Source organism: Lissotriton vulgaris, chromosome 2_1 (genome assembly GCF_964263255.1).
Source record: "Lissotriton vulgaris chromosome 2_1, aLisVul1.2, whole genome shotgun sequence".
In the NCBI taxonomy this organism is placed as follows: domain Eukaryota; kingdom Metazoa; phylum Chordata; class Amphibia; order Caudata; family Salamandridae; genus Lissotriton; species Lissotriton vulgaris.
In genome coordinates this window covers 1,745,310,480-1,745,887,195 of record NC_141687.1, presented here as the reverse complement: position 1 = coordinate 1,745,887,195, position 576,716 = coordinate 1,745,310,480, and the positions used below count along the sequence as shown (strand labels likewise).

General features: G+C 45.2%; 2 protein-coding genes across 3 annotated transcripts; both read right to left on the bottom strand.

The window, feature by feature from the left end:
• Positions 1–3,052: 3,052 nt before the first annotated feature.
• Positions 3,053–5,565, bottom strand: LOC147733216 (uncharacterized). The gene is made up of 3 exons (XM_086958936.1): positions 5,422–5,565; positions 4,385–4,600; positions 3,053–3,310 (listed from the first exon to the last, which is right to left on the bottom strand). The coding sequence occupies exons 1-3, from the start codon at positions 5,563–5,565 to the stop codon at positions 3,053–3,055; spliced, it is 618 nt and encodes a 205-aa protein (XP_086815062.1).
• Positions 5,566–197,231: 191,666 nt separating this feature from the next.
• POLR2L (RNA polymerase II, I and III subunit L) lies at positions 197,232–224,031 on the bottom strand. 2 transcript variants are annotated; one of them, XM_086957745.1, is made up of 4 exons: positions 224,001–224,031; positions 223,096–223,176; positions 207,014–207,157; positions 197,232–197,658 (listed from the first exon to the last, which is right to left on the bottom strand). In XM_086957745.1, the coding sequence occupies exons 1-4, from the start codon at positions 224,006–224,008 to the stop codon at positions 197,550–197,552; spliced, it is 342 nt and encodes a 113-aa protein (XP_086813871.1). In that variant the 5' UTR covers positions 224,009–224,031; the 3' UTR covers positions 197,232–197,549. The 2 variants fall into 2 exon arrangements, with proteins under 2 accessions (XP_086813871.1, XP_086813872.1); XM_086957746.1 differs by lacking the exon at positions 224,001–224,031 and having other exon boundaries at positions 223,026–223,156.
• Positions 224,032–576,716: the final 352,685 nt, after the last annotated feature.

Sequence of the window (576,716 nt, the reverse complement as noted above, 5' to 3'; positions counted from 1 at the left end):
CCAAAGTAGCATTTAAGCCACTAATACTTTACTTTTCTTAGGTGTTAAAAATGAACAAGATTTTCTTTCTTTTACCATAACTAAGCACAGCAAGTAAGAGCGTTTCTAAACATTTTTATATGATAATTTCCTTTTTTTTCTTTCAGAACAGCAAAACATGGAGAATCAATGCCAACACAATATATATTAAGATCCAAAAGAGGAAATAGACGACGTAAATATGGTAGGTATCTTTCATGGCCAGCTTGAGTGCTGGTGGCACCCGGTGCAACAATATTTTTTGGCCCCTCCTTGACCACCTCCTCGCATTCCTTCTCTAGTGCCCCTCATCTCTCCATAACTCCACAACCCTTCTCTCACATACATTTCATTTGTTTCAAAGCACTGATAAAAGCTGGCTTCCTAATCCACTCAGCTATGAACAAACAAGCATTTACAATGCAATGGTCTCGGCAATATTATAGGTAGAGCTATTGTTATTGTTTCATTTTGTTTTTTATCTTTAAAATAATGGCATTGTTATTTTTTTGCATTAGCGTAATATTTTGTATATGTGTTACTTATTGCATTAGCAGAGAGTTAGGTAGTGGCATATAGAGAGTGATGTAGTGAGGGAGAGGGATGTTGTGAGGTAGTTAGATGTAAGCAGAGAGTGATGTTGTGATGTAGTTAGATAGAGAGAGGTAGTGAAAGAGACAGTGAAAGTGAGTTAGTGAGATAGAAAGAGTGAGGTAGAGAGAGATAGAGAGTGAGTGATGTAGTGAGTTACAGAGAGTGAAGTTGTGATGTTGTGAGATAGAGAGTGAGGTAGTGATAGAGTGAGGTAGTGATGTTTTTAGAGAAAGAAGTTGTGAGATAGTGAGGTAGATAGAGGGGAGTAGTGATGTATAGAGAGTTATGTAGTGAGAAAGTGGGGTAGATAGAGAGTGAGGTAGTGAGAGAGAGAGTGAGGTAGTGAAATAGTGAGTTAGTGAGGGAGAGGCTTTTTGTGAGGTAGTGAGATAGAAACAGTGAGTGATGTTGTGACATAGTGAGATAGAGAAAGAGTGAGGTGGTGAAAAAGAGAGTGAAAGTGAGTTAGTGAGATAGAAAGAGAGTGAGTTAGTGAGATAGAGAGTTAAGTAGTGAGTTGAAGAGAGAGTGTGAAGTTGTGAGGTAGTGAGATAGAGAGTGAGTTAGTGAGAGTGATGTAGTGATGTTTTGATGTATTGAGTTGTGTTATAGTGAGGTAGTGAGAGTGGTATTGAAATAGAGCGATGTTAGGGAGAGAGATAGTGAGATAGTGTTATAGATATATTTAGAGTACTGATGTAGTGAGAGTTTTTTGTGATAGAGTGAAGTAGATAGAGAGTGAGGTAGTGAGAGAGAGTCAGGCAGTGATAAAGAGTCCGGTAGTGAGGTAGAGTGAGTGAGGTATTGAAACAGTGATGTAGTGAGGGAGAGGGATGTTGTGAGGTAGTTAGATGTAAGCAGAGAGTGATGTTGTGATGTAGTTAGATAGAGAGAGGTAGTGAAAGAGACAGTGAAAGTGAGTTAGTGAGATAGAAAGAGTGAGGTAGAGAGATAGAGAGTAAGTGATGTAGTGAGTTACAGAGAGTGAAGTTGTGATGTTGTGAGATAGAGAGTGTGGTAGTGATAGAGTGAGGTAGTGATGTTTTTAGAGAGAGAAGTTGTGATATAGTGAGGTAGATAGAGGGGAGTAGTGATGTATAGAGAGTTATGTAGTGAGAGAGTGAGGTAGATAGAGAGTGAGGTAGTGAGAGACAGAGAGAGTGAGATAGTGAAATAGTGAGTTAGTGAGGGAGAGGCTTTTTGTGAGGTAGTGAGATAGAAACAGTGAGTGATGTTGTGACGTAGTGACATAGAGAAAGAGTGAGGTGGTGAAAGAGAGTGACAGTGAGTTAGTGAGATAGAAAGAGAGTAAGTGAGTTAGTGAGATAGAGAGTTAAGTGGTGAGTTGAAATGAGAGTGTGAAGTTGTGAGGTAGTGAGATTGAGAGTGATGTAGTGATGTTTTGATGTATTGAGTTGTGTTATAGTGAGAGTGGTATTGTAATAGTGAGATGTTAGGGAGAGAGATAGTGAGATAGTGTTATAGATATATTTAGAGTAGTGATGTAGTGAGAGTTTTTTGTGAGAGAGTGAAGTAGATAGAGAGTGATGTAGTGAGATATAGAGTGTGTGAGGTAGTGAAAGAATGAGGTAGTGAGGGTAAGATTTGTTGTGATGTATTTAGATAGAAACAGAGAGTGGAGTTGTGAAGTAGTGAGCTAGAGAGAGAGTGAGGTAGTGAATGAGAGAGTGAAAGTGAGTCATTGTATTTGAGAGAGAGTGAGGTAGTGAGATGGAGAGAGTAAAGTAGTGAGTTAGAGTGAGAGTGAAGTTGTGAGGTAGTGAGAGAGTGATGTAGTGAACTTTAGAGAGAGTGCGTTGTGATTTTGTGAGGTAGTGAGAGATAGTGATATAGAGAGAGTGAGGTAGTGATATAGAGAGAGTGAGGTAGTGAGTTAGAGAGAGAGAGAGTGAAGTTGTGAGGTAGTGATAGAGTGTTGTGCCGAAGTTTTGAGAGAGTGTGTCATGATAGAGTGAGGTAGTGAGAGTGAGATAGAAATAGATAGAGTGAGGTAGTGATGTAGATAGAGTGAGGTAGTGAGATAGAGAGAGTGAAGTTGTGAAGTAGTGTGTTAGAGAGAGTGAGGTAGTGAGATAGAGAGAGTGAAGTTGTGAAGTAGCGTGTTAGAGAGAGAGATATTTACTGTTATAGTGATATTGTGATGGTGTGAGAAAGAGAGAGTTGAGTAGTGAGGTAGAGAGTGAGGTAATGAATTTATACTGTTTGAGTTTCTGAATATATATATATATATATATATATATATATATATATGTATATATCTGCATTTATACTTTTGAAGAGCAAATTCATATTTATTGCTAGTAAATAATGAGTAATGAAAAGTGTTTAACATTTTTTATTATTTAGAATTATTATATACATTGGTTAACATTATTTAAACTTTGCATTTGTGTTATGTTTTAATGACATTTATGTAAGCTTAATCGATTATTTCTAGAATGCATCCATTTCTAAATATAACATTTAAAGTTTTTGGCAAGTTCTGCATGAGAGCTTCTGCAAAGTCTTCTACGTCTGTTGGTATATTGAGGTAGTCCATTAGAATAGTATTTTCGATGTCCATGGATTTTAAAAGTTCAGTATCTTGAATTTGCACCGTTATGGTACTTTTTTCCTGCGTAGTATTTTCAATTCCATATATTGTAATAGTAATTTTTTCCAACGGTGGTTCTATTATCTGCAAAGTAAAACATAATTGTTAATAGAGGCATATAGTATGCATTGTTATTATATTTAGTCATTGGAGTAGTACAGAGGTTGAGATAGAAAGTGATAGATTTAAAGAGAGAGAGTGAGGTAGTGAGAGAGAGCGAGGTACTTATTTAGAGGCAGATAGTGAAGTTGTGAGGTTTTGAGATAGAGAGTGATGTAGTGATATTTTGAGAGAGAGATGTCGTAAGATAGTGAGGTAGTGAGATAAATAGAGTTGAGTATTGAGTTAGAGATATTGATGTAGTGAGAGAGTGAGTTAGAGACATTGATGTAGTGAGAGAGTGAGTTAGAGAGAGTGAGTGAGGTATATTTCAAGTGAGGTAGTGAAAGTGAGAGAGTGAGGGAGTGAGATAGAAAGAAATAGAGTGAGGTAGTGAGATAGAGAGAGAGTGAGGTAGTGAGATAGATAGAGACTGAATTTGTGACGTAGTGAGATAGAGAGTGATGTTGTTAGAGAGTGATGTAGTGATAGATAGTGATGTAATGAGGTATTGAGAGAGAGAGTTAGTGAATTAGTGAGATAGTGATGTTGTGAGATGGGGAGAGTGGTGTAGTGATGTAGATAGAGTTAGGTATAGAGAGAAGGTGAGTTAGTGAGAGTGATTGATTGAGATAATGAGAGAGAGAGTGAAGTAGTGAGAGAGAGAGTGAGAGAGGTAGAGAGATAGTGAGTTAGTTTTAGAGAGAGAATCAACCACATATACATAGAGGTAGACATATACTATGTTAGTCACCCACACATAAAGAGCCACCCAGATATACATACAGAGCTACTCACACATATATACAGAGCCATATAGATACAGAGCCACACACATACACATATACATAGCTACTCACATACACATACAGAGCCACTTAACATACATACAGAGGCATTCACATAGAGAGTTACGCATACACATATATAGCCAGCCAAAAATACACAGAGGCACCTTTGTATTTATTGAGACATGCATACATTGAGCTACACACACTTAAAGCCACACATACAGATTGTTCCACACAGGTATACAAGTAAAAAATGTTTTTTACTTACTTCTATATTTGTATTCCGAGTAGTATTTAACATTTTTTCATTATTAAATTCGTGGACGGTTAAGTGTGTCATTTTCACATAAGTTCCAAGTGTGATTGGGAATTCCGTTGCATTTCTCCACAATGTTATTTTAACCGAGTCTGTTGTGTCAATAACTGTAATAGATTTTAATTTTGTTTCTTGTCCTGAAACAAAAATGTTTTTAGTTTCTTCTTCCTGTAAAAGATAAAGTAAATATTAGTATTAATTTCTTTTCTATAATAGTGTTAGTATAGCAGACAGAGTGCGGTGCAGACAGAGTGCGGTGTAGACAGGGTGCGGTGTAGACAGGGTGCGGTGCAGACAGTGTGCGGTGCAGACAGGGTGCGGTGCAGACAGGGTGCAGTGCAGAGATAGTTTGGTGAAGAGGAAGTGTGGTGAAGAGAGAGTGTGGTGAAGAGAGAGTGTGGTGAAGTTAGAGTGTGGTGAAGAGAGAGTGCGGTGAAGAGAGAGTGCGGTGAAGAGAGAGTGCGGTGAAGAGAGAGTGCAGTGAAGAGAGAGTGCGGTGAAGAGAGAGTGCGGTGAAGAGAGAGTGCGGTGAAGAGAGTGTGGTGAAGAGAGAATGTGTTGAAGACAGTGTGGTGTAGAGAGAGTGTTGGGAAGTGGTGAAGAGAGAGTGCGTTGAAGAGAGAGTGCCGTGGAGAGAGTGCGGTGAAGAGAGAGTTTGGTGAAGAGAGTGTAGTGAAGAGAGAATGTGTTGAAGACAGTGTGGTGTAGAGAGAGTGTTGGGAATAGAGAGTGGGGAAGAAAGAGTGTGATGTGGAGAGAGTGTTTGAAGAGAGAGTCTTTTTAAGAGACAGTGTGGGGAAGTGAGAGTGTGTTGAAGAGAGTGTTGTGATGCGAAATTGTGTTGAATAGAGTGTTTTTGAAAGAGTGCATTGGAGAGAGAGTGTGTTGGAGATAGAGTATTGTGAAGAGAGAGTGAGTGGAAGAGTGTGAGAGAGTGTGTGGAAAGAGAGTATGTGGGAAGAGAGTGTGTGTTGTACTTATTAACATACCTCAGATATTGTCCCCGATATGCTCATTAATGTCCGTAATTTGGCTTCTCTTATTGTTTTAATAGGTGATACTGGTGGAGCTGGTGGTTCTAGTATGTTTTTTGCTTCTTGTAGAATTTCACTTGTAAGTGTTAAAGGTATCATCCTTGATATTTTTGTATGTTTTAGCAATAGTACAACATTGTTCTTTGCCTTATAATAATTCCATGCCCTTGTTTGGTTTGATTGTAAAAGTCGTCATTATAGCATGTGGCTTTAATAGAACCAATTTCATCTGCTAGGGCAAGGTGGTGTAAGATTTTGCTTTCTTTCTTAGCATTTTGGTAGTTTGTTTTTGGCGAACATGTTACAATATTTGCTCTTATTGCCTTCTGAAAAGGTTTGCTCTCCTCTTGTTTTCCCATCTTAATTTCTTGTATAGAAATCATCTGAAATGAGAATAAATTGTGAGTATACATTTTGGATATAACTGGTGAAAACATTTTACTGTATTCTAAACTAATATATTAAATTATACAACAGGCTTATTAAATAGAGTGAGTTATGTAGTGAGGTAGATAGAGAGTGAGCTAGTGAGAGACAGAGAGAGTGAGGTATTGTAAGAGTGAGGTAGTGAGGCTGAGGAATGTTGTGAGGTAGTGAGATAGAAACAGAGAGTGATGTGAGTTAGTGAGATAGAGAGATAGTGAGTTAGTGAAATAGAGAGTGTAAGTTATTTAGTGTGATAGAGATATTGAGAGAGTGAGGAAGTAAGATGGAGAGAGTGATGTAGTGAGTTAGAGAGAGAGTGAATTTGTGAGGTAGTGAGATTGAGAGTGTTATTGAGTGAGCGATGTATTGAACTTTTGAGAGAGTGAGTCGTGATATAGTGAGGTAGTGAGAGTGAAAAAGGGAGATAGAAATAGATAGAGTGGTGTAGTGATAGACAGAGTGATGTAGTGAGTTAGAGAGTGAAGTAGTGAGGTAGTGTATTAGAGAATGATGTAGTGAGAGAGTGAAGTTTGTAGATAAAGTGATTTAATGAGGTATTGAGAGAGATAGTGATGTAGTGATATTGTGATGCTGTTATTTAGAGAGAGTTGAGTAGTGAGGCAGAGAGTGAGGTATAGAGAGTGATTGAGTTAGTGAGAGAGAGAGTGAAGTAGTGTGAGAGCTAGTGAGGTAGTGAGAGTGAGTTAGTGAGAGAGATATTGATGTAGTGAGAGAGAGAGTTAGGGAGAGATAGAGTGAGTTAGTGATGGAGAGAGAGCCAACCACACACACATACAGACCCATACCCACAGAGCCACACACACAAAGTGTATCACTCAGACATACATACAGAGCCACATATACTGAGACAGCCATAAACACAGAGAGCTATCAACACACATATACAGAGCTATAGACATATACATAGAGAGCCACTGACTTACACATATATAGAGTCACCTAACACATATATTGAGCCAGCCACATAAAGATAGCGAGCCAGACATACACATATATATCCAAAATGCTTATTAAATTGCTACCCATAAGGCTTTGTGATCACTATAATATGATTCTAATATACCATAGTGCCTTAAGTTTACATTACTATAGATATGATCTAAAGTTGATTTGTAGTCTGTTGTATATTAAGTTATTTTTTGCTCACATTTGAATTCGGTTAGCATATATTGTAGCAGTAGGTCAGTTTTTTGTGATGATTGTGTTAAATCTATGTTGAAGTCACCCATTATGCAGTAATTATAATTAGGGTAAAAGTTCAATATTGTACTTAAAACTTGTAATAGTGTTTGTATCTGTACATACATGTGGTGGTTTGTATAGTATAACAAACAAGTAGTTGCAATTATTAAGTTGCAGAGTAAAATGTAGAATGTCAATTTCGTGTTGTGTTTTATATATAGGAATTAAGAAAATATTTTTTCTGTAGTAAATTGCTATTCCATGGTTTGTTACTTGATGGTGGAATTTATCAAATATTAATAGATGATACTGTTCTATTAAGAAAGTATTGTATCTGCTGTTCTAGTAGTGTTTATTTCAGTGAAGCATAGAATATCTGCATTCATTATATTTGTGTCTGCTTTTATAGCTGTATAATTCTTTTGCAGTGAACGTATATTTTGTACTATAACATTACACATTTGGCTGTAGTCACACAATTGTGGTACAGATATTTGCAATTGCATTTTTGTCCTTAATCTTGTCATTTCGTCATGTACTTTAGCATGTACAGCTATTTTGTCAGGGTTAAAGTTTTGAATATGTATGTTATCTAATGATTTTGCTCTGCTTAAAGCCACATAATGCAAATGAAGTACTTTGCTATTGTTAAAGTGGATGTAAAGTGGTTCAATAGTTTGTCCTTGTGTTCTATGTATAGTACATGCAGCTGATTGTCGTAGGGGAAATTGTTTGCGTATAATTGTTATACATTTTTGGGTGAATTGGAAATGGCGTGATATAGCATGTATTGGTGTCCAATTAGGCACAATATTAGTGCTATATGTGTGTTTATTTTCTTGCCTTGTATATTTACCAACATTTTCATTATCAAAATGAATCCATATAACATTAGGGGTGTTATTTATAGTTTCTACAAATTCAACTATGCCTGTAGCACCATTTGTTAAGCCATCATTAACATTAATATTGTTAGTTAGATCATATCTTAATTTTAATGCAATATGGACAATGAATGGCGGGCCCATTGTTTTTGTTGAGTCTGTAGGTAATTGAGTTAGGATTTTTTTAAACTATTCCAGTTAAGTCAGATGCAACGGTATCTACTGCTGTTGCTGTGTAAACAGGGTATTGTATTATATGTTGCAATAAAACTGCACTATTAATGCTATTAACTTCATTGTTAGTTCCCATAATATAAGGGATAGTTTTGATAATGTTTTCTGGTGGTTCTAATTCTCGTGTTTGTATCTGTTTTATATCTTCATTAGTTTGTTTTCCTTCTCGTAATCTGTTTAGTATTTCAGCAAATGGTAAGTCATTGAGCTGTCTCATAATTTTAGTTAACTCAAATAACTTAAAATGTTCTTGCCATAGATTAGTACTTAATGGTCTGTATGAATATCTTGACGTTTCAAATATGTATGGGTCAAAAACTGGTTTTAATTGATAAAAATCTCCAATTGCTAAAATTGATACACCACCAAAAGGGAGGTTAGACATTTTTATTTCTTGTAGTCTATTATGTATGAAATTGAATATATTTGCCCCTACCATTGAGATATCATCAATTATTAATAATTTAAGATGCATTAATTGGTTTTGTAGTGTGCTCCTGTTCTCATGAGTTAGTGGTTTGTGATTTAGTGTTTGCAAAACAGGTATTTTAAAAGTACTATGTAGGGTTTTACCATGAATGTTATGTGCTGCTTGGCCCGTTGGAGCTGTAAGCAATACATATATGTTGTCAGGATTTTCTCTAGCTTTAGTATTGTAGTATCGTATTAATGTTTGTTAAAGTGCAGTAATGAGGAAGCTTTGCCCTACTCCTGCACCACCTGTACAAAATGTGTAGCAGGGTGTTTCTTTTGTTTTTATCCAATGTAAGTGATGGTATACAAAGTTAAGTTGTTCACTGGTAAGATTTTGCATTATACTGTTATATTGTTCATCTGGTATTAAATTATTTGTTAGTGCTTCTTCAATACTTGGACTTCTAATGCCTGAATCGAATGATAAGTCATATATTATTTGTTCATTAGCTTGTACTTCTGGGCATATGTTGTCATCATTTTCTATTTCTGTTGGAGGTATAAGTAATGGGTCTAATGTACTGTTTTCATTGTCGTTGGTTGTTAGTGTTTTATTATATTTATTATGATAAAAGTCAACTGTGCTTTGAATTTCTAGATAGCGTTCATAATATGTTTTTTTATGACCAATTATTTGATGCTCAACTCTCCATGGGTAATAAAGCATTATCAATTCTCTATAATAATTTTCTGAGTCATTGTTTTTGTTAAATCTACAATAGCAAATTATTTTTAGTTTTTTGCGCTTTGTATAGTCTACTTCTATTGCTTCATTTTGCACACTAATCTCAAGTTCTTCCTCATCTGAGCTATAAAAGTTATTTTCTGCGAGAACATTTTCATGGTCTGTTTCTTTTTTTCCTTTCCTATTTTTCTTTTTTACATCATACATAGATGCATAGTCAGCTAATGTACATGTTTCTAATATTTCTGGGCGTTTGCTGTACGTTACTCTAATATTTTCATATTGTATGTTATTCGAAGTATCTGGCAATAAATTTATAGTCTCAATGTCTTTTAATAAGTAAGTACGCTTTTCTTGTGGGCTTGTATTAATGAATACAAAAGATCTAGAACTTTTCCGTAAAGGAATTTGCAGTATAAGATAGGCAGCTTCTTGTGCACTTATTTCAGTACAGTTTAAGAATGTGTTACCTATATGCTTAAGTTGTTCTTTTATACTTGTATTGTGAAATACTTCTTTTGCAGCTTGTGCAATTATTCTGCTCATTCCACGTTGAGATTTACTAATATAAGAAACTATATATACAGCACAGGCATATGCATCTAAGATGTATTGTATATCTATGTTTGCTTGCCATGCTTGTAAAATTGTAGGATTGCAGTTATTAATAAAGCATTTAGCTGGTGTTCTTTGTAGAAAAATAGTTTTCTTTTCAATAATAGACTGTATACATTTAAGATACTGTTTTATATCTAGTTGCATTGAATCTAAAAACTGACTAAAAGTGTAATTTTGGATTTCTCGTGTGTTCATAGTTAAATGTATTAGTTCAATTTGCTGAAGAAGTTCTTGATCTGTTTTGTCTAGCTCTAATTGTTCTAATATATAAGTTTCTGGCATTGGATATTTTGGGTACTGATATTTGCATGTTATTTTATGTTTAATACGACAATTTTTTGTATGCCCGTGCCTTTGGAGTGCTAATAAAGACTCTATATTTGGATCTTGAGTCTTTGCACATGTTACATACTTATTTATAAAAGTAATAACTTCATTGAGTTCTGAAGTTTCATATTGTGGAGCATTCTCAATCCATATTATAGCATGTATATGTGGGGATCCTCGTTGTTGGAATTCTACTCTATAAAAGTAATCTATTATTTTGCCTATTGGATTGCTTTCATGTAATAGTATACAATTAAATAGTTTTCTAACTTGGAAGTCAAAATGTCTTGCACAAGTTATAGGATTTTGTTGTATTAATGTGCATTTTGTTTCCCATGACATATTTTGAAATTCTTCTTTTGTACAATCCTTTTTGTTTTCACTACGCAATAATATGTTAATTAAATGATACCATTTTGTTTCAGAAGCTGATAAAGTTAAAAAGAAGGTTGGTATCCCTAATTGTCTAATCATAGCAAATAAATCTTTTTTGCATTGCTCCCAATATGGGGGTGAACTCCGTACAGTTTTAAGTATTTTGTATCCCTCATTAAATTGTAGAATCTTGTCTAATTTTTGTTTTATGTCTTTTGCAGTTATAACATGCCCATTAGTAAAGTATTTCCTAGGAGAGATGTATATTTTGCTATGTATTTGTTTTATGCGCAACTTTGTCAATTTAAAGAAAGCATTTGTTATAGACTTTGCTACTCTTGGATCATTACTCCTTAATTCCCATTGCCAAATTGTGCTGTAATGTACTGGCACATGCCTTTCTTTATTTGTTGGCCTTCGCTTGCCACAAAATATTGTAGGGAAAGCTAAATATTCTGAATCTATGTCTTCATAGAGACCTCTTGGTGTGTTATGTTCTGCAGGTGCTAAATTTAAAATATTAATGTTTTCTGTAGTTATTGTTTCATTAGTTAACATAGTATCTAAATTCCCTGCTGCTATGTTGTCTTCAGAATCTGATGTATCGTTAGTATCAGAAGTGTCATTACAAGGTGTTATATTTGCATGTGTATATTGCCAATCTGGATTAATGGTGACTCCATATTCTTTGAACATACTGCTAGTAGTTGCTAAATATATTGCAGCATGTTTAACTTTATTTGGTCTCACATTCTCAAAATGTGTATAAGATTTGTAACTTAATTTTCTTTTAATTTAATGGAAAGGGGCGACCACTCGGTCCCCCCGAACGTATGGTAGGGGGCCCGGATCCCCCCGGGAAACCATTTTGGGCGGGGGCGTGTCACGGCTGGTATGCCCGAAGTGGCGTAGCCGGGGCGCGCCTTTTCCCGCCCAGGAGGGGTTGTCCTAGACACCTACACCGTTGGCCACGCCCAATAGGCGTACCGGAGGAGGGTACACGCCCTCCCGAAGAGGAATAAAGAGAGCAGGAATCCGAAGAAGCATCCTCTTGTTCCTGTGCTTGGAAGCTGCACCCACTCGTTGCACGTGAGCCCTCGACGGAACAAGGAGCAATTTTGAGAACTTGTAATTTTTGTGTTTCAGGACTTCGAGCCTAAGGGTCCAGGACCGTGTTGAGCAACGGGGATCGAATATCCGTTAACAATGCCTGGCAAGAAGGCGGGAAAGAAGTCCGGGACTGATCAGATGCTTCGCATGCTGATAAAAGATATGGCGAGTATGAAGAAGCAGATGGCAGCGATGAACAATACGGGTAAACCGAAGAAGGTTATAGGCCCGGCATTGCCGGGAGTTGTCCCCGCGGGGAGGGGGAAAAGGGTCAGGAATAGGACGGCGGGGGAGGAGGTCCCGGTTCCCGAGTTACCCCCGGCAAGCCCGGTCATTCCAGTCGAGGCTCCGGTACCGATCCCTGACGCGGGTCAACCGATTCCGGTTGTTGTTACGCCCGCCAGCGAGGAGGATATGCCTCCCGAATTAGCCGCCCAGTTGGCCGCATGGCTTAGCAGAAAAACAGGGGGGGCTACGGCACCGGGAGACACGGCTGAAGAGGCCAAGTTACTAATGCATCAATTGCGGCAGTCGCGAGATACCGCGAAGGCGAATCTCCCTCTTGTCCCCCCACAGGTGACCTCGGAAGGACCGGCAGCTGGCGTCGGAAAAACAGCGGGAACAGCAATGGAGCCGGGTAAGCAGGCATTGCCAATGGCAAGGGAGGGGTCTTTGCCCTCAAGACGGGAGAAGGTGGTCCAACATATACCGTTGGCCACGAAAGAATTGATATGGGCTGATAAGTACGTGAATATGTTTTCCCTGTTGACTGACCATCGCGAGATGGAGTATGTAAAGACACAGAAGGATTTGTGGCAACCGAGTGTATGGCGAGCCAAAATGGCGGGATTCAGGGTTGATGAGACAATCTCAAATTGGGCCAAGGCCTTTACGATGTTTTCTGCAATTATTGGGGAACGTAAGCCCGAGGTTTTGTCCGAATTGTCCTGCTATCAGGCACGAATAATGGATTTTTATGAAACGTATGCGGGCAATGAGTGGATGGGTTACGATATGAAGTTTTGTAAGGCCAAGGAGTACGATTCATCTCTGACGTGGGATTGTCTCGACTCGATCTCTTGGCAGAAGCAGCTCTTGCCGGGCGCGACGAAGTCGTCCTCGCTTGGCGGGAATGGGTCGGGGCCTTCCCGCCATCAGCCTGCGGCGCCCTTTCGAGCGGGCCCCGTCGGCGACCACCAACCAAGGAATGGTGGGAATGGGGGTAAGAAAGGGGTCTGTTGGAATTTTAACAGGGGCAATTGCACAAGGCCACAAGGGACATGTAAGTTCAGACATGTGTGTGCAGGTTGCGGAAATTCTTCACACCCCGAGAGTTCGTGCAGAGCCAAGAATGGTGATACGGGGGGTAGAGGAGGGGCCAAACAGGTCTGAGAGGGACCATTGTGTACCGCTACCTACCCCCGTAGATATCATGGCAATGATCCCCTGGCTAAACGAATACCCTGATCATGTCTCCGCTGGGGTGTTGAGGAACGGATTCTTATATGGTTTCCTCATCCCGCGGGGGATTTTCGTGGGGAACCACTTTGTAGAAACCAACTGTCTGCCCAGCATAATCCAGCGGTGGTCGAGAAGAAAATTGCAAAGGAGGTTGCTCTTGGCCGGGTTGCTGGCCCATATAGGCACCCGCCAGTAACTAATTTCATCTGTTTCCCGTTGGGAGTGGTTCCCAAGAAGGACCCGGGGGAATTTAGGCTGATCCATAACTTGTCAGCTCCGAGGGGTCTTTCGGTGAACGATGCGATTGACCCGGGAGTTTGTTCGGTGCGGTACGCATCCTTCGATGATGCCGTCGCCATGTTGAATCGCCTGGGGCCCGGAGCGCTGATGGCGAAGTCAGATATCGAGTCAGCGTTCCGGTTGCTCCCGGTACACCCACGGGATCAGCGTCTGTTAGGTTTTGTGTTCCAGGGCCATTACTACATGGATAGATGTATGCCAATGGGTTGCTCCATCTCTTGTGCTTATTTTGAGAAATTCAGTTGTTTTCTGGAATGGGCGTTCACCAAAGCCACTGGCCATACCCAGGGTATGCATTACCTAGATGATTTTTTGTTCTTGGGGGCAGCCGGCGACACAAAATGTGCGCAGGCGTTACACAAATTTTGCACTCTCATGAAGGGGTTCGGGGTGCCTTTGGCACCAGGTAAGACGGTTGGACCATCTACTTCACTCGAGTTTCTTGGAATTGAGCTCGATTCTGTGGAGGGATGTTTCCGTTTGCCAGTAGGGAAAGTAGCGAAGTTCAGGGCTTCCCTGGAACTGTGCATTAGCAAAGAGAAAGTCACTCTCCATCAGTTACTACAAGTAGTGGGCCAGCTTAACTTTGCCCTAAGAGTGATACCAATGGCCCGCCCCTTTTCCCGCTCTATTGCACAAGCCATGGTTGGTCTTAAGGAAGAACACCACCGCACGAGACTGTCTGCAGAGGTTCGCCAGGACATGCACATATGGTTGGCATTTCTGGCGGATTTCAACGGTCGAGTGGTGTGGAACAAGCCGCCATCATCCTCGGACGAGCTGGGTTTGTGGACCGACTCGGCGGGGAGCATGGGATTTGGCGCCATCTTTGGTAATCGATGGTCGGCGCAAACATGGCCGACGTGGTGGCACACCAGCGGTCTCACAGGTAACATTGGGTTTCTCGAGTTGTTCCCCATTTTTGTGGCTCTGAAGGCATGGCCGGATGAGTTCCGAGATCGCTCTGTGGTGTTTTGGTCCGATAATATGACTGTAGTTGAGTGCATAAATAATCAGGCAGCACGCTGCAAGTGGATATTGAGATTACTGAAGGAAATTGTACTACTTTGCATGAGACTGAACGTACAATTCAGGGCGAAGCATGTGCCAGGTGTACTGAACCAGGCGGCTGATGCACTCTCTCATTCACACATGCAGGCTTTCAGGGGTTATCTACCTTCCGCGTACCTAGCAGCGGCACCATTTCCCGAAGCACTCTGGCTACTCGGTGCCCCGGATTACAAGACCTCGTGGCAGCAAGCTTAGCCCCCAGGACAAGGAAGGCATACGAAGGAGCGTTTCGTTCCTATTGTGCATTTTTGGGTCCGGCCGGGGGGGACAATTGGGGTCAGGAGGATTATGTCCTGAAGTTTCTAGTAGCACTGCACAGTGAAGGCCGATCAGCGGCAACGGCCAATAGGCACCGGGCCGCCATTTCATTCATTCTTCACATTTGACTCTGAATTTTTTCTACAGGTAAAAGGAGTAGCTATGGGGTGTCCTTTTGCCCCCGAATTAGCGGTAATGTTCATGGGACTGTATGAACAAAAATTCATTTATAATCACAACCCTTTTAAAGAGCAGATTTCCCATTACATGAGATACATCGATGATGTATTCCTCATCTGGACTGGTAGCCCTGAGAGCCTAAATGATTTTGTCAACTGGTTGAACGCACGAAGCAACGACATCAAGTTTAGTTGCACATCATCAAATACATCAATCACATTTTTGGACGTCAAAGTAGAACCAGCAGAAGGAGGACTTGCGACAACACTTTTCCGAACAGTGACCGACAGGAATAAAGCATTGCTTTATTCAAGCAACCATCCACGCGGCCTGAGGCAAAATTTACCCTTTGGCCAATTCCTTAGAGTACGTAGGAATTGTTCACGCAAGGAAGACTATTTTGAACACGCCAACCAACTCAAAGATAGACTCCTCTAACGAGGTTACCCCAACAAACTATTGAAAAACTCACTGAAGAGAGCTTGGTGGACGCCACGTGAATCCCTCCTGCAGAAAAAGCCCAAAAAGGAACAGAAACGGATAGTTTGCGTATCCACGTTTTGCCCGGCTTCAAATCAATTGAAGAAACTAATTACATCAAATTGGCACCTAATAAAAGGATTACACGAGGACTTAAAAACACCACCCTTGTTTGCACACAAGAAAGAAAAAAGTGTGGCGAATCACATTGTGAGAGCTGCCCTACCTATTGAGAAAGGCCCGACATTGAGGAGCTTGTTCGGCTTTCCACCCATTACCGGACACCACAAATGTGGATCATGCACCTGCTGTGAAGAGACAATTGAAGAGTCAGTGTTTTCTTTTAACAACATTAATTGGAAACATGACACGTTCACAAATTGCAAGACTAAGAACGTTGTGTACGCAATAATATGCCCATGCCCAAAGCTGTATATAGGTAAAACTACCCAAGAAATCAGGCAACGTATCACCCAACATAAGTCAAGGATACGCAGGGAAGTAGAAAATGCACCATTGGTCAACCACTGGATCACTATGAAACACGACAAAACCAAGTTGAAGTGGATTGTAATCTCAAAAATTGAAAAGGACCCAAGAGGTGGCAACATTGAATCAAGATTAAACCAAAGAGAAGCAATGCTCATAATGAAATATGATGCAGCAGTGAATGGACTGAATGAACTGTCTGAAATCTATAAACCCAACACGTAAAACTTCCGAAAAATCATGGAGACTACAATTCCCAGAATCCTCATTTTCCTAAGCCACTCCCACAGCGAAGTAATGGTAGGAGCTTCATTCAGTCTCAATAGACCGATGAGGAAGGAGTGAGAATCAGCGCGGCATATTTCCCAAGCGGCATTTAACTAATGGTAAGATGAGCTACCAGGCGATCCACCGCTCCTCCGCGGTCGCCGTTTTGCATTAGAGAACGCGGGTTTACAAAAACGGCTCCCTAACGCTTTCCCCGCTGTCTCTTCCAGACCACGAACTACTTGAACAACGTCATCGGGAGTCTAGACCCCGGCAGGAGCAGCAGCCGACTTTTTCATTAACGCGGAGTTCCACTCTGTTACGGGTAAGCCACCGCCCATGGTGACATAAGCCATTCTAGTCGCAATACCAAACGTTAGACAGTAAGCACTAACGGTCCTCCCCTCTGCCTCTCTTGCAGATTAAATACGACAGTTAGAACCTTCCTAGAACAGGTAGGAGCATCACATCATGTAATCCAAACTAGATGAACGTGAATGTTTAAATGTAGTGCACTTATCGTTTCTTTTCCAACTTGTTCCAGCCCTCCCTCCATCCCACCCTTTCTGCATTACGGAATACCTTTTTTGGAGCCATGACCCAAATTAGAGGTAGGCTGAGACTGGGTTGTTTGCAAATAAGGTGTTGAACCCTTAGAACACAAATTGATCAGTTTGTTCCTTTCCCTTTCAGTTATTGTTTGGTCCTGAAGAGAACCCTGACAATTACAGGGCTCGAAACGCGTCGACCGACCAGGTCCCAGGTCATTTCCTAGAGTCCTCCCCAAAAAGAAACCCTTAGGGGAACACGATAAAAGACTGCTTTGTTTTCTTTTTTGTTCTAAAAGGTTACAATTCAATCTGAAGTGGACTAAAAACGGACTTCACATTTGTTGAACTTAAAGATTTTTCTTGACACTGGGACCAGTATGTATGTTTTGTATGAATGGAAGGCCATGAATGAGTTGTATGGAAGTTGTTGATTCATTGTACATACCCAATCACTTGTTTACTTTGTTCTTGTTTGTGTATATATATGTATATAGAATGTTTTGTATTCCCATGCATAAAACCTAAAAATGATGCAGACCTAAAATATTAGGCAACAAAAGAAACTAATAAAAAAACTGCAATTCATAAAGCATGTGTGCATGTCTTTGTCATGTACACTATATAGTTGAATAGTGTGTATTTAACAAGTCCCCCAGCACTGGCAAGTGTAGTGTTTATTACGTAGTATATTGGTTCAGCCTTGCTGTAGTTAGGAGCCAAGACCCCTTCGGTTCCCTAAGCCATTTCATTCATGGCGCAGGCGCATGGCATCAAGGACCCGACATCGTCCTTTTTGGTGAAGAAAGCCCTTCGTGGTTGGCAACGCCTCGAGGGTCGTAGAGTAGACGAGAGGCGCCCGATTGGGTTAGAAAGGTTGTCCCTGCTAATGTCTATACTCCCCACGACATGTTCCTCCCAGTTCGAGGCAGTGCTGTTCCGGGCCGCTTTTGCATTAGCGTTCCATGGAGCTATGCGGGTGAGCGAGCTGGTTGCAAGAAGTAAGAAAGATGTGGAGGGAGGTCTGTGTCGGGATCACATTCTGATTAAGGGTGATTCAATGGTGGTCACAATAACTAGGTCCAAGACCGACCAGAGTGCTATGGGAGACAGTATTATTGTCCAGCGCATGCGAGGGTCCCCCATGTGCCCGGTGAAGTGCGTTGAGGAATATTTGGCGCGAAGGGCGGATACATGGGGGGGAAGCCTGCTGAGACACATCGACGCCACCCCACTGACGAGGTTTCAGTTTCAGAGGGTGCTTACAATGGCAATCGCAGCGGCGGGCTTGGACCCGGGCGATTTCGGGACCCATTCCTTTAGGATAGGGGCTGCTACAGAGGCTACAGCCAGGGGTCAGAGTGTTGAGAAGGTGAAACAACTGGGACGATGGTCTTTGAACTGTTATAAAAGGTATGTGCGGTTGCACATGTTGTGAAGTCAATTTCATGCACTCACGCTTCTTGTCTTCTGTTTGGTTTACAGTTTCGCGAGCATGCTATGCGGGGCGGACTGTGCAGTCGACCCGGCACCTGGGGACCAGCGGTCAGAGATCACCGGCTGATGAAAGAGTGGTGTGGGTCGTGGGCCACTCATACGTGAGGCGGGCCGGGGACGTATTCAAAGCAGGTGACGTGACTCACGCAGCTGGGGAATACGGGTACAGGGTGACCTTCCACGGAAGGGGCGGGCTCTGTATTGACCAGTTTCAATGTTTTGCCGAGGAACTGTTAGGGCGGCAGAGGTCACCGCCGTCTGTAATCGTAGTATACCTGGGGGGCAATGACTTGGTGACACTCTGTCGGCGAGTACTACTCGAGCGAGTGCTGTCTACTGTTAGCTGGCTGGCGAGAAGGATCCCGGGGTGCACGATAGCATGGTCCCACATGATTCCCAGGAAGGTGTGGCGGGGGGGCCTCTCTGTGTCAGCACTGAAACATTCAGTGAAAAAGGTCAATAACAAACTTGGTAGGTTGTTTCGCTCGGCGCAGTTGCACTGTATTCCGCACGGATGTATTCGGGGGGATCACATGTATCTCGATGATGGGGTCCACTTGTCCCGGGAGGGGAATGTCTTACTCATAGGAGACTTCATAGCATGGTTAAGGGGTTTGTAAAAGCATGACCTTTAGTAGGAGTTTGTGGGGGGGCCGGATAGCCGGTCAACTATCCGGCCTGTGGCGGTAAGGTCATGATCGGTGAGCAGTAATTTCAAGGTCCCTAGAGGGGGGGCGCCACCCACTATGGATGGGAGCGCCCGGGGGGAGGCGGCCATTGGCCCCTCACACGGGGAGGCAGCACCCACTAAGTATGGGTCGCCTAAGGGAAGACGGCCATAGGCCCCTTCCAGGGGAGGAGGCGGCTAAGATGCCCCTCCTACGTATTTCCCAGGTCCCGGATATCCGCGACGGCGGATGTGATAGACAGTGTGGGGTTGGAGGGGGGTCCACGCTACCTTCTTACAGACACCTCACACGAGTCCTCGGACGACCCTTAAGATAGCGTCGAGTTAAAATAGGGGGCCCCCGCAAGACAAGGGAAATTGGAGTTGGCACAGAGGTACAGTCCTCTGCGCGCGCGCCCTCACATCGTGAGGGGGAGAGTTCTGGTAGTAGGGATCTGACACCGGTTGCGACCTTGCCGTTGGCCCGTAATGCTAGGATGTACAATTTTAATTTAGAAAGTATGCATTTGCAGGATGTTAGACTCGGCTAGGAAAACCTTTGTACTAGAGATTTGTTAAGGTTAGCCAAAGAACATGTCTTCATCGAAATGTAATAAATGAAAATTGTACATGATATGAAAATGTTATTTTAATGTTTTAATTTTGTTTCATATTTTAATAAATACGGCCGGAAGAGTAACTCCCTTCCGCCTTCCAAACGTTCAGAACTGCGTCCGTCTTCCCATCCTTGGGGATTGTGTTGGGAGGAGGTGACAAGCATCCCGGCCATATGGAAAGGGGCGACCACTCGGTCCCCCCGAACGTATGGTAGGGGGCCCGGATCCCCCCGGGAAACCATTTTGGGCGGGGGCGTGTCACGGCTGGTATGCCCGAAGTGGCGTAGCCGGGGCACGCCTTTTCCCGCCCAGGAGGGGTTGTCCTAGACACCTACACCATTGGCCACGCCCAATAGGCGTACCGGAGGAGGGTACACGCCCTCCCGAAGAGGAATAAAGAGAGCAGGAATCCGAAGAAGCATCCTCTTGTTCCTGTGCTTGGAAGCTGCACCCACTCGTTGCACGTGAGCCCTCGACGGAACAAGGAGCAATTTTGACCCACCCACCAGCCCCTTATGGCAACGTTAGTACTGCAATAAAGTGATTTGCTTGATAACATCTTCTTACCTGGTTTAGCAGATGATAACGGTCTAAGTTTAATGATGTGATAAAATGTCTAGTAGTAGAGTCAAGTATTGCAATGTACAGTATAATTTTCTCCCTTAGTAGGTAAACAAATGTCGTATTTATTTTTTGGTCGGGCGGTAAGGTCATGATCGGTGAGCAGTAATTTCAAGGTCCCTAGAGGGGGGGGGGCGCGCCACCCACTATGGATGGGAGGGCCCGGGGGGAGGCGGCCATTGGCCCCTCACACGGGGAGGCGGCACCCACTAATTATGGGTCGCCTAAGGGAAGACGGCCATAGGCCCCTTCCAGGGGAGGAGGCGGCTAAGATGCCCCTCCTACGAATTTCCCGGGGCCCGGGTATCCGCGACGGCGGATGTGATAGACAGTGTGGGGTGGGAGGGGGGTCCACGCTACCTTCTTACAGACACCTCACACGAGTCCTCGGACGACCCTTAAGATGGCGTCGAGTTAAAATAGGGGGCCCCCGCAAGACAAGGGAAATTGGAGTTGGCACAGAGGTACAGTCCTCTGCGCGCCCGCCCTCACATCGTGAGGGGGAGAGTTCTGGTAGTAGGGATCTGACACCGGTTGCGACCTTGCCGTTGGCCCGTAATGCTAGGATGTACAATTTTAATTTAGAAAGTATGCATTTGCAGGATGTTAGACTCGGCTAAGAAAACCTTTGTTCTAGAGATTTGTTAAGGTTAGCCAAAGAACATGTCTTCATCGAAATGTAATAAATGAAAATTGTACATGATATGAAGCTGTTATTTTAATGTTTTAATTTTGTTTCATATTTTAATAAATACGGCCGGAAGGGTAACTCCCTTCCGCCTTCCAAAAGTTCAGAACTGCGTCCGTCTTCCCATCCTTGGGGATTGTGTTGGGAGGGGGTGACAGGCATCCCGGCCATATGGGAATTGTCATGTTATCATTAATTTGCCTAGGTAAAACAGTAACAGTTGTCATAACATCTGCAGGTACATTAACTACTGCACCTGATAGAGATTTTTGGAACCCACGTGGTAGTGCTCTAATTTGTAAAAAAGGTATTCTTGGTGATACTAATCTTTCTTCTAAATTATGCAACTGTAAGGCTGCTGGGATATCAGGAAAAGTCATACCATTATAAAAAGAACAAGGTGATATTTTGTTCTTATTAATATAGGTGTAACATGTTTTACATATCTCATCTGTTTTGAATTTGCTAATGTTACACACTATGAATTTTGCTTTCTTTGTAATGCTGTGCGTTTTTAGTAAATTTTGTTTATGCGATAATTGATTGCAAATAGTGCAAGCATACTCAGGACCATATGTTATATGGTCGTGAAAGCTACTTATTATGTCAGTTGTGGTTTGTAACCTTATATTAGTATCAGTGTTATGTGTATTTTCTGCTTCTTGTGTATGCTTTCTTTTCCTGTTAGTTTTTTGAACTTGTACCCTACTTGTTTGTGTTTGTAATTGATCACTATGTGTAAATGATACTGATAGTACACTGTTATTGCTATTAGTTATGTTGGAAGTGAAATTACTGTGTGTTGTCAAAAGCTCCTCATTTGCTTGACTATTGATATTTACTGTGTTTGTAATTGCATTTTCTACTTGTTTGTTTATTGTTGGAATATGTGTCAATGCATTTACAGATACCTTTGTAGTATGGACATATATGGTTTTTTTAGACTTTATTTTATTCTCGCTATTGTTTTTTAGTGTTGTGTTAAGTGATTTTTTGCTAATTGTTATTATTTTCACAGGAGTTAATTGTAAATTAATACTCTGTGAATGTGTTAGTCTTTCTTTATAATGTAACTTTCTGATGTATTGTATATGTTCATTAATAGATTTAATTTCTATAGCAATACATGTTCCATTAGGATGTGGTATTGCTTTTTCATCCTGGCTATGTGAATCAAATATAAAGTATGCATGGCAAGTTTTAAATACAGAAATTGCATTTTCCTATATACAGATTAATACACCATTTTCTAAATTAATTGTGGAAGTTAATGCTGACATTAATTTTGCATTTCTACTTTGGTTTTCTTCAGTTATTTCGCCTTTAAAGCTTTTTTTAACCTTTATAGAATATTTTATGTTATTGTGAACTATGTAATTAGGTAAATTATGTTGTAGTTCACAATTATCTTTATTAAGAGAGTGCATTTCAGTATATAAAGCATTTCCAAGATCTATAATATAATTTAAATCGAAAGGGTCCCAAGTAGATGCTGGTTTACAGTAGTTATGTAGTATAGCAAATATACTAATTGTTAGAGATTGTGAAGTTTGTGATGTTTTTCCAATTGTGTATTTTTGCTGTTCTTGTGTGCTATTTACTCTATCTATATTTTGTGGAGTCTGTGCAAAATTATCAGTATGTATGTTTCTATTTGTGTTTGTTAGACTTTTAGTCAATATGCTATTGGCTATATTTTCAGGAACTTTTATTGTATTACTGCCAGTTATAGGTTTATATATATGAGGGTTATTATCTGTATATGTGTTGGTATGTAAATTACGTATTGATGTTTGTTGTTGTAAATTTATGTTTATGCTATTTTGCTTAAGTGTTTTGCTAACTATACTAGCATATGTGTTAGTAGTAGTACTATTCTGTTGTGTACTAGTATATTGTGGTGGATCTACGTTACTGCTGTTAGTTGTAGATAGTTTTGTAGTTGTTGTAGGAGTTACAAATTGATTTGGATCTGACTTAGTACTAAGAGTATTAGCTAATGATGTTGATGGCTGTTGTATATTAGTAAAAGTTCTGCTTTTAGATTCGTGTATGCTATTTTTTGCTGTTTCTATACGTGTCTGAAAGGTGTGTGTGAAAAAATTGCTACATGCTTCAGTAGAATGCACATATATATATTTTCTTGGTATTGAATTTCTATTTTGTTCATTATTGACTATAGCTTTTTGAAGTGTATCTTTTTTAATTGTAGTTATATTTATAGGAGTTAATTCATATGCTACGCAATTATCATTTGGCCCTTTAATGCTATGTGCAAGCTTAGTGATGTAGTGTAGAAGTTTTTCAAATGGCATTTGTATAGTAATACATGTTCCATTTGGGTGAGGCATTCCCGTGTTATCGCGGCTATGTGAATCAAATACAAAGTATGAATTGTTCTTATTTATAATGGATATAACATACGTATCCATGCAAAGTAAAACACCTGAGTTAACATCTAGTGCAGATTTTAATACTGTTAGTAATGTTGGTGATGATGGGTCAAAATGTTTTAATATGTCCCCATATGAAGGTTCTTTAAGCTTAAGTGCGTAAATAGTTTTATTGTGTTGTATAAAATTAGGTAATTCGTCTGGATGCATAAGTATTTCTTTATTAATTGAATACATATCTGTATATAAAGCATCACCTAAGTCCATAATGTGATGTAAATCTTCTCTAGTCCATGTATTTGCAACTTTGTTGTAGTTGTGGATAATAGCAAATGTGCGATTTGGCAAACATTGCCTCCCTCTTGAATTACTTGAATTTTTTATATGCCCCTGATGATAATCTGCTTGCAGTATTTTGATCATATTTATTGCTATACAGAAAGTATTTCCTTATTAATCTGTTGTCTAAAAAGTATACTGTGTATGTTATATTTGTATATAATTACAGTTTTTTATAGCACTAAAAAATAGTTTTGTATATATTTATATATAATTATATATATATATAAATATATCTTCTAAGTGATTTTTTTTATATAACTATAGTAATATTTATATATGCTAATATATGGATGGTGTACACACTTTTTTAAATTTTATTTGTGTAGGTAATGAAAATATTACCTACGGTTTTTTAAGATGATGCCTTGCTAAGGAATTTCCAATGTTTTGAGTTTTGCAAAATATATATTTATGGTACACTAAAAGATATTAATGAGAATTGAAGTACATTGCATCTATAAACAAAACAGGGATTGGAGGGTCCAGGGGAATATTTATCGACCACACACTGCTATAACCCCCAGGAATACAGTAACAACAAATAATAGCGGTGGGTCAAGACGAAGAAAAAAAGGGGAATGACTGACTCTGCAACTGACAGATTGTGCTCTCAAATCAAGTGATATGAACTGACAAAACTATAATTACCAGGGTTAATTCATTCAGGTTTGAAGAAAATACCCATCAGTATTCGACCTGTGCCACCCTCTTCATCATATGGGTTCCTCCATACCACGAAGGAAGATAGTCTACGATAGTTGTTTTTTGTAGGTAGACTCAAATGCAACCCAGTGATGTGTAGATAGATAGTTGGGGCGACAGGAGATTACTGTTAAGCAGTGCATGTGAAAAAAAGTGTGATAATAAACAAAAAAGTGTTATTAAAATTAGATAGACAGGAGGCAAGAAGCTTTAATAAACACCTCACTGCTTCTAAATCAATAAAAAAGTAGTGCGAGTCTAGTAGTTTTAACTAATAGCTACTAGTAAATTCTTGACTGGTCAACATGTTTCTGCAGATTTCACAGACCCAAATGGTATCTACTGCATTCTTCAGGACCGGTGACGCTACTGCTTATAATACATAACTGTGAAACTCATAATGAAAAGTTATCACCTTGGTAAGTATGAACATCATTCTCCCAGCAATTTGTATGCTTCAGGCGTCCCTTCGAGCCATTCGGAGGAACGCCTGGAGTATCGACGGCCAGAGCGGTGCTTCAACTACCTGAGCCATAGCCAGGTGAGGTGGAGTCTTCCTCTCCCATACAAATTGCTGGGAGAATGATGTTCATACAGTGTGGTACAGAGAATGTGGTACAGAGAGTGTGGTACAGAGAGCGTAAGACAGAGAGCGTAAGACAGAGAGCGTAAGACAGAGAGCGTAATACAGCGAGCGTAAGACAGAGAGCGCAGGACAGAGACCGCAAGACAGAGGGCAAGACAGAGAACGTAAGACAGGAAGCGTAAGACAGAGTGTAAGACAGAGAATGTGTTACAGAGAGCGTGGTACAGAGAGCGTGGTACAGAGAGCGTGGTACAGAGTGCATGGTACAGAGTGCATGGTACAGAGTGCATGGTACAGAGTGCATGGTACAGAGTGCATGGTACAGAGTGCGTGGTACAGAGTGTGTGTAAGACAGAGAATGTGGTACAGAGTGCATGGTATAGAGTGCGTGGTATAGAGTGCGTGGTATAGAGTGCGTGGTATAGAGTGCGTGGTATAGAGTGCGTGTAAGACAGAGAATGTGGTACAGAGTGCGTGGTATAGAGTGCGTGGTATAGAGTGCGTGGTACAGAGTGCGTGGTACAGAGTGCGTGGTACAGAGTGCGTGGTACAGAGTGCGTGGTATAGAGTGTGTGGTATAGAGTGCGTGGTACAGAGAGCGTGGTACAGAGAGCATAACCCAGAGAGCATAACACAGAGAGCATAACATAAAGAGCATAACACAAAGAGCATAATATAGAGAGCATAATACAGAGAGCATAGGTAACAGAGCCTAATATATATAATGTGTAACAGAGTGTGTCTTAGAGAGCGTGTATAAAGAGTGTATGAACAGAGAGTGTATATACAGAGATTGCATATACGGAGAGTGTATGTACAGAGAGTGTATGTACAGAAAGTGTATGTACAGATAGTGTATGTACAGAGAGGGTAGTACAGAGAGTACAGAGAGCGTGGTACAGAGAGCATGGTACAGAGAGCGTGGTACAGAGAGCGTGGTACAGAGAGCATGGTACAGAGTGCATGGTACAGAGTGCATGGTACAGAATACGTGGTACAGAGAGCGTGGTACAGAGAGCGTGGTACAGAGAGCGTAATACAGAGAGCGTAATACAGAGAGCGTAATACAGAGAGCATAATACAGAGAGCATAATACAAAGAGCAGATTTGGGGGGTGTAAGTGTTGCAGTGTCGTTATGTCGCTTAGAACCACAAAAGCACGGCCCCCAACTTTGAAAATGCCCGTAGTTTTGTAAATGCCATTTTGCACTGATCGCTCTTCAAGAAGTTGCTGAGTACTCCTTTCAATGGTATGTATGCTTGTTTTTTTTTATGTAACATTTTTTGCTAATCTTTATTTTTATTTTCTAGGTCCACTATGGCATGTGGCGTCTCCCCGTAGCGATGTGCACCACTGTGCATGAAGTTGTTGCTATATGCGGCTCTTTTGCAGGTTTGAGGTAAGCTATCTTTTCGATTTTACTAATCTAATGTTTTTTCTCTCTTTTCTAGGTCCAACATGGCTCGTGGCGTCTCCCTGCAGCCGTCTGCAGTACTGTGCACGAAGTTGTTCAGACAGGTATGTATGTTGCTGTTGTTTTCGTTTAGAGGTAAGCCATTTTGTTTTTTTTGATAATCTTATGTTTATTCTCTCTTTTGTAGGTCCAACATGGCCCGTGGCGTCTCACTGTAGTGTTGTGCACCGCTGTGCACGAAGTTGATCTGATATGCTGTTCTTTTGCAGTTTGAGGTAAGCTATCTTTTCTATTTCTCTCTTGCTCTCTGTACCAAGCTCTCTGTACTATGCTCTCTGCATAATGCTCTCTGCACCATGCTCTCTGCACCAGGCTCTCTGCACCAGGCTCTCTGCACCAGGCTCTCTACACCACGCTCTCTGCACCATGCTTGTAGTGTATAAAGAGTGTATGTAGAGAGAGTGTATGTAGAGAGAGTGAATGTAGAGAGAGTGTATATATACAGAGTATGTACAGAGAGTGTATGCACAGAATGTGGGGTACAGAGAGGGTGGTACAGAGAGAGTGGTACGAGAGTGTGGTAGAGAGAGTGTAATACAAAGAGTGTAATGAAGAGAGTGTAATACAGAGAGTGTATCTTAGAGAGCGTGTCTTAGAGAGTATATTAAAGTGTCTCTGTGTGTGTTAGAGAGTGCATGTGTAGAGAGTGTGTGTGTAAAGAGTGAAGGTGTAAAAAGCGCATGTGTAGTGAGTGCATGTGTAGATAGTGCATGTGTAGAGACTTCATGAGACTGACTGTATGTGTATGTGCATCTATAGAGCGCATGTTAAAGATTAGAAGTAAAGAGCATGTGTACTGTTTTTAAAAGCAAATCAAAGAAAACATAATGTACGTTGTGAAAAAGAGATGCTTTCATAAATTATTGAACACACTGCAGCATTTCAATACTTTGTAAAATTAAAAGAGGTGTATAAACGATTTTCTAAATTGCATGTTCTCAATTGGCTTTACTGTTATTAAATAATACATATTGTAAATTAGTGCACTGCTTTACTGTTATTAAATAATACATATTGTAAAGTAGTGCACAGGGTGTGGGATTACAGAGTTGTAATTTGAAATACAGTTGGACATGTTTACAGGATGAGCAGTCGTTTTGGTAAGGGCAATGTCAGCGGCTTTCCAGAGTTAAGCTCACTTGATGACTCCTACTTATGAAAGGTACCTTAAGTAGTATTACGCGGCGTTGGGTATTTGCATTAGGACTACACCTCCCAGAATGCAGTCGTTTAATAAACTGAGAAACACAATTGTTGTTATAACTTGAAGGCACTTAGTTCCCTGGAAATAGAGCGATGTGATTTAACCTGTCCTCTTCTTTGAATTCCAGTCAATATAATGACTGAAATCCACGTCTGACTAATGTAAATAGATAATATTTTCCAGGTAATGTGTGCCCAAAACAAAACACCCTACCTCTTTTTTTCTAATTCTTTTGGCATAATATTCCCCTTAGACCTGGTGATACAAAAGGGGGTGGTGAGGGACGGAGCATCTGAACGAATCAAACACTAACCCTCAGTTGACAGATCGGTGTTCAAACATGGCCACGTTCAAATCAGTCTGTCCCTGTGCACATTTTACATATTATTAATAAAGAAACACTCGTTGTTTATCTATGAGTGTGTTGTAAGTATATTGTCACACCTGTAGTTTTATGCACTCTCTATGTTACAAGTGTGCCGATACATGCAGGTTTTGCCTGTGTATTTGCGCTCACCCTTCTGGCTGTGTACCCTTCCATCATGGTCTGTCTAAAACCGCGTAGTCAATCAGTTTGTTTTGAAAAGGCTAGTGTGTACAGTTCTATTTTGTTTTTTACATCTCGTGGCTATGATGAAGTCTGTTTCTAAGGGGAAAGTGAACTGGTTTCCAAATCAGACAGGATCGCTCGCAAGCCTAGAGAGTTTTTTTCCTTTGATATTAAAGTCCAGATTGCTAGTTGATGACAGGTCATAGGCTGTAAGTTTTTGGCGCTACACCTTTAGTGACGTTTGGACACCACTGCCTCTGCTAAAATGATTTATATGCGCCCCAGTTGAATTTGAATTTAAAATTATTTATTAAGCGCACGTTCGCCAGCGGCTTCATGGCGCTACAACTTACAGAAACAGGGTGAACTGGACAATGAAATAAAGCAATTCAGACTGTGGGAGGAAGACTTTAATTAAAAGCTTTAGAAAACAAGAGAGTCTTAAGTTGTTTTCTAAACTGGGAATAAAGAGTCATGGTCCTAAGCTCAGGGGGCAGGGAATTCCAGAGGAGTGGGGCGAGGATCGCAAATTTCGAACCGCCCCATTTCTTCCTCCGAAATCGCGGGACCGTAAGAAGGGCCTGGGTGGATGAGCGAAGGTCTCTGGTGGGGACATAGGGAGTGATCTCGGAAGAGATGAAGGCCGGTGCCGTGCCCAGTCTCGCTTGGAAGGTGATAGAGGCCAGCTTGAACTGGACACGTTCACGAACGGGGAGCCAATGTAAAGATTTAAGGAGGGGGGTGACATGGTGAAATTTTGCTAGTTTGATCACCAGGCGGGCCGCCTGGTTCTGGATCTGTTGCAACCGCTTAAGACTATATGCAGGTAAACTAGCATATAGGGCGTTGCCGTAGTCCAGGCGGGAGATGACCATCGCCAGGGTGATCAGTTTAAGGGCCTGAAAAGAAAAAAAACGGGACACCTTGCGTATAGTACGCAGTGAGAGAAAGGAAGAGGACACCACAGAGCTAACCTGGGAGTGGAAAGTGAGTTGAGAATTGATCTTGATACCTAAGGTTTTTACTGAGGAAGAGGGGACCGGTGGGGAACCCAGGGAAGGGGGCCAGAACAGAGGAGACCAGGGGCTGGATGAACCACCCGTCAACACCAGCTCGGTCTTATCTGGGTTGAGTTTTAGATGGTTGTGGTTCATCCAGTCACGAATGTGAGTCATGGTAGATTGGAAATTAGAGATAGAAGAGGGAGAGGAGGACAGATCAAAAACAAGTTGGAGGTCGTCAGCATAACAGTTGTGTGGCAGACTGCCAATTTGAGTGTACAAAAACGTCAGAACACCTGTGAGCTAAGAATTTCCTGCATGAAGGTAAAAGTAAAATGTGCATTTCCGTACCAGAGGAGGTGTGCATACAGAGGGGCTGCATGGAACGACGGCATAATGTCTCGGAGACGCGCAGGAGAGGGGGGCTCTGGAGGTGGGCAGCTCTGGGGCTAGGCCCCGAGCAAGGAGAGGTGTTTGCAAGCAGGGTGGAATAGGTTGAGCAGGGTGGTGTAGCTTGAGCGTTAGTGGACTGCCAGCAGTGAGACACGCGTCGGTGTGAAATCTTGTTACAAACCGAAGTGTTCTAATAACGCCCACCCACATTACTCAGCACATTGCTTTGAAACAGTGGCGTCACTAGGGCTGGTGTCACCCGGTGCGGGTAACTCATGGTGTCACCCCCTCACAACTTACCGGATGGACCATCTCAACCTCTGGCAGCACCATCTCAACCTCTGCCTGCACCATCTCACCCTCTGCCTGCACCATCTCACCCTCTGCCTGCACCATTTCACCCTCTGCCTGCACCATCTCACCCTCTGTCCGCACCATCTCCCCTCTGCCTGCACCATCTCTCCCTTTGTCTGCACCATCTCCCCTCTGCCTGCACCATCTCCCCTCTGCCTGCACCATCTCCCCTCTGCCTGCACCATCTCCCTCGTCTGCACCATCTCACCCTCTGCCTGCACCATTGATCCCTTTGTCCGCACCATCTCCCCTCTGCCTGCACCATCACTCCCTTTGTCCGCACCATCTCCCCTCGCCTGCACCATCTCACCCTCTGCCTGCACCATTTCCCCTCTGCCTGCACCATTTCCCCTCTGCCTGCACCATCTCCCCTCGCATGCACCATCTCACCCTCTGCCTGCACCATCTCTGCCTTTGTCCGCACCATCTCCCCTCCGCCTGCACCATCTCACCCTCCGCCTGCACCATCTCACCCTCTGCCTGCACCATCTCACCCTCTGCCTGCACCATCTCACCCGCTGCCTGCACCATCTCCCCTCTGCCTGCACCATCTCTCCCTTTGTCCACACCAGCTCCCCTCCGCCTGCACCATCTCTACCTCTGCCTGCACCATCTCTCCCTCTGCATCCACCATCCCACCATCTGCCTGCACCATCTCACCCTCTGCCTGCACCATCTCCCCTCTGCCTGCACCATCGATCCCTTTGTCCGCACCATCTCCCCTCTGCCTGCACCATCTCTCCCTTTGTCCACACCATCTCCCCTCGCCTGCACCATCTCACCCTCTGCCTGCACCATCTCCCCTCTGCCTGCACCATCTCCCCTCGCCTGCACCATCTCACCCTCCGCCTGCACCATCTCATCCTCTGCCTGCACCATCTCACCCTCTGCCTGCACCATCTCCCCTCTGCCTGCACCATCTCTCCCTTTGTCCACACCATCTCCCCTCCGCCTGAGCCATCTCTACCTCTGCTTGCACCATCTCTCCCTCTGCATCCACCATCTCTCTCTCCGCCTGCTCCATCTCTCCCTCTGCCTGCACCATCTCCCCCTCAGCCTGCACCATCTCACCTCTGCCTGCACCATCTCCCCTATCAACCAATAGACCTTTCAAAAACAGCCCTGTAGTTACATTAGTCTATTCCTGATTTGCTATTTGATTTAATGCGCTTAGACACTCATATCTGCAACTGCATGGTTTATATTTGATGGTTTGAACAGGAAAAACTAAAGACATGCATGGTTTTGTTACCAATACTTTGTCCTTTACTTTGCATTTTGCTATTCCTGCAAACTCATCCTAAGGCTGGAGGCTTGCTATCCAGCTCCCAACAGCAACTTCTCAGGGTGATATTCTCAATTTAAGGTAGTGGTTGCAGAAATACAGTTGGTGCAGTGCCAGCCATCAAGCAGCTACATCCCGTAGAACAGCCAATAATAATAAGGACTCACCTTACCTTATTCTGTGCATGCCAAACTCTTGCGATGCGGAGCGTCTGCACAGGTCGCGCCCCAGCCTACTCAACAAACATGTGTAGGCCTCTGACGCAGCTGTGGACCCTCCCATTGTGGAGGGGTGGGGGGCATGTAGAGGCCCGATCAGGTGCTGTGTGGAAAGTTTATCATGACCCCATCAAGTGCAGGCTTTCTAATCACAGTCACTGGAGCACTTCCTGTGTGCTTAGGATTCTAAAACGGGCCGATAATGTGACCTGCTAACTCGTGTTCTGTTCTGCTCCCAAAATAAGCCACGGATTTGATAACCTGGCATGCAATGATTAAAATGCACATCATTAAGTAACAAAGAAAGATCGGAGTTGTTTCCTAATATTCCTCATGCTCACGGTTTATCTGCTACTTTCCCTTGAGCTGCGACGTCACCAGCTTTGAAAGTTTTGTGACCATCCTGTGCAGGACTGCAGCAGAGGAGCATTTCAATGTATTTTTCGAGTGGGTGCAGAGTGGCATTCAGTTCTCCTCCAGGTGGGTATAACGCTGGAAGGGCAGGCGGCAGCGCCACTAACTGTCTTTGAATATTTTAAGTGTCAACAGCAGGCACACTTAACCTCGTAATTCCTTGTTTCGCGCTCAATGGCTTTCTGCTCCACGGAAATACGAGACCAGACAGAGCAGGAAGCACAGCCTCTTCCAATGACTTTCTGAGCAGCCCCGCCCGCGCCGAAGATTCGCAACTATGTTTGTTCCAGGCAGGCTAATGGGGCTGACAGTCTGACAGAGGGAGCAGCAGGAAAATACACCATAGATCCGTGGCTGGTACCTGGTAATCAGAACGAGTCCTCCAAGCCCAGCGCAGGCAGGAAGGATTAATTTCTCAAAGGGGGCCCCCTTCAAGTGCTGAAGACTGGGGGGCTGCAGGGGAGTTTGTTACGCCCCTGCACAGCGTAACAATAACCAGATGGTGTCACCCCCATGTGAGGGTGTCACCCGGTGCGGACCGCACCCCCCGCACCCCCCTAGTGACGCCACTGCTTTGAAAGTAGGCTCTGTTTACAAAGTTTACTACGCAGCTGACAGACTTGTATTTTGAAATACAGATGGACATGTTTACAGGATGAGCAGTTGTTTCGGTAAGGGCAATGTCAGCTGCTTGCCAGAGTTAAGCTCACTTGATGACTCCTACTTATAAAAGGCACCTTAAGTGAGTGTGTTGTAAGTATATTCTCACCCGTGTTGTTTTATGCACCCTCTATGTTACAAATGTGCCGATACAAGCAGGTTTTACTTGTGTATTTGCGCTCACCCTTCTGGCTGTGTACCCTCTCGTTGTGCATACGTGGAAAGGACATCCATCATGGTCTGTCTAAAACCGCGAAGTCATATGGCCGGGATGCCCGCCACCCCCTCCCAACTCCAATCCCCAAGGATGGGAGAAGTCGGACACTGGTTTGAACTTTTGGAAGGCGGGAGGGAGTCACCCTCCCGGCCGTATTTAATAAAATATGAAACAAAATTTAAAACATTAAATAAAAGTTTCATCATTATGTACAATTTTACATTTATTACATTTCGATGAAGACATGTTCTTTGGCTAACCTTAACAGATCTCTAATACAAAGGTTTCCTAGCCGAGTCTAACATCCTGAAAATGCATACATTCTAAATTAAAATTGTACATCCTAGCATTAAGGGCCAACGGCAAGGTCTTAACCGGTGTCAGATCCCTACTACCAAAATCTCGCCCTCACGGTGTGAGTGGCGCATGCGCAGAGGACTCTACCCTCATTGCCAACTGTAACTTCCCTTGTCGTGGTGGGGGCCCCCTTTCCACTCGACGCCATCTTAAGGTCGTCCGAGTTCCCGTGTGAGGTATCTGTAGGAAGGACAGCGTGGACTCCCCCCCATCCCCACACTCTCTATCCGCCGTCGCGGATATCCGGCCCCCGGGAAATTAGTAGGAGGGGCATCTAGCCGCCTCCCCCCCCTGGTAGGGGCCTATGGCCGTCTCCCCCTAGGCGACCCATCCTTAGTGGGTGCCGCCTCCCCGTGGAAGGGGCCAATGGCCGCCTCCCCCCCGGGCGCTCCCATCCACTGTGGGTGGCGCCCCCCTCTAGGGACCTTGAAATTACTGCTCACCGATCATGACCTTACCGCCCGACCAAAAAATAAATACGACAGTTGTTTACCTACTGAGGAAAGAAAATGTGTCATCAACTGCTCTCTGGTGGGTGGGTCAAAATTGCCGCTTGTTCCGTCGAGGGCTCATGAGCAACGAGTGGGTGCAGCCTTCCGAACACAGGAACAAGAGGACGCTTCTTCGGATTCCCGCTCTATTTATTCTTCTGCGGGAGGGCGTGTACCCTCCTCCGGTACGCCTACTGGGCGTGGTCTTCTGTGTAGGTGTCTAGGACAACCCCTCTTGGGCGGGAAAAGGCGCGCCCCGGCTACGCCACTTTGGGCATACCAGCCGAGCCACGCCCCCCGCCCAAAATGGTTTCCCGGGGGGATCAAGGCACCCAACCATACGTTCGGGGGGACCGAGTGGTCGCCCCTTTCCAATCAGTTTGTTTTGAAAAGGCTAGTGTGTACAGTTCTATTTCTTTTTTTACATCTAGTGGCTATGATGAAGTCTGTTTCTAAGGGGAAAGTGAGCTGGTTTCCAAATAAGACAGGTCCGCTCGCAAGCCCAGAGAGTGTTGTTCCTTCGATATTAAAGTCCAGATTGCTAGTTGATGACAGGTCATAGGCCGTGACTTCTTGGCGCTACACCTTTAGTGACGTTTGGACACCACTCTCTCTGCTGAAATGATTTATATGCGCCCCAGTTGTGCGGCAGACTGCCAATTTGAGTGTACAAAAACGTCAGAACACCTGTGAGCTAAGAATTTCCTGCATGAAGGTAAAAGTAAAATGTGCATTTCCGTACCCGAGGAGGTGTGCATACAGATGGGCTGCATGGAACGACGGCATAATGGCTCGGACGCGCAGGAGAGGGGGGCTCTGGAGGTGGGCAGCTCTGGGGCTAGGCCCCGAGCAAGGAGAGGTGTTTGCAAGCAGGGTGGAAGAGGTTGAGCAGGGTGGTGTAGCTTGAGCGTTAGTGGACTGCCAGCAGTGAGACACGCGTTGGCGTGAAATCTTGTTACAAACCGAAGTGTTCTAATAACGCCCACCCACATTACTCAGCACATTGCTTTGAAAGTAGGCTCTGTTTACAAAGTTTACTACGCAGCTGACAGACTTGTATTTTGAAATACAGATGGACATGTTTACAGGATGAGCAGTTGTTTCGGTAACAACAATGTCAGCTGCTTGCCAGAGTTATGCTCACTTAATGACTCCTACTTATAAAAGGCACCTTAAGTAGTATTACGCAGCGTAGGGGATTTGCATTAGGACTACACCTCCCATAATGCAATAGTTTAATGAACTGCGAAATACAACGGTCGTGATAACTTCAAGGCACTTAGTTCCCTAGAAATAGAGCGATGTTATTTATCCAGTCCTCTTGTTTGAATTCCAGTAAATATAATGACTGAAATACAAGTTTGACCAATGTAAGTAGCTAATATAACTAGAAAATATTTTATAGGTAATGTCCACTCTACCTCTTTATTTTCTAATTCTTTTGGCATGTTATTCTCTATAGAACTGCATTTTAGTAACTGGCACCACGTGTTTTAAAAAAGTATACTAAGGAAGAAACAGAAGTGTAGCATTGGGCACTGTTCAATAGATGTTGAAGGTTGGCGCACGAGGGGACGAGTGCTTTACGTAAGGAGTCCGTGTCTACCGCATCAACCCCCCTCCCCTCCACCCACGCACAGCAAAGCTACAGGTCCCTTTTCCTGCATTGCTAATTTTACCGCTTAAGCTTGTACAAACACTGGTCCTGCTAGTTAAGGAATTTCTTGTAAGGATTATGTCTTTGAAATGCACCCCCTTTTTTACACTGCAGCTACAAAAGGACATGAGTTATGGCAACAGTTGCATGATGGTGAAGGCTCTTCACAACAAAGTATTGAAATGTGCTACAAAGTGTTTAATAAAATAGAAAGTGCACGTACATTTTAAAAATAAAAGCTAAAGGTATAACATTGTTACATATATCGAAAGTAAATATGTAAGTGAAGTTAAAAAAGGTAAAACGTAAAAAGGCAAGCATTATGTAATGTTTAATGTATGAAGTTACTTACAGTTCTGTAACAGAGATATATCAGCTCTCGAAGTATACCGCCTGGCTACCTTCCAAGAAATGTTCTGAATGTTCGCTCGAGTGCTTGAAATACCGTGAAAAAAAAATAATGTCAGTTACTTGAATTAAATAAGAAAATTTGTGTGGCATTGGGCACTGTTGAATAGATGTTGACAGATGGCGCGCTAGGAGACGGATGTCTCCCTGCAGCCGTATGTACTTTATGTTAGAGGTAAGCTGACTTTTCTACACTTCACCGTCCCTGCTGCTGTGACGTGCACAGGTAAGTGCTACATTTTTATGTGGTGGAATATTGCGTTTCTTTTTTTTTACATTATCTTTTTGTAAGTAAATAATTGCGATTTCTTTTTTTAAGGTGTACAGGTAAGTACTACATTTTTTATGTTGGTATATGGCGTTTTTGTTTTTGACATTATATTTTCTCGATAGTAAATAATTGCTATTTGTTTCTTTAAGATATATAGATATTGTTTACCTGTTTTTTACATTGATTACTCAGGATAAAAGTGCTTAGGGGATAGTAATGTATTGAATTTAATATGACTGTGTGTGCACATTTGACATTTCAACTCCATGTACCGATATCTTTACTTGCCTCTGTAATTCATCGTCCGTGATGCTGCGAGATACAGGTAAGTGTAAATTGTTTTATAATTGTATACAATTGTTTTAGTAAATGGTGTTTTGATTTTTTAAGATGGTATATGTATGTTTTTAAATGGCATATATATGACTCACTATGTTATTGCATTATGTTTTTATGCTAATTAGTGTTGTTTTATGTTATAGTGTATATTACTTCTTTGTTTGCCTTATAGCTGCAATCGAATTTCTGTATATTGTTTACCGATATTTCTATTTGATTTTTTTGACGAAAGTGCTGTTACTAATGTATTTTGGGGAGTACCTTATTTCAATACGAGAGGGTGGGGCACGTTTTTCACTTAAACGTCAGTTACCGATATATTCCGGCAACTTCAACAGGTAAGAGAAAGTTTTCTTTGTGGATGTTAAAGTAATAATTTATTATTTCTGATGTTTTTCTCTTGTTTTCATCACTTTATATGTATGCACTGTCCATGTTCTGTTTTTGTACTGTTTGTGAGAAATCTACACTTCAATGCCCGTGTTGCTGCGATATACAGGTACGTTTTTAAAAAAATATTTTTTTATCTATCTTTTTATTACATTGTGTATTACTTATTGTCTTGCCTTATAGCTGCAATCTGATTTGTTGAGAACGTTTTGCGATCTTTCTACTTAATTTGTTTGCCGAAAGTGCGATTCATAGTTTAATACGGGGAGTACCTGATTTTAATACGGCTGGGTGGGTTACGTTTTTCACGTAAACGTCAGTTACCGATATCTTCCAGAAAGTTCTCGAGGTAAGAGCAACTTGTGTATGTTGATGTCATGCATTTATGTTATTTTTGTGGATGTCTTTTAATAGTTTTTTTACATTTGCAGCTATTCACTGTCCGGGTCCAGTTTGGCTTACGCTTGTGACATTTATATACTTCACTGACCGTTTTGATGCGACATACAGGTAAGTCCGATTTATTTCTTATATATTTACAGATTGCGTTCTTAGTGTTGTTCCACTACATTTTTTAAGATGGTATATGTATGTTTTTAATGGCATATATATCACTCACTATGTTATTGCATTATGTTTTTATGCTAATTAGTGTTGTTTTATGTTATAGTGTATATTACTTCTTTGTTTGCCTTATAGCTGCAATCGAATTTCTGTATATTGTTTATTGATATTTCTATTTGATTTTTTTGACGAAAGTGCTGTTACTAATGTATTTTGGGAGTACCTTATTTCAATACGAGAGGGTGGGGCACGTTTTCCATGTAAATGTCAGTTACCGATGTCTTCCGGCAACTTCAACAGGTAAGAGAAAGTTTTGTTTGTGGATGTTAAAGTAATAATTTATTATTTCAGATGTTTTTCTCTTTTTTTGAACACTTTATATGTATGCACTGTCCATGTTCTGTTTGTGATAATTATACACTTCAATGCTCGTGTTGCTGCGATATACAGGTAAGTTTTTAAAAAATATATTTTTATCTATCTTTTTATTACATTGTGTATTACTTATTGTCTTGCCTGACCGTTTTGATGCGACATACAGGTAAGTCCGATTTATTTCTTATATATTTACAGATTGCTTTTTTAGTGTTGTTCCACTACATTTTTTAAGATGGTATATGTATGTTTTTAATGGCATATATATGACTCACTATGTTATTGCATTATGTTTTTATGCTAATTAGTGTTGTTTTATGTTATAGTGTATATTACTTCTTTGTTTGCCTTATAGCTGCAATCGAATTTCTGTATATTGTTTAACGATATTTCTATTTGATTTTTTTCACGTAAATGTCAGTTACCGATGTCTTCCGGCAACTTCAACAGGTAAGAGAAAGTTTTGTTTGTGGATGTTAAAGTAATAATTTATTATTTCAGATGTTTTTTTGTTTTTTTTAACACTTTATATGTATGCACTATCCATGTTCTGTTTGTGATGATTATACACTTCAATGCTCGTGTTGCTGCGATATACAGGTAAGTTTTAAAAAAATATATTTTTATCTATCTTTTTATTACATTGTGTATTACTTATTGTCTTGCCTTATAGCTGCAATCTGATTTGTTAAGAATGTTTTGCGATCTTTCTACTTAATTTGTTTGCTGAAAGTGCGATTCATAGTTTAATACGGGGAGTACCTGATTTTAATACGGCAGGGAGGGGCACGTTTTTCACGTAAACGTCAGTTACCGATATCTTCTGGAAAGTTCTCGAGGTAAGAGCAACTTTTGTATGTTGATGTCATGCATTTATGTAATTTTTGTGGATGTCTTTTAATTTTTGGTTTACATTTGCAGCTATTCACTGTCCGGGCCCTGTTTGGCTACCGCTTGTGACATTTATATACTTCACTGACCGTTTTGATGTGGCATGCAGGTAAGTACGATTTATTTCTTATATATTTACAGATTGCGTTCTTAGTGTTGTTCCAATACATTTTAGCGAGTTAATTTTGTGTAATGTAGATCTAATAATGTACCTGGCTAGTATTTGACTCCTGTGTATTGTGTACAATTTATTGGGTTGTTCGTGTTTGTGTAACATTTGTGAGATTTCTATTACTTTTGGGATGTATTTATCTTTTTTTTCAAATTTGCAGCTATTCTCTGTCCGTGTTCTGTTTGGCTACCGCTTGTGACATTTCTACACTTCACTGACCGTTTTAATGCGACATACAGGTAAGTCCGATTTTTTAATTAATATTTTTAGATTGCGTTCTTGGTGTAGTTTCATAACATTCTATTGAGTTAATTTTGTGTAATGTGGATCTAATAATGTACCTGACTAGTATTTGACTCTTGTGCATTGTGTACATTTAATTGGGATACTCGTGTTTGTGTAACGTTTGTGAGATTTCTACACTTCACTGACTGTACTGCTGCGACCGACAGGTAAGTGCTATATTTGTATATATTTCAAAAGTGAGTTTGTGATTGTTTACACTACATTGTATCAAGTTCTTTTGTGTGATGTCGATGTAATAATGCACTTGGCTCGTTTGTTTATTACCTCGCGTTGTTGCTGTGCATTGTTTGCTATATGCACGTGGTCTACTCGTATTCCGATCGTTTACTGTACTTTGGCCTTCTGTAAAGTAAACTATTGGGTTTATGGGCTAGTCTTATTTTCTTTTCATTTTTTTGGGGGGTTTGCACCTGGCTCGTGTTTGGCTCGTCTTTGGCTCGTGTTTGGCTTGTATCGTCTCCATGCATTGACTGATGTTTCTCTGGCTCGTATCGTCGCTATGCATTGGCTGATGTTTTCTGATGTTTTCCTCTTTTCTTAAAAACTTTAGAAGTATGCATTGTCCATGTTCTCTTTGTGTAACGTTTGTCAGATTTCTACACTTCACTGACCGTGCTGCTGTGACCGGCAGGTAAGTGCTATATTTTTATATATTTTAATAGTGCGTTTGTGATTTTTTACACTACATTGTATCGAGTTCTTTTGTGTGATGTTGTTGTAATAATGCACTTGGCTCGTTTTTGGCTTGTGTTGTTGCTGTGCATTGTTTGCTATTTGTGCGTGGTCTACTCGTATTCCGATTGTTTACTGTACTTTGACCTTCTGTAAAGTAAACTATTGGGTTTATGGGCTACTCTTATTTACTTTTCAGTTTGTTTTTTTTCGCACCTGGCTCGTGGTTGGCTCGTCTTTGGCTCATGTTTGGCTCGTATCGTCTCCATGCATTGACTGATGTTTCTCTGGCTCGTATCGTAGCTATGCATTGGCTGATGTTTTCCTCTTTTCTTAAAAACTTTAGATGTATGCATTGTCCATGTTCTCTTTGTGTAACTTTTGTCAGATTTCTACACTTTACTGACCGTGCTGCTGTGACCGGCAGGTAAGTGCTATATCTTTATATCTTTTAATAGTGCTTTGTGATTTTTTACACTACATTGTATCGAGTTCTTATGTGTGATGTTGTAATAACGCACTTGGCTCGTTATTGGCTCGTGTTGTTGCTGTGCATCGTTTGCTATTTGCGCGTGGTCTACTCGTATTCCGATCGTTTACTGTACTTTGGCCTTCTGTAAAGTAAACTATTACGGTTTATGGGCTACTATTATTTACTTTTCAGTTTTTTGGGGGGTTTGCACCTGGCTCGTGTTTGGCTCGTGTTTGGCTCGTATCGTCTCCAAGCATTGACTGATGTTTCTCTGGCTCGTATCGTCGCTATGCATTGGCTGATGTTTTCTGATGTTTTCCTCTTTTCTTAAAAACTTTAGAAGTATGCATTGTCCATGTTCTCTTTGTGTAACGTTTGTCAGATTTCTACACTTCACTGACCTTGCTGCTGTGACCGGCAGGTAAGTGCTATATTTTTATATATTTTAATAGTGCGTTTGTGATTTTTTACACTACATTGTATCAAATTCTTTTGTGTGATGTTGTTGTAATAATGCACTTGGCTCGTTTTTGGCTTGTGTTGTTGCTGTGCATTGTTTGCTATTTGTGCGTGGTCTACTCGTATTCTGATCGTTTACTGTACTTTGACCTTCTGTAAAGTAAACTATTGGGTTTATGGGCTACTCTTCTTTACTTTTCAGTTGTTTTTTTTGTTCGCACCTGGCTCGTGTTTGGCTTGTCTTTGGCTCGTGTTTGGCTCGTATCATCTCCATGCATTGACTGATGTTTCTCTGGCTCGTATCGTCGCTATGCATTGGCTGATGTTTTCCTCTTTTCTTAAAAACTTTAGATGTATGCATTGTCCATGTTCTCTTTGTGTAACGTTTGTCAGATTTCTACACTTTACTGACCGTGCTGCTATGACCAGCAGGTAAGTTCTATATTTTTATATCTTTTAATAGTGCGTTTGTGATTTTTTACACTACATTGTATCGAGTTCTTATGTGTGATGTTGTTGTAATAATGCACTTGGCTCGTTATTGGCTCGTGTTGTTGCTGTGCATCGTTTGCTATTTGCGTGTGGTCTACTCGTATTCCGATTGTTTACTGTACTTTGGCCTTCTGTAAAGTAAACTATTGTGTTTATGGGCTACTCTTATTTACTTTTCAGTTTTTTTTAATTTTTGTTCGCACCTGGCTCATGTTTGGCTCGTCTTTGGCTCGTGTTTGGCTCGTATCGTCTCCATGCATTGACTGATGTTTCTCTGGCTTGTATCGTCACTATACATTGGCTGATGTTTTCTGATGTTTTCCTCTTATCTTAAAAACTTTAGATGTATGCACTGTCCATGTTCTTTTTGTGTAACGTTTGTCAGATTTCTACACTTCACTGACCGTGCTGCTGTGACCGGCAGGTAAGTGCTATATTTTTATATATTTTAATAGTGCGTTTGTGATTTTTTACACTACATTGTATCGAGTTCTTTTGTGTGATGTTGTTGTAATAATGCACTTGGCTCGTTTTTGGCTCGTGTTGTTGCTGTGCATCGTTTGCTATTTGCGCGTGGTCTACTCGTATTCCGATCGTTTACTGTACTTTGGCCTTCTGTAAAGTAAACTATTGGGTTTATGGGCTACTCTTATTTACTTTTCAGTTGTTTTTTTTGTTCGCACCTGGCTCGTGTTTGGCTCGTCTTTGGCTTGTGTTTGGCTCGTATCGTTTCCATGCATTGACTGATGTTTCTCTGGCTCGTATCGTCGCTATGCATTGGCTGATGTTTTCCTCTTTTCTTAAAAACTTTAGATGTATGCATTGTCCATGTTCTCTTTGTGTAACGTTTGTCAGATTTCTACACTTCACTGACCGTGCTGCTGTGACCGGCAGGTAAGTGCTATATTTTTATATATTTTAATAGTGCGTTTGTGATTTTTTACACTACATTGTATCAAGTTCTTTTGTGTGATGTTGTTGTAATAATGCACTTGGCTCATTTTTGGCTCGTGTTGTTGCTGTGCATAGTTCGATTTTTGCGCGTGGTCTACTCGTATTCTGAACGTTTACTGTACTTTGGCCTTCTGTAAAGTAAACTATTGGGTTTATGGGCTACTCTTATTTACTTTTCAGGTTTTTGGGGGGTTTGCACCTGGCTCGTGTTTGGCTCGTCTTTGGCTCATGTTTGGCTCGTATCGTCTCCATGCATTGACTGATGTTTCTCTGGCTCGTATCGTCGCTATGCATTGGCTGATGTTTTCTGATGTTTTCCTCTTTTCTTAAAAACTTTAGGTGTATGCATTGTCCATGTTCTCTTTGTGTAACGTTTGTCAGATTTCTACACTTCACTGACCGTGCTAAGGTGACCGGCAGGTAAGTGCTATATTTTTATATATTTTAATAGTGCGTTTGTGATTTTTTACACTACATTGTATCGAGTTCTTTTGTGTGATGTTGTTGTAATGATGCACTTGGCTAATTTTTGGCTCGTGTTGTTGCTGTGTATTGTTTGCTATTTGCGCGTGGTCTACTCGTATTCCGATCGTTTACTGTACTTTGACCTTCTGTAAAGTAAACTATTGGGTTTATGGGCTACTCTTATTTACTTTTCAGTTTGTTTTTTTTCGCACCTGGCTCGTGTTTGGCTCTTCTTTGGCTCATGTTTGGCTCGTATCGTCTCCATGCATTGACTGATATTTCTCTGGCTCGTATCGTCGCTATGCATTGGCTGATGTTTTCCTCTTTTCTTAAAAACTTTAGATGTATGCACTGTCCATGTTCTTTTTGTGTAACGTTTGTCAGATTTCTACACTTCACTGACCGTGCTGCTGTGACCGGCAGGTAAGTGCTATATTTTTATATATTTTAATAGTGCGTTTGTGATTTTTTACACTACATTGTATCGAGTTCTTTTGTGTGATGTTGTTGTAATAATGCACTTGGCTCGTTTTTGGCTCGTGTTGTTGCTGTGCATCGTTTGCTATTTGCGCGTGGTCTACTCGTATTCCGATCGTTTACTGTACTTTGGCCTTCTGTAAAGTAAACTATTGGGTTTATGGGCTACTCTTATTTACTTTTCAGTTGTTTTTTTTGTTCGCACCTGGCTCGTGTTTGGCTCGTCTTTGGCTTGTGTTTGGCTCGTATCGTTTCCATGCATTGACTGATGTTTCTCTGGCTCGTATCGTCGCTATGCATTGGCTGATGTTTTCTGATGTTTTCCTCTTTTCTTAAAAACTTTAGATGTATGCATTGTCCATGTTCTCTTTGTGTAACGTTTGTCAGATTTCTACACTTCACTGACCGTGCTGCTGTGACCGGCAGGTAAGTGCTATATTTTTATATATTTTAATAGTGCGTTTGTGATTTTTTACACTACATTGTATCGAGTTCTTTTGTGTGATGTTGTTGTAATAATGCACTTGGCTCATTTTTGGCTCGTGTTGTTGCTGTGCATAGTTCGATTTTTGCGCGTGGTCTACTCGTATTCTGAACGTTTACTGTACTTTGGCCTTCTGTAAAGTAAACTATTGGGTTAATGGGCTACTCTTATTTACTTTTCAGGTTTTTGGGGGGTTTGCACCTGGCTCGTGTTTGGCTCATCTTTGGCTCATGTTTGGCTCGTATCGTCTCCATGCATTGACTGATGTTTCTCTGGCTCGTATCGTCGCTATGCATTGGCTGATGTTTTCTGATGTTTTCCTCTTTTCTTAAAAACTTTAGGTGTATGCATTGTCCATGTTCTCTTTGTGTAACGTTTGTCAGATTTCTACACTTCACTGACCGTGCTAAGGTGACCGGCAGGTAAGTGCTATATTTTTATATATTTTAATAGTGCGTTTGTGATTTTTTACACTACATTGTATCGAGTTCTTTTGTGTGATGTTGTTGTAATAATGCACTTGGCTAATTTTTGGCTCGTGTTGTTGCTGTGTATTGTTTGCTATTTGCGCGTGGTCTACTCGTATTCCGATCGTTTACTGTACTTTGACCTTCTGTAAAGTAAACTATTGGGTTTATGGGCTACTCTTATTTACTTTTCAGTTTGTTTTTTTTCGCACCTGGCTCGTGTTTGGCTCTTCTTTGGCTCATGTTTGGCTCGTATCATCTCCATGCATTGACTGATGTTTCTCTGGCTCGTATCGTCGCTATGCATTGGCTGATGTTTTCCTCTTTTCTTAAAAACTTTAGATGTATGCATTGTCCATGTTCTCTTTGTGTAACGTTTGTCAGATTTCTACACTTTACTGACCGTGCTGCTGTGACCGGCAGGTAAGTGCTATATCTTTATATCTTTTAATAGTGCGTTTGTGATTTTTTACACTACATTGTATCGAGTTCTTATGTGTGATGTTGTAATAATGCACTTGGCTCGTTATTGGCTCGTGTTGTTGCTGTGCATCGTTTGCTATTTGCGCGTGGTCTACTCGTATTCTGATCGTTTACTGTACTTTGGCCTTCTGTAAAGTAAACTATTGGGTTTATGGGCTACTCTTATTTACTTTTCAGTTGTTTTTTTTGTTCGCACCTGGCTCGTGTTTGGCTCGTCTTTGGCTTGTGTTTGGCTCGTATCGTCTCCATGCATTGACTGATGTTTCTCTGGCTCGTATCGTCGCTATGCATTGGCTGATGTTTTCCTCTTTTCTTAAAAACTTTAGATGTATGCATTGTCCATGTTCTCTTTGTGTAACGTTTGTCAGATTTCTACACTTTACTGACCGTGCTGCTGTGACTGGCAGGTAAGTGCTATATCTTTATATCTTTTAATAGTGCGTTTGTGATTTTTTACACTACATTGTATCGAGTTCTTATGTGTGATGTTGTAATAATGCACTTGGCTCGTTATTGGCTCGTGTTGTTGCTGTGCATCGTTTGCTATTTGCGCGTGGTCTACTCGTATTCCGATCGTTTACTGTACTTTGGCCTTCTGTAAAGTAAACTATTGTGTTTATGGGCTACTCTTATTTACTTTTCAGTTGTTTTTATTTTTGTTCGCACCTGGCTCGTGTTTGGCTCGTCTTTGGCTCGTGTTTGGCTTGTATCGTCTCCATGCATTGACTGATGTTTCTCTGGCTTGTATCGTCACTATACATTGGCTGATGTTTTCTGATGTTTTCCTCTTATCTTAAAAACTTTAGATGTATGCACTGTCCATGTTCTTTTTGTGTAACGTTTGTCAGATTTCTACACTTCACTGACCGTGCTGCTGTGACCGGCAGGTAAGTGCTATATTTTTATATATTTTAATAGTGCGTTTGTGATTTTTTACACTACATTGTATCGAGTTCTTTTGTGTGATGTTGTTGTAATAATGCACTTGGCTCGTTTTTGGCTCGTGTTGTTGCTGTGCATCGTTTGCTATTTGCGCGTGGTCTACTCGTATTCCGATCGTTTACTGTACTTTGGCCTTCTGTAAAGTAAACTATTGGGTTTATGGGCTACTCTTATTTACTTTTCAGTTGTTTTTTTTGTTCGCACCTGGCTCGTGTTTGGCTCGTCTTTGGCTTGTGTTTGGCTCGTATCGTTTCCATGCATTGACTGATGTTTCTCTGGCTCGTATCGTCGCTATGCATTGGCTGATGTTTTCCTCTTTTCTTAAAAACTTTAGATGTATGCATTGTCCATGTTCTCTTTGTGTAACGTTTGTCAGATTTCTACACTTCACTGACCGTGCTGCTGTGACCGGCAGGTAAGTGCTATATTTTTATATATTTTAATAGTGCGTTTGTGATTTTTTACACTACATTGTATCAAGTTCTTTTGTGTGATGTTGTTGTAATAATGCACTTGGCTCATTTTTGGCTCGTGTTGTTGCTGTGCATAGTTCGATTTTTGCGCGTGGTCTACTCGTATTCTGAACGTTTACTGTACTTTGGCCTTCTGTAAAGTAAACTATTGGGTTTATGGGCTACTCTTATTTACTTTTCAGGTTTTTGGGGGGTTTGCACCTGGCTCGTGTTTGGCTCGTCTTTGGCTCATGTTTGGCTCGTATCGTCTCCATGCATTGACTGATGTTTCTCTGGCTCGTATCGTCGCTATGCATTGGCTGATGTTTTCTGATGTTTTCCTCTTTTCTTAAAAACTTTAGGTGTATGCATTGTCCATGTTCTCTTTGTGTAACGTTTGTCAGATTTCTACACTTCACTGACCGTGCTAAGGTGACCGGCAGGTAAGTGCTATATTTTTATATATTTTAATAGTGCGTTTGTGATTTTTTACACTACATTGTATCGAGTTCTTTTGTGTGATGTTGTTGTAATGATGCACTTGGCTAATTTTTGGCTCGTGTTGTTGCTGTGTATTGTTTGCTATTTGCGCGTGGTCTACTCGTATTCCGATCGTTTACTGTACTTTGACCTTCTGTAAAGTAAACTATTGGGTTTATGGGCTACTCTTATTTACTTTTCAGTTTGTTTTTTTTCGCACCTGGCTCGTGTTTGGCTCTTCTTTGGCTCATGTTTGGCTCGTATCGTCTCCATGCATTGACTGATATTTCTCTGGCTCGTATCGTCGCTATGCATTGGCTGATGTTTTCCTCTTTTCTTAAAAACTTTAGATGTATGCACTGTCCATGTTCTTTTTGTGTAACGTTTGTCAGATTTCTACACTTCACTGACCGTGCTGCTGTGACCGGCAGGTAAGTGCTATATTTTTATATATTTTAATAGTGCGTTTGTGATTTTTTACACTACATTGTATCGAGTTCTTTTGTGTGATGTTGTTGTAATAATGCACTTGGCTCGTTTTTGGCTCGTGTTGTTGCTGTGCATCGTTTGCTATTTGCGCGTGGTCTACTCGTATTCCGATCGTTTACTGTACTTTGGCCTTCTGTAAAGTAAACTATTGGGTTTATGGGCTACTCTTATTTACTTTTCAGTTGTTTTTTTTGTTCGCACCTGGCTCGTGTTTGGCTCGTCTTTGGCTTGTGTTTGGCTCGTATCGTTTCCATGCATTGACTGATGTTTCTCTGGCTCGTATCGTCGCTATGCATTGGCTGATGTTTTCTGATGTTTTCCTCTTTTCTTAAAAACTTTAGATGTATGCATTGTCCATGTTCTCTTTGTGTAACGTTTGTCAGATTTCTACACTTCACTGACCGTGCTGCTGTGACCGGCAGGTAAGTGCTATATTTTTATATATTTTAATAGTGCGTTTGTGATTTTTTACACTACATTGTATCGAGTTCTTTTGTGTGATGTTGTTGTAATAATGCACTTGGCTCATTTTTGGCTCGTGTTGTTGCTGTGCATAGTTCGATTTTTGCGCGTGGTCTACTCGTATTCTGAACGTTTACTGTACTTTGGCCTTCTGTAAAGTAAACTATTGGGTTAATGGGCTACTCTTATTTACTTTTCAGGTTTTTGGGGGGTTTGCACCTGGCTCGTGTTTGGCTCATCTTTGGCTCATGTTTGGCTCGTATCGTCTCCATGCATTGACTGATGTTTCTCTGGCTCGTATCGTCGCTATGCATTGGCTGATGTTTTCTGATGTTTTCCTCTTTTCTTAAAAACTTTAGGTGTATGCATTGTCCATGTTCTCTTTGTGTAACGTTTGTCAGATTTCTACACTTCACTGACCGTGCTAAGGTGACCGGCAGGTAAGTGCTATATTTTTATATATTTTAATAGTGCGTTTGTGATTTTTTACACTACATTGTATCGAGTTCTTTTGTGTGATGTTGTTGTAATAATGCACTTGGCTAATTTTTGGCTCGTGTTGTTGCTGTGTATTGTTTGCTATTTGCGCGTGGTCTACTCGTATTCCGATCGTTTACTGTACTTTGACCTTCTGTAAAGTAAACTATTGGGTTTATGGGCTACTCTTATTTACTTTTCAGTTTGTTTTTTTTCGCACCTGGCTCGTGTTTGGCTCTTCTTTGGCTCATGTTTGGCTCGTATCATCTCCATGCATTGACTGATGTTTCTCTGGCTCGTATCGTCGCTATGCATTGGCTGATGTTTTCCTCTTTTCTTAAAAACTTTAGATGTATGCATTGTCCATGTTCTCTTTGTGTAACGTTTGTCAGATTTCTACACTTTACTGACCGTGCTGCTGTGACCGGCAGGTAAGTGCTATATCTTTATATCTTTTAATAGTGCGTTTGTGATTTTTTACACTACATTGTATCGAGTTCTTATGTGTGATGTTGTAATAATGCACTTGGCTCGTTATTGGCTCGTGTTGTTGCTGTGCATCGTTTGCTATTTGCGCGTGGTCTACTCGTATTCTGATCGTTTACTGTACTTTGGCCTTCTGTAAAGTAAACTATTGGGTTTATGGGCTACTCTTATTTACTTTTCAGTTGTTTTTTTTGTTCGCACCTGGCTCGTGTTTGGCTCGTCTTTGGCTTGTGTTTGGCTCGTATCGTCTCCATGCATTGACTGATGTTTCTCTGGCTCGTATCGTCGCTATGCATTGGCTGATGTTTTCCTCTTTTCTTAAAAACTTTAGATGTATGCATTGTCCATGTTCTCTTTGTGTAACGTTTGTCAGATTTCTACACTTTACTGACCGTGCTGCTGTGACTGGCAGGTAAGTGCTATATCTTTATATCTTTTAATAGTGCGTTTGTGATTTTTTACACTACATTGTATCGAGTTCTTATGTGTGATGTTGTAATAATGCACTTGGCTCGTTATTGGCTCGTGTTGTTGCTGTGCATCGTTTGCTATTTGCGCGTGGTCTACTCGTATTCCGATCGTTTACTGTACTTTGGCCTTCTGTAAAGTAAACTATTGTGTTTATGGGCTACTCTTATTTACTTTTCAGTTGTTTTTATTTTTGTTCGCACCTGGCTCGTGTTTGGCTCGTCTTTGGCTCGTGTTTGGCTTGTATCGTCTCCATGCATTGACTGATGTTTCTCTGGCTGGTATTGTCACTATGCATTGGCTGATGTTTTCTGATGTTTTCCTCTTATCTTAAAAACTTTAGATGTATGCACTGTCCATGTTCTTTTTGTGTAACGTTTGTCAGATTTCTACACTTCACTGACCGTGCTGCTGTGACCGGCAGGTAAGTGCTATATTTTTATATATTTTAATAGTGCGTTTGTGATTTATTACACTACATTGTATCGAGTTCTTTTGTGTGATGTTGTTGTAATAATGCACTTGGCTCGTTTTTGGCTCGTGTTGTTGCTGTGCATCGTTTGCTATTTGCGCGTTGTCTACTCGTATTTCGATCGTTTACTGTACTTTGGCCTTCTGTAAATTAAACTATTGGGTTTATGGGCTACTTTTATTTAGTTTTTCAGTTGTTTTTTTTGTTCGCACCTGGCTCGTGTTTGGCTCGTGTTTGGCTCGTATTGTTTCCATGCATTGACTGATGTTTCTCTGGCTCGTATCGTCGCTATGCATTGGCTGATGTTTTCTGATATTTTCCTCTTTTCTTAAAAACTTTAGATGTATGCATTGTCCATGTTCTCTTTGTGTAACGTTTGTCAGATTTCTACACTTTACTGACCGTGCTGCTGTGACCGGCAGGTAAGTGCTATATTTTTATATATTTTAATAGTGCGTTTGTGATTTTTTACACTATATCCGTACACTACAATCTTTTCCTTATCTGGACGGATACAGAAGACCTGGCCACTGAGTTTATTAATAAACTCAATAACAACACAAGCAATATAACTTTGACCAGCAACTTGAGCAGACAATTCATTGAATTTCTTGACATTCTGGTTACACCCAAAAACAACGTCTTGGAAACTAGCCTCTATAGAAAAACCACGGCAGGCAATGCACTTCTTCGTGCTCTCAGCAGCCATCCTGATACCCTTAAATATAGTATCCCCTATGGAGAGCTGCTGAGAGCGAGAGGAAATTGTTGCAGTACTGCCAGTTTCGAACATGAAAAGGAAACAATGATTAACCGATTTCGAGACAGAGGGTACCCTGAATGAGTACTTAAAAAGGTCATCAACAGAGGAAATCAAGTTGATCGGGCACAAATTTTGATCCCGAAGGATGACAATAAAAGTGCCGAAATGTCCAGTAGCTCTGATGAAACCAATAGAGTTATACTTACCTATAGCGGCAATCATGATCAGGTACGCAAAATACTTGCCGATAAATGGGACATTTTGACTAGTGATCCCATTATTGGGTCAACGTTTGCGCGTCGACCCAAGATAACCTATAGGAAAGGTCGCAGCATCAAAGACATCATTGTCCACAATGATATAACATCTAGAAAACCTGCGAGTGAACACAACCTTAAAGGTTTCTATCCCTGTGGGCACTGTAAAGCCTGTCCTAACATGGGCATGGTTAAAACCGTTTCCATCCCAGAATATAGCTCACCCAAAACTATCAACCAATTTCTAACATGTAGCTTGACCTACTGTGTGTATGTTTTGGTATGTCCGTGCAAATTGTGGTATGTGGGCAGCACCACTCTTATGACTAAAAAACTAGTACTTGAGCACATGCGTGCCATCAACAAAAAAGACCCACACTACCCGATTGCCCGACATTTTGAGCTTTTCCACTTATCCAGTATTTCACTTCTCAGTTTGTTTGCCTTGGAACAAGTCCACACTGGCCCCAGAGGAGGGAATAGAACCCTTTTCCTACACAAACAAGAATCCAAATGGATAATCGAATTCGAAACTAAGTACCTGGGGGGCCATAATTTGGACGAAGAATTATCAACACATTTACGTTATGAATAATTCTATATTTTGAGTTTCTGATCTGCTTTAAACGCTTTCTGTACCGTAATCATCTGATATATTGAGGTATATGTTTTTAATTGTACAACTGAACTATGGTGTAATAGTTTAGTATGACTTGATTTTAACATCACTTATTCGTTTTCTCTTTACACAGGAGGAAAGGAAGGGTTGCTGAAGTTGCGGACTGTCTCATCCGTTCCAGACACCCTACCCTTTTCTTGCCCGTCCTGTGGGTCCATCACAGATAAAATCAAATTTTCAAAATTCTTCTTTATCAATTTTCACTATCTATACACTTAATTCATCTTTTGGGCACCTCTTTTCTTTTTCCTGGAAGGACCTTTTACAGACTGCTTGATGTAGAGTATTTTGATTGACGTCACAGGCCATTGGAGTTTATAATAGCATGTATATATACATGTTGTATTTCTCTGTATTTTTCAGCATTGTTTGTTGTCTTATGGATAGCTTTTGCAATTTTGGCAATTCTCTGATTCTATAGGCACTGTGCCGCATGCAACTATGAGAAAGTCTCGAATATATCTATGTTAAATTGTATCACAATTTAGACAAAATGCTGAATCAAGTACTTTAAGGCACTATGCCGCAGTTGTACTTAGTATGACATTGTGGTGTGTTTTTCAAGTATAAATTCAACCAGTCGCAGGACACTGTATGTAGGGCATTACGTGTCCAAGACCGAGCGATTCTGTTATTATATTTAATCAGCCGTTACATTACCTAGATTTATTTGTAATCTAATACACATGATTCTGATGTTGGGTGACGGTCATGTACGACAAATTACCATGTGGACTTTACTTATAATAGCCGTATGGTTAATATTGTTTGACACTCAGTAATGGCCGCTGTGGTTCCAATGACTACCTGTCAATCTGCGTTGTTTTTGCCTGTGCCTACTCCCGCTGAATCTTTATCAAACTTGCCGGCTGCGTTGTTTTTGCCTGTGCCTACTCCCGCTGAATCTTTACCAAACTTGCCTAAGACTCTGACCCGGCTGTTGAGACCCTCCCGCCTGCCTCCCGCTGCCCAGCTGCACACTTACGATCAAAAGCGGGGCCGCCGAGCGGAGCGTGGCGAGGGGCTGCCTACAACTCCCGGCAGCCCTCGAGGTCTCCAGCGTCCAGCTGCACCACCACTGAAGCGTCACTACACAGTGCCAGGAGGCGCATAAAAGTGACACCTGTTCTGGTAAGCGGGGCTGCGTTGTTTTTGCCTGTGCCTACTCCCGCTGAATCTTTACCAAACTTGCCTAAGACTCTGACCCAGCTGTTGAGACCCTCCTGCCTGCCTCCCGCTGCCCAGCTGCACACTTACGATCAAAAGCGGGGCCGCCGAGCGGAGCGTGGCGAGGGGCTGCCTACAACTCCCGGCAGTTCTCGAGGTCTCCAGCGTCCAGCTGCACCACCACTGAAGCGTCACTACACTGCGCCAGGAGGCGCATAAAAGTGACACCTGCTCCGTCTCGCGGGATGCCGGGCGAAGCCCGGCCCAAGGGCGGGCCCGTTGTTGCCCGTTAGTGACCGTTAGGGACCGGACCGGGCCACCCCCTTTGATATTTGTCATAAGGCTATCCAGGTCCGTCGCTGTCCGTTCCTCTGACAAAGAGCAATATGACCCAAGGATCCAGAAGTAAAACCAAATCTGCACTAAGTGTTGCCCAGCTTACTGGGCCAATAGATCAATTCATCTCACGAACAAATGAGGTCATCGAGCAGAGTATCTCCCTTCTGGAGCGCAGAGTATCCTTAGACCTCGTAAATGCAAAACGCTCTTCGAAGGGCCTTTTGGCTACCGCGGCATCTCCTATTCAGCAAGCCCCTACCACTTCTATATCGACATCATCCGCAACGGCTGCAGTTATCCACACAGTGCCTTGTTCTGTGGATCTCTCCGCTACTCAATCTGTTTCTGACTCTTTTTCGTCAGTAGACCTAGAAAACACCCCAGACCTAGAGCTATGTCAAACATTAGAAACATTGGAAACAACTTTAGATAAACAGCTCCGCGGGGTTAGGGAAGGTGCCATTCCTAAACGGGGAAATAGTAAGTCACGCGGTAACATAGCGGGGCCTGATACCCCTTTGGAGTCCGGGGGGGGGGGGCCAGTTCACTCAGCCTATACAACTCAGTATAAATACATCAAATGCCAATAACTCTGTAGTGCCTAACATTAATGTGGAGAATCTTTTTGATAATTCACCTAAAATGTTCCAGTCGGGGGGCCCGTGCAGAGTCTGTAATTCCACCCCGCAAATACTAACTACAATTAGAGAGCTCTTCATTCAAAACCTAAAACCTCTGGAAACTAGTTTGAGGCATCTTGAAACACAGATAGCAACTTTATCACTTACACCACCTATTGTGCCCAGCCTACATTCTCCCAAACAAGGGAAGGGGAAACCTAATCATCTAATAAAAGCTCCCCAAATGGCCCAATCTGGTGTTGGAAGTAAACAGCCTGCAGCGGCTACTCCATCTCTTACGAAATCAAAGCACATTGCCCCACTAGCCCAACAGCAGCTAAATCCAGTGGCAGGTGTGTCAACGATTACAATGCCCACTGCCCCGTCCCAGATCCCTCCAGGATCCTTGAAAAACTCCACCCAAGCCACTAACAAAAAACAGACACCTTTATCTCCTAAAACGGTGGGAACAAAATCTTCGGTGATACCTAAAAAGGGAGTGCGACCAAGGCATCCAGTACATCTCCCACCGAGGCATCCCCTTACACGGTTATTCTTACAGGAGTACCTGAACTAACCGTGGGCACTGACGAATCCGCTTGGTCACTTAAAAATAAGGTCCTGCAGTGGCTAAGCTTAAATAGACCATTACAGCCCTGTCACTTTGGTGGGATCTCTACAGTTCGCAGAGTAACCTGGATAGGGGACGAACGCAAATCAATTCAGGGCGACTGCATCATAGTAAACTGTGATGATCCAACCACTGTCAACTATATTTGCTCCTGGTCAACACTGGAAAAAAAGGGCGGAATCGACGCCCAACATCTTTCCTTTTTCTACCCCCCAGTGAATACACATCAATACTTCCCTACCTTAAACGGGCAACACCCACAGGAAGGGCACTGGAATCAGGTGGGCTATAGTTACAGAAATAGGAATAGAAACTGGCAACCTCAGAATTGGCAAACCTAGTCCTGGCATCCTGGCAGGCCCCACTTTTCCATGGAGGATTGGCAGGGTTTTCCAACCAGAAATAGATATGATTGTTTGGAAATGGTAGACTGACCGTTAGCGACCATAACGAGTATGATCCAGGCCCCTAAAACTCTTAGCGCCTCTATAAGTCCCGGTTTAAAATTAAATCAGTCTAAATGTCAAGTCCTCCCAGAATTAATTTTGTTCACCACAAATAGCATTAAGATGGGTCCCACCATAGAATCTTCCCATGCCATCCTAAATACAACGACGATTAGTCCCCTGGAGACTCCTATTGGAGACAATGATATAAACTCTCATCAGACTAGAGATCTGGATAATAATAAAAAAGCCACCGTGACTCCACCAGTGCGTTCGCTTTTGCGATTTCCTGATCCTCAGTCACCATCTCAGCCAAATGACCATCCTCACAGTGTAGATCTGAGCTTTTCAATTTTATATTGGAACGTTGCAGGTTTACGTGCTAAAATGTCATTGCAGCCGTGGCTCGATACGGTGAGGGAACACCAGATAGTTTGCCTCCAGGAAACATGGTCAGTTATTCCAAACCATCTAATGGGCTATAACACTTTTCATATCCCAGCAACCCAGGGAGTTATGGGTAGACCAAAGGGAGGACTGGCAGTTTATGTTGCCAACACTCTGTCTCCTATATCCATCCGCAAGTTAAAAGAACTCCTGAGTTACCAAATCTTGCAAGTAAATTTTAACAAAAACAGTACCTATATCTTGATTAATTACTTTAATAATTCTGATACAATGGACTGTATAAAAACGCTAACCGAAATTACCACTTTTTTAGAATCCTTGCAAAATGAATTCCAGACAACCCCAGTATATATAATCTGGGGTGGTGATTTTAACTTCCCATTATGCACTAACTACAAAAATGGAAACTGTGGCCTGCAGGACGAACACGGTAGTCCTCTGTTCCATTTTGTACACTCCATTTGTGGCAACAAATTAAATGAGTACCTTTTTTCTCTGGAGCTTGATTTTGCTAATGATTTAGTAGAAACTCCATCAGATTTCTCACCAACATTTCATGGTAGGGGGTCCTCAACCACTATTGATTATATTATGACCTCCCAGAGCCTAAAGGGACAATTGGCCAATTTCTCAACTGGGACTGATGTTAGCAGCGGCCATTTCCCCATCAGTGTAACAGTTAGGCCAAAAAAGGTTAAATTGCATTCCATCACTCCCAGCCATCTAAGACAAACCTCTCTAACCATGAACAAACTGAACGGTTACGCGGTTAAATGGGCCAAGGTGGACCCAGTTGTAATTACGGAGAGAGTTCTTGGAAAAACTTGACCTTGGGTACTTGACTGCCTATCAACCGACTCCTCTCCCGAAACAATCATGGCTAGCTTCCAGAATATCCTGAAGGTAATTGGACAAGAGTTTTCTGGTAAGCATAGGAACAATAAGTCTACCTCCGAGAGATGGTTTAATGCAGACTGTCGCAAGGCCCTCTCAAACCTAAAGGAAGCCCTCCACAGACCCACGAGGGACATCTTGGAAATTTCCAGTCTAAGGAAACTCTATAACATAGCCAGACAGGACCGCAGGAGAGAAATCAAGTAAAATCTCTGGGCACAGCTGCATGACAGCTGCCAAAGTAAAGATAGTACTCTTTTCTGGCAAGTTATTAGATCCCCCTTTCTGGCTGATTCATCAAAGGGACAGCACCTAGACGTTGCAGTTACGGCAGCTGAATGGGTCTCTCATTTCTCCAAAATCTTTGGGAACCACCACTCGGACCCTTTAGGGGAAGAACATAGTGGAGGCCACAAGTCGGGGAAGAATAGCTACCCGATTAACATCCATTTTAACCACGAAGAGGTTGCTAAAGCTCTCAAGGTGTCGAAACCCGGAAAAGCTCCCGGGCCTGACGGTGTTCCGCTGGACTTTTTTCTCCACAATTTTGAACTTTGGTCACCAATTCTTACCCAGGTCCTGGCCGCAGCAACATCAATAGGGCTGATAGAGTCTTGGTCAACGTCCATCTTGCTTCCCATCTTTAAAAAAGGTGATCGTAATGACCCTGCCTGCTACAGGCCTATCTCCCTTCTAGACTCCATGGGTAAAGTTGCGGGTCGTGTGGTTCTGGATCGATTACAATCATGGGCCCAAGAAAATAACATCATGACCGACCAGCAATACGGTTTCCAGAAGGGTCTTGGGACTGTGGAGCAGGCTTTGAACCTTGCCCTCTTGATTGGAAAGTATGTGGGTGCAAAAGGAGGTAACATCTTTCTCGTGTATGTTGATCTCAGTGCAGCATTTGACTGCGTCCTGCATCCTAAACTCTGGACTATTCTTAGTGATCTTGGGGTGGACCCAGCCCTTATAGTCTTCCTCCGTGAACTCTACTCTGACGCCACGGCACGTGTCAGATTTGGAGCCAACGGAGAGCTCTCCCCTTCTTTTTCCATAGGAAAAGGGGTAAGACAGGGATGTGTACTGGCTCCCTTCCTGTTCAATCTTTACACCAATGGACTAGAGCAGGCCATGCTAGAAGGGAGCCAGAATCTACCCCAGATTAACCATCGCCCTATACCAACACTGCTATATGCAGATGACTCGGTCATCATAGCTCGAACACTGAATCAACTACAAAAACAACTTAACAAATATTGCTCCTTTATGGGTTCTCTTGGTCTTAAAATTAATATAAAAAAGACATTCACTATGCACATTGGTCCTAAGGTCAAGAATCCTAAACCAATCCTGGTGGAAAAAACAAGACTGGAAAAAACTTCTGCCTATCCATACTTAGGCATCCTGGTGGATGACTCCCTAAGCTGGCGACAGGCCACGGCCAGCAGAAAACTTCTCTTCCAGCGAGCAACATCGGCCCTGGTCTCCTTTTCGAGGAAGTTAGGCAAACCTGCACCCCCGAACTTTTGAAAATCTATTACACAAAATGCCATAGTGTGGCCACCTATGGAGCGAGTGTTTGGGGTTATGGCCCAATAGACTCTATTCAAATAATAGAGAATGGGTTCGTCAAATACCTGCTGGCTCTTCCACAAAGTGCTACGAACTATGCATCTCACAATGAGCTTGGTATGGACTATATTACTGATACCAATTCTTTTATGGCAACGCATATGGACTAAACCAGAGTGTCACCTAACATGTTCCTTGATTACGGACTGCATGGCTTTAACCAACTGGCGCAGGTTCCCCTGGTTAGTCTATGTGGGGAATTTCTTTAACGATCTCGGCCGTAGCTTGTATTTTGATGACCCACCTAGTGTGGAGGACATCTCGAGAAAAGAGCTAAAAAAGATATGTCTGGACCACCTGAGAGAACTTCGCAATCTAACGGATTTTGCAAAACCTTCGAACTCTCAAATTTGTGCAATTCAATCTGTCAAAGGTATCCAACCTTATCTAAAGTATTATTTGTCCAATCACGAGAAATATATTTTGACAAGATTCCGCTTTAACATTTTTTTCCGTTTAGTTTCCTTCCCAAAAGTACAAAATTGGTCGAGTATTCTTATGAACTGTCCATGTGATGGAGTATCCATTCAATCAACAATTCACATTATTTTCTTTTGTAAATATTACAAACCACCACAAAAAACTTGGATTCTCCCACTTCTTCGTTCAACTGGTTATAGGTCATGCTATCCTGCATTTCTTTCTCTACAGCTCTTGGACTCAGTACATGTTGCAAAGTGCATAGCTACCTTTTTAAAAGCAAGCATTAAGATACGCCAAGCTCTCGACTGATAAGAAATTTCTTTCCTAATGCCTGCGCAATCTTTTTTTTTAATGCAAATTAATTTAATTTTTCTCTTTTAAGTTCTACAGTTCCAAAATTTTGTTGCATGTTTACTTATTTACCTTAGATGTTGCTTTATTATTATAAATTGCATCTTTCTTTTAAAAATTCCTCCCTTAGCAATTACTGTTTTGTTCTTTTTTAATTTATTGTTTTAAATTGTGTACTTTTTATGGTTGCAAATAGGTGGTAACCGAATAAAAGATTATGAAAGAAAGAAAGATGAAAGAATAAGTCCATTTTCTGTGTAAGCAGCACTGTATAAGACTTTGTGTATACACATACAAATCGTGTGACCAAGACAGCTTGCTGTTGAAACGCGTAACCTTTTGTGGAATAAATCCTGGTTTTCTATCTGAGCGCGAGTGTTTCTTTGAAGAAAATTTCTGTGCGCTATTAATCCTGCCGAGAACCCCGCCTGGCACGCACTCGCCACTTGTGAATGGGCCATGGACTTCAGCAATCTGGGTAATTTGTGTGCATATATATATATATATATATATATATATATATATATATATATATATATATATATATATATATATATATATTCCATATTCCCCAAGAAGAAGAAGGTGAGCCTCACTCGTAGCATTACTTGTTATTCATTATTTCATTTTATTCATGGTGTCTCAGCATGGCAATCCTGACGCGTTTCGTTCTACCTAGAACTTTTTCAAAGGTGACCAAACACACCGACGCTTCCCACCTAATAATGTCCGCTTTACTTTAAATCCTCCAGTGGATACTTTTATAGATGCATTGTGGGATATGTGGTTCCGCTCCCGGTGCGTGAATCATACCCTCCAGTGGGCGGTGTTTTTTTCTTTGCTGTGACACTCACACTTCTAGTCAATGTCAGTATCATTCCCAACAGTAGGTCGCTACTCCCCGAGCAGTCCCATTTTCGAAGGCTGCACGGGATCCAATCCCGGGGACAGTCCCTGGCGGCACCGCATTGCCCTATGGCGTTTTCACAAGCTCCAAACAGTGATCCAAGGCAGGCAATGATAGCGCTCTTATGGTGGTACGTCGCTCGTCGGTGGGACAAACCGAAACTGCATTTTCCATATTCCCCAAGAAGAAGAAGGTGAGCCTCACTCGTAGCGTTACCTGTTCTTCATTATTTCATTTTATTCATGGTGTCTCAGCATGGCAATCCTGACGCGTTTCGTTCTACCTAGAACTTTTTCAAAGGTGGCCAAACACCAAACACACTGACGCTTCTCACATAATAATGTCCGCTTTACTTTAAATCCTCCAGTGGATACTTTTATAGATGCATTGTGGGACATGTGGTTCTGCTCCCGGTGCGTGAATCATACCCTCTAGTGGGCGGTGTTTTTTTCTTTGATGTGACACTCACACTTCTAGTCAATGTCAGTATCATTCCCAACAGTAGGTCACTACTCCTCGAGCAGTCCCATTTTCAAAGACTGCAGGGGATCCAATACCGGGGACAGTCCCCGGCGGCACCGCATTTCCCTATGGCGTTTTCACGATCTCCAAAAAGTCCTCCAAGGCAGGCAATGATGAAATGTGTTTCCTGTCTGTATTTTTTTTAAATAGTGGAGTATGGGTGTTCGGGTGGCAAGGGTAAGTTTAGGGTATTAGGGTGGGTATGGGTCGAAGGACTGTGGGGTGGGTTTAAGAAAATTGTTATATAAATTGTTGGAGTGAATATATATATATTTAAATATGAATATATATTTTCTTCGTAAATGAAGGGAAATTGGAGCATCTATACATATATATATATATTTATTTATATATTACCTACTGGCGGTCAGCAGTAGGTAGTTATAGTTAAAACCTAGTTTCCATAGGGAATCCGCAACATTCTATTTGGAATAACTTTGGTGCCTGTGGACTAATCTTTGCAAATTTCTCCAAGAAAATGGCCTACTCTGCTCCGCTCCTTCCCTGAAAGTTTGGGGGTGATTCGTGAAGCGGGGGCTGAGAAAAAAGGAGGGTCCCAAAACATGTTTTCCCCATGCAATTTCCCGTAGGACCTTTAGCCAGGGCTACAGCCGGAACGGCTGAACGGAATTACACCAAACTTGGCAAAAAGGTAGAGTTCTGTTCAAAGATCACGCTTTTTCAGTAGTTCGTGAGAAAATCATAAGTAAAATCATAAGTATATCTATAGAAGCTTACAGTACTCTTTACTGTACTCTGTACAGTAAGCTTACGGTATGTGTACCTTCCCGAGCACGAGCTGCATGCTAATTGGCTGTCAACTGTCTGTCAACACTCCAAACCAGGAAGTGTTGGCAGCCATCTTGTCAAGAAAGCTGAAAACAAATGCGAAAAAACACGCAAAGGGGGCAGGGTAGACACACCCTGACCCCCTAGGCCTGCTCAGGGTGTCCCACAAGGACCCCCGAGCCCCCCCCCCCAATTTCTTTTTTTTTAAATTGCAGGGTACACGTACGGTACGCGTATCCCGTGAAAAAAAACAAAAAACCTGATGTGCTTTTTTTAATATTAGCCCCGGGGCGACCAAATCCCGGGGGCATATTTTATAAAAAATGTGGGGGGGGGGCCCAATCCCCCCACACTGCCCCGCCACCCCGGGCCAAAGTTATTATGCTAGCGGGAAGCATAGAGCCCCCCCGCAGCCCCAGGGACCGCCACCCCCTGGGCTCTGTAGTTAGTGATGGGGGCCTCTGAGATCCCCCGCGCCCCGGGGACCGCCACCCCGGGGCTTTTTTTCTAAGCATGCGGGGGGCTCACGGCCCCCCGCATCCCCGGGGACCGCCACCCCCCCGGGGCTTCCATATTTGTGATGGGGGGCCTCTAAGGCCCCCGAGCCTCGGGGACCGCCACCCCCGGGGCTTTCTTTTTAAGTATGCGGGGGGCTCACGGCCCCCCGCAGCCCCAGGGACCGCCACCCCCGGAGCTTCGTTTTCTATAATAAAACCTGTGTGGGGGGCTCAAGCCCCTCCACACGCCCCGGGGACCACAACCTCCCCGGGGCACTAATATGCAAGCTCACCACCACCCCCTGGGGCTTCGTACATGTGGGGAGAGGGGCCGCGCGGCCACCCTCCTGGATCCCTTGATGGCCCTGGGGACTGCCACCACCCAGGGCCTGCTCCTGCAGTGTCCCGGGGTGCCCACCCCAGGGACACTGCTGTTTGCTGTGGTAGATTTACAAAAGGGGGGTGGTGGTGATGAACAGAGTGTCTGAATTGAGCAGACCACTCTTACCCAGTCCAAAGATCAGGGCTTGATCCATCACCGTTATTTATCTCACTGCCCCATCCCAGCTCAGAACCTGGCTATATGCAAATCAGTCTGTTCCTGGCCCAGTGCATCATGGGAACAGGGCAGACTAAACTACCAAGCCAATTCTTTACCAGAAAGGAGGCAAGCTACCGGGGACCGGTTTCTGGCATTTCAGCCGTCTTCGGCCCGGCTTGCTTGAATCCTGATGGAGCAGTGAGAAAGGGACCCATGTCTGAGTATACCCTGCCACACCTATAGTGGCCAAAATCGATTTACAAAAGGGGGTGGTGATGAACAGAGTGTCTGAATTGAGCAGACCACTCTTACCCAGTCCAAAGATCAGGGCTTGATCCATCACCGTTATTTATCTCACTGCCCAAAACGGTGTTGGATCTAGCCCTGATCTCTTGACTGGGTGAGAGCTTTCTGCTTAATTCAGAGACTCTGTCCCTCACCACCCCTTGTTGTAAATATGTTTGCTGTGGTAGGGCGGGAGCTTCGCGGCTCCCACCCTACCACAGCAAACTGCTTTGATTTTTGAAAGAGAGAGCAGCAAACCTGCTCTCTCTTTCAAAAATCAAAGCCGATTGCTTTTCTGTACGGGGAGCAGCATGTTAGCTGCTCCCCATACAGAAAAGCAATGCCGGCTCCCGCAGCATGCGGGGAGCCTGCAGGGATTGTGGGGGCCTTGGGGACCCCCCCACGGCCCCCATCGTGGAAGGCCAGGCCCCGGGGGAGCCAGATGTGGCCCGGGAGGGGGGCCACGCGGCCCCCCTCCCCAAAAAATAAATAAATAATGAATAAAAAAAGCCCGGCCCCGGGGGATGGGGTCCCCGGGGCCTTAAGGGAGTATAGGAGGGGGGCTATGCAGCCCCCTCCACAAAAAAAAACAATAAAGTTGGACATGCCCCGGGGGATGGGGTCCCTGGGGCCGAAATAGGCCACGGGAGGGGGGCCACGTGGCCCCCTTCCCGATTTAAAAAAAGAAAAAAGAAAACAAATTCGGGGCAGGCCCTGGGGGATGGGGTCCCCAGGGAAAAAAAATAAAAAGAAGGGGTCTACACCCCCCCCCCCCCCCTTCTCAAAAGTTTTTTTTTTTTTTTAAACTATAGGATCGGGAGGAGGCCACGCCCCCTCCTTGCACCTCTCTGCAAATGCGCCCCCTGGAGCGTTTACAGAGGGGGAAGTAATTCCCCTTGCATACTGGAGATCCCTGGAGGTCAACTAGCCCACCAGGAGCCTCCAGTATGGGCCAGGGGGCTCCCTTGCAGAGACGTGTAAAGGGGCCACGCCCCTTTTTACACCTCTCTGCAATGGAGCCCCCTGGCGCATACTGGAGGTTGCTGGTGGGCTAGTTGGCCCCCAGGGACCCCCAGCATGTGAAGGGAATTAGTTCCCCCTCTGAAAAAGCGCCAGGGGGCTGCGTGACAGAGAGGAGTAAAAAGGGGCGTGGCCTCTTGACACCTCTCTGCAACGCAGACCCATACTGGAGGTTCCTGGTGTGCTAGTTGGCCCCCAGGGACCCCCAGTATGCAAGGGACTTAATCCTCCAACTTAGAACGCATTACGGGGCATGTTTGCACAGTGGTGAAGGTAGGGGGCGAGGCTTGAGGTGACATGTGTGCAAACACGCCCTGTGGCACGTTTTAGGTTGGGGAATATATTCCTCTTCAATCCAGCGGTCCCCTAGGGGCCAACTAGTCCAATGGGTACCTCTAGTAAGCGCAACGGAGCTGCGTTGCAGAGTGTTGTAAAAAGAAGCGTGCCCTCTAAACACCTCTCGACAACGCAGCTCTCTGGCACAAAGTGGAGGTACCTGATGGGCTAGTTGGCTCACAGGTGACCTCAGGATTGAAGAGGAATATATTCCCCAATCTAAAATGCGCTACAGGGCTTGTTTGCATACATGTGTCCTCAGGCCCCGCCCCCTTCGTTCACTATTGAGCGAAATATTCCTCTAAAATCAGCCGAATTCCGAATTCCGATTTACTCACCTATTATCACGAGAGACATCAGTGCTGCATCTTTGAGCCCAGGACGGACCATGAAAAGTTAATGTAACCATACTTACAGTAACTTGAATTTCCTTACATAGGCTAACATTGACATGTTTTACTTGGAAATTCTTCTAAGTGTGGAGTTTTGGAACTTAAAAAAATTCCTCTAAAATCAGCCGAGCTACGAATTCAGATTTACTCACCTGTTATCAAGAGAGACCTCAGTGCTGCATCTTTCAGCCCACTACTGATCCTGAAAAGTAACTCTAATAGTAGTTACAGTAACTTGAATTTCCTTCCAGAGGCAAACATTGACATGTTTTACTTGGAAATTCTTCTAAGTGTGGAGTTTTGGAACTTAAAAAAATTCTTCTAAAATCAGTCGAACTATGAATTGCGATTTACTCACCTGTTATCAGGAGAGACCTCAGTGCTGCATCTTTTAGCCCACTACTGATCCTGAAAAAAGATTCTAATCGTAGTTACAGTAACTTGAACTTCCTTCCATAGGCTAACATTGACTGGTTTCACTTGGAAATTTTTCAAAGTGTGGAGTTTTGGAACTTTGAAAAATTCCTCTAAAGTCAGCCAAAGTACGAATTCTGATTTACTCACCTGTTATCAGGAGAGACCTCATTGCTGCATCTTGTAGCCCACTACTGATCCTGAAAAGTAATTCTAATCGTAGTTACAGTAACTTGAATTTCCTTCCATAGGGTAACATTGACATGTTTCACTTAGAAATTTTTTTAAGTGTGGAGTTTTGGAACTTTAAAAAATTCCTCAAAAATCAGCCGAACAACAAATTCCGATTTACTCAGCTGTTATGAGGAGAGACCTCAGTGCTGCATCTTTCAGCTCACTACTGCTCCTGAAAAGTAAATTTAACTGTACTTACCAGTAACTTGAATTTTCTTCCATAGGATATCATTGCCTGCTATTTAAAATATATATAAATTAAAAAAATATATAAAAAAAAATATATATTACAATTTCAATATTTTTAAAAACATTTATTTTTCAATTTATATAAAAAATACGTAATGTAATTTAAAAAATTAAAAAATATAACAATTGATACATTTAAAAATTATCATTTACAAAACCTTTGAAATTTACTGAAAAAAAACATAGGTTTCAGACATGTTATAGTTAAAAATGAGCATTTAAAAAAACCTTAGAAATTCACTGAAAAAACCATAGGTTTCACCCGGGTTATAGTTAAAAATTAGCATTTAAAAAACCTTAGAAATTCACTGAAAAAAACCATAGGTTTCACACACGCTATGGTTAAAAATTAGCATTTAAAAAACCTTAGAAATTCACTGAAAATCCATAGGTTTCACACATGTTATAGTTAGCTGGACATTTCACTCATACAAAACCATTGAAATTCCCCCATTATAGTTAACTATAACTCGCGCGCCCGCAATGCACTGCTGATGACGTCACATATTACATCACTCATGACATGGTCAGTGACATCACTCATGACATCACTGATGACATCACTGATGACATCATCCTTGTGAAAGGGTGACAGACCTCCTCTCAGCATAATAGCGTAATATAACCCTTGATACACTCATTCAAAGATAGAAACTAACATTTTAAAAAAATGGAAATACCAATTCCAGTTAGAACAACCTATTCAGTAATTCTAAAATCTACATGCACACCCAGTCATTCACTAACAGTTCTATATAGGCACTCATACATGTACTTACTCATCATATGTACTCATACACCTATACATGTTATTACACACCGACACTCATCTATAGAGTTACTCACACACAAACTGACACATGCAAATAAACTATCAAACATCCATTTAATTGCATATACAGCTATACACCCACTACTACACTTACTTCTACATAATCGTACACATACTTACTCTCTTAAACAATCACTTATAGAAACACATACTTATTTATACAGGAACTCTTACAATCTCTCGCTCGCACATATACTCACTTATATGCATCACTTTTATACATCAAAACTCATATATACTAGTTTATAACATATGTAGTTACTCATAAAGATACTTTTGAGACAGTGATTCACTCACTAACACACCCATACACACACTCATCCACCCATACAGTCCTGCACACATGCTGTCTTCAAAACACATACAAACAGTGAGTCACCCATTCATACATCTATGCGGTAAGTAATACCCCCCACCAAACCATACAGACACTCATACTGATACTCTAAAAACCAACTAATAACCCATATCGACACTCATGTAGCTAGTCATCAACCCATGCAGCCACTTATACACAAAGTGAGACACTGATACAGATATTTACATATTTAAACATTACTCGCTAATACATGTATTCGCTAATATACACTTAATCAATCAGTTATCCAATCCATTTTACACAAACAGAATCATCCATTTAGACACTTATATACCCATTTCTTCTTCCATTGACCTTTAGATATACATCTATAAAAGAAAAAAAATCAGAAAGACACACATTCAGTGGATGATGTCATCAGTGATGTCATCAGTGATGTCATTTGAGATGTCCTCAATGACGTCATGAGTGATGTAATATGTGACGTCATCAGCAGTGCATTGCGGGCGCGCACGTTATAGTTAACTATAACGGGGGAATTTCAATGGTTTTGTATGAGTGAAATGTCCAGCTAACTATAACATGTGTGAAACCTATGGTTTTTCATTGAATTTCTAAGGTTTTTCAAATGCTAATTTTTAACTATAACGTGTGTGAAACCTATGGTTTTTTCAGTGAATATATATATATATATATATATATATATATATATATATATATATATATATATATACGGAGCAGCCCGCCAAATTTGTCAGGAACAAGAAAAGCAATGCCAAGGCCCAACTCAAACGAAGGCTCCTTTATTCTCTCCTGAAGTGGCAACATTTATCATTTCTCTGACGCATTTCGGTTGGTAAGCCTTAATCATAGAGCAGCATGATTGCCATAAACTGTCCACAGCTGTTACAAGTGTGGATGCTTGCGCATCTCCGTTCCCGGGTACTTAATTTCCCACAATGCATCAAATTGAAGTTCACAAGAGTGACAAGGGCAGGCTGGTGACGCCAAAGACAGACTTTGGCATGGTTCCTGGGAAGCTTGAAAATGGTAATTCTCGGGGCACAGCGGAGTATGTTTCCTGCAGCAATAAGACGATGACCTTGCAACATAAACACCCATCGGAGGGTTTCAAAAAAATTATAAAAGTGAACCACAAGTACCAGAAAGTATCACGAGCCATGAGGGGCGGTCCACCGAGGACAGAACTTGTAAATGACGTACAAAAACACGTGGTTTCACGGACAATCATGCAAGCATCTACGGCGTACCTCTGAGGAAGTTCGGGGAAAGAACGAAACATGTTAGGATTGCCGTTTGTGAATAAAATCAGGATGCAAATTTCGCTGGTGATGTGCGGCTGATTCTTTCCTTTGGAAGGTGTTTGAGCAATTTATACCGGTGTGGTCCTACCGCAGCGACGCACTGCCAGTAAGCGCGCCGGAGTCTGCCCGACCAAAGGACCTTGTTTGTTGAACACGAGAGTGACAAGGGCAGGCTGGTGACGCCAAAGACAGACTTTGGCATGGTTCCTGGGAAGCTTGAAAATGGTAATTCTCGGGGCACAGCGGAATATGTTTCCTGCAGCAATAAGACGATGACCTTGCAACATAAACACCCATTGGAGGGTTTCAAAAAAATTATAAATGTGAACCACAAGTACCAGAAAGCATCACGAGCCATGAGGGGCGGTCCACCGAGGACAGAACTTGTAAATGACGTACAAAAACACGTGGTTTCACGGACAATCATGCAAGCATCTACGGCGTACCTCTGAGGAAGTTCGGGGAAAGAACGAAACATGTTAGGATTGCCGTTTGTGAATAAAATCAGGATGCAAATTTCGCTGGTGATGTGCGGCTGATTCTTTCCTTTGGAAGGTGTTTGAGCAATATATATACATATATATATATATATATATATATATATATATATATATATATATATATATATATATATATATATATATATTACCTACTGGCGATAGCCAGTAGGTATATATAGTTAGGATTTTTTTCCTATGGGATTTTTGAAAATTCTATGTCGAATAACTTTGGCGTTTGAGGACAGAATTGGCTGAAATTGTCAGGAAAATGGAACATTTTGTTTCTGAGCAGCCCCTGAAAATTTGGGGGGGTTTCGTCAAGGGGGGGCCGAGAAAAAAGGGGGGTCCCAAAACGTGTTTTTCCCATGCAATTTTCCATAGGGCGGTTGGCCTCACTTTTAGCCTGAACGGCTGAATGGATTTACACCAAACTTGGCAAAATTGTAGGGACTGGTAGCCCGATGTGCCTTTGCTATGTCTCAAGATATAGGCTCCAGTGGTTTTTACGAAAATTAACTTTGAAAAATATATATTGGGCTACATTGGGCTATATATATGTTGGAGCCCAAATGTAGCCCAATGTAGCCCAATGTAGCCCAATGTAGCCCAAAGATGGCCACCAGAGACAAAAAAAACAAATGTAGCCCAAATATCAGCCAGATGTAGCCCAACTATAGCCCAATGACAGAATGTCCCAGAGTGTTCTAAAGAACAACTAGAGTGCTAACAGTCCTACTTATTACAAAGGTATGGCACACCTGAAGCCATCTTGATTGGAATAAAGTGGTAACTCTTAAAACATTTAATTTAAAAAGGAACAAAATGAGGGGGTTCATTTTGCCATAGAAAGTATGATTAGCGAATATATGACGAAATCCTGCATACCATCAGTCCGCAAAAAAAATCCCGCATGTACTATTAGGCCGCAAATTAAAATAACGAAAACTTTTAGAACGAATATGCCTTTAGCATACACTAAACAACTAAACTACCCTAAACCCTAAAACACTAACCCCAGCATGACCCTACACTACACAAACAGTACAACACTACCCTAAACCCTAAAACACTACCCCCAGCATGACCCTACACTACGCAAACACTACAACACTACCCTAAACCCTAAAACACTACCCCCAGCATGACCCTACACTACACAAACACTACAACACAACCCTAAACCCTAAAACACTACCCCCAGCATGACCCTACACTACGCAAACACTACAACACAACCCTAAACCCTAAAACACTACCCCCAGCATGACCCTACACTACGCAAACACTACAACACTACACTAAACCCTAAAACACTACCCCCAGCATGACCCTACACTACGCAAACACTACAACACTACCCAAAACCCTAAAACACTACACCCCAGCATGACCCTACACTACGCAAACACTACAGCACTATCCTAAACCCTAAAACACTACCCCCAGCATGACCCTACACTACGCAAACTACCCAAAACCCTAAAACACTACACCCCAGCATGACCCTACACTACGCAAACACTGCAACACTACCCTAAACCCTAAAACACTACCCCCAGCATGACCCTACACTACGCAAACACTACAACACTACCCTAAACCCTAAAACACTACCCCCAGCATGACCCTACACTACGCAAACACTACAACACTACCCTAAACCCTAAAACACTACCCCCAGCATGACCCTACACTACGCAAACACTACAACACTACCCTAAACCCTAAAACACTACCCCCAGCTTGACCCTACACTACGCAAACACTACAACACTACCCTAAACCCTAAAACACTACCCCCAGCATGACCCTACACTACGCAAACACTACAACACTACCCAAAACCCTAAAACACTACCCCCAGCATGACCCTACACTACGCAAACACTACAACACTACCCAAAACCCTAAAACACTACCCCCCAGCATGACCCTACACTACGCAAACACTACAACACTACCCAAAACCCTAAAACACTACCCCCAGCATGACCCTACACTACGCAAACACTACAACACTACCCAAAACCCTAAAACACTACCCCCAGCATGACCCTTCACTACGCAAACACTACAACACTACCCAAAACCCTAAAACACTACACCCCAGCATGACCCTACACTACGCAAACACTACAACACTACCCAAAACCCTAAAACACTACCCCCCAGCATGACCCTACACTACGCAAACACTACAACACTACCCAAAACCCTAAAACACTACCCCCAGCATGACCCTACACTACGCAAACACTACAACACTACCCAAAACCCTAAAACACTACCCCCAGCATGACCCTACACTACACAAACACTACAACACTACCCTAAACCCTAAAATACTACACCCCAGCATGACCCTACACTACGCAAACACTACAACACTACCCAAAACCCTAAAACACTACCCCCAGCATGACCCTACACTACGCAAACACTACAACACTATCCTAAACCCTAAAACACTACGCCCAGCATGACCCTACACTACGCAAACACTACAACACTACCCTAAACCCTAAAACACTAGCCCCAGCATGACCCTACACTACGCAAACACTACAACACAACCCTAAACCCTAAAACACTACCCCCAGCATGACCCTACACTACGCAAACACTACAACACTACCCTAAACCCTAAAACACTACCCTCAGCATGACCCTACACTACGCAAACACTACAACACAACCCTAAACCCTAAAACACTACCCCCAGCATGACCCTACACTAAACAACCACCACAACTCTACACTACACTAACACAACACTACACTACACAACACTACACTACACTACACAATCACTAACCCACGAAAAAATTAACACAAACCCACTTACCTCTCTCGTCATCGTGGTTTTCACAACGCAAATGCATTTACCATACATGCCTTTAAAACGTAATTCTTTGTAAAGGCATGCGCGATAAATGCACATGCGTTTTGAAAAAATGCGGGATAATGGTATGCGAGGTCAATGACCTTGCGGGATAATGGTATGCGGACTGAAAGTCTGCGGGATAAAAAATGCGGGAAAATGGCTGCAAACCATGATTAGCAGCAGACTTCCCCGGTGAGCACTAGCTTTACTACAGTGATCTAATGAGCAACTAGAGTGCGAACATTCAGAATTTATGGCAAATGTGTGAAACATCTGAATGCCTTCTTGATAGAACCAAAGTAAACAAGCATTGAAAATGCAATAGATCTCGCCCTCGTTTAAGTTAAAGCCATTCTGTTTGTAATGAGGTGGCTTTTTAGCTTTGCTTTTATTAGTGTTTTTAAAACTTTCATGTAAATAACATGCATATGTATGCATATATGTATATGTATGCATGCATTTATATTTATATAGATATGCAGATTGTATATGTTTATATATGTATATTACCTACTGGCGATAGCCAGTGGGTATATATAGTTAGGATTTTTTCTCTATGGGATTTCTGAAAATTCTATGTCTAATAACTTTGGCGTTTGTTAACGGAATTGGCTGAAATTTTCAGGAAAATGGCACATTTCGTTTCTGAGCAGCCCCTGAAAATCTGGGGGGGTTTCGTCAAGGGGGGGCCGAGAAACAAGGGGGGTCCCAAAACACGTTTTTCCCATTCATTTTTCCATAGGGCGGTTGGACTCACTTTTAGCTCGAACGGCTGAATAGATTTACATGAAACTTGGCAAAATTGTAGATATGGTTTGCCCGACGTGCCTTTGCTATGTCTCAATATATGTGCTCCAGTGGATTTTGAGAAATTAACGTTTAAAAAAAAATATATATCTGTGACAGCGCTCCGGTTAGCGCCCCGGTTTGCGTACCTGATGCGTAACGGAACTTCGCGAAGCGAAGCTGATTGGCTCTTCGGTGTCTGTCAACATTCTAAACAGTCCGGAGCGGCCGCCATCTTGTCTCTCGGTACGATCGAGAGACAAGATGTGGTGAAAAACGAAGGGGGAAATGAAGGAAAGGGGGCAAGGTAGACCACTCCTGACCCCCTAGGATTGATGAGGGGGATATTAAAGTGCCCCGCGGGGCAAAAAAAATAATAATAATTTTTTTGCGATTTTACGCCGTAGAGCGCGTCCCGGTACGCGAACCGGGCAGCTCACCGGGCAGCTAACCGGGCAGCTAACCGGCAGCAAAGCTGTCAACATTGTAAACAGTCCGGAGCGGCCGCCATCTTGTCTCTCGGTAGGTTCGAGAGACAAGATGTGGTGAAAAAAGAAGGGGGAAATGAAGGAAAGGGGGCAAGGTAAACCCCTCCTGACCCCCTAGGATTGATGAGGGGGATATTAAAGTCCCCCGCGATTTTTCGCGGTAGAGACGCTTCCCGGTACGCGAACCGGGCAGCTAACCGGCAGCGTAACGGGAGTCCGCCATCTTGTGTTTTTGGAGCGTCCGGTTCGCGTACCGGGTAGCGTCCCGGTAAGCGTAACAAGGGGAAAACCAAGAGAAACAGTCAAAAAAAAATTAAGGGAATAGATTTCCAGCAAACTTGACAAAATTGTAGGGACTGTTTGTTTGATGTGCCTTTGCAAGGCCTCAAGATATGTGCACGTGTGGATTTTGTCTAATTAAGGTTAAAAAAAATATATATATCTGTAAGCGTGCTCCGGCACGCTTACGTTACGGGTTTTGTTTGCGCTGCAGAGCCGATACGTCACGGTTATGCGACGCGTCATGAGGCGTCTCACGTGGCTACGTGATACATCACGTAATAAAGAATATATTTTACAGCTATAGATATTAGCTTTTAAAAAACCAATGAAATTCACTGAAAAAACCATAGGTTATAGACCATATATAGTTAGGAATTTGCATTTACAAAACCTTGAAAATTCACTGAAAAAACCATAGGTTAGAGACCATATATAGTTAGCTGGACATTTTATTGACATAAAACCAATGAAATTCCATATATAGTTAGTTGCACTAACTATATATCGCGCACCGGCAATCCACTGCTGATGATGTCACATATTACATCATTCATGACATGGTCAGTGACATCACTGATGACATCACTGATGACATCTCAAATGACATCACTGATGACATCACTGATGACATCTCAAATGACATCACTGATGACATCATGACACACCAATACCAGTTACTACATACGCACTCACTGATTCCTACGTCTACACACACATTCATTCATTCACCCATACAATCACTCATACATACAGTCACTCATTATTACAACACTATCATATGCACTCATACACCTATGCAGACACTCACACACTGCCACTCATCCATGGAGTTACTCACACATCTAGTCAGTCCTGTAAAGAATCAATCACACTTCCATTTCCTCATCTATACAGTTAAACACAGAACACCATACTTCAGTGACATCACTGATGACATCACTGATGACATCTCAAATGACATCACTGATGACATCTCAAATGACAACACTGATGACATCATGACACACCAATACCAGTTACTACATACGCACTCACTGATTCCTACGTCTACACACACATTCACTCATTCACCCATCCAATCACTCATACATACAGTCACTCACTATTACAAGACTATCATATGCACTCATACACCTAGTCAGTCCTGTGAAGAATCAATCACACTTCGATTTCCTCATCTATACAGTTAAACACAGAACACCATACTTTTCACACATATACTAACACATACTTACTCTCTTATACAATCACTGATACAAGTACACATTGATATGCACAGAGTCACACACCTCCCAGCCAGCCACACACACACTCAGTCTTCCATACATCCACTCATTCTTCAATATGTAAAACATATTTAAACGTTACAAAAACACACAGACACTAGATGATGTCATCAGTGATGTCATTTGAGATGTCATCAGTGATGTCATCAGTGATGTCATTTGAGATGTCATCAGTGATGTCATCAGTGATGTCACTGACCATGTCATGAATGATGTAATATGTGACATCATCAGCAGTGGATTGCCGGTGCGCGATATATAGTTAGTGCAACTAACTATATATGGAATTTCATTGGTTTTATGTCAATAAAATGTCCAGCTAACTATATATGGTCTCTAACCTATGGTTTTTTCAGTGAATTTTCAAGGTTTTGTAAATGCAAATTCCTAACTATATATGGTCTATAACCTATGGTTTTTTCAGTGAATATATATATATATATATATATATATATATATATATATATATACGGAGCATACAACCAAACTTGTCAGGAACAAGAAAAGCAATGCCAAGGGCCAACTCAAACGAAGGCTCCTTTATTCTCTCCTGAAGTGGCAACATTTATCATTTCTCTGACGCATTTCGGTTGGTAAGCCTTAATCATAGAGCAGCATGATTGCCATAAACTGTCCACAGCTGTTACAAGTGTGGATGCTTGCGCATCTCCGTTCCCGGGTACTTAATTTCCCACAATGCATCAAATTGAAGTTCCAATGCTTTCAATGGATTTCAGTACATCAATTATTTATTTCTAGTGCAATGCTTATTCGGGTGTACTGAAACCAAGATATTTCTTGTATATGATGCATACAATGTCCGAGTTGCTTCCTGCTTACGCGTGATGTTGCCGCTTGATTCAAAATGTAAACAGGCCCTCGTTGTGAGTCCGCAAGAGGTGGTGTGAATACTCCTCTCGCTTCCCTTGCTCTTCGCTGTTCTTGCCACAAATGTATCACTGGAAAATCCTTCGGCGAGAGTGAGTCATGCTCCCTCATCAAATATACAAAAAAACACTTCCTAAGGGGAGCCCCCGACCCTGCAGGGCAACCTTGGCATACAGTGGGAATGGAGCAGCCCACCAATTTGTCCGCAACAAGAGATGAAATTCCAAGGCACAACTTAAACAAATGGCTCCTTTATTCTCTCCTGAAGCGGCAACATTAATCATTTCTCTGACTCATTTCGGTTGGTAAGCCTTAATCATAGAGCAGCATGATTGCCATAAACTATCCACAGCTGTTGCAAGTGGATACTTGCGCATCTCCTTTCCCGGGTACTTCATTTCCCACAATGCATCAAATTGAAGTTCCAATGCTTTCAATGGATTTCAGTACATCAATTATTTATTTCTAGTCAAATGCTTATTCAGGTGTACTGAAACCAATATTATTCTTGTATATGATGCATACAATATCCAGGTTGCGTCCTGCTTATGCGTGTTGTTGCCACTTGATTCCAAATGTAAACAGGCCCTCGTTGTGAGTCCTCAAGAGGTGGTGTCAATACATATATATATATATATTCATCCATTCTTAAATTTTATGTGTGTGGACATATATAAATAGATACATCTGTGTGTGCATGTGCATGTATATAATTTATATAAACAAACATTCATATATATATATAAAAATATGTATAAATATATATATTTAAAAAGTGTTTGTACTTACCAGTAAATTGTAAAGAAAACATATGCCGTTAACATTCATGCCTTTTCCACGAAAATCTAAGTATTTTACAGGGAAATATAAACCTTTTATGTATATATATGAAATGTTTATATTTACCTGTAAAATACTTTTCAACGCAACCTTGATCACGTATATGCCTTTACCATTCATGCCTTTACAATGCGAATCCTTGTAAAGGCATATGTATTGTAAACTTTTGCGCTGTAATGGTAATGCGTTGTAACAACACTTGCGTTGTTGCAACCACGTAGTAATGGCATCTGTTGTAATGGCAAGTTTTGTGCCTTCATACATTGGGCGCAGCTGGAATAATCAGTGAGCCCTCAACTCCAAAGTAAAACATTCAACAGGCCTCACTGTTTCAGATTCAAAAACAACCAGGTGATGATAGGAATGCTGGAATCAATATCAGCCACTGGCAATCGCTTGGGCTGCATCCCAGACCATTCTTTTTCTCCCACTGGGCCATTCTAGTCAGAGATCTGCCCTGTGTAAATCACTCTTGACCCTGCTCCAATAGAAACAGTCCAGCACGAACCGACCGACTGCAAACACTATGGCCTCAATTAGGAGAGCTAAAGAGTAGTGTGTTATTTTTCACACCTTTCAAAAACTAGTGCGAGGGGGGGGGAAGAGGGTTTTTTTAGGAATGTAACAGATGCAAACAATACCACTACAAGACTACAAGCTGAGGTCTCATAAAATGCAGGTTTTGCTGTTTCCTACATCAAAGTCAGGATCTACTGTATTTTCCAGGCCTTTCCCCCAGTTAAATCTCCATAGGTTTGAACAACTGAAAATTATTGAGGGTTAAAATCTAAAGGTATGCTCTTTGTTGCGGCTGGTAGTTGTGATCCCATAGCAAGTCGGTGTGCTAGGACTGTTAATTACTGAGGCACTTTTATTCAATGCCTAGGCAGGTCTGGTTCCCAAGTGCCTTCCAGCCCCATCATAGCCTTACACTGACACACTCTTCTGCTCCCTAGACTAACAACATCACTACATTGGGCCCGTTGTAGGAAGACGCGACCACCCCTGGATCCAGTTATCCAGGACCCACATCAATGAAACTGCCGGAGTCCTTTCCTATTTTTCTGGTTTATGGTGTTCACCTCTGGCATACTGTTTATATAGGTGCTGCAAGATGGCTCTCATCAGACTCTTGCGGGGCAAGGTGCATGATTTTGGATGAAGATGTTGGATTGGTTGGGTGAGGGGTCTGCTTAAAAGCAGATTCTAGGCAAAGAAAGACTACAGCTCAGAAGTCTCTAATGATCAAGATTGTGAGAATGTCAGACCTCCGTCACCCCCTGCTGCTGTCACAGGCCCCAGTGTGGCAGGCGTGTAGGAGCTTGGCAGAGAGGTGCCCATCCTGGAGCCCAATTTGTACCACACAACTATTTAGGGCACTGACAAAGATAAATTGCCTGAGATTAACCTCACTACCCCCCCCCTCTTCTTTCTGCCTTTGTGTGTTCCTCCCTCAATCTTTTTAAACTTTAACAAATACTTTTTTCTACTGGACAGCCTCTCTTGCAGACTTCCTAAATAAACCCCTTTCCACTGGAGCCAGACTGGATTTTTAAAGAAGTGACAAGCTACCAGCGCTATTTGGCACCATGCAGCATCCTGATCAGCTTCATTCAATTCCACTGGCAGAGAGGTAAGTGTATATACATGGCCTTCAAATGCTGGTGACATCAGTTTCACAAACGTGGGGTCCGGAGCCTCTGATGTTGTCCATGGTTCTTTTTCAATATTTTTTGTACCATTTAATTTTGGAGCATCCGTTAACCTAAATCTTTGGGCTGTAAGCCCCGCGTCAACTTTTGCAGCCAGATATTGGTGAAAGACCCGAAGGTGGTTTCTCACCTCCAATATCCCATGTGGTCAGATATTCTCAAAGGCCGTTCAAGAGCATATATCCAAATTAATAACTGTATCCTTTAAGAGCATTTCTAGATTCCCTCCAAGTGAAGAAATCCCTTGATCCTGTAGCCAAGGCAACTCTCCCACTCACATACAAATAAAACTAAAAAAGGGCGTGGGTAGTTTCTTTCCTCATCTCATCATGGTAATAAAAGGAATCATTCCATGAGGAGCCCCTCTTCCTCTTCCAACCTCTTTCCAATTTTGGAGCCAGTTTTTGCCTAAGATTATATTTCTGATGGTAAATTTGGCTTTAAAAAGGCCACAATATTTATATTCACCCACCTTCTCTGATGCACCTCCACTGGCCTCCACATCACCTACACTTCAGCTCATCTTCCGTATCTGACTCTAGCTCAGGTGCTGGCTCCACTAACTTCTCCTGCCCACCGCTTGCAAAGCTGCTTCTTGCATTGCTATTGAGGTCTCCTTCTAGACATTGCATGATACTCTCCACAACACCGGTAATCGGAGACCTTTTAAGGCATGGGCAAAGTGGGCAATTGCCCAGGACTCCCTGAAAAGTAGGCTTTTTCTTTATCTATCTTATCTCAGTCTATTTACATATCTCAGCCTCTCTCCTATCCGCCTACCTCCACCTCTGAGTCTCTCCTGCTTTAACAAGTAGTATTTTAAGGATATTTGGGGGCCTTGGAAAGACCTATTTAAACTATTTTTGTGTGCACCTCTTTTCTGAAACCTTTTTTACCATCATGCAGGGTTCCAGTTAGCAGAAAATGGAAATTAAAATTACAAACGAGGGGCCCCCAAATTATGTCTTGCCCTGGGCCCCCAAAAGCCTTACGACGACACTGCCGATACTGCTGATCCTGTTGTGATTCAGGAATTGTCTAGAACAGTAATAGATTTTGGACACGGTTAGGGCTAGGACAGTTTCCTACTTGCAATAGAGATAGTTCCTTTAGGTGCCTCCGAATTTAAAGCTGAAGGTGATACTTCATATGCATGACTTCTGTTGCCATCCAGATTCCTTTCCATTCTTGCGGCACTGAGGTCAATGACAGCGAAGGGGATACTGTCCCATCTTCAATTGACTCTAACCCAAAATTCTCACTGACCCACAGGATGTCGGCCACCTTGAAACACTCCGTGATTTCCCATCTGAGAAATATCAGCCTCTGAGGAGCAAGACATTTTTTCAACAGTGATTAAGAAGGCAGCCAATACACTTTATATCGCCATGTAGAACCCGGAACCTTTCTCTTTGAGGAGATTTCATGTGGGAAACACACTACGTGCTGGAAAATATCAGGAGGGTTGTGCTGCCACATGCTGCTGTGCATTAGGAAAGATCACTCCTGAGATTATGAATCAAGTTTGCTTTTCTTTGTTTGGCAAAGGGTGTGTGGCTGCACAGACTTTCAGAGGATGTATTGTCTCCCCTGATCACAGTGTGTGTTACTTGACCCAACAGAAATGCTATATTTAGTTAGTGAGGTAACTTTAAATATAAAAGGTGGTGCTACTTACAAGAGAAGTAATTATACCTTGCGACAGTGAAGAGGGTTTGCCAAGTGCCGACTGAATTAAAACTAGTCACAAAAAGCTGCATTGAAGGAATTCTCTAGAACAAAAATATTAACGAGAACACAAATCAATTCAATTCAAAATAACTTTATTCGGCACCAAGACCACAAAAGTTTTGCAAACAGACAATACATTTTTAAGATGCTAAAAAATCCTGATCAAAAGATAAAATCACAATTAAAAATAGGTAAAAATGGACACCTCATCGACCATAAAATTTAATGTTTCTTAAGATGGAGCTATACCAAATATTTATTTTCCCCAACCAGTTACTGTGCTTCATAGCGTTTCCTAATACCCACTGCAGTTTTAATAAAATTTGACACCGCACTGCAAATAACGGAACTGGTCAGGGATTGCAGGTCTCTAAACCCCTCAACATGTGTACATGGACTAATGTTCTTTAATAGGGTTACCAAAAATGTTCTCCTCGGTTCCTTATAACGTGCACAAATAAGAATAAAGTGCAGGGTGCTCTGGGTTGCCATGTTGTCACAAGGGCAGGGAGTAAGATTGTCCATCCATCCAGATTGCCTGGGAAATGCAGCTAAAAAGTGCAAAGTGCAGAGTCTTGTTAAAAAGAAACTTGTCTGACTATTCGTAGTGAAGGATTGGTAAAATCGCAGTAAAGGCATAAAAGGGCAGCTAGGACCTAACACCTCCAATTGAGAATGACACAAGGTTGCCCAGGTGTTAGGCACCTCTTTTATTATAACCTTGGCATTTGTGGGGATACTCATCGGAGTGTCAAAGTTCTCACCCAACCCAATCTCATGTAACCTATCCCTCACAAAACTGAGCCAGGGGATCTTCAATGACGTGTCCAAATTAATGCAGTCTTCAATGACTTCCCTGGAGAACTGTAGCTCTTCCGACACCCATATTTTGGACCATAAGAGCAGGGGGGAAGAGCCTTTGCAGTCTTCTACATATTCCCTTTCCACTTCTTGGTGAGAGAAAGAAGTGGCAGAAGTGTTTGGAATCATCAATAAGAATTTTATAAACTTATTTTCCACCACTTGTAACAGGCAATTATTTTGGTAGCCCCACACCGCCGCCCCTTAAGATGTAACTGACAGGCATTTTGCTTTATATAAAGTAACAAGCTCTGGCACTGGTTTATGGTCTAACTTACAGGCAAACCTAAACAGCCCCTCCACAACTACTTGTTTGCTGAGCCCTTGCTGCGATCAAGGAATCCCATTTCAATTCCTTATTGAACAAATTCCCCAGATATGTAAAGGTTTCCACCTTTTTTATAATCTTGACCCTTACGTTAAAACTTTGGGGTTTTGGTCTTTCTTGGGCCGCATGCCAATATATATGACTGAAAAATTGACCTTCAGGTCAAGGGCCGACCTAAAATTCGTAATGACATTTGCAAACTATTGGCCGTCAAGGTCATAAGTACAGTGTCTTCTGCATACGAAAGTAACGGGACTGGGTTACCTTTAATATGGGGGAAATCGATTTTCTTGTCCAATAAAAACGCTTTCAAACCATTTGTATACATAAGGAAAAGAAAAGGAGCTAAAATGCACCCCTGCCGAACTCCTTCAGTGGAGGCAATGGGCTTGTCCTTTCCCCTTGTGTGCCAAATCTTATGGAGACGGAGGTGTTAGCGTGTAGTCTTTTTAGAAGTAGGATCAGAGCCAGTTCAAAGCCCATTTCTCTCATTAACGCCCACAGTTTCTTTCTGTTGACGGTATCAAATGCACCTGACAAGTCCATGAAGGCAAGGTGGATAGAGCCACCCTTTGCCTTCATGTACTTGCCCATAATCAGGGACAAATTTAAGCACTGCTCTGTGGTACCGAGCTCCCTTCGGACCCCATACTGGGTTTTCAAGATAATCCCCTCATTAGATGCCCAGGTCTCTAGTTGCGCCAGAATTACCCTACCCAGCACCTTGACAGAAGTGTCAATAAGGGAAATAGGCCTGTAGCAGGCAAGGTTGTTTCTATTCCCTTTTTAAACACAGGTCCAGCTATGGCCCCTTTCCAGGAGGCTGGGATTGAAACACAAATCAATATCTAAACATGATCAACAGCTTAAAACGATGAATTAATCAGGATCACAAGTTCATCAACTTTATTAACAAGATCAGCCTATTCTGAAGATATGATAATCAAATTAACATTTGTTCTACAAAATGCATAGTTGCCATTGTTGAGTCTTTTTTCAAAAATGTGCTGCCCCGTGGGTAAATATCTGTAGTATAACTGTAAACTGTAAAAATGTGTGATGTAAATAAGTTTGGTTAAATAAATACATTGTAAATCCACCGCTACCCAGTGCTGTACAGTACGTTCCAATTATATTCTTTCCTCCCATTGCAATGCTGGTGTCTGTAATCTGCTCTCTATGGGACCCCTTGCGCCGTAGCATGTGCGGCTACTCATATGTGAGGTTGCAGGTGAGCACTATATAAAATACCTACAATAAAATAAATAGTATAAAATGAAGAGTCTGAAACAGCCCTCGTCTGCCATTGCACCACTGCCAAAGTTATTGGCGCGGAGTTGAAGTAACTCTCTGATGTATGACCAGTCCAATGCCTTCTGATTGGCAGAATGACAATGACGTCTTTTAGGTCTTGCTTTGAGACAGATTTAGCTGTATTGCCAGGGTTGAATTTTCTAAAACAAAATCCCAATAAAAAAATGTATATATATTCTCTCTGTTAGATCTTTCATCTATTGGTCTGCTCAAGTGTCATTCATGCTTTGCTTCTACCCACTGTGACCTACAACATGGGTCAAAAGGTCGGCCCCTAGCAGCCATTGGCTTTCTACACTGTGAGTGACAGCATTTCCCATATGAACATCAACCTGAAAAGTAGTCCACCTCAGTGCTAAGGTTAGTTTTTTTTCCATTTATTTGTTGTGATAATCATTTTTTTTATTTGTTAGGCAAAGTTATGCACGCCACCCCCAGAGGACAGCATTTTTAGGTCGAGCCTAGCTATTGCGTAAGCAATCGCTATGCGAGAGTATAGTAAGGGCAAAAGAAAAGTGTACCAAAGACCTCTGGAATGCGGATTATAACCAGTGCATATGAGGCATTCAAGCGCGAAGCAAGCATCTGGCATCGACTTGAAAGTCAGCTTAGGTCGAGCCTAGCTATTGCATAAGCAATCGCTATGAGAGAGTATAGTAAGGGCAAAAGAAAAGTGTACCAAAGACTTCTGGAATGCGGATTATGGCCAGTGCATGTGAGGCATTCAAGCGCGTAGCTGGTATCTGGCATCGACTTGTAAGCCAGCGTGCGCTCGGCCTCAATTCCTGCTCCCCGTGGCCATCTACCATCTGCTTTGCTTTTTTTCCTGCCTTTCGTCATGGCTCATGGCACCTCTCACAACTGCCCCTCCCCCACCACAACCACAGAGCGCCCAGATTTCGACCGATTTAAGAGACATTTCACTTCGTGTCACGATTGTGCTCCTTCACTTGGAGATCTCCTTTTACTTTCAAAACTTAAATGTCGTTAGGATAACGCTCTCCCAACATGAACCCCCTCCTCCACAACTTCACGTTTTTACTGGCTACTCACACTCTTTCAAATGCACCGCTCCCACCATTTGCGCCGCTCCTGCCACCAGTAATACGCATCTTCATTCCACTCCGCTCACATGCCTGCAGCATAAAATAGTTAGAAACAGCTCGCGTCCCTCAGGTCCAAAAACATTTACTTGTCTAACCTGCAATCGCATCATTCAATCTGCTCCTTCTCAACACCTACAGGCGGCAACAAGTCCTTTAAAACGAAGGCAGACTCGACAGTCCGATCCTACCAGCCCTTTTCAAAAATTAATTAAAAAGAGTCACACTATCACAAAAGCTTCTTTGGAGTGCTTCTTTACAGTGTACTAACGCATCCTGTAGTGCGTGATATTTTTTTATTAAAAATTGGACTCAAATCACAAACGTGCCTTCATGGTATTTCATGCTGCTGAAGTCGATAAGATGGTAGGGTGACCAGGTCTACAGATTTCGACCGGCTGCTGCAGCATTTTATACTTCTGTCCAGGGAACCAAAAAAAAGGAAATACTTGCACCTGTCCTGGTTTTTTTATTAGATAGGGGCAAGTAAAAAATGTTGGGAGTGTTTTTTAGCCTTTTAGTAAACACACGGTTACTTAGCAGTTGTTTCCAAATTTAAACTAATTTACATGCAAGTTAAACTGATCTAATTAACAGGCATGATTCTGTGTTTGAAAAAAGCATTTTATGTCTGTTTTGCCTGCCCTCTTATTCTTTCATAAGGAGTACGGCCCGTCTGTGCGCTCTATTTCAATACAGCTCAGTGCACCACTGCACTTTCCTCTCTTAACATCTAATTTACACATCACTGCGGACCTACTCTCTATCAGCTCACTGCCCCTAGCTTTTTCTCACTCTTACTCTCACTCTTACTCAGCATCTCCCTCAATCTCTTTACCTCACTCTCTTTTCCTCCCTCCCCTGTCTCCCCTCCCTACCTCCTCTCCCCCCTCTCTCTCCTCTCTCACCCTCCTCTCTACCCTCTCTCCCTTCTCTCCTCTCTCCCCTCTCTCTCCTCTCTCCCTCTCCCCACTCTCCACTCTCCTCACTCTCCCCTCTCAGCTCACTCTCCCCTCTCCCCTCCCTTCTCGCTCTCCACTCTCTCCCCTCATCTCTTCCCTCTCTCCACACTCTCCCCTCTACACTCTCCACACTCCCCTCCCCTCTCTCTTTACTCCCCCTCTCTTCTCACTCTACCCTCCCCCTCTCTCCTCACTCCCCCTCCCTCTCTCCAATCCCTCTATCCTCACTCTCCCCTCTCTCCTCGCTCTTCCCTCTCTCCCCTCCCTTTCTTTCCCCTCTCTCCTCACTCCCTTCTCTCTTCACTCCCCTCTCTCCTATCCATCTCCCCTCAGTCTCTTCTCTCTGTCTTATCATGTCTGCCCTGCCACCATTTACTTCAGACCCTCACACTCACACCTCCCTCCTCACCCTCACACACCCTCACACCCTCTCACCCTCACACACCCTGACCTCATCACTCAGGGACCTCACCACATCACTCAAGAACACCACCACATCACTCAGGAACACCACCACATCACTCACGGGCACCACCACATCACTCACGGGCACCACCACATCACTCAGGGACACCACCACATCACTCAGGAACACCACCACATCACTCGGGGACACCACCACATCACTCAGGAACACCACCACATCACTCAGGGGCACCACCACTCAGGGACACGCCACATCACTCAGGAAAACCACCCCATCACTCTGGGACACCACCACATTACTTGGGGACACCACCACATCACTCAGGAAAACCACCACATCACTCAGGGACACCACCACATCACTCTGGAACACCACCACATCACTCAGGGGCACCACCACATCACTCGGGGACACCACCACATCACTCGGGGGCACCACCACATCACTCAGGGACACCACCACATCACTCGGGAACACCACCACATCACTTGGGGACACCACCACATAACTCTGGGACACCACCACATAACTCTGGGACACCACCACATCACTCAGGGACACCACCACATCACTCAGGGATACCACCACATCACTCAGGGACACCACCACATCACTTGGGGACACCACCACATCACTCTAATACACCACCACATCACTCTAATACACCACCACAGCACTCAGCCCAACCACATCATCACTCAGCACCACAACAGCACTGTCCTTGCTAGCTACCAACAAGCATTGCCATAGCCAATAGGACTCGCATTAGGAAAGTGTAAGCTATTGGCTTTGTGAATAACAATGCTATTAATTTATATATTTTCAAAGCCAACACATATTTAAAAACAATCTCATTTACAATACCAATAGCTCACACTTTCCTAATGCGAGACCTATTGCATTGCAAATGCTTGTTATTACTTGGTCTTACTATTAAACTTTTAATGCGTTTTGCATGTGGATGCAGAATACAAACTACAATAAAAAAAAGACTGCAGGCCTGCCAAAGCTAGAAATATTGGCTTTGCAAGTGGGTATTCGTGTTAACAATATATCACTGATTCACGCAGATGGAACAACCTAGAGCAGCAACACCCAAGTGCATTTGTGCAGTGACTCGATCAACTGTGAGAGCATCTGACGAATACACACTCTTTTATCGCCTCCTGGTCGATTCAGCATTGCAAAGCTGGTAAGATAGTTTAGTGGTTTAATGGACCGATTCAGCATTTCACCCCTTGCGGCGATGAAAGGAAAATGAAGGTTGGGTAATAATAACACCTGTTGTTTACTGTTCTAGGACGACGTAAAATGGTGGCGGAAAGCACAGTGTATGAACGATCAGGGCTGCAGCTGCCACGCGCCCGCCATCCCAAACACTTTACTGTCAGACAACCCCCTTCTAGCTCTTTCTTACATCCAAAACAAACTGGAACTCCCAAAAACCAAAATATTCGGTCTAAAAGCGAGCGTGCTCTCTTGCTACAGGGACTACATCACTCGACCTCTGTCTCACATTTGTTTCCACACTGAGCCTCTTTGAGACCTTAGCAATCCCTTTATATTGGAAATCTTTGTCCTCGGTAAAAATAATCAACCCAGCATTCTGTGTCCTGCTATTCTTAGAGTCGGTGTAGGATTGTGCAGCTTCGAGTGGGATACAGACATGGTTTAGACAGAAAGCTGGTTATGCTAATATATGGAGTCCCTCGGGGCGCCATGTCTTGTTTTTGTTTAGCATAGCCAAGCAGCAGTGGCAGCTGCAATCAGACACCACACTAAAACTCCGAGCTTTAAGTTGATTCCGACAGCAGCGTGCCCATACAAATATATAGTGTTTGTAAAATAGCTTATAAGCTGCAACATGCCACTGTAGTGACTTGAGGGGGCCGGATATAGCAGCCATTTTCGGTCTACACCAATGCCGTGAGGCATTTCGGTTGATAGGCACTTAGCACACTTCTGAACTGATAATGATGCATGTGCAAATCATGGGATAATTGTAATTGTATTTATACTCATATAGCGCTTACCCCTGACGAGGTGTTGGAGCGCTTTACGCTGGATAACATGCTGGTCTGGAACCCAAGGTTAATGGTTAGTCCAGCGGTAATGGTTACTGTTAGTTATTGGGATTAGTCTTGTGGGCTCAAGAAAAACATTTGATGAAGATGTTCCAGTTTTTCCATGATGAAATTAATTAATAGGGGCTTAGTTGTGGTCCTTAGTGGGGGGTATGTGAGGTCAGGCACATGGTTGGAAGGATTAATAGATGATTTAGAGGAAAGGGCACTCCAGGCTGTGTCTGGAGAGCAGCCTGGATTGGGGACTTGGGGGGCAGCTGACCACAGGGAATAGTGCCCCACAGGGGTTTTGGGGAAGTGGTGCGGGAAAGTTATGTATTCCCATGAATAATGGGAATCCCCCACTCTCTTCTCCCTCTTTCTCCGGGTGGCGGTTGGCTCAGAAGTTGCCATGATTTACAGAAGTTTATAAGTTAAGAAGTTCAAGGTTAGATAGAAAGTTGAATGCGGTTCAAAGGGTAGTTGAGGTAGGAAAAGGAAAAGGATTTTAGAGGTCTCACTTACAGATGATCAGCTCTGATGCAAGTATGTTATTGAGGTGTGTAGGTTGTTATGGGGGAGGGTTAATTTAGTGGTGGGGGTAGGTAATTGAAGATGTATATTGAGGTTATAGTTTTGCAAGGCAAAAAGCCCATGGTATGTTGTAATGTGCACCTGTTTCAATAACGCTGCCTTTTTCACACAATCCTGGTGTCAGTGGTCTGTGCTGCCCCCTCTTTCCAAAAGAAATTTGAAAGAAGGATCATCCCAAACCGGTTCTGAACCCTGAGGCAGTGCTTGCAGTTGCAGTCAAGTAGAAATTCCGTTATGCTGAAATCCGAGAACACTGACACGGTTTGTGGAATGAATGCAATTGAAATATTTAAAATATTTGTGAATGTACATGTACAGGCTTTTGTGAAACTGATTACAAACTTTAAAATGTGCACTACTGAAAAAAGTACAAAGTTCTGCTTGGGCACGGGGGGGGGGGTGGAGTGCCTAAGTATCTACTCTCAGTGGAGAAAGAAAAACAGGCACTCACTGTGTCATTCATAATACAGTAGTATTAAAAGCACACCAGGGAGCCTTATTCAAATCAAAGAGGGGGATAGGGCATACTTCCTGTTAAATGATAGCATATGGGCAATTGCACCTACACCGGCCAATGAACAAACCAGGCCATGAATGATGATCATTACAAATGTCAATTTGTATAGATTCAGCCACGGCAAATGATATCATTACCGTCTGGAAAACGCCTCCTGATAAATGACAACAAATCTGAGAAATTCCATCCCTGCCCAGGGTCCCACACTATGCTGAAAATTATTAGGCCTGCTTCTGTGTGAAAGGTTGCACTTTCGTAGTCACCCCACCTGCTTTTACAGGGCCCCCTCACCGGATGTTGTAATAGTGTATGTTTACGTCTCGGCTCTAGACGGTGCGCATGTACTGTCTCGCAGCGGGACATGCTGTGTCTTGTTATATTTACTATTAGCCTATGTTGCTACCTCAGCTTGTGCTGGCTCACTGGGTTGCCTGGACTCGTTGTCATGCTGTACTTCAATGATTCGAGCCCAGGATTCCGCGATCGAGCCGTTAGAGAGTGGCGGTTTCCTGACTGAGTTGTTCGGGTAGTTCCTTACGAGCTTGGCAAATAAATGCTCCCTTCAACTTACGACAAGGTCCAGACTAATTATTTATTACATTTTTGGTGACGAGCGGAAATCAACGATGACAAGGCATGGACAACCCGACAGCAATTACACCCGTTTGACACTTCAATTGACCCCTGATCACCTGGACAATTGTATGTATCACTACCAGGTAACGAAAATGTAAGATATGTTACCAACTTCGGGGCTCCAACCGCTCGTACTGGTTTTCCTCGCACTGCTGAAAGAGAGGCTCATTAGGGGCGGTTCATGTTATGTGCCATAAACTCTGCAAGCCCATAATTTTAAATGGCAACGGCGCATTCACGTTAACATGCGAAGGACTATACTGATTAACATGCAAAGGGCACAATAACTTCAAAGGATAAACTAATAATAAACATTATTGTGTCTTGTTTTACCGCCTGTCATCATTCCGCATTCAAACAACCAACAACACTAGTGGGCCCCGCCTTCATTACATTGGGATTTTCAAGTATCTTTCAGTTTCACCACAAGAAGTAGATGATGTGTATAAAGATGCCATGATTGGACTACGTACTAGATTTGCCAAACAGGAGAATGTGGTCATGCGGAGACACAAATTTTATACTCAACCCCAAAAGCCCAATGAAACCATTGATGAATTTGTGTCTAGATTGAGAGAGCTATCTATTAAATGTTAGTTTGGTATTATGCAAGATGATATGATCAGGGATCAATTAATAATACAATGTTATAGTAAGAAAGCCCTGGAAAGGTTAAGGGCTGCTAGCAAGCTGTCTCTAAAAGAAGCCATTACTATTGCCAAATTAGTGGAAGAGTCTGAGAAGTGTATGAGAGAGTTGAAAACCATCAAACAAGATAAGAGTTTGGAGGTTGCCGTGTTACAATCTGGTAGTAGTGAGGTAGTGAATCCCATCCTTGAAAAACAATTCAAAGGCATAGCCTCTGGTGGAAAAACTAATGTACCTAGGCCTTCTACTTCATCTTGGCAAAAACATAACACACGAACATGTCACAGGTGTGGTAGAAACATTTATAAGTGTTAGTAGAAAACATCTTCAGAACTCTGAAGGCTGTACAAGGGAGCTGAGGGCCTACTACCAGAGAGTACACTGGGTCATAGCTACAGACATTTTAACAAAGGAAAGGCTGGGTGTGTTGGCTGCACTATATGATGTGGAGGAGGCCCTTGTTGGTCTAGGACTGCTTCACTGGTGCAGGTTTCCATAAATCCTTTCATATTTGCATCAGAGCTGTGCCCCTTAAAGGACACCACTACAGAGTGAGAGGGAGCCCTTTCAAAGTCAGACTTTCACCACAACTCGGCCCTAGACCTGGAGGGCCCGCCCCGCTTTAAGCCACAATAATGGGCCCTTGATGCTCACTGTGCCTTGGTTCAACCCTACCCCTCAATTAATGTCCCTCCCCACCCTGAGACTCGCAGCCACAATGTACAGCTAATATACCTAGATGAAGGGCCCCCATCCCCGGGCCCGGCATCCAATACCAGAAAAGGGGGCCCCCCTACACCAGTACTTATCACAGCAATGAATCAGCGCTGCGAGCCCTATGTGAGGTAAACTTTTGCCTGGGCCCCACAGCGTTAAACCACGGCTGCAGTTGTTGAAAGGAAAAGAAAATATTCTGCATCTAGAGTGGTTGGTGCAAGTCATCAACTTATGATTTCCTCATTTAATTAGGATTGTGACGAGGAGGAATCCATGAGGGTTTGATGAACCAATTACTTACCGGTAATCTTCATTACCCTGATTAGGAGTACTCTTCAACCCAGTCCACGTACCTCCCTGCCTCCTGTCTTACAACTCCATTTTTAGGGTCGAGCCTAAGAGTGCATGCTTTAGCGCATGTGTCTAGCTTGCGAGACATTGTTGTATACAGTAAAGGGCTTGGGGCCCACCCATGCTTACCATTTGTCTGCGTCGGTATCACTCTTCTCTGCAGCTGTTTCAATTCAGCAGTGCAGGCAGAATGTCACTTCTACCGTTTGCTGTGGGGCATGGACCAAGCACATATTGGCTCGATTTAATCAGTTCCCTTCCGGTGCTCCCGACGTGATTCAGGTACTTTATTTTTTTTTGCCCAGCTGAAACGCCACTTCCAACACTTGTTTTTTATTTCAGTTGTAGTTGTACCATTTCATTACAGTGCCCTCTCAACTCAATTTGCTTGTCTCAAATTCTTGTGAAACTCCTCCACTTCCCTAAATACGAGTGTGGATCAGGATGTCTGGCCAAGGTGTTTTTTAAAACATTTTAATTCTGCAACGCCGCTTCTACCTATCCCCCATGGCAAACCTTTCTCACCCTCATCCCACACAACCTTGTTCTTCAAACTGAGAGCATTGAGACTTGCACAATTGATCGTCCCTCCACACCCATTTTCAGTAGTTCTTCCTCGTTGTTGGATGTACGACTATGCTCAAGGTCCATCTGACCACCTCCTCCTAAATATTTTTCTTGCCTGAAACAGATCAAATTAGTGTGGCATACTGTGCCTGGGAACAAAGAATAACTGATGTTCCTGTTTGGGAGATACCTTCATGGAACCGCTAATATCTTCTTTGTACTGCTAATTCGGTTTAATGCACTCCTGTGTATTGATTACAGGCTCCTCTGTTCTGGATGGGCAGGTCTCTTCTACATTGTTATTTTGTTGTGCTTCTCAGTTATGGTGCCAGGGACCAGAGCCCTAAACGCCCACAATCAATACTGCATTAGCAGCCTTTACTCCAGGGCCCAGGCATTTCGAATCACTAAAGAGGTTTCTAAAATTACGAACAGAGCAGCAGGGGGCATAGAGTTCATTTGTGCAGCAGGTGCATTGGCACCAGAGCCCACTACACCCTGATTATTCTTGTATTTTGTAATTCAAACACCAGTGAGGGACATTTCCTTCCTACCATTAGGGCCCATGACACACTGGATACGATGCTGCCACAAGCATAGTCCACCCAGAGACAAGGGTCTGGCTTGACTCTAACTACCTGAGCACGAGCTGAGCCATCAACATATTTGGAATTTATGCAGTCCAACACACGTCTAGTACATATGATAAAAACTCTGAAATACTGTATTTTTTTTACAATACGTTGAATTTAGTTTAAAATATATCAAATTAGATCATCACATTGCTTGCAAAGTGATAGAGTCTAAACACAGACTTAGAAACAGTCATGGCCCCATCCCCACTGCCTGTTAACAATGCCATTAGTAAACTAAGAGGCCAGTCAGTTTTCTTGTGTCCACATAGGTGGCCTTGGGCTTTACTTATTATGGAACAACAGCAGTGAATGTACCCTATATTACAGTTCCTGCTTTCTTTTGAGAAGCGCGGGTACTCTCTAGTTAAAAGTACTGCACCTCTGCTGAGAAGTGCTTGTAATTCCCTGTCCAAATGAAGAACTGTCAATTCCAGAAGGAATAGCCGATTTTAACCACTGGCCTTGGGTAATATTATGGATGGAGTCACAGAGTCTAATAAACTGTACACAAGACACATTTTTGTACAGCACACCCTCTGAACTGATGTATGTATTTCAATGCGTTCTCATGTGATGATGATGGGCGCAGTGTGAAAAAAAGTCATTGTCTAAGATCACAGAATGTGGTTGCGCGGAAGCCGGAACTGATGGAAGGTGTCCTGGTTTTATGAAGTACAGCTCAGCAACTACTTCATTAGCTCTTTCTCTCTCCTGTTTTGGATTAAAGCTCAATGCTTTGTGCTCAATTCTTTGAGGCTCTACATCAGTGCATTGTATTAAATACATATGCACACTACGTGGCAGATTTACAATTACGGACGCATCCCTGCATATCAGCAGGGATGCGCCAGTAATTGTGTGCCGCAGCTCCACCACCCATGATGCGCCGCATTTACAATGCGGCACACCATGGGGCAAAACCGGCTCAGATGCGTCACGCATCTGTGTCGCAAAGACGGCGCATTGCTGGAGTTGTGTCGCAAGCGCGACGCAGCTCCAGCAATGCTCTGGGGGGCTTATTCTTCCAATGCTGTGTCAAGCCTTACGCCTGCTTCAAGCAGGCGCAGGGTTTTGACGCAGCATTGGCCTAAAAGTGACAAAGTGAAATCTTGTAGATTTCACTCAGCCACTTTTAGGAGGCGTTCCTGCGCCGGAAGGGCCCCCCCCCCGCAGGAATGCTTTTATGTGGCGCAGGGCTTTACAACGTGATGCATCTCCCAGATGCGTCACGTTGTAAGTACCCCGCACCATGGCGCAGGATTTGCGCCGCCGCTGCGTCACAAAAGTGACGCAACAGTGGCGTAAATGAGGCGCAAGGGGCTTGTAAATCTGTCCCCCAATGTCTAATCTGGTTGACAGAAGAAGCCTTGCTGAAACAAATACAAAGTTGGGGGGGGGAAGCAGGATACCTATTTTAATGTTGACATCACTGGCTTCCGCTCACACCACAAATAGGACAATTTTAAAAGAGGCAATTACACCTATTAACAGAACGAAAGATCTGGGGGATGCTTGTTACTTGTTTTAACATCAACGCAACTGAGAGAGAGAGCTCAACTGTAGACAGACTCACTGAGAGCTCATACATGCAGGGTTTTCGTATTTTTTTTTTCTCCTATGGGTGAGGCAGCGAATCAGATCAAGACCTTCCATTGTGCAGTGAAAGTGCTCGAGGATACCAGTTGCCCAATTTCACAACAAACTGAAAAAGATCATCAGCATAACAAACAATTTCACAGCACTCCACTGGTCGTCAGCATATTCCCTTCTGCAAACAGATTAGAGCGCAATGCTGGGTAGAACACCTTCTTCAGGAAGGATGGAGAGAACAGCCAAGGCTCAGCTTGTTAGGTCGCAGCCTACCACACAGTGCAGCTGTCCGGTTTGCTAAAGACATCAGAACGTTGGCCTAGGAATGCATTCCACCCATTGCTTACCATTGGCTTTGCGGTTTGTAGCTCACATTTTCTGGCTTTCTATTTGCTTCCTTTATTTGCTTATGCTGTTCAGCTCGAGGTCATCCCTCCCTTTGCCCAAACCCTTTTTACTGCATTCTTTCACAAACTTGCTTTCTGTAAACATGCCTTTAACTCTTGCTCTTATCTTGTCACATTTGCTGTGCATTGAAAGACAGAGGTCGAATGTCAGGCTGTATCTTCCAGGGAGCTTGGTGTTTATTTTCTTTCTCTGATTACAAAGTGAGAGAATTTAGGAGACAGTCATGCTGGCTACTGGGGATCTGCTTAAGGAAGGCTGTACAATGTTTTTTGTTTCTAGCACACAACACATTTTAAACGTCTGTCAATGAACTGTGCTGAAGATCAAAGCAATACATCGGGGGGGATGAAGTTTCCACACATTATCGTTTGTGCCCTGTATACATTAATCAGTAAAACTGTATAGAGTGCAAATGTAATGGTCATATCAATTGAAAATGTGTTGTCTATAATGGCAGTACGTTACCATACCATGCGTACTCCACAATACCCCACTTCACTCTACTCTGCACCACTCCACGCCACGGCATTCTACTCTGCACCACTCGACACCACACCACTCCGCACTGCATCGCAGAACTCTTCTCTGCAGCAATCCACTTTATGACTCTACTCTACACCACTCCACTCTATGCCAATACAATCTACCCCACATTACTCTACGCTGCACCACTGCACTCTACTCTGAAGCAATCTACACTACGCCACTGCATTCGGTGCCATTGAACTTAGAGCCACTCCACTCTGTGTTATTCTACGCCACTACACTCTATGCCAATGCACTCTACCCCACTTTACTGAGAACCAATGCACTCTACGCCTATCTACTCTGCACCACTGCACTCTACACCATTGTACTCCGTCACTGCACTCTATGACAGTATACTCTGCCACACTGCACTCTGCCAGGGACCTCTGACCTCTGTGCCACTGAACTCTGCATCCCTACACTCTACAATACTGCACTCTACGCCAATTTACTCTAATCTACTCTGCACCACTGGACTCTACGGCACTCTACTCTATACTACTGCACTCTACACCACTTCACTCTACTCTGCAACACTCTACTCTATGCCACTGCAGGCTACACAACTATGGGGCATATTATCAAGGGGGTTTATCTCTGCTTTTTTGGCTTTAAAATCCAAGAAAGCGGAGATAAAATTATCTCCCTATTACCTAGCTGTCGCTAACACCAGTTAGCGACAGCTAGTAGGAGATAGCGACCATCTTGGGCCCCGCTTTGCATGTCAGTGAAATTTATCACTAATGACATGCAAAGTGGGCGTGCCAAGATGTTAGCGACTGGAAACAGTCTACCAACTTTTGGAGATATTCGCGTTATGCGCGAATATCTCCAAAAGCTAACACCTGCCCCTGAGCAGTTCTTAGCCATGTTATCCAATGGTAGGTGGATAACATGGCTAAGAGCATTAGCTCGGTAATGCATGAATATCGCTGACTTTTCAGCGATATTCATGCATTTCAGCCGAATTTTATCGCTTAGGAGATAAACCTTGATAATAGCAAGGTTCCTGAGCGATAAAAATCGCCGCAGCTCGGCGATAAAAATATTGCCGCTAAGCCAACATAGCGATAATTATCGCTAGTTGTTGGTAATATGCCCCTATATTCCATACAATACCACACCACTGCACTCTATGACCCTTCTCTCTACATGACTGCACTCTGTGCTGCAACACTCAATTCTACTGCATTCTGCACCACTGCACTCTATGCCACTGCACTCTACGCCACTGTACTCTACGCGATTGCACTCCCCATGACTGCACTCTGCATGACTGCACTCTGCATGACTGCACTCTGCATGACTACGCTCTGCAAGACTGCACTCTGCATAACTGCACTCTACTATCCATCACTCAAGTCTATCCTGCACTACTCTACTCTATGCCACTTCACTCTATGCCACTCTACTCAACTCTATGCCATTGCACTTATGCCACTGCAATCCACTCTGCACAGCTCCACTCTATACCACTGCACTCTATGCTACTTTACATCACTGCACTATATGCTGATGCACTCTACACCACTTTACTCAAAACCAATGCAATCTATGCCACTGCACTCTATGCCAATATATTCTGCACCACTGTACTGCATGCCACTTCACTTTAGGCCACTCTATTACACTACACTGCACTGCACTACACTCTATGACACTTCACTCTACAATAGTCCACTCTGATGCTCTACTCCAATAAACTCTACTCTATTCCATTCTATGCCACTACTCTATACAGCACCCTGCTCCACTCTATACTTTTCTACGACACTACTCCACTCTACAATGCGCTATGGAACTCCCTCTATGACACTCCATGCTACTTTAGTCTATTCTATTTTATGATACACTACTATACTCTATGGCACTACACTATATGACAATCTACTGTGCTCTAAACCACTCTTCTCTACAGCACTCTACTCCACTGTACGCAACACCCTCCATCCCACTCCACTCACAACACTCCACTCTATGTAAGTCAACTTTACGCCGTTCCACTCTATGACACTCTACTTCCTCCACGACACTCTACAACACTGTACGCTCCTCCATGACACTCCACTTCACTCCTTTCCTCTTCTCGCCACTCAACTCTACTGTACGCCACTCCATAAAAATCCACTTTATGACACTCCACTTCACACCACTCTCCTTTACCCCACTAACTTTTAGCCATGCTGAACAGCAGCCACTCTGCTGTACAACATTGCTAAAACACATTGGCAAAGCCAATAGCTCTTTCAAGGCAAGGCCTATTGGCTATGCCAATACTTGTTATAACGTAATTTATCCCGATGGATTTAAGGAAAACAGTGATCGTGACCCTAGTGTTATCCAGGATAGATTACTGTAATGACCTTTCCTTAGGTGCAACTAAAGTAACTATTCACAAACTTCACTCACTCCAAAATGCAGCAGCACGATCGTTACTTAAACTACCCAAATTTAGCTGAGTGTCCAAAGGGATCTGAGAATTGCACTGGCTGGCCGTCCAGGCAAGGGTACAATTCAAGTCCTTATGTATCGCCCACAAGGCCCTCTACAGGACTGGACCTGTATAGTTCAACAATCGAGTCAGATGGCACATTCCTCAGCGCTGTCTAAGATCATCAACTGCCTCGTTGTTGGACTTCCGTAGGGTGAAGACCGTAAAATGAGGTGGAAGAAGTTTCTTCCACCTGGCCCATGAACTTTGGAATACTCTGCCTTTGAACCTAAGATGCCAGACAAACAGACAACTGTTCGGAAAGGCACTCAAAATCTGGTTGTTCGCACCCAACTCCTAATCTCATGCTACCCCCTCTGTCTAGGATATGACAGCTCTGGCGCTGAGACGCCTTGACTTGCAGGCACTTTATAAAACCCCTGGGCCTCATTTATGACTTTTTGCCGTAGGGAAGCGCAGCAGGCCTTCCTGCTGCGCTTCCCTACGGCAAAAGAAAAGGGCAGAAATGCGCCGTATCTTATAGATACAGCGCATTCCTGTCCTTTTCCCCTGCGCCGGCGCACAATGGGCTGCCTGCGCCAGCGCAGGCACCCTTGCACAATGATGCAAGGGTGCCTGCGTTGCGGGGAAGATTATTTTTGTACAGGAAGGGAAACCTTTCTGTACAAAAATAATCACAAGAGACTTTTCCTCTTTCTATGTGTGCTGCAGAATTGGCACTGCTTCAGAGTTACGATTTCTCGTAAATCTGGGGCAGTGTCAAAAGGCCATGGATGTTGCTGGGAACGCCCCCAGCAACACCATTTGCACGCCCCTTTAACGCAGAACACTGCGTTAAAGGGACTGATATTTATCAGGCAGCAGTACGCCACAAAAACTGGCGTACTGCTGCCTGATAAATACCACGCAGGCTTCTGCGCCACGGAACTTCATGAAAAGTGAAGTTCCGATGGCGCAAGGGGCCTCATAAATGAGGCCCCCTATTTCATCCAACTTGGTAATGTGACAGGAGGAGGGTTGGGCGGAGGGACTGCTTTTAGCAGTGCATAGTAGAAATAAAAAACACACTACAGGGATTTAGTTTAAAAAATGGGGGAAGGTATCCGTACAAACGCGTGCCACCCTCTCACTTAATTTGAAAGGCCTGGCCTTGGGGGATGGGGTACCCGGGGCTGAAATTACGCCCAAGAGGATGGCCACATGCACACCTCTCAGTTAATTTGTAAGGCCGGGCCCCCTGGGAATGTGGTACCCAGGGCCAAAATCAGCCCAGAAGGGGACCTTGAGTGCCCCCATCCCTTTGACTAATGTCCAGGCCCCAGGGGATGGGGTCCCCATGGCCTGAGAGGGATCCTGCATGCCCCCTCTCACTTATTTATCATGCCAGCCCCGGGGGATGGGTTACTCTGGGTCAAAATCAACCTGTGATAGGGGCAGCACGGCCCCTCTTCCCCTTCTATTCAGCCGGACCCTGGGAGGGTGGGGGTCCCTGGGTTTGAAGTCAGCCTGGGGAGGGGGAACATGGGCGCCACCCTCCCCTAATTACATTTATTATAATACCCCAGAACCTGGCATGCCGGGGGGATTTAAAGAAAACAAGTGTGGAAGACTGCGCTCATTTTTTTATTTTTTTATTTATTAGATGCAGTTTCAATGCTTCTCTGTGAATTCACCCAAAAAACATTTTAAAAAGGGTTTTGGGCCCACTGTGGAGTACCTGTGGGACCCCACCAACAGGCCTTGGGAATCAGGGTAGTCCTACCTTGCCCCCTTGTGTTTATTTTAAACATTTTCTTGGGTTCCCAGGCTGAATACCGAGTCCCAAGATCAATAGTAACACTTCCTGGTTGAAGTGGTGGTAGTCAATCAGATCTCACCATGAGATTTTTCGGATCCGCTGAGTATTCATGTCCCAAGACATACATACATCTTTCTTTTCCCTGCTCAAAATGCTGTGGGGCAGTGCTCCTCCACCTTAGCGGAGGAGCCGCCTCTACCTCCTCGTAGTGTCCACTATCCCTCCCTATGCACAACATCACTAAGGGAGGGAGGAATACACCAAACCTGTGCTAGAACAAAAAATTGCTTATTTTGTAATGCGACATCTATAACACACAAATCCATTGAGGTGTAAAATATTGTGTTTCAAGTTTATTCAATATATGGGTTTGGTAAACTTACAGAAGAGCTGGCTGTGAGAGGACTGATAAGCAGCTGACCAGGGCCTGGCTGAGGAACCGAAGCAGCCCCTGCAACAAACATTGGTAAATGCATTCGTTTTTGCCTATGTGATTAATAATAAGCTGTTTTTGTTGTCAGTTGTAGCTTGCTGAGTAGTTGTACAATATAAGTTGTAGAAAGTCTGTTAAAGTGTTAGGACTTGTTTATGTACAAAAAGGCAATGTATTGTGCTGTTACTAGTGGTATTATGTGGGTAAGTAATAGCAACATTTAAAACTTTTTAATGAAAGAGGGAGATAATAGAATTAATTGATGCAATAGCAATATTAGAGGTTTAGGGGAGTTCTGACAACTTTTGGGCCTGGTGCCAAAGCACCTGTTGCACCATTCAAATCATGCCCCTGGTGCCTGCAATATAACTGCCTCTTTAGTGGTAAGTTATAGCAATATTTGGTGATTAAAGGAGGTATGACAACTTTTGGCACTGGTGATACTGTGCCTGCTGCACCATTCAATTCATGACCCTGTAAGGAATCTGCACTTTTGACTGCCTGTTTAGTAGTAAAATATTTCAATATATGGTGTTTATAGGGGTTCCTAGAGCTTTGGACCCCAGTGTCACTGCACCTGCTTTACCAATGAAATCATGACCCTAGTGTCTGCTAGGTACTGAACTTGTAACTGCTTTTTAAGTAGTTAAATATAGCAATATTTGGTGTTTAGAGGAGTTATGACAAGTTATGGCCTGGTGCCACTGTACCTGCAGCACCATTGAAATCATGGCCCTTCTTCCTGCTAGATAACTGCACTTGTGGCTGCCTGTTTAGTAGTAAAATGTACCAATATTCTGCGCTTAGTCAGGCCCCTAGAACTTTTGACCGATTTGCCACTGCACCTAATGCGCCGTTCAAATCAAGCCCCTCTTAACTGAAAGATAACTGCAATTGTGTCTGCCTGTATTGTAGCACAATATATCAATTCTAGGTGCTTAAAGGAGTTCCAACAACTTTGGGCCTGGTGCCACTGCACCTGCAGCCCCACTCAAACTATGACCTTGTTCTCTGCAAGGTAACTGCACTTGTGACTGCCTGTTTGGTAGTAAAATGCAGTAAAATTTGGTGTTTAGTGGGGTGCCGAGAGCTTTTGGTCCTGGTGCTACTGCACCTGCTGCACCATTCAAATCATGACCCTATTGCCTGCTAGATAAATGCACTTGTGACTGTCTTATTTAGTAGTAAGATTTAGCAATAATTTGGGTTTAGTGGGGCCATAAAGCTTTTGGCCCCAGTGCCACTGCACATGATGCACCATTCAAATCAAGTGCCTTTTAACTGCAAGGTAATTGCAATTGCGACTGCCTGTTTAGTAGTCAAATATAGCAATATTATCTCTTTAGAGAAGTTCTGTCAACTTTGGGTTCAGTGCTGCTGCACCTGCTGCACTTTTCAAATCATGACCCCGTTGTCTGCAAGGTATCTGCAGTTGTGGTTGCCTGTTTAGGAATGAAATATACAATATTAGGCGTTTAGAGAAGTTCTGACAACTTTTAGGCCCGGTGTCACTGCACACACTGCGCCATTCAAATAATGACCCTGTTGCCTGCACTTGTGACTGCCTGTTTAATTGTAAAATATAGCAATAATTGGTGTTTAGTGGGGTGCCTGGAGCCTTTGGTCCCGGTGACACTGCACCTATTGCACTATTGAAATCACGACCCTAGCACTTGATAGATAATGGCACTTGTGACTGCCTGATTAGTAGTAAAATATTGCAATATTTAGTGCTTAGTGGAGTTATGACAACTTTTGGCCACGGTGCCAATGCACCTGCTGCAGCATTTAAATCAAGCCACTTTCAACTGCAAGGTAACTGCAATTGTGACTGCCTGTTTAGTAATAAAATATAGCAATGTTAGGCTTCTAGAGGAGTTCTGACAACTTTTTGGCCCAGTGCCATTGCACCTGTTGCACCATTCAAATCATGACCCTGTTGTCTGCAAGGTAACTGCACATGTGACTGCCTGCTTAGTAGTAAAATGTAGCAATTTTAGGTGTTTAGTGGGGTGTATAGATGTTTCGGTCTTGGTGTTCCTACGCCTGCTACACCATTGAAATTGTGGCCCTGTTGTCTGCAAGGTAACTGCACTTGTGACTGCCTGTTTAGTTTTAAATGTTAGTAATAATCCGGGTTCAGTAGGATCTCTAGAGCTTTTGACCCCTGTGCCACTGCACCTGCTGCACCATTCAAATAAAGTCCCTTTTTACTGCCCGTTGACTGTAATTGTGACGCCTGTTTAGTAGTCAAATACAGCAAAATTATGTGTTTAGAGGAGTTCTGCCAACTTTCTGGCCCGGTGCTACTGCACCTGCTGCACCATTGAAATCATAACCCCGTTGTCTGTAAGGTAACTGCACCTGTGGTTGCCTGTTTAGTAGTAAACTATAGCATAGCTCTTGAATATTAACTTGATTTTTAACGTGCAAGCATTATTACATTTAAAATTTGATCATAATGACCAAAAAGATTAAGTTGAAAAAATCAATACGATAATGCCTACAAAGTGCAAAGAAAGGTATTGAGGCATTAATCGGAAATGCCACAAACGTTCTATGGCTAAAGCATCTCCTTTACTCAACTAAGTAATAAAAAAAGTAAGCATTCTAGCATACTGTTAGAAGCTGTCTGCCTTTTCCGTGGGAAGAGATCTTATCTTGACAGTGAATGGGGCTTAAACAGTCTCAACAGCTTTATTAGAAGTATCATAAATGTGTTCAGCCAGGAAAAGTTTACAACAACAAAAATGTTCCACCAAAAGCGAATGAACACAGTAATTCAACTATGGGAACTGATAAGATCCCCCTTTTAACCACATGGCTGCTAGGCGTTTTCCCGTTCTGCGCTAAAAAATATAAAACACCATAAATCATGACGAGCTGGCCTTGTCATCCGCGCACGGCAGGTAAGCGCCATGACGAGCCCAGCTCGTCATTAGCTTCGAAGGGGTTAAGATATAATAAGTACAAGAGATTTCACAAGCACAGCATAAACTCTGTGCAGGCAAAGCCTACAATGCTCAAACTAGTCCCGCTCTCTTCATCTCCACTCTCAATCTCTCTCCTTCCATCAATCTATTCTTTCTCTCTCCTTTCTTCTCTCTCTTCTCCCTTTTTGATCACCTTCTCTCTCCCTCTTGAAACCTCCCCATGTCTGCTGCAATTATAACCTGGGAGAGCTACGGAAAATGAATAAGCTGTCGGAGTGTCCCACTGCCATATAAACCATCCTCCAGGGGCTCCAGCCCATCGGGGAAATCCCCGGTGGGATAAAAGGCCAGGCCTGTCCGTCCCTTTGTTGACACCCTTGCTGAGTGAGTATGAGCCTATGGTACTCCCCATTCACCATTGTTATTAAGTGGGGAATGGGCTTCTACTCACTCATGATGGTGTCTCTTGCACTCAAAAAGACAGCCACAGAGGCATCATGGCTGCCTAGATCAGCACAACTAATGACACATCTGGAATCAGTCCATGTGTCCGAACACTCATGCTGTCCTATTTTTGTCCCAACCGGGGGCATAGCTTGGTCATCAAGATTAGGAGGTGTGAGCTTCTTATTAACCTACAATCATAATGTTAAAATACATTATACGACAAGAGAAGAGCTTAAGAGGAAGTTAAAAAAGAGAGAGGAATGCAGGCTGGTAGGAGTACTAAGTTAGAAAAACACAATATTTGGTAAAATAATCATAATTTTTTTAGAGCTTTCAAAACAGAGATGAGTGGGTGGGTGTTTTTGTCTGTGTGCATGCAAAAATCCCAGGTGACATCCGACACATCACCATTCCCGACTGAAAGCACCTGTGCCCAACTATTCATCAGAAAATACATGTATTAGGGGGCGTTAAACCCCAAACACCCCCCTGAAGCTGCTCTCTGCCCAACTGTGGTGGGGGAGTGCCCACCCCTTCACCCGGCCCGCACAAGCCTTTCGATGCAGGCTAAGGGGCATGGGAGGCACTGGTGAATCTGATCATGCCTCACCAGCCATACTTTTCTTGTCTAGAATGAGACTTTTTTTATTGCAGAAACGTTGCCTTGCAGCGCAGGGTGAAGGCAGAGAGCGCACCAGCCGCAGTTGTTATTTTTGTCTCGAGGCCAGAGGAGAGAGTTTGTTTTAAAGAGATGAATGCAGCCCTTGCCAATGCAGATTCCAAACACAAATTTAATGAGCTTTTCGGGCCTGCCATGGAGTCCTTTCCAGGCATATTCAACAGGGCCAGGACAGTAATGTCCTTTTAAGTGCCTTGTTGCCGTGGCAGAAGGATAGGATAAACATTATGTACTGAGGCTAAAGGCTTGAGAAAACACAATTTCAAAAGGAGTTGGAAAATTAACTCAAACCGTACTCTCCTTCTCTCTCAAAGGGGTTTGCATCTGCAGGGCTATTATACTTAAAGAATGTGTGAATGGGTAAGTCGTCAGAGCCCTTTCGATGGTGTACTTCTAGAATATCACATTTAATTATGGTGCAACATAAATATTGTAGCAAGAATATTGACTACAAAAATATTGCGAAGGTATGTTAAATAGCGAAGCATCGATTTACTGTACTAAACTACACACACCCACATGTATATATGTGTGTGTGTAGTTTAGTATATATTCATAGAAAAAACGAACGGTTACAGGGACATTATAGTTAGGAAATAGAATTAAAAAACCTTACAAATTCACTGAAAAAAACCAAAGGTTACAGAGACATTCTAGTTAGTGTCAGATTTCACTCATACAAAACCAGTGAAATGCAACAGTTATAGTTACCTAAGCTAACTGTAACCTAGGTACCCGCAATGCACTGCTTATGACCTCACATATTACATCACTCATGACATAGTCAGATGACTTCACTGATGACATCTCAAATGACATCACTCATGACATCATCCAGTGATTGTGTTTCTAAATGTTTTTGTGTGTTAAACGTATATACTAAGGTACCACAAATGTTAAATTAGTAAACGTTGTGAACTACTAAAGAGTGATTACTTTTTTTAAATAGTTAATGTGAGTAACTATGTGACTGTGTATCTGTGAGTGAGAGTCTGAGTGACTGTACAGGTGTGTGAGTGGGTGTGCGAGTGGCTGTATGGGCGTATAAGTGGGTGTCTGTGTGGGTGACATAGTGGCTGTGTGAGTGGCTGTATTGGTGAGTGAGTGGATATGTCTGGCTGTATGGGTGGCTGAGTGAGTGTTTGTGTGAGTGTCTGTATGGGTGGGTGAGTGGGTGTGTCAGTGACTGTATGGGGGATTGTGTCAGTATGGGTGAGTGAGTGGGTGTCTGAATGGCAGTATGAGTGAGTGACTGGGTGTGTAAGTGGCTGTATGGGGGAGTGAGTGGCTGTTTGGGTTTTTGGTTAAATGAGTTGGTGTGTGAGTGGCTTTATGGAAGAGTGAGTGTCTGTGGGATTGGCTGCATGGGTGAGTGAATGGCTCAATATTTTGACATACAGCCCCTTTCATTATGCTGCAGAGTGGTTTCTGGCTGCCTCAAGGACATTTTCAGTACATCTGCAGCTGCTGCAAACATAGCCTCGTCAGCAATACACTCCTTTTCTAACATTAACATATGTAGCAGACCATGCTGAACACGTTTTATCCCATAAACCACATCCATGCACGTTCTATGACTAAAAGCTATATATAAATATTTGACTCAAGATGTCACACAACAAAGCAGCCTCATCAAGGCAGTCAAATTAAATAATCGGTAAAATCCTTAGGTCCATGCGCCTATACACATGGTACATGGCATAGATCTTTCACAGGGATTGTATGCTAACAAATACAAGTTCATAAACACGCCCTAGACAGAAGAGTCTTCAATAACCAAACATAATCTGTGGCGTAGCCAGTGTGTCGTGTGCCATGTGCAAAGAAGGAATTGGGCCCCCGCCGCTGTTTGAACTGTGAAATACATACAGCAATAATCAGGTTTCAGTGGGGCACCCAGGCCTATGGCCCCGGTGCCACTGCACCAGCTGCACCAGTGGGAGCTGTGCCCCTGAACACAATGGCAGAAGATGTCCTTCGCTCTGTTGGATGAGAATCCCAGATTAGTACGGAGAGTGCACGTTTATTTCAAGCCCAAAGGACCATAAAAGTGCACTGAAACCACAAGTGTGTTTTTGCAGCAGGTAGCAGAGGTTGGAAGAAGATGTGATGTCTTTCCTTCAGGCAGCCCTATACACAAAACATTTCACATATACATTCAGCTTACATGTGAAAATGGCATCACTTACAATCGTAAACAATCCACAAAAGGTGAAATTGAATTACACATACATAAAATGGCCACAGTAAAATGTAATGCCGTGCTTGTGTAGATTGCCTATCAGAGGAGTGATGTTTCAGCGACTGGATGTTCTGAAAAGTTCGGCAACACCCTCACGAGTTTCTAGGTATTTAGGCCCACATGCATCAAGGTATTTAGGAGTCGCAAACAGTGCGAATCGGTAAATTCGGCCGTTTGCGATTCCTAAATATCTTTTTTGGATGCATCAAACATTTTTGGGAAAATCGCTATTTTTAGCAAATTCCAAAAATGCGATTGCTTTTAAGGAATCGCAAATTTGTGATTCCTTAAAAGCAATGCATGATTGCATTTCAAAATGCGAAACCGCAATTAGGGGGTGCAAATTACCACGAGGTTGAACCTCGTGGTAATTTGCGAAAAAGTTTAAAAATGCTCAAAATTGCATTTTAAACACTGTAATGATACAGACACACATGTCCTTAGGACATGTGTGTGTGAAACATGCACTTAAAAATGCATTTCTGGGGTGCAGGGGGGTCATTTGGACCCCCCCCCTGCACACATGTAATGCATTAACATTTTGCGAATCGCAAATAGAAATTCGCAAAATGTCAATGCCTTCCCATTGATTCCTATGGGCCTTTTGGCCCATGGGAATCAATGGGAATTGCGAAATCGCAATTTAGAATTTGCATAATCCTTGCGATTCAGTAAAAATTGCGATTTTCACCGAATCGCAAAAATTATGCAAATAAATTAATGCATCCCATTTTGCGATTCCTTATTTGCGATTCCCTATTTTTCGCAAATAAGGAATCGCAAAATGTCCCGATGATGCATGTGGCCGTTAGAAACTTGCGCAGGTTCCACACCACCATGGAAGCAGCCACAGAATTTCTTCTGTCAAGGATAGGAGTAAATTGGTTGAACCCTTACCTGAAGTACTCTTTGAAACCTACAACTGTCACTGGTTTCGGGAGTAGTCTCGGAAAAGTTTGTATCAAAATTTACAAATATGTACCCATGCAAGAGAGTAAACCTGCAGGTGCATAATTACCGATCTTTCTGTGAATCAGGCCTGTGGCTTGCATTACACAAATTGCATATATGCTGAAACTACCCTTAAAGGGACAGCATCTGACATTGCAGGATTTCATCGTGCATTACTTCGTTTTTTTTGTAATTACTCATAAAAGGAAGACTTGACTGCCTGTGATGCTATTGTCTTTAAAGGGGCTGTAGTCTCGCACTGCGTCTACGTTTGCCTAGGAAGGTTTTATAACAATATATCTCAGAGCACCTGATTCCGTATCGACTGTATAGATATCTCTACGTGGGTAATCCACTTTTTATTAGATGGCCCCTTTATTTTATACAACTGATATATGTAACGTCAATGCCATCTAGAAAACATGCAATGTAAAAAAGAAAACAGGACTCTTAGGAAGAAAAGCCAGTTATTTATCTTGGTACACGGGTCTGCTAATAGTCATTGAACATTAAACCCAAGATGTGGCGTGAAAGGCGATTGAACCTTAAATCCAAATTGTCACTTTTAAGGCAATATACTCAAATGTGCTCATGTGTGTAAGTGTTACTATGTGTTTCACTGCGACTCTTGTTTGCACCCTCTATAATCGTCTAAGGCATCTAAGTGGACTAGTCCTGCTTGTGAGAAGCTCATGGTGATATATATATTTTTAAATAGATTCTGCATTTCAATTCGCCAGTCCTTGTTCTCACCGTCCTCATTCCACCATGCCGTTCCTGAACAGGTACTTAACACATACCAAGGTGCATTTCGTGTGTTTTGTATGTGGGCTCATGATTTATAGAATTAGATCAATTCCCTTGAATGTAAAGTGTTTTGACAAGCAGTGCAGAGGGCCTCGAGGACCTTCAGTGCTCTTCCAAGCACTTTACACACTTCTTGTCCTCCTAAGGCTCATGGTGCCTAGGAGCCGCGTTGCATTACACGGTAGGGAGATTGGGTGGGCTGAGACGTGGTAACTAGTGGTGTTTATGGCGGGAGAAGCATGGGGCAGCTGAAATATTAAAGGAGGCTATAGGACATTGGAAGGCAGCAGCCAGTTTTGAAGGGTTAGGCTGAGAAGCCCATACCTACACGTCACTATTGTCTTTGGTGCCTGGGCCTCATGCTGGGGAGTTGCCATGAGCAGGAGAGTAGGGGGAGACTACTAGCAGTAGAAACCAGTGGCTTTAGTATGGTTGGCAGGCGAGATCAATGGGGTTTGTAAAGCTGTTGCAGTACTGTCACCAGGCGTGAATGGATAGAAATGGGACGCCTGCTTAAGTCCTACTTTTGTTGCCTGGGTACTAGTTTTTTTAGTGTACGATACAGTGAGTAGAACAGAGATTCTTTGGAAGGTCATCTGAATGCAGAGCTAGGGAAATGCATGAATGGATGGGGAACTGGCACTACTGGTAGTTACACAATCCTTACCGAGAGTGCCAGTCAAGGGATTGGCCTATAACTTACAGGTGATTCAAACCCATCCCAGGTCTGTTCAAAAAGGCCCTGGATGAGTTGCTCAGTGCACATATAAATCCTTAGATCTGTGGGTGGTTGGGTAATCCTCTCTTTGTCATACCAGCTACCGATAGTGATCCCCAGGACAGTCTATGAACTAGGAGGGTGCTTCAGTCACGACATTACTTCAGGTAGACGTTTCTGTATTCAACACAGGTACTAGAGTTAATAGTGGCCATTTTCAATAACAAGTAAATCAGAGTGGTACTTTTTAATTAGTCTCATCCTAACATTCTGACAATGAAACCATTGTACCCCATTCCATGGTTGGCTTCGCGTCCATTGGGGCATGGTAGTGGCTATCTTTATCATTTTGGGATCAAGTTAAAAACGAGGTTTTTGAACTGTTACATTTTCTATGCTTGGTACAAGGACTCATGGCTATGGGATTACCCTTCCAAATGAATCTACGCTTATCAAGTTCCATAGATTCATAATGGACCTATGGAATCTGTCCAGTTCCTCAGGCCTACATACTGGATGCCAGCATGACAGGATGTGGAGAGATTCTGGATGCTGAACCATGCTTTTCTCCTTGAAGCAGATTTTGTAACATCTTTACATGACATGATCCCATCTCATCACAGCTTCGCAAAGCACATCTCACTCCCAAGACTGCATCTTCAAAGAACTCTGCTGGCTCCCTCCACTAGTCATTACATCCTTCAGAATCTGCTCCACCATAAATGATAAGCGCAAGTATTACACCATACTTGGCAAAAAGGATGCATGGAGGGGTACGTAGCCCTCGCAGCTGCAATCTCACGAGATTCAAGGCAGAAATGCATGAACAGGAAAATAAAATGCCAATCCTTCTCTTGCTGCACTCATAGGAAAGGGAACTTGCACCAAGACTGAAGACCGCTTTTTATGAAGGAACTGAAGATCTTCCTCTTCAAGCAACACTATTACCTAAATATCAATGTGGATGATGCCCTCTACCTGGTAATAACCGCGTCCTACCTGCACCCCTTCCTTCACATCCCTTTGTCTATGCACCACCCCTCTAACTCCATTTTTGTGCAGCAATCCATTGGTTTGTAGCGAAGTTCACATAGTGGAAATCCCCATGCATACAAATATGGATAAACACCGGTTCTCTAGTGAGGAATCAAGTCAAACCAATCTTGCAACTGGAAGGAGCTCTCAGCAGTGTTACAGGCTGATATATTTTTGTCACTCAGCTACAATGGAGAGGACAGCTGTAGACTTAACAGACAATATTGTGAAAAAATGAGGGCTTGTCCTGCAGGAATCCATGGCCTTCGCGACAGGGAAAATGCTCATCTCCTTTCCTTACAAGATACACCCTTAGTTCACCAAGGCATAATGTTTATAAAGGAAAATCTCATTATCACTCACAGCTCGATCACCTATGAGTCTATTATTTTCCTAAGGTGAACCAGTTATCCCACGTGCATCTTCGAGGATTTAGCTCACTGCTTAGGGTGGAAGATATGAGTTAGTGTGATTAACATTAGCTCTAAGTAATCTGGGGGCATATTACAAAGCAATAGCGATAATTATCGCTATTGCTTGGTTAGAGACAAAAATGTACCGCTGAGCTGCGGCGATTTTTACCGCAAATAAACCTTGGTATTACCAAGGTTTATCGCAAATGCGATAACAATCGCCGCAATGCATGAATATCGCTGAAAAGTCAGCAATATTCATGCATTACCGAGCTAATGCTCTTAGCCATGTTATCCACCTCCCATTGGATAACATGGCTAAGAACTGCTTAGGGCAGGTGTTAGCTTTTGGAGATATTCGCGCTTAGCGTGAATATCTCCAAAAGTTGGTAATAGGAGATAGCGATGTTAGCGACTGTTTTTAGTCGCTAACATCTTGGCACGCCCACTTTGCATGTCATTAGTGATAAATATCACTGACATGCAAAGTGGGGCCCAAGATGGTCGCTATCTCCTACTAGCTGTCGCTAACTGGTGTTAGCGACAGCTAGGTAATAGGGAGATAATTTTATCTCCGCTTTCTTGGCTTTTAAAGCCAAAAAAGCGGAGATAAACCCCCTTGATAATATGCCCCCTGGACATTTGTTTACCCCTCTCTCTTTTAAGCTTTTTATTAATTAGATTGTTTTAAGAACCAAAACAATATACAATAAACAATTTACTAAAAGGCACTGAACAATCTTGCAACATCGCAAAACTGTATAACTAAATTGTATAACTGTTACTTTTAGCTAACATGTTTTCCAACTTTACTTGTCCTCCGTTCATCCTGTTATCCCCTCTACCCTCCCAGTTCTCCAAAGCAGCTCATTTTCTCTTTCTTTACCTCAAATCCTACTCACCGTTCTTTCCCCACTTCGTAACTGTTCAAGTCCATTACCAATTTATCTGTAAAAGTGTTGCTTATGTTGGCTGAATGCATCTCTCCTCCTCCATTTTAGGTGGTCCTCTGCATTGCTTTATGAGCATGAATGCTTCTCTCCTCCATTTTAGGTGGTCCTCTGCATTGCTTTATGAGCATGAATGCTTCTCTCCTCCATTTTAGGTGGTCCTCTGCATTGATTTCTTACAATGAAGGCATCTCTCCTTCATTGTAGGTGGTCCTCTGCATTGAGTTATGAGCATGCATGCCTCTCTCCTCCATTTTAGGTGGTCCTCTGCATTGATTTCTTACAATGAAGGCATCTCTCCTTCATTGTAGGTGGTCCTCTGCATTGATTTCTTACAATGAAGCCATCTCTCCTTCATTGTATGTGGTCCTCTGCATTGAGTTATGAGCATGCATGCCTCTCTCCTCCATTGTAGGTTGTCCTCTGCACTGAGTTATGAGCATGCATGCCTCTCTCCTCCATTGTAGGTGGTCCTCTGCATTCAGTTATGAGCATGAAAGCATCTCTCCTTCATTGTAGGTGATCCTCTGCACTGAGTTATGAGCATGCATGCCTCTCTCCTCCATTGTAGGTGGTCCTCTGCATTCAGTTATGAGCATGAAAGCATCTCTCCTTCATTGTAGGTGATCCTCTGCATTGAGTTATGAGCATGCATGCCTCTCTCCTCCATTGTAGGTTGTCCTCTGCCCTGAGTTATGAGCATGAATGCATCTCTCCTCCATCTTAGGTGGTCCTCTGCATTGATTTATGAGCATGAATGCATCTCTCCTCCATCTTAGGTGGTCCTCTGCATTGATTTATGAGCATGAAAGCATCTCTCCTCCATTGTAGGTGGTCCTCTGCATTGAGCTATGAGAGCATCGTGTGACCTGGTCAAAGGTATGTATTATATTCAGAAGGGTGTAAGCGCCCTGCATGCATGATGTTCTTGGCCCCCTTAGACAGCCATACTGTACATGGCACAGAGGAATGGGATAAACAAGTAATTGTACAGCATTGTTCACAAACATCAGCTGAGCCCTGTGCAAGTGATGAAGTCTGGTTGCCCTCCACACCGACTCACCCATTTTGACCTAAAGTGACTGGTGGACCTGACAGCCAGCCAGGTCATGCGACAAGCCTTATGGAATTTCTGCAGGTTCTGAGGGACATCACTTCCTATATAACATAGAACAACAATGGTTGTACAGACTTAAAACCCACATCAGAGGGATTAACAATGATATCCCGTGAAACATCTTGGTATGAACGTAGTACACCTCTGTCTTATCTCTGCTCCTTTTGACATGGCGTGTACCAGTGGAGGCTTTTCCATTTATCTGGGGACCTTGAATAATGGGTGATTGCCGATGAGAACAATATGACTGCTTTAATGTTAGGCACCTTTTAGTGCCTTTATAGCTGAGTGGGTCAATCATTACCATACTGGCAGGTGGTTCAGACAATAATATTTTAGTTTCGTTTTGAGACATCTTATTTATTCATGTCTGTCCACTTCCCCCTGCGGTTACTAACATGCTGGGCGAATAGAAATTAAGTGATTTTCCCTAACTGCTCATGTAAGATGTTTTTTTCAAACACTGCTTAGCCACCAAGTTTATTTACTTTTTGGCATTTGGATACCGTTCGACATTAGGGACTACAATTCCCAGCATTCTGATGGAAGTCGCGTTGTTGGTCTTCATTTGCGACATCGAATATACTCATCTCTCACCAGTTTATTTTCAAGTGACCAGCAGGCTTTGGGAAATGAGAATTAAGTGACTTTACCCAACTTTTTATGCAACTTGGTTCCTTGAACACTACTAAATTATGCAGTGTCTTTACCTTTTGGCAGCTGGAGGCCGTTTATATTTGGGATCTCAGTTCACATCATTTACGAGGGTGGGCCCGATGTTTGGATGTTAATCGGCGTCCCTAGATCCAGGGCACAAGTCCTAGGAAAAATAAGTGGGGGACTAACCAAGTTAGGCAGTATGCAAGTTATATCATGGCATGTGATGTCACACAGCGTGACATCACGGAGCGTGACATTGCACATGGCATCACAGTAAGTGACACCACAACCCATACTCTCGCAGGAAGTGACATCACAATAAATGACATCAGATCTGAGGACCTAATACGTATGTTTAGGAGGTCTATCATGAGTGAATTTGAGCACAATACAATATTTAACAAGTGAAATTTTGCATTGGAGTTGTGCTAAAAAAAGTACGCAACTCGAACACAAAATCTGGGCTTCAATTTATAGATTTTTTTTTACTCTGCTACAAAGAAATTGGTAATAAGGATAAATGTTGCAGGGAATCTGTTCTGCTTAATTGATTGCCAAGTCTGCATGTTAAAATATCCTATGGGGTTAAGGCACCTGCTGCATAGATCTTTGTGTGCCCAGTAAATCTCAGGGAATAATAATAGTACGATAACCGTGGAAGCGAATGAACCTGCTGAATAAATCTGTTTTTGTCTATTACAAGTTTTGAATCAAAGTGGCATAGAGGATTAATATATCTCCTGTAAAGCACTTTATATGACACGTGGATGACAGATTTAAATGTTTTGCACATAATTAAGTGGGTTACTACTTGTAACACAGAGATCCTTTTGTTACTTGCAGTTCATACATTGTAATCCTTCTAATATAGCACAGTGAGCGATAAAGGATGTGTCTCCTACACCTTGTAACTCTCACTGTCTTATATAACACATCCTGCATATTGATTAACAGACATATCATTTATTTTCAATATATAATATGTATGTGTGAAGTAAAGTGCGCCAACAACATGGATTGGGATGAGCTGAGCTATAAAAGAAATAAAAGAAAACAGTGGCATTTGAAATGTTATTTGTCTAAATACTGGGACAGACCAAAACATCTGTCATTCTTACAGCGCCTGCATATGTCTTATATAGAGGGACTGAACAAAGTCAAAAGCATGCCTCTCTTAAGTACATGCAGAGTAATAACAAGCTGTGAGCCTTTATTTCACCTACATTGCATTTGCATCTAGGTGTGAGGTTCCAGATAGCTCCCAGCTGGGATACTCAATCAAAAGGAGGCCTGATGGCCCTTAACTTCCGCCTTTGTTTTGGACTCAGCTGGAATTTAAAATAACAAAGCCCCCTCATCTGCACATTACTGCTCGGAATGAAGGCACATAATGTGTAGCCACTGCTGAATGTGCCCCGATATCTGAAAATTAGACCGGGCGGGTACAGCATATTTCTACGGGGCCCAACTTCTTGGCAGGGGAGATGGAGTCCACCCTGTGAAAAGAGCGGGCAGACGCTGTATACCCGCGTGTACCCACGACTTGTGCCCTGCTTTGAACGTTTTAATGAGTCTGCCCCTCACTTTAGGCAGACTCCTAGAACTGGCAGTGGACAGTTTCAAAGGTATGCAACCTTCTTCTTTACAAGATTTTGAGTCACATCCTTTCCACCAGTAAACCTTTGTCTGCTGAGCCAGTCGTTTTGGCACTTTCACCATTTTTAGAACGATGTGTAGGAGTCCATGATAGCAGGTTTTCAAGTCCTGGTGTGTTTGTTGCTGATCCACTCTACACTGTGGTTGATTTGTCCAGCATAGCTGATCTGTGGGAACTTTGTATCCCTTGCTTTGGATACTTTTGAAATCTAGATTTCATTTGCGTTGTCCTCATTCAAGTTTTTTAATACTGTTAACAGCACTACTATTGTCTGTCTAAGATATGGTGAGCTGAGACTAGCATACTCGACACTTGTGGGTGCGTGTTCTCTCGTTTGGAGATCTCCATTGGGTGTCTGGTTACATATTCCACTTGATTGGGCTTTGTGATGGCGCATTGAGTATGCTAGCATAGTTATAATGTATAAAGGTATATATATATATATATATATATATATATATATATATATATATATATATATATATATATATATATATATATATATATATATATATATATATATATATATATATATATATATATATATATATATATTCTTTTTTTCCAACAAAGGCCTTGCAGCTTGGGAGATCACTCGACAGCGCTCATGTGTGATGCAGCCTCCTTCCTTACTTCACATAATTTTTCGTTTTTGCCCAACGCGTTTCAAGGTAGAAACCTCTTCTTCAGGGGCAATAACGAAAAATTATGTGAAGTAAGGAGGGAGGCTGCATCACACACGAGCGCTGTCGAGTGATCTCCCAAGCTGCAAGGGCTTTGTTGGAAAAAAGATTTTACACGGTAGCCTGACCGTGGGGAGATGCACCATCGTTGGCTGGCAGAGACAAGGAAAGCGAGCTAAGTGAGGCTTCAGGATTAAACCCTTTAAACCTGATAAGCACGGCGCAGCATATGCTAATTAAGACTGCCTGAATGAAAAACAACCTACGAAGGTAACAATATGATTTAAAAGGTGAAAAAACATTGAATTATCATCTGACTCTCGAACTGAGAACTGAATGTCCCATCATGCACCATAATGCCTTGAACTGTGCCATATATCATTGGAGGGAGGTGCAAGAATGAAATAAAACCGGAAATGGTATGCGAGGCTCAAATGTTTTTTTCATTCACAGCCCCAGAAGAAGAGGTTTCTACCTTGAAACGCGTTGGGCAATAACGAAAAATTATGTGAAGTAAGGAGGGAGGCTGCATCACACACGAGCGTTGTTGAGTGATCTCCCAAGCTGCAAGGCCTTTGTTGGAAAAAAGATTTTACACGGTAGCCTGACCGAGGGGAGATGCACCATCGTTAGCTGGCAGAGACAAGGAAAGCCAGCTAAGTGAGGCTTTAGGATTAAACCCTTTAAACCTGATAAGCATGGTGCTGCATATGCTAATTAAGTCTGCCTGAATAAAAAACAACCTATGAAGGTAACAATATGATTTAAAAGGTGAAAAAACATTGAATTATCATCTGACTCTCGAACTGAGAACTAAATGTCCCATCATGCACCATAATGCTTTGAACTGTGCCATATATCATTGGAGGGAGGTGCAAGAATGAAATAAAACCGGAAATGGTATGCGAGGCTCAAATGTTATTTTCATTCACAGCCCCAGAAGAAGAGGTTTCTACCTTGAAACGCGTTGGGCAATAACGAAAAATTATGTGAAGTAAGGAGGGAGGCTGCATCACACACGAGCGCTGTCGAGTGATCTCCCAAGCTGCAAGGCCTTTGTTGGAAAAAAGATTTTACACGGTAGCCTGACCGTGGGGAGATGCACCATCGTTAGCTGGCAGAGACAAGGAAAGCCAGCTAAGTGAGGCTTCAGGATTAAACCCTTTAAACCTGATAAGCACGGCGCTGCATATGCTAATTAAGTCTGCCTGAATGAAAAACAACCTACGAAGGTAACAATATGATTTAAAAGGTGAAAAAACATTGAATTATCATCTGACTCTCGAACTGAGAACTAAATGTCCCATCATGCACCATAATGCCTTGAACTGTGCCATATATCATTGGAGGGAGGTGCAAGAATGAAATAAAACCGGAAATGGTATGCAAGGCTCACATGTTTTTTTCATTCACAGCCCCAGAAGAAGAGGTTTCTACCTTGAAACTCGCTGGGCAATAACGAAAAATTATATGAAGTAAGGAGGGAGGCTGCATCACACACGAGCGCTGTTGAGTGATCTCCCAAGCTGCAAGGCCTTTGTTGGAAAAAAGATTTTACACGGTAGCCTGACTGTGGGGAGATGCACCATCGTTAGCTGGCAGAGACAAGGAAAGCCAGCTAAGTGAGGCTTCAGGATTAAACCCTTTAAACCTGATAAGCACGGCGCTGCATATGCTAATTAAGTCTGCCTGAATGAAAAACAACCTACGAAGGTAACAATATGATTTAAAAGGTGAGAAAACATTGAATTATGATCTGACTCTCGAACTGAGAACTAAATGTCCCATCATGCACCATAATGCTTTGAACTGTGCCATATATCATTGGAGGGAGGTGCAAGAATGAAATAAAACCGGAAATGGTATGCGAGGCTCAAATGTTTTTTTCATTCACAGCCCCAGAAGAAGAGGTTTCTACCTTGAAACGCGTTTAGCAATAACGAAAAATTATGTGAAGTAAGAAGGGAGGCTGCATCACACATGAGCGCTGTCGAGTGATCTCCCAAGCTGCAAGGCCTTTGTTGGAAAAAAGATTTTACACGGTAGCCTGACCGTGGGGAGATGCACCATCGTTAGCTGGCAGAGACAAGGAAAGCCAGCTAAGTGAGGCTTCAGGATTAAACCCTTTAAACCTGATAAGCACGGCGCTGCATATGCTAATTAAGTCTGCCTGAATGAAAAACAACCTACGAAGGTAACAATATGATTTAAAAGGTGAAAAAACATTGAATTATCATCTGACTCTCGAACTGAGAACTAAATGTCCAATCATGCACCATAATGCCTTGAACTGTGCCATATATCATTGTAGGGAGGTGCAAGAATGAAATAAAACCGGAAATGGTATGCAAGGCTCAAATGTTTTTTTCATTCACAGCCCCAGAAGAAGAGGTTTCTACCTTGAAACGCGTTGGTTAATAACGAAAAATTATGTGAAGTAAAGAGGGAGGCTGCATCACACACTAGCGCTGTTGAGTAATCTCCCAAGCTGCAAGGCCTTTGTTGGAAAAAAGATTTTACACGGTAGCCTGACCGTGGGGAGATACACCATTGTTAGCTGGCAGAGACAAGGAAAGCCAGCTAAGTGAGGCTTCAGGATTAAACCCTTTAAACCTGATAAGCACGGCGCTGCATATGCTAATTAAGTCTGCCTGAATGAAAAACAACCTACGAAGATAACAATATGATTTAAAAGGTGAAAAAACATTGAATTATCATCTGACTCTCGAACTGAGAACTAAATGTCCCATCATGCACCATAATGCCTTGAACTGTGCCATATATCATTGGAGGGAGGTGCAAGAATGAAATAAAACCGGAAATGGTATGCGAGGCTCAAATGTTTTTTTCATTCACAGCCCCAGAAGAAGAGGTTTCTACCTTGAAACGCGCTGGGCAATAACGAAAAATTATATGAAGTAAGGAGGGAGGCTGCATCACACACGAGCGCTGTTGAGTAATCTCCCAAGCTGCAAGGCCTTTGTTGGAAAAAAGATTTTACACGGTAGCCTGACCGTGGGGAGGTGCACCATCGTTAGCTGGCAGAGACAAAGAAAGCCAGCTAAGTGAGGCTTCAGGATTAAACCCTTTAAACCTGATAAGCACAGCGCTGCATATGCTAATTAAGTCTGCCTGAATGAAAAACAACCTACGAAGGTAACAATATGATTTAAAAGGTGAAAAAACATTGAATTATCATCTGACTCTCGAACTGAGAACTAAATGTCCCATCATGCACCATAATGCCTTGAACTGTGCCATATATCATTGGAGGGAGGTGCAAGAATGAAATAAAACCGGAAATGGTATGCGAGGCTCAAATGTTTTTTTCATTCACAGCCCCAGAAGAAGAGGTTTCTACCTTGAAACGCGTTTAGCAATAACGAAAAATTATGTGAAGTAAGAAGGGAGGCTGCATCACACATGAGCGCTGTCGAGTGATCTCCCAAGCTGCAAGGCCTTTGTTGGAAAAAAGATTTTACACGGTAGCCTGACCGTGGGGAGATGCACCATCGTTAGCTGGCAGAGACAAGGAAAGCCAGCTAAGTGAGGCTTCAGGATTAAACCCTTTAAACCTGATAAGCACGGCGCTGCATATGCTAATTAAGTCTGCCTGAATGAAAAACAACCTACGAAGGTAACAATATGATTTAAAAGGTGAAAAAACATTGAATTATCATCTGACTCTCGAACTGAGAACTAAATGTCCAATCATGCACCATAATGCCTTGAACTGTGCCATATATCATTGTAGGGAGGTGCAAGAATGAAATAAAACCGGAAATGGTATGCAAGGCTCAAATGTTTTTTTCATTCACAGCCCCAGAAGAAGAGGTTTCTACCTTGAAACGCGTTGGTTAATAACGAAAAATTATGTGAAGTAAAGAGGGAGGCTGCATCACACACTAGCGCTGTTGAGTAATCTCCCAAGCTGCAAGGCCTTTGTTGGAAAAAAGATTTTACACGGTAGCCTGACCGTGGGGAGATACACCATTGTTAGCTGGCAGAGACAAGGAAAGCCAGCTAAGTGAGGCTTCAGGATTAAACCCTTTAAACCTGATAAGCACGGCGCTGCATATGCTAATTAAGTCTGCCTGAATGAAAAACAACCTACGAAGATAACAATATGATTTAAAAGGTGAAAAAACATTGAATTATCATCTGACTCTCGAACTGAGAACTAAATGTCCCATCATGCACCATAATGCCTTGAACTGTGCCATATATCATTGGAGGGAGGTGCAAGAATGAAATAAAACCGGAAATGGTATGCGAGGCTCAAATGTTTTTTTCATTCACAGCCCCAGAAGAAGAGGTTTCTACCTTGAAACGCGCTGGGCAATAACGAAAAATTATATGAAGTAAGGAGGGAGGCTGCATCACACACGAGCGCTGTTGAGTAATCTCCCAAGCTGCAAGGCCTTTGTTGGAAAAAAGATTTTACACGGTAGCCTGACCGTGGGGAGGTGCACCATCGTTAGCTGGCAGAGACAAAGAAAGCCAGCTAAGTGAGGCTTCAGGATTAAACCCTTTAAACCTGATAAGCACAGCGCTGCATATGCTAATTAAGTCTGCCTGAATGAAAAACAACCTACGAAGGTAACAATATGATTTAAAAGGTGAAAAAACATTGAATTATCATCTGACTCTCGAACTGAGAACTAAATGTCCCATCATGCACCATAATGCCTTGAACTGTGCCATATATCATTGGAGGGAGGTGCAAGAATGAAATAAAACCGGAAATGGTATGAGAGGCTCAAATGTTTTTTTCATTCACAGCCCCAGAAGAAGAGGTTTCTACCTTGAAACGCGCTGGGCAATAACGAAAAATTATATGAAGTAAGGAGGGAGGCTGCATCACACACGAGCGCTGTTGAGTGATCTCCCAAGCTGCAATGCCTTTGTTGGAAAAAAGATTTTACACGGTAGCCTGACTGTGAGGAGATACACCATCGTTAGCTGGCAGAGACAAGGAAAGCCAGCTAAGTGAGGCTTCAGGATTAAACCCTTTAAACCTGATAAGCACGGCGCTGCATATGCTAATTAAGTCTGCCTGAATGAAAAACAACCTACGAAGGTAACAATATGATTTAAAAGGTGAAAAAACATTGAATTATCATCTGACTCTCGAACTGAGAACTAAATGTCCCATCATGCACCATAATGCCTTGAACTGTGCCATATAGCATTGTAGGGAGGTGCAAGAATGAAATAAAACCGGAAATGGTATGCGAGGCTCAAATGTTTTTTTCTTTCACAGCCCCAGAAGAAGAGGTTTCTACCTTGAAACGCGTTGGGCAATAACGAAAAATTATGTGAAGTAAGGAGGGAGGCTGCATCACACACAAGCGCTGTCGAGTGATCTCCCAAGCTGCAAGGCCTTTGTTGGAAAAAAGATTTTACACGGTAGCCTGACCGTGGGGAGATGCACCATCGTTAGCTGGCAGAGACAAGGAAAGCCAGCTAAGTGAGGCTTCAGGATTAAACCCTTTAAACCTGATAAGCACGGCGCTGCATATGCTAATTAAGTCTGCCTGAATGAAAAACAACCTACGAAGGTAACAATATGATTTAAAAGGTGAAAAAACATTGAATTATCATCTGACTCTCGAACTGAGAACGAAATGTCCAATCATGCACCATAATGCCTTGAACTGTGCCATATATCCTTGGAGGGAGGTCGAAGAATGAAATAAAACCGGAAATGGTATGCGAGGCTCAAATGTTTTTTTCATTCACAGCCCCAGAAGAAGAGCTTTCTACCTTGAAACGCGTTGGGCAATAACGAAACATTATGTGAAGTAAGGAGGGAGGCTGCATCACACACGAGCGCTGTCGAGTGATCTTCCAAGCTACAAGGCCTTTGTTGGAAAAAAGATTTTACACGGTAGCCTGACCGTGGGGAGATGCACCATCGTTAGCTGGCAGAGACAAGGAAAGCCAGCTAAGTGAGGCTTCAGGATTAAACCCTTTAAACCTGATAAGCACGGCGCTGCATATGCTAATTAAGTCTGCCTGAATGAAAAACAACCTACGAAGGTAACAATATGATTTAAAAGGTGAAAAAACATTGAATTATCATCTGACTCTCGAACACACATTTTTCTTTTCTTTGCCAGAAACCTTCGCGAGAGTGTACTCAACAACTTTTAAAATTATTATTTATTTATTTTTTTGCTAGAAACCTTCGCGGGAGTGTACTCAACAACTTCCCAAAGTTTCATGGCGATTGGATGAATGGTGTAGTAATGCATACTTTCGTTTTTATATACATACATATATATATATATATATATATATATATATATGTGTGTGTGTGTTAGCCTAGATTACTATATGTCTTTCTTTTAAATATCTTTTTTGATCTCTTGATTTAAATATTTTACAGATGCTGACAGTGGTGGTGAATGCCGTGGGATCCGGGTGCGCGCCGACTTAGTTATAATGGACACTTCAGATGGCTCTGCTCACTCTGGATCCCTGGCGGAGGCGTTGGGGTAGGATCCTAGCGTTTGTCCTATCAAGGGCAGGATATCTACAGTGAGGTGTCTTACGCCCGGGGATTCCGTTGAAGTGGACACTTCTTGTGACTCGGATTCCAGCAAAGCCGGACCCGGCCCACATTAATTAAAGACTAGGGCATGAACACCCAGTAGTGTAGAAAGTTTTTTTTATTAGGTCCTGAAGAAATGAGTAGTATCATTTTGAACATACCAGCATGGAACATGTTGACAACCATTTTTTAGAGTAGGTTTTTGCTTTCCTGGACCCTTAGCCTGAAAAGCAACCACTCTCCTTGTTTTTAGTGAGGTGGGTTACCACTTTATTAAAAGTTCATTGTGGACTACCCAACCTCTTTTAAAATCACTAGAACACATCTACACCATTCACCATCCTCCCTAGGGCCCCTTTATCGGTGCCCGTCGGGTATTGCACCGCCGACCCGACGAGGGGGGAGCCCAAATGATGAAGCATGACACCTAGCTTGCTGGGTGTGTGAGGACTCTAGTTCCGAAAAGGTGGAATCCCCCTCCTGTGTGCCTACACTCACTTTTGTTTCCAACTGTCTTAATAAGTTTTTTCAGGGGAACTGCATTATCTTTTTGGTTAACAGTGGTGGTGAAACCACATTGAGTTTGGACCAACGTGTGTACTATTTATTTTTTTATCACTGTTTTTGCGTGTTTCTACACATACTTTATCTGCACAGTGATAAGGTTAAGAGAGGTGGTCCTTAACAATGTTATACACTCCTTGTGAGGTCGGTAGGATTCAAAAGAACAAAATGGAGGAGTACTACCCGATGAGGGTAACTGAAGGCTTTTGTCTAAACTCAGGAAACATTGTTCCTTTGTTAGGAAACCCCTCACTCACCACCTAGTGGTGACTTGCTTCATCATCGGGGCCCACCCAAGTGGCCTAGCGTCACTTGGGTGTGCTTCAACACCTGCAATTGCAGTGGAGCTGGTAGTGAAATGTGGGGTGCAAACAAAAAAGAGTGTAAGTGTTAAAATTGTCCTGGTATGCTTTTATATAAAGTTTAATAAAAAAGTAACTGGACAAGATTAAAAATATAGGTGAGATAGTAGTAGGGAAATTACGACCTACTTATCTCTGTTTTATGTGTTGGTCGACATGTTTCTACCATCAGGGGAAAATCCATCAGCACACGGCCACCGTGCTGCATGACGAGCCGAGCTCATCATCAGCACCGTGGCGCCGCATGCGGCCCCCCTCAACTCCCTGCGGAGGAATTAGCCCGTCGGCGATGGGGTTAAAAAGCGCCAAAAATCACAGTGCTACAGCCATTGTAGCCTTCGCAATTACCTAGTTGGTTACATAGGACCTTAAGAACCACTACTTCAGCCATTGCCCATTTTAACAAATCTTATAGCCATTATTAGCAATCTGGGGCCCTGTCAATAAACTTACAAATTTGCCTAATATTTTTAGTCCATAGCATGGAAGACAGTTCCAATCACTTATCTGTAATTTCTGTCAACACGGTCAGAACATCTCCCAAAAATCGTTTAAATAAATCACTTCCCATACTGTGTGATAAACGTACCCCTGTGACACACCATCTGGGGCACTCACGAGACACTCCCGGGTACATACAAGCAGTGTGCTGGAGATTAATATGCCTAATTTTAATAATTAAACTTAAAACATGAATTTCTAGTGACCTTTTGTATATATTCTGGTGCTGTGAACCTCTCTCCGCGAGTGTCTGTCCTATTTTTTGTCCCATTTCATTTTTTGCGTGAAAATGTCCGCATGATAGGCTTTGCTAATGCTGTATGGAGTCTGGTCATCACAAGTCTGCTCCTTCCATGAGTCAATAATATAGATAATGATTACGCTTTTGGCGGCTCATTGCCTCCTTTTTCCTTGCAATTTTCACTGCTCTCCTCAGTTTGTTATGTCATATACAATCCGGTACCTACACCAAACTCCTCCCTCAGGAATCAGTCCATAAATGTTTAGTTCCAATACATTTTCAAAGGTAGGTCCTGTGACAGGTCTCTCAGGAATAGCAAGGAGACGTCTGCATAGAGCGAGATTATATGTGCTAAACTTATCAGTTGTATTCCTCATGCCCGCGCTCCACGGATACATTCTAGGTTCATTTGTAAATGCAGAGAGTAACATTGAGAGGGACATGCCTGTATCATGCTCATATGGGCAGGCCATTGTTCTGAGGAAGCATGTCCTGCACAGACCATGGGCAATGGCTGAGCATACAGTAGAGCGAGCCCCCTCCAAAGCCATGCATCCATTCCCATCTATTTCACTTCCTAAAAATGGCAATGCTCGAGGAGCATGTCTAAAGACTTCCTCATGTCTAACGATACTTCCTCTATAAATGTGTGCTCATACGGAGACCTTTCAACGACATCTCAAACTGACATGAGTACTCCAGCCTGGGATAAACTAACTCTGATCGTTATGTAATAGGTGTTGCATCACTGGCAGCAGCCAATCAGCGATCAATTTACCAAGAATGTTATAGTCTTTATTTAGGTGAGAAGGAAGTCTGTGAGAACATACATCAAGAGGATCTCTACCCATCCTCGGCAAGACCGCAATACAGGCCTTCCTGGATGTTGGTAATATTCCAATCTCATATGTATTCATACATTTCCAGAGTTTTGGGGCAAGTTTAGATGTCCCCGTGATGTAAAACTCAGGATGAAGCCCATCTGTGGCCAGGGTTTTGAACATGACCAGTTGATCAGTTGCATCAACTATTCCTTCTAATGTGAGTGATGCCATTAACATTTCAAATTGCTCATGACTCAATCGGATGAGAGAGACCGACCGCTGGTATTCTGCAGTCTCTTCCCTTGATACCACACCAAGGGTAAAATATAGCTGTCTAGAATATGCTGCAAATTCAAGATTAAGATGCCCCACACAATTAGTGGTTTAAACGTGTTTTATCAAGAAAAGGATAACGTGTGCGGATATTTGCTCTGTCATTAACTTAGCTGCTTCAACAAAAGTACAGAAACAAAATGAGGTTGATGTTCAAAGGATTGCATTTATGCAAATGCTCTCCTCAGACTCTTTGTGCACAGTCTAATTTCTTCACCTTTACCTAGCCTTTCTGCCCCTCTATGATGGCAGTTACATCCAAATAGTTTCAAAATTAAATATTATTCTTTTATGAAAAATGAAGCAAAATATATATACAGCATCTCTTGAACATGCCGTTCGAACTCATTTTGTTGATCTACTTGGTGATATTTTGAAAGCTTCCAATACTACAGGTTTAGCTCCATGTTTTTACTACGTATAAAACTGTGCTTTGGGGCTTTTCCATCATTTTTAGACCACTTTAATGGGGAGTAATTTATTCAGCAGATTGTGACCTGTTCTTGTCATTTAAGATGCCGTCACATGAATCATACCTGTAAGACAATTAACTTGCTTTACCCTTTAGAACAACACTTTTGATATGCTATTGCATTTTATATTTTTTAGCTCTCAAACGCTTGAACCACCAGCGGCGAGACATTTGTTCTTGTGCCAGACACACTTTCACACAATTGTGATCAACATCCCTTTGTACATCAACAAGCGGTCCCCGAGTATTGAGGGGCGTTCATTCAACTGGCAGTTATTCATTGTTCACTGCGTGGGGATTTGAAACTCCCCATCATCGCAAATGCTGCTCATGGATCATCTTTTTTGTTGCCTCGTGTACTGACAACTTATTCTGCTGTACAGCAAATTGTGACATTGACAGCACGTTATTTAAACATTTACGTTGGCCCTCCTATGTGTTCTTTGACTGGTTCAACCAATACTTGTGGGAGGGGGGAAGGGGGGAAGGGGGGCACTGTGCTTCCTTACTCACTAGCAAGTCTTTCAACTGCGATATTTAGAAATCTTGTTTCTAGTGTCGTTCACCACCCCTCTTCCTGTTCTTTTACTGCCACCTTCCATCATTTTCATGGTTTGCTCTTTGCCATCCCCTTCTCCGACTGAACCCACGTTTGTTGCTCTTGATTCAAACGTTACAAGCCTGAATACTACACAAATTTCACTTTAGAAAATAACCCACAACTCTTATATTTTTTCTGTGAATAATTGTTTTTTTTTTATTTTGCTTTGCACGTGATTTGTGCACCTTGCTCCTTAGATAGTTTAGGTCTATAGATATTGCCATGCTTACTTTATGAATTTGCAACATTATAATGATACATTATCACATCTAATGATATGAAATGAGGAGGTATATTTAGTTTCTTTGCATAAATTCATAGTCATATGATTACAGAGGCCCGCTATCATTCCATAAGAGTCATGCTTTTTGTCTTGACTGTAGCTCTATTTATCTTGCTGTGCTCATGTACATCATTCTTTCAGGGCCTACAGCCCTCGTAGGTATATAACGCTTACTTATTTCTTTATATTATGATCATTATTGTAGTGCCATATGTTTTATATTCATTATGATATTTGATAGTAATTTAACATAATTTGTATTAGTAAACCGCCCGTTCATTACCAACGGGCATCTTGGCGCTGAATAACAGATGTTTATTGTTACCTATAGTTCTCATATACTTGATCTTGATTATCAGTATAAAAACACTGTAAAATGGGGAATCGTTTTCATCATGTCATGTTTCTCTCGAGTTTCAACACAAATAAGGAGTTTTGAGAAGCAGTATAAACGCAAGGTATGTGTGTCTTTCCCTCGAGAGAGAAGATAATATCGACTCCTGCTGAGATGATTGTTTTTCTATCAAGGCTGCAGTTTGAGAAAATCCTGCCTCCTCAAAAATGTAACCTGTCTTTGCAGGCAGCTCTGCGCTGTTTGACCTCGGCATTCAAGTATACAACTAATACTGAGGTGGCAAATCTTTTCTAGTGCTAATTATAATGAACCCTGATTGAATACAAAAGAATTCATTGAATGCATTATATTCTCACATATGCATGTGTGCAGTACATTCACGCTGCCTGGCTGTGAACCATCTCCCAGTAAACTTGCCATACTCCGCGTGCACCCTGTATGTGTAGGGGAATTTGGTGCACAAGCGCTATATCTCTGAACACACAGAGAAGCTAGAGTGGCTCAGGATTCTATCATGACTAGAAACTGCTGCGGAGATGTTCATGTGAGGCTAGAGGCAGAGTCCTGGAGCATTAAATGAGTGTGTAGAAGGTCTGAGGAAAGGAGATTAGACTGTTCTGGTGCTGCATGACACCAATAAAGACAACTTGTGGTGCACATGATGTGGGAGGTCAGTGATCCATGCAGGTGGTTGGTGAGTTTGAGCCCCCTGCCATTGGTTACTGAGCAAGGTATATAAATGGACAACCTGGGTCATTAATGCCCTCAAGCAGTAAATGCCCTCGCCTAGGAATGACTACTGTAGCATTGTATCAAGAATGAGATGTGTTTTTAAATAATTACAGTGGGGTAAAACTTATGAACACTTTGGGCCGGGTTAGAGTCACAAAAGTGGCCCTAAATCTAAACACAACACTTTTCTCTGGGTTTCTTTCCTACACAAATCCTGATTTGCATTGAAAAGTTGCCTAAAGTAGCCCTATGCACTACTTGGCATTCTTTGAGTTGTACATGGCCATTCCCATGCACCAATTAATGGGTTTTGACACAAATTCCTATCTACTAACACTGGTAGACAGGTATTTGTATAAAAATGTACGCTTCCGTGAGGAAGGCATAAGGTTTGAGAAAGTTATTTTTTTCTCAAAACCGTTCAAACTGCACATGCACTGCACTTTACAACACACATAAAGTGTGAGAAGCATTAAAGGGCCCCTTTCCAGTACAACATCCATGCTTGAAAGAACCACAAACACTTGCACTATGGTGCAGGGGGGTCTGATTTGGCACAAGCCAGCCAAAAGTGCACTAGCGCTGGGGGAGACAAACAGTGCTGTATCTTTATAGCGTGCCACTAATTTTGTCTTTCCCATCAATGCAATGCAGCACAGTAGGTTTGGTTCCTGTGCTACATTCTGCTACTAGTTGGAAAATCTGCCCCTGCATCTTCAGCCAGGGTCTCAGTGAAAAATAAAAGCACATATGGTGAAAAAAACAAAACACCATAACTCCCAACAACACTGTTATGTCGCTCCCAAACCAGTAGTTACACACTAGTGGGAGCATTCTCACCCCCACTCAGAGTACCAGGCACACACCACGAGAAACATGCTTACACCCCTCACATAGAAGCAGTCTCACACTAGTAACTACTCCTCAGGGTAGCACTCCCTACTACGAGCATTCTCGTACCCTTCAAAAACGAATAGTCACCCGCTACATACAGCACTCTCATACCCTGCACAGACTATCAGAAAAAACAATCAGTACAACTGTCTGATAACTCGAAGTGTCATTTAATCGCTTGGTGAGTTTGTTTGTGAGATGTTGTGGAGGGACAAGTGAGTGAATGCAGCAAGAAGTAAATGAGTGGAAGAATAAATGCATGAATGTAAGCCTCTGTAACTGAGAGCACAGATGAAGAGTGATTGAGTATAAGGATGGACGCATCTCTGCTTGGATGGAAGTGTCCAGGCCCTTTCAGTTACATGCCAGATAGATGTCTTTGCCAATGCTTATTTTCTTCTTCGCTATCACTTTTCATTCTGATAGCCTGCCTCTGAGCTGCATCCTGTCGGAAAAATGGAAACATGTCAGTAACAGGCAAAAGGGACACATAATCCTTCAACCATCTGTGCATCCAACATGAGCCTGAACATGATTGCAGGCCCCACTACGCGCTGATTCAAGACCCAGAGTTGTAAACGGCTTGTGGGATTGGAAAAGCTTTGGCTTCAACAGTGCGATACTCACGTGTGTTCATGTTTGCGCCACGAGTGACGTGCGCGCTCTCCAGACTGGTCTGGCGCCTCGTGCCCACAGCAGGTGCGGGGATCAGGCGAGCGCGTGCAGGCAGCAGGCGAGCGCGTGCAGGGAGAGAGAATGTAGAGATGAGCGTGGCTCTCAGTTAAGCAGAGAGGGAGCGAAAAAGTCAAGGCAGTTCTTGCTGCTTGTGTCTCCCATCTACGGGTATCTATCCTTAATCCCTAAAACACTGCGTCGCTTCAAAGCCGGGCATCTGACTGTGAAGCACAAATGCCAAGGCGTAATCTCTTAATTCCTTCTTCAGTACATCACAGCGAAAAGCCCACGTTAAAGCAGTCGCCTGTGAAGAAGTGCTTCAAAGCATAAAAAAATCAGACTGAGCACAAAGACGACGATTCAGCGACAAACAGGCCTTAAAACTGCCGTAGAAAAGCCCTGGAAGATCAATTATTGACAAACCTTTGATGTACGTTCTTAAAATCAATTTGCTGTAGTATAGTCACTGGGCTCTTTGCCTTGAGGGGGCTGTGAGCTTTCATGCCATCAAAAAGTGGTTGCAAAGCAACAGCTTAGATTTTTGTCAACAAGGAAAACAAAACATACATTTTTCCTGTTGTCCTTTTTTTATAAATCGATTTTCCGCTTTTGTTAATGCTTCTCTGGGATAGCTAAGAATAAGATGTTGTGACTGGAACCTTGCATTCAAGAGGCATACTCATCTGGGCAACGTTACAAATCCCACATTGCAGGGGGTGCCTCCCAACTGTGGGCACAGGGAAGGGAACCCCTAAATTGTACACAACATATTACTTCAAAAGCAAGCCCACTGGTGGATGAATCGGAGACGGTATTAAACTACAATTTCACGAGGTCCAGGATATGTGTCCCTTAAAACATATCAAAATACAGTAAATTAAGCAAGGACAGACTAAAACATTGAGTTCTAGAGTTGGTATAGAATTTTTAAAAGATTTATTATAAAAATGTCAACCTTGCGGTACAAAATTAGTAAATACAAATACTTGAAGTCATTTGCCATGAAGGCGCTCCTAAAATAAGGCAACACAAAATAAGCTTCAAAATCAGAAACATAAATCCCAAATGAGCAGCAAAATCAATAAGAAATCGGGCAGGATTCCTAGTAGCAACCAAGAGAACTATGAAAGTCTTTTGGGTCACCCATAATCTGGGGTTTATATACAGTTTTCTTAAATGGTTAAGCATTAATTTCTGAGAAATCATTATGGGGTGAGCAAAAAACTACACTTTTAGCTAATCAGAGCATACTTCTATTAAACGTCATATTATCTAAGCACTAACCCACTAAATGGATCATGATTTTGCCCACTCTGTACTAATGCCATGCAGTGATGGCAGGAGAAACTAGTTACAAGAACAGCAACCTATTTTGAATGAATGCAGTATAGTGTACTAGTGGAAAGGCCTTGAAAATCGGCAACAGTACTGTGTCCATGTTGGAAAGTTTTCTTCGAGAACAGCAAAAACAGCATCAATGACAATAAACAAACATAACTTTGTTTGACTGTGTGCTGCAGAAATGATGAACATTGAACACGCTTGAGAGGGCATTCATTTCAAGCAAGATGGCATTGAGGCCTAATTGTGGCCTGGTTAGCATAAGCCAGAAAAACACACTTCAATACGTCACAGCAAATTTGTTTCAAATGCAAAAGCACCATGTTAGTGAATACATGTAAATTTGATAGTAAATCCACTGTCTGCTTGCTGTTAATAACACACAAAGATATAAAATGCACAAAACTCGTAAGATTACTGAGCAAGCTGCTGCATGATGTCACCAAGTCACAGGAGCTGTTGTTAGGTGGGTAATGAAAAGGTAAATCAACTGAGAGTATAATCCTGTGGACTCCTTGGATGGGAATTCCACCCCTGCCATATTGGGGTTGGAATAAACGCTGTTCCCTCTTTTGAATGAAAGGTTACCTGATGACAGTTAGTGCCTGCCTTCAGCTTAAGTTTGACTGTCTAAAAATGGTACACCTGGAATTCATGTGACCTCAACCCCACAAGGCACTATGGGCCCTATTCACGAAAAAAAGTATGTACGGGCAGAGGTTTACACCTCTGCCTGAGCATACTTATATATTTTTTAACATCACAAACCATTCTAGTAGTATGGCTGGAAAGTGCAGGAGAAACAGGTTTCTGACTGTAAAAGTCTAATACCATGTTGCTTTTTCAAAGGGCTCCCATCACTCCTGTGTAGACCTCTCCTTAGCTAAGAAAATGTAAAAAAAAATATTTTTCATCCACCAGCAAGGCATTTTTTGCTGTGGAGAAAGTTATTTTCCTATGCCTCCAACAAATCTGTTCACCTTCCTATTCTGGAAAGGGCGTTATCACAGCCTTGGGCTGGAGTAAATATTTAACCATTTGCAGGATGGAGTTTGGGAATACCCACAAACACACATTTATGGGGTTCCCAAACTTCCAATTTAAACCATGTCTTGGAACTCACATTTCCCACCACTGAATGGAATTTACTACTCATGGTGGTGAAAATTGCAGTAGTAAAAGCATTTACGCCGACAGTCATCCCTTTATGAATTTCTGGCTCGCATAAAAAAAGTAAAGTTTGGTCATAAAATTGTGTTGATTAACAAATTTACCTTTGTGACTAGGGCACTCTCACTGGACCATTTTTGTTTTTGATACAAATGGAAAAAAATTACACAAAACATTTTACATGAGTACTATGATCACATCCATGTGCAGAAATGTATCATAATAACAAACGTTTATATATACCAATAATTCTTGAAACTGAAATCCTTGTTCTTTAATACCTGCAAAAAGACTGCATCAGGTGTGTGGCACAAAATACTGCAGAGGTTTATAAAATATCTTCCACTGGTGTGCTACTAGGAAAAAGCTATTGAAATTGCTTTTGTGGGGGAGGAGCTTCGCACGCATCCAAGATGGCCGCATGTGCACAGGGCTCCCGAGACCCTCGTAGCCCCCCGAATATATCCTGCCACTAATCCTGTCTGCCATTGAATTCTCAGTGTAGCTGAACCACGGAAGAATCGAACAACGAGAACCATGTCCCGAACGGACCCCGGATGCCAGAGTTGTGAAGTTAGAGAGTTTGCGGCCTCCACTTCTCGGATGCCCGGCGCTTGGGTTGGCAGAGCGCCCGAGGTGTAGTTCAACAACAACGGCACAGTTTACCGGAAGTGGCCGGTCTGGCCCTACTTTCGGTTTCGATTTTGGTAATCAACACCGTCTTCAGACCTGGGTACATCTCACTAGCACGGACAACCCTATCGCCGTTAGTGGGCGGGTTGACTGAACAGTCCGATGAGTGACAAACTCTTGCCTTGAGAGCTGGGTGTCTGGCCGACCATCGCTGGCGCTTTGTCTCGAGGCCTTCCTGTACCCTGACTCTTTGGGAGAGGTGTGGTTGTGTTTCGCTGATCAAAACTGGGGGATCGATCTTATCTACTGACGGTCATTCTGAAGTCTCAACACCCCCCCACCGAACTGTACGACGAACTGGGATTGTACCGCAATAGCGAACAAGCCGGAGGGGGATAAGCAGAAATTGAAGACCACTAGACGGGGTGGGTACACCCAATCAAATGTTATGGACCGCTATGCCCAGGTTAAGGGATATCCTAGTGGACCGGGCAGGTCACAGGATGAGGCGAAAGATTCCTCTGCTCTGGCAACTGACCAACGTTACAAGATGTAATGGCCACCATCGATGGGATCAAATCCTCCCTTGGGAAGCAAATGGAGACCCTTGCTCATAAGTTGGACACAGTATCCATTGAGATGAATTTGATTCGCACAGACCTCAGGAAAACTAGCGAAAAGGTCAAATAGTTGGACATTAAAACATCGAGTCTCACGGATGACGTCACAGAATTGCAGACCGAGGTTCGGAATCCAAGGCCCTCGAATGACCTCGTCGTCCGTCGACTGGAGGATTATGAAGGGAGGGCCCGGAGGAACAACATGCGTATCATCGGAGTGCCGGAAAAGGCGGAAGACCAAGCAGCAGACTTCTTTGTCGAGGATCTCATTGTCCAACATCTTGCACCCAAAGGCCTGAGCAAGTTCTTCACTGTCGGGCGGGCTCACAGAATCCCCGGCGGGAGGCCGCGTGTAGGCGCCCCGCCTAGGACTATGATAGCTCGGATATTTAATTTCAGAGACAGAGATGTCATCCTCCAGGCCTCCCGAGCGGGTGGGCCCTTGAAGTATGAGAACTCGTCCATCAGTTTCTATCCGGATTTCACGCAGACTGTTCAAAAACAAAGACTCCGTTTTTTGGGGGTGAAGAGAAGACTTCGGGAAATGGGACTCAAATATGCGATGCTTTTCCCGGCTAGGCTGCGGATCGAACACAGAGAGCGGGTCTACTTCTTTGACAAGCCGGAAATCGCGGCAGACTGGTTGGACACTTTGTCGGCCCAGCAAGAACCGGAGGGACAGAGTGGTGGTGCGGAGGGGGGAGCGCAAGAGCAGGAATGAGCGCTGTTGTTCTGGTCTCTGGGGTCACCAGGGTGCTGATTACTGTGGTGGTTCTGATCTCATTATATTGATGCATGAAGTACAATGGGGGGGTTAACGGGCAATCGGGGGGTCTCTCTCCTCCTCAGATCTACTTCTTGTAGTTTAGTTTAGATGTGGGGGCGACAGGCACACTGCGAGTTGGGGTGGCTTTATAGTCAAAAGGAGGGGTGCAGGGAGGGGGGTATTGTAACGGGAAGTTTTGGGGAGGTGGGGGAGCAATGGTTCTTTGTTTTATTTTGTTCATGTTCCCGCAAGGCACCGTATCGCGAGACTTTTTTATTGTTGTGCTGGACTCAAGGGAGGGGTGGGCTTTCTTTCTGTTTCATGATGGGGGTAAGGGGTTGAGGTTGATGAGCTGGAATGTTAATGGGTTGGGGGACACGATTAAACGCGGGGTGATGTTGCAACTCCTGAAACGTTACTCTCCGGACGTGGTTTTACTTCAAGAAACCCACTTGGTGGTAATACATGTCATGCCATGAATAGAAAGGGATATCGTTTAGTGGCTCATGCTGGGTTCTCATCCGGATCCCGGGGGGTTGGAATCCTCCTTAAGAACTCTCTTCCGCTTGAGGTGGAATCAACGGTCCTTGATGAGAGAGGGCGTTATGTGGCTGTATCGGGACGATGGGAGGGCTGCACGCTTTCCCTGGTGTCTGTTTATGTTCCTCCTGGCCTGCAGTCTACTACCTTTGCCGACCTGGGACGGGTTCTCCTCGATCTCCCTGGGGGGTTTCTGATTCTGGGTGGCGATTTTAATGCAGAGGTATCTGGTGTGTTGGATAGGCATCCACCTAGGGATCTCAGGGGGGCTCATGGCTGGCTCCCTGACTTAATTGACACGATGGGCCTGGTGGACTGCTGGAGGTTGCTTTACACTACTCAGCATCAGTACACTTTTCATTCTGGCGCCCATGGCAGTCTCTCCAGGATAGACTATGTGTTAGTGCCGGCTGCACAGGCATCCTATGTTGCGGAGGTCAGTCATATGGCTCGGGGTATTTCTGATCACTCCCGCTTTAGTTTCGGTTTGAACTGGCGCCGGGCTCTGAGGGAAGGATAGCTCCTATTAACCCTTGGTATCTTCGTAATCCCAAGACTCGCAGTGCACTTGTTAAGGCATTGGAACATTATTTCCGGGAGAATGAGGTTCGGTTTCTTCCTCGATATCGCTGTGGGAGGCTTTCAAGACAGTACTTAGGGGTCAAGTTCTCTTTAATTGCTGGTGTTAAAAAACAGAAGGAAGAGGATGTGGTGAGGATAGAGACAGAGATAGCTGATTTGGAATTGGAATTGGAGCGAGAGGTTACCCGCTCTAGACTGCATGTCCTGCAATTGAAGCAGCTGGACTATAGAACGTTGGTAAGGGATGGTGCGAAGGCCCTTAGTCGGGAACAACAGGGGCGTCTCTGACGTTGGGGACAAGGCTGGCAAATTAATTGCATGGTTGGACAGAAAAGACAGAGCTAGTCGTGTGGTACCAGAAATCGAGATAGAGTGTGGGGTTCTGGTCACCGACCCACAGGAGATGGTGGCATGCTTTGCTGATCATTTTCGCTCTGTGTACTCTTCTGTGTCGGATAGACCGGAGGAGTACTCATGCTTATTGTTGTGAGATATTGCGCTCCCGTGCCTGTCTGAGGCGGACCGGGACCTTATGGATGGTAAGATCACTGCAGATGAGGTAGCGTTAGCAATGCGCTCCCTGAACTCTGGTAAGGCGATGGGTCCCAACGGTCTCCCGATTGAGCTTTACAAGCTTCGCACGTATAGGATTGCTCTGTATTTGAGAGACATGTTTCTGGAGTCCCGGGATCGTGGTCTCCTCCCCCGTGATCAGAGAATGGCGTTGATAGTGGTAATTCATAAGGAAGGAAAACCGAGGAATAGGAGTGCTTCGTATCGGCTGATCTCATTGTTAAATTCTGCACCTAAGATTCTTGCTAAGTTGTTGGCTCATAGACTGATCAAGGTTATTAGCGATCTGGTTCACCCGGATCAATCTGGCTTTATCCCGCACAGGAATACAGCGTTGAACCTTAGGCGCCTGCACGGGGCACTTGCGAGGGCCTCGACGCTGCGTGAACTGGCCATTTTGGCATCATTAAATGCCACAATGGCGTTTGATACTGTTGAATGGCCGTATCTGTGGGCAGTGCTGGCTAAATTTGGTTTTGGTTCAGATTTCATTAGCTGGGTGCGTCTTCTTTATGCAGACCCTCTTGCCAAGATAGTGGTTAATGGTCGCGTCTCAGAGCCATTTTGTCTCGGGCGGGGTACTCGCCAGGGATGCCCGCTGTCTCCTCTTTTATTCGCGTTGGCACTCGAGCCTCTCGCAGCTTGGATCCGCTGGGAGCCCTCGATGAGGGGTATTAATTGGTCTCCGCAGTTTGAGGATCGTACCTCATTATATGCAGACGACATCTTGCTGTATTTGACCACCCCCAGGAAATCTTTAATAGTACTCTGTGATGTTCTGACCTCCTTCGGTAGAAACTCTGGCTTGGTCATTAACTGGGCGAAATCCTATCTGTATGTTCTCAGTGGCGAGATGCCAATCCTAATCCCGTAACTGTCCTATCCAAATAGCAAAAGAGGGGTTCAAGTATCTCGGAATTTATGTTTCGATGGACCCGTGGTTCGATACGAAAGGAACCTTCTCCCTCCTCTGACTCTGCTAAAGCGAGATGTTGCGAGCTGGCGGAAACTCCCGTTGTCAATGCTTGGGCGGGCGGCCCTTTTCAAAATGATGTCGCTCCCTCGTTTTCTGTATGCCCTTCAGAACACGCTTGATATCGTCCCAGCTAGAAATTGCTTATGTGAACAAAAGTAGTAGACAGCAGAAATAGTTGCATCCATCTGAAATCCTTTATTTGCCCGAGAATGCTTCCATTGCACTCTAAATAATTGATTTGCTGTAATAGTTGTTCATTCATACCTTTTATGATAATTACTTCAGTGCTGTCTTGAAATAACTTTTGCCCATTAGCTAAAACCAGTGGGGCAGCTGTTCCAAATCTAGGGCCCGGTATACTAAGATACGGGTTGCAAAAAGTGGCCGCAAATTGTGTCTTATCTTTTTGGGTCCAGCATAATTTTTCTGAACCAACCTATTGATTATTAGGCCAGTTTGCAAAATACCAAATTGTAATGACTTGCAGACCGACCTGCCTCTTGGATACTAAATAGACAGGTCGCAATTTGCGACTCACAGATACAATCACAGGGATGATCAATAGACCCACCAATGTGGGAGTCAGTAACTTATGAATGGTTTCAATCTACAAACACTATATATCTGTTTGAAATAAAGAGATTGACAGGCCTAATGGTATATTATTTTTGCAAAGCTGCCACCTGAACAAATGTTAGCAGGACAATCTTGATACCCATTGTTGGAAAATAGCCCTCTCTGAAAGGTCACCCCAAACATATTTTGCTTTCCTTCTCTTTTTCTTAACTTCTTTTTGTTGGCTTTAGAACAATGGGCACTTTACCACTGCTGACCAGTGTCAAGAGCATGTGCTCTCTCCTCTAACCACGGTATGATTGGTTTACACCTGTTTGGCATATTTGATTTACTTATACGTCCCTTGTAAAGTGGTACAGCATATACCCAGGGCCGGTAAATTAAATGCTACTAGTGGGCCTGCAGCACTGATTGTGCCACCCACAGTAGAAGCCTTTGAAACCTGTCTCAGACCTGCTACTACCTTTGTGTACAGTTTACTGCCACTTCAACTTGACATTTAAAACTACTTTCCAAGCCTTAAACGGCCTTTTCTATTACATACAAGTCACCCCTTAGGTAGGCCCTAGGCTAGACCGAAGGGCAGAGTGCTATGTAAGTAAAAGGTTGGACCTGTACTGGTATGTTTTGCATGTCCTGGTAGTGACAAACAGCCTATTTCGTTGTTCACTACTGTGAGGCCTGTTCTTCTCATAGGCTAGCATTGGGAATTTCCGTAATACACTTTAAAGCTATAATTCCTTATCAGATGAGTGAGAAGAGGAAATGAGGAATGTCATCTCTCGTTCTAGGGTGTAACTCACGGCTATACCAGTGGAGGTCTGAATTATAGGAAAGATATTAACTTGTCCTTGGTAAAGTGAATTTTACTTTATATTTCTTTCAATCTTGGGACTTTTGGGTCTCTTCTTGTGACTTTAAACACCAGGGTATGCACCTTTATTTTAGGTGAATTTCTAACTGTCTTAACATGAGTCCCATGGTATCTTTTGAGGGTGACCCCACATATGGTTTATCCTCTCCCGTTTCTATAATTTCATTTTGACCATGAGTTTTAACCAGTGTTCAAACGTTAAAAACTATTATTGTTTTCTTGGCTTGCAGCCCTGAAGAAGTCGAAAGGCATGATATTAATGCCCGACGAAACACGTGTTGGCTGTGTCTTGGGTTGATGAAAACAAACAGAAATAAATGAATATGATGCTATGACAACAGACCTTGGTGTTGTTAATAAGAAGATCATTTTACTTTGGATACAAAGTCGGACACTTAGAAATCTACCACTGTTATTTGTTTATGTACGGAGATACAATTTGGACTTGATACATTGAGATTTTTCTGCTCAGCTAAGAAGCTCATTAAGGGTAGCTTTTTTATGCTTCATATGTTTGGAATGGTATTGACAAATCCTCCTTAGTGGTGACGTTGAATTACACATTACTATTTTAAAAATCAAACTTTCAGAAAGTGGACATTTCTCTGTGCTTATAACTCTTTGTGCCTTACAGCCTGTCTCCAATACACGTCTGGATTGAGTGATAGCGACACTTTATGCATTCCCTCTCGAAAGCCACAAACACAGGAAGGTGATGCTCATCTGCATTATGAAAACTCGTCTGCATTCCGATGGGCCTTCCTGGGCAGGGAGGAATGGGAGGGGCTGATAATTATACTTTAATATGTAGTGTCTTGTCCACAGACAAAGCACTGATGTATCCCCCACCAATAGTCAGGACTGTGTTGAAAGGGATCCTTGTGCACTTCAGAGAGCTTCTTTTAAGTCGTCCCTACATCGAAGGCACTTTTTAGTACTGGGTCTCTGACCCACCCCTAAAATGAGACACTTCTAGATCTTGAGCTCAGCCTCTGTTAGAAGGACTGCTGTGCTGCTTAAAGGACTCAACTGAACTGCTTTTCTTAAAGGACTTCTCTTCTGCTTGTTGACCTACTGCCTGCTGCTCCCCGACTTTGCTGAAGGACAGCTGGACTCAGCCTCTCCCCCACCCCCCCAAGTGATCTTCAAAGGGCTTGCTCCTGTTTTCTGAAGTCTCAGGGATACAAGGGAATTCCTGCAATTCTGCAGCACTCTGCTTTCTGTGAGTCCTACCCATGCCCGAGGTGACCTCTCCAAGTAATGGGCCTTAGAAGTGGGTTCTGCAGCGGTTTTGCTACAAAACGGACGCATTGCCACCACTGCGCCGATCAGAACCGACATCACCCTTCGACACTGATGCAAAGGCGGTTCGCTGACAGCTGTTCTACAGTCTGCGGGCCAGATGACGGCGCATTTCCTTCACCTCAGGGAAGCTCAATGACGATGCAACAACCAGACTGCCTGGAAAAGATTGACACATTGTGCCCTCAGCATCGATGCTTTGCTCTATCCAAGGTACGTTCTCAGCGGACGATGCTTTGGTCCTGTAGCCGGCCTGCCCTTTATCGCGGTCGGCCTAAACCTTGGATTTGCACTGGTCCCTCGCAACTTCAAGTAACTTTTTGACCGCTGGTGACTTCTAAGCACTATTTTTACATTCGGGGCCCGATGTAGGTAATTTATTTTTACTGGTTCGTAAATACCGAATGATACCGAATCAGTATTTATGAACCGGAAAACCACATGTAGGTAAATAATCGGTAAAGAAACCGATTAGGTAACATTCGGTATCCACGCTCTGTAAATACCAAATCGGTAATCACTGAATCGGAAATCTCCGATTCAGTAACACCCATTCACCCCTATGGGCCTCCAGTCCCATAGGAATGAATGGGAGACACCGATTGGGATATTACCGATTCGGTATTTACCAAATCGGTATTTACCGATTCGGAAAAATCCGATCTCGAAAATTCAAATACATGACATGTGACCCAGTGATCCAATCAGGGACACCCACCACACCCCACAACAAAGCCTCAGAGAATCCAACCAATCAGATGCAAGTACCACACCCCAGTACCTGGAGGTGGCCACACCCATGCAGGTGCAGAGCAACAGAACTGCAGAGAGAGCTGGAAGTGAGACAGAGGAGCAGGCTGCACTGAGCCCAGCATAGCTATACCATGGAGTCCCAAGAGGCACAAAAGGATGGAGGTGACAGAAAGAGGAAGGTGAAAATCAGCCCAACAGAGCTCCAGGTGCTGGTGGAGGAGGTTGTGCAGCATTACAGTCAGCTGTTTGGGAGACAGTCTCTGCAAGTAGCACAGTCTGTAAAGAGGAACACCTGGCTGGCAATACAGAGGAAAGTCAATGCCCTGGGAGTGACTCATCGCGAAATCGATGACATGAAGAAAAGGTGGTATGATCTGAGGATCACCACCAAAAAGACGCTTGCCACCCATAGGAAGGAATCAGCAGCCACAGGTGGGGGGGAAGAACCGTGCTCCAAGCCTCACAGAACTGGAGCAGCTTGTGGAATCCACCATGGAGCCTGAGAGCATACACGGGATTGGGGATGCTGATAGCTCAGCCAGAGCTGCAAGAAAGAAAGGTAAGATGCATGGACATGTACCCCACCCATTCCCTGGCCCCTTCCCCAATGTGGGTGACTCACTCACAATCCAGCACACATGACAGTAGTCACCAGCAATACATCATGGTAGTCATAGTCATAGGTACATACATCAAAGCTGCCAACACTGAACACTGCATGCCATGCCACACGCCCCATCCACAACCAGTTGAGGCATATGAAAATGTGTACTAGGATTATGTGTGATGAAAACATACAGCTGATCATTGTCCATGTCTCTCCACAGGAGAGTCATCGCACAGAGCAGCGCAGGGAGGGGAGTCAAGGGCACCAACAACGGCACAGAGAGAGAAGCCAACAGACACAGCAGGACCTAGCACTGTCCCTGAGGACACAACCACAACATACGCACCCACAGCAACGGAGCAAGACACCACTGCACAGCCACTGTCGCCCCTGCTGTTCGAGACACAGACTCTGGCAGCACCTGCAGGTGCAACAACACCAAGCTCTGGGTCCCCTGTGCATGTGAGGCGAAGGAGGCAGGACGTACTACCATTAAGAATCATGGAAAGCTCTGATGAGGAAGTGGTGGAGGCACCCAGACCGAGCACACCACCACTGGCTGGTGACGCAGGCCAACAGAGGTCAATGGGATCTGGCCGTGCAAGTGACCGTGGCCGTAGGGCACGTGAGCAGGATGAGGGGCAGAATGTGCAGGGGGTATTTGCTGGGCTGGAAGCCACAATGGTGAGGGTGCAGCGCATGCAGGCCAAAGGGATCCTGGCAGTGCACAGACAGGTGCGCATCCTGAACAGCAGGATGTCAGACATCGAGCGGGGATAAGTGCCCTGGCAAAGGGAATGGAGTCCATGGGCAAAGGAATGGAGGCAATGGGCAAAGGTATGGAGTCCATGGCAGAGGCGGTGAGGGACATGGGTGTGCGCATGGGTTCCCTCTGTGACAGGCTGGAGAGTGACCACCAAGAAAGGCGCAGCTATAGGCGCGCGGTACAGCAGCTGAATCAGTCAATTAACCATCTGGCTACTTCTTCCACACTGCTATGCCGCCGGTCAGTGACCATGCAGACTGAAATTGTGCACTGCTGCAGTGACTTGTCCAGGGGGATGGGGAGGGTGACCTCTGCTATGGAGGTAATGCTGACACAGCAGCCAGCCACTGCTGGTAACACGTGTGTAGGGGACACAGAGGAGTCCACAAGCAGGAGTGGAGCCAGCACGCCTGTACGGGACATTCGTCGGAGCAGCAGACTCCATGCAGATGATACCGCTCTCACTGCGCAGGTTGACCCCCAGCCCCGTGGCTCCCACAACATCACGCGTAAGCGCAAACATTAAGAGATCACAATGAACACAGGACAGGTCACAGTGATTTTAACTTTGGCCACCCAGTGTGCAAAGTGAATTTAATTTGATTATTGTGGTCTTGAATAGTGCAGTAGTGCATATTAAAGTGAGTGTTTCAAGACATGAACATGCCTGTGTGTCATTACTTTATTAAAAGTATCTGTTGGTGATTTCTGCGCGTCGCAGTCTACCATCTGTTGCAGGTGCTGCTCCTGCTGCAGTGTGATCGGCTTGTACAGTCCCATCATCTATGTCCTCATGATATGTTAGTTCAATCTCGGTGCCCTCTTTGGTGGCAAGATTGTGCAGCATGGCGCAGGTAGCTATTATCTTGCAACAGATAATTGCGTGTATTGCCGTGCACCTCCACTCTTATGGAGGCACCTAAATCTACTTTTCAGCAGTCCAAAAGTGCGTTCCACCACGCAACGTGTTGTCCTGTGTGCCATGTTATAACGCCTTTCGCTCATGGTGGATGGGTTCAGGTAAGGGGTGAGCACAAATGACCGCAGGGCATATGCACTGTCACCTGGGTGGAAAATGAAATTTTGATTAGTCACATTCTCTTTATGTTTCCTTCTGCATGGACTATCAGGGTGTCTCGCACATACTTACCCAGCAGGTATCCATCACCAAAATCACCAGCCACAAGGCGTCTGTATATCCTACTGTTGGTGAATATGTAGGAGTCGTGGGTACTCCCTGGATATTTGGCTTCAATGTCTGTAATTATGTTGCCAGCATTGCAGATCACCTGCCCATTGATAGAATGTGTGGACTTCCTGTTTCTATATATGTGTTCAGTTGCTGCAGGTGGGCATAGTGGGATGTGCGTCCCATCGATACAGCCTATGATGTGCGGGAACTGGGCAAGTTGATAGAAATCGGTTTTCGTCCTTGCAAGTTCTGCAGGTATATCAGGGAACTCGATGTAGTCTTCCATCCTCCGCATCATGGCGTCTAGGAATTTTCTGAAAAACCGTGACAGGCAGCTCTGAGACACCCCACCTACTGTGGCTATCACGTGCTGGTAGCTACTAGAGGCAAGAAGGTGTAGGCAGCACAGCACCTGCACATGGGATGGGATGGCGTGTGCTCTTGGGGTTGGGTGTTCCAGATATTGGTGGAGGTCCCCAATCAAGTCCAGGATGGTTCTGGGGTGGAGTCGGTACCTTTGCAGGATCTCAGCTTCAGTCAGTTGGAAGAGGGTGATCCTCTGCCTATACACCTGCTCCTCCCTTAGCCAGAACCTCTCTCCTGCTGCCTGTATCCGTAGCCGCCTTGCAATAACGTAAAAAGCCGCCATTGTTGTTGCACTGTTGCATTTTGAGGCCTTCTTATATATCCTGTTCCTGGTTTCCACCTGCTCCCAATCCATGGTAAATACCGATTCTTAAAGACCGATTTTCATGAAATTCGGTATTTTTTGAATTTGCTACATCTCAACAGGCCATTTTTACCATTTCTTATTTACCGACTCGGTAAATATGAATTCGGTATTTTCCGATTCGGATATTTACCATTTCTTAATTTCCGACTCGGTAAATATGATTTCGGTAAATTCCGATTTGTTTAATACCGATTCGGTGTTTTACCGACTGAAATTTAACGATTCCGTATGTTTTTAGTCACATACATCTCGATGCTCATATACCGGTCGGTAATGGCCGGAATTACCAAATTTCGGCCGTTACCGACCGGTATTTGGCTACCTACATCGGGCCCTAAATCTTTAAAAAATAATATCTCGACTTCCACAGATTGGATTTTTGTTAATATGGTCTCATTTAGCTCAGATAAATATATTTTTTTTTTCTACGCCTGCATGGAGACGTTGTGTTGTATTCAGTGGGTTACTGTGTGTTGCACATTGCCTCTTTAACCAAGCCTGACTGCTCTATGCCAAGCTACCAAAGGGTGAACACAGGTTATCTTTTAGTCTATATATAGCTTACACTAAACTAGAGTGGTGTTTCCTGCCTGGCCCGGGTGCATATCTCAGCCAACCAAGAATCCCATTTCTAACACCTATTTCTTTTTTTTCCCACCTGTATTCACAATTTTTGGAGGCAACACTTATGTTATTTTTGAAATTCTTGAGCAAGATACAAAACTAAACCATGGCTGAATTTATATATTTCTAAAATTTTCAGAATTCAGTGGACTTCCTACCTGCTTTCCCCCTCAAACTGTAAGTGTGTGAAAAACACAAAATTATGTAATGTCTGTTTTCTTATGCCTGGAATCTGTCTCTGGGGCAGAAACACACAGCTCTTGCCTCTTGTTTTGTGGTTGGAAAGGGGAGCAGAATGCTGTAGTGTAGTATTCTCACATAGAACATTCCTTTAGAATTGGTATGCTTCCTATGTTCTGTAATAACCTGTATGTGGGAGTTGAACAGTAGGAGAAATGCTTGTACAGTAGGAGAGATGTTTCACTGCACTGTGGATGTATAAGCTGTTTGTTGGAATAAACTACTTCTTCACATCACTTCTGACTACTGGATTACATCATGTAGCATACCAGATCTCTTAATCACTCAATCATGAGTAGTGCTGCCTAATATGAAACTGCACATATATGCAAACTGGTTGTACCAGTTCGGGTTGTACCATTACTGGTTGGACTACAGTGACAAAGGACAAGCTGTCGAATTGTGCAGGGCCAATAGAAGAATGTTCTTTAACATTTGTGATGATATTGAATGACCTAGTCAAGAATGTTGCTGACAGCTTCGGAGCCTGTAATCATTTGAGATCACGGTCATGATGATTTAAGACTGTACCCTGTAGGAGAATGCCCACCCTCCCATCCCCACACAGATAGAATGAAAACCCACAGATGTGTGTTTTCCTGTTCTAAACAGACTTATGTCTAAACAGTATAGAATTTAAATGCACAGCTCCTGCCAGAGAACTCCTATGCATTCTTTAGGGTTATAATAGAGACTCCCCCAACATCCCAAAGAACACTCCTCTCTCAAGAACCAGTACTGGATTTAGACAGTTATAATTGATGACGGACTAGTGTCTATAAGAAAGTTAGTACACCCTCACAGACACTCACATATACACACACACAGCAACATCTACATATGGCACATTCATACACAAAGAAATTCATGCTTAACAGATATAATGCTCTTGTGAGCCAGTAGGTGGCGTTGTGCTTCTCTACACAGACTCTAGACTGCCCAAGAAGTGATGGATCTGATCCACCACTGCATGCTTACATCAGTTTTTGTATTATTTTCTGCGCATTCAGACACATTGTGTACAACAATTGTTGATGAGATCGTGCTGAACTCAGACTTGGGACTTTTTTAGAAGTCAAAAAGAGACCACTTCACAGAACAGGTTGGCTGGATAGCGGTCAGGATTCCACAGATAGTAGTACTTTTTCTGCAGGATACTCTAACAGTAAGTAACGTATTGTATTGCAGCATTTATAAAGAGAGGACTATCCCTATGAGGGGCACTGAAGTGCTTACCTACATGGGCAGCAAGCTATGCCATGTAGGACTTGTGGTTGGAAGGGAACTGTCTTTGTTTTGTTCATCCTTTGATGGAAGTTATTGCATGTCATGTGTGATGGCCACTGAGGTACGTGTTATGGAATGCAGTGCGCAGCAGTGTGGTGGATGACACCGTGTGAGAGATAGACTCACAGTTATTGTTTTATTTAATAAGCTAGCAGCTTCGAACAGCTCTGCAGGTCTCTTTATGGTATTTCTTATGTTTATAATCTACTTAGCTGGTTACTGCACAGGGTTGTTCAACCTGACATTTTGGTTATAGTCGCTGTCCCACGCTGGCATGGTTGGAGAGAAAAGAAACGTGAAGAGATCTGCTGGGGAAGCCATTGTTTCAATCATCTCGTATCTGTCATTGTAAAATGTAAAGAAGTGGTTATAGTGTATAATTATTTAAGGCCTGCAGTGACTAGATTAAATTCCATTGGTTTGACCAGTAGGGTGTAACAGATCTTTCAATTATTCCAGGTCTGTTCATTTGGCTGGTTTATTCGCTAATACAGTATTGGTGATGGACTAGCTCTGTAGCAGGTAGGTCTTATGTGAGTGTAAGAGATGTAAATTACAGTTGGCTGCCAAAAGCGGAGTGTTATGGCTTTATTATTATTAGTGTGACCCAGAAATGTATATGAATTAACATTTCACCCAGGTGAACCATAGGCCATCCTTGCTCAGCTTACCTGCATATATCAAGTCGTTTGCTGGTTGGGTGGTTTCCTGCCTAGGAGTTGCAAGTGGAACGATTGAACTTAAAGGTACAATTTTGCTTTCCAGGTTCGAGTTGGACCGGAGTTGTGGAGGAAGTGCATTCCACAGCTTCCTTGAACACCTCGAAGCTGTGGAATGCACTTCCTCCACAACTCCGGTCCAACTCGAACCTGCTCTCATTCCGCAAACAGCTGAAAAGCCTACTGTTTGCCAAATCCACCGAGTTCTAATCTCTTCTGCACCGCCCATCTCTGTCTACTTACTCAGCGCTTGGACGCCCTTGGGCAGCAATCGCGCTTAACAAATCCATATACAATACAATACAATACAATACAATACTGCCCCCGGGAGGTGGCATGATGTAGTTATCTTTGAAATAGCCATGTTTTCAACGGTCTTCTGAAGCATATGTCCCTGGATGCTTTGAATGCTGACTGGTAGGGATTTCCAGAGCTTGTACTGGAAAAGCAGTGCCTCCTACGTATTTCTTATGGTAATGGAATATGATAAATGGAGCAAGCCTGAAGTGTTTTTTATTTCCTCTACTTAAATGTAATATGCCCTTTTTCTTGGGAGGCTCTGTAAACAATGAAGAGTGGTTTTAACATTGCCTCTCTAGCTATAGGTAGTCAGAGCAAGAATGGAGTCACACGTTCCCTGGGTGAAAGCAGAGAAGGGGTCTTGTGGCAGCATTTTGATTGAGCTGTATTTTGCAAATGTGGGTGTGCCAAGGTATAAGCTGCGGGCATTGTTGATCTTGGAAATTACGAGTGTGAGGATGGCTTGCAGTTTCTCTTGGTATCCAAGGTATGATGCAACACAGTGTTATCATTGTGTAGAAGGCACTCTTTGTGACGCTGTTAACATGTAGCATCAAGGATAGGTCTGAATCCATGGTTACTCCTAGGTGTCTTACTATGTTGTTGAAGGGGTCACTAATTCCTTGGGGCGATAGACTGGTATTTTTTTTACATTGTCCAGTATTTGTGATATTGAGCTTCAGGTGTTTATTCATCATCCATGTGTTTATGGCGCAAAGGCAGTCATCAAGATTTGAGTTGTAGAGGTTATACAAGCCATCCATTTTTAAATCAATCTGAGAATCATCAGCATAGTAGTTTCAGGTGAGGTTTAAAGGTTCAATAATATTAGGTAAGGGGCTTAGGTAGATGTTAACAAATAGAGGAGATATGCTCAACCCCTGAGGCACGACTCCGTGTTGGGTGTGTAGGTAAACAAAGAACCTATCGATTCTACAGGATTTTCATGTACTACGAGATGTTGGAGACTTTGCAGTAGTGTGAGGTTGTGGACAGTATCAAATGCAGCAGATAAATCTAGAAAGAACAGGGCTTGTCGAGAGAGTTTCAGAATATCCCAAATGGATAATATGGCTTACTGTGTGACTCTCCTTGGTCTGATTATATTAAAGTATTATGTTCTGTAAAATTGGAGAATTGATTAATGAATGCTCTTTAAAATAAAATCCTAAGAATGATCAATTTGAAATAGGCCTATAGTTTGCTAGGTCTGATGGGTGGAGGTTTTTCTTTTGGAGTAGTGGTCTAACATAGGAGGGTTTCAGCTTGGGTGGGAATTAATCTAGTTCCATGAAAGTGTTGAGTAGGCATCTAGCTTCTACCTCCTGAACACAGGTTGTGCAACGGGAATCTTTAAACATTTTTGAAAGAACTGGGTCTTAAGGTAATCCTGATAGTCTGCTTGGAATAATGTTGAGAAAATCTTTCCTGAAAGGGTATTGAAATGATATACTGATGGGCAATTACTTTAGTCTATTTCAATGGCGGTTATGCCTTGACTTGGTGCTGTGTTGTGTTGACCTTAAAGCAATTTTTTTCATCTTCCCTTATTTTAGATCAATTTTTTTTTTTTTTTTTTAGAGTTTTCAGAAAGAACACAACAGTTATATCTGAGAGTCCATAATATCTGTTGGACTTGGCCCTTCTGGCAGGTTCACCCCTGAACTTTTTGCGTTATATAATTATAATGATTTCTGGTCTTTGCACACTTGAGCACTGTGGCGCAGTGTAAAGTGCGTGCGCTCTCTGAGTGCGTGTGAGAGATTGGCCTGCCCTCCCATAGGAATGCATGGGGAATGTGTGGGTCCATGGTAATTCCTGATGCGTGGGGAGTGCAGGTGAGAGTTTGGTATGTACGGACTCGTGTGATTAAATGCTGCGCGATGATGTGTGTGGCGTTATTGTGTCTAGTGTGGAAGTGCCACTTCTAGAAGTGGGCCTATCTGTGCAGTGAATGTGCTGGCTTGTGGTTGGCTGGGGCTGGCTGGTGTTCCAGGCTCCTGGAGTCCGGATGGGTCTGCCCCTGTGGTGAGTGGGAGATCTGCATGTTGATGGCTGGGGAGGAGTGCACCTGGGACCTGAATAGGGCTGGGCTTTCCCTCCAAAATGCTGGCTCCACCCCCTGTGGTGTGTCAGATGTCCCTGACCCATCCTGTGAATAGGCAGAGTGAGGTGTCGGGTTTTTAGGAACCCGATGGTGCCAGGGGATAACACCCGAAGACCTCTGAGTTCTCCCTGTTCCAGACCACAGAAACCAAGAGTCTTCTAGGTGAAGTCAGAGATCGAGTTTTATTGGCTGCAACCAAGTAACAAGCATCCTAGAATTACAACAGCACGGGCTGTAAGTTCTCAGGAGACTGTTCGTTTTTACAGAACCAGCCTTCCCTCTTTATACAGAAATAACAGCTGCAGGCAAGAATTCTTGAGTTTATGATATGGTTATACACATATTTCTACAATAATACAAAGAGCGAAGTCATGCTGGTCAACACATATTTTAGATGTCCGGATCGTGATGGATGACCCAGCTCGGCCCAGAACTACCATCAGATATCGACAAAACCCCAATAAAACAGGGCACCTCCTCGTCGTAAAACTGGCCATAAACAAGGAACGTGGACAGGTGTATGTGTGTAGAAAACATGGTCTGTATGTAGTGAATGGTTTATGGCATGTTATGCATTGATGCTATCTCATTGGGCCACTGGGCGAGGAGCTGCCCGAACAGGTTTGGCTGGAGGCAGTGGAGTCAGTTTGGCCAGGTCATGACTTAAGCACCCTGTTGAGGAATTTTTTAGAGCAGGGCCAAGCATCCAACAAAGGCCCGGGATTCCAACAACAACAAGGAAGAGGGAGAGGGCGCGGGAACCGCCCACAGCAACAATGGCAAACCTCCTCACCACGACTGACGCGGAGCAGGGGGAAGAAACCGGTGTAAATAGCATCGTAGTAAATCTTTCCAACCATCAACTGACAGCTGAAGAAGAGAAGGTGTTAAATAAAGGCCTGGGCTTTGTGCCCACACCTAACCACGATGCTTTCAGATGTCGAACTGAGTTCCATGAAACAATGCGCAAAATAAAACTTAAAAAGTTTTTTGTGAAACAAATATCAGAAGAAAGTAAGGGCTACAATTCAAACTTAAGAAAACCCTCATCGTTTTGCCCTCCTAATGCATCTATTGGCCCCGAAACTGCAGTATTTGAAGCGAAAGTCCTGGAAGAGATTACAGACATAGAAAACAAAAACAAGTCTATGGGCTTCAAAAATATGACGAAAGAAGATTGGGAATCCATCAAGTCCCTTCAAAACAACGAGAAAATCATCATAAAAAGCGCCGACAAGGGCGGCGCGATTGTGATCCTAAATACGGTTGATTATGAAGTTGAAGTACGAAGACTGCTGGATGTGAGAGCTAATTATCAACCTCTTGTCAGAGATCCAACACCTGAATTAAGAGACACTATCACTCAACTAGTCGCTAATGCAAAAGAAAAGAAATGGATAAGTGCTAAGGAGGCAGAGTTCCTCATTAACACCAACCCGAGGACTCCTGCCTTTTATATTCTCCCGAAGATACATAAGCCTGCCAGGCCCCCCCCCTGGCAGGCCTATTGTGTCAGGTATCCAATCCATATTGGAACCTTTGTCCCAATTTGCAGACTATTACCTCCGCGAATCAGTCGTAACCCAAAATTCATATGTAAAAGATACCACCGATATTTTGAATACCCTTGACTCCATTTCATTCAATCCAGCTACTGAGTACATCGTAACCATAGACATCGAGTCTTTATACTCATGCATCCCTCAAGAAGCAGCCCTTGTGGCAATAGCAAAAGCATTGAATAAACAAGAATGGTTCTACGATGCGCCACAGAGCTTCGTATTGCAATGCGTCGAGTTGGCGCTGATAAGAAACTATTTCTGTTATAAAAATGATCTCTTCCTGCAAGTAACGGGAACATTTATGGGCGCGACGATGGCACCTAGTGTAGCATGTATTTACGTGGGCCAGTTTGAGGAGCACGTCATCGAATCAGTTAACAACCCCTTCAAAGACCACCTACGTTTATGGAAACGTTATATCGATGACGTGCTCCTCATCTGGTCTGGAGAAGAAGACTCACTTGTTCAGTTTCTCAATTGGCTGAACACTCAGGACATGAGCCTCAGGTTTACATGGAAGTACCACCACACAAGTGCAGTCTACCTCGATCTAGATATTGAAGCCTATGATGGAAAATTTGCCACCAGCGTACATCAAAAGCCTACCGACAGGAACTCGCTACTAGCCTATCATTCATACCACCCAAGGGCATTGAGGGACAATCTCCCAGTGGACCAATTTATGCGATACAGAAGGAACTGCTCATCCACGGACGTGTACAAAGAACAAGCCAAAGACCTAAGTAATAGACTAAAAGCACGAAATTACCCAAGCAAAGTTATTCAACAAGCGAATAAGAGAGCCCTGAACACACCACGTGCTGCTCTCTTAGAACCACAAACGAAAGAAAAATCAGATTGTCTACCTGTGGTCATGACATTCGACCCGTTGGCTTCTAAAGTCCGGCAAGCCATTAGAAAACACTGGCATATTCTGTCCACACAAGAACATAAAATGCCACCACCTCGGTTTGCGTTCCGTAGGGCCCAAAATCTCAAGGACAAACTGGTCCACACAAGAATGATAGAGAGAACATCAACTGAAAAAACCACTGTACCAAATGGCCACTACCCTTGTGGGAATTGCTCTGTTTGTCATCTTACGAAAAAAAGCACCACAGTCACACTAAAATCTGGGAAGGTATGGTCATTAAACCATTTTAGCAACTGTAACACTGCAAATGTAGTGTACAGATTGAACTGTGAATGTGGGCTTGAATACATCGGACTAACAACGCGCAAGGTCAAGCTCCGCATTCAGGAACATCTAAGCACCATACGACAAGGAAAACTGACCACTAAATTGGTGCAGCATTGCCATCGCAACAAGCATTCATTCACCTGGGTGGTTTTGGAAAGAGCGGTAGGCGAGACCCAAACCATGGAAAGACGTCTGTTGACAAAAGAGGCACGCTGGATATATCAAGAGCGGAGTGAACAACAGGGGTTAAATGAATTGTTGGAATGGAACAAGCTTTGCTGAAATGCATATATAGCTCCTCTGGAATACAGATAGAGTTGTTCCTTGGCTCAGTACTCTAAGGTCTATCAATCGGACAGTATGGAAATACGCTGTACTTTAAACATATTAAGCTGTTCCCTTTTTCAGGCCTCACTCACTATGGGGGTTGAGCTGTTATAAATAAAACCTGCCCTCTTAAACAGTTTAAAGATCTGGCTTAGTCTTAGACTACCATAGTCTGAATGTGATAATTAAAAGGCCTTTTTCACTAAGGGGTTTGGCCATCTTCCCCCACTAACTGTACATATGCTTTTGTTAAGACTCTGCACATTTTTTGAATATGATCAATGTAATATATGACACTGTAAGGGTGTCTATATTACGTGTGATGTAAATATCGAAAACTAAAAAGTGAAATACGAGATGCTCTCCATAGAGCACCTTTTTAACATGCCGGGCGCGCCCGCTGTAAATATACTGCTGGGGGTAAGTGTTAATCATTGTCACATATAATAATATCGCGTATGTGTTTACATTTAGAAAGGAATCCCCGCAATACATTGACGCGCCAACCTTTTTGAGGCTATGGTCCAATTAGAATTGAGATACCACGGCATGCGAAATCAGGAACCAATCAGATTCACGTTTCGTACTAAGCCGGGTGACACGCATACCATGTGACGCCACGGCCCAATGAGAACCTGAGATCAAAAATAAATACAACACACCCCAAACACTCGGTGATCCGGTGCTGAGAAGACGCCGGTCAATCATTCTCCACTGGTAATTACCGTGTTGTGAACGAAGCGCTTGGAAATGGAACACCCAGTGAGACTAGAAAGGCTATCTCTAATGTCCGCCCCCGTTGGGCTGCTTTTTGTCTTGTTTCCCTCAATAGATAAACTTTTTTGGGAGGATAGACCACACTTACCGACTGGGAGTGGGTCCTTGACTTTTCTAAAAACGTGGCTATAACGGTATGAAAGTCGAAGCTGTAAGCCAGGTAATTTACATTCCTGCAGTATGGGTGTATAGTAACAGTACACAGTACAGAGTGCAATCACAGATAGTCCCTCATACATGCTTCCCCCTTTCTTTGATTTACAGCACTTTAAACACAGTACTTTGCTGGCAGTGGCTTTCCATAAACATTTTGCCCTGAAGAAATTGCCTGAATCTTTACCATGGCAATGAAACATGTCGGCAGCGAGTTGAAAGCGAATCGATAGGTAGTATTCGCTTCTCTCTTTGTTTTATATATGTGTTTACTGTTGGCAGACAAGAGAATACAAATAAAAAGGTTCCTATTCTTGTGTGCGCAGTATTTGTTGTGTTATATGTTGAACGCTGTTAGTCCTTGTCACATATAAGTTTGTGTACACTGCACCATTCACTGTCTTTTACTTTTGGGAGTCGGACACGTTTACGTTAAGCTAGTTGACGCCAATGATGAGAACAGGGCCACCCTGGTGAGTACCAACCAGGGGCCCCAATGGTGGTGCGCCCGTGAGGTGTCTTCTAGCTACTCACACATTTTTCAGATGTCGTCTCTCTATTGAATGTTTGTCCTGTGTGGTCTAATGTTAGATGTATCAGAGATTGGCTACTTTTATATTTTTTGGCAAGTATCTGGAGTCAGACACCTATTGCTAGATTCAGAGGTGTGTTTGGAATGATCCCTTGACATATCCATATATACCCACAGATTTACATAAAAACTATTGCCTCGTGGACTAGGTTATTGTGTTTTTTGACTGTATGAGTGGAGGGCGACCTAGTCCCATAAATCCCTCTGTACTCCTAGTATATGAACAGGTCATGGGGAAGTCAGCTAAGGTGGACGTGTCCTTTCAGATCAAGCTCGGCCTTAATCCATTGACTATATGAGGGCAAGTCATAAGATGGATGCCGTTCACAAAATGGAGTCCGAGGGTTCGGAACGGAAACCATGATTTAAGGGTGTTAGCATCGCTCAATCATGACGCAAACGCACAGGGATAATGTCCTAATCATTACCGGTCTGCCAATACCAAATTCGTCATGGTACGACGATATTTTGTGACACGAGGGTTGGACCTTGATACCCTTATTACAGCAGGGTCCAGAATTTCAGAACCCCAGCCCCTCCTTTTGCCCTCATATAAGGCAATAACTCATGCTAATCTGAGTCCAAATCTGTATTGATGAATTCATGGAGATGCTGCTGTAGCATCATTCTGTTGCTCAATTCGTCCCTTGACACAGGCTTCCTTACACATGAAGTAGCACAGAGGCCACATATTGCAGGAGCGCACTGTATAAACAGGCAGAACATAAACAGAACGGCTAAGATCATACCAATGAAGATCAGGGTTTTCCATCCCCAGGCAGAGATCAGTTCCCAGAACCACCCAAGCAGAGACCAATCCCCTTTATCCACATGAAGGGAATCGGAGATTTTATGTAGTTTGGATATGGCCTGGTACACTGTCGGAGCATTATCGGGGATGAAAATGCAGCAACTGGATTGGATCACCCTACATACACCACCACGGTCTGCAAGTATGACATCTAGGGCAACCCGGTTCTGAAGAGTCATAAGCCGGTCCGACTGGAGCTCAGCTGTCAAATTACTAAGGGCACCGGCCGTTTCGGTCACGGCGGATTCAACTACCCTTGTTAACTGGCGAATGTTCCTGCTGTTCACCATAGGCCCCCAAAAGGGGAGAAAACCCTTTGCGAAGTCCCCAAATTCTTGACCCGCAGTGTCGTCTTGACTCACGACACCCCTAACTGTCCTTGTCCGATGGTAATCTGCCCCAGCCGTATAGGTGGGTGGCAGCAGAAACGAGATAAAACATGTGCCCGAGAAGTCAGGGGGCAACCAAGTGTATGCCTTGTCATGGCAGACGAAGTATGTACCTTTAGCCGCCAAGAATGGAGGGGAAGTTCGGGATGCAAACACGTACGTTTCTGTGCAAACGCTCTTCCCCAACTGTGCTTTGGGATCCCTGCCAATATCTTGCAGACATAGGTGACCTCGGTGGGGTACTACTCAAACTGAGGAGGATTTCTTCGATTTCTGGCTCTCACTTAAGGAAATCCCATACTTGGTGATGTTCCACCTACTGTATGGGGTAAATTCATCCTTGGGAGTTGCTCTGACCGTGTCAATATCTCTACTCATATTTTTGATTCCTGCCACTAGTGCCTTGTTATTTGAGTTCTCCCCTCGAACGTATGGTTCAAGGGAGAACAGGAACATGGTCAGGAAAGCCCACAAAGAACCGGAATAGCTGAATGGCAGGACGAAGTAAGGGATACCCTTATCGGTTGTGTGTGGCATGAGTCCGCATATCCAACAGTTCGTAGTGTTCATGACAGATTGGTGCTGGTGTAGGAGTAGGACAAATGAATTATTTACAAATTCTAGTCTTCTGGCAGACTCGTGTTCAGGTAGTGGATGGAAGGAGTGTGTAGGAACAGTAGGAGGAGGTGTGAGCTGGGTGTTGGGCATGAATGGAACTCGAAAAATGGACAGAGCATAGCCAGTTAAAAACATTATTATACTACACAACATTGAGATGCTTAATAGTAGAGATCGTCTCCTTGCCATTACAGTGCATATTTTCTTTTCAAAGTTCATGGGTCTAACAGGTCTCTCCACCCTCGGAAACTCCATCCTCTAGTTGCTGCCCGCGGTGGGAGTTTGATTCTGCCAAGCAGTGCGCTCTGTCCAGTCCGGGGTAATTCCCTCAGACCGACCAGAACCGTTGACCTAGGCGTCCCCAGCTGCACTCCTCAGACTTCAACCGCGGCCCTAGCAGCAGAACCGGATGGCGGTTCAAAAATCAAAAATGAGCTAGTTCCCTGGGCGAGAGAGCTGTAAAATCAAAAATAGTTCATGGGAAAAGGGAAAAGTGCCTCAATATGTTTATTTAGTTCTTTCGTCTGGACCTCAGATTATATCGCTGTTTCCCAGGCACGGTGTGGTCTTCAAACAACGTTTCAGGTTCTGTAGTGTCCAACTGCATTGACGGTGGCACAGATTCTTGCAGAATACGATCACTCTCCTTTTCTGTACCAGTTCCTTTCAGTCGTGCATCGCTGAAGAGCGTAAAGCGAGGTACAGTTTCAGTCTCAGAGTCAGCAATTCCGTCCTGGACCCACCAGTCATATGGAAGAGGAAGAGGGACCCGTTTACAATGGGTCCCGTGGTTCCAGTTCTTCTTTCCTTCCACCCGAACGGCTGATCTTGTGGAAAGAAGGACGAGGTACGGTCCGGTCCACCTGGGCTGCTCGTTCCGCACCAAAACCCAGGTGCCAGGTTCAATGGAGTGACCTGGATCGTCAGAGGCTGGTGGAGAGGAACTGTGAACCTGTTGGTGTAAAACACGCAATTTAGTTGTCAATTCGTGTAAATAGTCAAGCAGTACAGGATGCTCTATCTCACTGAGCTTTTTGGGCCTCGGTACCCCCCATATATTTGCTGGGCGCCCGAACACGATTTCGTGTGGGCTAAGTCCCAGCCTAGAATGGACAATCATTCTGGTAGACAGGAGTGCTAAAGGCAAGGCGTCAGGCCACTTGGATCTTGGCTAGTTTGAGCTTTAGGGTGCCGTTATAGCACTCTACTAGGCCTGCTGATTGGGGGTGGTTTGCAGCGTGAAATTTCTGGTGGATGCCTAGACATTCGCAAACTCTCTTCATCACCCGTCCCACGAATTCACTTCCATTATCACTCCAGATCATCCTAGGCATCCCGAATCTAGGGAAGAATTCCTTGACAAGGGCTTTGGCAGTTGACAATGCAGTGTTGTCCTTAAGGGGGTATGCTTCCACCCACCTGGAGAAGGCGCAAACAACAACAAGCACATATTTCAGATTGTTGCACCTCTCCATGTGGATGAAATCGAGCTGCAAAACCTCGAACGGGTACGTTGGAGGCGCAAAATGACCAGCTGGAGTTGGGGTCCCCCTACCGGGATTGTACTGCAAACACACCATACAACTCCTGACCAAATTCTCTGCGCATTTCGGGATACCACTATTCTGCCATACTGGGGCCAACAGTTTACAGATTCCTTTTACACTGATGTGCGCCATTCCATGGGCCATTGTCACCACTGCGAGTACATATGCGTCGGGTAACAGCCATCGTTGGTGCTCTGACAATTCGACCCAACAACCATTCGCTTCCAATCTTCCCTTGCTTTCTCTCCATTCATTCACCTCTTTTTCGGTGGCATCAGCTTGGATGGACTTCACACTTTCGATAGTGTCCTCACACATACCCACATCAGGGATCCATCTAGTAGGACCTACAACATACATCCGACTCATTGTGTCCCTTGCAGTCTCTTTCGCAACCTCGTCGGCAAATGCATTCCCACGACCAACATCATCTTGAATCTTTCTATGTGCGCTGCACTTTATAATCGCAACTTGTAGCGGTAAGGTCAGTGACTCGAGGAGCTCGTTAACTAGCTGGCCATGTTGGATTCTCGCACCATGTGACGTCAGTAACCCGCGTTCTCGCCACAATCGTCCAAAACTATGGGCTACGCCAAAGGCGTATGGGCTATCAGTATACACATTCACTCGCTTTCCTTCTGCCAACACACATGCTCTTGTAAGTGCTATTAGCTCTGCCGCTTGTGCGGAATTCTGGGGGATGCGTGCGGTCTCAACAATGGTGTGCAATGTTGTTACGGCATATGCTGCAGTCGTATCACCATTTGGCAACTTGAAGCATGAACCATCAACCCATAAAGTGTCATTACATTCGGGAAGGGGAGTGTCCTGCAAGTCTACTCTCCCTTTTGTCTCTTCTTCTGTCCTAAAACAGCAATCATGCATTTCGACCTTATCTGTCTCAGTTGGAATGGGCAATAGCGTGGCGGGGTTGAGTGTATCGCACCTTTTTATGTGAACGTGACTCGCGAATAGTGTCAATTCATAGCTTGACAGTCGAGCACTAGTTAAATGCTGCGTCGTTGTTCTGTTCAGTAAAATGTCTACTGCATGTGGGACCATAACGATCAGTGTATTATTCATGACTAACCCAGAAGACTGTCGGATACAGACAGCTGCTGCAGCAGTGGCCCTCAAGCAACTTGGTAATGCCTTAGCTACAGGATCTAGGGTTGCTGAGAAGTATGCGCATGGGCGCTGTTTGCTCCCAAAGTATTGTGTTAGGACTGATAATGCGCAACCTTCCTTCTCATGGACGTATAACGTAAAAGGCTTACTGTAGTCGGGGTTGCCCAACACAGGAGCCGAACACAGTGCATCACGCAACTCGTGGAAACTTGTCTGACAATCCTCAGACCAAGGCATAGGATTGGGTGTGTCTTTATGGATTAGTGCCAGCAAAGGTTTAGCCAATAGGGAGAAGTTCGGTATCCATTGCCTACAGTGTGATGTAATGCCCAAGAAGGCACGCACTTCTCTTTGTGTCCTTGGGGCACTCAATCTTGCAATTGCCTGTATTCTTTCTGGGGTCAGTCTCCTTCCCTCCTTCGATAAGATGTGACCTAGGTAGGTCACTTCTTGTCGGCAAAATTGCAGTTTTGAAAGAGAGACTTTGTGTTTCATGTCGCATAAATGACGCAACAATGACAATGTGGCTCGCTTGCAAATCTCTTCAGTGACATTCCTGATGTAATCACCTCGACATAGGGTCCATTCTGATCTACTGGAACTGAAACAACTCCCTCTCTTTGTCCATGGCTGTCCTAGCAATTATTGCTCTCGTTCTCGTTCTCTGGGTAGTAGTCATCAGCATAGTACTGAGCTGACCTATAAGACGCATTATTCTGTTGATCAAAACTATTCATAGAATTCTGAGGCGGGAAAGAAGTGGTATTCTGGGGGAAATTTCCACGGGCCCTACCTCTAGTAGCCTGTTGAACACCTCTACTTCCTGCACCTGAAACACCATTTAGACGTCGCGCTAGAGCTGGACAATTATTTTTGAAATGACCCTCTTCTTTGCAATAAGCACACTGATTCGGGCCATACGGAAAACGCTGATGGGAAAACTCGTTTCCTTGGGCGTTCCTCGAATACTGCTGTGGTTGTTGATAATTGGGCTGACTAGGCGTGCGAGGCGGATAGGCTTGCTGGAGAAGAACTTTAGTTTTTAAATCTTTGGTCTTTTTGTCTGCCTTATCTAGCTCGTCTTTGCGTCTATTTTCGTAGTACTGGGCTGTGGCTAAAATCTGCGCGGACGTTGAAACAGCCCAAGCACTCTCTGAATCTTTTAATTTATTGCACAGTTCAGGGAGCAAATTATGTACGAATTTGTCTACAAACAATCTTTGGCCACCCTCGGTAGCCATATCCTGACCACTGTGATCGACGAAAGTCTCTTCAAATCTCGTGAAAAAGTCAGACACATTCTCGTCTTTCTTTTGCTTGCATGCAGACAACTTATCCCAATTAACACGCAGTTCAGGCATTAACGTCTTCATATACGTGATAATTCTACCAAGGAGTTCAGCTATTAAAGGCTCTGGTTTGGAACCACCAACTTGTCTAGCATCTGCAGCGGTAATGTTAGCCCACGTGTCACCTAGTTCCCGATCATGATCTGCATGACGAATTTTACTCCATAAAGGCTGTGGAACAACATTCCCAAACAACATGTCTATATCCGCTAAATTCATTATACATGAGCTGGCAGTCTGTGATAACTCCTTATAATACCCTGCAGGATTTTTACGGGGATCAGGTAATGTCTGTTTGAGTGCTAAAACTTCAGATCTTTTCCAGGGGACATGAACCCACACACGCTGGAAATGCAGCAGAATTGGTGGATTTACATTCGCATCACCTTCCCTCCATACTGGAGGAACCTCTCTCATAGGGTACTGTCGCGCTTTTTTCCTATCTGACACGTCATCTTCATACAAAGATCTAGAGACATTTCCCTTACTCCTATAGGATAATAACAGATCTATTGCTTTTTCTACATCGGCACCTACAATCATGCCTTCATAGAACTTAAAACGCATACGAAATAATTCCTGCATTTTGCGTTTGGGATCATTTGTCTCCAAATCTTCGCAAAGGTATACACACATCTCTTCAAATACGTATCTCTGAGTGGGTGCATCCCATTGACGGAAAACTTCCATAACAGACTGAACATCATATCTAACAGTGTCAGTGATCCATTTGCGTGCTAACTCATTCAGCACTCCTCGTTCCTCGTAATCAGGCAGTTGCCTACGCAACTGTCTACGTCCTATTTTAGGGGTCGTTTTAGGCGACCCAAAGAAAGGTGAGAACAGACCAGTGACATTACTTGCCACTCTCTGTCGAACAGAAGGAGAAGCTTGCGGAGAGGCAGATGCGCCAGAAAAGACAGGCTGATGTAAAGAGGAAGTCGAAGCAACAGCAGAAGAAGTCGAAGCAGTAGGAGAAGTAGTATCAGGATAAACAAGTGGAGCGGTAGGCAAAGTTGTAGGAGAAGTAGACGGAGTATGTAGCAAAGGCGGCGGCCCTTGAGAAGGCTGCGCCGGAGAAGTAGGAACCAGCTGAAGAGGAGCTGGTGCTTGTGCAAGAACTGTATTTCGTGCGCCGGGGCACGGTATAACAATACGCTTCGGGGGTCCAGCAATACTCGATGTGTATGGGGGTGGTGAATTTAACAAATGGGACATTAATGGATCTTTATCGGGTGTCCCCTTCAAATCTTGTCCCTCATGTGGTAACATCGGGTAGCATTTATCTACTGCTAGTTTCTTGCTTCTGAGCATTTGTTCATTTTCCTGCTCTTCCTCGTTATCCCTGTATGCGATGGCAGCTTGTACCATTGACATACCTTTTTTGTTTTTCTTTGCTAATTTTATTTCTTTCTGTTTGGCTTCTTTGCGCCATAAGCGAAAGGAGTCAAACATCGCCGGCCGGGCTTTCTTCTTAAACAGTTTGACCTCGAGGTTGTCTAAGACTTCTGAGTCAAAACTACCATATTGGGGCCATTTTAAAACACCATCCTTGCGGGTGTATTTTATCCATACCTCATTATATGTGATAGGGCCTACTCCGTGCTTGATATATAACTCATATGTTGGGGTTCCAATCGGAGGAACCGGACACGAATCCTCTAATCGGGAGTCCTTACTACAACCAAGACAAAACAAGTTTCCAAGTCTGCTGAGACCAGGCATCTTCGCTCACTAGTCTAGCTTCAAACTTCAAGGGATTATCTAACTATGATATTTTCGTGAATACACGAATCCCTCGGTTTTGGCGCTTGCAAGTACCAAACAAACCGTATCCCAAGGATACCAAAACTAAGAACCAAACTAAGGACTGGGAGACGCTCCACTTATACTTAACTGAAGTATTGAAGATCAATGACGTCACTAGAAGACTCGTCTATCGTTTCGCTCTACCAAGGATGACTGGGTCCAAAACAGGGCGATAGTCAGGGCAGCAGTCCTTCTTAGCCGTCGGGACGCGGGGAACCTCGCAGCAAAGACCTTCGGAACCACGTCGACATACAGGGGTCGCTGAAGTGGCTGGCCGTCCTCTGGAATTTTCACACGAAGCTCCTCACGAACATCTGGCTTGGACCGTCACCGCTTGATACCGCCCCACGTTGGGCGCCAACTGAGGTGTCGGGTTTTTAGGAACCCGATGGTGCCAGGGGATAACACCCGAAGACCTCTGAGTTCTCCCTGTTCCGGACCACAGAAACCAAGAGTCTTCTAGGTGAAGTCAGAGATCGAGTTTTATTGGCTGCAACCAAGTAACAAGCGTCCTAGAATTACAACAGCACGGGCTGTAAGTTCTCAGGAGACTGTTCGTTTTTACAGAACCAGCCTTCCCTCTTTATACAGAAATAACAGCTGCAGGCAAGAATTCTTGAGTTTATGATATGGTTATACACATATTTCTACAATAATACAAAGAGCGAAGTCATGCTGGTCAACACATATTTTAGATGTCCGGATCGTGATGGATGACCCAGCTCGGCCCAGAACTACCATCAGATATCGACAAAACCCCAACAAAACAGGGCACCTCCTCGTCGTAAAACTGGCCATAAACAAGGAACGTGGACAGGTGTATGTGTGTAGAAAACATGGTCTGTATGTAGTGAATGGTTTATGGCATGTTATGCATTGATGCTATCTCATTCGGCCACTGGGCGAGGAGCTGCCCGAACAGGTTTGGCTGGAGGCAGTGGAGTCAGTTTGGCCAAGTCATGGGGAAGTCAGCTAAGGTGGACGTGTCCTTTCAGATCAAGCTCGGCCTTAATCCATTGACTATATGAGGGCAAGTCATAAGATGGATGCCGTTCACAAAATGGAGTCTGAGGGTTCGGAACGGAAACCATGATTAAAAGGTGTTAGCATCGCTCAATCATGACGCAAACGCACAGGGATAATGTCCTAATCATTACCGGTCTGCCGATACCAAATTCGTCATGGTACGACGATATTTTGTGACACGAGTGTTGGACCTTGATACCGGTATTACAGCAGGGTCCAGAATTTCAGAACCACAAGAGGGGCTGAGCAAAACAAAGTGCCCAGGAACCAGTTGCATCTGGTTCGCCCCTTGCCTGCACCTTTGACGACAAAGAGATTGTCTGTATAAAAAGAGGCTGTGACCTCTAAAATGTTCTTGTTTCCTGACTAGAATCTACCAGGGGCTTGCTGCTTCTGCGGCCCAGAGGAAGGCTTGCCTCCCTGGGCCCTGCCCAGCCCCTGGATTGCTGATGGACTTTGTTTTGGGACCCCTCTGTCTTACCTGGGTGCTGGAGGACTTCCTTTGGACCCTCCTGCCCTCTACTCCTAGGAGGACCTTGTTGCTGGGGCCCTGGTTGCTTAAGGGGGTCATTCCTGAGGGGCCTGGTTCTGTCTGTGCCCCAGCGCCTTTAGAGCACTTTATCTTTTTATCCCTGGGCAGAACGCTGTCGTTTCCCCTCGGAGGGAATCGCTCCTGCCCTTTGTGTGCGCAGGTGCCCACCCTGCGTCTTTATTTGCATTTTATTATTATTACGGGTGCCCACCCCGTGTTTGTGTGCCTTAGCGAGTGCCCACCTTGCTTCTACATTTTACTTGCCTACCGAGGGTGCCCACCCCTCATTTGCAGCCCAGATTGCCTCCGCTGTCCGCGGCCCGCCTGGCGGAAGTGACGCCGGCACCAGGAAGTGCAGCCGGGAGTTGTTGCCTCAATAGAGGAGGTCGGGAGCCCACCCCGCCCCCTCGAGCCCAGAGCGAGAAGAAGAAAAGTCCTCCCGCGGCCAGGGGCTCCCGTGAGCTGTGGAGAGCCCCGGGCCGCCAGCGCTGAGGAGAAGCCTTTGCCCCGCCTGTCTGGACTCCCTTGTGGAGAGGGAGACCGGAGATGCTGCCCGCCCGCGCTGCTGGAAATGGAAGCTGGCAGGCGCCTTGTGAAAGCACTGGGCGCCTTGTGAAAGCGCTACCGCCACAGAGAAAGCCACGCGAGAGGAGACGCCGCCTCCTGACCAGCCGGTGAGTGTAGGCGCCCCTGCGGGTCGCTCCTCAGCGCTTCCTCTGTCCCTGGGTCCCAGAGAGGCTCCTAGGGGGCATTTGTTTGAGAGCCCCGAGGCTCCACCGACGTCACGTGGGCATTTTGTTTAGAGCCCGAGAGGCTCCTACATACCCAGGGGGCATATTTATATATTTCTGAATTTGTATAGCGCCTGGTTACACTGTCAGTGTGTCCCCGCGCTGTCAGAAGAGCCAGTTACTCCGTCAGTCAGAACAAGACGGGCTAATCTTTAGGAAAGAGGAATGTTTTAAGTTTCCGGCGGAAGATGAGCTCCGATGTTTCCACTCTTAAGCTCAGGGGGAGAGAGTTCCATTTGTGTGCCGCCAAAGTACGAAAGGATCTACCTCCCATTCTGGCTTTCTTGTGTCTGGGGACAGCGAGAAGGCCTGCTCCTAATGAGCGGAGTTGTCGGGTGGGCGTATAGGGGCAGAGAAGGTTCCGAAGGAAGGCCGGGCCCTTGCCATGTACGATCCTGTGACCAATACATAGGACCTTGAAGTCGATCCTTTCATTGATCGGAAGCCAATGTAAAGTTTGTAGGGATTTTTTAGAGGCGGCTCTTCTCATTTCACAGGGTAGAGCGGGCCCGGTTGGCAGCGGGCCGCTCCCCCACCTGGCAGCATTTCTTTAGAGCCCACGAGGCTCCCGGCGGCATTGTTGTGTTTAGAGCCCGTGGCTCTGAGGCCCCAGTTTATTCCTAGAGCTAGAGGGCTCCAATGTGCTCAATAGGATGTGTTCTGAGCCTGGAGGGCTCCCAAAATGCGCATTCTTTGTCCCAGAGCCAGAGGGCTCCAGCAGTTTGCGCAGTCTCTGTCCTGAGGGCCCCCGTCGCAGTTTTGTTCTCCAGCTGCCCAGCAAGTAGTGGGCAGCTGCACCGTTTAGGTTTTGCTTCTTAGGGGACTTGTACTTTGGACTTAGGAGTGATTCGCACTCCTTTGCCCCTTCTAGGCCTTCCCCAGCTGCGCAGCACTCAGTGCCAGCTGCAGCGTTTAGGCCCTGTCCCTGTCCTCAGCTGCCCAGAAAGAAGTGGGCAGCTGCTACGTTTAGGTTCTGGCGCAGTGGCGCAACCTGGACTTTGATGTGATTTATGAGCTAATGCTTTGGGTGTTAGGAAATGTACTGTGTGTAGTATGTTTTGCGCACCCTGTGTCTTTCTTACACCGCTGAATGTGTTCTCATGCATCATGTGTTTAACCTACACCGCTGAATGTGTTTTTATGCGTCATGTCTTTACTACACCGCTGAATGTGTTCTTATGCATCATGTGTTTTACCTACACCGCTGAATGGGCTTTTATGCGTCATGTGTCTTTCCTACACCGCTGAATGTGTTCTTATGCATCATGTGTTTTACCTACACCGCTGAATGTGTTTTTATGCGTAATGTATCTTTCCTACACAGCTGAATGTGTTCTTATGAATCATGTGTTTTACCTACACCGCTGAATGTGTTTTTATGCGTCATGCGTCTTTCCTACACCGCTGAATGTGTTCTCATGCATCATGTGTTTTACCTACACCGCTGAATGTTTTTATGCGTCATGTCTTTACTACACCGCTGAATGTGTTCTTATGCATCATGTGTTTTACCTACACCGCTGAATGGGCTTTTATGCGTCATGTGTCTTTCCTACACCGCTGAATGTGTTCTTATGCATCATGTGTTTTACCTACACCGCTGAATGTGTTTTTATGCATAACGTATCTTTCCTACACAGCTGAATGTGTTCTTATGCATCATGTGTTTTACCTACACCGCTGAATGGGCTTTTATGCGTCATGTGTCTTTCCTACACCGCTGAATGTGTTCTTATGCATCATGTGTTTTACCTACACCGCTGAATGTGTTTTTATGCGTAACGTATCTTTCCTACACAGCTGAAAGTGTTCTTATGCATCATGTGTTTTACCTACACCGCTGAATGTTTTTATGCGTCATGTCTTTACTACACCGCTGAATGTGTTCTTATGCATCATGTGTTTTACCTACACCGCTGAATGGGCTTTTATGCGTCATGTGTCTTTCCTACACCGCTGAATGTGTTCTTATGCATCATGTGTTTTACCTACACCGCTGAATGTGTTTTTATGCGTAACGTATCTTTCCTACACAGCTGAATGTGTTCTTATGCATCATGTGTTTTACCTACACCGCTGAATGTGTTTTTATGCGTAACGTATCTTTCCTACACAGCTGAAAGTGTTCTTATGCATCATGTGTTATACCTACACCGCTGAATGTGTTTTTATGCGTCATGCGTCTTTCCTACACTGCTGAATGTGTTCTTATGCATCATGTGTTTTACCTACATCGCTGAATGTGGTTTTATGCGTCATGTGTCTTTCCTACACCGCTGAATGTGTTCTTATGCATCATGTGTCTTTCCTACACTGCTGAATGTGTCTTCAAGCATCATGGTAAAGCTTCTGGCCTATACCCCTAAAGGTATTTTTATGCTTAGGTGGTTGTTTTTTTTATTATAGTGATTCTAGTGAGTTTGTGGTTCCCTGCGTGATATTTTCCTAAGGTGGTTAGGGTTGCATAGGTGGTACTTACCTTTCACCAGTGGTTACTGGTGTGCTACATTTGTTATTTGGTGCTACAGTTATTATATGTGCTAAGTGTTATTTCTACAAAGTGCGAGTTCTACCAAGTGCTTATTCCCGACAGTGGTCCATGTGGCCCTGTCCTGTGTATATAATCCCTTGTAAATATGCCTGTGCCACTTGCCACAATGTACATCCTGTGATTCTGATTCTGATGTGTTCTGATAATACAAAGGCTATTTTTATATAACATTGTGTGGAGTTCCTTTCGTGGGGGGCCTGGGATGTTGTTGCTGGTGGGTGCGTGCACAAATCGCCTCTGAGATAGGCCTGACTGCTCGTGCCAAGCTACCAAGAGGGTGAGCAGGGGTTGTCTTGGCGGGTGACTTCCTTGCCCTGACTTAGAATGATGGTTTCTGCCTGGCTGTGGAGCAAGCCTTAGCCAACCAGAAATTCCCATTTCTAACAATATCAAATAACAGCAAATGCTATACAGTTCAACACATCAATGACCTGTGCAACCCAGCTACCTCCCACTTCAATGACAGGTGAACAGTCAATCTAAGTCAGTAGCTGCCATCGTTAGCAGATACAACGTAAAGGGGGCCCAGAAGTCTTTAGGTTGTCAGGCCCTTAGAAGTTCCCCTGAAAAGCGGTCTATTTGAGCGTTACAATATGCTATGTCTGTCTTCCATGTTTTACATCTGGGGGCCGGCCTCCCGCCCCAGCAAATGGACATTCTCTATTTTGCAAGTAGCAGTGCTACAGACACAAGTTTTTCGATTCACTGCCAGGAGAGATTTAACAAGGCCCAAGTGGCATATCAGGGGGGTGCAGTGCACCCGCTCCATTATAATATCCGCGAGGGCCTGCGTCTAGTAGCGATAAATGGAAGGACAAGCCCAGGCCAAATGCAAAATGCCTGCTGCACGATCACAGCAGCGAGGGCTTTTTGCATCCACCCTCTATATTTCTGAAACTGGAGAGGAGAACATCTGCTGCAAATATATGAGAAAAGGAATGTATTTCCCCCCCCCCCATCGTCACCAGGCCTATTGGGCTCAATTGAGAGAGCACCCTAGGCTCTTGAGAGACCCACAAGCCCGGGTGGTGTAGGAGTGGTAATACCGGGCATACAATGGGCTTATATTTGCTTATGCGCCAAGTGCCGGCCAGGCCCTTGTTGTACTGCAGATAGAGTTTATTTCTGTAGCTGTGGTGTCCGTACGTACATGGGGCAATATAGCCCTGAGGGGAAAAGGGTGGGCATCATTGTTTTCAACTGCTAAATGCAGTGTGTACCACGGGTCAGAGGAGGTTAGGGGGGTACCAGTAGTGTGCAAAGTGAGCTTGTGCGCATAAGTGGTAAAGGTAAAGATAAGGGGCACCAATTCCCCCGCCCACTGAGTGTATGGTTGTGTGTTTGCCAACAGAGTCTAGGTTGCTTACCCACCAAGCGAGGGTTATCATACAAGATTTAAGCATTTTAAAAAAGGCCCGAGTCCGAGGGATAGGGATATTTACAAATAAGTATAGAAACTTGGGAAGCACAACCATTTTCAAAATGGTCAATCTATCAGCCAGGGACGGGGGAAGGCATATACAATGAGTTACCTGGCTGCATAGTTTTGAGATGGCAGTACCATAGTTCCGCTGAACAACTAATTTGGGATCTCTATGTAACCATACCCCTAAGTATTTCACAGGTTCTAACGGGTATTCTAGGGCGTAGGGTTCTGTGCCAGAGGTCAGTGGAAAGATAGTTGATTTAGACTAGTTTATACTCATACTTTATATACTCGAATACCTGGTTGGTGGCAGGGTCACGAATATATAACACCACATCATCTGTGTAAAGAGATATGGCTAAGGGGCGATGGAGAATGCAAAGGGTGGTGGCTGCGTGTCTTTGGCTTATTACACAAGCAAGGGGCTCAAGGGCTAGTAGGTGAACAGGATCAGAGACAGAGGGTAGCCCTGCCGTGTTCTCCAGTAAATGTTCAATGTCTCTGGTGTAATACCATTAACATGGACTCTCGCCACCGGGTTTACATACAGTAAACACATCCAGCAGAGAAACACCTGCGGCATCCCCACGCAGGACAGGATCATGAACATATAGGGCTATTGTATAGAATTAAAAACCTTAGTGGCGTCAAGTAGCACTGCCGCGGCCTGAAGTGAGGAGTCTAATTGATGGAGGACTGTAAAACGCATGCATAAGTTAGGAGTGGTGGATCTAGACGGGACAAAGCTTGATTGATCTGGCAACAACAGGCACGGCAACAAGGGTTGGAGGTAGGCCGCCATGATCTTTTGACATCTGTATTGATTAGTGACAATGGATGATAGGAGTTGTATCTCTCAGGTGCGTTGGCAGGTTTTCAAAGTGTTATTATCAGGGCCTGCCTCAGTGTTGGTGACAAAGTGGCTTTATCATTGGCTTCTTGATAGAGATCTCGAAGGCAGGGCACAAGTAATTCCAGATACATTTAATTAAGCTCACTATGGAGGCCATAGCTCCCGGAGGCTTTCCCATTCAGAAGTGTGTGAACTGCATCTTTTATTTCTCCATTATAACCTGAAAAAAGAATTTCCTCTGCCCAGGAGAGAGCCAGGTAAGCGCTGTATCATTTAAGTACAATGCTGCCTCATGTTCAGTTGCTGATGTGTGGGCACCATATAGCTTAGTAGTCCACGAATGTGGCTACGATAGAAGTGGTATCAGGTATGTGGGTGTGAGCCTAAGGCTCTTTGATTTTAGCTGCTAGGTGACGACTGGGCCCATAGGCATGTGCCACCCAAAGCACACCCATGTGTTGTATTTGTTGGCCTGCCATGTGATTGTATTCTGTGAGTTTTGTTCTTTGGTCAGTTAATGTGATACGAGACTGATATGGGGTTACCCTAAATACGTTTACCTCCAAGCCATAGAAAACACTTTTCATTCATTCATTCTTGAAACTTTATTCTGGCTATTACAGCCATAAAAGCACATATACATTTACAACATCTTAAAATTTGTGTCAGGAACAGAATACAGGGTCGTAAAGAGCACTAGTTAGTATACATAGCAGTAAAAAAAAAAAAATAAAAAAAAAAAAAAAATCAAAAAAAAAAAAATCACACATTGGGAAGTTGGCAAATGAAAATCATCACTGTGGGGAGTTTGATCAATTAAAACATTCATTAAAAATATAATTTAGGCTATAAATATATATATATTTTTTTAAAAGGAGGATTCACATCCATTATTTGTCTAAAACCCAAAATCACAATAGCAGCCAATTAAGCGGGTAATTCAATTTCTCACGTGAGTAGGTCAACAGATGCCTACGCTTACAAACTGAGTTTTTACAGAGACCATGATCACAGCAAATGGCTAGTAGGAGCAAGTGTTACAAATTCTCATATCAGTTTTTAAGTAAATGCCTTCGTTTACACCACATAGCAAATACATTTTTTGAAATTGCAGCAACAAAAACCGGGTTAGTGTTAGATTTTATAATCCTATAGAATTCTATATAATTTCGAATGCCCAGGTTTCTGCAAAGTTGAATCACCCACTTTGACCTAGCCTGCTTATATGCCAAGCAGAAGAACAACACATGGATTACAGTTTCTTCCTTCACTAGGCACCCAGGGCAGAGACGGCAGGTAGCACCCGCCCGCTTGTTGGTTAAAGCATGGAGTGGGAGCGTCCCATATCTAAATTGCAAAAACAGCTTCTTTGCTAATTGTGGTTGTATAGAATCCAACATCCGCTCCAATTTATATTGATACTTAATATCCTGAAACCCATAGTTTAAACTAGATGGATTAGCGGTCTGCAAGATACATATCACTTTGTGTTCTTTCAAAGCATTAGCTAAAGATTTTTTTTTTAAGTCGCTAAGCATGACTCCTCAGGTGCAGTCCATAGACCCTCCCTTCCTATTGCACGAAATAAGTCCCTAATAAAGGACAGCCACGGAATACTTCCAGCCCCCACAGTAGACAATACCACTTTTAATTCCTTCCTATAGTGACCCAACTCTGGCGTGCTCCACAGCCGTCGCCAATACAGCAGTGGGCGCGAAGAAATTAGGTCCGCAATCGGGAGGATTTCCAGATCCATCCTTAGTGGTACTAGGGGTGTACTTTTGGGCAGACTCAAAATTGGTCTTATAAAGTCATTTTCTGTTTCTGTAAGGGCATTAGCTGCGCTATGCCCCCCCAGTTCAGCCCCATACAAGGTTGCTCCCCTTGCTTGAACTTTATAGATTTCTGCCGGCGGGCTTATAACATTTAAGGCACATCTTATGGACTTTTAAAATCCCCCCCAATGGCCTGGGTTAACTTGAAATTAACTTTATTGATTTGGGGTCCCCACCCCTAAATAGTCGAAGATAGGGACCCTTTCCAATGCCTATCATCCATTCTAGGGTGCGGGCAATTTGTAGAATTGGCAATGAAGACCATATATTTTGTCTTCTTAATATTTACCACCAAATTCCTCTTTTTGCAAAACTGACTAAATTCCTCTAGCACACGCTGCATCCCCATAGATGATTTCAAGAGGAGCAGGGTGTCATCCGCAAACAATGCAGGAAATTTGCGGATAGCTAGTTTTGGGGAGTCGATATCCTTAACGGCAAGTAGGTCTTCAATTAGCCCGTTAAGAAAGAGCGAGAAGAGGGTTGGCACAAGGACACAACCCTGCCTCACCCCCTTTCCAACGGGGAATGGAGCCGTTGGTTTCCCATTCTTACTGAACCTTACTCTAGCAAATGTTCCCTCGTGGTGTAGTGTAGTTCCTAGTTTCCCACTAGGCCCTGCGCATTGGAATAACATAAACAGTAGTATCGACGTGGAACTGGCTATATTCCAGGCCTCCACTGACTATGCTAAACTTAATTGGGTTGTGTTACCAACTAGCTCAGAGGTCACTGGAAACTTTCTTCTCTGCATGGGAAGTGATCAGCTTCCTTGGCACAGACAAGAAGGGATTCAGCTTTCCAACAACCGTGCAACATGACAACTTTGCTCCTCAGATCAAGAGTCGATCTCTAGGGTCGTGTGAAACAATAGACATAGATTTCACTCAGTCAGTCTGGTGCAGTTTACTTTCACAGTATGTAGAGAATAGAGAGACGGGCGTGTATCAATAAAGGGTTAACATTTATTGAACAGTCTTTCTTCTCGTACAAGAGAAATGTATTGCCACAATTGCAATAACTGTTATTATGAAAAGTACGTACAGTAAGATAAGAATAGCGAAATAGAACTGTAAAAGCATTGATATGGTTTCTTAGCCATACAATGGTTTAAAAGTAATAAAACATTTATACAGTCATATATACATTAGGCTAACATACTCAACTGGTGCTTCTAACTAAGCCTACCCCAGTGTGCCTGACCTAGGCCTAACACGTGAGAAGGGGAGTAAGTAAGTAGCTTAAGTTAAGTTGGTTTTGCCAAGGTTTGTTTCAAGAATTCTCTTCTAAGGGTTTAGTCAACACCATACCTCTGAATAGAATGATGGAGGATTGGTATCTCCTTCAGGGGTCTCTCTCGATATCCCAGTTCACCTGCGAGGGTAAACTGGAAGCGCCGGGACTGGATTTCTCTGCACGAGAAAGGCAGCGGCTTCTCTCAGCGCGTCTGGAGGAAGGAGGGGTGACAGCGTCCGCGGGCAGCTGGGCTGGATGTCTTCGCAGAGGACGGCTGCACGGCTCCTCAAGCGTACTGCACCATAGGTCGCGCTGTAGCGGCGATAATGGTAATCAGTAGCTTCACCACCACAGGATAGCAGGCTGCAGCAACAGACAATGCTCAACAGCAGTTAGCTTCGCTCTCACAGCTCACAGCTTCGCATTGCTTAAGGCAACGTTGGTAATATTTATACCTGACAGGTGCCGGGTTTGACGCAAGTTTGCTGGACATAAGACGTCAATTAAAGATGTCACTAGGAAGTGGCAGCTATCAGTTGCTCATTAGAGTTCTATTACTAATCAAAACATAGCAAGCGGGGATTTCCAGGTTTGCTAAGTTTTTATCTTGTTGAAGAACTCGGAGTGTTATCTAGGAATATCAGATAGTGACTGCTGCTCTGTCATTGCACTAATTGGTCGCAAAGGAAGTAGCAGAGAGTCATGCTGGAATGTGGCTCTGTGGCTCTGCTCGTGTGAGGCCAGAGATGACTTTACAGAAAATCGTACTTGAACGGTTATGCCAATATAGGGAATAAAGGGCTTTATAGCCGAATAGGGGCATAAGGTCACAGTATCGATCAGGAACCTAGATAAGCACATGACACCCACTCCACGAATTCATGTCCATCAAAATTACTAAAACTAAGCAATTAGATGCATGTGTAACATTGTGTAACATAGCCCACCCCAAAATACATAAATGCATTCGAAATAGGCGTACTTGTAATACATGGAATTTAGGTACTGTACGTTTTTTAAAAGCATAGTAATCATTCAAAAGGTATTGCATATGAAGTCAATGAACGATTATGCATAAAGAATTACACATGAAGTATCTCTGACAGAAGAAATGCGAGATAAATCATCACATAAAAATGCATTGTAATAATATGTGTGCTAGAGGCTGGTGTTATGTTGTTATGTCTCTAGATGTGTTTAGAAATAGAAGTGTGAAGCTTCTGTTCTCTAAGAATAGTTTTTACGTTAAGCAAAGAATTGTTCGTGCCAAAAAAGAAAGGTCAATATTTGAAAAATTGTCCAATTCAAAGAAAAATCAGTTTACCAAAGCTCCTGGCAGTTTTTTGTTGATCAAAACTGAAGGCCGAATTCAGAGTTCATGGGAACGCCGTGTGTCGGAAAGCTTTTCAAAAGTTATTGTTTCTCTGTGGGTGAGAACATCGTATCAGACAGGCTCGCAAAGAATTGGTCTACAAAATCAGGTGATAGTTCAACCAAATTAGATAGCGCTGTAACTTGGCAGGTGTGAGAATGATTGCTGTCATCGAAGGCAGGATCAGCAATGCTCACAGAACGTTGTACCTGGATGATGTTGCTTTTGTCACTCGCTCCACTGTTACCACTTGGCTGTAGTACAGGAGTCTCCACGAATGCCGTCATCAGGATTGGTAGCCGCTGGGGACAACACAATGCGTGAGCCGTTATTGGACTTAGCAAAGTATCGACGTCCATTGGTACTGCTGATGGAAGTGAAAGACAGATGTCCAACACGCATTCCTCGCCGCAAAGCATACACCGTAGCACAGGTAAAATGCAATTTTGCCATATTGGTCTGAATGAAAGGAACCAGGTCATGTTTAGATCTCTCAGCCTGGCCAATCCGAGGACGTTAGTTATCCTGTCCCTGTAGCGCATTGCTAGGATTGTTTCTTCCATTCCCATGGGAGCTATGTCTGAGCCGAGGTTTGCCATAACGTAGCAGGAGGGTCAAAAATAGAATCCCTGCGATGAGTCCAAAAAATAGTGGAATACCACCAAAGATGGAGTGCACAAAATTAGGAAAGATTCCCAAAATTGCCTGGAAGGGTGTTAGCAGTCCCGTAAAGACTGTCTTAAATATGCCTGGGATGCTCGTAGCACTAGACATGTTAAAGAGTTGCTCGAGCATTTGTACGAAATGCACGGGGCAATTTGTTGATAAAAGGTCATGGACCTCAGTAGCCGTCCTTGCGACTAGAAGATCATACGTCTCTTTAGATGACGTTATAGGCACTGTTGTCTGTAAAAGCACAGATTTCATTTTGCTTAATGTATCAATTCGTATAGAATAGAGATTCAGACGAGGCCAGAGGGGAGTCACTGTGTCTGGAGGCCCGCTCGGAAACAATGCTTGCATACAACATTTGACCATGGACGTTACTTGTACTAGATAACTTTTTCCGGGCGCGAGGCCACAGCACCTGTGATCCGTTCTAAGAATGTAACTCCCGTTTGCGAGTTGCATAAAGAAGGGCTCTATCTGAGTTGCAGGTGTGACTAGCTGGTGGCATGAAAGGTTGTTTGAATTTCCATCACATGCTCCGTGTAAATTAATACCCTGACACAAAAGTATACCGCTTAGTGAGTGTTTACAGTTGTCACCACTAAGAAATACATTTTTGTCGCTGTCACTATAGCAAGAATGAGTGTATGGTAATTTCCATTCGGATTTAACATATCCCTTACCCAATTGTTCATATTGGCCAGCAGGTATGTATTCAAGGCATTTATGAAATCGGAAAGTTGTTATCGGAATTGTGATAATTCCGTGTATTATCCATTCAATGACAGGGCTCTCTGACATTGTCAATGATAATCTCTCGAGTTTCTCGATGCTCAAGATTGTATAGTCTGCTCCTTTCTGTGCCAAACTGATCTGTTTATCAGTAAGGTTAAAAATGGAAAATAATGACGTTGTGTTTATCAGACGCCAAGGCACATAGCCTGAACGAAGATTTTGCAGCGTCCAGCCTAATTCTATAATAGAGCGTAATTGAGACTGGCCATGTTGTAACATTAGCAAATCTCTGTCTATCACATCAAAGGCAGATGATACAATATTGTCCAAAGAATATATTCTGGAAGACAGAGTCATTAACCCATTGTCTACCACAGAAAGTGATTTTTCCAAATTAATACGATCAATTTCTCGTATCTTTTCAGCAGTTTCAATTTGCTTTACTTTCCAAGCCTCGTTGTAAGCTGCATAGATGCTGGTCGCTATGAAACGCTTTTGACGCTGTTTGCGTGGTCCAAGAATGAAATCGCGCAAATCAGCACCATCTTTTAATAAAGATAAGTGTTGCTTAATTTCAGCCAGTGTGGATGTAGTTAGCCATTCTAGGCAGAGTTTGCCTACACTGTATGTGGTTATAATTCCTGGATGTTGTCTCTGGGAATATCTTGAGTCTAATCTGGTCATTTTTAAACCCTGTGTTTTATTCAGGAATCGATCTTGACAGTTATTTGTGTCTGTAGGCCAGATTAACCACTTTTTCCAATCAGGATGTGTTCTGTTGAAATGTAAAATGTGTGACACGTCTAACTCATTATCTGCAGTTGCATTCTCAGCTATTGGCTTTGGTATAGACGGTGTTTTCATTTCTTTGTTTTTGGCTAGGCCAAGACAAGATGTTTGGTGTACAGTGTCATTTAAAAATAACATTTGTTCTGGTATCATGCAGGTTCTAAATAGTGCTTCTATGCCTTGCACCTGCCAATCTTTTGTACCCCAAATTGATTTCGTTTCAATATTAGTTTTCCAATAATCAAAACCAAATGTCATCATTTTGTCATAAAATGCTTCTGAATATATCAATTTTGAATTTGTCAGCATTGTTTTCATTCCTGTTTTATCTAACAGTTTATAATAAAACGTTTCTGCATCACTGGTGTTAAACCCTGAGAAGTATTTGAATTTCTCAAAAAATGCTTTAGAACTGCTTTTAGGTGGTGTAGAACAATGTTCCCATTGATTATACATAAAAACATTTCTAGGCTGTGCAGATTTATGCAAGTAATGATCCCCATAGTGGGTGTAACAGAATAACTGCTCATAACTAGATGAACCTTGTAAATAATCATGATCTGTGAATCTAGCTGACATTACTAAATCAGACATCATGTCATTAATACTGTTAAAGTCCCAATCATCAGAGAATGTACTAGGTGTAACAAAGTCACTTAAGGAAACCTTTAGTTGATGAGGATACTTCAGGATTTCGACCGGACCATAGATCTCATAGTCTGTTTTCTCCCATACTACCCCACCAGGTATTGGAATTGCTGTGACATTTACTGTTGACAGTTCTCTTTTCTTCACGTGGGATGATCTGTGTGGTTTCAGGACTAGGTTGATGTTCTGACTTGCTGTGTCCATTCAATTGTAATGAACTTTCCTAAAATTAAAACTAAAATTAGGCATAGTAGGAGTATGAATACCCCTGAGATGATCCAATGCTCAATCAACGGTGAATCCAGATATAGTTCTTTGATTTGTTGAAGGAGTCCTGTTGTATTTTCTTTAGAATACTTTTTTGTTTCTGGCATCACTTCCGGGTCATTTAAATCTTCAGAGAAGTTGTCGAAGGTGATGAAATAACCAGAGGCAGTTCTGTCAATTGATGGGATTGTTCTTTCAATCTGTCTCTCGGTAGCACTTTCTGATGCCACATCATTGTAGACTGGTGTTGTTTCTTGACGAACTGTTTCAATCTGTGTTTCAAGAGGCACGAGTTCCATGGCATTATTGCATAGTCCTTCATTGTGCACTGCAGGCTGATCGAATGTGATTAGTCTTTCAGTTTGAACCTCTTGGATTGTTGCAAGTTTGGGTATTCTGTTGTTTCTTGGGAGTCCACTGGGCCTACTGTTGATTATAGGCCACATGCTTGTGGTTTTATCAGATCGATGGACACGACTCTGTTCTCCTTTTTACCAGCAAGGGGCGGTAGCACAACTGATCTTGTTCCGGTGACTGCTAAGACAGGTACTGCTTTTCTGTAAGAAGGCCCAAATTCCTTCTTAACCGCGATCTTTTCTCTGACTAGATCCCCAATCTTTGGAATCCAGACAGGCCTTGCTGGGGCTGTTGCGGGTGGTGCCTCGTCAGTGGTACTTGGCTGTTGCTTTAACTTTATGTTGCTTAATGATTTTCTTGTTTCATTCAGTTCCTGTAAAACAGCCAAACGGTCTTTTACTTCAAACTGCTTTGTTTCTTCTTGTACCACTGACATCTGACTATCGAGGTCCTGAACGCGCATTCTTATTCCGAACAATAGTTCGTATGGGCTGAAACCTTTTAGAGAATTTCTTGGCATGTTGTTAAGACTAGTCTGGACACTTATTAAATGTTTGACCCACCCAGCGCCTGAACCTAATACCTTCGCTGTTATAGATTGCTTTATGTCCCGGTTTTTTCTTTCTACCACACTTGTGCGATGGACAAGAATACCGCAACCCAATTCCCATGCCGACCATGGCCTCCTTATAGGCTCGAGAGCTGAAAGCAGGACCCTGGTCAGAATGGAACGTGGTAATTGCGTATGTGCCGATATGGACTCGCTAATCTTTTATAACAGTTCTAGGCGTCAGCCGAGTGCTGGTGGCCTCATTTTTTAAGTGCATTTCGTCTTAAACGTTGTACACTGGGACGCGCTTCTCTTCTTTGATTGCGCAGATAGACCGCCTTATGCTGTCTAGAAGGGATCCTGAAACTACACTGGCCTGTTCATTACTGCGATCTCTGTTGCAGTTTTCACAATTTTGAGCAAAACATTGAATATCTATACTCATTCCTGGCCACCAGTACTCTGATTGCAATTCTTTCAGAGAGGCTTTGATTGTTTGGTGTTTCAGACCCAACCCCATGTGTGCTTCCAGTAATAGGAAGCCCCTCCTGCTCCTGTTTGGAATTACTCTATCCCCCACTCCAGGGATTCGAGCAAAAGGAACGGAGTTTGCATCGATTATGTATGCATAATTGAGTGGATAGTTTACGGGTAGTGCTGCACAGTCGCCTTTTACGGTCGTTTTTACTGCTAGCATGGTTTCCCCGTCTATATACTTATCTGTACGCTTTTCTGTGGCTACGGAAGCCGGTTTAGTTGCTTCCGTGGTGGCTGTATTAGCCAATGAATTCCCTGCAACGTGAACGCCATCACGTTGAAGACTCTGTGCGTGAATCACGTGAGTCTTTTGTAGTTCTTTGTGTAAAAGAGCTACTTGTTCCCAAAGCAATTTATGCTTTATTGTGGCACCTGTGTCATCTTTGTAGTCGTTTTCGATCCAACTCTGCAGTTTGTTGTTGTAAGAATTGACGCAAAAATGAGAATCGCACACGATAAGTGTGGGGAATTCGCGTTCTGCATTTTCGAGCGCCATCTTTAAAGATCTGATTTCAGTTCTCTGAACCGAACAGTTTCTTACAGATTCAGTTTTTGTTACTTTCGGTCTGAATTTACCGCAAAGCCAACGACCTTTAATAATCGCACATGCTGCATCGTAGGATTTTCTCTCTACGTTGAAATGCTGTACAGAGCTATCTGTATAGATTATACAGGCATATAGTGGGAGAGGCAGGATTTCGATTGGCAGAGGATATTCTTCTTCATATTCTAAATCATTCAGTTCTTCAAATTGCGGGGCGAAATAGTATTTTACATCTTCCGCTGCTAGAGAATCTATGCACTGTATCCATTTTGGATCCAGTGACACTGTAGGCAGGTTTACTGGGCTGAATAGCGCTTCGAAGGCGGATTCCGCTGTAAGGATATTAATCCGTTTGCCGTGTGCTAGTTCTCTTTCATTTGCTAATGCGATTTGCACTGCGTTCACAGTTTTTTCTGTGCGACTGAATGTTTTTTCTGCTTGTGTGTACAAGTGAGACTTAATTGAAATTGGTACTTTTTCTCCCTCATTAGAGGTTAGGTATGTGAATCCGCATCTTCCTGGGATGACTCGGATTACAAGATCACGTGTGTTGTCACGTGTATCTAATTTTGTTTTTGCTAACATGTCTGTTTGCAGTGATCTCAAAATTTCTGTGTGTTTTTGAGTCCAATTGATTTGTTTTAAATCAGGCTTTATTAGTTCGTAGAGAGGTTTAACCCTCTCTGCGTAATTTAGAATGTAAGTTCTTCCGAAATTCAGAAAACCTAGTATTGATTGTAAATTCTTCAGCGTTTTTGGAGCTTGGAGTACAGCGCACTTCTCTAAGAAGTTGTCCGCTAGGCTTTTCCCTTCACTTGATAATTCGTACCCTAAGAACAGTACTGTCAGATGGGCAATTCGGGACTTTTTAAAGTTGAATTTGTAACCCTCTGCCGCGAACCCAAGTATAATGGTGTTCACTCTTTTCAAGTGAGTATCCAAGTCGTCGTCTGTGAGATAAATATCATCTACGTAAGATAATGCTTCATCATCATAGATTTGTAGTAACTCTGTTACCCTAGCTGAGAATAGTCCTGGGCTGTTCTTGAACCCCTGTGGGAGTCGACAGAATTTTTTCTGTGACCCAAATGCGGAGAAAGCGGTCAAGTATCTGCTTTCAGGTGCAATGTTTTGACAAAAGAAACCATTAGAAATGTCTAATGTCGTTTTATATTTTTTCCTAACTATGTTATTCATTAGGGCTGCACTATGCGAGTTTTGTACTGCAAAAGTTTTGCAACATGTATTAAGGTGTCTGTAGTCCAAAACTAGACGATATGAATTGTCTGGCTTGGAGACAGGAAACAAAGGATTGTTCATTTGAGAGGTGCATGTTTCAATCACCCCCTGGTACTCAAGTTGATCTAAGATCTCCCTGACCTGTTTTTTAGCTTCTTGCTTTATGGGATACTGCCGTTGGGCAGTTGGTTCACTTTTTAGTTGGATTTTGTGAGGCGTAGAATCCTCATCCCATCCTACATGATTTTTATACAATGCAGGTGCCTGGGCTACTGCCCATTTCCTTGCATATGTGTATTTTTTGTGAATCGGTATGTGATTCGAGAAGGCAGGCATAATTACTTCTTCGCCACGAGGGCACTCCCTGACAAACTCTGGGGGCCAATCTTTTTCAGCTAACAGAATATCATAGCCTTTTGAGAGCTTATCCCAAAATAGACCCTTAATTTTCCTAGTCTTATCACCCTCCATACGCAATGTTATTTCGTATATTTTATGGGGCTCGCTAAGCCTGGCGTCGGCAGTTTCAACCTGAATGTATTCATTCGTGTCCACTGTCTCCAGATGACTCATCAAGATCTTGCGCGCTATACTGATTTCTGCTGCACTGTCCAACATTGTCAATGCCCACTCCCCGTTTTTCAACTGTGTCCTCAGTATTCTCGGCATGGTTGATTACTCTAATACTGGCTACCTTCTTTTTAGGAAATTGAGATTTCTTATTTTGAGCAGGTTCCTTGTCTTTGGACTTGGTGTGCTCTCCTGGGTCTGACCGTCCTCTTCTTTCCGAATTCTGTGGAAAAGATCGAGAGGGACGTGTATCAATACTTTGATATCTATCAGGTTTTTTTATATTATCCCTATTTCTAAGGTTATATCTTTTCTCAGAGGGCTCCCGTTGGGGAGACTGGCGTTCTCGAGTCGGAGTTCTTTCCCTCCGTCGAGGAGACCTTCCTCTGGACTGGAAAACTTTTTCCTTGGGAGTGGACTGTTTATTTCCATCCCAGCTCTTTTTAGGAGTGTTTAAATTATTTTTAATAAATAATTTTTCTGGATTTTCGAGCAGTTGGGGCTTAACTGGTTTCCCACCCAAGCTGTCTCTACCTAATTCTTCATAGCATTTTTCTATGATTTTTGCAAGCTCAACAGGATCTTTTATATCTGTTTCCCTCAACTTCTGGCGGATCGCCACAGATGCTGCTTCTCCCTTTACGTTGGCTAATAATATAGCCGTGACCTGCTTGAAATCTTTCAGTAATTTCATACCTAGATTTAAAGCTGGTTCTGGACCGAATTCATTTTGAATCTGTTTTAGCACATCTGGTATTACCGCCATAGACGGAACACCGTGTGTTTTTGTGTAAATGGAAGCAAAGACTGTACCCCAAGTGTCACAGTCCTCCACGTGTGGTGCGATTCCCATAGGAAGGCAGATGGTCAAGATTCTGTGTTTCTCAATAGGGGTAGTATCAGGAAATACTGCCTCTATTTGAGTAATTTTCTGGGCTAACCAGAAAGGAATTTGTTCCCGTTTTACGGGTGTTTTACCAAGACATGACTGTATGTTCTGTGGTGTAATTTTATTTGTGTTCCCCTGATGAGGGGTCAGCTGGTGTGAATTAACAGCTGGCTGGACTGTTGCAGTCCGTATTACATATTGGACTAATTGCCTATGTATTTTTATTAATGTGTTTAGCTGTGCTAACAGCTCTTCTCTAGACATTTTTATAATGTCAGGATGTGGTGTGTAGCTGGCTAGAACCGGCCACGTGGCTCCTGGTCTACCTAGTGGACCGAGCCTGGTTATGTGATCATTGTGTTTTAGGGCGCCATTAAACCAGAGCAGGTGCTCTTGAAATTTAAGTGGAATTTCAACCTCCTCGAAAGGGGCGTACTCATCCGGAGGTTCCTCTATTTTGTAATAGTGAAACTCTTGTGTTATAGCGTTTACCGCTGGAAAGTTTATCCATGAATAGAATACCTCTGTCTGCCGATACTCGTGAGCCTCTATCACGAAAATTACTGTACCACCTTGAGGTGTCAGTCCATGTTCTATAAGTTTTAAAGTTATAGATCTTCTTAAGTGGACCGGGATGATAATAGCATCCGGGTCTGTGTATTCGGGACCTTGCTGAGTCGCATCTACTGCGGCCCCATTGGTTCCATTATTTTCTCCTGGCATTGTAAAAATGCGAGGTTTGCAGAGTAGGTCTCCAAGGAGACAAAGATTAGATGCACAATATTTTGGAACACTGTATCCTTCAACGTTGAATAAACCAGAGCTTTACATAGGAATCTCTTCCTACTAAGGTCGGGCGGATTTTAACCTTTCACCCACTCCAGACGTCTATTGGAGTATTTACGGGAGAAAGGGGTGTGAAATATGCACGACTGAGTTACTCTACAAGTCTTACGTTAGTTTATCGCCTTACCAAACGTTAGGGCGCCATGTAGTGTAGTTCCTAGTTTCCCACTAGGCCCTGCGCATTGGAATAACATAAACAGTAGTATCGACGTGGAACTGGCTATATTCCAGGCCTCCACTGACTATGCTAAACTTAATTGGGTTGTGTTACCAACTAGCTCAGAGGTCACTGGAAACTTTCTTCTCTGCATGGGAAGTGATCAGCTTCCTTGGCACAGACAAGAAGGGATTCAGCTTTCCAACAACCGTGCAACATGACAACTTTGCTCCTCAGATCAAGAGTCGATCTCTAGGGTCGTGTGAAACAATAGACATAGATTTCACTCAGTCAGTCTGGTGCAGTTTACTTTCACAGTATGTAGAGAATAGAGAGACGGGCGTGTATCAATAAAGGGTTAACATTTATTGAACAGTCTTTCTTCTCGTACAAGAGAAATGTATTGCCACAATTGCAATAACTGTTATTATGAAAAGTACGTACAGTAAGATAAGAATAGCGAAATAGAACTGTAAAAGCATTGATATGGTTTCTTAGCCATACAATGGTTTAAAAGTAATAAAACATTTATACAGTCATATATACATTAGGCTAACATACTCAACTGGTGCTTCTAACTAAGCCTACCCCAGTGTGCCTGACCTAGGCCTAACACGTGAGAAGGGGAGTAAGTAAGTAGCTTAAGTTAAGTTGGTTTTGCCAAGGTTTGTTTCAAGAATTCTCTTCTAAGGGTTTAGTCAACACCATACCTCTGAATAGAATGATGGAGGATTGGTATCTCCTTCAGGGGTCTCTCTCGATATCCCAGTTCACCTGCGAGGGTAAACTGGAAGCGCCGGGACTGGATTTCTCTGCACGAGAAAGGCAGCGGCTTCTCTCAGCGCGTCTGGAGGAAGGAGGGGTGACAGCGTCCGCGGGCAGCTGGGCTGGATGTCTTCGCAGAGGACGGCTGCACGGCTCCTCAAGCGTACTGCACCATAGGTCGCGCTGTAGCGGCGATAATGGTAATCAGTAGCTTCACCACCACAGGATAGCAGGCTGCAGCGACAGACAATGCTCAACAGCAGTTAGCTTCGCTCTCACAGCTCACAGCTTCGCATTGCTTAAGGCAACGTTGGTAATATTTATACCTGACAGGTGCCGGGTTTGACGCAAGTTTGCTGGACATAAGACGTCAATTAAAGATGTCACTAGGAAGTGGCAGCTATCAGTTGCTCATTAGAGTTCTATTACTAATCAAAACATAGCAAGCGGGGATTTCCAGGTTTGCTAAGTTTTTATCTTGTTGAAGAACTCGGAGTGTTATCTAGGAATATCAGATAGTGACTGCTGCTCTGTCATTGCACTAATTGGTCGCAAAGGAAGTAGCAGAGAGTCATGCTGGAATGTGGCTCTGTGGCTCTGCTCGTGTGAGGCCAGAGATGACTTTACAGAAAATCGTACTTGAACGGTTATGCCAATATAGGGAATAAAGGGCTTTATAGCCGAATAGGGGCATAAGGTCACAGTATCGATCAGGAACCTAGATAAGCACATGACAGTGGAGGCGTTTGAGCTGGTTGCAAAGATATGGTGGAACCCCCATATCCAGCATAATACCCCACAACTGATCACTGTCCACCATATCAAAAGCTGATTTGAGATTGACGAATGTTAGGTACAGGCTCCCACCCTCCAGAACTATGTGCTTCCAATAGATCAGTTGAAGCCTAAATAACTGATCTATGGTAGATGTTTTACATCTAAAGCCTGCTTGCAGGTGAGTTAAAATATTTTTCCATCCATTCCTGAAGTCTGCCCAATAACACTCTAGCAAAACTTTTTTGTGTTACATCAATAAGGCTAATTGGCCTATAGTTTGCGGGTTCAATGGGGAACCCTTTTTAGGTCTCGCACCTGCGACGCATCGCGAAGCGATGTCGCAGCGAGACCTAGTCGGTGAGTCTGCTTTCAAGGAGACAGGAAATGGGCACGCGCAGCATGCCGGAATCAAATCAGGTCACACGCGCATTCACCATCTCCTGTCTCCCTTGCAAGCCTCAATGGAGTAACTTTCACTTTCCCTCTTCCTTCTGCCGTGGGCTCCACGGCCCGTCAACGCGCACCGCCTCCTAAAACAGTCTCCCTGACACGACCACAACCAAGCCTCCCCGCCCCCCCAGGAAAAGCGCCTCCTAAAACCGGCCCCCTGGCACGACCACCCACCCAGAGGAAACGTGCAAACTCACCCGGTTCCAATGAGACGCTCTGCAGGGCTCCCTCAGCATACGGGAGCCCTGCAGAAACACACCCAGCCTCTTGTACTTCAGAAGACTTTCACCGCTACGCTACCGCAGGGCTCTCCCTTCCTCATGGGAGCGCCTCGTGAACGAGCACGAACAGCCTTTTCCGGTCCCATCACAGGCCCCGCCCATGTCACGGGCAAGGATGCCCGACTTCCTGCTTTTGCCCCATGCTTTACTGCGGGCCCTGCCAGAGGAAGTGCCACCCGGCATTCGCCAAGCACCGGCTGCTGCCCCTGGGCCTGGCAAAGGACGGCCCGCAGAGAGCCCCGAAAGCCCCGGCAGCCGCCGGGCTGGCCACTGCGTGCAAGTTTCCCACCTGCGCCGAACATGAGCTGGAAAACTACAGCATGTACTGCGTGACCTGCCGCGGGCCCGTCTGCTACCAGTGCCTGCAGGAGGGCCGCCACGGGCAGCACAAACTCAAAGCGATGGGCGTCAAGTGGAAGCAGCATTAGGTAAGACGAATGGTGTGCCAGGCAGCGGTGACCGACCACGCGCTGCACTGATCTATAGAGCGAGCATAACCGCATACATGTATAATGAGGGTCCCATGGCGTCCAAGGTTACCAGGTAACACCATATTATATTAAGTGTATGTGTACAGTACATTTTTTTATTTGAAGGAACGTGCCTTTCACCAGTCCGTTGCATGCCATTGTTTATTGTAATACGCCCAGCTTCAAGTGTGTTAAGGTAACCATGTTGTTCCTGTTTACATGTCAAGAGCTTTACTTAATCTTGTTTTTAACAGCAGTCCGCACGGCCCCTGAGGGCTCCGGACATGCTGCAATGCTGAGCTCATTATCGCCCCACCCCTACCCTGTCCTTGCATACCAGTGCGTATGCTGCCTTCTCCTACCCTACTGCTTCTTTAATTTGATTTAAATCTAGAATGTGGACGTGAAGCCTGCCTTGAATGTTAATTTGAAAGGAATGCTGTGCTTCCGTCTTTCCCGTGAGTATTCTCGGTTTAAAAAAAAAAAAAGGGCAATTCTTCAGTGTCCCTTCCCCGCGCCACCCGGCTAATGAGGTTGAAAGAAACATCTGCTTAGTTTATGTAGGAACACTTTTAGCCCATGAAGGTAACCTTAATCAAAGAGGATAAGGAAAGACACCGCATAGCGTATGCTTATTTTGGATTTCCCATCTATATTAAATCGTAAATATAAATAAATCGTAAGTCATACGTTCTTATATAGCGCCTTTCACCGTAAGGTCTCAAGGGGCTTGCTTTGGGAACCCGTCCTGGCTTTTCCCTGCGAGATAAGCCCTACTGGGAATCCCCAAGGTGAAAGCCAGGCATCCCATCCGGTGGGGCCGTAGTGGAGATTAAGCAAGCTATTGCCCAGAGTTGCAGAGTGTGAACCCATGATTCAAGTAGGCACCGAGGCGAGAATTATCGAGTCCGTGGACATTTTTGAGCTCAAGACCCTGCCGCGTCGGGGATTGAACCCTGGTCCCGGTTCTGACCTCTGCGTCCGGGTCTGCCTCCTTTAACCGGTGAGCCACACCTCTCCACTATTAAACCGGTAGACCATTCCCATTCGACATCCAGTAACATTTAGAGATATTCAGCTTCCCCTCCTTTTCCTGCGTGGTCAGTAAGCATCCCTCGACTCACTCAAGATTCTCTGTAACTCTTCTGAAACTCAGGGCCCCTGCGCGGACGACAGAACTCGGACAGCATCACTGACAAAGCCAACAGGTAGAGCGTCATTGCTGCATATTGTTTTTATCAGCACAACTGCTAGCATGTGATTAGAGCAGTCAGACACAAAGGTAAGCATTGTGCTTTGGGTATAATGTGGGGTGTGCTTGCTACATGTGTACCGTGCATCGTCATTGTGCTCTGTGTATAATGTGCAGTGTGTTATGTGAATAAAGTGCATCCTCACGGTGCTGTGTGCGTAGTGTGCATTGAGATATGTGATGAACGTGCATTGAGCAGCACGTGTAACGTCACTGTGCTGGGTGTACAGTGTGAATTGTGTTATGTGAAGAATGTGCAGTGACATGCGTATAACCTGCTTTATTGTATATGTATGTGCATTGTGCTACATGTGTACCATGAATAGTCATTGTGCTCTGTGTATAATGTGCATTGAGCTACGTATGTAACGTGCATCACCACTGTGCTAAGTGTATGTGCTATATGTATAACATGGATTGTACTATGTGTATAACTGGCATGTACTATGCGTAACGTGTGTTTTGTGCTAACACACAAAGAGACTGTAGACACCGCACTGCTTACATCACTTCCTGGGTGAAGGCAGCGGAATACACAGACAGGGAGCATGCTTGCAGTGTGACCTGGGCCCTACATGCGAGTTCCCTTAATATGATCAAACTCTTAAGCAGGGCACCTTCTGGCCAGACTCAATCCTATCACAACATAGGACTTCTGAGTTTCGAAAGTGCAAGTCCATTTAAGAGCAAGCTCAGGAACAACAAAGCATTTCCAAAGCCAAAAAGTCTCACCTTTAAAAGGACCCGGTCGTCGACTTTGCCAATGATGGTTTCCCTTGACATTATGAAAAAGAATAATTACAAAATGGCTGTCAGTGCATCACAAAGCTGTAGTGGGTGGCAAGCCATAAAGGATTGCATTCAATAATGTTTGAAGGTATGGAGCCCACACTACCTGTTCATTTCTGTACAGATCCCCTGGAATTCTGTCTAGGCCAGGAGCTTGGTTTGGTAGTACCTTGGCTAGGGCAGCTAATACCTCAGCCAAAGTGCAGGGAGGTGTGTCCCTAGGAGAGTCAGAAATTTGGCAACAAACTGAGATCCCACTCACACTGGAACCATTATGTGGGCTCGAATATAAATCCTTAAAATAAAGACGCCAGGCTTCCTCGCCAATATTAGGCTCAATGGTAGTCCTACCCTCAAATTATCCAGTATGGACTAAATTCCAGAAACCTCATATCTTTATGGTCCACGGCATTCTTAATGGCCTGGCATCTTTCCTTTTCCCATTCAGATTTTGCTAGTGAAAGTTTTTTTAAAAAAAATAGCCTAGTTTCCCTTATGTGCGTACTGTCACCCCCCTTAAGATATAGCAGCAGGGCTCTCTTTGCATCCCTACAAAACCTATTGTACCAGAGTTTTTTTTTACTCTACGGTGGTTGCTCTTAGTGGGCTTACTACTATAAAAAAAAGTCCGCCAGCTTTGCGACCAAGTCCCTGTGGATTTTTCCTAGGTCTGCATCAGGTTCTAGATTGCCACTATTTCCGGAGACGAGACTTGCCTTTTCTAAAAGAGGAATATTGCAAGTATACATATCCGACATTGTATCTGGAGATTAGATTATTGTGCCCCAACAAATTCTTCGCTCTTCATCAACCACTAGTAGATTCTCTAATGGGGGATTATCCAAGCCTTGCTCTATTTCTAAAAAATGGGAATCTAGCATTACGACCAGAGTATTGTGGTTGCTTTCTTCCCAGGGATAGACGCGAAACTTCGCGACTTTATTCCAGATTTCAACGTTTAATAAAATATAATCAATTATTGTTGCCTGACCAAATCTATCAAAGGTGGGATGCCCAGGGTTGTCATCAGGGAAACGAACATTACAAACCCCCAGAGAATGAGTGAGGGTAAGAGAGGTCAGTTGCAAAACTAATGGGAGTCCACCCCCTTATCGGATAGGCATTGGACGCGGGGATTGACCATATTGAATCCTCATCACTAGTAATGGATGTTGACAACCCATTAAGAGGTTCAAAATGGCAGTTCAAATCCCCACCTATTAAAAAAAACGCTTTCCCCGAAAGTGAAGTGAGGAGGAAAACAAACAGTCTAACGTCGGAGATGTATGCCCGTACTTAACTGGCCCAGAGTAGACATTGATAATGGCCAGCTTTGGAACATCTCTATGAGTGAGAAGAATGCATAAGATATCTGGTGAATGGGTTTCTATGCTCTTCACCGTGCATCCTAGATGGATTACACAGCTGTGCTCTCGCAACTACAGTAGGGTGGCAAAACTTAGTACAATGACAAATGTGATACAATAAATAGAAGCAGATTCTTTAGTGTTTTTCTTGTCACAGCAAGATGACGATTTAATGTATCCAGACTTGAAGAGCAGTCACAGTAAGCCGACACGTGTTTCGTCGTGTACAGATGAGTCAACACGGCTCTTCAGGGCTGGTGATACAAAAAATAACGTATGCATATTCAGTTATGCGTCTTATCACTTAAACATACTGCATTTGGTGACAAGGGTGCATCACACATGCAGTTGTGACGTGCGTTTCCTTTCACACGTTGTGGGTGTGTTTAGTGATGACGTAAATCATATTTGGGGTGTACCACTGCAAGGATGTGAGTGGTTGTCCTCGAGTGGCGGTGCACTGGAAGTGATGTGAGCTAATTTTTCCATATTGTGTATGTGACCAGTGTTAGCTCGTACACGGTGATCCTGCACTATGAAGATTGCAGACGTAAGTGACATAACATGCAAGTGTGAGCTGTCTCAAGTGCAACTAGTGTTCGAAAATGATGGTGATAAGTTCAAAAGGGGGCGTGTGGATACATTAAATCGTCATCTTGCTGTGACAAGAAAAACACTAAAGAATCTGCTTCTATTTATTGTATCACATTTGTCATTGTACTAAGTTTTGCCACCCTACTGTAGTTGCGAGAGCACAGCTGTGTATTGTTGCTAAGTAAGTACTTTACGACTTACTTACACCACACACTGTAACGTATTAATTGAGGCAGAGCGCCCTTAGTATCTGATTTCTCTTAAAAGCCCAATTGCAGTTTTCATCCTAGATGGATTCACACCCATATACATAGACCCCCCCCCCCCCGAAGGTCTACCCCTAGGGCCCTTCACTGCTGCTTCACTGAACGCCGCGAAGCCTACTCTATAAAAAGATCTTAAAGCCCAAGTTTCTTGGAATAGACAGATTTCATGTGAGTCTATGAAATCACCCCAATCGGGCAACTCTAGTCTAGCCATTAATCCTGCAATATTCCATGACAGGATCCTAGGGCCATTTGGTCTTGCGTCTAACCCACTCTCAACGGTCACCTACAATTCTCGACTATCTATGGCTTCAAGGGGCTCAGTTATTATCAGGAGTCCCTAGCATTTGGGGGAGTAATCCCACCTCACAGGTTGTAAGATTATTAGGTTTAGGAACATCTAGAGATTTCTCCACCTCTTCACAAACACCAACTGTAGAAACGTCACTAATCTCTACAGTTCCAAACACATCCCTTTGCTCTGGTTGTTGATTTATTACCTCAGCCCCAAAACCCAAGGTGCTATCACACAACTGATTAACCGAAGTGGGTGGACAGAAGTTAGTTGGAATCAGTCAATCCACCAGATCTAGCACACTAAATCGGTTACTGAGAGGGATACTAGGTGCAAAACAAATACCATCCGTCCCTGCTCTGTTGCTGACATTACCAGGTACGGCTCGCCTTTCCCAGATCTTTCCTTGACATCCGAATTTCTCCATATGGGTTAGGGGGGGAAGCAGGTGGGGGGGGGGGGGGAGGGGGGAGAGAAGGAACTTAAAACAAAGGTCTGGATGCTAGTTCTCATATTTTGATGCACCCCTCACAAATGGGTTGCACCACCCGACTGTCTCTAAAATGAATAACTATACAATTGCCCGCTATATCTTTCGCTTTACGGCCTACCCAACTTACTCTGCGTGCAAACAAATTTTGACTTGGCACATTCGGCGGGAGGTGTCTATTAATATTGTTCCGCCAGTGAATCGTTTTATTTTTTAGTTCAGTATGAGATTCAACGCTGCCCTTATCGAATTCAGGGACCTCGGTCAAAACAACCACATAAGGTGCAGAATCAGGGGGTAAATCAATATGTGGCAGGATGTTCTTAGGTTTGTTAACATTATGTTTTTCCTTCAAACCTCCATGTAATTTTTGGACAAAACCCCCTCCCAACAATTGTTGTGCTGCTCTCTCACCCTGGAAGCTGTCCATTTTTCACGGTGTCTTTGCACCACCATTAGTGCTAGATCCGGCTACAGCATTCCCACACGGTGTAGCATCCATTAAATTAGGAACAGATGGATGAGGCAATGGGAAGTTGGTGGCAAGGGGGGGCTCGAGGTCCATTCGTCGTCAGTTCCTTAGCATGAGCACTCTTCACCAAGTTATTCTTAACACATTCAAGATTGGTTGTAGTCAACTGTTCGAATTTCACCAGTCTGTCCTCAATTGATGACAACCTCTCGAGTAGGGGCTGCATAGAAGATGTAATAAGGCCTCCTACTTTAGCCAGAATCCCTCTTCCCCTCTGGAGCGGGGAAAAATCAGAAGGGATCGTGGTCGAAGTATCTGGTACGGAAATAATCACCTGCGGTGCTTCAATACTTGTAGATACAGTATTTGCCAAGTCACCAGCCTTATTCAATTTAGGCATCTTCAAATTGTTTCCCCTCTGCACACCTCCCTCCTCGCTTCCTCTTAGGAGCTGCTCCTGGTGTGTGCCAGCCTACCCCCCCCCCCCCACCCACCTCCAGTTTGACTCATCTACCCCCCTTGACTAGAGAAACCTTCCTTTCCCTACTGACCCGTGTAAAATCTGGATCCCCTGTGGATATTGCCCCGGCACACATTCTTCGCAAGCTCTTTACGAGCTGCTATCTTCCCCCCTCACTTTCCTGAACGACTCTCTTGAACAGGTGATTGTTCCAGCCCTTCATAAAACTGCCATTGTCATCCCCCTTCTAAAAAATCCGGGGGCTGATCCGGCCTCCCCCTCTAATTATCGTCCCATCTCCCTCCTCCCCTTTTTGGCTAAGGCCCTGGAGGCCCATGTCACCCGGGTCCTAGGTGCCTTCGTGGAGGATTTGCTTCCCAGCAGGCCAGCTTTCGCCCCCGGCATTCCACCTAGAAGGTAGTTATTTCGGTGATGGACGAGCTCAGAGAGGGGCTAGACACCAACACTCCTCAGGCCCTCGCCCTCTTAGACCTGTCCGGCCCTTTGACACGGTTGACCATTCCATCCTTCTCACCAGTGTCAAGGCGGCGGGTATTGAGGGCCCAGCTCTGGCCTGGATCAGCTCCTGTCTAAGTGATCGCTCTCAGGCCGTCCATCTTGCTGAATTCACTGCCCCTCCTCACTTGGTCCGGTGTGGTGTTCCCCAGGGTTCTTCTCCCTCTCCTCTATTATTCAATCTTTACATTTTTCCAATTATTTTTGCACTTCAGCAAATGGAGGTCACCGTGTATAACTATGCCGATTACCTCCAAATCATTTTCAATTTGTCACACTCCCCAACCAGTATACTTAATTTTCAGTCTGTCATGCTGTTTATCAGTGATTGGATGAATGGCAACCATTTGAAATTAAACCCGGACAAGACTGAACTTGTTGTCACTGGTAGCACTCCCAGTCCCTGGTCCCCCAACTTTTGGCCTCCCTCCCTGGGCACTTCCCCCACACCCTCTCCTTCTGTAAAAACCTTAGGAATTTCACTTAATAAACCTCTTACTCCTCATTCTCAGATTAGTTCTGTCATTTCTTTGCTCTCCGCACTATACGGAAAATCTTTTTTTTCTGTCCCTGCCCTTAAATTAATTCTGATGGCGATGGTCCTGTCCCGGCTGGACTACAGGAACATTGTATACAACGGCGCTCCTGCATATGCCTTTCGTCGCCTTCAGTTAGTCCAAAATCAGGCCGCCCGCCTGATTTATGGCCTGCCCAGATTCCATCACACCACCCCCCTTCTCCAATCCCTACATTGGCTGCCTATCAAGGAACGGGCTCTTTAAATTGGGCTGTACCACATTTCAGGCCTTGGCGGGAACTGCCCCTGATTTCATCTCCTCCGCCATTAGTACTTACTGCCCCAATAGAGAACTTCGCTCTGCCACTAAATTTTTTCTTTCTGTCCCCTCTTCAAGAAAAAGAAATCTGGGGGCCTGAAATTTAGCGTCCTTGCACCCACCTTCTGGAACTCTCTTCCCTTCCATATTAGATCTTCTTATATCGAATTCCGCAGGGCCCTTAAGACCTTCATATTTTCTCATGCCTTCCCACCCCAGTAACTCTGTCACCCCAGCCATGGGTTAGTATCCTACAAGCGCCAAGAAACCGCGTGGTATATGTGCGCTATACAAATTCCTATAAATTCTAATTCAAATTGATGATTGGGGCAGAGCTTTGGGGACAGACCCTATAGACGCATGAATGGCTACACCGCTGTCAGGATTTGTGGGTAGATAAAGCAGAGTAACAGGGCGCCCAAAGAACAATTGTTACTTACCTGTAAACAGGTGGTTCTCCAGTATTGGTGTCTTTCATAGATTCACATGCTTGAATATTCCCAGTCGTCGAAGTGGGAGTCCCACGGTACATAAAATAGCAATAATGCTAAAATATATATATATATGTAATAACATAATACATAATAAAACAGATATAATATACACTGAAAAACCTCAACAATGGTTCCTACATAGGAATGCATTAGAGAGAAAACTCATTTGCAACATATCAGTGTCATTATGTTAGTCCAAACTGCAGCCAATCAGGCTCAAGCACCCTCTAGAACCTTCTCCTCAGAAGCTCAAGCCCTCAGATTTTCGTAGCACAAGTAATAAGAGCGTATGAGGAGAAAAGAGCCTCTGAGGGGAGGAGGGAGGGTCGCATGTGAATCTATGAAAGACACCAATACTGGAGAACCACCTGTTTACAGGTAACAATTGTTCTTCTCCAGTATTAGGGGTGTCTTTCATAGATTCACATGCTTGAATAGATTAGATAGCAGTAACCTCCTAGAAGCTGAGATTGCAAGAATTCTTAAAAACTTGAAAACAATAACATATGGCTTAAAAGCATATAGCAATCTCAAAAGGAGGAGGGAACAGAGGCTTACCTTATTTAAAAAGATGACGAAGCACTGCTTGCCCCACTGCGGTATCCGCTTCGTTGATAGCCTCCAAACAGTAATGTCTGGTAAAGGTGTGCCTGCTGGACCATGTCGCTGCACGACAAATCTGGTGTAGAGGCACCCCAGCAAACAAAGGGGTGGATGACGCCATCGCTCTCATTGAATGTGCCTTCACTGGACGTTGTAAAGGCTTGCCAGCTTGCTGGTGACAAAAGGATATGGCTGTTGAGAGCCATCTTGCAACTGTCTGTTTTGTCACTGAATGCCTCTTCCGCATCTGTCCATATGCTACAAACAGTTGATCGGATTTATGGAAAGGGGTGGTCCTTGAAATGTAGAATTTCAGACAACGCTTGATGTCTAAAGAATGTAGTCGTTGTTCTGCCGGAGATTTTGGATCCGGGAAAAAAGTTTGTAAGAAGACAGGTTCGTTCAAATGGAAGTCAGTAGGTACTTTCGGCAAAAAAAAAAAAAAAAAAAAAAAAAAAAAACATTGGTACGAAGTGACACTCCATCGGGCTTAAACTGTAAATACGGAGGCTTGTTTGTGAAAGCGTGAAGGTCACTTACACGACGAGACGATGTTAAAGCCAAAAGTAAAGCAACCTTCCAGGTAAGATACTTGATGTGTGCTCTGTGGATCGGTTCAAATGGAGGCTTCATAAGCTGTGACAATACCACGTTGAGGTGCCATGCCGGAGGAGGGCGCCTTATCGGAGGAAACTTCCTGAAAAGTCCTTTAAAGAACTGTCAGATGATTCTGGATGAACAGAGAGACGTGGAGCCATCATGCCGGTAGCGTGAGATAGCCGCCAGAAAAACTCTCAAGGTGGCATGAGAGAGACCAGACTGAGCGAGGCTCAGAAAGAAAGGCAAAAGCTGCTACGGAGTTGAGTCAATTGGGTGGATATTGGATGCAGCGCACCAATGACAGAAACGCTTCCACTTTAGCTTATATGTCTTGATGGTTGATGGAGCTCTAGCAGACGCTAGAATGTCTCTGCATTCTTGGGGCATATTTAAGGTGGCAAATTCAACGTACTCAGGTTCCATGCCGATAATTGAAGCGTGGATGGGTCTGGATGGCAAATTTGACCGTCATCCATTGTCAGGAGGTGTGGACGTGGATGCAGATGAATGAGTGTGCATTGTGACAGCAGAAGCAGTTCCGAAAATGAAGCCTGTCTGGGCCAACGCGGGGCGATCAGTATTAAGCGGCAAGGTTGCCTGCGCATCTTCCACAACGTCCTCGGCACCAACGGGATCAGTGGAAATGCATAAGCAAACAGTCCTCTCCAATCTACGAGTAGGGCATTTCCGCTCGACTCTGGATGAGGATGCCAACTTGCGAAAGATTGGCACTTCCGATTCACTGGGGTTGCAAAAAGGTCTATCCTGGGACGACCCCGACGGCGGAACACTAGGTCTAGAGTCGGTTGATGTAACTCCCACTCGTGAGTGGATGACGCGGACCTGCTCAGGGAATCTGCAAGGATGTTGGATACCCCCGGCAGATGGACTGCCGTCAAAGAAATTTGGTGACGAAGTGCCCAATCCCAAATCCTTTGAGCTAGACGAGACAGTGGCTGAGATCTTGTGCCGCCCTGTTTGTTCATGTAGTGCATGCTGGTGGTGTTGTCTGTTTGAACCAGCACCGACTCCCCCTGCACTATGGGCAAGAATGATTTGAGCGCTAGGAAGATTGCCATCAACTCCAGCCGATTGATATGCCAGGTTCGTTGTGTCGCCGTCCATTTGCCCTTGATGGAAAGGTCCAGGAGATGAGCGCCCCAGCCTTCCATTGACGCATCCGTAGTCAACGTCAGATCCGGAGACTGGGCTAGGAAAGAAATCCCTTCGTCTAGATTGGCTGGGTGTTCCCACCAGAGCAAACTGGTCTTCATGCGGGGTGTGACCGTCACCTGATCGTTGAACGACCCCGACACTTGACGCCATTGCAGGTCCAATTCCTCCTGTATAGGACGGGTACATAACCTGCAATTTGGGATCAGTGTGATTCAAGATGATGCCATCCCCAGAACCGACTTTAACATTCGCACAGAAACTGACTGCTTTGACCTGATGATTGAGACCAGACAAATTATCTTCTGATGTCGTTCGAGGGAGATGAAGGCCTTTGATAGGTTTGTGTCTAGGATTGCTCCGAGGAAGTTTCTTCTTCGCAGCGGTGTGAAGTGTGACTTCTCCACATTGATGGTTAACCCTAGAGCCTTGAACATTTGTTGGCATAGACGTGTGTCGTGAGCCAGCTGTTGCGAAGATTGGGATTTTAGAAGACAATCGTCCAGATAAGGAAAGATCTGAACTCTCTGAAGACGCAGATGAGCCATGACCGGAGCCAGAACTTTCGTGAAGACACGAGATGCTGATCGTAGGCCAAAAGGCAGGACTCTGAACTGATAGTGAACGTGACCCACCTTGAACCTCAAGTATTGCCGATGTCGATGGATAATTGGCACATGAAAATAGGCGTCTTGCAGGCCTATTGTTGTTAAGAAATCTCCACTGCAGAGAAGTCGTAAGACTTCCGATAACGTCAGCATGCGGAAAGATTGTTGTTTGAGGAACAGATTGAGAGCTCTCAAGTCCATAACGGGTCGCCACTCCCCCGTCTTTTTGAGAATGAGGAAAAACCTTGAGTAGAAACCTTTCCCTCGCTGAGATACAGGAACCACTTTGACTGCACCCTTTTCTATTAGAAGAAGAACCTGATGTTGTAGTTCCTCTAGATCGGGAGGTGGCGGGCCTGAAGGTGGAGAATGTGGAGGAATCTCTGTGAACTCCAAGGCATGACCCTTGCGCACAATGTCTAAAACCCATTGGTCTGATGTTATCAAAGACCACTGGGAGTAAAACTGCGAGATACGCCCTCCAACTCTCTGCTGAACTTGGAAGTCATTGACGTTTGTTGTTGTTGGAGCCTCTATAGTTAGACTTTCCTCTATGGGGCTTGAACTGCTGCTGACGAGAAGATTGTTGGTTGGAGTAACGCTGGTTCCCTTGATTGTACTGGTGGTACTGGGACTGCCCTCCTCGGGAAAAACCGGACGAGGTGCCTCGTCCACGCGCTCCACGAAAAGGCTGCTTCTTGAACTGCAAGGAACCAAGCGACCTTGCCGTGTCGGTATCTTTCTTTATCGATTCCAACGCCTCATCGATGTGAGAGGCGAACAGCGATTCTCCGTCATACGGCATGTCAAGTATCTTTGACTGAATCTCTTGTCGGAACGATGTGGATTTCAGCCAACCCTGGCGCCGGAGCGCCGCAGCACTGGCAAGGATACAGAAAGCAGTACCCGCAACGTCCACAGCACAGTCAATTATTTCTTCTGAAGCCCTTTTCCCATCTTGAAGGATCTGGTGCGCTTCCGCTCTGGATGTTTCCGGAACGCAACCAGCGCAGAAAGGTCGGACCACATTTGTCGGTCGAAACGACCTAAAATGGCCAAAGCATTGGCGGCACGGGCTGAAGTAGATGCCATGGATGAAAATTTTTTCCCAATTGCATCCAAACGTCGACCCTCTCTATCAGAGGGGAAGTGATAGGAGCTGCAGGGTTACGCGCCCGACGCTGCGCTGCCTGAGTCACCACAGAATCTGGCTTAGGATGCGAGAGTAAACAAGCGGGCGAGCCAGAAGGGGCCTTATATTTCTTTTCTAATCGAGGTATTTGAGCAGGCAAGGAGTTAGGGGGCCTGCATGATTTTCATTCCCTCCTTCCACACAAACTCGATAATTGGTATGGTGTGGACCTGCTTTTAAGGCTGGTTTTTAAAGTCATAGAGAAAGCAGTCTTCCTCTCGCTGCACTCTAGGCAATTTGAAGCGGTCTGCCGCCTTATCCATCAATTCATGGAAGCTAGCGATGTCAACCGGAAGTGAATCACTGGAATCGCCCTGTTGTGGAGAGGGCGTCTGTATTCGATACTCATCGAATTCTGCCCTATCCGGGTCCTGTTCATCATCTGTATCCTGAGGAACTTCTCCTTCCTCTTTCCGGCTCTGACTCATCATCCACAACTCGTTGAGAATTAGTGGGGATAGCTGGACGTGGCTCTTCTGATGGAGCAGCCTGCCTCGGAGGAGTTTGCGGAGGTTGAAAAGGCCTGTGGTCTCAGAGGTAGCGTGTCCCGGGGTACCCTGGGGCGTAGGAGGAAATCTCCTATTGTAATCATCCAACATATGTTGGAGGTTGGAAAATAGCGATACCGGAAAAGTCGCCATAGGAACCTGCACATATTGTTCCTCCTGTTGGTCTTCAACCTCTTCCTCGTCCTCTTCAGAACTAGTGTCCTGACACTTGATAATCAAATCCGATGGACTTTGAGCATCACCAAAACCATTGTCGTCTGCAACGGATTCCGTTTCATGGTCTGTTACCAACAATGGCGAAGGTGGCTGAAGAGTAGGAGTTGGCAATTGGAGAGCAGAGTCCTGAATATTGCTGACAGAAGACTCTGTAACAACTGTAGGAGCTGAAGTGTCCAAAGGCACTAAGGGCATATTGGCGAAGGACAGTGATCCTGAAGTGGATACTGCGTCCTCTTGCGGTGTACCTGAAGGTAAAGGTAAAGCGGTCGTCGACGTAGATGCAGCCGTCGACGACGATGATTTAGAGACAGTCGTCTGAGACTGATTGTTTGGATGTATTCGTCGACGACGAATGCTTTGACACAGCCGTCGACGGAGTTTTCGTCGACGGAAACGTCATTGTCGAATCCTTGGATGGTATCTTCGCCGTCGACGAAGCCTTCGTCGACGGGATTATAGTCGTCGACGAGCTGGTCGACGGGATCTTCGCCGTCGACGGGGGTCTTTGACGTCGACGGGGTCTTTGACGTCGACGGGGTCTTTGACGTCGACGGGGTCTTTGACGTCGACGGGGTCTTTGACGTCGACGGTATCTTCGACGTCGACGGGACATGCATCGTCGATGACTTCTTCGTTGACGGAAGCTTCTTCGTCGAAGATATAATAGGAATCGTCGACGAGACTGAAGAGGTAGAGGCTTTCGTAGTCGCGAAAGCCATCGACGAAAACCTAGTCGACGACGAAGCAGACGTCGTCGTCACAGTAGTCGTCGACGAAGCCACAGCAGCCAATCTCGTCGATGGAATGGTCGTCGACGAGCCCGTCGACGACCGCGCTGTCATAAGTGTAACAACACTTATAGAGGCTGGAAAAGACGCCTGAGAGCCAGGTCTCGTGGGCGTAGACACAGAAGTGATAGTAGCAGTAGGTTTTACTGGAGCTACAGTTAACGCCAGCTTTTTCTTCTTCAGAAAAGGAGATGGTAACTCCTGAACACTGCCACGCTTGGAAGCAGCAGTTGAAGGACCTGACGGGAAACTTTCTGCGTCTGACAAAACTGCGTCTTTGTCCTGAAGGCGCTTCAACCATAAAAGAAGACGACCCTCCCTGTCTCTGAGGGTCTTAGCAGGAAAAGTTCTACAGAACTTGCAGTCAGCCACCTTGTGTTCTGGATATAAGCAGTATATACACTTTTGGTGGGGGTCCTTCTCAAACAAACACAGTTTCCTACAGGAAGAGCAAGGCCTAAACAAAGACTTCTTACTTGACATCTTGAGAAAACACTGAAGTAGAAGAGTAGAATGAAGAAAACTGAGCAGAGCTCAGGGAGACTCCCTTCACACGACGTGCGGTAGAAAATCTGAGGGCTTGAGCTTCTGAGGAGAAGGTTCTAGAGGGTGCTTGAGCCTGATTGGCTGCAGTTTGGACTAACATAATGACACTGATATGTTGCAAATTAGTTCTCTCTCTAATGCATTCCTATGTAGGAACCATTGTTGAGGTTTTTCAGTGTATATTATATCTGTTTTATTATGTATTATGTTATTACATATATATATATATATATATATATATATTTTAGCATTATTGCTATTTTATGTACTGTGGGACTCCCACTTCGACGACGGGGAATATTTAAGCATGTGAATCTATGAAAGACACCCCTAATACTGGAGAACCAAAGAAGTATTCACTGTTTCCTGGAGCAGTTGACTGCTTGGGGATTTGAGACAAAGTAGATCAGTATCTATATGTATGTGCTGCTCCAGTGAACGTGCCAACATCAGACCCCCCCCAGGGATGAGCGTTTAGCAAATATCGGGTCCTGTGAAAGAGGGCGCTCCGTGATTGCAATCTCATGCACCAACACGGACGTAGCCCTAGTTATAAACTGATCAAGTGTCCCGTCTACATACCCACTCATTGCCACTTTCCTCCCCTTCCCTTCACGTCCAGACATCACAGACTGAATAAAGCACTATAATGTAACACAGAGTACAGTTTACACGAAATGGCCAACTTTGCAAGCTGGAGATGTTAGAGTGGGGTGGGGGGCAGCCCGGCCTCCTCCGGTCTCCAAAGTGTTCAAACTGCCCTGGGCTTGGTCTGGCGCACACCGCGCAGCGGCTGCCACGAACAGATATGTAGAGGCAGCAGGGCGGGGCTGATGCACCTCATGTGCAGAAGGCGTGGGGCTCCTGGGACCTGGAGTCCGTTCTTGCGACAGGCGTGTCAACAATCAAGCAAGTCTCCCAAAGCAAAGCACTTTCACATACCAGCTCATATAATTTGCCATGAGGGTTGAGTTAGCCGAAGGAAGTAATCATATTATCTGCAGGCTTTTGTGGCTGTCAGCTTGGTCTAATTCCGCTACCGGTTTAAATAGAGATCTCAGAAAATTCCATCGTTTTGCTGTATTAGAAAATTATGGATTGAGCTTGGCAGACTTGACAGGTAGCTTTCCCCAATTGATCTGGAGGGTTAGCTTGTTTTCTTGTTCTTGAATGCCTGGAGAATACCCCATGGAAGAAGGAACACGCCCAAACTCTACAGGAGGAGCAAACTAGTGGTGTGGGAAAGAGCAGCTGAACCCAGCAACTCCTTAAAGGGTGTTTGGTGTTCTCCAAAGCAGAGTATTTGTGGTACTGATGAAATGTGCCCAAGCAGATTGCCCCATTCCGCCGCCACAACATGTAGTACTTGCGCTACATGTGCATGAGCAGACTACGCGACTGAGAAGAGACTTATCAAGTACATTGCACTGCCCTTTTGTACCTGAATGGACTTTCAGGTGGCTAGCTCGGTGGTACATATACACTGTGAAGCTGATTTCTCGAGGCACTTGTCCATTGCAAACCCGTTCAGCTGACTGAGGTGCTAACCAGAAGTGAAGCAGATTGGACTAAGCCACAAGTCAAGGGAATGTTAAATGGCGACCAGAATTGGAATGAATCATCCTTCTCACCGCTATTGAGTCCAATTCTGAAGGGGTTGTACTTAGCCCATTTTCACAGCCATAGTAAGACCGACCTCAGGACAGAAGCAAATGACACCAGCCCCACCCGCAGCTGTAGCCCAGTAGCCCTTCATTGACCGGCGGCATCCCTGCCCACTCCCTTTATGGCTTTATCACGAGATAAGGGAGGCTGCCGATAGCTACTGAAGGAAGGTGCAGGTTGTGAAATGCTGTAATTTGTCTATGTGGAAGAGTGGGCAGTTAAACTCTAAAATGCTAGGCTTTTGACTTTTCCTGCTCTGGTTTCCATTTTTTAAAAATGTATCTTTCTACTTTTACTGCTATAAATATTATTGCAATGAGATTGTATATACATTTTTATGTTTCACTAAATGTTGTAGTTATTAATATTAATCATAGGAAAAATATGCAATCACCATATTGCAGATCAAATGCTTAACACTGAATTAGATGTTACTGTTTAGCTAGGATGAGTTTTCTTCAGGAGAAAGAATTCACAAGAGAAGTGTTAGATGATTTACACAACTTTAATTCGTTTTTTGGGGGCGGAGGGAGGAGGAGAGGAAGGAGAACTACATTGTTGGCTTACATCAAGATAAGATCTTAAGTCATTGTAAGATTTTGATTCGCACGATTTTAACTGCTCTGTTACCATCCACCAATTGGAAACGGAGGAGTCCCAATAAGGGTTACATTTGTATATAGGGTTTGAATACACACGTACAGATTTGAAGGTGTGAAGACATTAGACTACCCACGGTATGGACTGCCATAGACTATTGAACATTGCAACCATATAAATTGAAAAAACAATACATATGGAAAAGAAATATATATCTTTTTGTGTATTTTTTGTTTATTTAATTTAATGTTGAATACTTTGAATTGAGGATCTGCTCAAGAGTTTGAAATTTAACCAATGTAGGTTGGTTGGGATTACGATACCCAGTAAAAGAGACTAAAGGTTTCTCTATTATAAAAAGTATTTTCTGAATTAGTTCCTACACATCATTATTGCTTACACACACACACACACGTTATAATAGGCCAAGGCATGGAAAAAATAAAACACTTTAGGATTTGATGCATAAACAAAATTCAAGTAGTAAGTGAGGTTTGATCTGCATTATCGAATAACTCTAAATTATATATTTGTACTAAGAGGAATCACATTTTTCTTTAATCGCAGATCTTTTAAATTTTCTTTAGAAGACAAACACTTAAGACTCAAAAATTATTCAGATACATTTCTGCAAGAACACAGCAACACATGGTGATTAATTAACCTCACGGTGTAAAAATAAAATGCTTTCAGGACTTCAGCATTTGATCCAAATACTTTCAAGTGGTTTGTATCAAGCCCACGAGCTTCAACCTTAAAGGACAACAAAATAGGTACAATACAACACCTTACAACAAAACCATCTTTATTAAGCAATGTGAAAAACAAACCTTGGCAGACACAGGAAAGAAAGACCAACCCGACCCCTGTTAAAAACTTTCTTTAACTGCTGGACGTGGTTGCAACATTTTTCATCCAGTGTTTAATTACACTGCAAGCTTTGTGATGTCTCTGTGGGAATGGAATCCATCTTTTTTTCTATTAGAACTGTTGGGTGAACAGCGCAGCGAGGCAATGCATCTTGAGACAGTGTTTTGTACCCACAGTTACAGCACACATCAGATAGTGATTTGGTCCACATGTTGATGGATCTTCAGAGGCTACAATCACTTCTCCAGTGGGGCGTAGTTCAACAGCTTCTCGATAAGATCCACATGAGCTAGCAGCATTCTACGACAGCAGTATCGCTTCAACCCCAAGGCATCGAGGGCATCACTAAGAGAGAGAGGAAGGAGTGTGCATTAGAGACATCATGTAATCATTACTGTTATAAGTGCGCCCGGAAACTAGATATTGTGCTGCCATAAGGCAGGGCTGCAGACAATTCCAAGACACAAGTGCAAAAAAGCAGTGTCTTTCTAGCCCAACACAGACAAGAGGAAGTTAAACATTTGGTAGCCCAATATATTATTATGCAGCACAAGGTACATTTAAAGGAATACTGACCACAAAGTGACATGTTTGAGATCTGCAAAACTAAACACACACCGATCCCAACAAGGAGAAGGACATTTGCAGGGCATCCAGGTATTGTCATTTGTAAGCATGTGTACTGGTTTTCAGACTGCACCAACCACCTTGCCCTCCAGCCACACAAGCAGCTCCTGTTCTGGTATGGATCCAAAACCAATTCTTTTCAGCATTCCCCCTCTTTACTATAATTGATAGGTATACATCTCCGGACTAGTTTTGCCATCTTGCATCTTTAAATTACTTAACATCCTCCCAATACCATTCTTTTCTACTTCCCACTTTCCTTCTTAAGGATGTGCCTTTGTGAAAAAACAAAAGATGCACAACACAAGGAAGATAGAGCTTCCAAGACTGAAAACATAGGCCTTATGTAAATGGCTGGAAAAGGCATCAGGATCTGGTCAACAAAATAGTTTGTACAGCTCTTTTTCTTCTGTAGAACACAAACAAGAGATTAGGACATAGGCCAAGAAGAACATAATCCAAGCCCAAAATTGACAGGAACGCCTCATCCCAGATCAAAAGCAGGATCTTTTTAAACAATAGGTGAAACAGTCAAATCACAAGAACAATTAACTCTTTACAGTTGATCCTCCCCAAAACACTTTACCCATTTACCACTAAATAAACATTGAGTTAAACACGTGCCTCTTGAGAAGATAAACAACTTCGTTCTTGGGTACCATAATTTGTATATTCTCCGATTTCTGGCCGTGCCTCGGATAACAGAAAGATTCAAAACTGGTACCAAAACTGAAAATAAGGTAGCACCAATTTGGATTAAGTGTTACAAATCACGCAAGTGAGCCCACTGATCTGCTTTTATGGCAGCGAGTGGAGTTTCTGTGTTCCTACTGATTTTTAACTTGTTCAAATCCAGACAGAGGCAACTTGACCTTCATACTTCGACAGTTCATAAACAAAATTCAAACTGTAGTTTAACTGCTGTAGTTAATTTATTAGATAGACAGTAAGTGTGAAATCCCAATATGCAACAGTATCTAGGTATATTTAAAATATTCATTTATGTAGTTTGGCACCTAAAATAGTCAACTTATGTAGCTGCTTGATTTCTCTGCCACTGGAATAGATGGGGTTCACTAACCAGGTAGTTAAGAACTCCAGAACAAGAATGTGTTCTTGCACGTCCATATACCTATAGCATTTGCAGCGGCAGCAAAAACACACAAATGGGAAAACAAGTCACGAATTTCAGTCTCACCCTTTTCATTGATGTGGTTAAAGCAGGGTTTAACCGAATGAAAAAAAAAATAAAAAAAATGAATCAAGTAGAATTAAAAGTTCATGAACTAAACTGTTTTTGAAAATGTGCCTTTTCCTTGAAGGACAAACGTTCGCCCTTCTTGTTGGGTTGGGTGCTTTCCACAACCAGGGAGTCTGAACTCTCATATACCCGTCCACTGACCTCCCTCATTTGAAGAACTTCTGGCCGATGGCTTGTGTGTTGACGGATTGGAGATTACTTGGGGGATGGGTAAAATCAAAAGCTGCCTTCTGCATTTAGAGGAAATCAAACTCGCCAAAGAAGAAGCACTGTCACATATCCCTGGCGAACTGCCTTGTCAATGCTGGTTTTCTTGAGCGCTCAGAGGTCCCTATTGGCATGTAAAACCAGTTACAACTACCCTGAATTAAATATAAAAATTGAAGATATGTCATATACATTGAACGCAAAAGCAGGATGGAATTATTATTATATTGCAAACAGACCCAATGCTTATTCACCGCTGCGTCTATATTATTTCAGGCTTGCATAAAGAAACGAAAAATGGTGCTTGGATTTTCTGTATTGTCAGTTTATAGTTTGTGCGACCAGATGGCTCGTCACATAGTCCTCACATGTAATCAACTAGTGCAAATGGGCTGAAGAAGCTGATCTCGTGTTAATCAGGATTAAAACTATACTTTATCAACTGTAATAGTTGGATTATCCAAGCTGGACATCCTTAAAGGTTTGACAAAAAAATACTGCAAGAATCCGAAGTAACCTTTAACCTTTAAGTGAGCCTGCCCATCTGGCAGCACGCTAGATAGAGGTTGGTACACAAGCTGTTCAGTGGACTGTGTATAAAAACAACGGGTATGTGAAATGAATACCAATTTTAGAGGAAGCTCTTCTGCGAAATTTAGGGTCACATGTAAGACCATTTCCTTTTGCAACTTCCAATTTTAGCGACTCACAATTTGAGAAATGCAAAAGAAAAAAAAGGTACTAGTGACTCAGACCATTTTTCGATTCCCAATGCAGTCACAAAGGATCTGCCTCCTCAATATTCATGAGGCAGGAGGCAATTTGCGACCCATTGGGAATGGGCAAGAACACAGTGATGGTGGCCTGCCGGGGACAGCAGACCACTATGTCTGTCTGTGTTTACTTTTTAAATAAAGCAACTTATTTTTTTATGTAGACAGTTTTCCTTAAAGGAAACAAAAACGAAATGTTTGTTTCATTTCTTAAGGGCAGGCAGTGGTCTGTGGGACCACTGCCTGCTCTTAAATGTTGTTGCTGCAATTACAAAAGGAAAGGGGTCCCCTGGGGACCCCGTCTTGTTTGCGGCTGGCTTACCACCTACTTGAAGTCATTGTTTTGCAATTGCATTCCGGTCGCAAAACAATCGTACATCTCCATGCGACTGGCTAATAGGAAGGGGCACCCTTGGCCTTGGAAACAGGGGCCTGGCACTTAAGTGTTTAACGTAATTTCTCAATTATCGGACATTTCAAGTACAGGAAAATACTACTCTTTCCAAAACCATGTTCCTGAAGTGTGGGGTCCCACAGGGCTCGTCATTGAGGCCAACACTTTTTAGGTCTTGGCTAAGCGCACGGAAGCACGTTCTCGCCGAGAACCTTTTGTCGCCGTGTCTGCTTTCCAGGAGACAATCCTGGCCGCGCGCATCGCCTTGGAGGCGATTTGAAACGGTCACGCGCACGCGAACGCGCGCAGTGGCCAGCCGCTGTCTTCTGGGAAGCTCGAAACACCACACACGCATGCGCATACACACAGACACACACAAGCGCCCATGCACGCACGCACATACACGCAGAGACAAACCCTCCCCCCGCACACACACACACACACACGCGCACACACACACGAGTGCACCCAGCCCCCCCCACACCCCCCGCCGTTGTACACATGCATACACACACAAGCACACACACACACACTAGTGCACCGAGAACCCCCCCCCCCCAGCCCTTTTAAACTTACCGGGTAAATTTTAGGGGGACTCCGCTCTCCGCAGGCACCGGGCATGTGCAACACTTGCGCAACCTCCTTCTGGCGGCCCCGGGGGCTCTCCACCGCTCACAGGAGCCCCGGGCCGCGAGACGCTTTCACTCCGCCGGCCTCCTCTTCCGGTCCGGACGCGGCCCGCCCCATCACAGGCGACTTTGCCTGACTTACGGTGAGGCTGCGCATTGTTCGTGGCGCTTCAACTCTGTGCCTTCAAAATACCCCCTCATTCTCCCTCCCATTGTCCGTGCCTTCCCCACCCACGCGACCTCCCTTCCGCCGTCTGTGCTGTCTTTCTGCCCACCTGTATCATCCTCCCTCCTGTTGTCCATGCCTTCTCCGCCCGCCTTCCCGTTGTCCGTGATGTTATTTCTTTTATTTTGTATTTTTATTTGTTTTCTTTGTTTTCTTTCTATGGCTTTAAATGACTTCCTATATATGCCATGGCCCAAAGATAGTGGGTTGCTAGGGGGAGGTGGTAGAGATGCTGTCACGCCTCATGGGTCTGGCACTGCCAATGCCGGTGCATTGCAAGCACGACGTGTATTATTTCGGCTACCGAATGTGGCTTTCACCGAGCTTCACACAGAAATCCTTTGAATTGCTGCCAAATACTGCAGCGTGGCAACACCCAAAAACCCATCAAGGGCCATGACTGAGAGCAGTCAAAAGGATCGAGGACAAGCGGAAGGCGAGAAAGAGCATTCATATTATTTCACAGTGTTTGAAACCAGCCTCTGTATGTGAACTGCAATCATGAGGAGGCTGTGAAACACTGTGCACGGTGGAACCTGACAGCACAGGCCAACAACGTCTTATTCATCTTTTCAATATCACACTGGCCTCCCACTGAAAAGATCATAATGGCATAACCAGCTGCTTACAGCTATGTCAAGGGACAATGCGCGTATCTAGATTTCATTGGATATTCCCAAATGTCGCTCTGCTTTTCCAGCTTTAAGAAAATAATGCTGGGCTCGTGAGTGAGTAACGGTGAATTACTTGGAGTACTCTGAAATTCTTTTTTTTTCTTTTCTTTTTTTGGTTGTGGGGAGGGGGTGATTGGATTTGTGATGTAGTTCCCCGTTTATACGAAAAGGTGACTAGCCTAACTAAGCTGGTGAACAAATGAATGATTGCATAGCACTAGTGAACTTGGGGTCAAAAGTGTTTGCCAAGATGCTGCTAACATGGTTGCTAAAACAGATTGATCAAAAATCCATCGTAAGAGACAGGGTTTTTGCTGGATGCTTTATGATGCGCAGTTGAACAATAGCCTGCTTCTTTATTAGTTAGCCATGAAGGCACTGAAGAGGGAAAATCCACTGCAGTTCTTAGGTCTTGCATGTGCGAGTTATTGTATATAACAAGGGACCTGAAGCAAGCTCATTGCTTGCATTCGTGGGCTTCATTGTCACTCTTATTATTTGTGGCATTCTAATTGGCCGGCGCGTGAAGGCTTCACTTCCTCTTCTTTCAGCAGGAGCATGGACCAAGTACTCACCTAAGTATACGTATTAGTGCTTCTCCTCCTACCTCGTTATCCATGTTGCTTCTTTCCCTCCCACCCCCCATTGTCCTTGATGCTGCTTTCCCCTCCTACCGCCTTATCCATGTTGCTTCTTTCCCTGCCACCCCATTGTCTGTGTTGCTTCTTTCCTCTACCATTCCTCTTTGTCCATGCTACGTCTTCCCCTCCTACCCCTCACCCTCCTGTTGTCCGTACTACCCATCCCCACCGCCATTAGAAAAAAATTATATAACACAGCCAGTGCTGTCTTGTTGCCCTTTCCCTTCCACCTTGTCTCTTACTATCAGTATTGTTCAGAATCCTGTTGTCCGTGTTGCCACACGCACCTGCCATAAGAAAAAAAACATATTCAAAAGAAGTGGGTGACCCAATAAACCCTTGCAAGCATCCTAGGACCGGTTTCTGGCTATCAGCCATCTTCAGCCAGGATAGCTTGACTCCAGTGGCTTAGTGAGCAAGGGACCCACGTTTGGGCACATACCCTTCCCATGAGGCACAGGGTCCAGGCTGATTTGCATATGGCCATGTCTGAACTGGGGTGGTGTGGAGTGCAAAAAAACAATGGATTTAGGCCCAGATCTCTGTACTAGGGTGAATGTAGGACATTGTTTTGCATTCTGTCCATCAACTCTTGTTTTTGCATTTGTCACCCCGAGTGGGATGGGTATGCTCAGACGCGAGTCCCATGCTCTCCACACCACTGGAGTCAAGCTATCCTGGCTGAAGATGGCTGATAGCCAGAAACCGGTCCTAGGATGCTTGATTACGGTCCAGGAAAGAAATGGCTTGGCAGTTCGGGCTGGACTGTTCCCATGAGGCACAGGGTCAAGGCTGATTTGCATATGGCCATGTCTGAACTGAGGTGGTGTGGAGTGTAAAAAAACAATGGATTTAGGCCCAGATCTCTGTATTGGGGTGAATGTATGACATTGTTTCGCATTCTGTCCATCAACTGTTGTTTTTGCATGGTTCCCTGCTTGTGATCGTTTTTTCTTGCCTCGGTTCCCTGGGGCGTTACTGTGCAGAGATGGGCGTGTGGCTGACCTAGACTGAGGGATGAGTGTGTGTGTGTGCTCGTGTGTGTGTGAGCTCTGTGCGCGTGTGAGCTCTGTGCGCGTGTGAGCTCTGTGCGCGTGTGAGCTCTGTGCGCGTGTGAGCTCTGTGCGCGTGTGAGCTCTGTGCGCGTGTGAGCTCTGTGCGCGTGTGAGCTCTGTGCGCGTGTGAGCTCTGTGCGCGTGTGAGCTCTGTGCGCGTGTGAGCTCTGTGCGCGTGTGAGCTCTGTGCGCGTGTGAGCTCTGTGCGCGTGTGAGCTCTGTGCGCGTGTGAGCTCTGTGCGCGTGTGAGCTCTGTGCGCGTGTGAGCTCTGTGCGCGTGTGAGCTCTGTGCGCGTGTGAGCTCTGTGTGCGTGTGAGCTCTGTGTGTGTGTGCGTGTGAGCTCTGTGTGTGTGGCTGTGTGTGGGTGGCTTTTTTTGTAGGTGGCTCTATGTGTGGGTGGCTCTGTGTGTAAGGGTGGCTCTGTGTGTGTGTGTGTGGGGGTGGCTCTATGTGAATGACTGAGTGGCTCTGTATGTGTGTGGGTGGCTTTGTGTGTGTGGGTGCAAATGCAATAGGTCTCGCATTTGCGAGAGAATAAGCCATTGGCATTGTAAATGACAATGCCATTTATTTATATGTTTTAAAAACAAAAACAAATAAAAATAATGTCATGAGCAATGCCAATAGCTCTAACTTTAACAATGCCGAGACCATTGCATTGTAAATGCTTGTTAATATCTATGTTGAGCCGCTTGCTAAAATTGGATTTGAATTTGAAATATCCATGACTTCATATGCCGACGACACGAAGCTGATCATCGCCCTGGACCAAAAAAACTGCAGGGCTGGTGAGAGACTATCTTCCTGCCTGGTAAAAGTTAAAGAGTGGAGGACAGCATGTTGCTTAAAGTTAAATGGTGATGAAACGGAGCTACTGTTCCTTGGAAATAAAGCAATGCCCAGGCCAATCGGATTAGCCTGCATGCCTAGGTAAACCACCTTTCCCCGCAGAAATAGTAAAAAACCTAAGATTCTGGCTAGAAACTGACCTCTCTATGGTTACACGGTTCAAGAAGGTCACAGCAACCTGCTTCGGACTACTCAGATGTCTGCGCAAAATCTTAGACGTTATTCCCATACAACTAAGGAAAACAGTGGTCCACTCTCTGGTTACTTCCCGACTAGATTATGGGAACTCACTGTTCCTGGGGGCACCTAAATAGGTTATTCAGAAACTGCAGGTGGCCCAGAATGCAGCCGCAAGTCTGCTGTGTAACATCCCGGTACAGGAATCAGTACAAAAGCATCTACTTAAACTTCACTGGCTACCGGTAGAAGCCAGAATAAAATTCAAAGCACTGGTCATTCCACATAAAGCACGGAATAGAGGCCCAAAGATAACATTCCTTGACAAACAAAGAGTTGTTTTCAGGGATCTGAAGACTTAGCTTCAGTCGAAACAATCAGACCAATGAATGTGAAAACAAGGACTTGTAAAAACATTGACCCAGATTACAAACTTGGTGCGTTTGTGCCCAGGACATCATATACAGTCCCAAAAATGAAGGGCTTAATTAAAGCAGCCTACTAGGTATCTAGGTCAGCTGTTCTTAACCTTTTGGCTTCTCTGCACCATCACTTAATCATTATTGGAACCCGGGGACCACGCACTGAATCACAACTGGAATACGGGGACACCCACTGAATAATTATTGGAAGCAGAAGCCCATGGGCTAAGCATTTTCGAGGATTTGAATGGCAAAATAATACACACAAAATACAAAAACAAGCGTTTACTAAACAAATATACAAATTAAGAAATATTTTATCGAATTCACAAATGACTACTTAAAAATTCTACGTTTTAATAGGAAGTTTGGAACTTTTCTAAATTCAATTGAGACCATACTGTATTCGGGTTGATGTATTTGCACTGCTCCCAGGAATCATTCCGAGGATACTTACTAAAGTTTTAGCCTACATTTTCAAATTCTGCCACATTTACAGAACTTATTTAATTTTCAGTTGTTTATTTTGCTGCTTTATTTATATACACTTTATTAATCTGGTAATATTATTTACTTTCCTAAGCAGTCGCAGACCCCTGGAGTAGGTTTTGCAGACACCCAGGGGGCACCAGACCACAGGAATCATTGAAATGGGTTACAATTCTGCACTCTGGGAGCCGAGCCTATCGCATTGAGGCAAGTAAGTGCCAAGGCATGGTCTCCAGCACTATCAAAATAAGACAACTGCCCTCCCAGAAGTGCTTAAGAAAATGACGGAGTAGAACTATCAGCATTAGCTCAATATACGGCCAAGACTTACATCTGCTTGTGGACCCTGCAAAGATTTATTCTCGAGTCAGCTGCCTGTGGTTGGAGTCCAGCCACTACGAGAGGGGGGAGGTGCCTGACTCCTAAACCACAGGATTTTCCCTGGCCTAGTATCCCTCCGATTGAATATCACATTTTTAATCCCAACAGGCCCAGATTCTATCTCCAGATGGACAACTGTTCATGCACCGAATGCCATCTATGCTTTACGTTTCTGCCCCCCTCATACCTTGCATTATTCTTTTCGCTACAACCTTCCGGTTTAGTCAACCAGACATCTAGATGTGGAATCTCTTTATGCAATACCTTTCTGACAGCCAGTGTGGAATGAGCATTGTGAGGCTGTTTTTTTGTTTCTCCCTTCTCCCCCCTCCCCACCAAAAAAGCTCCTTCCTCACTCTATCTTCCCCACCCAGTGCTTTGAAGTTGCCTCTGACCTGCAATAAGTGTTTTACCAGCAACCAACATATCAGACTAGTGGGACTTTCTTGGCTTAGGATACGGATTTGTTCAAGGCCTGAAATGCATTTCCCATTCACAAGATCAACTTTTTGTTGAAAAGAGTTCTACTTTACAATACACACACTTCGTGTTTATAATACTGGCCTTAAAACTGGGCAGCAGCGAAATGCCCCTTGCATAGCACAGCCAGGTTCAACAGTATGTCACACACAGTCAAGGACATGCTTAGGGCTGTACATGTCACATCTGTGCTAATTAACACATCTCGCCACAAGCACACACCATTGACTTCAGTGGTCACCTCACACTGTTATCATTCTCTTCATCTAATAAATCAATATAACTGAAAGTGATAAATGGCCAATAATACAGAACCGTAAAAATCACAGTGCGAAATGGTACATTTGTGTAAACAGTGAAAAGCTCCTAGAAGTACCGGGAAGGTGGCAACTATATAACATTAAAAATGCATACCCTTCTGTGTATTCCGCCTGCAGCAAACCGAGATATGCCTCCCATTTATTGCCAACAATCTTTCCACAGGTGAAACACCTCACTGGGATAATCATGATGATTCTCAGCAGTTGGCTAGCAGGAAGAGAGCTGAAGAGCTGGTGTCTGTAAAGAAATAAAAAAATGCATTACTGAACATAGCCCTGGGTTTTACAAAGAGAAAGAATTGTTGATGCACTGCAGGTTTTTGCCTGGGAGTCATAGTTTGTAGGGATTGCAGTTTTCTACCTCCAAGACGGCAGCTTTAAGGTCACGCTATTTTCACAAGATAAAATGTTTGTATTTTCTCCATGCTTGGTAATGGAGCACACTATTTATTGTTCAGAAACATCTCACTTAACTGCCTCTCTGCGCTTCTGTATAACCAAACTATCACTCCCTGGACACTCATTAGAAAAAAACACAAGAAGGTTTTGAGAGCTGCCGAAGTTATTATGGTACAAGAGCTTTACACCCAAATCCCAGAGTGTTTAGCCCATGCTTGGTAGGTGTGCAGCCGGATTCTTCTCGGTTATCGAATAGAAGATGACCTGACCCAGTACTCTAAGATAAAACTTTTGCTGGAGGTTTCTCAGCAATTTGATGAAAGGGGCCTCAGAATTTGGCCTCAGGAAGGAGGAGGGAAGGAGATGGTTCAGCCGAGTGGTGGTGGTTAACGAAAGGTTGAGGAGTGGTAAGGTGGGAATGGAAGGCTAGGTCCAGCTATACTGTAAGTTTAGTCTTTGTTGCTCTAGAATTGATCTCTCCATGGGTTGCATGAGATATTAGAGTATTTTCTGGTATCGGACTATCATTAATACTCAAACCTTCAATGTTGCTGCATATGTTAAGGCATATTTCTTCATAAAATACATATAAACGAATGCCTAACCAAAGGCAACATTTTGTGCGCATTATTGGCAATATATCTCCTACATTCCCAGCCTGTAAAGTAACCTGCAAGTAGCAGGACAACAACTGCTTTTTGAGTTAATTCACAACTTTGTGTAGCCTCTACCACACAATTCATTTTGTATACACAACAACATTACTATTATGGGCCACGCGCTCTCCTTTTCTCACCAGTTTGTGTGGACTGGAACTTAGTTATTTTCTGTAAAATAATTATGCATATTGGGGCTCCTAACCCACATTTTCGTACCTTTGGAGCAAATGCTTTCTCTTCTAGTGTTCACCTCACGCAGCCTTTGCCACAGATCTTGTTTCAAGCCACAAGCAGTTTGCAGCAGCTCGTCCCCATACCAATTACATGCCTGGTCTTGGTCAAACATCATCTAGTGTCTGCTTGCACTCTCTATTTGCAACTATCAGATGAGAGATCTTGAACAAGCTGGCTTTTATGAAGAGTAAATCTGGACTCGCACAATGGGAGACAATGGGGGTAGTTATGCCCAAAGAAGTCTGAGGTAAGTGCAGTTGCACGGAAACTGGATGAAATACGGAGAACCTTTTCTGTTAAGTTAGAGAACAAGCCACCCTATCCACGAATCCTTGATCTCCCTTGTGGAGATCCCCTTGCATTGGCCAAATGCCACATACATAGTCACCAGTGAGAACAACGATGTCTACATAGTAACCACTGACTTGTTGAACTGGATTCAGGTGCTATGCTTCGGGAACTGGGCCACCTAGCATTCACTAGCCGGAGGCCCCTTACATTTTACCTCAGAGACCGTCAGGCTTAGGACATCACCCCATCCAGATGCACTGTCCCTAGTCAGCAATCGAGCCATGAGGGTGCATGTCTCTTGTTCTGCATACAGGGCTGGGACGTTACACCAGCATGCATTCCTTATCTGGGTGCGTTTTGTGACATCAAGTCTCCAACCCTTCGGACTACAGGGGGATGGTATTGGCCCTGTGAGATTCCAATACTGGAGTCCCTGCCTGATGAAGTATCAAGCCGAGCCAGGCAGCTGCTTTGCCAATTTGCCAAGACCGGACATCACTGAAGCTTGCCTTGGTGCATGTGCTTCTTCGGCTGGTCCAAAATCTAGACTTGGCACCTGCTGTGGATATCCAGTAGATGCTCTGAGCCTTCAGCGAAATCATCTGCTGTGCTATCCCCTGCATGAATCTTAGATTGACTAGTTTGTACACCAATAATCCCAGTTCTTAGCTTTGACTATTGGGGCACTGGCCCAGTGCTGGAAAATGAGGGCATGTATTTCTTAGTGGCGGTTTTAGCCCCCACCAAAACGTTTACTTCAGATGGAGCAATAGATCAGTCAAAAGACCGTGAATAAGCCTCACCATGAGCCCGCAGTTTCCAGAGTGATGGGCAACAAATGTATCACTTGTCACCCCTTCAAAATTAGTCTAATTTTTTCAATTCTATTATAGAGTATATCCCACCTGAATGATAAGACTCTTTAACTCACTTGACTATAAAGGCCAGATTTTTCCTGACTGAAAAAATTAGGAGTTAATTGTTCGGTTTCGAAAGGAAGCTAATGTTCATGCCATCCCGACAGCTGTGGTCTCAGGCTAGGGCTTGACTGGTGTACTGCAAGGGACACAGACCATCTTTAGAGAAGAAATCAAGGGGAGATAGAACATTTATCATGCATTTGCTCCATTTCAAATACTTTAAGAAGATTATCAAATTGGGAGAGGAAACCCACTCCCATTAATATCAGTGTATTTCAGGTGTGCATTGTAAATTGATAATAGTTGTACTGTTGGGGCGCACAAAATAGTGGGACAGTCACTAATTCCATGTTTTGTGATACTTCATGTTATTACCATTTGTATAGCGCCTTCTACCACTGATAGGACACAGTTGGCACTGGAGATTTACTCAGCCAGATGTGTGCAGCTGTGACTTTCATATACTGTAAATCACTGAAAGAGTTGTTGTGCATGATTTGGGCTGTTTGCTGCCGGCTTCCTCTTACTGGGGGCATTTGGGACACAAAGGGGGGAATCGTGCCCCCCAGGTACACATTAATTTTTGCCTTATTTGCCATTATTGCACCTCAACAAATTTCCCACAACCTCACCTGTCATACCCAGGGCCACTGGAATTATGTGACAGGGGAGCGCCAAATGGGTTGAGTAAATTAAGTGACATGAAAAGGCAAATTATGTGGCGCAATGCAGAACACATTGTGATAGTATTACTTCATTCATTTGTTATTTTTACACTGGTTAACACTATCTGGGCATCAGTTGCACCTCCTTAGTACCAGCTTACCACCAAAATGTGGCAATAATCAACAGAAAAGGTGACCAGTCACCCTTTACAAATGGCCTTCCACTGCGCAGTAACACGTGTTGCTGCATTTAGTAACTTTTGAACCGTTTGAGCTAGAAACTATTTTTTTTGTTGAAATTTTCTAATTATTTAGCAGATGCATTATGTGGCAAATGCGGCATATCTATAATTATTAGAAAACACTACATCCGCACATTCACATAATTCCATAGTCCCTGGTCATATCTCTGCAACCTAACAATACCTAATCGCCTGTAGGTCATCTGTTAATATCACCAACCAATGCATGAATTTTCATATCTCCCTTTTCCACTAAAGATCACACTTAACTCATTAATTTAATATAGAAACTGGTGTAAATGCTTGGCATGGTTTCCTTAAGAGTGCAAGACTATTCTCAATAACCAAAAATAAGTACCCCCAAAAAAAACACACAAAAAATGCATGCTGTTCAACGTAAAGAACCATAATACCACTTTAGAGGTAGTGTTATATAAATGCAATTACAGTAAAATACACGTTATAACACACTAATAAGATGAGTCAGTTAGGGCAATCAATTCTAATTTATACAGACTGCATATGGTGTTCCTTATGCTGCTCAGTCACATAAGACAAAACTGCTGCTCAAAGTGACAAGACAAAACTGCTATGGTTCATGTCTATTAGTCAGTCCTGTACCAATCCACAGCAATAAACCTCCCTCGCAAACTGAACAGTAATGGAATAAAACGGAAAGATCTGTCAAATGCTGCTGGCCAGCAGAAGATGTTCATTTAGTTCACCACTGCAGGTCCCAACTAGTTACATGCTAAAACTGCATTCTGAATCTCAAATTGGCAATCAGATATAGAATGACAGAAACAAAGTGCATCCCGGCGATCTCAGATTTTCCTCAAACCTACGCCTGCTCAGGAAAATAAACTTTACACAAAAAAAGAAAAAGAAAATCTCTTAACGGACAACCCAGTGCAGTAACCAGCTAAGCAGAGTGGCTCAAAGCTGCTAGCTTACTGAAAACCATAAACTGCAAGCCGGTCTCACACTTCCTTATCCATCACAGTGCTAAGCACAGCATCCTATAACACATTAACCACACCTTGAGGTCCTTACTCACAACATGGTTAAAACAAATACAACACCCTTCCAATCACACACCTTTTACGGTGTACGGTGCTACCCATGTAAGAAAGTGCTTCAGTGCCCCACATGGGTTTAAGTAAGTGCTATATAAATGCGGTTTCAATAAAACAGAAGGAGACTATACTGGTCACACTTTAACATGTTTCGTCAGATACTGAATTGAAGATTTGAAGCCAATCTGGACTATAAGATACACTATGCAATGACTGTCTTATTAAAACCATTTGTAATTCAAATAAATGCCCTCATACAACATTAATTAATTGGGCGGGGGGGGGGTTAGGACATTAGAACGGGGTGATTGAGTGTTGAGAAACTTGGGGACGAAGGAAAACAGATGTTCAAGATTGAGCCCAGATAGTTATCACTAATTACTAGTTCACTCAACATACCAGAACAGATATCAAATCTATGAAATACTGCATAGGATGCTTACTAAAGGCCAACTTACATGGGATAAAATCCTTCATAAATATCTTACAAGAGAGCTCTCCAAGCAATTTCTAAGACTGCCGTTGCTCATGACATGACCTCAAAGTATCTAGCACAAGAAGGGTTAATATCTTTTTCCCAACAAATGAACCTAAATTGGAGTAAGTGCATCACTAACTGATTTAACAATTCCTTCTTCTACTGACTTTATCCTCTCTAGGGCATTACGGGGAGTAACATTTTTATGTTAATTCCAAAACATGTGGAATGATGCCAATGCTATTTTTACAATTCCAGCAAGTACTAGATTTAGTTGGTGGAAGCATACACATCATTTTTTTATTGCCTGACAAAGGTATCAATCTGTTCTTGAAAGCAAGCAATATAAAATATCAGTAAGCCTTGTAAAATGTTGGATTACAGCAAGATCTCACAATATTTTTCCACAGACTATTAACTAAATGTTTTGTTTGGTCAACATTTTATGTGCTACATTTTTCAATTAAATGCAGGGTTTGAGAGTTTCCAATTCACCCCACTAGGTTACTCATACGTAACACTCTTGTTAAGAGCCATACATTTGGTTTAACTCACTATCATCAGAAATGGGATTCTTAATTTGGGAGGGAGTACTGCTACCAAGTCAATAAATCCACACTGATTAGTTGAGAACACAGTTCTGAGAGAATTTCTGTGCAACTCCTTCTAGTGATAACCCAAACAGGAAACCCCCAGAGACATGCATGATAGCTTGTAGCAGTACTAAAAAGGTCAGAAAGAAAAACACATATTTCTATTTATTTAATTTTAACACGTTACATATATACATTGCGGATTGCAAAAGTAACAGTAAGGAACAAAAAACAGCGACCCATCAGCTTAACACCCCCCCACATACAATCAATCAATAAAACTTTTTTTTTTTTTTTTTTTTACAACCATACAAGTATACACTAAGCAGCATATCAGACAATAAAATAAACAAACCAGAACCATAGTATATACAATACATTTCTTAAGCTTCTAGTTCACATATCCTTAAAATAAAAGATAAATCTTACGTTTTTCTTTTAAAAACAAGCTATCCTTTCTTGGGTCAAATCGACCTTCAAGTAAGTCTTACACCATACTTCTATCCATGAATACCTCATACTCCCTATCGCTTAAAATATCTATATTTCATCAACACTCTTTACATTTAACAGGGGTGTGGAATTTTTGAAAAAAATTACTTGTCCAAAGGACAAAGTGCTACAGAAATCTTCTTGTCCTGTAATAAAATCCATTTGTCCCCTTTACTACCTAAATCATTTAGCTGCTGCTTTTACTAATCGGTTACACAATCCTAAGTAAAATAGCCCTTTGCTTCTGCACATCACTAGTAAGCAACCACGCAAATTCCTTAACCGCAACCTATAAAATTCTATATTCCTCTCACCATAAAGGCTAAACACATCCCCTTTCCTCTCAATTACAGTCTATAACCCTTCCAATGACTCATCAAAGGCTCCATCCCATCACCCTTTGCTTCTATTCCTTCACACTATAAGCTTCATGTTACCCATTTATCTCAATACAGACAGAATAGAGTTATCCCTCCTCTCTCTCATTACAGGATACAAGTTCCTTCTCGTATTCATCCACTACACAGAACACAGGTTTCATGCGTGGCCCATTTATCTCCAACTCACTACATGTTCTATGCTCCTAGGGGTGAGTAATGCTGTGGCTCGTGAGCATGTAGCATCAAAGACACTGGTGGCAGACTTACTAACCAGGAGAAAAGAGACAAAGAGAATAATAAAGGCAACCGGGTGCGGAGGGGGGGGGGCTTTTTTGGTTACTCTACCATGTGGAAATTGTCAGGGACATTTCATTGACATGGACAGTGTCGCCATCAGCGTGGTGTACACCAGCCCGATCCAGCAGGTGAGTTCTTGCGGCATACCCATGCATGACAATATAGCAACTATATAGTCCCAGGCAATAGAATTAAATGCTTTGGCAGCATCCAATAGCATCACTACCACTTGTATAGTAGGGTTTAATTGATGCAATAAAGGAAATATGGTACGCAGAATATGCATAGTAGAGCGAGATGGTATAAAACCTGACTGGTCCGGCAAGTATAAGTGGCTGCAATCCAATTGTCAATATTTTGGCAAGTATGTCCATATCTATATTTATTAGAGACAAGGGGTAATAGGATTTGCATGCTTCTGGCAACTTATCTGGCTTTAATAGAGTCACAATTAATGCTTCCTGAAGAAAGGCAGGGGGAGTTTGAGTCCGAGAGGCATCTTCATAGACAGACTGGAGATTTGGCACCAACAGTTCATTATATTCTTTATAAAAATCCCCCAGTCAGTTCATGAAGATCAGGAGCCTTGCCATTTAAGAGCTTTCGAATTGCCTCCTTAATATCCTCAAATGGGATAGGCTGCATGAGGCACTCCCACCACCTAGCTCGAGATATCGATTTATTTCATCTGGGGCAGCAGTGAGTCTGGCACTGTTCAGATCCGCATAGAATCTCCTAAAGGCAGCTAATATTTTTGGTGTATCGAAATGTGCCCGCCCGGCTGCCTCAAGTATTTTCCCTATATGCCCAAGGACCTATGTGCCAACATTTGCCCACCCCCTTATCACCATACGACCGTCCAACGGGCGCTTAGATAGGAAGTTTAATTCCTGTGGTGCGAAATTGTGACAATTGATGTCCTATCTCAGCCAGAGTGGCTGGATTCGGCGTGTTCTCAGTCGCATTCAAAAACCTGTAGCGTGCCTTCGGTTTTATGTACCTGGGTGTGAATAGCCCTAAAGACCCTGTCTGGGTGGACATACAGATCCCTTGGATTGATATTTTGAAGGCTTCCTATAAAGGTGCCCTTACCGTCTAAAGTTCCAATATGTTTATCAAAATAGTCAACTATCACTGTACTGACCTCTTCCCTAAAAACTGCATCTAGAAGGGCAGTAGCACGAAACCTCTAAGCAAAAGGGGGAGGAGCATGGCTTGTCTTAATTTCACTGGTGCATGATCTGAAAGTGTTTTTGGTAAATGCGCCACCTCCTCCAACCACGGACACACCTCCCTGGACACCAGTCAATAATCCAATCTGGACCACATACCATGGACTGAGAAAACAAGTTTACTCTTACGTTTATGTAGATTGTGCAGGTACCATGCGTCCATCATACTGCATTCTTCCATTCCTTCACAAATAACCTTTGCCAATTGTTTGCCGTGCCATTCAGGTTCTACCATTCTACTCTTGGTAGGTTTGAGGTATGTTTTAAGATCTACCCCCCTTCAAACTACGCCTGCAGTCAGTTCATGTACATGCCTCCATCCAATGGAATAAAACTCTAGATCATCCAGATTTGGCCCATATGTATTAACCAAGGTAAGGGGTGTACAATACGAGCAGCTCTGCATGATAACCAACCTTCCCTGGGTGTCCACCCTGGTGTTTGTCACCGTCAAGGACCCTCCCCGTTTAAGTAGTATCACCACCGCAAATGCATATGAAGAATAGGACGAGGTCAACCTATAAACCGGCCAACTTGTACCTAGATTCTGATCAGAGAGCAGTGTAAAATGAGTCCTGCAGGAGAGCAATCCGAATGTGATGTCTGTCTAGGTACTGGAGGACTGAAAGTGTCTTGTAGGGATTGTTTAGCCCTCTGATATTCCATGTGAGCAAGTTTACTTTAGCCCTTAATGCAGCTAGCTGAGCGTTTTACCTGTATATGTTATGTTATGCACTTTTGTATTGCGCACAGCTGCCCCAGCTAAGGGGCGTCCTGGCGCATGGCAGGCAATGTGCAACAGATAGCAGAAACACAACACAGATAAAAGATCTATTTAAAAAAGAAACGTTTTCAGAGCTTTGCGAAAGGCCAAGAGGTCAGTCAGTAGCTGCAAGTCCACTGGGAGGGAATTCCAGAGTTCAGCCGCCCTCACCCGAAAAGAGCGACCACCAGCCCGACACAACCTGTATCGGGGGACCACCGCGAGCGCTTGGCTTCCCGATCTCAAAGTGCGGGAAGGAACATACCACGACAGGAGGTCAGCAAGAATTGGCGGACCTACTCCCCTCAAGATCTTAAACGCCAAGCACAACACCTTGAACTGGATGCGTGATTTAATGGGGAGCCAATGCAAGGATCTCAAGGCTCCTGAGACAGAGCTCCTTCGGGGTAAGCCTACAATGGCTCTAGCCGCGGCATTCTGCACTCGTTGAAGGCGGGTAGTCTCCGCCACGTTGGTCCCTACCAAAAGCGAGCTGGCATAGTCCAGGCGAGATAATACCGTGGCCTGGACTATCAGCTGCCTGGTACCACGGTCAAAGAACTTAAGAATGGGCCTCAGCGACCGCAAGATGCCAAAACAGCCGGCCGCGATTTTCTCCGAGTGGCCCTCGTAACTGAGAGCGGGATCCATCCACACTCCCAGATTCCTAAGGTCAGTGACCGGGAGAGGGATCGGCCCCAGTTCAATGGGCCACCACTTGTCCCCCCACAGTTCCGCCTTCCTGCCAACGATCATGATCTCGGTTTTCTTCGCGTTGAGCTGGAGACAGTTGTTCTTCATCCAGCTTGCCACCGCCCTAAGTCCACTCTGAAACCTGGGGGCATCCCGGTCCGCATCCCCGCTGATAGTCACCGCTAGCTGAGTATCGTCAGCATACGAGACCATAGTCATGTCCCATTGCTTGACGATCTCAGCCAGCGGTCTCACATACAGATTGAAAAGCGTGGGACTCAGCGAGGAGCCTTGCGGGACCCCCTGTCTCAGAGGAAGGAATTGGGACTGGTACGGTGGCAGCGCAACGCTAAAGAAACAATCGTTCAGGAAAGAGCGAAACCACTGGAGGGCAGAGCCACCCAGCCCGACCTCCTCCAGGCGACGCAACAGGATAGGATGGGACACGGTGTCGAACGCGGCGCTCAGATCTAATAAAACGAGCGCCGCTGTCTGCCCCGCATCCATCACTGTGCGTAGGTGTTCAGCCATGGAGAGAAGGGCAGACTCCGTGCTGTGACCAGCACGGAAGCCATTTTGGGTGGGATCCAAGATGTTAAACTGGATGAGGTGGGCCGAGAGAACTTTGTTGACATGGGCCTCCATTACTTTGGTAGGCCAGGGAAGCAAAGAGATAGGCCGATAGTTTTCAGGCTTGTCTGGGTCCAGTGAGGGCTTCTTTAGGATGGGGGAAACCATCGCCCGCTTCCAGCTACGGGGGACCGTGCCCGACTCCAACGAGATGTTGATCAGGGAGTGTACCACGGTCCGACCCACGAACGACTCATCTCTAAAGAGAGCCGAACTGAGAGGGTCGGCGGGAGACCCAGATTTCACCTGCTTTGCCAAGATGTTAAACCCTTCCAATGTCAACAGGGGAAGCGAGTGCAGGGCTGTGTCTCCACAGATGGAAATCGGAGACTCAACTGGGGGTCCTGTGGATGGAAAGGTCATATAGATGTTTTGGACCTTTTCCTGAAAGAACGCCGCAAGAGCCTCACAATGAGCAGTAGAGCCCGTCGTCGGAGCATCGGGGCGCTTAGCTAGAAGATCCTTCATCAATTTGAAAATAGTTTGAGGGGTTAGAGCTGTTGCCGACTTCGGCAGTATAATACAATGCCCGAGCACGGCACACAGCCCGATGGTATACTTTGACGGAGGCGAGATAGATAGCTTTTTTCCCCGAATCGTACGCCTTCCGCCAAGCCCTCTCTGCGCGCCTGCAACTGCCCTTGAGCGCACGTAGGGCGCCATCGTACCATGGGCTAGATTCTCTGGCACTGGTCTTACAGGCGGTGAGTGGAATGAGCGCATCTAGCGCTTTGGAGATCCACGCGCAGAACCCATCGTAACCTGAATCAACAGGGGTGTATGACCCCAGAGAACAAATATAGCTCGTTTAGCTCATGGTGGGTAATCCATCCATGCCAAAGTCTCAAACGACCCTTTATAACCTCCCCTCCCGCTTCGGTATCAGAACTGTGCCAATCACCCGTACAGAATGACAAACATCAAAATAAACACTTCAATAAAAAGATGGAGAAGAAAGCCATTCGAAATGTTCCCTCTGGCACTCATTTCCCTCAGTGTGTAACCGAGGTGACTGACCCTTGAGGTTTGCAACCTATCCACCTCGATCATCACAGGGGGTGTGTCATCCACATGTTGGGGCATACACCTGTTGTCTCAGTCATCTAGCGTGTGGCACGGGTCCCTATAATATCGGAATCAAAACTAGAAGAGAGGAAACAAAGAGCTCTGTACTTGGTTATGCCGCCTACTCTTCCCCTATGTTGTCCTCAGGATAGTCTTGATTCCTCAGTGAAAGGGACTGAGGAAACCTTTTGGCAGCCTTGGGCATCGCGTAGATGGTCTGTTTCCCTTGATAAATCGATACGGAGCTGTGCCGGATAGAGCATTGCATATTTAAACTCATCTTTCTGCAACAGTTTTTTAACCTCAGGACTTCCCTGCAGGCAGCTTGGACCGCCACCGTGAAGTCGGGAAAGAGGCAATCTGATTTATTTGGTTAACTATGTCCAGTTTTTCACACGCGAGTTTCAAGACTATCTCCATCTTGATAATTTAGCAATCTGGCGATTATTGGGTGCAGGGTCGTGCTAGGCGGGGGGCAAGCCATCACCAAACAATGGGCTTGTTCTACCACCAGACGACTTGATAAGTTATCAATCCGAAGATAATGGTCAACATTATCTCCACATAAGTTTCTATCTTGCCAGTATTAGTGGACTCTGGCACGCCAGTTATCTACAGATTATTGAGACATGACCGTGCTGCACGGTCCTAGTTTTTCGCTTGAATGACTGCCAATGCTTTCTCCATGTTGAGGCATTCTCTGCTGTCTTGATTCTCATGGCATGCTTGTTTAGTTTGGTAGCCAATATTGCCCAGAATGAGATTTAATGCACCTATTTTCCCATTGACTGACTTAACTTGCATGCATCGCTACTAGGGAAGTCTCCAGCACGGTTGGTCCCTGCGATCACACATGATGCTTCATCCTCCACCAGTATACCCTGGGATGGTTTTGTGGAGCTTTAGGTTTCAAAATTCAACAGAGTTTGATTGCGGCCCATCTTCCGCATCTTTACAATTCAGTTGCTGTGTGCTCCAGGCCCTTGAGCCCTGCACGCGTACACAAATGATGTTGATTGGAGCTAGTAGTTATATGGGCATTCACCTCCGTGATTGAGGTGGTGCACTACCACCTCGTGGCAACTGCCGTGCTGCTTGACGTTTAGCTGTAAGGTGGAAATGATTTAGTGTGCATGATTACTTAATATATCACTCCCACCAGTGCAGTTTTACTTTGCCAAGTCACACATGCTGCTAGCAGACCCCAGGCTTCTCGAAAGCGCTGTCAGCCTCATGTATTTACACAGGATTCCTCAGTGTATTCACCCAGCTACTTCCGCATCCACAGAGTCAACTTTTTATGCACTCATCAACTGTCCATTCACAAAATAAAAGGGACTACCCAAGCACAAGCCCTGTTTCACTCATATGCCTCGCACCTGCTTATGGCACCTCAGCAGTCAATTACGATTATCATTGGTGTCAGGGGTGCGCGGCCAGCGCCACACAATACAGTGGGTACAATTCAAATGGTGCCCCACTCTGCAGTCAAACAGGTGCTTACAGCAACAAGTGTCTATCACCTGCCCCAGGTAGCGCAGGCTCCTGCACACTGCACCAATGCAGTCCTCGCTGTCCCTTCGATGGCCGAACCATCCTAAATAGTTCTCCGCTGTCCTTACCAAGGTACAGCAACACCTGCTGCAACTTATGGGCCGTGGCTCGTCACACTTGGGTCTGCCAGCCCCCACTCTCCTTTCACGTTGTACCGGGAGCAGGGCACGTAGATTCTTCCATCATCACTTTCAAGCGCTCTCTGTGGGCAAGGCTGCAGCCCTCACTCACCGCCATCGCTTCTTAATCAGCGGTGCAGCAGTATGCCTCGCCATCTCCACATGGCCCAGCAGCTCCACTGTGATGCACCAGTCGGCAACTAACTCCAACAGCCAAGAGGCCTTCAATAGCACACCATTGTCCAAAGCTACGTACCATGCATGACAGGCATTCGCAATTGTAATTTGCGAGATCTTTGCCGCTGGTGTCTTTGCTCAACCTGGGTCCCCAGGGACCCACTGGGGCAGAGCAGACAGTCAGCTGGTTCGTGGCTCCCTGCATCAGTCACTCAGCAAATCAGTGCGCTGCTCCCACCTCTATCCTACAGTGTCTGGGGCTGCAGCTGCGTATCTTGGCAGGCCACGACAGGCCCAGGCGTGCCGCATGTCACCCATGGCTCGGCTGCACTTCAATGATTCTCCGTCCTGTACTTCGGATCTTAAAAATGTAAGTCTACAGTGGCACAAGGTGTTCCTGATCAATTCCTGTGCTGGTATCACATCTGCAGCTGCAGATGGCCAGATTATGGAGCTCGGTCCGCAGAGCTGCACTACAGTGCACCCCGTAAAAACACAACATAATTAAATATTCAAACCAATTTAGAAAAAGAGGGGAAATGTAATAAGTAATAAAACACAAAGATCATTATAATAGGCTTAGGAGAATAGGAGACATCAACGTTTCGAGTTAAGCCAGAAAGAGCTTTCAAAACTCAAGCACTATGAAAAAATAGCAGCTAGACTGGGGTCTATGCGCCATTTCATGCAGACTGCGATGGAGCAGCGCTCTAATGCACCAAGCAGGCTGTCATGGTCAAGAAGAGAACAGAGCAGATCTGCTGCTGTCTTCCACCCCACCTCCTTGGGCAAGGGTCGCTTCCAGGTGGCCTCATATTTAACTTTTTGTTTTTCTGCCCCCCCCCCCCCCCCCCCCCGGGGGCAAATCGGCCTGTTTTTCGGCCGTTTTGCCCCCAGAGGGGGCAGAAATTTCCCACTAGCACCAGGGATTTTTGTTGGGGCAATGTGTTTGTTTTGGGAAGCGACCCCTTGGGTAAGGGTCGCTTCCAGGTGGCCATGATTGTGTTTTTGTTTTTCTGTCCACCCTGGGGGCAAATCAGCCCGTTTTTTTGCCGTTTTGCCCCCAGGGGGGGCAGAAAATGCCCACTAGCACCAGCGAGTTTAAATTTTGTTTTTAGGAAGCGACCCCTTGGTCAAGGAGTAGTGCTTGGCTGGCGGTGTGTACCCAAACACACCCTGAACCCCAATATTAACCCTGGCATCCCAAAACCCAAACACACCCTGAACCCCCAATATTAACCCTGGCTCCCCAAAACCCAAACACACCCTGAGAACCCCCAAATTAACCCTTGTACCCCAAAACCCAGACACACCCTAAACCCTAAAATTAACCCTGACACCCCAAAAGCCAAACACACCCTGAACCCCCAAATTAACCCTTGCACCCCAAACCCAAACACACCCTAAACCCTAAAATTAACCCTGGCACCCCAAAACCCAAACACACCCTGAACCCCCAAATTAACCCTTGCACCCCAAAACCCAAACACACCCTGAACCCCAATATTAACCCTTGCACCCCAAAACCCAAACACACCCTAAACCCTAAAATTAACCCTGGCACTCCAAAACCCAAACACACCCTGAACCCCCAAATTAACCCTTGCACCCCAAACCCAAACACACCCTAAACCCTAATATTAACCCTGGCACCCCAAAACCCAAACACACCCTGAACCCCCAAATTAACCCTTGCACCCCAAACCCAAACACACCCTAAACCCTAAAATTAACCCTGACACCCCAAAAGCCAAACACACCCTGAACCCCCAAATTAACCCTTGCACCCCAAACCCAAACACACCCTAAACCCTAAAATTAACCCTGGCACCCCAAAACCCAAACACACCCTGAACCACCAAATTAACCCTTGCACCCCAAAACCCAAACACACCCTGAACCCCAATATTAACCCTTGCACCCCAAAACCCAAACACACCCTAAACCCTAAAATTAACCCTGGCACTCCAAAACCCAAACACACCCTGAACCCCCAAATTAACCCTTGCACCCCAAACCCAAACACACCCTAAACCCTAATATTAACCCTGGCACCCCAAAACCCAAACACACCCTGAACCCCCAAATTAACCCTTGCACCCCAAAACCCAAACACCCTGAACCCTAAAATTAACCCTGACACCCCAAAAGCCAAACGCACCCTGAACCCCCAAATTAACCCTTGCACCCCAAACCCAAACACACCCTAAACCCTAAAATTAACCCCGGCACACCAAATCCAAACACACCCTAAACATTAACACTAACCCTGGCACCCCAAAACCCAAACACAACCTGAACCCCCAAATTAACCCTTGCACCCCAAAACCCAAACACCCTGAACCCTAAAATTAACCCTGACACCCCAAAAGCCAAACACACCCTGAACCCCCAAATTAACCCTTGCACCCCAAACCCAAACACACCCTAAACCCTAAAATTAACCCTGGCACCCCAAAACCCAAACACACCCTCAACCCCCAAATTAACCCTTGCACACCAAATCCAAACACACCCTAACCCTAATATTAACCCTTGTACTCTAAAACCCAAACACACCCTAAACATTAACACTAACCCTGGCACCCCAAAACCCAAACAACCTGAACCCCCAAATTAACCCTTGCACCCCAAAACCCAAACACACCCTGAACGCCCAAATTAACCCTTGCACAACAAACACACCCTAAACCCTAATATTAACCCTTGTACCCTAAAACTCAAACACACCCTAAACCCTAAAATTAAGCCTCGCACCCCAGACATGCTCTAAACCCTTAAATTACACCTGGCCCCCCAAAACACAAACCCACCCTAAAATGACCATGTACACCCTAAAATCCAAAAGCGCTACAAACCCCTTAACTTTTTATGAATGCGGAATGCCGGGAGGCGCTGCTGTGATATACTTTCTGTACCCCCAGGCTGCACTTCCTTCATAGAGTATTTCCATAAACACATAGTTTAGTGGATTACGATTGACTCTTTAAACAACTGCGGACAGACCTGCTCATGGCCCGAGAAATAGGTCTTGCAAAGGAAAACACGCGTTGTCGTCATGGTGACTGCCGAATTCACTCCATCACAATACTAAAATACATTTTTAAAAAGCACAGCTGCCTCGAACAAAATGCCAAAATCACTTACTGTAAACCATCAGTCTGCCGGCTGGCTGCGACTCGAACCGCAGATCCTCAATGAAGAGCAGCACTCTCACCTTTTCATATACCGGAAGCCGGTGGATTCCTCTAGCAAAAGCCTACGCACATCCGGGAGCGCCGGAAGTGACGTCATTGTTCTGCGGAAAGAACGAAGACTGCCGTGAGTGCAATGGCCATTAAAGGGACAGATGGATTCAGACGCAGCTCCCTGCATGTGTGTGCTTCGTACGTGTTATAATGAATGCCTGCGTTGCGATGTGTGTTTGATGTTTGTCTGTATCAGCCTGCCTGCCTGTTTAATATTCACCTTTTGTGTTTGAGCATGTGTATTTTTCTGTATGTGTGACGTAGTGCGTGCCTTTGTAAGTTGTGGAAAATTGCAAAAAGCCTAAAAAATGTGTTTTACAGCAAGTTCTTCGCCGTAAGGAAAAATACATTACTGCCCGTATATTTTAGGTCCCATGTTGGTTCCAGCTGCACCTGCGTGTGTTCAAGATTCTCGACCAAATGGAACAGTTTTCGATCTACTGAAAAGTTGTCAATCAAAAAAGGCTAAACACGTTTATTTATGTGAATATTGTATATTGTTGAGCATTACCGTACTTGTGTCCTTGCAACTGGTAGTGAGCTTTCATTACTAAATGAATGTGTGCTCTATTGTGGAATCCTGTCACGTTCTCCAAGCTGTGTAGTGTGCAGAGCAGCACATCTTCTAAAACACTGCCAGTTTTCATGGATGCGTTTCAAAGCATAAGTATAAATGCTTCAAATAACTTAGCCGTTGTAATGCTGGTTCCTTATTTTGTTTGCTATTTGTGTAATTGAAAGGCCTGGTTGCCTGTGGCGATTGAGGTTTACGCCCTATTTAGGAAACGTAGTCCGACGCATTCCAACATCTTGCAATATCTACTTTTGGCTGCGACTCGAACCGCAGATCCTCAATGAAGAGCAGCACTCTCACCTTTTCATATACCGGAAGCCGGTGGATTCCTCTAGCAAAAGCCTACGCACATCCGGGAGCGCCGGAAGTGACGTCATTGTTCTGCGGAAAGAACGAAGACTGCCGTGAGTGCAATGGCCATTAAAGGGACAGATGGATTCAGACGCAGCTCCCTGCATGTGTGTGCTTCGTACGTGTTATAATGAATGCCTGCGTTGCGATGTGTGTTTGATGTTTGTCTGTATCAGCCTGCCTGCCTGTTTAATATTCACCTTTTGTGTTTGAGCATGTGTATTTTTCTGTATGTGTGACGTAGTGCGTGCCTTTGTAAGTTGTGGAAAATTGCAAAAAGCCTAAAAAATGTGTTTTACAGCAAAAAGCCTAAAAAATGTGTTTTACAGCAAGTTCTTCGCCGTAAGGAAAAATACATTACTGCCCGTATATTTTAGGTCCCATGTTGGTTCCAGCTGCACCTGCGTGTGTTCAAGATTCTCGACCAAATGGAACAGTTTTCGATCTACTGAAAAGTTGTCAATCAAAAAAGGCTAAACACGTTTATTTATGTGAATATTGTATATTGTTGAGCATTACCGTACTTGTGTCCTTGCAACTGGTAGTGAGCTTTCATTACTAAATGAATGTGTGCTCTATTGTGGAATCCTGTCACGTTCTCCAAGCTGTGTAGTGTGCAGAGCAGCACATCTTCTAAAACACTGCCAGTTTTCATGGATGCGTTTCAAAGCATAAGTATAAATGCTTCAAATAACTTAGCCGTTGTAATGCTGGTTCCTTATTTTGTTTGCTATTTGTGTAATTGAAAGGCCTGGTTGCCTGTGGCGATTGAGGTTTACGCCCTATTTAGGAAACGTAGTCCGACGCATTCCAACATCTTGCAATATCTACTTTTGCAAAAAAGGCTATCATTCTGGTTTCGTTCCATGTGCATGCAATGTTTTTAACTCTTTTTATCTCTCTCTCTCTCTCGTCTTCTCTCTCGCTCTCTCTTGCCTTCTCTCTCTCCACGCTCTCTCGCGCGCACGCTCTCGCCTTCTCTCTCTCGCGCGTGTGCGCTCTCGCCTTCTCTCTCTCGCGCGTGTGCGCTCTCGCCTTCTCTCTTGCTCTCTCTTGCTCTCTCTCTTGCTCTCTCTCCTGCTCTCTCTCCTTCTCTCTCTCTCTCGCCTTCTCTCTCGCGCGCTCTCTCTCCTTCTTTCTCTCTCTCGCCTTCTCTCTCTCTCTCGCCTTCGCTCTCTCTCTCGCCTTCTCTCTCTCTCGTCTTCGCTCTCTCTCTCGCCTTCTCTCTCTCTCTCGCCTTCTCTCTCTCGCCTTCTCTCTCTCGCCTTCTCTCTCTTGCCTTCTCTCTCTATCTCTCGCCTTCTCTCTCGCCTTCTCTCTCTCGCGCCTTCTCTCTCTCGCCTTCTCTCTCTCTTGAGCTCTCTCTCGCCTTCTCTCTCTCGCTCTCTCTCGCCTTCTCTCTCTCTCTCTCTCGCGCTCTCTCGCCTTCTCTCTCGCCTTCTCTCTCTCGCCTTCTTTCTCTCTCTCTCGCCTTCTTTCTCTCGCCTTCTCTCTCTCTCGCCTTCTCTCTCTCTCGCCTTCTCTCTCCCTCGCCTTCTCTCTCTCTCACCTTCTCTCTCGCCTTCTCTCTCTCTCTCTCTCGCCTTCTCTCTCTCTCTCTCTCTCGCCTTCTCTCTCTCTCTCTCTCTCGCTCTCTCTCGCCTTCTCTCTCTCGCGCCTTCTCTCTCTCTCTCTCGCCTTCTCTCTCGCCTTCTCTCTCTCGCCTTCTCTCTCTCTCTCGCCTTCTCTCTCTCTCGCCTTCTCTCTCTCTCGCCTTCTCTCCCTCTCTCTCTCGCCTTCTCTCTCTCTCTCTCCTTTCTCTCGCCTTCTCTCTTTCTCTCTCTCGCCCTCTCTCTCTCGCCCTCTCTCTCTCGCTCTCTCTCTCGCTCGCCCTCTCTCTCTCGCTCGCCCTCTCGCTCGCCTTCTCTCTCGCCTTCTCTCGCCCTCTCTCGCCTTCTCTCGCTCTCTCTCGCCCTCTCTCGCCTTCTCTCTCTCTCTCTCGCCCTCTCTCGCCCTCTCTTGCCTTCTCTCTCTCGCCTTCTCTCTCTCGCCTTCTCTCTCTCTCGCGCGCTCTCTCTCGCCTTCTCTCTCTCTCGCCTTCACTCTCTCTCGCCTTCTCTCTCTCTATCGCCTTCTCTCTCTCTCGCCCTCTCTCTCGCGCTCTCTCGCCTTCTCTCTCTCGCCTTCTCTCTCTTGCCATCTCTCTCTCTTGCCATCTCTCTCTCTTGCCATCTCTCTCTCTCGCCATCTCTCTCGCCTTCTCTCTCTCTTGCCATCTCTCTCTCTCGCCATCTCTCTCGCCTTCTCTCTCTCTCGCCTTCTCTCTCTCTCTCGCCTTCTCTCTCTCTCGCCTTCTCGCTCTCTCTCGCCTTCTCTCACTCTCTCTCTCGCCTTCTCTCTCGCCCTCTCTCTCTCTCGCGCTCTCGCCTTCTCTCTCCCTCGCCTTCTCTCTCTCTTGCCTTCTCTCTCTCTCGCCTTCTCTCTCTCTCTCTCTCGCGCCTTCTCTCTCTCTCGCCTTCTCTCTCTCTCTCGCCCTCTCCCTATCTCTCTCTCGCCTTCTCTCTCTCTCGCCTTCTCTCTCTCTCGCCTACTCTCTCTCTCTCGCCTTCTCTCTCTCTCTCTCTCGCCTTCTCTCTCTCTCTCTCGCCTTCTCTCTCTCTCGCCTTCTCTCTCTCTCTCTCTCCCGCTCTCTCTCTCGCGCGCTCTCTCTCCTTCTCTCTCTCTCGCCTTCTCTCTCTCTCGCCTTCTCTCTCTCGCCTTCTTTCTCTCTCGCCTTCTCTCTCTCTCTCGCCTTCTCTCTCTCTCTCGCCTTCTCTCTCTCTCTCGCCTTCTCTCTCGCCTTCTCTCTCTCTCCTCCTCTCTCTTGCCTTCTCTCTCTCTCCTCCTCTCTCTCGCCTTTCTCTCTCTCTCTCCTCTCTCTCTCCTCTTCTCTCTCTTCTCTCTCTCTCGCCTTCTCTCTCTCTCACCTTCTCTCTCTCGCCTTCTCTCTCTCTCTCCTCCTCTCTCTCCTTCCCTCTCTCTCCTTCTCTCTCTCTCCTTCTCTCTCTCCTTCTCTCTCTCGCCTTCACTCTCTCTCTCGCCTTTCTTCCATCATCAATCTTTTGTTGAGTGACGAATGCCATCAGGGTAATATGCTACTCAACTCAGCGCACACTATAAAGCACATTTTATTAGAAAAGCCGAGAATACTTAACTCCTCCTGTTAGTTCCCGGGTGGGGCCGTCCAGTGAGACTGTCCTGGCGATGCTTGGCGCCGCAACCTGGGTGACTGACTGACTCGTCTCCCTCGAGGTGGCTGCAGTAATTTACGGGGGCTAAGATTACAGCACTGCGGTGTTTCGAGCCAGTGCAAGCTGCCCGCAGCAGCACTGCGAGCGGCACCCTCATTGAATTTGCAAATGCGGAGCCGCACAGTCCTCAAAACTCCCGGCTCCGCAGCAGGATGTGACGTCCCAGCGGCGCCGGCATGTCGCAGACAACCTGACTTGGCCTGGCTTTCTTGGTAGCAGTCATTGGACACTACCTCGGGTCATGACGTAAGGTGGTCACTCGGAGCCATGCCGCTGCAGGCTGGGGAGTAATCACATTTAAAATGAATCAAGCACCCGCACCTCGTGCTAAAAGTAAAAACAAGGAGGGTCCATCCACTGCAATGCCTCCATCCTGACCTTCCAGCAAGGAGAACAAGGCAACGCACACACACAAAATAAAAAAAGGGGTGGGAACAGGATACTGAATCCCGCCACTCCAGGAATCCCTGACCTGCCTCATGGTTGCCAAGGCAATATTTCTAAAAATATTGTCGTGCTACCGTAAGGCAGGTCATGGAGTCCTCGAGAGGCAGGATCCAGAGCAGACAAATCTGCTAAACAGGAGCTTTTTCCAATGGCAGGCCTCCGTTTCCAGAGGCCTGCCAATGGAAAAAAGGGGCGTGGCTTCACGCCATACTGAGATCCCCTGCTCACAATATCTATTTGCCTGCAGCAGGGCATGCCCTGCAATGCATGCTTCGACCTAAAAACAGGTACCAGAGGTAGCCTCAACTTTATCCTGCATAGACAGCGTCTGATCTAAGTAAACACCTACGTTTTTAACCACCATCTTAGGGATGAGGGCATTGGCCCGGTCTGTGGACCAAAGTGTATTGGCATTACCGAATAACATAATCTCAGTCTTTTCAGCATTTAGCTGGAGATAGTTATCCGTCAGCCATGAGGAAATAGCTTTCATGCCCTCAGAGAAACAAGATTTTTTGGTAGAGCATCTTTCATTAAAAGATAAAAGAAGTTGGGTATCATCCGCGTAAGAAATGGGGCTGAAACCAAATTCCTTCACAATCTTTGCAAGGGGGACACATATATATATTTAACAGCGTGGGGCTTAAACAGGAGCTTTGGGGTCATAACGCGGGACCGGAAGGAGCCTAAATTGATGACTTGCATGCGGTGAGTCAGTGTAAAGATGAGACAATGCACAGGAAACGTTGCACTTAAGGACTTAAGTGTTTATTTGTGAAGACAGGTTCTGATACAAGAAGCCCACAACCGACAGCTGCAGTGTCCTCGTCGTAACTGCCTAGAAAACAGTTAAAGGCAATAACGACGAAGACATGACAGCAAGAGGGCACTTAAACAATAACAGAGTGCAAAGACACGCTCGAGATGTATTCAAAGGTAAACGCGCAAGTGACAAGTTGCTCTTAAAGGGGAAAGAGCAACTTGCAACCTTAACACCATCCCCTTTATTAAACAAATAAAAGAACAAGGAATAATTAACAATCAGAATAAAAATATAAATAACACTTGAAAGGTTAAACAATGCAATATAACAAATTAAAAATCTATCACATAATAAAAGTGTTTACATCAAATAGAAATCCTTGAATTTCTGAGGAACAGAAACATTGCGATGTGGCCTTTGAGAAACCACAGGTGAAGAGCAAAAATCAGATGATCATTGCATAAACAGTGGAGAATTACAACATGTAGATGAACTTTGAATTACAGCAGGAGAACAATCGTTTGACATTGAATCTGTACATGAATCAGAATTTCTGTCAACATTAGTCAAAGATGAAATGTCAACACAGAAATCTATACCAGAGTTTGACCCATCTAAGTCAGAATCATAAAAACCCTTCTTTTTGGTAGAAATGATCTTTAATGCTTGATCATTGGTAATTTTGACCAAACACCTCCTATTCCACCACCCCCTTCCTTTTAACAAAGCAGCAGTTTCAGGCACTTGTATGACCTTAACTGGCAAAGTGAATTTAGACTCCCCTTTCTTAACTCTGCTAGGCTTTTTAATTAAAACCCAATCCCCAACAGAAAGCAAAATGTCCTTAGCATTTCTAGAATCATGATGATACAAAGAAACAGCATCGTGTCTAGACTTGAATTTGAATTGAATTTGAATTAAAAATATTTGTATAGCGCAGCGTACACCAAACGGTTTCTTGGTGCTTAGGAGGCATAGTAAGCAGGAGCAAAGCAATGAAAGGATTACTGCGGGAAAGCTTGATTGAACAGAAAGGTTTTCAAGCCCTTACGGAAGAGGGAGTAGTGTTTGGTCGACCGTAGATGGTCGGGGAGGGAGTTCCAAAAGGTGGGTGCTAGAAATGAGAAATTGGCCCCTCCCCACTTTTTCCTCTTATAGCGGGGTACCTGTAAAAGGGATTGGGAAGATGATCGGAGCTCTCTGGTGGGGACATATTCCTTTATCAAGGAGATGATAAAGGCCGGGGCTGATCCCTGGCGTGCCTGGAAAACCATGCAGCCGGTTTTAAAGAGGGAACGTTGCCTGACAGGCAACCAATGTAGCGCCTTCAGTAACGGCGTTGAATGATGGGAGCGGGGGAGGCCGTACACTAACCGAGCCGCCTGATTTTGCACCAGCTGGAGCTTTCGTAAACTGTAGGCTGGAATGCCGTTGTACAGGGCGTTGGCATAATCCAGCCGGGAGATCACTAGGGCAGACATAATCAACTTTAGTGCCAAGGGGGAGAAAAAACGGGAAACAGTGCGAATAGTGCGGAGAGTGAAAAAGCAGGAGGAGACGACAGAACTAATTTGTGAGTGAAGGGTGAGGTGATTATTCATTTTAATGCCTAAGGTCTTAACTGTAGGAGAGGGAGTGGGAGGGGAACCTAGGGAAGAGGGCCAAAATAAAGAGTTCCAGGGACTGGAAGAGCCGCCAGTGAGAACCAGCTCGGTTTTATCCGGGTTCCACTTCAGGTGGTTGTGGCTCATCCAGTCCCTGATGAAAATCATAATAGTCTGGAAGTTAGAGATAGAATGGGAAGAAGAAGAAAGATTGAAGACGAGCTGGAGGTCATCTGCATAATTATATACAGTGACCTCCAGCTGCTGGAGTGCGAACATTAGAGGATAGATATAAAGATTGAACAAAAGAGGAGAGAGAGAGGAACCCTGGGGAACACCACAAGTGATCTTGAGTGGAGTTGCCGTGAAATCCCCCTGCCGGACCGCCTGGGTGCGATCCCGCAGGAAGGACGATAGCCAGACCAGGGCTGAGCCCCCGATTCCCGCCGCTCTGATACGTGAAAGCAAGATGGAGTGGTCCACCGTATCAAAAGCGGCAGAGAGATCGAGGAGCACCAGGGCCTGATGTTTGTTTTGGTCCATGCCCTCCCTGAGGTTGTCCAGGACCGACACCACGACGGACTCAGTAGAGTGCCTAGGCCGAAAGCCCACTTGACAAGGCGCCAAGCCCCCGGTTGCTTCCACGTGGGCGCTGAGTACCGAGGTAACATGGCGCTCAAGCACCTTGCCCAAGTAGGGCAGCAAGGAGATGGACCGGTAGTTAACTGGGGCGGACGGGTCAGCGCCAGGTTTCTTTAAAATAGGCACAATTGAGGCAGATTTGAGAGCTGGAATCACAACCCCTTGCTCAAGGGAACTGTTAAGGAAGGTGATCGGGGGCCGAGTGCAGACGGAATAGATCCGTTGGAGGATGCGGGCCGGACAGATATCGGCCGGAGAACCTGACTTTACTTTGAGGAGAGTTTTCAAAAATACTTCTTCAGTGAGAGGGGGGATCGAAAGTAGACAAGACTGGACAGTGGGAGGGAGGGGATCAACATAAGTAGAGGAGGGAGGTGGGATATTGATCTTGATATTTGAAATTTTGTCCAGAAAATAATAATTCAGTGAGTCACACAGGGACTGGGTAGGAGGGGGTTTAGGTATGGTCCTCTCAGAAAAGGCTAAATCATGTACGATGGTGAAGATTTCTCTAGATTGGAGGGTCAACTTTTTTTTCTTTAAGTCTTCGTTGAACCACCGGTTTGCCTCCTTAGGTCTTTTGGTTGAAATCCGACGTAAGGGGGCTACTGAATTGCAGCCTCCCACGAGCCAGGTATCAATCACAATGGCTTGTGATGAGGAGGATAGGCCCGCCAGGTCAGGTGAGGAATTCAAGAGGGAAGATGAAAGTGAGGTAAGATCAACACAATTCCAGTTCCGTGCCCAGGTGTTTTTTGCAAGCGGAACCTTAGTTGCAGGGTTAAGGTGAAGGGAGAACGAAATAAGAGCATGGTCAGACCATGGGCATGGGGACACGGATGTAGAAGAAATGGAATAATTGAGAGACCAGACTTGGTCTAACACGTGTCCATGTACATGTGTCGGAACTTGAATGTGGGGGATAAAATTCAAAGATTGGAGTAATTCTGTGAATTGCTTGGAGGCTGTACATTCAAAGGAGTCTGTGGGCCAGTAGTTAAAATCACCTAGCACTAGGACTGAGGCATAATTGACCGCCAGCGTGGCCAGTAGGTCCTGAAAGGCTGGCATAAACAGAGGAGTGGGCTGGGGTGGTCGATACATTAGCAAGCAAATGAGCAGGGGTGAAAAAGTGGAGGAGCGAACCACAAGGTGCTCAGTGGGGTCGATGGGGGTGGAGGGGAGGAGTTGGAAGTTATACTCCGACCGGGCGATAAGCGCCACGCCACCCCCTATCTTGCCCACCGGGCGGTCGGCACGGAGGGCCACGTAAGCAGGGGGAAGGGCAGCTAAAAGGGACGGCAAGGAGGACTCACTGAACCAGGTCTTGGTTAGGAACAGTATGTCCGGCTTGTGGGAATCAAGTAGGACAAACAAATCTTGATGGTGTTTCACCGCCGACCTGGTGTTGAGCAAAATAATGGACAGAGGAGGAGGGGGGAGAGGAGGAAAAAGAGGGGACGGCAATGACGGTGGGGTGAGACCAAGGGAGGAAATGATACTAATAGTGGAGTTCGGAAGCGACCAATTGCCCTGTAAAGATTTAAGGCCCTCAGAGGAGTAGGAGATAAAAGGGGCATAAGGACGAGCCCCTGGCCGCGGACGGGCACAGACGGGCTGCGCGCACGGGGACACATCGCGATTTATGATAATCACCCCCGCGCAGCTGGACCGCTAACTGCGGTCTAGGCAGCCTTCAGGCTACACCCAAGATGGCGCCCGCCCTCCACACAATCGGCACGAGCAGCCGTGGTGGACCGGGGCTGGGGAGGCCACACAAGAGGAAGTAAGTGCGCAGTACGATGTATTTTAAAAACAAGTTTACATGAACAAATAAGCAATGTTAAAAATGATAGTAGGGTGCCTGCATCAAAATCATGCAGGAACACCGCTAGTAGTCCGATAAAACTACAGTTGTAGTCACTGCAGCCTCTCGCTAATCCAATGCCCCCAGTGAGGAACAGGAGCTGCCACCACCTGCTGACCCACAGCGAGCACTGGGAATCCTGTCAATTTATGGTAATCACCCCCGAGCAGCTGGACCGCTAACTGCGGTCTAGGCAGCCTTCAGGCTACACCCAAGATGGCACCCGCCCTCCACACAATCGGCACGAGCAGCCGTGGTGGACCGGGGCTGGGGAGGCCACACAAGAGGAAGTAAGTGCGCAGTACGATGTATTTTAAAAACAAGTTTACATTAACAAATAAGCAATGTTAAAAATGATAGTAGGGTGCCTGCATCGAAATCATGCAGGAACACCGCTAGTAGTCCGATAAAACTACAGTTGTAGTCACTGCAGCCTCTCGCTAATCCAATGCCCCCAGTGAGGAACAGGAGCTGCCATCACCTGCTGACCCACCACTTAACAACCTCCTTGATTTTTAGCAAATCATTTCCATGAGAAACATTGTTATTAGTCATCTCATTTACCCAATGAGGACAAAGGTTCGAAATTGCCACTCTGTTACGCAGCATTTTGAATGGAGAGACACCTGTAGTGCTGTGAGGAGTGTTATGGTAAGCCCAAAGTTTTTGCCTCAAAAATTTCTCTACCTGAAAACCAGCAGACATAGCAGTCTGAACTCCTTCCTTCAAAAATCTATTAATACGTTCAACAAGACCGTTTGATGAAGGAGAATAGAGTGCAACGGTAAGATGCTTGATCTGTAAGCTCTGAACAAATTTTAGTATTTGATGAGATCTGGATTGAGTGCCATTATCTGTAACAAGTCTAGGCGGACCCTCAATATCAAAAATATTCTTCAAAAATTTGATAACAGCATTAGTATCCGGAACTGAAACAAACTCAAAATACACCCATTTTGAAAAATAATCGATCACACTAAGAGATGTCTCTTATGTGCAGGAAGGAGCTCAAATGGCCCCGCAAAATCCAAGGCAACCTTTTCCCAAGGCGAATCAGGTAGTGGGACCATATGGATATTAGGTTCAAAGGTTCGCCAATGTTTATCAGAGATCAGACGGGTGTTGCAATCTTCACCTGAGAATCAAGACCTGGCCACCAATAGAACTGTTTTAAATTCTGAATAGTGGCAGACACGCCCATGTGTCCCTCATGACTCTTGAACAGTAGATACCTGAGCTTGAAAGGAGGAACCAAAGAATCATTGCGAAATAAACACCCACTGACAATAGATAACTCCTCAGAGACCTGCCAAAGGGTTTAACGTTGGCAGGGAGATTCCTCTCATGTGGCCAACCTGATCTGACATAAGACATAACACTTTGAAGAAGAGTGTCTTCAGAAAGCTCAGATATCCACGAATCCTTAGACAACGGAGAATTATCATCCAACATGTCATCAACAAGGGCTACCACACACTCCACTTCATCCTGCACAGTAGATGATGCCTCATCAATAGGCATCCTCGAGAGGCAATCTGCCCGACCATTCTTGCCACCAGGTAAGTACTTAATAGAAAAATTGTACTCATGCAATTTGGACAGAATCCTAACCAGCCTAGCTGAAGCCTTACCACCGTTACCATTTAGCATGAAAATAAGAGGCTTATGATCTGTAAAAATTAAAAAGTGAGTCCCCCAAAGAAAAGTTTTGAATTTCTCAACTGCCCAGGTGCAACCCAACGCCTCTTTCTTAATTGTACTGTAATTTTTCTCAGAGGACAACAAGGACCGTGAAGCATATGCAATGGTGTGTTATCAAAATGCTGAGACAGAACAGCATCTTGGCCCAATTGGCTGGCATCAACAGTCAAACAACAAGGTTGCCCAGGGGTAAAAGGTGACAAAATGGGTGCAGAAGTAATTAACATTCTGATTTCAGAGAAAGCCCTCTGAACTTCATCAGACCAAACAAAGGCCTTGCCCGTGCGCAACAATTCCCTCAACGGTTGGACAATCAAAGAATATCCTTGGATAAAACGAGAATAGTACTCGCAGAGTCCAAGAAAGGATCTAAGAGTGTCTTTATTCTTGGGGAGAACATTGTCTCTAATGGCAGAGATAAGGGAATCTTTGGGTTTGATGCCATCTTTTGTGATAGAGTGACCAAGATAGTCTAGCTGATTGACCTGGAATCTACATATTTCTTTCCTGAGAGTAATTCCAACATTCTTGAATACAGATAAAACCCTTTCCAAGATGAGATTGTGCTCTCTTGCGCATTTCGCAAATATGAGAACATCGTCTTGAAAAGCTTGTACCCCAGAGATACCTTTCAGAATGGTATCCATAAATTTCTGGAACACGCTTGCCGCAGAGGCAAGACCAAATGGCATGCGTAAGTACTTGAAACCACCAAAGGGTGTGATAAAGGTAGTAAAGTCTTCACTCTCTGTGGCAAGCGGTATCTGGTGGTACGCCAATCTAAGATCCAGTAAAGAAAATACTTTTGCACCTCCCAAATTTGCCAACAAATCCTGCACCTTGGGTAGGGGGTGGCAGTCAACAATGATATTTTTATTAAGGGTGGGAAGATCCACACATAGACGGATCTCATTAGTCTTTTTTTTAACGATAACAATCGGACTTACCAATTCCGACGAGTCTGTGGCCGTAATGACACCCTCCTTGCAAAGTTTGTCAAGCAGAGCTTTGAGATCTTGCCTCACACTAAGAGGGATAGACCTCACTTTATGTACAATTGGAGAAGCATTCTCCTTGAGCTTGATTAAATGCTCAAACCTTTTTATGTTACCAATTTTGTCACAAAAAATCTCGCAAATTTGTTAACAACATTACTAACATTAGTTTCCATATCACTCTCAACAAAATTAATAGACTGTTCTGCAAGCCTAATAGGATTGTCAGAACCAGGAAAAAGAGAAATGCCTAGTCTAGGTAAGTCCTCCCATCCAATTATGTTCTTACCTTTGACAGCTACATATATCTTCGTAGTTATTTTTCTACCCAAACATGAAAGGACATCAATGAAATAACCAGACATATCAATGTCCTGATCCCCAAATGCTTTTGGGTGAACATCAGTTTGAGATAGTTGCCTATCTCTCCAATTCTCTATAAACAACCAGTCAGGAATGATCGTGATTGGCGCACCCGAGTCAGCCATTATGTCAACAAGGACATCAGATACCATTGCCTGGCAATAAGATCCTTTGATTGATACTTCTTCCAAATTGTCATCTGATAATGCTAAAAACATCTTATCAAAATCTTATGCACATGTGTTAGGTGTGGCTTCAACAGAACTAACTCTCACAGTATTTTTAACAGATTTACACACAGACATAAAATGACCTAATTTACCACATTTCGTACACCTCTTGAACGAAGCTGGGCAACTGGGATTGTTCCCCAAATGATTTCGAGAACCGCACCTGAAACAGAAATTGTTAGGTTTCCTAAATGGAATTCGGTTAAATCTGCCCCTAATATCAATGGCTGAAACCTGAAGATCCTCATTGGATACTACAGCTACTGACGATCTTGGGGAAGAAAAATCATTAGCAATAACCTTTGAAGAAACCATTGACCTTTCTATTCCCTTAGCTATCTCAATGGTTTTGCTCAGTGTTGGGTTCCTACAACGTAACAATCTCTCCTGAACTTTTCTTGAAGCACAATGATAAACAAATTGATCCCTCAAACACGTGTCTAACACTGCCCCAAAATCGCACGTAGATGCCAAATATCTCAAAACAGAAATATAATCTTCTACAGATTCATCTATATTCTGCTTCCTCTTCATGAAATTAAAGCGTTCCAAAAGTATACTGGGTTCTTCTGTAAACTTTCTTGAGAGTCTAGCCAGACCCTCTGAATAAACATTCCATCCTTCTTGAGCACCTGCAGGGGCTTGGATTTGTGGTAAATTATTGAAAACTTTTTGTCCTTCAAACCCCAAATGACCATACAACAATGCAAATTTCCTTTTTGCATCAAACTCATTAGCATCATTGGCTATTCGGTAGTTCTGAAATAAATTAAGCCAATGTTTCCACGGAATTGCAGGTTTACCTGGTAAAGGTAGAAAGTCAACTATGTTTAGGAGCTGATTGTTAGATGCCATGTGAAAATATGTCCCTTAAAACTGAATTAGTCACAGAAACTGCATGCAGATTAAATAAATTGGCGGTTGAAATGTGCCTGGCACAGAGAAGATAGGCAAGCAAGTCAAATTGTGCTATTAAATTATCCAAAAGCGGACTTGAGGCTTGTCTCACTCGTTTAGTCCTTTTAAATAAACAATAAAGTAGATAAATGAGCAAATGGTGTGCCTGTCACCGAAGGGCAGGCATATCTTACCACTTAAATCGTCCTCGCGTCAAAACCGGGACTGAATTCCTGACAAATGGTCTCTTAAACAGAGAAACGAGGATCCGTTGCCGCGTTGCTAGGCAACAACTCCTTCCTTTCTCCGGAGCTTAATCACACCCAAATACCTGGAAAGGCTTAACTAAACCCCTCCGGTACACGTGGGAGGAAGTCGTCACGACGTCAGGGGGTGGGTCTTGAACTCCCTTCACTTGTATTGAGCGTCGTACGTCGTCCGGATCAGGCAAAGGCTAGGCACACTTGCAGGTAAATCCATAAAATGTTTATTATCAGTCGGTGGGCTGAACAAATCCTTCGTCGCCAAATGTAAAGATGAGACAATGCACAGGAAACGTTGCACTTAAGGATTTAAGGGCCAGATGTATGAACACATTTTCCCATAGACACAGAAAGGGTAAAACCCTTTGATACATCTGGCACTATGTGTTTATTTGTGAAGACAGGTTCTGATACAAGAAGCCCACAACCGACAGCTGCACCGTCTTCGTCGTAACTGCCTAGAAAACAGTTGAAGGCAATAACGACGAAAACATGACAGCAAGAGGGCACTTAAACAATAACAGAGCGCGAAGACACGCTCAAGATGTCTTCATAGGTAAACGCGCAAGTGACAAGTTGCTCTTAAAGGGGAAGGAGCAACTTGCAACCTTAACGGTCAGGAAGCTTGTAAACCATTGAAGGGCGCGTCCACAAATTCCAATCTCTTCCAGTCTTTGGAATAGAATTTGATGGGACACTGTCAAAAGCTGCAGACAAATCCAGCAGCACTAGCAACACAGCTTGATTATTGTCCAGAGAGCATCTGATGTAATCGGATACCGCAATTAGTGCCAACTCCGTTATGTGTATAGGTCTAAAACCCGACTGAGAAGGGTCAAGACAACCAGTAGACTCTGTGTGTTCAGTAAGTATTTTATTAATATAGCCTTCCAATGGTTTGCTCATCAGAGGAAGAATGGAGATGGAGCGATAGTTAGAACCAATGCGGATAGGTTAGCCTTTTTGCAAATTGGCATTACCTGCGCTGCCTTCCACTCCCGGGAAAGTTGGCCCTCGCTCATAGAGAGATTTAATAGCGCACACATAGAAGAGGCAAGCAGAGCAGATAGCAATTCAGCAATCTTTGCTGGTATGATATCTGTGGGCGACCCAGGCTTGGCAGATTTGAGCATTTTCTCCACTGCACGTACTTGTAAAGGGGTAAAACTGTCTAAAAGGAGCACAGTTTTAATATATATAGGGGTGAGAGGAGGAGATTCTATAGGGCTATCATTGCTTCCAGGAAGTATGACATAAATAGAATTTATTTTGCCTTCCAAAAGGTTAGCAATATCATCATAAATTCCTTGATGGGGAATAGTGGCATCCTTAGCAACAATGGGATTGGTGAAGAATTTGAGAATTTTATACCACTCTTTAGAACCATCTCATGTAAGGGAAATTCAGTAGTGCCTTTTCGCTTAATCACATTTGGAACATTTAAGAGCTAAAGTCTTCAGTTTTTAAATAATTACTTTGGAAATATTCAAACTTTAAACCACAAATTACAGTTCATTATTAGTTCTGGCAACGTGCTAAACACAAATACAGAAAGTCATGGACTCAGGAGAGTTCAGAAACAAAACTGACATAGATTTTACTTCTAGGAATAAGGGAAAGGACTTATCCTCACATTGTAAAATAGTACACTTATATATATATATAAAGGTTCATACATTTGTACTTTTTTTCTTCTTTCCCTGCTGTTTCTTATTCTTTTGTTTCCCTCCTGTGTCACTGCTTGCCTGTTGTTACTTATTCTGATCTTGTTCCTTCCACGTTTCCCCCTCCCCCTGTTTTTGTTGCTTTAACACCCACCACACCCCTCCCACGTCACTGCTTGCCTGTTGTTGCTCAGACTCATAACCAATAGAATACAATACAATTAAGGAATTTCTTACTGTTATACTACATTGGATTTTGTGCTCCCAGCATCATGGCGACACAACTGTGGTATGTTATTTAGTATGGGACAGCTGAACTCAGCCTTCAGAAAAATACATTTACAGGCACATGCTTTCAAGCGATTTGGGAATCGCAAACGGTGCGAATCGCAAAATTTGGCCGTTTGCGATTCCCAAATCACTATTTGGGATGCATCAACTTAAAAGTGAATAAATCGCTATTTTAGCGATTTTTTTCAAGTGCGATTGCTTTTAAGGAATCGCAAATTTGCGATTCCTCAAAAGCAATGCATGAAACTAAAATAAATTGCGAATTCGCAATTAGAGAGAAAAAATTACCATGAGGTTGGACCTCATGGTAATTTTGCGAAATGTTAGAAAAATGCAATTTTTTGCATTTTTTTAACTTTCATGTTGTGCACACACATGCCCTTAGGGCATGTGTGTACACAACATATGTGCATTGTTTGATTTCAGGGGTGTAACAGGGTGTCCTTTGGACACCCCTGCACCCTTGAAATCGCAATCTCAATTTGCGATTAGCTAATTGCGAATCGCAAATTGAGATTGTCTTCCCATTCATTCCTATGGGCCTCTAGGCCCATAGGAATGAATGGGAAGGGATTCCTTAATTGCGATTCGCAAAATGCTAATCGCAATTAAGGAATTCTAAGAAATAGCAATTTATTTAGCGATTTCTTGATGCATAGGCATTTGCAATTCCTTAATTGCGATTCCTTAAAAATCGCAATTAAGGAATCGCAAATGCCGAGTTTGATGCATGTACCTGTTAGTTCAGAAAATCTGCATCTTGCTCCATGAAGCCTAATTTTCTTTGTTTCTAGCAGGGAACGAAATGCCAAATGTTGTCACGTGGTGTAGTACAACATCATTTTAATGATGAATGATGGGGTAAGTTATCCTGTTTTACTTAAAGCATGAACTCTGAGGTTACAGATATTTAAACGTCTACAAATAGCGTTTTCACCTCCCCCTCCCATCCCCCACCCCCACAATGAATCCCCAAATCATCATAATTCTTGTCTAGGTTATCATAGGACAGTTATCATTAGCTTTGGGCTCTTTAGCATAGATCCTTCCAATTCCTTTGTTTCATCCTAATAGTCCCTCTGCATCTCCTCTAGTCTAATATAAGCTTCCTTTCTCTTCCGCTCGTTGCTGACAACTTCATTCCATAGTTCAATCCTCTATCCAATGACATTTTTTCACAGCATTTTAAATAAAGAAGAGCACATTCTGCAGAGGGTCAAAACCAGTTGTAGTCTTCCACTTACGCTTCCTAACCATTTGCCTATCATGGCAAGTCCCTTCCCTTTGAAACCAAATACAGACCCTATTACTTCCCACTGACCTGTTTTTTCTAGTTCAGTTAGTTCCCGCGTGATGTTACTGATGTTGGTGATATAGTGAATAATCCCCAAAGTAAATAGTAGGTTATCCACTATGGGGATGTAAGCACATCATTCTCTAGCTCATGTTACTTTGCAGATTCTAACTTATTTTATGGGAAGCATATCAAAATCCAGTCTGTTTTGAATTAGCTCTCATTTCAAGCAGCTCCTTGATAATAACCGTTAGTGAACCTGCTGTATTTGTTGATAATCTATCTACAAATGTTGATAGCTTTCTATTTTTCACATAATATAGAGCCTCTCCCACTGAAGAAATTAAAGCTCAAGATATATCTAAAACTCTGCTTCTTCTTAGGTAAATGTCAGTCTTTACTTCTACATTATTAGCATGGTATATTTTCGGAAAAGCTAAAGCTGCGTAACAGTTTCCTACCCAAATGTGCGGCAACTTAAAGTATGCTGATTTGCCACGCTCATAATTTATAACTCTGATACAGAGTTTGGCCAAGTGCTCTATTTTTCCTAAACAACTATAATCACGTTCACACCAACCTATGTCTTCAACAGGTCTCGTTCCCTTCAATGCACAAAGTTCCCTTATTAGCCAGGTCTAAACTGAACTTCGGATAAAGTTTCTTTCCTTTCCCCTTTTTCTCTTCCCTTACTTGCAGTTACATTTTCTAAGTCACCTTTTCTTCTTCCTCTCTGATTCTGTCTTTTAGTTCATACATTTTGACTAAGCTTACATGTTAGTTCATGCTGATCAGCATTAGTGAAATGGGGGGGGGGGGGGGGGGGTGGGCGGGAATTCCATTATATGCTTACGTCTGTTTATTCGATTATACGTTTTCAAAACTCAATAAACTTGTTTAGTTGCCATTATATGCAGTCTGAATTTAACAACTTATATGACATTGATGAAAAAATAGATTTAGAAACATGATACAGGAAAAGGCATACAAAAGATGAAAATAGGAAGAACCTTCTGCGGTTGAAGCTGGAAGATATGAACAGACAAAACCATTCTCAACATTCATTTACCTTGCATATTCAGCAAGCATTTGAAAATAGACTTTATAATCATAAACATTCCCTAAACCTGAGAGCATGGGAAATTCTACCTATATGAGTTTGTTTGTTAACAAAAAGTTTTCTAATTGCATTATTCAGATTTTGTGAAGCATTTCCTGCCAGGAGATGGAAATCTAACTTCGACCCAACTACAGAGACTACTATGACAACCACGTTAAAACTGCTCGGACAATTTTGAAGCTTTTAATCTCCATGTTAATCTTGCTTCAGGTCAAGTGAAACTATTTTCTTGTTATTTACAATGTGCTAGTCCTCTATTCTTACCCTATTGTCTCTACTCTATCTCAAAATTTATAGTGGCAATTAGCTTTGTCAATTGGGTGCCTAAGGCCCTCACACCATTGACTCTTTGGTTCTTTTGTTCCATGTCCTTTCAAAGTCGTCACTGATCTCCCTTAGTCTTGGGTCTTCTTGATCTTCAGGATCAATGGTCTCTGGTCTAGTCAATTTCGACAGGACCCATTTTCTTCTGCTTTTAGTTATTCAGCCATTTTAAATGGTGATGATGCACTCTCCCTTTGGTGGTACTGGTTATCTCTGGGCCATGAGACACAAGTTAATCATCCAATGCTGGGGCTTCTCTTGAGGTCTCTCCAACTCCGTTCTCCTCTTCAGAAGAGATTTCTCTTCAGCCTGTTCCAGTTCAGCTCCCCAGGTGTTTCCAGACTCTCAACATATTCAAAGTCTCAATCTGTGGTCTCGACTGTCACTTGTTGCTGAGGACTATGCTTCCTCACTCTATCCTTGATCCGACTGTGATTCTGACAAATGGGGTTGAGGATTTTCAGGTTGGCTCTCTTCTAAGGACGCTTCAGAAATTTCAAATCAAGGTGAACACAAGGAATTCGTGGATATTGTCTCCCCTTCTTCCTCTTCTCGCTCTCTTTGTATGTGAAGTGTGTATCCACATGGGCAATCCTGCACATTTCATACTAGTGTTGGTAACTAAGATGACTTGGTATGAGCCTCTCCAACGTTCTTCCAGATACAACTCTCAAATATGTTTTCTTATGTGGACCAAATCTCCAGGATTGAGGTTGTGGCAATGGGCAGTCTTTATAGCTGATGATGGAATGTCATTCTGGTGGGAGATACAATGCCCCAAAACAGCCAATTTCCAGGGGTGTAGAAAATTAAAAATAATATACTTGTTTATGGGACAAAAATGCAACTGAAATCTACATGTCTTGTAAAACAATCAACTTGTCTCACCTATTCCCAAATCAGTTATGTGGGCCGACACAGAAACATTAATGGATTTTTGTTTTAATAAAACTGACCAGTGATATCAAAGATTTGCAAACATTTTAAAGTAGTACTTGATTTTATTGCTGAGAAAAGTGATATTCTCTATAAGTACTGAAACACAACAATAAATGGTGGCCAAGACCTGGAACGACCTCACCCGGCACCTCAGAGCCTCACCATTGCTCCAGCAATTCAGGAAGGACTTCAAGACATGGATGTTCAACCAACAGGAGAACAAGCAGCACTATCCGACAGCGCCTATAAATCCTGATTGACTGATCTTAAATAATTCCAAAAAGCAAACTGCAGCTCATCTGCACATCAATCTATGTTGGCTGTATGTTGAAACATCTATTCGAGAAGTATCATGCTGCCAAAATACAGAGGACCAAAATATAGAGTCCGGAGTTAAGAATAGTAAATCTTTACTTACCAATTACCTTCTATATATTTTGGTCCTCAATATTACAATATTCTGGTAGTACGGTATTCTTAAGTGAATATGAAGCTGGATTGCCTCAGTGTTACAGTAAAAAAAGAAATTGATCAGAAATTATGTGCAGTTGGGGAGGTGCTGTCTATCACAAAACGCCTGGCCTTCTTCCATCCCAATTGGTTCTTTGCCTTTTGCCTTGCCTTACTAACATACTCACTGCATATACATACAACCCAACTGCAATGACCCACACTCCCGAGACAGACAGACACACCCACTGCGCACTCAAGCTGGCCTGGCTGAAGAAGGGTGACATACCCTGAAACCGGTCCCAGAATGCTTGTTTCCAGTCCAGGGAGGACCTGGCCTGGCAGTTCGGTCTGGACTGTTCCCATGGGGCACAGGGTCAAGACTGATTTGCATATGGCTGGGTCCAAACTGGGGTGGCGTGGAGGGCAAAACAACAATGGATTTAACCCAGATCCTTTGACGGGGGGGGATTTTTGCATTTTCAGCATTCCGTCCATCATTTGTTTGCTATAACACTTTTCCCCTAAGTGGGATGGGTATGGCCAGACGTGGGTCCCTTGCTCACTTTGCCACTGGATTCAAGCTAGCCCGGCTGAAGAAGGGTGACATACCCTGAAACCGGTCTCAGGATGCTTGCTTCCGGTCCAGGGAGGAGCTGGCCTGGCAGTTCGGTCTGGACTGTTCCCGTGGGGCACAGAGTCCAGACTGATTTACATATGGCTGGGTCCAAACTCAGGTGGCGTAGTGGGCAAAAGAACAATGGATTTAACCCTGATCTTTTGACTGGGGGAGAATGTTAGCATTGTCAGCATTCCGTCCATCATTTGTTTGCTATAACACTTGTTCTGCTCGGCAGCATGAGCAAAACTATTTATGCATTAGGCAGTGCTTAACAGGAAAGGTTTGCATAACCTCTGCCTGACTGGAGTAGAATTAGTACCTGCAAAGAAATTCTCAGACTTCCAAAAAGGCTGGAAGAAGCCGCTCATTTTCTATTTAAAGGAGGAACATTCTTTCGCTCCTGGCTGAGTTAACGATACACTAAATAGTGAAGATGATTGGATTGCGCTTTTTTATAGAGACAGAGGAACTGAATTATGCAAAGGATAAACGCTCTGGTGCAAGGGATATCAACCCTCAGTTACAGGGAGACTAAGGCTTGTAATTAGATCACTAATAATAGGATCCCTGATAAAGTCCTGTTTGTTGGACCAAACATGTTGGCTGGACTAAGAATCTTCTGAAAAATAAAAATGCTGTGCATAACATACATTGGCTCGAGCGATCTGATTGGAGAATGGATTTGGATAGGGAAATACATTAACCTTTGTTTTCTCATTTGTTTCTGTTGACGTTTTGGGAATTGTAATATTTTCTGAGTGCTCACCTTACAGTGTGTTAATTTTGGATTAATAAATGGGGTCTTTTTTTTGCTGTGGGACCCTAAGGGGGTCAGCACATATTATTGTTACCTAAAGGTGGACTTCCACTAGTGCAGTAAATTGGTGTCATCACTTCTTTTATGGTGTCTGAAATTCTCCAAATGTATAAGAAAAACAAATGTTTGTTGCAGAAGGATAAAGGTCCAAGGAAGGTTTGGATCAAGCAATATAGATAAGTGGTTGTAGATTTGCAGCATAAGATTGTGAAGTTGGAAAAAAAAGGGCAGGGAACAAGCAGATGATAATGATTTTACTGAGAGGTGCTCAAAAGAAATTCAGGAGAGGAAACTTAGCCTTAATAAAATACTGGAGGAAAGGGTTCTAGCATGCTGGGATGGTAGTAAACTAGCATACATTGAATATAGTGAGAATGCGGGAAAATTCCCGGGTTAGAAGACTAAGACAGAATTGGTAAGACATGAGATAAGAGCAATAAAGTGTAGAAAAACATGTGTAATAGACTAATAAAAGTCCAGGAAGTGTTACATTTTTTGTAACACTTTATACAGAGGAGTTGAATGTGTCGGAGGATCAAGTCAACGATTGGTTGGGGTAATCAGACTTTTGGGAAACTCTTAGTGGAAGTGAAGGAGGCCCTCGAGGAGTAGATGACTCAGAGCGAGGTACTATTGCTGATGACTAAATATAAGAGAAGGAAAACATCTGGGCCAATGGGCTTCCTAATGAATTCTACCTAAAATTAAGTGATATGTGTCTGGTAATGACCCAGCTCTTAACAGAGATTTGGGAGGAAGGAGCTCCACTCCCGAAATCTTGGGTGAAAGCAGTGGGTACTTTAATTTTAAAACCTGGGAAAGATCCTGTGTCCTGGAATCTTACAAACCAATCTGATTTTTGAATTGTGACTTTTTTGCAAGTATTTTAGCAAGTTGGCCAACCCCCATAAAGGCAGCCAACCCCACACTGCACATGACCTTTGGTCATGCACGACGGGGGATAAGCCAGGCCCTGACGCTAACCCCAGCATGTAGACAAGCGCATGCTGTGAACCCCCCCAGAGGCAGCCATCTGCACACAGGCTTCAGCCATGCAAGTCAGGGACTGACGCCGCAGCTAGAGTCCTCACGGGAACCAAAGCACGGAACTCGGCAAAACCTGCCCTCAAGAGCCTTCACTGGCTCCCAGTCAAAGAGCGCATCACGTTCAAAACGCTCTGCATAGCGCACAAAATCCTACAGGATAAAGGCCCCCCTATACTCAGATCCCTGATGAAACCTCACAAAGCTAGCCGTCACCTAAGATCTGATTCACTGGCACTGGCCTCCATCCCGAGAATAAAAAAGGCAAGATCGGGCGGCCGCAGGTTCGCCTACAATGCGCCTAAACTGTGGAACTCCCTCCCACTACCCATGAGGAGTGAACAGAACTTACTATCATTCCGGAAAAAATTAAAAACCTGGCTCTTTCCTTAAACACTTTCCTGCATCGACCCCACTCGGAAGAATCTTGGTCCTCTTAGCGCTGGGATGCCCAAGGGTAGCTATGCGCTCTATAAATCCTCATCCAAATCCAAATCCAGGGATTTGGCCGATGTGGCCATAGGTTCTGGCCCTTGGGACCACTTTGCCCAGGGCCTTCTGTTTTGTCAAGGGAAGGGGGGCCAGGTGGTGACTTTCTAAGATTATTAAAAATAAACATGTCATTTTATCACACCTAACTATAATGTTATTTTAACCTTTTATTTGTTTCAGTGAATTGCTAGATTTTTAGGAGGGGGCACTCTCCCCAGGGAAGTATCTGCCCAGGGAGCTCATCCTCCTGGACTTGTCATGCTTTTCAGAGGGAGGGGGACACGTGGCCTCCTCCCTGGGCCGATTTTGGCACTGGGGACCTTGACCCCTTTTCCCAGGGGCCCTCACAGTTAAAGGTGGGTGACCTGGTGCCCATCCAGGGCACCCACCATTCTCTTGTTGGAGACTACGGGGGGAGCCCCAAGGTCCCTGTGACCCCGGCAGGCTCTCTGCATTCAGCACGAGTCAGATTTGATCAGTAGCAATACTTTGATCTGTTTCCCTGCCCGCTTCATTTCTGGCAGGGAAACAGTTAAAAAAAATCACTCCCAGCGGGCAGGAGCATTTTCAAAGCTAACGCCTGCTGGACGCAGACTTGGTGCTTGCTCCTGCTTGGTGCTTTCTCCAGTCAAGTGAGAGCAAATACAGGGTTCTCTGCCTAGGTCGCTGTGGGCAGAAAAAGCGGTATGTCCTAGGAGTGGACTCCACGGGACATAGCATCTGAGCTGGCCCCAGGGGATGGCTCAGATGGGGGCGGGGGCACATGGCTCCCTTCCTTCAAGTAATTGGCCCGAGGGGTGGGCTCCCTGGGGATTTTCATGGCTTGGGAAGGGCCATTTGGAATTCTGTGAGGTGATGGTCCAGAGGTGCATGGGGAGGCTGGCCCAGGTCTTTGCCGCAATGTGTTATATATATATATGATGGTTCCGTGAGAGACTAAATAAAACTTCATCTTGCTGATTTCCTGTGGTCCGTTCCTTTTCTTTGTTGGCGTGGAGGCGTGGGTCCCGAGCGCAGAGCAAGCGATGAAGGATATCGAGTGTTTTGTATATATATATATATTTTATTCAGTGTTGGGTCACTGAATAAAATATTGCCCACTTGAAAAAGCTCCGGAGGTCTGCGTCTCTTTCCTCGCCTGACTGCCGCTGGGAGAACTCAGGAAGTGGTTTGAGGGTTTCCAGATATATATATATATATATATATATATATATATATATATATATATATATATATATATATATATATATATATATATATATATATATATATATATACACACACACACACATATATTTATAGATAGGTAGATAGATATTATGCCTAGTGATGGTCACCACTAGGTAGTTATAGTTAGGTCTGATTTTCCATAGAAAGATCGTTTCTTGGTTTGCTAATAACTTTGGCCCGTTTGATGAATCTTAATAAAACTTTCCAAGAAAATTATTCATCCCCCTCAACTCCTTCCTGGAAAGTTTCAGGGTGATCCCCAAGCGGGGCCGAAAAAGAAGGGAGGGCCCCAAAATGCAAAATCCCCATGCATTTTCCATATAATTTTCTAGCAAGCAATATCACAAAAACTACTGAACTGATTAACACCAGATTTGACAGCAAGCAAAATCCTGGCCCACACAACGCCTTTTGTGATTTAGTGTAAATCTGTTCTGTAGTTTTGGAGATATTAGCTTCAAAAATATTTTTATATCTGGGCAGATGGGTTTGAGGGACTCCCCAGAGAGTCTCTCAAACACATAATAACAAAATATAGCCTTCTGATTGGCTAATTGGGCTTTTTTACCCTTGGGCCATTTCACTCTTGTGTGAGCAAGACTCTGATTGACTGTTTGCAACATGGGGAAAAATGTTACGGACAGCCATTACAGGACTCGGGACGTAGTCCCCTGTACTGAGTGTAGTTTGTAAAAATTATATAAGAGGCTCGCATAGGGATACCCTGCCCCTTTAGGCTCTGTGGGAGGGACGGGGGGTTGGGGAGAGGAGTTCCCAGAGCAACCCCCGCTGGGGCCAAAATATATACATTTTAGTGTGATCTTGTGCGAGTCCCGCTGTACTTGCGGAATCCCGACTTTGTTCTAAAAATATTTGCCATTTTCAATTTTAGATTATTTTGCGGAGTGGCATGCAGCCCCCCTCCCTGAGCCACAGATGGGCCCCGGGGAACCCAATCCTAAGGCCAAGTTCATCAAAAAAGGGAGGGGTGCTTGGCCACCATCTATGATTCTTGAGTTTCCAGAGACCGCATCCCCCGGGTCCGAAAATGTATTAATAGGGGAGGGTGGCACGCACTACCCTTCTGTGAGTTCAAATGGGCCCCAGGGACCCCATTCCCCAGGGTTCAAACAATAACTAGAGGAATGGGGGGCACACGGTTCCTCTCTTCGCACCTTACAAGTCCCTGGAACCCCATCCTTCAGGGCTGGCTCTTTAACTTTGTGGGCACAGTGATTTTCTCTGCCTGCAGGAGTGTAGGAAGGAAAATAAGTCTGCTCCCATGTGGCAGAAGCATTGAAAATGCTCCTACCGGATGGGAGCACACTTCTGTTTGCCTCCCTGTGCTCTTGTGGGCAGGAAAATTCAGATTGCGCCCTCACTGCGGGGGCAAGCACAGATAGCTGCTTCAGCTGGGTGGGAGCAATGTTGGCTCCGCTGCTGGAGCTTGCTGGGGCTGCGAGGGCCCTAACGCTCTCCTGCGGTCCCCAACCTTCTGTTTTGCCCTGGGGGGTGGGGTCTCAGGTCCCATTTCATCTCAGGGACAGGGGGACATATAACCCCCCTTCCCTAATGTTAATGTATTTGGCCCCCTTGATGGGGTCGTTTGGCCCTCTTAAGGTTTGGGGAGGGGGCCATATGCCCCCTTCCCTATAGTTAAAGTATAAAATGGGTAAATGGTCCCCAGGCCGATTTGGGCAAGAGTTTCATGGAATGTTTCTGTTGGAATTTCTTTGTTTGACCTCGCTGTTGGGCATTTGTTGCCTGTTTACAGAATGATGGATTGCTTCCTGCTTTACTTGAAATAAAATTCCATGTTTGGCTTGCTCTGGTTCACGACTCCTGCTAAGACACAACTGTTAGGTCGTCCCAAACCGCTCACATTAGGATGTGAACTACCTTTGTTTATGAATCACAAATTCCTTGTCATACTAGTATCTGCCATCACTGTTTTGTCCTATGCAGCCTCTCAATTTGTGGCTAATACTAATACACAGTTAGCCGTTCTAACAAATATGAAGCTTCCTTTGTAAAAAAGGATGACTTGGATCCCCATCCACATGCAACGGCCCATCAGTTGTTATAGCACTATACACCAACTCAAACATGGAGAAATGCTCAAGCCACAGCACCTTGTGATACAACTGCCTACATATATGTGCAGCAAGGTTACCAGTGCTCAAATCCAGCATTGGCAAGTCAGTCATTACTTTTTCCAGTAGCAATATCTGAAATCCAACACTACTGCCAGCTCCCTCCTAAAGGGCACTGGCAAGTTGACATCATTCTTGATGCATTTTGTCAGCTCTTCCTTGTCCGCTTTCCCATCCTTTCCCTCCTGTTTTTCCACTGCTGCTCATAGCTTTTTATCAACATCCTTTCTCTAACCTACCATCCAATTTGTTTTCTGGAATCTCTCCAGAATACAGCTCATGACTTCGAATCTCTAGGTCCTTTCAAAGGGGTATGCAGCATGTGCATTTACAAACAAGATATTATATACCCTGCCTTAGGAAAATCCTTTTTTATTTTTTTTATTTTTATTTGACAAGTATTATATAGCGCTGGCTAGACCCGGAGGTATCAGAGCGCTTTACATGAGGAACATTAAGTTACAAGTTACAAATGACGTCCATTACAAGAGCATAACAAAACACAGGCAACAAAACAATGTTGGATGCTATGGGAAGGAAACATAACTGTGAGATGAGGAAAAGCTATGTCCAATGTCCGGCTGGGTAGGTGACGGCCAAGGGGGTGACCCACAGCCAGACTCCTATAGCTACCTAAACAGCTCCACCCGGCAAAGGCCATGTTGTTCAGTTTCCACAGGAAGTACAGTGTTCAAGGTTTCAGCCCGGTGGGGTTATCGTCTTAGATCGATTGGTAGCACTCATCATAGTGTTGCTGGGAAGCGCCATCCGGTTCACTCTTCGGCTCGCCCTCACTTCATTTAGGGCCTATGCCGAGGCATCGGCCTCTATCCTCGCGACCATGACCTTTGATTAGGTGGGGTATTGCAGCCGGGCACTCCTGATTGAGTGATATAGGAATTAGATAGGTCTCAAACAGTCCAGCCCGCCCGGCAGCTGCACACCAGAGCCGACCCAGCCAGGCTCGAAGTGGTAGTAGTAGAAGTTGGAGAATATGTGAATACCTTATAGGTGGGATAGGGGCTGCGGTGGGGAATGGTCCAGTTAATAGCACAATTGTCCTTCCGACCTCAGAAGCCTCACATGCCAGAAGAAGACTTACTATTGGGTTGCTAAGCACTCGGCAGCAAAGCTTCCAGGGATGCAGCCAGGATAGCCATCTTAAGGTCATGCTGACAGAATATGTGGGCCTGGGGTTGTACGACACTCCACTGTTGCCCCATGCAATTCTTTTGGAGAGGGTGAGGCTGTAGCAGGATTAAGTGGGGAAACAGACCCATTGCTAGAGTTTTGCGCTGTGGAGATCCCAATGTAAGCACCGAAACCTCTCTCCGGGTGCCATTTTAGGGTCAAGAACAGCCTTTGCCTAGTTCACCTTGAAGTAACTCTGCCCAATTTTCCATCCAGGGCAAGACACCACTTGTGTGGAACCCCAGGATCACCCCAGCTGGCCAATAGGTGTAAAAGCAGTGCTTGTAAATTGCTCTTATTGGAATAGGTTGCTGCTCCACTGTAAAATAGATTCAAGACGTGATTGACATTAAAATGGGGAATACATTTTACCGTTCAAACGCCTGTCAAACCCACAGCATAGAGAGACCATCTATCTGAACTGAGGAAGAAAAACAATATTACAACAGACATCTCCACTATTAGTAATAATTGCTGTTGGGATGGAAAAGCCCTTTGCATGGTGCATGTGTGCACCAGGACATAGGCCTGTTTCATAGATTGCTGTCTTGTTGGAGTGGGAGGGGCGCTCAAAGCACTACGCTCATAGTGGTGAAAGGCTACTGCCTTTACCAGTAGTTAAGCAACATGAGCTCAGTAGCATACTTGTAGTGATCAGTAGAAGTGAACAGACCTTTTTACGGTTGTCACCGGAGTGATGACTACAGGCTCACTCATGGAAAGTTCCTCTGCTGTGTGTGCTTAACTCACCATTGGCCTACCTCAAAGTAGTACACTGTATAGCACATGTGTGTTGCATGCATGTGCTGGGTTTATGTGTGCCTTTGAATGGTACAATACATGAAAGATTCTGGGTTTCATTTTGGGAGATCCAGGGCTGACTGGGGAGCAGAGGAGTTAAAGGAATCTCCTCAGACAGATTTGTGGATTGCTGCATTCCTGTGAACTGGGTGGGACACACACTGGATGAACAAGAGTCATGCTCTTCAGTGTAAGAATACGAGAATGTTTGCAGATGTCCGCCCTGCTTTTTGCCCCCATTTGGATTGCTAGAGGCTGGTTTTCTAATCTGACAGTGCACTGAAGCCTGCTAACCAAGCCCCAGTGCCAATGCTTGCTCCTTAAAACGTTTATGTGTGAATTGGCATCCCCAATGGACAAGGAATTTACACCCCTAATATGCCCCTAGTATATTGTACCATTGGTATCAAGGGCATGAGTGCTAAAGGGGTCTCCACTGTTTGTACCACGCTGAGTGATCAAAGTAAACTATTAACAGCAGACCTGCCGTTACTGATTACAGGAACAGTGTCAACTGCTCCATTTGACTTTGCCCTCACCAAGTGTGACAAAGTGAGTTCACTGCTTTTAGTATATGTCAGTCACCTCTAAGGAAGCCCTCCTGAGCCAAGAAGGCAGGGTGCAGTATATTAAAGGTTTGGACAAGTGAAGCTTATATGTCTCTATAGTGGCCTTTACTATTAAAATACACTACAAGTGATAGGCGGTCCATAGGATAACATGGGGGAGCTAGGTCCATTAAGGTACCTCCTAAATATATTAGGATTGGTGTCAAGCAACGTGCCTCATCACTCCTGACATAAATCTCATGTTGACAGTGAGGTGGCATGCACACAGGTGGCTACTTTAGAGGTTGCCCACCTGGTTGTCCCAACTTCTCTGCGCCATAGCTGACAGCCCGCACTGGTTACTGCCAAGACATGATTCTGACCTCCTGCCAGGCAATGTGATCACTCCCAGGAGTCAGCAACAAAGGCCAGCACAGGAAGGAGGTCACACCTTCTCTGTCCCAAGGAGGCTCGTGAAGAGGCACATCAAGGTGGTGAGTTTCAAAGGCTGCATTGCTTCTGAAATACATCTGGGCTGACTCCCAGAGGAGGAAACAGCCCTACCCCTTCCACACAGACATTTCAACCTGGGCACACTGGAAATTTGATAGTCAAGGAAGTGTACACTCCCAGAATGCTAGCCACACCTCCCGGGTGCTCTAACTTGTCTGTACACAGGAAGAAGGGTTGTGACAATTTTGAAGCAGCAGAAAAGAGGGTTCTGGGTAGAAAAGGTGACACCTTTTCCCAGATGTGGTCATCTCAGGGGCAGACTAGCTTTAGGGACAAACAACCCATTGGCTACTTGCCCCCACAACCCTAAATCTAGGATTTACACTTACTCCCGAACCTCAGTTCTGAACAAACTGCATCAAAGAGGACAGTAGAAAAGACCTGTGTTTGCCACAACAGGACTTGCACAAAGCAAAAGAGGGATACTCTGCACCAGTGGCAATGCTCCTGTAACTGCCTGATTGAGAATAGTCCTAGGCTATCTCTCTGTTCCCTGTTCCCTGAACTTGTTCAAAAGTTCACGTGAACAAGCACACGCTTTTCCCCCCACAGGCACCATCTGCGTCAACATCAAAGCAATCAGCCTCCCTCACACTGGCTTCTGAAGCTTCCCCCAGCATGAGCTTGCTCGGCCTCGGGCATTTCTCCTCCCCTAATTATTCACTGCCCACGGCTGGCCAGCGGTACTTTCTGTCTCGCATTTCCCCCGCCACCTCCCCTGCTTTACATGAACGCTTGTTTTTTAGGCTCGACTTTACTGTTGCTAAACAGACATTTGTTTATCACCAGTGCAAAATCTTGTTTATTTATTTCTTTTCTTTTTTTCTTCATTTCTCTCTGTGACTATTTTCTATTTGCGTTTTTTTAAACTTGTTTTTCTTCTCATCTATATGTTGCATGCACATTTCCCTTAGGAGGCTTTTCAGAATCTACCGCCTCTGTATCTTTGATTTCCTCTTACACTCTCCCAGACTCGTTGTTCTCTTTTCTGCAGTACTGCAATCTTATCCGTGTTCTTTACTGCGGCGTTAATTCTCCTTTCTATCCTTCTTTGATTTCCTCTTACACTCTCCCGTTTTCCCTAACACTCCTCGTGCCTTTACCCTCAAACATGTCCCCGTTTTTCTGCCTTCTCCCAGACTCATTGTTCTCTTTTCTGCAGTACTGCAATTACTGTGGTGTAAATTCTCCTTTCTATCCTGTAAACACTCCTCCTAGTTTGTGGGAAGGCATGGGTCTCGCGTGGGCATGTGAAGGCAAACATTGTTTTACAAACTTGCTGTTTATAGAAATCAAATCCAATCACTTTGGGACTGAACGCGTCATCTAGAGGGTTTCACAGTTATATTTTATTTTCTGACAGTATAAACCGGGCTCAGTGGTAGGTGGAAGTTTCAGATTTTTTTGTAGCGCCTCGAGCTGCTCACCAGTAGCACAGCACTCGGATTTCCATTATTCCGGCCGTAGTGAAGTTGAGCAGTTATCACAGAGGCGCTAAAGTTAAACAAATCACCTCTTTTCCTCCTGTATCAGGGTTTCCGGTGCACCTAAAATGTAATCAGCCGCAAGGAGAGACTCTGGTGGCATCCGCTTCAGCTCATAACATTCACGCATGCAAACATGTCAGTGCCGCTCGCGCATCAGGGATGCAAAGAAATCTCCCACGTGCAATTACTGCAGATTACATTACCTGCATGCTTTGGAACTTGTAATATTGGCCTACCGTCCTATATTGCATATTTTAATGGAAAGAGCAGGGGTTTGCATCTTTCCAGTAACGTCCCCTGATTGTACTCATTTTTTGTGCCTTCTTCTCCTCTGATTGTACTCATTTTTCGTGCCTTCTGCTCCCCTGATTTTTCTTGCCTTCTGCTTCCCTTATTGCCCTCGTTTTCTTGCCTTCTGCTTCCCTGATTGTACTATCCATCCACCCCACTCCATCCATCCATCCCACTCCATCCATCCATCCATCTCCATCCATCCCACTCCATCCATCCATCCCCCCACTCCATCCATCCATCCCCCCACTCCATCCATCCATCCATCCCCCACTCCATCCATCCATCCCCCACTCCATCCATCCATCCCATTCCATCCATCAATCCTCCCACTCCATCCATCCATCCCCCCACTCCATCCACCCATCCCCCACTCCATCCATTCATCCCGCACTCCATCCATCCATCCCACTCCATCCATCAACCCCCCCACTCCATCCATCCATCCCCCCACTCCATCCATCCATCCCACTCCATCCATCCATCCCACTCCATCCATCCATCCCCCCACTCCATCCATCCATCCCCCCACTCCATTCATTTATCCATCCACCCCCCCACTCCATCCATCACACCCCATCCATCCATCCCCCCACTCCATCCATCCACCCCCCACTCCATCCATCCATCCCCCCACTCCATCCATCCATCCCCCACTCCATCCATCCATCCCAGCACTCCATCCATCCATCCCCGCACTCCATCCATCCATCCATTCACCCGACTCCATCCATCCCTCCCCGCCCCACGCATTCATCCATCCCACTCCATCCATCCATCCGTCCCACTCCATTCATCCATCCCCCCACTCTGATTGTACTCATTTTTCGTGCCTTCTGCTCCCCTGATTTTTCTTGCCTTCTGCTTCCCTTATTGCCCTCGTTTTCTTGCCTTCTGCTTCCCTGATTGTACTATCCATCCACCCCACTCCATCCATCCATCCCACTCCATCCATCCATCCATCTCCATCCATCCCACTCCATCCATCCATCCCCCCACTCCATCCATCCATCCATTCACCCGACTCCATCCATCCCTCCCCGCCCCACGCATTCATCCATCCCACTCCATCCATCCATCTGTCCCACTCCATTCATCCATACCCCCACTCCATCCATCCATCCATCCACCCCACTCCATCCATCCATCCATCCACCCTACTCCATCCATCCATCCATCCCACTCCATCCATCCATCTCAATCCATCCCACTCCATCCATCCATCCCCCCACTCCATCCATCCATCCATCCATCTCAATCCATCCCACTCCATCCATCCATCCATCCATCCCACTCCATCCATCCATCCCCCACTCCATCCATCCACCCCCCACTCCATCCATCCATCCATCCCCCACTCCATCCATCCATCCCCCCACTCCATCCATCCATCCCGCACTCCATCCATCCATCCATCCATTCACCCGACTCCATCCATCCCTCCCCGCCCACACTCCATCCCTCCCCCGCCCCACACTCCATCCCTCCCCTGCCCCAATCTCCATCCCTCCCCCGCCCCACACTCCATCCCTCCCCCGCCCTACACTCCTTCCCTCCCCTGCCCCACACTCCATCCCTCCCCCGCCCCACACTCCGTCCCTCCCCCGGGCCACACTCCATCCCTCGCCCACACTCCATCCCTCGCCCTCTTGCCCTGCCTCTATCTCTCACCCTGCCTCTATCTCTCGCCCTCCATCTATCTATCTTTCGTCCTCCCTCTATCTATCGCTCTCACTATCCATCGCATCACCACATCATCACTCAGGGGCACCACAACATCACTATGCGCTACCAGAGCATCACTGAACGCCACAGCATCACTCGTTGCCGCCACAACATCATTCAGAGCCACCGCAGCATCAATCTGTGCAACCATTCATCAACAACTGATTCAAATATGTTCTCTCAATGTTTCAAACTTTATTACAAATGTCACAATTTTTTTAAAATATTTCACTTCTGTTGTATTTTCATCACAATAAAATACACTAAACATAATCTTCCAAAAAGTTATTTGCAAAAGTTTAAGCTATTGCCATTATAAATTACAAAAACTTTTATTTAAGTATTAAATATTGAAAAAAATACAACTCATTGTTTTTTTAATATTAATACATCTAAGTCATGTAAATACAACATATATTGCATTACAAATGCTATAGGTGTCACGTTTGCAAAAGTTAACACTATTGGCATTGTAAATGACAAAGTTATTATTTTCGCTATTTTCAAAACAAAAACATAAATAAAAAATGTGTCACTTACAATACTAATACCTCTAACTTTACTAATGTGAGCCCTATTGCATTCATCCATCCCACTCCATCCATCCATCCGTCCCACTCCATTCATCCATCCCCCCACTCCATCCATCCACCCCACTCCATCCATCCATCCATCCACCCTACTCCATCCATCCATCCATCCCACTCCATCCATCCATCTCAATCCATCCCACTCCATCCATCCATCCCCCCACTCCATCCATCCATCCCCCCACTCCATCCATCCATCCATCCATCCATCCATCCATCCATCCATCTCAATCCATCCCACTCCATCCATCCATCCATCCATCCATCCCACTCCATCCATCCATCCCCCACTCCATCCATCCACCCCCCACTCCATCCATCCATCCATCCCCCACTCCATCCATCCATCCCCCCACTCCATCCATCCATCCCGCACTCCATCCATCCATCCATCCATCCATCCATTCACCCGACTCCATCCATCCCTCCCCGCCCACACTCCATCCCTCCCCCGCCCCACACTCCATCCCTCCCCTGCCCCAAACTCCATCCCTCCCCCGCCCCACACTCCATCCCTCCCCCGCCCTACACTCCTTCCCTCCCCTGCCCCACACTCCATCCCTCCCCTGCCCCACACTCCGTCCCTCCCCCGGGCCACACTCCATCCCTCGCCCACACTCCATCCCTCGCCCTCTTGCCCTGCCTCTATCTCTCACCCTGCCTCTATCTCTCGCCCTCCCTCTATCTATCTATCACCCTCCCTCTATCTATCGCTCTCACTATCCATCGCATCACCACAGCATCACTCAGGGGCACCACAACATCACTATGCGCTACCAGAGCATCACTGAACGCCACAGCATCACTCGTTGCCGCCACAACATCATTCAGAGCCACCACAGCATCAATCTGTGCAACCATTCAACAACTGATTCAAATATGTTCTCTCAATGTTTCAAACTTTATTACAAATGTCACAATTTTTTTTAATATTTCACTTCTGTTCTTGTATTTTCATCACAATAAAATACACTAAACATAATCTTCCAAAAAGTTATTTGCAAAAGTTTAAGCTATTGCCATTATAAATTACAATAACTTTTATTTAAGTATTAAATATTGAAAAAAATACAACTCATTGTTATTTTTAATATTAATACATCTAAGTCATGTAAATACAACATATATTGCATTACAAATGCTATAGGTGTCACGTTTGCAAAAGTTAACACTATTGGCATTGTAAATGACAAAGTTATTATTTTCGCTATTTTCAAAACAAAAACATAAATAAAAAATGTGTCACTTACAATACTAATACCTCTAACTTTACTAATGCGAGCCCTATTGCATTCATCCATCCCACTCCATCCATCCATCCGTCCCACTCCATTCATCCATCCCCCCACTCCATCCATCCATCCACCCCACTCCATCCATCCATCCACCCTACTCCATCCATCCATCCATCCATCCCACTCCATCCATCCATCTCAATCCATCCCACTCCATCCATCCATCCCCCCACTCCATCCATCCATCCCCCCACTCCATCCATCTCAATCCATCCCACTCATCCATCCATCCATCCATCCATCCCACTCCATCCATCCATCCCCCACTCCATCCATCCACCCCCCCACTCCATCCATCCATCCATCCCCCACTCCATCCATCCATCCCCCCACTCCATCCATCCATCCCCGCACTCCATCCATCCATCCATCCATTCACCCGACTCCATCCATCCCTCCCCGCCCCACACTCCATCCCTCCCCGCCCCACACTCCATCCCTCCCCTGCCCCAAACTCCATCCCTCCCCTGCCCCACACTCCATCCCTCCCCCGCCCTATACTCCTTCCCTCCCCTGCCCCACACTCCATCCCTCCCCTGCCCCACACTCCGTCCCTCCCCCGGGCCACACTCCATCCCTCGCCCACACTCCATCCCTCGCCCTCTTGCCCTGCCTCTATCTCGCACCCTGCCTCTATCTCTCGCCCTCCCTCTATCTATCTTTCACCCTCCCTCTATCTATCGCTCTCACTATCCATCGCATCACCACAGCATCACTCAGGGGCACCACAACATCACTATGCCCTACCAGAGCATCACTGAACGCCACAGCATCACTCGTTGCCGCCACAACATCATTCAGAGCCACCACAGCATCAATCTGTGCAACCATTCAACAACTGATTCAAATATGTTCTCTCAATGTTTCAAACTTTATTACAAATGTCACAATTTTTTTTAATATTTCACTTCTGTTGTTGTATTTTCATCACAATAAAATACACTAAACATAATCTTCCAAAAAGTTATTTGCAAAAGTTTAAGCTATTGCCATTATAAATTACAATAACTTTTATTTAAGTATTAAATATTGAAAAAAATACAACCCATTGTTATTTTTAATATTAATACATCAAAGTCATGTAAATACAACACATATTGCATTACAAATGCTATAGGTGTCACGTTTGCAAAAGTTAACACTATTGACATTGTAAATGACAAAGTTATTAATTTTGCTATTTTCAAAACAAAAACATAAATAAAAAATGTGTCACTTACAATACTAATACCTCTAACTTTACTAATGCGAGCCCTATTGCATTGCAAATGCTTGTTCCGATTGACAGCAATGATAACGTTTCACTGTATTATTCTGCACTGATTTTATATTGCTTCAAAAATCTATAACTTCGGTTATATGTATGCTATTCTGTTTGTTTTGGTGTCTAAATTTATATAAACATACACTATTTTTATAACTTGGTGCTGGATTTCTCTTGATTCGTGTCAATTACTTATCATCCATATTGGTTCTCTGAAATGTTTAACACAAGTTCCTCTAATAAAGGCTGACTGCTCTTTGCCACACTACCAGGACTGAGTTAGGGATTTATTAGTGTGAATCCAAGGACCATCTTTGGGGTTTGTGACAGTATTGCATGGTAAAGCCTAACCAGTATAACTACATAATACTTCTTCCTACATTCAGTACAGTTAAAAAGGTGCTCTTTGATTCAGAGAGTGTACTGGAAAAGGGCCTGGGCACATCTGAGGAATGAGATGGGCCTGATAAGTGAATGATAACGAATAGGGCTGATCCCGTGGGGGAACCTTTAGATGTACATATCACTGTGGACTACAAAGGTGATCCTATAGTCACTCCCATGGCTTGCGATGTGGGGTTATCAGGTTTGGAGTCCCTTGTGATGTGAAAGACTGCTTTCTGGAGGAAGAGTAGTTCAGAGGGCCCTTCAAAAGAAATCAAACCCCCAACACAAACTTCAGTGGCTCAGATCTTAACTCATGTTGTGTTTGTATATAAATACTACTTTTGTCATTAAAGAAAGTATATGATTAGACAATTATTTATTGCTGCTTTTGACTGTGCCTGGAGTTTCGATTTGGTGTTTACCCCCCAGTACAAACCTCCCTTCCACAAGAATCCTTGGACTGCTAGACCCACGCTGTCAATTAGAGGTACTTGGCCTGGTTGCTCTGGACCCATAGCAGATCAGGCACTGGTACATCAGGAGTAAAAGGCTTCCACCCCCGCGGATGGGCCCAGTACCTCCTGCTTGTCCCGTGGCCCTCTAAACTGGTTTCTGATAATTGGCAAAATCTTGTGTGTGTCCTTCAAGATTACACCAGGAGCTGCTCCTTGTACGAGCGCCAGTGATTCTTCTTCTGGAATTTCTTCAGCATAATACCTGAGATTTGGATTTTCTAGACCCTCTGGGACTGCAGACTTAGTCAACATACCATTATGAAACAGAAAATCTGGAGGATTTTAACCCACACAGCCCAGTTACATGAGGAAGATACAGACTAGACAATTGTGAAATCTGAGAGCTTCACAGGAGTAGTTGTTATTAGTGGACTTCAAACATCTTCTCACCATAAATAGGCACAATCAAGAACTCACACTAGGAGTATATTTTATGAATTTATTAAAATCAATAATCTATCTTAGTCCGCACAACATGTACAGTGGTTACTATACAAAGAAACAAGATAGTGGCAATGATATTGACTAACACACAGAAACATAGAAAATATTGCATATTTGTAACAGTAACTGTAAGAAATTGGGTTAATGGTTGAGGGGGGTGAAATCCTGCTCAAGCTGCAACCACAATCCTTGTCAGGGCGAGGCACAAGTAAAGCTCAAATTAACTGGTGCTCAACCCTCTGGTAGCTTGGCATAGAGCAGTCAGCCTTAACTTAGAGACAATGTGTAAAGTATTTATTCAACACTTCAAACAGTAACACAGTGAAACACACCACAAAAGGATCCCACACCAAGTTAAAAAAAATTGAGTAATACATAAAACAAGACCAAAACTACAAACATTTAATTAGTGGAACCAGAGATATGCAGGTTTAAAGATTTCAGTAATTGCATATTTCCAACTGTGGATATCTGTTTGTGCTGGGCCGGCACAAAGTCACAATTTCAGGCAGACCATGATGGAACGCGAGCCGACTACAGGCACCCAGTTAGGACCGCTGAACAAAAGTTCCTTAAGTTCTGGTTGCAAAGCGTTGTGAGGTCCTGTGCCAAGGATGCGTCACGCACCCAAGGCAATGCTTCGGTTCCAAGGAGCTGCAGAGCTGCAATGCGCGGTCCTGCCTGGTCATCGAGGCTGCACTTGACGAGGGCTTGGGATGTAACATTTGGTGCTGGGGATGCATTGCGCAGTCGAGGTGATGCGTCAGTTCGAAAGAGCTGCAAGCCTGCAATGCGAGAACCTACTTCATTGTCAAGACTGCAGTCGACAAGAGATTTGCGGTCCGAGGGCTTGGGTAAGGAAAGCTTTGCATAGTCGACCGTTCCGATGCGGGTTACGAGGTCAAAGCGGAGTCCTTGTGTTGGTAGAACCCTCTCAGCAGAGGCTATGTGTCAGTTGTGCGCATGGTTGCTTTGCACAGCAGAGTAGCTGTGTCATTTTTGCTCGGAATTGAGGTGCACAGCTATGAGGATTCATCAGTTCTGCTGGGCCCACAGATGGGCTGGTGATGGGCCTCAAGGTCCACTTCCAATTGTCTAAGACTGGGGTGGCACCACTTGGAAGGGAAGACTAGGAGCAAAGTTGTTGTAGCTTTCTGTCCCTGTGCCGCTAGTTAGGAGGCCAGCCAACTAGCCTTTGGAGCAGCTTAGGGGTCCTGGGTTCAACAGATGCAGGTCCAACCATTCGCACCCACGCAAGAGGGCAATCAGCAGCAGGACAGCAGACCTTCAGAGCAGTAGTCCAGCAGAGTGGCAGAGTGGCCACAGATCCCTATGTGTACTGATGAGTTGGTGTCTGGGGTCCAAAATGTATACCTGGGCCTTTCCCTTGAAGTGGGAGAAACTTCTAGAGGTTTCTCTTTGAAGTACCCAGGCATCCTGCCTTCCCTGCCCTGGCACCAGACTTTCTACAGGTAGTGTGCAGCCCTTTGTGTGGAAGCAGGACATAGCCTATTCAAGTGTAAGTAGGGCTCTGCCAGTGATGGCACTTCTAGGCACACCTCAGCTCTCTATTGTATCTGTCTGTCTAGGAGGAATACAGAAAGCTCAACTGCCAGAGAACCCCGGTCATGTGACCCAGAAACAGGCCCCACACAGTAGATTTCTAAGGCAGGAAACTGTCAACTTTCTAAAAGTGACATATTCAAAGTTGCAATTTAAAATCCGACCTCACCATGAAAGAGGATTTCTTATTACTATTTCAAAAACACCAAACATGAAATGGTTATCTGCTCCCATTTTGAAATGATCACTTATTAGATGTATTAAGGTAACTCTAATGTTATCCTATGGGAGACGCAGACCTTGCAGTAGTGAAAAATAAATTAAGGCTACAATGACATGCAAAACTAAAAACTAAGTTCATGTCACACTTGTTAAATACACTGCACCCTGCCCTCTTGGCTGTGCAGGGACTACCCTAAGCGTGACCTACATGCATTAAAAAGGATGATTTGGGCCTGGCAAAAGGTTTATTTTGCCAGGTTGACATGGCAGTTTAATACTGCACACACAGGCTGCAATGGCAAGTAGCATATATTTAAATTGCTACTTAAGTGGGTGGCATTATCGGTGCTGCAGGCTCACTAGTAGCATTTAATTTACAGGCCCTGGGCACAGGTAGTGCCACTTTGCTAGGGACTTACTAGTAAATTAAATATGCCAAGGGGGATTAAGCCTATTCTACCATGTTTTAAGTAGAGGCCCAAGAACTATAGAACGGGGTAGCAGTGGTAAAGTGCACAGAGTCCGAAAGCCAGACTAAAACTAAGTCAGCAAAAATGGAGGTTTGAAGGCAAAAAGTTAGGGGAAAACCACACCAAGGATGTCAGTTCTAACAGTATCTTAGTATTTTTCTGCATCTGATCTTTAACTTCTCCCTTCCCCTATGTAAGTAAACTATCTTTAGCACCTACATGGAGTCTGTGAACGTTTCTTAGATAGCCTTGCCTCCACCATATTGTAGAATAATAGAAGTAGTTTTCTGTAAGAAAACAACTATTACTTCCATTTCTGTCCTCATCAGCTATTGTGCCTCCAGACGGGCTGATAAGCCTGTCTGAATTCTCAATGCGGCTTTCTTTAAGCTTCAGAAAGGGAAAAGTATTTACAGGTTTCCTCTGCAGTACCCTCAGCCTGTATCACTGTGGAACTGAAGATTCCAATTGCCCTTAAAAACGTTCTAATGCAGCCTGCCGCCTGTATACTCTACTTACACTTTGTTGAATGTTATTGAAATAAACAATACAAGACCTCTAAAGCCCTTTAACCTACTTATGTTCCTGTGAAACTTTGTTCAATAAATCGAAAATCAAGATATTTGATTATATTGAAACAGACATTAAACAATATATTTGAGCAAGCTGAATGAAGTATTATACTGCAATGAAACAACCATTAGACAATACGGACTAATTGTGTACTTATAATGAAGATAACATGCATTTGAACATGCATTTGAATAAATCAATATGCAAGATGCAGTTGGGAGTACCGTTATAAAAAAATATGAAGATTACATCATCCCCAAAATATTAACAAAGCATTTGATATGAATATATAAATGTATATGCAATGATAAATAAAAAAGCTAGGCTTAGAATGCTTTTTGTCTAATTTGGCTTTTGTGGCTTGGTACAATATCCAAAAATGTAATCTAAAAAGGATTAAAAGATAAAACAAAATTTACACAGTAATGAAACAAGCAGCAGCACCTTCTGATTAATATTCATAATTCATCATAAATCAGACAATTCAGCATAAAAACATTTCATACATACACTATTCATAATTCTTATATCCTAATAGAAAAAAATTAAAATAAAACAAATTGTGTTTGGTTGCTGTAAGTATGACATACAAAGAAGGTGCTCTTAAAATGCAAAAGCTCAAAACCCGGTATGCGAAGAAGTTCCTGAATTATATAAATAAAATTCATGATTTATAGTGCAGTATAGCGTGATTATATGTTAGTTACAAGGGTGGTTCAGTGCCAAAACCTCCAAATTCTATTAAGTTTGACTGAAGAGCCTACCCTTTTAGCAAACATAGTTTCTCATTTAAGAAATCTGTATTTTTATCAACCATTGAGAGATCGTCCGGACCACTGTAGATTTCAAATTGTTAAAACAAGTGATCTTGCAATTAATGTTGCAATACAAGTGAATTGGCGTTGACCTAGAGTCAGGTCTTCGCCTATCTCCACTCTTCCAATAAGGGCGGTTTGGGGGCTGGGAGAAAGATTACTTTCCAGTTTTTTACTGATTTCAGAAAAAACATCTTGCCAAAAATTTCTTAAATTATAGCATGTAAACCCCATATGAAGCCAATCCCCAATTGCAAGTCCACATCTAAAACATCTAGGATCGACAGTAGGGAACATTTTGTGGAGCCGATTGGGAGTGTAGTAGAGCGTCCATTTACTGAACCATGCCATCCTTCTTAGGTTTGCGGCCCTGACTGTCTTGTAACTCATTTTATTATAACTCTCCCATTGTTGCCGTTTGAAGCTACAACCAGTAGTCGATCTAACCTTCTCCAGATGATCTAGAATCACCTGTTTATTCTCCCACTGATTTAAGTAATCTGTACCAGTTGCCTATCCCCTTAATTTTAGATATGAAATGTGCCTACCCAAGGAGTGCACCTATGTAATCTTCTTTGATAGTTAGGCCCACGCAAAGCTGCTTAACCTGTGCATAGCTGAACATCAGGAGACTACTTACATTACTCTTGCAATTTAACACTTCCTGCCAAGAGAGAAACTTCTTGTTCTTATAGAAGTCTTGAAGAGTATGGAACCCCAGTTTTACCACTGGTCGCAGTTCTGGTGAAACCACTGAAGCCCCAGAAGAATACATTCTTCTAATTTCATCTGGGGATGGAGCCACCGACCTTCTGATTAACTTGATTGAGTTCTTCAGATTGAATCAAAAATATTAAACTCAAATGGATGAATATGGATCTTCTCTCATTGATAATGATGATGAGGAAGCCATAAGTCTTTCAAAAAATGAGGATTCTGACATCTCAGACAAACCTGGTGACAAGGTTGGTGTTGAAAATGTAGGAGAGCTTTTTTGCAGCAAGTCACCAATCGAATTTGAAAATGAAGAAACTCTTGATAACCCAATGCTTACTGGAGTCGCCATAGGCTATGACATTGACACATTGTCATGTATAGCCTCCTTGATGATGGGCAATCAATTGCCTGATGTACTATGATTGGTTAAATTTCTTCCCAAATGTTGACAAACATTACTGGTGGTTGTTCTAAAGCAGGGTTACTCATAGTACGGCCCGCGGGCCAGTGGCGGCCCGGCAAGCCTTCCCTGGCGGCCCGCGGACCTTGCACACATTATTACCAGTGTTTGAATTTTTTTTTTTTTAAAGTGTCTGCAAACTAAGTTACTGGTAAGAGAACGGAGTTTGGTCCTTGGACGGGGGGCAGCTGGACCCAATATAGCAGTACAAAAAGACAATTTGCTAGCCCTCCCACTTATTTCGTCTCGCTAAAAGCTCATGAGACTAACAAACAAAAGGCCGGGTCAGTTTGTTTGTATGGGTAATATTATTTAACCCTTTTATTCATATATTTTTAATTGAAATGTATCAATTTCATGGGCAAGAAGAACACTTCATAACCATTTGCAGAACAATATTTACAAAAAAATATTTACAAAAAAATACAAGAACATTTACACATATTTACACCAACTGGACATATATCACATATACTATACACGACAAACTTCTCATGTGAATGGTATTTCTTGACTCTATGAAAAAATAGTTGATTTTTTGAGAGCTAGTCAGGCCACTGTTAACCAGAAAAAGGGTAAACAAGAGATGTCTACGGCAGTACTCAGAAGACAAATCAAATTATTTCAAACCAAAGAATGATTAAACCCAACACAAAAGGGGGCACTGATTCTGGAATTTGTCTGCCGTTTTGCCGACGCGTTTCGAATCTGTAGTTAGTTACAGATTCTCCTCAGGGCTCTCTCAGTGTTATGATTCTGCACAGAAAATAAGAAACGAAGTTTGTTTTAAGATTTTATAAATCATATTTATGAAAGATTCCCTACTATTGCTGTGTTTAAGTGGGTTGGTTTACCTTTGGATCCGGAGCGGAGGGCTCTCGTGGATTAGATTGGGCACGTGGAACTGTGCATCGCAAATCAATGGGAGTGGAGTTTTAAATCTGTAAGACATTAGTTCACGGACTCAGAAGGCCATCTCAAGCGGAGCAAAGTGACTACTACAGACCCAACCCGGCATGTTCATACCTTTTATCGAGTCAGGCGTAGATTTCTACTTCAATTCCTCATTCGGCTCGTTCTACTTAGTTTGTGCGACCTAAGAAGAAATTAAGGTCGCGCTCAGTTTCGGTCTTTATTGCGGTTAAAACACTAGGACATTGGTAGGACAAAGTGGAATTGTTTGAAACGCACATACCTAGAGTATCGTGTTTTGACACAGGGCGGCGGTCGCCATGCCGTGTGTTTGGTTTCCTCGTTGGACCCGGTCTCTGTTTGTAGTGGGAATAGGTTTTCCCAGTCCTTTTCAGCAGCGCTGCTTACTCGCGCTGGAAGACAAGAGTGGGTGGGTGGGGGTTAACTTAGTTTATGCTGCGGCGCGCCGCCGCCGGTGAAAAACTGTGTGATCTCATCGGAGCATGAATTACACTAACCTTCCTCTCGCACAGGCGAACCAGGGACTGCTTACGTTGGAGACGCCTGGTGGCTGTAGCGGGCGCTTACATCATAGCGAGCCGGGTGCGTGGCATTCTGGGAGTTGTGGTTCAACGGGGGAACATTATAGCCTTGAAATTTCGGAGAGTGCATTTAACCCCGTTTGGGTAGTGTTGAATTTTAATATTAGATAAGCTTCTTTTTTCAGTAAGATTTGGTCTACATTCACTCCTTTTTTGAGTTGATTGATATTGAAGAGCACGGTCCATTTGAACTCATTGTCGCCATGCTGTTTGTCGACATAGTGTTGCACAAGGGGCGCATTTAATACCTTATTTTTGACCCGTGATCTGTGCTGTGTCATGCGGGTATTGACCTGCTGGTTAGTCTTGCCAATATAGATTTTATTGCAAGGACAAGTTATAGCGTAAACGACATTTTTTGTCTTACAATTGGTGAAATTGGTGTGAGACCAAGATATGTTAGAGTGTTGGAAAATCGTGCCCTCAATGGTTGTATCACAAGCGATACAATTCCCACACCTGTGGTGTCCCTCGATGGGTTTTAAGCACCATTTAGATATCAGGTCACTTTTCGGTTTTTCTAGTCTGATGTCTGCACGGACTAGTTGTTGACCAATATTTTGATTCCTTCTGAAGGCGAATATTGGGCGGGGAATTGGTATCTCCAGTTGTTCCAACAAATGCCAATTTTTTAATACCAATTGGCGAATGTTGTGGGTTTCGGCACAGAATGTCGTTACGCATACCAAGTTCTCGAGGTCGCGTTTAACCTTTATTTCCAGAAGGCTTTCTCTTGGAGTGCAACGTGCTCTTTTAAAAGAGTGTTTAAGGAGCTTTTTGGGGTATCCCCGTTGTGTCAATTCATCGCAGAATTTTGATCCATGTTGATCAAATTTATCCAGCTCTGAGCAATTCCTCCTGATTCGAAGGAGTTGCCCATATGGCAAGTTTGCCCTTAAGTTCCTGGGGTGTGAGCTCCCATAGTGGAGTATAGTATTCCGGTCTGTCGCTTTTTTGAAAAGGCAAGACTTCAGGGAACCACCCACATCTCCTACCTCCACATCTAAGAATGTCATTTTGACATTACTTGAGGTCACTGAAAATTTGATGTCCATGTGTCTATTATTGAGCCACTGGTGAAAGTCACTCAACTCAGAGTGGCTCCCCTGCCACAGGAGCCACACGTCGTCGATGTAACGATACCAGTGCACAATATGATTCAAGAAAGGGTTGTCAGCCTCCACATACTTTTTCTCGTACTCTGCCATATAGAGTACGGCCATTTCAGGGGCATAAGGGCACCCCATCGCGGTGCCCTTGATTTGCATAAAGAAGTCGTTGTTGAAACGGAAATAGTTTTTTTTTAGAGTTATTTCGGCCAATCGTAAAATGAACGATGTTGGGACCCTGTGAGGTCTTTCCCTTAGGTCTAAATAGAGTTCCAGAACCTCCAACGCCTCATCTTGCGGTATCTGGGTGTAAAGGGACGTCACGTCCATGGTGACCATAAGTTGTGATGCCCGATCGAACGGGGTCCCTTCTACCTTTACCAGGAAGTCAGTGGTGTCTCTTAAATAGGACTTCACATTTGTTACAAAGGGCTTCAGAAAAAAATCTATATACCTAGATATATAGATTTTTTTCTGAAGCCCTTTGTAACAAATGTGAAGTGCTGGTTAGTCTTGCCAATATAGATTTTATTGCAAGGACAAGTTATAGCGTAAACGACATTTTTTGTCTTACAATTGGTGAAATTGGTGTGAGACCAAGATATGTTAGAGTGTTGGAAAAAAAGGGCTTCAGAAAAAAATCTATATACCTAGATATATAGATTTTTTTCTGAAGCCCTTTGTAACAAATGTGAAGTCCTATTTAAGAGACACCACTGACTTCCTGGTAAAGGTAGAAGGGACCCCGTTCGATCGGGCATCACAACTTATGGTCACCATGGACGTGACGTCCCTTTACACCCAGATACCGCAAGATGAGGCGTTGGAGGTTCTGGAACTCTATTTAGACCTAAGGGAAAGACCTCACAGGGTCCCAACATCGTTCATTTTACGATTGGCCGAAATAACTCTCCAAAAAAACTATTTCCGTTTCAACAACGACTTCTTTATGCAAATCAAGGGCACCGCGATGGGGTGCCCTTATGCCCCTGAAATGGCCGTACTCTATATGGCAGAGTACGAGAAAAAGTATGTGGAGGCTGACAACCCTTTCTTGAATCATATTGTGCACTGGTATCGTTACATCGACGACGTGTGGCTCCTGTGGCAGGGGAGCCACTCTGAGTTGAGTGACTTTCACCAGTGGCTCAATAATAGACACATGGACATCAAATTTTCAGTGACCTCAAGTAATGTCAAAATGACATTCTTAGATGTGGAGGTAGGAGATGTGGGTGGTTCCCTGAAGTCTTGCCTTTTCAAAAAAGCGACAGACCGGAATACTATACTCCACTATGGGAGCTCACACCCCAGGAACTTAAGGGCAAACTTGCCATATGGGCAACTCCTTCGAATCAGGAGGAATTGCTCAGAGCTGGATAAATTTGATCAACATGGATCAAAATTCTGCGATGAATTGACACAACGGGGATACCCCAAAAAGCTCCTTAAACACTCTTTTAAAAGAGCACGTTGCACTCCAAGAGAAAGCCTTCTGGAAATAAAGGTTAAACGCGACCTCGAGAACTTGGTATGCGTAACGACATTCTGTGCCGAAACCCACAACATTCGCCAATTGGTATTAAAAAATTGGCATTTGTTGGAACAACTGGAGATACCAATTCCCCGCCCAATATTCGCCTTCAGAAGGAATCAAAATATTGGTCAACAACTAGTCCGTGCAGACATCAGACTAGAAAAACCGAAAAGTGACCTGATATCTAAATGGGGCTTAAAACCCATCGAGGGACACCACAGGTGTGGGAATTGTATCGCTTGTGATACAACCATTGAGGGCACGATTTTCCAACACTCTAACATATCTTGGTCTCACACCAATTTCACCAATTGTAAGACAAAAAATGTCGTTTACGCTATAACTTGTCCTTGCAATAAAATCTATATTGGCAAGACTAACCAGCAGGTCAATACCCGCATGACACAGCACAGATCACGGGTCAAAAATAAGGTATTAAATGCGCCCCTTGTGCAACACTATGTCGGCAAACAGCATGGCGACAATGAGTTTAAATGGACCGTGCTCTTCAATATCAATCAACTCAAAAAAGGAGTGAATGTAGACCAAATCTTACTGAAAAAAGAAGCTTATCTAATATTAAAATTCAACACTACCCAAACGGGGTTAAATGCACTCTCCGAAATTTCAAGGCTATAATGTTCCCCCGTTGAACCACAACTCCCAGAATGCCACGCACCCGGCTCGCTATGATGTAAGCGCCCGCTACAGCCACCAGGCGTCTCCAACGTAAGCAGTCCCTGGTTCGCCTGTGCGAGAGGAAGGTTAGTGTAATTCATGCTCCGATGAGATCACACAGTTTTTCACCGGCGGCGGCGCGCCGCAGCATAAACTAAGTTAACCCCCACCCACCCACTCTTGTCTTCCAGCGCGAGTAAGCAGCGCTGCTGAAAAGGACTGGGAAAACCTATTCCCGCTACAAACAGAGACCGGGTCCAACGAGGAAACCAAACACACGGCATGGCGACCGCCGCCCTGTGTCAAAACACGATACTCTAGGTATGTGCGTTTCAAACAATTCCACTTTGTCCTACCAATGTCCTAGTGTTTTAACCGCAATAAAGACCGAAACTGAGCGCGACCTTAATTTCTTCTTAGGTCGCACAAACTAAGTAGAACGAGCCGAATGAGGAATTGAAGTAGAAATCTACGCCTGACTCGATAAAAGGTATGAACATGCCGGGTTGGGTCTGTAGTAGTCACTTTGCTCCGCTTGAGATGGCCTCCTGAGTCCGTGAACTAATGTCTTACAGATTTAAAACTCCACTCCCATTGATTTGCGATGCACAGTTCCACGTGCCCAATCTAATCCACGAGAGCCCTCCGCTCCGGATCCAAAGGTAAACCAACCCACTTAAACACAGCAATAGTAGGGAATCTTTCATAAATATGATTTATAAAATCTTAAAACAAACTTCGTTTCTTATTTTCTGTGCAGAATCATAACACTGAGAGAGCCCTGAGGAGAATCTGTAACTAACTACAGATTCGAAACGCGTCGGCAAAACGGCAGACAAATTCCAGAATCAGTGCCCCCTTTTGTGTTGGGTTTAATCATTCTTTGGTTTGAAATAATTTGATTTGTCTTCTGAGTACTGCCGTAGACATCTCTTGTTTACCCTTTTTCTGGTTAACAGTGGCCTGACTAGCTCTCAAAAAATCAACTATTTTTTCATAGAGTCAAGAAATACCATTCACATGAGAAGTTTGTCGTGTATAGTATATGTGATATATGTCCAGTTGGTGTAAATATGTGTAAATGTTCTTGTATTTTTTTGTAAATATTTTTTTGTAAATATTGTTCTGCAAATGGTTATGAAGTGTTCTTCTTGCCCATGAAATTGATACATTTCAATTAAAAATATATGAATAAAAGGGTTAAATAATATTACCCATACAAACAAACTGACCCGGCCTTTTGTTTGTTAGTCTCATGAGCTTTTAGCGAGACGAAATAAGTGGGAGGGCTAGCAAATTGTCTTTTTGTACTGCAAACTAAGTTACAGCAGCGCGACTCGGAGACTCTGCTGCTCTGTGGGGGCCGGTCGGGGGATTCCTGCCATAGTAGTGGAGCTGCAGGGGCGCTAAGAGGTCAACAACACAGCCTCATTAACATGCTAATGGTCTTTTAAAGACCTGTTAATGCGCTTGTGCGGCTATGTGTGTGTGCTCCGAAGCTGTATCAGCCCGGGCTGACCCAGAGGCAGGGTAAGATGGCAGAGGAGACAAAGGGAAGGGAAAGGGAGACCGGGAGAGGGAGTAAAAGAAACAAGGAGGGAAAGGGAGGGAGGAAGGGAAAAGGAGGGTGAGGGAGGGAAAGGGAGAGAAAGGGATCTGAATTTTATTGCAGCATCGTCAAAATTGTGAATCGATTATTATTTGCAATTTATATGCTCTTTAAAAAACATTCACAGCCTTGGGTGGCTACCCCCAGAAGTCTGTGACTTGAGGGAAGTGGTGATGGCAAGCCAAATGTATGCAAATCGTGAGTCACACACAATTAAACAGTGTAAAAGCCTGCACGCTCATCATTTAACCTGCAAGTTGCCATTTAAGATGCCAGATTCAAGCACATTTTTATAAATGATTCACAAATCGATTGTGATTCACAAGTTTTGTGTGGTGAAAATAAATCCACAGGCAGAGGGAGACACATTCATGAGTTTCTGACCCCAAGGCATAGGTGGGTGGAAAACACAAGGCTGCTGGCAGCAGTTTGGCTGTTGATGAGGTTAGGTGCAGGGCTGGTTGCAGCCCAGGCCCTATACCCAACCCCACTGTGTGCAACCTGTGGCCGTGTGCAGAAGGGGTTGGCCAACTGCAAGGTTTGAACCCTGCGCCCACTAGATATCTAGCTAGGTAGACAGCAGACAGACAGATTTTTTTTTGTAGAGCCGCAATGACCCCACTTCTACCTGTGGTCCACCTGCTCTATTAAAATATTTCCACTTTATTAGCATGATGTTTCAGTCAAAAGCGATTTCATCAATGTGACAGGAGCGCTTTTTGAGAAAATACTTATCTGTTAAATCCAGTGGCGTAATGAACCTTGAGGGAGGGAAAGGGAGACCAGGCGAGGGAGTGAGAGAGGCAAAGGATAGGAGGAAAATGGAGGGAGGAAGGGAAAAGGAGGGGAAGGGAGGGAAAGGGAGTGACAGTGAGGGAGGGCGGGAAAGAGAGACAGAGGGAGGGAGTGAGGGAGGGAAAGGGAGACAGAGGGAGGGAGTGAAGGAGGGAATGGGAGACAGAGTGAGGGAGGGAAAGGAAGTGACAGAGTGAGGGAGTAAGGGAGGGAAAGGGAGATAAAGCGAAGGAGGGAAAGGGAGACAGAGTGAGGGAGGGAAAGGGAGACAGTGTGAGGGAGTGAGAGAGGGACATGGATACAGGGAAAGGGATGGAGGGAAAGGGAGTAACAGAGTGAGGGAGGGAAAGGGAGACAGAGTGAGGGAGTGAGAGAGGGAAAGGGAGACAGAATGAGGGAGTGAGAGAGGGAAAGGAAGGGAGGGAAAGGGAGTGACAGAGTGAGGGAGGGAGAGAGGGAAAGTGAGGGAGGGAAAGGGAGTGACAGAGTGAGGGAGTGAGAGAGGGAAAGGGAGACAGAGGGAGGGGGACAGAGTAAGGGAGAGGGAGGGAGGGAGAGAGAGAGAGAAAGAGAGCGAGAGAGATATATGTATGCCAGGTCTGGTGGCTCAGTGGACGAAGGTGTCCGCTGCAGGGATCAGTGATCAACCTCATGGTCAGTTTTTTTTTATTGCTCTAGCCCCGCCCCCTCCCCCACTGACCCCGCCCCCACTGGTGCGGCCCTCGGACACAAACCACAGTGTAAATTTGGCCCCCCGAGAGAAAGTTTGTGAGTACCCATGTTCTAAAGCAATGTCCAGGAAAACTATTTCATAGGAGTTCCTGCATCAAAACACCGGTCTCAGTCAAGGTGCTACGAATTTGTGAAAAGACAGAGTCCAGTTTTCACTTAATATGGCCAGCAAGTCTCCACCAAAATAGAATGCCATTGCTTCACAAAATTGTGATTCTTTATTTGGGTATGACCTGTCTCCATTCATGTTGACATTGCTGAGTTTAGTTCCTCACTAGGTAAAAATAAGAGTGTCACAAACAACTATAAGAATTGTAGTTGATATTTCACTAAACAGATTTAAAAACAAAGAACTACATTTGACTGTCTTTCAAATAATTAGCACATACACAATACCCTGGGCCAAAGCCTACAAGATTCATTTGTTCTAAGTATGTACAAACTTTCTTAGAAGTGTGCAATAAGAGGGGATCAAAGGAGCAGGTGCTGCTAGGAATTTACAAGCAATGCCCGGCTTCAAAGCTCCATAAATAGTGAACGGATCACAAGGAGGGCATGTCCTAGTGGGTTGGTGCATGTAGATGTGCTAATGAATGAGTGATTGCCTTTTGTCCAGCACTGAATTAAAAAGAGAATTTCCAAACATGTTGCAAGAAAGTATTGTGTGCTTTCATACCACCCAAAAGGATGTCTTTCTGACGATCATAGAAGTGAAAAGCAGTGACTGACATACAAATTACTTCATGCAAGAGCATATAAGATGTGGATCTTCAGCTACAAGCTTTCTATCTGCTCTTTTTAGGTAAGATTGTATGATTCCTCCTTCATGGAGATCATTAGCTGTCTTAATGTAAGGCTGTAAAGGAGAAAGATGGAAGATTCATTAATGAGCTGCCATGGCATATTATACATTTTAAGAGTTTGTAATGCCCAAGGTAATTGCATTAATGCTCACATTTGAGCCTGCCATTGCTGCTGGAGGTAGAACACTCTTTCAAAAGACTGAAAGCAGAAAAACGATTCGTTGACATTGAGTATATACTTTTGGAAAGTGTTGAAAATCCATTGTCAATAACTTTAAATGTGCTTTGCATTATTCTTCATCAATTTCTCTAACTCTTTTTGCAGCTCCTCTTTCAGATTAAGACTGCTGTACGTTTATAAGCATACTAGCAGCCCGTCTAGACGTTGTCCGGGTATGAATTGCTGCCGAACAGTAGTATATTGTTTTGTAGGATTTTATTTTGATAGCATTTCTTATCTGTGACAGGCCTGTGAAACACTCCGATTCACAGTGCACTTCTGATGCACTTAAGAGTCCACGTTCAGTAGTGTGTGAACTCGAGTTTCCCTACTTTATTTTTCCTTGCAATATTATATAGCGCGAACTCGACAACATGGCATGAGCACAATTTACATTACAGAAGAACACATTCATTTGTGGTAGGCACGGGGAGACAAAGCGATTTGCCTGGAATCACAGGATGTTGAGCTGATGCCGAGATTCGAACGTAGCTCCCCAGCTCTAAAGTTCGTAATTCTAGAACTTGTGGTGGGAGGTGTGTCTAAAAGTGTATGTCGGTGCTGGCCATCAATGAGAGAGACCTGTGCATTTTTCAAATGGGTGGTGAAAAAATATGAGTATGTTGCTGGAGATGTGGGCCGCCGTGCCACCAATGTACTTACCGGGGGGGGGGAAACACCCCGCAACTTTCTTTCCGCATACCATCACTCCGCATACTTTCATTACGAAAGTGCCATGACTCCGCAATGCCATTATAACGCTTGGCATTACATTTTATATGCTTTTACCACGCATACATTTACAACGAAATTCGTTGTAAATGCATGAATGGTAAAAGCATGTTTTTTTAATGTTTGGATAAGGTAAGTATGGGAATAGGGGTATATGTTTTGGGGTACTGAGGTATATGTTTTGGGGTGTTTGGGTATTTTAAGGGTTCAGATATAGTTTTGGGTTATGGGGTACAGGGGTAGTTTTAGGATTTAGGGATAGGTATGGGATTTGGGGTACAGGGGTATTTTTAGGGTTATGGGGTAGGTTTGGGTTTTGGGGTATAGGGGTATTTTTAGGGTTCAGGGGTAGGTTTGGGTTTTGGGGTACAGGGGTATTTTAAGGGTTCAGGGCTAGGTTTGGGTTTGGGGTACAGGGGTACTTTTAGGGTTCATGGCTAGGTTTGGGTTTTGGGGTACAGGGGTATTTTAGGGTTCAGGGGTAGGTTTGGGGGTACAGGGTTATTTTTAGGGTTCAGGGCTAGGCTTGGGTTTTGGGGTCGGGTATTTTTAGGGTTCAGGGGTAGGTTTGGGTTTTGGGGTACAGTGGTATTTTAAGGGTTCAGGGCTAGGTTTGGGTTTTGGGATACAGGTGTATTTTAGGGTTCAGGGGTAGGTTTGGGTTTTGGGGTACAGTGATATTTTTTAGGGTTCAGGGCTAGGTTTGGGTTTTGGGGTACAGGGGTATTTTTAGGGATCAGGGGTAGGTTTGGGTTTTGAGGTACAGGGGTATTTATAGGGTTCAGGGCTAGGTTTGGGTTTTGGGGTACAGGGGTATTTTTAGGGTTTAGGGATAGGCTTGGGTTTTGGGGTACAGGGTATATTTATAGCGTTATGATGGGTTAGTGTTTAAGGGTGTTGGGGTATTTTAAGGAGTAAGGGTGGGTTATGATTATGGGGTGCAGGGGTATTTAAAGGGAGCAGGGTGGGATTAGCACACGATATGAGACATGGCATGAAGGGCGGATTGTACCACACGCCCCCAGCGTTTGTCACGCCCCCAGCACACACCCACAGCACAACGCAGCCACGCCCACAAGGGACTACTTTGCTGGCACGGTTCTTTTACCTTTTAAATGTATATGGTGGGCGTCTGCATAGCCTATGTCCTTCTGCTGCAACTGCCCTTTTCCAACGCTGTATTGGGTGTTGTGATTGGTGATGTGGTTCCTGAGATTACCCGCCTCAAAGGTTTGGGCTCTCTCTTTATTATATTAGTATGGATAATAATGAATATACAAATCAATTTTTTTCTTACTGAATGTGGTTCCAAAAGGAAATCACTTGAGTCCATATGTTCATGGAGCTTTGACGGATGTTCTTTCACAAAACTCAAGTAGATTGGGAAGCCATCTGTGACATCATTGCCACACTGTGTATGTAGATACTGTCATGTGTGAATATATACTATACCTAGGATGTGGTCTGCTTGCCAACGGGCCTGCACCTTTAGATAGTAATCTATACATAAATATATCAGTATTTATTGGCCATATGCCTATACCATCTAAATAAAAAACTTGTTCAATTAAATGTTCCAATTGCAACATTTAATTTAGATCAGTATCAGTGATGTCCTTCTGTTTTCAAATTGTGAAGTGTGTAAAATTTATTTTTGCAATTATTTGTGTGTTTATTTATCTTTCAAAGGTGCATTGTTCATGCACATTGTCTGTTGCACAGTAGTTATATAAATATAATTTCTCTTGGAAACACACATGAATTTGAATTTGAATGAATTTAAACTTATATAGCGCAAAGCTACCCTGAGGCCTCCTGCCGCTTCTGGACTGGGCGGCAGAGGAACAGCACTGTTAGAGCAAAGCCTTGAAGAGATGGGTTTTTTAAAAGTTTGCGGAAGGCCAACATATTAGTTTCCTTCCTCAGAGTGGGGGGGAGGGAATTCCAGAGGTTAGTTGCATTCAGGGAAAAGGAGCGTCCGCCCCATCTGGTTCTTCGTATTTTCCTCAGAGTGGCCAGGAAAGCGAGGCTTGAGCGAAGATTCCTAAAGGGGTGATAAGGAGTGACAAGGGAGTGAGTATTGACTGAACTGGTCTTCCGGATGGCTCTATGAGCGAGGCACATGACCTTGAACTGAATCCTGGCCAAGACTGGGAGCCAATGAAGGCTCTTTAGTGCCGGTTTCGCCGATTGTCTCAGAATAATCTGGAAGAGTTGGGGGCCAGACAGTTCTGAATAATTTGCAGTTTCTGAATGGTGGACTGGGGGGCTCCCAGATACAGAGTGTTCCCATAGTCCAGGCGAGAAAGTATAAGGGCTTGTACCATGATCTTTCTCGCCTGGAAGGGGAGAAGGAGCAGGATCTTCCGTAGCATTCTCAACAGGCCATAACAAGTGGCTGAGAGCTTAGTGGCCTGGTGATTCAAACAGAGGGAGCTGTCGAGCCACGTGCCCAAGCTCTTAATCTGTTCATTTGGAGCAGGGGCAGGGCCAAGGCAGGTCGGCCACACAAAAGGAGGGTTGGGTGAAGGCGAGTTGCCCCGGAGCATAAGCTCGGTTTTGTCCCCATTTAACTTAAGATGTGAGAGATCCATCCACTTGGTTACCGCCTCTAGGCAGGGGCCTAGGGTGCAGGATGACCTCTCAGGGTGGTTTAATGCCACTACAAGCTGAGAGTCATCTGCGTAGGTAATGATCTTTATGCCGAATGGATGGACAATCTCTGCCAGGGAAGCCATATAGATATTGAAAAGCGTGGGGCTCATGGATGAGCCTTGAGAAACCCCACAACTAAGAGGCCACCGGTTGTACATAGCTACTCCCTCAAAGACTTGGAAAAAAGTGGTCACTGAGGAAGGACTGGAGCCAGGTTAATGCCATACCTGTCACTTGTAGTGGTAATGAAATGGAAATAAAGAAGAATCCAGGAAATGAAGTGAATAGAATTTATTCCTGAGCGAAGAAGAATAGATGCAGCTGGAAGGAAGGTTCATCCAAAGAATGAATCCCAACTGCAGTTTCAGTGCACACATTAGAACAATCATTTGTAAGAAAACATTCCACAAAACCTAGGAGGAATTCCATTTAAAGAAACCTGCAATCACTACATTACTCCTAAGTTTGTGAGTCGATTAGACAGGATGTCGTGATTGACAGTGTCAAAGGGCGCACTGAGATCTAGGAGGATAATTGATGCTGTGCCGCCCTGGTCCAGTAATCTCCTTGCCTCCTCTGTCACTGCTAAGGGGGCCGTCTCAGTCCCGAGCTGAGGATGAAATCCTGTTTGAGAATCATGGAGCAAGTTGTTCGATTCCAGATACTCTACAAGCGTAGTATTTAAATGTTTCACAATCAGCTTACTCAGCCAGGGAAGAAGAGAAATCAGACAAAAGTTGGCCAGGTTGGAATGGTCTAGGTTGGGTTTCTTCAAAAGAGCTCTGACCAGAGCACACTTCCAGGCAAGGTGTTCCAGACCGGAGGTGATGGAAGAAATCTAGACGTCCAGAATTACCGGGCGGATGGAATTGACAACTAAGGAAAGATGATGAGGGGAGGCGGGTCAGAGGGAGAGCCAGAGGTTACCCTGGAAATGCAAGAATGCAATGAGTCAGCGTCTTATAGAGGAAATTCCCCTAGCGAGCACTGGGATTTAGGATGAGGGCCTCTAGTACTAGTGGTCATGGAGTCAGTCTGGGAGGAAAGAAAAGACCGACAAATCAATTGAACTTTTTGGTGGAAAAATTTCCCCAGATTGTTGCAACGACTTAGTGCTCGCTCAGTAGTCTGGGGTTTCTACGGCAAGGTAGAGAGCGATTTGGCGATACGAAAAATCTCCTTGGGTGAGTTAGCAGCTGTGCTAATTTTTTCCTCATAGAATATGGTTTGAGCAGTTTTCATTTCTGCTTTGTAAAGCCTAACAGCCTCTCTATAGTCTGCTTTCCTATCTTGTGAAAAGTTCTGTCTCCACCTTCTTTCTAGTCTTCTGCAAGACTGCTTTAGATCCCTTAGTTTGGGAGAAAACCACGGGCTGTTTCTTGTCTATTTATCTTGTAAGTGGGTTTCTTAGGGAGTACTATGTCAAAGGAGCTTTGAATCCATAGATTAAAATTGTCGTTAGCCCGAGTGGGTTTACAATCGCTGCTAGGTCTTGTAGCATCCAGAACCGTGGTCCAATGGTCTGGAGAGCTTTGACCAGTTCCTCTCCAGTGTCGGAGTAGCACTCTGGGAGAGAATAGGCGCCGAGATCTCCCAGAGCAGAGGAATCAAAAAATGGTCTGTCCAGGGGAGTGAAATAAGGGTGCCAACCGAAAGATTATGCTGGTTGCTGAACACATGATCAAGAAGAGGCCCTTGACATGCGTGGGGGCGAATCCTTTCTGTCTAAGTTAGAGTGCCTGGAGACTCGTAGATAGTTCATTGGCTACATGGTTGGAAGGGTCATCTAAGTGGATATTAAGATCCCCAAGCACAGTGAAATTAGCTGGGGCTAGTGCTAAATTGGCAACAGACGTGGGAAGAACAGTGAGAAATTGCCCTATGGCTCATGGGGGGCGATAGAGCAGAAGGCCGGAGAAGGTGCTAGTGGATGAGAACTCTAAAGAGAAGGCCATGCTCTCACAGTCAGGTAGCGTGTCTGTGGAGGACCGGCAGCTAAAAAATATCTTTAAATATGATGGCTAAGCCCCCACCTCTGCCAGTCCCTCGGTCCACCTTGTGTATTAAATAACCCAGTGGAAGGTTTTGAATAATGACGGGATCGGTTTCAGCTTGCAGCCACGTCTCGGTTCGAAATAGAGCGTCTGGTTTAAGCTCATCTAATAATAGTGCTAGTTCAGCTGAGTGTTTAGGGAGCCAGCGGCAATTTAAAAGGAACATTCTTAAGGGAGTGCAAGATGAGGGTGCAAGATTGTTGTGAGGTTGAAGCTCAACGTTACAGTAAGAGCAATGGGAGGGACTGTTAGCAATATTCACTGAGTGTGAGCAATTGTTGTTAATGTCCCTTCTCATCTCATATAGAGTATGGGCACTGTAGACAATACTGTTTCCTAAAAAAACTTCCAGGGGTCGTGGCCCCTGGGCCCGGCCGGGCGCGGACGGGTGCAGATGAGCTTGCCTTTGGCACGCCTTTGGCGGGGCGGTGGCGCGCCCGCTGCACGGCGAGCTCGTGTTTCGCCCTGCTTATGAGTGTCCGCAGCATGCAGAGCCCGGCATGCTGTTTAAGTAATGTCAAACACTAGCACGCTGACCTCCTATCTCCGCCCCCAACCAACCAGGCGGAAAGGAGTACCGTATTGAAACCGCCTGCACCCTCCACATCAAACCGGAAAACCTGCGGTGGACCGGGGTGCTGGCTGGAACTCGGTGACAACCGCTGCCAGGAAAGGTTCAGGTAAGTGCGGCAGAAAAGTGCAAATTAGCTAGTTAGAACAACTAAAAGTAGTTAAAACAGGAGAGCGGGTAAAACAGTAAAAAGCAGATTTTACGGGAAGAATGCGGTGAGTCCACAGGTTCGCTACAGAGTGTGTCACCCTGCTTGCTCTGAACAAGGGTTCTGTTCCCTTAATTTGCCAAAATGTAGTCACCTACACACGTTTTCATGAATATTTTCTTTCCAATATGCATAACCTTGATTTGAAAATGAATCAAAAAGCTGTGTGGAATAAATAAACCAACCCAGATGTATGACCATGGTGGGGAAAGGCACCTTTCACAAAAGTAGGAATAAGCAAGAAGCCAATTAATTGTTCTTCGATTAACTGGAGGGATGTTTATTTCACTCATTTAAAAACCTTAATCAGCTATTTTTATATAGCACAATTTCGTGCACTCACAGAATTTCAATTGATATAGATTCTGTTGGTGGTTTACAATAAATCATAGTTGCAGAGGTGTTGATACGGCAGATTTTGGTTCACTCTTTGAAGATGGAGCTTGCATCACACCGCTTAATTCATTACTTGATGTAGTACAGACTTATCAGTCCCCGGAATGAGGTTAATGATTTCTGCGTGGCCATACTCATTCTGGGGTAATTCTTCCAGAGTAGGGAGAGGACACAGCGGTCTAATGTGTTATAATTGGTGTTGATGGCTTACTTCTGAACAGAATCGTCCACATGGTGCTTATTAATGTGATCAAATGAAACCTTTCTGTTTTTCTTTGTTCCAGGAAATGGTAGCAACATTTCTGTGCAAGTACCCTCTCCTCCAAGAACTAGAAAAGGTGATCTGTACGATCATCCAAAATCGTGGATGTGAAGGATCCTTCCTGACCTAGCTCTCCCACTTTGGGGAGTCACCTGTCAGCAGCTTTATCAACTTTATCTTCAGTGGTGTCGGAGTCAGAATGTCCCTCCGTACTCCTGATGCAGAGCTCCCAATCTCTTTAGAGATCCTTGCTGACGAGGTGGGAACACTTCTATTGAAAGTGTAATGTTGGTCAGACGCTGTGTCATTTTTTTTTATTTCAGAAAGAAATTTCCAAGACAATAGTTTGTTTCTGAAATACAAAAGAATCGATGGCACCGACACGCACGGATTTTTTTTCTGCATGCATGGACATTATTGATTTTTCCTTTCTTCCTAGTGCTGCATGCGTCGTACAGGGTGTCAGATAAAAACATATGCACCAAGAAGGCCGCCCTAAAGAGGGAGGGTCTTTTAACGCATTGTACCCGTCAGGCCTATTATTGGTGCCCTTCAGACAAAGGTTTCCAGCTGCAGTTCTCAGAGACGCCCCCATTGTAAACGTGGCTGTTTCTCCCTCCTCTACATAAGGCAGGTGGCCGCAGGATTTTCCTGTGTGCGGTACCCCTGCTCCCCCAAACTCTAGTAAAATCGAGTTTTGTATGTAGGCATGCATGCATTGAATGCATGCGGAGATGCCTGCTGGCTTCAGTCTGGCTGCTAGTGAACACTGGGGGAAACTAAAATGTTTGTTGGTGCAAAAATACAATGGGGCATATTTACATGTTTTGACGCATCTCTGCAAATCAGCAGGGATGCGCCAGAACAGATGCGTCATGCAATCCTCTCCTTCCGCCATCACAGATGCGCCGCATTTACGCACCATGGTGCAAGGAAGGGAAGATGCGTGACGCTTCTTGTGACGTATGGGCGGCGCATTGCTGGAGTCGCGTCGCAAGCGCGACACAACTCCTGCAATGCACAGGGGCCACCCATACTCAACGTGGTGCGTCACTCCTTACGCCAGGCATAAGGCGTAAGGATTTGACGCAGCAGTGTCGTAAAACTGACTCAGTGAAATCTTGTAGATTTCACTGCCTCAGTTTTACGGGGCTTTCCTGCGAGGGAACGCCCACCCTGCGACAGAACGCCCACATGAAACCTGACGCAGGTTTCATGTGGCTCAGGGCTTTACAACGTGACGCATCTGCCTAGATGCGTCACGTTGTAAATAAGTCGCAACTTGGCGCATTGTTTACGCCGCCGCTGCGTCACAAAAGTGACGCAACGGCAGCGTAAAAGTGTCGCAAGGAGCTTGTAAATCTGCCCCTTTGAGGCTTATTAATAAGCCCCTTACACCGCGGGTGCGTCACTTTTTATAATATAAAAAGTGACTCACGGGCGGCACAAGGGGCTTCTAAAGAAACCCCTTAATGTTAGCTGCATCAAAGCATTAGTCCAGGAACGTGGCTTTGCGTCTTGTAAAGAAACTGACATACAGTGCTCACTGACTGTTATGTACATTTACCACTGTCTTCAATAGATTCAATCTATATGTATGCGATGTAAAGTGGAGCAGTGAGCTGAATTTGATATCAAATGGCATGCGTTATCGGGCCTTGTATTTTTGTCCTGTTAACTGTCGACTGAGAAACCAGCGTTGAGAGGCCCCATGGAGAGAGGAGAGAGAATACATGCACTTTAGCTGAGTCCATTTCCTTTTATCCTGTCAGTTTAGTATTCTTAGAATAACTTTGTAAATAGCATCGAACAACCCCGTGGCATCCCTAGATCTGACATTTTGCTCTTAGTAAGTCTGGGAAAACGTTCAGCAAGGTTTGGCCAAGCCTGAGCAAGCCACTATTGTATTTCACTTAGGTGTGATGAGGATGGTTCTGTGAATATGATAAGGAAGCAGATGAGCCTATATACTGGTTACAAGTGTACTGACAGCAATAGAAGATGGACCATCCTCTACAGCCACCCTGGCTGTAAAAATCCGCTTGCCACAACTCAAACAAGGCATTACTGAAACCGATTTCCTTCTAATAAATGCCTACATTAACCCAAGAAGGAAAGGGAAAGCAACTAAAGACCTCTGTAGCCTCATGGAGACACACATAAGGGAAAGACCCACACCAAATGTTGTTCTTACCGGGGACTTTAACCTTAATCTCATGGGCGAGACGCAGGAAGATGAACAACTAATACAAAACGCAATTTGGGACATCCCAACACAAGCAACCTTACAGTTATCCAAAAAAAAAAAAACTAGGTAACAGGACACTAGAAGATCTGGAAAACTTTAACATTAGGGCCCTCAACGGTAGGACCTCTGGAGATAATCCCCCAGTCGCAACCTTTCATTCAACAAAAACAAGCAGTATTCTAGACTATACTTTTATATCATTACCCTTTTTCCAGTCCTTAATATCATACCGGATTGGCTGCAGCGGGGGAAAGTGATCATTGCCCCCAAGAAATTATCATCAAGATCATAAAGCCGAATTTTGAACGATCAACAGCGCCTAAAGAGTCAGTCCAAACCATCAACTTCAAAAAAATCAAATATTCATCAGCGTTGGACGGAACGCTAGTGGAAAGGGCAAAACAGCACTTCGAGAGTCGCTCTGGGGATAGTGAAATAACAAAATGGGAACATTTTACAAGTACCATGTCTATGTATGCTACAAGACCCAAGTTTCAGTCACAATTGGGGGACGCAAGTTTCTGCAAATACTCTCGAGAAGACCAAGGGAAAATTAAAGACATAAAGACCCTAATCAACCGTAAAATGAGAGAACTCCAAAGGAAACCCATGGATACCGTAAAGCAAAACCATTTACGAGAACTAAAATCAACACTAAAAAAACTAAAATGGGAAGCAAACAAATCAGCTGAGGACAATTTATGGGCGAGACTTCACTCCGATATCAAACGGAATGATGGAGCACAACAGCGCTCTCTGGCCGAGGGGTATTCCAAAAGTGTCAAGATGTGCTTTCTAAGGCACAGGTTGGGCCTGCTACCTTGTACTCAAAATCTCCCACGCTGGCTCAAAATCAAAACTGACCCCCTCTGTCGGCTATGCGGTTTGGCAGAAGAGGACATGCTGCATTTGATATGCTCTTGTGAAAAACTACGGGACGAACGGAAACGCTGGCTAAAACACCACTTCAATCGGCAAGGGATCCGCACTAGACGGGCGGCGGTCCTTGCATGTTTTCATCCTAATGACCCTGGCTTGAACTGCAGCTTTGTAAAATTCCTGAAGGCAGTTGAAAAAAAGATGCCAAAAAACGAAATCCATAATTGCCCTAATTCAACCGACTTGACATCACTTCGCTGACGGTTTCACCGACTTTATGAGCTTATGCGGCCACTGAGCAACAACTTACAAACATTAAGTCCAAATACAAGCACATCGGTCATAAGGAAATGTGAACATTTTAAATTTTAAATTTTGAGTCTTTTAAAACTGTAGTTTTATCCATTCTGTTCTTAACTCATTTTTATATTGCAATGGTTTTAAGTAACTATGCTAAATAAAGATTACTTACTTACTTAGATGAGCCTCCACTGTAACAATCTTCGAAGCTTTTCCTCGTAGGATACCCTTCAGATTTTCATCAGGTCTCTCTTTGTAAAGGCAGTTCATCTCATGGCCGAGGCACGCTGTTAGGACAGAAATATATGCATAACTCGACCCTTCCCTGCATCGAACCATGCATTAATGCCTGACACGTAGTACTTCACGTTTTTTCTGTTTTTAAGGCAGATTTACAGTATCGTGGATCAATGGTATTAAATTGCCTTTGGTTGGCAGATAGTTCCAAAATTAGCAGTGGTTCAGTGGATAACGTAAAAGACCTACCTACCGAGGGTGGTATCTTTGTAATGCTAAGGCGAACCAAGCTCACGAGAAAAGCCAGGCATGTCTTATGTTGCCCGTTTAATTTTAGGGGACAACATTTTTGTTTGAATTTCGAAGGGCCTTGAACAGTAAAGATGGGCTGCACACTTTATATGTTAGGAGATTAAAGTTCCCTTTTACTAAAGAAAATCACTCTTTCGTTGACCCTAAAAGGTATCGAGGTTCACAAGCCTGGGCAGGTGTTAAATGCAAAATAAGCGAGCGACAGCATTCTTAACTCTAATTCAGGGTCAGCTCCATTCTGTTAATGCTTTTTCCTCTGGAGTCTTTGTGCATTACTGTGTTGGGGCTTTAAAAAATAATTGTGTTGTGTTCTGTTATTTAAACATATCTACCACATTGATCCCTATGTGACCCCATACAAACTATATATTTTGTTCAGCACGTACAGGCCTATATGGTGCTTTAACCCGACATCAATATATCGTTGTACCTTAAACATATAATGGAAAATGAGACAATACTTTTATTTTTAGGTCTCGTGTCTGGCGTTAGCAGCGCGCATGCGCTTTAGGAATCCATATGGATTCCAAAGCGTGCACGTGGATGGACAGAAAATGTGGCACGGTAGGACTGGATGCTTCGCTGGCGGTATGACACACTAGGGACTTTTTTTTAGGCTCGGCTGACTTTTTATTTTTGGGCTCGGCAAACTGTATTTTTTAATATTTTATCCTTTTATTAAGCATGCGGCATGCTACGCTGCTTACTAAAAGCATCAAATATTGAAAAAAAAAGTCGGCAAACTTTGATTGTGCATTTTCACGGCGCGGGCGTCCACTTCACCCCAAACACTTAAGAAATGTTAAAATTATGTACTGTGATTAATAACTAAGCACAACATTTATGTGAGAAAAATAAAAAATGAAGGCTCAATATTTTTTTCGCAGCTTTATTGATGCATATATCCCTCATGTATTTTTAACATATATTTTATTCCACTCACAATAGTTAATATTTTCCATATTGATTATGAGAAGTTTTTATCAGTCCCATCCATCGGTTTCAGACACATTTAAAGAGTGACTCTGCACGAAACATTTCGAAACCACTGGTCTAGCGCTACATAGTATTTACCTCTTAGTGCACCTGCATAACGATACACAATAAGAGTCTGTGTTGTGGATTACCAGTGCCTACGACGCCACACTGCTTGCGCGTTCCATGGTGTAGGCAAGCTACCGGTGACGAGCATGCGTCTGCCTGGCCGGGGTGAGCAATAACGTGAGTGAGCTTGTGACATCTGAGCTCCTCTGGGTAGTGGAAGGGAGGAGAGGCAGAGATGGCGTCAGAGGGCAGGTTTGCTGTTTCCCAGGGACGCCGCTCAGCCTGCTCCCTGGCACAGCGGAGAAACAACGTAAGAAATGGGATTATTTTGTAATGTAAGGCGTGATCTCTGCTGTCCAGAGGTTCTAGGTTGTGTGTTAGAAGTGGGTCTTGGCAAACGCTTCGAGCCTTTTAGATGGTGGTTGAATAAAATAAGCTATTTTTGCTAACAAACATACAGGTGAGCCTGCATGTGGCTGGCTGGCTGCCTGAGTGAGTGGAGTCACAGGAAGGGCTGATGGCCGAGGGATACCATTGTTCAGATGCACTTCTAAACTGTCAACATCATTGTGAGGATAAACGCTTCTTCGGATCGACATTCTGCGAGTTCAATGATATAAATTAATTAACGAATCGGTAAGTACAGTAAAATAAAACTTAAATGGCAACTCAGCATCTAAAAACTATTCACAAATAATATATATTTTTATTTATTCGCGCAATGGCGACATCTTGGTTTTTATATTGAAAGGAGTAGGAGCATTGTGTAGCGGGCCCAGTGGCTGCCGCCGAGTTTCAGTGTGGGGGCTGCGCCCTTTGAAGCTCCATGGCCTAATTATTATCACAAATGTCGTTCTTGATGGTACATAAAGCCTTTGTGTAATTATGTATAATCCGCATCCACATATGGGATGTTATTAAATAATTTCTATGACGTGAGGGTCAGGCAGTAACCAGGCACTTTAAAGAGACGTGCCTCTGTGTCACCCATTGTGGAGGCAGAAGGACTTACTTTACACCAGCCCTGGCCTTTCGGGATCAGGGGTCTTCGGGGTCCACCCCATATGATGCACAGAAGACTTGCTTTTCAAGCCAGCCCGAGCGTTTTCATCTACAGCCCGGTAACGCCTCTGGCAGCTAATCACCCATTGCTGCCTCCCACCCTTTCCTAAGTCATCCCAGGGTGTGTGGAGGTCTTAAGAGCACACTTCATTGACCTCTAGGGTGACCAACTTGCATGGGCGCAAATTCAGGAGGGCGAGTGTAGAAATTCAGGACGAAGGGTCGAAATTCAGGACAAAAATTCAGGACAGAAGGTCAAAATTCAGAACAAAAGTTATGTTTTACAGACACATCAGAAGAGGTCGCGCATAGTATGCAAGTAAGTAAATAGACAACCACTTAAGTACAAGTCAAAAGAAGTTTATATTAGGTTGAGATCATTGTGCACTTCATGGTTTTTCAGTATGCGCGCAGCTTTGAATAAATGTGCAAGTCTTTTTGCGTTAATAAAACCGCCCCCACCACCACCTTTCCAGTCTCACAGGGAAACGCCCAATGCCCGGTCAGGACAGTCCGGCCTTGCTACCACCCTCCAATGGTGACCCTCCTCTTCACATAGACCCTCTCTCATGTGTATTTAATTTATTTTATAGTACTACTCATCCCAAGTAAGAAGGACAGGGTGTCTGAGTGAGTTACATCACACACATATTATATACAGACAGGGCTACTACAAATTTCGGAGGCGTGGTGGGGGGCTAATTCTTCCAGCAAGAGGCAGGGAGTGTGGAGATGAAGGGGCGAAAAACAACAAAGCCTCGTTAACACGTAATTGGTCTTTTAAAGACCTGTGAAGTACTCAGGTGGGGCTATGTGTGTGCTCGGAGCAGTGCGAGGCGCCCCATCAGATCTGAGGGTTCTGGCAGGGGAACAGTGATGTTTCCAAAGCCAATGCCCAAAATTACGGACAAAGGGCGTCCCTAAAAGGGATTCTCACGGACAACGGGCGTGAGCTCCAAATTACGGACGGTCCGTGAAATTTACGGATGATAGGTCACCCTATTGACCTCACACGAGTTACTAAAGGTTGGGATTGCATGGAGTGCACAGAGCCAGGCTTTCTATTTAGAAGCGGCGGGCAGGTGTGAGCAAGTGATCCGATGGAGGCGAAGCTGAAACAAAAGCCTGTTAGTCTCTAAATAACAAAGCTTCAGCCATGAAGCTAGGAAATCCCTTCCGAGAGACTTTAAAAAGAAAACAGGCCATCCAGGTCGAACGAGGAAGAGGATGCGGTGTAATGGCCAGAGCTTCAGGTTTTGCAGCAGGGGGATTTAGTTTTGAATCTCGGCGCCGGCTGACCATCCTGGGATTCTGGGCAAATCACTTAATCTCTCGTTTGCCTAAATATAAAAAATGTTGATAGTCTTGCTCAATGTAACTGGTGCTCTCGTAAAGCGGTTAAAGTGCTACAATATCGTTCGGTCGAGTTCACACTATGTAAAATTCCAATTTCTTTTTTTTATTCAGCATTTTCAAAATCAAATACCTGCATGGGAAATAGTTCATGTTACAGGTGCTAACTCAGCATCAGCATCCAGGCGGGATTTCTTCGGATTGTTGCCAGAATTAACAAGCATTAAAAATGCAATATGTGTCCCCTTTCAATAAGTAAAAGCCATTTGCTTTACTATACAATACCATTAGCAAAGCAAATGGATTTAACTTAATCAAAGGCGAGACCTATTGCATTTTCAAAGCGTGTTTAAAAAATGTGTGCAGAGGGAGGAGCCAAGATGGCGACCGGAGCGGACGTGTGAGCTCCCGGCTCCGCCAGTCCTTGTGCCCCTTCGAATGATTCTGCCTGCTATCCTGCCTGCCTCATCGGCTGCCCGGACGGAGACGGCGTGCTGACCTCGCCCGTGCTTGTCCGGACTCTCAGTTTGTCCGGAGGGCTGAGTTATCCCGGTGCCGGTCCCGACGCCATTGTCCCGGCGCTCCCCGCCGCACCTCGATGGAGTGCTGACGTGCTGCCCGCCCGAGGGGCGCCCGCATCCTGGTAGGGGCTGCCCTCCCTGGGACGGTGAAGTCAGCTTTCCGGGCGCCGTACAGTGGTAAACGCCGCGCGGCGCTCCTGCTCCGTTGTCCCGAGTCAAGAGAGGAATACTCGAGTCCATTTCGGGACTTGCCCGTGCATCGCTGCCTGCTGTTCACCCGCACCGCCTGGCTCAGTCGCAGAGGGCACCTCGCGGCCGCCGCTGCGTAGCACTTCGCGGTGGTGGCGGACGGAATAATTGCTGGCTAGCACCTCGCTCCCCCCCCTGTTTCGGTGCCTGGATGGCGGGCGCAATGGAGGTCCCTGTGGACTCGCGGGACAAAGGAGACCGTCCGCCATTGCCCCTTAACAGTGCTGCCACGGCCGCTCCGGGTATTGATTTGCCTGGGCTTTCCACCGAGGGGCGCGAAGGGGGCATAATGCCTGCCCCGACCTGCAGAGATGTCCTGCTTGCCCTCAGAGACCTAAGGGCGACACTACGACGTGACGCCGGAGAACTGTGCAACAAGTTTGACGACATCGCCCTGGACTTGATACAGCTCCGGAGAGACTGCTCCCAACACGGACAGGTCGCTACCGTGAGGGATCCTGTCCATGCCACCGCTTCACCGAGGATTTCGAGTGAGACTATGATCCGCCCCGCCACTCCTGGTGTCTGTAGACTGCTACATGTCGACTGTGCTGAGGATACATTGTTCCCACAATCGGCTACTGTTTCGCTGGAATCGCAGCGCATGCTGGAGGCGGAACTGCTGACTATTCTACTCCTTGACCCCCTGCAAACTTTCCTATTGGAACCCCCGCCTTCCTCCCCAATGTACCCCCTAATGTACTTGATTTCTTCGAGCAACTTTGGGACAGCTTTGTGGAGTAGGTGGTGTCTTCCATTTTGCATCAGTGCACCTCCCCCTTCCCTTCTGCTCCCATCTTGTTTCTTTGTTGTAGTGGGGGACGACAGGCATGGCGGGCTGTGTATTATGGAATGTCCGAAATCGGGTCAGGGCTAGACTGTGTGTTTGCAGCGCTGATCCCTTGCCTAATGTGGATCGGGCTCCGAATGCTGGGTGGGGAAAAGGGGTGGACAGTGCGTGGGATGCAAGTGATACTTCAGCTGGCTGGGATTTGACTGGTATCGTTGGGCCCCCGCTCTTAGCGCCTCCTTCCCTTTTTTGCAATCCTGTTTGCGACAAGGTCGGCGCCCCGCTTGCTAATCCTGATATTGAATGAGCTGTCGGCTCGGTTTGATTTTTAGGGGTGTCTGCCTCGCCAACAACGATTAGTGGGACAGGGGGTGGCCTGTGCAGGATGTCGCCCACTCTCACTCCCTTTGTCTCAGAATCTCCTGAAGTGGCCATCTTGGTTTTTCCCTGGCTGGAGCGAGGATTGGGCGGGGGCCATGGTATATTGGTCGCTTGCGATTTAGATGCTAGGATTCCCGGTATGGGCGGAATGGGGTTGGGACCTGCTCCTGTACGTGTTGAGTGCGCAAAACGTGTACTGTCTCTTCCATCCCTCCATTTGTAGCAATTTAATGTAATGCTGGTGCTTCCAGATTGGGCGGTCTCAGTGTAGGGTGTATTGGATGGCTGGGGTCCCGGGAGCTCTGATGTTAAGTGGGCTCCTCCCCTCACCTTTTTCTCTGGGGGGTGGCGGATTAGCTTGTCTTTTTCCCCCTCCCTGTATCCAAGAGTGGACTTTTATTTTCCTTTTTTCCTTTTCCTTTTGTCTCCTTTTTTCTTTCTTCTGCATTTCCAGCTGTGCTTTCTTCTCTCTTCCGACTTTTCTTTCTGCCTGAATTTCGGGTTTATGGGGCGACAGACACGCTGCTGGGGGGGGGGTAGGCCATAGCCTCTGCATGTGTGTAGGGTGGGGGGTTATATTTCATTTTTTATTAATTTCTATGGGACCTGTTTTGTTCTTCTCTGTAGTTTATCTTTTATCCATGTTGGTAGTGCTGGGTGTAGGGTGACAGTGGTGCTGTGACTGGGTCATAGTTACTTCTCTGTGGCGAATCTATTGCGTAACCATACTGCCTGGCGGGGACTTGTTTATGATTCACTGACTTGCTTGATATAGTTGGCACCGCCATGTCCCACCTGCATGGTCTTTGCTCTTAATTTTTTCACTGTACGGAACACTACGACCTGTCTCTGATAGTCGCATACAATAAAATTTAAAATTTAACCTGCAATTATCCTGTGACACGGCGCTGGTATGTCCTTCAGCCTTCCTTCCTTTCAATGTTTGCTGTACTGCTGTATGCTGAGTCGTCGTATCGTATGCTGGTGTGCTAAATGATTCTTCGTGGCCGGCCGGATGGTTGTAGGCCCGTATATGTTAATTCTCTTTATGCACAATAAAGGTTTTCAAAAATTAAAAAAAAAAAAAAAAATGTGTGCAATATTCGGTTGCATTTAACAGGAGAAAAACAGATTCTGAAGCACAGCAAATGGCGGTGATGGTATCTGTGCATCCATGTAGAGAGGGCTTTCTTGAGACTGGATCACAAGATAGTGCTTCCAATTTTTATTTATTTATTTGTAGAGCACGACACTCATTCCAGAGGATATCACAGCGCTATGTAGCGAGAATTTGTGGATGGACTGCCAGTCTGATCACATGGTCTGTTGGGGGTTAGCCTTAGGAAACAAGTGAGTCTTAAGTTTTTTCCTGAAAGCTAAATAGTCAGTCGTGAGGCACAGTGGCGTCACTAGGGTTGGTGTCACCCGGTGCAGGTAACTCATGGTGTCACCCCCTCCCGACTTACCGCATGGACCTCCTCCGCTTCGAGTCTATGTGGATTTTATCTTTGCAAGGTAAATCTACATATAGTTTTAGGTAAACAATCTATTTCTCCGTCACATACTAAACACTTTAGTGACCTACAATGAAAACGGAAGCAGTATAAATTCTCACCACCTCTCAAATTCAGGGATGTGTCATGTGGTCATCAAACGCCTCCGTTGACTTTTAAGACATTTTTTCTTGAACACGTTTTCAATAATATAACATGTTGCAGCTGACTGGCTCCCACTCCTCACTGGCTACACATGGTGAAATAATACTTAACAAATTCGTGTTTAGGAGGAACAAAGAAATACTTTGTAGCCCCAGCTGCAAGTTTAGTCTGGAAAGTGAACCTATGTGTGTATTAAAAACCCCACCTCCCAACCCTAAACATTTGTTTGCCATCTTCGGACTTTACCTCGTAGCGTTCCTGCATGTTGGGACAATGAAAAGAGACACGCGGGTATCTGAATGTGGAACTGCCTCTCCTCCCTATATATTTTCCTATAGTTTGTCGGTGTTATTCTTTAAGTGAAGCCTCATTCTACGATGCATTTGACTATAGCATCAAAGGAGTGCCTTCAGCTACTGTCTCGTGGAATCCTCGATTTCGCAGAATAATTGACATTGGTTCATGCAGAAGCCACGTGGTCCAGATAGGGTCGCACGTGATTCTTCTGGGGTAAAAGGCAATATTAACATTCTGCTTACCCCTAACTGACAGACCTCCACTATGAGAGAATATGATGAAGTAATTTACCATGTCTGCAGATAAAGGAGGTATCGTTTGTGGAAACGATAATGGTTAGTCATGTTCATGTATCTTAGAACAAAAGTGTATATGAACTGCATATATTACATTTATAGTAAAAATTCCCGGGTTCCACAATAACAACGCCACTGCAGTATGCGGGTCTCTGTCCCCCTGTAAGACCTCTCTCTTCAAATACGGTCTATGTACCCGGATGCCAACAGTCTGGGCCGTCCCACCTCTGGCACACCTCTCAGTCGTGATCCCGGACACATGCATTAACTCATGGCCTCCCTCTGCAGCTGGGTAGCCCTATTGGCGCAGATGTGTTTGCTGCATTCAGTTACAAGTGTCGCCAATTAGAAGAGGTATAATACTGCAATATATGGAGGGCACTCAAGCACAAGAACAAACGTTACGTAGGCAATGGTGGCACTTGTGCAAGTATCAAAAGCAAACAAAATGCCATTACCGCAGCCCCCAGGCCTATCGTGACTGCCAAAGGAAGGAAAAAATCTTTAGCATGGTGCACTAGACCCACCCGAAGAGGGCCGTGTTTTCGTTTGTGCTACTACTGAATCCGATTCATTTGTGTACCACTGCACTGCCATATTTTTATGTTTAGTTCATGATTCATATTAATTTATAAATATAAATGATATTATTTCTCTCTCACCGACGACTGTCTCCGAGTCCGGACCCAGCAAGAAGAAGTCAGTGAGTCCCAAATTTGAAGGGGACACCACGACGGCGCTCCGCTCGCGATATCAAAGAACAGAAGATGGTGGTGTGATGTCGTCGGTAATATTTAAATCTTTATTCTAGTGTAGCACGACGACGCACGCAGGCATTCCCCTGCGCTGCTGTCGGTCTCGTCTCCTCCCCGGCGGGCCCGTGACCTCTGTGACGCGTCAGAGGCTGAACAGGAGCGCACAGCGCGCGGGGGCTGTCCCAGGGCCGTCATTGGTAGCACTAAAGATTGACGGCCCTGGGACCCACAAACTGCTGCTGGGACTGGGTACGCCGCGCATCCGCATCACACCAGTGGTGACCAGCATCATCAAATGCATCTGGTGCGTGCGTGGCGACATGCTCTGACTGCAGTAGTAGCAGTATTTACATTTTTAGGTCTCGCCTGTCGATGCGCATGCGCATCGAGCAAGGCGAGAGTATTGCGAGTTATCCACTCTTTATCTGCACTGCAAGGAATCGTGGCGATTCCTTGCAGTGCCCGTGACTTTTAAGGTCAATGCGCATGCGCATTAAGCTTATGCGCATGCGCATTGACCTTAAAAGTCACGGGCGCGTGCATGTCCGTCTTCCCGCCGTCTCGCATTTCCCCTGTCGCACTTCTCCTCCCCCCTCCCCTCTCTTCCCTCCAGCTTGTTTTTTGTTTATTTGACCCGCTCCGCCCCCTCCCCTTCCCGCCGTGTCGCATTTCTCCTCCCCCCTCCCCTCTCTTCCCTCCGGCTTTTTTTTTGTTTATTTTACCCGCCGTGTCGCCGTGTCTCCGATCCTTTCGCTCTCCTCCCCCCTCCCCTCTCTTCCCTCCGGCTTCTTTTTTGTTTATTTTACCCAAAATAATAGAGTAAAAAATACGGCAGTAAATCACTAAGTGTATGCGACCATTAAAACCAATCTAACGTCGGCTCAGGCGCTAGTGAAAAACAGGTTTGGTACACAGATTAAGAAGTTAAAACACGAACTTGGATAAAGAAACTTTACAAAAAGTAAAAAGCACCACGTAGTTTACATAGAACAGAAAAATCATCAATAAAAGAATTTGCAAGCAGTAGCATGTCGCGTCAAGATTGTGCCGTTTAAAACACAAAGGAGGTTCTATCTTACCTTCCTGTTACTGTATTACGGCCGCTCTAACTGCAAGTCAGAAAGAATGCTCTCAAATGCTACTTCCAGTGACCGTAACTAAGAAAAATCCACTATCACTTTCCCTTTGAGTCACCAGGAAACACGCGCTTGGAATGAACTTCACTGCCCCTCCCACAGTTGCAAAAGAGATGCCAAATCACTTCCATGATCACGTGCTCCAATATCTGAGCACATTTCCCGATAAAGTCATCAACATTTGTACATGCCCTAGAGTTTAAATGTATAGCCTCCGTGCGGGTTTGCAACTCGCTTTCTCCGATACACTGCCTGTGGTGCGCCCGCGAGCACCAGTGCACGCTGCCTGTAATGAGCCCGCATTCCTGTGCACGCTGCCTGTAGTGCCCCGCTATTTCACCAGCGCGTCTTTCCCACTCTTACTTTCACCGGTCCACCTGGTATGCAGTTTGCCTGTGTGCGCTAGTACCTGCTGCAGGCATGATTTGAAGCCGATCACCCGCTTTCGCGGGTGCACCTCTGCCTGTTCATGCAGATGCTGCACTCACCCACTGAGGCTCCGGGAAGCGAGCTAGGCTACTTTCCTCTTCGCCGACTTTACATTTAGGAATCCGGTGCAGGGGTGTGTCGCGTACACGGCATGCTTTCTATCTCTCCAGCAGTAAATCTCGCTCAGACAGGTTCTTCCAAAACCCTGCATCCGAGCAGGGTTTTCAGGTGAGACGTTGGTTTCTCAGCAAGTCCTTTCAAGGCTTTTCGACCGTTTAAGCACAGACAGATCATTTTATTTTTGTGCCTCACAGATTCTATCTAACATTCCCAACTCAATGGTACTCATTTTATCGACCTCAGATGGATGAAAGGCCCCGCCAGAATTTGAACCTGTGTCTATGAGATCGAACACAAACCCCTGCAGTGGATGCATCGGTCCACTGAGCCACCACAACAGGCACAAAGCACTTAGTAATCTCTTGCTATTAAAATCAATTTAATATGAGCAACATTACAAATGAACTGAAGCTAACAATGTGTGTATTTTTATGTTTTTCCTGCAGTGATACTCAGAGTGTAAAATATTAAATACGTTGCTGTAGATATTTCCTTCCTGCTGACCACTGTTTGTTTTAGAAAAGAAAAAACATAAGACTGGAAAGCCCTCACTCACTCACCCTCAACCCCTCACCCTCAACCCCTCACTCACGCTCACTCTCACTCATCCTCACTCAACCACCCTCAACCTCACTCACCCTCAACCCCTCGCCCTCACTCACCCTCAGCCCCTCACCCTCACTCACTCACCCTCAACCCCTCACCCTCACTCACCCACCCTCAACCCCTCACCCTCACTCACTCACCCTCAACCCCTCACCCTCACTCACTCACCCTCACTCACCCTCAACCCCTCCCCCTCGACCCCTCCCCCTCAACCCCTCACCCTCACCCTCACTCACCCTCACTCACCCTCAACCCCTCACCCTCAAACCCTCACTCACCCTCAACCCCTCACCCTCAACCCCTCACTCACCCTCACTCTCACTCATCCTCACTCACCCTCAACCCCTCACTCACCCTCACCCTCACTCACCCTCAACCCCTCACCCTCACTCACCCTCACCCTCAACCCCTCACCCTCACTCACCCTCAACGCCTCACCCTCAATCACCCTCAACCCCTCACCCTCACCCACCTTCACTCACCCTCACCCTCACTCACCCTCACTCACACTCACCCTCACCCACCCTCAACCCCTCATCCTCACTCACCCTCAACCCCTCATCCTCACTCACCCTCAACCCCTCATCCTCACTCACCCTCAACCCCTCACCCTCACTCACCCTCAACCCCTCACCCTCACTCACCCCCACTCACCCTCAACCCCTCACCCTCACTCACCCTCACCCTCACTCACCCTCAACCCCTCACCCACCCTCAACCCCTCACCCTCAATCCCTCACCCTCACTCACCCACACTCACCCTCACTCACCCACCCTCACTCACCCTCACCCTCACTCACCTTCACCCTCACTCACCCTCAACCCCTCACCCTCACTCACCCCCACTCACCCTCAACCCCTCACCCTCAACCCCTCACCCTCCCTCACCCTCATTCACCCTCAACCCCTCACCCTCACTCACCCTCAACCCCTCACCCTCACTCACCCTCAACCCCTCACCCTCAATCCCTCACCCTCACCCACACTCACCCACACTCACCCACCCTCACTCACACTCACCCTCACTCACACTCACACTCACCCACCCTCACTCACCCTCACCCTCACTCACCCTCACCCTCACTCACCCTCACCCTCAACCCCTCACCCTCACTCACCCTCAACCCCTCACCCACCCTCAACCCCTCACCCTCACTCACCCTCAACTCCTCACCCTCAACCCCTCACTCACCCTCACTCACCCTCACCCTCAGCCTCACCCTCACTCACCCTCAACCCCTCACCCTCACTCACCCTCACTCACCCTCAACCTCATGCTAAAGATTTACAAAAAAACCCATAAACAATTCTAAAAGCACTAACTCTAATGCTGCGAGACCTATTGCATTTCTAATGCTTGTTTGTATTGTAATCAGGTGCACCGTGGTGGCGTGCGCTTGCACTAAAGCAGCACTAGTCTAGTGGCCAGTAACTAACTAGATTGGTGTCACCCCAGATGGGGTGACACCCGGTGCGGTCCGCACCCCCCGCACCCCCCTAGTGACGCCACTGGTGAGGCATAAGTCTTGGGGGAGTTTGTTCCATTTTTTGTCTGCCAGATATGAGAATGAGTGTCCACCTGCTCTTACTTTGTTTATACGCTTTGTCCTGGTCAGTGCTTGATGGAGTGAATGTAGGCTCCTTGTGGGGACGTAGAATTCAATTCTATTCTGTAGAATTCTAGGGCCACTTTGGTGCAGAGCTTTGTGTGTGTGACTGAGTACTTTGAACACTGCTCTTTGTCGCATGGGTAGCCAGTGTAGATCTTTCATGCACTTAGATGCTGAGCTCAGTCTGCCTTTACTACACACCAGTTTGGCTGCAGCATTTTGAAGCACCTGCAGACGTGTAAAAAGGTATTCAGCCATGCCAACGAATAGGGCATTTTCATAGTCAAGCTTACGTATGAGTAAGGCCTGTGTGACAGTTCTTCTCAGTCCAGTGGGATCCAGGGAGAGAGTCTCCTAAGTAATTTCAGGGTTGCCAAACCCCTTCCACAGAGCACATGGTCCTCCATGAAAAGGGAGTCGTCAATGAGGATGCCTACGTTTTTTGCACATCGCTTAGGAGCTGGAGCATCTCCCAGGGTTTGCGGCCACCAGGTAGCATCCCAGATTAAGTTGGCTCCTCCAAAGAGCAGGATTTAAGATTTCCCTGCATTGAGCATTTGTCCTTTTAAGAGCTCGCAGAAGGACAAAATACGATGCCAGTGCTTCCATACATGCAGTCACCAAGGACATGTTGTCAATTTCACTTGCAGTTACTTTCAAGTTTTAAGAATGTGTACACAATCAATTATGTAATTCACAACAGACATTTGTTTGGTTACCACATGCATGGTAGCACTGGAATTGTGTTTTGTCCTTCTGAAAGCTGGTTACTAGTTGAAAAATATGTAATTATGTCATTCTCTGGTTAAGGCTAGAATTTCCTTACCTTGACTGGCTGGTTGGTAGTTGGTAGATAACACTAAACAGAGCTTATTTGTCAGAATTTAGCAATGTTTTTCTAAAAACTTAGCAATTCCATCCAATCTCCTTCCATCGGAATATACACCTACCAAGACTTGACCATCAACTTTGTTCCTCTGGTCTCCTGAGTATGAGTACTATACATATATGGGTTTTCAGTGGGTTCAGGGTGCCCACAGGGGATAACTTGAGTGCAGTGCATTTTGGAAACTTGAAAAGTAGCTGCAAACATAATTCCAGTTTAGGCTACTTGTCTTTTTGTCACAGGTATCATCCCTGGAATGTATAGGAACATAGCACAACAATCTATTTTTAACATTTACAATTTTTAAGGTTTCTATCAGTGGTGCCAGACCTCCAGAGATCATGCTGAACATGAGGTTTGTCAGAATTTAAGCATGTCTTCTCAAATCCTGGTGATTGATTCCAGTCTCCCTCACACAGGAGCATATCTCTGCCAGGGGTTAACCCCCAACTTTGTTTCTCTAGGTCTTCTGAGCAGAGGGCAGTAAGCCTGTAAGATGTTTCTATGTGTTCAGGCATGGGCGGCTGCTTTGCTAAGGCTATGGAAACATACAACAAACATATGTTTTTAACATCTACACACTCTGGATTCTATTGCTTGGATATGTGCAGTAGTCCACACACTGGACACCATGAAATGATTTGGATGGTAGAATATTCCATGGGCTACATCTGCAGTGTTTGAGACTGGGTTGCAAGCATCTAATGATACCTACCAACCCCATACATTTCTGAAACCCGGAGACAGAGGGGAATCCACTATTATGTGAATTGCTCATTATGTTACAAGGGATACCTTGCAAATGCCAAAGTATGTGTACAATAATTGCAGTGTTTTCAATTTTCTGTGACCAAAACATCAGGGCTGCATGCAAATATCACACAGCCTACCTCTCAATTTTCCCATACTTTGCCTGATAAAGCTAGTGGCCGACTTGTGTTGGTGGGCCTATTTCACAATACAAATTCAAATTCAAATTCAAATTCACTTTATTGCATGATTAATTAAAACCTTTGCAAACAAATAAAACATATGTTTAAAAATAACAAAACGGCATCATTGGTAATACTAGAATTAGTTAAGTGTTTTAAAAAAAAATTACAGTAATTCCATAAAATTGCAAGGGAATGAAAACTGGTGTGCGATGCAGCCAGTAAGGAGGATAAGATGGCACGAAACACAGCATTTGTTGGAGTGCTAATTACTGGGGGCTCCTGTGTAATCCCAGTCCTTAATAGTGTTTAGGACTGTAGCAGGCGACAAAGAGTTTGTTGTTGACGGTAGCAGTCTGTAGTTCATCGAATCGTTTGCTCTCCTGGCTCGTTGTGCCCCTTACCAAATCATTCCCATATATGTAATCATCTTGTTCCCTGGCCCATGTTGTTGAGCCTGGTATGACACAATAATAAAAATGTATATAACCGGCGGTTACCAGCATTCAATGCTGGGACCACTGACGTGATGTTACATTTATGCAACCTGGAATAAAGATTGTCTTACAGTTGCCTCAGTGTTACCTGGAGCACTGTTTCATTTCTTTGGATTTCCTACACATACCTTGCGAAAAATAGTCATGGGCGATTCCAAGAGGAGACTGTTTTGAGGAAAAAATATCTCATGAAGACTTTTCTGCCCAAACAACTCTACCATATGCAAAAATTGTCCGAAAGTGCACAACTACGAAATGGCTAAAGAGTGTGTGCAATTTGCTTGACAAGTACTTCCATAATTTGTCAAAAGTTCGTCTTTGCAATAAAAATGTCCTCAGGGCCAAGCTCTTGACCTTCTCGCTGATTGGATGCAGTCAGTAATCCATCCTCATGTAACTGCCCTGCAACGCCTGTGACGTAAGATATCACTCGGGAACCCACAACTTCTCCAACATTGTTCACCTTTTATGTGCTATCATTAGTAAACACCTGCATCAATATAAAGTTGATGCTAGGTACAATAATGATTTAACCCCTACTTCAGTCAACATCTACTCCTTACTAAAAATGATCACACGATGATATAGACAAATATTCTTTCAAAGAACTTGCATGAATCTGAAATCTTATTGACTCGCCAGAACTGTCCTAGCTGGGAGATACTTTCTCATTGAGCTCGCGCCCTACTCCGATCTCAATGGTTGAAAAATTGGGCATTTACATTGTTGCTGAACTGTCTGTCTCTGAATTCCCAATTCTGCTGCAACATGGAGCTGTTTTCCCAAACTTGGGGGCATATTATCAAGAAACAGCATTAACATTATCGCCGCTTTAGCGGCAGAAAACTGCAGCTAAAGCGGCGATAATGGGCTTGATAATACACCCTTGTGAATTCCCATAGAAGCCCATGTTCTGGTATGAATATGGGCTTCTATGGGAATTCTCTACGGCGCATTATCAAGCCCATTATCACTGCTTTAGCGGCAGAAAACTGCCGCTAAAGCAGCGATAATGGGCTTGATAATACACCCTTGTGAATTCCCATAGAAGCCCACGTTCTGGTATGGGAATTCTCTACGGTGCATTATCAAGCCCATTATCGCCGCTTTCGTGGCAATTCCTCCGCTAAAGCGGCGATAATGTTAACGCCGTGCTTGATAATATGCCCCTTAGATAGGGAATCAGATCTCTCATTTCTCCTATGTCTATCATTCTAGTGGTCAATACACTGAATAAATATTGAATATAATGAATATTCTCTTTAATTAATTAGTTTGTATTGATATTTTGTCCACAATTGTTGGCCTGCAAGCCAGTTGGATAAAATGACAATTTTGTATTTGCTAAATGTAAGAAGCATTAGTCACAGTGATCCCAGGGTTGGCCATGCTAGAAGCTGTAGGCAGTGGGAGGTGGTGGGGTCTTTCCTGCGGGGCTCTGCACCTGCAAACCCTCCCTGATTTGCTGGCCTATAGGGCGATTAGGCAGTGCCCGGCGGCTGCTCTGAAAGGTCAGTGTGTGGGGTGGCATTTTTTTCTGTATTTGGCCCTGTTTTATGGTTTGCTGGGCCGGTTATTACTCTTAATTTCCCTGACATTAAACCCAGGAAGTTTTTCATTCCAGTGTCTTAAGGATTTTGGGGATCTGGGTAAGAAATATTTTAGTCACCCTGCTTCGAGCAACTGCATTTTAATACCCATTATTTGCTTGTTAAAGCTCTATGGAGGGAGACAAACAATAGTTAATGACATTTTAAAAGTTACAATACACAGAAGTGAGTAAGAGGGAAAGTTCAAGTTCGCAGAAGTGGGCCCTGGGCAACTGCCCACTTTGCCCATCTCTTAAAACGCCTCGATTTGATGGCTAAGGCCAATGGATATAAAGTTCTAATAGTCTCTAAAAACCTGTTTATTTTCCAAATGAACCAGTAAACTGACAAGCTGTCAACAACGAACCCCCAAGATCCCCAAAATCATGCTCTTTACAATTCCCAATAACATGGCATTATAATTGAAACCACAAGAGGGCATCTGTGCTCCATGAGGAACAAAGGGAAAGAAGGTACATCATTACATCCGAAAAAATCTAGTTTCTAAAGAGGCTAAGATTCCAAAACCTAAATATTGCTGAAGTCCCCTGAATGGGGCATACATTTCCGTAGGCCACCTCATCTGCCATCACAACCAATTCCTCATTTAAGAATTTATATTTCTGGACTCTTCCGGCTCCTGTACTTGCCCTGATCTCTGGAGAAATGCCAACTAAATCCTTATCAGTGCGCAAACACGGTAAGGGGGTGCATGGTGGAGTTGAACTGTCTGCACGACAGGCCTCGGGATTACACATTGGTGGTGCAGGTTAGCACTCTGATGTGTTGATGGTAAGGGCAGCCTCTCTCACAAGAAAAGACCATGGGGCATGCTTAGCTACTTACCTCGCTGGAGGACTCGACTCACCCTTTCACCCACCGAGATTTTTTTTTAACTTTTTACTCAAACTTGCCTTATGGCTGTCTACAGAAATCTTTAGTGGAGGGTGGGGCTGGTCTGGGCTAAAAATGGTCATAACCAGGAGAGAAGATTGCATCCAGTGTTACGTTATAGCGGATAGAGGAAGAGACATCACACTCCTTTTCCTTTGATGACATGACAGGAAGTGACAACACATAACACAAATTTGCATCATTGTTGTACAGAACTCCAGGACCAGTGCACGAGGAATACTGACACATGAGTGGTGCACCAATCACACACGGAGATGATGGACGGAGCACTGAAACTTTTCAGACACTCACCCTCGGTCGCAGATCTGGGTTGAATCCATCATCATTCTTTAGCTCACTTCGCCATCCCAGTTCAGTCCCGCTATATGCAAATCAGTCTTGAATTTGTGCCTCATGGGCACAGTCCAGCCCGAACTGCCAAGCCAGGTCCTTCCTGAACCGTAAACAAGCTTCCTGGGACCGGTTTCTGGGTAACACCCTTCATCAGCCAGGCTAGATTGAATCCAATCCAGTCATATGTGATAATAACGTTAAATACCCAGTTACAACCGCTTATGCCGAGACTTATATAATGTAATATGAAATTTGTAATCCATGTTATCAAATAATCAGAACTTGCTGTCTTTAAAGAACAACTGTTGAATAGAATGTATCACTTCAATTAATCAAGGCTTTTTTTTAGAAAGCTGCTTATCACCCGTGAGGGTATTCAGGTACTGGTTGGGGGGCTCCTGGTGGGAGTTGTCAGTCGAACATCCATGTTTTTAGGCTATCTCTGTACTTTTGTAGGGTGGTTGCAGTCCGGAGTTGGAGTGAGAGGCCAGTCCAAGTCCTGGCCCATGTGGGAGAAGGTGCAGCCGCCGCTTCTGCATTTGTGAAAGCAGAGTGTGTGGACGAAGGAGAGGGAGGTGGAGCATAGTTGTCTGCAGGGTTGGTGGAAGTTCAGTCTGTGGTTGAGGTAGGCTGGTCCTTTGTTGTGCACGGCCTTGTGGGCATAGGTCAGCAGTTTGAACTGGTACCTTTTATTGACAGGGAGCCAGCGGAGCGATCTGAGGTGGGAGTTGATGTGGGCTCTTCTCGGAAGTTCGAGGGTGAGCCTGGCTGCAGCATTATGGATGGTGAGGTGATGTCCACGTAGAGGGATATTCTGTAGCCCAGGCGGCTGGTGATGAGGGCTTGGGTGACAGTGTAGCACTTGAGAGACAGTACAAATATGAGCCTATTTTAGACTGTGGAGGACGGTCTTTGCTCTTTCGGGGTGATGGAGTGCTGGTCCGCCACATTTAGTGATGTCTGCTGGCCCTATAGACATCTTTTAACATTTTAAAGTAACCGCTGTTACTAGGTGTAGTGTCGTGCGTGGGACCCTGGCAATGAGTTCACTCGCACACATGAAGTTACGTTTGTGTCCAGTAACTAGACTAGCTCACGCCCAGAGCCCTGGGCTATTTATTACCTCCCTTGCGTGCCGGCCCGCGCGTACGCTGGCTCTGCCCATTTCGCTACATCGTAGGGGATGTGTCTTGGCACCCCTGCAGGTGTACAAACTTGGGTTCGCCCTAACACAGGCAACATTACATTCCTCCTCTGCTCAAAATTGAAAACATTGCCAAACAATGGAACAAAGGCAGTAACGAATTGCACAACATATCATAGTCTCTGCAAATTATCAAACAGTTGGAACAGTCTTACTTGGTCTTTGCTGGTGCACAGGTTCGCATTACTTCCGTGGCTGGTAGCGGGCAACAAAGTCTCGGTACTTCTGTGACTGCCTCGGATGGGGGCGGAGGTGATACCTGCCTTGGGCACTTCTGTCCGGCGGGGTTTGAAGCATATCTTCTGAACAGTCTGGCTCCGACATGTCTCGGCTGCTCTGTTCTCCTGTCGGCGGGAGGTCTTCCGGGCCCTGGGTGGTTGGGTCGCTCCTTCTGCTGAAGGTCAGTGGGGGAGTGTCTTCTTCGGCCGTGTCCCCTAAGCCTTGCGAGGTGTCATGGTCGGGCTCTCTTGGTTCTTGAAACTCTTCTCCGTCGTCCTTCGGGGCTCTTTTAAAAAATGAAAGATTCCTGGTGACCCTCTCTCCTCCTCGGGATGCAGTGACCATGGTGCCGTGAACTTTGGTGACAATCCAGGGCTCCAGCTCAAAAGGTAGATGGAATGTTCCCTTTGGGTGGCGGTCCTTTACTAGCACTCTGTCCCCAACACCAATCGGGCTGTCCGCGGCTCTCCTCCTTCGAGACGCGTCCAATTGTCTTTTCTCTCCGCTCCATGGACTGGCTCGGAGGAGCAGGTGACGCCGCCCACGTAGGGTGGTGGGGGATTGTGTCAGTTGATAGAGCGCGTAGGTCACCCGACTCTGAGTTTACCAGATTTTCACGCACTTGGGCCCATGACGTGATTACGATACTATTTTGCGAGTCGGGTGAGTTTACACACCATTATCAGTACTTTGTATGTGTTTCTTTAGCACTATTACCATGGTACCTGACTTACCACAGGCACATATTCTCCCAATGAATCAGGAGCTAGTGTAGACAAGAGACAAGATAATACTAAATACTCTATTCATTCAATAACACTTTGTGATTCTTTAATGACCACAGACACCTGGAGGGTTTTAAGGATTTTTATATAGTAAGTAAAATTCAAAGTGACAAGAGAATAAGACTGATGCAAATCAGAACATCAATGATCAAGATTACAACAATAATGTAGCTATGAATAAGGGCAAGCACCATTGAGTGCGAGTGGGATTCTAGGGGATAAGGGTCACAGGGAACATGCTATTCAGTTCAGGCTTATACTAGGGTAGATACGTTTAAAACACGTTAGTCAGTGAATTTCTAGAGACCTTTAAGTGATTCAACCCTAATCTTAGTCTATCTGTGAAACTAAACTTGAATCTAGACATCAATCCAGGCAAACATACCATTAAAGTAATACAGTTTCAATATGCCCTACAGGAAGGGGAAAAATGGAACATAACTAATAAACAGTTTGCATTTACGATATCGGAGATGACAGAGAGAATATCATGGGCATAGAGGCTTTATTAAAGAACAGGAGGAAAAGAGGATAGAAAACGGACACCCACAGGTAATATTTACCTAGGACAGGAATGAGGACTAACCCTGGCCACGGGTCAGTTTCGGGAAAGGACGAGGTCAAGGACCCTCAAGGATTTAGGATGCCAGTAGGTGAGCAGGTACAGCTCACGGATAAACAGGACAGGATACCCCTCAGGTCTTGGGTCAGGACTGGGCTCACCAAAGGGCATGACCAACACCTGCAGTTAAGGATGCAACGCCTGCGCTACCCCCTTACTGCACGGAATCCACCAGTAACCCCGATTGGGTTCTCGAATCTCCCAGCAAAGTGCTCCGCCAGCACTTAAGACTATTTCCACCCCTTGGAGTTTGTGGAAAATTCGGACAGAGTGCTCCGCAGCACTCTGTATCAATCACCTATAGCGTCGTAGGGTCGGTGACAGGTCAGCTATTCGGACAAGTCAGACAATTTCTCTAACTAAACTAGGCTAGTTATACCCTTTTCGGGTCCCTAGACCACCCACAATTGTTGCAAGTGACAGGGTCCCCAACTTATGATTGGTCAGGAGAGGTGGTTAGGTCATTGTCACCACCTAAAATTCTGGGTTCCCATGTTTAATATTCAATTTTCAGTACCCACCCCTTACATTCCAGTTCCCAGGGCATGAGAAAGGTGTAAAACAATAGGGCACACATAAGAAAATACATTTGTTGCAGTTTTAGGTACAGCCGAAATCTTCTCTCGGTGCACGAAAGTCGTTCCCAGGCGCATCTCAACTTCAGAAGCCAGCTGGCTTGGTGTTGCTTCTGCGCAGTTTGAACTTTCCCTCATCACATGACGGGGTTGTACTGGGTTTCAAAGATGGAGCAGCTCCCCACTCCCAGGCCCACAGATACGTGGTACATGAAAATAAGCGAAAACAAATTAGAAACACAGAAAGAATGAATACACTGTACACCATGATAATCTACACTGCACCCCTTACTTTATAATAACTATAGCGGTTAGACGTTATGCAGAAATAGATAGAAATGCAAAGCGGCATGGGCAAGCAGAGAGCGTGTTTAGGGACAAGCGGCCATTTTAGCTACAATGCGTATGAGCGAAATATCCCTCCAAAACTGTGAGTGGGTCACATCACATGGGTATGACCGACGCATGCGCAGACTGGATTTCTGCGAAGCAGCCATTCTGTAGTATGCAAGCGTTGTTAGGATTAATAGACACATAGGCAAGCGTCTCTGGGACACCCGCATGCACTGTAAAAGTGTAATATTAATGACAAACAGGATTGATTAATACTATTACAGGTTAACGAGGTTCATGAATGTGAGCAAGTCGCTTTACGTGCGAATCCTTGCTCCATCACAGTGACTACCCTGCCAAGTGGCACTTTAGCTCCTGAATTCAGGCAGATATACAACACGGACCCAAAGAGATATCTTGGTATATTTATATCGGATAACCTAGACGACCTTTACTTATTAAATTTTCTACCTTTATTAAAAAAAGGTGGGTTCACTCTTAGATCGTTGGAATCTACTACCCCTGTCTCTTATAGGGCGGGCATCGCTAATTCGAATGTCGATATTACCTCTTTTTAATTTCCTTTTCAGTGCGATTCCCTGCGCAATCCAGGCCTCATATTTTAAAAAAATAGAAGCTCTGATTTCCTCTTTCCTATGGGCAAAAAAATCCCCTAGACTTGCACTGAGCACTTTATATTTATCTTCCACACAAGGAGGGCTGTCCCTCCCAAATATCAAAGAATATTATTTTGCGTCTTTTGCACATTACACCCATAGGTTTTTTTTTTTCTAGATTGTTGAGACAGACAATTTTTTTATGAAAAGGATGTTGTTGGAATTAAAAATCTATGATCCGGTCAGAACCACGAAAGACCCAAAAAAAGTACGATATAAAACTTTGCAGTGGATTTTTAAGGTCAAAACTCAGTTTTTTAAATTTTATGATTTACCCAATGTGAGTAATAAGACGAATTTAATGAATTTTAGCCTGGGAGAAGCAGGACATATGGATAAAAATATAATAACTCTTTGGAAGCAAAATGGTTTTGAAAAAATTGAAGACTTCCTACTGGGAAATAGGTGGAAATCCTGGGATGAAATTTACGGCCAGTTAATTCACTTGCACACAATTCTGAACTGGTCATTTATTACGATAAATCCAAAACTCAGGGAACTCAATATAGGAAATTTATCCCACAAAGAAAATATTTCCATTTCCCTTAATAACAAAACACAAAAGAAAATGAGTATCTGGATTAAAATATTAACAGAAAGTAAGGACCAGAACTTTTACAACAAGATAATTGAACGATGGAAAAAAAGGGAAGATATTATAATTAATCAACAGGTATGGGACAAAATAAACAAATTCAATAAAGCCATCTTTCGAGGAGCAAACTTTAAACGTATGCAATTTTACAATAAATGGTTATTATATAGAACCCCGTCCTTTTTACATAATATCTTCCCCCTAGTAGCCGATAAATGCTTTCGATGTGAAGAAAAAGGCACTTTGGAAACACATTATCTGGGAGTGTCCAAAAATCCAGGTTTTATGGAAGGAAATAGAAAAATATCTTTCAATCGTCCTTAAAACAAATATTATATTTAACAACCTAATTCCCCTCCTAGGCTGCTCTCCTGTCCACACCCAATATGATGAGCCCCTTTTCATAGCTTCTCTAATAGCTAAATCCCTTATATTACAGTCCTGGAGAACAGATTCTGTCCCATCCTTCCAGGCATAGAAGGCAAAATTACAGCGAATCCAGGGTAGGGAGAAAAAATATGCCCTTAGATCAGGGGCTCTCAAAAAATATGATAAATATTGGAGTGTGTTCGAAGTTTAGATTTCTCTTGTTATTACTTAACCTGATTTATGCTTTATTGAAATTATTTATTAGTCTATCACGACGGTTCTACCTCCGCACGCTGCACTTTAGAACTTAGCTTTGGAATACTAAATGTGAAAACGTTTATTATATATGTATGCTATGTACTTTTTCAATTCTAAACAAAATCTTTTAGTTATTTGAACGAGTTTACTAACTGTCTGCTCTTACACAACTTTGTACTTTATAACTTAAATGTTAAAACAACAATTTGTATGAATGCTTTCCAGTATTTTCCTTCCTCGTACTATATTAATTGGATTTCAATTGTATTGCATTGCTATATTTGAACTCTCAATAAAAAAAATAAAATAAAAAAAAATTTCAGTACCCACCCCTTACATTCCAGTTCCCAGGGCATGAGAAAGGTGTAAAACAATAGGGCACACATAAGAAAATACATTTGTTGCAGTTTTAGGTACAGCCGAAATCTTCTCTCGGTGCACGAAAGTCGTTCCCAGGCGCTTCTCAACTTCAGAAGCCAGCTGGCTTGGTGTTGCATCTGCGCAGTTTGAACTTTCCCTCATCACATGACGGGGTTGTACTGGGTTTCAAAGATGGAGCAGCTCCCCACTCCCAGGCCCACAGATACGTGGTACATGAAAATAAGCGAAAACAAATTAGAAACACAGAAAGAATGAATACACTGTACACCATGATAATCTACACTGCACCCCTTACTTTATAATAACTATAGCGGTTAGACGTTATGCAGAAATAGATAGAAATGCAAAGCGGCATGGGCAAGCAGAGAGCGTGTTTAGGGACAAGCGGCCATTTTAGCTACAATGCGCATGAGCGAAATATCCCTCCAAAACTGTGAGTGGGTCACATCACATGGGTATGACCGACGCATGCGCAGACTGGATTTCTGCGAAGCCGCCATTCTGTAGTATGCAAGCGTTGTTAGGATTAATAGACACATAGGCAAGCGTCTCTGGGACACCCGCATGCACTGTAAAAGTGTAATATTAATGACAAACAGGATTGATTAATACTATTACAGGTTAACGAGGTTCATGAATGTGAGCAAGTCGCTTTACGTGCGAATCCTTGCTCCATCACAGTGACTACCCTGCCAAGTGGAAGACAGAATCTCCACTTCAAGATATCGTGAGAAATCATCCACCACTACGAACATGTATTTTCCGCCTGGGAGGCTCCCGAAGTCGGCACTGGCTCGTTCCAACGGGGATGTTGGGCCTGCTTCCGTGATCACTGGCGCTGGGTGGTTTGGCAGACTGGTCGCCAGACACGCGGGGCATCGTTGGACGATAGTTTCTACGATCCGGTCCAAGCCAGGAAACCAGAGTTTGCTCTGAAGGCGGCTTTTTGACTTTACAATGCCTTGGTGTGCGCCGTGCGCAAGGAGGCCGGCTCGTTGAGTGAGGCTTTCAGGTAGCACGAGGCGAGGTCTTCTCAGAAGACAACCTTCCATAGAGACAGACAGGTCATTTCGGACTTGGTGTAATGCATTCAGCGTGGCTTGAGCCTCGGGGGTGCGGAACGAAATCCGGCTTTGAAGGGGCTTCCAGTTCCCAGATGCGATGGCTTGAATGGCGATTTGAAGGCAGTCGTTGTCCTTTGTGGCTCTTGCCACTTCATCGAGGGACATCGGGAGCGGCCTGGATCTCTCAACGACCATCCGGACGTACTCCTCAGTGGCTGTGGATTTTGCCGCTTCCGCTTCAGTGACTGGGCGGGCATGACGTGATAGGAAATCGGTGGGGTTCCTGGTGCCGGGTCGATATTTGACAGTACACTGGAATTCCTGGAGCTGGAGCCCCCACTTTTCAATCCGGGGTGGAGGGCATGTGGAAGAGCCTTGGAACAGCGGAACAAGGGGTTTGTGGTCTGTTATTATGACAAACGGGTGTCCGTATAGGTAGATGTGGAAGTGTCTGCACCCCCACAAGATCGCGATGGCCTCCTTTTCGATCTGTGAGTAGCGCTGTTCCGTTGGTGTAAGGGTTCTGCTCGCGTAGGCAACGGGGGCCCACTCTCCACAGGCTTGTTGCTGGGCTAAGACGGCTCCTAGCCCTGTTGGGCTGGCGTCCACCACTAGTTGCGACTCACTTCGGGGGTCAAAGTATGCCGGGGTTGTGTCCGCGGAGAGCGTGGCTTTGGTCGTTTGGAAGGATTCTTGCTGCTCAGGCCCCCACTCCCATGTGCTGGAGGACTTGGTTAGGTCGCGAAGGGGGCCAGTGAGGCCGGACAGGTCTTTTATGAACCACCCGCAGTAGGTGACCATTTCTAAGAAACTGCGGACGGCTGTGACCGATGTTGGTGCAGGGGCCTTGTGGATGTCCTTGACCTTGTCTGAGTCTGGGCCTATCCCTTGGTCAGAAAACCGGTAGTCGAAAAAGCTTAAGTCTTTGCGTCACACTTGTCCCGGTGGAGGGTGAGGTCTCGGTCTTGAAGTTGGGCAAATACCACATGGAGGCATCTGACGTGTTCGTCTAGTGTGGGTGCATGAACTAGAATGTCGTCACTGACGTTCAAGACGCCGTCCACCCCTGCAGGACGTTCTGGATGATGTTCTAGAATACCTCCGCGGCGCTTGATATCCCGAAGTTGAGACGGGTGTATCGCCAGAGTCCAGCGTGAGTAGAAAATGTGGTGATATGGCGCGAGTCCGGGTCGAGGGGAATCTGGTGGTACCCTGACCGTAGGTCCATTTTTGAGAACCACTTTGAGCTGGATAGCTCCCCAATGATGTCAACTATAGTAGGCGTCAGGTGGCGCTCGCGTTTTATAGAGAGATTGGGGATGCGCATGTCCACACAAATTCGGACCACGTCTGGCTGCTTTGGTTTCTTTGCCACCACGATGGGTGACACCCACGGGTTGGGGCCGCTTACTCTCTCGATGACTCCTGCTTGTTCTAGCAAACGTAGTTCCGCCTCCACCTTAGGCAGTAGGTGGAATGCTATGCATCGGTGCCGGAGAGCTACTGGGGCAACAGATTTGTCTATATGAAGGTGAATGGCTGGTCCCTTCAGGCACCCGATGCCTTCAAACAGGCTTGAGAACTCCTGCACCAGATGGTCAAGGCTGTGGGCTTGGACAGTGAGGGCAAAATGGATTAACCCCAAATCTTGCGCCATTCTGCACCCTAGTAGGAATCTGGAGCCTTCTTGAGACACGTAGACTTTGGTCTGCAGGTGGGTAGCGCCATGGGATAGGTCCATTCGGAACACTCCGCACAGGCGAAGCGGACGTCTGGTGCCGTAGGCGAACACTTTTACCCTGGTGGGGTGAAGGGCTGGGGCGCTCGCTAGCGTCCGGTATGCGCTGGCTGCCATCAAGTTGATTGTCGCCCCGGTGTCAATCAGAGCTGCTACGGCTTGGTCCTGCACGTTGACGGTGCGCACATGGGTGCTGCCGACGGCGTGGCTGCTAGGGTATTTAGCATCCGAACAACATGGACAGAGGCGGCGTCCACTTCGTCGTCGTCCATGTCGCTGCTGGCGGGACTGCCAGGGGGTAGTTCCACCGTTCTCACTCTCCGGGTGGGCCATTCTGATTTTTCTTCGGTGTTGACCGGCACACACTTGCGAAGTGGTTGACTTTACCGCAAGCACTGCAGGTCTTGCCCTGTGCCCGGCAGGCTCCACTGTGGGGTGTTGGGCCTCCGCACCACGCGCAGGCACGGCCGCGCGATGACTGAGTTGGCTTGGGAGCCTCTCGTCGGGGGTTCCTTGGGCGGGCGTCCGGACCGTCGGTCTGTAGGGCGCACACTGGTTCCGTCTTGATTGCGACGGCCGGCTTGGATTCCATATGCGCGGCTCTGGCTTTAGACAACTCCTTCGAGCGCCCGAATGTGAGGATTTCTCACATGGGCATGTTGTCTTCCTGTAAAACCCTCTCGCGCAGTTTCGAGGAGGCACAGCCCTGGATGAATTGGGCACGGGTCTCGTCGTCCGCATCTGGGAGGGTACATGTGCTGGCTAGCTTCTTCAATCTTGCGTAGAACACATCGACGAACTCTTCCGGGAGTTGGCTTGCCTGGCGGAGCAGGAACCGTTTGTAGTCGGCGCTTGCGAAGGGCTCAAAATACGCTGTGATTGCGTCGCTCATTGTGGCGTAGTTTCTGGGTGGCCCCCCCTTCTCTGACGTCTTTCGAGATGTCGTGTACCTCCGCACCTCCAAGGTGCAGCAGCATCGCGCGCTGCCGAGGGAGCCGCAATTTCCGCCTCTTCGAAGTAGTTCTCCAGCCGTTCCACCCACTTCTTCCATCTCGCAGCCTGCGACGGCGGGGGGCCAGTAACAGTGAAGGGTTTCAAAGGAGGTACGGTGGTCATGACTGCAGGAGATCCGTGTGGAGGGCAAAGGCAGGCCTGTCCACTTGGTGGAGCGCGCCTAGCACTGGGCGCAGTAGGTGGGGTGTGCTGCGGGGCCCACTGATCCAAAGCTGTGGGAAATACAGGGAGATGGCTATGTAGTCCTAGACTGGCACACGCAAGATGCATGAGGAATGGCAGGGGTCTCGGCGTCGAATTTGGATCCTTTTCTTTCCCTTCGCTTATGAGAGCGGCGACGCCGGGGAGGCCAGGCAGCATGGCGGGCATAAGGGGAAGGTGCCGCTGGGCAGAGGGGCAGCTTCAAAGGTCGGAGCTTACAGCGCGCTCACCTTTCACGTTGCGGCTTGTCCGTAGGCCGAGGGATGGTCCGGGCTGTAGCCGGGTGTGTGCGCATGCGCAGCCGGCGTGCAGGATGGCTGGCGGCAGCAGATGGCGTGAGGAGACCGAACGTGGCGATGTGGAGGCAGCGCTAGGCGGATCGGCCAGGTTGGATCAGGGTGCAGGGAAAGCCAAAACACCCTTGCGACCCAGCGAGGCACAGCGCCACGTGGTGGGAGCCGGCGGACGAGGTAGGCCACTCGGGTCACACAGCTGGCTGCGTCCTATACAGCAGCGTCGGGGCACGAGTAGGCCCTGCGGGGTGGCGAGACCACCTCATCGCCCGTGTAGTGTCATGCGTGGGGCCCTGGCAATGAGTTCACTCGCACACATGAAGTTACGTTTGTGGCCAGTAACTAGACTAGCTCACGCCCAGAGCCCTGGGCTATTTATTACCTCCCTTGCGTGCCGGCCCGAGCGGACGCTGGCTCGGCCCATTTCGGCTACGTCCTGGGGGGTGTGTCTTGGCACCCCTGTAGGGGGGGCTACAAACTTGGGTTTGCCCTAACACGGGTAACATTACAGTAGGGTTCATGTCACTGTGTTAAAAGTTTGACTGATGACTCCGTCAAACATGACCACCGCCCATCAAACGTACAACTTTCCAACGTGTGATTTTGTTTTCAAAAATCAAAAACCACTGACCCCCGCACACCCTGGAAGTTGTCTCTAAGTTGTGGAGGGCATTTAAATTTTTCACTGTCCAATACTGCGATGGTTTTTGTCGGCTGTAAGGAAGAGTGAAAACTGGGCATTCAGTCACCCACTCTAATTTGGACGGGCAGTTAAATTGGCAAAACTCAGACAGCTTGTACTCCATTGTGCTGCCTGAGGAATATATTAACGACTGGGTCAGGGTAGTGGGAAGGCGGGATTTTTGATCTCTTATCTGATCACTCTAGATCTAAATCCCCAATCAGGTCTACTGAATCTTTGTTGCCTGTCATAGAGTAAAAGGTAATCCACTACCAGGTTAATCTAACCAATAATTGGCACGACTCTGAAGAACCACTTACCACGAATCAGTTTTAAAGATTTATTATAAAGCCAAAGTTAACTGAAGATACAAGCATCTCAATATTAGGTTCAAAAGGTACACTGGCATCAACAGAAACATGAATTCTCTAAATGATCTTAGACGACAGAAAAATACCACTAATGCCAGTTCAAGAATTAACAGGTTTGCCAATATAGACACAAGATGTAACTTAGAAGTCATTTACAGAAAGGAAAAGATCAGGTTAGACTGTCCCTGCACTAGACTAAGTGACATCCCTACTTAGCAGAATCTTAATCTAAGAAGGTGTCAGCCGTGGTGACTTCCAAAGAAGTTCACTCACTTTCTCTTAGTCTTAGGTGAAACCTATGCATTGCAATCATGCCCTCTCTGCCTACCCATCCGCTCTCTAAGGGTCCTCAGGCCATCTGCTCTAACTCCTCCCCAGGGTGCTGTCCCTAATACAAAATCACAATCTTAATTGGAACGCCCCTCTGAGACGCCCCTCACGTACACCTCTCACGTGGTTTCAGTTCTGGTTTCTTCCATGATGGCACTTCTCTGGGCCTCTTGTTAGCGTTGACCTTGCTTCCCAGGCTTCTTCTCCAGCTCGCCGGTACCCCCCAGAACATTCCTGAACCCTCCTCCAGGCCTGTGCCTGTCTCCCCGGACAGAGCTCTATTCATCACTCTCTTGATTGGAACCCCCTCGCACCTGCAAACAGACACCCATGAATAGGGCCCCAAATTCCACTCTCCAGTTATCTGGGTTCGGCCATAAACTTTGCACAAGAATGACAATTTATGCTTTAACGAGACTCGATTCTAACTAACACGTGCAGATCAAAGAAGCAACTTTATCTTTCCAGGCCTACTAAATTATCTTGCAAGCTGCCTGCACTCTATGAACCTTTATTTCTAAAACTAAAACAATTCTTGTTAATACACTCTGATTATATGAAACACTTCTATAAAACATAACTCTAACATGTGAGCAGAAATTACTGAATAATAGTAAATCCATGTCATGTGAAAGATGTAAATGCACTTTTTCGTTCTTCATACATTGCCATGGGGCCTGCACATTTCTACGTTTTGCAGCATTACATTTTCTTCAGTAGCTGCTACATAACATGGAATCTGATTAACACTTCTAACATTTCTAAGCATTTCCACACATTTCTACATTAGTTCCACACTCTATATATGTTTTCTATATTAACTAAACACTCATGAGTATATGCGGTTATATATTTTCAACCCTTTTAAATACTTTAACTGAATTCGTGCAACTGGGTTGTACATATGGTGCACTTATACATTTTCTCAGTTTTGCGCTCTCTCAGTTCCCCCCTTTGATGACCTTTAGGGGTCATCACCATCTCCACACCAATTTAAACTTGTATCAGACAGAACTTATTGCAAGGTTCCCTCTCTTTATCGTTTCCAGAGCCCTCAGACTCCTGTATTGATTATCTTGCATAGCAGCTAACCTCTGCTCCTGCTCTCTCATGGATCTTTGCAATCTAATTGACCGATACCATTGGTACAGCCTCACTAAGCCCCACAGTATGATGATACAAATCACTATTATGATGATAGGTTTCAGGATGTACCATATAATACTTTTCCCTAGATTGGCGAACCAACCTCCAACTTTACCCATTCCATGACCCACTTTTTCCCACACATTTACTCTTGTCAAGTCTTCAATTTCTTGGTGAATCTCGGTTATATTCTGTATGCCCTTTTCAAGAGGTTTTGAATTGTCTGGAATGTAAGTGCAACATTCCTGGACCTTCAAAGCCTTACAGACTCCGCCCTCCTTGGCTAACAGAACGTCTAAAGCAAGACGATTCTGAAGAACCATTGCCCTTATCGATTGCATCTCTCCTTCCACCAGCATCAATGATCTTGCAGTACTGGCAGACAACCTATCTACAACTGTTGCCAGTCTCCTGATTTTGACATCATTAAGTATCAATCCTAGAAGAGGGAACATAGCGCCAAATACATCTCCAACTACCTCGGCATCGCCTACATCCCTCCTCCCTCTGGCTTGAGCTTTTCCCTCAATGATCTCCAAATCTTTGGCATGGTAAATTTTGGGGAAGACAATTGCCAAATAACATGATCCGTACCAATTGTCAGGTAGTTTCATGTAGGCATTTCTTCCACATACAAAATATACATTTGGAATCACTTGCATTCCCTTTAAGAAATCCTTCGTGTAGTATTCTAATTGGAAGGCATGTTCACAACTGACTTCACCTACAAACACATTTTCATAGTAAGTTTGACTCCTGTGAATACATAATTTCCCTTTCTGTGTTCGATCTAAAGCTATTGGACCATTACTACCCTTCCTTTTGTGAGCCAACTCCTCCTCGGTCCAATCTGTTTTCCATTGTCCTGACATTTTCAAAATCTTTTGCCTCCTGTAACGGTCATCCACTTGCCCTATAAACTTCTTCTCAATTTCTGACACTTTGCAAGTCAGATTATTTCTACGAGCATGTGAAGTATCTAGGGTATTCCAAGGAATGAAGAATTTCGCCAATCTATCTTCACTCTTGTAATAGTCCCATTTATTCATCTGTTTGTAGTTCGGGACTTCTGGTAACACTGAATCGGAATTTGAGAAATAGTATTCAAAACTATCTCGTCCATAAAATATGCTAAGCAATAAACTACATGTAATGCCATAAGTCAATGGAAGATGATGATATCTAATGCCTTCATCTACAGAAGCAGGCAATTTCATGCAGACGTAGCAATCCTTAGCCTCCATGACATCAATGTACTCATATAGCAGTTTGGCATAAGCGTTTGATTTAAAGTTGCCCTGTGACTCATCTACATGTAATCTACGAGCTTCTGCTGCTAGCAACGATTTCTCCTGAATTGCATTGTCCTCCTTCTTACTAGCAATGGTAGGTTTTGATGTAATCACTTCAACCTTTGCTTCTGTAGCTTCCATTTCGTTTTCATTTCCTACTATATATGATACAGTAACTACTAAAACTATAAGGAAAATTACTCCCGCTAAAAGTGTACCTATTATACATTTCGTTTTGCGGTTCGAGTTGCCGGCCTCCATGTTCATCAAACAGTGTAGTTCTTAATCTCCTTCTCCAACTCAGGTTCTTTTCCTTTCTATTTCTTCGACAGTCTCTTGGTTTTCCATTCAGTCTTTCTTGAATTACACAGTGGGAAGCTGGCAATCTCTTTTGAAATCAGTCTTTTAAACCGCAACAACAGACAACCTTAGCCCTGCTCCGTCAACTAAGTGGAAAGGTCCCTAAATTTTCTCTTCTTCCACTAGGCGCTAGGTTATCTTCTCACTCTTGTTTATTTACAAAGTCTTTAGGTGTCTACGATGAACCGTGTTCCAGCAGCTCTAATAGCGTGTTCCAAAAATTCTAAACGAAGGATGGTTTACTCATGTGCTGTTACCGTTGTTCCAAAGGTTGGAAATTCCACTCCGTTCAAGACCATGTCCTTTATTCTGCTTAAGTAAGGAGGGTTGGGGATATTGAGTGTTAGTAACCCTTCGGCTTCGACTCCAGGCACCAACAACTGCACTTCCACTTTGATGATGGGGTCAGTGCTGACCACTATCACTGCCCTCACTCTCCCGGATCTCTGTCCCCAAGACATCTGCCGCCAAGTAGGTCCACTCAGGAGTGGCGTATCGTCTGCAGGGTACACGCACTCTCCTTGTTCTCCTCGGACCTTCCGCTTCTGAGCTCTGTGCACCTTTGTCCAAGTCTGAGTCTTCGGATATGGGAGCAAGGGTTCTCTCTGGAGTTGACTGTAGGCTCGGCCTCCTTCTTCTTTCAGGCCACCTGGTCTCTCCTCGTCTTGCTCTCCTTCCTCTTGTCCTCACACCCGATTCTAGATCACTTGTAGCTTGATCAAAATCCGTTTCGTACTCACAGCTGCTTTCTCCTTCTGTGGCCACGTCAGTTTCGCTGTCGTCTTGCCCTTCCTCCACTTGGTCCGACGCGCTCCCAGCTTCCTCCGACACCCCACAGCTTGGCTGGTCCCCTCTATGGATTCTTCGTCCACAGCTGGATTTTCATCTGAGAGAGGAGCTGTTTCTTCCAGGGGTGCTGGAACTCTCCGCGTATGGGAGGCGTGAATCCAGTTGGGCAGCCCTCCGACCTTAACAGCAGTATTCGATGTTAGGATGATCTGGTAGGGCCCTCGCCAACGCACGTCTAGACAATTCTTCCTGACGTGCTTCTTCACCACGACCCAATCCCCAGGGCACAGGTCGTGGCACAGGTCTTGGGATGATGGGATTTCAGAGGCCTGCACCTGAAGAGACACAGAATGAATGGCGTCAGAGAGTCCCTTACAATAGTCCAGGATCAGATCATCTGTGATATTCAACAACGCTGCAGTTGGCACTGACGGCAGTCTCGTTGCCCTCCCCATTAACACTTCATGTGGAGAGAGTCCTGTCCTTCTGTCTGGTGTGCTACGTATGCTCATAAGGACCAGTGGCAGGGCATCAGGCCAACTTAAGGATGTTGATGAACAAACTTTGGCAATTCGGGACTTTATTGTGCCATTGATCTGCTCCACAATTCCCGAAGCTTCTGGTCGATAGCTACAATGCAATTTCTGGTCTATATTCAGGGCTGAGCAGAGCATCTTCACAATTTCGCTGTTGAAATGCGTTCCCCTATCTGATTCCAAAGAGGCCGGCACCCCGAAGCGCGGTATTAACTCCCTAAGCAATAACTTTGCTACTGTGAGTGTGTCACACCTGCGTGTAGGGTAAGCCTCGACCCATCTGGAAAATATGCAGACAACCACCAGAACGTATCGAAGGCGGTTGCATCTTGGCATTTCAATGAAGTCTAGTTGCATCCGATTGAACGGACCCCCAGACCTCCCTATGTGACTCAACGTGACTGGTGTTCTCTTTCCTACATTCAGTTGCTGGCAGGTCACACAACGTTGGCACACTGCTTCTGCGGCTACTCTAAACTTGGGGTTGTACCAAGTTTGCCTGAATACCCGCAACATAGCATCTCTGCCTAGATGTACTGGACCGTGTATTCGTCTTGCCATTGGACTCACTAATTCATTTGGTAATACTGCCCTTCCATCTGCTGAAACCCAAAAATTCATCTCACTCTTCACACATCCTGCAGTTTCCCATGTCTTTTTCTCAAAGTCTGTTGCGTTTTCTTGTATGACTTTTAATTCATCCCAAGTATCTACAGTTTCTAACAACATTGCTAACTCTGTCTTTTCCTGTATCCCTCCCACTTCCACTTCTGTGAAAGAGTATCTTTGCTCTGCACAATAACGTGCAACTTCGTCTGCATACCGGTTTCCCTGTGATACAAAATCTGTATTTTTTGTATGAGCTGTACATTTGACAACGGCAATTGCTGCCGGACCTTGTAATGCTTCCAACAATAGGCGTACAAATTCCCCATTTCGGATAGGTGAGCCTGAAGAGGTCATGTAACCTCTCTGAGACCACAATCGCCCGTAGTCGTGAACTACCCCGAAACCATATTGGCTATCGGTGTAAATGGTGACTCGAATTTTGCTACCTGCTAAACAGGCACGTGTCAATGCAATGATTTCGGCTACCTGAGCAGAGTGTACTCCTTCCAGGCAAGCGGCTTCCACAACTCCAGTAATGGTGCAAACAGCGTAAGCTGCTCTCAACTGACCAATATCGTCCCTTACACATGAGCCATCAACAAAGAAAATTTCATCGGGGTCAGTCAATGGCTCATCCACGATATCTGGTCTTGGTTTGGTGCATAGTTCAGTCACATCAAGGCAATCGTGATCTTCACATTCATCATCTTCTATATCATTTGGAAGTGGCATCAAAGTGGCAGGACTCAAAACAGAGCATCTCTTAAGGGTCACGTTCTCTGCAGCAAGAATGACTTGCTCATAGCGCGTGAGCCTGCTATTTGTCAGATGTTGTGTCTTGGTCCTGGTCATTACCAGTTCTACAGAATGAGGTACATACACCACTAACTGGTGTCCCATAACAATATTCTCGCACCTTTCAATGCTGACACCCGTTGCAGCAACGGATTTGAGACATCCGGGCAACGCTGCGGCTACTGGATCTAGAGTAGCTGAGAAATAGGCAACTGGTCTACGGGCATTTCCATGGATTTGGGCCAAAACCGATAAAGCACAACCTTCTCTTTCACAGCAGCAAAGCAAAAATGGTTTTCCGTAATCCGGCATTCCCAGAGCAGGAGCACGACACAAGTCCTCTCTCAGCTGCAAGAATGCCATCAAACAGTCCTTGTCCCATGGTACCAGATCACTCACCTCCTTGTGCGTCAGTTTTTGTAAGGGTTTTGCTTTCAGGGAAAAGTTGGCTATCCACTGTCGGCAATACCCGACCATTCCTAGAAACATCCTGACTTCCCTTTGTGTCGTTGGCGAATTCATTTTCATGATCGCCTCTATCCTGTCTGGTGACACTTTCCGTTTCCCCTTTTCAATCCTGTGACCCAAGTACTGTACCTCTGTCAAACAGTACTGTAACTTGCTCGGGGACACCTTGTGTCCGTTCTCAGCTAAGTGATTCAGCAAGGCGATGGTGTCTTTTCTGCAAGCTTCCTCAGTCTCTGACGCAACAAGTAGGTCGTCTATGTACTGGACTAGAACCGAGTTCTGTGGCAGTACTAGACTTTCAAGATTTTTCTTCAGTAGCTGGTTGAAAACCGATGGGCTTTCTGTATACCGCTTTTGGATACGACACCATGTTAATACGCGATTTTCCAGCTTAAAAGCGAAAAGAAATTGGCTCTCCTCATCTAATGGGATTGAAAAGAAGGTCTATCACTGTGAACCACTCAGCTTGGAATGGTATCTGAAACAATATCACTGATGGATTCGGTACCACTGGACAACATGAAACAACTATGTTATTAATCTTTCGGAGGTCCTGCACTATTCTGAATTTCCCACTAGGTTTCTGTAAACCCATAATCGGGAAGTTACATGGACTACCCACGATTTCTTTCAGTATTCCCTGCTTTATCATGGAGTCAATCACAGGTTTTATTCCTGCTATCGTCTCTGGGGTTAACTTGTATTGGGGTGTTTTCGGATATTCAACATTCGGTTTTACCATGATTTTCACTGGTTCCACCCATTTGATCAGTCCTATCTCTTCCCCAGTGAAATCCCACACTTCCGATGACACCGCACCTCTTAAGTCCCATGGAAGCTCCTCCACCGTCAAGGTGGGATACAGCTCCAAGCACACCTGGGAATTTGCAACTTTAAAGTCGGCATCATCATCGTTAGTCTGTACCTCCACTCCCTGAGGTGTGCAGTATATCGTACAATTTAGTTTGCACAATAAGTCTCTTCCCAACAGACACACAGGGCTAGAGTCACAGACCACAAACTGATGCTCATCGCTGTATTTCCCTATTTTCACTAGTACTGGTTCTGTCAGAGGGTTAGTCATTCTCCTGTTTGCAACTCCTACCACTTGTATTGTTTCCCCTGACATTGGCAGACCTGGAACCACTGCTGATCTCAGAGTGGATCGAGTGGCCCCCGTGTCCACCAAAAAGGTCGTAGGACATCCTGCCACTTCAGCCTCCACATATGGTCCCCTTTGGTCCACCTCTAGAACTGCCCCGAGGGTACAGTCCTCCTCTCTATCCACTCGCTGTCCAGTTAGAGGATCAACATAGTAACACTCTCCTCCTCCTACAAAGAGAGGCATTTGTCTATAGGTCTTTCCCCCTGTTGAAATCCTAGGTGGTTGAGGGAACTGAGCTCGAGGAGCCGGGGTCCCCCCTTTGACCACCTTTCCTTTGTATACCGTTGTCCCCTTTCCCGGACTGCTTTGAACCTCTTCCTCCTCTATTTCTAACTCTCCATTTTCAGGATTATAGGGGCACTCGCGTTTCCAATGTCCCACCTGGTTACACTGGTGACGCCTGGTCGTCTTTTTCAATGTCGCAATGTCTAACCTAGGTCTCGAATTGGAATTTTCCTTACTGTGCCTATTCTGGTTATTTTGTCTCCTACCCATGGTCCCTGTTCCCTGTTGCTGCTGTCCACCCTTTCCAGCCGACTGCATCTGCACCATCATCAGCAGCTTCTCCTTAAGTTTCTTGGCTTTGCAATCTATCTCATCACTGCAGTACCTTGCGTATCTCAAAATTTCATCTAATGGTTTGTTTTGCCAACAAATCAAATGTTGCTGAATCATCAAACAAATATCAGGTCTCAATCCCAAGACAAATTTCGATACGAACTGTCCTATGTCTTTAGGATCCATTACATCTAGTCCACTGTATTGTTTGAACGCCTTCAATAATCTCTCATAATATTCATGGACTGTCTCTTTGGGTTCTTGCCTGGTCCGATCTATTTTGACCCAATCTATGTCCTGCAGTGGCACCTTATCTTTTAGCCAAGTCATTACCCTTTCATATTTTTCCATGACCTTTTCTGACGGTCCATTAGTCTGAGCATCCCTCTCCGGTTCAGATGTGGGCCATTCAACACTAACCTTACATGCTGTCCACAGGTCTCCTGGTACTACGATGTCAAACAGGGTGTTCAGGTCGACCCACAATACCTTAGAGATTTTTACGAACCTCTCTACCTGCTTATACCACTCCACAGGATTCTCTCACAGCTTAGGAAAAGAATTTGTAAATGCAGCTAAATCTCCCCTACTCCATGGCACATGCACATAGCTCCCATTCGCTATTTCTCGCAAAGGGAAAGCTTCCATTCTCTGTAGCCCTCCCTCTGGGGACATCCCAATTGTGCTCCGTCTAACGGTTCCCTTCTTGGACCACCTTTCTTCCCACTTATCCAGATCCCTCCATGTCCTTATCCCTGTAATCAGTTCTCTGATGTGTGTTTTTAATCCGATTGTTCTCCTTTCTTCGAGGTCCTGATCTGAATAATGCAACCTATGGTTACCCTGTAATGCCTTTGTTCTTGACAGATCCACCATGTACTTGTCTGCCAATTCAGATAGCCTCTCATGTACTGCTCTCGCTTTCCGAGTAATATCCTTTGCTATAAACAGTACCTCATCTTGTTCGTACATGTCAATCCTCTCCAAGGGCAACGTTCCATCTATTATTTCATCTAAATCCGATTTTAAACTGGTTACATCGAGCCTTCTTGCTTTTATCTCGGCTCTCAGTACGTCTTTCTTAGGGTGTCCATTGACATCTCTCCCATCCCAGCTCCGAGTCCTACGCCTAGGCTCAGGTGAGTTATGGGGAGTCCTCCCATGTTCCCATCTTTCTAGGTCCCATGCTCTTCCATCTTCCCTTGGCGTGTGGTGAAACACTGCTCGGTATCCCACGGTCCCACTTTGTCTGTTCTGCTCATTTTCTCTGAATGTATGATAGGACCTTCCATTGTCCTCTCTGTTTTCACAACTCCCTTGCTGCCTAGTATCACTCAACACATGATAGGACCCTTCACAACTCCCCATGTTCCCGCGATCCCAGTGTGGTCTACTATCGCCAGGTGCATGGTGAGTGCACTTAAAACTATCACGGTACTCTTGTGTCCTTCGGTCTCCTTCGCTGTGAATGAGACGAGATACCCTTCCACATTCTGCACTTCTATGCTCTCGGTCCTGTCCATTTCCATTAAGGGAATGGCATGTGACCCCTCTATTCTCTTGACTTTTGCCGTCGCACTCCTGGCTGCTTTCGCTAGCCCCATAGTGAGACAATGTTCCATCACCTCGATTTCCCCATTCAGCTTCCCCTCCTGACCTGTTACTCTGGGTTCCCGTGCTGGTATCCCACTTTCTCAGGTCAGCCCTCAATTCCTTAAAGGACTTCGGCCGTGGTCCCCTCAGATCCAGTGGTCCTCTCTGACCCCCCTGATCTATTATGGGATCCTCTGTCTGATTTAATGGAGTGCTCCAATCTCTTGGGCCTGACAACTGCCTTTGAGAATTAATCATGTTGTTCCTATTCTCCATTTCTGCTCTCTCCCTGTCCAACCGTGCCTGTTCCTCTTCCTGTGCCTTCTCTGGGTCATAAATCGACACTATAGGACCTATAGTAACAGGTACTTGGAGAGCATCTGGCAATTGGTAGGACTTAGCATGCTCCATTTCTGGCACCTTTTGTACCACAAACCTTCCGACTACCCTCTGTACTGAACTAGGCTGAGATGTCTCCTCACCTTTGGTATATTCTCTATCTGCTATAGGAGGTGGTCTAATTTCCCCTGTACCAGCCCCGTCCCCCATTTGGAGCTCGGGACCTTCCATCTCTCTATTGTACGGAAGTGGGCTGTCCATCAATAACCTATTTATCAGACTGTCCTCTGTCTCGCTCTCATCATCCTCCACTAGGGGTTTCTTTTCTCCTGTGACTTCTATCACTGGGTACAGTTTATCTACTTCGATTCTCTGCACTCTCCACTTTTTAGCTTCTTCATCCCATTTGGCATCCTGCACTGCTCTTACCGATCGTTTCACTCTTTCTTGACGCCTGTTCAAGCTCCGGTCGTACGCCGCCCTAAACCACGCATTAAGTGCTTCAAACTGTGTTGGTCTGGGCAGAGGTCTCGTTGCGAGCATTACAGCTTTCAACTGGTTCAATGATTCTAACCTAAACGTTCCGTATTTCGGGAACGTCAATTCCTCATTCCCCTCTGTCATCTTACTCCACTCAGAGATCCACAGTATAGTATGCAACCCAACATTCGTAGCCATGTAATGGGCTGGTGTACCCTCCGGCGGGGCCTCTTCCCTGTCCACCGATTCTCTATTTTCTCTCTTAAAGACCGCTCTCAAGCGCCTAAAGCATTTCATGATCAAATTCACAATTTTCTACTTCGTTACGTTTGTTTACTTCCTGATGACAATCCACCAATCCTAGCGCGGTTCTTGCTAGCTGACCTATCACAGCGCGGCTCTTTACAACCGGCCTATCCCAGCGCGGTCTTACACCAACCAGCCTATCACAGCGCGGCTCTCTCTGACATCACTCGTCTCCCCTTCGCAGCGGCTCCCCTCCTTTCTCAGCTCGTCTCCCGGTCATGCATGCGTCCCATTCATACTCTGAAAAAAATGATTACTTCCGACCAAGCGATCACTTTTCTTGACTGTACGCCCACAGTCTAACTGTAATTGTCACCTCAACTGACGAAACGTCTTCCGTAAAACGTCTAGACGATCGCCTCAACTGATAGGTTACTTACACACAGTAACTTCCACCAGCATCCGTTACTCACACACTCACTCTTTCATTCCCCCTATCACGGTCCTGCGGGCCATCAATGGTACCTCATGACCCCCTTCACAATGGTTGACAATTACTCTGGATATCCGATACACCCGAACCACTTAAGCTCTTCTCTGAACTTAAGATTTTCACCAGGTTGCGCGCGCTCACAACCCTGCCTCAATCACACTACAGGCATTCAACTCCGCATGACATTACAACACAAATACAACACAAAGCACCGCAATCTAACAACGCATGACCCTTTATACTCACTCTCGACCGTCTCTGCTGCTGCTTTTTCTTTCTCACGCCGTCAGCACCTTCTTCGGCAGGTGATTCTTCTGCTGGTCATCTCTCGATCTCTAGGGGCCTCGGGGTAATCTTAACCTAGTCTAGATCACCTTCCTCGAGAAGGCAACCATCCTCTATAGCTACCAACTGGGAAGGCGGGATTTTTTATCTCTTATCTTATCACTCTAGATCTAAATCCCCAATCAGGTCGACTGAATCTTTGTTGCCTGTCATAGAGTAAAAGGTAATCCACTACCAGGTTAATCTAACCAATAATTGGCACGACTCTGAAGAACCACTTACCACGAATCAGTTTTAAAGATTTATTATAAAGCCAAAGTTAACTGAAGATACAAGCATCTCAATATTAGGTTCAAAAGGTACACTGGCATCAACAGAAACATGAATTCTCTAAATGATCTTAGACGACAGAAAAATACCACTAATGCCAGTTCAAGAATTAACAGGTTTGCCAATATAGACACAAGATGTAACTTAGAAGTCATTTACAGAAAGGAAAAGATCAGGTTAGACTGTCCCTGCACTAGACTAAGTGACATCCCTACTTAGCAGAATCTTAATCTAAAAAGGTGTCAGCCGTGGTGACTTCCAAAGAAGTTCACTCACTTTCTCTTAGTCTTAGGTGAAACCTATGCATTGCAATCATGCCCTCTCTGCCTACCCATCCGCTCTCTAAGGGTCCTCAGGCCATCTGCTCTAACTCCTCCCCAGGCTGCTGTCCCTAATACAAAATCACAATCTTAATTGGAACGCCCCTCTGAGACGCCCCTCACGTACACCTCTCACGTGGTTTCAGTTCTGGTTTCTTCCATGATGGCACTCCTCTGGGCCTCTCGTTAGCGTTGACCTTGCTTCCCAGGCTTCTTCTCCAGCTCGCCGGTACCCCCCAGAACATTCCTGAACCCTCCTCCAGGCCTGTGCCTGTCTCCCCGGACAGAGCTCTATTCATCACTCTCTTGATTGGAACCCCCTCGCACCTGCAAACAGACACCCATGAATAGGGCCCCAAATTCCACTCTCCATTTATCTGGGTTCGGCCATAAACTTTGCACAAGAATGACAATTTATGCTTACCGAGACTCGATTCTAACTAACACGTGCAGATCAAAGAAGCAACTTTATCTTTCCAGGCCTACTAAATTAACTTGCAAGCGGCCTGCACTCTATGAACCTTTATTTCTAAAACTAAAACAATTCTTGTTAATACACTCTGATTATATGAAACACTTCTATAAAACATAACTCTAACATGTGAGCAGAAATTACTGAATAATAGTAAATCCATGTCATGTGAAAGATGTAAATGCACGTTTTCGTTCTTCATACATTGCCATGGGGCCTGCACATTTCTACGTTTTGCAGCATTACATTTTCTTCAGTAGCAGCTACATAACATGGAATCTGATTAACACTTCTAACATTTCTAAGCATTTCCACACATTTCTACATTAGTTCCACACTCTATATATGTTTTTTATATTAACTAAACACTCATGAGTATATGCGGTTATATATTTTCAACACTTTTAGATACTTTAACTGAATTTGTGCAACTGGGTTGTACATATGGTGCACTTATACATTTTCTCAGTTTTGCGCTCTCTCAGTAGGCTACATCGCTGACATACTCAAGGCCCGAAAATCAGGTGGGCGGAAAAGGAACTATGTCATAGTTGCACCTGCCTTATATTTCTCTATTATAAAGTATCACCTGCTGCATAAGGCTGCTCCCGGGCGCGATTCACAGCCACAGCTGTGGCCTCTGCATAAAATGCCCAGTTCAACCTACCTAGTTGAATTCCCTGTCTCCAAAACCCTTCTAACAGTCTGCAACTCCAAATACAACCTCCAATGCCTGGTCCAATGTCTGCAGCGCAGCGCCATGCCCAAGTTCCCAGCCTCCAGTGCCTGGTCTTCAGTGAGTGTACTGCAGTTCGATGTTCTGCAAAGGTCTATCCCGCACTTGAATATTAGCATACCTATAGACCATCCTCATTATTACCTTTGATTTAGTTTGTAATCCGCTCATTTTCAATATGAAGTTGAAGTGATGCACATTATTCAGATGTTTCTTAAGAGGATGGATGAGCAATCTGACAGATGAATTTCAGTGACATCTGTGGATGCCACAATAATGTCACAAATACAGTTATGTGTTAACTGTTTAAACTTTTGTATGCATTAAACTCGATATTGTGAACCATTTGTAATGCTGCTGCTTTACCATACTGGTAACACAAAAGTAACACTTGGAACCTGTAGTACAGCACGAGGGGAAGCTTTGGGAAGGTGAACAGCCATGACAACGCGGGGATTACCCCGCACTGCCATTACAACGCAGGGATTACAATGAAAGTCCTTACAACGACTTTCGCTGGAGGGCGCTGTTGGATAGGGAATAGTTTAATGTCCTATCCAACACCTTCCCTACTGTCAACGTAGGCTGGAGTTGGAATAGAAAATTAAACTATTCCACTGTCCAGCGCCCTCCAGCGAAAGTCGTTGTAACGACTTTCGTTGTAATCCCCGCGTTGTAATGGCATGCGGGGTAAAAGGAAGCGTTGTGATGACATACATCCTTTGGGAATTACAGATGTTTAGAATCAGCTTAGGCAGTGGGCTCCACTCTGTGAACTATGAAAAGGTGACAGGTGAACAGGCTGGGATGCAAACCCATGACCAAGGGACTAAACAAAGATAGCTGCAGCCGAGGCATCACACCACTGAGCTACCAGACACGGTTTATACGAGTGCAGTGCCAGCACCTCTGGGCCTGTTATACTAGCAATGCCCCAACACGTCTCAGCACAGCAGCTAAACCCTCAATTGGACAGTAAAAGCACTTTTCAGCAGGGCTGCAACACTAATCTTATACTGGTACCACCATTTCTTTGCAGCTATTTAAAGATTAGTCTTAGATCCATCTCCCATTTGCAGCATTTAGATTGTATAAAAAAAGAAAACTATCCCTAACCCGTAGATGTTTTTTTTTTAAGATTCAAAATATAAGCTTTAAAAAAAACACATTGCATTTTTTCATAATTTGTGTGTCTTTAATTAAATAACATAGAAATATAGGGTCAACCGTGTCAAATGAAACATCAGCACAGAACTGGGGCAGGTCAGCACCTCCTTCAGCCCTCCTTTTACGTGGCCTCAAGAGACTCCAGGCTGGTGGTCAAGAGTTTACTGGTGGGACTTACTTTTTAAAAACGTTTGGGGGATTTTTAAAACAAATGTTATTCAGTTTCTCCGATAACAGTACAAGCGAGTAGAACATTCAAGTAATTACTATCTGTGCAGCAGGATATCACTTATATACAAGGTGGTTAAAATACATTGCATGAAGTTTCTTCACAACTTAACCATAAGCCACCTCGATATTGTATTGTAATTTCATTTATATAGCACTTACTATCCCTGACAAGGCGTCAAAGCGCTTTTTTGGCGAGTAGCACGCTACTCCGCGAGTCATAGAGGATTAGTGTTGAATTAGTATAGTGAAACATGCAAGTACATTTTAAGTGCTGGATAGGTTAGTTAGTTACTTGGATTCGGAATGATAGCAGAAGGATAGAGGAGGAAAAAAGTTGGTATTTATATATAGTTTGTTACCCCTGATATGGTGTTGCAGCACGCTACTCCGGAAGCCCATAAATTATTAGTGGTGAATTAATATGGTGAAATATTAAAGTAATTTCAATGGTGGATATTAGTCAGTTATTTGGATTGCGAAGGATAGGCGAGGGATAAAAGGGGAAGAAAGGTTTGCATTCATATTACACTTGTTACCCCTGATGGTTGCTAAAGCGCTTTTCTGGCGAGTAGCACGCCACTCCGGAAACCATAAAGGATTTGTGTTGAAAATTAGCATAGTAAAATATGAAGTAATTTGAGTAGTGGATATGTTATTCAGTTATTTGGGTCGAGAAGGGTAGGTGGCGGGATAGAAGAAGGAAAGAGGTTTGTTTTTATATAGCGCTTGCTACCCCTGATGAGGTTTTGAAGCGCAAGTAGCACGCTACTCTGGAACACATAAGGATTAGTGTTGAATTAGAATGGTGAAACATGAAAATAATTTTAGTGGTGGATATGTTATTCAGTTATTTGGATTGAGAAGGGTTGGGGAGGGGTAGAAAAGGGAAAAGGTTTGCAATTATATAGCGATTGTAACCCTGATGGGGCGTTGAGATGCTTTATTGTCGAGTAGCACGCTACTCTGGAACCCAAAAAGGTTTAGTAGTGAATTAGTATAGTTGAATATGGAATCTGAGAAGTGAACATGTTAGTCTGTTAATTTAGATAGAAAAGGATAGTGGAGGGATAAAAGAGTGAAGAGTTATATATATATATATTTTTTTTTAGGTTTGCTCGGCATATTTTGGACCCGGCCAGCCAACCTACGTCACAATATAATAACTCTTAACATCTTGCCACGTATCAAATTTACTTGTTTCTGAAGACAAGAATTGTTAAGTGATACACATTTTTGCAAAACTCCCCTCCCCCATCCACTGCTGACCGGCCGCTCCTGTGCTTGAAACCTGAAATCCGTTAGGGTGTAGCTCTAGCCTAGCTTCTAAGAGCCGCAAGTGGGGTGTCCATCCTACTAAATGAATGAATCCGTCTTAAAGTGGGGGGAGGACAAGGAGGCGTCAGACTAGATCCCAAGCGTGAGAATTCGTGTAATTACCTTAGTAGATGCACCCATCTATGTAGAAGCACAGTAACAGTACTCAGAAATTCCTGCATAGTTACATGGCACATGGTTGCTAGCTGCTCTAAACGTCTCTAGCAGTAGGCCCCAATTCATAGCAATTGGTTCCTTTTACTGGTGGGACTTATTACTGTTCTTCCATTACCATTTGTCTGTCAAAATGAAAAAAACATGACTACAGGGCTTTTGTAAAATTCAATTAATGAACATTGTGGAACTCATTCCTTAGTTCAGGTACTATTGGTGGTTTGAATATCAACTAATCAATCAAACAAACTTGTAAAGCGTGCTACTCACCCGTAAGGGTCTCAAGGCGCTGGGAGGGGGGGGGAGTCGCTACTGCTCGAAGAGCCAGGTCTTGAGTTGTTTCCTGAAGGAGAGATGGTCCTGGGTCAGCCGTAGGTGGGTGGGGAGGGAGTTCCATGTCTTGTCGCCAGTTAGGAGAAGGATCTTCCTCCCGTGGTGGCTTTGCGAATTCGTGGGACAGTGGCGAGGGCGAGGCTGGCGGATCGGAGCTGGCGGGTGGGCATGTAGAATGTGAGGAGGCTGTTGAGGTATTTGGGGCCCATGTCGTGGAGAGCCTTGTGTGCGTGGGTGAGGAGTCTGACCCTGATCCTCTTGCTGACTGGGAGCCAGTGCAGGTCTTTAAGATGAGCGGAGATGTGGCTGTGAAGGGAGATCTCCAGGATGAATCATGCTGAGGCGTTCTGTATGCGTTGGAGTCTTTTGTGGAGTTTGGCTGTGATTCCAGCGTAGAGGGTGTTCCCTTAATCCAGACGGCTGGTGACGAGGGCCTGGGTGACCGTCTTCCTGGTTTCGGTGGGGATCCACTGAAAGATCTTTCGGAGCATGCGCAGAGTGTTGAAACAGGATGACGAGACGGCGTTGACTTGCTTGGTCATCGTGAGGGAGGAGTCCAGGATGAAGCCCAGGTTGCGTGCATGGTCCGTTGGCTTGGGTGCGGTGCCCAGGGCAGGGGGCCACCAGGAGTCGTCCCAGGCAGAGGGGGATGGTCCCAGGATGAGGACTTCCGTCTTGTCTGAGTTCAGTTTCAGACGGCTGAGCTTCATCCATTCAGCGACGTCTTTCATTCCTTCCTGGCGGTGGCGGGGTCGTTGGTGAGGGAGAGGATCAGGCCGGTGTCGTCGGCGTAGGAGATGATGTTAAGGTTGTGTTGGCGTTCGATGGCTGCAAGGGGGCTCATGTAGACATTGTTGAGGGTGGGGCAGAGCGAGGATCCTTGCGGGACGCCGCAGATGACTTCGATGGCCGCGGATCGGAACAGTGGGAGGCGGACTCTCTGGGTTCTTCCGGCGAGGAACGAGATGATCCACTCCAAGGCCGTTCCTTGGATTCCGGTGTTGATGAGGCGCTGTATCAGGGTGCGGTGGCATACAGTGTCGAAGGCTGCTGAGAGGTCCAGGAGGATGAGGGCAGCTGTTTCCGCGTTGTCGAGCAGGGACCTGATGTCGTCGATTGCTGCAATGAGGCCGGTCTCGGTGCTGTGGTTTGCTCGGAAACCGGACTGCGAGGGGTCGAGGGAACCGTTTGTCTCGAGGAAGGTGGAGAGTTGTTTGTTGACGGTCTTCTCGATGACTTTGGCAGGAAATTGGAGGAGCGAGATGGGGCGGAAGTTCTTGAGGTCGGTGGGGTCCGCGGTGGGTTTCTTCAGGAGGGCGCTGAGCTCAGCATGTTTCCAGCTCTCCGGGAAGGTGGCAGATGCGAAGGAGCTGTTGATGATGTCCCGGAGTTGGGGTGCGATGATGGAGTCGGCTTTGTTAAAGATGTGGTGTGGGCATGGGTCGGTAGGGGAGCCGGAGTGGATGCTGTTCATCGTGCGGGTGGTGTCTTCGATGCTGACCGAGGTCCAGGTGCAGAGGGTGGTGGTTGGGTGTGCTTGTTCGGCGGTTGGGTGCGTGGTCTGTGCGCCGAAGCTGTTGTGTATGTCGGCGATCTTGCGGTGAAAGAACGAGGCGAGTGAGTCGCATAGGTCTTGTGAGGGTGTAATGTCGTTGTTGCAGGCACTGGGGTTGGTGAGTTCTTTAACAATGCTGAAGAGTTCCTTTCTGTTGTGGATGTTGTTGTCCAGTCGTTCTTTGAATGTTGTCCTTTTGGTGGTGCGGATGAGCTGGTGGTGTTTGCGGGTGGCGTTCTTGAGGGCTGTCATGTTTTCTGTTGTTTGGTCGTGGCGCCAGACTTTCTCGAGGGTGCGGCAGGTTTTCTTGGAGTTTTTGAGGTCGTTGGTGAACCATGTGGCTTTCTTGCTGCCGGGTCTGACAAAACCTTCCACACATTTGTTTTTCTGTTTCTCTCACATCACATACCCAGCAGATGAGGAGAATGAATGAATTAATTTGAGTTTTATAAAGTGCATAGCTACTCCTATAATGAGTGTCCCAGCGCTGAGAAAGCAGAAGCAACTAAAGAATCCAAATCCATTCATCTATACTAATATAATAAAGAGAGAGCCCAAACCTTTGAGGCGGGTAATCTCAGGAACCACAACACCGATCACAACACCCAATACAACGTTGGAAAGGGCAGTTGCAGCAGAAGGACATAGGTTATGCAGACGCTCACCATATACATTTAAAAGGTAAAAGAACCGTGCCAGCAAAGTAGTCCCTTGTGGGCGTGTCTGCGTTGTGCTGTGGGCGTGTGCTGGGGGCGTGACAAACGCTGGGGGCGTTTGGTAGTGTTCCGCCCTTCATGCCATGTCTCATATCGTGTGCTAATCCCACCCTGCTCCCATTTAAATACCCCTGCACCCCATACTCATAACCCGCCCTTACTCTTCAAAATATCCCAACACCCTTAAACACTAACCCATCTTAACACTATAAATATACCCTGTACCCCAAAACCCAACCCTATCCCTAAACCTTAAAAATACCCCTGTATCCCAAAACCCAAACCTAGCCCTGAACCCTAAAATAACCCTGTACCCCAGAACCCAAACCTAGCCCTGAACCCTAAAATACCCCTGTACCCCAAAACCCAAACCTAGCCCTGAACCCTAAACATACCCCTGTACCTCAAAACCTAAACCTAGCCCTGAACCCTTAAAATACCCCTGTACCCCAAAACCCAAACCTACCCCTGAACACTAAAAATACCCCAAAACCCAAACCTGCCCCTGAACCCTTAACCCATTTGTTGCTACAAACGTTCTGCACCAGTGCTGAACATTCGAAGAAATGGGTGCGGCCGCGTCGCCCAATGGACGTGCGCAGCACTGGCAAGGTAGTGCTTGCGACGACCGTTGGCCAACGACAGCACTAAAGGGGTTAAAATACCCCTGTACCCCAAAACCTGAACCTACCCCTGAACCCTAAAATTACCCCTATACCCCTAAACCCTAACCTAGCCCTGAACCCTAAAAAACCCATGTACTCCAAGACCCATACCTATCCCTAAACCCTAAAACTACCCCTGTACCCCATAACCCAAAACTATATCTGAACCCTTAAAATACCCAAGCACCCCTAAACATATACCTCAGTACCCCAAAACATATACCCCTATACCCATACTTACCTTATCCAAACATTTAAAAAAAACATGCTTTTACCATTCATGCATTTACAAAGAATTTCGTTGTAAATGTATGCGTGGTAAAAGCATATAAAATGTAATGCCATGCGTTATAATGGCATTACGGAGTCATGGTACTTTCGTAATGAAAGTATGCGGAGTGATGGTATGCGGAAAGAAAGTTGCGGAATAATGGATGTTTACCCTCCCCCGGTAAGTACATTGGTGGCACGGCGGCCCACATCTCCAGCAACATACTCATATTTTTTCACCACCCATTTGAAAAATGCACAGGTCTCTCTCATTGATGGCCAGCACCGACATACACTTTTAGACACACCTCCCGCCACAAGTTCTAGAATTGCGAACTTTAGAGCTGGGGAGCTACATTCGAATCTCGGCATCAGCTCAACAGCCTGTGATTCCAGGCAAATCGCTTTGTTTCCCTGTGCCTACCACAAATGAATGTGTTCTTCTGTAATGTAAATTATGCTCATGCCATGTTGTCGAGTTCGCGCTATATAATATTGCAAGGAAAAATAAAGTAGGGAAACTCGAGTTCACACACTACTGAACGCGCACTCTTAAGTGCATCAGCAGTGCACTGTGTATCGGAGCGTTTCAAAGTCCTGTCACAGATAAGAAATGCTATCAAAACAAAATCCTACAAAACAATATACTACTGGCCGGCAGCAATTCATACCTGGACAACGTCGGGACGGGATGCTAGTAGCAGATAAAGAGACTGTCTACAAAAGCCAAGTCTTCAAATTTTTTCCCAAACTGAGGTTCTGAAGGAGCTAAAGGATCTTCTGCCAAAGCGAGCTTTCGTGACTCTGGGCAACTGCACTAACAGTGGACAGCACAATATTCACTAGGGCGTCCTCACATCTTATGAGCTGAACTCTGACCTCATGCTGTAGCATAGGATAGAGAGAGTTATTGCACATCAGGAACTTGACCTGGCTTTAGTGGGATTCCTCGTCAACTTCTTTGCATTGCCAAACAGAGCTCAGTGGACAATGGTCAGAGCTTTGAATGCTATGCACTTCTGGGAGACAGTGAAACTGATCATGAACTGAAATGATATCTGATTTTATTATTTTAAGATGATTGCATGTTTAGCTGCAAAAAACTCTTTGTCATCCAAAATCTCATGGTGGCAAGCACCACCAAATTCGATGTAGGGGAAATATGAGCTATCATTCTGCTGTTGGAAATCCACCAAAAACTTTGGGTTATATCAACATAGACAATATAACCTATGTTGAAAGTGGCCATCGTGAAAAGATTAAAGATCAAATTTGTGCATGACAGCGAGCGAAGGGACGCCCTAGAGATTGCTTTTGTAACTTATTTCTGAAGATCAGAGTAAGAGATATAGATTGATACTGATCAGCCAATAAAGCGGCTCTCCGGAACAGGATAGTGCTATAGATTTGCACCTGTGTCAAATGCTTTGATAAAGAGGAATAGTTGGGTGTGGCAAATGATGCCAACGTGCCATGTATGCATTGACACCTCCAGCATCCAAATCTCTCCTCAGTGTACACACAACCACTAATTCCGTACTATGGTTAGGATCAAAGAATGACTGCATATGATGGAGGGGGCCATGCTGTCTTACATGATCCTGATTTTAGAACAAGCTGCGCCTCTAAAGCTTATGCTGGTAAAAGAAAAAGAGTGGTATTTAGAAAGGTCAGTGCTATCAAGCCTATACTTTTCATGTCCATCTCCTTTCATTTCCCATCCCTTCCCTTCCTCCCATCCCATCCATTCCTGGTTCTAGTGTCTTCCTCTTCCTTTGCCACACAGTTACTTCTTTCTCTTATTTTCACCATTTACAATTCTCTACTAATGTTGAATTTTCTTATCTCCCTCAGCCTGGTAGTCCCTTAGCCCTATTAGGCCAGTTTCTTACGTAAACTATTTATGACACTGTGCTTGAGTGAAGAGCTTGAAGTTAAAGGAGGCCTACAAAGATCACTACAACACTTGCAACTAATATGTGACATTACAACGCAAACTATTACAATGCATGCTTTTACAACTCAGTTTTTACATCGCAACTACCATTACATCACATGATTTTACGACGCACGCCATTACAACCCATTTTTTAAACTACCATTGCAACGCATTCCATTACAACGCATTCCATTACAAGCATACCATTACAACGCATAATAGTTTTAGGACAACAGTAGGGTAAGTGTTCGATAGTGTATGGGTAAAAATTACTATTTCTACTCCAGTGAGTGCAACAGTAGGGTAAGTGTTGGATAGTGTAGGGGTAAAAATTACTATTCCCACTCCAGTGAATGCAACAGTAGGGAAAGTGTTGGATAGGATAGGGGTAAACATTACTATTCCCATCAACCCCAAACCCATACCTACCCTAAAACTAAAAAAACCGCCATTACTTACCTTATAATGCGCTGTAATGGCATGCGTTGTAATGGTATGCGTTGAAATGACATGCGTTGTAGTGACATGCGTTGGAATGGCCTGCGCCGTAATGGCATGCGATGTAAAGGCTGTTGTGTTGTAACAGTTGTGTTGTAAAAGTAGTGCGATGTAATGACTGTGTTGTAATGGATGTTTCTCCTTGAAACAGGATGCAATCGAAGCAATTTCCATCATAGGAAACAGTCAGGCACAGGCATCAATGTGTGCGACTTTCACTCGTAAACACAACAGGACCTGCCTTCTCCCTGCACCAAATAAACAGGCACAGGATGAGATGTCTCTGGTAGGTTATGGGTAAAGGAAGGAAGTAAAAATTAGTCAACAGGAGACGTCGAAGTGTGGTGCGAGGTAAGTTCACTACTACTCCTTGCCAGCTCAATGCTCCAGGTCAGTGACAAGCAGGCCATGCACATGCTAGTGGTACATATAAAACTCAGCAAACGGGCTGAAACGAAGGGGCAGATTTACTAACTGTTGGCCCAATGCAGAGCAGTAACAAACATTGCTGTGCTGTGTTGCGTCACAGGCAAAAATTAAAACAATGCTATATCCACAAAGGTACAAAGCTGTATTCCTCTCCCCCAGTGCTGGTGCAATTTTGACAGCCATGCGCCAATCAATCAATCAATCAGGGGGTTTATAAAGCACGCTACTCACCCGTGAGGGTCTCAAGGCACTGTTTTAATAAAAAGAATCAGGATTTGCGTTGTGAAGTAACTCCCAACCCAACACTTTTTTTCTTTTTGTGATTTCAAAGTATTTTGTTGATTTTTATAAACAAGTACATTAGCCTTTCTGTTACGAGGTTTGGCCAAACTTAACTTGTGTTGCAGTAAATACAGGTACATTGGTATTGGTAGACTTGACAGACAGGACGGTAGGGGCGGAGGGATAGCCATCGCCGTTAGAGCTCCGCTGGAATGCTCCATGTCTCCCCTTACAATTGACCACTGTGAAGCCGCTTCCTTCACCATCCTACTGGGGCCTCAACACTCCCTATCAGGCATTCTTATATATAGACCTCCAGGTAGACTGTTTGATTTTACGGCTAGCTTAGTAGAGGCTACAGCACACCTCGCCCTGAGGAAATCTAGACTCTTAGTGCTTGGCGACATGAATATTCATTTTGACGATGTCCTTGATAAAGATGCCTCTCTCATAAAAGCAGAAATACTCTCCCTGCAGCTAGCTCTTAAAAACCATGATCCTACTCACAGACAAGGTCACCTGCTCGACCCCGTTTTTGGGAATTGGAGTGGAGTGGAAGCGCTTCCTCCAATACCTGTCCCCTGGTCTGACCACTTCGTTATTCCTTTACAGATATGGGTGTCTGAGTCTGAAATTAGGAAAGATAGCACGCAGATCTACCGATGTCGAAAGTGGAAAAACTTTTGTTTAGATACTTTTATCAACAAACTTGAAGCAACAGGACCTCCAGAAGGGTCCGATTGCGACTCTGCTTATACATGCTTAAAGAACTGTATTCTAACTGCCTTAGACAGTGCCGCTCCCATTCGTAAGTCGGTAACTAACAAGAGGATGAGAAAACCCTCCCCGTGGTTTACTTCTGAACTTCAGGCTGCCAAATCTGCCTGAAAAAACTGGAACGTGAATGGCGTATCAACTTTTGCTCAACTGCTAAAAACCATTATAAAAAAGCGCAAATGAACTATAACAAACTCATTCGTTCCGCCAAAGCACTTCATTATAAGACTCGTATTGGAGAGGACGAGAACTCTTCAAAAGAGCTTTTTAAAATTTTTAAAGAAATTTCCGTGGTAACTAATGATAACATATCCCAGAGCGACTCTGTTGAAACATGCAATAAGATTGCTAAATACTTTGCTGGTAAAATTACCAACATCTACACAAACTTCTCTAATGATTTGCCCTCAGGCTCTGACTTTATAGAGAACTTGGAGATCACTCATGCTGAGACATGCCTTAACTGCTTTTCAGTCCCCTCCACTACAATACTAACAAGCATCTGTAAAAGCATCAAATCAGGCTCCCCTCGGGATCCTGCCCCTCCCAAGATACTAGCAGCCAGCCTTAAAGTCTTAGAACCATACTTCAGACAGATTCTCCAACTGTCCTTTACCACGGCCACCCTCCCTGCGGAGTGGAAGAAAGCCATTGTACTTCCGATAAAGAAAAAACCAAACTTAAGTCAGGACATCCTAGAAAATTTGCGGCCCATCTCGCTGCTGCCTTATCTGGCGAAGGTGGCCGAAAAAATAGCAAACAGTCAACTCATGGCCCACCTACAGTCCAATAATTCCTTCCACGGTTCTCAATCAGGGTTTAGGTCGGGATACTCCACTGAGACCGCCCTTCTGAGAGCGACCGAAACCCTAAGGGCAGGCGCTGATGAGGGCCAGACCATGGCACTGATTATGCTTGACCTTAGTGCCGCGTTCGACACTGTAGCACATTCCATCTTGCTGCAGTGTCTGAACAAAGGTGGGGTCACCAAGGAAGCACTGGGCTGGCTGAAAGCATTTCTTACCAACCGTTGCTTCCAGGTCCAGAGAGGCATGCACCTCTCTGATAGCATAGCCTTAGAACAGGGGGTACCTCAGGGCTCTGCCCTGAGCCCCACCCTGTTCTATCTTTACATGGCCCCTGTGTCTGAAGTTGTTCAATCGTTCGGCATTGAACTAGTTTCATATGCCGACGATACCCAACTTCTCATCTCCCTGTCCCAGGCCCCCTCCATTGCCGCGAACAACTTTAAAACTTGCATGCAGGCTCTTGCAGGATGGATGACCCAACACTGCTTGAAGCTAAATGGGTCCAAAACGGAGGTTCTAGTAATTGGAGGCAGGGATACGAGTTGGACCAAGGAGTGGTGGCCATCATGTTTGGGGCCGTTACCCACTCCCTGCAAAGCAGCCAAGAACCTAGGGATCTGGGTTGATCCCAGACTCTCTTATGACAGCCATGTGCACAAAGTGGTAGGGAAATGCTTCAGGGTTATGAAGACCCTTAACCGTACCCTAGACCTCCTCCCTCTTGAAGCCAGGCGCACTATGACCCAAGCTCTAGTGACCTCGAGAATAGACTATGGCAATGTGCTTCTCCTCGGAACAACGCAAAAAAACATCAGGAGACTCCAAGTACTCCAAAACATGGCAGCACGCCTAGTCCTTAGACTCCCAAAAAGAGCAGCCTCTAAACCTGCCCTAGCCACTCTGCATTGGTTACCCATAAAAAAGAGAGTCCTATTTAAAGCACTTCTCATGTGCTACAGGATCGTCTCGCACAAAGCTCCCCCCTACATGACCGATCTGGCTATTCCCGATGAGCCTAACAGAACTCTTCGTTCTGGGGGAACTGGACTGCTCAAAATTCCACGCATCAAGAAAGCCAGAATGGGTGGTCGATCTTTTCGTGTAGTGGCTGCCAAAGAATGGAACTCGCTCCCCATGAGCATCAGACTAGCGGATACAGAGACTATGTTCAGAAAACTTTTGAAAACCCACCTATTCTCTTTATAAATGTCCTACTCTTGGCCTGACTTTCTCCACAGCGCGGGAACACGCCGGGAAGGCGTCACCATGCGCTTTACAAACCCCCTTTATTATTATTATTATTATACATGTTTAGCTAATCCCCTCTACATTGACTTTCTGGGAAATTAGGCAAAGGATGATAGAAAGAGAGAGAATAGAAAAGAAAGGGTGATGAGAGAATAAGAGATAGGTTCTATAGCGATGAGCCTAATTTTATTTTCTAGCTCTGTGTCAAAACCGAAACCCCACTGGGGGTGGGGGGGTGAGGTAGTCTGAGTGGCTTCACGGGGGTTCGTAGGAGTCTAGATACGTGCTGAATGACTTCCACATCCCCCTGGTTGCTGGTCTCCACGGTGAGTTTTGTAGGGCAATGCCATCCGCGCCTCTGAGGTACGTCACCCAGTTGACCCAGCCTTTGTATGAGGTCTTATTTGTGTCCTTCCAGTTGGACAGGACCAGTTTCACTGCCACGGTCAGTAGGAGGTCTAGTAGATCTCTGTCATGCAGTGAACTTAGCCCTGTGGTCATGAATACGATGGTGAGGGTGAAAATTCAGGTGTTAGAGTGCACCCCAGTGCTTTATTTACAAAATCTAAGATTTTCTCCCAGAACGTTTTGAGTGTTGGGCAGTAATAGATAAGATGTGCTAGATCCCCCTTCTCCTTACCACAGTTCCAGCATAGATCGTCTTCCCTGAGGCCTAGTGAGAATACTCGAGCATGGGTCCAGAACGCCTTGAGGAGTAGCCAGAATTTTGTTTGTGCTAGTACCGGGGATATTGTATTACGTGAGGGAGAGGTCCAAAACGTAGCCTGCTCTTAACCCGGCACAAAGTGTTGATAAATCCCCCTGTATTTCTGCAGCTGGTGCCTGACTCTGAACTTCCCTCTCCATGGAGATGGGCTCTTGTGCCCCACCTATCTCCACGAGGGGAAGTACAGAGACCACACACTCCTGCCTTCTTCAGCAGGCTTCCACTGTGAGCAGTGTTTTTCCTTTAGTAGAGCGTGAATTTCAAGGTTTAAAGCATTCATGGTATAAAGCAGAATGTCTGCTGACACTGGACATAAGAGATGATAAACACAGCTTCACTGCACCCGGTGTCTTTCTGTTCTTGGCTTTGTTTATGCAAACTCTGAGGCCAGGACTCACAAGGGGCAATCTAAGGGCAGCAACTGCTACCCCTGGCTTTGGGTCAACCTCTCTCAGAAGAAGCATATCAGCCATTTGTTTTCTTGTTTTATTTCTATTCTGGAATGGTCAATAGCTGGTAGGCGATAAATTAATTTTTGTAAAATTCAAAGTATTTGCCTACAACAGGTCAATACTACTTCTGCATTCTTTAATAACCATTTGATATTATTTTAAACTGCTCACAAATTCTTTTAAAAATTAGTTCTTCGTGAGTTTGCTGCTTTATGTTTCTATTACAAAAGGGAAAAAATACCAGATGTCATCGCTTTTCCCACTGTTTTTTTTACTAGTACGGAGATAATAATACCGGCCAGGCAGGTAAATTAAACTGGCCATTTGGCATCTCTCCTGGTGATTCCTGGATGTCGTCCACGACGTCCTTCTTAGTTAATCTGAATAAAAACTGATTAGAGAGGGCGTCAGATGATTGTGCGAAGTCCTCAGATCAGAAGTTGCTTTCCTGTTTGTGCTGGTTTTGATAGTAGAAGTGTTGCTTCTTGCTTGTGTAGAAGGATTTCCAAAACTTTGAATGGCTTTGATTTCAAATGGACTTTAAAGCGTGACTTGAAAAATGCACCTGGACAGTAAAATTGAGGTGAAAGCAAGAACAAACAATTTCTAGGTACTAAATATGTACAAGACCTCTCGGCAAACCATTGTACATGGTGCTGGATAAAGGCGTAAGTATAAAACAGGGTGATAGCTTTGCATTTGAACAAATTCTCTTTGTTTCACTTTAAACCAGAACGTTGAATGGCAACCCCACTTTTCATCATTCTGAGTACATACTATAATAGTGTAAAAAGATTGCCACCAGAAAGCTTTAGAATATACCTCAAAACCTTTGACACACATTCACCATTATTTTGAGGTCAAAAAGTTTTTATTTTTTCATTTTTTAGAATGGTTTGAACAAGGTTGACGGAAGCAACCTGCTGAGAGCCATTCTTGAAGAAACATTTGTTTTGCTTTGAGATTTTTAGGCACCTCTTGTCACCCTTTGTCCCTTTTTCAAAAGCCCTCACCTCTGCCTTTTAATACTTCCCATCCCACTTTAATCCAGTTCTTTAATTTCAAAACCTTCTACACCTTTAATCCTGTTTTTAAAATCCCTTACTCATCTCAGTATACTTCCTTTTTTACATACATCGTACTTTTCTTCATGCTTTACTCCCTTTTCTTACAAACTCTTACTCCAGTTCCTTCTGTATTTGCTTTTTAATCCACTTACTCATTGTCCTGCTTTACGTCGTTTTTCTACAAAACCCTTACTCCCTTTTTTCCAAAACCCTTTACTTGCCCTACATCTTTAGTCAATTTTTTGCAAAAACTTTACTCCCACTCTTGCTTTACTCCATTTTTTGAAGCCTCTACTTCCAGTCCTGCTTTACTCCATTTTTAATAAACCATTGATACTCCTCTTGCTTTATTACCTTTAAAAAAACTTTTCCCCCTCAGGCTTCACTCCCTATTATTATAAAACCACTTACTCCCCCACCTCCTTCACTTCAATTTTTTTTAAGGTACATTTTGCTTCTCCTCATTTACTCCTGTTTATTGTTTTTTTTTTTACTACAAAATCCTCACTCCCCCTCCTACTCTAGTCTTTTTGTGAGGAGGACTTATTCCCTGTCCCACTTTACTCCCCTTTACATTTCTCTTACTTCTACCTATAATTTAGTCCCCCCTTCTTTCTTTTTTTCGTTTCACAAAATTCCTTATTCCTCCTCTACTCTACCCTATCCTGTATACTCACCTCTTTTTTCCTTTCTACCTCATTGCCATGCTGCCCTCTTTTTTCTCTTTACTTACCTTTACCATAACAACTTATTTTCATGAAAACGTATTTAGTCATTTTAATTGTACATTGAAAATTAATTTTTGTCAGCCTTTTTTCATCAGGCCTAATTTTAGGAATTCGTCAAAATAACAACATTACCTTAAAAGATTTATCAGATGCTATGGTACAAGTTCTCACACCTCATGTTCATAGATCGCTTCTAATAATGACACTTTGTTTACTTCAGATAAATATAATTAGTGCTTGTAATGCAAAGGGTGAAGCCAATGATGGATCCTCACGCATGCCTACAAAGCCCTCCATGTCCTAAGACCTGCATACCTCAACCATCAACTGAACTTCCACAACCTGTGCTCCTCTTCACTCGCCCTTGCGCACACCCCCTGCAACCGCTGTAGCCGCAGCGATGGCTGCTTCTCCTACATCGCTGCCAAGACCTTCCCCTCCAGCTCCGGACAGCTCCCTCACTGGCAGACTACAGAAAAAGACTCAAGGCCTGGCTCTTTGATGGAGACACAGCGACCAGATGCCCCTAGGGGTGACAGTGCTGCTTACTACAAATGTTGATTGATTGATTGATACATAGAGAAGGACTCTACAAGGTACTCTCGCAGTTGATATCTAAGATCCTACTTTAAAGTTGGGTTGTAATTGGGCGCTCTTCATTTTTTCCAACATCTGGAGGATTATCCTTGAACATATTATCACTGTGGTGATGGAAATACCACCAGTGGATGTTTGTCTGAGTTCCATATTTTGTCGAGAAATCAGAGGCTTTTCCAATACCAACTAACTCTAAATTAGGAATCTGGCATCCTGAATGGTTCTCACGCACATTGTATAAAAACCACTGGAGCCTGCAACCAAGCAGCATGATGAAATCAGCACAATTGGGGAGATGTGTTACCTATCACACAGCTGTCTTTCATTCTGTGCTGCATCTAATGTCATGTGGTACCAAGGCTTGGCAGTCTTAATCCCAACTCATGCCTATTTCATCCATCACCAAATGCGACCTGCCTTTTTAACTCAATCTTCAGTCTGTTTTTCAACCCTGTTCTTCAAATTTGCCACTGTTCTTCCGTCTTTTTCGCCCTCCTCCTCTCCCCCTTTAGTGTTTTTCTCTCTCTTGCTGTGAGTCAAATTCTGATGATGAAATTTAAGTGCTGGTCCTCAAAATGAGTGATGGTGAGCCCGACCGTCAACCACCAGCTCACATTCAGCACTGAGTTTATGGCTGTGTGAGCTAGAGGAACGGATGTCTACCCAGGCCTTGGGTTTTTGTGCCATACGCTCACATTAAACTCTGAGTTTATAGCTGTGTGAGCTATGGAAACAGATGTGTACTCAGTCGCTGGGTTTTTGTGCCATAAGCATGAGCTATTTTTGGGGTCTCTCTTGCACTGCTGCCTTGCCTACTCCATTGCTTCCCAGCTAGGATGATGCTATCTAAGTACCATCAATTCATACCTATCTACTGCAAAAGTTGCCATGGCTGAAGTGGAGCTGGCAGCTTCCCATCAGGGCTATGGGAAAAAAAGCTCACATGTGTCTGGCGTGCTAGAAAAAGGGAATCCTTGGTCTTAGGGAGACAGAATATCTGGAGTTAACGTTTCTATGGAATTTTTTCCCATTTCTCAGTGATCATGGCCAACACACATGTTGCAATGTGGGGAATGTGGTGTGTTCTTTGAATGTTGCCCCAGGATCCATGGAGACCTCCAGATTCAAAACGCTGGAAATGCTAGGCAGTGCTGGGTGTGTGCCATGAAGACCCTTTGTGCAAGCACAGGCTGAACTATAGCAGCCATAATAACACTTAAAACCGCTTCAACGATCAACTTTTCTAACTACCTTCGGCACTCCATCACTGATTCTTTCCTTCTGCCAATCCTTACTCTCATATTCTGTGCTCTTCTCTTGACCCCAGAGGCCAATGATTTCTGCGTACCCCTTTATATCATTACGTTAATATATCTATTTCTGCTAGAGTTATCACTTACCTACATTTAATGGCTGGTTTATCTCATTTCCCCTTGGTAACTTTAAAAAGAAAATTGACAGCTACCAGTTGGCCCAGTTAATTTAATTTTCAAATTGACTTGATATTTATCAGATTTGATTTTTCACTGGGTTTATAAAATAAGTCTTCTTTGAGTCTCCCATGGATGTCACAAGGAGACCCTTGCATGCTGCATAACATCAGTCTTGCATTGTAGTACCCCCAAATGTCTTTTTATTATTTTTTTATGGATATCTGGAGTAGGATACCTCTGAAGTAGCAGAGGCCTGCTCATTAGACATAAAAGTTCAAAACATTTTTGTGTTTAAATTACCACATTTGACCCTTGTCTATAAGTACACACAAATGATTTACACTGCTGCCTACAGTTCAGAAGGAGATAATGATATGTTCTCTAGCTGTTTCTAGAAGCACAGAGGTCTGTTTTCTACACCCCCTGGAATCAATGACTTATTTCAGTGTGCCAACCGGAATCAGAAAACTAGTTGTACTGCAACCATTGCACAACCAACTGGGCTATAATTGAGCAAGATTTCTTTGCGGTAACAATCAATCCCATGAGACATTACAAGGATAGTTAGTGGAATCCAAACCCTCTTTCATTAAAGAATTACACACTCAAGAAAATTAGAACAAGATGGATACATTTTAAATATTAATTTAAAACTGAATTGTAGTCTAGTGTGCACAATATAAATTGTAACTACAATGTAGACTAATAAAATAACAGCAGCAGTGTTAAGCATAAATAAGAGGAACCATTTAAACATGGTTCCGGTAATCTATAGCAATGATACCCTCATTCTGCTACTTCCAAGTGCTAATCTAATTCTAGCACAGCAGAATATAAAACCTATTTTGAATTTCAGAAATGGTATACACCTGCATACCTGTTTGATAGATCTTTAGTTCAATGCAGTTTCTAGGTCTGCTCTTCTCGTCTTATAAGGCCAGCTGTACTGATAAGTCAGCAAGGGAATGCTAGATTCCTCCTTTTGTAAAGATGACTCTTCAAATTGGTTCTTCTTCTAGTGGTTTTATTGTAAATACAACCCCCGAGACAACAGTCATTAACCAGCTGCTGCCTCAACTGCCTGGCCCGACTCCGTGCTCTACAGTTCAGAATCACGGAACGATCCAGGCTAGAATTGGAATGTAAACAGTCACACGAGAACAAATTACATGTTGAATATAAACATGTGAAAATGTAACAACTCCCATCCTAGTAGCCTCCAATTGGGACCAGAGATATGATTCTGCACAGCCTGTCCCAGTGTCAACTGGCACGAAAATCCCCGCTCTACCCCTCATTCTCTATGCTCATTTTTTATATCCTTATTTCATTGTTGTTAAACGGTTTTATCATAAATATTTAGCAGAAAGTGCCATAATGCCCTTTCATTTATTTTTATTCTGAGGGACTGTGTTCTTTTAAATAACACCAATACACAAGAAAAGTAGCTATCAACCTTCTGGAAACTCTTAGCAATCTATACCAAATTAATGTAAAAGAAAGCAGTCAGCATTTAGATTAAATACTGTGAAATATAGTCACGTAACTTTGATTATCATATTGTGGAATATATGGATATAAACTCAAGGTGCATCAGTTCAATCTCATGTATTATTTTTTGATTGATTGACTGACACATGCAACTCAAGCAATGGAATACCCAGAGGAGAAAAGATATAATATTCGTAACAATACGTTTTTGTAAAATATGCATATAAAAAAGACAACATGCGCCTAAAAACACGTTTGTGCAAAGGACTGGCGGGTCTTGTTGCGCAACCGCCTGCATGGGCTTCTGTGTTTAAGTGCACAAAGTGGGAAAACACTGTTTTCTTAACAGAGTTTAGGAAAAGACTTCACACTTCGAATTTGCAGTGTGCAAGTGTAAGATTGTCAATATCAATGAAAACATCAAATTTTGATTACCAATAATCCTAACCTATGTTTCTTAAATAATCATATTGCCGGCCTGATGTAAAACAACTGGATTTGCTTAAGTACAGTCTCATTTATTTGGCTAAATTCCCTTTGCATCATCCTCCAAATTGACACCAAGGTAGGTAGGGTTCTCTTAATAAGGTAGGTGGTCCTCTGCCCAGGGGGTAGAGGCCAGGGTCTTTGGTGAATTGATGGCCTTTGGCGGGCTACCTCCCATACTTATATATTTTGATTTCTTTGGAAATCCCCAGACAAGCAGGTTCCTTCACGGGGTTGGGGGATGGAAACAGCTGGAATCCAGAGGGGTGGAGATTTCCTTTGAGCATTGAGAATGAGGAATGGACTGTTCTTAGGAATTGATTGAATAGTGAGATGATAAATGAAAAAGGGAGAGAGAGGAACGGGGAAAAAGAACGCAAAAAAAGTGGGAGCTTCAGGCACATGCATCATTGCACCCGTTTGCGATTCCTAAATTGAATAATGCATGAATAATTCGTAAATATTTTTGCGATTTCTTAATTTTCCTTAATTGCGATTCACATTTTGCGAATCGCAATTAAGGAAAACCTTCCCATTGATTCCTATGGGCCAAAAGGTTTTCCTTAATTGCGATTCGCAAAATGTGAATCGCAATTTGTTAATGCATTTCAAGGGTGCTGCACCCTTGAAATGTTTTTGTAAGTGCAAGTTTCACACACACATGTCCAAAGGACATGTGTGTGTGTAACATGACACTATCAAAAATGCATTTTTGAGCATTTTTGAAAGATTTTGCAAATTAACACGAGGTTCAACCTCGTGTTAATTTGCTCCCCCTATTTGCGAAATCGCAATTTTTAAAACATTCATGCATTGCATTTAAGGAATCGCAAAAATGCGATTCCTTAAATGCAATCGCATTTTTAGAAATCGCAAAAAATTGCGATTTCTACACAATTGTTTAAAGCATCCCAAAAAGTGATTTTGGAATCGCAAACGGCCGAATTTTGCGATTCGCACCGTTTGCGACTCCAAAACCGCTTGATGCATGTGGCTGTAGAGTTAGATTCCGAGATCTGGTTTCTGAATACTCTGTGTTAGCTGTTGCAGTAAAGCATATTTCTGAAACAAGAACTGAGTAATTTTATTGAAAGTATTAGGAGCATTATTTTCCACAGGGTCACCATTTGGTACAACATAAAGCTCATAAGGCCATTCTTATTAAGGGAGGAGTTCTGACAGACCTTTATCTTGCCCAGATCTGTCATGGGAGGCATAGCAGACTTGGGCAGGAAAATGAAGACAATGTCCCTTATGCACGGGTAAAGAAAGTCCTTGCACTTCCGGGGCACTTATTTTTATACTCCAGAAACAAGGCACAGCTTCAGTAGGTTTGTTTCTGAAGTACAAAAACACGTTAAGTGAGCCACCTTCTTACAACATTTGTGCTCAAAGGTGAGGAACTCTTCCCACAGCTCCGCCAGATCTGCTGTAAACCCATGAGCAGTGGGGTAGTCCCTACCTGCTGGAAACAGGCAATTGTGACACCCCTGTTGAAAAAAGCAACACTTGACCCCCAGTGTCTAAACAACTACACACCCATTTCCCTTCTACCCTACCCTGTGAACATTTTAGAACGCCTGGTTAGCAAAACCCTCTAGCAATTTTTGGAAACTCATCAAAGGCTGGAAGATGTACAATTTGGTTTCCACCCGGGTCATGGTACAAAGGCTGCATTAGTAACAGTCCTGGATGAGCTTAGAATGCATGCAGACAGAAGTCAATCGGCTATATTGATCGTACTGGACATGTCTGCCGCGTTCGATACAGTTAATCATAAGATCCGTCTGAGGGGGCTCGTGGAAATTGGGGAGGAGGACATGGCACTGAAATGGTTCCAGTCCTACCTTGGGAAAAGGCAGCCAGAAGTGGTCCTTCCCTCTTTTTTCAAAATTTGGTATCATTTAGCATGGTGTTCCCCAAGGATCGGCAATCAGTCCGATCCTTTTTAATATCTATATGAGTCCGTTGATTCCAATCATCAAATCTTATAAAATCAATTTGGTGAACTATGCGGATGACACACAACTCATCCTGTCCCTAGAGGGAAAGCAGTAAATTCCACTCAATTGCTTTCCTGAATGTATGCAAAAAACTGCTAGCTGGCTTGCAGACAATTCCCTGCAGTTCAGCAGGGAAAAAACAGAAATACTGTATTGCACGGCCAAGAAAGTTCCTCGTCCGCTCCCGGCTAATTTTTGGCCTACCCTTTCAGACAAGCCCCCCACACCCTCCGAGGCAGTGGGCAATCTGAGGGTAGTTTTTAACGACAAGCTGAGTCTAGAAACCCACCACGTAAATAAAACGGTTGGAACATGCTTTTCTCTTATCAGAGCACTGCGGAAAATACTCCCTACGAGTGCCCTGGCAATGACAGCCAGGGCACTCGTTGTGAGAAGGGTTATTTTGAGTTGACTGGACTATTGTAATGCTCTGATACTAGGTGCCCCCAGCTTTCTGATCATGAAACTTTATAGAATTCAGACGATAGCTGCAAAGATAGCCCTAAAGAAGCCAAGTGGGTCTTCTGCCGCACACAAGCAGTGTACTGCATGACGAGCTGAGCTCGTCATGAGCATGGAAGGGGTTAAAGAGCTCCACTGGCTTCCAATACCACAGAGAATACAGTTAAAGTCACTATGTATTGTTTTTAAGGCACTGCATGGACTAGGACCGGCGCCATTGCAGAAAAAATGTGTCTGGTATGCCCCTACAAGAAGTCTTCGATCCTCTGCAGCCCATCTGGTTAGCACACCCAGAATTAGAAGAACTAGGTTTGGAGGTAGAGCATTTAGCTGTGCAGCTGCTCGTCTATGGAATGAACTCCAGCCTAATCCTAGACAAATTGAAGATTTCCTACACTTTAGAAAGAAACTTAAAACCTGGCTCTTCTCAAGGGTGTAACGTGGAACAGTCAGCTTCAGGGTAATACCTGAGAATAGGGGAGCTAATGTAACCTCAGTGCCAGGATACCCGTGGGGTGATAGTGCGCTTTATAAGATTGCATTACACTACATTACATTACATAACATAACAAAGTTCTCCTACCATGCTGACGAACACTTTCAGTACAAAGTGCCGGCCAGTGAGGTGAATAGCTGAAGCTGTCAGTTGCTTGACTCCCCTGCTCTCTCACCCCTCGCAATAGTTAAGTGACTCCATCAGTCTTTTAATGCCCCCCTGCATACTCTCTGAGGCAAAGTGCTGCATGGTACAAAAGAAAGGGAGTAGAATCCAAGCATAGGTTTTAATCGCCTGATGAGACTGTGGTTGAACTCTGGGTCCAGTTTTGTATTGAAGCTCTGGGACTGGAAAGCTTCCCCAAGTGGCACCCCACATAGCCTTGTTGAATTACCAGGACAAAGATCCTAATCCTTATCCAGGGACCCTGCTCACTTGTGGACCTTCACTCTTGAAGCTGAATTATGCAGAACGTATCGGAGACAGAGAAGTTGTGTCCACCTGGATGAGTACCAGTAGACCATTTGCACAGGACCTTTCTCTAGCCTTTCCATGTGAAACGTCTCCCCTTTGTTTGGGAAATGAAGAATGCCCAGTGAACTCGGGGATTTGGAACTGTTCTTGAGGAAATGTTGGACCCATATATAACTGGACATTTTGCTGTGGACCTGATCTAGATGTGTGGAGAGCCCATCTGGCACTGAAAACGGTGTCTGGGGAACCCACCCTGGATATAGGGGCATTTGTTTTTAAACCATGGAACTGTTTCTCAAGAACCTTTTCTGCCACAGGTGGGCAGAATTATTTTTTTTAAATGACGCAGACATTTAAAAAAAACTTAACTTTCTTAAGCAGGTTCTTTCGGACGCACTGATTTCTCTCAGCAGCAAACAGAAATTCACAACTTTTTCCTCGGGGCCACATTTGAGAACCAAATGCAGCATTTTTCATGTTTGATTTTGTATTTCTCCTTTACAAAAGTTGACTTCTTTTAACCAATAAGCATATCGCATATCATTTCGTGTTCTGCTATACCTTACGACCCCAACAAAGATTTCCTATATTTTCTTGACATTTGTGTCTTATGTGTTTACCCATCTTGGTATGATCCTCTTACATTCTTTATTTACTTAACTGTACTGATCCTTTGTTCAGTTGTTATATCTGCCTTGCATACCTTTCTCTGAGAGAAGGCTTGGTGCTGGTGCCAACTGCCATGGGTGAGCCAGGTGTTTCTCACACCGAGCAGTTAACCTAAGGGAAGCTAGATTGTTTGGGCTATGCCAGACCTCAATCCTCCCAGACTGATCGTTTTCCTCTCCCCTCCCATAGCTTAACGTTCTGGTTTTCTACATGTTACAAGGTGTTATGGTCATACTTTCTCAGGTGTTCAATAATGTCGGTCATTCCTCAGTTAGATATTCACATCCTTACCGTATCTCTCATTTTATGTTGTTACGTTTACTTTTCTATGGTGTCTATCAACGTCCTTCTCATTAACGCTTTCTTTGAACACTTTTTATTTTTCCCACGATGATTCCTATTGAATCCTCCAAACATATTCTTGTTCCAATGACCCCCAGATGCTTCTCTCCTAGGCTAGGGATCTTTTTGTCACCACTTGTTGATTACAACACTAAATGGCCCTGATTCCGAGTGTGTCAAAAGGAAAGTGCTATTTATTGCACCTGATAAATAAAGATGCCCTGGGGCAAGTTATTTATCAGGATCGATACATAGCTCCTATTACAAGGGGTTGGGGAATAAATGCAGATGTTGGTGCTTGCCTCACCAACTTTTCCATGGTACAGTAAATACAGTTCACTTTCCCTTGTTAAATTCCATCAGGTTTGACGTGCCGAAATTTAATGAAGGGTGAGATATTTAACGCACATCGTAATTACTGGGTGTGGTAAATTGCACCCAACTAACACACAAGGGTTGGAAGATTCCAACGAATTTGTAATCAGTGCCTATGTGTCAATACAAAGACTGGCTGTGCCTCAGATTTCCTAAACTTACCCTTATTAAGAACAAGACCAGGAAATGTGGTTGTCCTGTTGATCACGGGACTACCCAGTTTTTGATGGTCTCTATTAGCACTCAGCTTACACCAGTCTTTTCAAACAGATATTTAGCATGGTGAACTAAGTTTTTCCCTCCATTTCTTTGGGGTTAGCTTTAATTGGTTTATTAACAGCACACCTTAAAAATATCCTAACATTTTTCACACTCTAATGGCTATTGCTAGTACTGCCACTCATTCCTCCCATTCAGGTTAAGGGAATTTGCTTTATCCAGGGCTTCTACAGCCTTTTAGGAATGCAGATACCAGGGGCCGTATTACAGAAAGTGCCTGTGAGGGCGCAACGGGTGTGTGCACCCGCTTTATGCAATCCCATGGCACTTTAGTATTACAGAAGGAGCTGCAGACACTTGTGCAACCCATTCCAAAAAAATGATAGCCCTGCGCGACAGTGCTAATGTGAGATAGCATTCCCTCATTTGGATATGAGCGTGGACTCATGCAAATGAGGGAATCACTTTGACTATGCCTCACAACCGATTGCCAATGCGGGCAGAGAGGCAAACATGCCCCTAGGGGGTGCACAGAAAGTGTGCCTCAAAAAGGTAGTTCACAGTACACTCTTTGAGGGCCTTCCTATCGAGGGGTGAAAGGGCATCCCATGGACCACCCAGACATCCCCCTGCAGGTGGGTGCAGTCCCTCACTGCATCCGCCTGCAAGGTGATCTTCAATCCCTCTTGAAAGTGCAGGTTGATGGCCGCCTGCACTGGGAAACACAGAGCAGCTTTTAAACAGCTGTTCCATATTTCACTTGAATGTGCTGCCCCCAGGGCAGACCGTGTGTGCGGCTACCCTGAGGGCAGCATGTTCATCACAAAAGCACACATTTTCTCTGTTTGAGGCCGTGCACCTGTTTATATGTGCCCCATAGTGCAAATAGGGCAAATTCACCCTTTAACCAATGGGTGCCCAGGCTCTATAAAAGAAACAAGATTACATTTTCCCATCAACTTTCACTTTAATGGCTTCCAGTGGAAATGAAACAAAGTTCACAGCATTGTATACGGACCACCAGCATCATCAAACTCATTCCATCCTCTTGGTACCTAAACATCAGCTGTGTTACCCTGGTTACCCTCGCCATTCTTCCTACTGCTGCCATTTATTCAGATGCCTCCCCCTTGGAAATCCACGTCCCTCCGCCTCCATTATGCCTTATGTATTTGGCCTCTTGAAACAGCCTTAAGAACTGGTGATTACTTTTAGAAAGACAGGACCCCCCCCAAAGTATAGTTCAAGTATGTTTATTGGTAACATACAACAGCCCTTGATGGTCTGCCAGCTGCTCCCTCAGTCAACTGCTCTCCATACAGTACCAAAACCCCCCTACCTCACGAGAAGCAAGATACCAGGGAACAGCAAGCATTCCATAAGGGATGTACACTATGTCATACATAGAGATGAAATAAATGTTACAGAGATGCGATACAATACATCTCCCCCCTTAACAACAACAATAACTAAAACACAACTTTTAAAAAATAAGAAAATTTAAGAACATACAAAATCATCAAAATGCTTAGATTTAACTCTGACACAAGTGGTGCGATCACAAACAGAAATGCCCCTTGTCTTGAGATTGGATTCAACATTGGTGCAGTTGCTCTGACCCGGCACAGCAGAGTCAATTACAATTTCATCATGAGGAATTCCTTGACCAACACTTAAATCACAATGAGAACTCTCTTGAGAACTTCTAGGACATTGGAGCTTCAACCATTTCTTTTGTTCAGTGGCATTGCAAATTGACATTTTTCTGGTATTCCACCATTTGCCATCTGGCAATTTCACACAATTACTTTTCACAAATATTACTTTCTTTGGTCAAGACCATTTAGAGGAACCCTTTTTTGCTTTGTCACCCAAGAAACCCTCACAAATATACCAGATTTGAAAGAACGACTAGGCTTTAGAATCTTCTTGTTATGCTTCTGACCATACAAACTTTGGTATTTCTTTACCCTGTCTTGCATACTCTTATGAGCACCCATGCGTTTACCGGTTCTGTTCATCCAGGCGGGAACAGCAAAAGTACAAGGTACCATTCCTTTAAGTAAATTAAAAGGAGTTTCTTCGGTAACAGAATGTGGAGTGGTTCTATAACTCCATAACACGTCTTTGACTTATTTACAACACAAATCACTTTTACAAGCAAGTTGAATGCACTCCACAAGCACTTTATGAAATCTCTCGACCAAACCATTTCCTCTGGGATGGTAAACAGGGGTCTTGGTATGTTTAATACCCCAACTGGACAAGAATTTCTCTAAATCCCCAGCAACGAATTGAGGACCATTGTCTGTGACAATTTCAGCAGGACACCCTTCCCTTGTAAAAATTTCTTCACAGAAGGAGATAATAGCATGGGATTACATTTCCTTTACAAACCCCACCTCTGGTTACTTAGAAAAATAGTCAACCATGACAATGGCCAACCTGTCATTGGTACCAAGATATTCAAATGGCCCACAAATATCAATGGCAAGTTTTTCCCAGGGAGACTTGGGCAATGGTAAAGGATCAGTAGTGGTTTCTTGGGCAGAATGGAACTTGTCCCTTACGGCACACACAATACAGTTACGCACAAACCTTTCAATCTGGGTATCCATGCCTGGCCACCAGAAATCTTCTCTGATATGCCTTTTCATGGCAGACATGCCCCCATGACCTTCATGCATAAGACGTAAGAGTCTTTCTCTTAACAAAAAAGGTACGCCCAAACGACATCCTCTTCTTACAATGTCACCCACAACCTCAAACTCAGACCAAATAAGTCTGAAAGGCTCTAAATTTTGATGTAACTTCAAATCTTGACTATGATTAAGTGCCTCAATGAGAATGTTGATAGTATCATCCACGTTAACGGCCAATTTCTACTCTTCCTCAGAAATGGCACTACAAACATCTTTAACCTCAGCTGCCATTCACTCATCCTCATCATCAGATTGCAAGCACTCCAATGGTAACCTGAACAAACAATCAGCGTTGACATTTTTTACCCCAGGAACATACTTCATAACAAAGGTAAACTGTTGTAAACGGAAAAGCCATTTGGCTAACCTAGGTGTAGCTTTACCTGCACCTCCTGTGAAAAACAAATCCACTAATGGCTTGTGATCCGTGCATAGTAGAAACTTAGCGCCCACACAAAAAGTCAAAAATGTTGAACGCCCCGTTTCTCTACAAAGGAATACATATATTCAGCACCTTTCAAAGTGCGAGAGACAAAAGCTACGACCCTTTCTTTTTCCTCATGCACTTGTACCAGACCAGCACCGACACCATGATTACTAGCATCAGTAGAAATTATGGTCTCATCGTCAGAGTTGAAAGGTTTTTAAATAACAGAACTCGTAGTGCACTTCTTCATAGTGTCAAAAGTGAGCTGAAATTGATTAGTCCGCACAAATTTCACACCTTTTTTCATGAGATTCCTTAACTTCTGTACTTTATTGGTGAAATGATCTACAAATTTGGAGTAATACTCCACAAGTCCAATAAATGACCTAAGCTGGTCCTTGTCGGTGGGAGCAGGTGCTTTCTCAATGGCCTCCACTAAACTGGTTTTGGGTTTGACACCTTCATTGGTGAGAGTGTTGCCTAGATACTCTAAGTCACTCACGCCAAATTTACACTTCTCCAGACCAAGGGTAAGACCAGCATCCAACAACCTCTTCAAAACTTTTATCAAAATCACATCATGCTGAATACAATCACAGCCCCACGCCAATACATCATTTTGAAAAATTAAAACGTTCGCCAAAACAGACAATACAATCTGCATTACCCTTTGGAAAACTGCAGATGCAGAAGCAAGTCCGAATGGCATTCAGATGAATTGAAACACCCCCTCTGGAGTAATAAAAGAGGTGAGGTCTCTAGACTCCTCATGTAGTAAAACTTGATGGTAGGCTCTAGATAGATCCAACGTGGTAAAACATGCACCTCCTTCTACACTGGCTAACGTTACTGATTCGAGGGAGAGGATGGCGATCCATATAGATGCTATCATTCGAATCTCTCAAATGAAAGCAGATCCTGATATTTCCATTTTTTGGCCAAAACAACTGGATTTAACAACTCTGATGCCTCAATAGGCTCAATCAAACCTGCAGTGCATAGTCTCTGCAGTTTTCCTTCAACTTTTGTCTCAAAACCAAAGGAACATTTCTTACTTTATGCACCCTGGCTATAGCATTGTCTTTTAAAATGATGCAATGCTTAAATCTTTTCAAACAACCTAGAGAACTTTTGAAGAGATCCGGAAATTTTGAGACCCAACTATTAGTGACAGGAGATGCAATCGAAAAACTTGCTCTGGATGGTTGGGATTCAAAATGATGTCTAATGCTCGTTGCTCCTTACATCCTAGCAGAGATTTGCCTTTCTCAACGGTGTAAAGTTTGGCTACAGTTTTCCTGCCTTGAAAACTTATTTCAGTCATCACATAACCTAAAACAGGAAGTCTGTTCCCACAAATACCCTTCATGGGTGACATCAGTAGCTTGTAGTTTCTCTAAGCCAAAACCCAACCCCTGCCAAGTAACTTTATCAATGATGGAAAAGGGAGAACATGAGTCTGCCCAAACATGTACTTCCTTCCCCGTGACCCCAACAGTACATTTGGGAGGATGATAACTGTCTTTGCTCCCATCACAAATACAAACTTGGGAAGAATCGATCATTAACAATTCTACCTCCTCACGTTTACTCTCGCAGGAAAAGTCATCCTCTTTCACCAAAGTTATCGACTTCCTATTTGCTGAATAACCACTGCTGCCTTTGCATACTCTTGCTAAAATGCCCCACTTTGTTGCACCTGTAGAGATCTACTTTTTATTGCAGGACAATGATTGGCATCCTCTGTGTGCCTAGGACACCACACCTAAAACAGGATTTAGACTTGGGCCTTGACTGATCATGTTTTCTTATTTTTTTTTTTGTTTTTAATCAGTTTTTATTCAGGTTCAAAATTATTACACACCAAAACCCCTCCCCCCCTTCTCCAGCGGAACAGTTACCCATCATTTTTTATTACACAAAAAATTTGATGAACACAGTCAAATTTTAAGAAAGAGAAGATATACAGCAAGAAGAATACCAAATTTGAAAGATTGCCGGCGTCAATTATTCCCCCTACTCCAATCATTGTTCCTCAATCCAAGCTAGCAGCGGCGCCCAAATCTTCATACCCCTAATTCGTGTACCCCTCCCTTTATTTCTTTATATGGCAACCTCCAGGTTGCAGGTCGCAAGCAGCCTAACTCTCCATTGCAGAAATGATGGTGGTAACGGATCTATCCATGCTGATGCACCGCACAACCTGAAGACGGTCATAGCTACAAAGATCAGCCCTTGTATTTGTTTCGGTCGAGCAATACTGGATGTGCCCATCATGACTTCTTTAGTTGTGATGTGAACCCTACAATGTGAGATATCCGAGAGGAAGTCGGAGATTTCAGTTAGTACTTTTGGTAGTATATTGCATGAGATGAACATATGGACTATGTCCGCCACGCGGAGTGCGCATCGTAGACAGGTTGAACCTTTCCCCTTTCCCCATTTTGCTATTTCGTAAGGAGTATAGTAAAGTGAGAAGAACGTCTTATAGAATTGTGCCTGGAGTTTCATAGACATTAAACAGGTGAGTGACAGTTCTTAGGCATAGAGAGATGTTCGAGGAGAGACATCGAGCCTAGTTTGCCATGCCGCCCCATGTTTGTCCATATCATCTGATAATAATAGATTCAACCCTGCATATATCTCGCCGATTTTTGGGAGTTTTTACTAGTCTCAGCTTATCTATAATTTGGCAAGTTTGAAATTTGATACAACCACCCACTTTCTTTAATAGAAAGTCTCTCACCTGGAGATATTTAAAAAAATCCCTATTAGTCATATTAAAATCTGATTTCAATTCATCAAATGATTTAATTCCATTTACTGAAAAGAAGCACCTGAGCTGTCTAACCCCTGATTCAATCCATCTCTGCATACATACATCTTGAAATATCTCTGGAAGATCCGCATTCTGTGACATGGGGGTGTAGAAAGAGTATCGACCTAAACCTACCAGTTTTTTAACATTTCCCCATACTTTGACAACACTAGAAATGGTCTTAAATTTCACTTTTTTAAAATAGCCATCGTTTGCATGTCGCCACAGACATCCAGCGCTCCCTTCACCCAGGATCAGTTCTTGTGGGGTGGGTATGTTGCAGCTATCCGGGTTATCGATTAGTAGTCTTACGCTGTATTTCAACACTGTAGCCCAATAGTATAGTTTAAAATTGGGCTGGGACCACCCGCCACTCTCTCTAGGTAGAGTAATCCACCTGAATGCCCTACGTGGCCTATTATATCCCGACACAAACCGTGAAAACATAGTGTCTATATTTTTAAAAACTAATGGGGAAAATTCTAAACATATAGCACGGAAAAAATATAAAAATTTAGGAAAAAATAACATCTTTACAACATTGGTTCTACCCCCGATAGTCAGATGTAAGTTATTTAGCCGAAGTAGTTCTTTCTTAGTTTGGTGTATCAGGGGCTCAATATTATCACCAACAATATTTTCAATGTTAGCGCTAATACTAACCCCCAAATACGTCGCCTTATCAATTATCCTAGGGTCTCTCATCATGATTTTATTGTTAAGCACAATCTGAGTCTTATTGGAATTCAGTTTATATCCTGAGACTCTTCCGAAGTCATGGGCTTCTTTTTCTATCCAGTTTATAGCGTTTTTGGGGTCCCCTGTAACAATGTCAATGTCATCTGCATATGCCAGGCATTTTGTTTCTAGGTCACGTACTTGGATTGGGAGGATTAAAGCATTATTTTCAAGTCTATGTATAAATGCGTCAATATAAATTGCGAACAGGAGGGGCGAGCAGGGGCACCCCTGTCTTGTACCCCTAGTGATGGCAAAACTTTCAGAGAGAACCCCATTAATCAAAAGACAGGCGCTAGGGTTTACATAACGCCGCTGAATTGCTGTTATATATTTCTCTCTGATCCCACAGTTTAACATGGCTGCCCACAGGAATTTCCAGGAGACCCTATCAAACGCTTTCTCCGCATCCAGCAGTATAAGCCCCATAGGGTCTCCTGTCACTCCCGTGTAATCAAAAAGAGAAATTACTCTTTGTATATGATCGATTGTAGATCGTCCAGGAATGAACCTGTGTTGTCGTTCAGAAACTATCTTATGAATAATGGGGGCCAGCCGTGCTGCCAGTAGTTTGGAATACATTTTCGAGTCCCCATTAATCAAGGTAATGGGACGATAGGAGCCCATTTCCTGGACATCCTTGTTCTTTTTGGGAAAAACAATTATTTTAGCCAGCGACCAGGACCTTGGTGGGTTCCCTCCCTGAAAAATATATTGAGAAAATGCTGTCATGATGGTCCTAAGTTGTGGTGCAAATTTAGTGTAAAATTCGGTGGGAATCCCATCCATACCAGCTGCTTTCCTGTTGGCCAGGGATTTCCTAGCTAATAATATTTCCTCCCAGGAGAGTGGACCATCTAATAGTTCTTGATCTTCTGTTCCCAAGTGATCGGGAGTGAATGGATCGAGATATATTTTGGGGTCACCACATCCATTATCTTCTTCGTGGTATAATTTCCTATAGAACCCCTGGAAGGCCGTTCTTATTTCCGGGAGTTGATGCAAATTAAATTTCCTCTCGAGTTCTAACCGCTAGTTGGTGTCCAACTTTTTTGCTTAACTCATATGTTTTTTCCCTATGGATACTGGCTCTAGCAACTGCTCTTCCGACCAATATTTCTGAAATGTAGTTTTTAGCGATTGCCACCCTGCGTACTTCGCTATCTGTTGGCCTTCCTTCCTGTACCGCTTTAATCAGCTCCTCCTCTGCTCTTCGCAGGGATTGTTCTAGTAGAGCCATTTTTTGTTTTTCTATTTTGTTATTTTTAAAGGAAATTTTCATAGTTTCGCCCCTGACACAGGCCTTCATGGCATCCCACACCATGTCGATTGAGGTAGATCCCATGTTGTCCTTTAAAAAAGCCGAAATCCAGGTTCTCATTTGTTGGCAATATGCATCATTGTTTAATAAGGCCCTTTCAAATGTCCATGTGTTTGTATTGGATCTCTCAGGGCACCCGTGAGGCTAAGCTCAAGCGGGTTATGGTCTGAGAGAATTCTGGGTAGTCTGTCGATTTGGCATGCTGTTCTCAAGGCGGTGGACATAAGCATATAATCTAATCTTACATTCTTTGAGTGTGGGTGTGAATAATAGGTGTAACCGGGGTCCCCTGGGTGTTTCGTTGACAACCGTCTATTAAACCATGTAGTATACACATGTCTTTTAAGGCTTGGAAAACTTTTTGCTTCCTTCCCTGAAATTTAAATCCTGGATCTATAGACCGTTCACTAGGCAGATGAATATTTAAGTCTCCGCATAAAATCAATGGAAGAGGCCAGTGTACTAATTCATTAGAGACATTATTCAGCACATCCGGGTCGTCACTGATATTACCATATATAGTACATATTGTTAACTTGCTTTCCCCATTGTTATAACGACACTCTGCTATTGCAAACCCTCCTAATGTATCCGCTATAGCCCGTGGAAATTGCAACCCCCCCACTTTTTGCTAGAATAGCCACCCCCTAGTGCGTGTCCCTTGCGTTGTAGCGGATATGAGTTGGTATCCTAGTGTTTTAAGTAGATATTTCTGTGACCCCTCGATATGTGTCTCCTGAAGACAAACGATGTTTGCCCCAGATACCTTAAGTCCCTCCGCAACTTTCTGTCTTTTTTTTAATTTGTTAAGGCCCCAGACATTCATTGGAAGTATGCTGATCTTAGCCATCCAGATGCTGAGTTATATACAATCTTGCAAGACAACATACTATTCTAAGTCTTTCCTTCTCGCTACTCTCTGTGTATTTCATGTGTCCCTTGTAAAATTCCTGTGCCCTGTTCTCCCCCCCTACAGCCCTCCCTCCCCCCCTTTCCTTCCCCTTACCACCCATTGAGGCATCCTGGTTCCGGTGAGCTTCAGGTGTGGGCGTCCGTGTGAATAGTGCGCCTCAGTACACTCCCCCACCCTGGCCCTGCATGGGTATGAGAGTAGGATAAAGAGAGAGTCTTCTATGTGAACAAGTGTTTTCCATAGTTATAAACATAATCATATATTACATAATATTTGATAAATAACCGGTAGTGTTCTCCCCCCCCTTTCCCATTTTTTAGCCTATAGTCCCATAATCTTCTTTGTTATGATACTTATGGTCCGGTCCCCATCATGGTGATAGTTTTATCTGTTCTTGATAATTATCGGTTATTTCTTTTTGCAGTCTCTGTGATTTCTTTCAAATAATTTTCCACTTGAATTTCACTTGTGAAGCTGCGGGTTGTTCCCCTAAAAACTATTTTCAATCGAGCAGGGTTTTGTAAAAAAACGTTTGCACCGATTTGTTCGAAGGGAGTAAATAGCTGCCGCATTTTCCACCTTCTTTCTACGGTAGCATGGGCAAAGTCTGGTCTAACGAAGAATATGGAGCCATTATTTTCCCTCTTGCTTGTAGGCTGGGCTAGGTCATAGATAGTTTCCTGCAGTAGAAAATTCCCAAAATACACCAGCATTGCCCTAGGATATTTAGGTGGATTCTGTGTTCGTTTGGGCTGGGTTAGAGGAAAGCGGAAAGGATTCCTTAATCTATTTCCCAGGATTGCAGTTCAGGGAGGGCTGATTTAAGGAGTTTAGTCACATAACCCCTTGGATCGTTCCCCTCTGCGCTTTCTGGGATCCCCAGGAAACGCAGATTATTTCTCCTTGCTCTGTTCTCTTGATCCTTGATCTTAATCAATAAGTCCTTTATAATTCCTTCTTGTGCTTTTTCCTGCCTTTGAAGACAAGCGACATCCTTCTCTAGACGGTCAGTGTGTGTTTCTACTAACACCATCCTTTCTGATATCTCTAGACAGGTGCTGCCCACTTTATTAATAGCTCCTTGTAACTTTTGGATGGCGGTATGGTTCTTTTGGCTGTCCCTTTTAACATCTTTGTGAAATTTTCTTATGGAGCTTAGTATATCTTTCAAAGATGGCTCTGCCGCATTTCCTTATGTTTTCTTTCGTTGGATTTGATATCATCCTCATTCTTGAACTGTTTTCCAGTATTGTTTATACTGTGTACAGAATACTCTTGGGAATATTTTTTAGAGGAGGTGCCACCTAAATCTTTCACATACCTAGAAGTATTCTCCATTCTCCTCACTACCTCAATGGTCCTTTCTAATGTAGGATCTTTCATGCCTAACAGTTTCTCTTGTATTTTGACATTATATAATCTTTTAATCATTTGGTCTCTGATTAGTTTATCTCTCAGATCCTTAAATTTGCAATTGACAGCAACTTCCTCAAATTGGCTGCAAATTGCTCAATTGACTCTCCCTGTAACTGGGCACATGAAAAGAATTGATGTCTCTCCACTACCACGCTAACTTTCTTGCCAAAATTCTCTTCTAAAGCCATCAACGCAACTTCATAAAAATCCACTCCCCCATCAACACTGTCACCATTTTCACCCCATCTTCAGAAGAATTTTCTTCTACATTTCTACCATTAACCTCAGGTAAAGTTTTCAAAACATTTCTACCCTCTAATCCAGGACAATGTTTAAGAATAGCCAATTTTCTCCTTTCCACATACACATCACCCCCAATGGCTTCAAGACAGGTTAAAAAAGTTTCTTTCCAATCTTCCCACAACATGCATGATTGACCAGGACGTTGCATATAATGGTGGTGCGGGTATCGATTGCTTTGTCATGATGCACAGATTAATCTAAATTGGATGAATGATGAGTAAAATATGTAAATACATTCACTGAAAGAAGAATGAAATGTTAACAAGCTAAAGTACATGCCTCCTGCATAGAAATATATAATACTTCAGAAATTTTGAAGAAGACAAAAGAAATCGATAGCCGAAGAACACTCCCTAGGCTCTCACAAATTTGTAGAAATGTATAATAATGGGGTCACCAATGAAATGACATACCAAAAAATTGCATAAGCAGCTCCGTAGAAGTTGCGCAGATCTTCATCCAACTGGTCGTGGATGCAAAGATGATCAGCTGACGTGAATGCTAAAGAAAAAGGCACCCGTTGCAGGAAATGCGATTTGCCTGGTTGAGATAAGGGAAAGGTTGCAGGTGCATGTCCGCCTGATCTGAAATTGATGAAGGGCACAAGTTATCAGGCACACTTGCCTGAAAAGAACTGATAAAGTTAAACAAATTTCCCAAAGCAAAATGGCATCAAGAACGCATAATACACTCCATCATGTCTGCCTGTTTCTAAGATGGAGGCACGTTTGTTTGACCCAACGTGACCTCAGGCAGGAACGCAGCAGCGCATGCTGGAACAAACGCGATCACTGAAGCAGGCGTGCTATAGGAGTCCAAGAGAGAAGGTCGATCGGGAAACCAGGACACTAGAAGAACTTTGAAGACAAAGAGCTCGAACGAAACTCAGCGCGAGCAGGGAAACCAGGACACTAGAAGAACTTTGAAGACAAAGAGCTCGAACGGGACTCAGCGCGAGCAGAATCCCGTGCGAGCTTGGCAGTTGGCTGGATACACCAAACAGGTATGAATCCCAAAAATAGCGGAAATGAAGAAATGACATACCTCCAAAGAGGAATGCTCTCCGAGAGCATCTGCAGATAAATTAGCATAAATCAGCATCAAACTGGACTCAAGGGCCATAACTCAAACATCAAAGTTCTTGGAAATAGACAATCCATCAAAACAAAACTTGGAGTCCTTGGTGGAGGGTCTCATCCCACCCTTGTTGCCAGTTTTACAAAGACAGGACCCCTGCAGTATAGTTCAAGTATGTTTATTGGTAACATACCAAGGCCCTTGATGATCTGCCAGCTGCTCCCACGGTCAACTGCTCTCAATACAGTTCCAGAACCCCCCTACCTCACGAGAGGTAAGTTACCAGGGAACAGCAAGCTTTCCATAAGGAATGTACACTATGTCATACATAGAGATTAAGTAAATGTTACAGAAATGCTATAGAACAATTACCGCAACCAGAGACATTTCCCCATTTCTTGCCCACTGATCTCATTCCAGGACACCAGTGCCAAAAAGCCAGCCAAGGTAGACATGCTGTCCCAGACTTGTACACACAAAATATCATCTCTAACAGGAATTGTGGAGAAGTGTGGCTCACTGGTTAGAGCAGGCAGACCCTGAAGCAGAGGTCAGACCCGGGACCAGGGTTCAATTGCTGACGCGGCAGGGTCTTGAGCTCAAATGTCCATGTACTCGATAATTCTCGCTTCGGTGCCTGACCTAATCATGGGTTCACACTCTGCAACTCTGGGCATTAAGCTTGCTTAATCTCCACAACGGCCCCCCCACGGCGGGATGCCTGGCTTTCACCTTGGGGATACCCTGTAGGGGCAATCTCACAGGGAAAAGCCAGGACGGGTTCCCAAGGCAAGCGCGGAGATACCCCTTCGGGGGTTGATTCAGGCGCTATATAAGAAACATAATAATAATAATAAGCGGGACAAGAGTTTTTGTTTCCTCTTTCCACAGTCAGTAAGCCATAAGATTAATCCTCTACTTAGTGTGGAAACGGATGGTACAATAAATAATTATATTCACTAATTAATACTAAAGAGTCCTAAATGCAATGTTTTTACTGTGTATAGCATAATTAAGGTATGCTAACATTTACATGAGTGAGGCTTGAGTCCACTTGTGTTTTCAGATTTGCACATTTTAATTGATACAATTTCCTAGTGCCTGACCCAAATGTATTCTCTCCTCCCTGCCTGTGTATTCCCAGATCTGTCCTTCAGATTTCCTACTATATGTAAAATCTTTAGCAAGTCAATGGTCTGCATGTTCTCTAACAGTGTTTTAAAATTGAATATTTTGTGTGCCTTGTGTTCTGTAGAGGGTGTATTTTAGAAACTGTATACAAATTGAAGGCAGCTTCCTTATTTCCTAAGGCTGAACAAGATGTTTATATTTTCCATGTGGTATTGTTTTCTGTCTAAGGCATCGTATATGTATTTATTAGCTGTAGAGCAAATATTAAGTTTACCATGTGATGTGTTTTCTATTTGCTTATTGGCTGAAGTATCTAACTTTCTCTGTCAGACCACAGTGGCGGCACAATATTTCTGTCTAAACAGATATAAAAAGCCATTGTTTGGAATAGGATTCAGGTCTTCCACCGGCCCTCTTAGAGAACAGATTCGATGCTAGCTTATCATTCTATACTCTATATTTTTCAGGTTCTCTCTTGCTTTCTGAGCTTTCCTGAAGACAAATGCTCCTTGATTCTCATTTGCCTTGTGCTAGACTGTATTTGGTGCTGGCTATTGACAAGAATAGGGCTTAGTTTCCGCTGCAAAGTATATTTATTTTCCGTGTATTTGCATTTTGAGCATTATGATAAGACTTAACTAACCAAAGCCTTTTGCCTTGTACATTGACTTTTAATCTTTAATAAACCTTCATGGTTTGTATTTGGAATCCTGTGTCGTGTGGATTTCCCTGAGTGGATTTTCTTTGTCCTCTGAGTAAATGTTTGCTAAATTGTAGGACTCTCATCTGGAAAAGACTCACACATTGCTGAGATCTGCCCTTTAAATCCTGGAAAGCTCTGACACTAGGGATGGTGCATCAGGTGCGTGGGCCGACGACTGTGACTGGTCCTATGCATCTAAGAATTGGATGTTTTTGCTACCCAACAATTGCCTAGAGGACTATTTTCCATGCTTGCATTAGGGACCAATTGCCCTTGCTGTTCACGTTCGGAGATAAACTAAAACACATTAAAGTGTATTTCGCCCAGTCCCTCTCATTCATTACATAGGGAATCCGAGTGAAACATCTATTGTATCTATAGATGGCACCTAGTAGTATACTTTGGACACAGTAGGAGATCTTGACAAGGTCCTGCTAGGGCATGAGTATTGATGATGGGGCTTCCTGCACCTTCAACATGTATCTCATTCTCTGGCAGCCCTTGGTACAACTGCTTCTTATAAAAATTATGGAATGAAAAAAACTGCTGTATGCTACATGGACTCTGATGTAAGTGTGTGTATACACAGCCCCATCTGCACCTCCAAATGGCAGGCAACGACTGATTCACAGAATCTGGGGCTGCAGAAATCTGTGGGCATAAATGACTTCGCCTACTGTAGAAAACCCACCAGTTGTTTGGGTTTGACTGCCAGGGCACGGAACATAGGTATTTCCGTGGGAATTGCAGGGGGTGATCATTATAAATACTGAGAACTAAGACACCTTTCTAAATCTGTGAGTGTTCTCAAACATTAGCAATGTTTTCCCTCCCTAGATGAACTTCTCAACTTAGTGGGTGATTTTACATTTGGCAGATGTCTGCTCCACCTCCCCCAGCACCTCGGTTCCCCTCCCAATACTATTCTTAATTTTTGTTGTGATCTGTACCCAATATAAAAAGAACAATTGTTGGACAGAACACAGAACAATGTCATACATTCACCCCAGTAGCCTGGCTGATGACGGCTGTTAGCCCGAAACCAGTCCAAGGATTTTTGTTTCTGGTCCAGGAAAGACATGGCTTGGCAGTTCCGGCTGGGCTGTTCCCATGAGGCACAGAGTCAAGACTGATTTGCATATAGTTGTATCTGAACTGGGGTGGCGAAGTGAGCTAAAGAACAATGATGGATTCAACCTAGATCTGTGACTGGAGGAGAGTATCTGAAAAGTTTCAGCACTCCGTCCATCATCTTCTTGTGTTTGCTCTGTACCCAATATAGCCAGAGTTTCCGCTACCAGCCACTGCATCATCTAGCAGGAAAATAAGAAAAACAAACTATCTCTCTATCTCAGAGCCAGAAACTGTCCCTAAAACATATCTCCATAGCCATGAAAACCTTGCACCCAGTAGTATGGAAGTTCTCAGCACTGAAAACCAAGGTTAGAAGAAAACATGTACTGGCTTTACAGAGTACAATGGAGAGAACAGTTTCTAAAGTTGCATCAACTAATTAATGACTATTTCCTCCAAATGGTTCAGGTCCTGCTGGTTTCTACTGATACAAGGGGGGAAGGAGATGTGGTCTAACAGTCAGAGTGGCCAGAATGTGGACCTGGGGAACCAGGGTTGAGTCTTGGCTCCACAGCCTGTAATTCTGGGCAAACATGTTAATCACCCCATGTCTTAAAATGGGTAAAGTAATGAATCTGGTGCTCATGTAAAGTGCGCAAAAGCTGTTGTATGGCGTTTTAGGATCCGAGCGAATTTTCAGATTCATGCATTTATATAGGTAAAATTCACTTTGCCCTAATATAGGAATAGAAATCATACCCATATTTAGACATAGCCCATGCAGTCCAAATACAGGCATGGCTACTTCCACCTGTTCCAAAAAGCCACAACGATTTCTTGGAAAAATCGGCTTAAGCAGTCAGGGACATCCCTTTGCTTGAATATTGATTTGTCCAAGAACTTATGGAGTTTTCAATGAACTAGAAAATACCAAGTTTCAAAGGAGGGTCAAGGGTAAATAGTTTAAAGACCATCAGAGTCAAAACCCCTACTCAGACTACAAAAAACAATAAAAAACTTGACGGTCTACAGTTCAGCTGAGTCTTAAATGTTCTCACCGGGAGCAATCAAAACTGGACATGCCCTGAGCCAGCCTCACAGTAGTCAAGAGACACTACTGATGTAGTCAAAGTCCTATCAGCCCACCCTCGTGGCGGAGCATCATCATTTAGGACATCTGAAACCTGGATGGTGTCTCCGTGCCTTGATGTATTGGCTGGATGACATGTGCCCAAGGTTCCAAGAGTGGTAGTGTCCTCGCCCCTGGCGGTGCTGGTACAGTGCAGTGCAGTGAATAAAGTGAGTGATATTAAAATGACTATCGAGGCAAAAAAATATTTTATTGAGTATTCACCTAGACGTCAGGTTAAAAAGAGTGAAAGAACAGTGTGAAAAAATCACTGTATTCTTTGCTTAGTGGTCAAACAGGCCAACATGTTTCTGCCTTATGGTGAAAAGTCCACCGGCATTCTTCAGGGCCAATGCTGTAATAATGCTACTGCAAAGTTATACTCAAACACCGGCCGACTCCCAGAATGCCATCAAGCCTCTCCACGACGTACCCACGGACCCTTCAGCTGCCACGCCTGCAAGTTCACCTGCATCCGGACCTGCCTCGCACCAGCACCCACCAAGCCGAACACCAGCAGTACCCACCTCAAGTGCATCCTGCTCAACACCCGCTCCGTCCACAGACATGCCATCGAACTCTGGAACCTCCTCGACACCACAGCTCCAGACGTTGCCTTCCTCACGGAGACCTGGATGAACGCCTCTTCAGCTCCCGACATCGCCATCGCCATCCCAGAGGGCTACAAGATCGTCCGGAGGGACCGAAACGCCAACCAGATGGGAGGAGGCATCGCCATCATCCACAGGAGCACCATCCGTCTCACGACCAGCACCGACGACTCCCTGACCACCGCCGAACACCTGCATTTCCAGATCCACACCAACCCGAACACCACCCTCAGAGGCACCCTGATCTACCGACCCCCTCGACCACGCACACAATTCAGCGAGGACATCGCCGACTTCGTCAGCCCACATGCCCTCCCCTCCGCTGACTACATCCTCCTGGGAGACCTCAACTTCCATCTGGAGAACAACAACGACCGCAACACCAGCACCCTGCTCGACAACCTCGCCAACCTGGGACTCAAGCAACTGGTGTCCACCCCCACCCACCTCGCCGGACACACACTCGACGCTGTCTTCTCATCCAGCAAGGACATCAACTTCAGCCACACCACAGAGCTTCAATGGACGGACCACAGCTGCGTCCACTTCACCTTCAAGAAAACAACGACCCACCACCACCAGCAACAGACCGCCCGCAGAAGCTGGAACAAGATCACAGCAGACCAGCTCGCCACCTCCCTGAGCCAGCACCCTCCTGCCAGCTCAGCGAACCCCAGCCAGGCCGCCGACAACCTCACGAAGTGGATCAGCAACTGCGCGGACGAACTCGCCCCACTGAGGACCCCGCCCAGCAGACCCGGCAGCAAGAAAGCCCCATGGTTCACCGACGAACTCAAGAGCTCCAAGAAGAACTGCCGAGCCCTCGAGAAAGTCTGGAGAAGGGAACCGACACCGGACAACAGGACCTCCTTCAAACTTGCCACCCGGAAACACCACCAGCTGATCCGCGCCGCCAAGAAAACAGCATTCAAGGACCGGTTGGACAACAACGCACACAACTGCAAGGAACTCTTCAACATCGTCAAAGAGCTTTCCAACCCCAGCGCAGGAAACAACGACATCACCCCATCGCAAGACCTCTGCAACTCCCTGGCTTCATACTTCCACAACAAGATCGCGGACATACACAACAGCTTCAACAACCAACCAACGCACACCATGACCGAACAACCACCCCCCACCACCACCCTCCACGCCTGGACCCCGATCAGCACCGAAGACACCATCCGCACGATGAACTCCATCCACTCCGGATCACCGACCGACCCCTGCCCTCACCACGTCTTCAACAAAGCCGACGCTGTCATCGCACCCCACCTGCGAGACATCATCAACACATCCCTCGACACCACCATCTTCCCCGAGAGCTGGAAACACGCCAAACTCAGCGCCCTACTCAAGAAACCAACAGCGGACCCCACCGACCTCAAGAATTACCGCCCCATCTCGCTCCTCCCGTTTCCAGCCAAAGTCATCGAGAAGACCATCAACAAGCAGATGGCCGCTTTCCTCGAGACGAACGGATCCCTCGACCCCTCACAGTCCGGCTTCCGAGCCAACCACAGCACCGAGACCGCCCTCATCGCCGCCACCGACGACATCCGAGCCCTGATGGACAATGGAGAAACAGCGGCCCTCATCCTCCTAGACCTCTCCGCGGCATTCGACACGGTCTGCCACCGCACCCTAGTACGGCGTCTCAGCAACGTCGGAATCCAGGACAAGGCGCTGGAGTGGATCACCTCCTTCCTCGACGGGAGAACACAGAGAGTCCGCCTACCACCGTACAAGTCAGAGGCCACCGAAGTCATCTGCGGCGTCCCCCAAGGATCATCTCTGAGCCCCACCCTCTTCAACGTCTACATGAGCCCCCTCGCGGCCATCGTACGCAAACACAACCTCAGCATAATCTCCTACGCCGACGACACCCAGCTGATCCTCTCCCTGACCAACGACCCCGCCGCCGCCAGAGCCAACCTGCACGAAGGGATGAAAGAGGTAGCCGAGTGGATGACGACCAGCCGCCTGAAACTGAACTCGGACAAGACGGAGGTCCTCATCCTGGGCTCCTCTCCCTCCGCCTGGGACGACTCCTGGTGGCCTCCCGCCCTGGGCACCGCACCCAAACCGACAGACCATGCACGCAACCTGGGCTTCATCCTGGACTCCTCCCTCTCCATGACCAGGCAAGTCAACAACGTCTCCTCGGCATGCTTCAACATCCTACGCATGCTACGGAAGATCTTCTGGTGGATCCCCACCGAGACCAGGAAGACCGTCACCCAGGCCCTCGTCACCAGCCGACTGGACTACGGCAACGCCCTCTACGCCGGGACCACCGCCAAGCTCCAGAAGAGACTCCAGCGGATCCAGAACGCCTCAGCCAGACTCATCCTCGACATCCCACGAACCAGCCACATCTCCGGACATCTGCGAGACCTTCACTGGCTCCCCGTCAACAAAAGAATCACCTTCCGCCTCCTCACCCACGCACACAAAGCCCTACACGACCAAGGCCCGAGCTACCTCAACAGCCGAGTCAACTTCTACGCTCCCAAACGCCACCTCCGATCAGCCAACCACGCCCTCGCCGCCGTCCCCCGCATCCGAAGAGCGACTACAGGAGGAAGGTCCTTCTCCCACCTGGCCGCCAAGACCTGGAACTCCCTCCCGACCGACCTGCGCCTGACCCAAGACCACCTCTCCTTCAGGAAGAAGCTGAAGACCTGGCTGTTCGAGCAGTAGCGGCTCCCCCCCCCCCCCCCCCCCCCCAGCGCCTTGAGACCCCACGGGTATGTAGCGCGCTTTATAAGTGTCACTGATTGATTGATTGATTGAAACTTGAGGTGCAAAACAAATTAGTGTGCAAATAAATGTTATAACTGGTATCGTCAATTGGACGATCCTACCGTATCCTTGTAAACTCTGTGGTAAATGGAGGATACCATCCCTGTGAAAAAAGAGAGAAACAGAGAAACACACCCACTCAATATTCTGTCGATGTGCATGTTCAGTACCAGGAAACATCCGGGTCCTGGACCCAGTTATAACGGCATTCAGTGAGAATCAGAAAGACTCAGCTCGGCCAATCATACATTAGATGCCAACAGTATAGAAATATCGGTTGCCCAGAGGGTCAACCATCATCATATGATTATAGAAATTAATCAACGAATTCACTTACCCAACAAGTTGTGGGAGTATAGCCTCACCTCACTCGGCAACGACTCGGAAGATGAGGCCCCGCTCTGTGCACAAGAAATACATATAAAAGACACATTAAGAAACCTCATAGGTGTCTTATACCATTGGTATATATTACTATGTGCATATAACTTGATTGTAATCTACCCACAATGATCACTTCGCCGTGGCAACAAAGGTAAGTGTAGCATCTGATACTAGGTGCAAAAAGCTCTATATAATACTGGCAGAGCAGGACCATGATCAATCCTGCAAAATAACGTGGAGATAACACTCAAATGTCTACCTTTGTTATCCTGACTTGAAAATGTAATTAAATTCTAAGACCCTGACTGAGGGAGAAAGCCATGCCCTCTATGCTGCTTGATGGTCAAGTAAGCTCCTTGTCATTGTCTTGATACAATCTGGAGGGACTAGTGTCTCAACAACTAATCAGGGGCAGCCAACACTTGGCTGTTTTGTAAGTCAGACAATGTCGAGGTCTAGATATAGAGAAAATCAGTTCCCCTAACCCTCAGGGACCCACTGGGGAAGAAAAGACTAATTAAATGCTCATGGTCATTACACCCCGCACCACACTCACCTCTCCGTCGGTACCTCTCGGCGTAGTCCTGAGCCGAAGAGGAGGCGCCGAGGAGAGGCGGGAGGAGTGTTTATATACCCGCATTGTTTGGGGGAAAGTAAAGATGATTGCGCGCACCTGGCCGAATCTTCGGCGTCAGCCCGTTCTACATCCGGGCATTGCGAATCAATGCGCATGCGCGCCGGTGGAACACTCAAAAGGAGCTGTGTCCTAAGGACCTGGGCCTGCGCAGTTAAGGCGCCGCCTTTAAGTGTAATCACCGGGCAACTCGCCAGTGTGTAGCGACCCAATAGTGGAAAACACGTGCATGCACAGCCACTTTTGGCCTCTCGTTCAATTACGGAGCATGCGCAATGGGTATTTCTCAGGTCTTAAGCACCACAGGATGTGAGATGTGATCGTGGCTACGCGAGCCTTAAATGGAGGCAATAATCATCCATAAATCTAACAGATCGCTCACGGCCAAACCCAGGGCACATGGTCAAAAAAGAAGAGACCATGCAGTAGGTTATATTACAAATTATTAGCCCTATACGTGATATGGACGAAGGATGTACCCCGGGGGCAGAATTCTCAAGGTGGCTCATAGGGACTCACCTCAGCTGAGTCTAAGGGAATAAATCTGCGAAATATGAATATATTATCCCTTTAGTGAGTGGTAACCAACAAGTATTGTAAGGTGTGATGGAAAAGACGGCACCAGTGTGTCGTACATGCAACAATGTTAGTGTTGGACATTCCCAGATGACAAGTGTGCTGATCAAATAGACACCCATGAAATATTGTCATTCAGCCCTACCACATCCGTTTTCAATTTGAAAATCCAACGTTGTTCTTTAACAAAAAGAAAACGGGAAACATCAGTGATGTGTGTAGGGATAAAAGGCTGGTCAAGAACAACCCACCTAAGGTCATCCGCGACGTAGCCACGATCACATCTCACATCCTGAGGTGCTTAAGACCTGAGAAACACCCATTGCGCATGCTCCGTAATTGAACGAGAGGCCAAAAGTGGCTGTGCATGCACGTGTTTTCCACTATTGGGTCGCTACACACTGGCGAGTTGCCCGGTGATTACACTTAAAGGCGGCGCCTTAACTGCGCAGGCCCAGGTCCTTAGGACACAGCTCCTTTTGAGTGTTCCACCGGCCCGCATGCGCATTGATTCGCAATGCCCGGATGTAGAACGGGCTGACGCCGAAGATTCGGCCAGGTGCGCGCAATCATCTTTGCTTTCCCCCAATCAATGCGGGTATATAAACACTCCTCCCGCCTCTCCTCTGCGCCTCCTCTTCGGCTCAGGACTACGCAGAGAGGTACCGACGGAGAGGTGAGTGTGGTGCGGGGTGTAAAGACCATGAGCATTTAATTAGTCTTTTCTTCCCCTGTGGGTCCCTGAGGGTTAGGGGAACTGATTTTCTCTATATATAGACCTCGACATTGTCTGACTTACAAAACAGCCAAGTGTTGGCTGCCCCTGATTAGTTGTTGAGACACTAGTCCCTCCAGATTGTATCAAGACAATGACAAGGAGCTTACTTGACCATCAAGCAGCATAGAAGGCATGGCTTTCTCCCTCAGTCAGGGTCTTAGAATTTAATTACATTTTCAAGTCAGGATAACAAAGATAGACATTTGAGTGTTATCTCCACGTTATTTTGCAGGATTGATCATGGTCCTGCTCTGCCAGTATTATATAGAGCTTTTTGTACCTAGTATCGGATGCTACACTTACCTTTGTTGCCACGGCGAAGTGATCATTGTGGGTAGATTACAATCAAGTTATATGCACATAGTAATATATACCAATGGTATAAGACACCTATGAGGTTTCTTAATGTGTCTTTTATATGTATTTCCTGTGCACAGAGCGGGGCCTCATCCTCCGAGTCGTTGCCGAGTGAGGTGAGGCTATACTCCCACAACTTGTTGGGTAAGTGAATTTGTTGATTAATTTCTATAATCATATGATGATGGTTGACCCTCTGGGCAACCGATATTTCTATACTGTTGGCCATCTAATGTATGATTGGCCGAGCTGAGTCTTTCTGATTCTCACTGAATGCCGTTATAACTGGGTCCAGGACCCGGATGTTTCCTGGTACTGAACATGCACATCGACAGAATATTGAGTGGGTGTGTTTCTCTGTTTCTCTCTTTTTTCACAGGGATGGTATCCTCCATTTACCACAGAGTTTACAAGGATACGGTAGGATCGTCCAATTGACGATACCAGTTATAACATTTATTTGCACATTAATTTGTTTTGCACCTCAAGTTTGAGTATAACTTTGCAGTAGCATTATTACAGTATTGGCCCTGAAGAATGCCGGTGGACTTTTCACCATAAGGCAGAAACATGTTGGCCTGTTTGACCACTAAGCAAAGAATACAGTGATTTTTTCACACTGTTCTTTCACTCTTTTTAACCTGACGTCTAGGTGAATACTCAATAAAATATTTTTTTGCCTCGATAGTCATTTTAATATCACTCACTTTATTCACTGCACTGCACTGTACCAGCACCGCCAGGGGCGTGGACACTACCACTCTTGGAACCTTGGGCACATGTCATCCAGCCAATACATCAAGGCACGGAGACACCATCCAGGTTTCAGATGTCCTAAATGATGATGCTCCGCCACGAGGGTGGGCTGATAGGACTTTGACTACATCAGTAGTGTCTCTTGACTACTGTGAGGCTGGCTCAGGGCATGTCCAGTTTTGATTGCTCCCGCTGAGAACATTTAAGACTCAGCTGAACTGTAGACCATCAAGTTTTTTATTGTTTTTTGTTTTCAATGAACTACCATTCCCTTGGGGTTCTCTGATGACGTTATTATGCCCGACTTTACGTTAAACTAGGCACCTTCGAGGTATAAATATGCCAACACTTGCACTAGCAAACACACGGTGGTTCGGAGCAGTTTGACTATCTAATTGCCTGAAGCAGCTCGCTACGGCAAGTGCCGAAGGAAGCCGACCCTCCAGCTGACACACTGGTCGAGAAGCTGTCCTTTCTCTTGCTGAGAATCCAGCTCCAGTGTTTCCAAGCTCCCCTCGCGGGGTGTTGGGAAATCGAGTCCCGAGACAAGAGATACCAGACCTCCTTCATTCTAAACTAAGGTATCAAGCTGATTAGACCCTAAGAGAAATCTTGGATAGATTCTTGGCAAAGAAAACTAAACCTAGGCTACACCACACTTACTTCTTCCCTCGTACTAGACTTAGGTTTGGTACATCGGGGTAGGCGTATTTTAGAAGCACCAGTTGAGTACTTTTAGCCTTTGTTATTTATGTATGTATTTATCTATGGTTTAGAAACCATACAATGCTTTTACGGTACTATTTTATAATACTCTTCACGCTGTACGCATTATACTTTGCAGCCTGTATTACGATTGTAGCAGTTCACTTTATTTGCATGAGAAGGATGACTGTTTAATAAATCTTTTTATTGAAAACGCCTGTCTCTCTATTTTCTCTGCACCTCTGATTAATCAAAGCATGCACAATTGACTCAGTCAAATATCTATCTATTGTTTTCCCGACTCTAAAGATACGTTTTATTCTTGGGGAAACAAAGTTGTCATGTTTATGCGGTTGTCAGAAACTAATCCCTTCTTGTTTATTCGAGAAAGTTTCTAGTGACTTCTAAGCTAGCTGGCACTTAAAATTAAGTTTAATATACTCGATAGAGACCTAGTAGACATAAGTCCTACATCAAATCTATAGGATATATTATTCCAATGCGCAAAGCCTATTGGGAATATAGGAACTACACTACAATGCCACTGGGCCAAGCTACATCTATATAAAACTGCCACCAAATCAACAAAATATTAATGATAGAAAGACCAGGAGGCTGAGGTTTTATTTAAAAAGCTGGCTGGTGTGTGATGTAAATATATTCATTAATTCATTTGGCTTGTGTTTTGCACACATTATGAATCAAAGCATCTCATGTGGCTAGCTTGAACACATCCAAGGTGGTACATGCATGTCAGAAGACATTTATTCAGTTTCTCAGACATGGCTCATGACATGTACTATGACATCATTTATGAGATTTATTTACGGGTTTATACCGCGCTAGGATCACCTCCCGAAGGAGTATCTTCATGATGACTTGATGACTCATCAAATCATTTATGATATTCCTGATGACATCTCAAATGACATTATTCGTGAAAGAACGACTGCCAGACTTTTTGCAAGACTTTTTGCAAATAGCCTCCCATCACCTTTTGTGTGTTTCATGTACCATCTTAAGTGTCATGGGTATGCCCAGACGTGGGTCCCATGCTCACTGTGTCACTGGAACCAAGCTGTACCTCGCTGATAAGCCCATAACCAGGGAGAAAACTATCCAGGGTTGCCTGTGTTTAGGCTCAGAAAGGACCTGGATGGGCAACTCAGGCTGGACTGTTCCCATGCGGAACAAGGTCAAGACTGATTTGGATATAGCTGGGTCCAAAGTAAGTTGGCATGTGAGCAAAAGAACAATGGGTTGGAGTGCTACCTCGAGTGATTGCCAGTGGTTAGACTTATTGCAAGCAGCCTCCCATCTTTTGTGTGTTTCATATAACGTTACTTTAACAGTTGGTTTTCTCAGTAAATTTCTAAGGTTTTTAAAAAAAAAGATGCTTTTATCATACCTAACTATAGTCCTCCTTTAACCTTTGTTTTATTAAAAACATTACTATTTTTTTTAACATAAACTGCGGCCAGGCCCTACAGCCAACACCCCACCATACAGCTAACCCCACGCTGCGCACGGCTTTCAATCATGCTCAGTAGGGGCGTGGCCATAATGCCTGACCTGTATAACCCCATCCCCCAGGGCCATTTTGTTTTAAATAAAGGGGATGGTGGCGCATAAAGCCCCCTCTCTGGGCTGATTTTGGCCCTGGAGACCCTCTCCCCCGGGCCTGGAATAATATTTAAGCACAGTTTCACAACCTGAGCAGCGCTAGTAAATATAAGTGCCCATATCAATAACACCCTTTTCCAAATTGTGTATTTTTCATGTCTTCTTTATTGTTCCAAGTTCATATATTTTCCAAAATGTATCATTTCATAGTTCAGTCCAACCACAGGGTACAAATCATAAAAGAATTCTTCAGCATTACAAAAGCCAACAGATTTTGCCAACACGTGTTGCGTCTGGCTCATATGCCAATGACTTCATCAGGGCAATTGAATATATTTCAGAAATGGTATCATAAATAAAGTAAAAATTCCAATGGGCAACTCACCAAATCAATTCTAGACACTGTGGAAAACATGTGTCTTGGATTGAAATAGTGACTCTGTTCGCCGGTTCGAGCTCATGAGATTTATCGAGCTACGAGAAACAGTTATCTACTCAACTAGATGTAACACGATTTCTTTCATTTGAGATTCAAGCTCAGTATATTTATCGAAGTATTGGCCGGTTTGATTTGTTCGTAAATGATGGCAAATGATATTCATCATCATTTAGGTTCTTGAATTGATTTGGTCAGTTGCCCTTTGAAATTTTCACTTTATTTATGATACCATGTCTGAAAAATATAATCTATTGCCCTGTTGAAGTCATTGGCATATGAGCCAGATAAAATACGTGTTGGCAAAATCTGTTGGCTTTTGTAATGCTGAAGAATTCCTTATGATTTGTACCCTGTGGTTGGACTGAACTATGAAATGATACATTTTGGAAAATATATGAACTTGGAACAATAAAGAAGACACCAAAACTACACAATTTGGAAAAAGGTGTTATTGATGTAGACACTTATATTTACTAGCGCTACTCAGGTTGTGAAAGTGTGCTTGTGTTTTAGGGTAGACTTTTGTCTATCTGGTGTTACAACCTTTGGTAGTGGTTGTATTCCTACTTTAGAGCATATGCTAGTTTGGTATATAAAGAGAAGATATGAATTATATACTATTTTGCAAATTTTTTCCCTACTGCCAATCTGTTGTGAAGTGTTCTGGCATGATATTTAGGCAGAGGGGGACAGAAAGCTTCCCTCTCCGGCACCATTTCGGCTCCGGGGACCCCATCCATGTGCCCAGTGCACTTTTTCGGGGGATTTGGAACGCAGCCTTCATTCCTAGGAGCCTTGTGCATTTTAAAAGGGGAGGTGGGCACATGGCCTCCCTCCATGGGCTGATTTCGGCCCGTGGCTTGCATCCCTTAGGATTCTGCTTTTTTATAAGGAGGTTGGGGGTGTGCAGCCCCTCTAACCAAGCCTATTTTGGCCCCAGGAACCCCATCTCCACTTGTTTGGGGAGGGGCACTCAGCCCCTGAAATCATCCCCGGGGCATTAGTTATTTAAAGACATCCCAGCTGACCGACCACTGCTATGCCTGCCAATAGGAGTGCCATAATGAGGTGAACGACCTGTGTACACATGTTTTAGTCATGAATGCCGAAGTTTTGGGGGGAGGGGTTCCTTTGGGGAGTTGGGGGGGTAACCTGTATTAAAGAAACTCGAAAGAAAAGCAGATCAGAATATCCTGCCGTGCAGTCACAGGGCTAGGTTCAGGACCTGGCTTCTATGCTACCAGCTACCGCCGCCCGGCCCTCGGGTTGTGGGCTGATGGGCCGTGTATACAGAAAAATGTTCTATGACATAATGTTGTTGATTTCCTGTGGCTGTTGACGCAACTGTTATATGCTATCATTGTCTGCACCAAAAATAAAGTTTTTTTAAAAAAAAGACATCCCAGCTGCCATTTTGAGGGGGGGGGGTCATTTCTGGCCCTGAGGGGATCCCTCTGGGCCCTCCCAGGGGGCCTAGTGGGTCAGGGTATCCCTACCATGCCCCCATATAACTCTATTTGTTTTACAACCTCAGGACTGGGGACTAAGTCCCCAAGTCCTGTAATGGCTGCCAGAACATTTTTCTCAAGTTGCTGGCAGCCAATTAAAGTGCTTGCTGGAGTCAGACTCCAGCAGGAGCAAGATGCGCCAAGGGAAATAAAGCTCCTCGGTGAATCATGTAAAGTACGCCAATGCCAGTCTGCCAAGCTAGATCTATATAAAACTGCCACCAAAACAACAAGATATGGGTGATAGAAAACTCCAGGAGGATGAGGTTTTATTTAAACAACTCTATTTTTAAATTGGCGCGCCCGCGAGAGTCTCTGAGATTCCTGTGAGCCCAACTGTCCAAATATCTATAATTTTTTCACTCTTACTATCTCGAAAACTACTGAACGGATTTACACCAAATCACAAAAATCTGTGAATCAACATTTAGCTTCCTGCCGAATTTGGTGTAATTCCGTTCAGCAGTTTTTGCAGTAGTCTTGTTTAAAGAAGTCTATGGAAAATGCATGGGGATGTTGCGTTTGGGACAGCTCTTTTTTTCTCGCCCTCACTCAATTGATCACCCAAAAACTTCCCAGCAAGAGCTGAGCTGGATGAACATTTGTTTGGGAAAGTTTTATGAAGATTTATCAAACGAGGCCAAAGTTATTAGCAAACCAAAAGCGCTCCGTGAGGGTTAATGTGATGTTCTATTGGGAGGAGCAATGATGGTAAAGTGAGGAGATATATACTGCCCATGTTTGCGAACCCCAAAGGTATCTCTCATTTTTAAGCTATAAACATTTTGCAGATTTTTCTATGGACTTTGCTGATCCTGTAGCTTTGGTGTTCCCAGCACCCCTACATAACCTGAGATCTGCAGATCCTTGCTTGGGACAGCAAATCCAGTGCAAGCTTCACTGGCATGGAACCTCAAAACAATGACAAATTTCAAGGGTTCATGTTGGTGGGGTTCGCAGAACCACAAATACTTTGACTAGATCCCCAAATCCTGGAAGAGGAAGAAATATGGTAAGGCAGCCAGTGGGGCTTGGCTGCTAATAAGGGTTAGCCTCAGAGCCTGTTCATCCGTGGGTCGTGAGGGCAGCTCTCACTGGGGTTGGCCACCAGCACCACCAGCGCCCGGGGCCAACCCCCGTCTGAAGGCTGTGCATAGTAGATCTTGGCCCGAGACCTCGGGCCTGCACCTACCCCCCCCACAGATCAATGGGTACAAGTACCTGTCTGAAGGCCAGATCCTCAAGACAGCTCCTGAAGTGCAACGCCCAGAGCAGTACACAGAGGGCGTGGTTGCCAGTGGTGGGTTGGGTGCAGGAATTCACCATAGGCTAGGCCATGAGGCCAGTCCCTGCTGCACACGGCTGAACTGCATGGGCTTGGATATTGGCCAAGCCCTGCAGCTAAACCATACTTCATCCGGCAGAAGTTTTGGGCACCTGTGGCACTTCTGATGTAGGGCCTCACCTACAGACAGACCCTGCAGCCAAAACTCGGTGTGCATGGTTACGGACTCTACGCAGCAGGTCTTGGCCTCCAATGGATGGTTGAATGGAGGGCTTGCTATCTCCTGCTTCATTCGGCTAAAGGCCGTGTGCAGCAGGGGTTGGTCACTTGCATGGTGTTGTGCGGGGACACCTATGATGGGCAGGAAGTGTCTGCCAAGTTTGTCACTCACTCTGTCTGACTCACATTCAAAAGCAATAATATATATGTTGGATTTTTTTAAAAACATTTTTTATATATATATATCTATGTTTATCTTTTTTTTTATACCAGATCTATCCAAGATTTATACTATCAAGGTAGAATTGTGCCTTATCTTGAGATAGACAAGGTCTCGAAGAGTGAACTCCAATCCTGGGTTTTTCTCTTATCCCTGTTTCTTCCCCGGTTGCTATGCCAACTGATACTTATCAGCCTATTCACTAGAACAGCTCTGGAGTGACAGCAGCGGGTTTCAGCGGGTGCCAGATTTCGAAGCCTGACACTCAGGTGCATGTTAAAATCTTTCCAGACAATGGATTTTGGTGGTTGTGACTTAGAACTCTCAGTGTGAACGTGTTCCAATTCTTCATTTTTTTCTTTTCCCTCCTCCTCTGGATTTCTTCTCTCCATGTCTCCACTTGTTCAGAAACCATGGTAAAGGTACAAAATGAAATGACTACCAAACATTTTAGATTCACCTGTGCTGCATAGCAAGGAGTTCAATGAACTATGTCAATATGCAAGAACTATTTGATTGTGGAACAATATATTTTCAGGAACAAAATAAACCTACGCAATGGTCAATAAGGATTCGTAGATTCTCTGTAGATCTTTGAAAAAAAGGCATGAGTGAGTTTGGCGATTTCTTGAGAGCTGGAAAGCCAGAAAAAGACTTACCATCCAGTAGTGCTCTGCCTATTGGTAGATCTGCGGGGGTCTGCAAATCCTCGAACACAGAAAAGAAAAGAAGAAGGCATCTGATTGGTAACAGACTCCACAAGTCAGTGTTTTTTAAAAAAAAGGAGCCCACCCTTTGGAGGTCCCCGTTTTGTATCTAACTCTGAACAAAAAATAAAATTCAGGGCAGTGCAGCTCAAATTCTTTATTTTCAATGTTTTTTAGGTTTTGTTTTATAAATAAAGCTGCAGTTTTACTGTGTTTTTTTCAGTGAATTTCAAACTTTTTTTTTAGATAGACCATAACTTCACTTTAGCCTTTGTTTTTTGTCAATGAATTTATTATTGTCAAACCGCAAAAAACACAGTTGATGGACAGAATGCAGAACAATGTCTTACATTCACCCCAGTACAAAGATCTGGGCCTAAATCCATCGGTTTTTTTTCACTCCACACCACCCTAGGTCAGACAATGGCTATATGCAAATCAGCCTTGACCCTGTGCCTCATGGGAACAGTCCATCCCGAACTACCAAGCCATGTCTTTCCTAGACCAGAATCAAGCATCCAAGGACCGGTTTCTTGCTATCAGCCTTCTTCAGCCTGGATAGCTTGACTCCAGTGATGTGGAGAGCCTGGGACTCACGTCTGAGCATACCCAGCCCACTCGGGGTGAAAATTGCAAAAAACACAGTTGATGGACAGAATGCAGAACAATGTCTTACATTCACCCCAGTCCAAAGATCTGGGCCTAAATCCATCGTTTTTTACACTCCACACCACCCTAGGTCAGACAATGGCTATATGCAAATCAGCCTTAACCCTGTGCCTCATGGGAACAGTCCAGCCTGAACTGCCAAGCCATGTCTTTCCTAGACCGGAATCAAGCATCCAAGGACCGGTTTCTGGCTATCAGCCTTCTTCAGCCTGGATAGCTTGACTCCAGTGATGTGGAGAGCCTGGGACTCACGTCTGAGCATACCCAGCCCACTCGGGGTGAAAATTGCAAAATACACAGTTGATGGACAGAATGCAGAACAATGTCTTACATTCACCCCAGTACAAAGATCTGGGCCTAAATCCATCGTTTTTTGCACTCCACACCACCCTAGGTCAGACAATGGCTATATGGAAATCAGCCTTGACCCTGTGCCTCATGGGAACAGTCCAGCCCGAACTACCAAGCCATGTCTTTCCTAGACCGGAATCAAGCATCCAAGGACTGGTTTCTGGCTATCAGCCTACTTCAGCCTGGATAGCTTGTCTCCAGTTATGTGGAGAGCCTGGGACTCACGTCTGAGCATACCCAGCCCACTCGGGTGAAAATTGCAAAAAAAACTGTTGATGGACAGAATGCAGAACAATGTCTTACATTCACCCCAGTACAAAGATCTGGGCCTAAATCCATCGGTTTTTTGCACTCCACACCACCCTAGGTCAGACAATGGCTATATGCAAATCAGCCTTGACCCTGTGCCTCATGGGAACAGTCCAGCCCGAACTGCCAAGCCATGTCTTTCCTAGACCGGAATCAAGCATCCAAGGACCGGTTTCTGGCTAACAGCCTTCTTCAGCCTGGATAGCTTGACTCCAGTGATGTGGAGAGCCTGGGACTCACGTCTGACCATACCCAGCCCACTCGGGGTGAAAATTGCAAAAAAACATAGTTGATGAACAGAATGCAGAACAATGTCTTACATTCACCCCAGTACAAAGATCTGGGCCTAAATCCATCGCAGAACAACACATGGATTAACATCAAATGCTCACCATGAGCGTTTAGGCGGACTCTGGCTGAAAGATCAGTGTATGAAGAGTATAAAAAGTTTACCAGAGCGGGAATCACTCTTAGGTCCAGCAACATTAGCTATGAATTGTTGTCAGGTGTTTCTGGGTATTTGCCCATGTGCAGCAGGCGTCGGGCACAGACCTGGTCAAAGGCCAGCCTTCTCTGGATGCCTGTTGCCTGCTGTGCACATCCCTAACTCTCTGCCTTACATGTTGTCTTTTTTTCACCCTTAGAGAAACTTGAGAGTTTCACAAAGGATATGGGGCCATATGTATGAAGCTAATTTTTACTCCTGAACGCTGCGAATCGCAAAAAACAGCGTTTGCGAATAAAAATTTGCTATTCGGAATGTATGTAGCCAACTTTCAATGCTAAATAAGAAATCGCAAAAATAGAGATTCCTTACGTTGCGAGAGGCAGAATTCTGCGATTTTCCATGCAATTCTTTATTTTGCGATTAGCTAAGTTTGCTGATTTTCCATGCAATTCTTTATTTTGTGATTAGCTAAGTTTGCTGATTTCGCTAATCGGGTAATCGCAAAATAAGGAATCGCAATGAAATGTATCAAAAAATCGCAATTTGCTAATTCTGGAAAATCGCAATTTAGAGAATCTCAATTACCACCAAGTGGGAGCAGGTGGTAACCAGGTGCAAAGTATAAAAGTAGGCCTACAATGCAACTGACTTTTTCCACAATGTCTGGGCTTTACGTGATAGCGAGGAGGCTGCGACTGAGAGCTGCTGCACAGAGGAGGAGATGCCAGGAGAGGATATTCCGTGCGCGCATTTCCATCTTCCAGCACACAGAGGAGAACATCTACACACACTACAGACAGAATGAAGAGAGTATCCTTGACTTAATTGAGGAACTCAAACCCTTCCTTGAACACCCAACACGCAGGACACAATCCATCCCCACCCACATCCAGGTCCTGTGCTCCCTGCACCTCTTGGCATCAGGCAGTTTCCAGGGGGTGATAGCCACAGCAGGAGGGGTTTCACAAAGTGCTCTTTTGGGCTTTTTCCATGCATTCCTTGATGCCATGGTACAGAGGATGCCCCACCACATTTACTTCCCAAGCACCGCACAGGCACTGCACCAGACCAAACAGGACTTTTATCAAATTGCCCAATTTCCCCATGTCATTGGATGCATTGATGGGACGCACGTTGCAATATCCCCCCTATCCGACAATGAGTACGTGTTTAGGAATCGTAAATCTTACCATTCCCTGAACATACAGGTGGCGTGTGATGCTAACCACATCATCACGGACATTGTAGCGAGATATTCTGGCAGCACGCACGACTCATACATCTTCCGCCACAGTGGGATACACCGTAGACTCACTAATGGGGAGTTTGGGGAGGAGTATCTACTAGGTAAATGCATTTGAACAGTGGACACACTTGGTAAGGATCGCATGTGCGCTACAGTGTATAACCATATACCTTCCTCCCCTCAGGTGACAATGCGTATGCAGTTTGTGACTTTATACTGACGCCCTACCTCAATCCAGCCAATGCAGCAGAGCGGCGGTACAATAGCGCACACATTGCAACAAGAGGCACCATTGAGAGGACATTTGGGATTCTCAAAAGCAGATTTAGGTGCATACACAAGAGTGGAGGGGCACTGCAATACAGCCCAGAAACCTGTTGCAAAATAGTGGTCGCATGTGCCATCTTGCACAACATCGCCACCAGGAAAGGCACACCGGTGGAGGTCAATCAATCTGACACATCAGATGAGGAGGGCCCAGCTCCAGGACGCATGCCTGCCGGTTTAGCTGGTGCAGCTGCTGGGCGCCAGAGGCGGGATGAGATTACACACAATTATTTTTAGGTAAGAAAAAATGACACAATGCTAAATTACAATTGTCAGACTGTGTTTTTAATCCTTAACATCAGGATTGTTAACATCACACAGGCTGAGGGAAAAACAATGTCCTTCATAATGTCCAGCACATGTTAATGCCCAGTGCAAGTATCCCTTCATGGGCAAGTGTCCAGCGCAGTGGTTAGCTGCACCCATCCGGTGGTCCCATGTATGTGTCCTTGCAAGCGGCGCTGGCGGGAGGAAGCTCCTGTTTGGGGATGCACAGTGCCTCCTTCACTTGTTTCAGTGGCCCTACTGTTACGTCCGCTACGGCGCCTATCCATGGTTGGTGGGGGGTGGCGCTGCTCCGTACAGATAGGGCATCCTCATCAGTTGGATTCAGGACTCCTGGCCCTGTAGTGCGGATTGCCTGCAGCTCATCTACAGCCATAGAGATTTGGAGCAGGGCCCTTGCCACGTCCTGGTTGTTGTGCGCCATCTCGCGCTGCATGCAGATGCTGCGTCTAGCAAGAATGTTGTTGGAAGAGGCCAGGCGGTTCACCGCACGTGTGTATAGGTACAGCCGCTGCATCTCCCTACGCCTGGCTGCACGGTCAGCCCTGAGTTGGCCACAGAGTGCCTCCATAGCACATGTCATGCGCCTGTAGCCTGCCCTGACTTCCCTTTGTAGTGACTTGATATTTTTTGCTTGCAGGCGCTATACCTGCAACATGTTCAATTCAAGCCCGGCAAACACGGACCCATCCCCTGGATCTATACCACTTGTGGCAGCACGGGACCTGGGCCTGTTTGGGACATCTGCATTGGCTCTGCACGGTGGCGCTGTTGTGGTTCTGGCTGTGTGTTATTGGTTTGGGCAGCGTCATCCGTGTCCTGGCCCTCGTCCTCCAAATGGGGTAGAGGTCTCACAACAGTCCTCCTGCGGCGCTTGGGAGGGTTCACTGGACTAGCCTCGTCCTCACTTTCATCCTCCTGCACAGCTGCTGGTCTGGTAGGGGAATTGCCATGTCTCCCACTGCCTGTTGCCTGATTTGCATTAGATTCTGTGGACGTAAAAGCACACCTTTAATTTCTGTTCTGACTACCACTTGACAATAATTAAATTTCACTTCTTGGGATTACATGTATCTTGTTTTTCACTTCCCTGATGCGCGCATGCATTTGGGGACTGGTTGGGTGTAAATGTACACATGTGAAGTGCATGTGACTACATCTCCCAGAATGCATTGCAGTGTGTGTTTGTGGACCTGCACTGGATTACTACTCTCAGCTTGCCCCAGGCTCGCTGTTGTGTGCATTGGGATAGTTGGGGAGGGGTCAGGGGTGTGATGGCATGCCTCTTACCTTGTACTGGTCCTGGGGGGTCGGAGCTGTCCAGGTCAGTCACACCCATTACGCTCTCAGGAAGAAGTGTTGCCTCCACAAGTTCCCCCAAAGGTGCTGAGTCTGTGGCAGTGGAGGTCCCTGCACCAGTCTTCCTTGCTTGCTCCAACCTGGTAGCCACCTTCTCTTTGGAGCGCTGGCACATGTCGTACCAGCGCTTGCGCAGGTCCTCCACACTCCTGTGTGTCACCCCAACAGCATTCACCTTTTCTTGGATGTCTGCCCATATGCGCCTCTTCCTTGTCTCAGGCACCCTCAGAGATTTTTTCCAAAAAGCATCTCATGGCTTGTAAGCATTTCCTGTATGAGGACTTCCAGCTCTGCTTCTGAAAACTTTTGTTTTCTCTTCCTCTGATTTTCTGCCTGATGCTGCGGGGGGGTGTCCTGGCTGGGCATGTCTCCTGTGTCCTGCATCTTCCAAATCCACTACAGTGTTCCTTCACAAACACTCCTTCACTCTGTGAATCAGGAACTCAGGTGCAGCATGGGTAGTCAGACTTCCTGGTTGTGATGTCATCAAGCTGCGGTTTCAGATTAGCAGATTTGCGAAATTCGCAATTTTGCGATTTTTCCCGTTAAGGAATCACAAAATTGCGATTTTTTAGATTAAAAATACGCAATCGGGGGAATCGCACAACTATTATGTTTAAGGAATCGCTAATTTTGTGCGATTTCTTACATATATACCAATTAGCGATTCTGAAATAGCGATTTCTTAAAAATCGCTATTTCAGAATCGCTAACTGGTACCTTCATACATATGGCCCTAAATCCATTTCCTAAAATATCTGTTTGCACAAATTCTGCTTCTGGCTCCCACGTCAAGTACTTTTTTCTGCTTTTTTCTTTTCAAGAATTCAATTTTTCCAGGCCTCCAAGGTCACTCCCCGCATTCCCAAAGGGTCAGGCACCTGTGAGGCTGCCCCCCCCGCAATGGCTGTGTAAAATGTTCTCCACAGAGGGGCACTGATTTATGAGTTTCAAGATGGCTGAAAAAAATCTTTATAGACCCCATCTCCAACAAATCACATTTGCTATACAATTCAAAATGTGTTTGACAGGAGTTGCAAGTCATAACTCCCAAGTAAAACAGCAGGGACATATATAAAGTGTTAACCCATTAACGCCCTCAATGAAACTTGCATACATCGTTTGATGTAAATCCTATAGGACAAGTGGGTTGCATGTGTGAGCAAAATTAATTTGCTATGGAAACTAAAATGGGAAAATGCTTCTTTTTAACCCTCTCTTTTAACTTTGTTTCTCCTGCATGGATATAAAATCTGTCATAAAATCATAAATGGGCCAGAACATTTTTCCAAGAAACTTCAGCTGAAAACATAATATGATTATGTGTTTATAGTCAAAACTTCATCATCATCAAAATAGCTTTATTTCAGCAATTGCCATAAGTACAAACACAATAACTTAAAACTATAAAATAATTCAATATCTGAACGCTTAAAACTATGACATAAAATAATTAAAAACTTCAATTATGGTGAAATGTGTACCCTTAAATCACCCCCGCTCCGTTCATCCGGCGACAAGGCTTCCATGATTTGCTGAGACCGTCTCGGTTTCTCACCATCTGTCCCCGCAAATGTCAGTAAATTTAACACATTCCATTTTTCAGAGAGGGTCAACTAAACACAGATGTAGGCACGTTTTTGTGTATTCAAGTAGCGAAGTAATTAGCAGTCCCTCGCTGACAGCAATTTATTTAACGCATATGACACTGTAGGTAAAACCTGCATTTAATTTGCTGTCATACACCATTCTGTTCTCACAATCAATGCAAAATTGCAGTCCTACTTCTGTGTTTGTGGAATGTCCCGGTTTTTGTTTTGTAAAATCTGGTCGCCCAGTCCCCCTCGTGAACTTACATGGGACATCACACATGACATCACACATTATATCAATGTAATCACTGATAATATCATGTATGTGACCAGTAACGTCCAGAGGTTTTAAATAGTCTTAAAACTGTGCAGTCCACTACAGATGTTATAGATACTAAGGCTGCTGTAAGACAGACCAGTGATAGGTGCACCAGTTCATTTGAAGCAGTTAAGAAGTGACAGTGAACAGATTTCCTCAAAAAATTATTCAAAGACCAAAGGCTCCAGTACCATACAGTAGTTATACATGTAGGAGGAACACACTTCGTTACTGACCATAAGTGGGTGCAGTTGTTTTGGAGAAGCAAGGTTACAATACCCCCAACTGTTACTAGATGTCTTGGCAAGAATTTTAATTAAAGAAGCAAGGATGCAGTTCCACTGAGCAGCACTAGATGTTAACAAATGTATCTCTAATAACGACTTTGGCTCTGTTACCACTGACCAATACTGCAGCTGTTTTAGATCGGGAACCAGTGACATCATATGTACCTCAAACACTGGTCTATTCTCTGAAACATGTCTTAATTTCCCATAATGAGGTTTTGGGAGATCAAGTTGTGCTGCAATATTTTAAAAGTGCCGTAATAGCTTAAGTTATTGCTAACATGCCGCAAATCTGCCTTTTCTACACAGTCACCCAGGTTTTTACACTTTCTGCACCCTATGTTTCCTGGACTTATGACACTGTATTCTTTCCAACTGCTAAACAGCCTGTGATACTCCTCTAAAAGGTTAGCTGTACATTGAAACTCCCTATTTGGCTTATTTAACTTCTATATAAATCCTTCGTATATGGTACCTAAAGTGCGCCTATGGCATGGAAAGCTAAATGTCATATGTGGGTAGCAGTGTATTTTTGCACCACTCATATATATGTCTGCCAGGAGCACTGTTCTCTCTGGCTGGACTGTACTTTAAATGCGCTATAGTACACATGGCAGGGAAAAATGCCTTTGTAATGCAGGGAAAAAACATTTTTATACATTCTGAAGGTACCCCTAAACTGTGCCTTGTGAGCCTGAAAGGCAGGGTGCTACATATCAAAATAGTGCACACTATATATTGGGGTTAATGGGCTCTTACCGTAAAATAAAAGCCATGAGCCGTTTCACAATATAGGCGTTGTAGTCTTTTCACTAAGTAAGTATGAGCAATGGCGGCAGAACTGTGAACTCAGGGGCTGCACAATTCCCATTAGTGACCAAGCCCGGGCGCGCCGAGGGTTTACCGGTAGAATTGCAAAGGTGGGTCTGGCTCAGCTGAGACATAATGCAGGTGCAATGATAGAAAAATAACATAAAAGATACATCTTGTTGTGCCAACAGCACAACTGCTGCATGAAGTGACAAGGTCAGTCCTCGCCTGAAGTGAGGGAGCTCCAGTATTGTCAAAAGTTGTGGCTTGCTGAGATTGAGCGCGTGCAGATGCCATGAGGGCAGGGCACTCATCGAAGGAATACCTCATTGATGAGGGCATGAGTGCAGTAGCAGAACAGCCACAATTTAAGGTGTATCCAGATGCAAAACGAGTGAAACAGAGGGAGCATCACTCCATCATGCACAGAATCAGATCACCATAGAAGGTGACCCCAGATACGGCAGTGGAGCAGTAACAGCGAGGGGAGTACAACAGCAGACCAAGGCATAGATGCATCAAGCGAAATTGCGATCGCTGCGAAACAGATATTGCGATAGCAATTTCCTCTTCCGCAATGCATCAAGTAGAAAAGCAGCAAATTGTGAATTCGCTAAACAACTAATCTCTAAACCTGTTGAAACCCTCATTGCGATTCCTTAAAAGCGATTTCCCACATATTTCGCGAAATCTATTACGAATTTGCAACCAAATAGCGAAATCGCTAAGAAATCGCAATCCACATTCATCAGCAATTGCACATAGCAAAAATACCATAATTCGCAAAATACGAGTCGCAATTTAAGGAACAGCTAAACCAAGTGGTAACCATGAAGTCAAATTGGCAAAAAAATGTTGCAAACAACCAACAGGTGTTGGCTAAATCAAACACACTTAAGGAGACTCAGTAGGAGCATGAGCAAAGTCACAATGGCAGGTCTCTACATCGTGGCAAGGCAGCTGAGGCTCCAGGCTGCAGCAAGCTGTTCTGTACAGCAGCAGCTGCATTGCTGCCATGTGCTGTGCCTGTTTGCGGTGCACATGCAGCATCTGAGCCTCAATTTCCAGGCCCAAGTTGTGTGCGTGTTATTCCATGGCTGCTGTGGTGGGCACAGAGCACTGCTGCCTTGGCCTGCTGCTTTCGTGGGCCCGCTCACTTCCTGCGGTTTGTGTCTGCCTCCTGGGTGGTGGTGGGGTCTGCTCCACTGCCTTATGTGCCGAAACGTGCTGTTGTGCTCCGGCTGTAGCTGCAGGGGTGGCCCTGGGTGTCGGTGCAGGTGCATGCTGCCTCTCCCCCTCCGTCTCTTCAGGTGTCTCCGCAATGTGGAGGATGTGGCTGTCGGACGTGTGTGTATCCACTGGACCTGTGATGTGAATGAGTGCATGATTACTGGTATGATTAAGGCACCTGGGATGTTGCAACATGCATGCAGGCTCGCTATTTGTTAGACCTGGCACCTTGGCGTGAGTTTCCCTTCCACTTTTTGCTGATGTGCCTCCGATGTTTTGCTGGTTTTCCGATACTCAGGGCATTGCGCCACGGCCGACCCGTGCCGCAGTGCAAGTGCTCCCTACTGTAAATTGTACATGCGATTGGTATCCATGATTGGTTCATTGGATTTACTGTTAGTCCCTAGTAAAGTGCACTAGGAGTGCCGGGGCTTGTAGATGCCAATACTGCTAGTGGGCCTGCAGCGCTGGTTGCGCCACCCACCGAAGCAGCTGTAAAGATGTGTCTGGGGACTGCGACCGCAGAACCCGCGTGCGGTCTCGTACTGTCACGCTAGCTGGGCAAGTGCACCCACTTGCCAGCCCCTGAGACTTCCCTTCACTACATATTAGTCACCCCTATGGTAGGCCTGCGGGCGGGGTGCGTTGTAGGTGTAAGGTAGGACAGGCCCTGATGTGTGTGGCATGTCCTGGTAGTGACTTACAACCAAAATCGTATTTCACTATTGAAGGCTACCTGCTTCCATTAGGCCAGACTGAGCTGCTTTAATTATTACACCCTATAATCCCAGCAGGCTCAAGGAGCATGGTAGCGAGTCGTGTTTAGTATGCCTGAACTCAGGATGATAAAATATTTCTTGTAGTCAAGTTTATTTTAGTATCCTGTGTTTGCAAAAGCTACTTTTAGAAAGTTAGCATTTGCTTGCCTAACCATTTCAGCCCGCCTCTGCTGGTATGTGTATATGACTGTCTGGGATGTGTGAGTGACAGGGCTGGGGGGATGACAGGTGGTGAATGCGCAGATTACACCTTAGTGGGAGGTAGGAGTGGCTCTTGACTCTGAATCCTGCTGTGCTCTGCCACCACAATGCTGGCTCCACCCTCCTGGGGAGCGACTGATGACTCAGCCGACACCTGGCCCAGGAAGGGCGAAGCCCCATCAACAAGGTACTCTGGCTGCCCCTGTCCGCACAATGCTGGCTCCACCTCCTGTGGGGCGTCTGATGCGCCTGCCCCTCACACTGAAAGCAGAAGCCGGAGTACACCCACCGGGGTACTCAAGGACTGAAAGTGGCTATGCAAAGGCCCCCCTGGCCTGCGAGAACAAAAGAAATACCGTATAAAAGAAGGAGCCCTGCTCCTTGAAAGTTAGATCCGGTTTGGGCTACAGAAGGAACTCTGCCCGACGAGAAGGACCGTGAAGGACAAGGAAGAGTGCTGTCTCTTGCCTGTGTCTGGTGCCTTGCTGCCGAAGGAGAGGAAAAAGGAAAGACTGCGAGAAGACTTTTGCTTGACAAGACTTTGTGCCAAACTCTGCTGAAACGATCTCCAAGGGCTTGCTGCTGAACTTGCCCCCTGACCAGCGCCCCAGGACCAGTGGGCGCTACACCCTGAAGAAAGCGACTGTGTGTGCTGCTATCGCTGCAGTACTGACAGAGGAGTCTGGGAGCGCTGGGCATCCCTGCCACGCTCCCCGTAATCCAAGGCATCAACATCCTCCCGAACACCGTGACTGGCGCCCCAAAGCAACAGCGAGAACAAAGTGAGGTCCAGCCGCCGCTGGCCTGAACACCGTGACCGCCTCTGCACCGGGAAACCTAGAGCAAAGTAAAGGAGGACCCGTCCGGTCCAAGCTCCCGAATTGACTGTGCCTCGAGCCGTCAATCCACCTGCGAAGACGGACAACCGCCTGTGAGAACCCCCCCTCTGGTCGGTATCCTGCCCGACAGCCCAGCTGTGAGCGCATAGCTACAACCGGCCCTTGGCTGGGTACGTCCTGCACTTGTGGACCGTACTGCCACCGGCCGCCACCACAACAGTCGTCGCCTCCAGGGTTGGAGAGAACGCCGAAGGAAGGACCCTGCCACAGAACACCGCTGCCCCGGATGACCCGTGAACTGCTCGGCTGAGAGCCGCAACGAACAGCGACCCCGGGAAGGCAACGCGACGTGGGACAGCTCCCCTGGAAGCCGCCTGCTCCCCAAGAACTTTGTTGAACTGGGCAGAAGGCCCTAAAGAACGCTTATTGCTGGAAAGAACTGTGGCAACTTGAACTAAGTAACTTGGAACCGCTATTTGAAAGTTTGATAACTGTATTCACAAGCCTGCTTGAAAGTTATATAAAGATATATGCTTTTACAGAATACAGTTTGGTCTCATTGTGTGGTGGGTTGGTTGTGAGGGTGTAATATTGCAAGTGTTTAACCCTATGTGCCCCAAAGATTAGCCTATGACTGCTTAAGCCACACTACCTAGAGGGTAAGCAGAGGTTGTCTGGAAGGTAACCCTCAGCCCTGACGAGGAAGAGAGAGTCCCTGCTTGTCGCCAGTGTTGCACTGCGCCAACTAGAGCCTCCCCCTTCCTACATTGGACGCAGCGGTGAGGATTTTCGAATCTACATTTGCAGTATCTATACCTGAGCTTCTGACCATTGCACAGTGATTACAGTCCAGTTACTTAGCCACAGACTTTGCTTTTGAATTTTGCCGAAAGAAGATTCCGAGTGTAAGAGCCATGCCGGGCACGAAGAGCCTGGATGGAGCGGAATCCACGACCTCTGAGGTGTTGGAGGTGGAGTGGGACGCCGCAAAGCTGGATAAATACACCAGAGCTGAACTGAAGTTTTTTTGCAAGAAACTCAAGGTTCCGCACGTTGGTTGCAAGAACAAGCCAGAGCTCTACAAGGCCCTGAAAGCCTGGATAGAGTCCAGAAAGGCCCCGGAGGATCAAGATACCCTCGCGGAGCAAGATGCGACTGAGGAGCAGAATGCACTTGGGGATCTGGTGGATCTCGAAAGGCAAGACAGCGTGCACAGCTTTGGTAAAGGCCTGTCGCCAGAGGAGCTGGCAGATAGGAAAGAAACAAGGAATCACGAGAGGAAGCTGGCAGAATTAAAAATCCAACTGGAGCTTGAAACAAAAAGAATGGCGCTGGAAGAGCGAAAGCACCAAATGGATTACGAAGTGAAAATGAGGGAGATGAGTCTGAAGGAGAGAGGCTTGGATCATCCTCCCTCTGGTGGCAGCACATCGCCAGTGCAGGTAGAGTCAAGAGTGCACATCCCTAAGGGCGTAGTTAAAGAGTTCTTTAAGGGGGATGACATAGGACAGTGGTTTAGGGCATACGAGGTAGCCATGTCCTCCCACCGGGTCCCTGACAAGGATTGGGGAGCGGGGTTGTGGGGAAGGTTCCTTAGCAAAGGGCGAGATACCTTGCTAGATTTGCCCGTTGAAAATCAGAGATCCTATTCCCACATGAAAGAAGCTTTAATGAACAGGTACGGGCTTACCCCTGAAATGTATAGACAGAAGTTTAGGGGATGTACTAAGCGGCCTGGGAATACGTATGTGGAGTATGTGACTTATTTTTGCAGAGCACTGGATGGTTGGGTGAAGGGTAGCAAAGTGAATGATTTTCAAGGTCTCTTTGATTTAATTGCATGGGAGCACTTGTCTGATCACTGTTTTCCTGAGTTACGCCAACACCTGATCGATAGCAAGCTGTCCAACCTGAGGAAGCTTGCTGAGGAGGCGGACCGCTGGCTCAGCACCAGGGTCCACAAGGGTCCCGTGGGAGACTCCGCCAAGAGTGGGCAGGGTCCCCAGCAGAAGAGTGGGGGGGACAAGGGGGGAAAACAGAAAGGGTTCCAAAAAGCCCCCCAAAGTAGTTCCCAGGGGAACCAGCAGCAAGGTTCTCAGCCTCCCCCACCCCCAAAGCAGAATGGGGCCCCGATAGGTAAACCTGTTCCAAAGGGGCCCTTCAATTGTTACAAATGTGGCGAGCCTGGGCACATATCCAGTGACCCCAAGTGTCGCCTGTTTGGAAAACCCGCACCCACTGGTGCTCCGCCCCGTCAAGTGACTAGTGTTCACTTAGGAGAAGAAGTGATGGTCCCGGGGGGTGGAGATCCCGTTCACATGACCCTAGTCTCGCTAGGAGACAGTGAGATGATCCCTACGAACTACCTGCCCTCTAACACTAAGAAATATGGGCAGGTGGTGATCATCAATGGCAAGGAAGCTGAGGCTCTTAGAGACACAGGAGCCAGTGTGACTGCAGTGAGGCAGCACCTGGTGTCTCAAGAGCAGGTTGTACCCCATGCCTACTGTAGGGTTATCAACGCTGATAATTCAGAGAGTCAGTGTCCGATGGCTCAAGTTCCCTTCGAGTGGGGGGGGGGTCTCTGGTACTCTGCAGGTCTGTGTAAGGAAAACCATGCCTGTTGACTGTTTGCTAGGGAATGACTTGGAGCACTCCCCTTGGGAAAAGGTGGAGAAGACGACTCACCTGCGGATGGTGGGTCTGCCTGACTGGGCGTGCGTGACCACCCGGTCAATGGCAGCCAGTAGGGGTGATCAAGAGGTCCTGGGGCCTGAAGGAGAGGCCCAGGAACCGGCCTTAGGGAGAAGGCGCAGGGGGCGCGGGAAACCGGTCCCTGAAGTTCCCGCGGTCCAGGAGGAAGCAGACCTTGAGGGGGATGCTCTGGAGCCTACAGGGGAACAGATTGCCGAACTGGGGGACCTGCCTGAGATAACCCATTGGCAGCAAGAAGGAGGACCCTCCAGGGAGGAATTCTGCAAGGAGCAGAAAGAATGCCCTTCCCTCGTGGGTATGCGGCAGCAGGCTGCAGACCAGGCCAATGGTGTTCAGGCCAAAACACATTATGTGTACTGGGAGAACGACCTCCTGTATTCAGAGCCTAAGGCTGCTGAACCTGGGTCAGCCCGTGTGCTGGTGGTACCCCAGAAGATCAGAGCCTTCCTACTGGGTCTGGCTCATGATGTGCCTTTAGCAGGACATTTGGGGATGGACAAGACCTATGACAGGCTTGTCACCCACTTTTACTGGCCCCAAATGCACAAGAGCTCAGACGCTCATTGTAGAACCTGTCCGACTTGCCAGGCAAGTGGGAAGACCAGAGGGAAGAACAAGGCTCCCCTCCAACCCTTCCCTGTAGTTGGTACGCCATTCCAGCGAGTGGGTATTGACATCGTTGGGCCTCTGGACCCCAAGACAGCCATGGGCAACAGGTTCATCCTGGTCTTGGTGGACCATGCCACCCGGTACCCTGAAGCCATCCCTCTGAGGACAGTGACGGCCCCCGTGGTGGGACGTGCACTGATGGGAATTTTCTCACGAGTAGGATTCCCTCTAGAGGTGGTGAGCGACAGGGGGACCAACTTCATATCCAAGTATATGAAGTCCCTTTGGCAAGAGTGTGGCGTAACGTACAAGTTCACCACACCTTACCATCCCCAAGGTAACGGGTTGGTTGAGAGATTCAACCGAACCCTGAAAGGCATGATCATGGGCCTAGAAGGTCCAATGAGGCGTAAGTGGGACGTCCTCTTACCATGCCTGCTCTTTGCATATCGCGAGGTACCACAGAAGTCCCTGGGGTTCAGCCCCTTTGAGCTACTGTACTGTCACTCCGTGAGAGGACCGATGAGTTTGGTAAAGGAAGGCTGGGAGCAATCTCCCAGGAAACCTCCCCAGAATGTATATAGCTACATGCTGGCCTTCAGAAACCAAACCAGACGCTTCAGACAACTTGCCAAGGCAAATCTGGAAGCGAGCCAGGAGGAGATGAAGCGGTGGTACGACCAGAATGCCACTCTGGTCGAGCTTCAGCCTGGACAAGAGGTGTATGTCCTGGCCCCAGTGGAGCCCTGTGCCCTTCAGGATAAGTGGACAGGCCCATTTGAGGTTGTGGAGCGCAAGAGCCCAGTGACATACTTGGTGGACATGAAGACGCCCAGGAACCCTTTGAGGGTCCTACATGTCAACCGCCTCAAGCCCCACTTGCGAAGGTCCGAAGTGGGCATGGTGTTGGCAACTGATGACGGAATGGAGGAGGAGTCGGAGCCTCTTCCTGACCTCTTAGTGGCCTGTGAGAAAGATGGGTCAGTGGATGGAGTTAACCTCTCACCCACCCTGACCCCCGAACAACAGGAAGACTGCCGCCAGTTGCTGGGGCAGTTTCCAGATCTGTTCTCCCTGGTTCCGAGTGTCACAGATTGGTGCGTCCTTGATGTGGACACTGGAGACAGCTTACCTGTGAAGCATAAGGCTTACAGGGTGACTGACAGGGTCCGGGCCTGCATCAAGGAGGAGGTCTCCAAGATGCTTGCCCTTGGGGTGGTTGAGTCTTCCAGCAGTCCTTGGTACAGCCCCGTGGTCTTGGTCCCAAAGGCTGCTGCGCCGGGAGCCACACCCGAACTACGGTTCTGTGTGGACTACAGAGGACTCAATTCAGTCACGAAGACTGACGCGCACCCCATCCCCAGAGCTGATGAGCTCATTGATCGGCTTGGGGCTGCCCGGTTCCTCAGTACGTTTGATTTGACGTCGGGGTACTGGCAGATCGCCTTGACCGATGGGGCAAAGGAGAGGTCGGCATTCTCTACACCAGATGGGCATTTCCAGTTCCGGGTTATGCCATTTGGAATGAAAAATGCCCCTGCCACCTTTCAGAGATTGGTCAACCAGGTGTTGGCTGGGCTGGACGAGTTCAGTGCCGCCTACCTGGATGACATTGCGGTGTTCAGTGGCACATGGCCAGAACACCTGCGACACCTCTGGGAAGTGTTGATGGCCCTGCGCAGAGCAGGCCTCACAATCAAGGCAAGCAAGTGCCAGATTGGGCAGGGTTCGGTGGTGTACTTGGGACACCAAGTGGGGAGTGGCAAGGTAGCACCCTTGCAACCCAAAATTGAGACCATCCTGGCTTGGGAACCCCCCAAGACCCAGACTGCAGTGAGAGCCTTCCTGGGGCTCACTGGGTATTACAGGAGGTTTGTCAAGGGCTATGGCACGATTGTGACCCCCTTGACAGAGCTGACTTCGAAGAAGCAGCCCAGGAATGTGATTTGGACTGACACCTGTCAGAAGGCTTTTGACACCCTGAAGACTGCCATGTGCACGGCGCCCGTGCTCCTGGCTCCTGATTTCTCCAAGGAATTCATAGTGCAAACAGACGCTTCAGAGCATGGTGTAGGGGCTGTTCTTTCACAGATGACTGAGGAGGGCTTTGACCAACCCGTAGCCTTCATAAGTAGGAGGTTACTTCCACGGGAAAGTAGGTGGAGTGCAATAGAGCGTGAAGCATTTGCTGTGGTCTGGGCGCTGAAGAAGCTAAGACCCTACTTGTTTAGGTCTCACTTCCGAGTTCAGACGGACCACAGGCCCCTCAGATGGTTGATGCAAATGAGGGGTGAGAACCCGAAACTGTTGAGGTGGTCCATTTCTCTACAGAGTATGGACTTTACGGTGGAACACCGCCCTGGCACAGATCACGCCAATGCTGATGGTCTGTCCAGATTTTTCCGCCTTAGTGATGTGGAACTCCCTGGGGAAGGGTAGTTCCCCCCACATTTCAGCTGGAGGGGACACATGTTAGACCTGGCACCTTGGCGTGAGTTTCCCTTCCACTTTTTGCTGATGTGCCTCCGATGTTTTGCTGGTTTTCCGATACTCAGGGCACTGCGCCACGGCCGACCCGTGCCGCAGTGCAAGTGCTCCCTACTGTAAATTGTACATGCGATTGGTATCCATGATTGGTTCATTGGATTTACTGTTAGTCCCTAGTAAAGTGCACTAGGAGTGCCGGGGCTTGTAGATGCCTATACTGCTAGTGGGCCTGCAGCGCTGGTTGCGCCACCCACCGAAGCAGCCGTAAAGATGTGTCTGGGGACTGGGACCGCAGAACCCGCGTGCGGTCTCGTACTGTCACGCTAGCTGGGCAAGTGCACCCACTTGCCAGCCCCTGAACCTTCCCTTGACTACATATTAGTCACCCCTATGGTAGGCCTGCGGGCGGGGTGCGTTGTAGGTGTAAGGTAGGACAGGCCCTGATGTATGTGGCATGTCCTGGTAGTGACTTACAACCAAAATCGTATTTCACTATTGAAGGCTACCTGCTTCCATTAGGCCAGACTGAGCTGCTGGAATTATTACACCCTATAATCCCAGCAGGCTCAAGGAGCTTGGTAGCGAGTCGTGTTTAGTATGCCTGAACTCAGGATGATAAAATATTTCTTGTAGTCAAGTTTATTTTAGTATCCTGTGTTTGCAAAAGCTACTTTTAGAAAGTTAGCATTTGCTTGCCTAACCATTTCTGCCCGCCTCTGCTGGTATGTGTTTCTGACTGTCTGGGATGTGTGAGTGACAGGGCTGGGGGGATGACAGGTGGTGAATGCGCAGATTACACCTTAGTGGGAGGTAGGAGTGGCTCTTGACTCTGAATCTTGCTGTGCTCTGCCACCACAATGCTGGCTCCACCCTCCTGGGGAGCTACTGATGACTCAGCCGACACCTGGCCCAGGAAGGGCGAAGCCCCATCAACAAGGTACTCTGGCTGCCCCTGTCCGCACAATGCTGGCTCCACCTCCTGTGGGGCGTCTGATGCGCCTGCCCCTCACACTGAAAGCAGAAGCCGGAGTACACCCACCGGGGTACTCAAGGACTGAAAGTGGCTATGCAAAGGCCCCCTTGGCCTGCGAGAACAAAAGAAATACCGTATAAAAGAAGGAGCCCTGCTCCTTGAAAGTTAGATCCGGTTTGGGCTACAGAAGGAACTCTGCCCGACGAGAAGGACCGTGAAGGACAAGGAAGAGTGCTGTCTCTTGCCTGTGTCTGGTGCCTTGCTGCCGAAGGAGAGGAAAAAGGAAAGACTGCGAGAAGACTTTTGCTTGACAAGACTTTGTGCCAAACTCTGCTGAAACGATCTCCAAGGGCTTGCTGCTGAACTTGCCCCCTGACCAGCGCCCCAGGACCAGTGGGCGCTACACCCTGAAGAAAGCGACTGTGTGTGCTGCTATCGCTGCAGTACTGACAGAGGAGTATGGGAGCGCTGGGCATCCCTGCCACGCTCCCCGTAATCCAAGGCATCGACATCCTCCCGAACACCGTGACTGGCGCCCCAAAGCAACAGCGAGAACAAAGTGAGGTCCAGCCGCCGCTGGCCTGAACACCGTGACCGCCTCTGCACCGGGAAACCTGGAGCAAAGTAAAGGAGGACCCGTCCGGTCCAAGCTCCCGAATTGACTGTGCCTCGAGCCGTCAATCCACCTGTGAAGACGGACAACCGCCTGTGAGAACCCCCCCTCTGGTCGGTATCCTGCCCGACAGCCCAGCTGTGAGCGCATAGCTACAACCGGCCCTTGGCTGGGTACGTCCTGCACTTGGGGACCGTACTGCCACCGGCCGCCACCACAACAGTCGTCGCCTCCAGGGTTGGAGAGAACGCCGAAGGAAGGACCCTGCCACAGAACACCGCTGCCCGGGATGACCCGTGAACTGCTCGGCTGAGAGCCGCAACAAACAGCGACCCCGGGAAGGCAACGCGACGTGGGACAGCTCCCCTGGAAGCCGCCTGCTCCCCAAGAACTTTGTTGAACTGGGCAGAAGGCCCTAAAGAACGCTTATTGCTGGAAAGAACTGTGGCAACTTGAACTAAGTAACTTGGAACCGCTATTTGAAAGTTTTATAACTGTATTCACAAGCCTGCTTGAAAGTTATATAAAGATATATACTTTTACAGAATACAGTTTGGTCTCATTGTGTGGTGGGTTGGTTGTGAGGGTGTAATATTGCAAGTGTTTAACCCTATGTGCCCCAAAGATTAGCCTACGACTGCTTAAGCCACACTACCTAGAGGGTAAGCAGAGGTTGTCTGGAAGGTAACCCTGAGCCCTGACGAGGAAGAGAGAGTCCCTGCTTGTCGCCAGTGTTGCACTGCGCCAACTAGAGCCTCCCCCTTCCTACACTATTGGTTAATGCATGCATTCCCTGACTGGCTTCAGGGGTCTGTGCATCTTTACTAATCTGGCTGTGTTTGGCTATCAAGGCACCTTTACACACTACAGGTTCCACAGTGCATTTGGGCGTTTGGGAGGAGCAGTGACTGGAATACTCTGCTCTGCTGGGGGCATGGGCATTGTTAGGATAAAGGGTCGCATGCCTCTTACCTTGAGATTGTTGTGTGGGGCGGGAGGTGTCCAGTTGTGTGACACCCACGCAGGCTTCCGGGTGGATGGTGTCCTCCATGGGGGTGTTTTCAGGGACTGTGGAGTGCCCCCCACCCGTAGCCAGTCTCTCCCCTAGTCTCTCAGCTATGCGCTCCTTGGCACGGCCTCTGAGGTCGTACCACCTCTTTTTAAAATCATCGATGGACAGTTGGGTGACTCCCACCGCGTTCACCTTTGCCTTGAAGCGCACCGAGATGCGCCTCTTGGTTGCCTCAGGAACCTTCCGGGACAGCTTACCAAACAGTTGGTCATGGTCCCTGCTAACTCCTTCAATGAGGTACTCTAGTTCCTTCTCACTGAATTTTATTTTCCTCTTGCGTGCTTTCTCACTTGGTCCTGCAGCTTCCTGGGACATTGTAGATAGATTTGCACTCCTTTATTGGCCCTGCAGGGTGTGGCTCCTGGAGCTCAGTTCTCTGCCTCCTCCTGTATCCAACTCTGTGCTCTGAATGATGTTTGGAGCAGGCTACATCCTGGTATTGGTGTCATCATTGTGCTCCAAATGCGACTTATAGTTTTTGCGATCTCGCAATGTGCGAGATCGCTATTTGCAATTTTGGTATTTGCGAATTCGCTATTTGTGGGTTGGCAACAGTCGATTTTGCGATTTTTGAAGGATTTTTCCGAAATCGCATTTGACGATTGCGGCAAGGTGCGGCTCGCGATTTACTAGCGAGTTTCATTTTGCAACTCATTCTGTGAATTCTTATTAGCGATTCGTTATATTTCGCTTTTTGGAATTCGCAGAATGGATGCTTGATGCATCTATGGGATGGTCACCCAAACTTGATGTGAGGTCAGGAGTAGAACAAGCACAGTCGAAGGTCCATTCAGATGTGATATTATTATGACCTAAAAAAGCAGAGCAATGAAAGAATACTGCCACCTAGATCTGATCAAAAATCAGTGCTGCATACCAATATAACTAATGGCAGTGCCGCGAAGGTGGCGACATCAGGACGGAGGCGCCGGATCCGGGCCTGGCCCGCAGTGATGTGTGACGCAGCTTCGGTGAGAAGCGGAGTCAAATCTGGGCTGAGACCACCAATGTAACCAGGGGTGCTGACTGCGAGGTGTGGAGTGGGCGAGGCAAAGGCGGTAGTCTGAACAAAACCATAGGACCACGCCACAAACCAAACTGAGAGGAAACAATAATTAAATTCATATAGATTGTTCACTGTGTGGGGCAAACACTTAGCACATTGCGCAGGATCATAAACCTAGGGGCAGATTTACAAGACCCTGTGCCACAACTACATCACTTTTCGTGGCGTACTGGTGGCGCAGGTGGCTCCTCCATATTTACAAGGAGAGGAAAAGTCACCCTGCGTGACTTTTCTTCTCCTTGTAAATATGGCTCCTTCACACGCAGCACTGTGTGGGAAGGGAAGGGGAGTTCCATGGGTGCTGCGGTGGGTGTTCCCACGCACCAACCATGGAACACACATATCTCCAGATTTACGAGAAATCGTAAATCTTGAGATGCATGTGAATGCTACGCCACCATTGAGGTGGCGTAGCAAGGCGCAAGAAATGTTTTCATTCCTCCTCGTTTTTTTTCCTCTTTCAATGCGTGCTGCATTCTACAGCACGCATTGAAAGAGGAAAAATCCTTGTGATTGTTTTTGTGCAGGAAAGTGTCCCTTCCTGCACAAAACAACCTTCCCACGACGCAGGCATCCTTGCACCATGGTGCAAGGGTGCCTGCGCCGGCGCATGGCTGCAGTTTGTGCGCCAGCACTGGGGAAGCACAGAGATGCGACATATTCTTGTAAATATGTTTCATCTCTGTGCTTTCCAAACTAACGCAGCAGGGCGCAGCAAAATGACTTGCTGCACCGTGCTGCGTTACTTTGTTGTAAATATGCCTCCTTGTCTGCAGGTTGCTGTAAGGAGGCAACAGGAAAGTGGCAGACATAGTGAACACATAGTACTGGTAACAGGTAACTTTAATAAACCTCAAGCAAGTCTTGTAGAGATGTGGTGAGCCGGACGGTGAGAGAATACACCCTACAACAAGATATTGAACCATAAAGGGTCTAAAACGACGCACCAGTGCGCATTGCACTTGAAAGAAAGATCGACACAGTCACCTCAGAGGTAACGCTAAGGCATGCAGTTTTGCGCAATTTGGGAACCGTGTGAAAGTTACTGAGGATTCCATTACGACGCTCCAGTCAATTACCAAACCCCCCCCCCCCCCCCCCCCCCCCCCAACCAAATTGCCCTTGGATGCCCCTTGGATGCTTAATATGGTGGGACCTGGGTAAAACTTGAACTGCATCAGAAATAATTATTGTTTCGCACCTGTGACGGCATTAGAACAGGAGTAGCCAGCGACCTATATTGGTGAATTTTACCGATTGGATTTGAAGGAAAGGAGCGATAGCTATATCCTGTAGAACGGTCTGCGACTGTGCATCACAATAGGTGTGGCCAGCCACCTATATTAGTGTGACCTGACTTGGTCCTTACATGGTTCCTGATTTCTGTGGTACGTCATTTGGTCCTGATTTTTGTGATACGCGCAAGTCTTATGCCTTGAAAAAGTCTTTTGTAAGATGAAACGTGTCGGCAAGTCATGTGCTGGGCGTTTTTATTATGGAGAAACTGATTTTGGAATAAAGGCTAATAAACAGCAGGACCACTACTTGTTCTGGATTTTCTATTTTGGAATAGTGTTGTTGAGAATGTCCCCATAGCTGAATCAATGAGATTGTACAAACACACAGATGTAATATAAGTGGATATGACTTAATAATTGATACTAGGTGTGCTGGTAAAGCCCTACAATTTTCTTTGTAATGTTGCACATCCAGGTGTGCGAACAACACCTTTAGGTAGTAGGTGTTTTGGGCAAACTCAGCACCCATACCCAATATTCTAAAATTAGATATTTATATTGCACGCTTTTACTGTATTTAATTACAATTTGGTAATGAATGTGTGGACGTTTCCCTGTTAGGGAACACTACTACCTAGTTCTACTAATTATTACACGGCAATATGAGCAGGGCTGCACCCTCCTGTAATTTTAAAATCCTCTCATGGAACGTCAATGGGCAAGAGGGCAAAATCAAAAAAGGATAAGTACCTGAAGAGGCAGGCGCCGGATATTGCCTTGCTAAAAGAAACTCACAAACAAGGGACTTCCTACTGTGCACTTAATAGATGGGGCTATAAGCTAGTAACCCACGAAGACTATACCAGAGGATCGAGAGGGATCAGTATCCTACTGTGCAATTCCTTTCCATTTAAGATGCTAACAGTCACACAAGACACACAGGAGGGGTTTGTAACATTGTTAGGGTGTTGGTAGGGTCGGCCACCAAATATTATGTCCCTTTATATCCCTCCAAGACTGCCCTCCCCCCACTCGCTGACCTAGGTTCACATATAGTCAGACTGCCGGAGAGAGAGTTACTCATTGGAGGTGACAGCAGAGAATCGGATCGCTGGCTTGCCAGACAGAAAGAAGCGTCAGGGAAGGCCCTAGAGGAATTTCTGCTGGCTATTGACCTCGTTGATATGTGGCGGCTGCATAATCCCTCAGACCGCCAGTACACTTTTCACTCTGGGGCTCATGGAAGACAATCCCTTGTTGACTATATGTTTGGGTTGGTGGACCAGACCCCATGTTCGAGGAGTTGACTCACCTTCTGTTGGGTATCTCTAACCACTCTCCACTTCAAGCACTTTACAGCAGTACACCCACATCTAGGGGAAATGGGATGTCACTTACCCCTGTTACCTTAAAATACCATCCATTAGGGAGGGCTTAACAGAAACAACAACAAATTATTTCAAAGAGAAGAATGGGTCGGGAAACTCAGCCCAAACTTTATGGGAAGCTTCAAAGGCAGTAATCAGGGGCTGGGAATCTCTTTAATATCCGGTTATAAAAAATAGAGTCAGAAGCAGTTGATAGTAATAGAAGAAGAGGTTTAGATATTGGAATCTTAGCTAATACCGTCAGAAATGAAACACAGACTGCATCTTAAAGAGAAAGAATATAAAGGCATTGCCGAAGGGGCAGCTAGAGGACAAAACCGAGCGACCCTACATCGCATATATGAGGTGAAAGACAAGGCAGGCAAGTTGTTGGTGTGGCTAGATAATTGGGAAAGGGCTGCCAGATGTATGTTTGAAATCACCCCAGATAAGGGAAAACCACTTAGAGACAGACAGGAAATAGTGAATGCCTCTGCAACATACTATAGGCAATTATATATGCCAACAAAGCCAACCACCCAGGCCGAAGCTCGAGAGTTATTGAGCATTCTTAACCTGCCCTCCCCTGGGGCGACAGATAGGGAGAGTCTGGAATCAGAGCTGACTGAGAGTGAAGTGGTGCAAGCAATTAGGGCATTGAAGGCTGGTAAAGCAATGTGCCCAAAGGGCCTACCTATTGAATTGTACAAGCTAACTACGTCCAAAATTGCCACATACTTAGTGCAAATGTACCAAAAAAGCGTTACGTTGTGGATATTACCCAAAGATCTGAGGTTGGCTAATATGATCGTAATACAGACAATTGGTAAACCACCTGAAAGTTGTGCGTCATACAGACCAATATCTCTGGCGAACGCAGAAGTCAAGATTTTAGCTAAAATCCTTGCAATTTCCCCGGCTCCACTGTTACATAAGTTAGTCCACCCCGACCACACAGGACCCTTGCCGGGTAGAAATACTGCACTTAACGCCTTTATGGAGTATTGGGATAGACGGGCAGTATCAAGGAAGAGGCGGTTGTAATGTCATTAGACGCTAAAATGGCATTCAATATGATAGAATGGCCCTTTCTATTCACTGTACCAGAGAGACTCGGGTTCGGGGAAAACTTTTTAGTGTGGGTCTGGCTTCTATACTCTGAACCCCTAGCACAAGTTACGGTCAATGGGGAAAGAGCAGCATTCTAAAAAACTGCAAAAGGGGACGAGGCAGGGATGTTCCCTCTCCCCATTGAATTTTCCTCTAGTGTTGGAACCATCGGTGGCGTGGATAAGGGGCGATCTGCTTATCAGGGGACTCAAATGGACCGAGGATTGGAAAGATAGAATCTCCCTTTATGCAGAAGACATACTCCTTTATTTGGCTAGCCCCTACTCCTCTAAAGATAGGTTGCTGCATATATTTACCCTGTATCAATAATACTCAGGGTACACAATAAAGTTGTTACTCTATGTCCTTTGGGGCTTGTGCATCAACCTTCCCCAAGAGGGGTTTCGATACCTGGGAATCTGTTACCACAGACCCAGCGGTCTTTTATGATCGCAACCTAGACCTCCCCTTGTGCCGACTACATGAAGACATGCAACATTCGAAGACACTCCCCCTGTTGTTATTGGGCAAAGACTCCCTATATAAAATGATGGCACTACCCCATTTTGTCTATATTTTACAAAACACGCCGTATCCAGTGCCTCTGAGATATTTTCGTTCTGCAGAATCGGAGGTACGATGGGATAGTGGAATTACGCAAATAACGCTGACCAAGCTTACAAAGAGCTGGTACGATGGAGGGATTGACCTCCCGGCGATACAATATTATTATTGGGCAGCACAGCTCACAGTGATAAATCAATGGGTCCATTTACCACAAACTGAACCAGAATATAGAATGGACAGGCACATATGGTATCAGAGAGCTATCACAGAACCATCTACGTGGGAAACAGAAGGCGCCATTGCACACCCCAACGTTTAAAGTGTGGCACACTGCGTTGACGACACTGGGGCGGAAAGATAAGATCAAACAAGCCAATCCGCTATGGGACTCTGTACACTTGGGGCTATTGGCAAATCAACCGGGTTTTGACAAGTGGGACCTCATCGGTCTTTCTAGAGTGGGAGATTTATGGGTGTGAGGGAAGATTATACTCTTTTTAGACCTCCAAAGAGACTATGAACTAGACTCGGCGGAAACATGCTGCTACCTCCAGATTCGACATTCATTGCAACAAGCCATTACCAGTGGTGTGAAGCTCCTGGCCTCTTCCCCTTTAGAGTATAGACTCTTAGATGACTATTAGAAGGAAAAGACAATATCACTAACATACAGGAAAATACTGAACAATTCTCCTGACACCCTAGAAAAGGTACAGGCAAAATGGGTGGCGGACCTGGGAAACATCAGTGATGAGGAATGGCAAGAAGCACTTGCTTCCCCCTAGGAGGTAGCCATTCGCTCCTGATTAATATTTGCACAACTAAAGATCTTGCACAGGACATACTATACAAGCACTACACTAGTTAATATGGGTATAACTGACTCATCGCAGTGCCCCAGGAGCTGTGGTCAAGTCGGTACGTTTTTACATTTATGATGGGACTGCCCAACAATACGAGAATATAGGAATAAGATTGTCACACATATGTTGACACTGTGCGGGAGGAAGGTGATGGTTTTGCCCCATTGGTGTTTTTTAAACATTTGGGAGAAAACAGACCTAACGGCAGTAGAACGAACCTGGGTCACACTAGGTTTCATGGTAACAAAACGCAACATTGCGAAAAAATGGAGGGCGGATTTTGGACCTACGCTTCGGGATTGGGAAGTCGATATGGACTGGTGTATGCAAGCAAAAAGGGTGGTGTACAAAGGACGAGGCTGCCCACAAAAATGGACAAAGATGTGGGGGAATGGAACAATAACAGAGGGATGATATGCCTGACTGTCAGCAATAATCCCCATCCCGGGAGCACTAGGGGCAATGTAATGTAAAATATAAAAAACTGTGGTAATACATACGAGTGATGGGGGGCCAACAGCACAATACTGTACTGATAATAGACGTCTGTCCTAATGTATGTAAGACATGTAAAGTGTGAACATGTGCTGATTGAAGCTTTGGTTATTATATCTTATTTTCTGACAATCCGCAATAAAAAGATTTATAAAAAAATCAGTGCTGCTGCTGCTAGCAATCCGCATACCCTACTCACCATCATCAGACGGTCCTGGTGTATAAAACCTTCACAGACTCTTCTAAAGCCCCAACACAATCCCTTTGAATGCACTGACCAAGCGAGCCAGCTTTACATAGTGGCGGCTATACTGGAGTGGTAAATATAACAGAAGTTTGAAATGTCTCTCTTGGATGAGAATGCGCTTCTTGCATTGATACCAGCGAGAGACAAAACCCTATCCAACGAATCGTCCTCATCACTGCAACTACGAACTCTGGCTTAGAGTTGGAGATGTGCTTAGGCCATCACCCATGCTGCACTTATATTTCTGAGCTCTCCTGTCTGGCTAATTCTGGTATTAAAACATCTTGTTAGCTTTTTTCAGGTAACAACAAGAAACTGACACAAATATAGCAGTTACGTTAGGCTCTCTAATGGCAGAATGAAAGGATATTAAGGGATCTATTTATTGGTACATCAGAGGGGTCAACAACTGAAACAAATGGGGAACTGAAGTCCATTCACTTAGAACGTGCCTCTTTCAAGGCAAAACTTGAAATTGCAGATAAGAGGCTTGATATGGTAAAATCTCAATTCCACCCAATTGGAACAAAGAGGCCTGGAATCTTCATAAGAAAGTAATTGAATTGAAAGATCAGAGTCAAAGGGACTATATCAGAATTTTGGTGGTTCCTGACAGGGAAGAAGTGAATAACAGGGCTGCTTTCCTTACAATCATCATCATCCCAACTTCGATGAAAATTAATTTAGATGCCCTATTGGTGTTCCAGAAGAGAAGCAGCCTTAACAATGGAGGCTGAGCACTGCATGCCATTTCCCCACAAGCCGTACCACGTTTGCCTTAACCACGCATGTGCTTTAACAACGCATATGCGTGGTGAAGGCAATGCGCTGTCTAGTTGCCGAGCGAAGGCACAGGAAGGGGAAGGACTATCGGGAAAGGACATAGTGAGGTAAGTGGTGCTGGGGCTTGGTCTTGGGGGTGGAGGTGGTAGTTTTTAAGGGTAGGGGTAGGTTTTAGGACTCAGGAAGGGGCCGGGGTAGTTTGTTGGGTGGCACTCAGTTTTTAGGGCTAAGGGCAGGGGGAACAGGGCCAGTTTACAGGGAAGGGAGCAGGGTTGAGTAGTTTAGGGGTGTAGGGGATAGTTTTTAGGGCTTAGGGCAGGGGGGCTGGGGTCGGGTCATTTTTGTGGCATGGGCGTAATATTTAAGACTCAGGGCAGGGGGAGAAGGGACAGTTTACAGGGCAGAGTCGGGGTAGTTGAGGGATGTAGGGGATAGTTTTTAGGGATCACAGCAGGGGACAGTTTTAGGCCTCAGGGTGGGTGGGGTGGCTGGGTCAGGGTACTTCACGGAGGCAGCAAACAGTATTTTAGGACTCAGGGCAGGGGGTCTGGGGTCGGAGTTGTTTTTGGGGGTGGGGTTCATTTTTAGGGCTCAGGGCAGGCGGAAAAGGGAGAGTTTACAGGGCGGGGAGCAGGGTCGGGGTAGGTTAGGGATGTAGGGGATCATTTGTAGGGCTCAGGGGAGTGGGGATGGGGTTCAGGTAGTTTTTGGGGAGTGGGCTTAAATTTTAATGCTAAGGGCAGGGGGAGAAGGGACAGTTTATAGGGCAGGGTTGGGGTAGTTTAGGGATGTAGGGGATAGTTTAGAGATCAGGGCGGGGGCGGGGTCAGGGTAGTTTTTGGGTTGTGGGTTTAATTTTAAGGGTGCTGGGAAGGGGTAAAAGAGAAGGTTTACAGGGCAGGGGGCAGAGGTAAGATCTTTAGCCCGCATGCCCCTTTACCCATCATGTCTTTATCCCCAAAAGTGGCTGGTAAAGGCATGCATGCCAAAGACGCGGTTGTGGTAGAGACCATGTGGTACAGGCATACATTGTTCAGGCATGTGTTATACCATCATACAACCATTCTATAAGACCCAAAGCTTATGCCTATGCCACTTGAACAAATGCAATAAACCCAGGCGAAAAGCAGACTGTCTTCTGAGATATCTCCATGCAAGACATAATATACAGCGAAAAAACATGCCATCTACCGGGTCTCATTCTCTGCTGATCTTCCTTAGAACATAATAGTGAACAGAGACAATTATTGGCCTTAAATGAGATATCAGATTCCGCCTGGTAGAACCTGCGACCATGCTCATCACCATGGATGGAAAGTTCAAAGAATACAGTGACCTTGGAGAACTTGAATGTTTCTAATAGTCTTTTGAAAATTAGACAACAGGGGTGTCATCCCAAATAAATTGTATGTCAAATAGATCCAAACTCATGCTTGAGTTCTCATTCTGAAGACATGCATCTCAATCCTGCAACCTTCCTGGCATTGAGGTGGAGCCTCAAAACCAGAAGCATGAAAAAAGAAATGCCTCACAGGGCAGAGATGTCCCTTTTACCCACAAGCACATTGGAATAATTACCTGGTAAATCCGATGTTTGATGAACACAGACTATCATCCCGTCTATATTTCAGTCACCAATTGAGAGGAACAACAAACTTCTCAACAATTGATTAACAGTGTAGCCTTCAGTGGGCAGGCTACTAGTTTAAAGATTTAAGTATGAAGTTCAAAATTCGACTCGAGATACATATTTAGTGGCCTGTGGGTCACACTCTTTCTCCTTGCAGCCATATACTGTTGGGCCCTGAATATTAATCGCTCTTCTCATTTTCTGGAGAACTGGGATTACCTTCTCTTCTGTGAATCAGTCTGTGAAACAATTCCCAGTCCGGATTCTACACCACTTTGCAGCAATTTTCTAACACAGCTTGATTCCCACTGCTGTAAAAGAAAAGTCCTTTAGGAAACCTTTCCATTCATAACAACTACAAAATATGCTCTTGTTTCACCCTTTTGGGGACCTTGCAATAATATCTCTGAAAGTAATTGGTCTTTCTCATATTACATAGTGATAACATATAAGAATATTCTCTCTTATCTTGAATATTAAACAGTATAATAATGTGACCCATTGACCCCAAACAGGCTCAGAGAAATTGAAAGGAAACTGCGTGGGAAAGGGTCTATTTTCATCAAGTACGCCACTGCCTGCAACCCAAAACCACTGTCAACAGGCTTCAGAAAAGGAAGAGTGCCCATACTTTTTCGTAAATCATTACCATTGAAGCCATCAAAAGACACACAATTGATGGACCACATGTGTAACAAATCAAATATTCAACTTCAGTCAAGAGATCTAGGTTAAATCCACTGTAATTTTGCACCTGATGCCACCCCAGTTTAGACCCAGCCATATGCAAATCAGTCTTGACCCTGTTCCACATGGGAACAGTCCAGCCTGAATTGCCAAGCCAGGTCCTCCTTGGACCGGAAACAAGCATCTGGGGACTGATTTCAGGGTATCACCCCTCATCAGCCAGGCTAGCTTGAACCCAGTGGCAAGGTGAGCCCGGTACCCAAGTCTACAGACAGTTTATTTTGTAATTTTTCATGGCTGTACTTTGTGGTACATTTTATAGTACTACGAAAGCATACTACAAAACATACTACAAAGTGTAACTTTGCCTATCCTAATATGTGTGCAAATGTAAGTACAGATTTTACTTGTAAATGTGGGAGGGGCACAGGGGAGTGGGTGGGAAAAGGCGATGTTTAATCAATAAAGGCGATGGGATTAGAGAGGAGCAAGTGGGGTCTAAGGAGTGTAAGGGAGGGAATTAGGGAGCTACGTCACCCACCCACACAAGAGTAAAGCAATTGCATGACTCTGGGGGTGGAAACATGTAACTTACACTTTCTTAGAAAGTTTGCACTCCGAGTTTGTGATTACCGAAAGTAGTGAACTTACTACAAAGTGTAAACTTACTCAAAAGTGTAACTTACTTTTGTGAATCAGACCCCGGGTATCATCAGTTTGCACACTGTGAAATTTTTTAATATCACAATTATCATACACCTGTAGTTTTCAATATTGCCACTGATAACACAATTCAATGTTTTCGATGAAGCTGTTAGTATACATACTTCATAAATTTCATATTATTATTTTAAGCACAGTGCATCTTAGTTGCCATTCCCTGGTTAACTGGGCTGTAGTTTAGTAGTTACAGTCCCTTTATTGGCGACAGACCTGCTGTGGTGTTTATCCAATTCTGTATTCCATTGACAGGTCTTCTCACAAGGGAGAAGGCAATCAGCAATGACAAAACACAGTAAGCAAGACAGGTACAGTGCTAAGAACTGGAAGGCAGGAGGAGCAGAGACCGTCTGTCTCTGTCTGGGTTTTAACCTCTCCTAGGATGGTCTGCTAATGAGCAGCCGCTTAATCTTCTACTCTTGACAGCTCCTGCTATTGACTTCAGTGGGGACTTTCAGCAAAAAGCCTGAAGTTTCATTTTAGATAGTAACCTGTCATTAAAGTGTATATGGCTTAAATGCCTCAGACCCTGGATATACATTTGTGCTTCTTCTAGACAATTCCTACAAAAACAAGTATCAGGCTGAGTAGCTGGCTAGAGAAGAGCTAATCAGCACAGCCTCTTAAGTATCCTAAATAAAAGAAAACAAATGCTTGCCCAGTTTAACACTGACAAAATACATAGCTGTAAGGGTCACAGGGCGAGCAACACTTTGTGGGGTCAGTAAGCAAAGTGTTGCTCACAAGCCACATGTTGGGGACCACTGTTATATTCTGTCACTTCCCCAAAATGACCCGGCAGTGACCTTGCAAAGGGCAAGTCTAAATACCGTGAAGATGGGATCATGTGGCGAGAGTGCAAAGTGTTTCCTTTCCCCCCATTTTAGCAGGGCGGATCATTGGACTTTTATGGGAGCAGTAAACATGAATAGGTATGTATGAGTGTATGTGGTGGAATTATGTCAGACCTGATACTAAATACCTTCTTATTGTCCCCCCCAAAAAACTTGGACTACCAGTGTATTCACGTAGGGGGCTGGGGTGCACTGGAATGGGGAGGCAATTTGATATGGATGAGACTTGATCTGAAGGGCCTTTTGAATTCAAATGTGCGAACAAGGAGCTTGGTCAGCTCAAAAATACTGCAAGAAACTTCCGGCAGTGGCTGTGAAAAACTGTGCTCACTGAGCTTTCCTTAGGTTGGAGGTTGGCTCACATAAGAGGTATTTACAAAAGCCAGCCCTTCCTCTCATTGTGCTGCAAGATGATCAGTGCGGAGTGCGGTAAAGGATTTGGGGTTTGAGTAGGATCTGATAGCTGAGCCATGTTGATGTTTTCTCACCCTATGTTTGCTTTGAAAGAAAGCATTGCTTATTGTCTGTGGACTCTTATAATAATTTCTTAGCACTCTGGTGATCTCTCAGCGAATATCAGACTTGACAACAATTACATTTACAACGCATGTAATACAACGAATTAACTTCTACAATACATTTTTTTACCATTATATCTTTACAACACTTTTGTAATATACAGGATGATATTCTTATATGCACACATACCTCTACCTTCCCCTGAACCGTGAACAATACTTACCTCCTCTTTACCTCTACTTGCCCCTAAACCCTAAAAAAAATCCCTCACGTCCCTTAACCTCTACTCACTGCAGAACCCTAAACACTCTTACATCTCTTTATCTCTACCTGTCCTTTAAAAATACCTTAATTCCTTTACTTCTCCTTCCCCAGAAACCCCTTACCTTTCTTTACCTCTACCCACGCCTGAACACCAAACACCCTTACCTCCCTTTACCTCTACCCAGCCCTAAACCCTTAAGACCCCTCCCCCCGTTTACCTCTACCCACCCCTGACTCCTTAATATCTCATCACCCTAACCCACAACCCCTTCCTTTTTTTAGTGACATAAAGATTACGTCATAATAAAATACTTACCTGCACTGTAAAGGTCTATGCAGTAAAACGCTTAAAAAAACATCACAAACTTCTACAGTGTAGTAGTGCCTATGTATTTACGGGGTGATCTCATTTCCCATTGGCAGGGGAAACATTTTTGTTTGCCAATATTGTTGGAGATGATCAGGATATAACAAATATCTTTTTAACTATTTAGCAGACCTACACTTAACTTAGAAAACAAACGTATTTTCATTTTTGTTAACATCTTGGGTTTCTTGCAAATTAGTCAACTGAGCCACACATTATAAGAGGGCAAGAAAACAAAGGGGTACAGATGAAATCACTACATTCATGTTTTCTCAAAGGGCCATGCAAAAACATTTAAGTATAATTCCACCAAACTTCGTGTACATGGATGAATTTTATTCAGGGTATCTTTGGAAACTTAGCGTAATTGATGTCTTTCAAAAATCTAAACTACATTGATGTATGATATATGTATTGCGTTCTTTGCACTGTCTTTGCACATAGACTACTAATGCCGGATTGTATTATACTGTAGACACTTTATATTGTATTTTTGCACATATATGTTTGTATTTCGTCTTTGTACTTTTATGGTTTTAACTTAACTGAATAAAGTGGTTTGACTGACTGAGATGTGTGTGAGAAATGGCCTACTCATTGCATATATTGGAGGAATTCAGTTTTGTGAATGGACATAGAAGCGGATTGGCACTCCAGAACTAACATCGGGCTACATCTGTCATTCTGTGTTTTTGCAAGATGACTGCAAGGAAGTCCATGAACATCACTGTTGAAAAAATATTCCTGGGCCATTGAAAGGACAGAGTGGGCATCTGTCATGCCCCCAACCCACCAAAACGAAGACGGAATACAGGTGTATTCCATCAACCCACAGCCACTGAGCAGTAACTGCAGCAGCTTCTCTAGAAGTGATTTTAAAGGGGGCACGGAAGGGGACACAGAAAAAACTGGTGTGGTCACCTATAACAGACATTGATGAAGGCTGCACCCACGTGCATATCACGTGATCAATGCTGGTACCTAAACGCGTTGGGTGGTTTGTTTTGTAGTTGCACCAATAAATAGTCACTACAATCAGCCAGTACCCTCATGTCCATGAGTAGTTCTACCTCAACGGAGACTGTTAACAGGAAGTAGTGAGGCATCTCATCCATCCATCCATCCATCTATCAATCTATCTATCTGTCTGTCTATATATCTACATATCTGTCTGTCTGTCTGTCTATCTATCTAGATAAATGTATATATATATATATATATATAAATGGCCGTCTGAAAATAAACGTTGAAGTTTATGCATGCAATCTGGGTCCGTGTCTGCTTGCTGATAGCATTCCTTGGAGGCAGCTTTGGAGCAGCGATCTTGGATATATATATATATATCCGTTCACCACTCCTACCGATAGGCTCTGGACGCCGATCCCACAACGCAGGTACAGACCACAACAACGCTTCAGGATCCTTTCAAAGGTAGTTTTATTGCTCCCTTGTCACCAGCATGACGCGTTTCGGCTACAACACGGTAGCCTTGATCACATGACCAAAGGAACCAATGCTTGTGCTTAAATACAGTGCAAATGCAGATTGATGCAGCGTCAGCAGTAGTAAACATAAAAGACATACTTTCAGTTACTCTCTGAGAAAACAATTATAGATAAATAAATAAATAAATTTGATCTTATTAAAATACATGATTCATCTATATACATATCATAAAATTATCCTACCTTGAATGGTACATCGGAGGCAATATTTACAACTTGTGTAAGCTATATTGTAAACAGTCTTATGTTAAAGTGAATATATGAATAACAAAAAGATGTTTAAGCGCTCACACTGGAGAGGGTGAAAAATACGTGCTTATTTCACCACACCACAAGACGCGTTTCGGCACAGCCTAGCCTTGGCCACATAACCCTAGGTTAGTATGGCCTTGTTATAATCCTAGTGAATGGACAAAAACCACGAAGTGAAAATGGGAGCCATCTTGGAAAGGAGTTAAATATAAGATTATTCAATCGACATTAGTGAATGTACACATGTTCTGGTAGAAATTGCAGAAAACGAATTCAATTCTTGAATGCATAGTACATACAAGTCAAATCAAGTTCATGATCATGTCTGAATTCGTTATCCCACATTAAGGTTAAACAGATCGAGCCAAAGTGGACGTATATAGCTGGGGTGGCCTAAAAAATGCATGTTAGGGTAGACAATGCAGAAAATGAATTCAGTCCCTGAAGTCAGAGTACATACATAGCAAATACTCAATCAAGTTTGTTGTCCCCTATTGTGGTCAGCTAGATCGCACTCAGGTGTGCATATCCAGTCTGAGGTGACCTCAAAAATGCCATGCAATGTGCCAAAGAGACATAAATTAAAACAGAAGTATACATACGTCTCAGAGGGCGAAGGACACATGCACGTCATAGTTGGCTAGAAGTTGAGGTCCCTCATCTGTATCATCTCAATCAGGCACACATGGGACAACCAGACTAATGCGACAGCTGGTAAACATTCAAGCCTCAATGGGTGAAGGGTTATAGAATCCAGTGTGGGGTGGTCTTGGAGTTGCAACGGCATGTGCCAAAGCTAAAAGAAAAGGAAGTTGAAACAGGAGCCTCAGTGGGCGAAGGACAAATGCACGCCATGGATCTCAATTAGTCCCAAGTAGGCAAACCAGACTAATGCGGCCTTTAGTATAAAATCAAGCCTCAGTGGACGAGGGGTAACAAAAGCCCAAAATAAGACAAGTGCACTGGGGCAGAGAACACTCACACCTTGAATGGAGAAAGGAAGTATGAAAGACACCCTAAGAGGCAGAAGGGGAACAAAGCACCTCTAAATCTACAGACAAACTCTCTCATGAGGGTTAACCCAGGAAAACAGTGTGAATAATGTGTGTGAAGGAATGTGTAAAAAAATAATAATAATAATAAAAAATGGTAAATGAACAATAATAGAAACTTAAGTGTAGACATGTGATCCCAGGGAAATATTTTATTTTATAGCAACACTTTTTTCTTCATTATCACAGGAGCACCTTCAAATATGTAAGTTTAGCATTTCTGATGCATACAAAATACTCTTTTGTTTGATTTAATTGACTGAATGTTTGCTCCATGTATAATATATATAATACAAATCTATCTCACACATAGGGTATATGTTAAACCTGGCACCATTGGCGTGGGTCTCCCTTCCATTTTTGCTGTAGCCTCATTGGATTTTTGTTCTATTTTTGAAAGATGCCTGATTCCGTTGAAGTAGAGAGAGCAGAATCTGTAGCCTCTATTAATTGTGAATGGGAAGAAGAGAGGCTGGACTGCTACACAGTAAACCAGCTCAAGTACTTTTGCAAGAAATTCAAGGTTTCCACTGTTGGGTGCACCAAGAAAGAAGAATTCTACAAGGCGCTGAGGGCCTGGGTAGAAGAAAGGAAAACCCTTGAAATTGAGGAAGGGGATGACTTGGCAATTGTGCAACAGGAAGGGCCATTGGGCTCCGGAGGATGGAAGGCAGCTTCCCCCGCAGGTAGCATTGGTTCTAACAAAAGCCTGTCTCCAGAGGAGTTGGAGGACAGAGAGAGTTCAAGAAGGCATGAAATGGAGATGACCAAATTCCAGGTGAGTAGGCACCTGGAATTAGAAAATAGAAGGTTAGACATTGAGAAAAAGAAAATGCAGTTTGAGCATGAAAACGTTTTGAGGGAGTTGGAGTTTAAAACCAAAAGTTTAGAAGTTACTCCCTCTGGAAGCAGCATACCGTCGTACATACAGAAAGTAGAGTGTATATGCCCAAGGATGTGGTGAAAGAGTTTTACAAAAATGATGATATTGGTCAGTGGTTCAGAGCCTATGAGGTAGCCATGTCTTCCCACCGGGTCCCTGGGAGAGATTGGGGACCGGGTTGTGGGAAATGTTCCTTAGTGAGGGGCGGGGTACATTGTTAGACTTGCCTTCTGAAGTCCACAATTCATACAGCCACATGAAAGAAACATAGATGTCTAGATTAAGTATGGGTGAAATTTGCGAATTCGCGTTATGTGAATTCGCACAAAATCGATCTCGTAATCTGCAAAATCCACGAATTTGTGCGAATTTGCAGATTTTTTTTTGCATGTTCGCGGGGTTTTTTGCGTCTTCGCGGGCCGCTTGCAGCGCAACAACCGCGAAGCTACCCATGCAGTCATACATGGGCGCGGCCATCTTGTGCGCTTTGCGTATTTCTGTTTCCGGGCGCTATTGGCAATCGCGCATTGTGTGCGGCGCACTATTACAAGTTTGCATGTGTTTTTGCGTGCTCGCGGGGGAAATATCGCGCGAACTTACCCACGCGGTCCTCAGCGGGCGCGGCCATCTTGTTTTTCATTCATTGCTATGGTTCTGGGCATGCTTTCTCTATCCAGCTTCAATCTTTTCCATCCTTTGCTTGTTTGAAGTTTTTTTTGATCTAATTTATTTATTATCTATCCCTCTATTTTTCTAGGTCTATATTTTGTGTTTTGATCTACTTTTGGTTAATTTAAAACTACTTTTTTAAAAAACATATTTTATTGCAGAAAAACATTACAGTACATAAGCAGACTGTGCATCCCCCCCGACGGAATTGTGACAAGATAGAGCGCAGATCCGCGAGGAGACCTAGCTATGAATTACATTTTAGTACCTTGAATGTGAGGGCAGCACATCATGCATAAATCAGACATATCGTCAAGCTGTATTGTGACTATATATCAGTTCTCAATTAACATATAAGGAACCTAAAAGGGGAACAAAACCCAACCCCCACCCCCTTGGCTCATCCTACTTATAAATGTACAACAAAACATGTAGCAGTTTTGACCCTATTTCTCTGTGCACATCTGCATTAGGCACCCAAATAAATGAAATACATTCCTATCCAATAAAAATCTTGTTCAAAGCGCCCATCTAATGGTGCAGGGCTCTGCACTTCAGAGGCCACTGGCACAGCAATATATGAAGCTCAAGCGGGCCTTGGGCTTAACAGCGAAACAGGTTCCTCCACCAGAGAACTGAGTCCGGCGAGCCAATTAACCTACACCCCCCCTCCCCTCCCACCCACCCCAGGTTGCGCTTATGACCACCTAGTTCAACGCATGGAATACCAATGAATCATACGTAGCAAGCCACATCTATACAGAGGAGTACCCGGAACAGAGTCCTCCCCCTGGCCCCGCACCTCTTGGGAGCACACATGTCAAACAGGACCTAACTCTACAGACAGTCCCTCTCACATCAATCATCAGAGGGATCATTCGACTCTAAAACTACTTTTTTAAACTCTTTTCTTTACTTCTTCCCTATTCTCTTTCCTATTTATTGTTTACCTTCCTGTCCAGACCATGGCAAAGGGAGCCGGGAAGCAGCCTGACAAGGGGAAGGGTCCCGCAACCTGTTCCCGGCTCCCATGCCGCCTCCCCAAGACCATTGCGGCAGGCGGCAGGCGGCAGGATCGCTAGCGGGTACGGGCTCCGGGAGCGTCGGAAGCTGTGGGAGAAGGTGTGACAGGCCATGTATAAACACTCTCGGGTCCGGCGCACCTACAGCCAGGCCACGCACCGGTGGTCCGACCTCCTGGACCTTGAACACGACTTGCTCGACCTGCTATGCGTCGAGATCCCCGGGCTTGGTGAGTAGTAGTAGCTATTTAATCACTACTCTGTTTTCTCCTGCTCTATGTGTTATCATATTGCAAATTATTTTTTTTCCGAAGAGCAATAATGCTGCCGATTACATTGTAGGTAAATTATGTTTCAAAATCTTCTCTGATTGCATTTCAGGTGCACTGCTCTCCTACTCAGTGGCGGTGCTATTATGCTTATTTGTTTTCGATTTTGTGCTCATTTTATTGGCCTGAGTAATTATGTATGAGTGTACTTTACAGAACTGCGTAATGCTAGACACTAAGGGGCAGATTTACAATTACTGGTGCATCCCTGCAAATTAGCAGGGATGCGTCAGTAATTGAGCATTGCTCCTCCACCACCCATGGTGCGCCGCATTTACAATGCGGCGCACCATGGGGCAAAAACGACACAGAAGCGTCACGCATCTGTGCCCTAAAGGCGGCGTGTTGCTGGAGTTGCGTCGCAACCACGACCCAGCTCCAGCAATGCTCTGGGGTGCCCTATCTCCCCAATGCTGCGTCAAGCCGTACGTCTGCTTCAAGCAGGTGCATGGTTTTGAGTGACGCAGCATTGGCCTAAAAGTGACTGAGAGAAATCTTGTAGATTTCACTCAGCCACTTTTAGGATGAGTTCCTGCGCAGGAACGCCCCCTGATGGTGCAGGGCTTTACAACGTGATGCATCTCCCAGATGCGTCACGTTGTTAATATACCCCGCACCGTGGCGCCTCTTTTGCGCTGCCGCTGCGTCACAAAAGTCACGCAATGACAGAGCAAAAGAGCCGCAAGGAGCTTGTAAATCTGCCCCTAGAGACCAAGTCCAGTCCTTCCTTTGTACACCTGCCACTAAGAAGAGATAGTGGTGGTGGATTGATAGTTTGAGTATTTTAATGACTGGTTATGTAGTAGGAAACTTTCTTTTTAGTGTTCTCACTGGTCTGCAATCACAATGGACTTTGTCTGTCACTTCGCGTGCTGCGGAGTGCTGCCTGCCAGTCCTAGTCGAACCTTTTTGTAGTTGGTTTAGTGAGTTATATAACTTTCCAAGCCGACGGTCCGTGAATCCAGCAATACTAATATCCTAGTAGACCACATCAGATAGGTCAATAAATGTAGTACAATTGTTGTCTATTTGCTGTTTGCTATTTCCCCGAAATAATTTGTTATTGTTCTTTTTGAAATGTTTGATTTGGTGGACAACAATCATCCATGTTTGGGTCTTTCTTTCATGCTGTACATCAGCTCCCCCCAGGGGCAAGAGGACAGAGGAGGAGGTAGCGGCGCCGGCGGAGCAGGAACAGGAAGGCCAGGATCGGTCCAGCGAGGGCTCCTCTGCTGGCCCCAGTCAGTTTTCATGTTAATAATAATAATTATACTTTACTATCTTTTAGAGAACCTATTTTTTACTAACGTTCCTCATTCGATTTTTTCTAAATCGTCTTTGATCTTCTTGTAGACTGTTTCTAAATTCTTATCTTGCCTCTACTATGACTCCCGGTGCTACTACTAGATTATTATTATTAGTCTGTCTGTGTAGCTAACTAAGCTTGCACAGTTGGCAAAAGGTGTTAAACGAAACTCCCATTCTATTCAGCAATAGCTCTATGCACTGAGTGCAGTCCTCTGGGTTGTCCATAATGTCTTTTGAAGTCTTCTAAATGTTTATGATTTGACAATTCCCAACAATAAAATGTCAATGACCACCAAGAAAGAATAAGATACTAGTTCACTTTTTGATTGGATAGGAGGACAATCCATACTACTATTGTTGCAGGGACAATTCTGCACAAACAGAACTATGGACACTAAATAGTGCATTGTTTATCAATTACAATAGGCGCAGTTAGACTTTCCACATACCTCAGTCATAACAGAATTTGAACCCCCAATCTCCTTACTGACTAGCTATTGTGGCAGAGTCATTTAGCTCCCTAATTCATCGATGATTGATCCCCAATGATGATTATCCAACCCAGGACATAAGACTACGGAGTCAGAGTCCAGAACTGTCAGAGCCATGGATGCTTGCAAATTGCAAACCCTTTTGCTCACTCACTCATGACCAAAAACCACAGAGTCTATGTAAGTTTTAAAGCTTTATTAAAAGTAAAAATATTTATTAAAATCAAGTTCATCATACAACATAAACGGTGGATTGAAAATGGAAAAGTGCTTAGTGATTTCACACATTAATTGTGGGCGAGCCCTCACCTGGTTGGAACTTCAAATTTTCTTTGTGGTGCTGAATCGTTGCTGACTCCGTCCTAGTGATGATGATCTGATCTTGCTCTTGTTCTTAGAAGGGAAGCTTCTGTTTGTTATGAGAAAAATTGTGCGTATTAAAAAGCAAGCATTCATCAGTTGTGCCAAAAAGTGTAGCAAGACAACACCCTTCCCTGAAAAAAGGGCAATTTTTAGTTTTGACTAGATAGTCACAAATTATTAAATTTGTTTGTGTAGTCGTAGTGACATTTTTTCATTCCTAGACAAAATACTAGCGAGTGGTGTATATGGCATCTAAGAATCTGAAATGTATTTTCTAGGCGGAACATCGGCACAACCATCCACCGGTGCCGGGGCCAGCGCGGAGGTGGGCACTCCTGGGGCGGAGGCGGTGCAACAGCCAGCGGAAACTGCTGTGGGGGATGCCACAGTAGTGTCGGACAGTGGTAAGCTATTATATTCCTTACCTATTGAGATTGCAGACTGCAGAGTGTGCTCTCTGCACAGGTGTATATGTTGTACAGTACAAGTATACTATACTGTTAAGAAGACTTACAAATTTAGAACTAAGTTTTTGTCAACCAGGTAGTAGCCTCCTCTAAATTGACTTCAACTCAGTTGTGAAAGTTTTTTCGAGAATCCAAGTCAGATCAGAGATTAACTTGATGGATGGGATGAACGAAAAGGGAAAGAAGGGTGTAAGTAAGTGTGGAAGGACGAGCGAGTTAAAAGTAATGATGACTGGCAAAGAATGATACGTGTTTGATTGCTGCCCGAGGTGGCTGGGAATATGATGCATGGCCAGTTGAAGGATGAAGCAAGGATGGGTGGAAGGAGAAAGGGAAGAGGACTGCCTGGGTGGGTGAAACAGAAACTGTATGTGTGCGCAATATATCCTTTGAAATTCAAATGCAAGTCAAGCATAAGCATGAGCGAATTTTGCGGATCTCGCGTTCGCGAATTTTGCGGATTTGCGGATTCGCAATCCGCAAAATCCGCGAATTCCCGCGAATTTGCGGATTTTTTTTTTTTGTGTTCGCCCGTGTTTCTGCCAGTTCGCGAGGGTTTTGTACACCTTCGCAAATTGCGAACTTACCTGTCGGGTCGCAAGTTTCGCGAACTTGTTGTTTCTACGTGTCCAGCCTGTTTGGGACACTCTTCTTCATCACTGCCACTCTCTGTCACCACTGCCACTCTCTGACTACTCATGCCACCCTCTGGCCCACCCATGCCACCCTCTGTTTCATCACCACACCCTCTGGTTGTCCAGTGTACATTATTTTCGGCAAAGCAAAGCACACCTTCCCTGCCTCAAGTGACCTGAATTAATTTTGGGCTGATTCATGTGTCACAGAATATTTTTTTAGCTGGCACCTGCTTCCTTAGTGCGCCCTGATTAGTGATCTTTTGCACTTGCTAAGTGCTTTCATTGTTGCAAAATTAGTTACAACACCTGCCCTGCCCCAACTGACAATAATGAATTAGGGGCTGATTAATGGATTTTAACTTCCAGCCTGGCTCCTGCTTGTCTCCCTTAGCTGTAATTCAGGACCTTTGTGGCATATGTGTAACTATTCTGAGGTTCAGAGCAGGGTCACATAATAGTTTCAACTGGCAACTGAACTCTGGAGGGGCCCCTCAGGAAGCACTCCAGGAAATGGCTACTAATGATGAGCCTGAACTTTTGAACCTGGTAAGTAGTTACTTTCAGTTTTGCTAAGATCGTATTTCTGCAATTTTGCACTTATTCGCGGGGCGCGAACTCACGCGAACAGTGCGAGCAGTGCGAGCAAAATCCGCTGCTCGCGGATTTGCGGATTTTGCGGGAAATTCGCAAATCTCGCGGATTGCGGATTTCCCGAAAATCCGCAAAATCCGCGAGCGGAACGGATTTTCCGCCCACGCCTAGTCAAGCACGGATGCATGGCTTGCGGTTTCCAAAATAAAATGAAAATGTTGTTTTCCTGTGAGAAAAAGTAAGGTTTGTCCAGTTGAGACATTAACAAGAATGATTGACATTTACTTTGAATGAATGGATGCCTGGAGCGTGGTACTATCTGACTCATAGATAGCATATGTGTATGTAGAGAGAGTAGATGGTCACTGGATAAACTAAGTGTTACTTTGAAGAGCATGTAACACCGCACCCGCACGCCCGTTCCAGTGTAGGAAAGGCAAGGAAAAGAACTTATAATTATTCCGAATACTACCATGAATAGTAGCAGTAGTTTGTATTGCAAGCACAGCATATATCCGGCGATTATCTGTTAATAATTTTAGTACAACTCTGCCATTCATGTGTGGCCTATCAGTGTTCACTCAATAAAAAAGAAAGCACCTAAAGTCATCCCATATGTAAGCAAATACATATCCTGTGAATGGATAGATAGTCATATTATTTATCTTCTTCATTTTCCTTTTCTAGTAGTCATTGGCACTGTAGGGTGAAAGTTAAATTAATTAAGCAGTAGCCCTTGTAACAGAGTATTCTCAGTGCCACCCGTAATAGAAAAGTAAGAGCATCACCACCTGCATGTACTGGACTGGTACAGTAACGCAAGCCTGTGTCATCATGGCGTGCGTCTGTTTTTCTCGGGTGCAAGTTGACTGCGCTGGCATTATGCCGGCTTCCAGAAGTTTACGTACCAATTTCGCTAAACAAGAGAAAAAAAGAAGAATAACACTGGTGTACTGTCATAGTCGATTCTAATGTAGTGAGTCCATAGTGCTCGTAGAAGTGATTCCTGAAACTCCCACTAATGTTAGTGCAAGGCTGAAGAAGTGGGAGGTTAGATAGATACAGGCCACAAATGTTATGTACTGTGCTTGCAAGTTGCTAGTTCTACTGTGACACAACATTCTGCTGAATTATTTTGTGTTAATCTTAAAGAGCATTGGTTACAGACTATGTCTTTCTTTCCTCATATAGATGCTCCTTCAAAACTGTCACGGAAGGAGCTGGCTAGACGGGCCCGGCAACGGAAGCTGGAGGCGACTGTCACCAAATATCGGCGGCTGGTGGCCCAGGAGGAGGAGGACACATAGTCGACCTCCACAACATCCACAGCGACAGCTGTATCCTTCTCCACGCTCCCTAGGTCAGCCAGTCAGCGCAAGCTTCCAGCGGTACGGAGCCGTGGTACCGCAGCCACCTGCCACCGCCAAGTAGCCAAAAAATCAGCTGCCCCCCACAGCACTTCAAAGGCACGCGTGCACCGCCTAACCCTCAGGGTGTCCTACCTTGAGCAGGAGCAGAAGAAAATGAAAATCCTGCTCAAGAACCTCCGCAAGAAGCATGACCACCTGGCCAAAAAAGTACACCGCCGGCGGCATTAGAGGAGGAGAGACTGTCCCTTGCCCCTTTTTTAAAGACTTTTGGGGGGTGGGAATTGGGAGTGGGGTTTTTTGGACTTTGGGGACTTTTTAGTTCACGGACAATCTTTGGGGTTAGGGAGGGGGGGTGAGTCGGGTCTTGCGGGATAGTTTATTTTTGTTAGGGATATAAATAATTATTACTTTCAACTTAAACATAATGCAAATGTAAATGTATTGGCATTTATATAGCGCACTACTTACCCGTAGGGTCCCAAGGCGCTTCGACCGCTGCGAAACCCTTCCTGGCTTCCCTGAGAGATGGTCCCTTAATGGGTATCTCCAGGGTGAGACCAGGCATCCCCGGCGGTCTGGTGGGGCCGTTAGTGAAGATGAGGCAAGCTAATGCCCAGAGTTGCCGAGTGTGATCACTGATCAGAGTGGGCACCGAGGCGAGAGAATTATCGAGTCCGCTGACCCTGGTCCAGAAACCTGCCGCGCCGGGAATCGAACCCTGGTCCCGGGCCGTCCTCTGCTCTCGGGTCTGCCGCCTCTAACCAGTGAGCCACACTACTACATAGCATACGTGTTTTTACTGCAGTTGTGGCGGGGGGGGGGGGTTTAACTGTAAGTTTGTTTTCCTGAAACTTAAGTGGCTTCTTGATTCAAATTGTGTAAGTAATTGCCCAAATGTTTACAAAACTAAGTGCCTCTCACAGAGTTAATGAATTCAATTGTCTTAGGACTTTACTAGTACTACCGTCAGTCTCTTGTCTCTCTTACTACTCCATTATTCTTCCTCCCCCCAAACGCTTATCTTACCTGTAAATCATGTTTGAAAATAGGGTTGGGCACAGGGCTGGCTGCATGGCAAATGGCGATTAAGGTTGGCAATCCTGGGTGGATGAAAAATGGCATCATTGTGGTGGTACTAGTGGTGGTACACAGTGGCAGTTGCAGTATATGAAAAAAAAGAAAATGAATCCTTGATTGGCCTGAGCGGAGCATCAGAACGGTACGATAGATACTATAGCACGTAAAAGTACACTAGAACAGTGCCATAATGTAGCCTTACAAATGCTAAAGTATTGAAAGCATAGTATAACTACTACTTGCGTGGAATTTGACATTGGCTACTACTACAAGAAATAGTACTGAAGGTGAAGGACACAGCAGCGTAATCATTTGCTACATGTAGGAGGAGGATGTTCTTGATGATCAATCCAGTTGATGGCGCCCATGAAAATCTGCTTTGATTTGCCAATAGTCATGGGCCTGTGTCAAGCTGAGTAAGAATATATCATCAGATTCCTTCACCAGCCTTGAAATGTAATTAATTTTCTGTTGCTATGACCTTATCCTCCCCAGCAAGTGTGTGAAATTATTGCTGTCATTTACTCACACATCAATGAAAACCACACAGCCCGGGGGAAGAGGGTTAGGGTTTGGAAATTGGATGGGAATGGGGTTTTTGTGAGGTTTTCCGTCACCGCGCCTACCTAGACTACAACTCCCATGACCCTTTGCGGTGGGAAGTATTTGTTGGGAAGCGCCCAGACGACGGTGCGCGTAATACTGAGTCTGTCCTTTGTTTCGGTGGCTGTTTCCGGCTGTTCGGCGTCTGCGGGAGCGGCTGCTTCTGCCACGGAGTTCAGCGTTTGCAGAACGTAGCTCGCGTTATTCCCCTCCACCTTTCTTTCGGTACTGTAGTGCACTCGTATCGGCTGATACGAGGTGGAACATTCTGGTGGTTTGTCCTGGTTTCAGAGCGTTGTGGCCAGTGTTGGGCGCCGCAGTGAATGTTCATTTTCCTTGGAGTTGTCTAGGAGACAGGAACGGATTAACAGCGGAGCGTGGTGGTGTTCCACACGTTGCCGTGTGTTCTTGAATGACAGGTCTGGGGCGGTGAGGTGGTCACAACTTCCCGTCGCCAGATAGTGGTGTGTGTTTGTTGGATCGTCGGTTATTGCGGAGCATAGGGGTGAAATTAACTCCATGCTGCCGTTTTTCTACGTTGCTGATTTGGATGGCTAAGTAGAGGAGCATTGGGGTGGACGCAACCTCATGCTACCTTTGTCTATGCAAGAAGAACTAATTACCATCTGCAGTGTAGTATCGGTTTTACCTTTCAGAGTGCTACGAGAGACACATCTCCAACTCATAAGGGTTTTCTATACTGGGGACAAAGACTGTCAAAGATCTCATATAGGATTATCAGAAAAGGGGACATTTTAGATGTTCATCTCCTCCTAATAGGGTGTGTGAAACCACGTATGATACATAACTATATATTGTGTGATGCTGAAGTGAACTATTATAACGTGTGGTTTTCTTTGTAGGAGTATGAACTGGGAGTTACTTTAGTGCTGGAAGACTAATTACAGCTTGATAAGGTATAAGGTGTCCTAGCGAGAATTAATGAGAGTAGTTTTGTATGTTGCCTAGTACTTATCCCTTTCCTGTGTTTTGTCATTTCAGAACCCTTGTCCCTGCTGTCCCCTTCCCGTCCCCGGTCTTTCTTGTCCTTCATTTCTCCCTCACCTGCTGGTTCGGACACCCTGTGAATTATACTTCAGGGTGTTGGTAACAACTGGAGGTGGAGCCAGTTACTCATCAGCCGGATCCTGCAAGGCGGGCCTTGACAGTTTTTTGGGAAAGTTTTGTTGAGAGAAGAAAAAAAAAGCACAGCGTGGACAAACAACAAATGAAGATAAACAAATCATTGGATACGAAGCTATCCATAAATCTTTTAAGTGATATAAAGGAAGTGCATGCACTACTGCATGCATCAAGTTGTTACTGAAAAGTAAGTAGTACTTTCTACAATGTACTAACTATGAATGAAAGAATGCGACAGTACAGGGCTGCAGTAATTATGCGTTTTCATTTGCCTATCTCTCCACTCAGAGAAACACTTCGTACATTAAAATTAGTTTGAAAAATAGCAAAGTAAAACCTATACAATGGCTGGAGGGATGAATTTAGAAGCAGAGACCAAAGAAATGCAGAGTCACACTCATAGAAGTTCACAGCAATAACATTACTTAAAAGATAAGTAGAAATGAATGGATACTGTTACTGTATGTTGTTGTAGTTGTCCTGTTGAATTTGGGAAGTTGCATGCATTCAGCCATTCCTCTTATTTGCGGTACTCCTCCATTCCATCTGACTCTCCGTCTATCAACGTTGGTGACCAGAAGACACCCTGTCCGCTGCCTGCCTGGCGGATGCTGAATTGCGGCTCGCCAATGTGAAGCCTGACTTCATCCTTTTTCCCATTTCACAGGGTGAAAGCCGCCCTGTAAATGTTGATGGAAAAACAGGAAATGATATTAAAACACCACTGAGAAAAAAATATAAGGTACGTACGCTGTGTAGTGCGAAAAGTCACACTTTCAGTTTCAGAATCGACAGTACAATAGTTTCGAAAGGGCGTACTCTGAATCTCCTTTTAAAGGATAAATAAGTATGGGTGAATTTTGCGGATCTTTCCCCTCAAGCTAGGTGTACTGTAAACTGCGATTTTAGAACACAATTAGACCTTCCCAGCAGTGCTCCCAGACCCTTAAACCCAGTCGCAAAAATGTAGAAGACCCCCAATCAGACCCCAAAAAACGTGCGATACTGCTACCTGTCTGAGGCCTAGTGGAAAATGGTGACAAAACGTACTTTGAAAGTAAAGTAGTCCCAAATCCCCCCTTTTCCACCATGGATTTTCTTCAAACCACTTGCAACCAAAATTAGACATTTCTCGACAAGTGCTCCAAGAGTAGACCCCAGAACCCAGTTGCCAAAATCTCGAACACCCCCAAACACATGCAATACTGCTATCCTTAACGAGCCCTAAGTTAAAAATAGTGTCAAACGCTTTCTTCACCTAGGCCAAAACACCCCTTTCCCACCATTGATTTTCTTCAAACCACTTGCAGCCAAAACTAGGCATGCCCAACATTGCTCCAAGACCCCCCAAACGCCCCCAAACACCGGGACCCCCCCAAGCAGCCCCCTGAAAACACGAAAGTGAGCAAAATTGCTGAAAAGTGGAAAACTTTTTCACCATGGATTTTCTCCAAAACTCTGCCAATTCTGGACCAAAGAACAACAAACCCCCCTAAAACCTTGACAACATCATTATGAACGAGCCTGCATCGGGCCCGAGCCCTAGACTCAGCGTGAACCATACCAACTTAAACCCAAAAACCCTAGTAAATCGCACTGAACCCTAAACCCTAGATATGCTTTGTCAGTCTGTGTCAAAGACCCTAGGTATGCTACATCAGGAGGATGCTTCACTCAGTGGTGTCTGCCTTGACCGTCTGCATGGTCCTGCCGCAAGCATGGGCCAAAAATCCGTTCCGCTCAAGACTTTGCGTTTTTTCAGTAATTTCGCGAGATTTGCGAAATACCGAAAAACAGCACATTTTGCAAACATAACAGATGTTTGGCCCAAGCTTGAGGCAGTGCCATGCAGACGGTCAAGGCAGGCACCACTGAGTGAAGCAACCTGATGTAGCATACCTAGGCTCTTTGTCAGACAGACAACGCATATCTAATTGTATCTAATTGTATGCAGCAAGCCACATAGCCCCAAAACTGCTGTCTGGAGTGGACTCTGCCTGGCATAACAACAACAGTACACTGCCTCGCCCTCGACCACTACATACCACGAACAGACAGACATGTAGTTCTGCTGTGGTAGTTGTTGTAGACTGGTTTACCTGTTTGCCACTCATGAATTGGCCATAGTTCTTCCGTAAACCGACGCTGATGATCCATCCATCCCAGTGAGAGACTGTAAAGAAAAAAGATTTATTATTTAATCAATCATCATGGTATATTGGCAAGTGAGTCCACTCTAAGGACATTTTGCATATTGTGAAATGCAACATAGTGGCCCCTGAATTTGAAGTACAATTTGAATTAAGCAAGGTAAAAAAAAAACTGAGTAGTTGACATGAGTTACAATTACTGTGTAAAGGGGGGGCGGAGCTAGCCCGCGTCGATGGCGGACGCGTGAGCCTTCGGCTCCTCGCATAGCCCCGGAACAATCCTGTTAAAATATCCTAAACTGTGCCGAACATGTCATAGCGGGCTCTCGAACACCTGCTGGCACCCCCAGCTGCCTTTGGAGAACTTTTGGACCGGCTGCGTGTGAGCCTTCCCGACCATTTGAGGGTGCTGCTCCCGGCGACGCGGCGGTGGCGGACTAGGCCGGCAGCCGCGCACTATCCTGGAGAGGTGGCCGGGCGACGTCATCGGACGTGCGGCCTCAACGCTGAGAGTGATCGGGCTGGGAGTGGACCAAACCGAAAATTGGAATCATCACTGCTTGAGGAGTTCTCTCCCTCCTACTCGGCGACTGCTCATAAGTGAAGGGCCCGGAGGCTCCACAACAGGGGGAAGCACACAACTCTGAACATCTACGCCACGAGGTGAAGCGCCCATTAACTTGGTGACATAGCCGATCTGGTTCCCCGCTGCGGTGCACCGCTATCCCGACGCCCCCAGGGGAGAGGTAGACCGGGGCAGGAACCGTGGTCCTGACTGCCTTATAAGCCGTGAGGGTGAGAGACTTGCTGTAGCGCGGGGAAGGGCTTCGTCCGCCATTACAGACGCCATCTTGGTCGCGTCGGAGACCCGGAGACTGGTGGCAGTACTTCGCTTGCTTACGAAGATCCCAAGGTTGCATACATGGCCTGCCGCCGTGGTGGGGCTCCCCCGCTCTACACCTTAACACATTAGGGACTGCGATGGGGAAGAACGACGCGGCCCAGGGGAAACTCTCCTTTGAGAGGCGCCGCCCAAAAGGGTCGGAGGTGGCGGCGCCGGAGACATCGCCGAAGGGAGCCACGGCGACGGCCCCTGCACCCACGGAACTCAGAGACATGTTAGCTGCAATGGAGAAAGGCATCCAAGATAGCATTGCTTCCGTGGGCACCAAGATAGACGCTCTGTCCTACCGCATGGATCGCATGGCGGAGCGTGTGGATAAACATGCGGAGCGCCTCGACATGGCGGAGCGCCGTCTCACCGAAGCGGAGGAGGCTCAGACGGAGTGGGACAAAGAAAGAAAGCAGTTCGATAGGCTTCTTTATGTTATCCGGGACAAGACAGAGGACTTGGAGGCGCGCTCCCGCAGATCCAACCTCCGCATCACAGGCGTAGCGGAAACTACACAAACGGGGAAGATGGAGCTGTATGTAGAGAAACTGCTGAAACTTCTACTGGGTGAGGAAGTGTTTTCCCCCATGTTCATTGTGGAAAGAGCGCACCGCACGTTGGGCCCACAACCTCAGCCTGGCGCGCCTCCTCGCCCCATTATCGCGAAGTTACTTAACTACCGCGACAGAGACACGGCCCTTCGAATGGCGAGGGAGAAGGGCAAACTACAACATGAGGGTATGGATATCTCCATACCCTCACAGCCAAGGTGCAGGAAGAGAGGCGCCAGTTTGCGCCATACAAGAAAAAACTCAGAACTTTGGGCCTGGACTATGCGATGTTGTATCCCGCCAAGCTCCGCATAAACACCGGGGGGAAGTCGTATTACTTCACGGACCCTAAGGAACTTCACAAGTCCCTGAAAACTTGGACGCGGGAGCGGAAGGAGGCCCGGCGAGACCAGGACGACGAGGCCGGCTCGGCATCGAACATGGAAGAACAGGACTAGAGGTCACTGTAGAGAGGTTTGGTTCTCTTTCATGGAGGCGGTCACCTGACCCTGGTGCCACAAGGACCCCATGTTTGCAGAGGCCCGAGAGGTTTACATTCGCTACACAGGGGTTGTTTTGTTAGGGTGTGGAGATGCTGATCGGACATAGGTCCCACGCACGGCTGGTAAGGTAGCGGATGCAGCAGGGGAAGGTTTCATGGACAAATGTTGCAGAACTGGGGGGATCAGTAGGGGTGGGGGAGGGCGGTTATACTTGCTATTAGAGGGGCACTATCACATAAGAGGGGCCGGTCTGGGGCGCTGAGCACACATTCCTTCGGAACAGTTGGTGGTGAACTATTTTGGCGCGCTCTGCCCTGGTGCCTTTGGTTGAGATACTCTCTGAGGGGTTAGTGTTGAACTGTTGAACACTACACTCGTGGAGGGTTGATGGGGGGGGGTTTGGGATCTGTCTGACCAGGTTGGGGGAGGTCGGCTGTGGGTGGGTTGGTGCTCGAGGGGTGGGGGCTAGGATTTGGTTTGTTGGGGTGGGAAGTTGCTTGGGGTTGTTTGTGGGGTTTACCTGTACGGAGTGTGTACTGCGGTGTGGTGCTGTCCCTGTTCGGAGACGCTGGCTGGCGTTTTTGAGACTGCGTGAACTGCTGTGTCCTTATTCGCTTATCCTTGATACATATGCACGAGTGAATCCTTGTAATGTCTAATGCTGCACCGAACTTGACCACACATGCCCCAGATACGATGAAACTTATGACTTGGAATGTGAGGGGTCTGAACGATTTCCGTAAATTGAGGAAGGTCCTTAGCTATCTCAGTAGACATCATGTGAACCTAGCCCTGTTACAGGAAATGCACTTACCACACTCCAGTAGAATGCTACAGGCTAGGGGATTAGCTGGGAACATAGTCGCTGCGGGCTTCACGACACATGCCCGTGGGGTGTTGATTTGGGCCAATCCTACATCACAGCTGAAGCTCATCCCAGTGCACTCTGATCCGGAGGGCAGGTACGTCATGGCTAGATGTGTGGGTAAGGGCTTAGATCTACTGGTGGTGAATGTTTATGGCCCCAATTATGACCACCCTGAATTCTATGCGACTCTGTCAGCTCTCATCAGGTCACACACACAGCCTTGGATGCTATGGGGCGGGGAATTTAACTTTGTATTTGACCCAACTATGGACCGTTCCGCGGGCGTTGCTCGGCGCCCGGTGGCTTCGGCCTTGTATATGAGAGCCGAAATGACTAAGTCAGACTTGGTGGATGTTTAGAGGGAGAGGCACCCCACGAAGGGCGGTTTTACACATTACTCGGCCTTCCATGATGTCCACACTAGGATAGATTACTGGTTGGCATCCCCCCAGGTACTTGGCAGTACTAGCGCATGCGAGGTCCTTCCACGCACACTTTCGGACCACTCCCCTATCCTTCTACACCTCTTAACAGCTAGGAAGGGGATCCCGGCCTTCACCTGGAGGTTCCCCCCTTTTGCGTTGCTAGATGAAGCCTTCAGGGGGGAGGTCGCGGAGGACATAGACCAATTCTTTGTGACAAACGTAGGTACAGTAGACGACTTCTTTACGGTCTGGGAAGCTTTTAAGGTGCACATCAGGGGGGTGGCTATGTCAAAGCACTCAAGTGTGTTGCGCTCCATTAGACGGGACCTCACCACTTTGGAGAATAGGATAGCGGGGCTGGAGGCTAGGCGACTGCAATCCGGCGGCGATTCTGAGGGGCCGGAGATCACCCAACTCCTGTCCGAATTTCAGGCTCTGGCAGACAGGGAGATCCTATATATGGGTAAATATGCCACCGCCAGAGTGTACGGGGAAGGGGAGAGACCTGGTGCGTTACTGGCACGCATGGTCCGGAGTTCTAGACGCCCACTGGTAGTCGAGGAGCTGAGAACTCCGGAGGGAGACACAGTCACGGACGAGGAGCAGATACTAGAGACCTTCAGAAGATATTACGCAGGGTTATATCAATCTAAGACGCAGGGAGTGGAGGACGAAATGGAGGACTATTAAGATCATATTGCTATGCCGTTCCTTAAGAACTCGGATAGGGAATTCTTAATGGCCCCCTTCCACCAGGATGAAATACTGGAAGTTCTAGCGAGTATGAGATCGGGCAGTGCCCCGGGCTCGGATCGCCTCACGGTCAGTTTTTATAAAGCCTTTAAGGACCTACTGCTGCCACACTTAGTTACCCTCTTTGATGCGGTTTGTGAAAACGGTGAAATGCCGCCTACTATGCGTGAAGCACTGCTCATCACTATCCCCAAACCGGGGAAACCGCCTGACCTTTGCGGCTCGTACAGGCCGCTCAGCTTGCTGAATGTCAATGCTAAGATTTATGCTAAGGTTATAGCCACTTGATTGGCCCTATTGGTACCTGGACTGGTCGCCCCGGAGCAGTCCGGGTTTGTCCCGTGCAGGAATCTGACCTACAACATACGCACGGTACTGGGCACTATGCAGCATGTCAAACAGGAGAACAGCGCGCTGGCAATCTTCCTTGACATGGAAAAGGCATTCGACTCGGTTGAGTGGCCCTTCATGGTACGTGTACTGCGGAAGTTGGGTTTGGGCGAGCCATTCATGCAGCGGATTGGGGCGCTGTATCACCGTCCCTCTGCCAGGCTTCGTTTGGGCGACAGAGTGACGGAGCCGATCTACATTGGAAGGGGCACGCGACAGGGTTGCCCCCTATCGCCGTTACTCTATGCACTGGTGGCGGAACCCCTGGCATATGCCATTCGGGAATACCATAGCCTGGAGGGCATTAGCTTCCCCACCTATAAAATAGGGATATCAACCTATGCAGATGATACACTGCTGTATGTTAGGGATCCGGAGGCTAATTTGGCTGCGGTTCTTCGTGAGGTGGTCCGCTTCGGCTTGCTTTCGGGCCTGAAGGTGAACTGGGATAAGTCAATTGCTTTTCCGCTCACCCCGGTGACACGGCCGTTCGCTATGGAGTATCCGCTTCAGTGGTCCTCCGACTCTGTTCGTTATCTGGGCATTCGCCTTCATACAGATCCCGAGATTCTAATTCGGGACAATTACAGGGTGGCATATAGCAAATTGGTCGATGACGTCGATGCCTGGATCAGGCTTCCGCTCTCCCTTTCGGGTAGGATCGCTTTAATGAAAATGGTGGTGCTCCCCCAATTCTTGTTCCTCTTCCTGAATTTGCCTGTGGTATTGTCGAAGGTCTTCTTTAAACAGCTTACCAAAGTCCTGATAAGGCTAGCCTGGGGTGGCAAACAGCCCAGAGTTCGTTGGACGACCCTGATACTCCCCTGCGAGATGGGAGGGCTGGGAGCACCGGACCAAGAACGCTATTATAGGGTAGCACAGGCATCACATTTACACTCATGGATTCATGGTGATGCTCGGACCCCGCACCTTATACTAGAGCGGCTGTTTGCGGACCCGCTCCCTCTGCCTGCCACTGTCTGCCTGCCCACGGACCGCACGGTTGGACAAATGGACTCGCTTAAGGCGACCAACCATGCCTGGAACCACTTGGTGAGTTCTCGTGGCTGCACATTGCTATACTCCCCACTGATGCCCGTCGAGTGGGCCCTTTGGCTTGACCCGTTGGGTGAAAAAGGAGTGATTAAAGCTCTGCGGACCCTTGGCATAGAGAGAATGGAGGACCTATTCACGGATGGCACGCTTAAGACCTGGGACCAGCTGACTGCCACGGAGTCAGGCCACACCCTGCTACAGAAATTCCAATATCACAGACTCCGCTCTGCGTTCCGTGAAACACTGGGCCCAGACTTGGAGGAACCGGAGGAGGTCCCGGAACTGACCTATATTATTAAATCTACCTCGCCGGCGAAGCTCGTTTCGCAGGTTAACAAGTTGGGTGTAGCGCATCAGCGATTACAACCCTCTAAGGCCAGGGAGGCCTGGCAGGCTGATTTTCAATCCCCTATAGACGATCTTATGTGGCGATATTGCTGCTCTAGCACGCGTAAGATTTCGTTGAATGGCAGGCACCGGTTGGTGCATTTTAAATATCTACAGCGGGTATACTATACACCTGAGCGTTTGCACCGTTATGGCCTTCGCCCCACAGCTGAATGCGAGCGCTGCCGGACACTGGTGGCCGACTTTTTCCATTTGGCATGGTTATGCCCTGGGGTGCAAGCATTCTGGGGGGAGGTCTTTGCTGAACTGGACCAGATTCTTGGGGTGACCCTGCCCCGCACACCGGCGCTGGCGCTTATTGGTTACTCTAAGCTACTGGCCCCTTCGCTGCATCGTCTGGTGGACATGGCACTGCTTTTGGCGAGGAGAGTGGTAGCGGCTTGCTGGATGCGAGGGCCCCTGCCAACCAAAACAGGATGGATGCGGGACCTACAGTATTGCTGCACCCAGACAGAACTATACAGCGACCTGTTACCACCCAGGAGTAGGCCCAAGAATTTCTGGGATCTTCATAAAGAACACCTGCAGAAGGGGGAGGAGGAGGGCTCTGACACATCCGAGGCGGTTGAACTCCAGGATAGGATGGAGGAGTAGGCTCTGACTGTGTCCTTCGTTATGCTTGAGGGGGAAGGGTTGGGAGTGCTCCGAGTTAGGTGAGGGTTGTTGAGGCTGGGGGCCGCTGGGGTGGGGATCGTTCACTGAAGGAGGATAGTCACTGGACACAGAGTAGGTACACGTAGGTACACAGGGGGACATGTTAGATAGAGCTGGGTTAGCGGACACACAGACACACTCTAGAGGGTGGGGCGGGAGTTTAGTTGGGGTTGTTTTTATTTGACCTTGTCTCAGCATTAGATCTGTTGTCCGCGATTGCAGTAGTGGATTGCCAGTTGCCACACCAAATCAACACGTGGCTTACGACAAAACGCTTCTAATAGCACAGTTATACAATCGATGCATTACCTCGCCGCCGGGCCCCCGGGATGCCGGCAATAAGGCTGTGTTCGAATTAATCCTTTACTGCTTATGTGATGGTCATACTTTATGTGGAGATGCACTGTGCTCAAGTGTTACATTTGGTGTTGTCAATGGCTTTGCTTTCAATAAAGATCTTTAAAAAAAAAAATTACTGTGTAAAAGATTAAATAATAACTAAGACAAGACATATGATTCATCATTTCATGCACAAAAAACAAACAGCAATTGGTTTCATCAGAGCCAGACAGCCATTGCTGTCCACTGCATGCCATCTTCTAAATTATTCATTACTTGTTCTATTTTTTGTCAGCATCTTCTTTGGAAAGTGAGGGCCCACAGGGCAGCTTCTCCTGTCAATATCAGAAGTAACTCTATCAGCAATCAGCAAGCATGTAGTCAGTCAGTAATTTCAGTCCCACTTGAGGGGACTCGTCATAAGTCTGGAGGAGGAGTATAGAGAAGCATGATTGAGTTGTGAACTTGTGAACCTCAGGAATGCAGACTGCGGCACCTTCAACTCAATAAGGAATATAAGATGAAGACAGTGCTGCTGATGGACTTGTTGTGATTAGGTGATTAGAGTTTTGTTGTGGTAAAAGTTGCAAAACAAAGAAAGACACACAGGAATAAAAGTGAATAAGGACGAAACAAAGGAAGTCATTTTCAGGCCTCGGTGTCAAGGAAGTAGAGCTCGTCCTCAAAATCCATGAATTGAGACGGAAGTAGGTCAGGTAACAGAAAATAACTTCCGTCACTTAAGTCGGTGTCCTCTTCTCCACATTTTTGGCCGAGAGGCGGGTTCTTTTTGAAATTACAATGGCACCAGCAGCACTGAAAACACGTTCAGAAGACACGCTTGCAAGTGGGCAAGACAAATAATTTAGAGCCAGGTTGGCGATCAGTGGCCATAGAGCCATTTTCCTGTACCAATACAGCAATGGGTTTGTATGAACAAGACCTGTGTTGGCTCATCCAGATAGGCCTGCACCATCAACTCAAGGTTCTCCACGGTTGCTCCACTTTGCGTACCATCTGTGGCCTTCTCAGCACTGGAACAAACAAACCCTTGATGAGTTAGCCAAGCCGCTTCTGACAATATTATGGCTGGGCCTGGTGCAGGTGAGGATGATGATACGGTTACTGCTGGTGTTGTTAACGGCTGTGAGGGAAAGTGACTCCCTTCGCCCACAGATTCAGAAGTGGAACTTGAGGCCGGATGGCCTGCTGATTCAGTTGGACTTCTGCCAGCTCCTTGAATTTTCTGCCGATCTTTTTTGAACCGAGTGGCTGACACAGCTAGCCAATGTTTGTACTTTGAAACATCTGCTTCATCAAAAGGAATTAATGCTTTGCTGGCCACTGCCTTTTTTTTACCGTGGATCCAGAATAGTGGCACAAATGTAATGTTGTTCTGTATGTATGTTTTTAAGCCTTTCATTGTCAACTAGGCGGCTTAATAAACTCTCCGCCAACTGATATGCGTCTTGCTTTTCACCGTCATCTCTGAACGTTGAAGACACCGCCTTCAGTTGGTGCTCTAGCATGACCAACAATGGGATAGCTTTGCCAAAGAACAGTCCTTCCTGCTGACTTCATGTGTGAAGACCTCAAAAGGATGAAGCATGTCTGTCAGGCTTTTAACTAGCTTCCATGCCTCCAACTCTAGCCTCATGTCTTTCATAGTAGAACCCCTTCGAAAGACATACTCATTGATTACCATGCAGTGCTCAGACAGACGCTCAAGCATGTAAAAGGTTGAGTTCCAACGTGTTGCCACCTCCTGAAGGAGTCCTTTGACTGGCACTTTACGTTCATGTTGAATGCCCCTCAGCTGCTTCCGGGCCTTAAAAGAATGGCTGAAATGTGTGCAGATTCTTCGGCAGGTGGTCAGTAACTTCCTAACTGTGTTTTCATTTTTCAAGAAATCTTGCACCACAATGTTAATACTGTGCGCCAAACACGGCACTCTGAAATAGTCACCTTGCTGCATGGCCTTAACTATATCACTGCCATTATCCGTGGAAACATAACCAACTATGCGATTTCTTGTATGCAGCCATTCAGAGACCTTACTGTTAAACTCCTCCAAAATGTTTTTTGCAGTATGAGATTTCTCCATGGCAAACATGGCTAATGTTGCATGTTTACGAGTAGCTTGAAAATGTGTGTCCGGGTCAACACCTCCACTTGACTTGTATCTAACCCCTGCAAAAGAGACCCAGTGTGCAGTGATGCACATGTAATCAAGGGCTTGGCAACTGGTCCACATGTCTGTTGTAAAGTGGATAGTGTGAACAGCACTCTTCTGCAAAGCTGCCCCAATCACCTCCAGCACATCTTGATGTAGTGCTGGAACCGCAACTCTGGCAAAATAGGACCGGCTAGGAACCTTCCATTTAGGACAGACTGTTGCCACTAATTCTAGGAAACCCCACCCCTTCCACAAAAGAAAAAGGGAGAAGGTCCAGCACTAGCATTTTAGCCAGCTTTGCGTTATACAGACATACCGTTATGTGGTTGCGTTCAAATGGCGCCTCCGACCACAACATTCCGCGAATGGGGGGCTGGATCATTTTACGTGATAATGATGATGACTTCTTCAAACCAGTTAGGCCCAGTGATGTAGTTTTCGCATTGGTGTCTCTCCCAGACTCTTAGTGTGCCTCATACATGTTGCAGGGGTAGAGGGTGTGGGCGATACCACTGCAGTGCTGCTGCCAGCGGTACTGGGTGTACCAGAAAAAATATCTGTCGCTTCTTCACTTCCCCCCTGCACGATCAGCCTCTCGTCATCATCAGATGCAATATCAAGGGATACATTTGGATTTGTTTATCTTTTGCCTTCCTCGATCTTCATTATGTGTGCTTCCCAAATGATAGTGTGGTGTTTCTTGAGATGACCTCTCTGGCCTCCGGTACCATAGTTGGTACCAAGCTTACCCCGACTAACTGATGTTTTACAAATCGAACACGCGACCATGTTTTCCGCACTTTGGCTAACAGTAAAGAAGTCTCAAACTGGGGACTGGAAATGTCTGGTGGTGGTGGAGGTGCTACTTTGACTTTCAATGCCGGATGAAGTGGAGGATGGGCGTGGCTGAATTTGTTTCTGTTGTTCACTTACAGCACCACTACTTGAGGTCGAGCTGGATGGAGGTCCCTGCCAGCCCTTCTGACTAAAAAATATGGAAGATGTAGGTCGTGTTGGTGTTGTAGTTGACTGCGTTGGTGGTGGTATCAGTGCCACGCCGCTCACATCCCGCTCAGCAGCCATTCCGGATAGGGTCAAAATGTCTGTCTGCTGCATGCCCGCTGCGGCTGGAGTTACGACTGTGATGACTGGGTCATCGGCAGACTGTTCATCAGCAGCAGAAGACACCACTTCTTGTTCGTCGTCATCACCCATAAGTTGAAGCCTTGTGGGAGCCTTCCTTTTAGGCTTAGCTACCTTTGTCGACTCATGGCGTGACTCACTCTCAGACTGCATTGCTGGGTTCCAATCACGATCAAGGTCATCAGAATGAAGGGGGCTTGATGAAGAACTTGTAGCAGTAGTAGTAGCCCTCCTTGACCTTTTTCTTGCTGGGGATCTGGAAGACAATGGATCATCATCAGAAGGAGTGGCTTCCTCGGATGATACCTCCTCTTGAATATTAATTTCCTGATGTGCCCCTACTTCTGGAGGAACAAGCGTTGTAGGCAGTTGTGCCGCTCCATGAACCTCTAGTTGCACCTCTCCATGCACCTGTCCATGCGCCTCTACTTGCGCCTCTCCTTGCGGCTTTACTTGCGCCTCTCCTTGCGCCTCTCCTTGCCCATGTACTTGCGCTTGTACTAGTTGCACCTGTGGTTGTCGTTGCGGCTGTGGTTGTTGAACACTCGTCAACTGAGTTACACTCGGCGTTGATTGGATGGTACTTTCTGTGAGGAGCCAAAATCACTGGTCGATGGTGATTGAACAACCACAATGGCTGCTGTAGCAGCACTCATGGTCTTGGACCTAACTTGGCGTGGTGGCACTGAGCCCAATGAAGCAGAGGTGCTGCTTCCAGCTTGGTACCCGGCGGACACCGCTGCTGCTGCAGGCGTAGGTTTTTTTCCAAAAAAAGGTGTCGGCGGGCACACCAGTCTCCTTGGTAGGTGGTGCCACTTGCTTCTTCTGCTCCTTCTTACTGGCAGTGGCACTGGCAACTTTTTTCGCTGAGGCGCTACGGCCACCTTTCTTTGGGGCCATCTTCTTCAGATGTCAGAACAGCAGGCCACAGTTGCACGAGTTGCAGAGTTGTCTTGTCTGTGGCCACACGTGACGTCACGTGACATTGTGCTGCACATACCACTGCAGGACTTCTTCCCGGTATTGGTGGTTCTCTTGTGCACCTAAAAGCAATGGAAGCCAGAGGAACATCAGTTATACACCCCAAAAAGTCGACAAACACACAAAAATCACCACAATCCAATGCCATTTATGCCCTCAAGGATGTTTAAATTCAAGACACCCCACAGAAAGACTAGGTCCATGCACCACTGAGTACCCCTGGGCATAATGGTTGAAAGCAAGGCAAACTGGGTGCAGGCCTGAGCACACTGCCAGGCTTCTAAATGGCCCCTTGACCCCCCCACATGGCCAGGCCCCAGCAACACCCCAAAAAGTAAAAAAACACACAAAAATCTCCAAAATCCAATGCCATCCATGCCCTCAATGATGTTTACATTCAAGACACCCCACTGAAAGACTAGGCCCATGCACCACTGAGTACCCCTGGGCATAATGGTTGAAAGCAAGGCAAACTGGGTGCAGGCCTGAGCACACTGCCTGGCTTCAAAATGGCCCCTTGACCCCCACCACATGGCCAGGCCCTGCCTGTCCCAGGCCTCAAAATGGCCCCCACCCACATGGCCAGGCCACAACACCACCCCAAAAAGTAAAAAAACACACAAAACTCACCACAATCCAATGCCCTCAATGATGTTCACATTCAAGACACCCCACAGAAAGACTAGGTACATGCACCACTCACTACACCTGGGCCTACTGGCTAGTGAGGCTTTACAGGCACCCCAAAATTAAAAAAAATCAACATATAACACTGAGCTAAAATTCCATGACATAAATGAGAAGTAAGTTTTAAAAAAAACACTCAAACAGTTGTATCATACACCCATGACTAACCCTGGGCCTACTGGATACTGTGGCTACCCACAATATATATTTTGTTGAAGTTGTGAAAAAAGTTTTAGAACTGTAGTTGCCTCAACTGCAAAGCCCCATACAAACAACACCAACTTACTTGTAAAATCTCAAGTCTAAAAGTGATCCAATCTCCAAAGTCCAAAAAGTCCTCAAATACAAATATCCAGCAGCAGCCACAAAAAGTAATCCTTCCAGCTCCAGACCCAAATCAAAAGTGACCGGGACATGGACAAAGCACTGGGAGGAGCCCGCTGGACAGGAACAAGAAGTTAGAGACTCTGGGGCACTTCCTTCCTCCCACCCCCCCCCCCCCCCCCAAAATGGACTCCTTGCACCAAAGAGTGCAGCCAAATGTCAATCTGAGGAGTTATTCTGCAATTTTTGCAATTTCGGGAACGCAAGCTGTTCAAATCTCCCGCCGGAAGTCAGCTGTGCGCCGCATCTACGTGTTCGACATTGTTTACTCCCGCAATGCGTGATCGCGGGCCTTTATGACGTACTCGCGTTGTCAAACTCTCGCTGTGCAAGATGTCGAGCCGCGATAACGTAATTGCGTTTGAAAAACTCTCGCGCGATCACGCAGCAAGATCGAAAATGGCGCAGCACACGCAAACCGGGAGAAAAACAACTCGGCGGACTCAGAATCACGGTAAGTCAATGCCGCGTGCAAAATATTGTATTTTTCAAGCGCGACCAAGCAAAATAATTCACAGCCTGCGAATTTGCAGATTTTTGGGCAAATTTGCGTGATTCGCGGACTACGAAATTGCCAAAAATCCGCAAATTCGCCCGCGAAAAGATTTTACGCCCATGCTTAGTCTAGATATGGTTTGACCCCTGAGCTCAATAGGCAGAATTTTAGGAAATGCAAAAAGTTAGAAAACAGTACTTGGGTTGTATATGTCACTTTTTTTTGCAGAGCATTGGATGGTTGGGTGAAGGACAGCAAGCTTATGGTCTCTTTGATTTGATAGTCAAAGAACTGGGCGTCCCCACGGAAGGACAGTCTAGGACTGTTTATCACACCTAGTTGTTGGAATGTAGGGTGAGGGTACCGTTTATCAGGAAACAACTTTATAAAGCATGCCAATAATCTGGCGGGGGAGGTAAAGTTACACTGATTCGAGCTTAATTGCTATCTGTGTATGTTCAAACAAAGCTATGTACATTTGTTATCCTAGTCAATTGTATCCCTATAGATGCCAGTTGTTAAAAAAGAGGGGCTATTATTTCACCGTACACTCAATATTATATAATCAACATTAGAAATGACAGTTTACTAGTAATACCTACAATGTACTGGAAGGTCTAATTTTCACACAAACTTATATCCATAAGTCAATATCTTCAGTGAATGTTAAAAAAGTTTACCACACCAGGAGTTGCTCTGTTACACATTTATTATACATACAAGTTTAAAAAATTCATCATCACAAAGTATACAATTCATCAACAAAAACAATGTTAACACATTTGCATTAAAACAATTTAAAACAAAGAATCAAAGGTCGACGCGGCGTTTCGGTTTCTTCTATTTCTACCTTCTTCAGGACAGATTCTAAATGAATTTAAAAAGAAATTTTTAAAAAAACAGAGTTACTCTACATTGCTTTGGTGCAGACCGTCATAAGTACATAGTTATGAGTAGTCACAAAAATTAGTTAACTAAAACTTTATTTTTAGGCATCTCTAGTGAAAGCAGGCATTGTTCTAGAGCCAAGATTTTCCTATTACGTGCCGTTGTTGGTATTTCCACACATTTAGGTTTGGGCCCCTCATGCTTGTTATTCAAAACAACATTTGTTAGAGAAATCTAATGACCATACGTTTTCTATTCATACACTTCGTACAAAACTAATAGTGTTTACCTCTCCCATGGACTCTTCAGTCCAATGCTTATGTGGCCCACAAGGAGCATTGCTATTCATACAATCTAAATAGTTGTAGATCTATTGCATACCTTAGAACAAGTGGAGTGACTTCCCCCACTGGACAGTACTTTCTGTTCAAAACCTTGTTGCCATCTTATTTCTGGGCTTGTTTACGGTTTCTGTTTGGTATATTACCTCTGGATAGAATAAATTTAATGTCAGGGTGGCACATGATGATTTATTATCTCTCTGAATTTCACAATGGATATAAAAATATAGACTGTACTAAAGGTCTGTGTTCAATTCATACCTCCAGGTATAGTTTATAAATATTATGTACCTTATATTTAGTCTTTACACGCTTGGTCGTCGACTACCAGGAGGAGCTGCTAACCTAAGGTTCACATCCCACATTAGCAGAACTCAGGTAGAATTCTTGGACATCCTGGTTAGACATCAAAAAGGGAGACTGATAGTGGAATTATACACCAAACCTTCTGATAGGAACAGTATGCTGCATTACAATAGTAATCACCCTCCATCACAGAAAAATAATATTCCCTTCGGCCAGTTCCTTCGTCTGAGAAGGAACTGTACCTCAATGTCAGACTACGAAACCCATGCTAATAGATTAAAAGAAAAGTTCCTTGAAAGGGGCTACCCAAAGAGAATGATCCGACATGCTTTTAAAAGAGCGAAATATTTCAACAGAGAAAACCTGTTCAACAATGAACGAAAGACCCAACATGAAAAACAGCCTATCATGTTCGTTACTAATTTCTCCCAGGTTAGTTATAAGATAAAAAATATCATAAATAGAAATTGGCATCTTATCTCAGATAAAGCACAGGAACCAATCCCAAAGCCCATGTTCTCGTATAGGAGAAATAGAACTATCAGGAACTCACTTGTACATACTTACAAGGAGACCCGCAAGAATCTTCAAACCACCATAGACGGTAAACCACTGCCGACAGGAACCCACCCATGTGCGGGTTGTGTCAACTGTACAAATATCATAAAAGGTGGTACTATTACAGTGAACGACAAAACAATTAACATCAGGAGCTTTATCAACTGCAGAACCACGAATGCAATCTATCTTATTCAATGCCCCTGCAACAAACCATATGTAGGAGAAACCTCTAGGGAACTCAGGCTGAGACTTAACGAACATCGCTCAGCCATCAGGACCAATAAGATTGGAGCACCTCTTACTGAGCACTGGAGGGTAGCTGGTCATAAAATTGAGGACCTAAAATGGTGTGGTCTAGAAAGAGTAAGTGAAAACATGAGAGGAGGGAATCAGAATAATAAAAGGAAAAGAAGGGAACAATTCTTCATGTCAACCTTGAACAGTGTTAGGTGTGGCTTAAACTCCAAAGAAGACTGGGAAAGAATTATCCAAGGATAACAGAGGGCAATAGGCAACTAGACAAAATACATAAGATCTGAAAAAAACTTGTGTATTTGCCTCCCACCACAGGAGGTAGACTAACATTGCATGGATCTCTCAAATAAAGAACCTTAGGTTAAGTGAGGAAATAGTAATACTTTAAGTTCAAGTGAGGGAATAATACTTTTAGGGAGGATGGAGTAACCAACCTTGAACAGTGTTAGGTGTGGCTTAAACTCCAAAGAAGACTAAGAAAGAATTATCCAAGGATAGCAGAGGGCAATAGGCAACTAGACAAAATACATAAGATCTGAAAAAAAACTTGTGTATTTGCCTCCCACCACAGGAGGTAGACTAACATTGCATGGATCTCTCAAATAAAGAACCTTAGGTTAAGTGAGGAAATAGTAATACTTTAAGTTCAAGTGAGGGAATAATACTTTTAGGGAGGATGTAGTAATTCCATCCAATAGAGGCACAGTAGTAAGTGGGGTGGAGTAATTTTACTACTCCGCAAAATATTCTAGTACCATACTGTGAAGATAGTGATTAACAACACCACAAGTGAAGATTTATTAATATCATTAATATCATCCGCAATGTATTTCTAATTTAACTACGGGTCCATGATAATATTTGGAATTATCTCAATGAATAGCGATCATGTAATCTAAAAGGGGATGTTTTTATACAAGTGGGTGGTACATCCGGACTTTAATAGTGCACCCGGAAAACTGTAAAAACACCTCACGTAACCCCACTTAATCATAATGGATTACATAATTAAATGGCAAGCAAGAAGCCTGTTAGGTAATGTCTGTAACAAGCGGGAGGCAGATCCTTCTAGTCCCCCACGCTGTGAGCCCGCCGGCGAGTACACACGGCAAACTGTAAAAACATCGTCCACAACCAAATCGCACGCTAACGCGCTTAAGTAATTGTGAAACGCGTTACCAGGCAACAAGCGCGTCTAAGAGAATTAGAAACGCGTTCGGTTGCCAGGCAACCTGCGTATCCAACCAAAGGAGGGATCGAAACATAGGAAGGCAAATCGAATGCGTGTTCCGCATTCGGCGGAAAGCGTTCGGTTGCCACGGTAACACCTCTCTGATAGGAGGAGAAACAACCAACTAATAAGGGTGTAAGAACAATCCAATAGACGCGCGGGGACTATATTAATACCGCGTTGACAGCCAGCTTTCCATTCTCTTCCCTTGACGGATCGGACGAGACCGGATAAGGGACGCTGTGGACAGACTACCAGGATAGAGGAGCAGGGAGGCCTTTTTTTATGCTTAAGGTAAGACGCCTAAAAAGAAGAGAGAGGGCATATTTCAAACCAGAAAAAGTTTAGAAACAGCCTAAAAAGCACATAGTAGTAATATTTAAAAAACGAGTCTAATTTAAAGATCTGACAGCACTGGTGGCAATAAAGCCAAAGGCTGCAGTAACTAACAAAAACTCCTTGCAAAGTAGAAAAATAGAGCAAAATATCTGTTTCATCACTTTTTGCAGCACGAATTCTGACATCCATATTGAGGTGCCTGAGAACCAGAATACAAGAGAAACTACAACTAGTAGCAACTTTCAACCTTGAGTGGTGAGTGAAAATTTAGGCACTGCAATTAAATTAGAGCCCTGTTTAGGGACTGATAAATTTTATAAAAAAATTCTTTTAACTAAATAATTCAAATATTTCCCAGGGTCATTGAAGAAGCCCATGAAGGAGAATTAGGTGGCTCCTCCTGGTAGTCGACGACCAAGCGTGTAAAGACTAAATATAAGGTACATAATATTTATAAACTATACCTGGAGGTATGAATTGAACACAGACCTTTAGTACAGTCTATATTTTTATATCCATTGTGAAATTCAGAGAGATAATAAATCATCATGTGCCACCCTGACATTAAATTTATTCTATCCAGAGGTAATATACCAAACAGAAACCGTAAACAAGCCCAGAAATAAGATGGCAACAAGGTTTTGAACAGAAAGTACTGTCCAGTGGGGGAAGTCACTCCACTTGTTCTAAGGTATGCAATAGATCTACAACTATTTAGATTGTATGAATAGCAATGCTCCTTGTGGGCCACATAAGCATTGGACTGAAGAGTCCATGGGAGAGGTAAACACTATTAGTTTTGTACGAAGTGTATGAATAGAAAACGTATGGTCATTAGATTTCTCTAACAAATGTTGTTTTGAATAACAAGCATGAGGGGCCCAAACCTAAATGTGTGGAAATACCAACAACGGCACGTAATAGGAAAATCTTGGCTCTAGAACAATGCCTGCTTTCACTAGAGATGCCTAAAAATAAAGTTTTAGTTAACTAATTTTTGTGACTACTCATAACTATGTACTTATGACGGTCTGCACCAAAGCAATGTAGAGTAACTCTGTTTTTTAAAAAATTTCTTTTTAAATTCATTTAGAATCTGTCCTGAAGAAGGTAGAAATAGAAGAAACCGAAACGCCGCGTCGACCTTTGATTCTTTGTTTTAAATTGTTTTAATGCAAATGTGTTAACATTGTTTTTGTTGATGAATTGTATACTTTGTGATGATGAATTTTTTAAACTTGTATGTATAATAAATGTGTAACAGAGCAACTCCTGGTGTGGTAAACTTTTTTAACATTCACTGAAGATATTGACTTATGGATATAAGTTTGTGTGAAAATTAGACCTTCCAGTACATTGTAGGTATTACTAGTAAACTGTCATTTCTAATGTTGATTATATAATATTGAGTGTACGGTGAAATAATAGCCCCTCTTTTTTAACAACTGGCATCTATAGGGATACAATTGACTAGGATAACAAATGTACATAGCTTTGTTTGAACATACACAGATAGCAATTAAGCTCGAATCAGTGTAACTTTACCTCCCCCGCCAGATTATTGGCATGCTTTATAAAGTTGTTTCCTGATAAACGGTACCCTCACCCTACATTCCAACAACTAGGTGTGATAAACAGTCCTAGACTGTCCTTCCGTGGGGACGCCCAGTTCTTTGACTTTGAAAACTCACTATCCCCACCAGTCCCCTATTAGTCTGCGTGGGGTCCTCCTTTTCTTTTTCACTCTTTGATTTGATTGCATTAATCAATCAATCAAAGACATTTGTATAGCGCACTACTTACCCGTAGGGTCTCAAGGCGCTTGGGGGGGGGGAGGGGGTGCCGTTACTGCTCGAACAGCCAGGTCTTGAGCTTCTTCCTGAAGGAGAGGTGGTCTTGGGTCAGGCGCAGGTCGGCCGGGAGAGAGTTCCAGGTCTTGGTGGCCAGGTAGGAGAACGACCTTCCTCCTGTTGTCGCTCTTCGGATGCGTGGGACGGCGGCGAGGGCGTGGCTGGCTGATCGGAGGTGGCGTTTGGGAGCGTAGAAGTTGATTCGGTTGTTGAGGTAGCTCGGGCCTTGGTTGTGTAGGGCTTTGTGTGCATGGGTGAGGAGACGGAAGGTGATTCTTTTGTTGACGGGGAGCCAATGCAGGTCTCTCAGGTGGCCGGAGATGTGGCTGTTTCGTGGGATGTCGAGGATGAGTCTGGCCGAGGCGTTCTGGATCCGCTGGAGTCTCTTCTGGAGCTTGGCGGTGGTTCGGGCGTAGAGGGCGTTGCCGTAGTCCAGTCGGCTGGTGACGTGGGCTTGGGTGACGGTCTTCCTGGTGTCCGTGGGGATCCACCAGAAGATCTTCCGTAGCATGCGCAGGATGTTGAAGCACGACGAGGAGACGGCGTTGACTTGTTTGGTCATGGAGAGGGAGGAGTCCAGGATGAAGCCCAGGTTGCGTGCGTGGTCAGTCGGTTTGGGTGCGATGCCCAGGGCGGGGGGCCAACAGAAGTCGTCCCACGCGTAGGGCGAGGAGCCCAGGATGAGGACCTCCGTCTTGTCTGAGTTCAGTTTCAGGCGGCTGGTCGTCATCCACTCGGCTACATCTTTCATCCCTTCGTGCAGGTTGGCTCTGGCGGTGGCGGGGTCGTTGGTCAGGGAGAGGATCAGCTGGGTGTCGTCAGCGTAGGAGATTATGTTGAGGTTGTGTTGGCGTGCGATGGCCGCGAGGGGGCTCATGTAGACGTTGAACAGGGTAGGGCTCAGCGAGGATCCTTGAGGGACGCCGCAGATGACTTCGGTGGCCTCTGACTTGTACGGTGGTAGGCGGACTCTCTGTGTTCTTCCGTCGAGGAAGGAGACGATCCATTCCAGTGCCTTCTCCTGGATTCCGACGGTGCTGAGGCGTTGCACTAGGGTGCGGTGGCAGACGGTGTCGAATGCCGCGGAGAGGTCTAGGAGGATGAGGGCCGCTGTTTCTCCGTTGTCCATCAGGGCTCGGATGTCGTCGGTGGCGGCGATGAGGGCGGTCTCGGTGCTGTGGTTGGCTCAAAAGCCAGACTGTGAGGGGTCGAGGGATCCATTCGTCTCGAGGAAGGCGGCCAGCTGTTTGTTGACGGTCTTCTTGATGACTTTGGCTGGAAACGGGAGGAGTGAGATGGGGCGGTAGTTCTTGAGTTCGGTGGGGTCTGCTGTAGGTTTCTTGAGTAGAGCGCTGAGTTCGGCGTGCTTCCAGCTCTCGGGGAAGGTGGCGGTGTCGAAGGAGGTGTTGATAATGTCCCGCAGGTGGGGTGCGATGACAGCGTCGGCCTTGTTGAAGACGTGGTGGGGGCAGGGGTCGGTCGGAGATCCGGAGTGTACGGAGTTCATCATGCGGATGGTGTCTTCGGTGCTGATCGGAGTCCAGGCTCGGAGGGTGGTGGTGGGCGGCGATGCTGTGGTCGTGGCGTGCGTTGGTTGAATGCTGAAGCTGTTGTGTATGTCTGCGATCTTGTTGTGGAAGTAGGAGGCGAGGGAGTTGCAGAGGTCTTGCGAAGGGGTGATGTCGTTGTTTCCGGCGTTGGGGTTGGAGAGCTCTTTCACAATGTTGAAGAGTTCTTTGCTGTTGTGTGCTTTGTTGTCCAGCCGGTCTTTGAATGCAGTTTTCTTGGCGGCGCGGATCATTTGGTGGTGCTTCCGGGTGGCATGCTTGAGGGTGGTCAGGTTGTTCGGTGTTGGTTCCCTTCTCCAGACTTTCTCGAGGGCTCGGCAGTTCTTCTTGGAGCTCTTGAGTTCGTCGGTGAACCATGGGGCTTTCTTGCTGGCGGGTCTGCTGGGCTGGGTCCTCAGCGGGGCGAGTTCGTCCGCGCAGTTGCTGATCCACTTCGTGAGGTTGTCGGCGGCCTGGCTGGGGTTCGCTGAGCTGGCAGGAGGGTGCTGGCTCAGGGAAGCGGCGAGCTGGTCGGTTGTGATCTTGTTCCAGCTTCTTCGGGCAGTCTGTGGCTGGTGGTGGTGGATCGTCGTTCTTTTAAAGGTGAAGTGGACGCAGCTGTGGTCTGTCCATTGGAGTCCTGTGGCGTGGCTGAAGGCGATGTCTTTGCTGGATGAGAAGATGGCGTCGAGTGTGTGTCCGGCGAGATGGGTGGGGGTGGTCACCAGTTGCTTGAGTCCCAGGTTGGCGAGGTTGTCCAGCAGGGTGGTGGTGTTGCGGTCGTTGTTGTTCTCCAGGTGGAAGTTGAGGTCCTCCAGGAGGATGTAGTCAGCGGAGGGGAGGGCATGCGGGCTGACGAAGTCGGTGATGTCCTCGCTGAATTGGGTGTATGGTCCCGGGGGTCGGTAGATCAGGGTGCCTCTGAGGGTGGTCTTCGGGTCGATGTGGATCTGGAAGTGCAGGGTGTTCCGCGGTGGTCAGGGAGTTGTCGGTGCTGGTCATGATACGGATGGTGTTCCTGTGGATGATGGCGATGCCTCCTCCCATCTGGTTGGCGGAGCGGTCCCTCCGGGTGATCTTGTAGCCCTCAGGGACGGCGATGGCGATGTCGGGCGCTGAAGAGGCGTTCATCCAGGTCTCCGTGAGGAAGGCAACGTCCGGGGCTGTGGTGTCTAGGAGGTTCCAGAGTTCGATGGCGTGTCTGTGGACGGAGCGGGTGTTGAGGAGGATGCACTTGAGGTGGTTGCACCATGCATGGGAGCACTTGTCTGATAATTGTTTTCCAGAGCTGCGCCAGCATCTGATAGATAGCAAGCTGACTAACCCTAGGAAGCTTGCTGAGGAGGCGGACCGCTGGGTGAGCACCAGGGTCCACAATGGTCACATGGGAGACTCAGCCAAGGGTCTGCAGGGGTCCCTAGCAGAAGAGTGAGGGGGACAAGGGTAAACAGAAGGAGTTCCGAAAAGAGCCCCAAAGTAGTCCCCAAGGGAACCCCGTGAAAGGTTCCCAGCCTCCCCCTGAGAGAAAGCAAGGGGCCCGACAGGTAATCCTGTTCTCCAGGGGCCCCTGAAATGTTACAAATATGGTGACCTGGGTCATAAGGCGAATGATACCAGGTGCCGCCTGTTTGGTAAGCCAGCACCCACTGGTGCTCCGCCCCGGCAGATGGCTAGTGTAGCCTTGGGGGACGAGATTGATGTCCAAGGTGGGTGGGGTCCCGCACAGATGACCTTTGTCTCTTTAGGAGACAGTGAGATGGTCTCAGAGGCTCATCTGCCCAGGAACACTAAGAAATATGGGCAGTGAGTGACCGTCAATGACCAAAAGGTAGAGGCTCTTAGAGATACAGGAACCAGTGTGACAGCTGTCAGGTGTCACCTGGTGTCTCAAGAGCAGATTGTCCCTCTTGCATTTTGCCGAGTTGTTAACACCAACAACACAGAGAGTCATTGTCCAGTGGCTCAGGTTCCCTTTGAATTGGGGGGTCCCTGGTACTCTTCAGGTAGCTGTGAGGCCCACCATGCCTGTTGACTGTTTGTTAGGAAATGATTTGGAGAGCTCCCCTTGGGAAAAGATGGAGAAAACAACTCACTTTAAGATGGTTGGACTGCCTGACTGGGCGTGTGTGACCACCCGGTCAATGTCAGCCAGTAGGGGTTCTCACAAGGACCTGGAGCCTGAGAGGGAGGCCCAGGAACCTGCTGATGAGAGAAGTGGCGAGGGGTGCGGGAAAACGGCCCCCGAAGTTCCCATGGCCCAGGAGGAGGTAGACCCAGAGGGGGATGCCCTGGAGCCTACCGGGAAACAAGTAGCTGAACTGGGGGACCTGCACCCATTGGCAGCAAGAAGGAGGCCCCTCCACGGAGGAATTTTGCAAGGAGCAGACAGAGTGCCCTTCTCTTGTGGGCTTGCGGCAGCAGGCTGCAAGGCAGGCAGCAGGTGATCAGTGAGGGTCACACTTGATTTACTGGGAGAATGGTCTTCTGTTTAGTGAGCCTAAGGTTGCTGAACCTGGGTCAGCCCCGTGTGCTGGTGGTACCCCAGAAGTTCAGAGCCTTCCTACTGGGCCTGGCTCATGATGTGCCATTAGCAGGACATTTGGGGCAGGACAAGACCTTTGAGAGGCTTGTCACCCACTTTCATTGGCCCCAAATGCACAAGAGTTCAGATACTCAATGCAGGACTTGTCAGACTTGCCAGGCAAGTGGAAAGAGTGGGAGGAAGCACAAGGCTCCTCTCCAGCCATTCCCTGTGGTCAGTACCCCCTTTGAGCGGGTGGGTATTGACATTGTGGGGCCACTGGACCCCAAGACAGCCATGGGCAACAGGTTCATCCGGGTCTTGGTGGACCATGCCACCCCGTACCCGGAAGCCATACCTCTGAGGACAGTGAAAGCCCCCATGGTGGGATGAGCACTGATGGGAATTTTCTCCTGAGTGGGATTCCCTCATGAGGTAGTGTCTGACCGGGGACCCAGCTTCATCTCCAAGTATATGAAGTCCCTGTGGCAGGAGTGTGGTGTAACCTACAAGTTCACCACTCCTTACCACCCCCAAGGAAATGGGTTGGTTGAAAGGAACAACCGAACCCTAAAGGGCATGATAATGGATCTTGAGGAACCCATGAGGCATAAGTGGGACGTCCTCTTACCATGCCTGTTGTTTGCATACCGTGAGGTACCACAAAAATCTCTAGGATTCAGTCCCTTTGAGCTTCTCTATGGACACCCGGTCAGAGGACGTCTGAGTTTGGTTAAAGAAGGCTGGGAGCAATCTCCCAGGAAACCTCCCCAGGATGTATATAGCTACATGCTGGCCTTCAAGAACCAGACTAGGCGTTTCAGACAACTCACTGAGGAGAATCTGGAAGCCAGCCAGGAGGAGATGAAGCGCTGGTATGACCAGAATGCCACTCTGGTAGAGCTTCAACCTGGCCAGAAAGTGTGGGTCGTGGCCCTAGTGGAGCTAGCCCTGCGCGCTCCAAGATAAGTGGACCAGACCATTTGAGGTAGTGGAGTGCTAGAGTCCAGTTACCTACTTGGTGGACTTGCGGTCTCCTAGGAACACCTTGAGGGTCCTACATGTCAACCGCCTTAAGCCCCACTTAAAGAGAGGTCTGAAGTGGGCATGCTCTTGGCAACAGATGCTGGGATGGAGGAGGAGACTGAGCCTCTTCCTGACCTCCTGTCAGCCTCAGAGCAAGATGGGTCAGTGGATGGTGTTAACCTTTCTTCCACCCTGACCCATGAGCATCGGAATGACTGCCGCCAGTTGTTGGGACAGTTTTCTGATCTGTTCTCCCTGGTTCCTGGTGTCACAGATTGGTGCGACCATGATGTGGACACAGGAGACAGCTTACAAGTCTTACAGAGTAACTGAGAGGGTAAGGGCTTGCATTAAAGAGGAGGTCTCAAAGATGCTTGCACTTGGGGTGATTGAGTCATCTAGCAGTCCTTCGGCCAGCCCAGTGGTCATGGTCCCGAAGGCTGCAGCGCAGGGTGCCACACCCGAACTCCGATTCTGTGTGGATTACAGAGTGCTCAATTCAGTCACGAAGACTGACGCACACCCCATCCCCAGAGATGATGAGCTCATAGATTGGCTAGGGGCTGCTCTGTACCTCAGCACGTTTGACTTAACGTCTGGGTACTGGCAGATCGCCATGACTGATGGGGTAAAGGAGAGGTCAGCATTCTCCACACCATATGGGCATATCCAGTTCCGGGTTATGCCCTTTGGGATGTAGAATGCCCCTGGCACCTTTCAGAGGTTGGTCAACCAGGTGTTGGTTGGAATGAAGGAATTCAGTGCCGCCTACCTCGATGACATCGCAGTGTTCAGTGCCAGTTGGGAGGAACATCTGTTCCACCTCTGGGAAGAGTTGATGGCGCTGCAGAAAACAGGATAAACAAAGAGAGGAGTACCATCATGGGAAGGTCAAAAATGAGATTCCTAATGTGGTAGTAGATTGACAAAAGGAAGGAATGTATCCTTTTGTTAGAAAACAGGCCTCACAATCAAGGCAAGTAAGTGCCAGATCGGGCAAGGTTACTGTGGTGTACTTGGGACACCAGGTTGGGAGCGGCCAGGTGGCGCCCCTACAACCCAAGATTGAAACCATCCTGGCTTGGGAGCCACCTAAAACCCAGACAGAGGTGAGAGCCTTCTTAGGTCTCACCGGGTATTACAGGAGGTTTGTCACGGGGTATGGCAACATTGTTGCACCCTTGACAGAGTTGACTTCCAGGAAGCAGCCCAAGAAGGTGATCTGGACTGACATCTTTCAGAAAGCTTTTGAGGCCCTGAAAGCTGCCATGTGCACGGTGCCCATGCTCCTGGCACCCAACTTCTCAAGAGAGTTTATCGTTCAGACATACACTTCAGAGCATGGTGTGGGGGCTGTTCTGTCACAGATGAATGAGGAGGGCCTAGATCAACCTGTAGCCTTTATCAGTAGAAGGTTACTTCCACGGGAACAGAGGTGGAGTGCTATTGAGCGTGAGGCATTTGCTGTGGTCTGGGTACTGAAGAAGCTCAGACCATACCTGTTTGGGACTCACTTCCGGGTTCAGACAGACCACAGGCCCATCAGATGGTTGATGCAGATGAGGGTTGAGGTGGTCTATTTCCCTACAGGGTATGGACTTTACGTTGGAACACCGCCCTGCTACAGAACACGCCAATGCTGATGGTCTGTCCAGATTTTTCCGCCTTAGTGAATTGAACTCCCAGGAGTTAGGGTAGTTCTCCCCACTTTTCAGCTGGAGGGGATACGTGTTAGACCTGGCACCATTGGCGTGGGTCTCCCTTCCATTTTTGCTGTTGCTTCATGTATTTTTGCTGGTGTTAAATGCTTTGGGCACTGTGCCATTGCTATCCAGTGCCAGAGTGCAAGTGCTCCCTATTGTAAATTGATGTATTTATCAGTGGTTCCATGTTTGACTATTTGGTTTACTTGTCAGACCCTAGTCTAGTGCACTGAGTGTGCCTAGGGTGTGTAAATCCAAATGCTGCTGGTGGGCTTGCAGCACTGGTTGTGATCTTTGCCGCATTTCCCATTGCTGCGACATTGCTTGTCGTGGAAGCTCAACGCAACCTAAGGTACATTGACGCAGAGTGTTGCATCTAAGAACTGAACTGAACTGAGCTTAAATCTACCATCCTAAAGTAATCATAGTGTGTATTTTTGTTGTTTATGGTATTGTGGTAACTCTATATAAAGTCTACTTATTTTTTATATAAAACCTGTGTGGTGTCCATTTGTAGTGTTGTCACTGGGTTACTGTATGTGGTCACAACTGCTTAACTTACCACGCCTCTGAGATAAGCCTTGACTGCTCGTGTCACGCTACCTGGAAGGTGAGCAGGGGTTATTTTAGGAGTGTAATACCCCTTATCCTGACTAGAGGAGAGGGTCCCTATTTCTCACAAGTACCTACCTGTGCCAACTAGAGACCCCCAAATCTAACAGTATACATGACCCTTGACTTGCCCCTTAGTTCACTAATAGCATTGCCATAAGAGTGGCCCAAGAATGTTTCTCAGTTCATGCGTAATAGTTCACTTTTAATAAATATATTAGTAAGGCTTGATGTGGTAGCGCACTGTCATTTACAGACAGCACACTTTCTATTGAAACGGACATAAACTTCTACACTAACATGCAGTTTTGTTGATAAAACTATATCGCGTATAAACAATAATCTTTGGAAATTGTGTTTCAGCAAAAATGATTATCATTTGCCCATCAACAATTAAAGTGTTCTGATTTGTTTTCATCCAATTAAAATCTTGTTTTTCATCACAGTTACAAAAGTTTACTTTCATACCTAACGAAATATAATTTGAAATGTGTGTACAGTTCACTTATTAGATATTTAATTGTTGTGTACTAGAAAAAAAATGAAATCCTATAGGCTGCCATTTCACACTTTGTGTACAGCACGATTTCCAGACAGTTCACTGTACACAATCCTGTACTTTTCTTTCTAGCTTTAAAATTAATTGTAAGAAGACATAAACTGACTTTTCACCTCTGTCTCTGAACTCAGAGCAAATGTGACAAGATAAAAAGATGATTTAAAGGCATCTGTACTGCTCATTCACTTTGTGGGTGAACAGAACACCTGTTCTTTGTCAGTTCACCAGAACAGGCCAGTAGGCCCTACAAATTGCTCACCCTGTTAAAATCTGAGTGAGCGAATAGTTTTCTCGAGGCCTGATATATATTACAGAGGGGTGGTAGCTTTTCTGCAGTTATAGTTAGTCGCCAGGAATTTCTTGGATTTCTGTCTCTAATATCATTGGACCCATTTGACAAATCTCCGCTAAACTTTGCAGACCTGTTGCACCCATTACATTGTTGGATGGTTGAAGGTTTTGTGCCGTTTGGTCAAGGGGGATGCAAAGAAAAAAGGGGGTCCCAAAACACACTAATACTCCAGTGCATTATACATAGACATTTGTATTTAATTTAGCGCGAAAACGGCTGAGTGGATTTACATGAAATTTGGCAGGATTAAACATTGTGGTGCGCAGATGATTCATTTGGGTACTACAGGCATGTAGGGTAAATATTTTTTAAGGTAAAAGGGATTTTAACTTAGTGATATCTCTTGTTGCTGTATTTTTACAAACTTTTACTGTATTTTACAGCAGTACTGCTGTACATAGCGATAACAAGTCATCAGGTGATTGGCTAATGACTGCCTTTACAAAAGTTAAAGGCAGTCATGTTGTTTCCAGGTACAGTTTGCCTGTGTTCTGCATTATGCCATCAGATCTAGGTAAGTATTAGGTATGGTGTTTTACCCCTACCTGTTACCACTTTTGTAAAGTGATAATATGTAGGGAAAAAATGTATGTTTACATATATCTGTTTCAATTAATGTACTCCACTCTATTCCAGACCAACTTACGCTCCTCCACTCTACGCTATTCTCTACTCTATTTTCTATATATTGTTAAAGCAGTCTAAGGAAAACTGCAATTTTTTTACAGTGGCTCTGTAATGTCTAGCCATTAACACACTGCTCCATAGACTGCTATAAAATTATATGGAAAATTGTAAATAAAATGATCTACCTATTACCACTTAAATCAAGTGGTAATAGGTAGTGAACAACAATAAAACCTAATATTTACTTATATCTAAGATCCTAACCCAGATCACAGTAAAACACAGAACACAGTAAAACTGTGATAACTCTTGTCTGCCTTTTACCATCCATATACACAGCCATTAACTAAATACATACTGATTTCTCATCCTTATGTACCACGTCATACAGTGAACTTACCACTCTATACAGTGCACACTATATAACTCTGTTTTCTAATTTTTTTTTAACTTTAACACTGGTTACACCATTCACACAAACTACCAAAAATGTACCTTTACACCTCATAATGTATATCCCTGTACCAGAACATTTACATCCGTTCACACACTTTCACGCTACGTCTGTTTCAATTAAGACTCTCCACTTTACGCTCCTCCACTTTACGCCATTCTCATCTACGCCACTCCATTTTACATCACTTCACTATATGCCACTACATTTTACGCGAATCCACTGTACACCACTCCAATCTCCTCTACTCTACTCCACACAATACACTCTACTATACACTTTTTTACTATACACCAGTCTGTTTTATGACAGTCCAATCTACACCACTTCACTATTCACCCCTCCACTGCACGCTTATCCACTGTACGCTATTCCACTGAATGCAACTCCGCTCTATGACACTACACAGTATTCTACTCTATCCCATTACACTCTGTGGTGCTTCAGTGAACACCACTGCACTCTACGCTATTCCACTGTACTCAATTGCCCTCTACACCACTCCACTGTAATCTACTGCAGTATACGCCACTCCCCACTACCACAATCCAGTGTCTGCTATTACTCTGTACAACACTGCATTCTATGCCACTCCAATACAGGCCACTCCACGTCACTACAATCTACTCTTGTACAGTATACATTATTCCAGTGTACAATGTTATAATCTAATGTGATTTATGCATCCTCCCTGTTCTTGCCCCTGCCCTGCTGCTCAGTCTATGTGATGTCATCAGAATGTTGAGAGTGTTTGAGTGGATGAAGAAGTCAGTTGGTATCAAGGGCTGAGCAGTGGAACTGCTCCTGGTGGGTCTCTTGACTATCTCTGGATTATCTCTTGTTTATCTCTTGATTACATCCTAATGTAATGGAACTATACTGAAGAATAAACCAATGATTCTGGATACATCTATGGACTACAGATATTTTATTATTGTAACACTGGCGATGATTTAAAGAACCTGCGTGCTACTGAAATGGACTTTGGACTACTATCTCTGGATTATCTCTTGTTTATCTCTTGATTACATCCTAATGTAATGGAACTATACTGAAGAATAAACCAATGATTCTGGATACATCTATGGACTACATATCTTTTATTATTGTAACATACAACAGTGTCCTCTAGGCTCCTCCACTGTACAAAACTAGACGGAACACCACTAAACTCAATGTCATTCTACTTATCACTACTCCTCTGTACGCTACTCCAGTGTACGCCACTTTACTGTATGCTACTCCATTGTATGCCACTGTACTCTACGCTGTTCCGCTCAACTTTACGCCACTCTACTCTACTACAGCGTACGCTATTCTGCTGTACGCCACTCCACCGTATGCCAGTCCGCTCTATGTTATTCAACTTTACACTAATGCATTGTGCCTTGCTCCACTCTACGCCAGTCCACGGTACACCACTCCACTCTGCGCCACTTGACTCCGCTACTCCAATCTACGCCACTCCACTCTACACCATTCCACTCTAAGCCTCTGCATTGTATTCCATTCCAGTATACTTATTCCACTTTATGGCGCAACACTGTACGAAACTCCATTATATGGCACTTCATTCTGCAGTACTCCACTCTACGCTACTCCGCTCTATGTCTGTCCATTCTATGCCACTCCAGTGTGTCTCTTTCTGCTCTACTCTACTATACTGTCCTACACTACACTATACAACACCATTCTCCACGGTACTATACTACACTCCACTTAATGACACTCTACTCAACAACAGTAAACTCTACGATTGATTTTATTTTTATACATTTTAAAAACCATTGAAATTCTATGAAAAAACAAAAGTTAAGGATAATTTATAGTTAGGAAAACTTAATTTCTTGTTTTTGTACCAAACCAACTTAAACTACACAAACATTAGAAATTCTAAAGTTATATTTATAACTTAAATTCATGATTTACGCACCACTTTCAAATGACTATATCTGGTTATAACTTACATTTATAATTTACGCAACACCTTCATACGACTTTGGCACACATCTCCGTACACAGTCCTGTCAACTCACTCGCCACACTACATTAACTATGAATCGCTCCTTCTCCATACACTAGTAATACCCTTGCATATTACATGAGTTATGTACAGAGTGCCACGCCAGTAGGGGAGCAGGGCATTAGGAACCGGGACCACTGAGGACTGGGCCTCTTCTGGTTCCCGCAATGTGCCGGCCTAGTTTGGGCTTCCTGTCACCTCGCATTGCGAGATGCGGTTGGGGTGACAGGAAGTGATGAGTTGTGCCCTGTGTGCATCAATTGTGCCTGCCGCGATGGCAAGGGGTATATATGTTCCCCTGCCCCTGGTCTCTACCTTTTCGAGTAGAGCATCGTGGTGGTGGAGGTGGAGGTGCTGAGGGCACATAGGACAACGGACGACCAGAGTCGTGTTGGATTCCCTTTTCCTCCCTAACTGTATGTTCGGCTCGCTTCCCTGGAGTGAGCCTACTCCCGATGCAGGCAGGGATCATGCTTGCTGCTTCTCGGGCCCCTCAGCTGTGCCTTTGGGGTTGTGAGTGCCCCACTCCCCCTTTCCTCTTTAGCTGTGCCTTTGGGGTAATGAGTACCCAGCTCCCCCTTTTCTCCCTCGTTCGATCCTACTGCCGCTTAATTTCTCTCCTAAGCAGTACCACTTGCAGCAGCCAGTGCTCCTGCCTGTTGCTGTTTCTTGTTGCAGGGGCGGCTCTAGGCTCATGGTGGCCCTGGGCAGGGAGCCTAGGTAGGGGGCCCCGGAAGAGGAGGGGTCTGGGCGGGGTGGAGCGCGGAGGCCATTGAAAATGTAAATTGTAAATTGATACTTGTATAGCGCACTACTCACCCGCAAGGGTCTCAAGGCGCTTGTACGAATACCGCTGTAGAACCCATCCTGGCTTTCCCTGTGAGGTGTCCACTCCTGGCCCCCCCCCCCAAGGTGGAGGCCAGGCATCCTTAGCGTTGTGGGGGCCGTTGTGGAGATTAAGCAAGCTATTGCCCAGAGTTGCAGAGTGGGACTCCATGATTGGAATAGGCACCGAGGCGAGAATAATCAGGTCCGTGGAATTTTGAGCCCAAGACCCGCCGAGGCGGGGAATTGAACCCTGGTCCTGGGCCAGACCTCTGCATTAGGGTCTGCCGCTCTAACCATTGAGCCACACTTCTCCACCGGGGGGGTCAGGGTGTTGGAAGTGGAACAGAGCCGGAGGCCGCCAAATCCCTGCCAGGGGCCACCCGCAAATATGTATCCATCCTCTGAGTATTATTATATTAAGGATATATATTGGTGTGGTGGCCCCTGGGGTTTGGTGGCCCTGTGCAGGTGCACAGCTTGCACATGCCTAAGGCCGCCCCTGCTTGTTGTACTTATCAAACTGTAGTTTGTTTCCCATACAGGCCACAGAGATTTTAACTTTCCCTGTGCATTGACACCCTCACCCGATTTAATTTCCCACTGCTTTAACAATTTTGATTGTGCCCACCTGCTCCTTCTTCTACCCTCTAGTGGGCATCACATTATTTAATAGGCTTTGTTTATTCACTCGCGCGCTGTACATTATACCCCACTGTGATTCAAGGCAGCCCTTCCACCAACTGACTCGTGGGCCCCATTCAATGATAATGTATCCGCTCTCACAGATCATACAAAACGGTAGAGGCAATCAGTAGATCACATGCTGTGGAAAATGCAGGCTGTCAGCAGGGGAAAACGGTCAAAGCTCAGTCAGCTAGGGCCAAGGACCTCTCAAGCATGGAGTCAGGTAAAAAGGCTGACATAGGTGGGAACTAAGGGGGTTCCATTTCTACAATGGCAATTGGGACTAAAGACACTTTGTTGTCCAAACCTGGTAAGTTAGCTTCCCACATACTTTGTGACGTGAAAGAGTAAACCTGAAAATGGGATTTTGTGGACATTTTTTCCTTGATAAGAGAAAAGAGAAGGGATTGTGACTACAAGGATAAAGAGGGTAAAGATAATCAGCAAAGAATAGGAAGCCACGGGTTGAAGGGTTGATCACAAATTGGTTAAGCAAGACCTCTGACTTCCTGGTCAGAAAATTCTCCCCTCGCGCAGCTCCATCATTGCGGTCTGCTCTGCCAGCCTTTTCTCACCTACAGACCTCCCGGACCACTAACCAAGTTCACCGCAACCATCACTGACCTCATCGCGCCCCACGCCATTGTCTTCATGGACTACAGACTGCTCGGAGACCTGAAATTTCACCTCAGCAACCCCAACTCCACCGCTCTCCTCGACACCTCCCCAACATCGGAATAAAGCAGCTCATCACCACCCCCACCCACAAGGCAGGACAGATCCTCGACCCCATCTTAGCAGGAGGGAACAACATCCACTTTAGCCACACTACGCAACCCCTCTGGAACGACCACCACTGTGTACACTTCTCCTTCTCTAAACCGACCGCACAAAAACCTACACCACGCCCCTGTACATGAATTGGTGCAAGGTCACCGAAGAGCACCCCAACTCCACCCTTACCCACGTGCCCCCACCAACCACGACCGATGTCAACTCTGCATCCCACGAACTCCAGAGATGGATCACTGACTGCGCAGACAAGCTCGCCGCTCTCCGGAACCCCGACAAATAGTGCCCCACGAAAGCCACCTGGTTCACCACGACCTCCGAGATTCCAGACACACCTGCAAACACCTCGAGAAAGTCTGGAGAAACAGCAAAACCCCGGAAGCTCAGACCATCTACAAGAACGCCATGACAGAATACTACCAATGCATCAGATCTACCAAAAGGAACTTCATCCAGGACAAGATTCTCGCCCAGTCCCGCAACTTCCAGGACCTCTGCAACAAACTCGGATCCTACTTCCAACTCAAGATCAAGTCCCTCTACAACAACTTTAACGAACAGTTACCAGACTCTGAAACCTCACCTACCTCCAGCAACGCCAGCCAGTGTACCATCTCCGCCTGGATCCCGGTCACTACAGAAGACACCGCCACGACCATGAAGAGCATTCACTCGGAAGCCCCCATGGACCCCTGCCTGCAGCACATCTTCCACAGAGCCACCGCCATCATAGCACCCGAACTACGGCGCACCATCAACTCCACCTTCGAAACCGGTACGTTCCCCGATGACTGGAAAAGCACAGAAGTCAAAACCCTCCTCAAGAAGCCCTCCGCTGTTCCGACAGACCTCAAAAACTACAGACCCATCTTGTTCCTCCTCTTCGCAGCTAAAGTAACTGAGAAGATAGTCAACCTCCAGCTCACGAATTTCATTAAAGCGAACTCCATTCTCGACTCCTCCCAATCTGGACTCCGCAGCAACCACAGCACTGAGACCGCCTTCCTAGCCACCACAGATGACATCTGCACTCTCCCTAACCAGGGCCACAGTAGCCCTCATCCTACTAGACCTCTCTGCAGCCTTCAACACTGTCTCCCACTGCACACTCACCACCAGACTCCACGACGCCAGCATACAGGGAATCGCCCTCGACTGGATCCATTCTTTCTTCATCGGCAGAACCCAAAGAATCAGACTCCCGCCCTTCCTCTCCGAACCCACAGAGATCCACTGCAGAGTACCCCAAGGATGATCGCTCAGCCCGCGCTCTTCAACATCTACATGGCCCCCTTGCCGCCATCATCAGACAGTACAGACTCAGCATAGTATTCTACGCCGACGACACCCAGTTCATCCTCTCCCGCACAAAGGAACCCAACCCCACCAGAATCAGCTTCCAGGAAGGAATGAACAATGTTGCTTCCTGGATGAGCAGCAGCTGCCTGTAGCTCAGAGGAGACAGAAGTCCTCGTCCTCGGACCCTCCCCCTCTGCATGGGACAACACCTTGGGGCCCTCCGCAAGCCCCCCACACCTACAGACCATGCCCACAACCTTGGTGTAAGGAAGACCCCAAGTGCGGGCCCACTACCACCACCAGAACCCCAGTAAACCCTGCATGGGCGACCTACCTTAATGAAGATGACGAAGCGTCCGGTAGTCCGAAAAAAATGAAAGACTTCTCCCTCGTCCCGCAGAGTGAAGCAAGTGACCAGGAACCAAAGAGTCCCGAGGGAGGCGGGAATAATACCGCAGCCAACCAATCAGCAACTCCCAACAAAGGTTAACCAGGCAGAAAAGGCGAGGAGACGACAAATCTGTTGTCTCAGCTGGTAGGAAGTATCCGTAACAGGAAGACAGGGTCAACGCCAGAGAAGCCGAGAGGTTGCTAGCGAACGCTGCGGTCACCAGAATGGAAGATGCTGAAGAACAGGATCCGAAGGCTCCAGACACCTGGACGGAGGATTGGTGGATCCCGGAGGACGCAGAAGCCGCCACCACTCGGGAGAGTTGTGGCTTTTAGCTATACGTAACGGGACGTACGGGCATCACAGGGAGCGGGGTATAGAGAGCGTGGGGCACATGGGGAGAGCTCCTTCGGTGGTGCTTGTTTTCTGGAAAAATCCTCCAATTTTCCTCTGCCTCACATACCTTGCCCTAAGAGTTCCCCCCCCACCCCCAGTCACGAGAGTTACAAAGTGGGCGCTACGCACTAGGGATCAGAAACTGCCTGATCCACACCTAATTTGAGTAATGCCTCCTTCTTATTTTTCCCTTAGCCCTCACCCTTTTTTTAACCCATTTTTGCATGTGGTATGGTGATGGTTAGCAAGCTCGTGTAGGGCATCTTTACTGACAGCTGCCTTTTTTACTTTCTTTTGGATTGAGCTCCGGGACCCAACCTGAAATCCCCAAAGGCATCAAAAGCTCCTTTGGACATCTCGGACCATCAACCTCAGATGAAGACGCTTGAGAGAACACCCTACTTCACAACCCTGTGCTGAAACAGGCTTATCCTACTACTACTATTGTGATCATCCTGAACTTGAAACCGTTACCTTTGTTGAGCTGTGCTTTGTGACATAAATAAACGCGACAGTATTGATCCTATACGGCCTCCTCGCTTCTGCTTCTGACCATCCCTCCGACACTAGGCATCATACTCGACTCATCCCTCACCATGACCCTGTATCTCCACGAAGGAGTCTCCTTCTACGCACCCAAGAGAAGCCTCCACTCTGCCAACCTCACCCTTGCCGAAACCCCTCGCATGTGCAGAGCCAGAACAAGTGGAACAGCCTACTCCTACATCGCGGCAAAGACAATAAATGAACTCCCGCCCAGCATCAGATGTTCCCCCACTCTGCATGCCTTCAGGAAGAGCCTCAAGACCTGGCTCTTTGGGTAAGACTTAGCTGCACGATCTGCCCCCTTACTCCCAACGCCTTTAGACTCTTGTGGGTGAGTAGTGTGCTCCACAAATCCCTGATTGATTGATTGATTGATTGATTGATTGATTGTTAATTCAATTTCAATGTTTATATGTCTGTTATGCTTGAGAAGAAACCGGAGGCGACCTCTATGATATTATATTTAAACAAGATACTAAAAGCCCACCATGAGTATGGGAAATGGAATGGCTGGATCCAGTCCATGATTTTAGGTGGACTAAAGTGGAAGCTCCAGGTATAGGGTGGGACCAGGTGGAGTTCAATGTGTGGTTAGAGAGTGTTAATAGCAAGACCCTGCAGAATTCCTCTTTTTCGCCACCAGCTCGCCGGGGCAGGAAGGGCTCATGCTGGGCCTTCAATAGAAAGTTTTGCACGCTCCCAGCAAGATCTTGTAAATACAAGCATGTTTCTTCCTTTTGTGACCACCCAGAATTCAAGTGTAGCAAAAAGTCTAAAGAGAAAGGAAAGGATGGAGTTAAACCCTCCAGCTAGTTTTAGGTTGCCAACACCGTTCCAGATTACCAAGCTACTCACATGGCTAGAAAGTTGTTGTATTTGGGATTTTTCACTGGGTTTAGGATACCTGCAGTCAGAATAGCTCCCATACCTCACTGTAACAATTTGATTTCTACCCACCTGCACCATGCTGTGGTATCTAAGAAAATAAGGAGGGCGCATTGGGTAGGATAGCCAGGCCATTTTCCGCCTTCCCTTGTGATGACTTTGGGGGCAGATGTAGGTAAAATCAAATTTGCGAGAACTTAATAGCAAATTTTACTGATTGGCTTTTAAGGACTCGCAAAATTGAATGTTGGTCGGAATCGCTAAAATATTAGCGATTCCTTAATATTCCTTAATAACGAATCGCAAATTGAGATTCATTAATAAGGAATACCTACCCATTCATTCCTATGGGATTTGAGGCCCATAGGAATGAATGGGTAGATACAGCCTGGTTCATGAAGGTGAATGGTGCTCGCAAAGGGCCAGATACTCATAATCTGGCCCTTTGCGAGCGCAATTTTTGCATTTGGGATTCATCATCCCAAATGCAAAAATTGGTAATAGCGATTTCGCTATTTTGCGAGGAATTACATTTAAGGAATCTCTATTTGAGATTCCTTAAATGCAATTCATCATCCATTTTACAATTGCGAATTCGCAATTTTGGCCAGCTATTTACCGCGAGGTCAAACCTCGTGGTAAATAGCGAAAACTTAGAAAAATGCTTTTAAAAGCATTTTTCTAAGTTGCATGTTGCACACACACATATCCTTTGGACATGTGTGTGCGCAACACCTGTTTAAATTTGCATTTAAGGGGTGCTACAGGGTGTCCTTTGGACACCCCTGGCACCCTTTAAATTGCTATCTCATTTGCGATTAGCAAATTGCTAATCGCAAATAAGGAATACTCCCCATTCATTCCTATGGGCCTTTTGGCCCATAGGAATGAATGGGGAGTTATTCCTTATTTGCGATTAGCAATTTGCTAATCGCAAATAAGGAATATGTAGGAATCGCATTTTTTTTTGCGATTCCTACATGAATCCCGTTTTGCGAGCCTGTAATAGCGATTCTTTATGAATCGCTATTACAGACTCGCAAAACGGGACTTTGATGAATCAGACTGATATTCACTATTTGTGATTCGCTATTAAAGAATCGCAAATAGCGGGAGCTATTTCAAGGGTGCCGGGTGTCAAAAGGACACTCTGTTGCACCTCTGAAAGGTGCATATGTGCACATGTGATGCACATGCATGCCCTAAGGGCACTGAGGGCGAGGCGCCACGGCGGACACGCCCACCTCAGCTGGCCACGCCCCCTCCCCTGACACACTATAAAGTGCGCGCGGCTGGAAAGCGCGTCACTTTAATTCGGGAGTCTCCTGAGGCGGAAGCCGGGAGTGAATCTTAGCATTTTAAAATCTTTGTTGTGTGATACTTTGCCTTAACTTCACTCACCTGTGCACTTTAAACAGCGCTCCTAGCGCTGCAACGAACGCCATCTATCGCCATCACTGAGGGCGAGGCGCCACGGCGGACACGCCCACCTCAGCTGGCCACGCCCCCTCCCCTGACACACTATAAAGTGCGCGCGGCTGGAAAGCGCGTCACTTTAATTCGGGAGTCTCCTGAGGCGGAAGCCGGGAGTGAATCTTAGCATTTTAAAATCTTTGTTGTGTGATACTTTGCCTTAACTTCACTCACCTGTGCACTTTAAACAGCGCTCCTAGCGCTGCAACGAACGCCATCTATCGCCATCACTGAGGGCGAGGCGCCACGGCGGACACGCCCACCTCAGCTGGCCACGCCCCCTCCCCTGACACACTATAAAGTGCGCGCGGCTGGAAAGCGCGTCACTTTAATTCGGGAGTCTCCTGAGGCGGAAGCCGGGAGTGAATCTTAGCATTTTAAAATCTTTGTTGTGTGATACTTTGCCTTAACTTCACTCACCTGTGCACTTTAAACAGCGCTCCTAGCGCTGCAACGAACGCCATCTATCGCCATCACTGAGGGCGAGGCGCCACGGCGGACACGCCCACCTCAGCTGGCCACGCCCCCTCCCCTGACACACTATAAAGTGCGCGCGGCTGGAAAGCGCGTCACTTTAATTCGGGAGTCTCCTGAGGCGGAAGCCGGGAGTGAATCTTAGCATTTTAAAATCTTTGTTGTGTGATACTTTGCCTTAACTTCACTCACCTGTGCACTTTAAACAGCGCTCCTAGCGCTGCAACGAACGCCATCTATCGCCATCACTGAGGGCGAGGCGCCACGGCGGACACGCCCACCTCAGCTGGCCACGCCCCCTCCCCTGACACACTATAAAGTGCGCGCGGCTGGAAAGCGCGTCACTTTAATTCGGGAGTCTCCTGAGGCGGAAGCCGGGAGTGAATCTTAGCATTTTAAAATCTTTGTTGTGTGATACTTTGCCTTAACTTCACTCACCTGTGCACTTTAAACAGCGCTCCTAGCGCTGCAACGAACGCCATCTATCGCCATCACTGAGGGCGAGGCGCCACGGCGGACACGCCCACCTCAGCTGGCCACACCCCCATGTTCCCTCTCACACGGACATAAAGGATGTGCCTCGCCAGGAAGCGCAGCGGACGGGCGCAGCGGGCGCGCCGTCAGCGCGCCGAAGGCGCGCCAAAGGCAAGCCCGTCTGGGCCCGTCCGGGCCTGGATCGGGCCCAGGGCCAGTCCCCCTGCCTCTTCAACCAGCCCCACCCGCATCTGCTGGACTTCTGCCCAACTACACCTACTCAATTCGCCTCTATGCCCGACCTGCCCCCGCTGCATCCCGAGTCATCTGGAAGCCGCTCATTATCTCTGCCCACAATGCAGCTTTACACTCCCGCCCTGTCAACCCCGTCTCTCCCCTTGCTCACCACCGCATCCCTCTTCCTCTAATCAGTACACCTTACGTGCAGGTCTGATTAATTGCCGATCTTTACCCCGTCACGCCAACGACATCTGGATGTCCATTTCGTCTGAGGAATGGGATATTCTTTTCCTAACCGAGTCCTGGATCACCGACTCTTCCTCACCAGATATCTATCTGGCCATCCCCCCAGGTTATGACATCAAATGCCTGAATCGGACCGGAGGTAAGTCTGGTGGTGGTCTTGCCGTCATACTTAAATCCTCCTTCCAGTTGACTTTCACTAGACTCAGTGAAATAGGCACAATCGAAGCTATGTACTTCTCCATCTCCGACAATGCTTCAGCAATCTTAGCTGGCACACTAGTCTACTGTCCCCCTCCTGTCTCCACGCCCTCCCTCAATGCCCTTGTCCACTTATTGGCTGATCTTTCTATTAAACATCAAAATTTCATTGTCCTGGGCGATTTTAACCTTCACATCGACAACCCGCTATGCGCTAAGGCTACTAACCTGGTTGATACCTTGGAAAGCCTCAATCTTAAACAACTGGTTGCAGGTCCCACCCATGTGGCAGGCCACACCCTGGACCTTATCTTTGCAAATTTCTCGCTCATCACTGCCCTTCAGCCTCTCCCTCTAACCTGGTCCGATCACTTCCTCGTCCCTTTTTTTCTTACTTTAGGACGCAAACCTGCCCAACTGGCCCATAGAAAGGAACTGGGAAGAAAGTGGCATAAGGTCACCTGCGCTACCCTGGATCCCATATTCCATTTCCATTCGGAGCACCTCTCCCCGGACATTGATGAAAATGTCTCCAGGTTAAATTCTACTCTCCTTAAGGCTATTGATTCTATTTCCCCCCAGATAACCATCTCCTCCACCAGGTCGCGGCCCTCTGCTCCCTGGTTCTCCACCTCCCTTCGGGAGGAGAAAAGCAAATGTAAGGCTCTTGAGCGCAAGTGGAGGCTCAACTACGACTCTGAAGCCAAACATCTTTACAGAACGGCACTTAAACAATTTCTCAAACTTAAAAAAGGCGCGATGAAAGACCACTTTGCCGCCCAAATTAATAAAGCCAAAAACTCTTCAAAAACGCTCTTTAGCGTCGTTAAAGACTTTATTAACCCTCCGGCTAGAGCCCCCCAGAACACCGCCAGTCAGGCCCTTTGTCAGGGACTCTCAGATTTTTTTCTAGAAAAAATAAACAAACTGTGTGTCTCCTTCCCCACTGAGTCAGTCACTCCATCTCCTACTTCTAGCCCCCCTGAGTCTCCATCTTTCCTTGCATTCAACAAACTAAACATGGACGAGGCTATTAGACTGCTCATCGCCTGCAAATCTGGCGCCCCCTCTGATCCTGTCCCCGCCAAAATCATGGGAGAACTGGCACCTTCACTGGCCTGCCCTTTCCTTACCGTCTGGAATGCCTCCCTTCACCATGGCTTCTTCCCCACCACCTGGAAGGAGGCACTGGTGATCCCTATTTTGAAAAAGGCAGACGCAGACCCCACTGTCTTCTCTAACTACCGTCCCATCTCCCTCCTTCCTAAACCTGCCAAAGTCCTGGAAAAAGCAGTACAGCTCCAACTTACGGACTATTTAGAAAACCACTCTCTGCTTCATGGATCCCAATCCGGTTTCAGAGCAGGATTCAGTACCGAAACGGCCCTGCTGGAGGTATCTGAGACCATCCGGGAGTGTGTGGACAGGGGCGAGGAGGCCATGCTGGTTCTCCTCGACCTGTCCGCAGCTTTCGATACGGTCTCTCACCCCATCCTCCTGGACCGCCTCAGGCAGATAGGCATCGGTGGCTCTGCCCTCGGCTGGATCGAGTCCTTTCTCTCATCCAGAAGCCAAAGAGTACTGCTACGCCCCTTCAAGTCAGAGGAAAAACCTCTGTCATGTGGGGTGCCACAGGGCTCCGCCCTTAGCCCCCTATTCTTCAACGTCTATATGGCCCCCCTGGCTGACGTCGTTGAGTCCTACGGAGTCAGGGTGGTATCCTACGCCGACGACACACAGTTGGTGTTTTCTTTCCGGGACCACTCGGACTCCGCATTCCTCAACTTTCGCCAATGCCTGAATAACATCAGCGGCTGGATGACTACGAACCACTTGAGATTGAATGCAGATAAAACGGAGGTCCTGTTTTTCAATCAGAAAACCTCTATTCCCTCTTCTTGGTGGTGGCCGACAGCTCTCGATCCTGCCCCAACCCCGGTTCGCTCGGCGCGGAATCTGGGCTTCCAATTTGATGACTCCTTGTCATGTAAAACCCAGATCAATAAGGTTACCTCCGCCTGCTTCATGAAACTACGGATGATAAAAAAGATCCTCCCGTACCTTCCCACGGATTCCCGCCGCACAGTCACCCAGGCCCTCATTACGTCCCACCTGGACTATGCTAATAGCCTCTATGCAGGGGCTCCGCAGTTCCTGATTGGTCGACTGCAGATTGTCCAGAATGCTGCAGCCAGACTGATCGGTAACATCCCTTACCGTCAATCTGTCTCTGCATATCGAAGGCAACTCCACTGGCTCCCTGTGGCTAGCCGCATCCAGTTTAAGGTTCTCACCCTTACCTATCGAGCCGTCAACAACTTCGGCCCTACTTACCTGAAAAATTGGGTTTCGATATCCTGTTCCACCAGATCCTTGAGGTCCAATGACCTCCGCCTCCTGATCTCGCCCCGTTTTAGACTTTCCAGAACCGGAGGCAGAGGTTTCGGTGTCATTGCTGCCAGACTTTGGAACTCCCTTCCACTTGAGCTGAGGTTCTGCCCCTCTGAAACCATCTTCCGAGCCAAACTCAAAACCTGGCTCTTCTCCGGACTTTAGATTCCCTTGCATCACATTTTTTTTCTCTTCCCTTTTCCACTCAGTAACCCCTGGATTTCAGCGCCGGGACACCCCCTCGGGGGTAGCTGCGCGCTTTACAAATTCCATAAAATAAAATAAATAAAATAAAATGTGTGCCACATGGCACTTTAAAAAAAGCAAAAAAGTGCTTTGCTTTTTTAAAGGAAATCGCTAATTACCAACAACTTGAAGTTGGTGGTATTTAGTGATTCCTTAAGGCTAAAGTGCACTTTCTTTTGTGCTACTTAAGTTGCATTTAAGGAATCGCAATTTGCGATTCCTTAAATGCAAGAGCAAAATAAGGAATCACAATTTTGCGATTCCTTATTTTGCTAGTCGGTTTAAACTCACCTACATTGCTCGCAGCCAAATAGCGATCGCAAACGTTGCAAATTTCATCGTTAGCGCTCGCTATTTGGCACCTACATCTGGCCCTTTGTTGGTTCCCCTTCAGGCGTAGTACCTAAGAAAGAACCAGGGCAGTTTAGGTTGATCCATAACCTCTCGGCTCCCAAAGACTTTTCAGTCAATGAGACTTTTGACCCACAGTTATGCTCAATCAAGTACTCATCTGTGGATCAGGCGTTATGCATGCTGCGTGAGCTCGGTCCAGGGGCCTTGGTAGCTAAAACAGACATTGAGGCTTCTCCCGGGTCCATCGTTCGGACTACCAACTCTTATGATTCCAATTTGCTGGCCCATACTATTTTGACATGTGCATGCCAAAGGGATGTTCAGTCTCATGCACATACTTTGAACACTTCAGCTTGCTACTACATAGATATTCAGGGAACATACCAGTCACCGGAAGGTGATGTATTACTTGGATGACTTCCTAGTTTTGGTGCCTGGGGTGTGGTCTTGGGCACTTAGGGCCAGATGTAGGTAATTCTAATTTACCACTTCTAAAATACCGATTCATACCGAATCGGTATTTAAGAAGTGGTAAATTAGAGGGGGGGAAATGTAGGTAATTCAGAATCGGTAAATACCGAATTGTTAAGATTCGGTAATTACCGATTCTGTAAATACCGAATCGGTAATGCCCATTGATTCCCTTGGGCATTGAAACCCATAGGAATCAATGGTCATTACCGAATCGGTATTTACCGATTCGGTAAATACCGATTTTTGCAAGGGTGCAGGGGGTGTCACTTTGACACCCTCTTGCACCCCGAATTCAGGCACGTGTGCCATGTGGCACACAGACATGCCCTAAGGGCATGTCTGTCTGTCACATGGCACAGGTGTGCATGAACACATGTGCATGCACACCTGGATTCGGTATTTTACCACCCAATTGAATTGGGTGGTAAAATACCGATTCGGTAAGGCCTGTGGGACTCAGAAGAGTCCCACCTACATCTTCAATTTACCGAATTGGTAAAAATACCGATTCGGTATTTTACCGATTCGGTAACATTACCGATTCGGTAAATTTACCGAATCGGTAAAATAGGGCACCTACATCAGGAATGACCATTTACCGGTCGGTAACGGCCGATATCGTCAGTTACCGGTCGGTAAATGGCCACCTACATGCGCTAACTGCCCTCTTCAAGGACCTGAGGGTGTCCATATCGACTGAGAAGACAGTAGTGCCCACATGCATCAAGCTCCCGTTTTGCGTTTCCAAATTTGCGATTTTTACCGAATCGCAAATAAGGAATTGCAAACCGGGATGCATTATTGAAAGTGATTAATATTTGCGATTCGGTAAAAATCGCAATTTTTACCGAATCGCAAATATTATGCGAATTCAAAAATGCGAATTCGCAATTCCCATTGATTCCTATGGGCCAAAAGGCCCATAGGAATCAATGGAAATTGCGAATTCGCAATTTTGAAATCGCAAATGTTGATGCATTCCATGGGTGCAGGGGGGGTCCAAAGGACCCCCCCCTGCACCCTGAATTTGTTTTTAAAATGGATGTTTCACACACACATGTCCTAAGGACATGTGTGTCTGTAACATGACATTGTTTAAAATGCAAATTAGAACATTTTAAACATTTTTCGCAAATTACCACGAGGTTCAACCTCGTGGTAATTTGCACTTGCAATCTTCAAGATCGCAATTTTTTTAAAGAATGATGCATTGCATTTAAGGAATCGCAAAATTGCGATTCCTTAAATGCAATCGCATTTTAGAAGATCGCAAAATTAGCGATTTTCTACTAAAACCAATGATGCATCTCAAAAAGCATTTTTGGAATCGCAAACGGCCGATTTTAAGGAATCGCACCGTTTGCGACTCCAAAAATGCTTGATGCATGTGGGCATAGGTTCCTTCACGTGTCTCATGTTCCTTGTTATTGAGATAGATACTGTGGCCGGTGGGTGCCACCTTCCCTCTGAAAAGGTACAAGTTTTTAGGCAGCCGAGAGATGTTGTGCTGGCCTTGAAGAAGGTGACTCTCAACCAGCTAGGGTGCAAGATGGTCAGTTGTATTTTGCCTTGCAGATTATTTTTATGGCCCACCCCTTTTCAAGATCAATTGCCTGGGCAGACCGGCCTCACACAGAAACACCATCAAACGCAACTCCCAGGGGAGGTGAAGGACGACTTAAAAATATGGTGCTGTTTCTTGCAGCAATTTAATGGCTCTGTCATTTGGCCTATGCGTCCCATGTCTACTCATGCACTTGGCCTGTTAACTGACGTAGAGGACAGCATAGGGTTCGGAGCCATCCTGGGCACGGAATGGTGTTGGGATGATTGGCCTACAGCCTGATATGACGGCGGAGCTACAAGGAATGCTGCCTTTTTCGAGCTGCTCCCCATTGTTCTGGCAGTGGCCATATGGGCCAATGTTTTTCAGTATAGAAGTGTGTTCTTTTGGTCTGACACATTGGAGTGTTGAAGCCAATGACAGACAGGGGACTTCTTACAAGTTTGTTTTGACATTGCTTAAAAATGTGGCATTGTTGTGCTTGTAATCTAGAATTGTGTTTCAAGCTAAGCATATGTCTTCTAACTCCGAACTACAGGAATTTGGGAATTTACACCCACAGGCTACTGAGTTCCTGTCATATCTGTGGAAGATTGGAGTCTCGCCCTACCAGATCTCGCTAACAAAGTGTACGGCGCTGTCCTATTACAAATGTTTTTCATTATATCGGTCATTCCTGCATGAACATAACATAACAGACATGTTTACAGCAGAGGCAGCTGTCTTTTTCTAGGTGCCCTCAGAGAGTAGCGCAGGCATGTCTCTTATGCGAGGGCTCATCTCTCAGCTATTAGATTTGTTCTTAAATTGAAGGGCGCAAAGGATGTGAGCTGTTGTTTTCTGATTAAGAAAGCAGTATCAGTTTGAGCTCAGCTGGATGGCTGTGGAAAGGATGGCAGGTGCCCCCTTAATGCTCATGTCCTTGGCCTCCTCTTATGTAACCTCCTTATGAAACTACATTGTTTGCAGCAGCTTTCACTGTGGCCTTCTATGGCACCTTTATGGTCAGCGAACTGGTAGGGTCATCGGCGAGAGACTACGCAGGGGGACTTCCATGGGGGGTGTCCTGGTGGATGAGGAGAGGCTACAGATTTGGTTGAGAAAGTCTAAGACTGATCAGGATAGCGTTCCTCATCTTGTATATTTATTTATGCTTGTTTTTTTCTCTTTCAGTAGGATGCCTTCTAAGGTCGTGTGAGCCATTAGCCATTCCTTCATCCTGCAAGCTTTGTGCAGGTTGCAAATGCTCCGTAAGCCCAAGCCGGAGGCTTTGAGGGATGTTTCCTTCTGGTGGTATGGAATTGGAGGTCTCTGAATTTCTCGAATGCGGTGGCTGATCAAGGAAACCAGAGTTCGCCAGGGGCTCCTGTCCCTAAACCTGATGGTAGAACACCTTGGCGGTAATGCTTTGTCAAAAGGAGCTACAAGGGTCTTAAGAAAGTGATTCTCAGGGACTTGGCACACCTTTGCAAGGTTTTTCTGGAAGCTACCATTGCCTAGTCCCATATGGTTCCTCACCATAACTGGGGTAAGGATATCAGGTCCAGGATGATCAATGTCTCTGTTCGACAACTGGACTCAGAGATGGCCAATCTTTGCTCAGGCTCGGACCGCATAAATTGCTGAGGGGTGACGATATGTTTCACAATGATGCTATGGATCTCTTGTACGTGGGTACAGATCTCTTCAAAGAGGACATTTGGGCGTTCGCCCAGTGGTTGGCTGTGGGGAGGGTGAAGGACCTCACTGCCCGGATCGCCCTTGTGGCGGGAACGCTTATTCTAAGTTCACCCCTAGTCAGCAGAGGGGTCCTATGATTTCCCAGAACAGCATCACGGGTAGGGTCCAACAATTCTGAGCCAACCATGATTTACACACCAGCTTGGGGTCTAGGGTGGACGGTTCACCTGGGGTGGGCATGGGCTGTAGCTCCTGGTCACCTAATTGCAGTCCTTCAGGCGGCTTGTTTTTTGGGGGGTGGTGCCCTGGGATGCGTACAAAGGTACAGTGAGGCAGGGACCAGCCCTCACTGATGCAAGTGGTTACACCTGTGTGGTCCAATGCTGTATGGGATTGCCAAAGGCTGTGGTGTATGAATGATCATTGGGTTAGATCCTAGACCCGTTATATGTTATGATTTTGAAATTGTTATCATCTATGAAAATGTACTGCACTGCTTATTTTTTGATGGTTTTCTCAAACGTGTCTGACTCTTCCTGAAATGTTGCTGCTATTCTATCTGTTGTGCTTCACCTGCTTGCAATAAATATGACTCTCCCACCAATCTCTGAGTCAGTACCTCGTTTGGGTTGAGGCAGGGCGCAGGCCAGGCAGCGGGTATCCGATTCCTATAGCATGTGAAATCATAGCATTGATAGCAATACTAATGTCATCTGAAATCATATGATTTGTCAGAACACAGTGCATGATAGAGTGGCGAGTTATAATTAACTAGCAGCCCGTCCAGACGTTGTCCGGGTATGAATTGCTGCCGGCCAGTAGTATATTGTTTTGTAGGATTTCGTTTTGATAGCGTTTCTTATCTGTGACAGGCCTGTGAAACGCTCCGATTCACAGTGCACTGCTGATGCACTTAAGAGTGTGCGTTCAGTAGTGTGTGAACTCGAGTTTCCCTACTTTATTTTTCCTTGCAATATTATATAGGGCGAACTCGACAACATGGCATGAGCACAATTTACATTAGAGAAGAACACATTCTTTTGTGGTAGGCACGGAGAGACAAAGCGAATTGCCTTGAATCACAGGATGTTGAGCTGATGCCGAGATTCGAACGTAGATCCGCAGCTCTAAAGTTCGCAATTCTTGAACTTGTGGCGGGAGGTTTGTCTAAAAGTGTATGTCGGTGCTGGCCATCAATGAGAGAGACCTGTGCATTTTTCAAATCGTTGGTGAAAAAATATGAGTACGTTGCTTGAGATGTGGGCCGCTGTGCCACCAATGTACTTACCGGGGGAGGGTAAACACCCATTATTCTGCAACTTTCTTTCCGCATACCATCACTCCGCATACTTTCATTACGAAAGTACCATGACTCCGCAATGCCATTATAACGCATGGCATTACATTTTATATGCTTTTACCACGCATACATTTACAACGAAATTCGTTGTAAATGCATGAATGGCAAAAGCATGTTTTTTTTTCATGTTTGGTTAAGGTAAGTATGAGTATAGGGGTATATGTTTTGGGGTACTGAGGTATATGTTTTGGGGTGTTTGGGTATTTTAAGGGTTCAGATATAGTTTTGGGTTATGGGGTACAGGGGTAGTTTTAGGGTTTAGGGATAGGTATGGGTTTTGGGGTATAGGGGTATTTTTAGGGTTCAGGGCTAGGTTTGGGTTTTGGGGTATAGGGGTATTTTAGAGTTCAGGGGTAGGTTTGGGTTTTGGGGTATTTTAAGGGTTCAGGGCTAGGTTTGGGTTTTGGGGTGCAGGGGTATTTTAGGGTTGAGGGGAGGTTTGGGTTTTGGGGTACAGGGTTATTTTTATGGTTCAGGGTTAGGTTTGGGTTTTGGGGTACAGGGGTACAGGGGTATTTTTAGGGTTCAGGGGTAGGTTTGGGTTTTGGGGTACAGGGTTATTTTAAGGGTTTAGGGCTAGGTTTGGGTTTTGGGGTACAGGGGTATTTTAGGTTTCAGGGGTAGGTTTGGGTTTTGGGGTACAGGGGTATGTTTAGGGTTCAGGGCTAGGTTATAACTATAACTTTTGAATTTCTAATGTTTGTGTAGTTTAAGTGGGTTTTGTATAAGTTCAAGTTCAAGTATTTATATAGCGCACTACTCACCCAGAGGGTCTCAAGGCGCTTGAGGGAGGGGGGTTGAATTACTTATCGAAAAGCCAGGTTTTAGCTGCTTTCTGAAGGAGAGGTGGTTCTGTGTAAGAAAGAGGTGAGTGACAAGAGAATTCCAGGTTTTGGCAGCTAGGTAGGAAAAGGATCTTCCTCCCATGTTGGATCTGTGGATGCGCGGAATTGCGGCGAGGGCTTGATTGGATGATCGTAGTTGGCGGGTGGGTGTGTAGAAGGACAGTCTTGTGTTGAGGCATTCGGGTCCTAGGTCGTAGAGGGCATTGTGTGCGTGGGTGAGGAGACGGAACGTTATTCTCTTGTTGACTGGGAGCCAGTGGAGGTCTTTTAGGTGACCGGAAATGTGAGCTTGACGGGGGATGTCCAGTATGAGTCTGGCTGAGGCGTTTTGGATGCGTTGGAGTTTTTTCTGTAGTTTGGCAGTGGTTCCGGCGTAAAGGGTATTTCCATAATCCATTTGACAAGTAACCAGTGCGTGGGTGACTGTCTTTCTTGTTTCGGCGGGGATCCAACTGAAGATTTTTTTTGAGCATACGTAGGATGTTGAAGCATGAAGATGAGACGGTGTTGACTTGTCTGGTCATCGAGAGGGAGGAGTCCAGGATGAATCCCAGGTTACGTGCGTGATCTGTAGGTATGGGTGCTGTACCCAGGGCCGGTGGCCACCATGAGTCGTCCCAGGATGAGGGGGATGATCCTAAGATGAGGACTTCCGTTTTGTCTGAGTTTAGTTTTAAACGGCTGTTTTTTCATCCATGCAGCAACTTCTTTCATTCCTTCGTGTAGATTGGTTTTGGCGGTGATTGGGTCTTTGGTGAGGGAGAGGATCAGCTGGGTGTCGTCTGCGTTGGAGATGATGTTGAGATTGTGTTGTTGTGCGATGGAAGCGATGGGACTCATGTAAACGTTGAAGAGGGTGGGACTGAGTGATGATCCTTGTGGTACACCGCAGATGACTTCGGTGGCCTCTGATTTGAATGGGGGGAGGCGGACTCTCTGGATTCTCCCAGAGAGGAACGAGATGATCCAGTCCAGAGCTTTTCCTTGTATTCCGACGTTGTTGAGGCGTTGTATCAGGGTGCTATGACAGACTGTGTCGAAGGCGGCGGAGAGGTCGAGTAGGATGAGGGTGAATGTTTCTCCGTTGTCCAGTAGCGTTCGGATGTCGTCTGTAGCTGCGATTAGGGCGGTTTCGGTGCTGTGTTTGGCTCGGAAGCCGGACTGTGAGGGGTCTAGTGAATTGTTGGATTCAAGGAAGGCGGCGAGCTGACTATTGACGGCTTTCTCAATGACTTTGGCAGGGAATGGGAGGAGTGAGATGGGGCGGTAGTTCTTGAGTTTGAGGGGTCTGCTGTGGGTTTCTTCAGAAGCGCGGTGAGTTCGGCATGTTTCCAGCTTTCAGGGAAGGTAGTGGAGTTGAAGGAACTGTTGATGACATCGCGGAGATGGGGTGCAATGACTGAGTCTGCTTTGTTGAAAATGTGGTGGGGACATGGGTCGGTTGGTGAACCTGAGTGGATGGAGTTCATCGGGCGGATGGTGTCATTAGTGGTGATGGGGCTCCAGGCGCAAAGGTCATGAAAGTGCTGTTTTGGTTCGGAGGTGGGTGGAGTGGACTGTTCTTCGGATTGGTTTTCAAAGCTGTTATGTATGTCGGCGATTTTGTTGTGGAAGACAGAGGATAAAGAGTCGCAGAGGTCTTGAGAGGGAGTGATGTCGTTGGTGCCGGCGGTGGGGTTGGTAAACTCTTTGACAATGTTGAATAGTTCCTTATTGTTGTGGGCGTTGTTGTTGAGTCGATCCTTGAGTGCTGATTTCTTGGTGAATCGGATCAATTGGTGGTGTTTTCGGGTGGCGTCCTTAAAGGTGATTAGGTTGTCAGTGGTTGGGTTTTTCTCCAGATTTTCTCGAGAGTACGACATAACTTTTTGGAATTCTTAAGGTCATCGTTGAACCAGGGGGCCTTTTTGTTACCTTGTTTGGTTTGGTGGTTTTTCAAGGGTGCTAATTCGTCAGCGCTGTGGGTGATCCATTGTGTGAGTTTGGTGGCAGCATGGTTTGGGTCCGATGATATGATAGGAGGGTTTTGGTTCAGCGATGCGAAGAGTTGGTCGGTGGTGATTTTGTTCCAGTTTCTTCGAGGAATAGGTTGTGGGGGGTTATGGGTTGTGGTCTTTTTGTAGCTGAAGTGAACGCAGCTGTGGTCAGTCCAGTGGAGAGCTGTGGTGTGATCGAAGGAGATGTGTTTGCTGGAGGTGAAGATAGGGTCGAGCGTGTGTCCGGCAAGGTGGGTGGGGGTGTCAACAAGTTGTTGGAGTTCGAGATTGGCCAGGTTGTCCAGAAGTGTGGTGGTGTTGCTGTCGTTTTTCTTTTCCAGGTGGAAGTTGAGGTCTCCCAGTAGAATGTAGTTCTTGGAGGTGAGGGCATGTGGGCTGATGAAGTCAGTGATGTCTTCGTTGAATTGTGTGCGGGTTCCTGGTGGTCTGTAGATGAGGGTGCCTCTAAGTGTGGTCCTGGGGTCGGTGTGGATCTGGAAGTGAAGGTGTTCGGCGGTCTAGAGGTTATCGTCGGAGCTGGTCGTGATTCGGATGGTGTTCTTATGGACGATGGCGATGCCTCCTCCTGTTTGGTTGGTGCGGTCTTTTCGGATGATCTTGTAGGCGTCCGAGATGGCTATGGCGATGTCGGGCGCTGATGAGGTGTTCATCCAGGTTTCTGTAAGGAAGGCGACGTCCGGCGATGTGGTGTCGAGTAGGTCCAAGAGTTCAGTGGCGTGTCTGTGGATCGAGCGGGTGTTCAGCAGGATGCATTTCAGGTGGTTAGAGTGGGAGCTATGTTTGGAGTTCGAGGATTTGGTGTGGGTCATGATGCAGGCGAATTTGCAGGAGTGGCAGGCGAAGGCTCCATGGGTGTGTCCAGGGGCAGCTTCGCAGCTTTGTGGTTTGCGTCCAGGGTTAAGGGCAAAGAGGGTAGCGGCGTCATACGTAATGCGGGAGGAGTGGGTTTTGCGGGGGCCAGGGGGTCTGGCGCTGGGCGTGGTCCAGGCATGGACGGGCGTAGACGGGCTTACCTTTGGCGCACCTTCGGCGCGCATGGGGCGCGACCGCTGCGCGTGACCGCTGCGCGTGACCGCTGCGCGCAAAGGCATCTGTAATATGCGGATAGTGGAGGGGGAGGGGTGAGGGAGGAGCAGCTGGGAGGCGGGAGCGGGGTGGAGAGGGCGGGCTCCGAGGGACAACAACAACAAAATGGCAGCTGAAGCGACACCGGAACCGGTTGGGGAAACAATACAACTAACGCTGTGGGCAGAGAGGCACTATCGCAATAAGGCAGTAGTACTTTATTTTATCTGGCAATGCGAGCGCTAGGCAGGGCAAAGCGATACACATTGATACAAATTGATACAAAGGCAGGATTAAACAGTGAAGCAATGCGAGCAGGCACAGTACAATTCAGGGCAGCAGAGCAGCACAATGATACCCAGGCAGCAGAGCAGCACAACGATAGCCAGGCAGCAGAGCAGCACAGCGATACCCACGAGAGACCTGGGGCTGTGGGGAGCGACCGTGTCTGACGGAGTCAGGACGGTCACAGCGCTTCAATCGACGGGATGAGCCTTGGCAGTCCGTGGGAGGGAGGAGCAGCTGGGAGGCGGGAGCGGGGTGGAGAGGGCGGGCTCCGAGGGACAACAACAACAAAATGGCAGCTGAAGAGAAACCGGAACCGGTTGGGGAAACAATACAACTAACGCTGTGGGCAGAGAGGCACTATCGCAATAAGGCAGTAGTATTTTATTTTATCTGGCAATGCGAGTGCTAGGCAGGACAAAGCGATACAAATTGATACAAATTGATACAAAGGCAGGATTAAACAGTGCAGCAATGCGAGCAGGCACAGTACAATTCAGGGCAGCAGAGCAGCACAACGATAGCCAGGCAGCAGAGCAGCACAACGATAGCCAGGCAGCAGAGCAGCACAGCGATACCCACGAGAGACCAGGGGCTGTGGGGAGCGACTGTGTCTGACGGAGTCAGGACGGTCACAGCGCTTCAATCGACGGGGTGAGCCTTGGCAGTCAGTGGGAGGGAGGAGCAGCTGGGAGGCGGGAGCGGGGTGGAGAGGGCGGGCTCCGAGGGACAACAACAACAAAATGGCAGCTGAAGCGAAACCGGAACCGGTTGGGGAAACAATACAACTAACGCTGTGGGCAGAGAGGCACTATCGCAATAAGGCAGTAGTATTTTATTTTATCTGGCAATGCGAGCGCTAGGTAGGGCAAAGCGATACAAATTGATACAAATTGATACAAAGGCAGGATTAAACAAAGAAGCAATGCGAGCAGGCACAGTACAATTCAGGGCAGCAGAGCAGCACAACGATACCCAGGCAGCAGAGCAGCACAACGATAGCCAGGCAGCAGAGCAGCACAGCGATACCCACGAGAGACCAGGGGCTGTGGAGAGCGACCGTGTCTGACGGAGTCAGGACGGTCACAGCGCTTCAATCGACGGGGTGAGCCTTGGCAGTCAGTGGGAGGGAGGAGCAGCTGGGAGGCGGGAGTGGGGTGGAGAGGGCGGGCTCCGAGGGACAACAACAACAAAATGGCAGCTGAAGCGAAACCGGAACCGGTTGGGGAAACAATACAACTAACGCTGTGGGCAGAGAGGCACTATCGCAATAAGGCAGTAGTATTTTATTTTATCTGGCAATGAGAGCGCTAGGCAGGGCAAAGCGATACAAATTGATACAAATTGATACAAAGGCAGGATTAAACAGTGAAGCAATGCGAGCACGCACAGTACAATTCAGGGCAGCAGAGCAGCACAACGATACCCAGGCAGCAGAGCAGCACAACGATAGCCAGGCAGCAGAGCAGCACAGCGATACCCACGAGAGACCAGGGGCTGTGGGGAGCGACCGTGTCTGACGGAGTCAGGACGGTCACAGCGCTTCAATCGACGGGATGAGCCTTGGCAGTCCGTGGGAGGGAGGAGCAGCTGGGAGGCGGAAGCGGGGTGGAGAGGGCGGGCTCCGAGGGACAACAACAACAAAATGGCAGCTGAAGCGAAACCGGAACCGGTTGGGGAAACAATACAACTAACGCTGTGGGCAGAGAGGCACTATCGCAATAAGGCAGTAGTATTTTATTTTATCTGGCAATGCGAGTGCTAGGCAGGGCAAAGCGATACAAATTGATACAAATTGATACAAAGGCAGGATTAAACAGTGCAGCAATGCGAGCAGGCACAGTAAAATTCAGGGCAGCAGAGCAGCACAACGATAGCCAGGCAGCAGAGCAGCACAGCGATACCCACGAGAGACCAGGGGCTGTGGGGAGCGACTGTGTCTGACGGAGTCAGGACGGTCACAGCGCTTCAATCGACGGGGTGAGCCTTGGCAGTCAGTGGGAGGGAGGAGCAGCTGGGAGGCGGGAGCGGGGTGGAGAGGGCGGGCTCCGAGGGACAACAACAACAAAATGGCAGCTGAAGCGAAACCGGAACCGGTTGGGGAAACAATACAACTAACGCTGTGGGCAGAGAGGCACTATCGCAATAAGGCAGTAGTATTTTATTTTATCTGGCAATGCGAGCGCTAGGTAGGGCAAAGCGATACAAATTGATACAAATTGATACAAAGGCAGGATTAAACAAAGAAGCAATGCGAGCAGGCACAGTACAATTCAGGGCAGCAGAGCAGCACAACGATACCCAGGCAGCAGAGCAGCACAACGATAGCCAGGCAGCAGAGCAGCACAGCGATACCCACGAGAGACATGGGGCTGTGGGGAGCGACCGTGTCTGACGGAGTCAGGACGGTCACAGCGCTTCAATCGACGGGGTGAGCCTTGGCAGTCAGTGGGAGGGAGGAGCAGCTGGGAGGCGGGAGTGGGGTGGAGAGGGCGGGCTCCGAGGGACAACAACAACAAAATGGCAGCTGAAGCGAAACCGGAACCGGTTGGGGAAACAATACAACTAACGCTGTGGGCAGAGAGGCACTATCGCAATAAGGCAGTAGTATTTTATTTTATCTGGCAATGAGAGCGCTAGGCAGGGCAAAGCGATACAAATTGATACAAAGGCAGGATTAAACAGTGAAGCAATGCGAGCACGCACAGTACAATTCAGGGCAGCAGAGCAGCACAACGATACCCAGGCAGCAGAGCAGCACAACGATAGCCAGGCAGCAGAGCAGCACAGCGATACCCACGAGAGACCAGGGGCTGTGGGGAGCGACTGTGTCTGACGGAGTCAGGACGGTCACAGCACTTCAATCGACGGGGTGAGCCTTGGCAGTCAGTGGGAGGGAGGAGCAGTTGGGAGGTGGGAGTGGGGTGGAGAGAGCGGGCTCCGAGGGACAACAACAACAAAATGGCAGCTGAAGCGAAACCGGAACCGGTTGGGGAAACAATAAAACTAACGCTGTGGGCAGAGAGGCACTATCGCAATAAATCAGTAGTATTTTATTTTATCTGGCAATGCGAGCGCTAGGCAGGGCAAAGCGATACAAATTGATACTAATTGATACAAAGGCAGGATTAAACAGTGAAGCAATGCGAGCAGGCACAGTACAATTCAGGGCAGCAGAGCAGCACAACGATACCCAGGCAGCAGAGCAGCACAACGATAGCCAGGCAGCAGAGCTTCACAGCGATACCCACGAGAGACCAGGGGCTGTGGGGAGCGACCGTGTCTGACGGAAGACACGACGTTTTCCCAACTATAACTTAATCTTATCCTTTGTGTTTTCATGGAATATATATAAATACACACATACAAAACCATTAACCTGTTTGCTGCTTCTGTCAGCCAACGGCCGTCCCAAGCACCACCTGGCTAGTGCTGCGCAAGTACGTTGGCCGACGCGGCCCCGCCCACTCTTTAAAACGCCGCAGCAGAATTTCGGCTGTGGTATAGGGGTTAAAATATTTTAGCAGACTGTGAATTAAACAGTATTCAAGTCCGTGGAAGTTGTAGTGGCCTTGGGAATGTTTCTGTCACTCCCGTTTTTCTCTTCACACCACTCTCTTCTGCAGTCTCTCAGTTAGACACTTCGGGCCCGATGTAGGTACCAAATACCGGTCAGAAACGGCCGATTTCGGCCGTTTCCGACCGGTATTTGGCCTACTGAGATGTAGGGGACCTTTTTTTGTCTGAATCGGTATTTTACCAATTCGGTAAAATTACCGAATCGGAAAAATACCGAATCGGTAAGTTTACCGATTTTTAAAATTCGGGATGTAGGTGGGACTACTTTCAGTCCCACAGGCCCTTCAGATTCGGTATTTTAACACCCAATCCAATTGGGTGTTAAAATACCGAATCCAGGTGTGCATGCACATGTGTGCATGCACACCTATGCCATGTGACAGACAGACATGCCCTTAGGGCATGTCTGTGTGCCACATGGCACACAAGCCAGTATTGGGGGTGCTAGAGGGTGTCAAAGTGACACCCCCTGAACCCTTGCAGAAATCGGTAATTACCGAATCGGTAAATACCGATTCGGTAATGCCCATTGATTCCTATGGGCTTCAATGCCCATAGGAATCAATGGGCATTACCGATTCGGTATTTACCGAATCGGTAAATACCGATTCCTTCCGATTCGGTAATTTTTAAAATAATATTACCTACATCTGCCCTTCTCTTTTTTACCACTTCCTAAATACCGATTCGGTATGAATCGGTATTTATGAAGAGGTAAAAAAGATTTACCTACATCGGGCCCTTCGTCCCTTTTCCGCTGATATCTTTCTGAAACCCTTCATCTGCATAGCTCACACCACATCACCTCTTTTCCTTGTATCACACTCCGTTCACTCTCTACTGCATGTGCGTCCCTGCATCTCCATCCCCCAGCTCCCCCAAACACGATGACGCACCCACTTACCTGTTAGCAGTGCATTTTCTTTATCTCTCGCCCTGTCAGTATTTCAACAGCTGTGCATTTCCTTCATACACTCTCACATAGAATCACACGTTTACCTGCTGCAGGCGCCAGGTGGTGGTGCACGAGGGCAGGATCTAATTAGGACTGAAAATAGACCTGGGCACCAAAATAAAAGTAGCCATCGTGTATTTGAGCTTGCCGCCTGGCAGTTTTGTTTTAATATCAGGTGAATCAACAGTTAAATAAAACGGCCCACTGACCATAAAATAGGCCCACAAACAGCCCAAAAATCGGACTTGTCAACCTAAACCATGGTGAACTGCCTGATTGCAGTCCACCCCTGCACAAGGGTGCGGGTGGTCAGGGCACTTACAGGTGGAGCATGGCCCCACCTTTTCCGCCCATTGCCAGCAACCCCACTAAGTAAAAATGTAAAATAAATGTAAATTTGATACTTGTATAGCGCACTACTCACCCGCAAGGGTCTCAAGGCGCTTGTACGTATACCGCTGTGGAACCCATCCTGGCTTTCCCTGTGAGGCGTCCACTCCTGGGCACCCGCAAGGTGGAGGCCAGGCATCCTTAGCGTTGTGGGGGCTGTTGTGGAGATTAAGCAAGCTATTGCCCAGAGTTGCAGAGTGGGACTCCATAATTGGAATAGGCACCGAGGCGAGAATTATCAGGTCCGTGGAATTTTGAGCCCAAGACCTGCGGAGGCGGGGAATTGAACCCTGGTCCCGGGCTAGACCTCTGCATCAGGGTCTACCTCTCTAACCATTGAGCCACACTTCTCCATTGACTCTCCCAACTAGGGCGCAGCAGACCCATGCACAATATAACATGCCAATCCGAACATACAGAACTAGGCAGTGAGGTAAGTGCTTTCTAATAATAATCGAGCAGGAAATGGGACAAATAAAACGGTTGGGAGGACAGAAAGGAACAACGGGAAACAAAATAGAGAGTTTATTCCATGGTGAAACCTAAACTTCACCCAGCAACGAAATGGCTATATTTAGTTAAATGTACGCAAACAGCCCATAGGTAAGTTGCTTTGTGTTCTTTTTACCTAAAAGGTAAGATGGTGTATTGCACTGTGCTCCCCGTATTATATCTTGTTGAGAGAATGATAATGTGGGGGGAGGGGAGTTTTTGGGGAGCTCTTTTGATGCTGGCTACTGGTGGTTCCTGCTGGAAGTGTGTGATAGCCATGCTGTCTATTCAGCCATGACTCTCTTCAGGCGCCAGTCCTATTCTATTATGAGTAGCTCCATCCAGCTTAAGTGCAGAATATGGACGCCCATCTGGTTTGTAATTTCCAAAAATGCAGTGCAGGTACTATCCTGTACTGAGTATGTGCACTTCTTAAATTTGAAAGAAAGAGTACCTGCACTTCTCAAGAGCAAACACCGGTGGCGGCTGGCAGGGAACGGGGAGGGGGAACCAAAATATATATATTTTTTAAACAACCACTTTCCTTCTCGTACCACACCGCGGCCACCTCCATCTCTCCTCCGTCGTTGCTGAAGAGTCCAGAAGCACACAGACTCCCCTAAAACAATCCCAATGCTGCAATGCAGCGTTGTGATTGGCTCCCAATAGCCAATCCCAATGCTGTGTTGTGATGTGTCTGAGTGTCATGGATTAGCACTCAGATGGGGACTGGGGGCTTGGGCATGTTCTCCACCAGGCTATTAAATTCAGCCTGGTGGAGAACATGCAAAGTCTGCATGATGGTTTGGCTGACCGAGATGTCATGCGTACTTAGTGTGCACAGTCAACTCCTCCTCCCTGAGCCACCAGCAATGGCGGCCAGCACAGGTAAACATGGTAGGGCAGTGGGACTGGGCGGGGGCGTGGCAGGGTAGAAGGGGGGTGAAGTCGACAGACGACTGAATAGGTATAATTAAATAAATAATACATATTCCGTCGTCCGTTGACTTCCCCCCAGCAGCGTCCTGCCACACCATGCCATGCCCTGCCCCACCGCACGTGCCTGTGCCAGCCGCTGCTGGCCACCAGCTCTGCCCGCCCTATCCGAGCCCTGCTGCAATAAAAAATAAAATGATACTAACTTTGTTGTGATATTTTTCCCCCTTTTCTACTGCTCTGAGAGTAGTTGGGCTACATAGTGAGTGCCTGCACTTCTGTGAGTCCATTTAAAGCGCTGAGAAAATGTAAGAATCTCTAAACACCAGAGGTATATTTATTGGATTTCGGTGGCATCGCTGGCTGTTTAAGGCTTGTTACTATGCATGCAAATCTTGCCATGATACTGACCCCTATGTCTTCCTGGGCAAACTGATTAGATGCGTCTCAAGGCACCCCCTGTGCTTTGGTTCTTCCGAGCAATTTTCAGTTCTAGGATTCAAACGTTCATGACGTGAAGTTGCTTGTTTGCTACTCAGGTCTCCTTACTGTGGAATAAACTTCCTCCTAACATGTGCCAGATTGCACACTCCAAAGAGCCATTATATCCCACTTAACCCCTATGCAAAATATATGGCTTCCTTCTGCATAGCAGAAGTAGTTGGAAGCATAGCAGCATAAGGAAAGCATGGGGGTGTAGCAGGAGTAGTTGGAAGCATAGTTATGCAGCAGGAATAGTTGCAAGCGTGGTGGCGTCGGAGGAGTAGGTGGAAGCATGGCAGAGTAGGAGGAGTAGCTAGAAGCATGGTGGCATAGGAGGAGTAGTTGGAAGGATGAAAACGTAGCAGGAGTAGTTGGAAGCATGGCAGCATAGAAGGAGTAGTCGAAGCATAGTGGCGTAGGAAGAGTAATTGGAATCGTAGTGACATAGGAGGTGTAGTTGGAAGCATGGCAGCATAGAAGGAGTAGTAGAAGCATGGTGGCGTAGGAGGAGTAGTTGGAATCGTAGTGGCATAGGAGGTGTAGATGGAAGCATGGCAGTGTAGCAGGAGTAGTTGGAAGCATAGGGGCGTAGCAGGAGGAGTTGGAAGCATGAAGGCGTAGGAGGAACAGTTGGAACCATGGCACTGTAGCATGAGTAGTTGGAAGCATGTGGGTGTATAGGAGGAGTTGGAAGCATGGTGACATAGTAGGAGGAGTTGGAACACGTATGGTAGCCATGCGGTCTCTCTACACTTGATCCAGGCAGACTTGTAGTGCATGTGCCACAGGGCACAAGTCAAGGCTATACGCGGGCAGACAGTGCACACCCTCTCTTTTCACAGGGTGGACACTGTCCCTGCTACCTAGAAGTTGGGCCCCCAAAAATATGCTGAACTTGTCCAGATATATTTTCCGACTCAGGGACATATTCAGCAACGCCTGCACAATGTCTGCTTTCATTCCGAGCAGCAGCTTGCAGGTGTGGGGGCTTTGTTATTTTAAATTCAAGGTGGGTCAAAACAAAGCCTGAGGTTAGAGGGCCAATAGGCCTCCTTTTGATTAAATATCCTGGCTGGGAGCTGTCTGGAGCCTCATATCTAGCTGCAAGTGTAATGGAGGGGAAATGAAAGCTCGCTGATTGTTATTACTTTACAGGTATTTATGAAAGACATGATTTTGACTTTGTTCAGTCTCTGTATATAAGACATATACATGCACTGCAAGAATGTCAGATATGTTGGTCTGTCCCAGTTTTTACACAAATAGTTATTTAAATGCCACTTGTTATTCTTATTACTTTTAGAACGCTGCTCATCCTAATCCAGGGTGTCAGAGCACTTTAACTCACACCTACACATTATACATTGACAGTAAATCATGCATGTGTAAATCAGTGTACAGGAAAAGTTACTAAGACAGCAAAGGTTACAGGATGTAGGAGTCACATTTCCTTCATAGCTCACTCTGCTAAATTACTAAGATTACAATTTATGAACTGCAAGTAACAAAGGGATCTCTGTGTTAAAAGCAGTAACCCACTTTCCCATCTACATAAAATAAAAATCTGTCATCTGTGTGTCACATGATGGGCTTTGCAGGAGACATATTAACCCTCTATGCTACTTTGATTCAAAACCGGGACTAGGCAAAACACAGATCTCTCTAGCAAGTGCATTAATCTGTAAAGTTATTAAATGTAGGGCTCCGGTTCTGGCTCATAGGTTGGTTGACTCGGGCCAAAGGCCCATTAACTTTGGTCTACTGACAAGCGTTGCCATGCTGGGCTTCTTTTATAGACAGCGCTACCCTTGTTCCCCTGGTAATGTAACAATTAGGGGAGTCCTTCACCTGCGAGCTCAATCAATGGGAGTCCCTACCTTTACAGATGTTGCCACTCTCAAGTCTTGCTACTAATGATTCACTTGAAGAACTATCGGTTCTACCAAGGATGTCCAGTCCCTTGAGACTCAAGGAACATGGCGATAGATTTAATAGTAGACTGAGAGATGAAGCTGTTGTTGACTTCCATTCCTCACCCGATGTTATTATTGTTTTTGTTGGTCGTGCGTTGTACTCTTGTCCACCAATTAGGTTGCATTCTATTGAAAGGGCTGATTCGTGTGTGCCCGTTATTTGTGATTCTCCATCTAGGGGAGGTCACTCAATCAAGCTTGTTTCCTGGAGCCTTGGTGGTATTTGTAGTAAACTTGCTTGTGAAGAGTGGGGGGACTTTGTAAATCAATATGAAATTTGTATGTTTCAAGAGACTTGGGCTGTACCTCGCCATTTCGGTCAGGGTTTTTTTTTGTCGGTGGCGGCTCGCAGAGGGAGTGCTGCAGGGTGGTGGGGCAGGGCGGGGGGAAAGCAGTATGGGGGGTAGTAGAGTCGGACATACAACAGCAAGGAGTAAATAAATAAATAAAACTATTTACCTTGCGGTCGCTGCATCGCCGAGTTGGCGATGAAGCGAGCTCAAGTTAAATAGTTTTATTTATTTACTTTTCTCCTTGCCGTCATATGTCCGACTCGACTACCACCCTCACCCTGCCCATCCCCCGCCCTACCGCCTCACTGCACTCCCTCTGCGACCCACCACTATTTTTTGGCTTTGAGCGACCAGCCCTTTCATCTGTAAGGGGCAGAAATCCACTCTGATTTATTCTCCAAGAGTGATTGATCTTGCCTCGACCAATATTTTGAGGGTAATTTTACCACTTGATGAAGGGGTTAGGGATGCACTTGATCAAGGAGGGGCAGTAGGGTTGTCTGGGCAAGATGGCCGCCGACGGACCGTAGGAGGTAGCAGCTCCTGTCCACTCTCCCGAGGTGAATGTTGAAACTTCGGAGAATGAAGTGAATTTTGGAAATAGACAGCAAATAAACTGCAACACCCAGCATTTGTGGAGAACAGAGAAAGAAGGGAGCGACAAACAGAAATTCGACATTTGATATTGCGGGAGCATGATTAAGACTCTAACAACCTGGGTTAAGTTTGCAAAGTGGTCCGCATTACAAGCACTCGCCAATTTGGAGAAATAACCCCGGAGTCTGTGGCAGTTATTTGGAGCATCGATAGAAGAAGCTCTACAACGAGTCCAGGATACGTGGCAAGTAAGAAGGCAGTACATGGCCTCAAAAACAGCAAGAGCAGCTAAGGATATGGTCAGGTCAGAGGAAGAGGATCCACTGACTAGCGAGACCGAGAACCCATTGGTGAAGCTGAGAGTGAAGACAAGACACAGAGCCCAGCTAAGAAGGGAGGCTGCTAAAGGACGCGAGGAATTGAGAATATCAGTAGCAGAGAGAAGAAAACAGGATAAAGACATAGAGAAAAAGAAAAAGAAAGAAACAACAAAAAAAGGCTCTACCAGGAACATAGAAGCAGGCTCCGAAACATCAAAGGAAGCCTCCCTCCGACAGCAGACATTGTTTCAATCCTTTCCGGGGCTGAGAACCGAGGGCGCCCCTGACATACCTGATGTTAGCAGCTTGAGTGGCGGTGACGGACTGAACGAGATTACAGAGCAGCTCCCTGGTGCGAGGCTTATAGAAGAAGCTGACCATTCAGAGGCCGGGATGAAGTCAGCGGAAGATGCTATTGAAGGAAGGAGCACGGAGCTCTCTGAACGAGCAGCCGCCCGGAGTCAGGCGGAAGAACGGGACGAAGCACCGGGGAGTTTTCAAAGTGCACAGCGAGGGACAAATGAAAATAGTTTAATTAAAAATGCCGAGCAGATTGAGTTGCCAATAATGCCCAAGGAAGGGCATATGGGAAGAACCTACCCAGGCTTGGAAAATGTGATCACACAGCCGAACGCGATTATAGAGTACCAGACCTCTGTTAGCGGGGGAACGGGTAAAACGGGTGAAACCGACGCATATGGTAAAACAGATACTGGAGAGGCAGCAGAGCCCGTATTTCTCCCGGCAGCTGAATTAGGTAAGGAGCAAGAGGGGGGATCCTATTTAACTGAGAGCACTCCTGAATTTCTTGAGATCTCTGTACAGCTTGATAGTAATAAGGGAACAACATCCATGATCGACTCTGTTTCACCAAAAGAAAACCCCTCAGTCACTCTTGCGCATAAAAAAGATGGAATTAATAATGATAATGCCACTAGCATGTTTTCAGAGGATATACTGGATGGCTCCCAGGGAATTAACAGGGGGGTAGATAAGCAACATGTTGACAGAAATGCTGATTCCCTCCCAGCAGCTACTGGTTCACCTAGTGATGATTGTTTCTTCACTGGTAACGATGATGATAAGGAAGAAATTGACTCTGAGGAGCCGGAAGAGACGACTTCCAATCACAATTTATCCTCCGATAAGGTAGATACACCAACAACTACGGAAAGTGATTCAGAGACCTCGCAGACAGATATATCAGAACTAGAGACTGAGTCAAACTCTGAACATAATACTATACTAAAACGAAATTTGGTGTCTAAGTTAAGCAGAAAAAAGGGAGCTAAGGGAAGGACCTGTAGAAGAACAAAGAAAAGAGGGAGTGTTATACAATCTGGGGTGGCGAAAAAACTGGATTGGGACTATGCAGCCACTTCACAGATGTATCAAGAGGGCGCAGTCGGAGGCTCTGAGCAACCAAATAAATCGCAAAACCAGGCGCGGATATGCCCACAGACACAGGAAAATAGCAACGCAGCAAACTTTGAACTCTTGTTCTCAACTTTAAAACAGATCCAGGGAGAGGCCCGCCAGGAGAGTCAAAGAGCTGAGCAGGCGAACAAAAAAATACAAGGGTCTCTTCGCAAGGTTGACAAATTGTATACAGAAATGGCTGAGCGATTGGCGGAAGTTGAGGAGAGGACAGGCAAAGTTGAGGATGAAATGGTAAAGTTACAGGAGTTCAGGGATGAACAAGAAAAAACATCATCTGATGTCTTGTGGAAACTTGAAGACTTTGAAAACAGACAGAGACGTAATAATATAAGAATACTGGGCGTTGATGAAGAGAAGGAAGGGTCGGACGCACGGGCTTTTGTTGTGGAATTGTTGAAGGGGGCTTTTCCAGAGCTTGATAAATGGGATTGGGATAAAGAGGTGCAGCGCGCACATAGGTTTCCCTTAACGCAAAAGAAAACCACAAATCCGAAAGCAAGGGCTATTTTAGTATACATCGGGAATTTCTTGTTGAGAGAGGAAATAATCAAAAAAGCAAAACCTATGACTAAGCGCTCATATAAGGACATAACATTTTTTACCCGCCCAGATTTTTGCCACACGACTGTGGAGAGAAGGTGGCGAATGAGGCAACTAATAACGCCCTTTCAGAATCTGGGATGTGAAGTATATCTAATGTTTCCTTGCCGTCTCAAAGTTGGCCACAACGGCCAATTCAGGGTTTTCTTTTTCAGAAGTAGTAGCGCAGGAGTACCTGAACTATTTAAAAGAAGTGAAAGCACAAAGAGATGGGAAGACACAAAATGAGAGAGCGTTAGCCATAAGACAAACCGAGTATGTGACACAAAAAAAAAAAAATGAAATGTAATAAGAAGAAAATAAAATATCAAGGGTGGAGCAGTATGGGTAAATAGCACTAATGATACAGATTGTACAAAATGATACTTCGGGAGGGTGGGGGCGGAGAGGTCCTCTGGGGAGAATCGGCTGTGAGACAGAGGTCAATATTGACCTCTTTGCCAGTAGGGAGGGGGGGGGGTAGGAGGGATGGGGTCCAGGGGAGGGGGAGGGTGGGGAGGGACAGGGCACGACAAGGCAAAAAAGGCAGAAAGGCAGAAAAAGACAGAGTTGTTGATGAAAGCAAGGACAGGAGTGAGAGGAAAAGGAGATAAAATAAGATATAAGATAAGAGGTATGAGGTTGAAAAGAAGAAGGAGAAACATAATTGATAAGATGAGGGGGGAAAAAAAAGACATAGAGTGATAAAGCATGAGTATGAGTATGAATACAAGTATAGCTGGGTACACAATAGATATACAAAGGAACACTTATGGGAACGAAGTACGTGACATGGAATGTATGTGGGCTAAACGAGGCCCAAAAAAGACTTAAGGTATCACTGTTATTGAGGCAAATAAATGTAGATTTCATTTTTATTCAGGAAACGCATGTCATGAGTTCACAAGATTTCTTTTTGAAACAATTGAGTTTTCAAGTATTGGTAGCTTCACAGCAAAATGTTAAAAAAAGAGGAGTTGCTATATTATCCAGAGATAAAAACATCTGTTTGAGAAAAAAGGCACACGACCAATGGGGAAGATGGGCAATGGTTGAATGCAGGATTGATGGGGAGTGGACAACATTGATAAGTGTATATGAGTCAACCGAGGATGACCCGGAGATTTTTCAATACCTAGATGTGGAATTAGCCACTTGGGCTCCGAGAATTATAATGGCAGGAGATTTGAATATTAATGGTGCTGATGGGCTAGGTTTAGGCTCATTTGGCAAATATTATGGCAGAAAAAAACAAATGTGTCGTGCTTTACAAGAATTAGCGACTAATAATGTTTTATATGATGTTTGGGGGAAAAGAATGCCAGGGAATAAGGGCTATACATACTACTCTGCCCCACACAAAATATGCGTGAGATTGGATTATTTCTTTGTTTCAAATGAAATATTAATAGAATCCAGGATAGATAGACTCCCGCGAATTTTAAGCGATCACAACCCCTTAACTCTCACAGTGAGAAAATCAATAAATACCAAACAGCAAAGGCAATGGACTTTTGAAAGGGCACTATTATTGGAAGAAAAATACGTGGAGCACATGAAGTTATGGATTAAAGAATTTTTTGAGAACAATAGAGATAGCACTTCTGTGGGGGTGGTTTGGGATGCATTCAAGTCGGGGGTATGGGGAGAGACTCTGAGTTTTAGTTCGTATAAGAGAAAACAGGAACAAAGGAAAAATGTGGAAATAGCCGAGGCAGTACTTAAAGCTGAGGAGGATTTAGAGGAATGTAGTTTGAGTGGAACCCCTGTAGAAAATGCGTATTTGAAACTATTAAAAGTGAAGGGTGAAGCTGAAGGGGATAGTGCTAGAAAGGCTGCAAAACTTTATACTAGTAAAAGAGAAAAATGTCACGAGCTTAGCGAAACAGTGGGAAGAACTTTAGCAGTCCGCACAAGACAACAAGAAGCACTAGGTACTGTAAGGGAGATTAAGGATTCTTCAGGCAGGATACATGCAGAGACTGAGAAAATAAGGGAAGTTTTAAGATCTTTTTATGAAGAGTTATATGAGGAGCCAATAAGGACTGATGCCGGGAAAATCAGGGACAATTTACAGGATATTCCGGTGGCTAGATTCACGGGAGAGGAAGCAGATAGTTTAGAGGAGATTTTCTTGGAGGAAGAAATAAAAAATGCTATATCAAATCTCCCATCTGGAAAAGCAGCAGGCCCGGACACGATCCCAATAGAGTTTTATAAAATATTCTGGGAGGTTCTAAAAATAGATATGCTCAGGACAATGCAGAAGGCACAAGACGGCGATTCAATACCTAAGAAGGGGGAGGTGCTAAAATAGTTATAATATTAAAAAAGGGAAACCAGCAGAAGAGCCTGGATCATATAGGCCTATCACGCTAATGAATACGGATACAAAAAAAATTTCTAAGGCATTGGCGACAAGATACGCTAAGATAATAGACAGGGTGGTGAGCAAAAATCAGCATGGCTTCATACCGGGGAGGGGCACCACCCACCATACGCGTAAAGTAATTACACTGTTTGACGCCGCAGCAGTCTCAGGGGATCCGATAGCAATTATGTTATTAGATGCAGAAAAGGCATTTGATCGGGTCTCCTGGGACTATCTGTGGTATACACTGGAAAGAGCAGGAGTTAAAAAGGGGTTTATTAAAGCAGTTCAAGCGCTATACGTAAATCCCGTGGCCTCGGTGAGGGTGAATGTGGGGGTCACTACCCACTTTGGGATAAGGAGAGGTACAAGACAGGGTTGCCCCTGTTCCTCATTGTTATTTGCAATGTACATGGACCCATTAATCCGGAGAATAGAAATGAGCCCTTTAATAAAACCATTACCTATGCGGATTGACTATTGTAAAATATTGGCATATGCCGATGATGTTGCAGTTATTACACCAGATCCAACAGAGGCTATTCCCCAAGTAGAAGCGGAAGCCTTGAAGTTTGGAATAATCTCGGGCTACAAACTTAACACTGCCAAGACCCAGATTATTACGAATCGGCACACCCCCTGTATAGATGGCTGAGTAATTAAATCTGGAACATATCTGGGGGTAGTATATCGGCTGAGTTAGATAAATTAGTGGAAACAAACATAACCCCCTTAATAAACAAAGTACGAAAGGATTTAGATAGAATAGATAATCTACATTTAACAATTCTGGGGTGGACCAACGTGATAAAAATGCTGGTGTTGCCAAAGTTTCTTTATTTTTTTAGAGCAATCCCTTTATTATTTGAGAATAATTTATTTAAGAAGATAGAAAATATGATGAATAGGTTTATATGGGCAAAGGGAAAAACCAGGAGAGCACTTAGGTTCATGACGTTACCAAGGGAGAGGGGAGGGTGGGCATTGCCAGATCTAAGGTTTTATTATTGGGCAGCAGCTCTACAAAATATGGTGGGTCTGGTGGGCGGGGGAGAAGACGAAGGAGGGAATGAGTTAGGCTCATTGGCAATATATGGTTTGCTATTAGGGCCAGAAGTAGAAAATGTTTTCTTGAAGTATACTGAACCCAGCTATTATAAAAGGACACGGTTTAAGACACTCATCGCTGCATATACTGTATGGAAAGCTTTTATAAAAAAATTTGGGTTAGGGCGGTATAATGCATATACGAGATTGAAAGGAAATCCGAATCTATCTGAGGAAATCACTTCTGGGACTATATTGGGAGAATGGGAAAGAAAAGGGCTTAGAAAGGTGGGAGACATCTTGGGGCAGCAGGGAGTCTACCAGTTTGCTGTATTACAAACTAAGTTTGCATTAGATAGAAGACAATTTTTTAAGTATTTACAAATTAGGAGTTTTCTATATAATAAGAAAGGTGGTCCATCAGGGTTTAACAAAAATGCAATTATGGAAGTGATACAAGTAGGGGAGGATTGCACCATTAAGAGATTTTATGCAGAATTGCTGACCTCAAAAGAGGATGATATAGAGAAATGGGCAACTAAGTGGAAACATAGCCTGGAAATTAGTGAGGAAAGTTTTGATATATCCTTAGAAATGGGATATACATTGTTATGCTCAGCGCCTTTACAGGCACAACATTACAAAACATGATATCACTTATATCATACGCCTGCTAAAATAGCTCAATGGGGTGGTACAACTGGAATTAATTGCTTTAGATGTGGGGACTCTGAAGCAGATTTAATACATATATTTGCAACATGCCCTCACCTGCAGCCATTGATAAAAGATATTGAGGGTTTTTTAAATCAAGGTTTAGCAATAGATGTGACTCTCACTCCGTCAATTATTCTTTTGGGGGCAAAAGAAGAAGGGGATGAACAGCAACAGAGCAACATCAGGGTAGGTGAGAGATGGGAATATTTCCTATTTTTGGCTATGGCAGTATTAAGACTCACTATTGCATCGTCATGGTTAGATCCTAAAACCCCGACATACCACCAATGGCTGGCTAAACTACTCTCAATATATAACTTGGAAATAGAGATCTATGCAAGAAAGGGGAAAAAGGGTAGGAAAACTGGTAGGCAGATCTGGGGCCCTATTACTCGGTGGAAGGAAGAGAGATTGGAATGAAAGATATGATTTAAGTATTTATTGGTTTAGAAGGATTCGGATAGAAAATGTTAATATTGTTTGATTTGTATGGAAACTAAAAAACATTGTATTTCTTTTTTCTTCTGTTAAATATGTCTAGATATTTGTAATGCAAAAGCTATTGTCGTGCGCTGTATGTATGTAAAAACGTGGGAAAAATCTGTCAATAAAAAAATTTAAAAAAAAAAAAAAAAAGGATGGACTTGATCAATGTATATTGCAGGCACGAAGGCAGCAAGTCTGACCCAGGCCTGCTTCTTTTTTTATCTTCCTAGAAACCTGGCCCCAAAACCTGTGGGAGGGGGGATGCCCCTTAACTGGTTTGGAGTTACCCCAAGGGAAGGTTTGCCGTTATCATAGCCACACCTCTTGGTAGACAGAGAGAGCGCTGACCAAGGGAAGAAAGGTTCTGCCACGTTGGATTAAAGAAAATTGGGGTGCTGTGGGATAGTTTACAGTAAAACACATAGGAAGTGCTGGAAACATGGGTAAAGCCATTCCTGGTAACTTTTACCCATTGGATAGGGAGTGGCCAGAAGTGTTCCCCACCCACAGCTTGTCACTGGTCAAAATGTGGCATCCCCAGTACACCATGGTACACTCCTGGACCTGTGAATATTAGAAGAAGGACTCCCCTCTTGTCTGAAACGTGAAGGAAGACGGGACCTCCTGGCATTGAAGTGACTCCAAGGGTCAGTTGGCTGATCTCCTGTTTGAGCTACGGGGACACAACAAGCTTCCAGGGCCCTCTCTCCCTGAAACTGCCCAGATGACCAGTTCAGCTTGACCTGCTCTGAACTGTACTGCTGGCCTGTGTTGGACTGAATCCTAACCCCCAAGTAGTGCTCCCTGAGTTACTTTTCCTGTCCACAAACTGCAATAAGAGGGACTTTAACCCTTTCGATGCTCATGACGAGCTCAGCTCGTCATGATGCACAGTAGAGCTGTGCTGATGACGAGCTGAGCTCGTCATGAATAAAGAAGCTTTCAAAAAGTCAGCACCGGAGGGGAAAACGCCTAGCAGCCAAGGTGTTAAATCTTTTTCCAGCTTTCTGCCAGGAGAATCAATGGAGACTGGGATCGCAGCCGAAGTTGCAGCCTTCAATGCGCTGGTTGGCCTCAACTTGAGAGATTGCACGGCTGAAGGGGATCCAATTTCCAGAAAGGTTTTTAAGTCTGAATATAAATGCTTCATCGGGACTGACACAGAGGACCTTCCGATCGACGTCGAGGTCTTCCTGGGCATGGACATTAGACTTTGCTTGCTTGGAACTTTCTCACTTTCATCAACAACCCACTGTTACCCTGTTCTTCGGCAACCTGCTGGCATCGAGGCCCGCTTCGGATCTAACTTGCAGCTTGCCCCGCCGATGACTTGTGGATGACCACTTTTTCTCCGCAAATGTTTCTAAGTCAGAAAATAAACTTTCCACTGGACAAACCTGGTCCCCGTAGCTGACTCATGCTCCATCATAGTTGGCCTTAACTTTAGACTTTGCCTCGGTTTAGCGTGACCAGATAACCACGGTTGGTGCTCCGTGCGTTTTGGCGCTATTTTTAAGACAAACTTTACAAATTCATATCTTCAGTTCTACCTATTGGATTTTTTGTCATTTTGGTGTCATTTTATTTATTAAAATATTTTCTAATTTTCCAAATTGGTTTGGGACTTTTTTTTGTAATTTATTTTTCACATTATTACTGTTTGAGCGTACCATAAATAGTTTACACATTGCCTGAAAGCTAAGCCTGGTTACCTTGTTCCAAGCTAACAGAATGCCTGTGCACATGGTACAGTCTGTAACTCTGTTGTGAAGGGATTCATTTTGTATCTGTGCATCTTGTGTGGGTAGTCCAATGTCTTCCTGTGCCGGTGGCCATGGTTCTGGTAGCCAGCATGCCTCTTTGGAATGGGTGCAAGTAGTGCTGCTGTGTGTGTGTATATATATGCAGCGTATAGTCGTGCATTGGCTGTACATATGGTACTGGTAGACCTGGTGCACCTCTGTACAGAGAGGCCTATTGTGTCAGGTGAGCCTTGAATACAAAGTGGCGCAGGTACAGCTGCTTTTGCTTGTGGTGCAGCTCATAGCATTGCTGTGCGGGGAGTCACGCTCAGTATTGCCAGATTGGGCTAGATCACGCACAATTGGGCTATTTTTTTTTCAGGTTGTGCAGTAACATATTGGTTTGTGCTAGTTGCCGGATTATAAATATATATACAGAGCTCCAGCAAAGTAGTATGTTAAAGTGCTTTATTAGGGAAATATTTACTTTGCATCCCTCTGCAACATCATTTCCAAGGCATTCAACGCCTGCTTGACGCTGTCCCTGCTAAGCATGAGCGGATTTTGCGGATTGGCAATCCGCGAATTTGCGGATTTGCAAACTCGCAATCCGCAAAATCCGCGAATTCCCGCGAATTTGCGGATTTTTTTTTTTTTTTTGTGTTCGCCCGTGTTTCTGCCAGTTCGCGAGGGTTTTTACAATTTCGCAATTTGCGAACTTACCTGTCGGGTCGCAAGTTTTGCGAACTTGTTGTTTCTACGTGTCCAACCTGTTTGGGACACTCTTCTTCATCACTGCCACTCTCTGTCACCACTGCCACTCTCTGACTACTCATGCCACCCTCTAGCCCACCCATGCCACCCTCTGTTTCATCACCACACCCTCTGGTTGTCCAGTGTACATTATTTTTGACAAAGTAAAGCACACCTTCCCTGCCTCAAGTGACCTGAATTAATTTGGGGCTGATTAATGTGTGACAGAATATTTTTTTAGCTGGCACCTGCTTCCTTAGTGCGCCCTGATTAGTGATCTTTTGCACTTGCTAAGTGCTTTCATTGTTGCAAAATTAGTTACAACACCTGCCCTGCCCCAACTGACAATAATGAATTAGGGGCTGATTAATGGATTTTAACTTCCAGCCTGGCTCCTGCTTGTCTCCCTTAGCTGTAATTCAGGACCTTTGTGGCATATGTGTAACTATTCTGAGGTTCAGAGCAGGGTCACATAATAGTTGCAACTGGCAACTGAACTCTGGAGGGGCCCCTCAGGAAGCACTACAGGAAATGGCTACTAATGATGAGCCTGAACTTTTGAACCTGGTAAGTAGTTACTTTCAGTTTTGCTAAAATCGTATTTCTGCAATTTCGCACTTATTCGCGGGGCGCGAACTCACGCGAACAGTGCGAGCAGTGCGAGCAAAATCCGCTGCTCGCGGATTTGCGGATTTTTCAGGAAATTCGCAAATCTCGCGGATTGCGGATTTCCCGAAAATCCGCGAGCGGAACGGATTTTCCGCCCATGCCTAGTCCCTGCCCCTCCTTCCCTAAAGTAGCAATATTGGGGTAGTTTGGGCTACTTTTTGATTGGCTTTGGGCTATAGAAAATTTAAAAAATCTGACAACACTGGTCACGCTGCCTCGGGACACCTTTTGCAGGCAGTGCTGCCGCCTCTGTGTCCCCGGAGCAGGTACGCTTGGACTGCCACGTGCACATGTTGCAAGCAGCAGTACGGCTGTCCGGTGAGCCCCACTGTCTCACTGTACTTGAGGCAGGTAATCTGCCGTCTCTGTGCACGTGCGGCCGATGGTTTGCACTGCCTGTCAGTCGAGTGTCTGATATCTCTGCACACGTCACACGGCTTCTGCACTATGTCACAAAATATGCTGCTTTTGTGCAGGCAGTACTTGAGCTGTCACTGTTTGCACGCGCTCTTTAAATTCCGACTGTCTTACACAATAAACTCGAGCCTTTTCCTAAAGCCGATACCATAAGCGCCATTTGCTCGGATTAATGATAAAACCGTGTATTTACAATAGCACGCGCTGTGTCCCTACATGCAGTTACAGTGCATAAATCGCATTATGCAAAAACGGTGGCTTACAGAGGCAGCGCATTTCGAGATAGTGCTCTGCTTCTTATCATCCGGTCAGTAAATAGTCATGTGGCAGCGCAGAGTTCTCTTTTTCGTTTATTTGCTTACATCCGTTTTCAGCTCCAGAAAGCCCAGCTACTCAACACCAACATTCGTCGCTGCGGCACAGCTTCCAACTCGAGCGCGCCCTGCTCCGCTTTTCAACCTTTTCAGATCGTTATAACGGGTGCCATTTAGTTGAGATATTTATGACTGGCATTAAGCGCCTGGAGCAGTGTTGCCCGCCGTAGGCGCTACATTTGGATGCGGTCAGCTACTAAAGGGACACTCGGTGCTGAAACCCTCTCCGGTACGGAGCAGTACTGAGGTTGCAGCTGGTAGCCCTCCGAGCCTGTCAGTGCGCAGTGGTTTCGATTCAGTGGATGTAATAACTGGAGCTTTCTGGAGCCGCTGCGCCGGGGAAGCCTCGGCCCTCCTTCGTGTGTGCGAGACCGCGTCTCTGATGACACTCTGATCGCTTCCCTCTCCGCAGCCACCAGCCCTCTCCACCTCCTCGCTGGCTGGGTGGGCACAGAGCCGCAGACGCTGGCATCGGCGGGCAGGGCACAGGTGGCAGAGCTCCCAGGTCCGACCTCCTGCGGGAAAAGGTAGGTGCCCAGCTCTCTTCTTTTCTTTTTAAAGCCGTTTGGTTTCCTGACCGCCGATTGTGCACTTTTGCTGCTGCCGGAGCCGGTCTTCACCAGACTCCTGGACTCGGGCAGTCGCGGAGGGGCTGCGGGCACCGAGGCAGCTGCTTAGCGCCTCGAGGTCTGCCAAAACAGCGTGCGCTGAGCCGTGAGAGCAGTTTGTAAGCAAGTGGAGGGGTGGAGGAGACGTGCTTCAGAAGCTAGATTGGGAACATACCTCTCAGCTAATCCTGGGGTCTCCGCTACACAATAACGTGTGACCCTGGGCAAATAACTTCATCTCCATATCCCCCAGTCCCCCTTTTTGCCCGGGCTCAGAGACAGGTTTCCCAGCTTTAAGCATTGTGTAAAAACACATAGTGGTACCGATGTTGTCTATATCGTATCTATTTTAAAGGCATGTTGATTTAATCGATGATCAGAGGAACGCATTTGGCCAGGGCGCTGCGAACTTGTTGCTTCGCCCCTGCACTCCCTTTAACGGCAGGTTGCAGGAACGGACTCACCACTATAAAAATGCATTAGTTTCCAACAGTGTGATCGGCCGTTTCAGGTGCACAGTGTGTACCAACGGCAACTGCACGTGCGTGCGAGTGCTCTCAGGGCTTCTAGGTGCTACAGCATGCCACGCGAATGGTCGTCTAAGCACGCAGCGTTACACTGGCTCGTAGCGTGCTTGGCCCCTAGGGCTATGCCTTGGTCATGCTATTTGGCCAGGGGAGTGTCTGAAAGGAGTAGGTTTGCTCCTTCTGCCCTGATATATGTTGCATCAATGAAATAGGCGCTGCCCAGGAATCTCTCAGTTATCACTGCACCTGATAACACACAGCGACGCCTGTCTGTTTTCAGTTGTGTGTGGGGATGCTGAGCGTCAGTGTGAGAGGCGAGAGCGTCCGCAGCGGGATGCTGTCACACCCCTCCACTCCACCAGAGAGACATGTGAAAGTTATGCACTTCGCACGATCTGAGGAAAAAACGCAAACTATGACCATTTTGAACCTGAGTGAAAGGTGTGCAGAGAGGCAGCAGAGATTGATAACAGTTGTGATGCATCATGTCTTCTGCTTAGATGAGGAAAAAATACATTTCTGGTAAATGACCCTTATCTGGTACACGATGTTAGTTTGGGTGAATAATGAAACTGCTGACAAGGGTCGTTCACCCAGCGCAAGAGTTTTTTCTTTGCTTCTGCTTTATTAATTATACATTTAGGATTACATGGAAGCTCATTACAAACCAGAGTGGTAGAAACTCCTCAGATGTGGAAGCCAGAATCTTTAGACTTTCATAATGACACTATAAATGTCCTTTTATATACAATACAATATTGGCTGGATTGTGCCTTAAATGCTAATCATGTGTGTTGAACTGCGCGTCAATTTCCTATTATTGCTAAATAAATAAAAATTCCTGGTTGTCAAAATTCACAGAGCACCTGAAGGACTATTGCTTCTTTTAGACTACTGTATTTTTGTAAAATAATGACATTTTAATAATGAATGAATTTGTTTAACTTGTAAATGTTTTCTTACACAAATGTTATGGAAATTGCAATGATTTTAATTACCCTGCAAATAGATATTACTTACATGTGTGTTTATTTCAAGCCAGCTTGGTGCCGAATGTAGTTCCCCCCTTAGGGATTGAGACGTAGGTCAAAATTATAATATACACATATGCAGTGGGAGCATTAGCCACAAAGCTGTCTTTCCAGGGTTGAAACGTATGACCTGCAGGTTACACTGGAATCTCTGCAGCAAGCACATGGACCTTCTGAGCTCTCCTATTAGGATTCAGAGCTGTGACTTGCAGATTATACACTGTTCCATGGAGCCACATTAACACTGTTTTACAGTTCTGTAAAACTGCAGCACTCTGTTAACGAGTGGCGTGTTAAGTACAAATGCGTGCACGCCTGTATTTGCATGTGTTGTTATATGTAGGCGTGTTGTGCATAGGCATGGAAAAGAAAGTGACACTTTTGTGACTTTTTTTATCAGGAACAGGGCAGATAAAACTATTAAAGAAGACCGTATCGCCTTCTGGAAGTCTTAGATAAGGCTCACTGTCTCTGTGGCCAGTAGGGTAGAAGTCCTAAGTGATCATAGTTACCCTTCAATGAGACCTCTGTAGGGTTTTTAAAGGACCCTCACCCACAGATTGCCGGTGGCATGTTTCATCATCATGTCCCTAATCCAGAACAATGGTACACCTGGGTAGGCTCAACCTTCTATAGTGAGTTCTTGCTATTTTTGGGTATCAATTGTAGAAAATATAAAATGATCCCCTCATAAGGCCTCCTCGTCCCAGTCATTGCAATATGAGGCAATCTTGCCCCCAAGCAGGCCTATCTACACCTAGTTATGTTAAAGAAATGTGTAGAGCGCAGCATATACCCGGGGGTGTCTTGGCGTTAGTCAGAGTGCTGAACAGATGCAAAAGAAAAAGGCTACAGGTTGCAAAGCCAGGTTTTTAGGGACTTTCTGAACTTTAGAAGGGATGGGGTTGATCTAATGTGAAAAGGGAGGAGATTCCACTGTTTGGTTGCTCCTGCCAGGAAACTGCTTCCTCCAATTTCAATTTTTTTCTACCTAAAGGTGTTTATTTTGAAAGATCCCATTGATCTTAGATTTCCAGTGGGAACGTACCAAGAAAAGGTTTCCTCAGAAGAACTGGTCCCGAATCGTGGAGGGCCTTGTAAGTAAGGCAACGCGATTTGAATTTGATCCTGTTTTTTACATTCAGCCAGTGAAGATCTTTTATGGCATGCGTGACAGATTGATGCCTAGGCAGTCCTAGCAGCAGTCTTGCTGCTGAATTCTGTCGAACTTGAAGTTTGTTGATGTATTGAGCCTGCAGGCAGCTTTAGCTGCTGTTGCAATAACCAAACTTGGAAAGTATTGAAGTGGAAATTACTGTCTTCCTGGAACTGATGGGGAGAAAGTTTAATATTTTCCTAAGGATTCTAAGGGGGTTATAGGAGGATGAGATAACTGCATTAATTTGCTTACCAAGATTTAAATTATCATCCAGGATAACCCCAAGACTCTTAGCTTTAGTTGTGGGAGAAGGGAGCATTCCCATTTCTGCCCGCCAGCCGGGTGCAGACCAGAAGTTGGGGTTGTTTCTGAACAAGATCACTGCAGTCTTTTCTGAGTTCAGCTTAAGGCAGTGCTTGCTCATCCAGATGCTGATTGGTTCCATGGAGTTTTGGATTCAATGGCTAGTGTTGTTGGAAATGTTAGAGGTGGACAGCACAATCTGTGTGTTGTCTGCGTAGGATGTTAGCGAGAAGCCAAAAGAGTAGGGCTGAGCGATGCTTCCCGCATAACTCCACAGAGAGAGAGAAGGATTTAGATGAGAAAGTATCGAATTTGACCGCATTTTCCCTATCAGTAAGGAAGGATGTAAGTAATTTTAAGGGTACATTTTTTATGCCAATGGCTTCCAAACAGTGGACCAAGATGGAATGTTCCACGGTATTGAAGGCCGCAGATAGATCTAACAAGATCAATGAGGCTGATTCACTGTCGCCAAAAATGAACTTTAGCTCATCAGTGGCCTTAACGAGGGCTGTCTCAGTACTATGTTCCCATCTGAACCCAAATTGATTAGGGTCGAGTCGGTTATTCTCTTTAATAAAATGATTCAATTGAGTGTTAATGATCTTTTTGAGTATTTTGGAGTGAAAAGAGAGTCTAGAGATGGGCCGATAGTTAGCAGGGTCCTCCGGGTCAAGGTTAGATTTTTTTAAGAGTGGAAGGATAGACGCCCTTTTCCAGATGATAGGGAAGATACCTGTGCTGAACATGATGTTAAAAATGGCAGTTAATTTAAAGGCTATGGGTTTTACGATGGACTTGAGCACTGAGGGAGGGCATGGATCGTCAGGTGATCCAGATTTAGTAGTCTGCCCCTTTGCTTTTGAATGTTTTTAATAATCTAACTGCGGCAAAATTACCCGACACTTGGGCCAGGAGTATAATAGTCCCAATTTTTAAAAAGGGAGATAGATCCCTCCCATGTAATTATAGACCTATCCCCCTAATAGACAATACCCTCAAAATCCGAATGCCATGTTAGATCTATGCCAACTGGGCTTTAGGGGTAAGGTTGGAACAATCGAACAATGTCTCAACCTAAATCTAATTGTTGGGAAATATACCATCGCACAGAGGTCTCCCATTTATATGGCTTTTATGGACTTGTCCACAGCTTTTGCCTAGTGAATAGGGCAAAGCTGTGGAAATCCTTTTGGTAGGAGGGCTGGACGAGCCATTAGTAAATTTTTTAGCGTATCTACATAAATGAGAAGCCCATCCCTGTGCTCCCTTAAGCAGATGTTGCGGTCCTTATAGGCCGCACCCCAAACTCTTTGCATCTACTGGTCCAAAACTTTAATAACTATATGAAAGAGTTGGATTTGCGGGTAATTTTTAAGAAACCTTTTTTAATGTGCAGTGGGCCAGGAAAGCGTGAGATAGGCTCTATCACAATAGATAGTCAAAAATTTACCTCTGTAAGATTTTTTGTTTATTTAGGGTTGGCCTTTGCTGCGAACGGCACCTGGAGTGAGCATTTAGCTCACGACAGGAGCAAGTTCTCAAAGGCCATCAATTCGATTCTTAGCCTGCCCCGTCCTGTGACTACTGGGGCTCTCCTGGCAGTTCAGAAAATTTATAAACTTCAGTGCATTCCGGTGGCTACATATGGTGCCGAGATTTGGGGAACAGTTAAACCTTTAGGTAATCAACAGGAAGAAAATAGATTTTGTAGAAAACTGCTGAGCACTCCAATCTCAACCCCTCAATATATATGTTTTAAGGAGCTCAATATTAATTTTATAACTGATTTTATTCGTGCCCGACCTGCACTTTTCTGGGTATCAGTGTGGAAGAACAAAGTGGCATCCTTGAGACAGCAGATTATTATCGATTGTTTACATTGTGACAAAGGTTTGGAAATTCCATGGCTAAGAGGCGTGCTTCAAAGTTTGTGCAGTGTTAAAAGAGAGTATCTTTTCTTAGACCCCATATCAGCAGAATCAGTCTCATAAAAAGAATTGCGGGATGCCTTATATTCCCTTTATAACAGCGAGCAGGATGTTGTGGAGTCGGGGAAAACAATTGTGCGCAACTATATGGTTATCGAACAGCAGTGTCATTTGCTTCATATGTATTTGACTCTAGCCATGAGCCATTGGGAAAGGAGCCTATTGTTCAGATTAAGAGCAGGCACAATCAGATTTGCACTTTGTTTTCCATTGGGCTATAGCCCAAATTTTAACCAAAATTTGTGCCCCTGTGATGCGAGGAGTGAACAATCTATTATGCACTTTATATTCTTCTGTGAATATTATTTTAAATACTCTAAGCAGTGTCTTTATGCATATTTTAAAAAGAGGAGACCAATTACCCTGGATGTAGGTGTAGCATATCAGTGTATACTAGGTTTAGATGATGTCAAACTGATTTTCCGCCCTAGCACTTCCCTTAAAATGGCGATCAGAGCACGTAGGTCTATGATGGATCTTTGACCATATGTGACACAACTTGAGAATTGTTTTAAACATTTTATGTAAAAATGATGGCTTGTTTTTTGCACTATTCACTTTGGATATATGAATCTGAATTTTAACTCTTGTATGAACTGTTGTGATGTATTTATGGTTTTGTGCTTTTATGGGTACTATTGTATCCTAATAAAGTTGAACTGAACTAAACTGAACAGTAGTCTGTATAAGCTCTTCAATCTGCGCTCTTGTGAGTGAGGAAAACGTATCTAAGGAGGCCAATGGGATATCACTATCCAAATAGCCATCCATCTTATTTCTGATTGCTGTCAAGTTAATATCACTGGGGTGATTGAACAGATTAAAAATGTGATTAACTTTACTTCTGAAGTGCTGAGCAATAGTATCACAGAAGGATGGACTGACCAAGTCTCCTTTAATCTCTGGTTGTTTGGTTAATTTGTTTATTACCTGGTAGAGTTCTTTCACAGAGTTTTTAGAGGATTCAATCTGCGATGTATAGTATGTCATATTTTCCTTAACCAGAAGAGATTTATATTTAGGTAGGGATAGTTTGTAGATTTCTTTCTAATGAGAATCATACTGGGCCCTCCATTTCCTTCCTTGTCGTCGACAACTTTGTTTTTCAAGCTAGAGAGCTTCGGAAAACCAAGGAGCAGAGGATTTGTTTCTTCCTTGATTGACTTTCTTAGAAGGGACAGGGAGAGAAAACGCCGTGATAAGCCACTCAGAGTAGTCATGGGAAGCTCGCTCTGGGTATTCCACTGGTGGAGGGGAAGATTCTGTCAGAAATTGTAAAGATTTTGTGGTCAAGGCTGGCCAATGCCGTATACTGCCTATTATTAGGAGCTTGAGTTGCTTCAGCATGATTAAGCTCAAGGAAAATGGCCAAGTGATCCGACCAGGCTAGTGGGAGCACTTTGAGTATGATAATAGCTTTATTATTAGAAAACATGGTGCCCAGTGTGTGACCAGCACTGTGTGTGGGTTCTCGTATTAGCTGAGGAAAATCAAAATCTTTAAAGATTTCAAGTAGGACAATAGTGTCATTATCATCCTGAGATTCCAAGTGGAAATTGAAATCTCCAAGGACTGTAAAATCTGTACTTTAGATGTTGTCATTGAGGAGATACCTGATGGAGTTAAAACAAGCATTGGAAATGCAATAGGTCTCGCATTAGAAAAGTTGGAGCTATTGGTCTTGTAAATGACAAATATTTTATTTATTTGTTGGTTTTTAAAATAGCTAAATTGATAGCTTTGTCATTTACAACGCCAATAGTTATAACTTTCGCGAATGTGACACCTATAGCATTTGGAATGCAACATGTTTTGTATTTACGTGACATAGATGGCAGCTCTGGTCGTTAGGCCACATCTCTAGAGAGCAGGAGAGTGCAGCAGGTGTGAGAGGGTGAGTGGGTGTGTGAGGGTGTGTGAGGGTGAGGGTGTGGGTGTGTGAGGGTGAGTGAGGGTGTTTGAGGGTGTGTGAGGGTGAGTGAGGGTGTGTGAGGTGGTGAGGGTGAGGGTGAGGGTTAGGGGGGGTGAGGGTGAGAGGGTGACAGAGTGTGTGTGAGGGTAAGGGGATGAGGGTAAGGGTGTGTGAGGGAGAGGGGGTGATGGTGAGAGGGTGCGAGGGTGAGGGTGGGTGAGGGTGTGTGAGGGTGAGGGGGTGTGAGGCTGAGTGAGGGTGAGAGGGTTTTGAGGGGTGTGAGGGTGAGTGAGGGTGTGTGAGGATGAGGGGGTGAGGATGTGAAGGCGCGTTTGGCAGTGTATGTTTTAACGTTCGGAATATGATAATTAAACGGACTGCCAGCAGTCTGTGTGACAGGTAGCCATACTCCTACACCATTTTTCTTTGTTTGGCATTCCTCTGCGCATGTCTGCCTGCACGTGACCCACTAGGACAAAACAAATCTTTCAAACCAATGTACAATACAACACAATACCAGCAGGTACAGCCTGGATAGGTTAACATTTCAGTTAGGTTATTGGAGTGCAGGTTTCACTGAAAGCAGTAGGGCAAGGTAGGTGATATGGAATTCTCGTTTAAGCCCCTTGCAAGTCATACTGTCATACACAAGCGTGCATTAATTAAGCATTGCTACCTGTCTCTTTAAGCTGGTCTGTCATTCCCTGTAGCCTGAAAGTCATATGATGCATTTGTTGTCATGACAACAAGCCCTGCTTACTTAGCTATGCCGAGTAAAATCCATCGCAAGAAGCCAGCTTGTTAAACCTCACCATAGCAAATGGAAACGTTGAAAATGCGGTTTTAAAACAAATACTTCAAAATTCCATTTGTGAGGATATACGGGCTAGGTCATAAAAAAATAAAGACGGCACCATTTTGATTGCATAAATGCAAATGTGCTGTATTGTACTACTGCAGGTACCACTGTGAGTGTCTGCTGATGTTGCAGACATCGATCAGTCTATTTTCTGATAACGTTTAGAGTACTACACAAGCACGCATCCTTAACGCACATGAACACGTTTCTAGTCCACGAGCATCCACGCGGACCCCGAGAAGCGCCACTGCGTCTGGTTAAAAGGAAAAAAACGTAAGGATGGCATCTGTCTAAAAGAACTAATGTCTACAGTTCCACAAGGCCGGCTGTTCATTGCTGAAGCGCCCGCGAGGGAGCAGGCCAGCGCCAGCCCCGGCACGCGCGCGAGGACCTGTGAGGACATGTTCGCCATTGGCTGCGCTCGCACCTGAATGCCCTGTAGTACTACCGGTGTCAATGCCGCGCGCTCCCCGAGGGAGTGTCGGAGCTCTTCACGCATGGAAGGCGGACTACTCAAGCGCACGCATTATCTAATGCAGCGCGAATTATTAAATAATTCGTAGCCTTCCTCAAGGAGGTTTGTTATTTAAATGAAGCAATATATTAATATTCACTACATCGAAAGGAATAACATAACATTCAATACTTACACAGTAGCAACCAGACAACACATGCACAAAAGATACAAACACATTTCCAAACAGAAACAAGCAGTGGGCCGGAAAGTGAAGGGTGCGGGCGTCGGAGAACCTCGAAAGGAATAACATAACATTCAATACTTACACAGTAGCAACCAGACAACACATGCACAAAAGATACAAACACATTTCCAAACAGAAACAAGCAGTGGGCCGGAAAGTGAAGGGTGCGGGGAGTCGGAGAACCTCGAGGAGGGAAGGCAGATAAGGGGAGGGGGGAGTAGAAATGCGACACGGCGGGCAGGGGAGGGGGCGGAGCGGGGAGAGGGAACAGACGGAGGGAAGCCAGATAAGGGGAGGGGGGAGGAGAAATGCGACACGGCGGGCAGGGGAGGGGGTGAGGGGGGAGGAGAAATGCGACGTGCGGATGAGGGAACTGATGTGCACGCGCTTTTAAGCTCAATGCGCATGCGCATTGAGCTTAAAAGTCACGGGCACTGCAAGGAATCGCCACGATTCCTTGCAAGTTGGTTCAAGAGTGGATAAGCCCCCATAGTCTCGCAAGCTCGATACGCATGCGCATCGACAGGTGTGACCTAAAAACTATATATAGGGCCTGGAGGGAGATAAATAAGAGCTCCTCTGAAGTATTGCTTTTTTGTTAACTCAAATTTAAAGGATAGGGCTTCGCAATCATCATTCTGAATAGTTGAGAATTTAACCCTGAAATTGTCTCAATAGATAATACCTAACCCCCCTCCTCTTTATAGCGGGTGGTCCTGTCTGGTCAACAGCCTGTAGGAGACACAATAAGAAGTTCTAATCTTTCTTTTTTGTGTACAAAAAAGAAGACTCCTTCCTCCCCCCTCCATGCCTATTTCGTTTACTGTCCAAGACAGGTAAGAGGCGCACTCGTTTTGCTGGTTTAATTTTGGTATACTGTTTATGATATTGATATATATATAAAAAAAATAAACTCACTGTGTGAGTTGCAAGCGTACCACAGCCCTGCATGTGCTTGGCTGAGGAGCATTGCATGTGGTCTACAAGAGGGGAAATCGAGTGCTGTGAGAGGAATTAGAACTCAGGCCCACAGTCAGGTTTCTGATAAATGCACGTCTGCGGGTATGTGGCGCATTGTTTTTATGCAGACAAATCTTAGAGTTGCTGAGATTTGGTTGCCTAGAAGTAACTATAAATTGGAAGTGGTGCCTTTAGCATTACTTACTTCCTGCTTTTCTCAAGTGTCGCCATGGAGAGTGTGGAGGATCTTTCTGCTGCTCCTGGGGGAAAGCTGTGACGAAGAGGGAACATGTTCAGGATTTGGGGGAAGATGAGCTTTACAGATATATAGGATGGGTCTCCAAGACTTATTTATTAAGGCAGCTGAAGCTACCATGAATGACCCACAAACTAAAAAGCAAAAGGGTATTGATGATGGTCTGGATAATTCACCAAAACAAGGTGTTTTCAGAAATGTTGGCACATATACGTGAAGTCCTTGACTTTGATTCAAACACCCTAGATGAGGGGGTTTTATTTGCAATACAGTACCTCTGTTGCAGATTATCTTCCTTTACATGACATCATTAAGGAGAACATTGCAAAGGAATGAAGGGATATTGAGAAGCAGAGTATTCCTTGTTTTTTTAATAGGAGGTATCATATTGCACATTTTTGACGATTAATACCCCCGATCCCAAAGGTGAACTCAATTTTGGCATCCATTACTTCTTCTTCCCCTTTATCATCAGAGGAAGCAACCTTGTCTGATCCTGTTGAAAAGAAGGTAGAGGCAGCCCTCAAGAGGGCTGACACATCTTCCTTTCATATACGTTACAGCTCATACTCTGCAAATGCTTCCCAGTTCCTACTAAAAGACTCTGGAAAAGTATTTGATTGCCTCCAGGACTAGGGTGATCCAACTTGTACTTTAGCCCAAATGGAGCTATTGGCCCAGTTCCTCGTGGACGTCACCTATGGGCTTTTTCATCTGCATCAGGCGCAGCAGTTGAGGGCGGATTTCCCTGTGGACAAACCCTTGGTGACTGGATTCTACACAAAAGTCTCTAATACATAAGCTGCCTTTTGAAGGTCCAAAACTATTTGGGGATGGATCAAATACTATGGTCCAGAGTGTGCTGAAGAGAAGAAGAGTTTAAAGCCTTTTCAGTTGTTTCAAATGAAGAAAGGTTTTTTCCAAAAGTAGAGTTTTCAAGGTCCTTGAGGGACAAAATAGGGTTGATGTTGTGAAAGAATCTGAATTTGTTGTCACCATTGCTGATGTTGTTTGGGAACATTTTCAAGAAATTACAGAAGAAAAGTGGAACAGTTGTTCACAGTTAGATGACAGATGTAATGTTTAAAAAAAAAATGTTTTGGATGGATGGCCCAAAAGGAATTTGATTAAAGAAGAGCTTTTACCTTTGGTAAAGGTAGCAGATGAATTAGAATTTGAAGGTGAGTTTCTATTTAAGTCAGGGAAGTGCGTTCCACCACAGGGTATGCAGGAGGTTATCCTCAAGTTGGCCCAGAAGACACATCCTGGAATATCTTCTATGAAACGTTTAATTAGGAGTTTCTTTTGGTGGCCAGGTACGGACTTATATATAGATAGGATTGTGAGAGAATGTCAGGACTGTGTGTCATGTGAAAAAATGCTTAAAACTAACGTTCCTCCTTTAAAGGTTGTGAAGTGGCCAGACATGCCTTGGCAAAAGATGGCTTTTGATATTTGAGGCCCATTCAAGAATTAACCTGACAATTCACAATATGCATTAGTTTTGGTTGACTACCACTCAAAGTGGCCGGAGATAAAATTTGTGCCTAAAGCTACAACCAATGCGGTTATTGTTTTTTTAAAGGAAATTTTTGCACGTGAAGGTTGTCCCTCCATTCTTGTCACAGTCAATGGAGCGCAATTAACTTCAATAGAGATGGAGTATTTTCTCAAAGAATGTTGTATTTCACACAAATGTACATCGTTATATGAGCCTCATGAAAATGGTCAGGTAGAACGATTTAACAGGTTGTTGAAATCTTATATGGCTGATGTGACCAAAATGCGTGGAGATTGGATGAATGCTTTAAGAGAAAAATTATGGGTTTATCGTATTACACCTCACTCCACAAGAGTTAGTCCATTTAAGTTACTCAAAGGGAGAGACCCAGCATCAGAGATTTGTCCATGGTGGTTCAAGGATATTTGCCAGAATAAACTAGATATTAAGGAATGTGTGCATGATACCGCTAAGAGAGTTGAAGCTAAACAAAACAAAACTGTGAGATGGTATAATGAAAAATGGAAAGTTAAAGTTCATGATTTTGCTGTAGGAGACTGGGTTATGATTCTAAAACTAGGACTAATGAATAAAGGTTTGTGTAAATTTGGTAAACCCATACAAATCAAAAAAGTGTTTAGCAATTCTGTAATTACCCAAGATGGAAAATTGTGGAATGTAAGGAGAATTGCAAAGTGCAATAATATTAAATGTGGTTTCAGATCTTTTAATCAGTTTAACACCAAAGAACCAGAACAGAATAGTGATGAATCTATGGCTTCAAGGGTTAAACACTCTGTTCGTGTGAGAAGTAGACCAGGAAATGTTATGATTACATTTGAGTTTGTTTAGTAGTTGTTTTCATATTGTTATTAAAAAGGGGGATATGTTACATCTCTTATCACATATTTCTTTTATGTCTATTAACCTTTCATGGCATTACATCATTGTGTTCTGTAGCAGTCTTAGCATGGACATTGTTATGATTCCAATAGGATTCTGATTCTTGAGTGAGGCTTGCGGAATGAGCCAGTTGCATCTGGACTACCAAGCCAAGGACTGTTAATGCTGTGCTGGGAATACATTTCTACTAATCATATACGTTCCTTTCAAGGACCGGCTTGTGGAGCCATGTTTGCCAATAAGTCCCCACCACTGGGTCAGAAAATCCAAAAAACTAGTCAGAAGTTACTATGTCAAGGTCGGGCCAGTCTTCAGTCCTACCTTATGCAATGGCACCTGTAGATAATAGAACAATTAGTCCTCTCCGTAATTTGCCATGGATACGGGTTCTTTCCTGTCAGCCTCCCCAGAAGGGGTGTTTCATGTTGCTCCATTATCAAGAGACATGCAGAAGAGGAATGCAATGTTGACACGGTGGAGAAATTACTCCTTTAAGAGGGCAGTTGTGCATGTACCGACAACCGAGTGTTAAGAATTGTTTTATTCTATTCTCTTCTAAGTACGCAAACCAGATATTTCTTTTTGGCCTATTCGAGAAATGAAGGCACTAAACTACTGTGAAATTAGACCCGTTTCGAATGATCACTCTACAATTCATCATTCCCCTCATCGAGACTGACGACTTTTTTGGCAACTTTGGATTTAGAAGATATTATTTTCATATTCCTATTCACCACAAATCCCAACACTTCCTGAGGTTTGCACGGAACGATGGCACATTCAGTTCCAGTTGTTCACTGGGCTCGATTACACCTCAAACCTCTCATCAATCATTGGAATCCGGGAAACATCCATTACAACGCAACTTTTACCACGCAGTGCCTTTACGACGCAACTTTTACAACGCAAACCATTACAACGCATTGCGCTTGGGGGCGCTCTAGGATAGGGAATACGTTTAATTTACTATCCAACACCTTCCCTAGTGTCCACGGGGACTGGAGTTGGAATAGTAAATTAAACTATTCACTATCCAGCACCCCAAAGCGCTATGCGTTGTAAAGGTTTGCGTTGTAAAAACCGCGTTGTAAAGGCATGCGTGGTAAAAGCATGCGTTGTAATGTCATACATCCTTGGAATCCATCTCTCACCTCGCCAAATACGTTTTCCAGGTCCCATTGTCTCCAACTCTTGTTCCTGTGTTGACTTGGTGTTTGCACACCCTCAATCTAGAGACGGGTATCACGTTTCAGGTCCCTGTTCTGGTTTTGTTGACAACAGATACTAGTCTGTGGGTTTGGGGGGGGGGGGGGGCAACTCTGGGGACTGTTGAAGAAAATGGTCACTGATGGACAGGAGTCATTCATACAATTAGAGGGAGTTGGCAGCAGTCTGTTTGGGAAGCGGTTGAGTTTTTCCAACCACAGTTACAAGGGGCAAATCTAGTGGCATGTACCGACAATCAGATAGCACAATGTTACCTGAATTGCCAATGGGGAAAACTGTGTCCTCTTCTCAACCGCCTGGCTAACCAGATGTACTCTTGGGCAGAGGTAAATCTCATTGTCATGAGAACAGTTTACATTCAGGGACAGCTTAATTTTCATGCCGACAGCTTGAACCCCAATCTGCCCTCCTCAGTTCCCTACCATCTCTCTCGTCCTGAATTTCACAAGATATGCCGCCTCTTCGGGGAACCATGGATCGACCTTTTTGCCTTTCCCCACAATGCCCTTTTTCCAATATTTTGTTCAGAAGTAGTTTGTCATCAAGCATGGGCAGTAGATGCTCTCTCAGTCGCCTGGCCGCGTGGTCATCAGTATGCATTCCCTCCGATTACACTCCTCCCCAGGGTGCTACAGAAGATTCAGGTGGAGACGGTATCAGTGATCATGATTGCCCCTTTTTGGCCTCGTAGCCTTTGGTTCCCACTGTTACTCAGGGTATTCAGTGGAAGGTTTGACAGGTTACCAGTAATTCCATCCCCTCCCCAGTTTTCAGCATTGCCACTCAGGCAACTCACCTGCTGAAGTTGACGGCTTGGCTCTTGAATGCTTAGCGCCGGAGAAAATGGGTTGTTTCAGCCTATTGGCAGCTGAAATACAACTATCCCATAAGCAGTCAACTCTTTCCTCCTATAAAAAGAACTGGGGCTCTTTTGTGAAATGATGTGTGGTTGAATATATACATCCAGTTAGAGGAGATCCCTTTCAGATTCTTGAATTTCTGAGAGATGGGTTTTTAAAGAATCTTGCTCTGGCTACTTTGGCCACCCAATTGTCAGCTGTTAAGGCTTGTCCCAGATCTAAGGGGAAATTGGTTATGAGTGTTCCCTTGGCTGTACTCTTTCTTAAGAGTTTTCAGCAACAAAGACTGGTATCACTGGTTATTGTTTTTGGGAGTTACCTACAGTTCTTCATGGATTGCAAATCTTCCCTTTTAAACCTCTTCATGAGGCAGACATGATGTGGGTGTTGGCTAAAACTAAAACTACTTTTCTGTACGCCATTACTTCGTCTTGAAGATTCGGCGAATTGGGTACCCCGATGATGCTATATCCCTATTTGCAGATTCTTGTTGAAAGGGTGGTCTTGCGGTTGGATCCAACTTTTGTTCCTAAGGTGTCTTCTAGGTTCCATTTGCAACAAGAGGTAATTCTTCAAGTCTTTCAGGATTAAGGCGATCTTGAGTTGCCTTCCTCCCCAGGTGTTTAGAGGCCTCTGATAATCTTTCTGCAAAGCACAAAGGACGTTCGCCTTGTCAATTTGCTGTTTATTTCTTTTGGTAGTGTAAACAAGGGTAGAAAAGTGTTCACCTTCATGCTCAGCAGATGGGCTCGGCAGGCATTTTGTCAAGCTTACAAATTCCTGGGTGCAATCCCTCCAGTAAAGGTCCAGAGACGCGCCACTCAGTCAGTTTCTGTCTCCTAGGCTGAGGCTGCAGCGGTGTCAATTCAAGAGATTTGCAGGGCGTCCACATGGCCGTCTCATCACACCTTTGTTAAACCCTATTGTCTTGATGTTTTGAATTGTTCTTCTGATAATTTTGGTTTTGGGGTTGTGAAAGCAACAATGAAATAAGTATGGTTTAATAAACTTCATTAGTTTGCAGATGGCGATGTCAAGCTGGTTCTTTGTTGCTTCTGAAATCCTCATATTGTAATGACTGGGACGAGGATGTCCCATGAGGAGGTAATGAATCCCTTACATACTAGTAGGCGTCATTATCCCGATTAAGGTTCTCCTCTTCCCAGTCATAGCCCCCCTTCTGATTTCTGATTTACATTCTTGTCTGGTCTTGATACTAGCAGGTATTGAGGAGAAGGGAGGAGTCTTTATTCTATTTTGTAAACATAAAAGAAAGACTAGGTGTAGATAGGACTGTCTGGGGGCAGGATTGCCTCATATTGTAATGATTGGAACAAGGAGGAACTTAATCGGGTTAATAGAGTTTACCTGTAGGTAATGGATTTATTACCCAGGGAAAGGTACCCGTTGGGTATTTCTATTGAAGAGTTTCTCTTTTATAGTTAAAATAAGGGGTTCAGAATGTACCAGAGGGACGTAGGGCATTGGTTAGTTCTCCAGCACAGAGTTGGTCAACATGTTACAGCTGTGTTTGTGCCACCTAGATCACTCAGCCTTCATCAGGACCAGAAGGACCCCTATCAATGTAACATGAATCCCTGGAGTGATTCACAATTTGTAGTGATTATGACTCCTCGGGAACACACTCATGCATAAATATATGTGTTCCACTTTGGACTCACTATAAATACCCGTCTGGGCTTTTTGAAGCCACAAGGGTGGGCCTCCTCATAGTCACACTTTCTTCAAAGGTCGAGACTCACTTGTGCACCTGCATCCTTCTCTCCACCCTGCATATTGTTTTTCGCTTAGCCAAACTCAGGCCCTGGGCACAACCAGTGCTGAGCAGAGTTCCCAAGTGGAATCCTGCTCTACACAATTATAAGGGGTCCGGTGTTTCTGCATCCTGCTTTACTGGGCCGGGAATAATAGATCCTAATATTGCTTGCTGGAGAACCTGGCTGGTAAAAATGCCCTTGGAAAGGGCTACATTGCAGGCCGGACCTGTTCCCAGGGATTGAGTCTTTCCTGCTGCAGGTTCAGACATAATTCCACAGCTCTGTATGGTTAGCAGGGTGGTGCTTTGAATAGTAAATCTTTCTTTGCAATCAACTCGTTGTACCATAATAAACCCCCATCCCCACCACCCTCAATTGAGACTGATGGCAATTGTGCTTATTTCAGAGAACTAGGCCATGTCATTAAAAAAAAAACTTTCCTGTACAATGAATTTACCGAAAGGCATTTGCAGAGATAGCAAGTCCCCCATGTGAGGTTTGTGTAACTTACCAATTACTGTTTTTCTATCCTTTGTACTGTATTTTATTGCTGATTTAATAACGATTTCTATACCCCTCTGAGAGCCTAAAGCGCTTTACTGAATGGATTGGTTGCCTTAATTTGTAAAGCGCTTCCTACTCCTGGTGAGGTTGTCAAGCATTCAAAATTGCATCATTAAACCTGCAATTGCCTGCCTCCAAAGGGAAATGAACACAGGCCTATATGAACTATCCAGGCTTAACATTGACCCAAAGTAAGTGCTGACTGGAGAGAAAAGATATGACTTGGGGATTTGTCAGAATCTCTGTTGACCGGTGATATAAAGCTATTGAGATAATGAACTTTCATAAACAGAAGAAAAATGATAGCTAAGTTGTTGATAGATTTGGGTGAGCCATTACTTGCTCGGTCCAAGGACCTTCCTGCTAAAAATATACTGATCTGTGAGTGACTGACTGACTTCTCCAGCACATGGTGTGTGAGTCCGAGAGGGTGGGGAGGGAATTGGAGAGGAAGAGTTACAAGGCAGAGGAAGATGGACTGTAGTTAAAAAGAGGCAGGGCAGAGAGGGAAAGATGGGTGACAATCTGTAGGCAGAAGCAAGAAAGTTCAGAAGATTTAGCAGGGGGAGCATTAAGAAATGGGAAATAACAGAAGAGGATGGAGAGGGAAGTCATGCCATGGAATAGGGGTGACACTGCAACAGGCTGATGAGAAAAGTCAGCAGGGTTGGGTCACAGTCAGCAGTGTGACTTGTGACTGACTGTGAGCGCCTGAAATACCAGCCAATCTGAGACACCAGTCTGTAGCAATATACCCATATCCACGAATAGTTATGGCCGTTTTTGCCTCCCCACGCCCCACTGCTTCCAGTCCTCCTGCCTACCACCTAAGCCAACTGATGAGAGGTGTTACCTCGAAACCGGTCCGGTCCTCGGATGCTTGATTCCGTTCTGGGAAGGACATGGCTTTTGTAGTTCGGACTGGACTGTTCCCATGGGGCACAGGGTCAGAGCTGATTTGCATATCGCCATTGTCTAACCCAGGGTGGTGTGGAGTGCAAAAAAACGATGGATTTGGGCCCAGATCTTTGGGCTGGGATGAATGTGTGACATTGATCCACATTCGGTCCATCACTTGTTTTGTTTGCAATTGCCGCCATAAGTGCGCTGGGGATGCCCAGACGTGGGTCCCAGGCACTCCACACCACTGGAGTCAAGCTAGCCGGGCTGATGAGAGGTGTTACCTCGAAACCGGTCCGGTCCTCGGATGCTTGATTCCGTTCTGGGAAGGACATGGCTTTTGTAGTTCGGACTGGACTGTTCCCATGGGGCACAGGGTCAGAGCTGATTTGCATATCGCCATTGTCTAACCCAGGGTGGTGTGGAGTGCAAAAAAACGATGGATTTGGGCCCAGATCTTTGGACTGGGATGAATGTGTGACATTGATCCACATTCGGTCAAGCTAGCCGGGCTGATGAGAGGTGTTACCTCGAAACCGGTCCGGTCCTCGGATGCTTGTTTCCGTTCTGGGAAGGACATGGTTTTTGTAGTTCGGACTGGACTGTTCCCATGGGGCACAGGGTCAGAGCTGATTTGCATATCGCCATTGTCTAACCCAGGGTGGTGTGGAGTGCAAAAAAACGATGGATTTGGGCCCAGATCTTTGGACTGGGATGAATGTGTGACATTGATCCACATTCGGTCCATCACTTGTTTTGTTTGCAATTGCCGCCATAAGTGCGCTGGGGATGCCCAGACGTGGGTCCCAGGCACTCCACACCACTGGAGTCAAGCTAGCCGGGCTGATGAGAGGTGTTACCTCGAAACCGGTCCGGTCCTCGGATGCTTGATTCCGTTCTGGGAAGGACATGGCTTTTGTAGTTCGGACTGGACTGTTCCCATGGGGCACAGGGTCAGAGCTGATTTGCATATCGCCATTGTCTAACCCAGGGGGGTATGGAGTGCAAAAAAACGATAGATTTGGGCCCAGATCTTTGGACTGGGATGAATGTGTGACATTGATCCACATACGGTCCATCACTTGTTTTGTTTGCAATTGCCTCCATAAGTGCGCTGGGGATGCCCAGACGTGGGTCCCAGGCACTCCACACCACTGGAGTCAAGCTAGCCGGGCTGATGAGAGGTGTTACCTCGAAACCGGTCCGGTCCTCGGATGCTTGATTCCGTTCTGGGAAGGACATGGCTTTTGTAGTTCGGACTGGACTGTTCCCATGGGGCACAGGGTCAGAGCTGATTTGCATATCGCCATTGTCTAACCCAGGGTGGTGTGGAGTGCAAAAAAACGATGGATTTGGGCCCAGATCTTTGGACTGGGATGAATGTGTGACATTGATCCACATTCGGTCCATCACTTGTTTTGTTTGCAATTGCCGCCATAAGTGCGCTGGGGATGCCCAGACGTGGGTCCCAGGCACTCCACACCACTGGAGTCAAGCTAGCCGGGCTGATGAGAGGTGTTACCTCGAAACCGGTCCGGTCCTCGGATGCTTGATTCCGTTCTGGGAAGGACATGGCTTTTGTAGTTCGGACTGGACTGTTCCCATGGGGCACAGGGTCAGAGCTGATTTGCATATCGCCATTGTCTAACCCAGGGTGGTGTGGAGTGCAAAAAAACGATGGATTTGGGCCCAGATCTTTGGACTGGGATGAATGTGTGACATTGATCCACATTCGGTCCATCACTTGTTTTGTTTGCAATTGCCGCCATAAGTGCGCTGGGGATGCCCAGACGTGGGTCCCAGGCACTCCACACCACTGGAGTCAAGCTAGCCCGGCTGATGAGAGGTGTTACCTCGAAACCGGTCCGGTCCTCGGATGCTTGATTCCGTTCTGGGAAGGACATGACTTTTGTAGTTCGGACTGGACTGTTCCCATGGGGCACAGGGTCAGAGCTGATTTGCATATCGCCATTGTCTAACCCAGGGTGGTGTGGAGTGCAAAAAAACAATGGATTTGGGCCCAGATCTTTGGACTGGGATGAATGTCTGACATTGATCCACATTCGGTCCATCACTTGTTTTGTTTGCAATTACCACCTAAGCCAACTAAGCATGGGCGGAAAATCCGTTTCGCTCGCGGATTTTGCGGATTTTCGGTAAATTCGCAATCCGCGAGATTCGCGAATCTCCCGCAAAATCCGCAAATCCGCGAGCAGCGGATTTTATGGCTTGCTCGCACTGTTCGCGTGAGTTCGCGGCTTCCCAGTACAACTTCGCGCCCCGCGAATAAGAGCTAAATTGCAGAAATACGATCTTAGCAAAACTGAAACTACTTACCAGGTTCAAAAGTTCAGGCTCATCATTAGTAGCCATTTCCTGTAGTGCTTCCTGAGGGGCCCCTCCAGAGTTCAGTTGCCTACTTGCAACTATTATGTGACCCTGCTCTGAACCTCAGAATAGTTACACATATGCCACAAAGGTCCTGATTTACAGCTAAGGGAGACAAGCAGGAGCCAGGCTGGAAGTTCAAATCCATTAATCAGCCCCTAATTCATTATTGTCAGTTGGGGCAGGGCAGGTGTTGTAACTAATTTTGCAACAATGAAAGCACTTAGCAAGTGCAAAAGATCACTAATCAGGAAGCACTAAGGAAGCAGGTGCCAGCTAAAAAAATATTCTGTGACGCATTAATCAGCCCCAAATTAATTCAGGTCACTTGAGGCAGGGAAGGTGTGCTTTGCTTTGCCACAATAATGTACACTGACTGGACAACCAGAGGGTGCTGTGATGAAACAGAGGGTGGCATGGGTGGGCCAGAGGGTGGCATGAGTAGTCAGAGAGTGGCAGTGGTGACAGAGAGTGGCAGTGATGAAGAAGAGTGTCCCAAACAGGCTGGACACGTAGAAACAACAAGTTCGCAAAACTTGCGACCCGACAGGTAAGTTCGCGTTTGCGAAATTGTACAAAACCCTCGCGAACTGGCAGAAACCCGCGCGAACACACAAAAAAAATCCGCAAATTCGCGAGAATTCGCAGATTTTGCTAATTGCAAGTTCGCAAATCCGCAAAATTCGCGAACGCGAGATTCGCAAAATTCGCCCATGCTTAAAGCCAACCAAAGCGTGATATTTTGGACGCAAGGGTGCATGTTCCGCTTAGAAAATAGTGCTAAATGCATAGACTGAGTTGGGACAAAATGCTACCCCAAGAACACATTTAGGGAGCGGAAGTGACTACTCACACTCGCTATTCATGTTCCGTTGCATTTATCGCTTTTTCTTAGTGCAAAATGCATCCTCACGTTTACTTTGTGCTACGAAATAGCACAAAACACAGAATTACTCTTCTTGCATAATCCTATGGAATCTCACGGAATTCTTCGATAATTCTGTGTGATTACGCCACATGGAATTACTTGAGTTATGCCCACTCATAGTGACAATGAGTTTGCTAAGTCAGCTCGCTACAGCCAAGCAGTGCTTAAATTGAGCCGGCAGTTTCTGGTGCTTGATTCCAGCACTTAATTGTCAACACCAGTGCTTAGGACGGTCTGCCTTATGGCAGTGCTGTTGGTCTAATTTAGAGATGAGCACAATAGCAGTTATTTATTAATTCAATGTACAGTCAACATCACTAATACTGGCAGCCCAGGCCTTTCTTATAGCTTTGGATGGCCTGGAAGAGTCCAAATAGTCACACTTATAGGAGTCTGATGGTATTTGGGTTGGTACTGTCGTTGGTTGCGCTGGCAGAGGCAATGGGTGATGCAAGCTGCAGTGGCCTCCTGATGAGGGCCCTGGCACTTAATTTTTTTTTACAAATGAAACACTGCTGCCAAGCTATGTCCATGGCTCAGTTCTGGCTGTGCCTTTAGGTAATGGCGTGATGGAGACCTAGACGATACCTGCAGGTATCAGTGTCCCTTCACCAGCAGGGTTTACTCCACCTTTCTTTCTTTGGTGAGGGATTAAGTGCAGACAAGCACCTTTATCTCTTTTGAGATACAAAACGGTGCAACTGAATCGAAAGGAAACGTATACCAGGAAGATAAACTCAACATGACCTCATATTCAACGAAACATTTAATATTAATTAAAAAGCATGAATATTAATTAGATAATCTTATAGTGGGTTCTTAACTGCAAGAAGCCAGGAAAGAGGCTGTCATGGGCGCATTCAGGAATACTACGCGGCGTTACTATTTTTCCTATGACGTAAGAGGACATGGAGAGGATAAGATGACTTAAGGCGTTTTGGGTACACTCTGTCCTCTAGACCTTTGATGTACAGTAGCCACTTGGATTACTCCAGCTTGGCTCATGTCCGAGTGATGTTCAACTAGTCCAGTTCTGCAGCCATCATCATTAAGTATTATGCGGGGGGTGTAGTAGCAGTGCTTAATTTGTAAAACAAATTAGTTCGGGCTCTCATCAGAAGGCCACCGCAGGTTGCACCACACATTGCCACTGTACTTACTCAACTACTAACCATCACACTGCTGCTATAAGTATGACAATTCAGACTGTTTGATAATGCCAAAGCTTTAAGAATGGCCTAGGTGTCAGACGTTAGTTGGTTTGAATGTATATTAAATTACCAAACAACTGTTGTTCTGCTCATCTTTAAATTACACATACAGCGCCACCATGTGGTAGCTGTCATAAGCGCAGGTTCTGTCGATTTAGTGTTGGTGTTCAGCACCGGAATCCACCGGCTCAATTTAAGCACTGTAGTAGTAGCCCCACACATCTAGTGGAAAAACATGAAACTACAAGACCAGTGAAGATTGGCCAAAATCCGTTTTCATGACATGGTGCCAGCTAATAGCTGTGTAAAAACACAGGCAGACATTTGTAAACTGATCTCTCAACATGTGAGGATTGTTTCCTCTTCGATGAATATTCCGCCAGCCTCTGAGAGACCAAATACATACAGTCCTTCGTACGCCTTGGGTCATTCTCATCAGAATTAGGTCCACTTTACTTGTGGGCTGTTAATTTTGAGGACCCTGTTAACAGAAGTTACTGAGAGCATTGGAATTATGAGGTGCCTGGAAACACCACAGACCTGCTTTGTTTCACCCGGAGCTTCAGACTATTCAGGAAAGCCGAAAGCTCTGGCGGTAGTCTGTGGGTAGGAACGGTGAATTAAAGAGTGAATCGGACCCAGAACTATCAATTTACTCAGTAATTACTGGAACCTCCGGGTCCCTCTCAGAATACCCACTAACTGCTCCCCGGAGTTAAGGGAACCCCGGTCTGGGTGATCTGGGGGTGCGGGTCTGGGCTCATGCTTAGGCCATTAGTGTTTGGATATTTAAAGGGGGTGTTTCTGCACTTGAATCCGTACACTGTGACCCCTCTTCTTCTCGTTGGATAGAATGCTTTGATTTCTGATTGGTCCGTTTCTGAAAAGAAAACGTTATGCTCTGTGCTCAGTGTTTCAGCAGTTTAAAAAAATACAGGAAACACGTTGCTGTGCTAGACTCATTGGTTCCCTGTCAGAATGTCAAGAATCCTGTGGCTTTACTACTAAATAATTTGCTTTGTGGTGCAGGGTGTGCTTGATCTGGGATGGTGTCTTACACACAATGAGTAGGTCTTGGCCTGAGGTGTTCTGGTCACAGCTCCACGGGACTACTGTGATTCTTGCTCGGACTATTGTCGTGACACTGCGGTGTGCTGAAGCTTCAGTAGGATACAGGTGTGCTGGCCTTTATTGTGCTGCGCTGAGAGGCATTGGATGAACTGCTGCCCTCCTCCCTGTCAGGTGGAGAATGACAGCATCATTCTATGGTCCCAGACCGCAGCCTGCGGTCCGGTCAAGAATGACAGCTGTCACTCAATGATTGCAGACTGTGTCCTCCTGTCGGGTTGAGAATCACAGCGGCCATTCTGTGGTCGCAAACTCCTATTTTACACCCTTGTCTGATTGACAGTGACATATATCATCGTATGGTTGTGGCTGCACTTTGAAAAGTATTGTTTTCATATCATTGAAATGTTAAATTCTCTTTAACCTAGGATAGCATGGAGGAGTAGGATTGAGTTCAGTATTGTCATGTGATTTTCCAGCTTTAGGGACACATTTGAGCTGAATAATATAAAACATCTAAAACAACACTGAAAGTAATATATGAGGGGAAATGGCTTTTTCGCTTCCATTTGATGGATTTCGTAAATTTTTCAAACATTGCACCTGCCAGCAGAAGTAAATTAACGTATGCAGAGGTTACTATGCCCTGTTAACAGGAAAACTCCCCACACAGAATGAAAAGAGATGGTGGGAGATCTGCCGGGCTTGGCTGAAGAGATGGAAACTTGTGAATTTCCAACCATGGCTCCTGGAAGAGCACGAGGTACTATGTCCCTACTCGCTGTTAAAAGCTACATCTGGGGGTAGGGGGCCTTTAGTTGAAGTGGGCTGGGATAGACAGCGGAGCTAGCTGGTTGTGCCGTCTGAAGATCCAGGGCCTCAGTTATGAAAAGTGACGCATCGCTGCGTGAAAACAGCGATGCGTCACTTTTCACTGCACACTCCTTGCGACACCAATGATGCGTCATATTTAATGTATGACGCATCATGTCGCAAGGACTTACAGATACGTCAGTTTTTCTGACGTATCTGTAAGCGCAAAAAGTGACGCATTGCTGGAGTGGGTCACAAAAGTGACGCAACTCCAGCAATGCGTCCTTTCACATGGGGAAAGCCCCATGTGAAAGGGCTTGCGTCAGTCTTACGCCTGCTGTGAGGCAGGCGCAAGATTTTGACGCAACAGCATCCTAAAAGTGACGCAGTGAAATCTTATAGATTTCACTGCGTCACTATTACGAGGCTTTTGAGGGGGAACGCCCCCTCTGCATACATTACACGTGACGCAGGTATAATGTGGCGCAGGGCTTTAAAAAGTGACGCATCTACTTAGATGCGTCACTTTTTAAATATGGCGCAACAAGGCGCATTTTTTACGCCGCTGGTGCGTCACAAAAAGTGACGCACCGGCAGCGCAAAACTGGCGCAAGGCCTCATAAATAAGGGCCCCAGTGAGCAAGGACGATCTAGAGTGAACCTGCTGCAGCCTGAAGAGGACGGAAGGGAGCTTCACTTGCGGCGTGCGGGTGGGCTGCGTGATCCCCTGTGGACTATGGGCAGCTCCATGTGTGGAGGGACGCCACCCTCCCTGGGGGCATCAGGACTGGTGGGCTGAAACGTGTCCAGGGCGTGTAAAGCCTAACGCAGGGGTATCCTACCTTTTTAGTAATTTACCTTCAAAGAAAATCATCCAAAGCTACTAACATTATCAGTGTTCTTGTAGTAACTATGTCAGACAAGATCATGTTACTGGCTACCATATAAACATGCTGCGATCATCGCCAAGCATCAGAGAGGGTTGCCAGCAGTAATACAAAAAAGGTTTTGTCAATTTTGAATGCATCTGCTTGAATAATACAGAATGCCCCTAATGCCCCTCACACCAAGGTAATGAAGGTAGTTATAAGTCTCCTCCAAGTCACATGATTTAACACTCTAATATAATCCTTTATTATAGTTTATAAATTGACATGTTTTTCTCCAAAAATCGCCTATGAGTTCTCAAAATACACACGTTTGTCTTGAATACACCCAATTTTGGGATACTTATATTAATTCAACCATGCAAAACCTTCTAATTTAGTATGATGGACTGCACACAGGAGAGATACTGACATGTAGCTGGAGAGCTGCCAGTAGCACGTGAGCTTCTTGTTGGAGAAGCCTGGCCTAAAGCATGCACTGGTTTGTTGAATCTTCTTACCGAGTCCTGCAAGAAGTTGGATTGAGCGCATGCAGCTAGAGGGACTCGGCGGCCACGGGACTTGTGGAATTCTCAAAAGGGGAATACATCATTTTGATAAGTTATTTGTAGTTATCATGAGAGTGTCAGGATTAGGAATACAGTACAAAACGAGCGAATTGGTAGCCCAGATCCTAAATAATTTTGAGAGTAGAGGCAGCTTTGAAAGGCTTTGCTGTATTTGACTTGAGTCCTACCCAGCCTGTGTGCAGATCTTGGCTGGCTTGGTTTCTGTTAGGTGTTACCTGTTGCAACATGGCGCTCCTGTGCACATTTTTACGAATCGTGGCTCGAGGCCCTCAGTATTTTCATTTTTGTTTTTAGGCTAGCGCTGTAGAAAAAGCTCTTCCCATTTTGCGATATTTCTTACTGGCAAACTTTAACTTTTCATGGTCTTTTTATCCTTGAGCCGGATTGTAGTGGTTATTTTTGCATTTGTTTGTTTCTTTCTTTGTTACTCTTGACTGGACAAGTGAGTTGTATGCTTTTACTGTTCCTGTACTTTTGTATTGCTCACAACTACGAACAAGCTTCCGGTGTATACGGATTCTCCAAATTCTAGTATAAATTATATTTTGCTGTCATAGTGCTGCCCCTCTCCTAATAACAAGGTTATTTTTGTGGCCACTTTTCTAAACCGGAACCCTAAAATGGAGGAAAGGACTCAAGTGGCCTTAGCCTGGTACCATGGTACTTTACAGTGGTCTTAACTTAGCACTGTCTTAGATTGGTGGTTGAGGACTCTGCCACCTGCATGGTCTCTGTGTATTCAAGCTGACCTTACCAAAGGCAAAGGTAAATGGGAGAATTCATTCATCTCTGTGAGTATGGCGAACAACCATCAGTTTCCCCGAAGGCATCAAGAACTTTACACCTTGCAAACATCTTAACTCACCAATGATGTAAAGGAACGACCTCAGATCCTCACACTCTGTATAGTATACCATTAAAATTCCACATCCAGTCCTTGAATGTTACTTTGAAATTCTGCGTCTAATTCTTGAGTGTTGCCCCGAGATTCAACATCTGATCCTTGACTGTTACTCCCATGTTCCACATCCAATCCTTGAGTGTGACCTGAGATTCCACATCCGATCCTTAACTGTTACTCCAATGTTCCACATCCAATCCTTGAGTATGACCCTGAGATTCCACTACCGATCCTTGACTGTTACTCAGATGTTCCACATCCAATCCTTGAGTATGCCCTGAGATTCCACATTCGATCCTTAACTGTTACTCCAATGTTCCACATCCAATCCTTGAGTATGACCCTGAGATTCCACTACCGATCCTTGACTGTTACTCTGATGTTCCACATCCAGTCCTTGAGTATGACCCTGAGATTCCACATCCGATCCTTGGCTGTTACTCTGATGTTCCACATCCAATCCTTGAGTATGATCCTGAGATTCCACATCCGATCCTTGACTGTTACTCCGATGTTCCACATCCAATCCTTGAGTATGACCCTGGGATTCCACATCCAGTCCTCGACTGTTATTCCGATGTTCCACATCCAGTCCTTGGGTTCTACACTGAGGTTCCACATCCAATTGTTGAGTGTGTTCTCGGGATTCCACATCCAATCCTTGAGTGTTACCCCCACTCGTGGAACACCTTTACTTTCCATCCTCTCCCTTCTATCGTATCCTTTGAAAGTTGTTGTGCTATTTTTCTAAGACTCACTTTTCTATGTCACCTCTTCTGAAATGATTTCTTTTATTTTGTGATTTGGGGTTTTGATCATATTTTATTAAGTAGTGGAATTTCACACCGTGACTGGGGATGTAATCCCGTTCATACTGATGGAATACAACAAAACCTAAAATTGAATAATTCCTGTAATTCTGGGAAAGCTTGTTGGTTGTTGATTCCCGAATCACCATACTGGAAGGAAACACTTTGCATAGATTCTGTGCTGGCCAATTCATTGACCGAAATAAGTGTTTTCTCTTCCGATACCTTTTAGATTCACCTGTAACTAAAAAGAAATGCTGTGATGCTGACCTGTTACAACACAAAATTCTTCACTGCCTTTTTAGGTCGAGGACCGTAGGCTGCGCTTGCGCAGTTCGGTCCGAAGATTTAATGTTTCTTAGTACGGGGCATTAACCCGCCCCTTTTCTCCATTGGCTGGCCTCTTAAATGCTGGCCAGCCATTGGAGGAGAGGGGCGTCACTCCCTTTAAGTCCCGTCTTTTCCAGATTCGGGGGTGTGTTTTTTCTTTTCTTTCTCGCTGTGACGTCATCATAAAACAACACGCCCCCCAATCTGAAAAGGACGGGGCTTAAATGCAAATGGTGGGCGCTTCTCTTCACGATCCCTCCCCAGGTGTCCTCCTCCTGCCCGTCTCTTCCCACCTCTTCTCTTTCCCTCTGGCGCCTCCCCCTTCCTTCCTCCCTCCCCCTCCCCTTGTCGGAGCCTGCCGCAGTCCGGTATCTCCCTGATCGGCGCCTCGCAGGCGCTCCGCAGACCCGGCGATGTCTTGGCACAGGTAGGGGGGCGCTTCGCCTCGGTGCTGCTGCTGCTGGCGGGCGGGCGCCGGGGATTCTCGGGCCGGGGCCCTTCGACGTCCCCTGCACACCGACACAATACTTTTGCTTTCCAGGAGATTGAAATGGCGGGCACTTCTCATCACGATCCCTCCCCTGGTGTCTTCCTCCTGCCCCGTCTCTTCCCACCTCTTCTCTTTCCCTCTGGTGCCTCCCCCTTCCTTCCTCCCTCCCCCTCCCCTCGTCGGAGCCTGCCGCAGTCCGGGATCTCCGCAGACCCGGCACTCCTGATAGACGTGTTATCTGAGGTGCTTCACACACACCTGGCAGGTGCCCCAACCACAAAGCCCCGCTACCACACCTGGCAAGTGGCCCCACCCGAAGCCCCGCTACCACCTTTGGGAGGTGCCCCCACTCGTTTTTCTGTGCCTCTGTTCCCCCGGTTTTTCTGTGCCTCTGTTCCCCCGGTTTTTCTGTGCCTCTGTTCCCTACTTGTCATCCCAGTTTTTCTGTGCCTCTGTTCCCCCGATTTTTCTGTGCCTCTGTTCCTCCGGTTTTTCTGTGCCTCTGTTCCCTGCTTGTCATCCCGTTTTTTCTGTGCCTCTGTTCCCTGCTTGTCATCCCGGATTTTCTGTGCCTCTGTTCCCCCTGTTTTTCTGTGCCTCTGTTCTCTGCTTGTCATCCCGTTTTTTCTGTGCCTCTGTTCCCTGCTTTTCATCCCGGTTTTTCTATGCCTCTGTTTCCTGCTTGTCATCCCGGTTTTTCTGTGCCTCTGTTCCCTGCTTGTCATCCCGGTTTTTCTGTGCCTCTGTTTCCTGCTTGTCATCCCGGTTTTTCTGTGCCTCTGTTCCCTGCTTGTCATCCCGGTTTTTCTGTGCCTCTGTTACCTGCTTGTCATTCCGGTTTTTCTGTGCCTCTGTTCTCCCGGTTTTTCTGTGCCTCTGTTACCCCGGTTTTTCTGTGCCTCTGTTCCCTGCTTGTCATCCCGGTTTTTCGGTGCCTCTGTTCCCTGCTTGTCATCCCGGTTTTTCTGTGCCTCTGTTTCCTGCTTGTCATCCCGGTTTTTCTGTGCCTCTGTTCCTTGCTTGTCATCCCGGTTTTTCTGTGCCTCTGTTACCTGCTTGTCACCCGGGTTTTTCTGTGCCTCTGTTCTCCTGGTTTTTTTGTGCCTCTGTTACCCCGGTTTTTCTGTGCCTCTGTTCCCTGCTTGTCATCCCGCTTTTTCTGTGCTTCTGTGTGTGTGGATCTGTGTGTGCGTGGCTCTGTCTGTGTGTGCGTGGCTCTGGCTGTGTGTGCGCGTGGCTCTCTGTGTGTTTGTTAGTGGCTCTGTCTGTGTGTGTGCGTGGCTCTGTCTGTGTGTGTGTGTGTGTGCGTGGCTCTGTCTGTGTGTATGCGTGGCTCTGTCTGTGTGTGTGTGCGAGGCTCTGTCTGTGTGTGTGCGTGGCTCTGTCTGTGTGTGTGTGTGGCTCTGTCTGTGTGTGTGCGTGGCTCTGTCTGTGTGTGTGCGTGGCTCTGTCTGTGTGTGTGCGTGGCTCTGTCTGTGTGTGTGTGTGCGTGGCTCTGTCTGTGTGTGTGCGTGGCTCTGACTGTGTGTGTGCATGGCTCTGTCTGTGTGTGTGTGTGTGGCTCTGTCTGTGTGTGTGTGCGTGGCTCTGTCTGTGTGTGTGTGTGTGTGTGGCTCTGTCTGTGTGTGTGTGCGCGGCTTTGTCTGTGTGTGTGTGTGTGCGCGGCTCTGGCTCTGTCTGTGTGTGTGTGCGCGGCTCTGTCTGTGTGTGTGTGTGCGCGGCTCTGTCTGCGTGCGTGTGCGCGGCTCTGTCTGTGTGTGTGTGTGTGTGCGCGGCTCTTTCTGTGTGTGTGTGTGAGCATGGCTCTGTATGTGTGTGGCTCTGTGTGTGGGTGCAAATGCAATAGGTCTCGCATTTGCGAGCGATCAGGCTATTGGCATTGTAAATGACAATGCCATTTATTTATGTTTTAAAAACAAAAACATAAATAAAAATAATGTCATGAGCAATGCCAATAGCTCTAACTTTAAAAATGCTGAGACCATTGCATTGTAAATGCTTGTTATATTGAACTAGCCACTTCTGCCACAGCCAAACTGGCTTGTTTTTGATGCTCACCTCCCCTAGTTTCAGGAAATAGTGGCTGTCCATTGACCCACTATTGACCTGATCTTCACCAGGGAACACTTTGATACCATTGTTTCACCAATAGGCTGTTTTTGATAAAGGGAAGACTCAGGCCTTCAGTCCAAGCCTGCAAGAAATACCCATGTGATAATCCTTCAATCAGAACTGTGGATGCCACGGGATGCATGGAAACCATATCTGAACTTGCGCATTGACGGTGCCCTAACAAATTGGAGTTAACACAGTAATCGGAGTTACTGCACCCTAACATCTGCTGCTTCATTCTGATAAAATGGCTAGGCAGTTGGAGTATTGGAGAAATCAGGGATGTGGAATTCTCATATACCTTGTAATTCCTACATCGGCGGCAAATAGTTTATGGATGAATCGGGAACCATGCCACCTTGGAAAGGTGGGCCAACAGTGTAGTTCTATCAGGTGTGTAATGCTGGCTGCGGAGCAAGGGGGCCCCCACCCTTCGGGGTGCCTGCATTCTGCCCAAGGCCCATGAATATCTGTGAGATATGGGTGCTCTCAGGTCTTTTACCATATTTACAAGGGACTGGGGGGCTTCATTTGTGCGCTACTCCACCGAGTCAGAAGTACATCCCCTATATGAAACATTTTGCTGTCTCATTCCAGGGAGAAATCACTGGAATGAGGGATCTGCAACATTTGCGTTATTTGCTTTAGATTAATTAGGTGAAAATGTGGAAAAATTCCACATAATTATGTAAAAATTTGACAAAATGACGAATAATTCTGTGACATGCAAAAGTATCATTTAGAGCTATATTTTAAAGTGAAATGCATCCTTGCAACAACTTTTGACGCGAGAACACATTTCACATTGAGAGAGCGCAAATTTGAATAGAAATTATGTATAGACCGTATTTACAAGCACATCGTATAACGTAGGAATGAAACGTATATCGTAACGTGAAGTTGACACTTATAGTATAAAGTTAACTGATATAATCCAAAGTAATATAGGAAATGTAACTATATTCACTTTAGAACATGTATTAGATCTAGAAGGCCCGTATATGTAGTGGGCTGATGTAGAGACGGTGTAGAAATGCTTACGAAATGTAAAAACGTGCAGGTAGAATTCATGTACGTGTGTAACTTTTAAACGAAGAAACAGCGAGAAATGAAACGTGAAGAAATATGTAGAACATGTATAAAACGATATAGCGAATGATGATATGAAGTTATGCTTACGTAGTTTATATTCTATGTACAATGTATTCATATATGTGTAACAGACTTTTGCTAAATACGAATATATAATGCGTGTTAAAGGTTATACTGTGTAGAAGGCTTTCTGTGAGAATGCTAGAAAGGTTTAGGTCATTTGTGATTCTAACCTGACTGACCAAGGGTTAGCAGGAACACAGTCCAATGTATATAATTTAGCGGACTTACAGGAGTCGTAAATAGCTTGATGTGGACGTGAGAGCCAAGAAGTCTAGCACTTGTTAGATTTAAGGTGACAACGCTGGACAAGGTTTATGGCCTGAACGTGATGGGAAGCGCTAAGAATGTGAGACTTGTTTTTGAATGACCATTCACAGGACCTAGAAGGTCAAGGAATAGCAGTTGTAAGTTAAAGTCTTGTTTAAGTTCATATGATTTCTGATCTGAAAGTGTCAATTGAAATTGCCAATAAGAAGATGAAGATGGCATCTAAAGAAGAAAGGTCAACTTAACGGACGACGAAAGAGATGAAGTAATGGAAGAAGCCAGAAGCTGACATCATCGGGGGAAAGTCCGTGGTGGGCGTCAAGGGGCGTTCCACCCACACTGTGATTGTGTATTTTAGGGACAGCACCCCGGGGATAAGATAGCGAAGGCGAGCGAATAGCCCAGCAGGGAGCTCAGAGAGAGAATGGCGAAGGGTAGATGACCTGAGCAGATGCGCTGAGAGAGATCAGAGCGCAAGAGAGCAGTAGGCCGAGGACCCTTAGAAGAGCGGATGGGTAGGCAGAAAGGGTACTGCTTCTTAGACTTAAGTTACCTTTAGAGGCTAAGAGAGTTTGATCTTCTTTGGGAGTCAAACTGCTGACACCTTTTTAGGGAAGGAACTTGCGAAGTAGGGATGTCACATAGCATAGAGTAGGGACAGATTTAACGTGATACTTTTTTCTTTCTGTAGATGACGCCAAGGAACCACTTCACATCGAAGCTTTAAATTGCTGAATGTGGAATTGATTCTGTATTCTTTAGTATACTTTGATCCCGAGAGGATTGTATTTGCATTTAACTTTGACTTTTATATAAACTTTTAAACTTTATCAGTTGTAAGTGGTTCTTTTGAGTGGCGTCCGTTAATGGGGTTTGTCTAACCTATGCAGGGGTTGTCTTTTACTCAATGACAGATATTAGCGGTCCAAAATAGATGAATGAGATAAGTTATTAAATTGATCATAAATTGATATCAAAATCTCATTCCCCGCAGTTGGTAGCAGAGAAATGATGGTTATCTTCTTGAGGAAGACGACCTAGGCCAGGTTTAGTTTACCCCAAGGTCCCTAGTCATCGACGACCAGAAGAAGAATCCCAGCCGAAGACGGTGCTGACGGTGTGTCGAGAGAAAAGCAGCAGAATCGGTCGAGAGTGAGTATAAGGGTCATGCGTTGTAAGATTGCGGTGTTTTATGTTGTTCCTGTGTTGTAATGTCAAGCGGAGTTGAATACCTGTAGTGTGATTGAGGGAAGGTTGTGAGCGCGCGCAACCGGATGAAATCTTATGTCCAGAGGACTTAAGTGGTTCGGGTGTATCGAACACCCAGAGTAATTTGTCTACCATTGAAAGGGGGTCATGAGGTACCATTGATTTCCCGACAGACCGATGATAGGGGGAGCGTATGAGTGAGTGAATGAGTAACGGACGCTGGTCGTACGTTTACTGTGTGTAAGTAACCTATCAGTTGAGGCGATCGTCTGACTGTAAGAGGGAAGACGTTTCGTCAGTTGAGGTGACAATTACAGTTAGACTGTGGCCGAACAGTCAGAGAAAAGTGATCGCTTGGACGGAAGCAGTCATTTTTCAGTGTATGAATGAAAACGCATGTGAAAATCGTGAGACAAATTGAGAACGGAGGAAAATTGCTGCAAGAGGGAACGAGTGACGTCAGCATAGAACCGCGCTGAGATTGGTTAGTTTGTCAGACGTCAGCGAAGAGTCGCGCTGAGATTGGTCGGTCAGCGTAGAGTCGCGCTGAGATAGGCCGATTAGCGAGAGCCGCGTAGGGATTGGTTGTTGGTTGTCATCGGGACATAAACAAGGAAGAGTAAAGGGAAAAGTTGTAGTTTATCGAAAATGAAGTGTTTTAAGAGTTTAAGAGCACTCTTTAGGAGAAATAGAAGAAACTTATATGCCGGAGAGGAAGCTCCACCAGAAGGCACACCAGCTTATTATATGGCAGTGAATGTAGGCTTGCACTCGATATTATGGATTTCCGAGTGGAATAAGCTGACTGAAGGGAGTAAGGAACTGGCGTTTCCGAGATTTGGCACGTTTAAGCTAGATGTGTTGAATGAACTAAAAGCAGTGATGCTTGCAACAAGACCTCTACCAAGGCCAACACAGTTCGAAGCACTTAGTGTATGGTTTAGAACAGCACACGAAAAGAGCGTAAAGAGGCGCCAAGAAAGAGTGAGAAGATCAGTAAAGGCAGTACAGGATGCCAAATGGGATGAGGAAGCTAAGAAATGGAGAGTGCAAAAGATAGAAGCGGACAAACTGTTTACAATGATAGAAGCCACGGGAGAAAAGAAACCTCTAGAGGAAGAAGAGGAAAGCGAGACAGAAGAGGAACTGATAGAGAGGCTATTGACAGATAGACCACCTCCGTACAGCGGAGGGGCCGCAAGTCCTATATTACCACAAGAAGACGGAGCTAGATGGGGAGAATATAAATCGATCCCAGTATCAGAGTGGGATGCCAAGAAAGAGGAGGAGGTACCTCAATCTAGTTCCGAGCAGAGAGTAGTGGGAAGATTTGTGGTCCAGAAAATGCCAGAAACACAACATGCAAGGTCTTACCAAATGCCAGACGCTCTACAAGTACCGGTTACCATAGGCCCTATTGTGTCAATCTACAACCCAGAAGGGGTCCAGCAGGAGGAACAGGCACGATGGGACAGGAACAGGGCAGAGATGGAGAATAGGGATTAGAGGCAGATATTAGCACCGATGAGTCGGAGTACCCCATTAGATGCGGCAACAGGTCCCTGGGTAGAACAAGGGGGTCAAAGAGGGCCAATGGACTTAAGGGGACCAAAACCGAAGACCTTTAAGGAATTAAGGGAATACCTGAAGGATTGGGATACTGCCGAGGAGATTAGGAATAAAAGTGTAGAAACAGGAGCGGAGTGGAGAGACCAAGATAATCGGGCTCTCTCTCATTGTGGAGCTGGCGAAAGCAGCCCGGAGTGGGAGAGAGGGAGTCAGGAAAGCAGAGGAAATAATTGTCCTACTATCAGCGGCAATAGGCAAATGTGCGGCGACAGGAGTACAGGGTGTGGCGAATTGCCTCGCGTCACCTTTAGTGAAGGAGAACAAAGGACGCAGGAGTACCGTAATACTTTCAGATGCACTCACCATACCCCGGGTGAAACAGTGCAACATTGGAATCACAGAAACATGGAGAGTCGCGAAGCGTCTCGACATGCATCCGGCGATAGTAGACAAAATCATGACAATATAGGGAGTCGCGAAACGTCTCGCCATACTTCTGGTGATCAGGATCAAGATCGTGGGAGCATGGGGAGTCATGAAGGACCTTATCGTTTATTGAGCGACACCAGATAGCAAGCGAGTTACAGTGATGTTGAACAGAACGGTGGATCCTATCTCGTATCTGGAGAAACCGAGCCAAAAAGGCGCAATGTAGGGATGGGGGATGGAGTAATGTTCCACCACACCCCACGGGAAGATGGAAAGGCTTGGGATCTAGAGAGGTGGGAACAAAGAGATGGAAGGAAAACTCCTCATAACTCACCTGTGTTCAGGCGTAGGGCGCATAGTGGAGGTGAGAGGGGTATGAGCGAACCACCTAGGACTGACATACTGAGAGCTGAAATAAAAGCAAAACGGCTCGATGTAATGAGTTTAAAGTCAGACCTAGATGAAATAATTGATGGCACAGTGGCAATAGAGAGATTAGAATTGTACGCACCAGATGAAATATTGTTTTTATCCAAGGATGTTACTCGGAGGGCGAGGTCAGCTCATGAGAATTTAACTAATTTAGCAAATAGATATATGATAGACCTATCACGAACTAAAGCTTTACAGGGTAACCATAGGCTAACTTGCTCAGATCAGGATCTGGATGAGCGTAGAACGATCGCGCTGAAGGTACACATAAGGGAATTGATTCAGAGTATTAGAATATGGAGAGATCTGGATAGATGGGAGGAAAGATGGTCTAAGAAGGGATCCGTAAGAAGGAGTTCCCTTACAAGGTCCCCGGATACAGACCTAATGCGAATGGAAGCATTCCCTTTGCGAGAAATCGCGAACGGAAATTACGTTCACGTACCATGGAGTAGGGGGGATTTGGCGGCATTTACCAATTCCTTCCCAAAGCTTAGAGAAAATCCCGTCGAGTGGTACAAGCAGGTAGAAAGATTTGTGAAGATCTCGAAGGTACTGTGGATCGATTTGAACACGTTGTTCGATATCGTAGTACCCGGAGATTTGTGGACGGCATGCAAGCTTAGTGTTGAATGGCCTACTTGTGAGCCTCCAAGAGACACCCGGACGAATGGTCCATCAGTCAGAGTCATGGAGAAATACGAAAGAGTCATAACATGGCTGAAAGAGAAAGTGCCAGTACACGATATAGACTGGGTTAAGATAGATCGAACTACTCAGGAGCCGAAGGAAACAGTCCATGAGTTTTATGAGAGATTGCTGAAAGCATTCAAGCAGTACAGTGGGTTGGATGTAATGGATCCTAAGGACATAGGACAGTTTGTGTCGAAGTTTGTTCTCGGATTAAGACCAGACATAAGCCTGATGATACAACAACATCTGATCTGTTGGCAGAATAAGCCTTTAGATGAAATTCTGAGATATGCAAGGTACTGTAGTGACGAGATAGATTCGAAGGCTAAGAAACTCAAGGAGAAGTTAATGCTGGTACAAATGCAAGCAGCTGGAAAGGGTGGACAGCGGCAACAGGGAACAGGAGCGCAAGTAAAGAAACAGAATAATCAGAGCAGAGATGAGGAAGAAAGACCGAGACCAAGAATGGATATTGCGACACTGAAAAAGACAACTAGATGTCATCAGTGTAACGAAGTGGGACATTGGCGACGCGAGTGTCCTTACAATGTTGAGACAGGGGAATTAGAACAAGAGGAGGAAGAGGTACAGAATAACGTGGTTAAGGGAGCCGCAGCCCCGAAGGGAAAGTTTATCAAAGGGGGGACTCAGACTCCTCGAGCCCCGTTTCCTCAACCGCCTCGCATCACAAACGGAGGGAAAACCTATAGACAAATGCCATTGTTTGTAGGAGGAGAGGAATGCTACTACGTTGATCCTCTTACAGGGCAACGAGTAAACAGGGAGGAAGACTGTACTCTAGGAGCAGCCCTGGAAGTAGATCAGAGAGGACCATACGTAGAGGCTGAAGTAGCTGGATGTCCTACAACCTTTTTGGTAGATACGGGTGCCACTAGATCCACGTTGAGATCAGCGGTAGTTCCCGGTTTGCCGATATCGGGAGAGACGATTCAGGTGGTAGGAGTCGCAAACAAGAGGATGACGAATCCTCTGACCGAACCAGTGTCAGTAAAGATAGGGAATTACAGTGACGAACATCAGTTTGTGATCTGTGATTCTAGCCCTGTGTGTTTGCTAGGAAGAGATCTATTGTGCAAACTGAATTGCACAATACATTGTACACCTGAAGGAGTAGAAGTGCAGACAAATGATGAGGATGCCGATTTTAAAATTGTAAACTCGCAAGAGTGCGTGGAACTATATCCTACCTTAACAGTGGAGGAACTTCCACAGGATTTGAGAGAGAAAGTGTCAGATAAGGTGTGGGATTTTACTGGAGAAGAAATAGGACTGATTAAAGGAGTGGAACCAGTAAAAATCTTGGTAAGAGCCAATGCTGAGTATCCAAGAACTCCACAATACAAATTGACTCCAGAGACGATTGCAGGAATAAAGCCTGTGATTGAATCCATGATCAAACAGGGAATACTGAAGGAGATCGTGGGAAGTCCCTGTAACTCCCCGATTATGGGTTTGCAGAAGCCTAGTGGAAAATACCGAATAGTGCAGGATCTTCGGAAGATTAATAACATTGTTGTCTCATGTTGTCCAGTGGTACCGAATCCATCAGTGATATTATTTCAGATACCGTTCCAAGCTGAATGGTTTACAGTGATAGATTTGTGCCAGGCTTTCTTTTCGATACCGTTAGACGAAGAGAGCCAGTATCTTTTCGCTTTTAAGCTGGAAGATCGCGTCTTAACATGGTGTCGTATCCCTCAGGGGTATACAGAAAGCCCATCGATCTTTAACCAGTTATTAAAACGAAATCTTGAAAGTCTAGTACTGCCCAAGAACTCGGTTCTAGTCCAGTACATAGACGACCTCCTAGTTGCGTCAGAAACTGAGGAAGCTTGCAGAGAAGACACCATAACCTTGTTAAATCACTTGGCCGAGAACGGACACAAGGTGTCTCCAAGTAAGTTGCAATATTGTAAAACTGAAGTGCAATACTTGGGCCATAGGATTGAAAAGGGAAAGCGGAAGGTGTCTCCAGACAGAATAGAGGCGATTATGAAAATGAACGCGCCTACAACACAAAGAGAAGTCAGGATGTTTCTAGGTATGGTCGGTTATTGTCGGCAGTGGATAGCCAACTTCTCACTGAAGGCAAAACCTTTATTACAACTGACGCATAAAGGAGTAAGTGATCCGGTACCATGGGACAAAGATTGTTTGATGGCGTTTTTGCAGCTGAGGGAGGACTTATGTCGTGCCCCGGCTTTAGGAATGCCTGATTACACGAAGCCATTTTTGCTTTACTGCTGCGAAAGAGAGGGATGCGCTTTAGCAGTTTTAGCTCAGATCCATGGAGATGCGCGTAGACCAGTAGCGTATTTTTCGGCTACATTAGATCCAGTAGCCGCAGCGTTGCCCGGATGTCTCAAATCCGTAGCTGCAACGGGTGTCAGCATTGAACGATCTGAAAGCGTAGTTATGGGTCATCAGTTAGAGGTGTATGTACCACATTCTGTAGAATTGTTAATGACCAGGACTAAGACTCAGCATCTGACAAATAGCAGGCTCACACGCTACGAGCAAGTCATACTGGCTGCCGAGAATGTGACCCTAAAAAGATGCTCCGTCTTGAATCCTGCAACTTTGATGCCACTTCCGAATGAGGTGGATGATGAAAATTGTACAGATCATGACTGCCTTGATGTGACTGAACTATGCACCAAACCGAGACCCGATATTGTAGATGAGCCGTTGACGGACCCTGATGAAATTTTCTTTGTTGATGGTTCATGTGTAAGAGACAATATCGGTCAGCTAAGAGCAGCTTATGCAGTTTGCACAATTACGAGAGTAATAGAAGCCGCCTGCCTGGAAGGAGTACACTCCGCTCAGGTAGCTGAAATTGTTGCTTTGACTCGTGCTTGCTTAGCAGGCGACAAACTTCGAGTCACCATATACACCGATAGCCAGTATGGTTTCGGGGTAGTTCACGATTACGGGCAGTTATGGTCTCAAAGAGGTTACATGACCTCCTCGGGTTCTCCCATTAGGAATGGAGAATTCGTGAGACTTTTGTTAGAGGCATTGCAAGGCCCATCAGCTATTGCAGTGGTCAAATGTGCAGCTCATACAAGGAATGTTGACTTTGTGTCATTAGGAAACCGCTACGCGGATGAAGTAGCGCGTTATTGTGCAGAGCAGGGATATTCTCACACTGATATAAAGGTGGGGGGAATCCAAGAAAGAACTGAATTGACCATGTTGTTAGATACTGTAGATACGTGGGATGAATTACGAAGTATTCAGGAAAATGCACCAGATGATGAGAAAAAGAGTTGGGAAACAGCTGGTTGTTCTAGAAGTGAAATGAACTTTTGGATCTCTGCAGATGGGAGAGCAGTATTACCAAATGAACTTGTTAGTCCAATGGCAAGGAAATTGCATGGATCAGCACACATAGGAAGAGATGCTATGGTGAGAGTATTCAGACAAACGTGGTTTAATCCAAAATTTAGAGTAGCGGCAGAAGCTGTGTGTCAGCGATGTACGATTTGTCAGCAACTAAATGTGGGGAAGAGAACACCAGTTACATTGAGTCATATTGGGAGGTCTGGGGGGCCTTTCAATAGGATGCAGCTTGATTTTATTGAAATGCCTAAATGCAACAGACTCAGATACGTTTTAGTGATTGTTTGCATATTTTCTAGATGGGTTGAGGCTTACCCTACACGTAGGTGCGATACACTTACAGTAGCAAAATTGTTACTTAGAGAGTTAATACCGAGGTTTGGGGTGCCATCCTCTTTGGAATCGGACAGAGGAACTCATTTCAATAGCGAAATAGTGAAGATGCTATGTTCAGCTTTGAATATCGATCAGAAGTTACACTGCAGCTATCGACCAGAAGCTTCAGGGATTGTAGAGCAAATCAACAGCACGATAAAGTCCAGACTTGCCAAAGTTTGTTCAGCAACATCCCTGAGTTGGCCAGACGCACTTCCAGTGGTTCTTATGAGCATACGTAGCACACCTGATTGAAGAACAGGTCTCTCTCCTCATGAAGTCATAATGGGGAGAGCCATGAGATTGCCATCGGTTCCGACTGCAGCTCTAGTGAACATCACAGACGATTTGATCTTGGACTACTGTAAGGGACTATCTGATGCCGTTAATTCTGTGTCCCTCCAGGTCCAGGCTGCAGAGGTTCCATCAGCACAAGATTTGTGCCATGACCTGAGTCCGGGGGACTGGGTCCTGGTGAAGAAGCATGTAAGAAAGAACTGTTTAGACGTGCGCTGGAGAGGACCGTTTCAAGTCATACTAGTGACGAATACTGCAGTAAAGTGTGGAGGTCTGCCAAACTGGATACATGCCTCACACACCCGAAGAGTGCCAACACCTCTAGAAGAAACAGCTCCTCTCTCGGATGAGAATCCAGCGGAAAGTGGAGAAGCCATAGAGGGGGAAAGCCAAGCTGTGGAGGTGAGCGAAGAGGCTGAGATTAAGACGGAACAGGTCGACGAAGGTCAGGATACCAGTGAGACCGAAGTCGCCTCAGGAGAAGGAAGTAATTGGGAGTCTGATACAGATATCGAACAAACAGAAAGTGACCAAGAGGCAGGTCCAAGGACTAGGAGCAGAAGGACAAGATGTGACAAAGCCAGTTGGCCGGAGAGAAGGAAAAGGCCAAGCTCAGAAGAAAAGCAAGAAAGAACTCTTGTCCCGATCGCTGAAGAATCGGATCAGGAGGAAGAAACTACAGACTCAGGAACTGAAAGTCCAAGGAGATCGAGAAGGGTACGTGTGCCCTGCAGAAGGTACGCCACTCCAGAGTGGACTTATCTAGCAGATGTCTTGGGGACAGAAATCTGGGAGAGTGAAGAAAGTGAAGGTAATCGATCACGATCCATTTGTGGCAGTGGAGATATGGATGTTGACGCCTGGACTCGAGACTGAGGGATTACTGACTTTCACACTTCCAATACCCCCATATTTGAGTCAAATTCAAGATCTAGTGCTAAATAGATTACAATTTCCAACGTTTGGTCAGCAAATGTCAGAAGAAGAAGAAAAAGTCATTCGTTTTGAATTATTGGAAATTGTCGTGAAAGCTGCAGGTTCGAAAATAATTGTTGATGCATAAAAGACTTTTGTATATAAGTTATAAAGAAGAAGATAACCTAGCACCGAGTGGAAAGAAGAATAAAATTAGGGATTACATTTAGAGGACGGAGAAGGGTTAGGGTTGTCCGTTGCTAAAAGAGAAAAGACATTGTTCGGAAAAAGAGACTTTGTTAATGAAAAAGCATTTTAAGAATGAGAAAGCAAATAAAGCAAACAAAGACTGCAGAAGGAAAACTTTTCACAAAAGAAAGAGCTACGCTGTTTTGATGACATGGAGAACGGCAACCCAAACCGAAAAGCTAGATGTATAGTAGGTACACTTATAGCAATAGTAATTTTTCTCATAATTACGGTAGTGACCATATCATACATAATAGGACATGAAACTGATAAAGAAACAGCAAATGTAAAGCCTGTAACGACTTTGAAACCTGCTCTTATGGGGAAAAAGGAGGAGAGCAACGTTATACGTGAAAAGGCGTTATTGGCAGATGAAGCTCGTAGATTACACGTAGACGAGTCACAGGGAAACTTTAGGTCAAATGCATATGCTAAACTGTTATATGAATATATCGATGCCATGGAGGCCAAAGATTGCTATGTTTGTATGCAATTGCCGGCTTCCGTAGACGAAGGCATTAGATATCATCATCTCCCATTGACTTATGGGATAACATGTAGTTTACTGCTTAGTATATTTTATGGTAGAGAAGGGTTTGAGTACTACTTTTCAAATTATGATTCGGTACTGCCTGAAGTTCCGAATTATAAGCAAATGAATAAGTGGGACTATTACAAAAAGGAGGATAGACTAGCTAAATTCTTTCTTCCTTGGGATACACTAGATACATCATATGCACACAGAAATAATCTAACTTGCAAAGTATCAGAGGTTGAGAAGAAGTTCATAGGACAAGTAGATGATAGATATAGAAGACAGAAGATTCTAAAAATGTCAGGACAATGGAAAACGGATTGGACCGAAGAAGAGAAGGCACATAAAAAGAAAGGTAGCAATGGTCCAATAGCATTGGATAGAACGCAGAAAGGGAAGTTATGTTTAACTCGAAGCAAGACATATTACGAGAATGTATTTGTAGGTGAAGTAAATTGCGAACATGCTTTTCGTTTAGAGTACTATACGAAAGATTTTATGAAAGGAATGCAAGCTATTCCGAATGTGTATTTTGTATGTGGAAGAAATGCCTATGTAAAACTGCCTGACAATTGGTATGGTTCGTGTTACTTGGCAATTGTCTTCCCCAAAATATATCATGCAAAGGATGTAGCGATAATAGAAGGAAAGGCTTCGAGGAGAACGAAAAGGGAAGTAGGAGATGCAGAAGTAGTAGGAGATATATTTGGAGCAATGTTTCCTATGTTAGGTTTAATACTTAACGATGTTAAGATCAGGAGACTGGCTACAGTTGTGGATAGATTATCCGCAAGTACTGCAAGATAATTAATGTTGGTAGAAGGTGAGATGCAGTCGATTAGAGCAATGGTTCTTCAGAACCGACTTGCTTTAGATGTACTGCTAGCAAAAGAAGGCGGAGTTTGTAAGGCTTTGAAGGTCCAGGAATGTTGTACTTATATTCCTGATAATTCAAAACCACTTGAGAAAGTCATACGGAACATTACACAGATTCATCAAGAGATCGAAGATTTATCAAAAATAAATGTTTGGGAAAAAGTTGGTCATGGAGTAGGAAAGGTTGGGAGTTGGTTTGCCAACCTTGGGAAAAGTATAGTATGGTACATATTAAAGCCTGTATTGATAGTAATAATTTGTATAATCACATTGTTAGCTTTAGTAAAATTGTATAAATGGTATAGGTCGAACCGGTTACAACGAACAATGAGAGAGCAAGAAAGGAGATTAGCTGCTTTACAAGATCAACAGTATAAAAGTTTAAGAGCTCTCGAAACGATGAAAAGAGGGAATATTGTAACTAGTTCTGTTTAGAGATGTTATTCAAATTGCATTTAGTGATGACTCCTAGAAGTCATCAAAGGGGGGACTGAGAGAGCGCAAATTTGAATAGAAATTATGTATAGACCGTATTTACAAGCACATCGTATAACGTAGGAATGAAACGTATATCGTAACGTGAAGTTGACACTTATAGTATAAAGTTAACTGATATAATCCAAAGTAATATAGGAAATGTAACTATATTCACTTTAGAACATGTATTAGATCTAGAAGGCCCGTATATGTAGTGGGCTGATGTAGAGACGGTGTAGAAATGCTTACGAAATGTAAAAACGTGCAGGTAGAATTCATGTACGTGTGTAACTTTTAAACGAAGAAACAGCGAGAAATGAAACGTGAAGAAATATGTAGAACATGTATAAAACGATATAGCGAATGATGATATGAAGTTATGCTTACGTAGTTTATATTCTATGTACAATGTATTCATATATGTGTAACAGACTTTTGCTAAATACGAATATATAATGCGTGTTAAAGGTTATACTGTGTAGAAGGCTTTCTGTGAGAATGCTAGAAAGGTTTAGGTCATTTGTGATTCTAACCTGACTGACCAAGGGTTAGCAGGAACACAGTCCAATGTATATAATTTAGCGGACTTACAGGAGTCGTAAATAGCTTGATGTGGACGTGAGAGCCAAGAAGTCTAGCACTTGTTAGATTTAAGGTGACAACGCTGGACAAGGTTTATGGCCTGAACGTGAAGGGAAGCGCTAAGAATGTGAGACTTGTTTTTGAATGACCATTCACAGGACCTAGAAGGTCAAGGAATAGCAGTTGTAAGTTAAAGTCTTGTTTAAGTTCATATGATTTCTGATCTGAAAGTGTCAATTGAAATTGCCAATAAGAAGATGAAGATGGCATCTAAAGAAGAAAGGTCAACTTAACGGACGACGAAAGAGATGAAGTAATGGAAGAAGCCAGAAGCTGACATCATCGGGGGAAAGTCCGTGGTGGGCGTCAAGGGGCGTTCCACCCACACTGTGATTGTGTATTTTAGGGACAGCACCCCGGGGATAAGATAGCGAAGGCGAGCGAATAGCCCAGCAGGGAGCTCAGAGAGAGAAGGGCGAAGGGTAGATGACCTGAGCAGATGCGCTGAGAGAGATCAGAGCGCAAGAGAGCAGTAGGCCGAGGACCCTTAGAAGAGCGGATGGGTAGGCAGAAAGGGTACTGCTTCTTAGACTTAAGTTACCTTTAGAGGCTAAGAGAGTTTGATCTTCTTTGGGAGTCAAACTGCTGACACCTTTTTAGGGAAGGAACTTGCGAAGTAGGGATGTCACATAGCATAGAGTAGGGACAGATTTAACGTGATACTTTTTTCTTTCTGTAGATGACGCCAAGGAACCACTTCACATCGAAGCTTTAAATTGCTGAATGTGGAATTGATTCTGTATTCTTTAGTATACTTTGATCCCGAGAGGATTGTATTTGCATTTAACTTTGACTTTTATATAAACTTTTAAACTTTATCAGTTGTAAGTGGTTCTTTTGAGTGGCGTCCGTTAATGGGGTTTGTCTAACCTATGCAGGGGTTGTCTTTTACTCAATGACAGATATTAGCGGTCCAAAATAGATGAATGAGATAAGTTATTAAATTGATCATAAATTGATATCAAAATCTCATTCCCCGCAACATGATTGCAAAAAACAAAAGCCCTGCTTTTCTCGTGTTCTGTTGGCGTTAGCAATAAACCTTTACCTCGAATGGTGTAACTATATGAAGTAGCATAATGTTGAAATCTCAGTAATTTTGTTTAACAATCTGAATGTGAAATTCCTGAAATTACGTGAATTGCACCAGCGTAACTAAAATTCCACCCAGGTCTACTGCAATTCGCAGGAAGCCCTTTTCTTAGGCACCTCCCGGTGGTTCATACCGCATATAAAGTTGTGCCTTTTCCGTGCAAACGTTTGTAGTCGAGTTCAACTTTCTACTGCCTTCTATTTTATAAAACTCTAAACTAAGTCATGACCCAGGGAATCTGCTGCGTTCTCTATCAGTTCCTTTCTGGTTCTTCACAGACATTTTTATCTGTTTTCTTTCTTCATAGAAATGTTTGATCTATTTTCTTATGTTAATTCCCTTCACAGCCATTCTATGCGCCTATTTGTGATTGTAGCGCTTGAAGTTGCAGTGCAGATCTAAGTATTACACAAGTAGGATGAATAGAAATAGGCCTTCTTCTCAAAATGTGTTTCCTTATTCTGCTCACCCTTTTCAGTCTTTGATGTTCTCCTGGTGTTCTGCTCAATAGAACTAACTTCATTGCTGAGCTCCTTCTGAGCACAGCCTCTGATGCATTTATGGTAAGAGGGTGAAGTTCTATTCTGCTTATTGGGTGTTAGGAATTCTAGTAGTACGACCTCATGGGACTGGAGTTGTTCTTTGTTTTTTTACTACAGCACTATACATTTCATATTGGGGTTGATAAGTAAAGCCCGCCCTTCCAATTTGCTCCACGCCATACTTATTGCAGCCCCATAGATCTTACCTAGAGGGGGCATATAGGATCTGTCAGCAGAATATGATGGTTCCAGTCAAAGATTTTTTAAAATGCATTTATTTTTTAAATCTTTTTATTGAGTTTTATCGTATATGAACAAGAAGAAAGCATGACATATCAATCAACATGACATTAGGTCATCCATTTGTGCAGTTAAAAAGCAAGATCACATGTAGGTTGCGGTTGCCTTCAATGGAGGCTGGACATTTTATCAGGGAGGGAGGTGGAGGGGCACACACACCCATGAATTCACACACTTGCCAACACACACCCATTCAAATACACATACATACATGCATGCAGGCACCAAACATCCAAAAACAACACTTACCTTCACTGCATCTCTCCCCGGAAGGGACTCCCCGGAGGTCCCAGGAGGGTTGGGACTGCTGCCTTCCAATTGCCTGACCCAAGGTCAGCCAATGAGGGAAGGCAGCAGTCCCTCACTCGTCACAGAGTGGGATGGGGTCTGATAGACTGCTGACCCCACTCCATTCCGTGACGAAGTTCAGGACTTAAAACTGAAGTGCCTAGGTCCGAGGAAATCAGTAATGCTCCTTCTCATCACGAGGGTCTCAAGGAACTTTCACCAGGCTGAGGAGGTTGTGGCCAGGGGGCTGTGAAATACTTAGCCTGGCAAAGTTCAGCTCAGGCAGCCAGGAGTATGCATATCTTGCTGTTGCCTGCCTGTCCTGCACAAGAAGAGTGTCAGGCTGACCTTTGTTCAACCTGAAACACTCTCCTTGTCATGAAAAAGGTGAAGGGCCTGGCCCCTCAGCCCATACATAAGGGCTGCTGTTGGTTGCCTTTACCCCAGTGGGGGCGAGGCAAAGATATCTGGTGCATCAGTGACCAAAGGCCACTGGAATGTATCCTACTTGCTGCTAGGTGTGATACTTATTGTGCATAAGTTGTCATGGGCAGTTATCCAGGACTGGTAGCGATGTGGTGAAGTGTGCATACATCCTTATTGGAAGCGTGAGATGTTGGGCTAGAATGTTCAGAACTAGAATTTATCCAGTCTGGGGTGGTTGATCAATCTAGAAAGCAATCTCTTCCAGTTGTAGGCACTGGGCAGCAGCGTAAGCCTCCGGTCTTTTCTCTGTCTAGGGCTATGGCCTCTGTTTGGATCCAGCGAGAAAGTGCACTGAGTCAGATTTTGGAGGCTGGCGGCCGGGGTAGCTTCCAGGATAAGGAACAGATCTAATCAGCATGTTGCCGTTTTGTATCTGTGGGAACTCTTGGGAATGCATAGAACCTCCTTTTTTGATGTATTTATTTGTTTATATTTGCCAAATTGGCTCTCATTCCATAGCAAGACTTTTTAATTGGTCTGCACTGGGGGCCCGATGTAGGTAAACGCGATTGTCCGATTTCAAAATACCGAGGCGGGCCGAATCGGTATTCTGAAATCGGAAAACGAGATGTAGGGGAAAAAACCCGAATGAATACCGATTCGGTCGGCATCGGTAATGAGATTCGGTACGTTCCGATTCTGCTCGGTCCGAATCGGAAAGTACCGAATCGGCCAACAACGATTCGGAAATCACCGAATCGGCTACCACCGAATCGGATATTCCCGATTCGGCGAATACCGATTCGGTAAAAGCCGATTCGGTAAAATCCGATTCGGCAATCATAGACCCATGGCGAAAAAGCCCATAGGAATGCATTGAAAGAACCGATTCGGCTTTTACCGAATCGGATAATACCGAATCGGATTTTACCGATTCGGATATTACCGAATCGGTAAAAGCCGAATCGGCAATAGGCGATTCAGCCAATGAGGTGGCTCCCCCTCCCCCACCCAAACAGGGAGTGGCAACCCTGGCAGGTGCAGCTAATTAAGAAGTTTCTGGAAATATCTGGAAAGCCTGCCTGAGCCCAACACACACAGTTAGCAGCAGTGGGAGAAGGAGGTTGCAAACTGAACAGGAGAAAATGGCAGATCAGGCAGGAAGCCAGAAGTCCTCCCAAAAGAGGAAGCCCAAGTTCACCACCACCGAACTTCAGGTGCTGGTTGAGGAGGTGGTGAGGGTGCACCGCCAGCTGTTTGGCAGCTGTCCCTCAACGTGCCAGACAGCACCAAGAGGAGAATGTGGGCCGACAGCGCCCAGAAGGTCAATGCTGCTTGTGTCACCCCCAGGTCCATTGAGGAACTGAAGAAAAGGTTTTACGACCTCCGCAGCCTCACGAAGAGGAAGCTGGCTGACATTCAAAGGCAGGCTGGACTCACTGGAGGAGGCAACAATCCGGCGCCACCCCTCACCGAGCTGGAGGAGATTATCTCCAGCACCATCGAGAGGGAGAGCATCGTAGGAATCGGGACCCTGGACAGCTCTGCCAGAGCCACAGCTACAGGTAAGAAGCATGCGCATCATGACACACCCTACCAGACACCTCCCCATTAGACACAATGCATAGGCAAACACCAGCACTGTACTGTCACCAACATACAAGAGACAAGCATCATGGTACATGTAGTCAGCAGAAGTTAGCCAAATATGTCAGTGCAGAATCACAAGACAGGAAACAGTGTGACACGGTGTAAGGAGATGCAAGGACATGTGGAATGCCATAATTGTACTGACTGTAATACATCGGCACTCAGTTTACAAATGCTTCTTTGTACCTAGGGGCACCATCAGGCGGCACAACTGTGACAGCAGAGGGAGCAGCAACGTCCAACACTGCAGTCGCGCACCAGCCAGGGGGGAGGAGCCAAGATGGCGACTGGTGAGGACGTGTAGGCTCCCGGCTCCGGCGGCTCCCTGTCCTCCGCACTGCTGTCCTGCTTCATATCCTGATTTCTCCGACGGCGGACGATGCGCCCTGCTGTGCTGACTTTATTCATCCTTCCCGGGTCTCCCAGCTTGCCCGGCAGCCGGAGATACGCGATAGCTGCAGTCAAGCCCTGACCCCAGAACCACGCCACCGGCCGTCCCCGAGCCGAGTAGGCTGTGGAGCGGCCGTTTTGCCTGCGACTCGCTGACTCTGAGAGGGGGGCCGTTTCTCCCCGGATTGAGCTCCTGACTGAGCTGCCTGCAATGAACTGCCGTGATTGGAGCCCGGTGGTTTACCTGCCCCTCAGGATGCCCCGTAAGTAACGCGCCTTTGTCTTGGACTGGCAGCGGAAGATAAAGGGGACACGGCCATTTTGGTGTAACGGCGGATGCTTGCTATCCTGTCCCGGGGTGACGGCTAGTGGTACTACAGCCCCCAGTCTCGGCAATCCGACCTTCATCGGCTCTACGGACTTGGAGCCCTGTGTTGTGGACGGTCTGTGCTACACTCGTTTTGTGGCTTGCTCTGTGCCTCGTGCATCGGGATGGGATTGATTGCCTCGGAGACTGAGGGGGTGTGCATACCCCTGTCTGCGGGTTGTGTCGCCCGACGAGCGCTGAAAGCCGATATGCTCGTTCCCCTCCGGGAACACGACTGTGAGGAGCTCCAACCACCGATCTCCTACAGGGATATCCTGGCCGCCCTGTCTAGCCTCCGTTTGGACATGTATGCGGGCTTTAGAGCGCTGGGTGAAGGTCTCGACGCAATGACATCCGATCTACGCGGCGATCGTACTGTGGAGGGCAAGCCCAATCTGGCTTCATCTTCAACCGAGCCGACGAGGGATACAGGGCCCTTAATTTCTGACGGGGCAGTCGTGACTGCCTCTGCCCCTATGGACGTCTGCCATGGGCCGGCCAGTACATTTGCCTGTGTTACTTTGTATCCTTTGTCTCCGGGACTGGTTGATATGCCGCCTGCAACAGTGTTACGGCCTCACGCCCAGGTCTTGCCACTGTTGCCTTTGCCCTGTGCCCCGGAGGCCCTGTGTTTCCCTGATGGACCGTGGAACTTGATTGCGACGAAGACAGTATTTATTGGTGACGTTCACTGGCCATTTTGTGTTATGGGGTCTCTTTCCATTGATGGGCGGCCATGTTGGTTCTTTGTCCTGGTGGGGGCGGGCCTTCTTCTTGTGCTTCTTTCCTGGGTCTGTCCGAGGTCGGGTCAGGGCTAGGTTCTCCTTGTACTGCCGATTGCTGGGCGGATGGGACCGGGACTGGAAGTTGTACAACCTTGCTTAAGTCGCACATGTTATAAAGTGTTCCCTGGCTGCTTTTGTATTAATAATTGGTTTTCAATGACTGTAAATTGTATGGGGACTTTGTCGCTGATCGGAATACTGGGAATGACTCGTTTGGCTCCTCCTCCCGCTCCACTGGTAGGGTTTTTTTTTGAGGGTTGTAGATTAGGGTGGCCTTTTCTCACTCTCTATATTTCATGGTGATGTTTTTCTTATTTTCTTCCTTTTCTCTCTTCTTTCCTTGCTTGAACTATATTTCGGGTTCTTTATGGGGCGACAGGCACATTGTCGGGGGGGGTAGGCCGTAGTCTCCGCGTTGGTGCAGGGTGGGGGGGTAGATTTTAGTTTACATATTTAGTTTCTATGGGCCTTTTCTCTTCTTTTCCTGCGCTTTCCTTGTACTAATTTCCTTTCTGGGTCTGTGACAGAGGATGGTTGGGAGTGGGTGGCACTGGGTGCGACACGAGTTTGATTACTGCTGTCCGCTTTGTTTTACCTATTGTTTTGTCGCCTTGACGAAGAGCTTTACGTAATTGATATCATTTCTATTGTTGCCTATTCATGTGGACTCAATGTACGGACTCGGATATTCTTTACACCTCTCCTTTATGGTTTTATTTTACCAAAAACTTTAAAATTTGACCTCACTGATCCTTCTTCCTGGCGGCACGTCCTTTTCAGTGTAATTGTTATTAATTGTTGTTGTATCACATGATGCCGTCGGTAGACCGTATTGTTGCCACCTGTGCTCATATATGTCGTGGCCGGCCGGATGGTTGTAGGCCCGTATTTGTTTTTCTGCAACATGCATAATAAAGGTCTTCAAAAATTAAAAAAAAAAAAAAAAACACTGCAGTCGCAGGGCCGAGCACCAGCCAGGCTGGCCAGGAGGAGGAGGAGGATGAGGAAGGAGACACCCCAGGGCTAGGAATGGAGGGAGTCCTGGTCATTGACTTCCAAGCAGTGCACTCCCCAGTACTGCCCAGCACACCCCCCTTGCAATTCTCACCAGACAACTCCCCTACAAGGCAGACCATTCCGCCTACACCAGCTCCTGCCACAATCGTGGCCTTGCCACCTGTCCAACCAGTCCTGGGAGCAGGGGCTCAGGGACTGGCCAGCACCACACCCCCACCAGTGGCACCCCAGCCCACTCAGCAGGCCGGAAGCAGCAGTGCCCGACGCCGTGCCACCACCACCACCACTGCTGCACCAGCACGGGAGGGCAGTGTGTTCCTGGGCCTGGAGGGACAGATGGTTAAAATCCAGCGCCAACAGGCCAGATCCACCATGGCCTGCCAACGCCAGCTCCTGCAGCACAACATGCAGATGGGGGAGTTGGTGAAGGGTTTCCAGGCTGTTGTGGACAGCAACAAGGAGGTGGCAGCAGGGTTAGGCAGGCTGACCACTGCCATCACCCACTCATCTGCCAGACAGGAGGAGCATGAGGTTGCGCGCAGGAGGGATGCCCGGGTGCTCAACCGGGCCATGGCCCGCCTTGCAGCGGCGACCGCACAACTGTGCCATCGCAGCTCCAATCAAGAATCTGTGCTCAGTCAGCATACAGCTGAGCTGACTAGGGGGATGGCCAGGATCACCACGGCCATGGAGGCCATGATAATATCAAACACCGCCTCCAATCCTGCCCTGGACCTGGGTGATGCTGGAGACAGCAGCAGCCGCAGCAGCCCGGCCAGCGCTGCATCAGAGACACGGAGGAGCACCAGGCGATCCGCTGATGCTGCTGGGCATTCGGAGGGGGCCGAGGGACACCCCAGTGGGTCTGGCAAGCGGGCCAAAAAATAGCCTGGCAAGGGGGGATGAGCAAACCAGAACCCTGGACTTTATTTGAGTTTACAATCTCCATTTTTTGATGCACATCAGTGCTGTAACTGTGGTGCATCACTATTAAAAATTTGTTTTTTCCAAGCAACATTTAGCTGTCTTTGCATCTGTACTCAGTCAGAAATAGTTCTCAGTGATCTCCTCACGTCTGTATCTGCCATCACTTGGCGTACACACCCCAGCTGGCTGTGTCAGTGGCACAGCTTCGTCGTCGTCATAGTCCTCGTAGTCAGACAACTCCACCTCAGTGCCCTTCTTGACCGCAAGGTTGTGTAACATTGCACATACAGCTATGATCTTGCAGCAGGTGATGGGGGTATACTGCCTTGCACCTCCACTCTTGTGCAGGCATCTGAATCTACTTTTCCAGATGCCAAAGGTCCGTTCAACAACATTCCTGGTGCGTATGTGGGCCCGGTTATACCTCCTTTGGCTGGGTGTGGAGGGGTTGAGGTAGGGGGTGAGTATGAATGAGCGGAGGGCATATGCACTGTCGCCTGGAAGAGAAAGGGGTCACATTAGACACATGCATACATGTATTACACCTACCTACTATGTGTTATGGGGGTCTGATGATGTGGCTCACCTAGGAGGTATCCTTCTCCAAAATCGCCAGCCATCAGCCGTGCATATATGCCGCTCTGTTGGAATATATAGGAGTCATGGGTACTTCCTGGAAATTTTGCTACCAGGTCTGTGATGGTGCACTTGGCATTGCAGATCACCTGCACGTTGATGGTGTGTGTAGATTTCCGATTGCGGTATATGTATTCGGTGTCCGCTGGTGGGCAAATCGGAATATGCGTGCCATCTATGCAACCGATGATTTGGGGAAATTGTGCCATCTGGTAGAAGTCAGCTTTGGTTTGTAGCAGTTCTGCGTGGGTTGCAGGGAATGAGATGTATTGGTCCATCCTGTCTATCATGGCGTCAAGGAATATGTGGAAGAACCTTGACAGGCTGCTCTGGCTCACCCCTCCTGCTGCTGCTACTCCACTTTGATAGCTGCCAGACGCTACCAGGTGTAGGCTGCATAGCACCTGGACGTGCGCAGGGATGGCGTGTGCCCTTGGGGTGTGGTGGTCCAAGTATGGCTTAAGGTCCCTGATGAGCTCAAGTATGGTGTCAGAGTCCAGCCTGTATCTCTGTAGGATCTCAGCCTCAGTGAGCATGAACAGGGTTATCCTCTGTCTGTAGACCTGTTCATTTCTTAGCCATTCCCTCTGTCCTTCCTGCTGTAGCCGTAGCCGCCTCGCAATGACATAGAAAGCTGCCATCCTGCAAGTTGCAATGCATTTTGGGACTGTTTATATGGGTTGGAGTTGGTTACCACCTGATTGCAATCCATGGTAAATACCGAGTGAATTCTACCGATTTTGAGCCGATTTCGGTGTTTCTGTGCCTCCCTACATCTCCCTAACTGTCGGAATCGGGGAATTTCCCGATCGGAGATTCATACGAATCGGCATGTTTTCCGATTCGGCTCATGTCCGATTCGGTATTTTTTCCGATTCGGTACATGGACCGAATCGGTGATTTTCCGAATCGGTGTCACTAACGATTCGGTACTTGGACCGATTCGGTGATTTTCCGATTCGGTGTCACTAACGATTCGGTACTTGGACCGATTCGGTGATTTTCCGATTCGGTGTCACTAACGATTCGGTACTTGGACCGATTCGGTGATTTTCCGATTCGGTGTCACTAACGATTCGGTACATGGACCGATTCGGTCTTTGTAACCGATTCGGTGTTTTTCCGATTCGTTACATATCCGATTTTCGGTATGTACGTATCGGATTCTTTCCCATTCGGTACTCATTCCGAATCGGTTTTCTATCCGATTCGTTCTGTTTTTGGTTCCCTACATCTCGATGGCTGTTTACCGATCGGTAAGGGCCAAAAATCGGTATTTTCGGCCGATACCGATCGGTAAAGCCCTACCTACATCGAGCCCTGGGTGTCAGACTCAGAAAAATTCCATTAAATGCTCGGAGCTTTCTCCCAGCACATACAGCATATTTTCACATTGTTGCTGTTTGTGTCTATCATTGTGTCCATTGTGCTCCTGGACAGCATGTAAGCTGACAAACATGGTGTTGAAAGGTATGCCCTAAGTAGGGTGTCCCTTAGGTCATCCTTTTTACTAGTGTTCAGACAGTCACATAGGGCTTGATTGATTTGATTTGATTGATTTTAAAACGTATATAGTGCTTACTGTCACCCCACGGGTATCCTGGCTTCCCGATGGAGGAGCTGGTGACAACTTGGAAGCTGGGAATACCAACAACCCTGATCTCTAAATGAGGTCAGGGATGGGAGAGGTGGGCAGAGAGAAAAGCTGCCATGTATTAGTGTCTAAAACATTACCTCTAAATCAGGGTCCTACAGTGCAGCTCTGTCTTTCTTTTTATACTTCGAGTGCAGCCTTGTGTCTTTTCTGGCTATTGTACATACTTTTACTAATATTTTTCCCTTCTCACGTGTACCGTGGCAAATTCATACACTTGCACTCTATAGTCTTAAACCATATACAAATTTTCCCATTTTGTTCCTTCCTGCTATGCAGGTCGTTGGCACATTGGCGCTCGGGGAAGATGCGTTGCACAAAGAAGGCATCACTAGCAAAGTGATGCGTCGGTTTCTGGAGGTGGTGCAGTCTCGTTGAGGCGCTAACGCCTGGGGACTATGCAGGGGCAGGGGAGGTGATGTGTCAGTTGCAGGTGTGAGACCTCTGGTCTTGAAGGCAACACAGTGTTGATGGTGCATCACTTTCACAGTGTTGATGTCGAACCACCAGGCTGCAGGCACTGCATCGGAGCAGTGCATCACAGACTTCGGTGAAGTGGTGCTCAAGACTCACCTTGAAACGGTACTTCAGAGGTGCTGCGGCACCACTGGGGCTTGCGTTGTAAGGGGCAGTCACTGTGTTGCGCACTCAACGAGCGGGGACCATGGCTTTGGTGAAGGGAGTGGGGATGCATCGATTTCACAGGGATACGCTGGTTCCAATGTGACTCTTGCAGTCAATGCGTTGTTTTGTTGGTTGCAGCGCAAGAATCACCTCCAAGGGTCCAGGACTGGATCCCAGTCCAAGGGTCCCAGTAGGAGACTTGGCAGGTCAGGACTCACAAAAGAGGAGCCCAGATGCTGGGAACAAGATGCAGGTGAAGTCTTTGAAGGCCCTGAGACTTCTACCAGGAGGCAAGCTCAACTCAAGCCCTTGGAGAAACTTTAGAAAGCAGGGTGCAGAGAGCAAAGTCCAGTCCTCTCACTCCCAGGCAAGAAGCAGCAGGCAGCAGGCCAAAATAGCAAAACTAGCAGCAAAGTAGCAGTCCCTCCTGACAGTCCAACAGCTCTTTTTCCTGGCAGAATGTTCTCAGTCAAGAAGTGTTTCTACTGTTTTTGTTTCAAAGGTCCCATACTTATATCCATTTTGGATTTGAAGTAGGGAGACTTCAAAGAAAAGTATTTGTAGTGCATACAAGACCCTGCCCTTCCTGGCCCAGGTTCCAGACACACTACAGGGGGTTATGCAGTTCTTTGTGTGGGACAGGCACAGCCCTACTCAGGTTCAAGTGTAAGCTCCTCCTTCCACTCTAGCTCAGGAAGACCCATCAGCAGCCACGGCCCATGCAGGTAAGAGCAGTGGGGCGGTATTCGAAAGACGACCACGAGAAAAAATTAAATAAATAATAAACTTTCCCCTCGTTGTCTGTTGAAATCTCCCCCAACCCAGCCCCACTGCTCTTACCTGCACGGACCGCGGCTGCCCATCAGCCTGGTGATGGGCCATCTGGATGTACAGGGCACACACTCAGCTCCATTTGTGTGTCACTGTCAAGAGTGAATTCACAAAGCCCAACTGTCATCCAACCCAGATGTGTATTCTAGGGAACCTGCAGAGGCACCGAATGGTTAAAGTAAGAAAATGCCAACTTTCTGAAAATGGCATTTTCAGGCCTGCAATTTAAAAATCAACTTCACTAAAAGATGTGTTTTAAAATTATAAACCTAGAGACACCAAACTCCAATTTTTCTATCAGCTTCCAATTGGAAAATACCTGTGGAAAATGCTACAGAGCAGCGCCAATGCAAACCTATGGAAGAGATAGGCCTTGCTGTAGTGAAAAAGGAATTCAGCGACTTTTCACTACCAGTGCAAATAGAACATTTGATGGACAGAATGTTAAACAATGTCAAACATTTGCCCCAGTACAGAGATCTGGCCCTAAATCTATTGTTTTTTGCCAGGCTAACTTGACTCCAGTAACATGGAGAACGGAGGACCCACTCCTGGGCATACCCGTCTCACTCAGGGTGACAGGGTCAAGGCTGATTTGCATATGGCTGGGTCCAAACTGGAATTGAGTGGCGAGCAAAATAACGATGGATTAAACCCAGATCTGATACGCGGGGTGAATGTTTGGCAATTTTCAACATTCCATCCATCCTCTTTTTATGCTGCAATTTCACCTTAAGTGGGATGAGTATGCCCAGACATGGGCACTGTGCTTACTACACCACTGGTTTCAAGCTAGCTTAGCTGATGAGGAGTGATGCCCCGAAACCAGTCCCCGGATGCTTGTTTTCCGGTGCAAGGAGGACCTGGCCTGGCAGTTTGGGCTGGGTCAAGGCTGATTTGCATTGGGCTGGGTCCAAGCAGGAATGACGTGGTAAGCAAAATAACAATGGTTTAAACCCAGATCTGTGACTGGGGGTGAATGTTTGACAATATTTAACATTCCATCCATCATCTTTTTGTGTTGCATTTTCACTACCAGGACATGTAAAACTTAAAAATATATGTCCCACCTTTTAACCACACAGCACCCTGCCCCTGGGCTACCGAAGGCCAACCTTGGGGTGCCTGACATGTAGTAAAAGGGAATGTGTGGGCCCGGCAAGTAGATGCACTTGCCAGGTCGACATGGCAGTTAATAACTGCATACACGGGTTCTGCAGTGGCAGGCCTGAGACATGTTTGTAGGGCTCCTCAGGTGGGTAGCACAATCAGAGCTGCAGGCCCATTAGTTGCATTTTGTTTACAGGCCCTGGGCACAGATAGTGCACTGTACATGGGGCTTATTAGTAAATCAAATATGCCAACCATGAAGAAACCAAATGCCATTACATTTTAGACACAATGCACATGCATTTAGCACTAGTCAGCAGTGGTAAAGTGCTCTGAGTCCAAACACCAGCAAAACGAAGTCCGGTACACAATCAAAAACAGGAGGCCGAAAGCAAAAAGACAGGGGAAACCATGCCAAAAGATGCCAGGTCTAACAACCTATTTTCCATTAATTCACGCTTTGTAATGCCAAATAACATTAATTTACATCTTAAACTTTCAGAAATGGGGTCACAAAACACATAATCGATTATACAGCCTTATCTATCACAGCCAAATAGTAATAAATTAATGCATTCACGGTAGGTGTTTTTAAAGCACACCTTTACCCCGAGGGGTATCTTATCACTGAAATAATAGGTGTTTGTTGTTATCCAATTCAGTGGTTCTCGATGTATTGCCAGGTTTTGAACCTGTAGCCCTGAGGTCAAACACATATCCCTGCAGTGGATATATTAGTCCACTGAACCACCGGGACCAGCTTTTTAAAGCATTGATGAAGTCTTTTTTTTTTGCTCTTGGGTGTAGATGTCTCCTTCGCCTTGAATTCAGTGTCTAACTTCCCTGTTTCTCACATTTTAAGGCAGAAGGGAAATCCAGTAGGGGTGTCTTCGTGACTGTCTAGTGAACTAATGTGCGATACAGTAAAGTAACCTATATGAACACATCACTTGAACTTATAGCTTCAGTTTCTAAATATTCTAATAGCAAATAAATCCATTTCACTGCTCGGGTCATTCTACAACACTGAAAATCAAAACGCTGTAATATATTTCTTTTGAATTCTCTTCTACTCCCGTATGCCTCCTCTTTCTTTCTTTGCACACACTCCACTGGCTAGACCTTGATCTCTGACACTGCCAAGGAATATAAATGGAAGCAATTGGAGGCAGGAGAATTGAAGGTTGAAGAGATTGCTGCAGCGAAAGAGGTGAAGAAGAAAGTGGATAAGGGAGGTAGGGTTTGAGATTGAGATAGAGAGGTAGGGTGATACGTAAAGAAAAGGGGGAAATGCGGCGTAGCCCCAAAATGTATACAGAGCAGTAGAAAGAGGGAAAAGTAGGTAGAAAATGAAGGTAGTGAGATAGGTTAAGTTTTCCCGTAGTGTAGAGAGAAGGACGGGAGAGGATGGACTCTGAGACAGGGAGGGATGGGTAGACCAAAGAGGTGGTAGTGAGAAAACTGAGTCTAATGATCAATGGAATAATGGGTCTATGCAGAGATATGTGTTTGACCTCTCGGTGACAGGTGCAAATCCCAGTGCAACCACTCAAACTTGTATCTTTCCGACGTCGATAAAATGACTACCATTGAGTTGGGTAACAATAAACATCTAGTATTTCAGCAACACAGAACATAGATTTTGGATTTTTGTCTGAAGGTGCCCATTTGAAATGTTTAGTTGTCTTGCGGTATTTTACGCGGCATATGCTTATTTTAATCCTTTCAAAGCATGTTAAGCACAGACAGTTTGCTGTTCTTTGACTGCATTTCATAATACTTGGCTGAAAATATGTCAATTTAGGGTTCTTGATTAAAATAGTTATGTTAGGAGTTTCAGCACTAAAATGCCACAGTTTTAGTTCTACAAAGGCATCATACATCCTGGTCATGGTTCTGCGGCAAGGGTTTGTTAGTCGACATCTGAATGACGCATAGTTGTTGGTATTGATGAAGGTAGATGTAGTATTGGGTGAGCAGGATGACTGTATTCACCACAAGCTCACACAGCCTGACCTACTGGCTTTTGTCAATGCTCGTTTTCTTTATGACAGAGAACAGACGCCGGATTTGAACAGACACCTGGTGAACGTCAACTTAAAACACTTCACTGAGACGTGGTATTAGGCAGAGCTAAGCGAAACCCTATCTACCCGGACCCAAGCCTAGCTGGAAAAGCATTATATGCACCAGATTGGCCTTTAAATGCTCTTTGAATAAAACGGGCCGTGATATGAACAGGGGATGATCAGGGTGAAATCCATCTTGAATAAGATGGCGACTAGGCCCAAATTGAGGCCTACTTAACAAGAGTCAGAAAAACGCTGGAAAAGCAATTATATGCACCAGACTGGCCTTTAAATGCTCTTGTGCATAGTTACCCGGAGGTGCAGGGGGTTATATGATTATACCACGCTAACCAGTACCACGCATGGCATTACCACGCGAATTTTACTTCGCATGTGGCTTTGGCACGCAGCATTTTTTAACGCAGGATTATTCTACGGTAAAAAAACATCTTCGAAACGGGAAACTGTACATAATGATAGTGATAGGCTAAACAATGTGTGCATATTATTATTTGCGTTAGTAGGCTACATCCAGGGAAATGAGGCATGGAGAGAGGTCAGTCTACAGAAGAAATGGAGAGAAACACTTCATACTTTTTAGTCAGGGTAATTTTTATTTACAAAGATTTGTTTTCTTACCTGACACCTGCACGCCTTTTATCAGCAGCCCTTACTTCCACCAACCACAGAAACAAGCGTCAAAACACGTCTATGAAAATTAAAAAAGGACTTCTATAATGACGGACACGCTACGCTACGACGTTGTGGAGGCTCTTTCTTTGATGACAGGGACACTGAAGTCCGTTTTTATGTAAGTTTTCTTCTTTTTTTCTTTCCGCTCGTTTTTTTTGGGGGGGGGGAGACCCCCCCAGCCCCCCAAGCCCCCTCTTTTTTATTGGACCTTTAACTCACATTCCTTTACTACGTATTTCGTAGTAAAGGAATGAGTGGTAAAGATTATAGTGGTAACCACGCATGCGTTGTAAAGCATGCGTGGTTACTGAATTCGTGGAAACGGCTTCGTTGTAGTGGCTGTTTCCCGGTGCAGGGCTGGCCGCACTGCCAGAAGTGGGCCTCAATGCATCCACTCGCATCGCTTCTATCGTCAAAGGCATTTCTTCATTAAATATGCTTTAAAGAAAATAAATGCGCCCTATGTATCCATGTGGACGTGCTGTAGTGAGATCATAAAACATATTCAAACGAAAGAGACGTGGAAATGAATCCTCCTTCGTAAACGGAAGCTAACTGTCATCTTTTCCACTTTCTTCGGGAAGCTTCTTCTGGGTGCAGTTACGCCCAAGTTTTAACCATCTCAGATCTCCCGTCTGTCTATGCCTCCCGGAAGTGCCTGTATTTATATGCTTATCCTGAAACTCAGAGGAGAGGCTTAGAAATGTCCCCAAATATTCGAGGAGAGAATGATTTACTATTCTAACTCCAGGCCCTAAATACTTCGGGAAAGGGCATGCTGGTGAACATTGCTCATTTTCGGCAAACGGGGAGATTAAAAATACATTGTCAGTGCACGTGCATGAAATACTAGGGCATTGACATATAATAATAATAATAATAAACACATTTATAGAGCGCATGGTTACATTCGACCAGTGTGTCCCCGCGCTGCGGTGCAAAAAACCTGCCTCAAATACGACACCCTACCTAGCCAAGCGAGACTAACCCAAGGGGAAAAGATACGTTTTCAGATTTTTCTGGAAAATAGCTTCCGAGCCCTCCAGCCGTAGGCTCACGGGGAGCTTATTCCATTGCTGTGCAGCCAAAAAGCGAAAAGAGCAGCCGCCCATCGTAGCTCTCTTAATGGCCGGGACCCGCACCTGCCCGTCCCCAATGAACTCAGTTGGCGTGTTAGGGAGTAGAGCGTGAGTAGATCAAACAAATATGATGGACACGTCCCCTGAATGATACAATGGCATACGCACAGTGCCTTAAAGAGGACTCTCTCCCTTATCGGCAACCAGTGCAGAGAAGCCAGCGCCATTTTCAAGGAGGCCCTCCTTTGGATCATCAGAACCAGCCTAGCAGCTGCGTTCGGTTTGACTTGGAGTCTTTGCACACATTTGCCCGTGGCACCCAGATTCAATATATTACTATAATCAAGGCGCGATGTTACCAGGGCATGCACCATGGTCTTTCTGGCTGCAGTGGGCAGCATATCCAGGGTTTTCCGCAGGCCCCTCAGGACTCCGAAACAGGCTCCAGCTACCTGCCTGGTATGATAGTCGAAGGAGAGCTTTGTGTCCAGCCAAACCCCCAAGTTCTTTGCCCGATCACAGGGCGCAGGGGTGGGGAGCTTAAATAGACGGAGATCTTGGGTAGGCATGAAGCATTTTGCTGAAAGTGGTGACTGATGTACAAAGATGTTTAGTAAGGATACAGCATTACAGGACACTCTCTTTGTGTATATAAATGTATTTATTTTTATTTATATAATTTGTAAAGTGCAACTCATGCCGTTAGGCATCTTGGCGCTTTATAGGACCTGAAAAAGTTGCTGTATTAGATGACCTCATCATGTATAGCTTAGGCCGGGTTGCCTTATGTCTACTGGGGGAACAGCCAGGTCTTTAGGACCTTTCAGAAAGTGAGTAGAGAGAGCACAACTTTGGGTGCCATTGGGAGACTGTTCCAGAGCACTGCTGTGGCCCTGAAGAAGCTGTTTTCTCCCCAGTTGGTTCTCCTAAAGGGGGGAACAATCAAATTCATTGCAGAGCCAGAACGTAGTGTCCTGGCTGGGATGTACCATTTGAGTCTCTCTCTAAAATGATCCGGCCCTAATCCATATAGCGCCTTGTAGGCCAGGCAAAGAGCCTTAAATTTACAGCGTTGTTTAACCGGCAGCCAGTGCAGTTTCCTGATGGCTCCTCTTGCTGATTCATATTTGGGAATTTTGAGAAGGAAACAAGCAGCAGCGTTTTGTAAGGTCTGGAGCTTCTTTTAAGGCCAGCTGCGAGAGTGAGATAGAGGCTATTGTGGTAGTCTATCTTCGTAAGAACCAGTGCGCTGACTGCCTTTCTCAGAAGATCCGGGGGCAGAAATCTTTCAATCTTTTTTTATAAGCTTTAGCGAAAAGAAGTAGACTGATGGGATTTTGTTGACTTGATCCCTGAGCTTCAGTTCTTTATCTATCAACACGCCCAGATTTTTTACTTTCTTTACTGGTTCAGGGAGTGAGTCCAGTTTGGGGGCCACCGTTCTGTCGTCCAGAGTGAGGGGTTGTTACCAAAGAGGATGACCTCAGTTTTGGTGGCATTTAGTTTGAGGTCGTTGTAATCCATCCACTTACTTACAATGGTCATGCAGTTTTTGAGTGCCACACCTGAGTTGTTTTTAGTCTTTGCCAGAGACACCACAATTTGGGTGTCATCGGCGTAGGATGTCAGATGAAAGCCTGTACTTTTGATAATTGGCGCGAGTGGAGCCACGTAAAGGTTTAACAGTGTTGGGCTCAGGGACGATCCCTGAGGGACTCCGCAGGGTAGAGAGAAAGGCTTAGATGTATAGTTGCCCATTGACACTGTATGCTGTCTGTTTGCCAGGAAGGATTTGAGGAGATCTAGTGCTGCATCCTAAATCCCTAGGCTGCGCATACGGTCCACTAAGATATTGTGGCTAACCGTATCAAAAGCAGCAGAAAGATCTAACAGGATAAGGGCCAAGGTCCCTCCCTTGTCCAAAAAGTGATTATATGTAGTGAACGGCATTACAGAACTTCATGTATTAATAGCAACAGAGAGGAAGGTGCAAAAGAGGTAGTTCCTATCACTGTGCTACATAAACAGAAACTATCACATAGCTGTAGGGTAAAGCAAAGTACTGCCTACACTACCAGGGCCTCCTATACACCCATGACATCAACCCTGATAGTTAGGAGGTGGATTGCTGAATTAACATATTCTCATAACACAGATGGGGTAAAGCATGAATATGGGAGGGGGTGTCACATCTGTGGGCAAAGGGGCCCCTCAGATTTACACTCGATGGGGGTTCAAAAAACTCAAATGTAAACCAAATCAACTGAATGTTTTCGTAGTTTCTATTGATTTATTGTCTTCTTCTCAACTCACGATGTTATCCATCACATGTGAATATCACGTCATAGTTCAATGCAATTTTTCATTTGAAACAATTAAACTTGGCATTCCTGTGTTCCCAATGCATTTCGGGAAAATCCCTTCATTAGGGGAATAGTTTGTATAAAAAGAATCAACTTAAATCAAGCGCTGATCAGCTCCAATATCATGTAAAAAAAAGTACAATTTCTGTGAGTGCTTCCGTGTAAAAAAAGTGGATTAAAGGAAACAAGGTGCATTAGGTCATGATGAGAGTAAGAATCCAGATGAAATGTGCGTGCCCGTGAGCAAACCATTGTGTAAACTGCTGATATGTGACGACGAAGACAAGTGCAACGTGCATGCCCGTGAATAAACAATAGTGTGAACGATTAAAATAACAAGTAACCGCGAGTGCAACTACAAACTTATTAATCGACAGAATATCAAATGTACCTTTTGCTCGAGTGTTCGACATTGAGTGAGACGAGTATAAAGTTAACAGTGCTTCATTTCGTAGGAATATGTGAAAAGATGTGTGGGAAATGTGAAAAAAATCTACCCAGTAAATGCCACAAATCGGTAGAGGTTAGAAGGTCTGTCATTAACCAGCAAAAATAAAGTCGATACTAGTACCAGACCTGTCTTTGTATCCAGATTTTCATCAATAAGTCACCTTATCAAAAGAACAATTTTGAAATATTGGCCAATGCTAAGGAACAAAATGGATTTCAATGGAATTTTCAATACCAACCCTTTGTTTGTATACCAATGCACAAAACACTTGAAGGAATTGCTGGCCAGCCCGAAACATGACACTGAAGGGACTTATAAGGGTACGGTTCCATGTTTAAACTGTGGACACTGTAACAACATCATCAAAGGAACTACCATCCCACATCCTGCTAAGGGTACCCCCATGAAATTGCGCACTACAGCCACATGTGATTCAAAAATTTTGATTTACCTTTTGAAGTGCCCTTGCGCTTTGACATACGTGGGGAAAACGAAAGGAAGATAAAGGTTCGCCTAACAGAACATAAAAGTAATATCAGAAATCATTCAGAGAAGTCTTTGGTAGCAGTACATTTCACCACACAGAAACACAACATCAGTCAACTAAGATTCTTGGTATTGGAGCAGGTCCCCCTTCTAGAAGGTGTAGATAACAGATAACGCGTATTACAGCGAGAACTGATTTGGATAAAAAAATTGGACTCATGCCAACCCAAGGGTCTCAATGACCGTATGGAATATAGTTGTTTCCTGTAACATGATTGTCGGTATTCGTAGTGATTGCTCATGTTTACCTCATGAATAATTTTCTCCCTTTTTGTGATGTATATATCAAAGGGCCACATGACTGCATCAAAAGGATTTGTCAGTATTTGTATTGATTGCTCATGCTTATCTCTATGACTAATTTTGACCTTTGTGTGAGCGTAATTTTTTTCAACCCTCATTTTTTCCAACCCACAATTGCATTTTTTATGAAGATTACACATTTACTTACATATTGTGGGCCTGTATTAGTACCTTTTCCGTCTATTTATTTAATGTTCTCACTAGTCTTAAACACAACTTTCATCCGACGTTCCCATTTGCACTCTCAAATATGGCGTTGGTTTCGCACAGTCCTCTTTCTATATCGCTCACCATACATTTGTATCCGTCAAACGCCCGCGTAACTCGCAGAAGTTGCAGAAGACACCTAGGTGTTACGGTTTCACTGGGCTTTGTACTTTTTGTAACACGGTAAGCTACACCAATTGTTTCTACGAGTTTAGGCTTTAGACTCATATTGATCGAAACCCTACGTTTTTAATTCTTGTTCTCAGTACCAAATCAAATTTGCACTTTGGGCTACAGTGACAGAACTTCTAACCTTTACTGATTTGCGGCATTTATTGGTTAGGTTTTTTCACGTTTCCCTCACGTGTTTTCACATATTCCTATGAAATGGAGCACTGTTAAGCGTACGGTTGTCTCACTCAATGTCGAACACTCGAGTAAAAGGTAAATTTAATTTTCTGTCAATTAATGCGTTTGTGGCTGCACTCGTCGTTACTTGTTATTTTAATCGTTCACACTATCGTTTATTCACGGGCATGCACGTTGCACTTGTCTTCGTCGTTCACATTTCAGCTATTTACACAATGGTTTACTCACCGGCACGCACGTTGCATCTGGATTCTTACGCTCATGACCTAATGCACCTTGTTTCCTTTAATACACTTTTTTTACACTCGCAGAAATTGTAAGTTTTTTACATGATATTGAGGCTGATCAGCGTTTGATTTAAGTTTATTCTTTTAATAGAAACTATTCCCCTGATGAAGGGATTTTTCCGAAATGCATTGGGAACACAGGAATGCCAAATGTAATTGTTTCAAATGAAAAATTGCATTTAACTATGACGTGATATTCACATGTGATGGATAACATTGTGAGTTGGGAAGAAGACAATAAATCAATAGAAACTACGAGAACATTCAGTTGATTTTGTTTCTTGAAATTATATTTGAGGTTTTTGAATCCCCATTGAGTGCAAAGTGGGGAGACTGGGTGAGGTCCACCCAGTGCTTTTCCACAAATTTCATTTCTTACTCCCTACAGTCAGAGGACACTACCCTACTTGCACCAAAGTTGATTAATTGAATACAATCTCTTTCAGTATAAAACAGTGTGCCTCACCATCATCATATCTTGAGCCCCTCAAATTTAGACACCTGAAAATTTACCTTAAATAGACTGCCACAATTCGATGAAACAGAGATGGTAATAAACCCCAGTTTCATGAGGCAATGCGCCCCAGTGTCAAAACAACTCCCAGCACATACAAATATTTGAAGTATTGTTAAATAAGTGAACCTAAGCACTATCACACTACATAAACATGTATTCTGCCCCTTCTTGGTTAATGTTATCCAGAGATGCTAGAACAAACTAGATACATAAACACCAGCTTGTTATATGAATGTATATGAATGTATTCGGCACAGTGATCTAGTGGAAAGACCTTCAAGAAATAGTTACTGTTTTTAGGGCTCACCCCTAGCGATACAGTGCGCAGCATTGCTCACGCAAGCGAGAGCCCTTTTGTGGAGGGTTCCAAGACGGACCCTGGAATCGCACACACTTGTGCGTGTGCGATTCCTTTTGGTCCACGGTATTGGCGTTTGCGGTCGTCTTTTTTAGAAAGACCGTACGCAATAGGCCAAAGGCGCTTGCGTTGCCCCGCCCATGGCCTATTGGTGTCTGTTACTCACACGTCGACATCTGTTTTTAATTATCAATTTGGGCACGATAATTGAGAATAGATTGCTCGCTGTGGCGCGTGCGCACCACTCGCGGGCTTGTCATCCCATGTTTTCAGTAAGCGAAAGTCTCACAAACCTATGAATAGTGGCTGCCGTTGTTGCAGGTCTCGTCACTTTGGTTTATTTTTATGCTTTGCCCAGCTCACAAATCTGCTCGCGTTTCAACGGGGAGGTGTAGGTATTCTCACTTTCTGGCACCGATAATGGCCCTGTATTGAGGACACTTGTGGCCAGTGGCATCATGCACAAGGGAGAGCAGGGCGAGGACAGAAGAGTAGCTGGCGATCCCAAGATCTGACGGCCAGCTTGAGCCTTGTTAGGGAAACATTTGCTGCCGCCTCCAGTCTTTATAGCATCGGTGATCCGTCTTTGAAGAGGATTTTGCACCATTAATGCGAAGGAAGTCAACACACTTTGCAATTTGCAGGCACCAGATGTTTTCATTATGAACGGACAAAATATAGGAAGCGCCCGGGTTTAGGGTAATGGCTGAAATTCAAACATTTTGTTTAACTCATGCAGGTGTGTGGAAATATGTTTCTGCTTATTTGAATCAGTGTGCTTGGAAAATCAGATTTTTTTCTGATGAAAGAAGTGGGCTCTGGAATCCTGCCCTCGCCAGACAGTCACTCTGCGTTGTTTGTCTGAGATGGATGAGCGCCTGCATAAGGGCCGCGAGTAACAGCATCACTTGCATGAAACGTCCAAGTGGGCTGCGATTGATGACATCATGTCTATGCGACTCCGGTAGCACTGCCCCAACAGTAAGCCTAATTATAAAGCAGTTGCAGGAGTCCAGGCACTGTTCAGGAATCCTGCTCGGTGATATTTGTTCAGGACTTCTTTCTCCAGTACTGGTGTGTGTTTGCAGCAGAAGTATTGGGCGAGAGTTTCAATCGTAGTTAACATATTAGGGGTGCAAATGATGTTTGTGCTGCTCAGTCAAATAAGCAATGCTTTTTAGGAGGAGGGATCTATGTAATTAAGAACGTAGCTTAAAAACATGTGAACAAAAATTATGTGCGTTTCCAGCAGACCTTTAGGCCACCTTCAAGCACTCTATTAGTGCCATTTTACTGATTTTAGTGCTGCGTTATGCGGCACGCGACTCCGCATGAACTGACAATGGTGAAGAGAGGTGATTTTGTGGAGTGTCCATTTGCAGTGACCATTTCTTAACACCTTAGCTGCTTTGGAACGTCCAGCTCCAGTGCTGAACGTTCCATTGCGCAGGTGCAGTTGGAACGTCCAACGGCCGACGGCAGCACTCCCGAGGTAGTGGTGCCGTCGGCCGCTAGACGGGCGCAGCGCTTAAGGGGTTAAAGACTACATGGCGTGCAGCATGGGAGGTGAGCGTCACTTGAGCGCAGGACAAGCGTGGATAAATGGTTGCGCCGCTGCAAGTGGCGCGAGCCCTTGTGTTGGCTCCTAGGCTTGCATGGGTTAGCCAGCTTTCCGGCCGGGAAAAATGGATGACAGAGTGTGGGCCTCTAAGAGGGTTTAATTGTGTTGCTTCAGAAATAACAGGCATTGTATTAAGTCCTGATAAATTGGACAACAATGACCAGTGTTTTACAGCGTTTAGAAACGGCAAATGTGACGTTTGTAACGGTATAGAAAAACATCCTGTTATTTTTTTTTACTTACGGTATCTACCAATTTGATATCCTTGTGTATTTAACAAAAACATAATTGGTTAATCCCATTGGTTAATCCAGTATATCTTAAACAAGCATTGGCATAGACAATAGGTCTCGTCTTTGGGACCTTATAAGTGTTTATTTATTTATTTATTTATTTCAATTTGTATAGCGCGTTATCACCCGGGGGTGTCTAAGCGCTTGTTCAGGGTAAACACCGGACATTACAGGACAGGCAACCATGCAACAGTTCATGTTGTTGCACCAGGGATATTGTGCTGCATAACTAAATACTTATAAGATCCCAAAAGCGATACCTTTTGGCAATGCCAATGCTTGTTAACAAGATGGTGACTAGGCCCAAATTAAGGCCTACTTAACAAGTGTCAGAAAAACGCACTTCTATACACCATTCAATTCGATCAAAAACCACAGTACTATATCAGTGTGTACATGTCAATAAAATGTTAAAATACAGCCTGCACATTGTTAATAATGCACAACAACATGAATGCAAAAAAATCTGTAACACATCACTGTGCTGTATAACAATGACCTCATGCATTCACCAACATTGTATCGGTCTGGTGTATCTCACTACAGTGCTGTATCACCAGGAACACTGATATAGATACAGGTAATGGTTGTCGAGAGGAGAGATGTAACTCATCATAGTGCATTATAATTAAGCATGGGCAAATTTTGCAAATTTGCGATTCGTGAATTTGCGGATTTGCGAATTCGCGATCCGCAAAATTCAAGAATTTGTGCAAATTTGCGGATTTTTTTATTTTTGCGTGTTTGCGGGGCGCTTTGCGTGTTCGCGGGGCGTTTTGGCATGTTCGCGGGGCGCTTTGCGTGTTTGCGGGTTTTTTGGGGGCGAGACCGTGATGTGCCCTCTGATTCATCACTGCCACCCTCTCATTTTTTATGCCCTTCTGCCCTCTGCCCGACTCGTTTTTGTGCCTTTCTGCCCTCTGCCCCACTCGTGTTTGTGCCCTTTTGCCCTCTGCCGCACTCGTTTTTGTGGTCTTCTGCCCTCTGTCCCACTCGTTTTTGTGGTCTTCTGCCCTCTGCCCCACTCGTTTTTGTCCTCTTCTGCCCTTTGCCCCACTCGTTTCTGTGCCCTTCTGCCCTCTGCCCCACTCGTTTTTTGTCCCCTTCCCCCCTCTGTCCCACTTTGTGCCCTTCTGCCCTCAGCCCAACTTAGAATGGCGCCGGCAAGCTGCCAGCGCCATTCTAAAATAGCTACAAAGTCAGCTTCAACAGGAAGCACTAATAGATAAAGTAAAGCAGGTGCTCGAGTTGAAGGTCAAATTAAGTTACACAATCATTAATCACCCCAAGTTTGGGGTGATTAATGATTGTGTAAATGAATTTGAGCTTCAACTCGAGCACCTGCTTTACTTTATCTATTAGTGCTTCCTGTTGAAGCTGACTTTTGTAACTATTTTAGAATGGCTCTGGCAGCTTGCTGGCAGCTTGCCGGCGCCATTCTAAAATAGTTACAAAAGTCAGCTTCAACTTTTGACCCAATCCGTTACGCTCGCGGATTTTGCGGGAAATTTACGAATCTCGCGTATTGCGAATTTGCCGAAAATCCGCAAACTCCGCGAGCGGAACGGATTTCCCGCCCATGCTTAATTATAATGACTTTACATGCACAGGGCTATAAAACAATGACCTCTCGTGCGTAATACTATATATCTTGAACTCTCATACATGACTGAGGCTCAAGTCTGGCAGAAGTGGTGTATCGAGCATCATTGTGCTTGATAGCTGTTAACCCTCATGCACTGATGAGGCAAGGGGTTCATGGAATGGAGGAGTACATCACTTCAGAGCTTTAGAACCATAATCTCTCATACAACTGAGGGACAGTGAATGGATAAAGGAAGAGTGTAGCTCAAAACAATGCTGTATAACAATGGCATCTCAGTTGCTTAAGGCGTAGTATTAGAGAGGTGTGTCTCATCATTCTGCTGTATCACCATGATCGCTCACAGACATAACATGGAAAGTCTAAATAAAGGAAAGATGTATTGTATCTTATCGGGTGTTGTATAACGATGAGCTTGGTGTGCTCACCATAGCACAGTACAATCATGAACTGTCGTGCATGCATGGGGTGAAGGCCAGAAAAAGAGAAGCATAGGTTGGGGTTAGAGGACAGCATCTTCATGCAATAGTCTGGGGCCATGCAGGTAGGAGTACATATTTTACTCTCAGCATCGGGAACACACAGGATACCACCGCATCATAGCTATGAACTCACAAAACACCCATGGGCAACAGCTGGGTAGAAGAAAGGTACATATCACTGCAGTGCTGTACAATTTTAGACTCACCTATGCGAATGGGAAAAGGGGGGAGGTAAAAGAAACATACCTCTTGTTGCGTTCTTTCTAGCTATAAATTCTATGTAGCATAGGCTGATAAAGTAAATGGGCTCCCTCAGACTTCTGCATAACCATAAACTCTCAAATACCGGTGGGGGATGAGGAACAGGTGCAACTGACCACAGAATGATATGCCACGGGCCTCTCAAATGCCCAAGGGCAAAAAGGCTGATGGAGATGTGTCTCTCATCAGAGTGTTCCGTAGCAGCGGTCTCTCGTGCACCTGTGGGGTGATGGCTTGTCAAGAGATGCTTTTGCCATCACAGTGCTCTCGGATGAAGGTTCAACATCCAGCCATAGGTAGAGTGACCAGACGTCCCCGTTTTCCCAGGACAGTCCCCGTTTTTGGAGAAGTGTCCCCGTGTCCCGACACTTGTCTCCAAGTGACTCAAATGTCCCTGTTTTCAAACAGTGTCCCGGTTAAACAAGGAAATGTCCCTGTTTTTCATTGGCTGCTCTTCGGCAATTTAGCATTCCGCAGTTTACCTCCCATGCTTTTCTGTCATGAGCAAATAAGCAACATTAGTGAGTTGTACTTTACATGGTGCTGACGTGCAGCTATAGAAACAAGCATTGATAAAGCGAGTAAATCTGGCGTTTGCTAGCCTGTGATGTTTTATTGATTTTTGGCAAATATAGGCTATAGTCCTTAAAAGTTTAAATGTAATAAAAAGTACTAATGCTGCTGCGTAAAGGAGAGGGGTGCCAATAAAAGACCTTGGATTTGTTGTCTGTAATGCTTCATCTTGGTCTGTGGAGGGAGCTGTCCCTGTAGTCCTTTTTCTATGTCTATGACAGCTATCAAATAGTCCTACTTTTATGTCGATTGTTACTGCAAACTGTAGTCCTATTTCTATGTTAATGACATGTCCCCGTTTTTAGGTCTTGCCTTTTCCATTCCGCAGGAATGGAAAATGGAGAGAATTCTAGTGCTCAAAATACTCGTCAAACTAAGGCTTTTTTCTGTGCGGTTTTCTTCGAGTTCACTTGAATCACGTGACCAAACAAGCACGCGCATCAGCCTCCCTCCCTCCCTCCTAATTGCATTTTTTCACGGCCGCCACCACATCAAAGGGCTTCTCCCAGCGTGTGCTCTGCGGCTTCTCCTCCCCTAATTATTCATGGCTGGCCGGCCGTACTTTCAGTTTCCCGGCCGCTCTTGTTTCCCTAATTCTCTCTAACGCTATCACGTGCCCTCTCTTGTACTGTTTTCTCTCTCAGCTCCCTCTTTCTCTATATCTTTATGTGTCAACTGTGTCTCTCTCCAGATTATTTGCCTACCCGTTTGTTTCATTTCAGTTTGTCTGTCTTATTCGTCCCTTTGTTTTCTTTCATCATATGTGCCAGGCTGTCACCCCTCATCGCTCTCTTTTCTGTTTTCTGCATTTGCTTGTTATTCATGGCTGGCCGGCCGTACTTTCAGTTTCCCGGCCGCTCTTGTTTCCCTAATTCTCTCTCACACTATCACGTGCCCTCTCTTGTACTGTTTTCTCTCTCAGCTCCCTCTTTCTCTATATCTTTATGTGTCAACTGTGTCTCTCTCCAGATTATTTGCCTACCCGTTTCTTTAATTTCAGTTTGTTGGTCTTATTCGTCCCTTTGTTTTCTTTCATCGTATGTGCCAGGCTGTCACCCCTCATCACTCTCTTTTCTGTTTTCTGCATTTGCTTGACTCTTTCACTTCTGAGCTTATTAAAGCATAACCCAAGACAGAATACAAACCACTTTATCCATTAGCATTATCCTTTTTATGAAATGTATTAATCTACTTGAAGTTGTGCGGGGCTTCTCCGAGAGGTAATGAGGTGTCAGCATCTGCTGGGGACCGAAGAGGCTTCCTCCTCTCAAGACACAGACGATCCTCAATTAACTGAGCGCCAGCAAAAGTGGGCTGGGACCGACTCCATTAAACCCTTCAGATGCTTGAGAAGAATCGATGTAGTCATTTCATACAGCTAATACCCAGTGAGGGATGCGCGCGCATGCGGCTATGCAGACGACGTACAAGAGAGGCGCGGAAACAGGAACGTGTGAAGATCCTTACAATGAGACACAGCGTTAATAGGTGCGCGTGATGTGAAAGGATATTATGATATGCAGTGAACCTTCCATAGTTACTATTAAACATGCATCTTTCCCTATGCAGACATGCACAAACAGTGGAAACAAGTACGGTGTTGTTGGCCAATACACTGACTGAATACGACCATAAGCATCAAACAAACAGAAAGCCACAACCTCAGCAACCACCAAAGAAAATGATGGTTGCAAGCATATCCAGGTCCTTTGAAGTTCGTGTCAGTGCTCATCACACAGCAGGAGCAGAGGCTGGGATCAGTCCTTGGGACTGCCTGCTGCTGGGCAACGAGAAGGCACTCAAATATCAATAAAGACTATTAAATGGCAATCAGCAGTTGATAAGCCAGAAAACAATTTGCAGTTTTTTAGAGGTTTCTCACTTCAGAAGGTTTGCTGGTTTGTGGCCAACTAATTATGTCATTTGTATAGCTTATTTTTGGGCCATTTATTAAAGTCGTTTTTCCATCATTAAAACTTTCACATAGTCATTTTGACTAGCCTCCACACAACCACACACCCAACCACACACACAACCACACACCCAACCAAACACACAACCACACCACACACACAATCTCGCACACAACCACACACAACCACACACCAAACCACACACACAACCACACACACAACCACACACACAACCACACACAACTATACACACAACTACACACACGCATCCCCACACACACAACCCCACACACAACCCCACAACCATACACGCATACAACCACTCACACATACAACCACTCACACATACAACCACTCACACATACAACCACTCACACATACAACCACCCACACATACAACCACCCACACATACAGCCACCCACACATACAACCACTCACACATACAACCACTCAAACAACTACACACACAACCACACACAACCGCACACACACAAACACACACATCTGTCGCCCTCACTCTATCTATTCCCCTCACTCTATCTATCTATTGCCCTCACTCTATCTCTCTATCGCCCTCACTCTCTATCAATCTATCTATCTATCGCCCTCACTCTATCTATCGCCCTCACTCTATCTATCGCCCTCACTCTATCTATCGCCCTCACTGTCTATCTATCTATCGCCCTCACTGTCTATCTATCTATCACCCTCACTCTGTCTATCTATCTATCGCCGTCACTCTGTCTATCTATCTATCACCCTCTATCTATCTATCGCTCCACCACAGCATCACTCAGGGGCACCACAGCATCACTCAGCACTACCACAGCATCACTGGTTCAAATATGTTCTCTCAATGTTTGAAGCTTTATTGCAAATGTCACAAAAAAATGTTAATATTTCACTTCTGTTCTTGGATTTTAGTCACTGAACATAATCTTCACAACAGTTATTTACAAAAGTTTAAGCTATTGCCATTAAAAATTACAATCACTTTTATTTAAGTATTAATTATTTAAAAAAATTAAAAGCCAATGTTAATTGTAATATCAATACATCTAAGTAAAGGCAATACAAAACATGTGACATTACAAATACTAAAAGTGTCACATATGCTAAAGTTAAAAGTATTGGCATTGTAAATCACAAAACATAAATATAAAATGTCATTTACAAAACCAATAGCTCCAACTTTCCTACTGCGAGACCTATTGGCAACGCCAGTGCTTGTTTCTTTAGAGAATCTGGTCACCCCAGCCATAGGTTAAAGTCTGGTGGATAAGAAGTTTATCTCATCAGAGGGCTCTTAAACCATGGTGTTTGGCATACCCATGAAGTAAAAGGCTGGAAGAGATGCTATCTCATCAGAGGGCTCTTAAACCATGGTGCCTGACACTCCCATGGAGTAAAGGCTGGAAGAGATGTTTATCTCATCAGAGTGCTCTTTAACCATGGTGTCTTATACACCTGTAGAGAAAAGACTTATAGAGACGTTTATATCATTAAAGTGCGCATTCACTCTGGTATCGCATACGTTTTTAGAGTAAGAGATGGTAGAGTTGTGTATCTCCTCAGTGGTCTTTAACCGTGGCAGGAGCATCACCCAGGCCCCTGTGGCGCAGTGAGGTCTCCAGCCCTTATGGAGCCCCTAACCTTGCAGGGGGCCCCATTCAGCCAAAGGCCAATGTATACCAGTGAGCTATGGAATACTCCGGGACCTCTCTTCATATTCTGTAGGGGTCTTTCATTTGGTATTGCGCCACTGAACCATGGCCTCATACACTTGTGGACTAAAGGCTAGTAGAGATTTTACCTCATCAGAGGTCTCTTTAACCGTATGTCTCCTCTTAGAGACCTGTGGATTAAAGGCTGGAAGAGATGTCTCTCATTGGAGAGCTCCATGGCCCTGGTGCCTCTCGTCATCGTTTGGGTGTGGAGCATAACATCAGAACTATTAATGTAGCATTAAATACAGTGCTGAAAACATGGCTTCCTCGCGCTGTGCCAAGTGACCTGCGCCTGTTGACGCACTCCTCTGAGGACAGGTATGAGACTTCATGAAACCACGTGCTACTTTGGGACATTGTCTTTTGGCAGGAGAGACACCCTCCTGCGAGGTGGCTCAAGGAATCTTCTAACTCAGAACCCCCCTCCTCCCCCGACACTCCCTCCCCCGAGTCCATCTTGACGTGGCCCAAAATCTGATGCGTGGGGTACGTGCGCAGATGGGTCTCCAAATTCCTCAGGTGCTGGCATTTCCGGAAGCTTGAAGGGGCGGTGTGGGGGCCCAGGACGGCCTGTGTGAGAGCGTAGGAGAAGCCGGGGGAGCGGAGAGCACAATTGAATACATTCACAGCTCGCGCAGTCTTAATCACATCCTATTTTTAAAAAAACATGCGCGGCTGCACCATATGCCACATAATAGCTGGCCAGCCGGCTGGATTTAGTACGGTGATCCCAAAGCTGTGAGAAAGGGAGAAATGCGTACGCTTAAAACTCTCAACGTGTCAGGAGATTATGCGGTAATGCAGGCAAGCCTGCTGCTTGCTGGTATCATTGGAGCCATTAGGGCCGCTTTTGCAGGCCCTGATGGGCACGCGGCGGCAGGCACGCGCAGACGGAGTCTCAGATGGACGGGCCTGCTGCATGCCATTATAATGTACAACCCCGCGCTGTTGAGCTGCGGACTACGTCTCATACATCTGTAATGCACTCCAGGCTGGAGAGCCTCTTCCTTCCAATAGACCTGTTTTCAGCAGTGCTATGTCTTTACTTCCAAGGAGGGCGCAGGAGACAGTCATTTCGAGAGTGCCCCTATCAGATGAATGTCTAACCAGCCAAGTGAGGTCCTTGAAAGGCCAGTCTGCCCAGTGATATTGGCTTAAAGATGATCGGGTCAACCGGGATCTCCCACCTAT

What these genes read in the sequence shown, in the direction of transcription:
- LOC147733216 (XM_086958936.1), bottom strand. Translation starts at nt 5,565, where the DNA reads ATGATACCTTTAACACTTACAAGTGAAATTCTACAAGAAGCAAAAAAC. An exon ending in TATCGGGGACAATATCTGAG is followed by an intron (nt 4,601 to 5,421) that starts GTATGTTAATAA and finishes TATCTTTTACAG; the next exon opens with GAAGAAGAAACTAAAAACAT. An exon ending in CTCGGAATACAAATATAGAA is followed by an intron (nt 3,311 to 4,384) that starts GTAAGTAAAAAA and finishes TTTACTTTGCAG; the next exon opens with ATAATAGAACCACCGTTGGA.
- POLR2L (XM_086957745.1), bottom strand. An exon ending in GGCTTCCGGTATATGAAAAG is followed by an intron (nt 207,158 to 223,095) that starts GTGAGAGTGCTG and finishes ATTTCTTTACAG; the next exon opens with ACACCAGCTCTTCAGCTCTC. An exon ending in CAGGCGGAATACACAGAAGG is followed by an intron (nt 197,659 to 207,013) that starts GTATGCATTTTT and finishes TCTCTCTCTTAG; the next exon opens with TGATGCCCTCGATGCCTTGG.